The sequence below is a fragment of the Phodopus roborovskii genome, unplaced genomic scaffold (assembly GCF_943737965.1).
Source record: "Phodopus roborovskii unplaced genomic scaffold, PHOROB, whole genome shotgun sequence".
NCBI lineage: Eukaryota > Metazoa > Chordata > Mammalia > Rodentia > Cricetidae > Phodopus > Phodopus roborovskii.
Window position 1 is genome coordinate 1,510,408 of NW_026126548.1, and position 535,436 is coordinate 2,045,843.

Genomic DNA, 535,436 nt, shown 5'->3' on the forward strand with positions numbered 1-535,436 from the left:
GGAAGTCTCAGGATTCTCCAGCCATGTTGAGGAGAGCATAGCAGTCTGGGATTGCAGTCTGAAGTTTGGTGGAGCCAGAATCCCCTTTTAGCCTGAGTTAGAGTTAAGAGCTAGTGGCTTGACTGCTTTGCTTTTCTGATCTTCAGCTTGAAGCTTGAACACAGTATCAGTCTCTGGGTCTTTTATTTGTCGTGTTACAGGTGATAGCTGAGCTGGTCAGTCCGCCATAGGGGTTGCTCCCCTCAGGTGAGGGGAGGAGTCAGTTCCCCTATGCACATGCAATCATGGTCAGCTCTCCCTATCCCATGGTGAGAGGTGAGGCCATCTATCCTGAGTGCAGGGGGTGGGCAGCTGTCTTACTGCAACAGCCAACAAGGGGCAGGGCCAGCTATCCTAGGGTCAGCAAAGGGCAGAGCTGGCTCACTGTGGCTCTCTGATTCCATCATGCCTGGTTCCCATCATCCTCTGAGGTGACACAGGACACAGACATTAACACAGATCCCAGCTGCAGCAGGACTACAGACCCTTAGCAGCAGTTTGGGCCTTTATGACACTGTGGCCCTGGGTTTGAAGCACAGGCCACCCAGATCAGGGTTGTAGCAGCAGCAGCATGGCTCTTAAACACCTAAATGGCCACAAGTGGCAACCCACCCAGACACTTGACATCCTTGTGGCCTTCGGTGGCAACATAGACCATGGATGTCCACAAAGCCCCATGGACCCAGACATGGCCCTTGGCAGTAGCCTGAACCTGGACATCATCATGACCCTGAGTGGCAAGCCGGCCTCCCACCTCAGCCTGTTCTTCACTGCCTTCCATTCTGTTCTGTCTCTTTCCACAGCACATGCTCTCCAGTTTCTCCACCACACATTTGCTCATTGCAGTAGAACCTATCTACCAAGCACCAGAAGGCCCTGGGCAGGCCTTTGGATTTCTTTTCACCAGCCCGGGCCTTGAGGGCCCTGGCTGGCCTGTGGGCAGCTTGCACCCACGCCAGATGAACCTGGGGTAAAGCTGAATAGTAAGATTGAGCTGGGCTTGTACAGGAATGGTCTCTCAAATCCCAAGGAGGCTCATTAATTACTCATGTAGGTTCCTTCCCTACCTGCTGCTCCACACGCCAGCTCTAGGCCAGGTTTGCCATTTTTCTGATCAGAAAGGCCCCTGGACAAACCTTTCAAGACTGACTTTTCTGGGGTACCTAACAGCTGTAGCACTGTGTCTGGTCTCCTCACTGAGCTGTCTGCCATGGGAGCCTCTCTGATCAGGTGCAGGGTAAAACCTGTCCTACTTCTCAAGCTGGTATGAGATAGGTATCTGTCCTGAGATCATACACACAGCATCAGGCTTGGAGCAAAAAGGCAAGCTCCAGCCAGTCTGCCTACCCAGAGAGCTGCTTCTGCAACTAGGTCCAGGTTGGCCTTTCTCCTCTTAGCGCCTTTTCCCCTTCCTACTGTTTTTATGAGCAACCAGTGTGCTTCCTGCTCTCTCCAGCTGCTATTTGGGTTTTATGTGGCTGCTTTAATTCACTGTCCTAGCACATGGTTTTGCTTCTTGTTTCCTGCAATCAGATGATCCGAAATTGGAGCAGAATCTCTTGCCCTTTTGTTTAGAGGGGATTGGGTGTTGTTTTATTTCTTTTTCTTTTGTGTACTAGGTGTCTAACTTAGGGCCTCATGCATGCTAGACATGCAAGAATCTTACCACTGAGTTAGCTCCCTCCCTGGTTTATTTCATTTCTTGACCTTGCTTTATTTTCACTGTTCAGCATTCACTTGAAAAGAGTAAAAATAAAACAAAACTCACCCAATAAGCTTAGTTTTCCATCTTTGCATACAATAAGAGTGGCTGGCCTCAGTGAGAACAGTGGTGACTTGGTAACTTGCCTTTCCCCTCTGGAATTTTGTCTTAAAAGGCAGTAAGGGGGAGCCAGGCATGGTAGCTCAAATTTGTAATCCCAGCACTTGGGAGCTGAAGCAGAAAGAGTACCATAAATTCTAGGCCAGCCTGGGCTACAAAGTAAGACCCTGTCTAAAAAAAAAAAAAAAAAAAAAAAAAAAAAAAATATGGCCAGTGAAATGGTTCAGTGAGTAGAGCCACTTCCCAACCTAGACAACCTGAGTTCAGAGTTCAGTCCTTGTGCTTGTGGAAGGAAAGAGCCTCCACAAACTTTCTTCTTAATTGCTTCATTGCCACCTCTGCCCACAATTATTTTTTCTTACTAGAAATAAAATAGCAAGGAGGATAAGGGCTTGAATCTTTTTTGTAGAGAGGCTGGGCTTCTTCTACGTCTCTATCTGAACTCTATAGTGCTGAGTTGGCAGGGTTTGCACAGGGTCATAAACACAGGCCCTCTCTCAGGGCAAAGTTGCCACCATCCCTGTCTCATTAGAATAGGCAGGGCCCATGAAAAGCTTATGGGAGGAGACTGTTTCCTTCTTGGCATGATTGTCTTTGGAAAGTTTTATATTTTTACTGAGCATAGAAAATAAATTCAGCAAGAAATAAAAGATAAATACAGAATGACTATGCCAACAGGCTTGACAGCATCCCTTGACCAAGTGGAAGCACTCTTATCCAGAGCCCTGTGAGCAATTCACTGAGACCTTCCATGCCAAGGTGATGTCTCTTTAGTACCAGGGAACAAACAAAACAAAACAAAAAACAAAAAACAAAACAAAAACAAACAAACAAAAAAAAAAAAAAAAAAAAAAAAAAAAAAAAAAAAAAAGAAAGAAAAGAAAGAAAGAAAGAAACTAGAGTTACTACAAGATGACTGTGAGTGGCTGGAGGTCGATGTGCCTTCTGAACTGGCACAAGGGACTGGATTTATCTTTCTCCCTTCTTCCCTCTTCACTGTTTTGTTTTGCTTTCCTAGTTGAAAACCCACTATCTGTGTAACACCATTGGTTTCTGGGTAAAGCTAGATATGTCACACTAAAAGACAAAACATTCTGTCCAAAGGCGTCAATGCTATCGCTGGGAAGAACTGCTGGCGAAAGCAGGGACCTAGAGGCTGCTAACACCAGCCAAAAACACACATGCCTTGTGTTAACTGTCTCTAATGCAGCTTTTGTATACGGCTCTTTTCTCTTGTGTTTGGTATCATGGCACGTAGATTACACGTCTCTTATTGGTGTGTCAGACTTGGAAAGACCCCACCCTAACCTTAGTGTCCAGGCTTTGCCACTGGATCTCCACCCAGTTCCCTCCCTCCCTCCCATTTCCCCCCCAAAAAATCTCACCCATCACATCCCCCACATCTGTACTCCACAGGGAGGGCGGTGCCTTCCAGGAGGGATCAACAAAATCTGTCAAGTCATTTGGAGGAGGGCCTAGGCCCTCCCTCCTACCTCTAGGTTAAGGGAGTATCCCTCCATAGAGAATGCGCTCCCAAGTGCACCAGGGATACATCCTGGTTCCACTATCAGAGGTCCCTTCTAACTGAGACCCATGTTCAGAGGGTCTGAGTCAGTCCAATGATGGTTTCCCAGCTATCAGTCTGGGGGTCCATGAGCTCCCCCTTGTGCAGGTCAGCTGTCTCTGTGGGTTTCTGTAGCCTGGGCTTGACCCCTTTTCTTATCACTCCTTCCTCTCTGCATCTGGATTCCAGGAGTTCAGCTCAGTATTTACCTGTGGGTGTCTGCTTCTGTTTCCAACACTTACTAGATGAGGGCTCTATGGTGGCATATAAGTTAGTTATTAATCTCATTATCAGGGAAGGGCATTTAAGGTAGCCTTTCCACTGTTGCTCAGTTGTTAGTTGGGGTCATCCTTGTAGGACATTTCTCTAGAGTCCGTTTTCTCTTCAAACTTATAATGGCTCCCTCTTTTATTCTCTCTCTCTCTCTCTCTCTCTCTCTCTCTCTCTCTCTCTCTTCCTTTTCTTTCTTTTTTTTTTTTTCTTTTGCTCTCATCTATTTGTTCCTCAACTGAATCTTCATAGTCCCACATGCTCTGGAGATCTGGTTCCCTTTCCTTTCTGTGAAGGACCTTGTATGAATCTCTTAGATTCCTCCTTATATCCTAGTTTCTCTGACGGTGTGAATTATAGGCTCATGATCCTTTGCTCTATGTCTAAAATCCATATATGAATGAGTACATACCATGTTCCTCATTTTGTGACTGGGTTACCTCATTCAGGATGGTTTCTTCAAGTTCCATCCATTTGCCTTCAATTTTCAAGATTCCATTGTTTTTTTTTTTTTTTCCCCAGAGTAGTATTCCATTGTATAAATGTACCACATCTTCTTTATCCATTCTTCAGTTGAGGGGCATCTAGGTTGCTTCTAGGTTCTTGCTATTACAAATAATGCTGCTATGAACATAGTTGAACAGATGTCTTTGTTGTATGGATGTGAATCATTTGGGTATATGCCTAAGAGTGAAATTGCCGGGTTCTGTGGTAGACTGATTCCCACTTTCCTGACGAACTGCCATAGTGATCTCCAAAATGGCTGTACAAGTTTGCACTCCCACCAGCAGTGGAGGAGTGTTTCAGTTTCCCCACATCCTCTCCAGCATAAGCTGTCATTGGTGTTTCTAATTTTAGCCATTCTGATAGGAGTAAGATGGTATCTCAGAGTTGTTTTTATTTGCATTTCTCTAATGACTAAGGATGTTGAGCTCTTTCTTACGTGTCTTTCAGCCATTTTGGATTTCTCTATTGAGAATTCTGTCTTCAGTTCTGTACCCCACTTTTTAATAGGGCTCTTTGGTGTGTTGCTGATTAACCCTCTGTCAGATGAGGGGTTGGGGAAGATCTTTTCCCAGTCTGTGGGCTGTCATTTGGTCTTGTCGACTGTGTCCCTTGCCTCACAGAAGCTTCTCAGTTACAGGAAGTCCCATTTACTAATTGTGGATCTCAGTGTCTGTGTTATGTGCATGGCAATAGACATGGGTCTATCTGCAGTCTTCTACACACCATCATCTAGTTGTGCCAGCACTATTTGTTGAAGATGTTTCCTCCTTCCATTGTATACTTTAGCTGTTTGTCAAAGATCAGGTGTTCGTAGATGTGTGGGTTAATATCAGGATTTTCAAACCGATTCCATTGGTCTATTCTTATGCCAAAACTATGCTGTTTTCATTACTATTGCTCTACAGTAGAGCTTGAAGTCAGGGATGATGATGCCTCCTGAAGTTCCTTTATTGTACAGGGTTGTTTTGGCTATCCTGGGTCTTTTATTTTTCCATATAAAGTTGAGTATTATCCTTTCAAGGTCAGTGAAGAATTGTGCTGCGATTTTAATGGGGATTGCATTGATTCTGTAGATTGCTTTTGACAAGATTGCCATTTTTACTATGTTTATCTTACCTAAGCAAGAGCATGAGAGATCTTTCCACTTTCTAGTATCTTCTTTAATTTTTTTCTTTAAAGACACAAAGTTCTTGCTATATAGGTCTTTCACTTGTTTGGTAAGCATTACCCCAAGATACTTCATGTTGTTTGTGGCTATTGTAAAGGGTAATCTTTCTCTGATTTCTTTCTCAGCCCCTTTATCATCTGTATATGGTAGGGCTACTGATTTTTTTTTTTCTTTTTGAGTTTATCTTATATCCTGCTAATTTGCTGAAAGTGTTTATCAGCTGTAGGAGTTCCTTGGTAGAGTTTTTCAGGTCACTTAATGTAAATTATCATATCATCTGCAAATAGTGACAGTTTGACTTCTTCCTTTCCAATTTGGATCCCCTTGATCTCCTTTTGTTGTCTTATTGCTTTAGCTAGAATTTCAAGTACAATATTGAAGAGATATGGGGAGAGGGCAGCATTGTGTTATTCCTGATTTTAGAGAAATCACCTTAAGCTTCTGTCCATTCAGTTTGAGATTGGCTGTTGGTTTACTGTATATTGCTTTTATTAAGTTTAGGTATGTTCCTGTTATCCCTGATCTCTTCAAGAGTTTTATCATGAAAGGGTGTTGGATTTTGTCAAACGCTTTTTCAGCATCTAGTGAGATGATCATGTGGTTTTTCTTTTTCAGTTTGTTTATATGGTGGATCACATTTGCATTTTTCATATGTTGAACCATTTCTGAATCCCTGGGATGAAGCCTACTTGGTCATGGTGGATGATTTCTCTGATGTTTTCTTGGATTCGGTTTGCCAGTATTTTATTGAGTATATTTTGCATCAATGTTCATGAGGGGTATTGGTCCGTAGTTCTCTTTCTTAGTTGTGCTTTTGCTTGGCTTGGGTACCAAGGTAATTTTAGCTTCTTGCTTGTTAAAAAGAGTTTGGTAATGAGCCTTCTGCTTCTATTATATGGAACAATTTGAAGAGTATTGGTATTAGCAATTCTTTGAATTTCTCGTAGAATTCTGCACTGAAGCCATCTGGTTCTGGGCTTTTTTTTTTTTGGTTGAGAGGCTTTTGATGACTGCTTCTATTTTATTAGGGGTTATAGGTCTATTTAAATTGCTTATATGATCTTGGTTTAATTTTGGTAAGTGATAGCTGTCCAGACATTTGTTCATTTCCTTGGAATTTTCGAATTTTATGGAGTACAGGTTTTCAAAGTATGACCTGAAAATTGTCTGGATTTCCTCAGTGTCCATTGTTATGTCCCCCTTTTCGTTTCTGATTTTGTTGATTTGCATGTTCTTTCTCTGCTTTTTGGTTAATTTGGTTAAAGGTTTGTCTATCTTGTTGATTTTCTCGAAAAACCAACTTTTTGTTATATTGATTCTTTGTATTATTTTCCTACTTTCTATTTTATTGGTTTTTGCCCTCAAATTTATTATTTCCTGGTGTTTATTCCTCCTGGGTGAGTTTGCTTCTTTTTGTTCTAAGGCTTTCAGTGGTGTTAATTCTCTAATGTGACTATCCTCTGTTTTCTTCATGTGGGCACTTAGTACAATAAACTTCCCTTGTAGCACTGCTTTTCAAGTGTCCCATACATTTGGGTGTGTTGTGTCTTCATCTCGTTGAATTCTAGGAAGTCTTTAATTTCTTTATTTCTTCCTTGACCCAGTAATGGTGCAATTACACATTGTTCAGTTTCCATGAGTTGTAGGGTTTCTGTGATTTGTGTTGTTGAATTCCAAGTTTAAAGCATGGTGATCTCATAAGATACAGGGGTCTATTCCAATTTTTTTTTTGTATCTTTTGAGGTTTGTTATGTTGTCTAGTATGTGGTCAATTTAGAGAAAGTTCCATTGGAACAAAGAAGGTGTATTCTTCTGTGTTTGAATGGAATGTTCTATAGATGTCTATTAAACCCAATTGGGACATAACTTTTGTTAGTTGTTTTGTTTCTTTGTTAAGTTTCTGTTTTGTGGTCCTGTCTAGTGGTGAGAGTGGGGCATTGAAATCTCTCACTATGAATGTGTGAGGTTTTATGTGAGCTTTGAGTTTTAGTAGCATTTATTTTACGAATGTGGGTGCCTTTGTATTTAGGGCATAGATATTCAGAATTGAGACTTTGAAATGATGGATTTCTCCTGTGGTCAATATGAAATGACCTTGTTCATCTCTTTTGATTGATTTTGGTTTATTTGAAGTCTAGCTTGTTAGATATTAGGATAGCTACACCATTTGATTGTAAGATCTTTTCTCAACCATTTACCTGAGGTAATGTCTGTCTTTGAAGCTTAGATGTGTTTCTCGCATGCAGCAGAAGCATGGATTCTGTCTTCATATCCATTCTGTTAGCCTGTGTCTTTTTATAGGTGAATTAAGACCATTAATGTTGAGGGAAAGTAAGGACCATTGATTGTTAATGGTTGTTTGTTTTAGGTTTGTTGTTGGCAGTGGTATTGGGAGTTTATTTGCCATGTTTTTTCTTTTGGGTTCTGGTAAAGTGGGATTATCTATTGCCTATATCTTTGTCACTATAGTTAACTTCCTTGGGTTGGAGTTTTCCTTCCAGAACTTTCTGTAGGGCTGGATTTGTGGATGTGTATTGTGAAAATCTGGCTTTGTCATTGAGTATCTTGTTTTCTCCATCTATAGTGATTTGAGAGTTTTGCTGGGCATAGTAGCCTGTGGTGGCATCTGTGTACTCTTAGTATTTGTAGAACATCTATCCAGGACTTCTGGCCTTGAGAGTTGCCATGAAGAAGTCAGGTGTAATTTTGATAAGTCTGCCTTAATATGTTACATGGCCTTTTTCCTTCGCTGCCCTTAATATTCTTTCTTTATTCTGTATGTTATGTGTTATTATTATTATGTGATGAGGGGACTTTTATATATGTGTGTGTGTGTGTATTTATGTATGTATGTATGTTTTTTTTGTTTTTTGTTTTTTTTTGGTCCAGACTATTTGATGTTCAGTATGCTTCTTGTACTTTCATAGGCATGTCCTTCTTCAGATTGGGAAAGTTTTCTTCCATGATTTTGTTGAATGTATTTTCTGCACCTTTGAGCTGGGCTTCTTTGCCTTATTCTATGCCTATTTTTCTTAGGTTTGGCCTTTTCACAGTGTCCCACATTTCCTGAATGTTTTTTGTTAAGTATTTGTTGGATTTAAGATTTTCTTTGGTAGATGAATCTATTTCCTGTAGTTGATCTTCAGTGCCTGAGCTCTCTTGTATCTTTTGTATTCTGTTGATTATGCTTGCATCTGCAGTTCCTGGTTGTTTACCCAGTTTTTCTATTTCCATCATTTTCTCAGTTTGCTTTTTCTTTATTATCTCTATTTCAGTTTTCAGGTCTTGAACTTTTTGAATTGTTTCCTTCATCTCTTTGATTGTTTTTTCTTGGCTTTCCTTACTTTCTTTAAGAGATGTGTTCATTTCTTGCAATTTTTGTTTTGTCTTTTCCTCTATTTCTTCAACATTTTTTTGTTTGTTTTTTTTTCCATTTGTTTAATGGATTTTCTCATATCATCTTTGAGGGTCTCTGTCATTTTTATGAAGTTATTTTTTAAGACGTTCTCTTCTGCTTCATCTGCTTTGGTGTGTTCAGGTTTGGTTGGTATAGAGTCCCTAGATTCTGGTGGTGTCATGCTTGTCTTTCTATTGTTGGGTGTTTTCTTGTATTGCTGTTTTCCCATTGCTTCTTCTTGTGGGTGCAGGTGGAGTCTCTCTCTCTCTCTCTCTCTCTCTCTCTCTCTTTCCCCTGGTCTCCTGATGGGTGTGGGTGGGTCAGGTGTTCTATGTCTGCCACTCTGGATGATCCAAGCTCTCTTGGAGGTCTCTCCTCTGGCAGAAGGCAGTTGATGGGGTCCAAAGATCAGGAGAGTGCGGCCTCAAGGTGGTCCCGTGTGGATAGGCTGGTCCATTGTGCTCCCAGCAGACCGAGGAAGTTCCATGGAGGTGGATAGGTTGTTGGACCAACACTCTAGCCCCCACTGCCAACCTTCTGCTGTGATTTCCCCACAATTACTTTGACCTAGATGAGGCCTCTCAGAGCTTTGGAATAATGAAGGAGATGGATCTATATTTAGACTAATAGCTTTTATAGTATGGTAATTGTCAAGGGAACAGGACTCTAATATCTCAGGCAGCTTGGTTTTGGTCCTGAGGGATTTGAATAAATGAAAAGGAGTGAATGCATTGTTTATAGGAAGCAAAGCTTCAGCAAGAGTCAGGGACAAGAATGTGTCTAATGAATTCTTGGACACGGATAGACTGGTTTGCTAAAAATATTTACCAAGCACCTTCCATGTATAAGGCACACGGCAGACACAAAGTAAAGGCCTCTGTTGTTCTTGTTCTCAGTACTTCCATACACCCAGACTGAAATGTCCTCAACACAACAGAAAGCCTGCGTGGCTTAAGGCATGAAACTGCAGGAAGGACAGGCTACATACAGAGGCTGTCAGCTTTCCAGTACAGAACTCAGATGGCATGGTTTTAGTGAAGCTGCAGATTATGTTGAAAGCAAACATTTACACAGAGGATTGGCATGAGGAATGTACAGAGAGTGAGCCCTTCCATGCTGCAGAGCTTCCAAATCGCTGCCGTATTTTAGCTAGTGTAATAGAAAGAGAAGAACTCAGAGTCAAGCACAGACAGATTTTAATGACAAGCTTCCAGCCCTGCTAATGCCTGCACTGCTGGTCTTGCAAGCCCAAGGAATCTTTCAGGTTTGTAGATGCTTTGGCTTTTTGAACCTGTCCCAAAATGTTGCTTTGGTTTTTCTCTCTCTGATTACAGAGGAATGTCTGTGGTCCCTCAATGAGTTAACAATGAACAGACTCTGTGTTTTATTTTTGTATGAAGAAATTATTGATGAGATATTTTGGTTCTGTGTTTATTGAGCATGGCTAAATTCTAGTGGCTTCTTTAAGGGAACTTAATTAGATTTATAGAAAAGCTGGTAAATAATCACTTAGGATAGAAGTTGAAGGCTGGCCAGGGATGGTAGGTAGAACACAGCTTTGATCCCAGTACTTGGGAAGAAAGGCAGAGTCAGGCAGAGGTCAGCCTGGTCTCCATAGAGATGTCCAGGCCTGCTCAAGCAACACAGTTAAAAAAAAAAAAAAAGGTGTAAAATAAGAACATAAAGTTCCAACAAGGAACATTCATTCTGATAACTTTGTCTTGTGCTCAAATTCCTCTCTGCTAGTGTGATTCATAAGCACTGCTCATGAAAGTCCCATCATGCATCAGTGCTCACCACTGGGACACTGTTGACACAGTTGAATCAGCCCCCCCACCTGTTCTAATAGGAATGTGGAATGTCTGTGTAATGGACAGTCGGAGATGGGGACTAATTCTTCAGCAGCTGCTGGCTGTCATTTGGCCATAGGCTTCATTCTCCTGAGGACTTCATGAGGATGTCACATGGGAATCCCAGGAGGCAGTAGACCAAGAGAAGTAGAATGATCTCCAGAGTGGGGGACAAAATCCAATGTGGTTTTGTACTGCAAGGGAGTTAGATAAAACTGCTCTTCTCTACAACAAAAAGGGGAACTCAGACTGGTTTGACCCAGGCTCTGGTGACTTCATCTGATTAGCCAGCTGGGTGGAAAGTATGTTCTCTAGAACTGTCATGGGTGATGCAGGAAATAGGATTTGAGGGCTAGACATCTAGAGTGGACACAGCCCTGTGAGATTTGGGAGGCCCCAGTGAAGGGTATAGTCTGTAGGGGTTGGGCTTGTCCTGTGAGAACCAGGTGTAGCCAGCGGAGGAGGGGCTTCTCAAGATTACACCCAGCTATGGCAAGTGTAAGTACAGCTTACCAAAAACATAGGGGTCTCCACTGCCCTAGCCTCCCCCTCACACTGGGATTTCTAGCAACGTGAATCCTTTGTCACAACTGTTCCAGGCCAGTAAGAGCAGAGAGCACACTGTCTCTGGATTTACTCTGGGAGGTGCCTCTGACTCACAGAGAGAGACAGTTGTCTTCTACCTCAGTTTCTACTGCTCATGAAAACAAGAGGACACTTGCCTGTTGCAGATCATAAGCTGTGGAAACGGACCTTAATGAGAATAAAGACTATTTACTCACACTCCGAGCACAGCAGTATTTGGACTGATCATTTACTATGGGAGAGTCCACGTGCCCTGACAAATCTTGCCAAATGAAACCCAACTAATAGTTTTGGTCAATATCTTGTTTCTTTGTTTCTAAAACATTTTGAATAACCATTGTTTTTTTTTTTTTTTTTTTTTTTTTTTTTTTTTTGATATGAGGGTGTTATATCTCCTAAACTGGAGTTACAGATGAAACAAACCAGTAAACTACCATATGAGAGCTTGGAACTAAACCTGTGCTCTCTAAGAGCAACAAAACTCTGCAAAACCATCTTTCCAGCCCACGCCTTGAATTCTTAACTATCTGAGGTTGGTTTTCCTTTACAGTTGTGGAAAGTCAGTGTTGGGGTTATAGTCAGCCTAATGAGGGACAGAGTTGGGATTATAAATTGGGTCTACCTGGCTCCAAAATTATCCCTTTTTACTTAGCCCTGTGGGCTCCTGGCTTCACTTCTGAAATCTCTGAGGGCAAATGAATGCAGTCTGCCCTGACAGGACACTCCTAGCAGAAAAGGCTCCAGTAGAGTTCAATGTTGAATAGAGTGAAGCCAGGTGTCACCTTTCTTTGCCTTTGACTGTGCCCTCATTTGAAACTGAACCCCCTTGTCTGTGTTGAAGATGGCATGTTTCTAGTTTCCGGCCCCGAGGACAACAGAGCTCAGGAAATAACAGGTTTGTGTGAGACATACTTGTCCCAACATGTGTCCTTCTCCCCTCTTACACTCCAGGGATGTGTTGAGTCCCTCTTACGACCCCATCTGACCAAAATTTGAAGAGAAAGGGGGAGTTTTTGGTCTCACAGCATGTGGGTTGCATTTCCACCCTGCTGGGTCCAGCAGGCTCAGTTTTCTGGTAATGTAACTTATCTAGAAGCTGTCAACTTTCTCCTGTTCATCTTATCACATGCATACTCACCCTTTCTGTGATGTTTTCAGACAGTGGGTGTGGTGGTTGATGAGTTGGAGCCTGTCTTAGTTATGTACTGAAACTAGCTTTAGAAGTGTTATTACTTGTTTAATGTAGTAGTTTGCAAAACAGTTTCCATGGCCTCAGTATAGCCAGGCCTGTGTTGCTCTACATCTGTTCCTGCAAAGGTTTGCCATTCAGAAATGCAAACATTTAGCTTTGGCAAATGCTACTCCAACAGAATAATCTGATGTCCCCTAACTATCATGAGCAGGTAATTCTAGATTCTGTCATTCATGCTAACTATCATACTCGATAACTGGACTGAAATCGTGGATTAAAGCTCCAGGAAAAATCTCCAGTCACTGAGGCAATGCCATTGCCAAGGTCAGTATTGATGGGTGGTTCTTTAGCTGCTGAGCTGGCAACCCCTTTAATGATCATAGCCTCTGATAACTTGGGAGTAGCTGATGGTTTTATTGATGTACGCCAGGACCAGAATGCCCCAGTGCTCTTGTCCCTCACAACAGGAAATCAAAGCTGCAGGAGTTTGGAGCAGTTGTTCACGATGCAGCTACAATTAAGACACAGACAGAAATGAATGTATGCCAGTCAGTGCTCAGCTTGCTTTCTCTACTTTATACAGTTCATGATAGGCCTTCCACGTAATTAACAGTCAAGGAAATCCCCCTTAGATGTGGCCAGAGGAATTCTCCATCTGCCAGGTGTATCTAGATTCAATTGACAGTTCACACTAACCCTCACCTTGCTCACTGGATTGGAATCATAAATATCCAGGAAGATTCTCCCATCAGTCTTGTGATGGATGATGCAAATTCCACCACACCAAAACCTTTCTTCAGGTGCAAACACATGGTTGGAAGTCTGTCTCTACCCAGTGCATTCTCCTGCAGGGTGCTCTGACAAAGCTTCCATGAAGAGCCTTTCAAAATGAATCTGATAACTGTTCTCTAGTGCTGTAGGTGTCAGGCCCTTCGTGGATACTAATACTGTAGTGAGAAGACACATGGTCCCCAGGTTCCTGAAGCTCACAGCCCTTTGTGGAAGATGGGCTGCTGAATGATTCTCAGCATCTAGTAGTCTGAGACTTAACTCTGGGGGATCCAGCCTTTGCAGCATTGTCTCAGCATCTCTTTCCCATCTAAGATAAAGCAGGTGATCCCCTAGGTGGGAAGGCAGCAGCGACTCCAGAGGTGAACTCTGAGAGATTTGTAAGACTCAGAGAGGATGTAGTCAACCACACAGCAGGAAGAATCAGGAATCAAAGCGTTGCCCTTGTTTCCCTAAATGGATGTTTAGAAACTAGATCAGTGGAGGGCACACTATGGTCTTTTTGGAAAGAATCACAGTGCAAGGGGCAGTGGCCAGGGAGTACACACAGACACATGAGATACACATGATGACTGAGCAAGGGGAGTAAACAGAATTGTAATGTTGAGTAAGGAGAAAATGTCACATGTGTGCCAAGTATGACATTTACAAACCCAGTGATTCAAATGGGTAAAGTCATCTTTACTCCTTGGAAATCCCTGTGATTGATAGTGTCCCCCTCCTCCTAAAATTGACTTATTTCTAGTTATATATCCATAACTGCATATACTACATGCATGAGGATGTCCAAGGGGGCCAGAGGAGGACATTGGATACACAGAAACTAGAATTATTAGTGGTTATATGCTGCTTCCCATGGATGCTGTGAAATCAGGTCCTCTGGAACATCAGTGCTCCTAACCACTGAGCCATCTCTCCAGTCCCTGTTTGCTTCTCTTTGTGACTTGTACCTTTCAGTAATGCCTACGAGGAGATAAGGACTGGATTTGCTCTTCCATTCTTATTCCACAGAGGGCAATGATGGAGGTAAATGCTAATGGCACTAGATGATAACTTAGCATAGATTAGGTGAAAACCAGCTCTCCAAGGTAGGTGGTACCGTGACTTCTGCTCAGGACACTCTTTCAAGTAAAGCTTAATTCTTCATAGTGGTGTGGAATCACTGAGCATCAACTATGATAGAGGTCATATTAATAAGTGTGTGCAACTTATCACCTCACCCATGTAATGATATTGCATCTTAGTGGCCAAATTCAGTACAAGAACTCAGGGCCTCCTACAAAGGCATCAACTATACAGTACAGCTTAGAGATGATCTTCTCCAGTTAGACTAAGTTAGGGCTCTAGAGATTTTGCTGAGAGATACACACCATAGAGAGAAACAAACAGGGCCAGGACAGATGGATCAGTGGTTAAGAGCCAGAAGACCCGAATTCAATTCCTAGGCTCTTTTGTCTGAAGTAATTTCCTTTTCCCTACTTACCCTGTACCTTTTTGCTCTCTTATTTGACTGAAACCTTTGACTGCTTTACATACTGGCATGCATGCTTCTGATGAAGAATATTTTTAGGGTTAGATGCCTCTAGTTATTCACAAGCCCACAAATCACTCTAATAGAACTCTAGTAGCACTGTAGGGTTTCTTCAGGTGACAGTTTGCAAGCAGCCTACAATCAGCAATGAGTTAATTATCATTTGCACAATGTTTCCCTTTGGGGAACCTCCGGAGGCAAGTGTTGTGATAGAAGGTTCAGTCCAGACCTAGTGGGAATACAGGATGTAAAATCCAATATTGCCGATGTGGGCAACAGACAGAAATAACAACCTATATTTAAGTGTCATGAGCCCTGATAATTATCTCTTGCAGTATCTTGCCCCCCCCCAGCCCAGTGCACATATACAATGAATATACTGTTCTTCTTTAAAGCAATTTTAATTTATTGTTTGATAACTTCATACACACACATATATAATATATTTTTGATAACACCACAATTCTATTTTATTTTCTTCCTGTTCTGACTTAAAAAAAAAAAAAAAAAAAAAAAAAAGCCCTACTCTACTATGGTTGTTAGCACATGTGTAGTAGGTGCTGGTGTTTACTGGGTTCTGGGCAGCTTACCAGGGGCTACACTCCTGAAAACAAGTGCCTCCCAACATTGTCTCAGCTAGGGATGGGAAGTCCATTGTCCCTCCCTCATCTATGACAGTGAGCTGGTGGGCTCGTTACTGTGTTAGGCATCATAGCAGCTTGTGAGTTCATGAGTGCACACTATTGTTTCAAGTATTCCAGCAGCTTGGGAGTTCATGAGGCCATGTTGTCTTCTGAAGCAGGCATTTTACAGCTCCTCCCAGGTGTCCAATCTTACATCGGTTCCTGCCTCCTGTGCCTCAAGGTGAGATGTGATGCAGTTGTCCTGTTTAGGGCTGAACACTGGACACTGGTAAGTGAACAATGTTCTGTTCTCTCCTTCTACATGACAACATGACCACCTTCATTGTGAACATTTGAAAGAGATTTGAAGTGAAAATCTTAACCTCACTTGGTCTCTACAGTGAAATGATCAAAATAGTGTCTATCAATAAACTGCATTGTCTTCAAAGTGTTCCTCAAATCAGTCTGGAGCTATTTGGAGTCAGAAGCCTATGTTTGCAGTTGTGTTGGAACTTGTGCTATACAAATAAATGATAATGAATATCATCATTGCTTCTTTGAAAAAGCTGTTAAGAGATTCAGTCCTCTTATAAATGGCAAAGATTAGCATAAATGTCAATATATTAGTATTAATTAATGGGACTAGAGACTGAACCCAGGGTCTTGCCTATACTAGGGAAGTACTGTGCCACTGAACTATCAGGCCACTTTTCTTTTATTTGGAGCCAAGTCTCACCACATTGATCAGGGTGGTCTTGAAGTTGCAATTCTCTTCCCTTAGACACCTTTCCAGGGTTATGGGCAGGCACTGCCACATGTGACTCATTATGTCAATCATCCCTTTCCTGCTGTCTACCCCAAGCCCAGAAACCACACTGTTGCAGTTGAAAACCTGAAGGATACTTCTCATAGCTATATGAAGATTTCTCAATTAATACTACATTGTGACCCTAGGTGACAGGAGTCTGGTTTAAAATGGCAATGACTTTAGTTATGGTGTTATGGCATTTGTTGAGCTGGGACTAGGATAAGGAAGGGCTTGAGAAAGAACACATGTGATTCAGGACACTGACCTTCCCAGTGTGGTCACTGGCTGTTCTCATATTTTCAGAATCACGTGTTCTTTGGATTGGAGGAGACTGCCGAGCTGAGCTAGTCTGCATTTTCAGCCTTTTTAGAAACCCAGCATATAATATGTCTGAAAAATACTGTATTCTTTGGGCACATCTAGAGCCGCATGAGCTCCTCTCCTTGGTAGCTCATTCCATTGTTTCATATTTCTGCTTGTTGCAACAGTCTATCAACTTCTGAGCCCAAATTGGCTCCATTCTCACTGCCAATCTATTCCTCACTATCAACTCCACTTACTTGTTTTTTAACTCAAAATACTTATTTTTATTCAGGTGTACGTGTTTGCATGTGGCTATATGCACATAAATGCAGGTGCTATTGGAGACCAGAGGTACTGGATTCCTCTGGGGCTAAAGTTATAGGTGGTCATAAGTTACCCAACATGGGTGCAAGGAACTGAACTCAGGCCATCTGCAAGAACAATATTCCTTAGTAAGTAGCCTCTCTGCCCAAAAATAAGCTTTTGATATGAGTGCAGGAACCAAGCTTCCACATTTAATAGCTGAGCTATCTTTCCAGACCCTTCCTTCCCCCCTTTTTTTCTTTACAATTATTTAGCTTTCTCCCTCTCTTTTCCCTGGTGTGTGTGTGTGTGTGTGTGTGTGTGTGTGTGTGTGTGCATGTCCCTCGTTCATTATAAAGTATAAATTTCAGAGGACAGCTTGTAGGGGACGTTTTTCTCTTTCCACCATGTAGGTTCTGGCCAAATTGTCAGGTTCATCAGCAAACTAACCCTTTACCTACTAAGCTATTTCTCTGGTTCTAGCATAAAGATCTGGAGATGAGGCCATCTATAACCAATGGGAAAATGTCCTTGTAAGAATAGAAATGGGAGCTGGGCAGGATAGCACACACATTTAATCCTAGTACATGGGAGGTAGAAGCAAGCAGATCACTGTGGGTTTGAGGTCAGTATGGTCTACGTAGAGAGTTCCAGTACATCCAGGGCTACATAGAAAGACTGTCTCAAAAATCAGTCATTCAAACAAACAAAACAAGAGAAAGGGGTTACAACTTGATAGTTAAGAACATGCTTAGCATATGCCAAAGCCCTAGGTTGAATTCTTAGAATGGGAAGGAGAGGGAGAAGGGGAAGGGGAGAATACACAGATGTGGAGGAAAATGATATTTGAGTAGGGAGATGTGGCAGTGAGCCGTGAGTTAGGGATTGGCAATGATCCAAAGATGACCAGCAGCTATCTTGACTACTATGAGGTAGGAAAGAGATAGGAAAGCCGGGTTTCCTCAGAGCTTACAGAAGGAACCAACCCCAAGAACCTCTTGACTTAGCAGTCTGGCCTGCATCAGTTGTAAGAGAATAAATGATTCAGCTTTTTTAAGCTACCTGGATTGTGGGTAATTTGAGAGGACAGCCCAGGAAACTGATATGGTACTGCTATGAGTGAACACTGAAAAGACCAGTAGGACCTGAGAACCTCAACATACTTTATTATTCTCCTACAGTGGTGTTTAAACTGACACCACTGTAGCCAGGAGACTCTGAGGAAAACGGTGCTGGGTAATGTGCTGCTAGCTATGAGCTTGGGATTCTTTTCCTGAAACTTGGGAATTGCTCACAGCAGACACCACCTTATTCTCATCACAGAGGGAGATAGGAGAACAGTGACATAGCTCAGGGACTACTGTGCTGGATGCAGGAGGTGAAGTGGCAACTGCCCCATCATTTTCCTCTCCCTGTTCTGCCTGTCAAGCTTCCATACAGAGAATCACATACAGAGAATCACAAAGTAGCCTGGATACTTCACTGCCTGAGGGAGTGCACCTGTCTCTGAAAGGCATATTGTGCCCTAGGAGCCACAGACTCTTAACCTGAAAAACCTATGATGTATGACTCTGAGAGGCACTTAGGCCAGGCAAACTCCATGGTTCCTTGCATTCCTGTGTATGTTGCAGCTACATGTGCACCCAGAGAGAACTCATTCTCCCAGTGACAGGAGCTGAAGGAGAAAAGCAGTGCCACCGCTTCACTGCTCTCACATGCGTGGGGAGAAAAGAGACTCTTCCAATGATCACTGGGTAGTATGGCTGCAAGTATGAAGAAGGAGGAGGGAAGGAAGGAAGGAGGCAGGCAGGCAGGCCTCCAGGCATGTGTAAGTAAGACACTTTGGGGAACCACCAAGAACCAAGGCAGAACATTGGCTTGCTTTGTTTTTTGTTTGTTTGTTTGTTTTGTTTGTTTGTTTTGGTTTTTCTAGATGGGGTTTTTCTCTGTGGCTTTGCAGACTGTCCTGGAATTCGCTCTGTAGACCAGTCTGGCCTCGAACTCACAGTGATCCTCCTGCCTCTGCCTCCCGAGTGCTGGGATTAAAGGCATGCACCACCAACACCTGGCATGGCTTTGGATCTTTCGGTTTCTATAATTTATTAAGTGGCAGAAGATCACATTGGTGTTTATATGCAAGCATCTCAATTAGTTATATCGTTTAAAAAAATTGACTCAGCGATAAAGAGGGGAAGTTTATTTATTTTACACCCCAACTGAAGTCTACCCTCTCTCCTCTCTTCCCATTCCCTTCCTCACCTTCCTCCACCAAGAGGAGAAGTTTTAATGGCCACTAAATGTTGCATTACTATAGTGACAGTGAAGACCTCTCTGCCAAGACATATATGTAACTATATATGCTATGGTTACTTTCATGTACCTGGTTTCATGTGCATCTCCCTGGAGCCATTGAGAGGAGGAGATGAGGCTTATAATGGAGGCACAGAGCCCATGGCTAGATAGTGAAGAAGGAACAGGAGGATGGAAGACAAGTGTGGTGAGCAGTCTGGACCAGTGCCAGGACCTTCATGGCCGGGAAGCAGGTGTGGGATGCAGAGAGACACAGCTGGAGGAGAAAGGGTTTTCACTGCAAGAGCTCCATCAGAGGCAGGCAAAGTGTCTTCCCAACAAAAAACAGCTAGACCTGTGGATTGTGAAGGAAGGTTCCCACCTGGAATCTGGACATTCAGTAAGAGGTGGGCTGTGCTGGGTGTATTGCTCAGTACAGCGGGACTTTGTAGTGGCACACTGAATGGACAGTCATCCACAGCAAGCAGGCTGCTTCTCTTTTATACTTTGTACTATTGCACTGCAGGCCTGCTGGAGCTGGAGCCCCTGTACACACAACAGCATTTGGGGAGTTGGTTTTCAGGCACTGGGCAGCCTGGGATGTGACCGTTGGCTTGTTAGCTCAAGAAGACCTGGCGCTTCTGCAGAGAGCCCATTCTCAATTGCTCTGACACACCACGTTTGCTTTCTGATCTGCACACAGAAAATGAATCTCCCTCACTCTCCTTTCCCTTGGAGCCCCATCAATTAGAACTGCTTTGTTCTCTACATCCTTTTGTTGAGCAGTTTGGGAATTAGTTAGCAGGGGAAAGAAAGAGAAGTTGTCTTTGTGGGCAGTGGCACTGGAGGGCTGGCTGCTAATGAAGGCTTCCTGAATGGTGTGATTGTGCTGCTGTTTATGTAGTTTTGATTTTAATTTGCATCTGTACCAGGCTCGGATCCCAAGAGTTATTCAGCCATATTGGTAGACAAACCTGCCAGCTCACTGGCCTGTGGGAAACTGAGGCGTGTCTCTCTTCCCTCCACTTTTATCATGTGTTGTTAATTGTTTATAGATCATGGGAAGGAAGGAAGACTACCAGAACCAGAGAAGGCTCTCCCCTCACGTGGATGGATCACATGAGATGCAGCTTTCTGTTGAATAGTTTTCCAGAGAAAAGGGTGTGCGACTGAGGCTGTGGAGGGAGAGAGCCTCCAAGAGCCAAGATTGATCTCCTGGAGGTGGAAGAGAACTCTGCTGCTTTATTTTCTCCTCCTAGGTGTGCATATTCCTTGTTTTCTCTTTTCCTAAAACATGCCTACAGACTTGGACTCATAATTTATCCTAATCCACTGCTGTCTATGGAAATTAATCACTCCTAGCACCTAAGGCCCCATATAATGCTGCCATTTGGTTCTTGCTGACTGTAGTGGCATTTTCAGTTTCCTGCCCAGTGTTTCCCACCACTGTGAGCTGGTCCAGGCTTCTGCTCAGTCTAGGACTGATAGTAGATGTTCTTATGTATATATGTTTCTCTTGTTGGTTGATAAATAAAACACTATTTGGCCAATAAGGCAGGAAGATAGGCGGGACTAGGAGACAAGGAAAATTCTGGGACTGATAGGCAGAGGGAGTCCACCAAAGAGTTGCCATGTGGAGATCAGGAGGATAGGATGGGCCAGGTGTTCTCCGGTAAGATAAGGTCATGTAGAAATGAATAGCTTAGTTAATAATTAAGACAGAGCTAGCCGATAAGCCCTAGCCATTGACCAACAGTTTCATAATTAATACAGCATTCATGTGCTTCTTTGGGGCAAGGCAGTTGTGAAACCCGGTGGACAAGAAAAAACCAGCAACATAGAACTCCACCTGGAATCACTCCTCCTGCCTGTCCAGTGCCCATCTTCACATTTCTCCCTCCTGAATGTTCCAGCTCACATTGTCCTTAGAATGGGGTTCCACAAACAATCAGACACAGACTAATGAGTTAGTGCATTTTTTTTTGTTTTGTTTTTGTGTTTTGTTTTTTGAGACAGGGTTTTTGTCTGTGTAACAGTCTTGGATGTTCTGGAACTTGCTTTATAGACCAGGTTGGCCTGATTGAACCCAGAGATCAACCTTCCTCTGCCTCCTGAGTGCTGGGGTTATAGGCTTGTGCCATCACTGCCCGGTAGAGCTAGGGCAATTCAATCCATGACATATGCTACCATAGCCAATGAAGTCTCCAGAAAGAAGCAGGATAACCAAGGAACAAAAGCAAAGCTTTATTTTTAAGGCAAAGGCTAGAGGAAGAAAGCAATGATGTCTGCTGCAAAGGAGCTCGGGGCTGAAGGCTTGAGACTGAACTGCAGCGTGTGAAGGAATGGGTGCAAGGGGTCTTGTCAGGTGTGACAGACACGGACTTTGCATCACTGTGGCTACTCAGATCCTCTGGGAAAGCCTCCTAAACAGACTGTGGCTGGTCATGGCAGGAGGGGGATTCTCCATCAAGAAGCAAATGAAGCTGAATGGAGGAATAAAACAAAACAAAACAAAACAAAACAAAACAAAAAAAAAACCTCAAAACTCCAGGAAAGCAGGGAATAGAAAAATCTGAAGAAATAAGGAATTTTCTCTAGTGTGTTTTAAAGTTTGCACCTTATGTGGTAGGAGATAAGATTCCTAATGTGTAATGCAACTTACATAAATATGTCAATGACATCTCTGAAATAAAAAATATTAGAGTCTTGGACCAGAAGCCACATTCAGGAATATAAGAAAATTGCAGTAGCTAATATTTTACTCCAGAACTACTGAGTCAAAATTTGCATTTGAATAAAATTTCTGAGTGAGTACAGTGAAGTTTGGGAAGCCATGTTCCAGATGATTGTCCCATTTATCATCTCATCTCCATTCACACACATCCCAGTATGTGCCCTCACCTGGCTCTAGCTTCTCAGGTAAGTGTTAGCACCTGGAGACAAGAAGCTGCTGTGTCTCTCCTAGCTGACTATACAGAATTCACTGTGAGGCACAGTATACTTGGTTAATTTCATGCACATTTGCCCTTTACATTGCCCTTCTTTGTTGTTCCTTGCAAATGTTTGGATGCCTTTATGCCTGCTTGCTCTGTCTTCATCTGAATTATTAGTACAATAAGAGCAGAAATCTCCTGCTGTGTTCTTACTCCCATGTGGATTTCGCCCCTGTGACACAAGTCTTCCTCAGGACTTTCAGAGTCTGTCTAGAAAAATCATTTGACCTTCTCACATCATGTGGCCAAAAGTCTTCGAATGCCTAGGCATTTGCCTACAGTGCTGTTCATCCATGTAGCAGTCTTGTGCCATCCATTACTCAGCTCCTTGCCTCCACCTCCTCCTGGAATCATGGTTTTGTTGGCAGGAAGGAATTTGTAAAGGTGGTGGGTGATACATGGCGTCTGCGGCATCTCAGGGGAAGGAGCCGGTGGGTTCAAGGCCTCCAAGAGAGCTCCTGGAGAAGAACCTCCAAGCTTGCTCTAGAAGAGAAGAGGTTTTGTGTTTGGTCTGGTTGGAGGAGCACACAGGCTGAGGACACAGAGATAGAGGGCCATGTGCTACTGCACTCTATGTGTGTGTGCTAGAAGGCAGATCAGCAGAGCTGCTGAAGTGTGCTGGATGGGCAGGTCCTGGCTGCCAAGGCCTACAGTGGGCCCCATTTATCAGGCTCTGTGACCATGAGGGAGGTAACATCTCATTTCATAGTAGATGAACACCCATTTGGGAAACTGAGTTTTCTTGTGCCGACAGTGGAGAGGGTAGTCTGACCTATGTGGGGAGGGGCACTGTAGACAATCAAGTAAGGAAAGAAAAGAAGGAAAAGAATCTACCCAGGAACAGCATCCCTGAGAACCCCAGGGCCCCACTCCCACACCTCCCATCCAATACTCAGGCTGCTTCTTCAGTCCCTGTGTCTACTCCATTGTGTGGTGCATTCTCGTTGCTCTTGTACTATACTGGAGTATAGTTGTGATCTCCCTCTGTCCTGGCTCTGCAGGGTCACTATCTAGAGGATAATGTCCCCTCCTTTAGAATTGGATGTATACTGGCTAGTTTGATGTCAACTTGACATAAGCTAGAGTCTCAGAGAAAAGGGTGCCTCAGTTAAGAAAATGTCTCTATGGGATCCAGTTGTAGAGTATTTTCTTGATTGTGGGTAGGGCTATTCCTGGGTCCTGAATTCTATAAGAAAGCAGGCTGAGCAAGCCACAAGGAGCAAGACTGTAAGCAGCACCCCTCCATGGCCTCTGCCTCAGCTCCTGCCTCCAGGTTCCTGTCCTGGGTGAGTTCCTGCCTTTACTGCTTGTGTTGATGAACCGTGTCTTAGGATTTCTATTGCTGTGAAGAGACACCATGACCACAGCAACTCTTACAAAGAAAAATCATTTAATTGGGTCTGGCTTACAGTTTCAGAGGTTTAGTCCATTGTCATCATTGTGGACATGGTGGCATGTAGGCAAACATGGCGCTGCAGAAGTAGTTGAGTGTCCTACATCTTGGCTTGCAGGCAACAGGAAGTGGTCAGAGGCACTGGGTGGTTATTTTGAGCATAGGAGACCTCAAAGCCTGCCCCTACAATGAAACACTTCCTCCAACAAGGCCACACCTACTCCAATAAGCCCACACCTCCTAATAGTGACACTCCCTTTGGGAGTCATTTTCTTTCCAACCACCACAAACTGTTATATGGAACTGTTAGTAAACCCTTTTCTCCCCACATTGCTTTTGGTCATGGTGTTTAATTACAGCAATAATCCCAACTAGGACAGTATGGCTTTAGTCAACCCTTCTGCAGTCTGTACTGCCACCATTCCATCTCACACTCTCCTCTCTGCAGTTCTAGATTGGAACCTGCTTGCTGTAGGGTACCCCCAGCTCTTAGAAAGCCCTTCCTCCACTGGCTCAGTAATTCTCATCCTCTAGCCTCAGCACAAGTTATACCTCTGGGGAGTGTTCCCCAGCTTCCAGACAATAAGTGCCTCTTCCTCTGCATCTCCAGGGCTCAGGGTCCCAGCTGGTTGAATAGAATCATGTTGGCAAGCAGCTGTACACAGAAAAATGGAGACATAGTATGTGTTGGGCATGATAGCTCATACCTATAACCCTGCACTTGGGAGGTTGTGGCAGGAGGATTGTTCCAAATTCAAGGCAAGACTCGGTTTCCAGAAAAAAAGGAATTATTACTATAACATGAACCACATTTTAGATTTTTCAAGTAGCCACCTTTACATTTAAAGAGGTAAATATATGTTCGTGTGGATTTATAGTGGTCTCAAACTGGAGGAAAAAAATTACCGTTGTTTCCTGGGCAGCCAGTACTCACAGAACCCCCAGGGACACAAGAATGGAAGGGAACTGGATTCACAGACCTCTGCTGCTGAGGCCTTGCTGGGCTCCAGAAATCAGGGAGGATGAAAGGGAGCTACCAGTGTCCACAGTGCCCTTTGTGCTGCGAGAAGGCCTAACCCTTCTGCAATCAAGTCTTAGAATTATAAATTTGGGTCATTTATACTCACAGCAACTAATGATGCCCCAAGGGACTAACAGGGGCCCCAGGGGCAGGTGACACCTGTTCTTATGCAAGTTTGTTCTGAGCCTTGGCTGAAGGCTAAATAAGAACAAAAAGGAAACAGATCAAACAACTGAAGGACAAGCAGAGTGACAGCTTGCCCAACTGAAGCTAGACATAGATATTCCGGCTGACACAATTGGTCAGTGTCTGACAGTAAAACAATAGTTGCATTAGTGGTGAGAGCAGACTAAAAAGCTGGCAGGTAGGTTGTGCATCTCAACAGTCTTCCACCAAAAGCCTTTATAAAAGACTACCAACACAATTAATAGTTACAATGTGCTTTTTTTCTATTTTTTAAGCCACACCATGTCTCAAGAGCATGGACACCAGTAACCCTGCCCATCCTCTCCCTGGCTGATTGTCATGCTCCTCCATATCTTATTTCCCCCTCTTGCAGTGCTGGGTATGCACCCCACAGCTGAGCTATAGTCCCTTCTCTTGTTGGAGACAGGGCTTTAGTGTGTATCTCTTAGGTTGTCCTTGCACTTGCAGAGTTGCCTAGGCTGCCTCAGCCTACCAAGTGGTAGATTACAGGTGTGCACCATCATGTCTGGCCTCTTCTTAACTAATTTCCCTATAACTAGTTTATAGCAATATGTGTTTGTATTAAAAACATACATTCAGCTGGATTCGTACAATGGTGTGATGGTGTGTTACTTTTTCTGTGTTCTGGCTAGCTTTTTCATTTACAAGCCATTTCCCTTCTTAGTGGTTCTGGAATCAGCCAGAAGCAGACTGAAGCCTTTCTGTATTACTTGGTAGCTCTGCGAATTCAAGTAAATTATCCATTGAAGTATGTTCCCTTATCTGTGAAACAAATAATATTTGGTGTAAGATTTGTTTATTTATGTTAGTGTGTGTATGAACAGATATATTCACCTGTGTGGGCAAGTGTGAAGGCAGGAAACTGAAGTTACGATGTCTTCCTTCAGTTATTTCTCACCTGCTTTTTTGAGAGAGGATCACTCACTGAACCTTAGCTTGCCTCCTAGGCTAGTGAGCCCATGGGAACTTCCTGTTGTTCTACCCCCTAGTTATTGGGTTGCACTTGCACACTGCACCTGGTTTGTAAGAACTGGGTACTGGAGACCTTAACTCAGGACCTCACATTTCTGTATCATGTATTTTACCCACTGAGCCATTCATGACTGCAGTCTGGATTGTGAAGGCTCAGGTGGACAAAGCATGTTAGGAAGGAATGACTTTTGGAGTACTATGTAATAGGGAATGTCCTTCTGTATGCTGTGAATATATATTTCTCTTATTGGTTGTTGAATAAAGCTGTTTCAGCCAAAGGACAGGCAGGCTGTAGCCAGGCAGAAAGTATAGGCAGGACTATCAGACTAGGAGAAGGCTGGGAAGAGGAGTGCAGAGAGTGAGTCTCGGGGGCATCTCTGGTAAGCCAAGACCATGTGGAGATACATAGATTAATAGAAATGGGTTATAATTAAGACAGAGCTAGCTAATAAGAAGTCTGAGCCATTGGCCAAACAGTTTATAATTAATGCAAGTCTCAGTGTGTTCATTTGGGACTAAATGGTGACAGGACTGTGCAAGACAGAAACAGCTATGCCCTTGGAATTCCTCCTTAACTTTGAAACCTTAAAGCTACTAGATTCATTCAGTCTTTTCTCCCAACCACTAAAATTTAGAATTGCTAAACAGAAATATTAGGTCTAAACAAAGTTTGTATTAGTAAGAGTTCTTCTGAAACAGAGTGACCAATGATATCTAGATAGATCTGACAGACAGGGATATCAAGCAACCATAGATTGATAGAGTGATATATAATTATTTCTTATTTTACATATCAATCCCAGTTTCCTCTCTCTTCTTCCCTCCCTCCATCCCATGCCCCCAACCACCCTCCCATCCTACTCCCCCTTTCCACAGGGAAGGTGATGCCTTCCAGGAGGGATCGTCAAAATCTGTCAAGTCACTTGGAGTAGGGTCTAGGACCTCCCTCCTGCCTCTAGGTTAAGGGAGCATCCTTCCATGGGGAATGTGTTCCCTGGGTCTTTTTGTGCACCAGGGATACATCCTGGTTCCATTGCCAGAGGTCCCTTAGATGGCCCAGGCCTTCTAACTGAGACCCATGTTCAGGGGAGCTGAGTCAGTCCAATGGTGGTTTTCCTTCCAGTCTGGGGGTCCATGAGCTCCCCCTTGTTCAGGTCAGCTGTCTCTGTGGGTTTCTGTAGCCTGGTCTTGACCCCATTTTCTTATCACTCCTCCTTCTCTCCTTCCAGGAGTTCAGCTCAGTGTTTAGCTGCGGGTGTCTGCTTCTGTTTCCATCAGCTACTAGATGAGGGCTCTATGATGGCCTATAAGTTAGATATCAATCTCATTATCAGGGAAAGGTATTTAAGGTAGCCTTTCTACTGTTGCTCAGATTGTTAGTTGGGGTCATCCTTGTAGGCCTCTGGACATTTCTCTAGAGTCAGTTTTCTCTTTAAACCTATAATGGCTCCCCTTATTATGGTATCTCTTTTTATTTTCTCTCTTCTATTTGTCCCCCGACTCAATCTTCCTAGTCCCACATGTTCTTCTCTCCTCTTCTTCTCTTTCTCCTAACTCCTCTCCACTCACTACACTCCCCCCACTCCCAATATGTTCAGGAGATCGTGTTCCTTTCCACTTCTGTGAGAGACCTTGTATGAATCGCTTAGGTTCTTCTTTGTATCCTAGTTTCTCTGGCAGTGTGAATTATATAGCCTGGTGATCCTTTGCTCTATGTCTAAAATCCATATAAGAGTACATACCATGTTCCTCTTTTTGTGACAGGGTTACCTCACTCAGGATGGGTTCTTTAAGTTCCATCCATTTGCCTGCAAATTTCAAGATTTCATTGTGCCCCCCAGCGCCCCCCCCCCGAGTAGTATTCCACTGTGTAGATGTGCCACATCTTCTTTATCTATTCTTCAGTTGAGGAGCAATTAGGTTGCTTCCAGGTCCTTGCTATTACAAACAATAATGCTATAAACACAGTTAAACAGATGTCTTTATTGAATGGATGTGGATCATTTGGGTATATACCTAAGAGCAGGATTTCTGGGTCCTGTGGTAGACTGATTCCCATTTTCCTGAGGAACTTCCATACTGATCTCCAAAATGGCTATACAAGTTTGCACTCCCACCAGCAGCAGAGGAGTGTTCCCTTTTCTCCACATCCTCTCCAGCATAAGTTGTCTTGGTGTTTCTAATTTTAGCCATTATGACAGGAGTAAGATGTTATCTCAGAGTTGTTTTCATTTGCATTTCTCTGATGACTAAGGATGTTGAGCTCTTTCTTAAATGTCTTTCAGCCATTTTGGATTTCTCTATTGAGAATTCTTTCTTCAGTTCTATACCCCATTTTTAAATAGGGTTATTTGGTGTTTTGTTGACTAGTTTCTTGAGTTCTTTGTATATTTTGGAGATCAGCCCTCTGTCAGATGTGGGGTTAATGAAGATCTTTTCCAAGTTTGTGGGCTGCCATTTGGTCTTGTCAACTGTGTCCTTTGCCTTACAGAAGCTTCTCAGTTTCAGGAGGTCCCATTTATTAATTGTGGATCTCAGTGTCGGTGATACTGGTGTTATGTTCAGGAAGCAGTCTCCTGTACCAATTTGTTCAAGGGTACCTCCCCCCTTCTCTTCTAGGAGGTTCAGTGTGGCTGGATTTGTGTTGAGATCTTGGATCCATTTGGACTTGAGTTTTGTGCATGGTGATACACGAGGGTCTATCTGCAGTCTTCTACATACCATCATCCAGTTGTGCCAACACCATTTGTTGAAGAAGCTTTCCTCCTCCGTTATATACTTTAGCGTTTTGTCAAAAATCAGGTGTTCATAGGTGTGTGGGTTAATATCAGGATTTTTAATTCTATTCCATTTGTCTCCCTGTCTATTTGTGTGTCAATACCAAGCTGTTTTCAGGATTATAGCTCTATAGTAGCGCTTGAAGTCAGGGATGATGATGCCTTCTGAAGTTCCTTTATTGTACAGGATTGTTTTGGCTATTCTGGGATTTTTGTTTTTCCATATCAAGTTGAATATTATCTTTGCAAGGAAGGACAGTGAAGAATTGTGCTGGGATTTTGTTGGGGATTGCATTGATTCTGTAGATTGCTTTTGGTAAGACTGCCATTTTTACTATGTTTATCTTACCTAAGCAAGAGCATGGGAGATCTTTTCACTTTCTAGTATCTTCTTTATTTTCTTTCTTTAAAGACACAAAGTTCTTGCTATATAGGTCTTTTACTTGTTTGGTAAGAGTTACCCCAAGATACTTCATGTTGTTTGTGGCTATTGTAAAGTGTGATGTTTCTCTGATTTCTTTCTCAGCCCCTTTATCATCTGTATATAGTAGGGCTACTGTTGAGGTTTGTTAAGTTGTTTAGTATGTGGCCGATTTTAGAGAAGGTTCCATGTGGAGCAGAGAAGAAGGTATATTCTTTTGTGTTTGGATGGAATATTTTATAGATGTCTGTTAAACCCAACTTGGACATAACTTAGGTTAGTTCTTTTGTTTCTATGTTTAGTTTTTGTCTGGTGGTCCTGTCTAGTGGTGAGAGTGGGGTGTTGAAGTCTCCCAGTATGAGTTTATGAGGGTTTATGTGAACTTTGAGTTTTAGTAGCATTTATTTTATGAATGTGGTTGCCTTTGTATTTATGACATAGAGTTCAGAATTGAGACTTTGTACTGATGGATTTCTCCTGTGATGAATGTGAAATGACCTTGTTCATCTCTTTTGACTGATTTTGGTTTGAAGTCTAGCTTGATAGCTACACTTGCTTGCTTCTTGAGTCCATTTGACTGGAAGATCTTTTCCCAGCCCTTTACCCTGAGGTAATGTCTGTCTTTGAAGCTAGAAATGTTTCGTGTATGCAACAGAAGGATGGATTCTATATTTATACCTATTCTGTTAGCTTGTGTCTTTTTATAGGTGAGTTAAGACCATTAATGTGGAGGAAAAGTAAGGACCATTGATTGTTAATTCTTTTTGTTGTAGATTTGTTGTTGGCAGTGGTATTGTGAGTTTATTTGCCATGCTTTTTCTGTTGGGTTCTGGGAAAGTGGGATTATCTATTGCCTATATCTTTGTCACAGGCCCACTCCATGGGTTGGAGTTTTCCTGTAGGGTTGGATTTGTGGATGTGTATTGTGATGTGGATGTGTATTTGTCATTGAGTATCTTGTTTTCTCCATCTATAGTGATTTGAGAGTTTTCCTGGGTATAGTAGCCTGTGCTGGCATCTATGGACCCTTAGTATTTGTAAAACATCTATCCAGGACCTTCTGGCTTTGAGAATTTCCATGGAGAAGTCGTTTCTTCCAATGGGTGCAAGTGGAGTCTCTTTCTCTCTACCCTGTTCTGGTTGGTATAGGTGGGTCAGAAGTTCGATGTCTGCCACTCTGGATGATTCAAGTTCTCTTTGAGGTCTCTCCTTCTGCAGCGGGCAGGCGATGGCATCTACAGATCAGGCAATTTTGGCCCCTTGGTGATCCTCTGGCAGAGCGCGGGAGGCAATGGCATCCAAAGTGAGGTAGTTGCGGCCTCAAGGTGGTCCCACATGGATAGACAGGTCTAGTGTGCTCAGAGAAAACCCAGGAAGTTCCACGGAGGTGGAGGGTTTGTTGGACTGGCACTCTTGCCCAGTGCTCACCCAGAGCAGCCGGCCAGCAGCAACATTTCCATTCTTGTAACCATTGGACCATTCTGGGCTCAGTGTTCAGGGTGATGAGAACCACTAGCCCTCTATGGAATGTGGATCTAATGCAGGAAGCTAAGTCAAACAGTGATAGGACAAGAATGAAAAGTCCTCCTAGGTTCCTTTACACAACTGATATATTATTCATAGCATAGAATTGGTGTTCTCATTTCTACTTTTCAAACAATGGACATGATTTACTGTAACCAGGTTCTTCATGAATAGGTAGCTTAAAACAGGACAGTTTCCTTGGCATTTAAGCATAGATGTTTGTGGTTAAAACATTTCTTTCCTTAATAATTAAGAGTTTCTTCCCATTAAATGTGGGTCCTATAGAGGGAGTTGACAAGGTAGGAAAGGCTTAGCTGTTCAAGTCCTTGCTTCCATCTTGGGTGACTCCCAGGATATACCTGAAAACCTTCCTGTGCCTTGGACTGGGAACAGAGACCTGACCTCATGCTGGATTATATCCTCTTCTCTTACAAATGAACACTTGTGTCCAGCTTTGTCTGGATCTGGAGTACTTTCTCCAGCTCTCTTCAGGACTGAGGGGTTCACTGCCCTTTATATTGGCAGTTGGTGATACCCAAACTGTGTCTCTCCCAGATGGTCCCTCGGCAGAAGTCCAGATAGCCAGAGCAAAATGACAGGTTTATTTGGAGGTTCACAGGCCCACATCATTTCTCTGTCTAGGGGCATGTATCAAGGGTTTGTTCTTGTCCAGGGCTCCTGTGTGATTCCCATGGCAGCATCACAGCCTAGCTTCTCTCTCTGCTCAATACTGTCTTCACAATGGGTAATGTCTGAGGGGCCTCTAGTCTCCTTTTTCCTCAGGAAGCCTGACCTGAAGAGCATCTATCAGTTACTCTTGGAATTAGAAGAATCCTGGTACACCTACAGTTACAAGTGACTCAGTTACAACAGAGACAAGAAAAAAAAAACTGACCTTATTCAAACAAATAGAAAAAGGCAATGAGATTTTTCAGCAAAATTCCAGACTGGAGGGAGAGGTGAGCACGTGGGTTGGGTCTGTCCAGTCCTCAGCTCATCTTCTTAGCCCTCTGAAGGGGAGGCAGAGGAATGTGCTTCATACTCCTGTCTTTGAACAGCCATAAATTAAGACAGTTTCTTTTACTTTTTCATTTTAAAATTATACAAATGTCACACATCAGTTAAGAGTACCGCCTTTCTTATAGAGGACTCCAGTTCTGTGCCCAGTAACCACAGAGCAGATCACAAAATCTGTATTCCCAGTTCCAGGGGATCTGATGCCATTTTCCAACCTCCCTGGACAGTGGGAATACATATGTTCCACATAGATACGTGCAGACAAAACACTTATATGCATAAAATAAAATAATAAATACATTTTTATAAAAGCACACACATTTTAAAACTTGACATGCTCTAATTGCTCTCCAAACTCTTAGCTCATGCCAATCTCATGAAAAGACAATATTTTAATATTTAATATTTGTAGTGAGATTTTCTTTTTCTGTTAGCTATTTATATTTCTATTATTATGGCATTTTCTTAAGTACTTTGTCTCCTTTTTCTTATTCTTTCTGCTCCCTTTTCTCTGATGTTTCCTGAGCCTTGGAGTGGAGTCCTATGGATGTCTCACTTAGGGACACAATAGTTCCTTGGTATTTAAACTGATGCCTAAAGTAAAATTGAATATAGGAATTATTGATGCACTAGTATTTCAAAACTTTTATTTTTTGAAGTTTGTTTATTATATGTTTTATTATTCTGAATTTTAAATTACTATGTCTTTTTCTTCATAACTTCTGGGGTTTTATGCTCTTTTTTTCCTTATTTTATTTTGGTTTTGCAAGACAGGGTTTCTCTGTGTAATGATCTGACTGTCCTGGAACTCACTTTGTAGACCAGGAGGGCCTCCCTTTTTATTTTATTTTTTTAAAGATAAGTTGTCAGTGTGTTATTTTCCATTTCATATGTGTATACAATATATCTTGATCATCACCTCCAGCTCCTTCCTCCCACTTCCACAAGCCACCCCAACACTCCCCTCTCCTACCATTATGCCATCATCTCCTCCTCCTCTTCTTCATTATTTTTCTCTAATAGCCAGCTGAGTACAATTTGTGCTGTCTGTATGTACATGGCTGTAACATGAAAAATTAATGACCCTGAGACTGATATTTGGGTTCAAGCTTCAAACTGAAGATCACAAAAGCAAAGTAGCCGCTCACTAGCTTTTACCTTTACCTCAGGCTGAAAGGGCTGATCCTGCTGCCTGTCCTCAGTGTGAGTGGATAATCCTGAGACTGAGTGTCTTTCTATCTTCAGTGTGGCTGGAGAATGAATCCCTCCTACCCTCAGTGGGGCTGGAGAATGAATGCCTGATACTGAGACCTTGCTCTTATCTTATATATTTCCCTAATACTGGGATTAAAAGTGTGTGATCCCAGGTGCTGAGGTCATCTTTGTATGAGCTGTTTCTTTTTAGGACTGTATCAGCCTTGTATAGATTGGGGTGGCCTTGGACTCACAAAGATCCCTCTACCTCTTAATCCTGAGTCCTAGGATTAATGGTGTATACCACCACCTCCTAGTTTCTGGCTGCTGAGATTAAAGGTGTGTGCCTGGCTTCTATGACTTGTAGCTGAATTTGCTTTCTGGATCTCAGGCAAGCTTTAATAAATCATAAATAATGTATCACCATACATGGCTGTGTGGCCATCCACAGATGCATGAGTGACCTACCCTCAGTCATAGTCCATGAAGAAAAAAATCCCACTCCTTACATGAACAGCCATTGAGCCTTCTCCCATCCATATTGGAATGCTGACTGGTCAGATCATGTAGCCATAGCTATGAGTTGATGAATACAGTGGCCATGTAATGTCCAAAAGACAGCATTTCATAGTATCTCCTCCCCACCTGGGGATGCACTTATAGCCTTTCTGTTTCCTCCTTCTTTGATGTTAGCTGAACCTTGAAATGATGGGGACTGGTCTAGATGTCTCATCTAGGGATGAGCACTCAATAGTCACTTACTATTAGCACTTAGATTAATACCTACTGCAAAATTAAGCTTCTCTAACCAAAGCTTAGAGTTTACCCCCAACATACCCATTTAGAAAAATAACAGTATCAGGTCCTCTGCTATACCCTATGACCTCTTGAGCTTTTGTACAGGTTTATAGAACCAGGCATGAATTCCCTCCTGTGGAGCAGACCTTCCGTCCAATCACAAAACAGTTGGTTACACTTGTAAGAGTCATGCCACTGTTGTACTAGGAGGCAATCTGCCTATCAGTGTTATACAGTGCAACGTTCACCATTGATAACTTTACTCCTTCAACAGCTTATATAGCACCTCTGGCACTATGAAGCTGAGCAACAGTATCTGAGTGTGTATGTTTTTTTTTCCAGGTCAGTTCTAGTGTGCTGTGTCCTCAGTGTGCTGTGTCCTCAGTGTGCTGTGTCCACACTAATATAGTCTTACTAGCTTGGTATAGTGAGCACCAAGAGCATAAGAGCAATAGCCTGTGCTTTTGTTGCTGCTGTTGATGCTGCTGCTGTTGTGGGGGAAGGGTCTAGAGCCTTACTGACTGATTATCCCAAAGGCTAGAATCTGCTTGACTTTTGAATTTAGGGGAAAAAAGGTTGAGATTGGGGAAAAGTGTTCTGAGGGCTTAGAATTCTCTGAATTGCAGAAGGCAGAAATCCTCTGCAAAAGGTGATTCTAGTGCGAAGCCTGCTATTTCAGAGTTGGTGCTCTAAATGAGGGTGAGTAGAATGGATTCACAGTTTTCCAGTTGGGTTCCAACTCTGCCCTTTAGCAGCTGTGGAACTGTAGGTGAGCTTTCTGAGCCTTCAGTCTTCTCTGTTAAATGGGAATTATCATGGCTTGATGGGTTACTGTGAGGACAGATGACATAATGGATGGAAATGTGGTTGTACATGCTCAAGTACCACTGTTCTTGCTGTTGAAAGGATACAGGAGAAGAGGATGTAGTTTGTGTTCAAGGAGCTCTTGATAAACACATAGAAACAGAGATTAGCATAGGAATGGACCCAGTCATAAAACTGTACAGTAGGACAATTGGAGAAGGGTTTAGTGTAGGTGATGTGAATATAATCCTATTTGCATTTTCACAAAAGTTGCTGGATATATATGAATGGAATGAGGCTATCCAGTCTTCTTTCCCTGGCACTGTTTGTTTGCTCTGCTTTGTTTTGAAATCAGAGGATCACTACGTGGGGCAGCTTTGGTTCCCTAGCTCCCAGCTCTGACACTGTCTTCCCTTTGATTCATCCTCATATGATGACAGGGTTTTTATTCATTGCTGAGATACTAACAACTTTGACACATTAGCCGTGGTTATAAGATCAGAAATCACCACACAGGATTCAGGCAGAGAAACAGCTGTTTAAGTTTCAATATGTCCTGTCCTGGGTTCATTCCTTGTGAATTCAGTCTTTGTCTACGATATGTTTCCAAAGGGTAGGGTCTAGAGTGATCTTCTCCACCAAGACTCCCTGCAGAGCCAACTTAGAAGGCAGGCAACATCACTGAGGTCCGTGGTAGAAACTCGAGACTGGTTTCTGTGGTGGTTTTGCCTTTGCTCAGCTGTGGATGGGTACAGTTAGTATGTCAAGTCCATCTCTGAATGGTCACTTATACTATTGGCCTTGTGTATGCTTGGTCTTCTTTGCACAGGGAAGGTGACAGTGGGGCCACCTCTGGGAAACAGTAGAGAGTGAGAGTGGCTACATAATTTGCAGGGCCCAGTGCAAAATGAAAATGGGCCATCGTTCAAAGATTAGGAAAGGAAACTTCAATTTCATCTTCTTAAAAATATTATTTTAAAATGTAGTAAGAATAATGTAATATAAGTAAAATATACTTAGAAAAGCAAAAACTCAGCCACATACTTGTAAGAATGTGATGTCTTGATCATTATGTTTTTCTGGTTGATTTTTTTGAAAATTCACTTGTTATATCATAATTTTTATTTTAGCAGCTTCCTTTTCAATTGATGTAATTGAAAGTGATATTAGTCACTCCTGGCATAACAAGATCTCAAATGACTTTTGGGCAGTTTTTCAGCCTTGTCTGGAGCTGTCAAGCATGTGTTATAGGCTGGGGGGGAGGGGTCGTTTGACTGAATTTCTGATCAATTATTTCAAAATAAAAATTTTAGTGAAAGCCAGGTGGTGGTGGTGCACACCATTAATCCCAGCACGGATGCAGAGGCAGGCAGGCATCTATGAGTGTGAAGTCAGCCTGGTCTACAAAGTGAATTCCAGGACAGATACATAGAGAAACTGTTACACAGAGAAACCCTGTCTCAAAAAACCGAAGGGAAAAAAATTAGTTCATTTAGAGCTAATGATTTCTTAGTTTAATTTCAATTATAAATGTATACAATGGTGTTTTCATGTTTTCTCTGGTATTTTCTTATAATAATATAAGAAACACACGAAGTGGCTGTCTGTGGTGGCTCCTACTTTGAAATTGTGAATGCAAATCCAGTGTGGGCTACAGAGTAAGGCCATTGCATACTGAATTTATGGATGCTGTTTTCAAAACAAGGCTTCATGATTTGTATATAACTACTAAAGAAGCCTGCTTGTACATTATTGCTTTATCTCCTATGACATAAAGGTAATCTTAGTTTTATTTTTAGGCGGGGTCTCACTAGGTTATCCACCTTGAGCTCACCATTCTCTTTCCTAAGGCTGCCACTGCTCTGGCCTTTAGATTGTACTTTCTGTTAAATTTGTTCATATTAGGCTTCATATGGCAATAATGTTCTTTAACTTAACTTCTCGTTGTAAGCCTATGGATATTAGCATTCTGGTGTTGTACCAGTTTCTCACACCACAAATTCGAAAGTCTTTGGAGGACTTTAGTAACTCCCATAGATTTATTACAATGTCTGTGAATGTTTTTATTTTGTAGTAATCAATGGGAGCTTACTGCCTCCCCACACTGGCAGTTTCTTTCCCTGTACCCACACTAGGGACCCTGAGAGTCATTATTTGTGCAGATGAGGCTAGGATAGGCTCCCAAGAGGAATGATGTTTCCCTCTGTTGCTTGGAAGCTTCCACATAAACTTTACCCTTTCCTGGGCAGGGAGCAGGGAATGGACCCCAGTCTGGTCCTTGCTCTGTGTCACCACACTGTGCACTGTGTCCATGGACTGAGACCATGTCACCACACTGTCCACTGTGTCCACAGGGCTGAGACCATGTCATCACACTGTGCACTGTGTCCACAGAACTGAGACCATGTAATCACACTGTCCACTGTGTCCATGGACTGAGACCATGTCACCACACTATCCACTGTGTCCATGGACTGAGACCATGTCATCACACTGTGCACTGTGTTCATGGACTGAGACCATGTCATCACACTGTCCACTGTGTCCACAGGACTGAGACCATGCCATCACACTGTCCACTGTGTCCATGGACTGAGACCATGTCACCACACTATCCACTGTGTCCATGGACTGAGACCATGTCATCACACTGTCCACTGTGTCCACAGGACTGAGACCATGCCATCACACTGTCCACTGTGTCCATGGACTGAGCCCAGGTTAACACACTAGCTTGTCTCTTTAGTTCACACACTTGTCCCACCACTCATCAGACTTCACTTATAAAACACAAGTTCAAAAATAAAGCTAATAAGAATAAAAAATAATGGTCACAGGTCATTTGACCAAAGGTGGGGTTGTTCAGAGAGTTGAGTCTTGTTTGTCTATGAAGTTTGTAGGCCTGTGAGCTAGCTCTGACCCAGGGCATTGTTGCATGCCTTGGAGCAGCCTCTTTGTATTGTAACCTGGAAAACAGGCTCAGTCAGGGGACCCATAAGATTCTGGAGCATGTTCTAAAAATAGAAACTGCACATCCAGTGTAGAAGGCAAGCACCATTCTAATAGACAGTATGGAGGGCTTATTCTTGAATTTGTTAAGAAATTTATTTTCTCCATCTTCACTACAAGACCTGGTGACTGTGGCCCTAGTGAGAGGTCACTGGAGTGTGTGGAGTGACCACTGCCAGGTACACCAGGCTAGCTGGCTTCTCACTGATTATGATGTTCTGGTGTTCTTACTGCCAGCCACAGCTGGGGGCAGTGGCACTGTCTAACCCCACATCCAGCAGAGGAGACGAATGGACAATGGACAAAATGCAGACATGTCTTTATGTCTCTGCAAGAAGACTGACATTTGTTTTGACTCTAAATAAATGCTTTCTTCAGGCTTGCATTCAAGATCCCTGAAGACATAAGTAGGATTTGTCTCTTTCCAGGGTCCCAGCATAATAAGACATGTTCAGCTGTTAAGCTACAACCTTGGGAAGATTCTATAACTTGGGTCTCTTATTTGCATCTTAATCATGAAATAAACATCTTTTCTGTGTGTCCCACCATGATGCTCTTCCTCTACACAGAGTTCCAAAACTGAGACAAAATGAACTTCCCCTTCTATAAATTGATTTTTCCTTTATTTGTTAAAGAAATAGAAACCAATGCACTTTACACACCTACCCAGCAAAAACAATCACATCAACAGACACACCTCCCTAATAATCATATTAACATTGGCATGTGTTTCAGATCTCTTTTTAGTTTTCTGTTTGTATCTTACAAAACAAATAGTGAGATACAAGGTTTCACACAATAAGCACTCAAATACCAAATATCCTTAACAATTAAATAATTCTACTTTATCCTATGTGTTTCAGACTATTTTGTATAAAAGAAGTAAAATATTGCTGATAAAGTTCATGTCCTTTTGGTACCTTACCCAAATCCATTTTTCTTCTTTCCAAAGAATTAATTCTATTTTGAATCTCAATGTCTCTCTCTTTCTTCCTTCCTTCCTTTCCCCTTTCTTGATTTCTCTCTCCAGAGTCACACTTCACTGGCCTGGAATTTACTATGTAGACCAGGCTGACTCACAAATATCCACCTTTCTCTGCCTCCAGCATGCTGGGATTAAAGACAGCACCAACAGGGAGGAAAAGAGGGAGGAGAAACTGTGGTTGGCATTTAAATAAATAAAAAAATGTTGCTTAAATAACATTAAAAAATAAATAAATAAAGACATCATCATGTCTGTCCAAAGTGCTGAGGACATAATAGTCATTGAGGTGACAAGGCCTTTTTCTTCTTCCATCTCCCACCCCAGCATCATCTACTCTGTTTTGTATGCTTGTTTTGAGACAGGTCTTACTCTGTAGTCCATGCTACCTCAAATCTACAATCCTAGGCTGGGATTTTGATCATGCATGATCACTTCCAGTTCTCTGCATTTAATTTAGCCAGGTCTCCTGTGAGGTCAGGTGGCTTCTCCTAAGCTTGCTGTGCATTGAACTTCTTCCCTACTGCTATTTATATTCTATTATTTTGGGAAGCCTTTTGGAGGCACATGACAAGTATATATTGTGTCAGATGTGGACACTTAGGAAGACAAGTACAGCCCAGGGAAGGAAAGTTATAACGCATTGCTGTTGGGGGTGTAGTCACTGCCGTGGTGCGTGTGAGAGTGAGGGTGTGGATGAATGGAGACAGAATGGGATTCTATGAGCACTCTGAGGAGGGTGTGCTGTATGAACATGACAAAGAGCTATGGTAAGCCAGGAGAGCCTAGAAGCAGAGGAAGTTAGGGAATGAGAAGCTGGCCAATAGCCCTGTGCGTAGCTGTTTGGCTTCAGGTGAACAGAGTGGGAACATTGTAATCAGAAGAGAAGTCATTGAACCTGCAGTCACTGTGATTGCCACACTGACAGAAAAGCTGGCAGAACTTTTCAACATTCTATTAATAAAAAAAAAATGCATATACCTGCTGGCATGGTGTGTATACCTTTAGCCCCAGTAGGCAGATCCTTGTGAGTTTAAGGCCAACCTGAATTGCAGGGCAGACAGGCTACATAGTGAGACCCTGTTTCAAAAACAACTACGTTTATTTAGTGTATCTGTGTGCATGTACCATGGTGTACATGTGGAGGTCAGAGGACAACTTTCTGGTGCCAGGTATCTTCTACTGTATGGGCCCTGGGGATCAAACTCAGATCACCAAGCTAGGCTGTAAGCACCTTTACCTGCTGAGCCATCTCACCAGCCTCATTCCAGTTTCTTCCTTCATTTCCTTCCTTTCTTCTTCCTTTTCTTTATCTTTTTCATTTATTTATTTTTGATGGCACAGTACATTGAGTCAAGGGCCAGACAAGGTCTTACTAAGGTTCTCAAACTGGCCTTGAACTTGCAATCCTCCTGTCTCAGCTTCCCAAGTATCTGGAATTGCAATCAGGCTTGTGCCACCAGGCCTAGCCCATCACTTATTCTATCCAGATGTTGTAGAATGATACCCACTGAGCATAACAGCCTGTGGCTACTCACAAGAAACTGTCATTGGGTCTTGTTTGGGTATCTAGACATTCCTACCTACACATCCTACAAGCTGAATGCAATCCTGCCCCATCAACATGTTTTTGGAAGGAGCTACCTGAAGATCTCATCTATGCAGTTCTGGAGAAGTAGCCATCCATGTTGGGGGAAGGCTTTCCAGTACTATCACTGTTCTGGGTAGGGGAGGGGGGAGGGCGGGTAAGCTCTGTGAGTAAGCCAAATAAACTCATTGGTGGAAAACTTTAAAAGTTGAACTTTAGAGAAACTGTACTTTGGCTCATACATTGATGCTTTTATGACAGGGTAGTGTCCTGAGGAAAAAGTTTATGGAACACTAGGGGCTGAGAGTACCTAACCAAACCTTTGTTATAGATGTCATAGAGGGCTGGACCTCCCTGAGGAGAGACTCTTGGTGAATACCATTGTCAAAGGAAGAGTCAAACTAAGGGTAGATAGCCAAAGTGTAATTATAATGGCCTCAGTGCATGAAGGGGTCTACCACACTTCTCTGATTAAAATTATTTTTTTCTCAGACTTCTATGTTCCAGTGACTGAAAATGAAATAAAACATGAGCCAGAAAAGGCAGATGTTAACTAAAGATTTAATGGAAGGGGAAAAGCCACAATGGCCTTAGGCTGCCATCCTTTGAGATCCTAACAGCATGACCTTCACAGTGTCTCAGTGTTAGTTCACTGACATGCAGCCAATTCCATCATTTTAGGTTTTGTTGGTGTGCAAGGCTCCTGAAACTTTGCTAACACTTGAGACATTACAGTTAATTTTTTCTGTAAACTCCATGAGAGCTGGGGTCAGGACTATTTTGGTGGCTGCCTTATTTCCAGCCCCACACTAGGGGTTTTCAGATTGTGTTTGGGAATGATTTAAGTGTTGAACATGACGAGCACTTGTGTGGTATTCGCAGCTGCTTCTGGGTGCTTGGCTTCATCTGTTGGAGTGGACATTCTATGCTGTACTTTTATATTGGGAGTGTGTGGTTGTCTGCCCCCTGGGAAGTTTCTCAGCTGTCCTGCGTTTCCTTGTTGGTTGAGTTATCCCCAAGTAAAGACCGGGCAATTGGATGCCCTGTCTGGGCAGCAGCCAGTCTACAGCTAGGAGGGTGTGACCTGGAGGCCCTGTTCTGCCTTAATCCCTGCTGCTGACAATAAACAAGCTGCCCTCCTGGCAGCTGTTGACAGTTGCCTCCCACACAGCCCAGCCGAGCCCTGCCCACTGTTGCTCTAATAATAACAACACTAATAGCCATGCTTGACTGTTTCATGCAGACATTTCCCCCTCACCTTTGGAATGAGAGTCAGAAAGCAGAACTGCACGAAATTTATTTGGACATTTATCTAGCCATGTCCACATCAATCTGGTAGGGTTCAAGTTTTCCAAAATCCTTGCTGATCTTCTAGAAGCAAGGAGGAGAATGGGTTCCGCTCAAGTCTGGGAAGGTCCCTTGGGGGCCCTAGGCAGGAGGAGGCTGGCAGAGCCAGTTTCTCTGGTGTCCCCAAGATGGTAGCCCACAGTTCCTTCCCATGTGCACACACCTTGGGATGGGAGAAAGACTGTTGGGGAAGCAGCATGGCAGCACTGAATACAAACAGCAGGAAGGCTGCTTTTCTTCCCAGAATGCTAGGCTTCTCTCTCCCTGGGAGCTGCAGGGTGGGGGTCTGAACACCCAATGGATGTAGGAATCATTTATCATCCACTTCGCAGGGCCACAAACCATTCTAGGAGGCACATAGCCCAGCCCAAAGTGTAGGTTTGCTTTTAACAGCTACATGCAAGGACTGCACTTTTAAAAACAAGATTTGAGAACAAAGACATGCTTTGGAACTCCTGTGTGCATGTTCCTGCATCGGAAGCCATGAGTGGCTAGGAGGTGGAAGAATAAGAAGCCTACTAGGGCTATGAATGTAGAACACTTGACTAGTGACTTACTCAGTGTTCTATTGTTGCAAAGAGACACCATGACCACGGCTTCTCTTATAAAAGAAAACATTTAACTGGAGCTGGCTTATAGGTTCAGATGTTTAATCCAATATCTTCCTGGCAGGACATGGTGGCATTCAGGCAGACATGTGCTGGAGAAGGAGCTGAGAGTTCTACATCTGGATTGGCAGGCAGCAGGAAGAGTGATACTGAGCCTGTATTTATCTTCTGAACCCTCACACTCCATGCCCTGCGACACAATTCTTCCAACAAGGCCACACCTTCTCCAACTAAGTCACACCTCCAGTAATGCCACTTTCTGAGTCTATGAGGCCATTTTTATTCAGACTTTGACACCTAGCATGTTCAAAGTCCTGGGTTCAAACTCCAGCATCACCAGAAAGAAAGTGTTAACTAGTCAGGGCCTGCACGTCTATAAATTATGATTTGGCCGCACAACCAATCTTGCTTTCTCAATAGCTCTATAACAGGAGGGAGGGAGGGAGGGAGGAAGCACATGCCCTTGACCCCAGTGGTACTCCACCTGCTTACCAGCAAGGCCACTCTGGGAGACCCTTGTGCAGCTATTTACTTCTGTCACTAGTTTTTCAGTGTTGGTCATCATTGCCTGTAATACTTGCTCAGCCATAATGAAACATAGGCATGGTTCCAATTGGGCTGCTTACTCTGCCCAGAGAGAACACAAATTCTGTGAGGAAAAGTGCCCTATAAATCCCAGGCATTATTATATTCACTCCTTCTGTGAGGGTTTACCCTCACATCCAATAAACCTGAGGGATGGGGCCAGTCTGCTATCATGTGAGCTCCTTGAGTTTAAATAGACAACATTTCCCTTAATGTTTTTCAGATGTGTTCATTTACAACTGCAACTTGCCTTCCATTTGACTGTCACCATCAGCCAAGGGCTGTGTACAGGAACCAAGACTAGCTCTTGATGCTGAAAAACAAACTCTACCTTGGATAATTATAAGAAACGACTGCTTTTCACAGAGACTGTGTTGTGATGAATAAGGGCCAGGGAGCTTTTAAGGAACATAAACCTCTCATAGATTCTCTCAAAGTATAAAATTGGCTATTCTACAGCTGTCCCCATGGCCTCCTCCTCTTAACACACTGCAGGGACAGCTCTGAGCCCTTCTTTCCCCACAGCATTGTCTGCCTTCTCCACACAAAGGAGCCTCACCAGCACCTTGGTTTCTAATTTTAGCTGCTGTTTTGCATTATGTGTAGCATCTTGGGAACTACAAATATAAAGTTTAGACTGCAGAAGAGCTAGGCTGTTTGCTTCTAGATAAGTTGTTGGGATCCGTATTTGGTGGGTGATAAAGAGGCTGATTGACAAGCATCAGGGGCCCTGAGCTGGAACCTCTTCATCCACTTCCCTCTGTGATGATTGGTCACAGGCTTCAGACACCACTAAGCTTATCCTGACTTGGCAGAAGTTCAACTTGGTACAGATCAGTGGTTTCCAGACTTCCTTATGCTGCAACTCTTTAGTATAATTCCTCATGTTATAGTGATCCACAACAATTATTTTTGTCGCTACTTCATAACTTGGCTACTGTTATGAATCATAATGTAAATATTTTTGGAAATAGAGGTTTGCCAAAGGGCTCACAACTCATAGGTTGAGAACCACTGGTATAGATACTTGATAATGGTGTGTGTGTGTTAAGGGGTGAGGAGGACTCCATATATAATCCTGAACTAGATTCAATATTCTGCCCACGCTAGAAGTGGAGCAGAAGCCCTCAGCCTAAGTCACATGGAATGTCTTCTCAGGTATCTCATAAGGCTGGAGCAACACTGTGGGAACTGAATAAATCTGTACTAGTTAAGGCATGGAAGCTTGTGATAAATTTACTGAAACAAAACAAAATGATAGTAGCACTACCTTTGTTTTTATGAACTAGAACACACAGAAAAGTGCATAGGTTTTTATAAGAGGAATCTTAGAGAACAAAATGAGCTACAGTGAAAGGGATTTCTTAGTTAGGGTTTCTGTTGCTGTGAAGAGACACCAGGACCACAGCAATTCTTATAAAGGAAAACATTTCATTGGGGCTGGATTACAGTTCAGAGGTTTAGTCCATTACTGTCATGTCGACGTGTGATGGCATGCAGCCAGACATGGTATTAGAGAAGGAGCCACATCTGGATCCTCAAGCAGAGAGAGAGGGGGGGGAGAAAGAGGGAGAGAGAGAGAGAGAGAGAGAGAGAGAGAGAGAGAGAGAGAGAGAGAGAGCACAAGAGCAATAGTGGGCCTAGCTTAAGCATCTGAAACCTTAGGCCCACCCTTAGTGACACACTCCTCCTACAAGGCCACACCTCCTAATAATATCACTCTCTGTGAGTCTATGGGGGCCATTTTCATTCAAACCACCACAGGAACCCTGTGCCATTTCCACCTAGGTCAAGGGATTAGAATATTGTCAACCCTGCAGGAAATCCCTTTCCAGTAGAATTTAACCCGTCTTCACCACTTGAGTAACTGAGTTCTGTAATCAAATTTTCTTTCAGTATTATCTAAAAAATTCATCCCTACATAGCACTGGTTATTTGCCTATTCTATTTAGTTTTTATGTTATCAAAATGGAAGTGCCAAGGCTCTCCATTTCATACTGATTTCTTTTTAAAGATATAGACAGTATTTGGATTAAATATAGGGCCTCATGCTTTTTAGGATATTTCTGCAGACCCTCACTTTTTATTTTAATACAGAGAGTCTGACTAAGCTGTCCAGGTCAGCCTTGAACATCAGGCCTTCCTGCCTTTACAGGCCTAGTGCTGGGATTGAAGAAATGCACCACCACGACTAGGCAGATTTTTGTAAGTATTTTATCTGTGAGGTTTTATTAAGTTTCAACACAGCACCTCTTGCCTTTGGTAGACTTGTCACATCCCCTCATTCTCTAGATCTGCAACCTCACCTCAGAGAAGCATACTTTCCTCCTTTAAATTACAGCAAATGCAAGTAAACTTGGTTAGTGAAGACTTTGCAATGCTCCTTAAGTCAGTCCTCCCCCCCCCCTCCCCCCAGATGTTGCTGAGTCAAGTCCGAGGACTGGGGTTACTGTCCCTGGCTCCAGCTGTGTTTTCTCTGCCTTCCTGTGAGGCCCTGTGAGGCCATGGGCCAGGGGAACCCTTCATAAGTGTGTGTGGTGTTTGGTTGGAGGAAATGTTCAGAGCTATGAGCTCCCAGAGTCACAAAACTAATAATCAACTACTGTGTAGTCTTGGATGAGGCCTGGGAAAAGCCGGGACTCTCCCAAGGTGTGGTAGTTTGAAAGAAAATGGCCCCTATAGGGAGTGGCATTATTAGGAGGTGTGGCTTTGTTGGAGTAGGTATGACCTTGTTGGAGGAAGTGTGTCACTGTGGGGGTGAACTTTGAGGTTTTATATGCCCAAGCTATGTCCAGTGTGACAAAGTTGCATCTGTTGCCTGCAAATCAAAATGCAGAACTCTTAGCTCCTTCTCCATCACCCATGTCTGCTTGCATGCCTCTGAAACTGTAAGCCAGACCCAATTAAATGTTTCTTTTATAAAAATTGCCATGATCATGGTATCTTTTCACAGCAATAGAAATCCTAAGATAGAAGATAATGTATATATATGTCTCATGTTCATTTCATTGGGGTTTTCTGGTCCCTTGTTGTGTAGGATGTTCAGTTTCATGCCAGTCTGTGGAAGAAACAGGATCACTCTTAGGATGAATTTTAGCCTTTCAGCCTCAAGGGACTCAGCTCTGGTGAACTGTAGCATTGGGAGAGGCTTTTTCATTGTTGTACAATGTATACTTCAGCAAGTCAATTTCTTAATTCCATACCTCTTATCGGAAGCTCCCCAAGAGACAACTGCCAAAGCAGTTCCCAGTCACAGGACATCCCAGTTTCCTGAGTCTTCCCACAACCAAGTTTTCATAGGCTTTGAACCTTTAGGAAACTCTAGATAAGATTTACATACTTCAAACACAAGGTAGCAAACACAAAAAGTAACACTTCACCAAAGGCCCATCAGAGGCCCAGATGCTAACTCCCAAATCAAGCCAGCATCAATGCTCTGCAGGATCTCCCGTTATACTTTATACAAGCAATAGCTATGCAAAGGCAGAGACTAGAAAGTGTAGATGAGATGGGAAATTTAGAAGCAATTGTGACTGATCTTTTCCCAAGCTGCATATTCCCCACTGTCTTAGCCAGAGTTTCTATCACTTCGATGAAATACCATGACCAAAGCAACTTGGGGAGGAAAGGGTTTATTTGGCTTCCACATCTATATTTCTGTTGATCACTGAAGGAAGTCAGGGCAAGAACTCAAACAGGTCAGGAACCTAGAGACAGGAGCTCATGCAGAGGCCAAGGATGAGTGCTACTTACTTGCTTGCTTTACATGGCTTGTACAGCCTGCTTGCTTGCTTTCTTTCTCCCTTCCTCCCTTTCTTTCTTTCTTTCTTTCTTTCTTTCTTCCTTCCTTCCTTCCTTCCTTTCTTTTTTAAATGAATTTTATTTAAATTAAAAACAATCTTATTTTACATACCAATCCCACTTCTCTCTCCCTCCCATGTCTCCCACTATCTCCCATCCCAGCCACCATCCACTTCCCAGGAAGGGTGAGGGCTCCTATGAGGGATCATCAAAGTCTGTCACATCATTTGGGACAAGACATAGGCCCTCCCCCATGTATCTATGCTGAGAGAGTATCCCTCCACAGGCACTAAAATTTTGTACATGGGGATAGATGTGGATCAATCTGCAACCTTCTTTTTTTTTTTATTTCAAATATTTTTATTCTTTGACTTTTACTTCTGAGAGACCCATGGTAACATTTGATTTGTTATTGGATTTACAACATATTGCTTGTACAGCTGCCTTCTCAAACATTCTGGTCAAAGTTTTTGTTTGTTTGTTTGTTTTGTATCTATTAAAATTTATTATTTATATATATATATATATATTTTTTTTTCTTATTTTACATATTGATCCCAGTTCCCCCTCCATCCTATGTCCCTCAACCCCCCTCCCATTCCACTCCCCCCACTCCACAAGGAGGGTGATGCCCTCCAGGAGGGATCAACAAAATCTGTCATTTGAAGTAGAGACCAGGACCTCCCTCCTGCATCCAGGCCAAGGTTGGATCACTCCACAAGGAATGAGCTCCCAAACTTCCCCCCTTCACCAAGGATACATCCTGGTTCTATTGTCAGAGGTCCCTTAGACTGCCCAGGCCTTCTAACTGAGACCACCGTTCAGGGGGGCTGAGTCGGTCCAATGCTGATTTCCCAGCTATCAGTCTGGGGGTCCATGAGCTCCCCCTTGTTCAGGTCAGCTGTCTCTGTGGGTTTCTGTAGCCTGGTCTTGACCCCATTTTCTTGTCACTCTTCCCTCTCTGCAACTGGATTTCAGGAGTTCAGCTCAGTGTTTAGCTGCGGGTGTCTGCTTCTGCTTCCATCAGCTACTAGATGAGGGCTCTATGATGGCCTATAAGTTAGTTATCAATCTCAACATCAGGGAAAGGCATTTAAATTAGCCTTTCCACTGTTGCTCAAATTGTTAGTTGGGATCATCCTTGTAGGCCTTTGGGGATTTCTCTAGAGTCAGTTTTCTCTTCAAACCTATAATGGCTTCCTCTATTATGGTATCTCTTTTTATTTTCTCTCATCTGTTTGTCCCCTGACTCAATCTTCCTAGTCCCACATGTTCTCCTCTCTTCCCCTTCTTTCTCCTGACTCTCCCTCAACTCACTGTCTCCCACTCCCCAAGAAAGATCTTGTTCTTTCCCCTTCTGTGAGGGACCTTGTATGAATCTCCTAGGTTCCTCCTTGTATCCTAGTTCTCTGGCAGTGTGAATTATAGCCTGGTGATCCTTTGTTCTATGTCTAAATTTGATATATGAGTGAGTACATACCATGTTCCTCTTTTTGTGACTGGGTTACCTCACTCAGGACAGTTTCTTCAAGTTCTATCCTTGACTGCGAATTTCAAGATTCCATTTTTTTTTTCTGCAGAGTAGTATTCTATTGTGTTAAAAATGTGTGCCATATTTTCTTTATCTATTCTGCAATTGAGGGGCATATATGTTGCATCCAGGTTCTTGCTACTACAAACAATGCTGCTATGAACATAGTTGAACAGATGTCCTTGTTGTATGAATGTGCATCTTTTTGGCATATGCCTAATAGTATAATTACTGGGCCTTGAGGTAGACTAATCCCCATTTAGCTGAGGAATAGTCATACTGATTTCCAAAGTGGCTGTGCGAGTTTACATTCCCACCAGCAGTGCAGGAGTGTTCCCCTTTCTCCACATCCTCTCCAACATGAGTCATCATTGGTGTTTCTAATTTTAGCCATTCTGGCAGGAGTAAGATGGTATCTCAAAGTTGTTTTGATTTGCATTTCCCTGATAGCTAAGGATGTTGAGCACTTTCTTAAGTGTCTTTCAGCCATTTTGGATTCCTCTATTGAGAATTCTGTCTTCAGTTCTGTAACCCACTTTTTAATAGGGTTATTTGGTGTTTTTGTGACTAGTTTCTTGAGTTCTTTGTATATTTTGGAGATCAGCCCTCTGTCAGATGTAGGGTTGGTGAAGATCGTTTCCCAGTCTGTGGGCTTGTCAATTGTGTCCTTTGCCTTACGTAAGCCTCTCATTTTCAGGAGGTCCTATTTATTATGTGTGTCTGTTAATATCAGGATTTTCGAATGGATTCCATTGTCTACCTGTCTATTTTTGTGCCAATAACAAGCTGTTTTCAGGACTATAGCTCTATAGTAGAGCTTGAAGTCAGGGATGGTGATGCCTCCTGAAGTTCCTTTATTGTACAGGGTTGTTTTGGCTATCCTGGGTCTTTTGTTTTTCCATATAAAGTTGACTATTATCCTTTCAAGGTCAGTGAAGAATTGTACTGGGATTTTGTTTGGGATTGCACTGAATCTGTAGATTGTTTTTGGCAAGATTGTCATTTTTACTATGTTTATCTTACCTAAGCAAGAGCATGAGAGATCTTTCTACTTTCTGGTATCTTCTTTAATTTCTTTCTTTAAAGACACAAAGTTCTTGCTATATAGGTCTTTCACTTGTTTGGTGTGATTTTTTTCTCAGCCCCTTTATTGTCTGTATATAGTAGGGATACTGATTTTTTTTTTTTTTTTGAGTTAATCTTGTATTCTGCTAAATTGCTGAAGGTGCTTATCAGCTGTAGGAGTTCCTTGGTAGAGTTTTTCTGGTCACTTATGTAAACTGTTATATCATCTGCAAATAGTGACAGTTGACTTCTTCCTTTTCAATTTGTATCCCCTTGATCTCCTTTGTTGTCTAATTGCTTTAGCTAGAACTTCAAGTAAAATATTGAAGAGATATGCAGAAAGTGGGTAGAAGAAGCCTTAAGCTTCTCTCCAGTTTGATGTTGGTTGTTGGTTTACTGTATATTGCTTTTATTATGCTTAGGTATGTTCCTGTTATCCCTAATCTCTTCAAGGCCTTTATCATGAAAGGGTATTGGATTTTTTCAAAGGCCTTTTCAGCATCTAGTGAGATGATCATGTGGTTTTTCTTTTTCAGTTTGTTTATATGGTGGATCACACTGATAGATCTTTGTATGTTGAACCATCCTTGCATCCCTGGGATGAAGCCTACTTGGTCATGGTGGATGATTTCTCTGATGTATTCTTGGATTCGGCTTGCCAGTATTTTATTAAGTATTTTTGCATCAATGTTCATGAGGGATATTAGTCTGTAGTTCTCTTTCTTTCTTGTGTCTTTTTGTGGCTCGGGTACCAAGGTAATTGTAGCCTCATAAAAAGAGGTTGGTAATGAACCTTCTGCTTCTATTGTGTGGAACAATTTGAGGAGTATTGGTATTATCTCTTCTTTCAATTTCTCATAGAATTCTGCACTGAAGCCATCTGGCCCTGGGCTTTATTTTGGTTGAGAGGCTTTCGATGACTGCTTCTATTTTATTAGGGGTTATAGGTCTATTTAAATTGCTTATCTGTTCTTGATTTAATTTTGATAAGTGATAGCTATCCAGAAATTTGTTCATTTCCTTTGGATTTTCAAATTTTATGGATACAGGTTTTCAAAGTATAACCTGAATATTGTCTGGATTTCCCTCGTGTCTGTTGTTATGTCCCCCTTTTCATTTCTGATTTTGTTAATTTGCATGTTCTCTCTGCTTTTTGGTTAGTTTAAATAAAGGTTTGTCTATCATGTTGATTTTCTGGAAAATTCAATTCTTTGTTACATTGATTCTTTTTTTGTTTTTCTAGTTTCTACTTTATTGATTTCAGCCCTCAAATTGATTATTTCCTGGTGCCTACTCCTCCGGGGTTAGTTTGCTTCTTTTGTTCTAAGGCTTCCAGTTATGCTGTTAATTCTCTAATGTGACTATCCTTCGTTTTCTTTATATGGGCACTTTCCTCATATCACTGCTTTCAAAGTGTCCCATTAGTTTGAGTATGTTGTATCTTCATTCTCATTGAATTCTAGGAAGTCTTTAATTTCTTTATTTCTTCCTTGACCCAGGAATGATGTAATTATGCATTGTTTAGATTCCATGAGTTTGTAGGGTTTCTGCAATTTGTGTTGTTGAATTCCAACTTTAAAGCATAATAATCCGATAAGATACAGGGGGCTATTCCAATTTTTTTCTATCTGTTGAGATTTATTAAGTTGTTTAGTAGGTGGTTGATTTTAGAGAAGGTTCCACATGGAGCTGAGAAGAAGGTATATTCTTTTGTGTTTGGATGGAATGTTCTATAAATGTCTGTTAAACCGAATTGGGACATAACTTCTGTTAGTTCTTTTGTGTCTTTGTTAACTTTTTGACTGGTGGTTGTGTTTTGTGATGATAATGTGATGTTGAAGGCTCCAACTATTAGTTTGTGAGGTTTTATGTGAGGTTTGAGTTTTAGTAGCATTTTTTATGAGTGTGGGTGCTTTTGTATTTGGGGCACAGATGTTCAGAATTGAGACTTTGTACTGATGGATTTCTCTTGTGATGAATATGAAATGACCTTCTTCATCTTTTTTGATTGATTTTGGTTTAAAGTCTAACTTGTTAAATATTGTGATAGCTACACATGCTTGCTCCTTGGGTCCATTCATTGGAAGATTTTTTCCCAACCCTTTACCCTGAGGTAATGACTATCTTTGAAGCTTAGATGTATGCCTTGTATGCAGCAGAAGGATGGATTCTGTATTCATATCCATTCTGTTAGCCTGTGTCTTTTTATAGGCCAGTTAAGACCATTAATGTTGAGGAAAAGTAAGGACCATTGATTGTTAATGGTTATTTGTTTTAGATTTGTTGTTGGCAGTGGTATTGTGAGTTTATTTGCCATGCTTTTTCTTTTGGGTTCTGGTTAAGTGGGATTATCTATTGCCCATGTCTTTGTGAGTGAAGTTAACTTCCTTGGGTTGGAGTTTTCCTTCCAGAACTTTCTGTAGGGCTGAGTTTGTGGAAATGTATTGAGAATATCAGACTTTGTCATTGAATATCTTGTTTTCTCCATCTATAGCAATTGAGAGTTTTGCTGGGTATAGTAGCCTGTGCTGGCATCCATGGACCGTTAGTATTTGTAGAACATCTAATCAGGAACTTCTGGCTTTGAGAGTTTCCATGGAGAAGTCAGGTGTAATTTTGATAGGTCTGCCTTTATGTGTTACATAGACTTTTTCCTTTGCTGCTCTTAATATTCTTTCTTTATTTTGTATGTTTGGTGTTTTGATTATTATTTGGTTATGGAACCTTTTTTTTTGTCCAGTCTATTTGGTGTTCAGTATGCTCCTTGTACTTTCATAGGCATGTCCTTCTTCAGATTGGGAAAGTTTTCTTTCAAGTATTTGTTGAATATGTTTTTTTGCATCTTTAAGCTTGGCTTCTTTGCCTTCCTCTATGCCTATTATTCTTAGGTTTGGCCTTTTCATGGTGTCCCATATTTCCTGGATGTTTAGTGTTAAGGATTTGTTGGATTTAAGATTTTCTTTGGTAGATGAATCTATTTCTTCTAGTTGATCTTTAGCACCTGAGATTCTTTCTTCGATCTCTTGTATTCTGTTGATTATGCTTGCATCTGCATTTCTGACTGTTTATCCAGATTTTCTATTTCCAGTATTCCCTCAGTTTATGTTTTATTTATTGTCTCTATTTCAGTTTTCAGGTCTTTAACTGTTTGAATTGTTTTCTTCATCTCTTTGATTGTTTTTTTCTTGGCTTTCCTTACTTTCTTTAAGAGATTTGTTCATTTCTTGCATTTTATTGTTTTGTCTTTTTCTACATTTCTTCCAATTTTTTGTTTTTTGTTTTTTCCATTTCTTTAATGGATTTTCTCATATCATCTTTAAGGGCTTCTATCATTTTTATGAAATTATTTTTTTAAGTCGTTCTCTTCTGCTTCATCTGTTTTGGTGTGTTCAGGTTTGGTTGGTGTAGAGTCCCTAGATTCTGGTGGGGTCATACTGGTCTTTTTATTGTTGGCTGTTTTCTTGTATTGCTGTCTTCCCATTTCTTCTTCCAGTGGGTACAGGTGGAGTCTCTCTCTCTCTCTACCCTTCTCTCCTGGTGGGTGTAGGTGGGTCAGGAGTCGATGTCTGCAATTCTGGATGATCCAAGGTCTCTTTGAGATCTCTCTTCTCGCAGAGGGCAGTTGATGGGGTCCAAAGATCAGGCAAGTGTGACCTCAAGGTGGTCCTGAGTGGATAGGTGGGTCCAGTGTGCTCAGAGAAGACTCTGGAAGTTCCACAGAGGTGGAGTTGTTGGACCTGCTCATCCTGAGCAGCAGGCCAGCAGGACAAAGGGTCTTTTTTTTTCTTTCAAGACGGGGGTCCCTGTGGCTTTGGAAGCTGTCCTGGAACTAGCTCTTGTAGACCAGGCTGGCCTCCAACTCACAGAGATCTGCCTGCCTCTGCCTCCTGAGAGCTGGAATTAAAGGCATGCACCAATGCTGCCTAGCATCCTGTCTGCAATCTTGTACATGTCAGTATCTAGTTATGCCAGCACCATTTGATGACACTGCTTTCTTTATTCCATTGTATAATTTTAGCTTCTTTGTCAAAAATCAGGTGTTCATAGGTGTGTGGATTAATAACAGGCTCTTCAGTTCAATTCCATTGGTCTACCTGTCTGTGTTTGTGTCAATGCCAAGCTGTTTCCATTACTTTAGCTCCTTAGTAGAGTTTGAAGTCACGGATGGTGATGCCTTTTAGTTAGTTTGGATAAAGGTTTGTCTATCTTGTTGATTTTCTCAAAGAACCAACTCTTTGTTTCATTGATTCTTTGTATTGTTTCCTTTGTTTCTACTTTATTCATTTCAGCTCTCAATTTGATAATTTTCTGGTGTTTGCTCCTCCTGGGTGAGTTTGATTTAACACCTGAGATTCTGTCTTTTGTCTCTTGTATTCCATTGGTTATGCTGGCATCTGTAGTTCCTGATCATTTATCCAGATTTTCTATTTCCAGCATTTTCTCAGTTTGTGTTTTCTTTATTGAAAACTGAAATAGTTTTCAAGTTTTGAATTTTTTCAAGTTTTGAATTGTTTCCTTCACCTGTTTGTCTTTTTCTCTATTTCTTCCATTTCTTTAAGTGGTTTTCTCATTTCCTCTTTGAGGGTCTCTATCATCTTCATAAAGTTGTTTTTAAGATCATTTTGCCTGCTTCAATTGCATTGGGATGTTCAGGTCTTGCTGGTGTAGAATCCCTAGATTCTACATATTAGTGTCATATTAGTCATTATGTTGTTGAATGTGTTTTTATACTGTCATCTTCCCATCCTTTCTTTAAGTGCATACAGGTGGGGCCTTTCCCTCTCCTGGTGGATGCTGGTCCTAGGCTCTCTCCTTTCCTTTCCTGGTGGGTGCCAGTCCAAAACTCCAATTGCGGCAGATGCTGGATGGGTTGGTCTTTGCCCAGGTCTCTGGGGGATTGGATGCCCTAGATGGGACTGTAGGCTTTGGGTCAGGGGACTCCAATGGGGAGGGAGGCAGGAGAAAACCAGGCACTCACCTCTCCCAGTGTGTGCGGGGCCCAAGCCTCCAATGTCAGTAGACATTGGATGTAGCCTGCTTTCTTATAGCACCCAGGACCACCAGTCCAGGGAGACACCACCCATAATGGGCTAGGCCTTTCCCCATCAATCACTAATTAAGAAAATGCCTCTTAAGTCTACAGCCCAATCTTATGGAGGAATTTTCTCAATTGAGGTTCCCTCCTCTCTGATGACTCTAGCTTGTGTCAGGTTGACATAAACTCAGCCAGGACACCCACAGAAGTTAAGAGTATGGCCTCTGAGCCAGAGCAGCCAGGTTTCTAGGCTGCTTCTGTGACTTAGCATTAGATGGCTATAAGCTCACTCCCATCTTAGAAACTGGAATCTCTGTTCCATCCTACAGTTATGAGAATGGCTAAGATAAAAAAACACAAGTGACAGCCCATGCTGGTGAGGATGTGGAATGAGGGGAACACTTCTCCATTACTGGTGGGAATGCACACTTGTACAGACATGTTGGGGAATATTATTTTAAGGTGTGTGACTTTTGTTTATGCTGCATTTCTTTAACTCTGTGAAGCTGTGATTATTTGCCTGTCTAAAACACCTGATAGTCTAATAAAAAGCTGAACAGTCAACAGTGAGTCAGGAGAAAGGATAAGTGGGGCTGGCAGGCAAAGAGGTTAAATAGGAGGACAAATGAGAATAAAGGGAGGAGCAAGAGAACAAGGAAAGACTACTGGAATTTGGGGGTCATCTCAGGGACAAGCTAGAAATCTAGTGTAATGGAAATTTACAGGAATCTACAAAGGTGACCTAGGGAAGACTCCTAGTAATGGGGGATATGGAGCCTGAACCTGCCATCTTTTTAAGCAGGCAAGACTTCCAGTTGTGGGACTGGGACACCAACCCAGCCACATAAACTTTGACCTACAATTTTGTCCTGCCTACAAGAGGTGCTGGGGTAATGGTGGCACAGAAATTGTGGGAGTGGCCAACCAATGACTGGTCCAGGCTGAGACTCATGCCATGAGAGGGAGCCCAACCCTGACACTGTCTGGAGGGCCAGGGACCAGAGGCTGGACAGTCCTGAGACCTACGATAGAACCAAACATGACTGGAAAAAATAAAATGATTCCTAACATTATTCTGCTACACACATAGATTGGTGCTTAGCACAATTGTCATCAGAGAAGCTTTATCTAGCAACTGATGGAAACGGATGATGAGATCAACAAGCAAACATTAGGCACAGAGGTTGGGGAATCCTAAGGATGTGGGGGAGGAAGGATTGTAGGAGCCAGAGGGTCAAAGACAACATAAGAAAACCCACAGAATCAACTAATGTGGGCTCATAGGAACTCACAGAGACTGAACTGACAACATGGGAGCCTGCATGGGACTGACCTAGGTCCTCTGCAAATATGTTAGCAAGTTGTATAGCTTGGTGTTCTTGTGGGACTCCTAACAGTGGGAGCAAGGGCTGTCTCTGACTGTTTTGCTGACTTTTGGGACTCTTTTGCTTATACTGGGTTGCTTAGCCCAGGCTTAATACAAAGGAAGATTCTTAGTCTTATTGCAACTTGATATGTCATGTTTTGTTGCTGTCCATGAAAGTCCTTCCATTTTCTGAAGAGAAAGGTAAGAGCAATGGATTGTGGAGATGGGATGAGACTGGGATGAGAAGAGGGAGGGGAAATTGTGGTCTTGGATGTAATGCATATATATATATATATATGAATAATAAGTAATTTAAAAAAGAAATGGCATCTCAAACCTCAAATACCTCTTATGTTGTGATGATAAGAAATGCTTTAAGAATGCTTAGCATGGCACATAAGAAGAACCCTAGATAACAGTGAGCAAAAGCATCCAAAGTGCAAGACGATGGAATTCTCCATGACTTAGTCTATTGTTATCCTCAACTTCATATGAGAGAACTGTGGTTCAGAGATGCTAAATTGCCCAAGGCCTGATGGCTTGAATGTGGTACGAACAATTTAACATTCCTGGTTTGCTTTTTGAAAAATTGCGTGTGTGAGTGGAGGGGGGCAGTTCAGGGATAACAGTTTTCTCTTTCTTTCTGTGTGTGTTCCAGGGATCAATCTCAAGTTGCAGGTTGCATAGCAGGTTGCATAGCAAGCACTTCAGACCTCTGTCTGCTGAACCATATCACCAGTCCCTCTCCTTTACTTTTCACCTCTTGTGTAGCTTCTGGTGTAGCCAGGGTCTGATCAGCTATTTGTTTTACCTAATTAGAAATGCAGCTAGTTGCTGGGCTGTGATGGTACATATCTTTAATTCTATCACTCAGGGGGCTGAGGCAGGTGATGAGTTCAAGGCCAGCCTGGTCTACAGAGTGACTTCTAGGAGAGCCAGGGCTTTGCAAAGAAACACTGTCTCAAAAAGAACAAGGATAAGGATAAGGATAAGGATATGAAGAAGAAGAAGAAGAAGAAGAAGAAGAAGAAGAAGAAGAAGAAGAAGAAGAAGAAGAAGAAGAAGAAGAAGAAGAAGAAGAAGAAGAAGAATAACAGGAGGAGGAGGAGAAGGAAAAGCTGACTTGCAGGGTGTGGTGACTCATGCATGTCTTCCCATTGTTTGGGGTTTGAGGCCAACCTGGGTTACATAGATCCAGGACAGCTCAGGCTAAACTGAAAATACTCTGTCTCAAAACAAAATGAAAACAAAGTTAAAAAATAAAAACAAAATGAAGCCTGAAGTCAAGGAAAGTAGAGATTTCTCAAAGTCAAAAAGACAACTAACTAGATTGTCCACTGCCAAAAGGATCATAGCCCTGTTGGCTTCCTGATTTTAATTTACACCATGTTTGGTCTTTAAAAACACATGTTTATGGGTTGGAGAGATGGCTCAGCCAGTAAAGGATAGGCTCACAACCAAAATATAAAAACACATGTTTATTTATTTATTTATTTACTCAATGTGTATGTGTATGGATATAGTACCCACGTGGAAATCAGAGGACAAATTTGGGGAGTCCATTTCTCTCCTACTATGTGGGTTCTGAGGATCAAACTCAGGTTGTCAAACTTGGCAGCAATCGCCTTTACTCACTGAACTGTCTCACCTGCCCCATGTTTTATGTTTGATAGGTAAATCCATTGTGATCATAACTAGTGTGTGTGTGTGTGTTTTAAGTGATCACTTTGTGGTTACAAAAGCCATAGAAAACTACTATGCACAGTATAACCAATATAGTAAGAATATAATTTGGCGGAGTTTTTTCTTCTGAAAACTAGATAAGCCATTTTAACTTCAATTTTTGCAAATTAAGCAAATCATACTGTGACATAAATTGTGGCGCGCCCCTGACCAGCAGGGGAAGAAGACCACCGACACGAGGATCCTTCTCTGATCACATTTTATTGAAGCACTTCTTGATTGAGGGAGAGCTGGAGGTGAGGGGCAAGCAAGCAAGGAAGGGAGCGGCTTATATCTAGGCAGGATGGGCGTTCCTTCCTGAAAGGACACCAGTCAGTCTGGGATTGGTGCAAAGCTGTTGCCAGGCAGACTCGAGGAGGGCACGCGCCAAAACAGGGTTGTTTACAACAATCCTCGGCGCCATCTTGTAATGGCGAATTGTGTGGGTTCCCACACTTTTCCCTTTTATTTTATTAACGCATCATCGGTCATAGCTGGGAACAGAGGACGCCGCCCTGTCGAGTGCGCCATTTTTTTTTCCAGGGATAGGACGATTATGAGGGCAACCTATATGCTCGACATCTTGTTCCCCTGAGTGGATCGACTCAGTGCACTCTCAGGTGCAAACTATCCGGAATAGTCTCTGACTGACTGTTTTAACAGTCATCTAGCCCTACCGGGTGCTATGGCAACAAGGCCTCCGGGTGCATAGGCACTAGACTTCATCGGCCATCTAGTCCCACCGGGTACAATGGCAACAAGGCCTCCGGGTGCATGGGCACTAGACTAGAGATCTTGAAAAATACTGATCCAAGCTTGGGGAGATTGGCCGGCCTCCAGGGCTGACAAGGCTCGAGCAATAGCAACCTTTTCCCTTTTTCTGACAAATCGCATCCTACAGATCAGGAACAGGATTAAAGCCATGCCTGCCAGGCAAAACATGCCGAACATACCGACTCCAAAGTCCCGATGAGATGGGAACTATTTTATCATATTTTCCTCTACAATCAAGAAATTCAGGCAGATATTCAGAAAACACATTGGGACAAAGATGTGTGGGCTTAGATCCGTTGTATGACCCATAGTTATTATGCCTACTAATTTTTGGGGCAATAAAAGTCATATTCATCCAATATGTAGTGACATTAATCACCGGGCTGCCATTAGTTCCGGTATCTGAGCCACTCAAAGCGTCTGATGTTATTTGAGACAATGTTTCATGCAACATCTTTACCTCTAAATCTAGGGTCAAGGATCTTAATGGGTCTTCAAATGCTGACAACACCTGTCTTTGCACAAGGACACAAGGGGACGCATTGGTATCTTTAGAAAAACAGAGCGTTCCTTGCAGGGGCACTCGAGATTGATTAAACGCCTGTTGTTCCTCATTAACTTTGTCTTTCGCTTTGCAGGGGACCCCAAAATGGCAAAGGGTAGAATAGAACTGAGGGAAGATTGAGGATACATTATATACAGGCACAGGTATTGGCTATGTTCGGGTAAATGACCAAAAATATTCTTCATTGGCATGGGTCAGATGGATTAGTAGCCACAGCATCATCCTTTTCCTCCAGAATATCGTTAGTGCCAACATCCTTCTCTTTTTGATTGTCGATTTTTCGAATCAGTCTCTCCGGAACCCAAATTGGATCCATACGGTCCTGTGGAAAAACACAAACAGATCCCCTGGATCTCTGAATAACAGGATCCGGTCCATACCATTTGTTATCCAATACATCTTTCCACATAACCTGTGCTTGTGGAACCGAGACTGATTGTGCATGTCTATCAGCAGCAGTCTGATTTGAGTCATTCAAAATCAAAAAATTAAGTGTAAAGAGGACTAAGGATATTCTTTCTCGTGGGGTAGCATGTTCTGCTATTCCCCCTTTTTGTTTTTGTAGCAATTCCTTAATTGTCTTGTTGGCTCTCTCAACAACTTGCCCCTGGGGGTTATATGGCAATCCCAGGGTATGGGAAAGTTCAAGGCAAGCACAGAACTCTTGGAAGCCATGAGAGGTGTAAGCTGGACCATTGTCCATTTTTATTTTGTGTGGCTTGCCCCATGCTGCCCAGGCTTCAAGGCAGTGGGTTTTCACATGAGAAACCTTCTCTCCTGATAATGGCGTGGCATGTATAGTGCCCGAACATGTGTCTACTGACACATGGAGATATTTAGATTTTTCAAATTTAGGTACATGTGTAACATCCATTTGCCATAGGGATAGTGGTTTTAGGCCCTTAGGATTTACGCCAATATGTGGTGGATGATGAAAAGGAACACATGACATGTAATTTTTTACTATATCTCTTGTCATGCTCCGAGAAATATGAAACTTTAACCTTAAGGTATTAGCGGGAACATGGTATAAGCGATGAAATTGTTTTGTGGATTCCAAAGGATCCAATGTGGTCATAATTGTAGACCTTGTTGTTTTATCCATTAAATCATTTATGGCCGTCATTGGTCCCGGGAGTAAGGAATGGGCCCGAATGTGTCCTATATAGAAGGGATGTTTTTTATTTAAAATATAATTTTGAATTTGTACCAAAATAGGTGCTTCCATACTCGATGAATGAATATTAGCAGCAACCTCCAAATTGGCAACCGCATTAACCACATATAATGAATCTGAGAACAAGTTAAAAGGTTCATCAAATCTTTTAAAAATCTTTAAAACCATTTGACATTCCACCACTTGAGGTGCATCAGGGCGAAATTTATAAACTACGGGTTCTTGTCCTTGAACTGTATAAGCCCCATTGTCTGTTTTTGACCCATCAGAGAATATAGTAATGGCAGTCACCAAGGGCGTAGTGGAGGTTATTTTTGGAAAATAGACTAAATTTTTATTAACAAATGATAATAAATTACTCTTAGGATAATGATTATCTATTATACCAGAAAAGGCACACATTAAAGTTGCCCAATCATCTATTGTTCCTGCAAGTACTTTAACCTGTTGCCTGGTATAGGGGACAATTAAAACATCTGGATTTTTTTGCAAAATGCGTGAGGCTAAATTTTAACCCTGTCAATGCTTGGATAACTACTAAAATAGGGTAATATTGTATTATCTTTGCTCCTAGTGAATGACCATGAAGCCATCAAAGAGGACCATCTTGCCACAATACACCTGTTGGATAAGTTTTTGTTTTTAAAATGCATAACTTTAAAGGTTTTTTTGGATCTAATCTGTCTAAACTTGTCTTTCTAATAGCTATCTCGACCTTACGAATTGCAGCCTCACCCTGGGGGGTGAGCGACCTGGGAGAGTTAATATCTGGATTACCTTCTAATATGGAAAACAGAGGCTGAAGCTCATGACGAGGGATAGACAAATACCCCCGTAGCCAATTAAAATTCCCCAGCAACAGGGAGATAAGGGGGTGGAGCCAAGACAGAGTGTGGAGCCAAAGGTGCCATAGGTCCCGCACTTGACTTGGCAAAAGTCTGTTCTGGCCGCTGTTCATATCTTTCTTCCTCATACTCTGTAGCGGCCTCCTCTAACTCCTCCTCCTCCTGCCCAGTTAGTTCCTCTTTATCTGTTTCTTTATTTTTTGAAAGTTCTAAATTAGCAAATTCATCCAGTACTGGACACAAAGGGTTTTTTGTTATATTCCACCCTTCATTTTTATTATCCTTCTTGGATATAGTTTTTTTCTTTTCCTTTTTATCCTTATTGTTTTTAGGCCTTTCTTTCCCCTCTCCTAGTGACTCGGCTTCAGATAGGCTGTCCTGATGCTCAGCTAACACTCTATGTCCTTGCTTAATCAGATCCATATTTCTGTCGTCTCTGAGACATGAATGTACCAGCCTCCATAGAGGAAGCGTTCTCTTACCAAGCCGATCCTCCTGCTTAGCAGTCTCTAGATCTTTCCCAAGTTTCTCCCAGCAACCAAGAGTGAGGTCGCCGGAGACTGCAAACCAGGGCGCTATCTTGTCGAAATCCTTGACGATAGTATGTATCGTGCCCGAAGATACCTTTAAGCCTCGTTGTTTTAACAGGCTCCTGGACCGGCACCCAAGTTATTACCCATATTGCCCACTTATTTACGAGGGACTTACAATATGGTAAGAAACGCCGCTTTGTTTACAACGGTCTTACTTTCACTTTACACCCAGCAAAGGCACTCCTCACCGGGTTTGTGACACCGCAACCAAAAACAGCAGAAAAGAACCACAATCACTATACAGATAAAAATTAGAGCATACACACCAGGATTAACCCCGCCGCCGATCAACATACCTGAGAGGACTTACCGACGTCGCCACTTCGTGTGTAGAGTTCTGGATCCTTTTTGGCCCCTCACTAGTGTCCGCTGAATGCAGTTTCCCGGGTTTCGGCACCAGCTGTGGCACGCCCCTGACCAGCAGGGGAAGAAGACCACCGACACGAGGATCCTTCTCTGATCACACTTTATTGAAGCACTTCTTGACTGAGGGAGAGCTGGAGGTGAGGGGCAAGCAAGCAAGGAAGGGAGCGGCTTATATCTAGGCAGGATGGGCGTTCCTTCCTGAAAGGACACCAGTCAGTCTGGGATTGGTGCAAAGCTGTTGCCAGGCAGACTCGAGGAGGGCACGCGCCAAAACAGGGTTGTTTACAACAATCCTCGGCGCCATCTTGTAATGGCGAATTGTGTGGGTTCCCACAATAAATATATCATGTAATTGTTTTAAAAATTTAAAAAGAATGTAACTATGAAAATAAAATAGACTACAAAAGGAGAGATCTTATTTTCTCACCCATCCTTGATGTCTCTATTCCAAGTACAGGGAAGTTCATGCGTACATACTACTGTGGGATAAAGAGGAGGCATCCCTCTCTTTGCCATCCTTTTTGCTGTCAGATGTCACCCTCCCCTGTCACTGGTCACTAGAATTGACAGGAGGAGGTGAGTGTGGTCTGCTACCCTTCATGCTCAGCCTTTGCCCCTAGGGCAGCTTCAGAGGAGACGCACAGCATGGCTGATTTTAGGTTTGTTCATAGGTTTATAGGTGATGTTGTCTTCCTGTGGACACCAATCTTCAATCTTTACCTGGATGTCAATGCCTCCTGGTCTTCCTCCAGCTCCAGCTCTGCCTAGAAGTGGTTTTCCCCCATACACTGATTCACCCCCAAGTTGCAAGGTAAAATACTAATATGCAGCACAGGCAATGTTCTCCTGCTACCTATGGGGACTGTGCTTCCCTCACACCAACCCTGGTGCTTCACCAGCTTCCTGGGTTCACCATGTGGCTAGGGCTTCCCACATGTTCAGTCACCGGTTTCTTCTCTGTAAACATCAGACACCACAGCTTCTGCTTCTCCTTCTTGCTCTGAGCTATTTTATAACTTCAGTGAGGGTTAGCAGGAGAAATAAAACAAAGAAGCCAGAACCATGGTGAATTCTCTCGCAGAGAACTTTGTTTCTGTTATCAAATGAGAGCTGAGGATTGTGTTATTTTCATTATCTTTGCCATTCAACCACAAATTATTTGGTTATAGGAGTGCAGCCCTGAACCTTCAGGGTTTATGCATTTGGAAACTTGTTTTCATCAAGTTAACTCAAGTTGCAAGACTGGGCCAGGAACATTTGGCAGCCTGGCTGCAGGAATTATAGGGTCAGGCTTCAGAGGAGATACTGAGAGCTGCTGCAGATGCAGCTGAGGCAACCTGGCTCTGAGTTTGCCGGACATGCAGTGTCTGGGAGAGCTGTTTTGTATAAAGTGCAGAGATCAGCCAGAGCTGTGCACCCCTTAGATTTGGAACAACACTGGCACAGATAGCATAGCTTTCTGTAAAGTTAGGATTCCTCACCCACAGTCTGGACTCACATCTTTTTTTAAGTCAACACAGTTCTTTTATTGATTCTTTGGTACTTTCACACCATGCACCCCTATCCCACTCATTTCCCAGTCCCTTCCATGTCCACCCTCCACCCTTGTAGCACTGTCCCCATCTTAGTTAGGATTTCTATTGCTGTGAAGAGACACCATGACCACAGCAACTCTTATAAAGGAAAACATTTAGTTGGGGCTCACTTACAGTTCAGAGGTTCAGTCCATTGTCATCATAGTGAAACATAGCAGTATGGAGACAGACCTGGTGCTGGAAATGTAGTTGAGAGTCCTACATCTTGGATCAGCAGGCAGCAGAACACTGAGCGTGGCTTGAGTATATATGAGACTTCAAAGCCCATTTCCATGGTGACACACTTCCTCCAACAAGGCCACACCTACTCCAACAAAGCCCCACCTCCTAAAAAGTTCCCTATGAGCTTATGGGGGGCAATTAGATTCAAACTACCACACCTCCCCAAAGAAATGAAAACAATAGAAATAATTCAAAACAAACATTCATTCCTCCATCTTTCCATCTCTCCACCACATATTCATTTGTCATAGTGGCCTTGGGCACTGCAGTGTATCACATGCTGTACCCTCTTGCCCAAACAGCTTTACTTGCAAATGTTCATTCTGGCTCAAGGCCTCTGGACTCGGGCACACCATCATCACTAGACCCTTACCCAAACTTCTCTTGTATATCCTGCTATTGCCTAGAGTCATGGAGATCTTACAGCTTCATGAGCTGCAGCAGGTCATAGATGGGGTACATGTTGGAGTGGGCAAACTCAAGGCTCTGGGATGTGGGTCTGGGTGATAGCTGAGCTAGTCAGTCCAAGTCTCCACCAGGACCCCTTCAGGGGAGGGGTGGGGACAGCTCTCCCATGCCCCTCCCCCCCCGTGGTAACATGGGCCACCGAGGTACTGTAGGGGACAAAATAGAAAGGGCTCAGCACCTAAGTCAGGAGTCCATAACATCTTTTTTTGGTATTATTTGCTGTTATTGCCTTCATCATTACAGTCCCATATTCACAGGTTGCAAAGTGGGCCTGAACTAATTTCAAGCAAACTTACTCACAAGGGAGAGCCTCGAGCTGGGTATAGAGGGACAGACCTGTAGTTCCAGAACTTGGAAGGATATGTCAGGAGGACCATGAGCTAAAGGTCAGTCTGAAGCTTATAGTGAGAACACATCTTCAAAAAAAAAAAAAAAAAAATTAAAAAGAGCCACTGAGCCCTTCCAGAGGCAATGGTGGGCTCTAGTAGCAGAAGGTCCTGATCTCCCAGTTGCTCCCTTTGAATGTCAGCAGGGCAGCAGACTCCTCTAGAGACTCATTGCAATCAGCTGATGGTAGCAGTCAAAGCAGCTCTGACAACCCTGCATGCCCACAAAGCCAGAGTCAAGCATGATGAGTCATATTGCAGCCCATCACTATATCAAAAGGCAGGAAGCAGACAGCAGGACCCATAGCCATAAAGTACAGAGTATTTGCTGAAGGCATCTTAGTGAATATTGGTTCACTGTGTCAGGGTAAAGGGAAGGAAGGTGCTGCTAATGTTTCCTAAGCACCAGCTATTGGCTTTGATTTTGTTGGATCCCTCTCAGACTTCTCAGTGGTGACTTCTTTCCTCACACTCCTACAGACACCACAACCCAGGGAGTCTTTGAGATAGTTTTCTGACTCTCAGTGGAAGGGGACAGGCATCTGTGAGAAACCCTCTTTTGTGGTTCTGGTTAGGAGAATGCTTTTCCCCCACCGCACCCCAAAACATTATGGGTGAAATTATGGGACCATTTGTTTCCTACAAGGTTGAGTGAGGTGCCACAAAAGGGAGATGTTCAGCGTGTGCCATAAGATCTGCTTTCCACATAGGCTATGGACATTCCATTGTTTCTGCTAATTATTCTATTTGGGCATGAGTTCCGAGGATGCTCATACCCTGTGGATCTGAGGGTGCCCATACCCTAAAGGCTTTATCAGTGTCCCTGAACAGTGTTGTAAGATCTTTGAAGAGTGAGTTAAAGTGGAGAAGTTCTTTATCGTGAGGAATTTAGAAAACAGAAATTGAGTTTGGAAAGTCCCCAAGGTTAACAGGCAAGTGGGTTAAAAGAAGCAAGGTGCATGAACTTCAGACTGGTATCTTTACGGATCCAGGTTGCTTTTTACATTTTTATTTCTGGAATGAATGGCTTTGGCATCTATTTAAAGAATGCTAAGCACATTTCAGAGGATCCAGTAAGATGAATAGCTTGCTGAGATAGGTTGACATCCTTCTGCATTATTGATAAGGAGTCAGGAAATGCTGCCTGGGATCACTGTTCTCACTGGAGAGGCTTTTTTGAGCTTTATTCACTAGTATTTCACAGGGGTCACTGATGGCTCTGGTTTGAATTTACTGTCACCCTGAATGAATGCCCACCATCATAAGAACACAGGAAGTGAGAAGGGACACAAGGCACCTGGATATTTCTTGTACAAAAACAGTTGTTCTTTGTGTTGATGAGATGTTTGGGATGGAGACCTCAGAAATTTCTCTCTTACCCCACTATTTAGCATCTATAACTGAGAATAGTTGTTCCTGAGGAGATCAACAATACCCCTTTACAAGCCCAAGACTTCCCGTCTCCTCATTTCAGAGCTGTGGGGCCACATGTACTCCTGTGTGCTTCATGTGGAAGGTGGGAGGTGACTTTGTCACTTTTATTGTAGTCTGCTTTTTCTTTTTTTCTTGATGAACCCTACAGGTCTGACACAGTAATATGATTTTCCTCCAAAGCACAGCTTCAAAATAACCACCCTGTCCAAATGCTTCCTTTTCTAGATGGTTAAGTAGAGTGGTTGAATATTTTTTAGTATTTTCAGAGGACAGAAATTCCACCGATGAACATTCTTTTCCCACTGGAGACCCATCTAGCCCTGACACTGAACTTGTCTGTTTCTTTGTAGAGTGTGGGGAGTGAGAGACATTTGCTTTTGCAAGCACAGTTGATACCAGAGGTGACCAGTGGAATAAAATTGTGCTTGAGTAGTTTATCATGGTATTTTGATTTCCTTAACTTTACATAAGTTATTACCATGCTTGAGCTGTGGAATGGGGAGACTTCATGTTCCACAGACTTCCACTTGTTAAAGTTTTCATTAGGACTTTTGATAACTAGAGTATTTAAAAAGGAATCAAGCATGCTTTTAATTTATACCTTTTTAATTTTTTCATAGTTTCAGGACCTTGTAGTTTATCAATCTTTAAAGATCAAGGTTGGAACATTTGACAAGGGAGTTCAGCCTAAAGATTTACCACAGACTTCCTCTAACACAGAAATTTAAGTTGGAGCATTGCCAGCTGAGCTCGTGGTCACTGGCTGTCTGTGGTCCATGTCCCAGAGGAAGTCCCAGCTGACCTCTTTGCCATAGGGCTTTCTTTGGGAACATGTGGTCAGAGTCTGCACACTGTTGACTTGTACTATTTCCTGGGGCTTTAGTCATTGGCATTGGTCTGCTGCTTCTTTGTGTGGTTGGGAGAGGAGAAGTGGAAGACAAGTGTGGCCTGATTATTTGTAGCTCCAGTTCCATCCACTTTCATTAGCTCTTTCCCCACCTTTTTCACTGGAGCTGCTCATGGGCTCAACCCTTCAAAACGCCATTAAAAAGTAAATGGAACTAAAGGCTCCACTGTGGCTAGCAAGGGATGTCACATGGGAACAGTTGGTTCTCGATATATTGTTTACCTTTGGCAGAATTCTGGGCATGCCTCCCATGATGGAGTCCCTTCTATTCTGCCCCTCTCCTACCTGACAGGAAATAGGTATCCAGGTGACTAAGGGCTCTCTAACTTAGGAGTTGAGGATATCACTGAAATAGAACAGTTGAAAAACAAACTCTTTTCACATCCCCTAAAGTTGTGTCTCTAGTAAACTAAATCTAACATGATAGGAGAAGCGTGCTTTTCAGCTAAAGTTGGAAGTCACCAAAGGCACAGTGGTTCTTTTCAGAATCCAATGTGTGTTGACCTCCAGCCATGCCTCCTTTCCTGGTCCTGCAGTATTTCCAAACATCTGGTTTTATTATTGTAATGCACCAAAGGTGGGAAATCTGTTGTCCTGACAGTGGTGCCAACATTCCTGATGTTCACAGATGTGAAGGTTCTGGATGCTCAGAGGGCCCTTTATCTTTCCAAAGCCTAGCAGGCATCTCTATCACTTTTGTATCTATTTAGCCTGAAGTATGAGACCTTGCTCTACAAATACCAGCCTTGTTCCAATTAGAGTTTTCTTGAATTCCCTGTCATAAAGCCCCCAGATATCCAAGGCAGACAGTCCCATCCTGCCAATGAAGTTTTATCTGATATTTCTTTGTGAAGTGGAGGTAAGGTAAAGCCTGAAGCTGCCATCTCTTCTCTCTTTCCACAAGTGTGTGAAGCCTTGGATGAGAGCTTTGAACAAAAATAAAGAATAAGACCCAGTCACAGTTCCCAATGGAAAAGTCAGAAAGACAGCAAGAAATACAGGACAGAGATACTCCAGTGGACATTATTAGTGTTGAGGTTGAAGATGATGTAGGTGAGGTATTTAGAAAATCTTTACTTTTGATGTCTAGTTTACTACTATTTAAAAATAAAGATACACCCACAATAGAAAATATTAGTGGGTGTTTATGTGATCTTGAGATAGAGAGATAGGTTTTAACCCTGACTCCAGATCCAGCTAGTCTGGAATTGGAGATTGTCCTGCCTCAGAATCCTGAGTGCTGAGATGACCTCTGCCCTCATTTTAAGTGTAAGAGAAAAGAAATAAGATAAAAAAGAAAAGACTGTTTTTTTACTACAATGAACACATAAGATAAAAAGAACAAGGTAAATATTTGTAACTTAACAGTGGATAGCATCAGTTAATACACAGAACTTGCACAAAACAAATTAGAAAATAAACATGATAATAGAAAGACAAAGACAATGAACAAGTCACCAAAAAATTATAAAAGTCTATGAAGATGAAAAACATTTTCATCCAAAGTATTGCTGAAAACAAAGGGGGGTGTGGAGGAAGTTTTGCTCTTTTCCTTTCCTTAAAAAAAATGGTCATTCCTCAATATCCATCAAGAAGGAATAAGAAGGGTAGAATCTCTTTTGCTTAGAGTTACACTTTAAAACTCACTTTAAAAAAACACCATATTTTGTAAACTTCGTTTTAAAATGTTCTTTACTGGGTGTGGTAGTACATACCTATAACCCCCACACTCAGGAGGTGGAAAGGGAAGAAAATCCAGATTTCAAGTCTATAGTGGGCTTTGAAGTCAGTTCTAGACTAGCTTGGGAGATATAGTGCAAACCTGTCTCAATAAAACAAAACAACAAAAAATGTTCTTTTGACTTAATAAAGGATTTTTTCTTTTTTGTGGAAAACAATAGTATGATGTTTTGTTTTATAATCTCTTGGATCCCCTCCCCTACTCCTCTTCTGCCTACCCCCAGCACCTGAATGGAAATGGCAGATTCTAAGCACAAAACAGAAATGGCCCAGCCACTGACCTTGGGTCAAATTCAATCTGCCACCATATTGTTGTAAGGTTGGCCAGCCAATAATAAATTGATGTTGTTCAATAATGGAAAAAGTAAAAAAAAAAAATTTTTTTTAAACAGGGAAATTGCACAATTACCATTTTCGATGTACATAATTCAAATTTTATTGAAGTACAGATATGTCCATTTGTTTCTGTATAGTCTATGGCTGCTTTTGTCCTACAACAATGGTTTTGAGTCATTTTGACAGGCTTTACAAACCACAAAGCCAAAAAAAGTTTTACCATCAGGCCTTCCCAGCAAAAGACAAAGGTCTGCTGACTTCAAGTTTGGAGAACAGTGGATGTGGTAGGCTGGAGAACATGCTCAGGCTACGTGTATCACTCGGTGCTGATGTCCATTTTCCCTGCCTTTCCCCACATCATCATGTTTCATATGATTTGGACTGAAGATTATGAAATAGAAAAATTTACCTTCAAAGATATTGCTATTAGTTATTTTTAAATTATTACTTGTTAACTTTGTAAGGCAGAATAAGAACAGAGGGTTTGTATGGCTTTAGAACTCAGCTATCACCTCTAAACTGGAATGCCAGTAGGAAAAAAGGATTCATTTGTATTCATTTTTACTTTAGAGATATCAAGACATATAAGCAAAATTCCTTCAGTGAATTATTTTGTGAAATTTGAATATGAGGATGAAATACGTAATCTTTTTGAACATTTATCGCTTATCAATTAAAACATCCAGATGCAGGTGAATCTCTGTGAGTTCGAGATCAGCTTGGTCTGCAGTGTGAGTTCCAGGACAGCCAGTGCTACATGGTGAAACCCCATCCCTACCCCCCCCCCAAAAAATTTACCTTTGAAAGGTAGGCAGTGGTGATACTTGCCTTTAATCCCAGTACTTGGGAGGCAGAGGCAGGTGGATCTCTGTGAGTTTGAGGCCAGCCTGGACTACAGACTGAGTTCCAGAACAGGCTCCAAAGCTATACAGAGAAACCCTGTCTCAAAAAAACAAAACAAGAGATTAAAAAATGGTCTAGGTGTGGTTAGTATGTCTTTAGAATCTTGTTTGATCTGTGTGTTTTCTCCCTTGTTGGGAATTCTTTATTAAACAGATCAATCAGGTCACTGTGTTTCTCCATCTGGTTCTCTGCTGTTTGCATGCCACCAGTGTTGAGTGAGATGTTCTTCGTTCCTGTAAAATTTCTGAAATTGGAAGCTGGAATGAAATGCTTTGAGCTATTCAAGTTATTTGCTTATTTTGGGCAGTTCTTCATAACTGAGGGTATGTTCTTTTTTGGCCATTGGAAGACACAGATTGCTTGGTCATCTGTGGTTTTCTTGTGTTAGCAATCAGTTCTCCTCAAAGCCTAAAGACACTAGTCCTTCAGTGCCTGTAGAAAGATGTAGAAAGGTCCAGATTCAGCATCCTAGTCAGAAATCCAGGAGGCTTTAAAGTCTTAAACTTTCCAAGCACCTGTCTCATGTAACATCTCAGAGTATGTCAGACAAGAGATACTCTGCATATACTCCAACTCTATCTTATCTCATGTATTAACAGTAACTTAGGGACACAGTTTATACAAAGAAGGCAGCAGGAAATGGTAGCATTTATTTACCCATTTCTGACTGAATAATGATTGCTTACCTCTGAACATCATCATTATTTTCATCATTGCGAGCTCACAGATTTAAACGTCTTTGATATGTTCCATTCTGTAACTGTACTAACATGGTCCTGGAGTCCTTTGAAACAGCCCTGGCATCTCTGATAGCTTCCTCACCATGCCTGATAAGCAATCCTGGTTCCTTTTGCCCACTTGATGCTTCAGACTGTGAATTGCCATTTCATCAAGTATTGTGGCTCCTTTTGATGGAAGATTTTTTTGTACTCGCTGCTTCTGTGTTGGCTAGCTATTGCCTTTGAAGCTGTGGGTTTCTCATTTGTGGCTAACATCAGAGCTCCTGGAATAGATAACAGTGTCTGAAACACTTCTCTTAGCAAGTGCTAGGTACATGACACTGAGTCAGATTATTGATTTATCTGTGACATGTGAATACTGTGGTTGAATTTGTAGGACTCTGGTGAGGCTTAAATAAGGTAACATAAAGAACTTAGAATAGGGCCAGTCACTTATCCCTGTATGACAGACAGTGCCCTATTCTCATTACTAGTCTCTTTCCAGCCTTGTCACTCTGCTTGCTCATACTGTGAGTCAGCTGACACACACAAAGACTTGCAGTTTATTCATACCCAGTGACACAGTGGTTTATTTTAATAAAGCTATTCTAGAGTTCTATCTATGGCATTTATCCTAATAACATGTTGCTCTACAATGACTCAACACACACCCATATTAGAGCATTTCCTGCAAAGGGATCCAAACGTTAAAAAACTGCAAGTATTTAGAATGTCCCAAGCACCAGGATATTTCCTGCTTTTTTATACTTGTCCACAAAGGGGTAAATTGGCAGGAACTGGGCAGTGAGTGAACTAGCAGTTAGGGTTCATATCAAGTTAAAGTCTTTGCCAAGCTACCTCTATGTGTTCTTCTCTGGTTATATACCAGAAGCCACAAGAGTTACCTGCTCCAAGCCATCCATCTCCCTCTCAAATCAGACAGGCAGGGCTGCAGACATCTCCGCCACACAAATCCCACCACCAGCCCTATTTGAGGCCTTTGAGCTTATGAAATCTGGAGCCTTTGCTCCAATTCTTTCTGAAAGTCTGAGGACTTAAAAGATGTCCAAGTGGCTGTCTCAGAGTAATGACAGTGAGAGGAAGGCAGCAGCCCTGTGGGTGTTTGCTTGTGTGATCCATCAGGTCTCAAGCAAGCCCCAAGGAAGTTCTATAAACCTGGGACTCTGCCCAGGCCTTTGTAGCAAAGGCATTTGTTGGCAATTGCACATTCTTGCCTCGCTGACATATAATTGTGCTGTCATTGCATCAGCTGCGCCAAGTCGTCTCCAGTTTGCTGCCTAAAAACTCCCAGAAGCACAGAGGTTGCTCATTCCCTGAGCAGAATATACTGGCTTGCTTCAGTCTTTTACTTCTTTTTCCTTTACTTTGTCTCTGTTGACATCACTCAGTGTTTTATAAAGTAGTTGCCAGTAAGATTTCTTGGCATTTAAAGCACTTTAAAATATAATTGTAATCCAAATGAGGGTATATTCATATAATGGGTACTGTCCAGTTACTGAAACTAAAAAGTAGATTGTGCGATGACAAAACTTCTTTTTTACTGGAGAAATTAAAAATATTATGCAGAGCAAGATTGTATTTTAGTAAAATAATTGTTATACATGCTAGACTATATGAAGAGTTTTGACATTTCATCTCCAGAGATGAAATGGTCATAAACTGCTTTCCTATATATTTCTAGAGTTTCTACATTTCTTCTAAATATGTATTACCTTCATTCAAAAATTTTTTTTGGAAAATCATTACTGTTAAAACTTGTTCAGAACACAGATTACATATTATAATAACAATTTTCATGAGTATTTTATGGTAGCTTCTTGGGCAATTTGTATAATAATCTGAAAAATAGGAGTTATTACTAAAATATAATTGAAGTATTTGAAAACTGTATGCCTAGCCTTTGTTGACTTCAAAATAGTTTGGTATACATATACTATATATATACAAAATCAAATGGAATTTAAGACTTTGATGTCTCAGAACAACCAGTAGATCACTTTCATTTCCTAACCATATACCTTGCTATACTGTATGTACCAGGCAATGTGCTAAGTAGGGCAGTACTAGCTCAATAACAAACTCAGTTTCTGTTCTCATGCTATGAACCATCATTGAGAATGTTCTGGAGAACATTAACAATTTACTACTGAATTACATTACAAGAATAAGTCATATACAAATTAATCATAGTTCTATTCAAATTTTTATTGTTAAGGAAATGTTGGGGGGGTTGAAACAGTTCTCAAGACAGGATTTCACTTGTGTGTGTGTGTGTCAGTGTGTGTGTGTGTACACTTGCAGAGGGCAGAGGTTTCAGAGTCCTTGAAGCTCTAGTTATAAGTTGTTTTGAGCTGACTGACATGGGTGCTAGGAATCAAACTTGGGTCTTCTGCAAGATCAGTATATACTCTTAGAAGCTGAGTCATCTCTCCAGACAAAAATGTGGTTCGTTTATTTATTTATTTATTTAAATTAGAAACAATCTTGTTTTACATGTCAATCCCTGTTCCCTCCCCTGCCCACCTCCTAACCCCCTATCCCATCCTCTTTCTGCTCCCCAGGGAGGGTGAGGACTTCCATGGGGAGTCTTAAAAGTCTGTCATATCATTTGGAGCAGGTATATCTAGGCTGACAGAGTATCCCTCCATAGGAAATGGTCTCCCAAAGTCCATTTGTATACTAGGGATAAATACAACCAGAGGCCCCAAAGACTGCCCAGTCCTCCTAACTGACATCCATATTCAGGGGGTCTGGGTCGGTCCTATGCTTGTTCCCCAGCTATCAGTTTGGGGTCCATGAGCTCCCCCTTGTTCAGGTCAGCTGTTTCTGTGGGTTTCTCCAGCCTGGTCTTGACCCCATTGCTCATCACTCCTCCCTCTTTGGATTCCAGGAGTTCTGCTCAGTGTTTATCTGTGGGTGTCTGTTTCTGCTTCTATCAGCTACTGGATGAAGGCTCTAGGATGGCATATAAGGTAGTTATCCATCTCATTATAGGGGAAGGGCATTTAAGGTAGCCTTTCTATTACTTAGATTGTTAGTTGGGGTCATCCTTGTGTATCTCTGGACCTTTCCCTAGTGCCAGATTTCTCTTTAAACCTCTCATGGCTCCCTCAATTATGGTATCTCTTTACTTGGTCTTTAATTTTTCCGACTCAATCTTCCTGCTCCCTTATATCCCTCTCTCCCCTCCTTTTCTCTTTCTCCTAACTCCCTCTCCCCTCCCTCCATGCTCCCAATTTTTTCAGGAGATCTTGTTTCTGTCCCCTTTTGTAGGGGACCATATGTCTCTCTTAGGGTTCTCCTTGTTTCCTAGCTTTTCTGATGGTGTGGATTGTAGGCTGGGAATCCTTTGCTCTATGTCTAAAATCCATATATAAGTGAGTACATACCATATTTGTCTTGTGACTGGGTTACCTCACACAGGATGGTTCTTCTAGTTCTATCCATTCACCTGCAAATTTCAAGATTCCATTTTTTTTTTTGTTTTTTGTTCTTTTTATATGCTGAGTAGTACTCCATTGAGTAAATGTAAACATGTGGTTATTTTTAAAAGCTTTTGCTCTACTTATGAAATTATGTTTGGAGGAGGCTATTTGGTAGGAGGCAGGGATGGGATAGATTGTCCCTGAGGTGATCATGACTGATGCTGGGTGATAGTGCATGGAGGTTGTCACTTTTCTTTTCACTATTGTGTTAGGTTGATAATTATCATGATACATTTTTTAAACTAAATGCTGACATTTGTAGTGTGCAAAGTATACACTGATTCTGACCTAAGAATTCCTGGGTAATTTGGTTCAAAATAATTAGAAAAGGATTAATTATACTATAACATTTTTCTTTCTTTTCTTAATAGATTATACTATAACATTTTTCTTTCTTTTCTTAATATTTTTAAGCAGGATCTTACTCTGTAGCACTGGATGGTCTGAAACTTGCTATTGAGAATAGACTGGCTTCAAACTGACAGAATCTGCCTCTGCCTCGAAAGTACTGAGATTACAGACACTCACCACCACACCCAGCCTGTCATCTTTATCTATTACCCACAACATTATATTCTTTACAGTGGCATGGAAAAGATAGCTGCAAGCAGCAATTGTTAAAATAAACCATTACACTTGATTAAAAAAAAAGGGAAAACAAAGCCAGATGGTACTATGTCATGAAATAGCAGCAATAATTTATAATGGGTCACTAGATATTGTTTGTACAGATTCATTTACTCTATAGGCATTAGTCAGTACAATTTGGAAAATTCTTCTTAAATTTTCACCAGTGTCACAAGCATCTACTGAATACCTACTCCATGCTAAGTGTTAAGAGCCATGACAGGAGATGCAATACAGGAAAAGACAAAGAGGGGCTGTGGCTCCATGCTAAGATTAATAAGTCTAGGATGGTGAGGCTGAGGGTTGTCCTTTGACAGAGGAGGGGCCTCTCACAGAAGAAAAGAATGACACACAGCTGGGTGAGTGGAGGCATCCAGTTGGGCATGGCTCATGTTGCTGGGAACTTTCATTTTCATGGTTGAACCTCCCTAGAAGGATTCAGAAATTGCCCCTCTGTTCACTACCTGTGTTTCAGAATGCACCCATATGTCTCTCTGCATTATGGATTGTGTCTCAAATTGAGCATGTCAAAAAACCATCTCATTGTCTTTCCTCAAAACCCATTCTTTGTCTCCCAATGGCCACAGAAATGTCCAAGAGCCAAATCCTCAAGGCTTGGCTGCTATTGTCTTGGCTTAAGCCTTTTCTTGAGAGAGCAATAGTAACATTCTCTCTGTTCTTCCCACCTCTGTCTTCTCATTTCTTATTTTCTCTCTTGCTGTCAGATTCCAGGCTCCAAAGCTGTCCTCAGACATGTGCCCTCAGTGTTCATCACAAATACAAATGACCTGGTGTCCCTGGGAGATCTGACTGTGTGAGTCTTAGATGGAACCCTGAATTTGTGTTTTAAAGAGGTCCATGTTTTAGCATCTATGGACAGTGTGAGAAGTGCTGTTTTAATACGTTGCTGCTGCATGATCTTGCAGCACCAGCTTGTAGCAGTGTGTTGTACAAGCTGTGTAAAGGTAATAACTGATGGAAAGTATAGTTTACCTTGCAAATACAGGCACACATATTTATATGTATAGTAAAAGAAACACATTTCTGAGCTGGGCAGTGGTGGCACACATCTCTAATTCCAGCACTTAGGAGGCAGATGCAAGTGGATCTCTGAGTTCAAGGCCAGCCTGGTCTATAGAGTAAGTTTCTGGATAGCCAGGGCTACACAGAGAAGCTCTGTCTTGAAAAACTAAAATAAATAAATAAATTTCTGTTTCATTTAGAAAATCATAGTTGGATTTCACTAAATTGAGTTCAAGTTCCGCAGATTGAAAACAGCTGTTCTTTAGGTTAAACTGCAAGCTTTTGTCCTGTTTTGTCACAGCGTGGCTCTTAATCATCTTTGGAAAATCTTCTATCCTGTCTGGGGTTGTAGTTCAATGATATTTCCTAGAATGTGGAAGTTTCTAGGCTTAATTTCCATAAATGTAAAAGAAACAAAACAACAGAATTCCATGAGCAGGAAAGATGGCTCAACAGTGAAGAGAACCTGATCAATCCCCAGGCCTCACAGATGCCTGCGACTCTTGATCCAGCAGACACAGTCCTCCTTCTGTACCTCCCATGTGCATGTCTCCACACACCACACACACGCACACACATACACACACACACACACTCACTCTCACACACATTCACACACACAGCCACATACACACACACACACACACACACACACACACAGCCTGTTTAATATTTCTCCGGCTTTGCCCCTAAGTACTAAGACCACAGTGAGTGCCTTAAATTTAACTTCTTTGTTTGCAACTTATATATGCCTGAGCTAATGTTTCATACCTACCTCACAATTCTACACTTATCTATTTTCTATGCTTATCACTCTAACTACACATAGTTGTTGAGAGTACAAAGGAAGCTCTTACTTACTCTGCATTTTTGCACCTAGGAAAATGATAAAGGAAAAGCTTGATAATCAATGGCTACTACATCATGATGGAATGAGTGACGGATGTGAATAGGGAGTGCTACAACATTCTCAGAGTTTAGGGCAGGAGAAGAAACTAGAAAATAGCTTATATTCAGATTGAGAAAAAGATTCAACAGCAAAAAATAGCACTCTGCCCTTACTTTCCAATTAAGATAATGTTTCTTTTCCCAAGTGGGGCTATTTGGCTAGATAGAGGATATGGCTATAGCTTTTATAGTGTGGTGGGGACGCTGAAGGTGGATACTGTAAATAGGAATGGACCTGGAGACAGTAGGTAAAACTTGATATAGAATGTCATAGACAAGAGAAAATGATGAATGAGATGACTTTGAACCCTCTAACAGCAATGATAGGTTATGTTACTAGCATATATGATGAGTGTAAGATGTATATGATGGAGTCATACTTCTGTAGACTCCAAAAAAATCCACATCAGAAGTTCAGTTATGATTTAGAAAGCATAGAAATTCCAATCAAAGGATGTGCTGCTAAGGTCCTGACCCCCCATTCAATAACCTCAAAATTAATTGTAATAAAATTACACTAATGTAAGATGTTAATTTTAAAAATGAACACAGTAAATTGCTGATGCACTTCACTTAGTGATGTCACACAGATGTTGCATGGATAGTGGATACAGTACAAGGGGAACCTTGCATGAAGAGTGGTCCTTCTGAAGCCATCATTATCTCATTGTTATTCAGAAGCTGACTTCCTGAGTTGTCTTGCTATTCAGCTCTTCATCCATATCTAGATACGAATACTCAATCTATCTTGTATTTGCTTCATTCTTTACTGATGTAACTCCAAGGTAACTGTATCACATCTTACCTAGGTGATGGAGGATGTCCTTCTGTATGATGTGAATATATGTTAAATGCTGATTGGTCAGTAGCCAGGCAGGAAATATAGGCGAGGTTACCAGACTAGGAGAATTCTGGGAAAAGAAAGGCAGAGAGTGAGTTGTGGGCCAGACACCATGTAGCTGTCAAGGAAGCAAGAGACTTGGGCATCACTGGTAAGCCAAGTCCACATGGAGATACACAGATTAATAGACAAGGGTTAATATTTAAGAGAGATCTAGCCAATAAGACCCCTGAGCCACTGGCCAAACAGTTTATAATTAATAGAAGCCTCTGTGTGTTTATTAGAGACTGGAGGGGGGGCAGGACCAGGCAGAACAGAAATTCTCATCAACACATAGGCACAATATTGACAGCCTACTTTCTAGTGCTTGAATTGTTCTTCCACTAGATTGTCTTCTCCTTGCTACTGGACTCAAATGTTCCCTCTTCAGAGAGCGTCCTTTACTAGTGTTTGCTTGGTCACTTGCTTGCTTGTTTATGGTCTGTGGCAGATGTCCCCCCACAGAATAAAAATCCTATGAAAATCAAACTTCATCTGATTTATTGCTGCTTTATCTACAACCCAGAGAAGCATCTAGACAGTGGGATGTGCTCAGGAGTGCCTGAGTGGCTGGTCCTCAGAGCCCTCTCAGCTGTGCTGCTGGGATGGGCTGCCATAGCTTGGGTGGCTTCAGTAGGCATTTATTCTGCAGTGTTTTGAAGGCTGAAAAGTTGAAGAACAAGATGCTGAAAGATTCTTTCCTGGGGAGGGTTCTGCTCTTCTTAGCAGGCAGACAGGAATCATGCAACATCCTCAAATGGTACAGAGAGGGGCTGTCTCTTGTTTTTCCTTACAGGGCACTAATCCCGACATGTGACCTCATCTAAACCTAATCACCTTCTAGAGTCCCCACCCTCCCTAAGTCATTAGGGGAGAGTTTTCACCATATGAATTGTGGGGGACACAATTTAGTTCCAAATAAATACCACCATGGTCCTGCTTTACTGTCACTTGAACACATTAGTCTAGGGTGTTAGTGACTGGAAGCAAAAAGAATGATTTATGATCTACCTCCCTCCCACATTCTTTATAAAAAGAACAACAATGAGATGTTTTTTGTTTGTTTGTTTGTTTTTCCTCTCTTAACAAGAGTGAGGCATTCAGGAGCAGAATCAAGCACAAAAATATTAAAATGCGACCACACTACCCTTGCTAGATACTGACAGCAGTTCATTAAACAGCTCTCAGACTGCTGTTCCTTGTTACACAGCCAGGGAAGGGAAGAACTGGTGCCATTTACCCTCTTTTCTTTCCCTTTCTTCACTTCTCACTGTCTCCTAATTTGCCTGGCCTGATCAGTGAGAATGTTTACACTCCAAATTCTCAGGAGAGCTGTAGGCAACAAATGGCTTGGGGGCTTATTCATAGAGAACTCTTTCCCATAAGCTGTGCTGGGAATTCACTTAGAGGTTATCACAAGGAACCCCTTCAATACAGCAAACATCTTTCTGTCCTATGAGGAATGTGGGGTACAGGGTCATTGTTGCTTACTTATTCAAGATAGGTGCTTAGAAGAGAGTATGCCTCAAGAGCATCTGAATTTCTCAGGTTTAGGAAATGTGTAGCATCAGAAATGGCTAAGGCATTAGACAGTTGACAGCGTTTGCTTAGTTAGCAGTGTTTTTGTTCTTTCAACACTGCATTTTAAGAAGACAGAGAAACAGCTTTTTCTGCATTTGACACAGGCATTTATGCAACTAATACAAGAAAGTGGCAACACTGGCCAGTCCGATGTGAGCAGAAAGCCACAGCAGTGAACAGGGAAAAATTGCGTCTTTTTTTTTTTTATGTTTCTCTAGTCCTGTGCTTTATTTTGCTTCTTCAATCCTTTTTAAAAAAATCTATGAGTCCTCCTCTGTGAGAAATGTATGTATAGAGCTGTGCATTGCTAGTGCTGCTAAATCTGTGGGTGCCAGAGATAAGGCTCTGAAAGAAGGAGATGGCTTTGAACATGAGGCTGCAGCAAGGACCCATCGATCTTGTTGAAAAATGTGGCCCTAACCTCACCAGGGGAACCTGGCCAACTCTGCTTTTGTCTTTGTCACCTGTGAACATGACCAAGATTCCCATTTTCTTTTCTGGAAAACAAGCTATTTGGGTATCTAGGTTACCTTTTGACATAGATTTTGTGTTTGTCCATCCCCTTTGTATGTGCTTGAGTGTACTAAGTGTGTTTTCCTCTACACAAAAAAATGCTATGAAAGAGTGGGTAATGCCATTAGTCCAAGTTGAAAATTGAAGATATATTATCAAATCACCTAACAGTTAATCCAAAAGGACATATGTGTGGCTTGCATTTCAATAAATAAACCTTACTTATGTTTCTAGATAAATTCTGAATAGAACAAGCACATGCACACAATGTTAATTCCACTTTCTTTCCCTTCTTTAGCTACATCCTTGAATACTCATTGAGCCTGTGATGGCCTGGGCTCTAAGAATATAAAACTATTCATAAACTCTGTCTCTTTCAATCCAGAAACCCATGTTTTAGCTGGGGAGAAGATAACATAGCTAAGTACACTTCCATACCAGTTACCACAACTATATACAAAGTGCTCTGGGCACCTTCCCCTGCAGAGAGGCTCTAGACATCCCTGTGCATGGCCAGGCAGGCTCTTGAGTCCTAGATAGATGAAGAACACCAAGATTATAGGAACACAGTCTTATGGAAACAGAAGTGAATCTGTTTTCCTGTTCACTTAAGTATTTGGAAAACAATCATGATAGTTATCAAGAATATTACACACTAGCCAGGCATTGGTGGCACACACCTTTAATCCCAGCACTCAGGAGGCAGAGGCAAGCAAATCTCTGAGTTTGAGGCCAGCCTGGTCTACAGAGTGAGTTCCAGGACAGCCAGGGCTGCATGGAGAAACCCTGTCTCAAAAACAAACAAACAAACAAAAACACAACAAAACAGAAAGAACATTACATACTCATCTGATTGGCAGAAGGAAAACACAACTTGCTTGTTGGCAAGCTCAGGAGTAACAGACACCCTCAGGGTCCAACTGTAGTAAATGAAGTTGGTGCAACCATGTCAGAAAGCAATTTTGAGCAGTGTCTGGAGGCTGAGGGGAAGAATCACAAATTTGAGGTAAGCCAAGGCAATATATAAAGATTCTTTTCCAACTCCACAATTTGGAGTTCTCTAATATAATTGAAGATATGCCATTTATATATTACTGAGAAATTCTCATACCTGGCCAAAAAGCAGTTATATTATTGTCTATAATAGTGAAAAAATAGATGTCACCTCAATGATTATCACTGCAATGCCTTGTAGTGGTGAAAGACAAATAACACTATATATTTGAACAGAGATAAATCTCAAAAAAGTCTTAAGCATGACAAAATTCCTATCAAGTTTTGAAAGCAGACTTTACAGTGGTGTAGATTGATTACATTTATGTAAAGTATAACACTGCTTAGAAATATTAACTGGAACAAGAGATCTCACTAATGACCTAGGTTGTGCAAATTGATACAGTCATGTTTAAAAGCTATTTGGCAATTTCCAGTAAAACTATGCACATATATGACTCAGCAGTTTATGTCTGAGTATGTACTGAATAGGACACATGCATAGGAAAACCATCACATGTATGGGAGGCTTCTGGAAGCAACTCTCAGAACTCCCCAACTGGAAAACACTCAGATTGCTGACTAGATAAGCAAATAAATAAACTGGATTTAAGTTATACTGTTGGCTGCTAGACAACATAACACAACTGAACAAACAAGTAAATTAATCTCACAGATAAAATCTGCTACTCAGGATGCCATAGCCAAAAACCTGCATGTAGGAGAATTCCATTTTTACAGAGTTGAGAACTAGGCAAAATGGGCCCCAGAGATCTGAGTGGTCTTCAGTTCACTTTATATGAAAGATGGTGACTAGGGTATGGGCATGGACACAGAGGCTTCTGAGATGCCCAACATGTCCCTTTAGACATAAATTTTTGTTCCACCTGGTCCCACAGCCTATTAGCCCCAAATAAACACACACTTATATTAATCTATAAACTGTTTGGCCAATGGCTAGGGACTCTTACTGGCTAGCTCTTAATTATTAACCCATTTCTATTGATTTAAGTGTTTCCACGTGCTCTTGACTTACCCAGTAATACCCTGGCATGTTTCGGTCTCTCTCTGCCTTCCTCTCCCCAGCCTTCTCCTGGTCTGGTAGCTCCACCTATGCTTCTTGCCTGGCTACTGGCCAATCAGTGTTTTATTCATCAACCAATAAGAGAAACATACATACAGAAGGACATCCCCATCATGTCCCCATCTCTTCATATTGGTAACAATTACATTAAAGAACTCATTTTGTGAAAATTCTCTGGGCTGGTACTAAATTACTGATATTAAACTTAGTATCAGTAAACAGTTTTGAAAAGGCCTAAACACTATTTGTAGACAGTGATTAATTCTGAACTTGCATGCAGGTGTAGATTGGCTGAGAAATGACAAGACATCTGCTGTCTCTGAGTACTTGATACTCCTTGTCCCAGGGCATACTTGATGAGCAATGGCACTGAGGCAGTGGATCTGACCCTTCTTCACTGTTAACTCTACAGTCTTTAGTCTTGTTTCTGCTCAAATGTGTGCTACTAAAATGGCTTGTTGTGAAGATTATACAAGTTATTTTCAGACCAGAAGGAACCACAGATCCAATTTCTTTCGATCCAACAAATGTTGAGTGAGATGGTATTCATGTCTTGTGAAATCTAGCGTTAAGTGGGAGCCTAAGCCTTTAACATGTGTCAAAGGATGGAATGAGCCTGAATGAAAACCTGATATATAAATTCTTTATTTTTTTTGTGTAGATTGAGGAAAGGTAATAGAAGTTAATTTTGTGTCTGGTAGGCCATGTGCCTGTTTGTTTGATCAAGCATACATAGATAGGGCTTTTTTTTTTTAAGGTGTGACTAACATTAAAATCAGTAGATTTGGGGGAGATCAGGTTGCCCTTTGCTATGTGAGTGGGCATGTGCACTCAGAGGCCATCTCAACAGAAAGTATGAGATGCTGTGAGGAGGAAGACCTCTTCTGGCTCAAAACTGCAGTATCTGCTTTTCCTTGTGTCTACAGACTGCCAGCCTACCCTGAAGAGTTCACAATAAACATTATCCTGTGATGTGGATGGTGCCCTGAGAACATGTCATAGGTTCTGCTCAGGCCCTGTTGTTGCCACTTACCAGTTAGGGAAAGAGCTTTATTGGTCTCTTCACCTTTGTGTGAAAAATATTGTGTGCTATCTCTAAAGGTTTGTTTGTTTTTTCAGTTCTTAACATATCATAATTTTCAATAGGGAGAATCCCTGAATGTCCTTAGAAATTCATCATTGTAATCAGATACGTGAGGTTCCTTAAAACTGTATTTAAGTGATCCACACTGGATCCCTGGAACACCTGGCACAGAGCTGCAGCTTCATATAAATATAGTATAATAGCATTTCTGTCATAATTCCCCAAATGATTTCCAAACGACTCTGGGTTGGTCATAAGCCAGTCCCATGTGAAACCATTGCTGTCAAATTCCCCTTTAACTCTCTACTCTGAGCCCAACACATAGGAGGATGAAATCCTGACATTGCTACTTACGGTCGCCAGCCAGGCCTGTGCTGCTGCACACTCGGGGCTCTACCAGGCTATTTGTAGACTCCGTTGTAAGTAGTAGGGTATGATGGGATGAACACTGAGTGATGGAATTAATACTTCTAGTTGTTTGATATTTATGGGAAGAAATGAATAATGGGATTGAATTAAAGCTTATGTCCCATATCTAATAAAACAGACACATGAGTTAAGTCATTTAAGGAAAGTTTTAGTTATGTGTGTGTATGTGTAAGTGAGAGAGGGAGAGAGACCAGAGTAGCACAGGCATGTGTAGGTCAGAAGACAACTTGCAAGAGTTGGTTTTCTTTTTCCACTATGTAGGTCCCAGGGATTGAACTCAGGTCCTCAGACTTGGCAGCAAGTTCTTTTATTTGCTGAGCCATCGTTGCAGCCAGAGTCTATTAATAAAATTGGTTTTAATAAAAACATAGCTTCTGTATTATTGTTTTATAGTATGTACAATACAGTTTAGAGGTTATTTGTTTGTTTCCTTTTTTGTTTTGTTTTTTTGAGACAGGGTTTCTCTGTATAACCACTCTGGCTATCCTGGAACTCACTCTGTAAACCAGGCTATCCTTTGAACTCACAGATATTCACCTGCCTCTGCCTCTGACTCCCACATGATTAAAGGTGTGTGCCACCAATGCCCTGGTGCCACCACCACCCAGGTTTTCTTTTTTGTTGTTGTTTCTTTTTACAATGCTGTTTTTACAGTCACCAGCCAGGGCTGTGCTGCTGCACACTCGGGGCTCTACCAGGCTATTTGTAGACTCCATTGTAAATAGTAAGGTATGACGGGATTAACACCAAGTATAATTTACTTTAAAATATTTAAAACCTGGGACTGATGAGATGGTTCAGGGAGTAAAAAGGCTTGCTTGCCACTGAGCCTGATAGCCTGAGTTTGATCTCCCACACTCATATGTGGAGAGAACCTAGTATCATGGTTTAATAAGGATCAGGAAAAACAAATAGGCAGAATAGATGTTTATTCAGGGAGAAAAACTTACAACATGGACAGATGAACACCATCAGCTTCCTGGTCCCAGGGATGCCTCAGGATGCTCTCCTGTTGGCATGCCACCTGAACTGCAAGAGAGCATTCCTCAGACCTAGTTCCCCGAGGTCACTTCCACCCCTGTCTCCATCCCAAATGGGCATGGTCACTGATGCGGACAAAGTGAGTATCTCACTACAATTCCCCTCTTAGTCTAAAGAAAAGATTTAGGCTTGATACAAAACTATATATAAAACAGCGAAACCAGTGTGCCCTAAGAAAAGGAAAATTGAGAATATACAAACTTAAGACCTAACTATCTAGTCCTAGAGTGAAGGCAAAACGGAGTTTACAATAGAGTTGCCCTAAACTGGATAATTTAAGTCTAGTACCTAATATATCTAACTAGGAAGAGAGAATAATAGTTGTGATAGTTTAATCTTCAACCTCATCAAAGACCTGAGAAGGAAAATAACAATACTAGGGTAGACAGGAAGTGCAGATGGGCAACTTCCAAAAGGTGCAGTGAGGACAGAAACAGCAGGCTACCTGGACAGTCACCCAAGGTCTCACAGCAATATTGGTATAGCCAGTTTTGGATAAGGCCAAGAGTACCTGACAGACCACAACAAAAGCAGGGATGTAGAAAGGCTGTCTTACCCTAACTTGGCAAGGTTCATCAGTCTTCTATATTTGTCTCCTGCAAGCCCAAAGGACCACACGTCCAAAACAGTGGTCGAGGTGAAGGCAGTTCTTTGCCCAAGACGCCATTAGCCGAAGCAAGGATGGACTCCAAAAGGAGCCACAACAGTGTCCAACATATTTTAGGGAAAGTGCACGGTGTTGTCAGGAGCAATAGTGTCTCATATCAACAGAGTACTAATATTAAAACATTTAAATGCCATGTTCTCAGGTCTATGAAGTGTTTGAAGATTAAGCATCTAAGTCTGACTAATCTTATAGGTATAGGAAACATGGGTGAAGATAATCTGTAATACTTAGGAACTTAGCTTAAAAAACTGATTGAAACTTCCCTGAGTAAAGAGGGACAAATGTCTAAGCAATAACTATGTATGTATATATACATGTAAATCCCTAAAACAGAGGTAGAGTAGAAATGTCTAGACCAGAGGTAGAACTATAAAGTACAGCATGATAAAAATATCCTAAATTGTATCAATATACAAAATGTCTTGAACATAGGGAAAAGTGTACATACATAGAATATGGTAAGGATAATGTGCATAAAAAATCTTAGATGGAAAAAGATTTTACACAATATGAAAAAATATAATATACAATTCTTCTGGGAAGGGAATATAAACTTAATTTTACATAGGTTACCACATATAAGAATATATAACAATATAAGCTATATAATACTAATATTCCACTATTACTAAAATTATTCACAAGAAGATAGGCTAATCTACCTATATCCCATCTAAACCATACCTGAAGAGATATCTGAGTCTAAGCATCACCTTCCAAACTCAACCCTAAGTAACTAAAGCCAACCCTAAGAAGATGAATATTATCCCTAAACGCCAAGACTAGGGAAAGGAGGTGTTGTTATCTTAAGATTACTTCCTGCTAAAATGGGATGATGATTGCTCCATGGGATCCTGTAGGAAGAAAATTTTTAACAACCAAATTTCTCGACAGAATTGGCTGAGACATAGGTAGCTAGCCCCTGTGTGGCAGGAAATGCTTGGCTGGAGTTCTATCTGAAATTCTGGCCAGGGCGTGATAAGAAAGTGCACCATTATAGCTAGCTAGTCAGGAGTTGTCTAGAGCAAAACAGTTTCAAACTGCTTTTAGGGTGATGTTTGTAGTCCAGACGCATCAGATTGAGTTAAGTGGAAATGACGAAGTGGGGCCTCATTTTCTTTCCGGAAAGTTCAAAGACTGCTATTAGGAATTGTTATTATTCCTGTGGAAGACTTAGGTATCAATATCAATGTAAAATTTTCAAGTTTAAAGTATGCATAAATGGAAAGGCAACAATAAGCATTAAAATTGTATATGAGAAACAGGATTGCAGAGAAAATTGCATATAAGAAATGAGTCCCAGATTTTGTTTTCTTCTGCCTTACACCAATTGGCTTCATGATATAAGGCAGAAACTGTGAATTTAATCTTAACAACATGCTTGAATTTAGAGAAGGAAAGCCAAATCCAACTCCAAAGCCAGCATTGGTTTACATGAATTGGGACTAGATGAATACTAGATAGTAAAGTGAAATACATTTCTGTATAGAAATAGTTTATTAGAATCAAGTATTTTTTACCATAAATCAGATTCCTCTTCATTAAGTAATTATTTCTGGAGAGCTACCTTTTCTTCTGTAGGTACCTACATGTTCAGTGTCTTTTGGCTATTTGAAGATAGATGTTTTTGTTTTCCTGTAAAGGCAGTAACAGAACACTTCCCCTACCTTTGAGAGGTCTCCACAAATCTCATGGGAACCAATTTGTCGGATGACTTGTCATTTCTCTTCATTAATATGTTTCTCTTGTTCAACTCGGATTTTGATCAACTTAGATGGTATCCAAGCTTTTCTTCTCCTGTAGATACAAATGTGAAATCCCTACCCCAATGTAACACATATCCTGCTTTCCATACTGAGGTCAATACATCCTTGAAGTACACTGGCTGATTTAGTTCAGAAGTTTTTTCTATTGTCCAGTGTCTTTCTGCAGCTGTCTTTCCTTTTTCATTGACATGAAAAAAGTCATATGTTAGTAAGGCATTATGTAACTGTGTTTAGGTGTCTTGGTTCTTTCTGCCTGTTTATGGCTCATTTCCTTTAAAGTATGATTGAATCTCTCGACTACTACTTGACAAGGATTGTGTGGTATACCAGTTATGTGCTTTATGTTATAATACTGAAAAAAAAAACTGTTTCAATTTGCTGGAAACATATGCCAGAGCATTGTCAGTTTTTATTTGTGCAGATGTTTAACAAAGGCTTTTGGTATTTCTAAGTACACTCAGAACATTTAAAGACACATCGAGGAGAAATGGCAAGCATGAAAAAGAAGACACAGGACCACTGTAATTATGGCCCTTCTATTTAGAGACTCCACAAATTTAAGAGCATATAAACATTTCTTTGGGAAATTTCAAAATTAGTATGTGTATCAATTTCTATTAGGCATATGCTCAAGTGTTAAGTGTCAGAGTTATGTGTAACACAACAGGATGTGCATTGTAACTAAAGTTCTGAAACAGTGTTTAAAAAGCTTTAAAATGTGTAAAGTTCTTGATCAGACTTTTCAATCCATAACTATAATGGAGTGAAATATTGTTGGCTATTTCTTTTTTTTTACTTGTTTTATTTATTACTTTATTTTTACATATATTTATGATTTGTGTGTGTGTGTGTGAGAGAGAGAGAGGGAGAGAGAGAGAATGTGTGTTATGAGTCCTGGTGGGCCTTGGTGTGCTCATTCTGCATGCATATGAAGGTCAAAGGATGATGGGAGCTGTTCTGTAAATATGTTTCTCATACTGGTTAATGAATAAAGCACTGTTGGCCAATAGGAAAGCAAGATAGGCGGGACTAGGAGACAAGAAGGATTCGAGGAAGTAGTAAGGAGGACTCAGCATGTAGGGAGACTGGAGAACAGAGGTCCGGGCCCACTCTTGGGTAAGATGAGACCACGTGGAAATACTTAGATTAATAGAAATGGGTTAATAATGAAGACAGAGCTAGCCGATAAGAAACTAATACCTGACCAGCAGCATTATATCAAATACAGAGTCTCGGTGTGTTATTTGGCGTGGCATGGCTATGGGACCGGCGGCGGGGGTTGGGGGGTGGGGGGTGGGGGACGTACTAGTTACATATGGCGCCGCAACGTGGCTAATAAGAACTTCCACTTAAAATTTAACAAAAGCTTAAAAAAGGGTTTTAGAAACAGAACAAAGACAAGCAAGGCTTCTTGCTAACAGCAATTTTCTGGGTTGGACTCTGCTTTGCGTGGCTTCTTTAAGGGAGGTTTCCTGACTCAGCACAAGTGGCAAAAAACAAAAACAAAAACAAAAAAAACTGCAAGGCTTTTAAAGACTGAATGATGTGGGCAATGGCACTGACCACATCTCCAAGCCGGCAACATGCTGCTGGATGGCAGCGTAGACCAATACAGTGAGCACAGCTCTCAGGACTGGCGGTAAAATAGCCATCTTGGATAAGACTGCGGCTAACACAGCTATGACTTTCATTTTAGCAATGTTGTTGTTTACCAGATAGGAGACTCATGGCCAGAAAAAGATAAAGATTTACAGTAAAGACAGATTCACATTAAGAAAAAGCGCTAAAGGTTTACAGTGTGTTTTAAAATATACGTAGGCCTGGGAGAGAAAAAGAAAGAAAATGGTTTTAAAAAGACAATGAGGAGCTGGGTGTGGTGGCACACACCTTTAATCCCAGAACTCAGGAGACAGAGACAAGTAGATGAATGTGATTGCAAAGTAAACCTGGTATGCAGAGTGAATTCCAGGACAGATAAAAGTTACACAGAGAAACCCTGTCTCAAAAAAAAAAAAAAAAAAAAAAAAAAAAAAAAAAGAAAGAAAGAAAGAAAGAAAAAGAAACAAAGTAATTAAAAAACCAGGTAAAGATGGAAAGCACAGAAAAATTATGGATGCTATATGGTATTCTGTTGTCTTTAAATTGACTGCTGAGGAAATAACAACAACTGATAAAAGAAATGCTGCTGGATTAATTCAATTTATATATTTTAAAAATACTTTGACTCCAAAATTTAAGTTCAAGGACAGGTTACTGGGGAAAAGGATTTCTGTTTTTGTTTCCACAAAAAATGAAAAGCTGTGGATTCCTTCCAGACTAACATGGTTTGATCAAGCCAGAACCCCTGAAACAGCGTTCCTGGTGATCCAACATTCAAAACAGCTTAAACAAGGCAGCCTTGCAGACTACAGCCAGGATTTCTGCATCTTCTTAGGATCCCCATGACAACTACCCCTACCAGCATGAAGCAGTTTGGAAAGAATGACGCCCAAATTCCCAAATATTATTTACAAATGTTTATTTTCATTTAAATGGACTTGGTTATAAATGGTTAATGACCACACCAATCTTTTTAAAGGTAAAACGGGAATTTGGTATAGATATGAATACTTTGTTTTGGAATAGATTTTCATTTATTGATACAATTTAAGGTCAATTTTGTGATAAGTATATTTCTCCTCTTGTTTAGGTATTGTGTTTATATAGCTCATTTAAAAATGTAATGTATACTTTAGTACAGATCTTATATAATAGTCAATCTATAATAGTCAAAACTTATAGCTAGGTGAGTTAGGTTTTCTAGATATATAGAGATGTATTTGAGATGAATAGGCATTCTTCAAACCTTTCAAAGACCTACAGAATATGGCATTTTAAATGGTTTAGGGTTTTTCTTGACAGTGAGACATAATTGCTCCTGGAAACACCACCTGCCTCAAAAAGAAGGATGGACATTAAAGAAAATGTTATGGGGTTTGCCTCCAATATGGCAAGACTAGCCATTTGGACAAGATACTGCTCTTCTCTGGACTGTTCAACTTTATGCTGTATAAACTGGACATGCAGGACCCACAAGAAAGTGACTGCTGATACAAGATGGACATTGCTATAGGATTCCTGCTTCATAGAAGAGTCTGCTAGACAGTCTGCAGGACACAGAGAAAAGTGACTGACAAACTGCCAATACAGATGGACAGGTTAAAGTTTCCTGCTTTGCTGAGGAGTCTGCCACACACTATGGCCTATAGGCTGAAGATGGAACATTACAGAAGAACTTCAGGTGACTGACCAGGCAAGATGTCTCTGTCATTTCTAGGGTTTATATATTATCCTTCTGTGGTCTTTGATGGAGTTGAAGACAAATAGTTATGGTTATAGTTTTCCTTAGTTAGGATTAAAGATAAGGTACATATAAGACTTTAGACTCATGAAGATAGGATAGATGATGAAATATGTCTTTAAATCTTACTGAATGTTAATGGACTAAATATTGTTAACTGTGATTCTTTCTTGATAACTGTTATGTGATATATTTTGCTATGTTAAGGTTAAAACCCTTCTTTTTATTTAGACAGAAAAGAGGAGATTATGGAAGATGTCATTCTGTAAATATGTTTCTCATACTGGTTAATGAATAAAGCACTGCTGACCAATAGGAAAGCAAGATAGGCAGGACTAGGAGACAAGGATGATTCGAGAAAGTAGTAGAGAGGAGTCAAGATGGAGAGACTGGGGAGAGCACAATGCCAGCCCATTCCCTGGTAAGATGAAATACTTAGATTAACAAAAATGGGTTAATACTTAAGACAGAGCTAGCCAATAAGAAACTAGTAACTGGCCAACAGCATTATATCAAATACAGAGTCTCAGTGTGTTAATTGGGGCTGGCGCCGTGGTGGGTCCAGTGGCAGGAAAAACTCGTTACAAAAGGACAACTTCTGGGAGTCTTCTTTGTCCACTGTGGGTTTCAGGGATCAAACTCATGTTGTCAGGCTTATGTGGCAAGTGCTTTTATTTGCTGAGTCATCTTTCCAGGTATCACTTAAGAAAGAAAATCTAGAAATAATGTTTATTTCTAACCAATAAAATTATTCATAGAAACTGTGGCTCACTTGACTATGATGATCTTAATTAACTGAGTTTTGATGGAAGCCATTTAATACAGGGAGTAGGAAGAGGAAAATTAGCTATGTTTTAACTTTTTTGTGCTCTGGAAGATTTTCAAATGATTGACCTTTATCTTGGTAATCTTGCAATTTCCCTTTTCCCTCTTTTCTCTTGTGTCTTGGCGTCTCTTTCCATGGGATACTAAAATCCTAAAGCTAATTCATTTATTATAGCATCCATGATCACAGACAGTTTGGATTCATCTGTCCTAGGCTTTTCATCCATGAAGCCTGTGACAAGGCTATCATTTGTTTCTGTTGACACCACCAAAGTTACTGCAGCTGCATGGGCTAGGAAGCTTATCAGAATGTCTGAAGCCAGTGGCTGCAGGGAGCATCCTATAGGTGAAATCACATTTGTTCTCTGTTCAGCAGTAGCGATTTGCTGGTGTTTTTAGTGGAAATGATCCCACTCTTACACTAGTAAGACTAATCATCTGCAGTTAAAAATAAGAAAGTACATGGAACACTTCAAAGTTGTCATTAATTTTATAATGTGATGTGCAGTGAGAGAACAGCTTTGAGAAGTTAGTTCCCTCCTTCGGTGGTGATTGACAGGTATTCAACTTAAGTCATCAGGCTTGGAAGCAAGCACCTTTACCACTGAATCATCTTGACTTCTCTGTTAATGTGCTATGGGTGGGTTTTTTTTTTTTTTGTTTGTTTGTTTCTCTGTTTATTTTTTTTCAAGACAGTGGTGACTTGTTAGTGTTTTGTTTGATGTCTATTAGAAGACTATTCTAGGTTTGTTCAACCTGTCCACACAGGCAAATGTTTATAATGTGGGTGAGGTATGATTGCTCTCACTTGAAAAATAGTGAAACTGAGACACAAGGAGTTAATTGTAGGGTAGTAATAGAACCCAAGATGATGGCTCTGAATTCTGTCTTGCAGATCACAGGCAGGATCCCTCAGCCCATGTAGCTAATAAATTATTACTATAGCAGCCAGTCAGACTTTGAAATCATTTCAAGAACTCAGCCTGGAGTTTTAAAGTTCCACTTAAAAGAAATCAGAGCAGCTGGTTGTCCTTGAAAGGAGCAGGGGATTTTATATGCAAAGATTCATACTTCCAGCCAGCAGTGTTTAACTAGGGGTAATTTCAGCCTGACATCTCAACTCTCTTTTTCTTTTTCTTTTCTTTTTTTTCTGACATCTCAACTCTTGCACCATAGAAATTTAGTAATACGTCAAGCCAGTTGTGCTTGTGTGGTAAGGTAGCATATATTTAGGTAGTAGTTGTGAACCCAGATAAGACTATGACTCATGAAGGACATAGAACTGATGTTAAGAAGTCAACCTCAGCCCGGTGGTATAATGGTGCACTTGGGAAGCGGAAGCAGATGGATCTCTGAGTTCGAGGTCAGGTTGGTCTACAAAATGAACTCCAAGAGAGCCAGGTCTACACAGAGAGAGACCCTGGTTGAAACAAACAAACAAACAAACAAACAAACAAACAAACATGTTATGAGCAGTTTTTCCCACCAGCCAGGTCCCAGAGCCACATCAGCCCCAAATTACACACACAGATGCTGTGTTAGATATAAAGCTGTTGGCCTGTTACTAGCATTTCTTATTGGCTAGCTCTGTCTTAAATATTAACCCATTTCTATCAATTTAAGTATTTCCATGTGGTCTTATCTTACCAGAGAGAGGGTCCGGATCTCTTCTCTCTCAAGTCTCTACATCTTGAATCTCCCCTACTACATCTCCCAGAATCCTCTTGTTTCTTAGACCTGCCTATCTTGCCTTCCAATTTGCCAACAGGCAAATTGCAACAGTTATTCATTAACCCGTAAGAGAAACATATTTACAGAATGACGTCTCCCATCAAACATACATAAACAAACAACATCCCTCCCGAAACCAAAACCAACCACCCAGACAAGAGCCAAGCTAAGACTTGTGCCTTCCTTGGGTAGCTGTCCTACTTGTCACAGTCATATTTCTGCCTTACCCCAGACCAGAGCCACAGTAATAGGGCTGCAGTCTGACTCTAGGTTTCCCAATTCAATCATTTCTTTATAATACTATTGTTACAGTAGCTTCAGAAACCATTAGAAGTTAACTAGTTTGTGAATAGTGCAAAAATAAGCAAATTTTAAGTTGATTAAATTACTTTTGGATAAAGGTAGTAAACTCAAATATGCATCATCACATTGGGCTTGAGTTATGCAGTATATGATGAACATATAGGCTATTTCAAATGTTGAATTAGTAATGAGTAATAATGAGTAATAATTTTATCTCAATTTCAACTATCAATTATCCCAAATATTACAAAATGATAATTTCATATGACCAAGCTAATACAGTGCTAAAATACGTAAAATATCAATGAAACCTTATAAATTAGATTAAGGGGTTGGGGAGGTGGCTCAGAGGTTAAAAGCACTGACTGCTCTTCCAGAGGATCTGGGTTCAATTCCCAGCAACTACATTGCAGCTCAAAACTGTCTGTAACTCTAGTTCCAGGGGATCTGACACCCATGGCAATAACACCAATACACATAAAATAAATTTAAGTAAGAAATTAAAAAATGAATTAGATTAAAAATTAGAGATTAAAAAGTATTATAAACTAAAAAAATAAGATCCCTATATAAACCCTACAATCTGATATATCCTTCCAAAACGTACCCAAGCACATACAATTATCTATATTATATATATATGTGTGTGCATCATATGCATATATATTTTATATATTGAATCCCAGCTTCTTAAATCGTGGGCTGCTCCCCACATTAAGTTATGTAACTGAATGTGGAAGTTGAAAAAAATTTGGCAACTGAGAAAGGCTTCTGAAGCCACAACCAAAAACCGAAACAAAAAAACCCCAGATGAAAGGCATGACGGACCTGAGATATATCTCTGGTAGTAATTGTGTTTGTTGCATCTCACAACCTCACAGCATTCTTGGTTCTGAACATATGACATGTGCACTGTCATGGCGTGCAACACCAATGAGCACTGCCTGCTGAAACAGCAGCTCAACAGTGAGACTCAGTAATGAGCTGCAGTGTTCTTGGTGCCTGTGCTAAATAAACTTTCTGTGCTTATAGAGTCACACTTGTTAACTGTGGAAAGAAAAAATCTTCATATTTTCCTGTTACCATCAGCAAGTAAGCATCCAGTTAGTCTAGCTCTGGATTGTGTTGTGTTAGAATGTTTGATTTTGAAAGCTGCTTCTTTGAGTTTCTTTTATAAAATTGTTCAGTGAATTTTATCTTGAGATTAGGATGGGATTTCTAGTTCCCGAATGATTCTAAACAACACACTTCTGTGTATTCATATAAAATGGTCTTCTCAGCCTTAATGATTATAAAATCCAAATACCCTCCAATGCTGATAAAGTTGAAGATGCTCTCTCTACATTTCTGAAGTAGCAAACACTCAGCTAAAACTTAAATCTTCATGTAAAAATAAACAAGTAATTCACCTCATTAGTATGTAGAATTTGATTTTATCTTTAATAAATGATAAGATATGAAAACATGAAAATAATGAATGCTTTAGTATCAATAAATGCTCAATTTGTATACCTACTTGATATGTCTGTATACCTGCAATGACATAAAAGATTCTTGGGTGGAGAGAAGTATGAGTGGAAACAGTATAAGAAACCCTTTATGAAAAGTGAGAACACACACACACACACACACACTCGATCACATTAACATAACTACAGATTTTCATTTTCACTTAATTTTTTTGAATATAGTCCATCTTTTACATGAGGTATCTTTCACTCTAGATAGACAGGGTTCTGCGACCAAAGAAAGGAATTCATTCACACCCAGTTTGCAAGGCACTGAATTTACTGGATTAAACAAGAGCCTGGGTGGCCCAAAGGCAGCTACATCACTGACAGGTTCGCAGATGCTCTTTTGAACTAGAGCCCTACCTGCTGTACAGACAATTCATGAAAAGTCACCCCACTGAAGGGTCTCCAGGCAAGTTATACTGCCAAAGAGTACCAGCTCTACTCAGTTGTTTAATTACTTCTGGTAAGAATCTTGTGAAGGTTGGTGAGCCCCCTTCTCTCCATAGGCCCATATCTCCAGGGGCTGTGGCAGAGGAGCAAGGCTGCTCAGATTCAAGGCAGTAGTGGTCATGTATAGCCTAGAGGAAACAGCTTCACAGCAACATTCAGAAGTAATTACCCCATATGCAAATTGTTTGTGTTCTGACTTTTGAATTCCAGTAGAACACTTTTTTTTTTCCTGGTGACTTAGAGAGGGTTTATTTTAATAATGTTGCCTCTGTAGATATGATAAATTATGTGGTACTGATTATTATTTACAGGAATTTTGTTTGTTTTGTTTTGTTTTTTTTGAGATAGGGTTTTGTGTGTAACAGCCCCACCTGTCCTGGAATTCACTCTGTAGAACAGGCTGACCTCAAACTCACAGAGATCTGCCTAGTTCTGCTTCCTGAGCACTGGAATTAAAGGCATGTGCCACTCCCCAGACAAAGAAAGCTACCCCCCTTTTTTTTCTCCTCCCCATCCCCCAGACAAGGTTTCTCTGTGTAATAGTTCTGGAATGACTTTGTAGACCAGGCTGGTTTCAAACTCATGGAGATAAAACATTGAAGTATTATACTATAACACATAAGCAATGAAATGATGATAGCTTTTAGAAATTCAGTTGTTAATTTACATATTCATATTTTTTCCTTTTTTTAGTGACAATATACAGAAGCCTCTTAAAAGACAACATTCCTCAGTAAGAAATATTTTTACTTAAATTAATAGCTGTTACATTTTTTCATTTTTTATTTAAATTTGAAACAAGGTTGTTTTACATGTCAATCCCAGTTTCTTCACTCTCCCATCCTCTCCTATGACCCCCATCAAACCCTAGCGCATCCCCTTTCTCCTCTCCAGGGAGGGTGACACCTTCCATGGGGAGTCTTCAAAGTCTGTCATATCATTTGGGGCAGTGCCTAGACCCTCCCTCATGTGTCTAGGCTGAGAAAATATCCCTTTATGTGGGATGGGCTCCCAAAGTGCATTTGTATACTGATCCATTACTAGAGGCCCCATAGACTGCCCAGCCCTCCTAACTAACACCCATATTCAGGGGGTCTGGGTCAGTCCTATGCTGGTTTCCCAGCTATCAGACTGGGGTGCATGAGCTCCCCCTTGTTCAGGTCAGTTGATTCTGTGGGTTTCTGCAGCCTGGTCTTGACCCCTTTGCTCATCACTCCTCCCTCTATGTCACTGGATTCCAGGAGTTTGGCTCAGTGTTTATCTGTGGGTGTCTGCTTCTGCTTCCATCAGCTCTGGGATGTCATCTGGGTAGTCATCAATCTCATTGTCATGGAAGGGCATTAAAGTCTCTCCACTATTGCTTAGATTGTTACATGGATTCATCCTTGTAGATCTGTGGGCATTTCCCTAGTGCCAGATTTCTCCTTAAATCTACAATGGCTCCCTCTATTATGGTATCTCTTTTCTTATTCTCCTCTACTCTGTCCCTGTCTCAATCTTTCTGCTCCCTCATGCCCACCTCTCCCCTCTTCTTCTTCCCTTTTCTTTCTCCTAACTCCCTGTCCTCTCCCTCCATGCTCCCAATTTACTCAGGAGATCTTGTCCATTTCCCCTTCTCCAGGGGACCATGTATGTCTCTCTTAGGGTCCTCCTTGTTTCCTAGCTTTTCTGGCAGTGTGAACTGTAGGCTGGGAATCCTTTGCTCTATGTCTAAAATCTATATGAGTGAGTACATACCGTATTTGTCTTTTTGTGATTGGGTTTCCTCACTCAGGATGGTTTCTTCTAGTTCCATCCATTTCCCTGAGAATTTCAGGATTCCATTGTGTTTTTCTGTTGAGTAGTACTCCATCCATTCTTCAGTTGAGGGGCATCTAGGCTGCTTCTAGGTTCTGGCTATTACAAATAATGCTGCTATGAACACAGTTGAACAGATGTCCTTGTTGTATGAATGTGCATCTTTTGGGTATATGCCTATCAGTGGAATTACTGGGTCTTGAGGTAGACTCATCCCCATTTTCCTGAGGAGCCGCCATACTGATTTCCAAAGTGGCTGTATGAGTTTGTACTTCCACCAGCAGTGGAAGAGTGTTCCCCTTTTCTCCACATCCTTTCTCTAGGATAAACTGTCTTTGGTGTTTTTGATTTTAGCCATTCTGACAGGAGTAAGATTGTATCTCAGAGTTGCTTTGATTTGCATTTCCCTGATGGCTAAGGATGTTGAGCACTTTCTTAAATGTTTTTCAGCCATTTTAGATTCCTCCAATGAGAATTCTCTATTTAGTTCTGTACCCCACTTTTTAATTGGGTTATTTGGTGTTTTGGTAACTAGCTTCATGAGTTCTTTGTATATTTTGGAGATCAGCCCTCTGTCAGATATGGAGTTGGTGAATATCTTTTCCCATTTTGTGTGCTGCCATTTTGTCTTGTTGACTATGTCCTTTGCCTTACAGAAGCTTCTCATTTTGAGGAGGTCCCATTTATTAATTGTTGATCTCAGTGTCTGGGCTACTGGTGTTATGTTCAGGAAGCAGTCTCCTGTACCAATTCAGTAGAACACATTTTTAACAAGACATCTGACACTGTCATATTTTGTAAACACAAATATGGCTTTGCTTATTTGTTGCTCAAAACCATCTTCATTGGTATATTAGTAACTTAAATTATTAAATGTATGGCTAAAAAGAAATAGGCATTCATAAAATATCAAAATTATTACACACAGATTGCTTTTTCCTTAAGTAGAACCAAAATGGAGTCAGATTGTTGCTCAAATATTCTGTCTCTTGATGCAACAGCATATGAAGTTCAGAATACTAATGGTGCAATCCAGACAAAAACCTTTAATTTGAGAATAAAACAAGGCTCTTCTCAGTAGTTTCCAAGTTTATGTTAACTACAAAGGAAATATAAACAAATGATGCCTTGAAGGAGCAGACGCATTGAAAAACACTGGGACATTCTATACAATTGTTGCTGTATTTCTCTGATAGTTAGAACACCAGTAAAAGAACTACTTTTTAAATTTACCTTTTTAATTTTTTTTGAGAATCTCATACCTGAGTATTGCACTTAACATCATTTCTACACACACCTCCCCAAGAACATAAGATGTGGTACATGGTCCTCTACTGCTCCCAGTTTCAACAAAGCTGCTGTGTGCAGGTTTATGAGACATGATCACAAAGTCATTATCAACTGTGAAATTCTTTTGGCTAGGTCTTAGTTTTTAAGAAAAATGTCATAATAACTTATTTATTTAAAAATTACTAGAATAACAAAGGCAATGTACTTCTGAAGGTAGCTCATTTGGGGGCCTGCAGGAAGTGTTTGGCTGGCTGCATGCTGGGCTCTCAGCATGAGAGCAATCACAGTGAGCACTCTGCTCCCACCCTGGAGCTGGTGCTAAAACAGAGCCTCCTATGGAGTAGGGGCTCCATGTACATTTGTTGAAGTAATGAATAAATGAGGATGGGAAAGGAATGCAGATATTACCCATGATTCCTACAGACATTAAGAGTCCAGCTAATATCAACTAATGTGACCTAAAAGCAAGTGTACGTGGCACATTGCAACCAAGTAATAATGAGGGTTAAAAAGCTAGGAAAGCTGTTAGAGGTGGTGTGTGGCTTAAGAGTTTCTCTAGCAAGAAGGAACTGCAAAGACTGAAGTTAAAACCAATGTAAACGCTGAGTGGGCATGGTGACAGACTTGTAATTCTAACTGTCTAGAGCAAGCTGGCCAGCTAGACAAGCCATGGTGGTGAGGTCTGGGTTCCTTTAGGAGACCCTGCCTTAATGAATAAAGGACAGAGTGTCAAGGGAGACAACTGATGTCAAATTTGTGCCTCCATACACAAGTGCACACATGTGCACTTACATACATATGTACACAGGAACACACACACATGAAAGGAAAAACTATGAAACTGCAAAAAGTAAAATGGAAAGGACAAAGAATTAAATTCTAACATAATTCACAGAATAATGTTATTTAATTACTCCATAGTCATTCAAAATCCAGGGTTTTGAAACTGCTTTCTATGGTAAAAGAAATGTAACTGATTATTTTTAAGAAACTAAATTCTGGATGTTTTTCCAGAGGGTTTTTTTTTTTTTTTTTTTTTTTTAAGTAGTACTAGATATGTTTTCTCCCTCTCCACCTTTTGTCTTTTTCCTTTGACGATTTTTGTAAGATAGTAAGACATGTTTGCTGACTTGCTGGCCAGTGTGTTAGCCCAATAAATCCAAGTAGAGATTTTTCTCTTGCACCTTTAACCAAAAGAATTAGTTAAATTTCTCCTACATATATTTAGTATAGTAATAAAAAAAAAAAAAAACCTGGATTGAATTTAAATTATAAATCTTACCCTTGAAGAGACAACATCAACACGAGAAAAGGGAAATAGTGTTGAGGGTGTGGCTCAGTTGGTAGAGTGCTTGCCTAGCACTCATGGAGCCCTGGGTTCAAGTCCCAGTTTCTGCATAAACCAGTGTTGCCTATATGTCTGTAATCCCAGCCTTCATCAGAGGCAACCAGATCAGAAGTTCAAGGTCATTGTTAGCTACATGGCAAGTTGAAAGCCTAGCTTAGGCTACATGAGACTCATTCACACACACAGAAATTTTTTAAAAGCTTAGTTATTCTTTTTTTAAAATTCACAAAAGGTCTTTGGGAATAAAATTTCACTTATTCTTGAAATGAGATGTTACTGTAGGATGGGTTTAAAAAATTGAAAAGCCCAGGGATACAGATTAGTGGTACAGCATTTTCCTAGCATGCTTAAGGAACAGAGTTTTACCCCAGCATAGAGGATAAATTTTTGAAACTTAGAAAACAAATATACACATATAAAGGTCAAATGGCAACCTATAGATATTAATTCTCATCTTCCACCATGTGGGTCCTGGGGGCTGAACTCTGGGTGTCAGCCTTGAAAACAAGTGCTTTCACCCACTATGCCATCCTGCCAGCCCTGTCCCCACCCATTTTTAAACAGTGAGCTGGCACATGTCTGTAATCTCAGAACTCAGGAGAGTCTATGGAGTGCCAGCATCATAGATCATGTGATCACTGAGACAGAAAAAGCATTCTATCAACCTCAAATCATGCTAAATATAGTATATTTGGGATATGCTATCTAACTTTCACTGGAATCTAACATTTCAGAAACTGTGAAGCATAAGCCAGGCTGTACATGGCTAGTGGCTGGCATGTATATCAATGGAAATTCTGTATGGGTTAAAAAAAAATAGATCTGTGATTTTGTGTGGCACATTTATTGCCACCTACACATTCGTATAAAGCTGTTCGTGACTGAAGAGAAACCCCCTGTCTACATCATATCTCAGCTTAGCTTTGGTGTGATCTGTAGGTGGTTTCCTCTCTACCCAGAGCAAATATGGTAGCAGTGCAGTGCTCACAGAATCCATACTAGAAAGAGTGGCTTAGTAGTGTTTAATAGGTAATAATAGATAATAATGTGATGTACTCAACAATGTTTATGATGCCTTCTTGTTTCTTTGGCATCTGTACATCACCACTTCAACTCGTGTGTGTGTGTGTGTGTGTGTGTGTGTGTGTGTGTGTGTGTGTGTGTGTGTGAAGTCACAGGACAACTTGCTAGAGTTGGTTCTCTCCTTGCACCATGTGGTTCTTGGGGATTGAACTCAGGTTATAAGCTTGGTAAATGATACTACTGAGCTCTTTACTAGCAATTTTTAAAGTAAAATTTTGTATGGCAATATGTAATTTGAACAACAAAATTGTATTAAAAGATTAAACAGAGATGTATCACTCTTACCTGAGTTTATAGGCAATTATCAACTAAAAATACTTGAGCAAGATGTAGTGGCACATGCCTATAGAACTTGGGAGGCCCAAGTGGGAAGACCACAAGTTCAAGCTAGCCTCAGATATAGAGTGAAACCATTGCTTAAAACACAAACAAAAAGAACAGTTCAACAACCTAAATATTATATGATACCTGTTGCTTCATGAATCAAGGTTCTTTTGGGTCAGATAAGAGAAATTTATTTCAAAACAGCAAAAACAAAAAGAAACTTCTTTTTAAAATAATGTTCTAAGGAAAACGGAAATTATTTGTTTTTCATGAAAGCTATGAACTAGAACTTGGGAAAGAACCCATCAAAAACAGAAATACAGATACTTTTGTCTTCACCGATCATCTGTCCACCACCCATTATGTAGCTTAGAAATGCACAGGGAAATACATGGCTTTGTCCTTGCTGCTGAATCTACACAATCTTAGCTCAAACCCCTAGTAGACTATTACAGAAAAAGAGACTGGCCTGACTTGAGTTGTGCATACAACCTTGCTTAATCAGCTCTGCACTGTGTGCAAGGAATAGTGGGTGCCCAGGCTTTGGTCCTATGTAGAGAAGTTTTTGATGAAAGCACTGTGGACTAACCCAATATCTCCCAAGATGACTACCTGAGTTGTGCTAACCAGATCAACTGGCTATTTATTTTACGGGCCTAAGGTCACCTTCAGCCCAGATGGTTAGTTACTGTAGATCCTGTAGGAAAGACAAAGCTAGCAGAAGGACAGCTTTTGTTGAATAGCCTGGAGGACTCTGTATCCCAAAACTTTTTTTTATATTTAAAACTCTGTGTGTGTGTGTGTGTGTGTGTGTGTGTGTGTGTGTGTGTGTGTGTGTGATGTGAGTGGGAGTTTCCTGGGAGGCCAGAAAAGGGCAGCAGATCTTTTGGAACAGGTATTATAGGTGGTTGTGAGCCATCCAGTGTGTGTTCTTAGAACTGTATCCTTGTCCTCTGGAAAAGCAATACATGTTCTTAACCACTGAACCATTTCTCTAGCCCCCAGTTTTTGTTATTAATAGAATTTCTATCTTCCTAGGTTGTCAGTGCTGGATTGCAGCTGATTTCTGAAAGAAGAATTAATAAGCTTGAGTGAGACCTGACACTGAGACAGAGCATTATGAGATTCTGACTTTGGGGAGGTTTTTAATAATGGCAATGATTACAGTAAAGCTCTTAAGAGTTAGTGTAACATGATAAAGTTGACAACAGGAGAGATGGCTCAAGGAATGCCATGCTAAAACCAAACTATGCCCCTGCAGTGCCTGTGGTTTCCTGAAAGACATCTAATAAAATCATATACACCATGACTGACAGCCAACATTAAGGATGCACTTGAAATTACTACCAGTAGAAAGTCAGAGTTGGCAGTGAAGTGTGTTTGCAAAGTTTCTATTACACTCTTATCCAATGCCTTCACATATGTGGTCTTTACTGAAGAATTCTGGAATAGATTGCTGCTATTAGGCTTCTATTTTGGAGACTCAAATAGCTTTATAATGACAGATGCTGTGACCGTCTACTTAGAAACAGTTCACAGGCAGGTGTCCGAAGAGTCCTTCCCCTTTAAGTTAGCTGTTTACATCTCAAAGATGCCTTGCTTCTCCTTTGGGAAAAAATAATTTCCCGGAAACTACAGAGGATTAGCTAGGGGAGAAAGTAGGGGAAATAGAGGGAAAATAAAGTAATATACTATTAAAATACATATGATGATGGAGTTTTTCAAGTCATTTAGGCCTTTGTGAAATTTCTCAATTTTTTTTTACATTGATAAAAGTTCTGTAGGAAATACCATTTACATTTTGATTAGTGCTTATAACCAAATCACTGATATTTTACATGAAAATATTTGCAAATATCTTCAGCTTTTCACATTTTGTCTATTGCTTTGGTGCTTTGAGATTTGTAAAAGGGAAATGTCTGCTTCTCAGAAGCCTCAGAAGGCTCACACCGAAGGGCTTCTTAGTGTATGATAATCCTGCCAACCCTGGCTCTAGTTGGGAACAGTACCGAAGTTGCTCCAGGGGGAAGAACATTGATAAGTTGTTTGTCTCTCTATCTGGTATTAGCACAAAATGAAATTAAAAGTTAAAAGTTAACTGATTAAAATAATCTTGAAGATAAATCAGACCTAAGACATTTAAGCCCCTGGTCTCACAGGTGAAATACTGGTAAATGAATAAACATATTGGAGCTTTGGGATCTTGAACAGCAACAAAAAGGAATGAATAACCAATGCACACAAAAGCATGAAGAAACTTTAACATATAGTATGTTAAAGCAGCCAGACCCTTAGGTCTGCTGTCCTATGGTCCTCCTTATGTGATATTCTCAAACCTGCAGAAGGTGTGGTGCCCAGAGGCACCAAGGAACAGCGGAGCTGTAGCAGCACACATCATTCATGCTTCCCTATCTCATTAAAAATCTGTTCAAATGATAAAGGCTGGCATTGGATCTCATACTTTAAATGCATGAACCATGTTATATGTAAATTATATTGCAATAAGGTTGTTTTAAAAGAAGTGTTGCAGGGTTTCAGAAATATAGTAATAAAAGCATAACAGGCTTAGGACACACTCACTTTAAATAATAGTATGTGTATATTTTCATGATCAGTTTATATTTTTATTATACAGTGTACAGTCCCCTGCAAACAGAAGCTTACTCCAGTTTCTAAAGTCTAGATAACTCTTAAGATAGACTTACATTGCACTACAGCACTATCAGTTACAAAGAGACAGTGGCTGCTGTAGAAAAGAAAACTGGCCTAAGAAACAGTCTTTAAACATGCTTAGACACAACATCTGTGTGTGTTTATAGGACTGAGTTATAATGTAAGCTCTAGGCTAGTGAATGTGCTGCCATGGAACAGAGCAACCTGATCAGAATTCTTGGTGCTTTCATTGAATTTATTGGTTCTGAGGCTTCCTGCCTGCAGGTCTGCAGTAGGCCTCTCAGTGCTGCTGCGGCTGCTTTTAAATTAACTTGATTATAAGAATTGATTCTTGTCCACAAAATGAGTTGCTTTAAGTGCACAGTTCCATGAGTTTGACTTGGTATGTAACCATGTAACCATCACCACAATTAGACACAAATTGTTCTCATTTCTACAAGTTCCCTTCCCTGCCCACACCTTCTGCAGGTTTGAGAATATCACATAAGGAGGATCATAGGACAGCAGACCTAAGGGTCTGGCTGCTTTAACATACTATATGTTAAAGTTTCTTCATGCTTTTGTGTGCATTGGTTATTCATTCCTTTTTGTTGCTGTTGAAGATCCCAAAGTTCCAATATGTTTATTCATTTACCAGTTGATGAACACTGAGATTGTCTCCTGTTCTCATTTCTGTTGGATAAATAAGTCTGTAGAAAATTACTGGGTCACATATATGTATGTATATGGGTGTTTTGACTGCACGTATGTCTGTGCACCATGTACATGTAGTGTCCAAGGAGGCCAGAAAAAGACATTGGATTTTCCTGGAACTAGTGTTCAGACAGTTGTGAACCTCCATGTAGATTCTGGGAATCAAACCCAGGTCCTTGCAAGAGCTCTTAACTGATGAGCCATCTCTTCAGCCATTGCTTACATTTATAAGTAATGTAATGTGTGTGTGTGTGTGTGTGTGTGTGTGTGTGTGTGTATACAAATATATATGTATATATCTGTGTATATAATGTATAATATTATGTACATGTTTTAAAATATGTATACGTAACTAGTAAGGTTTTTCCTACTGCCGCTGGTCTTGTCCCGCCGCCACGCCAGCCCCAATTAACACACTAAGACTCTGTATATCTTGACTCCTCCTTACTCCTTCCTCTTTCCTCCTTGTCTCCTAGTCCTGTCTATCTTGCTTTCCTATTGGCCAACAGTGCTTTATTCATTAACCAGTATGAGAAACATATTTACAGAATGACATCTCCCATCATGTATACATTATGGAATGGCTAAATTAAACAATATATGTCTCAGCTCATTTATGTTTTGTGTGTAGGGAACACTTACAGTCTGTTGTTTTCAGGAATATGGCACTTTTTTACTATATGTGGTCACTGTATCGCCTGATTTCTGTCTGAAACTTTGTCTCCTTTCATCAAAATTGATTTTTTTAAAAAGAATTATTTGTTTACTTATTTTATGTACATGAGTTCTCTGAGGGCATCAGATCTCATTATAGATGGCTGTGAGCTACCATATGGTTGCTAGGCATTGAACTAGGACCTCTGGAAGAACAGCTAGTACACTTAACCACTAAGCCATTTCTCCAGCCCCCTCAAAATGAGTTTTTGAAAATTTTCTTCCCATTGTTAATTGTTACAGCTCTGAAGGGAAAAGCATCCTCCTGGTAGTCAGAAGCCAAGGGATACCTACAGCTCTTCAGTGAAAGTATCCCAACAGAAGTGTTACAGTTCTGTTCTGTTGGGAGACAGTTTCCCTAGCAAAATAGTACAGTCTTTGACCCAGGGAAGGTTTCCCTAATGCAAATGTAAGGACTCTGTTCCAGCAATTCTGCTCCTACAACAGAAAATGTTTCCTCAGCCAAAGTGTTACAGTTCTGCTCTGCTCAGCTCTGCTCTGGTGAGAGCTCTTATACCTCTTACTCTGCTGGGGTGAGGATTGTTATATACTCTGCTGTACAAAAGAAAGTCATTACAACAAAACTTACTCAAGAGAGTAAGAGAGGAATCCAGGAGAGTGGCTGTCTCTGCCAAGGTAGAAAATGGGAGCCCCAAACTGAACAGGCACAGGGTTTATGAAGATGGAGGTTTCTGTCCTACTTGGTCCCGGAGCTGTTAACCCCAAATAAACACACAGAGACATATTATTTCTTAAACTATTTGGCCAATGGCTTAGGCTTCTTATTAGTTAGCTCTGTCTTAATTATTAACCCATTTCTATTAATCTTTGTACTGCCATAAGGCTGTGGCTTACCTGTAATCTGACATGTTACTCCTTTGGCAGCATGGCGTCTCTTTTTCGGTCTCTTTCTGCCTTCCTCTCCCCAGCCTTCTCCTGGTATGGTAGCCTGGCTACTGACCAATCAGTGTTTTATTCATCAATCAATAAGAGAAACATACACAGAAGCATATAGAGGTAGAGCTTGCCAAGATGGAGATGTTCAGAGTGGGGATTGGTAAAATCTTAGTTCCTGAGTTTGGGGCAAGCTAAGAGACTGGTTGGATTTTGAGCTCTGGGATTGGTTCATTTTCATGCTCTGGGGATGGCTGATTTTTGTACTCTGGGACTGGTTGAATTTCAATTCCTGAGTTAGTTAGGGCTAGGGTGTGTCTCCTTGGCTCTGATCTTACAGCCAGGGTATTCTTTCATTGGCCCTTTTTACCCTATATTCGTTTTCACTTATTTGTTGTGATATAACTTTTTGTTGTTTTAAAGAAATATCTCCCTTATGGGCAGTGGTGGCACATGCCTTTAATCCCAGCACTTGGGAGGCAAAGGCAGGTGGACCTCTGTGAGTTCAAGGCCAGCCTGGCCTACAAAGTGAGTTCTAGTTCAGACAGAGCTTTTACATAGAGAAACCCTTGGGGGGGGGGACAAAAAACAAAACAAAACAAAACAACAAAATCCTTGGAGATTCTTCAACCTTATCTTCTAATGTGTCTTTTAATTAAACACATTGCAATTAAAAATTTTGCGTGGTATACTATACATGGTATAAAATTTATCTTTTTAGTACTTTTTTTTTTTTTTCCAGTGCTAGGGATCAAAACTAGGGCAATGCTAGGAAATACTCCACCATTGAGCTACATTTCTGGTCCCTGGTTTCAACCATTCCTAAGAAAACAGTGCAGGGGCGCTGGGTATATTCATAGTGTCATGTGTCATACAGTCATTCCCTGTACAGCTACAGAATTTTTCATCATCCATATTGAAACTGCAATCATTAAGACTCTCCATTTTTCCCTTACACTTCCCTCCAGTGCTCATTATTCTTTCTGTCTCTAAAAATTGAATTTTCTTAAGTAGCTATATAGGTAGAATTTCTGTCCTCTTCTGGCTTCTTTTCCTTCACATAGTGTCTCTGAGGTTCATCTGTGTTGTAACATACATGAGCATTTCATTCTTTTTAAAGGCCAGTTACTATAACATTGTACCTGTATGCCATACTCTATTTTTCTAGCCATGTATTGATGACTATTTGGTGGTATGAGTCTTTGTCTATTGAGAATGCTATGAACATACAATTGATTTTATTTTCTAAACTTGTCTCTGACCCCCCCCCCCGCAGTTCTCCAACTTATTTGACAATCAGCAGATTAGTTCTCATTGACTGTCTGTAGATTTTTGAATGTAGTAACAGGCACGTAGGTTACCAATGTATACAGCTTGTTTGGTGAGTCCTCGTCCTCTTTACGTTTTCTGGACAAACGTACATGGTTACTGTACGGAACGTTCCTTATTCCTTTGGCCCAGATGGCTTTATTGAGCCTGGTAACGATGCACAAGTCTGGGGTCCCCATCTCCTTCATGGCAAATTTCCGGATTTCTTTTGAGTGCCCGAGAAGCATGCTTTTTGAAGCCCACGCCATGGATGTGCTTGTGGATATTGATGATGTACTCCCGGGTCACCACCTCGTTGAAGGCAGAACAGCCCTTCTTCTCGCCACCCTTCACGGGAGCCATTTTGCCGGGACCCAAACTGGAAAGACTTGTCTCTGATTTTTAACTTTGTATTTGTTGCGTTTTTTGTTTCATGGAAGTGATATCCTAAATATTAATTGTAGGGTTTTTCCTTCCTTTATCCATAAATTTCTTTTGACATAGTGCAAAACTGAAAAACAAACAAAAAACTGGACTGGACTCTGTGGAGAAGGAAGTAGAATGTTAGACTGAGTGGCAGCACTAGGCAGCCTTAATCCTCAAGCACCACAGATGTTGCTCAACTGAAAATTTTCTCTTGAGCCAATTTTCTCCACATAGGAGTCATGAGGTCTCTCTGCTGGAAGAATGGGCTGTAGAGGGGCAGGGTGCAGAGGAGCAGAGATGTATGACAGCCTCAGTTCAAGCTCTCTGAGAGCAGTGGAGGGGGGTGGGGTGGTGTCTGGAGACAAAGCTGTTCTTCCTTTCTCTGTTGTCTTCTACCCTGTCACTGCCAGAGCTGCTTTGTTTCTAGTTGCTATTGTCCCTTCAGAGATTATTTGAGCTGTGACTTCATCCATTCTGCCAAGCCAGTAATTCTCTTCCATCCAAAGAGTCACTGAACTATTTATTCCCGGTAGTGTTTTTCCCTTATTCTCTTTGCTTTAATGACATTTTGACAGTTTGGACTGCAAAGGATGGAAATGCATGCTTTGCCATGTTCAATTCATTAGATGAACATTGGAAATTCATAAGTGATTTACACTTCTTTTCCTTCTTTTTTCACCCCATCTTTAATTTTTTGAGACAGGGTTTCTTTATGTTACCTTGTTGTCCTGGAACTTGCTCTGTAGACCAGGCTGGCCTTGAACTCATATAGGTCCACCTGCCTCTGCCTCCGGAGTGTTGGGATTAAAGGAGTGCACCACTATTGCCCAGCTGTGACTTATATTTCTTTTACCACTTGAAAGGAAAAAATTTTACTCAGGATAATGAATAAAGGTAAAATAAAATTTAAATTCTAAAAACCTTGTTATTTAAAAAATATTTTTTTGAGTATGAATATTTTGTTCATACTATGTGTTTAGTGTTCAAGGAGATCAGAAGAGGGCACTGGATTCCCTGGAACTGAGGTTGTGGACAGTTGTTAACACCATGGGTGTTAGGAATCAAACCTGGGTCCTCTGCAAGAACTACAACTACTGAACCATCTCTCTAGTCCCACAACAACTTTTTAATAACTAAAGGAAAATGAGTTTGTTTTATTTAAAAAGCCCCAGGCAGAAAATACAACATTCCTGTGCCTAGATTTCTTGGGAAAGAAAACTGGTGTTAGGAGTATTGTTGATTTACTAATTTTAAAACAATTTGTGCTAGAGAGATGCCTCAGTCATTAGGAACACTAACTGCTCTTCTAGAGAATCAGGGCTTGATTTCCAACACCCACATGATAGCTTACAACTATCCATAACTGTAGTTACAGGGGATATAATGTCCTCTTCACACTTCAGTGGGCATGCATTTGGTATATGTACATATACACAGGCGAAACACTTATGCATAAAAAATCTAAAGTTAAAAAAATTTCAAGACAGGGTTTGTCTGTGTTACAGCTCTGGCTGTCCTGGAACTAGCTTTGTAGACCAACCTGGCCTCAAACTCACAGAGATCCACCTGTCTCTGCCTACCAAGTACTGGGATTAAAGGTGTGTGACATCACTGCCCAGCTTAAAAATATTTTTATTTTTAATATTACCTCTTCTCTTTCTTTCCCTGGCCCTCCTAAGTCCCCTCCCTCCTTTCCATGCCTCCCTCAAGGTGAGACCCCTCTTTGTGATTACTGTTGTTACATATACACAGTGTATGTATATGTATGCACAAATATGTAAATGCAACCTGCTGAGTCCATGTTTTAATTTTTTAACTTCATTTTACATTGCTGAGTTTATTTCTGTTGTTTGTGTGTCTAGGACTTCAGGACTCATCACTCTGTTAACAACAAATTAGGAGGCTCATTTCTGGGAAAGGCTAACCTTCCCTCTCTCAGGTGTCACCAGTTGTCTATAGTTTCTTGCTCAGGTGTGGGAAGGAGCCCATGAGATTTCTCCCTCACTTTGTGTTAGCATGTCTACTGATATTGCTATTGTTCAGGTAATTGTTTGTACAGCCATTTCTAGGAAAGACTGTTTCACAGCAGACTTCCTGGCATTCTGGCTCTAACAATCTTTGCACTCCCTCTTCCTAGATGTTGCGACCCACAGATGCAGGAGCTGTCATGTAGATTTATCCACTGGGGCTGGGCTCCCAATGAAGCATTGATCTCTGCATTGTGTGCAATTGTGGTTTTCTATGATGCCTCTATTTGCTGAAAAGAGAAGCTTCTTTGATGAGGGGTGGTAGCTACACATATCTGTGGGTGTGAGGATACAATTTAGAATGTAGAACTGTGTGGGTCTAGAAAAGTGGCTGTAGTTGATTCTTTTCTAAGATCCATGACCTCAGGAAGTTGGCCAAGTTTCCAGTATCAGGCATGTTTTCCCTCCTGTTCATTAATCCCAATGGTCAGAATAAGGATTGTTAGGAATAAAGCACATGGGGGAACCTTGGTAGATTCCACAGCAGGATAGGGACAAACACACCAGGCAGACAGCGCTTAAGTGAGAAGTTTTATTAGGAAGGGAAGCGAGTGGGGTGGGGGGAGGTAAAGAGATACAGAGATAGAGGGCAGAAGAGAAGAGGGAGACAGGACTGTCTCCTCTTCAGAAGTGGGCTGGGGTTGGATGAGTGAGGGGTAGTGTGTTTCCCCACCTGCATTCAGACTATATACCCATGGAACCCTGACCAGGGTACTGCCTGAGTGATCTGCCAGGTGATATGCCAGCATAATGCCAGAGTTCTTACAAGACCTCTACCACAAATTGAACCAAATTTGAAGCAAGCTTGATTTTTATTGGGATGCACCCAAGAGCTGGTCAGCACCTGCCTCCTAAATCAGGTTAAAGAGAGCAGCCCCAAATCTATTTGAGTTTCTTGTAAAGTAGTAAACTCACAGTAGCTTTTAAAGAAGGGCAATAATAATTTTACAGAATGAGGTAATAAAGAAATACAAAAGCCCTTTAAAAAATCATGTGGTCATGCACCATGTGAATCAAAAACAGATTTTGTTTATGAAGAAATACATTTCCCAGGAAGGAAAGAAAGCATCTCTATTTTTTAATTTTTTATATGCATTAGTGTTTTGCCATGTGTTTTGGGTCCATTGGAATTGGAGTTACAGATAGTTGTGAGGGGCCATGTTGGTATTTCGAGTTGAACTTGGGCCCTCTGGAAGAGCAATCATTACTCTTAACCACTGAGCCATCTCTCCATCCCTAGAAAGCTTTCTAAATGATGACTTCCTGCATAGCTAGTTCCTCTGTGTATGAAGAGGATGAGAGAGAAGTGTGGAAAAGAAGGGAGTCCTTAGGGGAAAAGAGAAACAGGGGCAGAAGAAGGGAGAAAAGAAAGGAGTGAAAGGGGAAGCCTGGGGAGAAGGACAGATGAAAGACTGAGGAGCAGCAAAGATGGCATCAGACCTGCACGGGCGGGGGGCAAGGGGGGGACCATTGCACATATCCAAGAGCCTCAACTGGTGCAGCTGAGTCTGCTTTAGGAGGAGAAGCTGGGTCTGGAGGACGGATCCTTGAGAGGAGGGGGTCACTGAGTCCACAGTCCAGCATGTAGAATCTTGGTGCCAAGGGTAGGTACTGTGCTTGTCACACATGGTTCCCTGTGCCCTTCCAGAACATGGTCTGTGCCTTATTCTCATCTTTAGCCTCTGAAAGCCTAACCTGTTCTTATACTACTGTGGCCACTGCATCCTCTTCTGGAATCTTTGGAGTAAGGACATCAGGAGAAGTTTAGAGACGGTCTATCTGGCTGCTTCTGGAGACCACCTGACTTTTCCCAGTCTGGTTGAACCCAAACAGGCTTTGTTTTGCTGCTTCTGTATCTGGCCTTGCTTAACTGAAGGGCTGGCTGCCCCATCACAAATTCTTGTTTCAGAACTGGAAACAAGTCTGGGGTTAAAGTGGGTGCACAGGTCTGGGCAGTATTTTGCCCAGCTCCCACTAGGGAGTAGTCAGAGCCTACTTTAGGAAGCTGAATGAGGGCCTAGAAGGTGTCAATGCCTGCACACATAGTCAAACCAGGAGTTGTAGATGGGATGTCTTTCACCACTGAGCAACAAACAGCAGTTGACAGCCCTTTCCTACTTTGGTAGTAGCAATGGTAATTATAGATAAAGGGCCCTGTGTGATAATCAGACCAGTACCCTGGGTTACTGAGTAAGCCATCTATCCTATTCTGCCCTGGTCCTCTCCAAGAATTTCATGTTGCTTACCTCAGAGTAGTCATTGAGATGGTGAGCTGTATTCAGGGCCCCCAGAATGACAACATGACCAGGAAGGCTTTTGCTCAGATCTACACACAGAAACATGCCTGGATCAGTTGCCTAAGCTTCCTAGATGCACATGGTGGCAGTACCATATTGACTAGGGTTGAGGTTGTTTTCCCTTACCAGAGCTGGGAGATCCTCTTTGCTGAACTCATCCATGTTTCATAGCAACTGACACCTGTATTCTGGGTGGCAAGCAGCCCACTTAGGCCTTCAGCAGCCATTGGAGTAGTACTGTCTTTACAGCTGCTTGTGACACTAACATAGGAGCTCCAGCCCTCAACAATAGCCAGGATCACTGTCAGCACATCACTGGAGACAATATTAGCATTCAGTTTGTTCGAAATGGATCTCAGTGCCTGGCTATCACACACAACACTGAGCAAACAGTCATAGGGAAGTTCACAAAGTACCCACTTTCCCTGTACATCATTGATGGGAGATGCCATTTTGTAAATGTTTCTCATACTGGTTAATGAATGAAGCACTGTTGGCCAATAGGAAAGGAAGATAGGAGGGACTAGGAGACAAGGAGAAAAGAGGAAGGAGGAAGGGGAGTCAAGATGGAGAGTCTGGAGAAAGCAGAACCGCCAGCCGCCTCTCCCTGGTAAGATCATGTGAAAATACATAGAAATGGGTTAATAATTAAGACAGAGCTAGCAGACAAAAAACTAGTACCTGGCCAACAGCATTATACCAAATACAGAGTCTCAGTGTGTTAATTGGGGCTGGCATGGTGGCGGGACTAGACCAGTGGCGGGCGGAAAAACCTTACTCCATACACATCATAGCAGGTATTCTTCCATATTTCCATTCATCTGTCCATAGATAAGCAAGCTGGTTCAATTTTCTGGCTAATTTAGGTCCAACACTAAATTGTCAATGGGTTACTAACATGGCTGGACACATTGATCTCTATTTTTACTCTTACTATTGAATGCAGTTTGAATCAACATTAACCAGGATTACAAAACTGCATTTCATAAAATGCTGTATTACATGGAACCTAAAACCAATGAGATAGTAGGGCAAACCATGAAAAAGCTGTTAAAACCCCCACTCATGCCAAAATCATGTGTCAGTGGTTTATTTATTTGTTATTTTCAGTAGAAAGACTGATTGTAACTAAGAAGTACACTTGAAAACTGTCAAGTCCTTTTCAGTAGGTGAAAAGGCAGAAATCTCTTGAAACAGTATTGTCTGGAATCCATCTCTCATATTTCTTCAAGTATGGGCAAACCCATTCTGAAGTTCAGATCTTCCAATATGTCGACATGAATATACCTATCGAGGGGCATATGTGCTACAAGGCAAACAGCCTTTCCACAAGGGTTTAGGTAGCAAGCATCTTGCAACAGTATTTATTATTATAGAACTGGAATGGCCTATTTTCTGAGTAGTGACCCTTAACTGGAATTGTGTTTTGTTTGGTGCTGATAAAGACTACATACCCAATGCATGTTTTTTGTAAGAATCAACAAAACAAAATAGAAACATAAAATGGATATTTCAATTAATTTCTGTTGTGTAATGAATTACTTAAAAAGGTAGCGGTTTAAAACAACAGTGATTCATTATTTTTTTATTTATATTGGCTGGACACTCTGGGATGAACTCACATTTTTGTGAGAATAGCACTATGGCTGGAATAGTTGGATGTCTTTTTCATGTGTCTCTCTTATTTTCCAGAATGAATACTGCCAGATGGTTTTAAAAGAACATTTCTTTAAAGAATTATTATTTTTTTTTTGTGTATGAGTGTTATGCTGTGTGCATGTATGTGTACCATGCAGGTGCCTGGCTCCTGAGGTCATAAGAGGGCTTTGGGTAAGCTGGAACTGGAGCTATGGACAGTTGGGAATCACCATGTGGGTGTTGAGACTTGAACTAAGGCCCTCTGCAAGAGCAATAAGTGCTCTTATTTCCAGCTCCATTGCATTTTTCTTATTGTTATTTTGAGGGAGAGAGAAGAAGGGAGAGAGAGAGTCACATGTGTACAGACAGATTCCAGAGAAGGCCATTAGAGGGTAAAGGAGCCTCTATAACTGAAAGTACAGTGATTGTAAGCTGCTTGGGTGCTGGAAACAGAACTCAGTCCTGTGAAAAAGTTGAGTTATTGCTGGGCCATTTCTCAAGCTCATTCCCCCTACAATTATTTTTCAGTACTTAAATCTAGGGTAACATTAATTTGTTGGGACTAAGAATTTGCTTAAAGAACCAACAATTTCCCCACGATAAACACATCTTCTAAATCACTAGACTATTCATTTAAAAGTTCTACAAGCTGCTTCAAAAGGAATACATGTGAATTTGATACTTATCCCCATATATTCAAGATATTATCAATGACTACATAAAACCAATGTGAAGCAGAGATTATAACACTTCTTGTTATGAATTCTGGAGATGCAGTGTGTATTTTATTCATCACACCTTATTTCAGTGCTCTCAGTCAGTATCTAAAGCAACCAGTCACTAAAGTACACAGTGTGTATGTAGACAGAACAGTTAGAATACAGGCCTCCAGAGTACACATGCAGCCACTAATTTAGAAAAGTGTCAGAAAGGACTCTCTGAGCCTCTGGGTGCTAATTCTTCTATGTTCTTCAACCATTTTCTTTAAAGTGCAGCTTTGCAAAAAAGTACATGGCGGGGGTGGGGGGGTGGAGGAGGGGAAAGGGACAAGCTTTTCTAGCATGTCAAGCCAGTGAGTGTAGTAGGGCTTCCGACTCCCGGAAGCTTGACTCATCTGAGATGTTGACTCATCAGCCTAAGGTGACTGAAGAGCAGTCAACCAATTTTGCCTCCCAAGGCATCTATTTCTATGTTCCTCTCTCTACCCCTTCTGGGTGACTCATTCTCCTAGCACTTTAAGAGTCTAGCAGAAAGCAAGGCCAAAAGCCCTCTTTGGAAGAGCATTCTAGCAGCGAGCCCCAGAGCCACAGCTGTTTTGTCTATCTCATTCCAGGCCTGCAGTTTACAAGTGGAGTGAACCTGATCTGTCAAAACAGTGTTTTGTTTTTATCTTTTCCCTTTCAATATGGTGGTAGTTATGATTTGGGAGCTTGTTTGAAAATAAGCCTTTTATTTTAAAAATCTGTTAAGGCCTAATCCGGTCTTATTAGCACCTTTCTCCACGGTCGTTTTCCTTTTCAGGGAGGGAACTTTCCACTCAGAGGTCCCCAGGATAACGCCCTTCCGCTGGTTTGTTGGAAAACTCTAAATCCCCAGGAGGTGCCCTTCCCCTTTCGCCCTAGGGTAGACTTATATCCAGCTGTAGGCAAGGCCAGGACCCCACCCCACTCCGCGTCTACTAGAGGTAGGGGTGGAGCCTAGCTCCAAGACACGCCCTCCGAACGTCGCCCGCAGGAGGAAGTGCGGCAGGACCCGCCTGCCCCTCCCACTTCTGTTGGATAGGCCTTCTGTCTATCTTCTCTATTCGGCAGCCTATTGGCTCTCTGTCTCCCGCGCCAGGCAGCCACCCCACCCCTTCGGGAAGGTGAGTCACGCCAAACTGGGCGGAGAGTCTGCTGGCCTGTCTCCTTCGCTCGTCTGGGCGGCGGCGGCTGCTGTGACTGGGGACAGGGCGGGTGGTGCATCTCGGGCGCGGAGGCAGGAGACGTCTCATTGTTCAGGGAGCCGTCGCCTCTGCAGTTTCCTCGGCTTGGCCTGCCCGGCCCCTGTCAGTCCTGCCCAACCCCCACAACCGCCCGCGGCTGTAAGGAGAAGCGGCCCGGCGGTGGCAGTAGCTGCAGCATCATCTCGGACCGACCAGCCATGGAAGACCTAGACCAGTCGCCTCTGGTCTCCTCGTCCGCGGACAGCCCGCCCCGGCCTCCTCCTCCCGCCTTTCAGTACCAGTTCGTGAGGGAGCCCGAGGACGAGGAGGACGAGGACGAGGAGGACGATGAGGACGAGGACGAGGATCTGGAGGAGCTGGAGGTGCTGGAAAGGAAGCCGGCCGCTGGGCTGTCAGCCGCCCCGGTGCCACCCGCCACCGCCTCGCCGCTGCTGGACTTGGGGAGCGACTCTGTGCCCCCGGCGCCCCGTGGGCCGCTGCCGGCCGCGCCCCCTGCTGCCCCTGAGCGGCAGCCGTCCTGGGAGCGGAGCCCCACGGCACCCGCGCCATCCCTGCCTGCCGCTGCCGCAGTCCTGCCCTCCAAGCTCCCCGAGGACGACGAGCCTCCGGCGCGGCCTCCGCCTCCGCCCCCAGCCGGCGTGAGCCCCCTGGCTGAGCCCGCCGCGCCCCCTTCCACGCCGGCCGCGCCCAAGCGCAGGGGCTCCGGCTCAGTGGGTGAGTGTCATCGCGTGCCGTCCTCACGCCCCTCCCTCTTTGTGTTTGGCCCGGGAGGGGGGGGCGCAGGCAGGGCTGCCTTGGGACCCGAGGGGCTTTTGTCTGCGAGCGGCAGGGCGATGGCGCCCCCGCAGGCGGGAGGAAGGCAGAAGGGTGGGGCGGCCGCGGAAGCCCAGGCGCCTTTATTGTCTGTCCGGGTTTCGGGGATCACGTGCACCCCGCCAAGTCCCCAGTTTTTCCTTCTGGTCCCCATTCCATCGTTCTCCCGAAGTAGGCACAGCCGCTGTCAACAGCTGGGTGTGTATCGAGAAACTAGGGTTGTGGATTCCTTGGGCTGGATGTGGCAATGGAAAGGCTACGGCGCCTAAACCTTTTATTTAAAGGAGGGGCCTTTGACGACCACCCTATAGTCTTTCCTAGGCTTGTCTTCTTGCCAGGCGTCTGGAGATCCTTGGCTCTAATCCCCTCCCCCTCTTACTGGTGGGGAATTGGTTGAGCTGCTAACCCGTCTACACTGTGATCCAACTGCAGTGAAGAGAGAGCGCCTCCAGTGGCGTGGTTCCAGGAGAATTGGGTAGCAGAGACTTTTGGTGAAGTTCTGCCACCGCCCATCTCATTTGGGTGTAATGTGGCTACTCCACCATACAATCGAGCCAGGGAAACGAGATCTGGGCATTGTGTTCCCTTGGGGCGTAGTTCGCTAGGGCCTCAGTTGCACGGTACAAGAAATCGCCATATGTTAATGTGCATCTCTCAATCTCTAAATGTATCGAAATTGACTCTTTAGAGAAAAGGCAAAAAAATCGTTGACCTTAAAAAAAAAAAAAAAAAAAAAAAAAGGAGGAACCTGTGGATTCCTGGTTAAGGAATTGGTTCCTATTTCCCTGATTTGAGACTGTATCATATATTGGTTAGAAGTGCTAGTTTTTGGAACTATATGATTTAGATTGACAAAATACAGGTTGGTAGTTTCCAAGATATTGTATATTGTTTTTAAAATTTTAAAAGGAACATGGAACTTTTTTTAAGGAAAAATCTGCTTCAGGCTGTAGTTACAGTAAAAAATTAAGTGGTGTGATTGCCTGCTGGGAAAATTTCACAACATTTCAAGATTTGGGAAGTGGTTCATTTCCTAGAAGAATATCATCCTGAGCTTACACTATCTGTTTTTAAAGTTTTTAAAAATTCACAATGGGAAGAGTGAACCAATAGGGATGTTTCTGGGTAACTTCATTATGGGCATATTCCAAGGCACTATTCAAAAACAATTACTACGGTAAAGAATTTAGAAGGCAACCTTCGCTTGCCCATCTTTACCTAATTTTTTTTTCTTTTGAGGGAAACTAAAGTAGAAAAAATAAAAAATAATGTATTAAAATTTTAAGCTAGAAGCATAACTATTGGCAAAACCGCAATTATCGTCTTCTCTGCCTGCATGGGAGTAAGAGAATAGTGCTGTTCTGTTAATATTGAGGGAATTCAGGAAGTGACAACATTTTCTTGAAATCTTGACTGCTAAAATATAAGTTTAGGAGACAGAGGAGAGGATGTTGCCCACTCAGGGATTTTGAACTGATTGTAGTTATTTGGAAACATCCATTTCTTTTATTGAACACTGAATGTGGTCATTGATGGTTAATTTCAGTGCATCTAGATTTAATGCACTGAAGAGATTGCTCATTGGCTGGTGCCATTACTGATCCCTATTATTGATTACCTGGGACACTTTTTCTTTTAACCTTAACTGTTCTAGGCTGCTAAGATGTGGCTGTGAGCAAGACCCATGCTTCCCTCATGGGAGGAATATACATAATAAACATAAGAAAGAACTAAAAATGATGGTGCTATGATGAGGACAACAGCTTTAAGGAATGGGAGTAACTGAAATATGTGGGGGCCATTTTAAGGTTGCTTGATGGTAAGAAAAAGAACATGAGGTTTGAGCTGCAGAGGATAATTCCTAGGGCAAAGACCCCTAGGCAGGACTGAGCTTGTTTATCAAGTTCCATTAGTGAAGAAAACTGTCAGAGTGCAGAGGTGGGTTACATTCCGGTAGCTCAGAGCCTCCCAGGCTGTGCTAGAATGTATGGCTTTAAAAAGTAGTTATTTTAGGAGTGCATTATGTTGTGATTTTGAAGTAAAAATGTCGTTTGGAAGGCTCAGTCTGGGAGAGGATTAATGGGAATAAAGACAAAGGATGTGAGAAACATTAGGTACATGGTTAGAAACAGACAAACTGGAAGAGTGGCTCTAGATCCCTAGCACCTGGAGTTTAACTTTGATGTTTAGGTTTCTAGGGAGATACTCACTTTGTCCTTACCTGTGTCACTGACCACGCCCATTGGGGAGTGGGGACAGGAGCTGAGGAGACCTGGGGGAACTAGGTCTGGGGAAGGGTCCCTGGAGCATTCTCTTGCTTGTGGGATTGGGTCAGAGAGCATCTGGAGGTATCCTTGGGACCAGGAACCTGCTGGTGTTTATCTGTCTCTGTTGCAAGTTATTTCTCCCTGAATAAACACCTATTCAGCCTATTTGTTTTTCTTGATCCTTATTAAACCATGATACTTTAGTTATAATTTTTGTGATTGCTATTGTTCAGAGTATCTCCATTGTATTGTAGTAACTGATACTGAGACCTACACCTTTCATTTGATGACCATTTGTTTTGGAGAAGTATGAGACTTCCTGTTGGAAGAATGGTTCCTTTGTTCTAAGGAAACTTAAGAGACTGATTTTAGAGAACTGCTAACATCAGTTAAGATGACTAAGCTGATCTCTAGACACATTGGTAATTAAGTAACTGAAAGTGTGTGATAAATTGATTTGAATTCTGAAGGGTATTAAATACAAAATGAAAGAATCTGGATTTTATTATCCTGCTTTAATTCATATTCTGCCATCCAAAACTGCTGCTATATCATGAAACTAAAATTGTTCTTCAAAAGAAAAAAAAAAAAAAAGGAAAAAGAAAAAAGTTTAGAGTGTCTTTGTGTGTGCATATGTTAGGATTGAGAAGAGGGTATCTCTATTGTTGAGTATAGTCTTTTTGATGTTGTTACTCATCTTGGTAATGAGATGCTGTAAGCTGTCTAGTCTGTGTTGTTTAGTTTCAAAAGAAAGATTTGTTAAGCTTCTGGTTTAGGAGGTTTCAAGGCAAGGCATTGTCATCAGCTTGGCTGTGGTAAAAACATTATGGTAGGTATTATCACAGTGGTGAGACCCCATACTAGAGGCCCACAATTTCGTGGTGTGACAGGGAACATGGGAGGAGGCAGAAACCAGTCTTGGCCCTTTAAGACCTTCATCTTGTGAGAACTCAGGTTACAACTACTTCATTCATTCTTCCTGAATGTAGTCCTCCAAATCACAACCACTTCCTAGTAGGCAGATCTCTTTTATCACAGGGTATTGACTCTGTGGCCCCATGTTCAATATTGAAGCCACTACTGAGTGATCTCTGGCTTCCCTCACTTTCAATATTAATATAAATTTATTTTGTGATTTGGGATCATGCCTCATCCTGGAATTACAGGGTTAGCCAGAGAGGGCTCTAGCTGTGATCCCCACTTCTTAAAAATCCCATTATCTACCAAGATAGCCATATGGGAGCCAAACTTTCTCCAGTATTTTTCTGTCAAAGTGCTTTTATATGAGTGAAATATGTATTTATGTGTACACATACAAAAATTTTTTTTTGAACAGGACTAAAGTAATGACAGAAATATCTTTCCCCCAGCTTTTCTTTGTTATTTTTTGTTTGTTTGTTTGTTTGTTTTTTCCCTTTGGAGTTGAGAACTGATCCCAGGGCCCCTTTACTCTTGAAGATTGTACCTCTGTTAGAAGTTTCTTGGGTACCTGTATAGAATAGAGTTCTTCTAAGGAAAAGCATCCATACATGTGTATCTTTTTCACTTTGTACCAAAGCATCTGCAGAGGTTTGGGTATACAGCTCAGTTGTAGAACATTACCTCAAGGATTCCAGGGGGTTGATTTCTGGTATTGCAAAAAACACCAAAAACCCCAAACACACCATTACCCACACATCTCAAGTAATCCTCCTGTAGAGCATTCCATAGATGTATGGCACAGTAGTTAGTTCTCTCTCTTATCTTTGATTTCACTTTTCATGAATTCAATGACTTGATGTCAAAAGTAGTAAATGGAAAGATTCTATTATTCCAGAAATAACTCGTGAGTTTTAAATTACATGTTGATCTGATTAGGATGATAAAATCTTGTACTATACCCTTCCTTCACCAGGAATGTAAATCATCTCTTTGCTCAGTGTATACATGCTATCTCCCAGTTTGTCTCTTAGATTCCTCTTTGGTTATGAGATAAACTAATGGTTTCAAATGAGCTTATGTTCATGTAAGTCTTAAAGTGTGGAAAATTTACCAGAAGTGTATGTAGGAAAAATCAGTTTATTTAGAATTTATCATTGACCTTTCAAGAGTTCACTGGTGATCTGGACATATACCTACCTCTTGGTTGATGGAGAATTTATAATTCTTACTTCACTTAATGACCCTGAAGTACAACAGAAGTGGTACTGGCATTTCTGATAAGTGTGAAAAGATAGGAGGACAACAAAGGCCACATTCATATGACTATTATTAGTGATTGTTAACGCTTTCCTTGCTTGATTTATGTATAAATTAAACTTTATGATACGTATATATGTTGTGTAGGAGAAGAGTAATGTGTATATATAGAGTTGAAAATACTATTGCAATTTCAGGTTTCCCCTAGCAGTAGTAACAGGTGTTGTCTCATGAATAAGAGGGATTGTTATATTTAGTCACTTCTGTCCTGGTAGTTTAGCTTTTTCTATTGTAAATAGTGTGTGGATAAGGTAAAGGCTAGCTATAGATGATTAAAAAAAAAAAAAAAAAAGACAGAGACACAGAATAAAAGTCAGGAGGGCAGACCAGTCAATACTGAAGTGCCACAATTTTATTTTCTACCACTCTTATATACCTTATCCAAAAAAGAGGAGTATGGTATCATGTATAGGAACAGACTTGTCTTCCTCACTTAGTCTAAGGGTTCAGTAACCACACCTTAGTTTCTACTTCTTGTTCCCTAGCCTAGAGGTCAGGAGTAGTCATACCTCAGATTTAGTTTCTTCCCTAGCCTTGAGAGTCAGGAGTAGCTACACCTCAGATTAGGTCTGTTGTTATTTAGAATAAGACAGTCAAATATCCACACCTTTGACCTTTAGGTCTTATGACTTGCTGAGTTTTGAACTCTCTGTCCTTGTGCCAAGATTGAATGAAGCCATCTTTTTGGGTACCTTATAGGATTGTAAGATAAAATAAATCCCTCTTTCTTTCAGGAATTTTTATCATATCAACAGAAATGAAACTAGGAATGTAACATAGCAAGCCAGCTTTTATAAATGCGTACCTGTTGTACACTGTAGACAGTTTTCTAAGGCATTGCTATCTTTCTGTTTTGGATTAGTGTTCTTTTCTATCTTTTCATTGTTTTAGGTTTTGGAAACACTTTTTACTGTTTTTCATGTGACTGTATTTTTTGTTTGTGACCTGTGTCTAGCTATGCTATTGAAGCCAGTCTTGAACTTGTGAACTCAAGTGATTTTCCCATGTCAAGGTACCTGAATAGGTTAAGTTGGGGTTGCAGACAGGCATACACTGCCATACCTGGCTTATGGAGATATCTTAAAACATTTCATTTTTGCCCCCACCATCTATTTCATATAAGAATACTTTAAGTATGACATTGTGCCCTGAGGGGATTCATTAATAATTTATTTGATGTTACAAAGTTAGTTATCATGTTTATCAAGGGGACTTGGAAGACAAGTCTGTATTCATGTTAGCTATATACATGTCTTTTACTTTTATCTGTTTTTTTAAGCTGTCATGGTCTATATTTTTTTTATTTTTATTACTTTTTAAATTAGAAACAATCTTATTTTATATATCAATCCCAGTTCCCTCTCTCTCCCATTCTTCCATGCTCCCCACTGACCCCTATCCCATCCCATCCCATCCCCCATTCTTCTGTCCCATAGAAAGGGTGAGGTCCTCTATGGGGAATCATCATTTGGGGCAGGGCCTAGGTCCTCTACTTGTATCTGTTTTAATCAGCCTTGTCTCCTGTTTCCTGGTAGAAGTGTTTTTCCAAATTCATTGAGTCTTCTTTGCAGAAGAGAAGCTTTCCTGCTATGCCTTGAGTTGTTCCAAGTAGTCCTGTGCTAGAGCCCTTCCTAGTGTAAAACAGATGATGTTTAGTTTTTTCTGTGTTCTAACCACAGGTACAAACTGATATTATACATACAAGGTTGACATTTTAATATATAGTGTATTGTAAAATAAGTAGCTTGCACAATTGACATTTGTAATAATGCTTGACCCTGAGAAGATTCAGTTTGGTTGGTAGATTTTATTTTGAGGCAGCCTCCCTGTGTGCATGCTGTCTGGTATCTCCTCTAGTAAGGGCAATGATCACATTGAACCAGAGCCTCACTTTCAAAAGGACCTCATCTAACTCTGGTAACCTTCCCAAAGCTCTGTCTGAATATCTAATATAGGAGTTAAAGATTCAACATAAGAATGTGGGCAGGGCACAAATTTTGCTGTATTTCATATGGGAAAGGCTGGAGCTAAGCTATGTAAGGGTCTCGTTCTAGTTGTGCATACTTTAGTAAGTTTCTTTTTTATATGTAATGAATTTATTAACCACCATTGTGACAATAGGGTGGAAAGTAAAGTGAATTCTAGGATATAAAGTACTTAAAACAAATGAAAAGGTAACTTAAGATAATAAGAGGGGGTTGATGATTTCATTCCTGAGTGACAGTTGGTTAGTGGCTCATGCCTGTCTTCAGCACTGTATAGTGACTGTAATGTTGCTTTTATGAATGTGAGAGAAAACACATAATTATCAGAAAGTGTTCTTTAAATGGAACATATACTGGAAACAAATGATTAAATGAAATAGTTATATATTTTATCATACTTAACCTTTTTAAGTTTTGATTGCAGTAGAACAAGACAATTAACCTAACTGCAAATGTAAATAAAAGCCTCGGATGCAGTATATTAAGTTATATTACAGTGAAAAACAGCTTTGGTTAAAATTCAGTACAAACATGCTATAGTCTTAAAAAATGACTAACATTTAGTCATATGTGAGAGTTAGCTATTATTTCTAACTTCTTTTCTACTTTCCTTAGCCTTTTCTCTAAAAATGTGGTTAACTCATTATGAACTGCCCCTTGCTTAGTCTCTTGCCTTCACTCCTCCAACTTGCTTGTATTTCTGCTGAGGTCGTCTTCTCTTTGTTTTTCAGATGAGAACCTTTTTGCTCTTCCTGCTGCATCTGAGCCTGTGATACCCTCTTCTGCAGGCAAGTTCTTTCTGCCAGCCTTTGTCTCTGTGTAGTCTGCCACTCTAGTGTTAACTCAACAGAGTACTTTGGATTTACTGAAAATTAGCATTGGTCCAAGAACATTGTTTTTACTGGGAAAAAAAAAAAGAAACAAAACCTAAATTTGCATTTTACATGCTATATCTAAGGGAGGCTTGAGCAGAGTTTGATTCATAATTTGAATGATGTAAGGGATTCTTGGACCCTTGGTTTATATTTACATTTTCTTAAATAGTTTGCCTTTGTATAGCCACAGGCCTTTATATAAAGGAATGGCTGTCTCCAGAGGCCTTTGATTCCAGTACCCAGTCTATACAGTTGGTTACTGGTTAAATCTTTTTTCTTTAAACTAGTTAAAAATAGCTTTTTTCCAGTTAGTAACACCTGAGGTTTTTTTTTTTTTTTTTCAGATTTGATTTGTCTCTGCAGGTAACTGCTCCTGAAACTGCATGTTATTTTTTTCTTTAGGTACTTGAATTAATAACTACATTTATAGGGTACAGTGTGATGATGTAGTATATTCATTGTTGCATGGTCAGGTCAAGCTGATTAGTATATCCATCATCTTAGATGTTTTTAATTTCCTTGTAATGAGAGTATTTGGAGTCCTCACCTGGCTATTGTGGGATAGACAATTTTTATTAACTATGTTGTACAATAGCCGTGTACTTTTTAAAATTGACTATATAGTTTCATATTTTCAGTAATGATCCAAGTCTGTGGGTATTTATTAACTAAATGCCATTAATATTTCACTTTAATAGTCTTTACTAACACTTTTATGAATCTGTCATAAAACTTGCATTCTCTCCGAGAACACTGGCATTCTCTAATTTCCCTTTCTGTCCATGGCCACAGAAAAAAGCATGAATTTGAAGGAGCAGCCAGGTGACACTGTTCCATCTGCTCAAGAGGATTTCCCATCTGTCCCGCTTGAGACTGCTGCCTCTCTTCCTTCTCTGTCTCCTCTTTCAACTGTTTCTTTTAAAGAACACGAATACCTTGGTAATTTGTCAGCAGTGTCACCCACAGAAGGAACAATTGAAGAAACTTTAAATGAAGCTTCTAAAGAGTTGTTAGAGAGGGCAATAAATCCATTTGTAGATAGAGGATTAACAGAGTTTTCAGAATTAGAATATTCAGAAATGGGATCGTTCTTCACTGGCTCTGCAAAAGGAGAGTCAGCCATACTAGTAGAAAACCCCAAGGATGAAGTAGCTATGAGAAGCAGAGACAAAGAGGATCTAGGTAGCAGTGCAGCCCTTCATAATCTACAGGAGTCACCTGTGACCCTTCCTAAAGTCGTTAAAGAAGACAGAGTTGTGTCTCCAGAAAAGACAAAGGACGTTCTTAGTGAAATGCAGGTGTCAGTGGTAGCGCCTATGAGGGAAGAGTATGCAGACTTTAAGCCATTTGAGCAAGCATGGGAAGTGAAAGATACTTATGAAGGAACTAGGGATGTGCTGGCTTGTAGAGGGATTTCAGAAAATACAGTGGATAAGAAATGCTTTGAAGATAACCTGGAACAAAAAAGCCATGGGAAAGACAGTGAAAGTAGTACTGATGCCACTTCTTTCCCCAGTACACCAGAGCCTGTGAAGGATAGCTCCAGAGCATACATCACATGTGCTTCCTTTACCTCAGCATCTGATAGCATTGCAGCAAGCATTTTTCCTTTGCTAGAAGATCATACTTCAGAGAATAAAACGGATGAAAAAAAAATAGAAGAAAGGAAGGCCCAAATTACAACAGAGAAAACTAGCCCCCAAACATCAAATCCGTTTCTTGTAGGAACACAGGACTCTGAGGCAGATTATGTCACAACAGATAATTTATCAAAGGTGACCAAGGCAGAAGTGGTAAACATGCCTGAAGGTCTAACCCCAGATTTAGTACAGGAAGCATGTGAAAGTGAACTGAACGAAGCTACAGGTACAAAGATTACTTATGAAACGAAAATGGACTTAGTCCAAACATCAGAAGCTATTCAAGAATCACTTTATCCCACAGCACAGCTTTGTCCATCATTTGAAGAATCTGAAGCAACTCCTTCACCAGTTTTGCCTGATATCGTTATGGAAGCACCATTAAATTCTCTCCTTCCAAATGCTAGTGCTTCTGCAGTACAGCCCAATGTATCCCCACTCGAAGCACCTCCATCAGCTAGTTACGAAGGCACAAAGCTTGAGTCTGAAAATCCCCCACCTTATGAAGAAGCCATGAATGTAGCACTAAAAGCTTTGGGAATAAAGGAAGAAATGAAAGAACCTGAAAGTATTAATGCAGCTGTTCAGGAAACAGAGGCTCCTTATATATCCATTGCATGTGATTTAATTAAAGAAACAAAGCCCTCCACTGAACCAAGTCCAGACTTTGCTAATTATTCAGAAATAGCAACATTTGAGAAATTGGTGCCTGATCACTCTGAGCTAGTGGAGGATTCCTCACCTGATTCTGAACCAGTTGACTTATTTAGTGATGATTCAATTCCTGAAGTCCCACAAACACAAGAGAAGGCTGTGGTGGTCATGAAGGAGAGTCTTGCTGAAGTGTCAGAGACAGTAACACAACACAAACACAAGGAGAGACTTAGTGCTTCACCCCAGGAAATAGTAAAACCATATTTAGAGGCTTTTCAGCCCAACTTAGGTATTACAAAAGATGTTGCACCTAATGAAATTCCAGCATTGACCAAAAAGGAGAAAATTCCTTTGCAGATGGAAGAGCTTAATACTGCGATTTATTTAAATGACGACTTGATTACTTCTAAGGAAGACAAAATAAAAGAAAATGAAACATTTTCAGATTCATCTCCAATTGAAATAATAGATGAATTTCCTGCTTTTGTCAGTTCTAAAACTGATTCTTCTCCTAAGTTAGCCAAGGAATACACTGACCTAGAAGTATCCAGCAAAAGTGAAATTGCTAATGTCCAGAGTGGGGCTGGGTCATTGCCATGTTCAGAATTGCCTCATGACCTTTCTTTCAAGAATATACATCCTAAAGATGAAGTCCATGTTTCAGATGAATTCTCCAAAGATAGGTCCAGTGTATCTAAGGTGTCCTTATTGCCTTCAAATGTTTCTGCTTTGGGACCGCAAACAGAAATTGCCAGCATAGTTAAACCCAAAGTACTTATGAAAGAAGCAGAGAAAAAATTTCCTTCTGATACACAGAGAGAGGACAAATCACTGAGAGCCTTATTTTCATCAGAGCTGAGTAAAACTTCAGGTAATCAATATGTGCACTGTTTCACCACTTTTTGGCTTACCATGGACACAGATAACATTTTGTGACATGTTCATAGTATCTAATACATCATGTTGATTAGAATCTTTTTCACTAGTTCAAAGTTTTAGTTCTGTGGGGCTGGGAAGATTGCTCAGTAGTTAAGAGCACTTGCTGTTCTTTAGTACAAGATTCAGTTCACTTTCTAGTACCCAAGTGGTTGCTCACAACCTGCTCTACCTCCAGTTCTAGGGGGATCTGATGCCCTCTTTTGACCTCTGTGGACACCAGACACGTGATGCACAGGTATATATGTAGGGGGAACACGCATACACATTAAAAAAATAATAAAAATCAAAAAAGAAAATTATTAAAAGTTTTAATTTTAACGAAGTATGGTGGTACAATACCCATAGTTCAAACTGTACTCTAGAGGCTAAGGCAGGAGGATTATTGTGAATTTGTCTCAAAAAACAAGAATATGAAAAGTTTAACTACTTCCCTTCTGCTCAACACTTAACTCATGCTGTTATCTTTTCCATAGTTAACATTGCATCATGGACCCAGGGAAAAAAAATTAGTAAAATTATCTTTTTTGTTGTATTTTTTTTTATTCAGTGTTTTCCAGATGATATGACAAGGGAAATTAAAAGACTTTTCAGATGTGTTTATTTTTAATCTTAGAAATTATTTCATATCAAATTTGTGAAGCATGATCATTTCTATAGCATGATTTTAACATTTAAATATACATTTTTAATACATATTATATATATATTTTTTTCAGGAAGCATGCTCTTAATTTATGAAAAGCTCAGATTATCTATTTTTTTGACTCAACATTTACTGTGCTTGTTTTTGCACACTTTTTTTTTTTATTCTCTCATATATTATATCCCTACCACAGTTTACCTTCCCTCCTCTCTTCCCAGGCTTCTAGATCTATCCCTCCTCCCTTTCCCTTCTAGGAAGGGCAGGCTTCCCAGGGATATCAACCAAATGTGGTATATCATTCTCTCATATTAAGGCTGGATGAGGCAACCTGGTATGAGGAATAGGGTCCCTAAAGCAGGCAAAAGAGTCATAGAGAGCTCTCGTTCCCACTCTTAGAAATCCCACAAGAACACCAAACTACATAACCATAACATACATGCAGAGGACCTAGGTCAGACACCTACAGGCTTCCTTATTGTTGGTTCAGTCTTTGTGAGACCCTATGACCCCTAGTTAGTTAATTCTGTGGGTTTTCTTGTGGTGTCCTTGATCCCTCTGGTTCCTACAATCCTTCCTCTCTTCCACAGAATTCCCAGAGCTCCTCCTAATGTTTGGCTATGGGTCACTTCATCAGCTCCCATCAGTTGCTGGATGAAGCCTCTCTGGTGACCATTATGCTAGGCTTTGGTCTATGAATGTAGAAGAATATCATTAGGAGATGAGCTATGAGAGTGAAATGACATGGATGAATCCCAGCAACATTTTCTTACTTAGCTTACACAGCTGCTAGCTGTGTTTCCTATTTAAATATATAGCACTTATGTTGTATTTACTGAATATACTTAACATATTGGAGAAAGCTACCACTGGCTAGCATCAGACCAGTGCAGAAATTAATTCTGTTACAAGAGGAGATTCTGAATATTCAGATAATGAACTGAGCATGTAGATTTCCTGTAGCATTTATCTAATTATTCTTTATCAGTAAAGATTTAGGACTCAGATATTGGGCTAAGAACCTGAATGATCATAGAAGCAGAGGAGAAGCAACCAGTGACCTTCCCTCATTCTCCTTCCTCTGCCCAAAAGGGCCAAGACTCCAAGCATTGCCCTGATATTTTCTGTGTCTCTGTATCTGTCCTCAGTCCTCCAAAACCTCTTATTTTGGTCAGCTAGCTCTGTTCTCTGATTCAAAGCAAACTTTATTGCCAGCCAAACTTTATTGGGGGCATCAGAATGGGATAAAATATCCCACAACAGTATATATATATATATATATATATATATATTCACACACATACACACACACATACACACACACATGCGCGTGCGCGCGCGCGCACACACACACACACACTATTTTTTTCTTATTTTGCATATTGATCCCAGTTCTCTATCCCTCCCTCCCCTGCCCCCAACCCCCCTCCCATTCCATCCCCCCCACTCCACAGGGAGGGTGATTCCTTCCAGGAAGGATCATCAGAATCTTTTAAGTCATTTAGAGTAGGGTATAGGCCTTCCCTCTTACCTCTAGGCTATGGGAGTATCCCTCCAAGGGGAATGTGCTCCCAAAGTCCTTTTGTGCACCAGGGATACATTCCCCACAACTTCTTGTTTGATGGCTATGAATATGAATATGAAAGATATGGAGAGAAGTTAAAGACAATGAAAAATGGAGGTGAAGGACATGAGAAAACAAAATGGGTTTGGGAGAAGATAAATTCAATTTGAATATTAGTATTGAGGCAAAGAAATTACTGATACCGTACATTAAAAAAAATCTTTGAAAGAGCTTGGCTGGTTATTAATACATACATATTTGCCATGAACTCATAGCTAAAAATTAAAGCCACAGAGAGGGACAAGGAAAAATCAAGCGGCAACAATAAGTTATTAACACATAAGAGTTAAGGAATGAAAAAGGTAGGAAAATGTCTGATAAATCCAACTGATGGAAGTGGGAGGACCAGGGCCCATACAGATTAAACATGGATAACAGATTGGGAACAAGAAGAAAAATGTTAGCCAACAGGGGAATGGAGTATGAGATTTTCCTCATCCCCCTTTTGGGGTTGGAACAGTTGATCATAGATGCTGAGATGAACTCTAGAATTTAGGTGAAGGGATTGGCTTTGTAGAAGGAATACTGCTGTAGTGAGTAGAAAGGAATGTGTGGATAGGTATTGATACTACTAGGGTTTTGTGTCTGAAACCGAAGGACTTGTTTGATATTAATGTTAAAGGATGTGAGGTTATTTGCTGAGAATGAGCTGAAACATGCTTGGCAAAGTAAGTACAAAATAGTTCCAACTAGAGGCTGCAAAGGCAGGGTGTTAAGAGCTTAATCATTGATGTATGGTACAGTGACTTTACTCAGAGCCTTGTGCATGGTAGGCAAGTGCTTTATTAATTGAGTTATGCCCTCTGCCCAGTGATTTTTTTAATGAACTAAGTAGTCTGGATATGGGATCAGAGAAGGCAAGTAGTTGTTTTTGAGATAGTTCTGTTTTGCTACATGGGCCAGTGTAAGGACAGTGAGCCAAAAGAGTTGAGAATAATAGGGATAAAGTAGTTTGCAGTACTTGAAATGATGTGCTGCCAACCAGGTTGGATAAATAGGAAACTGATAGGAAGATAGTAGATCAAGTGAATTTTAGGTGCAAATTAGGTCTAAGAACAAAAAGTGGTAGGAATAAAAATGTGACTCTTAGAATGTTATGAGGAAAATAGTAAGATGTATGTATTGGATACTGAATGTAGAATTTTAGAGCAAAAACAGTTCAGGTTGATTATAAGTGATTGAAATTTGGCTATGAAGAAAGTTGCTGAGGCCAAAGGGTTGAAATGTATTATAACATATGCACCAAAGTTACTTAGGATAGAGACAGGAATTCAGATAGAGATTATGGTAAGGGACAGAGAATGGGGAGATGGCTTGGTGGATAAAGTACTTGATATAAACATGTAGCCATAATTCAGATCCCTAGCATCCACATACATGCTGGCAGGCACAGTGGCCCACCTATTTTCCCAGCATACTGGAGGCAGATAGCAGAATCTGCAAACAGACTGGCTAGGTAGGCTATTTGAGTCAGCAAGCTCAAGGTTCAGCAAGAGACCTGGTCTTAACAAACAATCTGTGGTCTCTATGTGATGTACTTAAACAAATGAGCATGCATGTACCACCCAATTCCAAAAAAAAAAAAAAAAAAAAAAAAAACAGCAACAGCTCCCCTAAGAGTCTTTGGTAAAAGGTTAGCCAGGAGATAGGTTTTGGTAAACCTAGGGATCTGTAGCCCTAGTTTGGAATTCAAAGAATAAAGAACACAGGGTGGTGATGGCAGCACATGCTCTGGCTGTCTTGGAACTCACTGTAGATCAGGCTGGCCTTGAACTCACAAGAGATCTGCCTACCTCTGCATTCCAAGTGCTAGAATTAAAGGCTTACACATTTGTTAGGTGTAAATTATGTTGCAGTGAGTAAACATGATAGTTTAAATATTACTGAACAAAATTTAATGTTTAAGGACATGAGAATGCTAATTACCTTGATCATTGTACATTTATCAAACTACCACATTGTACCCTAAACATATCTATAATTTTGTCAGTTAAAAATGATTTTTTAGAACGATCTAACTTAGATTTTCTAAACATTGGGCTGGAAAGATGGCTCAGAAGATAAAGCTCCTCCCACACACGCTATACAAAGAAACCATGCCTGGAAAACAAACAAAACAAAAAACCTAAATATATAATATAGTCCATAAAAGTCACAGGAAGTAAATGCAGAGTTTGTGTAAACAATTTGGATGGTATGAATTCTTTCTCACAATCTCTAGATGTTAGCTTTTTTTCTACAAAAAGAATGAGAGTTAGATTCTTTTCAGCTTGATTTCCTTAATTATCCAATAAAAGCTTAAAAGCAGATACTTATAATTGCTTTGGCATGTACTATATTATATTTCTTTGAGAGTGAGGGAGATAAAAAATCCTTGGTTCTCATTTAACCATTTAACTTAACTGGCTCGTGTACAAACACGCACGCACGCACGCACGTGCGCTGTGGTCCAAGTGGTTCAATGATGGCTATCTCTTGACAGAAAGTCCAAGGATCTGGTAGCTGTTCAGTCTACAAGACTGTAAGTCTCAGCTCTCCAGATAATTCCCTTGAGAGCTGCTGGTCTTCATTCTATGTTGGAACTTCATAGAAGTAGGTAGGTTCTAATACCAGCTAAAGACTGCCTTAGTAACAGGATGAACTTGCCAGGAAGATCGAGGTAAGTAGGCAAAAAAACAAAAGCTTCCTTTCATGTCCTTTGATGGGAGCTGGTCAGATTTTAGGGTGGGTCGTCTTCTTTTTATTTTATATAACCAAGTCCATTTAAATGAAAACAAACATTTATAGACAATATTTGGGAATTTGGGTGTCATTCTTTCCAAACTACTTCCTGCTGGTAAGGGGCACTGTCATGGGGGATTCTAAGAAGATTCAGAAATCCTGGCTGTAGTCTGTAAGGCTGCTTGGTCCAGCTGTTTTGAATGTAGAATCACCTGGTACTCTGTTTCAGGCAGTCTGGCTTGATCAAACCACATTAGTCTGGAAGGAATCCACAGCTTTTCATTTTCTGTGGAAACAAAAATAGAAATAGAAATCCTTTTCCCCAGTAACTTGTTCTTCAACTTAAATTTTGGAGTCAAAGCATTTTTTATAATTTAATTTATTTTACATGTCAATCCTAATTCCCCCTCCCTCCCTCTTTCCTTCCCTTTTACCCTCTCTGCCCTCTCACCTGCACTCTAACCACCCTCCCTCCCATCCCCTCACCCCAATTCCACATGTAGGGGAATGCTATCCAGTTGGGGTGATGTAGATCTGACAGGTCATTTGAAGTAGGGACTAGGGCTTCTCTCCTATCTCTAGAATAAGGCAGTTATCCCTCCATGGGGGATGTGTTCGCATGGACCTTTTGTGCACCAGGGATACATCCTGGCTCCATTGTCTGAGGTCCCTTAGACTGCTCAGTCCTTCTGGCTGAGACCCATATTCAGGGGGGCCTGAGTCAGTCCCATGCTGGCTTCCCAGCTATCAGTGTGGTGGCCCGTTAGCTCCTCCTTGTTCAGGTAAGCTGTCTCTATGTGTTTCTGCTGCCTGGCCTTGTCCTCTCCATCTGCATCTGGGTTCTACTTGGACTCAGTGTTTATGTATGGGTGTTTGCTCCTGTTTCCAACAGACATTAGTTGAGGGCTCCATGGATAAGTTAGTTGTTGATCTCACTCTCTGGGAAGGGCATTTATGGTAGCCTTTCCACGGATGCTCAAATTGTTAGTTGGCAGCAATCTTGTAATTATTTAGACCTTTCTTTGTGTTCACTTTTATCTTTAAACCAATATTGGCTCCCTCTTTTATGTTCTCTCTCTCTCTCTCTCTCTCTCTCTCTCTTTCTCTTTCTCTCTCGTCTTCTTAATCGTGCTCAATCTTCCTGGTCGCACGTGTTTTCCTTTCCTCCCCCTTGTTTTCTCCTACTTATCCTCCATTTTTTGCCCCCCCCCCACTTCCTCTGTGCTCTGGGGGACTTGTCCCTTCCTGGTTCTGTGAGAGACTTTATATGAATCTCTTAGAACACATCTTGTATCCTAGTTCCTCTGGTGGTGTGAATTATATCTATTAGACATAGATCCTTTGCTATGGATCTATATGGATTTTAGACATAGAGCAAAGGATCTATGTCTAAAATCCATATATGAGTGAGTACATACTGTGTTCCTCTTTTTGTGACTGGGTTACCTCTTTCAGGATTATTTCTTCAAGTGCCAACCACTTACCTGTGAATTTCAAGATAACATTTTTTTTCTGCAGAGTAGTATTCCATTGTGTAGATGTGCCACATCTTCATTAACCATTCTTCAATTGAGGGGTAGGGTGGGTCTTATACCCTAAAATGATTCAGATTTAAGGTGGTTAATGATTAAGATTTCAGGGGATTTGATCATCTCAAATGATCAAATCAAACTCCTCCACAGGTGTGCCCAGCTGCTTCTGTTTTATATGATTCCAGATGAGGTCAAGTTGACCACTAATACTAGTTGCACAGGTCCACCCATTGTCAACTTGACATAAAATTACATCTTATGTCATGCTTAGTTTTCAAATCAAAACAATAACCAGGTCATGATTCTGCCTTTCAGGTACTCTTCAGTAGAGCTGCAATGAAAAATTTTCAAATTCTCATTTTGGCTACCATTCTGTTTGAGATCTGCCTCAAAAAAGTTATCCCTTTTTTGTCTAGGCTGGTAACCAGGAAGCCCTAGCAGTCCTCTTGTCTCTACTCTTCACAGTTCTGAGGCTAACAGGCACACAAGACCATATCCAGTTTCTTAGATAGGTGCTGGGATTTGAACCAAAGCCCTAACCACTCAGCCATCTCTCCAGCCCAGTCTTCATATGCTTTCTTTTTTGTCAAAACATTCATATAAACAAAATAATACTTAAAGAGAATAACCTAGCACTACTGCTTTATGCAGTGATGGTTGTCAAGCCATGTTTTCATTCATGGTAAATAAGCAGTAGTAACTGAGCAATATTGTACATGTGTGTTAAATAAGTATTTAAAAATGTCTTTTGTGTGAGTGTTTTGCCTATGTGTGTGTGGGTGTGATGTCTGTGGAGTCCAGAAGAGGGCTTCTGATTCCTGGAAATGGATTTACAGAAGGTTGGGAGCTGCCATGTTGGTTCTGGGAACTGAACCCTGATCCTCTGCAAGAGCAACAAATGCTCCAAGCAAGTACATTTCATACAAATGACCACATTCCCACCTTATTCCTTCACTCTTCCCTTTCTCCCTCCCCCTTGTCAGTGTCATTTATTCTTCTAGAAGGTTTTAACATCTACTTTCATTTCACATGCATAAACAATTTTATGTGTGTAACTGTGAGAATCATGTATAAGAATCACAGTCTTAGGCTAACTTTAATTCACCTACAATTTAACTTCAGTCGAACCCATATTTCTACAAATCTTTATGGCTGAAAAATATGTCATTGTGTGTATGCATCACATTTTCTTTTCATTTCTTGGTTGTTGGACTTTTATGTGGGTTCCATGAGAGCTACTGTGAGTGGTGCTGCATCATTATACGATGATGTGCAAATCTTTGCAATATGTTCACTGGCTTGGAGTCCTCTGGGTAAATATATGCCCAAGAGTGGTACATTTGGGTCATGTGCTTACTGTTACTTTTTGTTTGTTTGTTTGAAGATTTGTTTTGTTTTGTATTATTTGTATGGATGTTTGCCTACATTCATGTTTGTGCTCTGTGTGTGTACCTGGTGCCTGTGAATGCCAAAAGAGGGTGCCAGGTCCCTTAAACTGGAGATCCAGATGATTTTAAGTCATGTGGCTGCTAGGAACTGAACCTGGGTCTCTGCAGGAACACCAAGTGCTTTTGACCACTGAGCCACATCTCTGACCCCTATCTTTTTTAAGTTTTCTGTTTTTTTTTTTTTTTTGAGGAATTCCATCATGGCAATTTCATATTGAATTCCATCATGGCAATTTCAACAGGCAATGTAGTTAAGTCTAAAGCCTTGCTAGCATTTGTTGTTAACTGATTTAAAAACAAACAAACAAAAAAACCCTTCTTACATGTATCTGTTATTTTCTGTGTGTGTATGTATGCTGATGCTTGTGCCTGCGCCTGCCATGGCTTCTGTGTGGAGGTCACAGGGCAACTGTAAGGAATCAGTTCTCTCTACCATGTTGGACCTGAGGCATCAAGCTTGGGTTATCAGGCTTGGCATACTACTGTATGGTTGTACTGGTTGAGCCCCACCTCACTAGCCTGTGAATGTTTAATGACTTCTGTTGTGACTAGAGTGAGATGGACTTTCCATCTAGTGAGGTTGACCGGTTTTTCATATTTTTATTGGACATTGTATTTCATCTCTTAAGAACTTCCATCAGTACACTTTTGAGTTCCTGGTAGACATTAATCTTCTTGTCAGATATAGGTTTTTTTCTTCCATTCTGTAGGCTGTCTACCTAAAAAGCCATACCAAGCTTTTTAATTTCCTGAGGTCTCATTTATCTATCATTTGTTGGCTTTATTTCTTGAGCAACTGAAATCCTGTTCAGAAAGTTGCCTATGCCTGTTTTGAAGTTTTTCCTTTTTTAACAGTTTGAGAGTTTGGGATATTACATTTAAGATCTCTGATCCATTTGTAGTTGATTTTTGGAAAGGTAAAGAGATAACCCAGATGTGGACATCCAGTTTTTTTAGTACTGTTTGTTGAAGAGGCTGCCTTTTCTTTAGCATTTAATCAAGTGGCTGTAGTTGTGTGGATTTTTGTCTGGGCCTTTTGGATGTGCACTTGGTTTTGTGCCAGTACCATGTTACTTTTGCTCTGAAGTGTGACTTAACCTAACACAACAATCTCTCTAGCATTACTTCTTTTTGTTCAGGATTGCTTTGGCTGTTTGACGTGGTCTGGTTTCTTTTTAAAGTTAAGATTGGTTTTTCTATTTCTGTGAAGAAGTCAGTACAATTTTGATGGAGATTGCATTAAATCTATAGATGGCTTTTGGTAGAATAGTTATTGTTACAATTTTAATTCTGCCTTGTCTTGATCATGGGATACCTTGCCTTTATTTTTTTTTCAGACTTATTTTATGTATATGAGTATTTTGCCTGCGTGTATATATGTGCATCACATGAATGTCTGGTGCTCAAGAAAATGAGAAGAGGGTATTGAATTTCCTGGAACTGGAGCGTTACAGATGGTTGTGAGCTACCATGTTCATTCTGGAAACATTACTGTGGTCCAACAAGTGTTAGCCATCCATCTTTATCTCCAGCCACATTTTTTAGGGTCTTAAAAAGTTTTCATGGTAGAAGTCTTTAACTTCTTTGTTAAGTTTATTCCAAGGGTTTTTAAATTTGAAACAGGTTTCTCTATGCAGCTCTGGCTGGCCTAGAACCTGAAACTCTCCCTGTGTAGACCAGACTGACCTTGAGTTTAATTCAGCTCCTGCCTCTGCCTCCTGAGTGCACTCCATCCCTCCCCACTCCACATTGTTTGTTTGTTTTTGTTTTAGCTGTGAAGAGGGATGCTTCCCTGCCATGTTCAGTTATAGATAGTCTACTGGTATATTTTTTAATATTAACTTTGAATACTATTTTAACCATTTTATAGAGAGGGTTTATCAGATGATGAGCCTTCTTGTGCAGTCTTTAGGGTCTCTGATGTATAGAATTGTAACATCTGAAAATGGAATTTTTTTCTTTTAAATTTTCTCCTTTCTTATTTGTTTTCCTTTTATTAATTAACCTTGTATTTTACTGCCAAAACTAGAATTACCTTTATTGGCCATTTGTGCTTTAGTTTTTATGGTTTGTTCAACCTTTGCTCATTTTAAAGTTCCAGTGTTCTGTTTATGATTTTATGTTCCTTATATGTAGGCTGCAAACTCTTCAGTTACAATTTTTACTCCATTTTCTAGAGATTTTTGTGCTACTTCACATTTCAGTGGATGGCTTGGGTTGTTTCACAAAGGAAAGCCTATTACTTTTTATTACTTGTCATTTCATTCTTACTTAGTTCTAATTTATTTATAATTGTCCAGAAGCAGAGTAGTTTTCCCTATAATATTCTGATCTAGTTTCCTTGTGCCAGCCAACCAACCTACTGAGTGGCCTTTGCTAGCTTGCCAATGCTCAGTTAGGCAATCAAATGCAGACTGGGATGTTGGTGTCACCTAGTGTTCATAATGGAAAACCAGTCTTGTGGGATAGTCAGTAATTAACCATACCAAATAAATGTGGTATTTCACACTTGCTAATGATTTTAAAAATGAGTTTATAAACAATTTTGAATTTTGACATTTTATACAGAATTAAATGTTTGAGTCATGCTATTACAAGCATTTTGAAATGACCTTGAAGATTCCCCAGACTGATTTCCTTAAAGTGTATTCATTAAAGTAAAAGATTTAATGACTTATCTTTTAAATTGTAAATTTAGAAATATTTTGGGCCTTTAGAAATAACCCTGTGTGTGTTTCCTCATTGAACAACATCATGTTCAATTTCATTGGATTTTAATATTTGCTTGTTGAAATTGCTATGTCAAGTTAAGAGACTTTGAAAATGATCCCTTTTTTCATTTTAAGTGTTATTAATTTTCTAGATCACAAGACTGTCTCCTTTTCTGAAGTTGAGTTCAGCAGCAGTGTTGAAGTGCTGGCTTTCAGTCCATAGAGGGCAATAGATTACAGGGTATATTAGGACTTGTAGTTGCCAATGCCTTTCCACAATAAAGCCTCTAGTTTTGTACCTTTGTGTTGCTCAGAATTTTGAAGTCAGTTTCAAGACTACTGTGTATCTGTCACTGTTTCATACTAGGAAGAGATCTGGTTTTCCATAGTTAGTAGAAGTAAGAATTATAGCTTTCCCAAACAATGTACAAGTGATGGCTTAATCACATTTTCAAACAAATGGTTGGGTTTTTTCTCATTTCCTTGTGTCTCTAAACAGTGTATCTTAAAACAGACAAGCAGAAAGTTTTGCTGTTTCAAAAGTAGAAGAAAGAAGTGGGGAGTGGAGCTCGAGAGCTGGCTGAGGTGTGTGATGAGGTGGACAGCCTGTTAACGAAAACTGAGTTTTAAAGAGCTCATTTAAAAATGCCATCCTGGGAGTATTTTTGTATTTGTTGAATCATGCTGTATGCTAGACCTATGTGAAAGAGATCACACATTTTCATCCTTGATATGGTCTGGTGACATTATATAAGGGCTTAACATGTAATGTTCTTTAGCTGAAAATACTTTTAAAATTCTTTTAAAATTGCTTTCTTTTATTTGTAATTGAGCAAGAGAGACAGATTAAAAAATGAATCATTGGCTTTCTGACCACTTAATGATTTTGCAGTCCATGCATTCAGCAAATTTCAGAAAAATGCCCCCATTTCAGTTGAGTTATAGTCCTGAGATACATGTATGTCTATGCATTATATTTTGGCATGCCATATGTATGTAAAAATATTTTAGTTGGTTGAATTGCTACTCTTCATTTCCTTTTCTTGGGCAAAGGTTATCATCAAGTAAACGAGTTATAGAACATTAGAAAGACATTCTACACTGGAATGAATGCAAATTTAATAAACTTTGAGAAAAATAGAAATATTGCCAACTATTATGTTTATTAAATCATGCCATTTCATAAGGTAAATGATATAACTAGTAAATGACTATTTTTTTCTCCAACCTAAGATCTGTAAACATTGTCTGCAGTGGTAGGTAGTGAGTATTAAAAGATTGAATTGAAGTAGGTCATAATTCAGTATATCTGGAGGAGTCGAGATTTCTAGAAATATAAAGTAAGAAAAAAAACTTAGGTCGCTGAAATTGAAAATTTCTTCACTGAAGTAATTTATTTCATAAATATAAATAACTAAATTGATTTTTCTGATCATACCTTACAGGATGAGTGCTTTAAACCCACAAGAAAGGGCAGTTCCCAGCCTTGAAATTATTAACCCATTTGGATCAATCTATTTCTATCTCGTGGGTTAACTGTTGATTTTAGAGTTTCAAGTCAAACAGACAAGAAGCAGCACAGTAACTACCCCTTGAACAGAAAAGAAGTCTGTGTGGGTGCAGACTGGGTCTGTATCAGTGTCAGGAGTCTTTTCACTTTCTTTTGTTTGGCAGCCACCCCTTTTCCTGCAAAGGCAGCTCCTTTTGGTATGAGCAGCAAGCAAGTGGCTCGTACACCAAACAGAAGGGAAGCATTAATGTCTGAGTATTAGTAGCCTAGTTACAGATTGTACTGCGTCAGCCTTCTCCACACCCCGGAGAAATCAGGTGACTCCAGTCCTGCTGCAGCCACGCAGCAGGGGAGACTGTAGACTTAGGTTGAGGAAAAGGCACTTCATGTCTCAGGGAGAATTCCGCAGTTCACAGCTTTTCTGTTGGTATGCATAATTTGTAATTGCTGCTCGAGGGCAGATTGTGACAAGAAATGGACGGTCAGAAGAAACACTGGAAGGACAAGGGTATATCTTTTTTTAATCATTCGTTTTTTATGTAACCAGTAAGATTTCCGTGGGCAAGCTTTGCAGTTTCGATATACTTAGAACTTGAAAGTGAAGCCTGTGAGCATGTAAGGCTAACGATTAAACAACAGCTGCCTTCTGTGTTTTCACAGTTTACCATGGACAGGAAAGATGTCATATTCTGTTTAGTGGTGTTTGATGTAGTCTTTTCAGTCCTGTTTGTCGGGTTTCTTTTCAAATCTTGCATGTTGAAATTGGTATGGGATTAATGTCTCATTTGTTGGTCACTTTGATGTGGAAAATGTATAATCATCTCTGTAGTCCATGATGGTATTTCTATGACGACTTTAAATAAATGCCATTTGGCATTGAAGATCGAATGTTGAACCTTTGAAGCTCTTACTTGAATGATTTTTAGTTTTTATGTATCTTGAAACAGATGTATACTTACTTTTAAATGCATATCTAAATTTAAAGTCCTAACCTTTGTCCTTGTAATAACAAATCAGTGATCTTAATGCCCCTCCTCCCCCTTGAAAGCTCAGATCCTTTCAAATCTCAGTGGATCACTGTGTAAGAATTTAAGCCTGCAAAGCAGTAAAAATGTTGACTTGACTATTTTAACAGCATTTTATTATGTAGATTGTCAGCTGCTGTTTAATGAGAGAGGGAGGGCTATGTGTCTGAATACTTGGGATTGGGATACATTGTCTTAAGTGGCTAAAATTAAGGTTTTTTTTTTTTTTTTGTTTTTTTTTTTGTTTTCCTGGCTACTTTCAAGTTTTATAATTCTTTTAAAATGTTACTTCTAGAACAAAATTATTAAGATAGGAATGTGTTAAAAAAAAAAGCATTTCTACAGTTCAGTAACTACAGTCCCTGCATTTAAAAGAAAAAACAAACAAACAAACAAACAAACAAAAAAAAAAAAAAAACCAAAAACTGCTCAGTAAGAAATGTGGAGGAAAGTTAAGTTTAACATTGAATTTACTCACGTGAGACATAAAGAGGGGGAAGAACTGTAGGCATTTCACGTGTGAGCTTAAGTAAAAAAGGTTTTTTGTTTTTTTTTTAAAATCTTGGATGTAAGTGCTGAAAATGAAAAGTGAACCAATATGCTTGTTTTTGGTAACTAAAAATGATATTGATGATGCTGTAATAGGTGAAAAGCCACATTAGGGCCCATTTTGCAACTTTCAAGTATGAACAATTTAAATTGTATTTAATAAAATGTTAAGCTTTAACTTGTTAAGATTACGGTATGGTAATGGATATAAAGACAAAAGGTTAAGATGCATCTTTTGTCAGAGATTTGTTAATTATTTTAAGGCCTTTAAACATAAACTCAGATTCACTCTTGTTTGAGAACCTCTGCAGAGAGAGCCTTGTCAATATTTATTACATGTAAGTTTGGTGCACTGGCACTTTTTTGTGGCCTTTGTTTTTAGTGCTTGTTTGTGTCAGTCAGACCAACTTCACTGTTTTTTTCTTTTCCTTATCCGAGGGTTATTAACTAATATTTTAGTGTTTTCTCTATCTGCTGCTAGTGTCACATCATTGAGTAAAATTTAAATTGGAAATCACTGAGATGCAAGAGGTAAATGAGTTTTTGTTCACAGGTGAGGAACATAGAAGGAGGAACATAGTCTGAAGAGTCTAGGGAGACTTAAATGCATATGCATATGCAGGTGTCCGCTCCCCATTTCTGCACTCTTGTACTCCAGATCTCCAGATCTGACAGCAGTAACTTACACATGCTGTGATTTCAGGGTGGGGTTTTGTTTTTTTTGTTTTTAGTTTGTAGAATGTCTGATGGTTCCTTGGGTGGGATCAAAATCTGATAATACAAATAAAGTCAGGAACCTCTTGGGTTGCACAAGGGAGTTAGGATATGTAACACACACACACACACACACACACACACACACACACTTGGGTTGCACAAGGGAGTTAGGATATGTAACACACACACACACACACACACCTGGGGAGGGCAGTAAGTGAGGCTTCTGATGTGATGCCTAGAAAACTGCAAGTGTTCATTATATTGGAATTCTTGATTCTTAGTACAAGGCTTCACCAGGGTGAGGGGCTCCTTTCCCTTCCTATTCTCATATGTTCTTAACCATACCTCCTTCATAATCACTAACATGATATAATTGGGATAGTGAATAGAATTTTCTGGATAGAGTAGACTGTATAGGACAATAGCTGAAAGATAGCTTGATGGGGTCAAGGGTGATACAAGGTTAGAAGATAGGGGGCAGATTTCCTCAGACTTCTGCGGTTCATAGAAAAGATTCTAACCTATCAAAGCAAGTTCTATAGGGGCTGGCAATCTGGTATCATTCATTTTATAACTGGGCAGATTTGGAAAAACTGCCATCTCGGATTTCAAACCTCAGTTTTAGTATATTTTGATTTTGTTCAGGTAAGACTCTTCCTCTTAAGATTTTAGTTTATTGTGTGATTTATAGAATTCTGGTTTGGAAGTTTGTTTTTGGTTTTATGACAAGATGCCCTCAGAAATAAAGAATTTTTTGATGTCTTTTTTTTTTTTTTTCAGTTAAAGCCATGGATGACAGTCATCCAGAGGTAATGGCTAGGGCGTCCACAGGTCTTTAGGGATGTATATGTTAATGTGCACAGGGCCTTCCTGAGTCCCTAAAACATCTTGGAGCATTTGAATCACTCTAAGGGCTCTCTCTTTTTAAACGGTAGTAGGATTGAACATAGGGTACCAGGAAGAGACTTGTCATTTTCCCATCTACTTACTCTCAGAGGTGGAGGTGCTGTGAGTTATTTTCACCAGATAAGACTGCTCAGACATGGGGTTAAACCAGTAGAAAGTCATTTCTTTAGATTTATTTATTTGCTTAGTTTTTTTTTTTTTTTTTTTTAAATGTATGCAGTGTTCTGCCTGTGTATGTGCCTGCAAACTAGAAAAGGGCACCAGAGCTAATTACTGATGGTTGTGAGCCACCATGTGGTCGCTGGGAAACTGAACTTGGGTCCTTGACTCTTAACCTCTGAGCCATCTCTCCAGTTCCCAGAATTTTTTGATGTTTTAACGTAGGGAGTAATAAGTGATAGCAAGTTCAAAAGGTTGGTTTGTGGTGTTGTATAAGCTGGAGAAGAACCTAAAGGCCTGTTTGGGCCCACATGAAACTCATCTGAAGTAGGAATGAGAAGAAAGTAACAGATTTGAGGAAACTTAGTGAAGAAACACTTGACATTTGTCATAGATTGTAGGACTACATAAAGTTGCAATCAGAATGAGACAACTGGGGGAAAAAAGGCCAAATTGGGTTTCAGACAGTTTGAATTTGAAGTGATGGAAATGCCAAGAAATGATAAAGAATGTGAAACAAATCAAAATGAAGAAAGACGTCTTTTTGAAAACCTGAAGTTAGGGAAGTAAAGCCTGATAGGGACCTACATTATGGAGCACCTTGAAAAGTTAGCTCTCAATAGCAGGACAAGGAGCAGGATAATCCAAGAGGACTAGAGATTTCAAGGAGGGCTGGTTGCAGAGAAGCTGTGTAGGATGAAGATAGAAGTGGGTGAAGACCTTGTTAGATTTTTTTTAGGAGAAAGTGCAAACTGCTCATTCTTTTATTTATTTATTTAAATTATTATTTTGTTTGTATTTTACATGTCGATCCCAGTTCCCTCTTCCTCCCTCCCTCTTACCCTCTTCCCCCCCCCTCACATGCACCCTGACCACCCTCCCCTCCCATCCCTCCACCCCCATTCCACATGTAGGGCTATCCAGGTGGTAAGGGAGCATCCTCCATGGGGGATGTGTCCACAAGATCCTTTTGTGCACCAGGAATACATCCTGGTTCCACTGTCTGAGGTCCTTTAGACTGTTCAGTCCTTATAGCTGAGACCCATATTCAGGGGGGTCTGAGTCACTCCCATGCTGGATTCCCAGCTATCAGTCTGGGGGCCCATTAGCTCCTCCTTGTTCAGGTCAGCTGTCTTTATGTGTTTCTGCAACCTGGTCTTATCCTCTCTGTCTGCATCTGGATTCTAGTTCGACTCAGTGTTTAGTTATGGGTGTTTGCTTCTGTTTCCAACAGGTACTAATGAGGGCTCCATGATGGTAGATAAGTTAGTTGTTAATCTCACTATCAGGGAAGGACATTTATGGTAGCCTTTCCATGGTTGCTCAAATTGTTAGTTGGAATCAGTCTTGTAGGTCTCTAGACCTTTCTTTAGGTTCAGTTTTCTCTTCAAACCAATAATGGCTCCCTCTTATATTCTCATTCTCTCTCTCTCTGTGTTCCCCTTCTCTTTCTCCTAGTTCTCTCTCCATTCACTGCCCCCTTCCCCTATGCTCTGGGGGATTTGTCCCTTCCCCCTTTTGTGAAGGACCTTATATGAATCTCTTAGAATACACCTTGTATCCTAGTTCCTCTGGTGGTGTGAATTATTATAGGCTGGTGATCCTTTGCTCTAGGTCTAAAATCCATACATGAGTGAGTACATACCATATTCCTCTTTTTGTGACTGGGTTACCTCATTCAGGATGGGTTCTTCAAGTTCCATCCACTTGCCTGCAAATTTCAAGATTCCGTTATTTTTTTCCTGCAGAGTAATAATGCTCATTCTTACTAGTGTGTTTTTGTGGATTGGGAAGTTAAACTGCTGTAGGTGACCATTGTAAGAGGTTTCAGACAAAGTAAGTGGCTTTGGAACACTGTATCTGGATTATCCTCCCTTGTGGACTCTTCCTAGTCTTGTTTGTCATTTTTTAGTGTCTGTGAAAGCTTAAGTGGTTGAGGTGTGGGTGTAGGTATACATGCAGTAGCTATGTGAGGAGGAGCAGAGGGCCTGCCTGGTACTTGAATTGCTGGCCTTTCCCTTGAGCATGGAAAGGAGGCAAGCCGAGAAAGGAGTTGTCATTAACCTATTTTAAGACCTGCTGATCTTGGGGAGGTACCTGCTTTTAATTCTAAACTTAGTTGATACCCCAGTAAAATTTCGATCTTCATTAACTTTTTCTTCTAGCATTTTATAGCAGCAGAGTTGTGTTGTAGAAAATTTAAAAGAATGGCTTCGGGTTTTGCTTTTTACTAATGTAGTATAGAGGTTAAGGAATTATATTGTACATACTGTATTCAGTAATCTTGGAACAATTCAGTAGATATTTTCTCCTTTAATATTATCACTTTAATATGTTAATGGTTAAATAAGCCTTTCCCTGTTTGCAAGTGTAAGCAATGCTAAATTGAGTATAAGTGAATTAAATTCAGTTCTTATTCATAGCTATCATTAAGTTGATTAGTGCTTGTGCTTTGGATGCATGTTTGCAGCATTGCTTTTCAGAAGGATTGTATGAATTATTGCTTTGAGCAATGAGTGAATGTCTTAGAGTCATGGCTAAAATTAAGTAATATGTGCATTTCTGATGGTTTTAACCCTTAGTTTGTCAGTTTTAAGTAAATTACAGAATCAGGTTTGCATTTCTTTTTCAAAAGTAAATGTATACATGTTTTCAGTGGTTATAGAAAAGTAGAATTTAGAATTTTCAAGGAATATGTATTGGGAACAGTGGTACAAATGTGATCTCTTCCTTTCCTTACCTAAATCTGAGGTGGTCCTTGAAAAATTTTTTTTAAACCAGGACTGCTACCTACCTGATCTACTAAATTCCATATAGTGGCTGAGTTAAAATGAATCTTCTTAAAGAATAGTGTCACTGAAAGGGGTTTTCTCCTCATTTCTTTCTTTCTTTCTTTTTTTATATAATTTTTTTATTTAATTTTATATAACAAAGTCCAATTAAATGAAAACAAACATTTATACACAATATTTGGGAATTTGGGCGTCGTTCTTTCCAAACTACTTCCTGCTGGTAAGGGGCGCTGTCTTGGGGGATTCGAAGAAGATTCAGATATCCTAGCTGTAGTCTGTAGGGCTGTTTTGTCCAGTTGTTTGGAATGTAGGATCAGCTTGTACTCTGTTTCAGGCGGTCTGGCTTGATCAAACCACATTAGTCTGGAAGGAATCCACATCTTTTCATTTTCTAGGGAAACAAAAATAGAAATCCTTTTCCCCAGTAACTTGTTCTTCAAGTTAAATTTTGGAGTCAAAGCTTTTTTTTTTTTTTTTTTTTTTTTTTACTTTATTATTTTACATGTCGATCCCAGTTCCCTCTCCATCCCTCCCTCCCTCCCCTCCAGCCCTCCCTCCCTCCTTCCCTCCCTTTTGCCCTCTCTGCCCTCTCACATGCACTCTAAACACCCTCCCCTCCCAACCCCCCACCACAATACCATATGTAGGGGAATGCCATCCAGTTGGGGTCATGTAGATCTGACAGGTCCTGTGAAGTAGGGACTAGGGCTTCTCTCCTATCTCTAGAATAAGGCAGTTATCCCTCCATGGGGGATATGTTTGCAAAGTCCTTTTGTGCACCAGGGATACATCCTGGCTCCACTGTCTGAGGTCTCTTAGACTGCTCAGTCCTTCTGGCTAAGACCCATATTCAGGGGGGCCCGAGGCAGTCCCCTGTTGGCTTCCCAGCTATCAGTCTAGTGGCCCTTAGCTCCTCCTTGTTCAGGTAAACTGTCTCTATGTACTTCTACTGCATGGTCTTGTCCTCTCCATCTGCTTCTGGGTTCTAGTTCGACTCAGTGTTTATGTATGGGTGTTTGCTCCTATTTTCAACAGGCATTAGTTGAGGACTCCATGGAGAAGTTAGTTGTTGATCTCACTCTCCGGGAAGGGCATTTATGATAGCCTTTCCACGGGAGCTGAGATTGTTAGTTGGGAGCAGTCTTGTAGTTCTCTCGACCTTTCTTTGTGTTCAACTTTATCTTCAAACCAATATTGGCTCCCTCTTTTATGTTCTCTCTCTCTCTGTCTCTGTCTCTGTCTCTCTCTCTCTCTTTCCTATTTTCCATTCCTAACCAGGCTCAATCCTCCTGGTCGCACATGCCTTCCTCTCCTCCCCCTCATTTTCTCCTACTTCTCTCTCCATTAGCTGTCCTCCCCCACTTTACCTGAGCTCTGGGGGACTTGTCCCTTCCCAGTTCTGTGAGGGACTTTATATGAATCTCTTTTTTCTCCTCATTTCAAGTTAAACTAGTACTAACTATCCTGGACTAACTCTAAGAGGCCTTTAGGGTTAGCCCCAACCTTCTTAGGCATACCACCAAAGCGGGCCACCCATGGACTTGTTCCCTCAACATGCCTCCTGCTATTTTATTATGCTTTTTCTTCCAATTTTTATTTTCACCATGTATTTAAGACCGATTCTTTCCAGGTAGATGTAATTTCAACCTTCATTAAACTGTCTTTTGATTTGCGTTTTGTGTCTTCTGTTACTATTATGAATGGGCTCTTTCAGTAAATTCCTTGAAAGCAAAAACAGTGGTTTCCTCTCTGGATCTCATTGGCACTGAGTAACTGTTCTATAAAATGATAGACAGTTATAACAGTTTACTCCTGGCCTTGAGAAAAATACTAAATTTTCTTTGGCAATTCAGGATTCCCCTTTTCCTCTTTTTTTTCTTCCTTCCTTCTTTCCTTTCTTTTTTTCTTCTATGATAATATTTTTTGTTTAAATTTGAAACAAAGCTTGTTTTACATGTCAGTCCCAGTTCCTTCATCTTCCCCTCCTCCCCTGTCCCCTTCCCAACCCCCATCTCATCCCCTTTCTGCTCCCCAGGGAGGGTGAGGCCTTCCATGGGGGATCTTCAAAGTCTGTCATATCATTTGGAGCAGGGCCTAGGCCCTTACCCATGTATCTAGGCGGAGAGAGTATCCTCTATGTGGAATAGGCTCCCAAAGTTCATTTGTACACTAGGAATAAATACTGATCTACTATCAGAGGCCCCATAGACTGCCCAGTCCTCCTAACTAACATCCACATTCAGGGAGTTTAGATGGTTTCCCAGCTATCAGACTGGACGAGCTCGCCCTTGTTCAGGTCAGATGTTTCTGGGGGTCTTGACCACTTTGCTCATCACTTTTCCCTCTCTGCAAGTGGGTTCCAGGAGTTTGGCTCAGTGTTTAGCTGTGGGTGTCTGCTCTGCTTCCATCAGCTACTGAATGAAGGTTCTAGGATGGCATATAAGGTAGTCATCAGTTTCATTATTGGGGAAAGACATTTAAGGTAGCCTTTCCACTATTACTTAGATTGTTAGTTGGGGCCATCCTTGTAGATCTCTGGACATATCCCTAGTGCTAGATTTCTCTTTAAACCTATAAGGGCTCCCTCTGTTATGGTATCTCTTTTCTTGTTCTCCTCTATTCTTTCCCTGATTCAATCTTTCTGCTCCCTCATGCCATTTTCTCCCCTTCTCTTTCTCCTATCTCCTTCTCCCCTCCTCCAGTGCTCCCAATTTGCTCATGCTTTTCCCTTTTCTTAAAGGATGGATGAAACAACTAATAAATTAAGAATTTTAGGACATCAAATAGAGACTCATCACTTACAAGAACTGGCTTCTTTTCGAGAGGACCCAGGTTCTATTCCCAGTATTCACATGGCATCTGTAACTCCATTTGCAGGGGATCCAACATCTTCTTTTGTCTTCCATGGGTGCCAGGGGCACACATGGTTCACAGATATAAAAATTTTATAATACACCTGTAGATAAGAAGCCCTCCTCCCACATCCCCCCCACCTCCAAGACAGGGTTTCTCTGTTTAGCAAGAACTCTGGCTATCCTAGATCTCTCATAATTCTCATTGTTGACCAGACTGGTCTGAAATTCACAGAGATCCAACCGCCTTTGTCTCTCCCCAAGTTCTGGGATTAAAGTCATGTGCTACCACTGCCCAAGGAGTCTTGCTATTAACATTTTTTTCTAAACATTTAGTTTTGTAGGTAAAAAAACTAAGAACTACCACTGCCCAAGGAATCTTGCCATTAACATTTTTTCTGAACATTAAGCTTTGTAGATAAAGAAACTAAGAAAACTATAGATACTAAGTTACTTGCATAAGACCACAAAGCTGTATCAATGAGGCTTTTATTTTATAGTTTGTAGGTGAATAACCAAAGACTGAGTATAGGGGGGGAAGCTAATGTCCCATGTTTTGATATTTTATCCATGCATAATCTCAATGTGGCAGCTTTTTGTACGTGGTATACCATTTACCATTTATTTTTATGTGGACCTCATCCTTCAGTAAAAGAACTGTAGTCTAATATGTCAACTTCAGAAAAAGGTAGTTGTGGTTAGTCTTCTTAGAAAAATTAAGTCAGGCCGTAATGGTGCTCGCCTTTAGTCCCAGCGCTTGGTAGGCAGAGGCAGACAGATCTCTGAGTTTGAGGCCATTCTGGTCTATAAAGCTACACAGAGGAACCCTGTCTCAAAAATTAAGCCAAACCAAACCAAACAAACAAAAAAAGATTAAATCTACTGAGACCTCCACTGAGTCTGGGATATAAGTTCTGCTAAGGATCGGGTTATGTACTTGAAGGTAGGAAGAACATTATCCAATGAATAGAATTCTCCCTTATTCTTACTTTTTCTTCTTGATTTTATCTTTTGCTAGGAATTGGGCTTAAGGATTTGAATTTAGTTTAGCTAGTGTTGTTTGAATTCTTGGAGCTGCGTTCTGAGACCAAATTATCCTTGTCTGTTTTATCATAGCCAAGGTGATTTATATTACTGGGTACATGTATGCATGTATCCTTGGATGAATGGATGCTGGGTGGGTGGATGGATATTTGATTAGTCTGTTTAATGACTTTCATATTTACTTCTTATGCATGTGTGATATGTGATAGGCATTAAAATACTATTGTATTGGCTTTTCTCAATGTATCACCACCATCTTACTTATTTTGTATAAATACAAACCAATTCAAAGATGAAAAGCCACGAAGCATTAACAGTCACACCTTGCATTACATGTAGGTTAGAGTTGAACATTGAAATTGATTTGGGGATGTCTCCTTTTAGACTACAGACTTTGTAAAATAATGATTTTTTTTTTTTAAAGAATGGGAACAATCAAAGCTATTGCCTATACTATTTTTTCTTGTATACAATCTTTTATAACTAATAATTATCAAGTTTTGGGCAAGTAAGCAGAATTTTGATAGGATTAAATAGATACCACATAATAAAGAGAATATATAAGCTTTAACTTAAAGTGGTATTAAATCTATAGATGTTCATATGAATGGGATTTCATAACATGGCTTAGAAAAACTAGAAATGTGAAGTTAGATGTATTTTCTACTGTTTTTGTGTTAATGCCCCCCCCCAATTTAAATATTACTTATTTTGTGCTCCTGGTGCAACAAAACTTCCTTGAGTTAGTTCTTTTCCTCTGTGAGTTCCCAGGTATCAGACTCAGATCATTGACTTCATGGCAGGTGCCTTTACTCCACCAAGTCATCTTGCCAGCCCTTTTTGTATTAAAAGCTATATGAAGTAAATAAATCAGTGGTTTTAATTATTAGTGAGTTGAGTGTGAGGATGATTTGGAAAGGCATTTTTAAAAATAGGGCTTTGAAATAGAAACCTGACTTCAGTCTAACTTCAATGTGAACTTGATTTAAGGCAAATGTAATAGGATGACTTCTGCATGTAAGGCAGTTGGTCTAGCACTATTTTTAGTGATAGCAGATGACAGCCTGTGATTATCAAATGTATGGCAGTTCTTCTTACTTTGCATTGAGCCAGTGAAAGAAAGACTGAGTGCCTTTAAATTTAAATTTTAGTTAAAGTGCACTATACAAAATAATCAAAAGTTCTCTATTTTTTAAATTTTTTTTAATTTGAAAGCAAAAATAAGATCACAGGGAATAAATCTTTTTTTCTAAATTATAAGTATTTAAGTTGATATGTGTTTTCCACCGTTGTGAGGGGGAAATGGCTGTTCAGTTCATCTTGGATTGTTAAAAAGGGTGCTTCATAAACATATGAGTGTTTAAAAGATTCCTTATTTAAAAAAAAAAAAAGCTCTTTGTCTGAAACTTAATTTTTTTTTTCTGGTACTTAATTTTTATACCGATTTTATGAATGAGTGTATTGCCTGATGTATGTCTGTGCATCACACACTAATAGGACAGGAGTTGGATTCCCTGGAACTTTAGTGCAAACTGTTGTGAATCTCGATGTTGGTGCAGAGATCAAACTTGGGTTCTCTGCACTCCAGCATGCCCTTAGTCAGACGTTTACTTTGTATTTTCTCCTGTTTTCTGGATAGTCTTCTTCATTAGTACATCCTTTGGAACATAAAAGCTTTTATTATTAAGAGATTTAATTTATTTACTTTTTTGTGTTTAAGCTTTTTAATATACCTTAAAAATATGGCCTAATATAAATAAAATCTTGAAGATTTACACCTGCTTTTTTTTCTTTTAAAAGAATTGTTTTAAAGCTTCCCCCTCCCCATACTTGTACGCATGTGTAAAAGTATGTGTGTGTGTGTAGAGGTCAGAAGACACTTTGTAGAAAGAACTTACTTATTGCCTTTACCCACTGAGCCATCTTGCCAGCCACCTGGAAGCATTTTATGGTTTTAAGTCCCATCTTTTATTTAGTTAATTTTTGGTGTTTCGAGACAGGGTTTCTCTGTGTGTAGCCCTGGCTGGCCTGATCTACAGAGACACTCCTGCCTCTGCCTCCAGAGTGCTGGGATTAAAGGTGTGCACTAGCACTATCCAGCTAGAGTTAATTTTTAAAAATGTTTTTATTATTTTTAATAAATTATGTGTGTGCACACATGCTCACTAACGATGGCTGAGCCATCTTTCTATCCCATAATTGACATTTTATGTATATAAAGTAGGGAAGTACAGTGGCATTCTTCTGCATTTGGGCATCCAAGTTGACCCAGTTGTTTTTTGTATTGTTTTGCTTTTTGAAGACTTCTTAGCATCATTGTCAAAGACACCTGACAACAAATATAGGAGTTTGAATTTTATTTCACTTACGTTCCTGTGTACTATATGACCATCTACATGACTGTAGGGCCCACGTTATGTTTTGTTTTCTTACTTCCAGCTTGCCATCCTCTTATTAAAAGCTTTGTAGGGAATTTTGTAGTGGAGAAATATGAGCCCTCTAACTGCATTGTTGTTTTCCAAGATTGTTCTGGCTCTGCCTGTCTTTGCTTTCCTGGCACTAGGATTACCAGTGCATGCCACCATGCCTGGCCTTCGTGTGTGTGTGTGTGTGTGTGTGTGTGTGTGTGTGTGTGTGTGTGTGTGTGTGTGTGTGTGCGCGCGTGTGTGTGTGCGTGCGTGCGTGCGTGCACGCTCAGGTTCCTGTCCTCACCAGCAATCACTGTACCAGCTGAGTTGTTTCCCCAGTCCACAGTGTTCTTATAGTAGGAAATCCTACTGAGAAAATATCACTCATGTTACTGTTTTGTTTTTTGTTTTGTTTGTTTGATTTGGTAGTATTGAATAGAGGTATCTTGTAGTTGCCACTAGAATGAGACAATTTGAAATAGCACAGAAATATTTAAAGAAGCAGGCAAGACTTAATCTATACTAGCAATAATAAAAAGTAAAAATACTTCTTAGATTTTTTTCAAACTTCATGGTTAGACATGTCTTTTGTTTGATTTGTTTGTTTTGAGACAGGGTCTCAAACTCCCTGTGTAGTCTAGGCTGGCTAACCCTGTGCTCATGCTTCTTTTAATACTCTGTTTTCAAGTACCATTATAGACATCTCACTTTCTTTACAGACTAGTGTTTCAGTAGATGTACACTAGTTTTAATCAAATTCATACTGCTTTTAAAAGGTATTTTCAAAAACTTGATAGGCCAGTGAGATGGTTCAGTGGATGAAGATGCTTGGCATCCTGAATTCCATCATGAACCCATATGGTGGAAAGAACTGACTGCCATAAGCTATCCCCTGATTGCTGCATGTGCTATGGTATGTGCATGCTCAATTCATTCACAAGCACACAGAAGGTGAATGTTTAAAAATGTAATTATACTTTTCTGCTCTGAGAAGTACTTGTCAGCTGTATTGCAGTCAACTCTTAGCTGCCCCGTTAGTGGTGAGTAAATGTAGGTGTGTTTGCTGGCTGCTTTTATGTCAGCTTGATACAAGTCTGGAGCCCTGGCCTTTTCTTTCTACTATATTCATTAATATAGAACACTGATTAATTATAAATCTTACGCAATTATTAGAACTCTTTGGGTATTCTTTGCTTGTTCTTTGTCTTTCTACACACGCACACACACACACACACACACCCACCCCAGCAAGTCACTAGATACTCTTAATAATGTGAAGCATAGTGAGTTATATGTGCCAGAGATTAATAAATAAATGCCTTTGAGTGCTTTGAGAACCAGACATTTTTATGAGAATTTTTATGAGTATAATATGATTTGGTATTAAATGAAAGAAAAATCTGGTTGATCTGTTCTTAGTTGGCATTATGTTTAAAAAAAAAAAAAAAAGAATTATTGTGCGTGTGTTTAGTATATGTAGTTGGGCACAGTTAGAGGTCAGCTTTGTGCTCCTCCACTTTCACTTGGGTTCTGGGGAATTATCAGCAAGCAACGTATCTTTTTTCCTGTGTGGTTTACAGTGTGGCATTGTAGTTCAGGTTAATAACTTTAGTCATAATGTTGAAAATTTCTTTTTCTCTTTATATCTTTACTACTGGATAATAAAGGTAATGATTTTGTGGCAATATTAATAACAACATAACAAATAACAATCTTGAGTTTGGTAGTTTATTGTGCTTAGTCCTATATAAAGTGTTTTATATTCATCAATCATCTTATTGTTGGAAAATCTTTATTCATTTTCCTCGTTCAATGAATCACATCTCAGTGAGATGTGGCGAAACTCAACGTAGAGGGTTTAGTGACTTGCCTGAGGTGATATCGCTAGTAATTTAGCTCTGCTGTTGGAGTCTAGGTCACCCAGCTCTATAGCCTTGAGTTTGTTCTTACATAAGACACTGTTATAGGACACAGGAGAGCCTCACAGGAATTATACTGCCATTGCTGTCTGTGTAATGTCACTACCTTCCTTGCACTCTCATGGGGAGAAGATGACATTATTAGAGCTTTTGGAAGATGTTAAGTCCTGCACCTTCAAGTTTCTTGGCTTTTTATTGACAACCAGGTTCCTCTATTTCAGAGTGTTTTTAAATTTCTTTCAGCTTCTTTGTCCTATTGAGTTCTGCTACAGTATAATATTTACTTTAAAACTTTATTGAGTTGTTTCCACAAGTCAGGGTAGTCATAGGAAAGGTATATTTTAGCATTTTAGAATTGAAAAGAGTTTAAAAAATATATTTCTCCGATTCATGTCACTAGGTTATCTGCTGGCTGGCTGGCTGGCTGGCTGGCACTTGCTGTTTTTAATCTGGTTAGCCTCAAACATGTAACAAGCGTGTCTCTGCTTCCCAGGTGCTAAGATCTCAATGGCAGAAAACTATTGACTTTGCTGTGCTCTCTTTATTATTGACCAGGATATTATTCATAGTGTCATTTTAACCTCACAGATTGATTGTTTCAAGGTCTGGTCAATCTTCAGATGCATTGGTAGGAACAAGTTGTGTACATCAAAACTGACATAGGTATTGTAGGTAGAAGGCTTAAAATCAGTCTGAAAATAAGCAACAAAAGAGATTGTGAGTATATATGGAATGCAGATCTGGCCCAGGACTATGCACATACTAGCCATAGTATACTCTGTTGGTAAGCTACACTCTAAGCCCCACTTACTCAATGCTTTAGGGATTAAGGGCTTTGTAATAATACTTAGCATTTTATAGCTCACATACATATTTTTCCCTTCAGAAGTACCTCTGATGATAAACAGAAGTCATGCATATTTAGGAATCCTGAGGATCAAAACCAAGGCAGCCCCTTAAAGTGTGACTTTTAAAAATGTTCTATCCTTTATATACTTTAAGGTATATACCTATTTGTTTTATTATATGTACTTAGCTTCAATCACCCTTTTAATATGTACTATTTTGCCTGTAATCTAAATATGAATAGTATGAAGAAGAAATGCCTCAAGATGATGTCAAGTGACCTCTGCCAGCCCTGAGATGTTTAAAAGTAATGTATAGCCAGAATGATTTGGTCATGTCTGTAGGAGGTTTTCATGAAGGAAGTATGTGTTAAAAGTACAAATGTAGCACTATACCGACAAGCAGCTTAGAATGGGTTTAATGATTTAGGCTTGTGTCCTCTGTATGTAGAGCAAATGTAGATGTACTAGGTCCAAATGGTTACAACAGTATTCTAATTTCAGACTTCTTTGAATTCTTAGTTGTTGACCTCCTCTACTGGAGAGACATTAAGAAGACTGGAGTGGTGTTTGGTGCCAGCTTATTCCTGCTGCTGTCTCTGACGGTGTTCAGCATTGTGAGTGTAACAGCCTACATTGCCTTGGCCCTGCTCTCTGTGACTATCAGCTTTAGGATATATAAGGGTGTGATCCAAGCTATCCAGAAATCAGATGAAGGCCACCCATTCAGGTGAGATGTCTAAAAAAAATGACAACCGTGTGAAAAGAATTGGTAGAGACTTTAGTTTCTTATAGCATTGTAGGCACATGCTTTCTCTGTTGCTTAGAGATAAATAAAAAGTGCATCTGCCTTTGAGATTTCTAATGGTGCAAAACACTGTAGTCCTCATTAATATTTATTAGTAGATACTGGTTTTCATAATGGATTATAGGACTGTTGAAGTTCTGTTGTCTTTATTATTTACATTTTGTGCTTCCCCAATACCTTAAACACTATCTGATACTATATACCTTTTCCCATTTCCCTCCACAGTATTGTTCTTACCTACATTTTCCTCAGTTTCTCAGGGCATTATACAAAGAGGGGAAACATGGTTTTTAGTTAATTTCAAATTGGAGCTTCAAAATGACAAAGTCATGTACCACAGTCCATTAACAAGTATGATTTTAAAGCAGTTTTGATGGAATGTATGAAAATGTTATAAAGATATAACTTCTAAATTATTCCACAGTATTAGTTTTATATATCGTTTAAAGACTTTTTTTTTAAAGACTACACTTTCTTATTTATAAAAAAAATTTCCTTTCAAACATATCTTTTCATAAAGGCATTTTATAGTCTTACAAATTCAGCTGACGTGCCCGTTTAAGCTTGTTGAACAGTTTTCCATTTGCCTAGTAGCACTGGTGCAAGTGAAATTGTACAGTTTATTTACCTGTATAAGTGGGGACAGTGGTGAGCAGTATATTACTGTCATATAAATGCCTGCCAGAGGCAGGATGCTTTTTGCAGCAGAACCAGCAGCAGCACAGAGAACAGAATTCTAACATTTCCTCAGCCGAGTTTTTATATTTCTAAGAATTACATAGATAGGGTTTAAGAGCTGGATTTGTGGGTAAGAATGCTTGTTGTGAAAACAGGTGGCCCAAGTTCTGACACTTACATAAAAACTAGTCACTGCTGTGGATACTTACAACTCAAGTATTGAGGGTCAGAAACAAGTGGGTCCTGGGAGCTTGCTGGCCAGCCCAGACAAATAGGAATTTCAGGTTCTGCCTCAAAAGTTTGATGAAGACACTAGATACCTCCTGACAACCACATGTATCCACATGCACACATGCACATATACTGCACACACTTACATGGTATACCAGTATCTTATACTGTTGGACTAGTAAAGAAATATTCTTGATTCCAAATAGTCTCTCTTTAAGTAGGAAAAAAATATGATGTCTGTATTCAGAACTGGATATGGTTCATAATAGTAGAAGAAAGAGTTGTTTTTAGGTATAAAAAGAATGGTAGGTTGCATTGGGGTCTTAGGAACTCATGTCTGATAAGGCTTCCTGTCTGGGTAGACTTTGAGGTGAGGCTAGTTCATGGTTCAAGTTGTCACCAGAGGCAAGAAGTGAACTTTACTTTAGGAAAATAGCATGGTGACCAAGATAAGGCTTTAAAAAAAGGTTTTTAAATGGCTCATTTCCAGCTTCAATATAGGGAACAGTGGGAAGGTTAGCAGAATCTGATGGGTTCTCTGGTGGAAAAGTGGGAACTATAGAGTATTAAGTATTACAGTGCTTGAATTGGAAGTGATTTGAAAACATCTCTTTATCTATAGAGTTGGAAACTTGACCCAGAGAATTTAAATGCTTTTTGCAAGATTAGCTAGAAAAGTAGCCAGTCTTCTAATGCCCACCTGAGTTCAATCCAGGGAGCTTTGATAAAGACTAGGCTATAGAATGATCAGAAACAGCTCTGCACACTGATAGAATATTTCAGTATGCAAATAACAGATACTTAACAAGAAGAGACATACTTGGGTGGGACATACTGTAAACCTAGGCAGGGTTGTCTCAGAGGACACATAAATGGGAAATAGGATTAGTTTAGGTGTTGTGCTTCAGATAGAAGAATAGTTTAGTTAAAATGTCATCTTTGAAATAATGGCTACTCCCAAATTATTACTACCCTAACTTGGGAATTTGAATTTTGTTTATTTTGTTTGAGATATAGGGTTTCATGCTGTAGCCTTGGTTGATCTTGAACTAGCAACAAACTTCTCAAGTTCTGAGATTATAACCATGAGCCTCCACAGCCAGCTTACTTGGGGTTTCTTACAGTAGATCTTTATAGATTATAGACTGTTAATCTCTTCTTTTACAGATTTGTGATTGCATATTGACATTTGGGGATCAGTGGCAGTTATGGTCGGTTTTGTTTTCTTAGGGCATATTTGGAATCTGAAGTTACTGTATCAGAGGATTTGGTTCAGAAATACAGTAATTCTGCTCTTGGCCATGTGAACAACACAATAAAAGAACTCAGGCGCCTCTTCTTAGTTGATGATTTAGTTGATTCCCTGAAGGTAAGTTAATTTACTTTTTACATATATATATTTTAATATCAGAAAGGCTACTAATGTAAAATTCTATTTTCTATATTCAAATCATGAAGCTGTAATGAAATCATGAATGTAAATTTTGGTTTTAAAATTCATTGTCATGTGTTTAGATTTGTATGAGAACTATAGTTTCCCACTTTTCGAAAAATGCTTTTAAAAAGAGAAATTGAGAACAAAATTTATCTGATTGTGGGCTTTACAAACTCCAAAGCACAAGAAAAGTGGGTTGGTGAGACTCTTCAGATGGAAGTTCATTTATGGCTCCATAAAAAGAATATGCTTAGGCATAAGAGAAAGACATGACATCTTTTTTACAGGAGATAGATATTAAAGCTGTGATCATTTAGTTGTAGACTCTACAGGGAAGGGTCTTCTTGGGTGAGCTGTTGGTTCCACAAGAGAATTTGCTTTCTGCATGTTACTATATATGGTTAGCACTGATTCTGTTTATTTCCACTGTGTAAATAAGTATACTATATTAATCCTGGATATTTTTTATTTTAATTTTATATAACAAAGTCCAATTAAATGAAAACAAACATTTATACACAATATTTGGGAATTTGGGCGTCGTTCTTTCCAAACTACTTCTTGCTGGTAAGGGGCGCTGTCTTGGGGGATTCGAAGAAGATTCAGATATCCTGGCTGTAGTTAATCCAGGATATTTTCTTAAAATTTTTCTTACTTAAAAAGTACTTGATTTAAAAAGCAAAATCTTAAGAAAGACTCAAGTGGTTATGGGCCAAGCATGGTGACAAATGATTTTGATCTCACTGTGTAGGAGGTAGAGATAGGGGACTGTCTGTGAGGTCAAAGGCTAGCCTGGTATTCAAAAGAGTTCTAGGCCACCCAGGGCTGCATAGTAAGTTCTTGTCTCCAAAAATATAAATAAAACAACATTGTCTTTTGTTTTCAATTGAAGAGTCTAAAGTAGGATCAAGTTTTAGAGGCAGTATTGTCTTTCTAAATAGAGTTCCTGTGTGTTAGCTATGTGTATGGTCCTGTTTGTCCTTCATAGTTTATCCATGGAAAAGCAAATGTTTTTCTCCTGGAGTCCATTTCCAATGGGCTTCAGGTCTCAAAGAGGAGATATGGAGTTGGTCAAGGGAAGGAGGAGACTGATTGGATCTGAGGGTGAATCAGGATGGCCGCCACTTTTTTTTTTTTTTTTTTTTAATACTCTGTAATTGCACAGTGGTTTAGCCACAAGCAAGATTGAGAGCAGGCAATGATTCAGGGAGAAAAGCAGCCATCAGCTTTGTCACATTTTTCCTGAGGCGAAAGTGGTAAATTCAGCAAGTATCTAGATGCCTGTTGTTCTTTAAGGTTTAGTAACTTCCCCTGATTCTCTTTACATTTCCTCCTGAGCAGTCTCAGCCTTTGTGGTCAGGAGGTGTCAACCAGACACCTTTTCAAGGTGTAAAGGGAACAAGTTTATTCCAGACTGCCAAGGCTATCTCTGGGGAAAGCAAGGAGTAGCTTTGATGGGACCTGTGAACAGAGATTGAGGGAGCCTAGCATTGATCATGACAAGTTAATAGACATCACAGTCATAGTCAATGGAAAGGCCAGATGTTCTCCTGCTGAAGTTAAGGAGAATGAGTGGCTTTTAGCAAACAGGAACATTGCTCAAGCCCAAGGGTCTGGGAGCTGGTTGGTACCAAATACCTGACCTTGAGGAAAGGACCAGGACCAGACACTCCACTATAATTTAACAGAAATTTTTATTCCTCGTGGGGCTTGATGCAACATTTGCACCATTTAGCATAATAAGCACTGAGCTGTTTCCTAATTGCATTCCTTTGTGTCTTAGTCTTACTATATTGGCCTGTTTTGCTCATGAACTCTCAAAAGGGAAGGTGTTAATGTCTTAGTCTCTTTCCATTAGACCATACCATTCTGATTCCTCTACACTTTATTAACTGAACTCTTGTCCCTAATGGCCTCAGGCTTTGGATCTGGGTCCATTGTTTGTTTCAACTGGCAGGTGTACCCAGTTATTAAATCTTTAATTTCTGTGTTGTTGGTGTAATCAGAGGGAATGATGGCAAAGAAGTATTTTGTTTAGAGACTGCCATTGTATACATTTTCATCCTTCATCAAACCCACAGGCATAAAGAAACTTCCTTAACACACAGCGAGAATCGTTAAAAATGAAAGTAGAAAGATGATGGAGAGCTGTGATCAAAAGCTCGAAGTGCTGGAACTTGGTCAAGCAACAGTGGTTATCATGTGGGAAATTTCCCTCTGGAATGGACTCCTAATGTGAAAAAAAAATTTTAAAGGCACTAGCTATCAGGTTTTTATTACTTTGATTTCTAGTTAATACAATGAAAACATTTTAATTTCAAGAAAGCAAATTGTCATTTTATAATAGACAAACTCTGTAGCTTTGACAGAACAGCTTTTAAAGAAACACTTCAAAACAGTTTATCTAATTCACTGTCTTCATAAAAGCCAGCTCTCTTTGATATCCGCTGTTTATAGAATATACATTTTTAGATTTTAGGTCACAATTCATTACTTATATTTGAAACCTTCCTCCAAAATTGAAAAATTTAGAGTCATTCTTGCAAACACATGACAACACCCTACTCCATTTTCCACTTCCCTTAAATTCTTTTCTCCGTTTCCTCCAGTATGAGGGAAGAATTTATTTTAGCTGTCATCAAAGGGATAATCAAATTCCAGGGCTCTGATGTCAGCACCTGTGAGTGTGCCTGATTTTCTTTTGGTAGTTGACTTGGGCAAATGAAAATAGTGCATGTTGTTACAGATTCTTCTTTTTAACTTCCTGTTTGTTTCATTTTGCTCCTCTGAAATGAACGTGTTAAGCTTTTTAATCCTAGACAGTATTTCAAATGTCCACAAAATAATCAATAATGTATTTTCTGGTCAAAGAGGGTGGGCCAAATCATTCTTGAAATACTTCTTAATCCATTTCAGACGTACTGTACACGTTTTAAGCTTTATTCATTTTTAAACATTGGGTCCTACACTGCTGCAGCAGTGCCCAGGCCAGGTTAGCTCAGCTTCAGTTTCTGCTGCTAGAGAGAGAGATGGGGGATACAGGTGTTACCACCTGGTGCTGTGATAGTGGTGCTTCCTATTTAGTTAAGGGTCAGCTCAGGTTTTGTGATTAATCTGTGCAAAGATTTTTGGGAAGAGCTCTTGTTTTAAAAGGAATTTTCAGTCATGGATGTAGTCTGGATTCATGTGACAAGGTATGAATTTATTTGGGAAGGTGAAGGGACTAGAGAGTTTTCATTCCTGAAGTTGTGATTTAATTTCTCTGGGAACACTGAATGGAGGATAACTATTTTAGAAAGTTATGCCACTAGCTGTAAAACTGTCCTAGCTTCAGTTGTAGAAGAAGTATATCATACCTACTGGTGTCATCTTTGGCTTGAAGCTTTATAATAGAAAGTTCCTATCTTGCATGTTTATCACTGTGAGCATATGTATGTGGTCAAAGGACAGTCTCTAGTGTCAGTCTTCACCCTCTGTTGTCAATCCCACCAGCTGAGAATAAGACCACTACCGTAGTTTAAAGCCAAATTTCAAGCAAACTTTAATTAAATTCTGGCTAGGCCCATGCCCAGGTTTCCAGGAAATGACTCCAAGTTAATGTTTTGCAGGGTCTTAAAAAGAAAGAACCCATAATTCATCACATTTCCCATGAGGTACAATCATGGGCTAGCATACATCCTATTTCCTGCCTATTTCACGTGAGTGAAAACACGTGATTTGTTATTTCCCATAAACTCCAGTATTTCAGGAATTATCTGTCCTTGGGCAAGGGGCTTGCAGATCAGAGACATTTTTTTTTTTTCATAGATCTCTTAGGCATAGTAATTGAAACTTAAAATGTAACTTTGGCTCTCACACTAACTCATTTTCTTTTATTGTTGTTTGCTATGTGTGTACTGAGTAGCTGGCTTCAAAGTTTTTGGGGTTCTTAGGTATTGAGAAATATGAGGTCAGAGAACAATCTGAGCAGACTGCACCAGCATCTCCAATCCTGCCCTTTGAAACAGCAAATCCAAGAAATTGTTATTTAATAGGGACTAAGAGAGGGCATTGTCAGTGGGTTCTTACATGTTTCTGTAGCATGGCTTTGGGTAGTAACGACTAGACTTTGTATGATAGTGGATCTGTGACTTTCAGTGGAAAAATTGTTCCAGCTGCAATTGCCTGGTATGTTTGAGGATATGATCTTAACTCTGTGCCAGGGCAAGGGGTCTTGCACTATGAGAGTAACTGATTCGAAAAAACATTAAAAAGTTCTTACTCTTCTGTGTTCCTCATATGTTTCTTTGGCTTTCAGAAAAAAATAGAAGGAAAAATGTAGAAATAATCAAGGTCATTCAAGAAGATGGGTTAAATTGTTTTTAGAAAGGACAGTGTTTTAAAAGAGTGTTTTGGCCAGACGTTGGTGGTGCATGCCTTTAATCTCAGCAATTGGGAGGCAGAGGCTGGGGGATCTCTGTGAGTTTGAGACCAGCCTGGTCTACAAAGCAATACAGAGAAACCCTGTCTCAAAAAACAAAAAAAAAAAAAAAAAAAAAAAAAAAAGAGGTTTTTGTTTTTTCGAGACAGGTTCTCTGTGAAACAGTTCTGGCTGTCTGGGAACTCAGGCTGGCCTTCCAGTGTTTATTAATTTCATTACACATGGCTCCTTGCAGTCTTGCTGCTGTTAGTAGAGAGCACAATAGACAAGCCTGCTCTCCTCAGATGCTGGCCACAGCTGAGGGTTCTGGTCAGAGTTCTCCACCCAGCTGTAACTTTGATGTGTGACTTGGATGAAGAAAAAACTTTCAGGGTGAGGCTTAATTTTAATAAATTCAGGCAAAGAGGCCAGAGAGGAGACTAGTAGTTAAGTATGCCTCTCTTTCAGAGCACTTGGGTATGACTTCCAGCACCCATATGGAATGGGTCACAATTGCCTGGAACTGCATCTCTACAGTGTTCATCCTTTTAGTTTCTGTGGACACCTGCACACGTGTACACAAAGACAAACATAGTTCACACATGAGCACACATCTACTCACAAATTTTTAAAACTTCAAAAAAAAATTAATGTTCTCAAGGGAAAAATAAAATAAAGCATGCCACTTTATGCTGATTTCTTAAGGGACAGTTAAATCTCTAGAGGTTGCCAGCAAAATACTCCCTAACCTTGTGCTTGTTTTTCAGGTGTGTGTGTGTGTGTGTGTGTGTGTGTGTGTGTGTGCGTGCGCGCGCGTGTGCATGCACATGGCCTTCCAAGGTTGACATGTGCTCTGTTTGCCTTTGAACCACTGGGTTACCTCCCCACCCTCTTCCTCTTATTAAACACTTGCTTCACAACAGTTAAAGTCACAGTTTTTTCTTGTAAACCAGGTGGTTTTGTGAGTAGGTTTGTTTAGGGAGTGCTAGAAATCAAAAGGTACATCGTTTTGACCTCAGGTAAGCAGTGTATTCACCTTCTTGGATGTCTTTTGAAAAGAAAATGTACAGCCTCAGTGATCCTAAAGTTTTCTGATAGACAAGCCACACCTGGAATGAAGGGCCTTTATTTATTTCCCATGCTTTTCTTCCCACGTCTTCATGATTGCCTTAACTTTATTTCCTCACTCGTTGCTAATTCTTTTATATATATTTTTTTTTTTTTGCAGATTTATTTATTGTGTATAATAGTGTTCTGTCTGCAGGTATCCCTGAAGGCCAGAAGGGGGCACCAGATCTCATTACAGGTGGTTGTAAACCATCATGTGGTTGCTGGGAATTGAACTCTGAACCTCTGGAAAACCAGCTAGTATTCTTAACCAATGAGCCATCTCTCAAGCCCTCCTCAGCACTAATTCTTACAGCATTTTTTAAAATCTTTTGTTTCCTTCCTTCTTCCCTGCTTCCTATTTATTATTTATTCATTTATGTGTGTATTGATGTTTTTTTCCTGCATTTGTGTCTGCATGAGAGTGTTGTATCCGGAAGTTATGGACTTTTGTAAGCTGCCATGTGCATGCTGGGAATTGAACACAGGTCCTTTGAAATAGTTGTCAGTGCTTTTAACCCCTGAACCATTTCTCCAGCCTGGCATCTGACTCTTGATCATGTGTGTTCTAGAAACTTCAGTGTTTCGTTGGGGCTATAACATTTAAAACTTCTATGACAGTACAAAACGTATAAATTTGATTTCCTTCCTAGAATAGGAAGACATGGTTGTATTGGCATAGAATACTTGGATGGCTGCAGTATGTGGGGCTGGGTTTTGAAGACTACCTCCCCACCCACACCCATAAGAAGGAGAATGCTTGTATCTGATTGCCTCAGTCTATACTTGCCTTGTTATGTTACCTTCCTGGCATCAAAGGTATTTGATGCTAAGCTTCTCTGTCTGTCAGAATAGTCTTGGCTTTCAAGAATGTCCTTTGAGGCTAGTACCATTTGAACGTTTTGAACAATTAAAGTGTGGAATCTTGAACTGCTTTCCTTGTATGTTTAGAGTACAATCTTGTGAAGTGACTATAATTTTCAAGTTTGGGATTGTTAGCTTACTGTAGACTGCATTCTGCCATGGTTAAGGGCATCTGTCACTAAAGCAGTTTTTTCTAAGATGTGGAGTGTTGACTCTCCATAGACTTTTATTCAGTGATGAATGAAAATAGCTCTGTGACTCTACTATAACTTGTACTCAAGTGCACAAGTTATATTTAGTTTCTGGAAGCTATGAAACTCTGAAAGGGGAGTCATCCTTCAAACCTTTCTACAGAGGTTTTGTAACAGTGGCTAAAAATGGGAAGAATTTCAAGCTTGAATTTCAGTTATGAATGTCTGGCATTTTCTTACTTGGATATTAGAGTTTTGCTCTTTGTAGAATTAATGGTGGTTGTAGGCATTCAAAGATCTTTTAATCTATAGTGTGTTGTGAGAGTTTGGATGCTCCTTAGAGTTAGCATAGGCAGACTTTGTTGAAGAGTACATGGAAAAAGTTATTCTTTAGATCAAGAGTAGGGAACTGTTAGTGGAAGAGGCACAATGTGGTTTTCAGTTTGCTATGCCTACCAACATGTCTGACCCATAGAGGCCTGGCAAAATTGCTGAGGGATAAGCCTAGGCTGAGCAAGTGTCATCCTATGCTGTGCTGAAATCTGCTCTGCATGAGACATGCTCTTGAGCACTGTGGCCTCCTGTCTAAACTGAAGTGTGCTTGGGATGCTGTCTATTGTCCCTTCCTTCATCAGCTCTGCCAAGTTGTGGAGCTCAGAGGACACTACTCTGTAGTGAAGATGTCCTATTTGCAGACTTCTTGGCCCATTGATTTTCCCCATGGTGATGTTCAGAGCTAGTCTAAATTTTATTCAACACTCCTCATCAGCAATTGTGGTAACCACAAAGAAAGGTGGGTTCCCTTAGGAGAGTCTTGGACTCCTGCCCACCTTCTCTGTGGCCTAGCCCTAGGCTGCTTCCACTCTGCCCTCAGCTCCTGTCCTAAATTTGCCTGAATATGGTCTCTGGGCTTCCAGCAGAATGGAGGGAAGCTGGCCCTCTCATCGGGGTTCTGCTTTGACAAAGGGGAACAGCAAACTTCCCTCCCTTTTGCCCTCTTTCTGCAGCCACTGTTGTGGAGACTGTTCATGTTTCTAAGTGCATCTACTGTTTTCTGTTGAAACCAGTTGCTAGAAAAATCTTCACAGTCTGGGATCCACAAGTAATGGTGTCCATTTTTAAAAAGTTGCAAAATAGCAAAAAACAATATGAGATGGAGACCGTATGGGGCCCAGTTTCTTGTGTGGTTTACTCTATGGAAAGCTGCTGATCCAGCTTTAGTTGATGAAGGAGTTTACTAGCTCTACGCTTCTCATCAGTACTGTTGTTTACATATCTAAATAATCACCATAGAGGCAGGAGAGATGATTCAGTGGTTAAGAGCCCTGGCAGAGTTCAAGTTCCAGCACCCTTATGGCAGCTCCCTTATGGCAGCTCACAACTATCTATAACTCAGTTACAGGGGATCCAACACCCACCATGAGCAAAACACTCATATACATAAAGTAAAAATGTTTAAAGTCACCATAGATCATAGTATCATGGCAATATATTTTTCATCTCTTCAATCAGTCACAACAGTTGCGGGACACAGAAAAAAAGCTTTGAATTAGGGAGTATATCAATGTAGGGGTTTCTCTTTATGACTTAAACAAGGGGAGAGGGATTTATTACCTACAGGAGTCAAGGAAAGCAGGGAGTTAAGTAGATGGGAATGTCTCTGGGCATGCTCAGTTTGCGCCTCGAAGTGGAAGCTAAAGACATCAATGTATTAAAACTAAAATGTGTTCATAAGGGAACCCACATTTCTTTGTGGTTTCACAATTGCTGATCAGGAGTCTTGAATAAAATTTAGACTAGCTTTGTGCTTGTCTTGAACAACTGTTCTGAACATGTCAGTGAGCTGTATGAATCCACAGTGAGCTGTTATATCACAAGTTTTAGAAATGAAAGAAAACATTGTAATCTTGTCGAGCCATTCATAGGTGTGTGTGTGTGTGTGTGTGTGTGTGTGTGTGTGTGTATGTGTGTGTGTGTGTAGATCTCAAAATGGAGTTGTGTTTTAGAAGCAAAGACTTTACAGACTACTTCATTTGCAGTTTTATGTTTTAAATCTCAAATGAGTCAGATTATTAAAGTATAGTTTAGCTTATTATACTCTCTGGCCCATGGAGGAAACAGTGAAATCTGTATTACTGTAGTTGGATACTAACTTTTCTGTGCTTCAGTGTCTATGTTCTGAGGTGATAAATAGACAAAATTAAGAGGAATAAATGAGTTTGTTGTGCCAATCACTTAATATTTGGTAAGTAAAGAAATAGTGATCAATTATATTAATATGTACATCAATTACATTAGACAGTAATATAAAATTTTGGGATTCACTCCCCAGCTTAGCACTCCAGGCTCCATTGCTTATCACATGTCTGCTATTTTGGTGTTTGAATTACTCCATTTGTGTATTTTCTCAAGCATCTTCAGCATGTCAGTAGTTAGTTTCATGGTGTTTTCTTGTTCCTCCCTTTGGAAAGCTAGAGCTGTTGGGGTTGGAGAAGGATGTCCCTTTTCCATGTTTTCTGTTCTTGAAGAGCTCTTCTCTCTCTATCTATCATGTATTCCAAGGAAAATGACTCAAATTCAAAATTTGGTCTAATTAGGATTCTGAATTAAGACTGATAGCAGCCTAAGTGAATGCTTGTATGACTTTACTTGCTTTTTAAGGTCTGTGCCCTGTCACAATGGCATTTAGATGGATTACTTGAGGGAGAATTTTGCTCATCATGGGTTCTTGTTTGCTTTTGCTTACAGTTTGCAGTATTGATGTGGGTGTTTACTTATGTTGGTGCCTTGTTCAATGGTCTGACACTGCTGATTTTAGGTAAGTACAAAAGATTGAAAAATACTTAGAGACATTTTGGGTAGAGAATTTATTGTAGGAAAAAAAAAAGTCTTTAAGTAGCTGATACTGTTTTATTGAAATGCTTTGTTAGTTCCTGAAGACTATTCCAGCTAACAGTGACAGACCCACCTCACCTGATGATACACTCTTGAGTTTAAATAGGGCACATGCATTTTATAAAATTTGTGAGGTGATTTGAGTGCTCATAGTTGTTCTTCAGCTGCGCTCCTATCCTCCGCACATTCAGGGTAATGTGAGTATTTACACACACCTTAGGATCATTGCCCAGTTATCTTGATTACTGTTGGCTTGATATTTAGATATTTACTCCCAGAATGAAACCAGTCCCTTTTTTTAAAAATGTTGTGTATTTGCTTTTTCAGCTCTGATTTCACTGTTCAGTATTCCAGTTATTTATGAACGACACCAGGTAATTTCTTAATTGTCAACTGTAGGATATAAAGCTTACAAAAGACCCAATTTCCAGACCTGGTCTTAAGCCTTTATTTGTTGTTATGTAGTAATGTTTGATATTCTTTGGCAATGGTAAATTTTGTAATGCTTTTATCCTCTTTCTTAGGTGCAGATAGATCATTATCTAGGACTTGCAAATAAGAGTGTTAAAGAGGCCATGGCTAAGTAAGTACAACCTGCAACTTCTTTACCATGGGTGAGGGGAGCATTCTCCTACACACCTGAGTCACTTCAGCATGCTCCTCCTAAGTGCCATAATTCTATGTTTGCTTGTTTCCTTCCTTCCTTCCTTCCTTCCTTCCTTCCTTCCTTCCTTCCTTCCTTCCTTCCTTCCTTCCTCAGCAAAGGTGGAAAAATGTTAGTTTGCATTTTGGTAGCATGTTTTAAAGAAGCAGGGAACAAACAAAAATTAACATTTTTCTTTATTTGTAGAATCCAAGCAAAAATCCCTGGATTGAAGCGTAAAACAGAATGAAAAAGCTCCAGACAGTAGGAGTTCATCTATAAGGGGGACACTCATTTGGTAACGGGGGTGGGAGGGTCAGGGATGAGCCTTTGGTGGCCATGCAGCTTCAGCTCTTTATTTTTAGCAGTGTACTGTTTGAGGAAAAATTATTTGTCTTGACTTCCTATGTTTATCATCTTAAGTATTATAAGCTGCTATGTATGGATTTAAATTGTAATCATACTTGTTTTTCCTGTATGAGGCACTGATGAATAAAGTAAGCTGAGAAAGCAGTATATTATATTTTATTGCAGGTAGTTTTGCTGTATTTGGGAAGTCACAAGAAGGTGAAACTGGGGGAAAAAAACTTTTCACAGTGTACTGTGTTGGTGTAAATTGATGCAGATTTTCTGAATGAAATGTTTAGAGGAGATCATACTACTAAAGCAGGAATGAAAATGCTGTCTTTATGGTATGTTCTAGGTGTATTGTGAACTTACTGTTATATTGCCAATATAAGTAAATATAGACATAATCTATATATAGTGTTTCACAAAGCTTAGACCTTTACCTTCCAGCTTCCCCACAGCACTTGACCTCTGAGTCATTGGTTATACAGTGTAGTCTCAAGTACATAAGCTAGGAAGAGAATGTATTTCTAGGAACACTACCATCTGTCTTTAAGGAAACAACACAGAACTCCAGCGTAAATGTCATTGTAAAGACTTACTGTATAGTTAATTGTGTCACAGACTCTGATTCTATGGACTGAATTTAAAACTTCCAAATGTTTGCAGTTATCAAACATAGTTATGCAAGAAATCATAAAATGAAGACTTATGCCATTGTGGTTTAAGCTGTAATGAATTATCTGTGGAATGCATTGTGAACTGTAAAAGCAAAGTTTCAATAAAGCTTATAGACTTAATGTATTTAATGTATGTGTTTAGTGTTTTGGTTTCATGAATGTACAGCAAAACATGTTAATAGGCTGTTTAGAGTAATTGAATGGTAACATGCTTTTAGAAAGGTTCATATAAAACTAAAGAACAAAGAACATATTTACATAGCGAAATTTATTTGACCCATAACAAAAGGTTTTAAATTTTATACTTTGAAAATAAACTCATGCACCAATATTTTAACAGAATATAGTGCAAGATTTATGAATATACATAAAATTATACCACGTAAACTTTACAAATGAGAATTTCAAAAGTCTTTATAACACACACTATTGCTCTTCAAATATATGTGTACATATACCACTGATTAATCAGGTGTCCATCCACATGGTTATTTAAATGCAAGATCTCATCAGAATGAAAAGTCAGTAGTGTGAGATAGGCAGACATGGTCATCAGCATCACCATTTACAGGAAACAGAATTAGGGTTGCTAAAAGGACTTTACTGGGGGTCCAACAACCTACTAGTGGATTAATGTAAGGCATTAATAAATTGGCATGTAAAGTAGCTTAATGAGTAGTCTAATCCTTTTAGAATGCTGAAGCACTTCTGTGGTAAATGTTAATAATCTATTCTTTAACTGAAAATACTTCATTTTATCCTTTCTCAAAATTGACAACTGTAGATATCTAGAAACTCAAGGTCCAGAATTTTAGTGCACAGACCGGAAGGACTCTGGTGTGTGTGCTCAGTGGCCTCGTTCCCACCAGCCTTCTTCCAGTGTAAGGGAACAGAGGAGCTTTAGGATAATATTGTCCAAGTCACATTCTGTCCTACAACTGACTGAAGAAATTAAAGTACATCTTTAAGAGATTTTTTTTTTTTTAAATCTAGATTTAGCCTGCATTGATTATCTGAAACCAGTGGAGCCAGTCCTACCCAAGGGTATAAAACCAAACACAGCCTTTTAGCAAGACAAATCAGCTCACTCATTTGGACATACTGTAGGTTTTCCCCCTTTTACATCTTGTAGAAGTTGTTTTGTTTGAAGGATTTAGGTTAGGGTGTAGATTTGGCACTAACATAAAATCCATGCTACTTCTCACAGAATTGGAGTTCCTCTGCTGCTCAGCATCCTCATAACCACTTTGTCTGAGCAGGTAACTGATGCCTTTAGGAACCCTAGACATACACACGAAACAAGTGATGGAGCCTGCTAATCCCATAGCCCTCCTCAGTTTTGAAGTTTTAGCACCATGTGTAGAAAGGAGACATTGTGGGAGGTGAGGCAGCAGCCCACACATCTGGGAACTTTCAAGGCACTTAATGGATATAAAACTGCAAATGAAACTAAAAAATTAAATTTTTAAACTTATTACATGGCTCTTTTGCTTTTAAAAACTAAATGTGGCAAACAGGCGGTCTGTTTCTGTACTCAAGTGCTTCCAACTTACACTGTCATGTCCAGTGAACATTCTTGAAATATATAGAAAAAGAATAGCAAAACATCTTTGTAAAAGTCTTAATGCAAATTAAAAGCTACATATTGGTTGGGTAACTGAGGCTGTAACTTTTGTCAGTGGGCTACATCATCAGGATTTCGTTGTTAATGTTACTAATAAGTATAGGTTTTAGTCTCCATCCAGAACAGAGGCAAACAGTCTTAATATCGTAGGACTTTATCTTCTTTTGGCATCACCATCTTGTAAAGTCCATATCGTGAGCAAGTCCTACAACCTCACTGGCATTCAGAGCTTGTGTGTGGAGGAGGCACCTCTATATTGCCTGAAGTAGCTGGGGAAATGCGGCGTACTGCACGAGGTTCTGGCATTTACAGACATCGCCACACAAATACACTGAAAAGCAGACCAGTTTTTATAATTTTGCTAGGTCTCCATACACAGTCTTGCCAAATGCTCAAGATATCAAAATGTAAACCAGGTCCTTCCCACCTGTGATAGTCTCCCTTCCCAGTTACCACTTTTACTTTTTGGGGGGGTGGGGCAGTTGGTTGGTATTGGTTTAAGGTTTGGCTGATCACCATATCTCATATCTGGCTTAGGGCTCTTTTTTTTTTTTTTTTTTTTTTTTTTTTTTTTAAGAGTTCTTTGTGTCTGCTTTCACTCCTTTTGCTGCTTTGAGCATCTGTGCAGAATAATGTCTCTGGGGACTTTTGGCAGCCTGACTTCACGCTATCTGTTCTGTTAGTATTGAAAAGGTTTTTATTGGTGCCATTTAAATGAAGCCCTTTTTATATGGTATACACCTGTATCTGAAAGCCTATGTTTTTAGGTTACTATAAGTCTTGTTTAGTAAACAAGGCACCTTGTATTTCCTGCTCTGGGGTAGCTAGTTCATTTAGGTCTCATAGTCCCAGCTTGTTCAGTTTGGCTGTTGTTTTGAATGGGTGTTAATATTCCAAAGGAACTGGTGTGTAAGTACTATCCCAAGCATTATAAGTACCTACAATAGTTGTCATCATGTCTAGAGATGACTTTGTAGGCAGACCATCAGAATGCACTATATTCTTTATAGGTGCCTCTCCTACAACTTAGACCACTAAAAATGTCAACATTTATTTTCAATGTTTTAAAATTAATTTAGTGCATGTGTGTGCGTGAGTGTAGGACTGCAGCATGAGTGTGAGAATCAGGACATTTTCAGGGGTGGAGTCTCTCCATTTGGGTCACTTGAGATTGAACTCACTTCATCGGCAAACACCTTTATCTTGCCAGCCACGTTTTTCTTCTTTATCTCTTCCCCATGAGTTTTTAATTAAACAAAAGACATATTTGTAATAAAGCTTTTCAATATGTCAAAATTGAATTATGATACAATGACCTGGTCCTTTCCAGGAAACCCATGTCAGGAGACCCTTTTCTACCTCAGAAATGAGGCTATTGACCTTTGGGTCAGGTTGGCAGGGTTTCTTCAAAAACAATGGCTTCCCAGCCATGCTTCATGCAGAATAACCTGCTCACTTCACCATGAGGTCAAAAGCTGCCTTGGCTGTCCATGCAAACAGCTAGTGGAGATGTGCTACTGACTAGTGCTAGACCAATCACCTGCCATTCCTCCTGTCAGTTAAGGCAGCACTTGCCTCAGTCACAAGGCTCAGGGTTATTAATATCTTATTTTCTTGGATAGCAATACATCTAGAAGACACTAGCACAGACTAGTAATTCTTAAGGACACATAGATGAAGATTGATTTTAAACGGATTATTCTCAGTGATTGTTTCTACTGTAGTTAGCCATTCTAGATTTCTTGCCTTTTTTGTCCCTCCCAGCAATGTTCAGAATAGCTATCACACAACATGAGCTCAGTAATCCCAGGTCAACATTAGTGGGGACACAGGTCTGTCAAAATTTGTTAGAAACCCCAACGATAGAATATAATGGAGTTCTTGTTTTTTTCTAAGAACTCATGTAATATTTCCTTTTTACTGTCTCACATAAGACCCTTCCTGTGCCCCAGCGGAGCCTGACCCATAGGACACCTGAACTAGACAGAGACAGGCTTGAGCCAGCCAAATTAATAGGGGTACTACCTGAAGTCGTCTCCTCCGGTGCTGACCACATACTTGTCATCATAAGAAAAACGGATGTTTGTCACATGAGCTGAGTGACCAAAGTAACGTTTATGCTTGGCCTGTGAGGAAGAGCAAATGGAAGCAGCTGAGTGCCTGTTATTTCCAGTAACTTGTCAAGATATAGATGCACCAGCCACCCTACTCCCAGAAACTCTTGAGCTCTGTCTGGACAAGGAGTTGATGGGAAGGGTGCCTGCTGTGGCTTGCAGTCTCCCTCTTAGGACTGTGCTCCTCTGATACCCAGGCTCCTGACATTTCACCTGTAACCACAGTACTTCCAGGGTACATCTGCGAACCAGCATTTGTTGCCTGCCTCAGTCTTCCCCTTGTGGCCGTGTTGTCCACCCACCATCTGTCTAATTTCTAGGGCTGCATTTCCAGAGGGACATTAAAACACCAGCCAAATTGCCAGGGCTGGTTTCGTGACAACTCTGATGATCATCTGTACAGGTGCTTCAGACTATATAGGAAGGAGCACAGCCTGGAGGCAGTTCAGGGCTATTTGGGGAGACTCACAAATTTTTCTGTGCATGGAAAATCAAAGAGCTTCACTAGCCCAAAATCATCTCCTGTGACAATGTTCAAGCCAGCATGGGTCACACATGCACAGTTGACATCAGCCTTGTCTGCATTTCGTGGCCAGATTCCAATGACTTCATCTCCTAGAACACTGTTTCAAGAGGGAAAGGTATTAGGAAGATGTGACAGAATTTCCTAGGGTCATTGTCCCCTTTTGGGGTAAGAAGTAGCCAGGAATTCTACATGATTTGGTCATGTGGCAGCCATGGTTGTCCCCTGCCCTGGGCATTTTCACCACCTTGCACTGTTCCTTTTGAAACCCCATTCCATACACTCCAGAAAAGTTTATTCCCATCTTGCTTTTATTTTACTGATGTTGGCAAGGGCAGGGCTCCTGTTGTCTCTTGCCTTGAATAGAGCAGGCATTGTTTCTTAGTTCTATTCCCCAACACTGGAAGCTTTGTTGTCAATGGGCTTGGTCAAAACATCTGAACTTGTTGAATGGGGCTTGGGATTGGTATGAATGATTAGACAAAAAGGACTTGCTGCTTATAAAGCATCAATCAGATAAAACATCCTAAGCCAATGTCAAGCAGTTTTCTGTGCTCACCCCTCCCCTTGGCTCCCCATCCTGAGAAAAGACAGTTTCATCTCAGCTCTTGCTGTCACAAACCCAGAGGCAGAGGAGGTGGGACCTCTTCCTCAAGTAGAGCTCTCTTTAGTCACCTTGTCCAGGAAGCCCAGGTGATCTTCTCGATGACCATGGCTTCAGTTATTTGCTTCCCCAGGGGAACTTCATGCACCTGGCGCTTATAAGCTCCTGTTGACACCTGCAAGCAGAGAGGAACCACATTCATCTGCTTCCTCAGTCTCACAGACTCCCTTAGCTGTCTTTCCCATGTTCAGCCCCAACATCAAACCCAAGCTCAGCTCTGGGCTACAAAGCCTGGACATGGCCCCTGCTAAAGTTCATAGAATGGAGTGTTTCCTAACCCCCAAAGCCTGGACACTGCCCATGGTAAAGTTGAAAGGCTGGGATAGCTTCTACTGCTCTTTACCCTGCTTTCCCAGAGTCCTAACATACTGGTTCTCCATTTGTGACTGCATATGAATAACTGGAAACTGGTTAAAAAACATGCTTTTTTGGCTCAGCTTGTCAACTCAAACCCTGTTGAGTGTGGGCCAAGCAGTCTTTTAACAGTCTCCAGATGATTCTAATACTCATAAAATCCCTGTTCTCAGAGAACCAAGGCATGAAAGTTTTATTGTAGGCAGTGTCTGAGGGACCTGCTTTTCGAAAAGTCCTGTAGAAGACATTGGTCACTGTTTTCACAATGAAGGACATATGCCAGCATCTTAACATCTTAGGCTTCTTCTCTCCCCATGGTAACAATGCCTCTACATAAACTATCCAGGCTTTTCTTTTGTCCTTGGCATGAGCCTGAGTCTTACTCATTTCAGGGAACAGAAATCCCATCTTTTTTGTAAGTTAACTTCTACATAACATACAGACTTGGTCTAAACAGCACTTGCTTAGAAAGGGAGGCAGGTCTAAACTGACACCTCTAAAGGGGTGGCTGGCACCCTTTACTTGCTTCTTTAGCACACAAGTATGACATTTATGATCTAATATTTGCCTTCTTTGTGGAAGACATAATGTACATTGGATCCATCTAAAAGCCCACCTAGCCTAATGCTTTGTTTGAAAAGTGAATATATGCATTCTGCTCTCCTTTTGTAGTGAATATCCAACTCTAGGCCCCCAAATGCTGGCTTCTGAAGGCACTTTTGTTTTTAGCCATCAGATCAGAAGTAGGACTCCGTGCTGGACTCAGTGATGACCTCTCCCGCTCACTCCAGCATGCCACAGCATAAACAATAACAAGTTCAGTGGAGCCCTAGAGAACTAGAAATTAGGATGTTTTAAAAAATACGTTTATGAGTCCATGTGTGCATGTGTGTACATACACACAAGTGCCTGCTATGGTGCATGTATGGAAGCCAGAGGACAATTATGGGAATTAGGTCTCTTATCATGGGGGATGTGGAAGGGTTTGAACTTGGTTGTTGGGCTTAGCTGCAAGCACTGTTACCTGCTGAGCCATTTTCCCAGCCCCAGAAATTAGGAAATTCTGAGAAGGGCTAGTGAAAGTAGGTTGAAAATAATTAGTGATATGTTCCCTGCTATGCATTTTGGTTTTGTTTTTATTTCTTACTAAAGAATGGCTACATATCTATATATATATGATATATAAATTATCCAAGCCTCTGTTCTACATTTATAAAATAGGGGGAAGGAACAGCTCTTGGAAGTTGTCTGTGATGGATAAATTAGTGTGTTGCCTAGCACACAGTCAGCACTCTACTAATAGCACTGTTTTTGTTCCTCTTCTTGGTTGCCCCTGAGACAATTTAACCACAAGCATACCTGAATGTATTTGCTATCTGCAGAAAAGTCCAGCTGAATGACAAAGCTTGGGATATCTTTGCAGTAGCCAATGCGATTCAGACTTGTGCCCTGAGTGAGGTCATAGAAGTCAACCGTGTGCTCAGAAGAGCCCACGGCTATGAATCTGTTGTCTGGGCTGATTCTAGGGAAAAACAAAATCAAGAGTATGGTCCACAAGGAGGCTCTTTGGGGCTGGTCAGACACAAGACAGATCTGGACACACAAAGATGGGCCAGCTTTGTCTCAAGCCCAAAGATAATGAGATTAGTCTCCCGACTCACATGTGTCTGGCTTCTCCCAGGTTCTATGAAATTAAACACATTTTCTGAATCTAATCCCCCAACGTGGGGGAATGGTGGTATGCAGCCTTTTGTAAAATTACAGATACTTTTACCATCTTATGTAAAAATGAATATGAGAGATAGGTACCCTTGTATAGCAACCATTTCAACTTCATTTAATCTAGCTGCCCCCCACACCACCACCACAGTAAGGAGTGTTAATTCTTCTAGCTCAGATCACTCATGTACCTGATGTCTTGGATGGCAGATTTCCGGTCTCGTTTTTTCCCCCAAACTTTCAGGCTGTTTACCAGCAAGATGACAAACTCTCCGTTCTTCATGCCAATAGCCACCATCTCCCCGTCAGGGCTATAGGCTGCACACCTGGCCGCGTGGCCCAGGTTCACCTTATTTAGCAGTTTCTAAATGGATACAAAGAGTCATCTGAACCCTCAAAATGTGGGCTAATTTTGGGGGAAAGTCCTACCTCAGGACAGGGAAGTCAGACTACTTCAGCTGCCACTGAAAGCCACCAGTATTTTCTTATAGTCAACCTCCTTGGGCATCGGGATTAGAGCTGATTGGGGGATAGCACCTTTTAGGACAGGGTTTGGCAAACATTCCCTGTTATATTGTCATAACTGTGCATTGACACTGTAGGGTCTGTGTTCTAACTACTCAGCTTTGTCATGCCAACTATGGGCAGCAGATAATGAGTGTGGCTTCACTTGTTGAAACAGGCAGCGAGCCAGACCCAGGCCTTAGGCTTTGCCAGACTCTTGCTCTTGAAATGGGCTCTCACTTCTATTTGGGTATGCTTGTGTACATTGCTGCCCATACAGAAGTGATATTGATATCAGTCTTGGAAGATTTTTGTAAGTGTTAACAATAGCATTCAGGAAGCATCCAGTATATAGCAGGTTTTCAATGTGTGAAAGCTGCTTTTAGTCACTTTCGTAGCTTAACAACTAAAAGTATAACACACGCATGTGTTTGCATGTCTGTTCTTTGATCATTGCACTGAAAATGTGACCAAACATTTCTTGGCCATTTTGAAACAGAATTTGGGTGTTTGTTCTGGACTGGATAAGACTCAATAACCTTTTTCTTTATATTTTACATTTTCACCCCAGATGAATTTTAAAGCTGCTGTCCCACCCTTCCTGGGACCTGATGGGAACATTTGACATTCTCAAACATTTCTCTCCCTCTACCTCTCGCCTTGTCCTTTCATGAAAAGATAGTGATTCTCAAATCAATTATTCCAGAATTATGAAAATCTAGGGCTCAGCAAAGTGCTTGTCTGATATCCATGAAGCCTTGGTTTGTGCCTAACAGTGCACACCTATGTTCCCAGCACTGGAGAAGTGGAGGCTGGAGAATCAGGAGGGTGAATGTCTTTCTTTATTATATCCTGAGTTCAAGGCCAGTATAGACTGTGAGCCCCCCATCTCAATACAAGTATGTCTAGACAGACGAACTCCTAAAGGGCAGATGGAATGTGTGAGGAACTTTTATTAGACTAACAGAGCTGATTCAGCATACTCCCATCTCTGACTTGACACAGGTCCTCTCTGCTCCAACTGCTATAGGTACATGAGCCAGACAGAGTTGTGGAAGACTGAAGATGTGTCTTTGCCAAGGCTCCTTCTTATTGGTTTAATAAAAAGCTAAATAGCCAGTAGGTAGTCGGGAGGTATAGATGGGACAGAGGACACTGGGAAGAAGAAAGGCCCGGAAGGCATACTGGAAGACAGGTAAAGCTATGAGCCACTTGGCAATACGTGGAGAAATAGAAATGGGTTAATTTAAGTTGTAAGAGCTAGTTAGTAACAAGCCTAAGCTATGGTCAAGCTTTTATAATTAAAAAGTCTCTGCGTCATTATTGGGGAGCTGACAGTCCCAAGGAAAAACACTGACTATTCAGACTAGGCCCCTTACCTTGTCAGCCAGGTCCCAGATCCTTGCTGTGCCATCATTGCTGGCTGAGATGAAGGTGTCCTTGGAGGGGTGTGTGGCCAAGCCCCAGATCGCCCCCTCCATATGTCCGTCAATCAAGATGTTTGAAGCAGCATTTTTTTCACCAACTTCAATTATTTCACCATCTTTGGTTCCTACTAAAATTTTTCCCTGTTATAATAAAATACTATTAGAAAAAGAAAAGTATGACCCCACTTCTCTGAGGTACCCAAAGAAGAGAATGGAGGTTACCAGGGGCATAAGGGAGGGTGAAGGGGGAGGTGGTATTTAATAGAAACTCAGTTTTAATAAGAAAATGTATGGGCTACTCCTGTCTCTGGTCCCCATCGAGAGCACCCTTGGAGCTCTGATACACCCCCACCCATCCCCACCTCCAGCCTACCCCCCCCCACCCTGTGCCCTACACCACCTATGGTCCTGCCGCTCTGGTTGAGCACTGGGACAGAGGGTGGAGCCAACAGTCCACCCTACTTTTGAGACTTCTCGGAGCAACTCTGAATAAAGGAGACCTGACTATCCACGTGGGACCACCTGTAATTTCCACTGGCTTGGTCTCTGACCCCGCCTCCAGTCCTCTGGAGTCCCAGGCCCCTCCCAGAGATCCGCCTATCTCTGTGGGTCCACTTGGAGTTCCTGTAGGCAAGATCCTTGACCCCCAAATCTGGGCCCCTGCCAAAGAACGAGGTCTCAGCAGGAAAGCACCAGTTTCCAGTGAGATCCCACTACCCTGCAAAACCTTCTCAAGTTCAAGCTCAGCCCTCATCCTCTTCTGCTGGCTATTGGCCAGAGCTATTGGCCAGAGGACCACTGTGAGTACCAGCTGGCATCTTCTTCTGGATCCTCATCCTTGACCCCATCCCTGGATCCCTGTCTTCGGAGAAACCTCCTAGAGAGCTTGGACCACACAGAGCTACAGATATTGAATCTCAGATCCACATAAGCCCATCGGGGAAGTACCATAGAGAGAGGGAAGAGACACCACCAACACCTACTGGAAGAAACTATGGGAAGAAGGCAATACAAGAGAACACCTAACAACAGAAAGACAAACATGACACCACCAGAATCTAGGGAATCTACACCAACTAGAATGGAACACAACAACAAAGCAGAGGAAGCAGAAGGGTATGACTTAAAAATCACCATCATAAAAATGATAGAGGCCCTCAAAGAAGATGTGAGAAAATCCCTTAAAGAAATGGAGGAAAAAACAAACAAAAAAGTGGAAGAAATGAACAAATTCCTTAAGGAAAGTATAGAAAGCCAAGAAAAAACAATTAACCAGGTGAAGGAAACGGTTCAAGACTTGAAAACTGAAATTGAGAAAATAAAGGCAACACAAACGGAAGGAAGGCTGGAAATTGAAAAGCTAGGCAAAAAATTGGAAACCACGGACACAAGCATAACCAATAGAATTCAAGAGATGGAAGAGAGAATCTCAGGTGCAGAAGATAAACTAGAAGAAATAGATTCATCGACCAAAGAAAATCATAAATCCAACAAATCCTTAACACAAAACATCCAGGAAATGTGGGACACCATGAAAAGGCCAAACCTAAGAATAATAGGCATTGACGAAGGAGAGGAAGCCCAGCTCAAAGGTGCCGAAAACATATTCAACAAAATCATCGAGGAAAACTTTCCAAATCTGAAGAAGGACATGCCCATGAAAGTACAAGAAGCATACCGAACCCCAAATAGGCTGGACCAAAGAAAAAAGACCCCTCGACATATAATAATCAAAACATCTAGCATACAGAATAAAGAAAGAATATTAAGAGCAGCTAAGGAAAAAGGACAGGTAACATATAAAGGCAGACCTATCAAATTGACTTCTCCATGGAAACCCTCAAGGCCAGAAGGTCCTGGATAGATGTTCTAAAAGTATTAAGAGAACACGGATGCCAGCCTAGGCTACTATATCCAGCAAAACTCTCAATCAATATAGATGGAGAGAACAAGATATTTAATGACAAAACCAGATTTCCCCAATATGTATCTACAAATCCAGCCCTACAGAAAGTATTGGAAGGAAAACTCCAACCCAAGGAAGGTAACTACGCCCACAAAAATGTAGGCAACAGATAATCCAACTACACCAGAAACCAAGGGTGAAGCAGAACAAATATATTCACAATACCACTGCCAACAACAAACCTAAATCAAACAAGCATCAACAATCAATGGACCTTACTCACCCTCAACATTAATGGTTTTAACTCACCTATAAAAAGACACAGGCTAACAGAATGGATACGAAGACAGAATCCATCCTTCTGCTGCATACAAGAAACACATCTTAGCTCCAAAGATAGACATTACCTCAGGGTAATTGAAAAGATTTTCCAATCAAATGGAAATAAGAAGCAAGCAGGCTTAGCTATCCTAATATCTAACAAGTTAGACTTTAAACCAAAATTAGTCAAAAGAGATGAAGACGGTCATCAACACAAAGTCTCAATTCTGAACATCTATGCCCCTAATACAAAGTCACCCACATTCGTAAAAGAAACACTGCTAAAACTCAAAGCTCATATAAAACCTCACACACTTATAGTGGGAGACTTCAATACACCACTCTCAACACTACACAGGACCACAAATCAGAAACTCAACAAAGAAACAAAAGAATTAACAGAAGTTATGTCTCAACTGGGGTTAACAGACATCTATAGAACATTCCATCCAAAGACAAAAGAATATACCTTCTTCTCTGCTCCACATGGAACCTTCTCTAAAATCGACCACATACTAGGAGACATAACAAACCTCAACAGATACAAGAGAATAGGAATAGTCCCCTGTATCTTATCGGACCACCATGCTTTAAAATTGGAATTCAACAACAACACAAATAGCAGAAAACCTGCAAACTCATGGAAACTTAACAATGTGCAATTGCACCACTCTTGGGTCAAAGAAGAAATAAAGAAAGAAATTAAAGACTTTCTAATATTCAACGAGAATGAGGATACAACATACCCGAACTTATGGGACACCTTGAAAGCAGTGCTATGAGGGAAGTTCATTGCACTAAGTGCCCATATGAAGAAAACAGAGGATAGTCACATAAAAGAATTAACAGCCCAACTGAAAACCTTAGAACAGAGAGAAGCGAATTCATCCCGCAGGAGTAGACGCCAGGAAATAATCAACTTGAGGGCTGAAATCAACAAAATAGAAACCAGGAAAACAATACAAAAAATCAATGCAACAAAGAGTTGGTTTTTTGAGAAAATCAACAAGCTAGACAAACCTTTATCCAAATTAACGAAAAAGCAGAGACAGAACATGCAAATTAACAAAATCAGAAACGAAATGGTGAACATAACAACAGACACAGAGGAAATCCAGACAATTTTCAGGTCATACCTTGAAAATCTGTATTCCACAAAAATTGAAAATTCAAAGGAAATGGACAAGTTTCTGGATAACTATCACTTACCAAAATTAAATCAAGAACAGACAAACAACTTAAATAGACCTATAACCCACAATGAAATAGAAGCAGTCATCAAAAGCCTTCCAACGAAAAAAAGTCCAGGGCCAGATGGATTCAGTGCAGAAATCTACCAGACATTCAAGGAAGAACTAATACCACTACTCCTCAAACTGTTCCACAAGATAGAAACAGAAGGTTTATTGCCAAATTCTTTTTATGAGGCCACAATAACTTTGGTACCCAAACCTCACAAAGACACAACTAAGAAAGAAAACTACAGACCAATATCCCTGATGAACATCAATGCAAAAATACTCAATAAAATACTGGCAAACCGAATGCAAGAATACATCAGAGAAATCATCCACCATGATCAAGTAGGCTTCATACCTGGATTGCAGGGATGGTTTAACATACGAAAATCTATCATCGTGATCCACCATATAAACAAACTGAAAAAGAAAAACCATATGATTATCTCCCTAGATGCGGAAAAAGCCTTCGACAAAATTCAACACCCTTTCATGATAAAGGTATTAGAGAGGTCAGGGATAACAGGAACATACCTAAACATAATAAGAGCAATATACAGCAAACCAACTGCCAACATCAAACTGAATGGAGAGAAACTTAAGCCAATTCCTCTAAAAACAAGACAAGGCTGTCCTCTCTCTCCATATCTCTTCAATATCGTACTAGAAGTTCTAGCTAATGCTATAAGACAACAAAAGGAGATCAAGGGCATCCAAATTGGAAAGGAAGAAGTCAAACTGTCTCTATTTGCAGATGATATGATAGTTTACATAAGCGACCCAATAAACTCTACCAGGGAACTCCTACAGCTGATAAACACCTTCAGCAAACTAGCAGGATACAAGATAAACTCAAAAAAATCAGTAGCCCTATTTTTTTTAGACGACAAAGAGGCAGAGAAAGAAATCAGAGAAACATCACCCTTTACAATAGCCACAAGCAACATAAAGTATCTTGGTGTAACGCTTACCAAACAAGTAAAAGACCTATATAAGAACTTTGTGACTCTAAAGAAAGAAATTAAAGAAGATACCAGAAAATGGAAAGACCTCCCATGCTCTTGGTTAGGTAGGATAAACATAGTAAAAATGGCAATCTTACCAAAAGCAATCTACAGATTCAATGCAATCCCCATTAAAATCCCACCACAATTCTTCACTGACCTTGAAAGGATAATAATCAACTTTATATGGAAAAACAAAAGACCCAGGATAGCCAAAACAACCCTATACAATAAAAGAATGTCACGAGGCATCACCATTCCTGACTTTAAGCTCTACTACAGAGCTATAGTTCTGAAAACAGCCTGGTATTGGCATAAAAGTAGACAGGTAGACCAATGGAATCAAATTGAAAATCCTGATATTAATCCACACACCTATGAACACCTGATTTTCGACAAAACAGCTAAAATTATACAATGGGGCAAAGACAGCATCTTCAACAAATGGTGCTGGCACAATTGGATGAGGTTGTGTAGAAGACTGCAGATAGACCCATGTCTGTTGCCATGCACATAACTCAAGTCCAAATGGATCAAAGACCTCAACATCAATCCAGCCACATTGAACCTCTTAGAAGAGAAAGTAGGAGGTACCCTTGAACAAATTGGTATAGGAGACCGCTTTTTAAACATAACTCCAGGGGCACAGACACTGAAAGAAACAATTAATAAATGGAACCTCTTCAAACTTAGAAGCTTCTGTAAGGCAAAGGACACAGTTGACAAGACCAAATGGCAGCCCACTGACTGGGAAAAGATTTTCACTAATCCTATATCCGACAAAGGGCTGATCTCCAAAAATATACAAAGAACTCGGGAAACTAGTCAAAAAAAAACACCAAATAACCCTATTAAAAATGGGGTACAGAACTGAAGAATGAATTCTCAATAGAGGAAATCAAAAAGGCTGAAAGACACTTAAGAAAATGCTCCACATCCTTAGCTATCAGGGAAATGCAAATCAAAACAACTTTGTGATAACAGCTTACCCCTGCCAGAATGGCTAAAATTAGAAATACCAGTGATGGCTTATGTTGGAGAGGATGTGGAGAAAGTGGAACACTCCTCCACTGCTGGTGGGAGTGCAAACTCATACAGCCATTTTGGAGATCAGTATGGTGGTTCCTCAGGAAAATGGGAATTAGTTTACCACAGGACCCGGCAATCCCCCTCTTAGGCATATACCCAAAGGATTCACATCCATGCAACAAAGACATCTGTTCAACTATGTTCATAGCAGCACTATTTGTAATATCAAGAACCTGGAAGCAACCTAGATGCCCCTCAATTGAAGAATGGTTAATGAAGATGTGGCACATCTACACAATGGAATACTACTCTGCAGAAAAAAATAATGGTATCTTGAAATTCGCAGGCAAGTGGATGGCACTTGAAAATACCATCCTGAATGAGGTAACCCAGTCACAAAAAGAGGAACACAGTATGTACTCACTCATATATGGATTTTAGAACTAGATCAAATGATCACCAGCCTATAATTCCCATCACCAGATGAACTAGGATACAAGGTGTATTCTAAGAGATTCATATAAAGTCCCTCACAGAACTGGGAAGGGACAAGTCCCCCAGAGCTCAGGTGAAGTGGGGGAGGACAGCTAATGGAGAGAGAAGTAGGAGAAAATGAGGGGGAGGAGAGGAAGGCATGTGCGACCAGGTGGATTGAGCCTGGTTAGGAATGGAAGATAGGAAAGAGAGAGAGAGAGATAGACAGAGACAGAGAGAGAAAACATAAAAGAGGGAGCCAATATTGGTTTGAAGATAAAGTTGAACACAAAGAAAGGTCGAGAGAACTACAAGACTGCTCCCAACTAACAATCTCAGCTTCCGTGGAAAGGCTATCATAAATGTCCTTCCCGGAGAGTGAGATCAACAACTAACTTCTCCATGGAGCCTTCAACTAATGCCTGTTGAAAATAGGAGCAAACACCCATACATAAACACTGAGTCGAACTAGAACCCAGAAGCCGATGGAGAGGACAAGACCATGTGGCAGAAGCACATAGAGACAGCTTACCTGAACAAGGAGGAGCTAAGGGCCACTAGACTGATAGCGGGGAAGCCAGCAGGGGACTGCCTCGGGCCCCCCTGAATATGGGTCTCAGCCAGAAGGTCTGAGCAGTCTAAGGTACCTCAGACAGTGGAGCCAGGATGTATCTCTGGTGCACAAAAGGACTTTGCAAACATATCCCCCATGGATATGCCTTATTCTAGAGACAGGAGAGAAGCCCTAGTCCCTACTTCACAGGACCTGTCAGATCTACATGACCCCAACTGGATGGCATTCCCCTACATATGGAATTGTGGTGGGGGGATGGGAGGGGAGGGTGTTTAGAGTGCATGTGAGAGGGCAGAGAGGGTAAAAGGGAGGGAAGGGGGAGGGAGGGCTGAAGGGGAGGGAGGGAGGGAGGGAGAGGGAAGTGGGATCGACATTAAAATAATAAATTAAAAAAAATGCTTTGACTCCAAAATTTAACTTGAAGAACAAGTTACTGGGGAAAAGGATTTCTATTTTTGTTTCCACAGAAAATGAAAAGATGTGGATTCCTTCCAGACTAATGTGGTTTGATCAAGCCAGACCACCTGAAACAGAGTACCAGGTGATCCTACATTCCAAACAGCTGGACAAAACAGCCCTACAGACTACAGCTAGGATATCTGAATCTTTTTCGAATCCCCCAAGACAGTGCCCCTTACCAGCAGGAAGTAGTTTGGAAAGAACGACGCCCAAATTCCCAAATATTGTGTATAAATGTTTGTTTTCATTTAATTGGACTTTGTTATATAAAATTAAATAAAAAAAAAAAAAAGAAGCACGGGAAGCTTCTGGGACAGTGGGGGAAAAAAAAAGAAAAAAGAAAATGTGTGAAGGCAACAGTATAAATGTGTTTAATATCTGTGCATTGTACAAAAAATGGTTAAAATGGTAAGCTTTAAAGAATAATTTAAAATCAGGTAGTGGTAACACACATCTATAATCCCAGCACTCAGGAGGCAGAAGCAGGTGGATCTCTGAGTTTGAGGCCAGCCTAATCTACAGAGGGAGTTCCAGGCCAGCCAGAACTGTTACACAGAGAAACCCTGTCTTGAAAAACACACACAAAACACTACTAATAATGATAACAGTAACTCACTTCAAAGCACTGTCAGTGGAGCTCACCTGTGTTGGTATTAAAATAAGAGCTGAGCGGGACCTAACTAAGGATCTGTTAGCTGTCTTCTCTCCCTTCTCACTTTGCCTTTTTTTTTTCCCTTTTGTTTTTATGAGACAGGTTTTCTCTGTGGTAGTCCTGGCTGTCCTGGAACTCACTCAGTAGACTCACAGGGATCTGTCTGCCTCTGTTTCCTGAGTGCTGGGATTAAAGGTATGCACCACCACCACTACCACCACCACCTGGCTATCACTTTGCCTTTTCTAGCAGTTACTTTGAGCAATGCCCTGGTCAACCTTTGCTAAATCATCCCAGTGAGGCAGCTAATACCAATTCTTAGACAACCCCAACTTTTTTATTAATTAAATTTTTTTCATACAATATATTTGGTCATATTCTTTCCCCATAACTCCTTCCAGATTCTCCTACTCCTGATCTACCCAACTTCTATTTCTCTCTCTCTCTTTCTCTCTCTGCCTCTCAAAAAAAAACCTAAACCAAAACACACACACTATATATATACATATATACATACATATACATATATATATACATATACATATACATATACATATACATATACATATACATATACATATACACACAAAACCCCAAACTGCAAAGTCTGTTTTATGTTGGCCAACTCTTCCTGAGCATGCATCCTACCATGGGTGTAGATGACATTCCCAGTGTCTCTCCACTGAAGAAAGCCACTTTCCCCCTCCCAGCAGCTACCAAGGCCAAGTTCTTTTTTCTACTGAACAAAGATAAAAGCTGGACAAACATCCTGCCCACACCTCACATAATCATGCTTCCAAATGATTGACTCTTAACTCTTAAGAACAGGTGGGATGCAGTCAGGGTTGTCTGCAGGGTTCATCTCTGAGAAGCAGCTTAGAGATGAACATGGAAAATTAAGCAGTGAGAGACTCCTTTTCAAACATCCTCTCCAGGTGGAATTTGAAATACATTAGAAAGGAAAACACTGGGTGTGGCATACCTCCTGAGATTCTCACTGTGCAGCTGGATCGGACGGTTCAGTGACCCTGACCTGCCTCTGATCTCAGAACCCTATGCAAGTGATTTGGTGTCATTCAGCTTATGAGAACAGTGTTTGCAGCAACAGTGGATGACTTCCTGTCAGGCGGACAGAAAGATACCCTCATCTATGAAACATGAAGCCTTCTTGACTAACCTGGGTGTTGGACACAGGTCAGAGACATCCCTAGCCTTCCTGTATGGGTAGGTTCACCTGGCTCTGACTGCTGAACAGGCTAATTTACACCTCGGAGTTTAAGGCTTGAGCAAACATTGGAAGAAAGAATGCTGGGAACCCCTCTCCTATCGCTGCTCGCCCTGGAGGAGTGGCTCCCACAGGGCCAGCCGTACTCACTTTGCCTCGGCACACAGAGCGCACACACTCCACCAGCTGCCCTGTCTCCAATTGGAAAGCCCTGCAGCGCTTCATCTCCTGGTCCCACAACTTTACAGCCCCTCCTTCTTTAGTCCTAAAAAAAAAAAAAAAAAAAAAAAAAGTCAAAAGAGGAATTCACCCATTCCCTCAAGACTTCCCTTCCAAGCCCTCAGCACCCTTTCACTGATGGTGTGGCTATCCAGGCCCAGCGGGATAGACCCTCCAGGGTCACCCCCTTCTTAGGCCCCACAGATTTCCTAAATCACCTTCAAATGCATATCTCTGGAGAAGATCGAGTGTAGTCCTCAAAGCTATTCATGCTTCCATTAGCCTACTAATGGTGTTTCACGAATCCTGCCCTCCCACTATCATTCCTCCCTCCAAGAGCTGCTATGAGCAGCATTTGCAAGAGCAAAGTCACAACAGCTTTTAAAGAAGTGTCTTCTGAGTTTTTAAGCTGCTAATGGTCTCCTCTACTGTCCTCTCAGGAAGACCTTGGGCTCTCTGGGAAAGACCTTGTACTCTTTTGCAGAGATGGCAGTCTGATCTAACACAGAAAAGATAGGAACACCCCCAAGATAGTAGCAAACAAGTCCCCAAGAGGGACCTTTGCTTACGGCCGTTCTTTTCCACCAGTCACAATAAGCCCATCCCGGAGGGTTGTGTACATTGTGAAAACAGGGCCTGTGTGAGCCTTGGCTACCAGCCGGATGAGGAAGTGCTCCTTCCACACGAAGACATCTCCATTGATGGCACCAGTGAAAGTGAGGTTGTTCTGTAAACAAAGGGACACCTTGGGAACCAGGACCATGCTTTAGGGGGTCCCTTCTCAGCCACTGGCTCCTTTTGCTTGTTTAAAATTAATTTTTGCTATTTTTAATTATGCATGTGTGTATGTGTCCATACATATGAGCACAGATACTCCCAGAGGCCAGAGGCATTGGATACCATGGAGCCAGAGTTACAGGCAGTCATAGGATACTTGAGTAGGGTGCTGGGAACTGAATTCAGGTCTGTTGGGAGAGTAGTGAATGCTCTTAGTCACTGAACAATTTCTCCTTTGCTGTGATGACCAGCTGTGCATTGCTAGTCTGATTTCCATTAAGCCAAACAGATGTGCAGAGAATTGGAAGAACATGAGAGATCACCTGGCTTTACAAATTACTTGCTAACTGGCTTGGGTATTTTTTGCATTTCTATGATGTGTACATCTGCAGCATCAGCACGAAACAGGCTATAGTAGGGGAAGGGCCATCCTCAACCAGGGAGGAGTCTTGCCTGGGGTTCACCCAGGAAGTGGACACATCACATTGGAACACCTGGAGTTGTCTTACATTTACCAGGCGTTTGCACCAGCTCAGCGATTTATGAAGAAAGAGGGCCGGGGGGAGGGGGGGAAACCATTCCCTGAGGGTAGAAGTTTCCCCCAGTATTCTTAGGATTAGCCAAAGCAGGGTGTCTGTATTTCTAAAAAAAACAAGTATGACAGAAATAGTTGGATGTGGGTGGCACTACCCCATTTTTCTGGGGTCTCAGACTGAATAAGAAGGAAAAAGCAAGCTGAGCACCAGTATCATCTGCTTCCTGACTGTGCCTGCCATATAGCTAGCTGCCTTAGGTTCACCATTGTGTCTTTGCTGTCATGATGATCTGATCTTAACCCATCTTAACTCACCAGGCAAAAGACATGCTTCCTTGCCTAACTTGCTCTCCAGAGCTTTTTTGTCATAGCAATGAGAAAATATTAATACTTTTTGACTCAACATTTGAGAACAAAAAATGAGTAAAAACTGTAGTCAGTTGAGGGACAAAGGAGATATAATTACCTGCCTTGCAAAAATGAGGAATTGACTTCAATCCCCAGAACCTACATTTTAAAAAGTTTGGTGTGCTAGTATGTGCTTGTAATCTCGGTGCTGGGAAACTAGAGACAGGCAGACCCCTGAGGGTCACTGGCCAGCCACCCTATCCCAATTAGCAAGCTTCAGGTTTAGTGACAGACTCAAAGGAGGTATCCACACATCTACCAGCACACTGACAAACACATACATGCACACAATGCAGTCAGTCCCCTATTTATGCTAAGGATAGGGAACACTGATTACTAAGGACACAATGCAATCAATCCCTTATTGATGCCAAGGATAGGGTACATTGATTACTAAGGAGCCATGTAGTAAGGGACAATATAGAAGTGGATTTCTTGTTGACTTTGGCTTCTTGGCCAAACCCTCTCCCAATGCGTCTCCTGAGGATTCAGGACCCTTCTTGAGAAAACATCTGCTGGAACTTACAGCACCAAAAGCCACAGACAGCATTGTCTGCATCTTGGCAGCTTCCATGGACCCGATGACCCCTTTCTTGTACAGTAGGGCACTTCCAGCCAGGGTCCAGAACTTCATGTGTTTGACCCCAACAGATACAAACTGTGTGTCTGAGTCGGGGCGAAATTCTACCACAAATATACGCTCCAGGTGACCACCTCGGCTGGCAACCTTGGTACCTGTATGGGCGACAGAGTCCAATGAGACTAGTCCTTCTGCCATGCGTGAGCCAGAGCAGGAGGTAACAGCCCAGACTGGCTTTTCCATCCTCTCAGAACTCAGGTCAGAGCTCCTTTAACTGCATTTCTTTCGGGCACCATCCCAAGGAAGGTGTGTCTGGGAATTTTCCAGAGAAGTATGTACTACTAACAGAACCCTCCCCCCCAGCAACAAGTCCATGACTAGAGCAGGAAATTACTGTGACCCACAACATGGAAGCTTCTTGATTGCAGAAAAGGGTAGAATTGATCTACCTTGCAACCACATCTTCCTACTCTCAAATCAGCACTCTCCACGCCCAGGATGCCCCACCCTCCCAGGGTAACTGGGAGCTCAGGTTCTTTAGACAACTTTTATTTTCTTATATCTATCCAAGATTCCTGCATGCATTTTCTATACCTCCAATGCTCCCTTTCAGTTCATACATTTTATGTTAAATTTTCCACTTTTTATATTTAGTTACTAGTTTTTCTTACACCATATTCTTAATGTCTCATTAGCTTTCATCTTGAGTCTCAACTCCATTTTTAGAACACTTTTGAACATCTTAACCTCACTGTTCCTCAGTGTAATTGGTATAGCAATCATTGTAGCTGTGACGGTGCTGTGAGAAGCCCAAGAATTGACGCAGGTAATGATCACGCCATGCCAGGAACTCGTTTTTCCGTTCCTTTGGATCCTTTTAAAACCTCTGGGTTTCTATTCCTTTTTCCTATATTTTAAGACTCTCTTTTTACTCCTTTAAACCCTTAAAGTTTAAATTTTTATTTTAAACTTGTTACTTTTTCTTTAAGGCTCTTTTCTATACCCTCTCAATGTTTTAGTTCCAATTTCTTCTCCCTCCTCCTTCATTATTTATCCCGATCTTTTTCTTCTCATCTCCATACATTTGCTCATTTGGTTTTCACTATGGTTCTACAGGAGAGTGGTGGTTGTTTTGGTGGTAGGTTTTTAATGAAGCTGGCCTTGTAGTTCAGCAAAGGAAGCTGGGGAGGTTGTATCAGGAGAGCCTTCTACTCCACACACACTGGCTAAACACTGTGCACCTGAAACCCTCACAGTAGTAACAGATCTCATTGCCTGGGGCTTTAAAGCCATGGCCTCCAAGACCATAAACTATGTCTGACAGCAAAGAACAGGTGAGAAGAAAAATATTCTCAACCCTTGTAAGAGTCAGGGTGAACAGTAATCTATACAGACTGACACCCCAGTCCCACAGGTGGACTGTAGAAGCAGTACTGTATGTGAGTGGCCAATTAGAGATGCAAGGATCAACCTTACCAGCTTTAGAGGTATTGCAGTAAATAAGGATCAGGATAAACAAATAGGCCGAATAGATGTTTATTCAGGGAGAAATAACTTACAACCTAGACAGATGAACACCAGGAAATTCAACCCGATCCTCTCCTGTCCGAGTCACGCCAGAAAGAGCGCCTTCCTGGCCCCCTCCGACCTCCTTCCACAGGTCACTTCCGCCCATGGCTCCACCCCCCAATGGGCATGGTCAGTGCCACAGAAGGAGACAAAGTGAATATCCCACTACATAGAGGAAATGCAAACTTATAATGAGAGTCCTATTATAAGCCTTCTTAAGGCTTCTCCTCTAGTTTTAATCTCATGGGATACTGAGTTGGCTTCTGGTCTATTGATAACAAGTTAGAAACACATATACAGGATCTGAAACATGCACTGTACATAATATGTTCACTTGAAATCCCATCTTATTATTCACACACATGATCTCCAAAATGTCTCACTAACAAGACAGAAATGCACAATATGCTCTTTAGTGATAATACAAATGTACATAAACCAATATGTGCTATTTATATGAAGGCAGGACTTGAAGGAAAAAAAAATCACAACACACTAGAGAAAGGAAGAGAAGCTGTGTCCAGTCAACCATGAAGAGGGTATCTTCTCAGAACCCTCTGACAAACTGGTTCCAATTAACACAAGGAGAAGACTCCCCCATGCTTTCTCCTCTGGGGAGCGAGTTTACTTAGTGGAAAGGAGTGGCTTTTCTAGTCCTTGCTGCCTTGGCAGGTCAGAAGAGCCCCAGGTTCTGCCTGGAGAGACAAGTGGCAGAGGTAAGGAGGGAGCATGAGCCTGAAGACAGGAGACTGGGTGGGGACATGGGCTCACTCTTGTCTTAGGACTTGGGACTAGGGTCAATGGCCTGAGAAAAATGGGTATCTGGAACATAACTCTGCCCCATAAAGAGGGGACTTTGTGGAAAGAGCTAACAGTGGGTGGACTTCTCCGGAAGTGACAGGGGCTGTGTCCTGGGAGATACCCATGCAGATGGAAGGAATCCTGCCAAGAAAGCACTGGAGTATTTTTGTGGATGGACTGGGATGGCTAGAAGGTGTCCCTAGCCCATCCAACTCTGGGATGCCTTGAGGATGCTACTAGGTACAATGCTCCATTTCTCATCTGCACCATCTAATTGATCCACTGACCCCCTGGTATCATAAGCAACTGGTTGCATGCCAGGGAGATGGGTTATGGGACACGACACAATAAACTATAAGCAAGATGACAGTGTGGTTTCCTAGAAATACCGTGGGTCTAGCTAACTTCCAGTGCAGTGTGAGGAGACTTATTCTTAACATTTGTCAGTCACTGGTCTCAGGAAAAATGGAAGATTTTCTCAGAATTTATATTTCTCTTTAAAACCATTCTTTACACCCTTTCCATAAGAAGAGGAGGAGATAATGGGACTCCAGAGTCCTAGATTGGAGAAGTGCCACTTCTCTGCTTGCCTGTTCAGTGTGTCCCAAATACAAGCTGCAGCTAGATCTCATTAGTGTTCTTACTAATTGGATCTGCTTTTGCCAAGGCTGACCTGAGCATATACTCAGAAAATTGCATATTTTAATTGTAATACAATTACAAATTTAGTACCAGCTGGTGTGCATGCATGCGTGTGTTGGGGTAGATAAGAAAGAAACTCATTAACTATACTATAAACCAGTGGTACTCAACCTTTCTATTAAAGGGTTCTCAACCCTTTAATGCAGTTTCTCATGCTGTTACTTCATAACTGTAATTTTGTTACTGTTATGAATCACAATGTAAATATCTGTGTTCCCTGTGATGATAGCTCTGAGACAAGCAGGCTGAGAACTGCTGCTATAAACAGTGATTAAGGTGAACCCTCATTTCAGAAGTGTAAAAGCATAAAATATGGTGAACAACTGAAATTTGCTTTCAGTGACCATGCTCCTCCAGTTCTAATAACAAGGTGGCCAAGGTAAAACAGTTGGAGTAGAATCCAGAGTGTTCCAAAAGGAACACTGAGGACAGGGAGTTTGGGGAGGAAGGTGATGATAATAGAGAGAGGGATGGCACTTTCCCTGTGGCCAGTGTTAGCACTTTGCTAGCATACCCACAGCTCCTTCACTAGCCTCCATGGTTTCTGGGCAGCCTGCAGCTGGCCATGGCACAGGGAATTGACTGAGATCTGAGAGCAACTTGCCTGGAAGGAGTCAGGGGTTCCATCCCAGCATACTCCTTAGGGGAGCTGTGTAGAAGAAACATGAAGCCCAGCTTGTTACCTTCTTGCCATCTCCAGACAGTGATGGTATGCTCTGGATCCACGCCCACAGACACCAGGAGCTTCCCGGTTGCACTGAAGTTGACGTAGTTCACCCCCTTGGAGTGGAAGCACCGCAGCATGGAAAGGGTGTGTTTGGTCATAGCATCCCAGATATGAATTGAAGGTGTTGTCCCTGAGTGTGGGAAAAATGACAGAGGTGGTAGCGACTCAGGGCTTGTATTCCATTAAAGGCCCTTCCTTACACAAGTGTTTAGAGGTGTCACTGGGCATAAGAGACTTCTAGTCTGACCTGGGCAGAGAAAGACATTAAGAAACGGGCTACTACAGAGACAGCATGTGGACATTTGTATCTGGCATACTTGCAAAGGGTTTTGTTCAAAGGGAACCGGTGAGGATAGATTTGTAGCACAGCCAGATACAACCACCAAATCATACATTGACATGATCCTGCTGTGTGGATTTGAACTGTTCACCACTGGAACAGCTTTGCCTGTGTTTTGCATGGTGTCACCTGCAGCAGTGGGCAGTGGCAATGAGGCAGCATCAGAGGAAACAATAAATCACATTCCTAACAGTGCAGCACTCAACCCCAGTAAAGCACTCTGCAAAGAAGCTTTAAAATAGGCATGGCTTTGATGCAAACAAGCAAGAGACTTTCACAAAGTACAAGCAAATATGCAGATGACTTTTCACAAATGTGCAGTTCACATTTGTGGCTGGTGGTTTCTCAGTAAACAAGAGCCAGGCACACATGCTACACTGCACTCTTGCCAAGTTCTCATCAGGCTTCAAGACATGGGGCTCACTCACACATGGGGGCCCAATCAACATGGAAGAGGACCAAATATTTATTTAACTATCAGGTCTCGGTCTGATTTTTGGTCTCTCAGAATTACTAGTCACTACATGTATCAACTCAGGTTACACAGACATAGCTTAAGACTTAAAAAAAAAAAAAAGCCAACTGAGACATCAAGAAGGGGTCTGGGTCACACCCCTCTCCAGAGAGTGCGAGTGCTAATAGGCCAGTGCCCTTGTACAGCTGCCAGAGCCTGTGGGGAGTCAGCAAGAAGCCCTACCTATCTGGCTGGTAGCCACCACGTTTCTGTATTTTGGGTGCTGGTTCACTGTGAGGCAGAGGATGTCATCTGTGTGCTCCAGGTAGAAGCTCTGGCTGCCTAGGAGACAGGAATCATCTCAGGTGAGTAGTAACACCTCACAGCTTTCCATAGTTATCACAAAGCAGAATGGGAGATCTGGAAATGCCTTATAAAGGAGTTTGTTTTTAGAAAACCCAAATTATCATTTTTGAAATTGTCCTTGGAGATATGAGGGAACCTTTAAAAAAAAAGTTCCCATGTTCTGATGTAGGTCTGGAAGGACAAAAACTGACACCAATCCTAATATAACCACAATCTACCATAGCCTTTCCCACTGTGGATCCAGCATGCAGATCAAACACACATGATTTCAGAGACTGAAATGATAAAGTTCAGGTTCCCTCCTCCCCTTGGCACGAGACTAGTGTTTTCCCAATGTCCACCTCTGACCTGAAAGAGAGGATGGAGATGCTGGAGATGAAGATGCTGAAGGTAATGCTGCAGTGAACAAAGTGGTGCCACGTGGCTCAAAGTGGCACTATGGGAAGTGCCTGAGGAGTCCCTTGAATAGGAGCCTATCCACCTGGGTACCCGGATGGCACAGGCCAAAGCTTTATCCCCAAGTCAACATATTTCATAGGAGGTGGAAGGAAGGGTAGCTTCCTGACTTTCCAAAGTGCTTTTTAAAACCCACTGAAATGCTCAGGAATAGATTGGGGAGTGGTAGCACTGATAAATATGGGACTATATCATAGTGCCCTTAAAATGATGGCATGTGCCTAAAAAATTGAGAAAACATGGCAAATCTCAAAGCTGTCCTTCCTAAAAGGGAGAAAAAAAAAACCCAGTGTCTGTACTCTCCAAATCTATACATAAACTACAGGGACCCAGCAAGGTATATCTGATCTGGTAGTGAAGGTGTGGATGTGGGGCTGATATATATATATATATATATATATATATATATATATATATATATATATATCCTTTTTCTTTTTGCTTGAAATGTCTCCTTTTGAAGAATTATTTCCTGATTGAACTCATAGCTAGAGAACACTGAGTATCTCTGTTAATAATCTCTTACACTCTTTGTAAATATTTCTCAAGTCAAAGCAAGCTGGGCCCTGTGGCGCACACCTCTAATTGTAACAGTCAGGATACTGAAGCAGGAGGATCACCATGTGTTTGAGAGCTGGAAACTGGTTCCCTTTGCTTTGCTCTTAATTTTGGTCTCTGCCTCATTTCTCTTTCACTGCTTCCATCCCTCTCTTCTCCCCAGCCTCTCTTCCCTCTTACCATGGAGGAGCTGATAGGAGCGCAGGTAACTCCCCTCCAGTGGTGCCTACACTATGGGCAAACCAGGCTGAGGCCAGAGAGGCAGGAGACCTGGACCCAAGAGCTTTGTGAGTACCTTGAGGGAAGAGTGGCTCTAGCCTGGAAGAGAATGGAATGGCTCCAAGAGTAGAAGTTGTGGGACATGGAAAGAATGGGAGAATATGCACACAGGTGTGCATTGTGGCTTTTCCCAAAGCTACCTGTGGAGAGGTTCTGGACGATGCCAGCAGCTGCAGTGTGGAAAATGATGTCGGCACCATCATTAAGGTAATGCAGGTTGTTTCGGCAGTCAAATCCTCTGTAGCCAAACACATGGTCCAGAGCCAGCTCCTGCATGCACACACACACAGATTAAGTTCACCCTTAGAGGCTACCAGCAGAGGAACAATGCCACACTTCACATTGTATGAATAGCCAAGCATGTCACAGGAACACTATGCAAGGCAGATGCCACTCACTGAAGCCTCTGGACTAGCTGAGGATGGAACACAGCCCTGTATTTAGTGCCCTGAAATGTTAGGTGACAGTGACTTTCCTAAATTAACCAAAGCGACTTCTTGGTTCTTTAGGTGAGTCACAATGTCACAATGTACTGACTGGATGGCTTCTAATGGTCACCTACAAGTGCCAAATCCTTAGCTCAGATGAATAGTAGCTCAGAGGCTGCCATGAAAAGGTCCCATAGACAGCTGTGACTGGCTGAGGCTGCTGAGGGAGCCGAGGTCATGCCTGATGTGTTGGTTATGACTTGTCCCATGAAGTTCCTGTGCATTTGCATATGTCCAGGCAACTAGACACTACTCTGGATTCATGTTTTTATCTTTTGCCTTGTCCTCTATGACAAAGCAGTGGCTGACTGAGATCAATTCTTGATTTCATTGAATGCATTTGTCCTGGGCTCCTCCATGCCTGGCCCTGAGTTAGCTCATGGGATATGCGTTAATAGCTTGTGGGTCTCCCTTCTCAAGTTTGCCTAGCTCTGACCCTTACTGTTTCTCTTCTTTTTTGTTTTCTTTCTTTTTTAAGATTTATTTGTTTGTTTGTTTATTATATATATTGAGTTCTGACTACATATATGCCTGCATTCCAAAAGAGGGAATCAAATCTCATTTCAGATGGCTGTGAGCCACCCATGCAGTTGCCAGGAATTGAACTCAGGACCTCTGGAAGAACAGTCACTGCTCTTAAACTCTGAGCCATATCTCCAGCTGGGCCCTTACTGTTTCTGAAGATTGCCAATTGCAAACATTAGATTAACTCCTACATGGCACAGTATTTCTTAACGGAAAGCATCCATTGCCTTCACATCCTTGAGATGGCACACAAGCCTTACCCACACCCTTGGTCACCTTCTGAGCATCCTGGATAAGCTTCCCTAGTGTTACAACTTTGTTTTCTCATATACCTCTCACCTGGAAAGCCCTTCTCCTTCCATCCCCAACTCCCCCAATGTGTTTCCCAGGAATGTATTTAATATGGGACTGTTGTTTTAATATTGGTACAGTGTCTGCACCTTAATCTTCTATTTCAGCCAGCAATTGCAAGGGATTTCTCTGGCAGGGGCCAAGCCACTCAGGCCATAGTCTGGAGGGAATTCTGTTTCCGCAGTCACTAGCTCTGCTGCTAAAAGGACTTTTAACTAAATCTCTATCATTCTATTTATAGATAAAACTGGAGACTCAAGGTTGGGGCAAAATACTGCTATCCTCTTCTTGCTGGCATTTCCTCTAAAGCCTGTCTGACTCTCTACCAAAATGAAAAACCGTGCCACTCAAAATCCCTTCCTACTACTTCCTGCATCTCTCTATCTCTTCCAGATGCCCTCTGATGCTGTCAACTAGTTGCTAACTCAGCCTCCTGACCCAAGGTTGATTTTATTTAATTAACATAAATGCAAACTCGGGTTTACAATGTGATCAAATATCCCCATTATAGGACTTTTCCCTGAATACAGTGGTCTGTTGACCCAAATGTGGCCAATCAGACAGTCTTCTAGAAATTTAGAATAGACATCGATAGGCTCAATAGTTTTACTATATGAGGAGTTGTAAACTCAGGGGGCTAAGAAGCATTGATATTTTATTGTATTTAATACAGTAGTTCCAGAAGTTTTTAGAGAAAAATAGGCTTCCAGGCCCCTGCTTGACAGAAAATTGACACCATCTGGCTTATGATGGCCCTTCTACTGTTGGATCCTGTCTTCTCTGAAACTAAGCTACATTTTGTGACCTGAGCTATCCTCCAAAATAAATACCTCAAAAAAATAGTTCCTTTCCAGAAAAAAAAATATTCTGGCACCAGTGTGAGTTTAGAGTCTAGCAGCGGGGCAGATGGATGTATGAGAAAGACCAGGGGAGTGTGTGTCAAGGCATGTGGAATATGGGTGTGATAGAGCTGGACAGAAGGGGTCAGGATGAAGGACATTATAAATGATGGTCCTACACAGATATCTGATCCTAGAGAAGGTTCTGGTACAGTGTGGGGAGCTGAGAGATACAATCCAAGCTGAAGAATTGAAACACAGGACCTCAGCATCCAGGATCAGTTGAGAATATTAGGTGGTAATTTTAGGACTGGAGATTTGAGTTGCAAGGGACTCGCAGGTCATGAGCTAGGAAGGTCTCTCAGGGTGAGGTTTTCCAAACTCTAAACATGATCCTCACAGGCAATGTGGGAATATTTTGGGTATTAAAGCCAGCATAAGGCATGACAGGTTTGAACTTTGATTGGAGAACTCTGGATTGTTGGGTCTGTGGGCTTCCTGGAGCTGATCCTCAAGTCTCAACCTTAAGCCAGATCTTCCTCCCTCACTGGACTGCTGACCCTGGGAATGAGTCCTTATCATCATCCCTGAACCATAAAGCCTTCATTTGCAAATGAAAGTAACAGTGCCCACTTCATAGGTGAGAAATGGATGGAAGCCTCCTCCAGAAGGCTTCCTTTTTGTTCAGAAAAAGAGTGCTGAAGTCCCAGGTGGTAAAGTGTACAGGGCAGTAGGGCCACATTCAAGGGACACAATGCATTTTAGAGTTAGTGATGATTGATAAGGCTTCATGACAGGGCTGAAGGAGAAGGAATGTGACCTGGTAGATGTGATGTTAGTCCCAGAGATGGGGCAGGGGGACAAAGCCATACAGATGGAGATGGGGACACAAGGGAACCAACAGATCCATTGGGTTTGTTTGATGGGATCTCTAGTTTAGGCAAAAGAAGATGTCCATCTGGCAGTGTCAGAGCATCAGTAATGAGGCAAGAGCATGGTCATGTGACATCTTACCTCAACCAACTTCTTTTTGGTGATGTTGTTCTTCTGGAGTTTCTCAGGCTGGGGAGCTGCCCGGCTTACAGGTGGTCTGAAACAGAAGTCAGAGGAAACACAGGGTTGAATAAAAAACTACTTGACCAGCAACTTGCTAAAGCCAGAGCCAGGGAAGGCCCTTGCTCCTCTCTCCCTCAGAGGACATATCACCTGGGGCTGTTCTGTCTGGCTCTCTTCTCTCACCCCACTAGGAACAGTAACTTGGAATCTGACCAGTCACAGGACAGGTGTGGGTTGGGCTCATGGGAGGGAGTTGGGTTTCTCTATATTATAGCACATTTGTAGGATCAGTCCCACTTCTCTAATATCCAGCAACATCCTGGGATCCAAGAAAAACCCCTGGCTAGAGGAACTCACATTACAACTAAGGATGAGCAAATGTATGAGAAAGGAAAGGTCATGTTCTCTGACTTCACTGGCCATTTCTCAAACAGAAATGTGCCAAAATTATTCAGAATCACGCAATCAAGAGCCTGGCCTCTGTGCCTAGGGACTCAGAAACCACAGTTGAGATAGGTTCTGAGACTGTGTGAAAAGTACCAAGTTGCTCTGGCTGTAGGCAAGGGCAAGAAGGGAGAAAGGATGAAAGATCTCATGCCTCCCTCTTTGCTCCTACTCAGGGTTAGGGTTCACCTTAAGTTGCCATCATCACTACACCAAAGTTTGCTTCTCCAGCCTTAGTTTGGAGAGTGATACTTCTAACTTTAGTTAAGAGATTTTACTTGGAGGAAACCCTCAAAAATTCCTGTTGGTGGCATTGGGTTCCTTTTAGTCAGACTTCTGTGATCTTGGGGAAAGCAGGAGATGGGAGGAGGGAGTCCTGCCCCAAGTCCCACACCATCAGTCAGTGTTCTCAGGAAATGCAAAGAGAAAGAATTACCTTGATCCCCTTGGAAGCAGAAAACAAAGCAAAGTAAGAACTCAGTACAGGTTAGAGCACTGTCAGCAAGCACCTCACTCATGCACAAGCATTTCCCAAGTGAACAGACATTCCTGTGAACATTCCCAAGTGAACAGACCATGCTTCCCCAGCATGCCAACCAAGAACTAAAACAGAAAGGAAAGAGTGCACCGGGCTACACACTCAGAAAATCCTACCCCGCATCACTGGCAGAGTACACTAAGCACCTCCAAGAGTGGGAAGAGAAAAGAAAGTCTTCTTAATGCTGCCTGCATGTTCATAGCTTCATGCCTGGGGACTGCTTATTTTAGAGGGTGATGGGGAAGATGCATTGTCAGAAAAACAACAGCATCATCTTGAATATCTTGGGGAGTTGTGCACAATGGATTGCTTTGTTCCCAAATTAATTTTGACTCATAATTTAGTCTAATAATTCTCAGGTTTTTTCAGTAGGTCAGCTTGCCAGCTGGAGTTGCTAATGGATTTTTGTGCAGGGGAAACAAAGTAGCTTTATCTTCTCAGAAATTCTTCAATCAAAACATGTTATGTAACCATAAGTGGTAATTGGACCAAATGGTATTAAAATGGGGAGAGGATATCTCTGCAAATGACATCCCCAATTGACATTATTTCCATCAAACAGCAAAATCTCAGGATGGGGCATACAAGTTCCCACAATAAATATTTCCTGCACACTCATTATCATTTCCCAGGACATCTACTCTTTCTTCTGTTTTAGTGAGACTTTCAGATAAGATCCCACAGGTTTCTATTTTACCTAAGAATGTTTAAGTGTATGAAAAAAGCAAGCCAGGGGGCTGCAATGGGAGCAATAATGTGCTACAACTACTGCACAGCTTATAACTTTCAATTCAACACAGGGTTTGGTTCCAGGGTACACAGGGTTGTATAATATACAACATATTATACAGTACAGAGTATGCATACAAGCACAAACACTCTGTTTATATATACATAAGATTGTATATATACACAGAAAGGCAATCTGATGCTTTTTGTCATCCTTATTTTCAGCTAAAACATAAAAGACCCTAAAAGCTTCAGTGGTAAAGCAGGGTCAGAGTGTGTCTTTCTTAGTTGACAAGCACAATCTCTAGCTGTATCATTTCAAAACAGAAGGCGAGAGGAGTGATGGGGAGAAGCCCCAATGGGCAGATGCAGCTGCCTTCAACACCAACCCTTCAGGCTCAGGGTTCTAATGACACTGAGCACTAGGCGTTCACTGAACACCCGAGCTTTGCCAGAGTGCTGCAGATACTTACTTGACAATTCCCTGCCTCCAAAGGAAAGCAAGTTAAAACACAATACAAAATTAAAAGCTTCTTTCCAAGCATCTATAAACAGTGTTCGAAATATCAGATGTGGGAGGAGCTGAATGCTTGTGGGTTAGAATTTCTTCAGCACTTCTAAATCCTTCTAGATTTAGATCCGACTCTGAGAAACTCTCCCCATCTCTCAGGTCCTCATGTGGTGGGGACCACAACCCTAAAATTATTTTTGTGCTACTTCATGACTATACTTTTGTTACTGTTATGAATCATAATGCAGGATATCTAGTATATGATGAAAAGGTCATCTGATCCCCAAAGGGGTCATAACCCACATGTTGAGAACTGCTCATGTACAAGGTTTATCAGTGTCGAAGTAACATAAAGGGCAAATAATTAGGCAGAGAACCATGGGGTTTTCTGAAAAAGCCTGCCATCTTAAAAGTGTTCTTGCCTGAAGCCTAGGACAGCATACCTGCTCCCTCTGCAGAGTGTCGTGGTTTCAGATAAATGGCTCAAGGCCCAAAGGACAGTGGAGAGGCCCAAATCCGGACTAAGTACTAACTAGGTACTAACTGGGCATATTGCAAGAGATCCATGCAAGGGATGAATGATGAAAAACTTGTTGAAATAATTGTGCATCAGGTTTCACTGAGCTCTGTAGCTGAATAGTTTTCTGGAATGGGAGGAGACATAACTGCAGCAGAGTTCTGAGCACAAGTTAGCCTGTGGGGGATGACACACCACCGATGGAAGGAAGGCTTGTGAAGGAAAATCTTGGCTTAAGTATTGGCAAGTTGAGCACTGAACAACTGCAATTTCCCCTAGCAATGAAGTCAGAGCTAAGACTGTGAATCCAAGACCTACAAGATACACCAGGGAGACAAGGCAGCCAAGGATGACTGAGAACAAACAGTAGCTGAAGGAATGAGAAGGGAGGGAAAAGAGGGAAAGTTGTTTAAAATAAAAAAGTAAGTGAGAGAACTACGTCTAAAATTGTACTGCCTGATGGTGACTACTGCTCCAGGTGGCACACTGAGTCCTTGAGCTGTGGCTACTCCATATTAAAATGCGCTGTAAGTGTAAAACATACCTCATGACAGCTTCCGTGGAAAGGCTACCATACCATACCCTGATAGTGAGATCAACAACTAACTTATCTATGGAGCCCTCAACTAATGCCTGTTGGAAACAGGAGCAAACACCCATACATAAACACTGAGTCCAAGTAGAACCCAGATGCAGATGGAGAGGACAAGGCCAGGCAGCAGAAACACATAGAAACAGCTTACCTGATCAAGGAAGAGCTAACGGGCCACCACACTGTTAGCTGGGAAGCCAGCATGGGACTGACTCAGCCCCCCCTGAATATGGGTCTCAGCCAGAAGGACTAAGCAGTCTAAGGGACCTCAGACAGTGGAGCCAGGATGTATCCCTGGTGCACAAAAGGACTTTGCAAACACATCCCCCATGGAGGGATAACTGCCTTAACCTAGAGACAGGAGAGAAGCCCTAGTCCCTACTTCACATGACCTGTCAGATCTACATGACCCCAACTGGATGGCATTCCCCTACATATGGAATTGTGGTGGGGGGGATGGGAGGGAGGGTGGTTAGAGTGCATGTGAGAGGGCAGAGATGGTAAAAGGGAGGGAGGGAAGAAGGGAGGGAAAGAGAGGGAACTGGGATCAACATTAAAATAATAAATAAAAAAAAATGCTTTGACTCCAAACTTTAAGTTCAAGGACAATTTACTGGGGAAAAGGATTTCTATTTTTGTTTCCACAGAAAATGAAAAGCTGTGGATTCCTTCCAGACTAATGTGGTTTGATCAAGCCAGACCACCTGAAACAGAGTACCAGGTGATCCTACATTCAAAACAGCTGGACAAAGCAGCCTTACAGACTACAGCCAGGATTTCTGAATCTTCTTAGAATCCCCCATGACAGCGCCCCTTACCAGCAGGAAGTAGTTTGGAAAGAACAACGCCCAAATTCCCAAATATTGTCTATAAATGTTTGTTTTCATTTAAATGGACTTGGTTATATAAAATAAATAAATAAAAAATAAAAATTGGAAAAAATGTTAAAAAAAAAAAAAAAAAACAACATACCTCATGACTTCAAGACCCAGTAAAACAGGGTCTTTTTCTTCTGTTTGTATAGCCAAGGGTACTCTGTATTCTAAATTCTTCTGCCTCTGTAGCCCAAATTCAGGGATTACAGGTGCACATTTCCAAGCTCAGATTTAAAATAATTTACAAAAAGAATGTAAATTTATTGACACTGATTATAGTTTGAGATTTTTTTCATACTAAATAATACTCATATGTGGTTTAAATTTTATATAATATACATGTATAATCTACATATAAATTACATATATATGTATGTATATATACATATACTTACGTTTTTAGTGTGGATTCTAGAGTAACCACATGTATAAAAATCAGTTGTATGTGGATCACACATTTCTGTCACCCAAGGCTACTCTGGAAGAAACAAGCCCTTCTTCTAAACAAAACAAAGACATGGGGTTTTGTGGACCTGGAAAGGATGTTCTTATGTTAGAACAGCCAGGATAAAAGACAGACTAGAAGGGACACAGTAAAAGAATGAGTATGTGAAACCTGGATAAAAAGGGGTAAGTGAGGGGAGGGAGTAAAAGATGTGAGACCAAAGGATCTACTTTCCTCAGAGGGAGTTAGATGTGTGCAGGAAAGTCTGGGATACCCTTGGTGGCTGAAAATGTGGCTCCAGCTGTCAAGGAGCAGTGTAGAAGCCAAAGGGAGAAGAAATGAGGGACCCAGGTGGACAGGAATTCGGAGCTCAAGCTCCAAATGAAGGTCCAGCTTGAACAAGAAGAGGGACTCACCTCCTCTGAGAAGAGAAGGAAGGAGATAAGTGTTTCAGGCATGGAAGAAGGGAAGCATGATAGGGGAGAAAGGACAGTCAAGACAGAGCTGTACACATGGCTTCTCTGTTGTCACAGAGCAGAGCAAAGCTGCCTGCCAAGGAGACTGTAGGGCAGCAAGCTGAGTGCTGGAGGACTGCGGAGTCCACCAGAGATAGGAAGAAAACATTCGAGCAGTATAGAAAGCCTGAGTGCAGCTGGTGATGTGATGTCTTTGGGCATGGTAGTGAATTGATAGGTTTTCAAGCCAGGAGAAGAGAGGTAGATGTAAGAAAATATGCCAGATGGCCAATGGGCCCAGGGTAGGAGTATCTGAGTCGAAAAGTAGGCCAGGAAAAGGATGGTAAGATTAGGAGAGAGGTGGCAGGGAGGTGAGAGGTGTCTAAGCACGGGATCTGTATGAAAGGTCAGCTATACTGTGATGAGGTATCTGGAGAACGGAGCTGGTGAATCTGCAAATGAAAAAGTTGTAGGTGATGATGTCACCATGGCATGGCAGCAGTACAGTTAGTGAGGTGACCACTGACCAAACTCCTTAGACAGAGGTAGATGTCAGGAGCAGAGGCAGGGAGGTGGGCTGGAGTGGGAACAGGTCTGTTTAAACCTCGAAGGAGTGGATGGGACAGATCTGCATGCCTTAAACTCATTCATAGTGCCCCACACTGCACAGCCCATTCACATTGGAAAGATCTCCTCAGTCACCTGAGATATTCCAAAAAAAAAAAAAAAAAAAAAACTCAAACCAAATCCCATCACAGCCTTTGAAAGCTGCCCCTTTAACAAAGGAGTGCTTGCTTAGTTTTAATGCTTTTAGTTGTCAATCTCCAGGAGTAAGTTTCTTTCAAGTAATTACATGGGAGTGTTTCCTGGGTACATTAATCATTAAAAACACATGTTAGCACTTTACCTCTGGGTTTTTACATCTCACCACTATAGAAAAGACTGGCTGTTCTATGTGTGGCAATTTAAATTTTACAAATTATTAATTTATATAGAAACTGCTTTGCTTCAAACCAACATAAAAGCCCAAGGGGTAGCAGAAAGAAAACCATTTATGAAAATAGCATTAAATTCACTTAAAAGTCAACTGTTGAGTTGTCGGTGATCATCCACCTAAACACAGGCCTTGGAAGTGATTGATATTAACATATTTTAGTTTTAGTTTACTTCATCCACCTTTATAAAAAAAACAAGAATCTAGCTGCATTCTACTTGCTCAGAATAGCTACAAGGGCAGATTTTTCAGAGAATCTGGGGTAGAGGGAAGTAAGAGAACTGAGCCCACACAGACAGTCCCTGGAGTCAGGGGTCTGCTTATGCACAGTCACTCTAGCACCAGGAGGGCTGGGTTAGCTTTTATGCAAAACATAAACAACCACAGGGCTGCACATTGCCTGCTCTTGAATACTCCCTCTTCACCAAAGGATGGGAATGCTGGATTAAAGGATTCTCCCTCCCAGCAGAGGCACAGCCAGAACTCAGGGCTCCCTGCTTACTGAGCTAGGCCTGGAGCTAGGATTTAGCAGTATTCAGGGGTCTCATATAGCCTATTTTGCAGCACTTGCTTACAAAGATTGTCCATTCTTAGCAACAATACAAGCTTTCCGAGCAGCAGGGACAAATGGGGACAAAGGGCCTTTGTGAGGCCCGTGGAGCAGGAGGCTGTTCACTCACAGTTGACAGGATCATGGAGAACTTTGTCCTGCTTCATCATGCCTTTGGCAAGCTTGAAATTCCCACATAGCTACTGATTAAAAGCAAACCACTTTTTCAAAATTGGGGGCAGGTTTTCTCAGGAGATTTGCTTCTCCAAACATAGCATAAAAGGTTAGGGGGAAAAAATAAACTGAGATTGCCTATATATGGTAATTTACTTTAACTCAGGCAAACGTGTTAACTTTCCTATATTTTTAACACTATCAGTCATGAACATGTTCCTTGTTCCATCACAAATCGGCTGACAGGGTATCTTTGTGTATAAAGCAGGTTGATGGCTATGGTAGCACATGTATGTTTATTCTCAGTTCCTTTTGCCTTTTGTGACACAGACTTAAACAAACAGGCATTTAAATTCCTAACACATAGATGATATGGATAAAAAAAAATTAATCGAGCTATCCTCAGGTGGTGCTTCCTAAATTCTGCACAGGTTACCCATTTCCCACACTGACAAGACAGGTCATGTAGTTAACAAAAGTAGATGTAGTCACTGACAAAGAGTAGATCTATAGAGCCTTTAGAGGACAAACACATTCCTTTAGTCATTCAAGAAGACTACTATGTGCAAGGCCCTATACCATCGTCTATGTGCAAGGTACTGTGCCAGCTACCTACATGGTGGTTCTATGATCACTAACCTTCGGAAGCCAAGACTCCCACAGAAAAATCTGTATCCAATATATCTTAAAATGTCTCAATGTGGCAGGCAGATCTCTGCGAGTTCAAGGTCAGCCTGGTTTACAAAGCTACACAGAGAAACCCTGTCTTGAAAAAACCAAACCAAACCAAACCAAAATGCCTCAATGTTATAGACCAACAATACTACGGAATTATAGGAGGCAATCAATTTGAGGTTGAAACAAGAAAACAAAGCCAGGGCTTGAGAGAGGCAGCTCAGTGTTTACCTGTGAGTTCGGCTGTTACAGAGTACTGGCTTGATTTCTAGAAACCACATCAACAGCTCACACTGCCTATAACTATAACTCCAGGGGGTTCAACACCTCTAGTCTTCAAGGGCACCTGCACTCTATGTCATATTCATACACAAATGTTCATGATCCAAAATAAAAAAAAAATCCAATAAACAAAATTCCTGTAACATTTCTTTATAGTATACACAGTACACGATTCTTTGAATAGATTTTTCCCTTTAGGTCCATAAGCATACTCAAAATTAAAAATAAAATATTAGATCATAACCATTGATCCTAAGTATTGTGGTGATTTGAAAGAAAATGGTCCTCCAAAGGAAGTGACACTATTAGGAGATAAGGCTTTGTTAGAGTAGGTGTGGCCTTGTTGGAGGAAGTGTTTTATTGTAGGTGTAGGTCTTCTATGCTCAAGCTATGCTCAGTGTGGTAGACAGTTCATTTCCTGTTGCCTGCAGATCAAGATGTAGAACTCTTAGTTCCCTCTAGCACCCTGTCTGCCTTCACACTGCCATCTTCTACCATGATGATAATGAACTGAACCTCTGAAACTGTAAGTGAGCCACTACATTTAAATGTATTCCTTTATAAGAGTTGCTGTGGTCATGGTGTTTCTTTTCTTCACAGTGATAAAAACCCTAGCTACAATAGGCATATCTTAAAAAGTTTGGAAAATATTAATGCCACAGTGGAATTCTGAGGTTGTTTGCAGGTAGCACCTGCCAGTTAGCAGGTCATTATAAAAGCTCACAGCCAGGGCTGGTGAGATGACTCTGTGGGTAAAAGCACTTGGTGCTGAACCTGACAGTCTGTGTTTGACCTCCATACTCACACTGTGGAAGAGAGTCAGAACATGTCCCATGGTGAGCATGCCCACATACATATAAACACACATAAACAAATGCAGAAAAAATTTTTTGAGCTCAAAAATTGCTCTTTGTTTAGGATTGGTAAATGTTCCTTGGTTTCTTTAGGAATACATGCCATAGGCTTGAGTGATTATCTAAATATTAATATAAGAGAATACTTACAATTCACATTTCATTTTTGCAGGTTTTTTTTATTTATGTAACCCAAGCTGTCCTTGATTGTGTGTGTGTGAAGCCTTGGAACTGGAGTTACAGACAGTTGTGAGCTGCTGCATGGGTGCTGAGAATTGAACCCAGGTCCTCTGGAAGAGCAGTCAATGCTCTTAACTGCTGAACCATCTCTCTAGCCCCACAAATCATATTTCATAATCTCTGATAAGGCCTATTCTTGCCCTGCCACCTCAATGTTGTGGAGGTGAGGGGTTTTCCCTTTAACACTTATCTTCATGGCTTTAATTGGTAGCATGGCAGATAAAAAGGACTGTGAAGAAGAAATCATTTCTTGTTCTTTACGCTATTGACTTTAGCTCTAACTGGAAAGTTCCTTCTATTGTGGCCACTGCTGATTCTTTCGCTGATATGAATCTGTTTCTGGAGTCTCCAACGGAGACTGAAGTTCAGTGACTCTCCAGTAATGCTCCAGGCCTTCAGCACCAGATTGGAAGTGCTGAGAGGCACAGCCTCAGAGACAGTATGAGACAGCCACTGTTGGACTACTCTGACTGGATTGTGTAAGCCAATCCCATAAGCTTCGTTTTAAATATACATTCATTCTTTCTTTCAGTTCTGTTCCTCTCGGGAACTCTCACTAATGCAGCTGCTTTTGTCAGGTGTTTGTCATACCAATGAGGAAGGTAATTAATATAAAAATAGTTTAAAAAATAATTTTTAAATATTTTTAGGAAATTAGGTGGAGACTGATTCCTTTTCTCTCTCTCTCTCTCTCTCTCTCTCTCTCTCTCTCTCACACACACACACACACACAAACACACGTAAAACAGCTGAGTATCTAAACCAAATATATCTGCTCAGAGCCAGTGAGATGGCTCAGCAGGGAAGCTGCTAAGCCTGAAGACCTGAGCTCAGCTTCCAGGACCCACACAACAGAAGGAAAGAACTGGCTCTTACAGGCTGTCCTACAGCCTACATGGTGGCACAAGTGTACCTCCCCCCTCCATGCAAATACATGAATAAATGTAAAAAACTAAATATATCGGATACATTAGTGACTAAATTAAGTGTCATAATTTTAGTTATTCACAATTACTAAGTAAAAGCACATTAAACTGGTACTAAGACATGAAGTTTCAGAATTAAAAAAAACTGTGCTATGTCATTTATTTTTACAAGGAGAAATACCTTTTTCGGGTAAAAGCAAAGCAAGAGAGGCTGGCAGCAACCCAAGACCTTTCTGAGCAGAGAACAACTGTGTCTCAGGTCAAGTGAGTTCTGATTTGTGGTCACAGCTTGTGCAGCTTCTGAGGTAAGATCACAAAGAAAGTTGGGTTGAACTCGTTTTAGTCACTGGTGAAAAGGAAGCCCCAGGTCCTGTTACTCACCAAAAGCTGCAAGCCTTAGTGCTTAATAATTAAGCAGGGTTCCAATATGGGTGCATAGAGAAAACTCCAACTTGTGTGAATGAATATCTGTGTGCCAATTTCCAAAAAAAAAAAAAAAAAAAAAAAGCTCAGTTTGTGTTCATGCTGTGTCTTTACCTTGAAGGTAAGTTTCTGTCTGAATGCAGCTTCCAAGTGAATACAGTAAATAAAAATCTCTATTAATATGGTCCTTCACAACAGTCTAATTTTAAATTTTTAATACTCCTTTTCAGTGTGTACAAGCATTTTTCCTGCATGCATATAAGTACACTGCATGTGTGCCTGGTGCCTGCAGAGGCTGGAAGAGGGTGCCAGATCCCCTGGAACTGGAGTTACAGATGGTTGTGAGCTGCCATGTGGGTGCTGGAAATCAACCCTGGGTCCTTTGCAAGAGCAGCACATGTTCTTAGTCACTGAGTGTCTCTCTAGTTTCCATGCAGATGATTAAGTTATTAGGAAATACCTGTGTTAAACAGTAGGCACTTGAAAATAAATGGCTCAGTGGGTAAAAGAGCTTGCTATGCAAGTATCAGGACCCAGGTGTGAATCTCCAGAATCCATGTTAAAGCTGTCAATTTTCAGTTAGTATTAAAGGGGAACATAGTATTATGTGCCCCTTCCCTGCACTCCAGCCCTTATCCTTCTGCTAGCCTTATAGATGGCATCCACAGGTTTGTCCAGTCTGTGACTTCAGCAAACTGGAGGAACCAGCAGAGCAGACTGTGGGAGGAGAAACACCTGGGCAGGTATCACCCGATTCTTAGCCATGCACCCACATGGTTGCTGGGCATCAGCTTTAACCAAGGTTGGGGCTTGCTGAAGGTGTCCAGGTGAAGCCATATGGTAAGCTGGGGCAAAGCCAAAATGTGATTGACACATTTCACGTGTGCCAAGTATAGCTCAGGATTCTCTTCAGAGCAATAATTATTTTTTCCTCAATTTTCTCACTTCCCAAAATATTGGAGCTGAAGGTCATATGGCTTGTGAAGAATAAAAAGTCACAATATGTTAGAAGTTGTACAAGAAGGCATGATGTAGTCTCACAGCTATTTTAAAGTCAAATATCTGAATCTAATTAGAAACAATCCATGGCTGTCTTCGGAATAAAAAATTCAGTTGCTTCCAAATGATTGATGCAAAATGTGCAGCTGTCACCAGGCATTTTTCCTCAGAGTGACAGCTGCTGCACTCTTCTCAGGGAGGAAGCTGGGAAGGGGTTTGCTTAGATGCAGAAGTGCCTGGAACACTGAGAGACAAAGTGAAGGTCCTTGCATAGAGCAGTGGCCCCACGAGCACACCTGCACCAGTCCTCTAGCTAGTCTCATCACTTTCACCGGTATATGTCCTGGTCCAGGTGTTTTCAGGCATTTCCCGCCATGGGGACAAGGAGAGACCAGCAGGGATTTAGAGAAGTCATAGGGAGGCACTGGCCTGAACACACCCTGAGAGAAACTGGGCACTGCCTGTGTCCTGGTCCTGATGCAGGGGGTGCCACCTCATTATTCTGTCTTTTCCCTCTGTCTTCCCCAGGAGGCTTGCATCCTCCTCCATCTCAAGACAAGTTGCAATGCATGATTTATTGCCATTGGTCCCATCCTTGCTTCCAGGGCTCAGTGCTATCCTACATTGTATCACCCGCTCTGGTTTCTTATTCTGCCCTATCTTTCGCTCTTCTATGCTTAGAACTGCCTAGTCTCACCTCTGAAGTTCAGAGTCCCCTAAAATCACTGGCCAGGATGGGAGCAGCCACTCGTCCTGGGCTCAGATTCTGATTTTTTTTTTTTTTTTCTCTACATGCTACCTGGTTGCCCTCATTAGTCTGGGCACACTCTGCTCCCGGGATGCTATGCAGCTGCTATTGTCTCTGTGGCTAAAAGCCCTCTATAAACTGGGGCTGTCAAGTTTATTTAAGTTACCAAGTAAATCTTTGTTTATAGAAAAGACTTGATCCTTTCTCTGGACCCTGTACTTATCTTAAAATGGTTTTCTTTACTACATGTTTTCTTCACTGCATTCAAGGGTGATTTTATTTTTTAAATTGACAGTAGACAAATGCTTGCTTATAATTCTACAAAGTAACTTTTTTCCTGTTTTTTTAAAAAAAATAAAGGTTCAATTCAGTGTGCCAAATATATAACAACAACTCTTCAATCTGGAAAAATAAAGAAAATAATGTGTGTTCACAAATTTTAATCTTAAAATGGAAAACTGTTAACCTCCCCATATTCCATCTCATACTAAACTGGATGCCTTTTTATAGAGCTATACAAAGAGGTAATAAGACAAGGGGTGGTTGTATGATATGTGGGCCTCACCTGAAATCAAACATGGAACCATGGAGTTGGGATGGTGGTTACATGGCTGTATTGTAGTGATGAGTCTAAATTTCAGTGTGGCATACAACTGAGTTTTAAATAAACCAACGTGAACACCCTTGGAATAATGGCAAGCAAATTTCCATTCATGATGGAATGTGAAATTGGAGAGGCTAGATACTTTATTTTTAAAAAGATTTAACTCAGACCAAATGCCTTTCTTGGGTAGATCAGTTAAGTGGGGCAGGCCTATTCATGCATTCCATGTATGTGTTTCTTTGTTCAGCTCTTAGAATCAAGTCTTTTAATGTTGTTTTCTCTTTGTAGTCACTTTAAGAAAAAGAAACAATATTTTAAAAAATAATATATTTTTATCTTATATACATTGGCGTTTGTCTTCACGTATGTCTGTGTGAGGGTGTCAGATCCCCTGAAACTGGAGTTACAGACAGATGTGAGCTGCCATGCAGGTGTCAGGAATTGAACCCAGGTCCTCTAGAAGAGCAGCTAGTGCTCTTAACCACTGAGCCATCTCTCCAGCTCAAGAAACTATATTTTTCAAATCATTATAGAAAAATCCATTGTTTAAGCAAAAGAAAACTTACCCTTTGCATTATAACAAGTAATAAGGACTCAAAGGTGGAGAATTAACATGTAACTTGTAATAAAGATTTAAGAGGAGAATTAGGATTTTTCTGCCTTAGCATCCACTTCACCAATAACACACCCACCACTCAGCAAGCTAACCCAAAACCTCTCACTGAACCAAAGTAAGAGGTCGGATCTAACCCTGTGTAAGCAAGAAACAAGCTTGTCACACAGCTTCACTAGACAGAAGGCTATATCAAAAGCAAAACCAGTATACAGTGTGGTGTTGAGTTGGCCCCTATCATTCAGCCTCCCTCAAGGAAAAGACACCACCGAGAACCGTTCAAACATTTGTCAGTCTGGGTCAGATCTTCAGATTCTAGTTTTTATTCAATATTTACACTTCCCAAATAGGAGCATAGTCAATTATGTAATTATGAGCTTACATTTTAAAATTATACAATGTTTGGCAATTTCTCTTGTCAATACTTAAAACTGAAGATCAGAAAGGTACAAAATAGCAGTAGCAGTCCACTATCAAATGGGTCAGGTCTACAAACTCTAGCCCCTGCATAGGGGCATGAGAGATCACAGTAAGAGAAAGCACATCAAGTCACAGAGTACCACAAGGTGAAATGGAAGGTGATTTCCACCACTTCACCAATGTCCCCGAACCCACTTCAAAAGCCTGCCCTCACACTCTGTCTTGTTAGTCATGCATTCAGGGGCTATTAAGACTCTTCCTGCTCCCTCCCCTAGGTGAGGGAAACCCAGTCCAGCCAAATTTCTTTTTCTTTTTTTTTTTAATTTGATTTTATTAACTTTTTCCCCCTCATTTATTTTTATATACTGACCACAGTTTCCCTTCTCTCCTCTCCTCCTGTTCCCTCCCCTGGACTCCCATCTACTCCCCATCCATTCCTCCTCTAGTCTCCATTCAGAGAGGGGCAGGACTCCCATGGGCTTGAATAAAGCATGCACATCAAGTTGAGGTAGGACAGAGCTCCTCCCCCTGCATCAAGGCTGGGCGAGGTAATCTAGCACAGGGAACAGGTTTCCAAAAGCCATCAGCCAAATTTCTTACTTATCCAAGCCATACACCATAGTGAATAACTCTAGGCTTGTGCTGAGGGTATTGGGCAATTTCCTTAACTTAAGTCTGTGTATAGGTTAAAACTCTAGGCAGATAATTAAAGTCTCACTTTGGTATAAATTCAGGGGCAAAGAAATGTACTCTGGTTCAATTAGGTTTGTTGTCAGGTACAACAAATGCAAACACCATACCTTTCTTCCATGGACACCTCTTTTAGCTGCTGGTGTGGTTTGGTGCCTTCCATTTCCCTGATGCTCACAGCATAGATCTTGGTGGTATACTCAATGGCCTTCTCTCTAGCAACATCACTGTCATAGCCTCAAACAACAGAATGAGATTGGGGTATGAGTTGGTTTTCAGGTTTTGTGTGTGTGTGGGGGGGAAGGACCACAAAGGTGCTATCATAATGGAAGGGACATGGCTGATTGGGGCTCACCTCCATCTTCCTCCGCATCTGTATCTGACTCTTCACTATCAACTAGCTTGCTTTCCTGGGTTCCCACAAATTCCCTGGTCCAGATCATCAAGGCTGTGTCAGCACCTCCTACCGTGAGCAACACAGAGTCATTGTGCAGCCACCTTACGTTAGTGACGTGTGCGCTGTGCCCCACATACTTCTTGTATCTTGCATGCTGTCCCTGTAAATAAAGCCAGAAGCTGGCAGTTAACAGTCAGAAGCCTATTATTCCTGTTACTTTTCCTGTAATAAAACAGTTCAAAGCAGCAATTTTGCTAGTATTATGAGAATGCATGTTCCATGAAGGCAGGGCTGGTATCCCTGTAATACAATGTTTGGCCTATACTAGGGCTTCAATACATGTTTTTGAGGTGCATTTGGGAATTAAGGACAGAAGGGAGCAAGGAACCTCAAGTAATGTCTAAAACAAATGCCCCAGCAATTCTTCCATGGACACTGGAAAGCAGAAACAACCTGAAGAACTCATGTAAAGGCAAAGCAAGTTCCTTTCCACTAGACAAATCTAAGTAAATAAAATCCAGTTCTCAAGTCATTACTGGAAGCTTTTGGAGTGGGGTTCCCAGGCTGCACCAATATATCAGCAGGTGTTGAGGGGTAGAGGGTGGGGGGTGCCTGTGGCTGTCCCCAGCGTTGTCCTGACAAGTGCTGGGAAGCCAGCATTGGCACCAGGAAGAGCTTCCATTCTGGGTTCATGAAACATAGAAAGCTCTGATGGAAGCCACTTAAACAGGCAGTTTTTCCATCCTCTCAGAGGTCCCAGGCAATCCCTAATGCAACGCGGTAAGCCACATGAACAGGAGCCAGCCAGTAAAACATTAGTACAAAAGAAGGGCTTTGGACTAGTGTGCTGGGAAACCTGAAATAGTAGACACATGGCAGGAAACAGGGACAGCTCTCTGGGATCTGCTGATCTCTCTGATCCTTTCCTGTCACTCAGAAACTACCCAGTTCTCAACAAATCTCCAAGTGTAGGTATAGCAGGGGAGCAAATAGGCAGGCAGTATCAAGGCTTCCAGCTCTCTGTGTGCCAAGATCTAATTCCCCTTCTGGCCTCTGAGGGCACCTGCACTCTTGTACACATACCAACCCACTCACATCCATAATACACGTCTTTCAAAAAACAGCAAAAATAAATCTAAAAAAAAAAAAAAAAAAAAAAAAAAAAAAAAAAAGAAAAAGAAAAAGAAGAAAAGTAAAATAAACAAAAGGCCTGAACAGACATTTCTGCAAAGAAGGCTTGTGACTATAAAAGTGAATACAATAGGCATTTGTTTGCCAAGTGAAAAATAATGCCTGGAAGATATGTTTAGGGAAAAAACAATGGATAAAATGACCAAGAAGACAACTGAAGATATAATAGCTAACCAATGAAGATTGCATTTAGACACAGAAAGAATGTTTTGTGGCAGGAATAAGAACTCCATGCATCATCTCTCTGAAGCAGGGTTTCATTATATAGCCCAGGCTTACCTCACACTTAGGATGCTTCTATGCCAGCGTATCAAGCGCTGGGATTACAGACATACAACACTGCATCTGAATTTGGTGTCTCTATTTTTATTTATTTATTTATTTATTTATTTATTTATTTATTTATTTAATGTATGTATGTTTTTAAGATAAGAGCTTCTCTGTGTAGCCTTGGCTGTCCTGGGAACTTGCAATGTAGACCAGGCTGGCCTTGAACTAAGAGATCCACCTGCCTCTGCCTCCTGAGTGCTGGGATTAAAGGTGTGCACCACCAGACGTGACTCTGTTGTCTCATTTTATAACTCATTAACTCTGTCAGACCAGTGCTGCACACTTATAAACTTCAGACTTACTTCTGTACAGCTCCTCTCTCCACACATAGGGAAGTAGGGCTCTGCTGTGTTTGCAAGGAGGGCACATTCAGTTAACAGTGAATTTTCTCAAGAGTATAGTTGTTGGAGGAGCAACTTTACTCAGCTGCATAGTATTCCCACTTGGGTAAGGGAAGTGACCTAGAAAAGCTAGATTAAAAAAATTGGGAGAGCTTGGTATGGTTGTTGAGACCTGTAATACCAATACTTGGAAGGCAGAAGCAGGAAGAACAAGTCAATTCAAGGCCAGCTTGATGTAGATGGGCTGTGGGGTGAGATTAGAGAAGGCTTACTAGCTAAGAGTGCCTCCTGCTCCCATGTTAGGCACTCAAACAACATTTACTCCAGTTCGAGGGGATCCAAGGCCTCTTTCTGGACTCTGAGGGCACTTTATTCATATAGATGCAAAATTTTTAAAATAGTAAAAATAAACCACAGAGAAAGACAGACAGACAGACACAGAAACACAGACACATATACAGACACACACAGAGGAGGGGGGACAACAAAGGACCTGAACAGAAATTTCTGTAAAAACAAAAATAAAACAAATAAACAAAATACGGACATAGAAATGGGAAATGGGGGTATGAAAAGTCATCCAACCCCACTTACCAGGGGAATGCAAATTGAAACCGTAATGAGATATCACCACATATGTTAGGACAACTGGTACCCAGAAGACAAAAGAACAAGTGTTTGAGAGGGTGTGGAGGAAAAGGGACACTGATGTAAATGCTAAGATACATTGGTACAGCAATATGGAAAGCAGCGTGAAGGTTCCTCAAAATTTTACAAATGTAAACCACTGTGTTCTTTTGCTGTTTCTCCAGCTCCAATCTTTTAAGGTTGTGGAAACTGAACACAGTACTTTCGAGTGTCAGCCAAGCACTGCACCACTGATCCATTTCAGATTCATGTCTGTTGATCTGAGTTCCTTATATGTTTTAGTTACTCTTTATCAGACACTGTGAATGTTTTCTCTCTTTGGTGGCTGATTTTTCATTTCATTGATCATTTCCATTGTTGTGCATAGTATTTTTAGTTTAGTGTAATCTCACTGGTTTATTTCTCCCCCTTTTTGTTATTTTGCTGTTGGTGTAAGATCTAAGATCCTACTCTGGAACTTTGTAAGCCTGAAGGGCACAGTTTCAGATAACTTCTCCAGGCATCCCACCTGGTCAGTTTGGAAAAAAAGATGATGAATTTCCTACAACAAGAGTAAAAACAATAGGGTTTCAGCTAAGTATTTCCCAGCCCTATTAAAGCCAAGGTATCACACCTTTTTTTTTAAATTGTTCTAAAAGCAATTTCATTTTAAAATGAAGAAGAGTGGAGGGCTGAGGAGATGGCTTAGTTAATAAAATGCCTTCCACTCAAGCATGAGGACTTGAGTTTGGATCCCCAATACCCATGTAAAAACACCTGGTTATGGTTATGTAGTCTGTAACTTTATTCCTGGAGCTTCCAATTTAGGGAGGTAGCCAGTCAGTAAGCTCTAGGCCTAGGGAGAGACCTTGTCCCAAAAAATAAAGTAGAGGGCTGGAGAGATGTCTCAACAATTGAGAGCACTGACTGCACTTCCAGAGGACCCAGGTTTGATTCTCAGCACCCATATGGTGGCTCACAATGTATATAACTCTAATTCCAAGGACACTTATGGTGCATAGACATATATGCAGAGAAAACACCCATGCACATAGTTTTTTAAAAATTACTAAAAAACAAGAAAGTACTAGAGGAAGACATCCAACATGGACATCTGGTCTTCATACATAAGCATGTACATATGCATTCACACTTATGACACATACATATAAAAAGTAAAAAGTAGAAGAATCAGGGAGAAGAGCTACTGAGAATTGAACTCTAATCAAATAGAAAAGGCTAGCAGGTGAGGCGAAGTAATGAATGGGCCATTGGGTGAAGGCATTAGAATGTGAGATGGACAGTAATGTCTGCATTAGACATGGCATTAGAAAAGGCTCCTGACAGTGATGATGTGACCAGGTCTAACAAAAGAGAAGAAAAACAAAAAAACATCCAAAAGACCCAGAGTAGGTACTGAAGGAGCATGTCTGCTTGATTTTAGTTTTACATAAACCGGAATACTGAGGGAAAAACAAGAAAAGTAGAGGGAATGAAAAAAGACCTCTCAGGATAGATAGTATAATAACACAGAATTTACTTATTTCCTCTATCAAAGAGAATGTCCCTCAAACCAGGAGGGGTGAGCCAGCCTATTTGCATGGTTATATGAACAATCAAATGTGACCACAAAGAATGCTACACCTAGGAATTAGAAAGGTGTCATCAGACATAGGAAGGCTGCTCCAGGACTAACAAGTAGGCACTGGGAAATGTTGATTCATGAGCTGATGCAATCTGGCTGGATGAGGTGTTCAACAAGGGATTTGGAGTGGCAGGATCCTCTTCTGTTGGGTGGGTCATTAGGAGAAACTGGGGACGACAGAGACAAAACAAACTTGACTTTCAGCTTTATGTTTACAATATATTTTTTATTGTATATTTGCTTTGAGACATATAGTCCTGGCTGATCTCAAACTTGCTATGTAACCAATGCTGGCTGTAAGCCCCTCATCCCGTGCCTGCCTTCCAAGTGCAGAGTTACAGCATGTGGTCTAGGCTGTCTGATTTCACCAAGTATTTTAATGATGTCTTGGAAAAGGCTGCAGTATTGTATAGCTAGATAGTTTTAAATATCTGTTATCAGTTACAGAATTGAAACAGGTTGACATGTGCAATGGACATTGATCAGTGTATCTAGCATCAGTGTTTGACTGTTAATCTCTTTCTATGATTTAGAAATAAGAATGTAAGACCAAGATGGCATGGTTTAAGCCATCTTGAAGGCATTTGGAAGATGTGGCTATGATAGACAAGCTAAGCTTGGTATAGATATAAACACTAAAACTAGAGTTCAGAAACTAGGTTCTGTAAGTACAGGGTGGGAACACGGACACTTCTGAGAATGATAGCTATATGTATGATTTTAGCTCAACTGGTGACATTTTAATTTTATTCAATGAAACTGTAATATCAAAACCAAGAAGCTAACAGTCTGGCTGTCCCATGAGCTAGTCAGGTTTTATCTGAAGAACTGGTTTAGCTATAGGCAGCTGGAGAAGGAACTGATAACATTAGCATAGAGGGAGAGGCAGCTACAAACCATGGCACATGGGAAAAGGTTGAAGGAATTGGAGATGCCCAGATGGGGAGATGAGCCTACAGGGTACAACATTCCTACATACAAAGGCTGTTAGAGAACTGGGAATATGTCTCAATGATCAAGAGGCAGAGTGCAGGCTACCAACAGGAGCTTAGCTCAGGTCAAGGAATGCTTGTTAACAACAGAAGCTGCTTAAAGACAACTGTGCTGCTTTGAGGGACAGCAAGTTCCTGGTCTCTGGACCTATGCCAGAACAAGTCAGAAAGGCCGAGTGTGAGGTGTAAAGATGATGCCTGATTCACAGTTCATACGAGTAGGGTTTGTGGGACCTCTGTGTCATGAGAATTTCACTTAAGTCATTTCCTTACAAGCAGTACCAGGGAGGTTTCTACACAGCATTACAAAAGTAATAAATATCACTCCTGACTGCATGTGCATTCAAATAAAAAATATCCACTCAAGTGTAACAGATTGATTAAGGGTAACTAATGAAACATGCAACATTACCTTGACTGGATATGAAAAAAGCTTAACAAAACCAAAATCATCCCCAGTGGCTAAGAGGGAGCCATCTTTAGTAAGACTGGCAGCATTGACATCAGTCACATCACTATGTGCTGGCCAGATTCCTTCACAGGTGGATCCCAGGACACAAGTCCATGTGTCCCATTCTATCTTCTCAATCTGCAGGAGGATAAAAGAGTGTGAGCACTTTGTATAGCCTCATTTCTTTTTGTTTTATTTAAGAGAAGTGAATTTTCAAATGAGTAGCTTTCCAAATGACAAGCTTTCCAAAGGCAGGCATTTGTGTTGGGCACTGAGCTCCAATTCTTAGTTGCCATTATTGTTGTTGTTCTTTTTTTGTGAGACAGGGTTTCAGTCTGTAACCCAAGCTGGCCTTGAACTCTCAGCCTCCCAAGTGCAAGATTATTGGGCACAAGCATTGTATCCAGCAACTGAATGGCATATTTAAAATAGTATTGTCATTTCTCAATTAACCAATACTACAGTCAAATATACTCAAATTATTTTCTTTCTAGACTAAAAGCATACTTTGGAATTTTGGAATCCTGACCACAATAAAGTTTTAATTAATTAGATTTTTAATCACTGTATAGCCTATGAACTAGATCAGCTATTTTCAGTCCAGGACTGACACCTTATGCTGGATCATTCTTTGCTGTGGGTAACAGTCTGTGCAGGTAGCCATGTTTAACAGCAATACTGGCCCTCACCCCTTAGATTCCAGCATTTCCCTTCTCCATGGACATGAATAAATGTTCCTGAGGGCAAACAATTACTGGGCTAGTAGATTTTTAAAAAGTGAGTCAGGGTATGTGGGGATGGGGGTCGGTACTCTCCTTCCACTCTTTGGTGGCTGAGGATTGAACTATTATGGCCAGCCTTAGCAGCAGGTACCAGGCTCTAAGTTTCTCATAGGTTTGATCTCAATTATTAAAAAATTACACATGGGGCAAAGGGCACAAGGAAAACATGGGGAAAAGAAAAGAGTTTGACACTGGACTGGTCAGAGTTCTGTTTCAGAAAGTATCTTACATTACAATTACTACAAATAAACACTGAGAAAATATTTTTTAAAATTACATTTATAAAAAATTGCACAAAATGACATGATAAATGGAAAAGGCGGTATGTACTATCCAGTTTGTTAGCATATTCAGTATCCTCAGGAAAGAAGACTGAGCACAATGCCATCACCATGTTAGTGACACAGTCAGTCCTTGTTCTTGAAAATTAGGAAAACTAATTAATGGTTTACAGTTAAGAAATTAAAAATCTAAAGGTAGACAGTGACCTGTGTTCAGATTAATAGATTTAGATTAATAGATTTAGAAAGCATATTTTTCCAACCAATGCAAAATATCTTTTTTAAAATATATAATTTATTTTTATTTTATACGCATTGGTGTTTTGCCTGCATGCATGTCTCTGTGAGGGTGTCAGAAGTCCTGAAACTGGAGTTACAGACAGGTATGAGCTGCCATGTGGGTGCTGGGAATTGAACCCAGGACCTCTGTAAGAAAAGTCAGTGCTCTGAACTGCTGAGCCATCTCTCCAGCCCCCAAATATCTTTTAAAACCTGTATATAGGACTGTTACCTCTGAGGGCCTTATTATATGTCTTCTGCCTCTTGGAGCTTCAAAGAAAAGTTGTTCTTTGGCACCTGAATTAACTTGCAATAATTTCCCTGTTATGGTAAAAATAAGAGAGTGAGCATTTATTATTTTGTTATAAAATTCTAAGCATGGTTGCCACAGTATTCATTTTCATTAGTCTCACGAATTGCATTAAATATAAGTTATATTATTTCAAAAAAACACATAAATATCAACACACTAATGCCCAAAGCTCTAATTTAAAAAGATGGACCTCATAACATTTGACCTTAAGTGTCTGTCAAATTACTCAAGGATTGAGGCTGGTCTTTTGTTCAGCAGCACTAAAATGAGCAATGATTTCCCAAACCCTGTCAAGATAAAAATTTTTACTTCTTTACCCCACGGCTGTCTACTGTGTTGATGAAATAAAGGCAAAGTGTTCTGGAACACAAAATGAGATTCTTGTGAGAACTGCATTTGCTTACTTCTAATTCTAAATTTGCCTTTAAAACAAACTATAAATACTGACCCTCCTGACCTTGTCTTAGCTGAAGACTTCAAAAGGAGAAAGAGTTGATCCTCAAACAAAATGTCGAGCAACTGGCTTTTCAGCTATCAGGATATACAACTATGGTCTCATTCACTGTGGCTGATGTTGAAAAAGATTCAACTTCTAAATCCTCCTCCTACAAAAGCAGCAGTCCTTCATGAATGGAAAGTTCATTTGTTGGAGTATGGTGTCTACTTTTTTTTTTTTTTTTTTTTTTTTTGCAATGGAAAATTTCAATGGGACTTGGACATGAGAATACAGGTCCGGCTCCCACAGCTATGAACTCACTTGACTCACAACCCTTTGTTGACTGCCTCAACCCAGATACCAGGCATTTTATCTGTAAACAATTTACATAAAGAGCTATTTCCCACTTCCCCCACAACTGTGTATCCAGGAGCTTTGATATGCTCTTGGGTAAAAACAATACCCAAAGATTTTTTTTTTTTTTTGCTTCACATGCTATCTGTGACATTTATTACTTGGTCTGAAACCTAAAGAAGGTGGGTAGGTGTTTCCAAGTGATTATAATTAAGAAACAAGGTTCTCCAGGCTCTTTACTGCTGGTCTAATAGTTTCTAATTTGGTAAGGTATCACATGACTGCCTAGGCACTGGGGACTGAAGGGATCTGAAAGAGGGGCCTCTGAGACAGACATATTTTGCAGATTTTATGACTAAACATGTACAAATGAACAAAAGCAAAGAAAGAAATGAGGGGAATTTAGGTGATTGCTTGCTGTTCCGCAGCAGGAAGTGAGCAATCATTACTTTTTTAATGAACTAAATATATCTACAAAGAAAGTATGTTATTAGGATTTTCAAAAATGATTGTAAAATATGTGGGAAACAGATGAAAAGTTTCAGGCAAGGCATTTTATGAATGCAGCAATTTCTTGATGACTCTTGAATTAGAAGGTACTAGAAACCTCAGCATTCTAAATCTCACATCCTCAAAATAACTCTCTTTACTAACTACACTTTTAAAGATCATATTTCACAATTGAATACTGAGATATCTAGGTGAGAAATGGACTGCAAGGGTGTTAGAGACTCAAGGGAGACAAACACAAGAAGAACCACACAATACCAGACACTCTTCTTTGAGAATCACCTGGACTCAAGCAAGTTTAACTATGGGGACAGAAGCTGACCCAAGAGGGCCCAGGCCCACACTGGGCTAAGAGATCAAAATTGTCTCTTCCAGAAAGTTGGCATTGAGTGGGTGCCCAGCTGGGATGAGATGCAGATTTTGGAGCGGAAAGTGACATTAGAGGGCAACTGAGACTGGACAGTGTGCAATTGAGTTGGGATGGTGATGGGAGATGCCATTATGTATATATGTTTCTCATACTGGTTAATGAATAAAGCACTGTTGGCCAATAGGAGAGGAAGAAAGGAGGGACTAGGAGACAAGGAGGAAAGAGGAAATAGTAAGGAGGAGTCAGCATGGAGAGACTGGGGAGACCAGACGCCTGCCCCACTCCCCTGTAGGTGAAACCACGTGGGAATACATAGAAATGGGTTAATAATTAAGACAGAGCTAGCCGATAAGAAACAAGAAACAGGCCAACAGAATTATATCAAATACAGTCTCTGTGTGTTATTTGGGGCTGGCGTGGCAGCGGCGGGACAAGACTAGGTGGCGGGCAGAAAAACCATACTCCTTACATATGGCGCCCATGTAGCTAATAAGAACTTCCACTTAAAATTTAACAAAAGCTTAAAAAAGGGTTTTAGAAACAAAAGAACAGAGACAAGCGAGGTTTCTTGGTAGCAGCATTTTTCTCGGTTGGACTCTGCTTTGCGAGAGACAAGCAGATATTCGCGCGGCTCCTTTAAGGGAGGATTTCTGACTCAGCATAAGCAGCAAAAAACTGCATGGCTTTTTAAGAAGCACTGCTAACAATTTCTTGGTGTATATGAGAGCTGGTGGTGGCAGTGACCACATCTCCAGGCCTGCAGCATGCTGCTGGGTGGCAGCTTAGACCAAGGTGGTGAACACAGCTCTCACTGCTGGCAGTAAACTGCGGCTAACACAGCTATGATTGTCATTTCAGCAATGTTGTTGTTTACCAGATAAAAGACTCGTGGCCAGAAAAAGATAAAGATTTACAGTAAAGACAGATTCATACTAAGAAAAACCTCTAAAGGTTTACAGTGTGTTTTAAAAAATACGTAGGCTTGGGGAAAAAAATGGTTTTAAAAAGACAGAGAACAGCTGGGTATGGCGGCACATGCCTTTAATTCCAGCACTTGAGAGACAGAGGCAAGCAGATCTTGTGATTTCAAAGTAAACCTGGTTTGCTGAGTAAATCCAGGACAGATAAAAGTTACACAGAGATACTCTGTTTCAAAAAATGAAGAAATAGAAGAAAGAGAGTAATAATAAAGCCACTTAAAGATGGAAAGCTCAGAGAGAATCTGGATACTGTATGGTATTATAATATTGTCTTTGTATTGTTTGACTACTGAGTAAACAACAACTGTTGAAGGAAATGCTGCTAGATTAATTCAATTTATATATTTTAAAAATGATTTGACTTCAAAATTTAAGTTCAAGGACAAGTTACTGGGGAAAAGGATTTCTATTTTTGTTTCCACAGAAAATAAAAAGCTGTGGATTCCTTCCCGACTAATGTGGTTTGATCAAGCCAGACCCCCTGAAACAGTGTTCCTGGTGATCCAACATTCAAAACAGCTTGAACAAAGCAGCCTTGCAGACTACAGCCAGGATTTCTTCATCTTGTTAGGATTCCCCCCCATGACAGCGCCCCCTTTCAGCAGGAAGTAGTTTGGAAAGAACGACGCCCAAATTCCCAAATATTGTTTATAAATGTTTGGGGTTGGTTATAAATGGTTAATGATCACAACCAATATTTTTAAAGGTAAAAAGGGGATTATGGTATAGATATGAATACTTTGTTTTGAATAGATTTTCATTTAGTGATACAATTTAAGGTCAATGTTGTGATGTGTATATTCTCCTTTTGTTTAGGTTTATGTTTATATAGCTCATTTAAAAATGTAATGTATAATTTAGTACAGATTTTAGATAGTTACCTATAATAGTAAAAACTTATAGCTAGGTGAGTTAGGTTTTCTAGATATATAGATATGCATTTGAGATAGATAGGAATTCTTCAAACCTTTCAAAGACCTACAGAATATGGCATTTAAAATAGTTTAGGGTTTTTCTTGACAGTGAGACATAACTGCTCCTGGCAACGCCACCTGCATCAGAAAGGAAGATGGACCTTGAAGAAACGCGTTATGGAGTTTGCTTTCAAATGGCAAGACTAGCCATTTGGACAAGATACTGCTCTTGTCTGGATTGTTTGACATTATGCTGTATAAACTGGACATGCAGGACCCACAGAAAAGTGACTGCTGATTCAAGATGGACATTGCTACAGAGCTCCTGCTTCATGGAAGAGTCTGCCAGATAGTCTGTAGGACACAGAGAAAAATGACTGACAAACTGCCAAGAAGAAAGTTTAAAGTTTCCTAATTTGCTGAAGAGTCTGCTAGACACACTATGGCCTATGGGCTGAAGATGGAAGATTACAGAAGAACTTCTGGTGACTGACCAGGCAAGATGTCTCTGTCTTTTCTAGAGTTTATATACTATCCTTCTGTGGTCTTTAAGGGAGTTGAAGACAAATAGTTATGGTTATAGTTTTCCTTAGTTAGGATTAAAGATAAGTTACATATAGGACTTTAGACTCACAAAGATAGGATAGATGATAAAATATGTCTTTAAATCTTACTAAATGTTAATGGACTAAATATTATTAACTGTGATTTTTATTTGATAACTGTTGTGTGATATATTTTGTTATGTTAAGGTTAAAACCCTTCTTTTTATTTAGACAGAAAAGAGGAGATGATGGGAGATGCCATTATGTATATATGTTTCTCATACTGGTTAATGAATAAAGCACTGTTGGCCAATAGGAAAGGAAGATAGGAAGGACTAGGAGACAAGCAGGAAAGAGGAAGTAATAAGGAGGGGTCAACATGGAGAGTCTGGAGAAGGCAGAACCACTCTCATTGGTAAGACCATGTGGAAATACATAGAAATGGGTTAATACTTAAGACCAAGCTAGCCAATAAGAAACAAGTAACTGGCCAACAGAATTATATCTAATACAGAGTCTCTGTGTGTTAATTGAGGCTGGAGCAGTGGCGGGACAAGACCAGGAGGCAGGTGGAAAAAGCCTACTCCTTACAGGAAGGTTTGTGTTTACAGGGGGCAAAGTTACACACAAGCAACTGGTGTGATCAGCTGTCCCAAGCAAGAAAGGAGAGTAACTTCTTGGTTCATTTCTCAGTTTTCAGTTCTCTCTCTCTCTCTCTCTCTCTCTCTCTCTCTCTCTCTCTCTCTGAAATAGGATTAGGAAAAAGAAAAGCAAAATGAAAAAAACCAAAAAAAAAAAAAAAAAAAAAAAAAAAAACCAAAACAAAACAAAACCAAACCCTGTGTAGTCCTGGCTGTCCTGGAACTCTTTCTGTAGACTAGGCTGGCCTTGAACTCACAGAGATCTGCCTGCCTCTTCTAAGAAGGCAGGGATTGAAGGTGTGTGCTACAATGCCTGGCCTATAGTGCATTCTTAAAGCCAGGTCTTTAGGTATTGCTTCCTGCTGTTGGAGGCTATGAAGCATTCTAGACATTTCCAATGAACTCGTCATCCATCATTATTTTCAAATCTCAGCTAGTTTGAGTGGGTTTCTGTCCCTTGAAAGACAGATTATAAACTAAAAACAACTATTTTGTTTAAGGAAGCCATAGTTATGGGTATGTGTTTTCTCCCTTCTTTTAATTATTACATGGTAGAAATAGTTAGGTTACCATCTTTTCTCTCTTTCTGTCTACTATGCATTCTCTTTCTTTGCTTTCTCTTCCCAAGTACACACACACACACACACACACACACACACACACACACACACACACACACAGAAATCTGAGGATATGGAGCAGAAGAAAAACAAAAAAAGTCTGTACCATCTATATATGATTGTTCCCAAATAATAGAAACTGATTTTTTCCCAGAATTCACATTTTTATCACTAGAAAAGTCTGCTCACAGAGAAAAATAAATAAATAAAACAAAAAAAACCTCTTCTCACAGCTAAGGAGAGATAGCCAATCATACCCAGCAAAAGCCACATGTGTTGGCCCAGTTAGAATGATTTCAGAATTGTAGTACGTGGATCAAAATGCCAGGCCATTTGAAGTGAAAATAGAAATGAAATGTGTTGTGAAGGCTCCAACTGATGATTGGCTAAAGACCATACAGTCCCACTGCTTTCAGAAATGAATTTTATTATCTACCCCAAATCCCGTGCTTTGCCTCTCTCCATGTATTCTTTTATCTGGTATTCCATGTATGAACCTTCATTTGGGGAACTGATGTTCTTGCAAAAGCAAATGAGCCTGCAGTTGCCATGGTCACGAAGTCTGCTGAGGCTGAGGCTATGTCTGCACCTACCCACCCCTGCTGAGCCAGCTGGCTCTAGCAGATGCTTCCACTGTTTCTGATAAACAAACCCCTGCATCTAAATTTCTCTCTTTACCCCTTCCATGCTCTCAAGGCCTCTGCTGTAAAAAGCTAGGCTAGTCTTGATGGAGCATGGCACATTCCAGAGATGTAGCATTTTGGGATCTGGAATATCTGGATGACAGATAGTTGACAGCTGATGGGACTATAGTTAAACTAGGCAAAAGACATGGGTGCACCTGTTCCCAGTCTCAAGATGGTTTAGACTTTAAAAACACAAGTTTTCTACTATGCTCTTAAGCATAGGGACCACCAGGTCTGACACCTTCTCCTGATTGAAGGCCCTTTTAGAAAGTGCATTCAGTTGGTTCTTCAAAAACCCTGGCCTTTTCCTCCTCTTATTCAGAGTGAGTGCCTCCACAGTCCTAGGGGTTGGCCTTGGGTGGAATAGAGGACAGTAGGTACCACCTCTCCCCACCTGGTGATGTCTCCAGTCTGAGCCACTTTACATGGACTAAGCCCTCCCCTACTCCTTAGTAACAACTCTATCCTGGCTACAAACATCTTGCGTTTTCTGTCCTGGCCTTTTCTTCTTCAGTGTTCAGCATTCGATAAGGCCTACACGCTTGCGAAAACAAAATGAACCCAGCTCTCCAAATGTAAACACAAAATACAGTGTGACACCACCTTGTGTCTGTTAAGATAGTTACTAGCCAAACAGAAAATTCAAGTATTAAGAAGGGTGTGAGTGGCTGGAACCCTTGTGTACTGCTGCTGTTTAGAAGGCAAAGTGGTGCAGTTTCCATGAGGAACACTGCAAAGTTTTCTCAAAAACATTGCCAACAGACCTAACTACCTCTACCCCTGGGTATGTACCCAGGCATAGATGACAGGGGCTTGGAAGGACACGTGTGCACTCAGATTCACTGCAGCATTGTTCACAATAGCTAGTGAATGTACACCAGGCAACCAGGTGTGTATCAATTGGCAAGCAAAACGTGGAACAGACACGTAGTCAGCTATCACCTGCCTTGGGAAGGGGATTCAGAGGTAGGCCACAACATGGGAGGACAACATGTGGAGGAAAATGAGCTGGTAACAAATACACAACACTGGGATTTTACTAAGATGAGGTGCATAGAGAAGTCAGTTCCAAAAGGCAGGACATGGGCAGCTCTAGGAACTTACAGGAGAGCTATTATTTGTTGGGTATAAAGTTCTAGTCCTGTTTTCTGTTTTCTTTCTCTTTTTCTTTTTCAGGACAGGAATTCTAGTCCTACAAGATGAAGTGAGTTCTGGAGGTAGATAATGATAATGGCCACACAACAATGAGAATATACTCCATGATTGACCTGGATATTTAATAATGGTAAAATGTTTTATCTGTTTTCCATTTAAAATCTCTCAAATCAAAACTTCATATATCACATTTGTCTGTTGGCTCTTCACTTCCAAAGTAAAATACTGGTAGGTGATGGCCGAGGGGTATTCCACACCTTATGTCACGTGCTGTGGCTGTGTGTGTGGTGGATTAGAATAGTCATCTAACCCTATCACACATAGGGAGAAGTTTATAAAACAGTAGAGCAGAGAATATAAAAGAGTAGATCATGAGAGGAAGCTGACCCCACTCCCTCCTTGGCCTCACCAACACTAGGTGAGTCAAGTGGCAACACTCAGGCCTGACCACAAATTCCATCTCATACCCCCGCTTCTCTGCCTGTTTGGCATGGCCCTGACCTAAACACCAGGGATTTATCTGATTTCCCTCTGCCCTCGTTCGGACTGGCACCTCTTACAATAAGTCACATGTTTTCCTTCCCACCTACTGTACAAAAACTCCTGAAGGCCATAAAACTCAAATAAAGTTCAGATTACAGTGCTGTAAATTCAGACAAAGTTAAACAGCTGCCAGGCCCAGTTTATGACAATTTCAAAAAATACTTGAAATGAGGCATCCTATAGTCTCACAGAACCTCTTCCTGGCTCAGACATTGCCAGCTTTCTCTGACTTTTATTAGTTGCTTTGGGGAATGTTCCACTCAAAATAACCAGGAGCTCCCTGATGCCTCCAGCACAGAGTTCTGTGTGAACTAGCATGGCAGAAGGTCCTGTTGGCCCTGTCCTGGTCGGACTCTCCAGACTCTCTTCCTCCACTGCTCAGCCAAGCAGTACTCACTACTTCTTAGTCACCCCCTGGCCCTTCCACCTTCTTAGCTCTGCACAGTGAGTTCCTTTGGCCCAGGACACCTTCCTTTGCTTGCTGGTGACCCATGTCTATGATGGTATCTTGGATTTCCCTTGGAGCTCTCTCAGAAGACACACTGCAGACAGATTTTTTTGCAAAGGAGGATCCTGCCCACTCCTAAGTGCTTTCCGGGCTAACATGAATCAAGTCTCTAGGATCCAATGGTAAGTCCCTATATAGCACTTATAGTCTGCCCCAATACTGATATGGCCCATTCTGAGCCTCCTCACTACTTCCTCTAGGACTCACAACTTCTCACCCCATGTCAGCATTATCATGTATTTCAGAACAGGTCCTCCCTAAATTATAACTTTCACAGAAAACAGGAGCCATGCCTTACTTCTAGATCCACATTTTCTGTCTTAAGACTTTGCAAATGGCAGATGCTAGATGGACAAATCTTCATGGTTTTGTGGAAGTAACTTGGAGGAGGCAAAGGGGGGCTAGGCACTTTGAGAGCAAAGACAAATTCAGGTGAGCTGAACATAGATTTCTGTGTTCACTGACAGATAAACATTTCTTGAGACTTCAGAGACTGAACTCCTGGAGATAGAGTCTTGGTCAGGAAGGCTGAATATAAAGGCAAGAACAGATCATATGAAACCCAACTCAGGGCATCACATGTTTTCTTCATCTTAAGCCCCGATGGCTTCAATTAATAACAACCTTGACAGAATAGGAAAAACACTCAGAACATTAAGAGCTCCTGGGCTGTCGGGTTAGTCTCATATGCTGCCATGGGCCCTCCTCTTCCTGTTCAATTTCAGATTTATCTTAAAACCACAGCCTACTTTACCTCTAGAGTCCCAGTCAATGTGTGTGATGTAGCTGGAAGCTCCTTTACAGATGCCAACCCTCTTGCTTGTAAGTACGTTGTAAATATCCACGAAGTTATCATGGGATGCCACTGCAAGGTATTTTCCTGTGTCTATAGAGACAAGTTTACAGTAAACAACAACACACTTGATGTAGGAATTCACCTCTAGGAACTTAAGATTTTGAAGTGGGAGAAAGGTCAAAGAAACTTTTAGAACAGTCCATTATTAAAAAAAAAAAAAGTACTGTCTCGATTGCTATTTTTAAAGGTATCTATTACCATCTTCACCTTTTGATTTTTTTTTTTGGACAGGGTTTCTCTGTGTAACAGTCCTGGCTGTCCTGTAGCTCACTCTGTAGACCACGAACTCACAGAGATTTGCCTGCCTCTGCCTCATGAAGGCTGGGATTAAATGCATACATTACCACTGCCTGGCTCACCTTTTGAAAATTTAATGTCAGAGATCATTTCTTTTCTGTGATGGAAGGAGACCATGTCTTCCACAGTATCAGCATTCACCACCAAGAAACTTCCATCATTCAAGCCAACTGCTAAGGCTTTCCCATCAGGGGAGAAAGCACAGCATCTTCCTCCTACATAAGGATCCAAGAAAATCAAAGTTGAGCACTTTGCTGTTGAGCAAAGCAGATGGAGACATGGGAGTAATGTGGATGTTCATGTGTGACTGAGTCTTTAGTACTACTCAGATGGGAATTAAAATTTCACAATTTGGAGATTAGTGAGATAGTTCTGAGGGTAAAAGCATTTTATATACAAGCCTGATGCCCTGAGTTTGAACCTGAGAACCCATGATAGAAGGAGAACACAAACTTCCCAAAATTATCTCAAGTCTTCATGTGTATGTGTGTACATATGACATAATAAATACATATTTTTAAATCTGTGCAAAATATCAAAATTTAAACCCACATACTATCAAAATCATACTTTTAGAGTTGGAGAAATGACTCAAAGGTTAGGAGCACTCATTGCTCTTGCAGAGGACCTCAGTTTGGTTCCCAACTCCCACATCAGTTGGCTTCAGGGAGTCAGACACTTTCTTATGTACACTGTCATACAGATACACATAATTAAAAAATAAATCTTAAAAATAAAATTTTAATTTTCATAGGTTTATTTATTCATTTCTTTATCTTGGAGTATCTGGGCCTTTTAAGGTAGGTGGGTACAAGAGAAGGCTAGTGGATAACATTATCGTCTGAGAAAAGAGGAAACATTCAAGAACATGAGTTCTCCAACAAAATTTCTAGAAACCATTTTTGGGGAATCATGACTGAAATACACATTTGTTTATTTGGAAAACCCCTCATAATTTTAATTTCTCCATTTTGTGGATCATACTGCACAAACAAGTGGTAACTGCTGGTTGTCACCACCCTGTCCGTCCATGCTGCCTTGTGTAGAGGCAGCTCAGTCTAGATTCTGTAGGGATCCATGCCTGTGCTGACAGATGTTAAAAGTTGTATTCATACTAGTAACTTTGAATTGGCTTATGTAAACAATATCTCCATTCATTTGTCCACTTAATCCTTATTCACCTGCTGAGTCAGTCATGCTGCTGGCAGTGAGACAATACAAAGACTATCTTGCCCTAGGGAGCATCATCAGGGTGGGGTAAACCACACTTACTGCACAAACTGGGCCATGTTTCAGGGTGAAAGGAGAGATGTTAATAATTATACCAAGATAGCAAGAGAAACTGGGTTGAACTATCATTTAAGGGCAATAGTTGCTCTTTTGAACAAATTTTTAACTTAGGGATGAGGTTAAAAATTGACTAGCTTCCACAACAAGGTCCTAGTTTCGTTTCACCAATGCAAGTTAGTGAGCAAGATGATTCTATTGTCCAGAGCATGGCTTTGGACTTGGTTGAAATTCTTGCTCCATCATCTACTAGGTTCCCTGGTAGGTATCCAGGGAAAAGTGAGGCAATGTGGAGAGGTAGTGACAACCAGGGCACAGGTTGTTCTGTGAGGCCACCATTCTGCAATGTACATCCAGTTTCACTATTAGTTAGATGACATTTGTCTCCATTTCTGAACCTGGAAAAGATGAGAATGATAGATAGCCTGGTTCACTGGGTCTCTGCAGAGTAAAAGTGATGTGTAGCTTGGTCTCTAGCTCACAACTGTTACTACCAGCTCTATGCTTGCATTTCGCAAGATTCCTTTAGACTCTCCCCCATCTGCAGAATGATTAAGCACAAATGCCGAAGGGCCAGGACTCAAGCTCAGCCTTTCCTGCCTTAAGAATTTTTGTGACCATGAAGCTCAGTTCCCAAGAAAGCAGTCCAAGCAGTGGGTCTGAGCTGAACTTCCATGGTCCCTTGTTCCTGTGGGATCGCCATTCCACCCTTCATCCATTTTCACCTGTCTGAGTACATTGTGTCAGGAGCTCCCTGGCCTCTTGGTGTCTGTGTGGGTTTGGTCAAGATGGAGCATGGTAAGACTAGAAGGTGGAGGACTAGAAGGCTAGAATGTTCACTCCTATGGCCTCCTCTGCAAAGCCCATCTCACACATTTCTCACTCCCCATTCCACCAACCACTTTGTCCTTTTGTCTTTTCAAGTCCAGGCCTGGCAATGGCACCTGCAGTTACTAATGGCAGAGCACTGCACTATTCCTGGTCATTTCAACCCTATTCACCCCTTTATAAAGAGTCCTATTTTTAGATTCCTCTCAAATTACCCAAGTAAGCAGGCCAGCTGCTGCTGGGACTCCTTTCAAATTTCATGTTCTCTGTGGGATCCTTCAGACCTGGCATATAGAGCCACTCAAGAAGCCTTTGCTGAGCTGACTCCTCCTGCTGAACCTACTGTGTACAGATGTCCAACACACATTAATGATGTCAACTATTTTTGTCTATCATGTTGTTAGTCATAGCGATAATAGTAGTTTTCTTCATTCAGCTCTCAATGGGGAAGGATACAGCCCCAGGTGGCCAGCACCTGTGCAGTACAAACAAAGTGAACGTTGCTGGGGCAATTTGAGAGCCAAACAGCCTCTGGAAAATCTTTGTGCTCTTAGTTTTAACTTCATGGTCAACTCTGAATTTCCTTGCTTAGGATATTTTTGGGGTGTGTAAAAGGTACTCTTATTCCACAGTAGTTGATGAATGAGTGAGTCCAATATAGTCTGTTGCATGTAGACAGATTCCTTTGTACGTGAAGAGATATTGTGTACCTTTTTTAAGTTTCCGTACTGCCAGCATCCGGTGCTGGGAGGATAATTCCCAGATCCGAAGGGTTTTGTCATCGCTCACTGTTGCACAGATAGGCAGGAGAGGATGTGCTGCCAGTCCCCACACTTCCCCTTCCATGTGTCCCTGTGGGAGAGGAAATAGGGCAAAGTAAACTCATGCTTTCTGGCAAGACTGTCTTCAACTCATGCATCTTTAGGCTGAGTGTGCCTCAGACACATGAACAAATAATTTCCTTGAGCCAAGAGGGCTGCACTAATCCATCTCTTATGGGTGTTTATAATACAATCACTCTTTTAGAAAGGAAAAAAAATATATAGATTAGTGTGGAAGACATTTTTCTGTGTGGCAACAAATATCCAGGTAGGTTGTAAAATTCCTACCCTTTCCCTTGTTTTGGGTGCATGATTATCTACACAGTGTGTTTGTGTTTGGCCAGAGGTTACCAGTTCTTAATTGCTTTTCTCTTTAACCTTTGGGAAAAAAACGGGGGCTCCTCAGTGATTTAGTTAGGTTGGCTGATCAATGAGCTCCAGGGAACCACCGGTCTCTTCCCAGCTACAGCCTTGGAGTTTTAGATGCATGCCACTACATTTTTTACTCTTTTTAAGTGGGTCCTGAGGATCCCAATTCAGGGCCTCATGCTTGCATAGCAAGTACCTTAACCACTGAGATCTCCCTGGATCCGTATCCTGCTTTAACTGCTGAAACACACTATGTAAACACACTGTGGTGAAACAACTTGATCACAGAGACATCAACAATTGCCTTTGGTGAAAACATACTCTAAGGTGTAGATGTCAACCATTATTGTCATGGAATAGACAGCACCATGCTTGTTCATACAACTTTAGTCTTTCAAGTTCAGTGGACGTGGTTCTCCTGCCCCCTTACTAGGATTGAACCTAGGGCCTCATATACGCAACTTTAAACGTTCTATCACTGATCTGAAGGGTGCATTTAGTCTTGATGAAAAGAAATAAAGCTAAATTTTGACTCAGAAAGTCATAGGTGCAGCTCAGATTCAGTATTTGTTCATAAACGTGTTTGCCTATGTGCTAATAGTACTCACCAGTAAGCTGAAAGCTGTGTAATAACACACACAGAAGCAATTCCATAACCCATATCTTATCACAAACAAACACTCTTACTGACTTAGAAACAGTAATTGAGATAAAACAGTGGTGGTGGTGGTACATGTCTTTAATCCCAAAACTCGGGAGGCAGGGGTAAGTAAATCTCTGTGAGTTCAACACTAGCCTGGTCTACAGAGCAAGTTCCAGGAACTACACAGAGAAATCCCATCTAAAACAAAACAAAACAACAACAAAAATAAAACCAAATCTCAGTATTTTAACTATCAACATTTAACATGAAGAAAAAAATAATTTATCCCTCAATATAGTAGCATAGAGAAGAGATTAGTACCATCCTGTAATAAACAGATCACTAACTAAGCTGAACTGGAATCCAGATGCAGAGAGGGAGGAGTGATAAGAAAATGGGTCAAGACCAGGCTAAAGAAACCCACAGAGACAGCTGACCTGAACAAGGGGGAGCTAATGGACCCCTGGGAAACCAGCATTGAACCAATTCAGACTCCCTGAACATGGGTCTCAGAACGTCTGGGCAGTCTAAGGGACCTCTGATAGTGGAACCAGGATGTATACCTGGTGCACAAAAGGACTTTGGGAACATATTCCCCATGGAAGGATACTTACTCCCTTAACCTAGAGGCAGGAGTGGGGGGGGGCGCTAGTCCCTACTCCAAATGACTTGACAGATTTTGTTGATCCCTCCTGGAAGGCATCACCCTCCCTGTGGAGTTGGGGGGTGGATGGGAATGGGATGGAAAACATTTAATTTTCAAACATTTTCAAACTTTTGAGGGTTAAAATATGCTTTTCCATAATATTAACTAAGTTGTGACCAGAAAGAGTGAAAAATTAGTCTGCAAGGGACCAAGAGAAGCAAAGACATGGAGAACAAAGGGCTGCCTCTAACATGGCTCCCACAGGGCCTGCACAGTGAGACATAGGGGTTTCAGGTTTATTTTAATCAGATTTCTAAAAGAAGGTTTAATGTATCTGTTATCTATCTTGTTTGTTTTAGTACACACATTATTTTTAAATTTTTTTTTAAAATTTAACTTTATTTTATATGCTTTGGTGTTTTGCCATAGGTGTCAGATCCTCTGGAACCAGAGTTCCAGACAGTTGTGAGCTGCCATGTGGGTGCTGGGAATTAAACCCAAGTCTCCTAGAAGAATAGCTGATTCTCTTAACTACCAATCCATCTCTCCAGCCCTCATACATATCATTTTTAAAAAGCCTTTGTTCACCTCCTTCCCTACCCCCTCTTTCTGATTCCCCTTTGAACTTTCTTTTCCATTCAATTCCCTTCCTCAATCCATTTCCCACCCCTCCCCCTCAGTGACTACCTTATGTGTTTCATAGGCTACAGCCCCATGGCCAGTGTCCATGCACACATAAACATATATGCTGGGGTTTGTACATGACAGAGGATATACAACTTTTGTTTTCTTGAGTCCAGTTTACCTTATTCATTATCCAGTTTCATTTATTTTCCTGCAAATTACAACTGAATAAAATTTGAGTAAATAACATTTTCTTTAACATCCACTAGTCTCAGCTTCCATTCCTTTGCTATTGTGAAAAAGAGAGGGATGAAACATGCTTGTGCAGGTGTCTCTACAGGAGGGTACCATTCTTGGGTGTACAGCTGGGTTTATAGCTGTGTTATATGGAAGTTCTACTTTAAAGTTCTTGAGAACCCTACATACTTCTTTCCTAAATGACTGAACTGGTTTACACTCCCAGCAACAGTAAATAAGGGGTTCTCTTTTTCTCCCATATCTATGCGTTGTGGAATATTTATTTAACTATGCAAGGATATGCTGTATTTGTTTAACTATATAAAGATGTGTTGTATTTGCTTATGCTGCAAAATATTTGTTTATCTATGTAAAGATGTGTTGCAATTTGTTTATGTTGTGGAATATTTAAATATGTAAAAATGTGTTACATTTGTTTCATTATATAAAGATGTGTTGCTGCTTTCTGTTGCCTGCCTAAGTCACCTGATTGGTCTAATAAAAAGTTAAATGGCCAATAGCAAAGGAGGAGTTACAGGTGGAACTTCTGGGTAGGGAGTAAGTAGGAGGAGGAATTTAGGAGGAAGAAAAAGGTGACCACAGGGGCCAGTCAGCCAGACTCAGGGGAAGCCAGAAAGCAAGACATACAGAATGAAAGGAAGGTAAAAAGCCTCAAGGCAAAATGTAGATGAATTGAAACAGGTTAAATTAAGTTAAAAGAGCTTGCATGACAAGCCTAAGCTAAGGCTGAGCATTCATAATTAGTTATATATCTCCGTGTCATAATTTGGGAGCTGGCTGACATGCTAGCATTTTTTGTTTTTTAGTGGTAGCCATTTGAGATGGGACCTCACAGTTATTTAATTTCCCTGATAGCTAAGGGTGTTCAACATCTTTAAAAATACTTATTGTCTATTTTTGTTTCTTCTATTGAAAACTGTCTGTTAATTAGCCCATTTGTTGACTGGCAGGGTTTTCTTTTCATATTTGACTTGCAATTATTATCAATAGAAACCACAATGAGCCCATTTCTTCATTTTAGTGTCTAAACACATCCTCATGGGTCACTATGCCTCTTCATCTGCAAAGATGTGTGCGTGCGTGTGTGTGTGTGTGTGTGTGTGTGTGATGACAGAACAGGCAGGACTCCTCCCACCAAACATTTATGTGCTGTTTAAATCTGATTCTACATGAGTATGTATCCTGGGAAAGGGGGTTGAGGAGAACATAATGTGATGTGTGAAGCAAGGCCTAAAGAAGTAGGTCGGGAACAGCAAAATTATGATCAGTTTTTAAAAAAATTATCACCAGTTTTATGCATCAACAGATCAGAAGGAGCTATATCTAAGGTGAGTCATCTACACTTGGGTCTAATTTGAATAATAAGATTCTGAACTTTGAGCATGTATTATCAAGGGAGTAGGTTCTTGAGACTATAGACATAGGTTTCATATGTGGCTGGGATATCTGTTAACTGGTGGCAGAGGAGGAGGAGTACAACAGACAAGCTCCTGGGGCAATACCTCAAAGCCCCCTGATCTTCAAAGCCTATAATAATCTCCTTTTGAGTGTGGCTTGATTCTAACCAGTGGAATGTGGCAAAGGTGACAGAAAGTTCCAAGGAATGTGACATAATTAAGTTGCATAAGATCATGGTGATATTTATTTGTTTATTTTTTCCTTGTTTGCTTTGAAAAACTAACTGTGTGAGAAATCTTATGTATCTCAATGAACTCTGGGCTGATACGTGACTTGACTGAGGGTAGCCTCTGGACAACAGCTGGCAAGAAAATAAATGCCAGTCCAACAGCCACAGGAACTAAATTCTGCCAACTGCCTAAGAGGCCAAGAGCTGGAAGACACTCCCTGCTCTGCTGAGCCCCAGCCTTGAGCAACACAAGTGGAAGAACCAGTTCAGCTGTGTTTAGACTCCTGGCCCACAGAGGTGGTGAGGTTAGAATGAGTGCTGTTGCTGGTCCATGGCTGTGTCCAGCACACCAACAGTCAGTGACAGCACACTGAGCACCACAGGACTTTCTATGGAACCTTTTTCATCCCACACCATTCTAAGCCTTGACACGAACATGGTTTGCAACATATACAAATGAGTTACCTGAACAAGCAGTGTCATTGGGCCACTCTTATCAATTTCTAGAATCTCTCCATTTTTTGTCCCCACAAGAATGTGTCCATGGCCCAGGGTGATGGCACGAATTGAAGGGTTATCCTCCAAAAGCAGGCCTGAGGGGAAAATGCTGAATTTAGTAAACACCATGAAGGCAGGTTAACATAGTGTTTTCTATTTCTAAAGTGCTAGTTAGGTACTAGACAATCATCTTTGATGCTTGCCAATCTGATTGGCTACGAACCACTACTACAAGTAGTTGGCACCACTGCCCAATTCCTGTGAATAGAATGTTTTTGGTTGCATATTCAGGGTGGTACCTTTAGAGCTAGTTGAGAGCGCAGCCCTTTTGATCGCATAGGTCTTCAAGCATCTTTCAAACATGTCATCCCAGAGTTCCACAACCCCATCTTTCCCACCTGTTACAAAGCCCTGTGAATGTAAAAGTTTATATGTTCACATCAATATGACCAATCACTTTCCTGGTCCCACCAGGAGTTCCCTTTATGTCAGGCAGCTCCAGGTATATCTTCTAAGTGGAAAAAAAATATCCAGTGCTAACAGTCTTTTACATTTTTTCATTGTTTTATGTGTGTGAGCATTTTGCCTGCATGTATATCTGTGCACCAGGAGCGTGAAGTGTGTGTGGAGGCCAGAAAAGGGTCCCCAAGAACTAAAATTTTAGATGATTGTGAGCCACCATATGAGTACTAGGAGTCAAACCTGAGTCCTTTTAACCACTGAGCCAATTCTCCAACCCGTCAATCTTTTAATTCAACACATTTCAATTAAGCTCACAGAAAACCATAGTTTGAAGTTTATTATAGTAAATACCCTTTTTCTTATAGCTGCTCTCTGCATCTTTGGATTCTATGTTCACAGATTGAGACTGTGAGGGAAGCACAGCACTGTATCTGTGTTGAACATTCACAGGCATTTTTCTTGTCCTTATTTTCCTAATGCAGAACTACAATGGCTTGCATAGCATTTATATTGCATTAGCTGTTATAAGTTATCTAGATAGGATTCAAAGTACACAGTGGTGTATTTGTAATTCTAAGTACATGGTGTGTGTGTGTACACATGTATATACACACCTAGGATATAGGCAAATAGCATTCCTCATTTTTATATGAGGAACCTGAGGACCTTTGGCTCTTGGTAGTCCCCTAGGGTTCTAGAGACAACTTCAGAGGATACTGAGAATAGAACTTCTTGCTAGAACTTCAGCAAGGAGAGTCACTCCTCAAATTAACTATAAACACAGTATATTGTATTGAACTATTCTTGTTTTTCATCTTAATTTCTTAAATAATAAAAGCATTTGAATAGGTTATCACACTGACTTCTAGGACTCCACTTATAATTTAGCCAAAATCAAATTTGCCAGCAACTACAAAAATTATCATTATAACTGCACTTCCAATAAAGACCTACCTTTGTTGTGGGCTCAACATATTTATTGATACATTTAAAAACTTGATATATTTTAGAATTATGTTGAGTAGCTTAAACTGAAGGTCAGAGAGCCCAGATGAACTGGTACTACCAACAAATAGAACTGAATGAAAAAGGTTGTCATTTTCAGGTATATTAATTGAGAGAAAGAGCTTTAAATATACTGTTAAGTATGTCTTTGTAAAGAACACTGTGAGGCAGACTAGGACAATGACCTGGAGTGGAAATACAGCCCGTCATATACTTCACTTGAACACTCCTGGCAATTGAACCTGTCTGTTCATAAAAATGAACATAACCTTCCTTTAGTCATAACGAACCAACATGTGGGACAATAAGGTCACCACTTGGTGCTTCCAGGTCTTTGCATACTGTGTCACTGTAAAGGAAGACATCACTGAAATATGCCTGTGGTCTCTTTTGCTGTTGTGTGTCCACATCTACTCTCAGACTCTTTAAGAGACTCCTAGCAGTGACAGCCAAGAAGTCCAGATATGAAAAATGGAGAAACAGTACATGAACAGCTATGAACAAAAGAAATGATAAAAATTGTGTGTTCTCTTCCTTATTGTCCTTTGGTTAGTCCTCTCTGACAACCACATCCTAATTCAGATAGGATTATTATTATTATTATTATTTTTTTGGTTCAGGCATCTTAGTTGTTCTTCTGAAGCTGAAAAGGAAAATGAACCTGATAAACATATCATACCTTGTCTAGGGCATACATAGCAAATACGGGTCCATCATGAGCTTTCACTGTCTTCAGTAGTAGAACATCCTTCCAGATAAAAATGTCTCCAGTGGCTGCCCCTGAGAACACTAGATCTTCCATTCGCCCATAAGAAGCACACATCATTGTTTCCAATTTTCCAGCATTTCCAAAGATTCCTTTTTTTGAGGTGAAGCCCCCACCTGGAGAGGACAAGGGTATATATTACCTTAGAAAGTTGGAGCTTCCACAGAGCACATGTAAGGATTATTTTGAGTAAAAACTGTCTACAGTAAGTGTCAAAGTAACAAAAACAACAAGAATGTCGTGAGAATGTTCAGCCACTCTCTCAGGATCTACAGGATTCCTGTTTTCTGTTTGTCAGACATGGTGCTCAACACCAGCTATAATACAAGGATAGAGTTTCTGTTTTAATGAACCTCGATCTAGTTAGATGGAGGATTTAATATGCCCTCTATTCCGACACACATACAACCTAAGTGTAAGTCCTCCTCCCTGTGCTGAAAGACAGCATGACTCAGGGCTCAGGGAACAAGGATAGCCTCAATGAAATTGAAGAAAAGAATATGTATGTGTGAAATGTAATTGTATATGTTCTCCCTCAATTTTTTTCATGGTGATTCTGGAATAAGAAGGAACTGTTGTATCAGAGAGGTAATATACAGGAACAATTCATCAGATTGATGCCCTAGGTTTTCCCATTTCCTATATTCTCAGACCATCGCTGATAACTCAGTTCCATTTAAGACAATTATATCCAGCTGACTTCTACATACTCGGGGTGGTACCACTGTCCTTCATTTAAAAGAGGAAAGCAGAGAGTACAGTACATGCTCATTGTACTATTGGGCTCAGTACTAAGAATTCAGATATAATTGTAACAGTGCCTGCATGCAAGGAGTCCACTGTTCCCATGTTTATTCATGTTTATTTATTCCTCAATTTTGTCAACATAAAATTTAACAAATACTTATATTGATCACCTTCCATATACAGAGTCATATGCTAAATTTGGCATTGTATTAATAAAAGAATCCTCAAAATATTGGAAACATTATTCACTCAGCCAAAGTAATTATTTCCTACTCAGCACTACAACATAATTATTGCTTTCAGTTCAGATGGCTAAATATAAAATCATTATTTTCACAGCAGAATATTTTCAAAAGCTTTCTAGACACTGATAAATATGCATAGAATCATATAGGGTTTTAAGTTTCACATTTTATGCAATAATTAGTTCAATGCAAAATTGGGAGAGAGTATTTATCAAGCAAATTTTAATGTTAGTTTGCAGAGAGACTGGCCACATAAAGGCAATAGGACCCCTCATCCCAAAGCAAGGGTACAGTTCTCAGCTAAACCCAAATAACAATGTAATAGTACCTGCTTGTTGCCAGAATTTGATATGCTTAATCCCAACTGTAACCATCTTGTCAACATGGTGTGGATTACACTTTACCACAAATATTTTATCTTTATGTCCTCTGTAAGAGACAAACAGAGAAAAATAACCTCTAGTATAAATGAAAGCATTGATAGAATTATATTAAAAAACGTATTTGGCTTAGTTTTTATTAAGTGTATCTAACAGGATGAACAAGCAAACCAAGAAAATATTTTAAACACACAGGAGTCTATTATAAAATAATAGCACTGTGTGGGGGTTGTGTACATGTTTGAGCCTACCCTAATATCCCCACCTTTGTCTCCATAAGATAAAATTAATGACAGCACCATAGGATTTTATGTAATTCTTAGATAGTGAGATCGTAGGCAGAAGAAATCGAAATAGACAATGAAAAGCTTCAAATGAACATTTTGGCTAGAAATATATTCACTATATATTGAGTTCCCTGGCTCACAAGCCATTGAGAGAGAAAGGATGTTATCTACGGATTCAGGACACTTAAGTTTATTTCCTGGCAAGATGTGTCCACTGGTATAATGTAGTATGGCTGTTATGGAGGTAACCAACCACTATGTGTAAGAATGACTCCACAGGAGGGAATGCATGCCTTGTGCTGTAAACCTGGTAAAGTCTGTGGCTGGGGAGGCCTCAGGCCATAATGGGGAAGTTCCTGATGTTTTGCTAAATGGACATGATGCCCCTTGTCAAACTGTTTTTTAAATATTCCGTTTATGCTTATAGTTTAGTGCTATTCTCAGCTTGGGTTAGAGAACTTTTGTAGTTGGTAGACATTATTGCAGAGGTTCATAACTAGTCAAAACGCTTAGAATAAGTGACTATTGAATACAAGCCCTGTATGGGACATCTATATCACCCTTCCTAGGCTCAGGAAACATTGAAAGAGAAGGGTAGGAAACAGTGTGTTGTGCAACACTGTCTTTCAGGCACTCTTGAATTCTCAGCTTCTGTGACTACCTGCATAAAGCCTACAGGGAAAGGGCCCATCAACAATCCATCATGAAGGTGAAGGGTGGGTAAGAGGCCTTGGCTCTTTGTGCATTTATAGGCAGCTAATGATTGATAAGAAGAGACATATTCAGTCTTGTATATAATCCCTCACCTATGCTGCTATAAGTTATCCTAAAACACACACACACACACCATAAAATCAGAAGTTGACTAGTTGGGAACAAGTGAGAAGGGAACAAGAGAAAATCAAAATATATTATCTACATGTATGAACATATTATAATGAAACCCATTATTATGTAAAATTAATGTGCTATTGCAGTGCTTAAAAATAAAGTAGGTATATCAGTAATTTCTTTTTAAAGTAAAAAGAAATTTAGTTTTGTAACTAGACAGATAAACATAATCTAAAAATTCCATTTGTAAACAGGCGGCTGCAAGCATTCATGAAATTAGCAATGGTACAAATACATGCAAACAGAGAGACTCAGACCTTGGTGGAGATATTACATGACCTCATTTTGTATTCTGAATGTCTTTCTATTTCCTTAAGCTGATAATGAGCAGACTCACATAAATGCTGTCAGAAGTGAAGGATGATTCCAAGAGTACAGTTAGGTGCAGATGGTACATGTGAACACTGGCTATCTCAGCAATCCACTGTGCCCCATCCCCAAGGGGTTGTTCTCAACCCGGTGTTATAGAGCAACTGTGCTGCCAGACAGGCTGCCATAGCTGGATCAAGGCTGGCAATAACTGAGACTCCACAGGGCAGGTTAGAGCATGTGGCCCCTCTGCAGGGATTCTTCAGAAGCTAAGAGAGGTTTGGAAGCCAGGATGGGGCCACTTCATATAGCATGCTTTCTGTCACCTGGTTTTAGATTCTTATCTACAACAGCACCTCACTTAAGGCTACACTACATTTTTTTTAAAACTTAACTAGTTAGTTATTTGTATATTTGTGCAGATAGCATTAATACTATGTAAATATTTGCATTTATTCAGTATTCTAAAAAATATAGTATTCTCCCACAGAGTTTTTACTGAATTACGGCCTTCTACTTGGGAAAAAAATACTGATTAATGCCATCATTACAATAAATAAATAAATAAATAAAATAAAGAAGAAAAAGCTGTTAGAGGGCAATCCTTTCTGCAGGTTTCCCATCTTTGTAGGACACTGTCTAGGAGAACAATTGAAACAAAAACTTTGTTACTAACATGATGGAATTAGCTTGCTTTGTGCTAATTAAAAGAAGTGATCCTATTCACAAGCCTGTAAAATATATATATATATATATATATATATATATATATATTGATTCAATATTAAATACTAAGATGTACTCCTTCTATTTCTCATAGTGTCTCTGACATGCAACTGCAAAGCTGATCCTTGAGTTCTCAATGCTGACACAGACTTTTCTGGAGGTAATGCATAAATGCAGAGTACCTGATAGAATACCAAATTAAAATTCAGTTTTCAGTCTGGGAGGAAAACAGCCTCGAGGAGAGTGGGGCTATCGTGAGGGACACCAGAAAGAAAGAAAATAAAACATGCATGCAAGTGGATCTATGAGTGTCACGGCTGCCAAGAATTCCATTTCAACAGCTACCACAAAGCAACTTCACTCCTTTTGAGGTCAGCTGCAGTCCCTGCAGCAATTTGTAGATTTTCGTCCATTACTGTCAACTGCCAAAAACTTTTGTTCCCATGTAACATTGGAGTAGACAGTATTAATTTAAAAAGCAAATATTACAGTTCAAGGAATTAACTTTGCTATTGTTATTGGTAATGTAAGTCATAATTAACAGAGAGGGTATGAAACTGTGCCTGGGCAACAGGCTGCCTTCCTGGACTGTGGCTGCCAAATGTTGACCTCTGACTGGGCCATGCACATGGCTAAGCCAGATGAAAGTAGACGGTCATGTTCAGACTTAGTGCTGAGGAGGCAGAAAGAGAAGCTGGGGTAAGGGAGGACAGGTGGGCTGTAAACAGCAGTCGGTCTTGAGAGTCTATTTATAGGGTGTGGAGATTACGGAAACAATTTGCCTGCTCTGAAAGCAAGCAGCAGATGCACTCGATAGGGCCTCCTTTCCAACAGGCCATAGCCTCATGACAAATGGTACTTCTGACTCCAATGACATTGACAATCCTTCCCAGCCACTAAGACAGAAAAAACAAGAGGTGAGGTACACATTTTTCTGCTGCTGGAAAAAAGTTTTTATAGAGATAATGGAAGTAGAAGTGTGAATGAAGAGCTGTCTGGGGAGCATTCTAGAATTTTCCAATTTCCCATCAGACATTAATGCTGAACATTTGGCTTGGCACCATGAAAGGGAGTGATACATGTTCACTTAGGTGTTAAGTTTCCACATGAATTTCATCTGCGTTTGAAGATGATTGCCAAACAAAAATTGGAAACTATTGCTCTTCACTGATGTGAGCTAGCAGTAGTATGCCCTGTGGATCCTTACCTGGTTGTGGCTATCTTTTCTCCCTTTTTCCAGTCCCAAAACACAACACTGTGAAAATCGTCTAAACCAATGGACACCAGACATTTTCCATCAGCTGTATGAAAACAACACAAATGTCAAACAAGCCATTTCTTCGCAAGAATCTGAAACAGTTTATATACTGCAAAGAGGAGCAAGAAATTCAACAATACTCTTTATGCTCAAATACATTTGAAACAGAGTAAAATGTGTGACCAATAACAGTTCAGTTTCTGAATGCACACCATGGCTAGTGAGCTCAGCCACTGACTAGACCCCAACAAGGCAGAATCAGCAGGACCCCTCAAGGAAGCAACATGAGCCTTATTCATTCTGTGACAGACAATTCTTAGGAACTACTGGAAGGGCATCATTTGGCTCTGTGACTCTGGGGCTATTTTCAACTCAAAAACCTAACTTTGTTCTAACTGTCAAGTTAAGAACATTATAGAAATAAAATGTAGCTTCAAACGTTCTTACAGAAGATGACCTACCAACTAAAAGTTCTTGATTGCTTATTTTTCCAGTTCAAAAGAAATGTGCTCATTATAAACATTTATGAAATATGTGTGAAGAAAAGTTAAGCTGGGGAAGTAGCTCATTAGTGCAGAGCTTGCCTGACAAGAGTGGTCCTGAGTTTGGGCCCAAGAATCATACACATACAAAATTACTAACTGTACACACATACACACATGTACACCCATTCTTCCAAATCTTTTGTAGTCCTACCCCTGATATAAACTACTTGTCTTTTTCACTGCATATAGCTGTACTTGGAATTTTCTTTGGGCTGCTAACCAGCTCCCAAATAAAAACACAGAGAAAGCAGGAAAGCAGAATGAACAATACATAGATGAGGTAAAAGAGCCTCAGGGTAGCTCACAGATTCATAGAAAATGGGTTCAGTTGCCAGGAGGTGGTGGCACATGTCTTTAATTCCAGCACTTAGGAAGCAGAGTGGGCAGATGACTATGAGTTTGAGGCCAGCCTGGTCTACAGATAAGAGTTTCAGGACAGCCAGGGCTACATAGAGGAACCCTGTCTTGAAAAACAAAATGAAACAAACAAAAAAAGAAACGGCTTCATTTAAGTTAACAAACAAATAAAAACAAACAAGAAAAACTAGCTAGAAATGAACCTAAGCTAAGGTCAAGCATTCATAATGAATAAGTCTTCATGTCATGATTGGGTTGGGAGCTGTTGGTCCAAGAAAGCCTGCTACATGAATCTCTTTTGGGAAACAAAATCAAGGTCATACTGACCAAGCCATCAGCTAATATTTTCTCACCTATTGTAATACATTGTTATTAATAATACTATTGTAATAACTTTATTATAAAATATTTATACTATTATAAACTATTGCTACAATTTTGACAGGCTATCTTTTAAGTTCTAGTGAACATACAATTAAATTTGAAATGAATATAGTTAATGTATGCATTTTCCCTTCAAGATGGAAGAGGAGCCACAATCAATAAGCATTTCCTTTTGCCTCCTTGCAAGGCTGGGTTCAAAGAAGCAGTGTGGTAGGGCCAGCACCCCTTCCTCCCACCACTGTGCAGTTGTTAGGAGATTCTGCATCAGTTAATCAAGATCTTCTGTCCTTCTACAAAGGGCCATCATTAAGGTAAAGACACAAGGATGTGAGAAACTGCCTTCTTGGGTTGGCTCATCCATCCAAAATGTCAACCCTTACTTTCAAAGGCAGGTCAGGGATAGACCCCAAACTAGGGTAAAGTAGAGGAAGTCTTATCAAACTTGAATTTCATAGAAGCAATGAAAAAATTTCTTATGCGTCTCATGTAGTCTCTGAATTGGCACTGCATATTTATACTTATGTTACACAAAACTTATGTTAAATAAATTCTTATTAAAAATTCAAATCTACTTGAGCCTCCTGCATTTTTACAGGCTAAATTTTTGGCAACTCAACTTCAAGTGCTAACCTATGTCCAAACTTTGAGTAGCCTCCCTTGTGCAGAGACCCTGTAGCCAAATGGAAATGATGGTCTCTCCCACTGTCTGGAGGAAAGACAGGAAGGGAAATAGACTCTGGCTTAACAGAGCATATCTTCCCAACCATCACCCACCAGGCCCTTCTGAGGCTAGGATTTAAAGATTACCCAGACCCTTCTCAAGACACAAGTTGAGAGTTCATCACTTGAAGGCATTGACAATGTGTTAAAAGAGTCAGTCACCATTAAGTGAGCACAGTAAGTTTATGATCAGGCTCCTTATTCCTAAAGGACACCAAGCTTTAAGTGAGACGGTCTCTCAGCATTGTGGAGCATCCACATTACCACACGTTACTTAATTTTTGGTATGACCTGTCTGTATTTATACTAGTGAACTTCACTTTTGGTGACTTTATCTTTTGTATTTTTTTTCCTCTTCCTCTAAGATCATGCATTCTTTCAAGGCTCGTAGTAAGCAGGTCATGTTTTGAAACCCTACACTGAGCTGTTTTGGGTACATGCTGGTAATGCTGGTGATGACAAAGATAGTATGTGCCTATGGGTAGTACAAATGGAAAGGAACTGTACTGTTATATGACTATTTTAAACACCATCATTCCTTTAGAAAACACAGCACAAATAAGTATCTTTTTTCTGTACCAGCTCGTTCTAAAGTGCACACTGTCTCCCAAATGCTGTCTTGATATGTCAGCCTTACATCTAAAATGTCAGTTTTATTTCTGTCTTCTGAAGCCCCATAACTAAGCAGATTGATTTTGTGGGGAAGTTCTGGGGATTTCTTTTTAGAATTTCTGTGAGGTAATCCACCATCTCACCCTCACAGTTATGTGACCTTTCTACCCCAACAAAAACTTACTTTTCTTGGGTAGGGAGTTTCTTGGGTTCTGTAGGTAAAACAATTTCTATAAAATACACTATCTAGAAATAAAAATAAAAATAAAAAAGAGCCTTGGCTTTACCTTTGAAAATCTATTGTTTCCAACCATTGTGTGTGTGTATGTGGTTTTTTTTTTTTTATTTTATAGTCTAATAGTCTAAATGATGTTCTTTTCAGTCTTTCTAGGCACAGCATGACTTAATTTTGGATGGTTGTGACATCTTAGAAATAGTCCTAAGGACCCATGGTCCAGTAAACAGAACCTCTGACAGGAAAATAAGTAAGTAAGTAAATAAATAAATAGTCCTAAGGCAGTTAATGTCAACTGTGAAGAGCAAATTAGAAAAAAAGAACATCATTCAGACAATTACAAATTGGTCTTTCTATTCAGGAATCCTTGAAAATGCTTAGGTTTCCTTGGTGGGTAATGATGTCAACATCATTGTATGGCATCCTTTAAACACTATGCAGTTGACATTTAAGATACAAAATATTTATGAAGCTGAACGTTTCCTAATTGGGTTTTCTATGCCATGTGGAAGTACTTACACTGTCACAAAACAAAAATGGTCCCCCATGCTCCCTAGAAGTGATAATAGTTAAAGTAGGAGCTAAAGGGTTGGTGAGAGGGCTCAGTCAGTAAAGGTGCTTGCCAGGAAGCCTGGCAACCCAAGTTTGATCCTGGGACCCATACAGTGGAAGGAGAGAATTGATCCTTCAGGATTGTTCTTTGACCTTCACATATATGTCATGGATTACACACATGGGCACAAATAAATAAATGTAATTTTAAAACTGCTGCTCAGTTGAATGAGAAAATATAAATTCACTCTTTGCCAATGTTTAAAGAAGTATCTTTGTTTCCTTTTGAACAGTGGTAAGAATACTTTGATTCATTCCCTGTTGTGTAACTGTATGAGTTGCCTTGTTTTCACACTGGCCTGCTTTATATGCCCAAGTATGGCAGACTGTTATTTTAAGGTGTGTTACTTTTGTTTATGCTGTATTTGTTTAATTCTGTCAAACTGTGTTACTATGCTTACCACAACCACCTGGTGGTCTAATAAAGAGCAAATGGCCAATAGCAAGGAAGGAGCAAAGATAGGAGGGGCTGGCAGGCTAGGGAAAAGCAGGTCCAGGACTACAGACAGAGAAGGGAGAATTTCCAGATCCCTTGGCAGATGACACTGGCAGACTGAAAGCCAGGAGACCTGGGTTTTTGTGGACCTGCAACTGTTGACCTCAACATCACCTCAGCAAAGTATCTCAGTTCTCCACCAAGGAAGTGTAACAGAGCTGTAGTCTAAAATTCCATTGTTACAACTTGTCAAGCCCACAGAATTAAACCAAAATGTGGTCCCTATTTGGACCACAGGGATCAATCAACTTTGACTAGTCTGGAGGCAACCATTTGTGATGATGAATCACTCATAATAGATCCAGTGAAGAAGGTTCCTAAACAGTCTTTAGATTCTTTCTAAAGCCATCAACTCCATTCTTTTCTAGCCACTTAAATACCAACATGATACTTAAATCTCACAGACAAAATGCAATCTTCCTTAGTGATTGTTGTCTGGGAAATGGAGTTTGTATTGATAAACTAAAAATGCTCTTCACAAGCAGAACTACCTCACCCCAAGAACTCATAAAACAAGTTGTCTTGGAAATACAAAGTAGGCTGGAGTGAAGACAAGAAAACATATATACAGTTATCCAAGAAGGGCTAAATTCATCTATTCTTGCCACTGTTCTAAAGGAAACAAAGGCATTTATTTAAACATGGGTAGAGGATGAAGATCATGGGTAAGGGACAGAATCATGTTCCCTAACCCCTCCTAGTGTGGCTGATTTCCTTAAACCATAATGGAACTTGGGTGATTATTAAATTCCAGTTGTAATACTGTTTCCTATTATATGCCAATACACATTACATATTTTCATAGAAATTGGTAGTAGATATTATCTTTAGTTTACTTTTTGTTCAACTTGAAAGATTAATAGTTCACATGGTTGATATTTTAAAGTACAATTTTTATTAAGCACAGCAAAATTTCTTGCTACAATTATTGAATCAAATTTCAATGTCACCAAAACCCACAGATATATTGGATACTCATTATCCCACAAATGTATATATTTTATTATGTTTATTTCACTACTTTAAGAAGTGTCTTGCTAATCCTCTAGAGCATAGTTATTTGTGTTTCCTCCATGGAATTCAGTGTGGCTGTATCTCAAAAAGAAAATCTAGAAGTAGATCTAACAGCTTGGCCCATCTTTTATCTGTACCCAAAGGACTCCAAGTCAACACATCACAGAGGCACTTGAACATCATGTTCCTGCACTTCTATGCACAGCACCTAAGGGGCCAGCCTAGGTGTCCACCAATAGAGGGATGGGTAAGAAAACTGTAATTTGTAAATACCATGGACTTCTTTTCATCAATAACAAAGAGTTATGTCTTCAGGAAAGTAGATGCAACTGGAGATGATACATTTAGCAAATTAAACTAACCTCAAAAGGACAAATATCTTTCTTCCTCTCCTTTGTGGTTCTTAGATTTTTATAGACATATTCATGTATTTATATATTGTAATATATAATATATAAATATCCATGTATGTATATATTAAATGGAAACTGAAGTGAAATTAAGGGGAACAAAGGGGAAAATGAGAGAGGGACCTAAAAGTGGAAGATGGGGACTGAGACTGGGAATATATGTTCAATATATTATCGATATAATACACACATATATAAAATACATGTATATAACACACATGTAACACATATAATACACATATGGTATATATACACATATAATAATATATAACACACACACACATATATATAATATACATCTATATGTAAGAAAAAATTTAAAGTAGTGTCTTAAAGTTATTATAAAACAATATCAATATATGTTTATGTAGCTGTAGGTAAAGTGAATTTTAAAACGAAGGTGGTTCAGCTTTTGAGTAGTAGGCTATGGGTTAAAAAGAAAAGATGAGGAGACTCACTGGAGTCTTTGGGATAGTCATACAGGAAACATTTTACTTTCTTTTAGATCTTGCTACTTAGTTAAGAACATAGGGTGCACAATTTAAAACTGCTCACAACAAACTTCTTGAAGCCTAAGATTTTGCATGCACTGTGTATTGCGATGCAATCTCAGCAGACAGCTTGCAGGTGCACTGTTGAGAACTGCCTCCCTCAGCATGCATGCCACCTCCTGCCACACAGGCCTATCAGCTTAAGAATAAACTGTCTATCCTTGTTTCTCCTAACTCAACAGCCACAGGAGCTAGTGGAAAACTTTTAGTAATGCCATAGCAACTCATATTTGTATAGTTTGTGAGAATCTGAATATTTAATAAAAGAAAATACTGCCTTATCTTACAATTGCTAAGAAAATAGATAATTACCTCCCAAATATGATTTACAATGTTAAGTTCTACCAGTAACAGTGAGAAGCAGGATAAAGGCCATTCATCTATAATATTCTTTAAAGTACATTCTCTGTCCACAGCACAAAATGTGTTGTGGGAACAGAGAGATGGGTGCTCCTGAACATCCTAGTTTACTGTGCAGGATACAGAGATGCACAAGGAACAATAACACATGGCCCCTGACTGGTTGCACAAAAGCTCTAAACAGTGAGATGCAGGAGGCAGAAGAGGCAGGTTATTTCTATCTGATAGAATGAAGAAAACAGTCAGTCTTGCTCTTAAAGACTTGGGAACCCTGAACAGAGCACATGAGTAAAATGAAACACTGCAGTTAGAGGTGAAGAATCACGAAGGGGCTAGTGGGCGAAATGCTGCCAAGAAAAGCTAATGTCATTAATTTCTATCCAAAGATACAGACCCAATTCAATCACCCAGGGGGAATCCATGGTGAAGATGGTATTTTCCAAAAGACTCTAGAAGTGAGTAAGGTAGAATGAGGTTGGCATTAATGCATTCACTCCTTTACAAAAAAAAAAAGCCCAGCAACCACTAATTGTCTAATCCAAGTCCATTCACTCTTATTCTCTCCCTCTTCCTCTCTCTCTCCTCCTTTCCTCCTTTACTTTATTATGGTACTGATGCTGGCTCTATTGGTGAGCCAAGTGCTCTATCAGTGAGGTTCAGCCCCAGCTTCATTAAAGTAGCATGCTCAGGTGAAAGGGCATGGATAAGAGAAGGACGGGGGAGGGACAACAGAAAGAGATTGTGGAGTCTTAGCATTTAGTTTCCAATATTTTGCATATTCAAAACACCTGAATACTGTTTAGACAATCAATGCTATTTAGACATTTATGCAATCAAATTTATTTTGAAAGTCAGGCTTTGCTTTTCTACTGACCCAATTTCTACAATGAAATGTTTAAAATTTTCTAGGTAGTAATATCTATAATAGACTTTCTTTTTAAAAATTATTTCTTTATTGTATATGTGTGGGTCTTTTGCCTCTATGTATTTATATATACTCTGTACATGCCTGGCACCTGTGAAGGCCAGAAAAGGGTTTTGGATCCCCTGGAACTGGAGTTTTTAGACAGTTGTGAGCTGCCATGTGGGTGCTGGGAATGGAACCTGGGTCCTCCCAAATAACAGCTTAACTATAGAGCCATCTCTCCAGCCCGTGTAACAGAATTCCACTATGTAATTCTAGCTTCAAGGAAACTTACTTTACAGACTGCAGCATCTACCAATAGGATTTTTATGGTACTGAACTCATAATTTAATTTGGAAATTCTTTTTCCCAAATGTAAAATTTGTTTCCTATTTTATAAAGTGGCCCTCTGTAGGTCTGTAGCTCTCCCTAGCTCTTTATATTTTAACTCAGAAGTAATGTGCTACTAATTATTTGGAGACAAACCTATGGAACTGATCTTCTGTTGTCTGAGACATGGTCCCATGCTATATTCCTGATATAGTGAACACTTGTCTCCAACTTCTGGCAACCCTTTGCTGCTTTGGCCTCAAAGAAGTCCACATATCTGGTTAAATTTAATATTCTTCATCATCACTGGACAGTTGTAGCTGAGACTTTCCACAGGAGCAGCTGTTCTTGATTTCACCCACTCAAGCAGACTTAGGACAACATGAACCCCAGGTGCTGGCCTGGAGTGCAGTGAATGTGTACTCACATATGGCCTCCAGCCTCAGGCTGGGGTCAACATGCAAAGAGCTTACCTGGTTACAATCAGAGCTCTATCAGGTAGGAGGATGTTTTTTAAAAATTAGTCAGACTCATATTCTGTGATACTAGTGAGAACTTACCTGAAAAATCCAGTGCACACACTCCTCTCTGATGGTGCCCTTTCAATAGTGACAAACATCTTAGAGTTTGTGTGTCCCACACATGAATAGCAGCATCTCTTCCAACCTGTAGTGACAGGATAATGCTGTTAACTAGGCATTTATGGTAATCAGGATAACGCGGCTTCTTAGGGTCAAGCACAGCTCAGAAATAATGCAGCATACATCATTTGTAAGTTAGGAAGACAACTGGAAACAATTTAGTCCACTCCAGTATTTTCCTGAGGAAGAAACATTCTTGAAGCTTCTCGAGTTGGGTTTTGGCAGATTTGTGCCCAGCACATGGCTCCCTGATAAGGGATTTTTGAAGACAGCATTTAAATGTACACTTGCTGTCTTTGTGTCATAACTTTTACCCACGTGCCCTACCCCTGCCTCCTCAATGTTTTCAGAGTCTTCAGTTTCAAGCTTTATGTTTATTCCTACCAAGTACATTTTTTTTCTATTTCAGGTAAATTGGATTAGAAATTAACTGCCCTTTCTCTTTCGCTAAGCTCTGGTCACACACCTGTCCAGTGGCCACATAGTCCTTCACTGGATGGACGGTCAGGCTGAGGATGTCATCGTCATGCCCCAGGTACAGCCTCTGAGTGTGCTGCTGCCTGTTGTACACCACAGCAACTGCAGCAATGTGGTACACCACTTCTCCAGCCTGTGTGTAGAACAGGTTGTTCCTACAGTCGTAGCCCCTGTAACTGAAGTGCAGTGGGCAAAAGATCAGCACACAAATGAAGTCCGAGTTGTTCAGGCAAAGCAATTGTGCTGATGTGCTGTGAATGAGGCACATGGAGAGAACTGTTTTCACAGATCTGCTTCCATATCTTCAACTAGTGTCCATGTTCTTTGCTAAAAGCAATTCTGTGTAACAGTGCGCAACTTCAGTCCCAGCACTTATGGGGCAGATGCAGAAAAATCAGAAGGTCATTAGCAGCTACATAGTGGGTTTAAGGCTAGCCTGGGCTATATGATATGTATCAAAACAAACCAACAAAGCAATTCAAGTCTCCTTCTGACAGGTCTAGACCAAGGCTCAGGCTTCCTTTCCTATGTTCCATCTAGTTCTTTGGGGGTACAGTACCTTTGGGGTGCCAAAGCAAGACAATTCCAAACACAATTGAATAACTTTAATTTATTGATACAGAATCTCACTGTGTAGCTTTATATGCCCAAACTCACTATAGATCAGGCTGGCCTGAAATTTACAGAGCTCTACCTGCCACTGCCTCCTGAGTAAGCGCTAGTATGAAAGGTATGCCCTACCACATCTGGTGAGTAATGTATCCTTTTGTAAATCAACTATTGATTTTTTAACAAAATCAAGTAGACAACTTATTGAATAATATAGACAAATTGACATTTTTGTGATATCAAAATCAAAATGTTATTTTTGGCCTATAATACAGAAAGAGTTTAGAGAATTGAAAAATATTAGTATTGTTGTTTTTCCTATTTATTTGTGAGAATTAACTCAATGCTTTCATCTTAAAAAAAAAGCTGAAAAGTGGGCTTAGACTCATGCTAAACTCTGCTACGTTCTATCCATAAACAATATATACACAGCTATCTGAAATGAAAAGCCTTATTGGGGGCTGGAGGACTTGGTTCAGCCAACGTTTGCTGTTTAAGCATGTGTCCCTCAGTTTGGATTCCCAGTAGCCTTAGGAAAGCTGAGAACTGCTGACATGGACAGTGACTGGGTAAGACAACTGGTGTTGATTTCTACTCATCCATGTACACACACACACACACACACACACACACACACACACACATACACACACATCATGGATTCATGACAGCACACATGCACAAGCACACACACATGCACATGTACACAAACATGCACACACACATGCATGAATGCATAAGAGCATGTGAGCACACACCCACACATGCATGCATGGATTAATGAAAACACACATGCATGCACACACACACCACCAACTTATGAAAACAGTGATTAACCACTAAATATATTAATATGTAGTATTAATATTGGTTTGGTCAGTTTTTCCAGTAACAACTTTTAAAATAAACAGTACTATTATCTAACAGAAACATGTGAACCAAATAGGTAATTGATGGGAGATTCATTCTGAAAACATGTTTCTCATACTGGTTAATGAATAAAGCACTGTTGGCCAATAGGAAAGCAAGATAGGTGGGACTAGGAGACAAGGAGGATTAGAGGAATAGTAAGGAGGAGTCAACATGGAGAGACGAGAGAACAGAGGTCCAGGCCCACTCTCTGGTAAGATGAGACCACGTGGAAATACTTAGATTAATAGAAATGGGTTAATAATTAAGACAGAGCTAGCTGATAAGAAACAATTAACTGGCCAACATAATTATATCAAATACAGCGTGTCTGTGTGTTATTTGGGGCTGGTGCGGCAGTGGTTCCAGGCTGCCGGAAAAACTACTCTTACTTATGGCAACGTGGCTAATAAGAATTTCCACATAAAATTTAACAAAAGCTTAAAAAAGGGTTTTAGAAACAAAAGAACAAAGACAAGCAAGGCTTCTTGCTAACAGCATTTTTCAGGGTTGGACTCTTTTGCGTGAGACAAGCACAGATTTGCACAGCTCCTTTAAGAGAGGTTTCCTGACTCAGCATAAGTGGCAAACAAACAAACAAACAAACAAAAAATGCATGGCTTTTAAGAAACTCTGCTAACAATTTATTGGTGTGTATCAGGGCTGGCAATAGCAGTGACCACATCTTCAAGCCGGCAACATGCTGCTGAATGGCAGCATAGACCAAGGCAGTGAGCACAGCTCTCAGTTCTGGCGGTAAAAGTACCCGCCACCATCTTGGATAGATCACGGCTAATACAGCTATGACTTTCATTTTAGCAATGTTGTTGTTTACCAGATAAAAGACTTGTGGCCAGAAAAAGATAAAGATTTACAGTAAAGACAGATTCATATTAAGAAAAACCGCTAAAGGTTTACAGTGTGTTTTAAAATATATGTAGGCTTGGGAGAGAAAAAGAATAAAATGGTTTTAAAAAGACAGAAAGGACCTGGGTGTGGTCACACACACCTTTAATCCCAGCACTCAGGAGACAGAGGCAAGCAGATCTCTGTGATTTCAGAGTAAACCTGGTATGCAGAGTGAGTTCCAGGACAGATAAGAGTTACACAGAGAAACCCTGTCTCAAAAAATAGAAAAGAAACAGAATAATAAAAAAGCCACAAATGGAAAAAATCTGGATACTGTACGGTATTATATTGTCTTTGTATTGTTTAACTGCTAAGGAAACAACTGTTAAAGGAAATGCTGCTGGATCAATTCAATTTATATATTTTAAAAATGCTTTGACTCCAAAATTTAAGTTTCAGGACAAGTTACTGGGGAAAAGGATTTCTATTTTTGTTTCCACAGAAAATGAAAAGCTGTGTATTCCTTCCAGACTAATGTGGTTTGATCAAGCAAGGCCCCCTGAAGCAATGCCCAGGTGATCCAACATTCAAAACAGCTTGAACAAGGCAGCCTTCCAGACTACAGCCAGGATTTCTGCCTCTTCTTAGGATCCCCCATGACAGCGCCCCTTACCAGCAGGAAGTAGTTTGGAAAGAACGACGCCCAAATTCCCAAATATTATTTATAAATGTTTGTTTTCATTTAAATGGGGTTGGTTATAAATGGATAATGACCACAACCAATCTCTTTTTAAAGGCAAAAAAAAAAAAAAAAAAAAAAAAGGAATTATGGTATAGATATGAATACTTTGCCTTGGAATGGATTTTCATTTGATACAATTAAGTTCAATTTTTTAATATATATATTTCTCCTCTTGTTTAGGTATTGTGCTTATATAGCTCATTTAAAAATGTATAACAGTACAGATTATAGATTGTTACCTTTAATAGTCAAAACTTATAGTTAAGTTACTTAGGATTTCTAGATATTCAGAGATGTATTTGAGATAAATAGACATTCTTTAAACCTTTCAAAGACCTACAGATTATGGCATTTAAAATGGTTTAGGGTTTTTCTTGACAGTGAGACATAAATGCTCCTGGCAACACCACCTGGGTCAGAAAGGAAAATGGACATCGAAGAAACGCGTTATGAAGTTTGCTTCCAATATGGCAAGACTAGCCATTTGGACAAGAAACTACTCTTGCCTGGACTGTTTGACTTTATGCTATATAAACTGGACATACAAGACCCACAGGAAAATGAGTGCTGATACAAGATGGTTGTTGCTACAGAGTTCCTAATTCATGAAAGAGTCTGTCAGACAGTATGCAGGACACAGAGAAAAATGAATGACAAACTGCCACTACAGATGGACAGTTTAAAGTTTCCTGCTTTGCTGAGGAGTCTGCCAGACACACTATGGCCTATGGGCTGAAGATGAAACATTACAGAAGAACTTAAGGTGCCTGACCAGGTAGCAAGATGTCTCTGCCATTTCTAGAGTTTATATTATCCTTCTATGGTTTTTGAGGGCGTTGAAGACAAATAGTTATGGTTATAGTTTTCCTTAGTTAGGATTAAAGATAAGTTACATATAGGACTTTAGACTCACAAAGATAGAATAGATGATGAAATATTTTCTTAAATCTTACTAAATGTTAATGGACTAAATATTGTTAACTGTAATTCTTATTTGATAACAGTTATGTGATATATTTTGCTATGTTAAGGTTAAAACCCTTCTTTTTATTTAGACAGAAAAGAGGAGATGATGGGAGATGTCATTCTGTAAATATGTTTCTCATACTGGTTAATGAATAAAGCACTGTTGGCCAATAGGAAAGCAAGATAGGCAGGACTAGGAGACAAGGAGGATTCAAGGAAGTAGTAGGGAAGAGTCAGCATGTAGAGACTAAAGAGAGCAGGACACCAGCCCCACTCTTGGGTAAGATGAGACCACATGGAAATACTTAGATTAATAGAAATGGGTTAATAATTATGACAGAGCTAGCTGATAAGAAACAAGTAACTGGCCAACAGCATTATATCAAATACAGCATGTCTGTGTGTTAATTGAGGGTGATGCGGTGGTGGGACCAGACCGGCAGGAAAACCTTACTCGTAACAGGTAATAACATTTTCTTATTGAGCAGTGTTCAGTTGGAACCCCCTGCTTGCCCCTGCAGAAGCTGGTAAACCCAGTCCGCCCTATTTCCCCCAACCCACACACACTGAAAAAGTTCTGAACAAGGGAATGGTGCCAAACACCCAGTTTCACATCTCTGGCAACTGGAGCAACTGCCTTTCTGCCATGACCAGTTCACCCAAATGTCTACCCAGAGACTTAGCTTTTGACCACACTTGGGCACAGTCCCAGCTCCTGGCTGGCACATCATCACCCCTTGCCTAAGGTCTATAAAACCTCCCTGCTTTAGCTTGGGCAGGGAACTTCTCCAGCCCTGTTCTTTGGGACTGGTAAACCCACCCAAGAACAAGCCAAATAAAAGTACATTTATCTGTTTTTAATCAGGACTGCTCTGGCCTTTTGTGTCCCAAGGGGCATTTCACGTAGCACTGAGGAAGCTAAGACGGGAGGATTCTACAAGCATTAGGCTAGCCTTGTCTCTAAAAAAACCCAACCTATTTTTAAGAACTTTTAACTCAACACATTTAAGTAATCATATCAATATATAGAAACATTTTAATGAGTATATGCTTTTTCTGCTACTTCTTTAAAACTGAAATTTATTTTACACACTCAACACATCTCATTTCAGACAAGCTATGCTGTCTTGGAATTTTCATTTTATATTTTACTTAGTATTTGCACACGTGTGTGTGCACACATTTACATGAGTGTACTATGAGCATGCATGTGTTCTACTGTGCACTGGTTTCTATGCTTAGATTTTATTTCTTTATAGACAATACAGTGTCTGAAGACTCTCAAACATATATTAAGGTACATTTTTTCCCCTAAGGTACAATTTTATAATAGAATTCATATATATATCTATATATCTATATATATAGATATATATACATATATATGTTATAAAAGTTTACATAAAATGTAAATGATAGAAAATATGATGATATAAATAGTTGTTCTCGTATTTTAAAAGTTGACAATAGCAGGAATGAAGCATGGCATTTGGGTTCTATTGGTTACATTTAAATGTCTGAGGTATTTATAATATACTAGATATGCTTATATTTTTCTCAATGAGGATTGGAGGACTAGAGAATGTAGGACAACAGTGGTGACACCGACATGAGCTGCTGCCATAGCATGGAAACACGTGAAGCATGTCAGGGCCAGAGTTGTGGAGGTCATGGTACCAACTAGGAAAGCTGGACAGAGTCAGCTGAGATGTCACTACAGGGGGTGCAACCTGCAGAGGGGATCATTTCAAAAAGGGAGCTCCCTGGCTTGGCAGTAGACTGACTGATGACAAGTTTGTCGGAGACAGAGGAAGGCCACCTACCCATGCATGAACAATTCAGGGTCCCCTGGCAGGCCACCTACCCATGTATGAACTGAAGTTTCAGGCTGTCCTCTGGAGCCTTCTCCCGCTTGAGAAAGAACATTGCATGGTTTTTCTCTTTGCTTTGTTGCTTTAGCTGAGGTAGATCTTCTTTGTAAACCTTCAAGCACAATAGAAAAGTTTAGCCAACATCCCCTGCTCAAGCGTCTAAACAGTGTCTTGGCATTGTAGAGAGACCACCTATTGCTTCAATAAAATGTGGGTTTTATGTAGCATAGACTCAACATTCCTTTCCCTAATGTAACCATGTTACCAAGAAATCTTCCAATAGCTGAGATTTAAAACATTTACTCTCCTCCCTTGATTTGTTATTGCTTTCTTAGGTAATTATATCCGGAAAATAAAGTTGATGTTCTAGTAAATGAGAAAGAAAAGGAATTATTAGTAAATATATTTTTCTTCAGAGAGTAAGAAACCTCTGATGTTTGTAAGACAGGGGCTTTCTGAGTCATTCTCCTTCTAACACTGTTCTTTGGGATGCTTTCCTTCCTGACCTCATGGACTTGGACAGATTTGAGTCTGAAATTCTATTGGTCCAATCCAAAAATCAAAGTCTACTGCTGAAGAAATACTTGCTACAGTTTAAATGTACATAAAATTATCTTGCTTATGCTTAATTCTCAAAAACCACTTCAACACATTTAGAAAATAAACCTCACAATCTAGTAGTAATTTCTCATATTCAGGAAAGAAAATTTTCATTTTGAAGTAGAATAAGATAAAAAGACCAATTATAAGATACTGACTTTTTTTTTTTTTAATGAAGGTCAAGCAGGCCTTCACTTGCTACCTGGAACATTGGTCATTGCCCTTAACAGCCTGCTGACTGCCACTCAAGTGTCTGTAAACTCTCACTGGCTTGCCCACTCCAGCATGTGGTTTTAGGGTATAAATAAGAATACAAATGGCCCGGCAGCCTGCCCTCAGGAGTTGTCCTGGTTTCCTCCATGCTAGCAGCCCCACCGCTGATAGCTTCTCTATTCTTCACCCACTATAATGCTGCTGTGCTCATCACAGAAAGATTCCCATAACAATTTGATCAACTATATTACTAAAAAAAAAAAAAAAAAAGGCCCAGAAAATAAAGCTACAATGAAGTTTCCTTTCAGGACTGGGCCTAAGGTATCAAAAAAGAAGTAAGAAGGTTGTTTTTTGTTTTTTGGTTTTTTTTTTCCTGTTTTACATATAATGAACTATACTTCTCAGTCTAAAGATAATTATTTATCTGAAATCATGGTTCTCTTCTGGGGGCATTTCTACTGCTTTGATGAACATATAGCACCATGGGCCTCAATCTGTAGAACAAAATAAAAGTCTCTACTCAGGAATAACTTGGGAATATTGTAAACCAATGTATGTAGAGGCACTGAAAGATAAGTCACAGATGATAAGAAAGTCCAAGACTGGCTTTCAGTGGTCATGCCTTGTTACTGCTTCCTAACATCATAAAATAAAAATCCCCCAACTAAACAAAACAGCAGCCTCTCCTAGATCTTATTTTGCTTAAGTTTCATTATCTCTGGGTGCATTACTTAGTGTTTCCTTCCAAATCCCTTTTAGTGCTTGTACTGCATAACACATTTGTCAGTACACAGTCAAAGTAATCTAATTATGAAGTTGATCTGAACTGTTGTCCGCACTGTCTTTGTACCAAATTAAGAAGAAATGACTACAGGAGCAGAAAATTCAGTGCTTATATGGAGTTACATCAGAAGTCCATGGAAAGAAGTCCAGGTCAGCATTATCTTAAAACAGTAGCCACGTGGAAAGGGGCAAGCCAGTTAACATGCCACATGAAGACAACTGGTGTGTGGGAGCTGCCAAAGGTCCGTCTCTTAAGTTTCCTTGGATGACACTGACACATATGTATCTAGGATCTCATGCCTTATTCACTCCACCTTCATGTGCAGAATTTGTCTCACACACCTATAAACATGTTACTTATACAAAGACAGGAGAAAATTGAATCTCTGAAGCTATCACCACGACATGCTACTATGTCAAGATTCCTTGGAAGCACTGCTTTAACAGTCCCTGCTTTCTACTAAAAAGTTCTTAACCTTTGTGGGAGAAGACTGGATGTGATTTGCCAACTTTTGTGCTAGAAGTAGTTTCTTACTGGATAGAGAATGCACATTGGAATTAAATATCTCTAAACAAAAAGTAATCTCTATCTAATTGAGCAAGAAATGAGGATAACTATTCACACACAGTCTATCATTCTTGAAAGGTACCAATCCTAAAAAATGTACAGTTTTATGATTTGCTAAGGAAATAAGAAAAACATGTACTTATGCATCTTTCTTTGCAAAATAATAGTCATGTAAATTGTAGAATATTACTTTAAGATGTGTTACATTTATTTATGCTATGAAATATTTGTTTAATGATGCAAAGATGTGTTGAATTCTTTTATGTTGCATTTGTTTAACTTTGTGAAGCTGTCTTACTTTGCCTGTCTAAAACACCTGATTGGTCTAATAAAGAGCTAAAGGTAGGCAGAAGTATAGGCAGCGTTACCAGACCCCAGAATAAATAGGAGGAAAAATCAGGGAGGAGAAAGAGGAGGAGAAAGAAAAGAAGGGGCCAGCCACACAGCCAGACATGGGATAAGAAAGAAAAGATATACATAGAGAAAGGTAAAGCTCAGAGGCAAAAGGTAGACAGGATATTTTAAGTTAAGAAAAACTAGCAAAAAACAAGCCAAGCTAAGACTGGGCATTCATAAGCAAGAATAAGCCTCCATATGATTTATTTGGGAGTTGGGTAGTAGAACTCCCAAGAGCTTAAGAGTAAAAAAACAACAAACTACATATAAATATGTATTTAGTAAATATATAATGAAAAATTGAAAAGTTCAAATGCTCAGGACTGAGCTTGAAAACTTAGCCATTCCCTTCCATTTAATTAAAAAAATAATTTAATATGTAAAAGTGTTTTGCTAGCTTACATGTGTCTGCACCATTTGCATGCCTAATACCTGAAGAGGCTGGGAGAGGACACTGGATCACCTGGAACTGAAGTTACAGATGGCTATGAGTCACTATGTAGGTGCTGGGAATTGAACCCAGGTCCTGTGGAAGAGTAGCCAGTGCTCTAAGCACTGAGCATCTCTCTAGCCCCTCACTTAACATTTTTCTTCTGCCTCAGCTCCATCCATTTTCAGAGCAATACTAAAATCACAGTGGCTTCAGGCTTTTGTGCTCTCTGTACTGACCTGACGATCATAATTGATCTGAGTTTCCTGCTCGATATCAGAGTCCAGTTCAGGTACATCAGACAAGTCCGAGTCAGATTCTTCACTGTAGGAATCAGTGCCACCTTCTGCAGAGACAGAACCTATCACAGGCAAGGAAATGCTGAGGTGCTAGTGATGATAGCTTTCACTTTACAGAGGCTTAGAGCCCACTAAACATCAGGGATGACCTTCAACTCCAGAGGCTAGCTCCAGGGATGGCTTTGAACTCCAGAAGCTAGCCTTACTTTTTAAGAGCTGGCATTGTAGGTATGTGGTTCCCTTTTTTTCTTTATAATTAGATATTAGGAGTTCTAGATTTTTTAAATCATACTTTGTAAAATAAAAAAGTGTAGGATTTACCAAAGAGAAAGGTAGGGTTAAAAACTCCAAGCACTTACTACCATTCAGTTCCTCTTTAGTTTTTAAACATATCCACCAAGCATTTGAAAGAGCCATGGTCATGTCCCCACAAAATCATATAATTAAACATGTTGGCTTGCATCATCACTATTCTATTGCCTGCTTATCCATATGGATACCTCAAATAGATGTAAATTAAAAAAACTATGTACCCATTGATGTGGATCATCTAGGACCACATTGTGGACTACAGTTTCAATCCCTTCTCTGCACCCTAAAGTTGTCTATCACTTCACACACTGAGCAGGTCCATTGCTTTAGTCTTCCCAAGGCCTAACAAACATGCTTTCGTCTTGTCATCAAAAGTCATTTTTTCAGTGTGAACCTCCAGGCACAGTATAAGCAAAATCCTTCAAAGAAAATAACTTACCAAAAATATACTAATCTACAAGGTTTCTCCTTTCTCTTCACAATTATTTTGTGTGATTGAGTGTTTTGCCTGTGTGTATGTATGTGTACCACATGCATGCATGGTGCCCCCAGGGATCAGAAGAGGGTGTTGGATCCTCTGGAACTGGAGATAGGCATAGTTGTGAGCCACCATGTGGTTGTGGGACCTGAATCTTGGTTCTCTGCAAGAACAAGTGCTTATACCCACTGAGCCAACTCTCTGGCCCCTCAGAAGGTTTTCTTTATATTAAATAATTATTATATAAATAGAATTTTGAAAACTACCTTAGCTGTTTAGCTCCAGAATAGATATTAGGAATATTCCTTAAAATGAGTACTGAAAAATAAAGACATTGGGAAGTTAGAACTGTTTTTTACCCTGGGGTGTGGTTTCCAGCATGCCATTACTGACAGCATCTTGAATAAACCTCCACTGAAAGACCGAGTGATCTGCTCCTCCTGTGCTTAACACCCATTGGAAGTCATGGGACCAGCGGACGTTTGTAACGTGTGCAGAGTGTCCCACATACTTTCTAAACTTGGCTCCTGAAACAGAAATTTCAGATTATGTATTTAAAAAGTATTCATTAAAAAAGCAATCACATTCCTATCCACATCAAGTAAAAATTTTCAGTATATCAGAAACATATTTTCATACTTACATATTACAATAAACAAATGACACAAGAGAACTCAAATATTCCATTATGCATTAATCTGAAGATGTGCCTTTCAAATTCAAGCTCTACAGCTAAAGGCTTAGATAAGCTTGCTCCAACTAATACTTCAGGGCTTCTAAAAATAAATGCAAGAATTAATATCTTAATAAAGGACCCAGTATCAGGCGCCATTCCTGCCCTGTCCCTCCACTCTCCAGCAGAGAAATGAGTACCAGGAGCTCCCCCAACCCCCACATACCCCTCTTCAAGTACCCTGACCTGCAGCTGCCAGACCTTTTCTACAACCAAATTCCCCAGAGGGACCTGGAGGCAGAACAAAGGATACAACATCAGGTGCCATTCAGCCCTGCCCCTCCACCCTCCTCTGGAGAGGAGAGGGAGAGACCCCACCTGTACCCATTGAAAGAAGAGATGGAAAATAGAACAAATCTAACAATTGTTATATGACACCACCAGAGTCTGGGGATTCTACACCAGCAAGACTTGAACATCCCAACTCAGACAAAGCAGAAGAGAATGACCTTAAAAACAATTTCATGAAAATGATAGAGGCCCTTAAAGAGGATATGAGGAAATCCCTTAAAGAAATGGAAGAAAACAAACAAATAAAAAACAAAACAAAACAACAACAAAAACAAAAACAAAACAAACAAAAGCAAGAAATCAACAAATCTCTTAAAGAAAGCAAGGAAAGCCAAGGGGGGTTAACAAACAAAACAAAATACAACCAAAGAAAAAAATCAAATAGCTGAATGAAAAAATTCAAACAATCCAGCATAACCAACAGAATACAAGAGATGGAAGAATGAATTTCAGGTGCTAAAGATAACTTAGAGGAAATAGACTCATCTACCAACGAAAAAGTTAAATCCAACAAATCATTAACACAAAATATCCAGAAATGTGGGACACTGTGAAAAGATCAAACCTAAGAATAATAGATATAGAAGAAGGCGAAGAAGCCCAGATCAAAGGTGCAGAAAGCATATTAAACAAAATCATAGAAGAAAACTTTCCCAAACTGAAGAAGGACATGCCTATGAAGGTACAAGTAGCTTACTGAACACCAAACAAATTAGACCAAAAAAAAAAAAAAAGTCTCCTTGTTACATAATAATCAAAACCCCAAACATACAGAATAAAGAAAGAATATTTAGAATAGCGAAGGAAAAAGGCCAAGTAACATATAAAGGCAGAATTACACCTGACTTTTCCATGGAAAAGCCTGAAGGTTCTGGATAGATGTTCTAAAAATACTAAGAGACCACGGATGCCAGCCCAGTGAAACTACTATATCCAGCAAAATTCTCAATCACTATAGAGGGAGGAAACAAGATATTCCATGATAAAACCAGATTTACACAATAAATACCCACAAATCCAGTCCTATAGAAAGTTCTGGAAGGAACCCTAGGAAGTTAACTACAATCACAAAACCATAGGCAATAGACAATCCCACTTTGCCAGAAGCCAAAAAAAAAAAAAAAAAAAAAAAAAAAAAAAAAAGAGCAGGGTATACAATACCACCACCAAATCCAAAACAAACAAGAATTAACAATCAATGGTCCTTAATTTTCCTCAGTATTAATGGTCTTAACTTGCCTATAAAAAGACACAGGCTAACAGAATGGATATGAAGCCAGAATCCATCATTCTGCTGCATACAAGAAATGCACCTCAACTTCAAAGGCAGACACTACCTCAGAGTAAAGGGAAAAGATCTTCCAAACAAATGGCCCAAGAAACAAGATAGTGTAGCTATCCTAATATCTAAGAAATTAGACTTCAAACTAAAATTAATCAAAAGAGAAATGAGGTCATCTAATATTCATCATAGGAAAAAATCCATCAAGATGAAGTTTCAATTCTGAACATCTATGCCCCAAATTTAAAGGCACACATATGCGTAAAAGAAATATTACTAAAACTCAAATCACACATAAACCCCCCAACACTTATAGTGGGAGACTTCAACACCTCACTTGCAACACTAGACAGGACCACTAGACAGAAACTTAACACAGAAACAAAAGAATTAACAGAAGTTATGACCCAATTGGGTTAAATAAACATCTATAGAATATTCAATCCAAAAGAATATACCTTCTTCTCAGCTCCATATGGAACCTTCTCTAAAATCGACCACATACTCAGCAACACAGCAAACCCCAACAGATACAAGAAAAAGTGGACTAATCCCCTGTATCTTATCAGACCACCATGCTTTAAAGTTGGAATTCAATAGCAACACAAATTGCAGAAACCCTACAAACTCATGGTAACTGAGCAACAAACAATTGCACCATTCCTGGGTCAAGGAAGAAATAAGAAAGAAATTAAAGACTCCCTAGAATTCAATGAGAATGAAGACACAACTTATGAGACATTTAAAAGCAGGGATAAGAGGAAATTTCATAGCACTATGTGCCCACATGAAGAAAATGGAGGATAGTCACATTAGAGAATTAACAGCACAACTTAAAGCTCTAGAACAAAACGAAACAAACTCACCCTGGAGGAGTAGACACCAGGAAATAATCAATATGAGGGCTGAAATGAATAAGGGAGAAACTAGGAAAACAATACAAACAATCAATGTAACAAAGAGGCATTTCTTCAAGAAAATCAACTAGACAAAACTTTTCCCAAACTAACCAAAAAGCAGAGAGAGAACATGTAAATTAACAAAATCAGAAATGAAAAGGGGGACAGACATAACAATGGACAATGAAGAAATCCAGAGAATCTTCAGGTCATACTTGCAGAAACTGTACTCTACAAAATTCAAAAATTTAAAAGAAATGGACAGTTTTCTGGAGAGATATCACTTACCAAAATTAAATCAAGAACAGATAAGCAATTTAAATAGACCTATAACCCCCAATGAAATAGAAGCAGTCATCAACATCTACTTAAAAACCAAACCAAAAAAAAAAAAAAAATCCAGGGGCTAGATGGTTTCAGTGCAGAATTTTAGCAGAAATTAAAAAAAAAAAAAAAAAAAAAAAAAAAAAAAAAAAAAAGCTAATACCAACACTCCTCACATTGTTCCACACAATAGAACCAGAAGGGTCATTACCAAACTCTTTTTATGAGGCTACAATTACCTTGGTACCCAAACCACACAAAGACACAACTAAAAAAGAGAACTACAGAACAATAGCCCTCATGAGCATTGATGCCAAAATACTCAATAAAATACTGGCAAATCAAATCCATGAACACATTAGACAAATCATCCACCATGACCAAGTAGGCTTCATCCCAGGCATGCAGGGATGATTCAACATATGAAAATCTGTGAATGTAATCCACCATATAAACAAACTGAAAAAGAAAAACCATATGATCATCTCACAAGATGCTGAAGAAGCCTTTGACAAAATCCAACACCCTTTCATGATAATGGTCAGGGAGAGATCAGGGATAACAGGAACATACCTAAACAGACTAAAAGAAATATACAGCAAACCAACAACCAACATCAAACTAAATGGAGAGAAACTTAATGTGATTCCTCTAAAATCACAAACAGGACAAGGCTGCCTACTCTTTCCATATTTCTTCAATATTATACTTTAAGTTCAAGTTAGAGCAATAAGACAACAAAAGGAGATCATGGGGATACAAATTGTAATGGAAGAAGTCAAACTTCCACCATTTGCAGATGATATGATAGTTTACATAAGTGACCCCCCCAAAAAAAACTCTACCAGGGAACTCCTACAGCTGATAAACACCTTCAGCAAAGTGGTATAATACAAGATTAACTAACTAATTAACTAAATAAATAAAATCAGTAGCCCTACTATATAGACGATAAAGGGGCTAAGAAAGAAATCAGATAAACATCACCCTTTACAATAGCCACAAACAACATAAAATAACTTGGGTAACGCTAACTACACAAGTGAAAGACCTATATAGCAAGAACTTTGTGTCTTTGAAGAAAGAAATTAAAGAAGATACCAGAAAATGGAAAGGTCTTCCATGGTCTTGTATGGGTACAGATTCAATGCAATGCCTGTCAAAATCCCAGCACAATTCTTCACAGACCTTGAAAGGACAATATTCAACTTTATATGGAAAAACAAAAGACCCAGGATAGCCAAAACAACCCTGTACAATAAAGGAACTTCTGGAGGCATCACCATGCCTGACTTCAAGCTCTAGTATATAGCTGTAGTCCTGAAAACAGCTTGTTATTGGCACAAAAATAGACAAGTAGACTAATGGAATCAAATTGAACACCATATTAACCCAGACACCTATGAGCACCTGATTTTTGACAAACAGGTTAAAATTATACAATAGAAAAAAAGAAAGCATCTTCAACAAATTGTCCTTGCATAACTGGATGTTGGTGTGTAGAAGACTGCAGATAGATCCATGTCTATCACCATGCACAAAACTTAAGTCGAAATGGATCAAAGACCTCAACATAGACTCAGCCATACTGAATCTCTTAGAAGAGAAAGTGGGAGGTACCCTTGAATGAACTGGTACAAGAGACCGTTTCCTGAACAAAACACCAGTAGCACAGACACTGAGATCAACAATTAATAAATGGGACTCTGAAAATGAGAAGGTTCTGTAAGGCAAAGGAAACAGTCAACAAGACAAAATGACAACCCACAGAATGGGAAAAGATATTCACCAACCCCACACCTAATAGAGGGCTGATCTCCAAAATATATAAAGAACTCAAGAAGCTAGTCACCAAAATACCAAATAATCCAATTAAAAAGTGGGATACAGAACTGAATAGAGAATTCTCAATAGAGGAATCCAAAATGGCTGAAAGACACTTAAGAAAGTGCTCAACATCCTTAGCCATCAGGGAAATCAAAGGAAGGCAACCACCTTACTCCTGTCAGAATGGCTAAAATCGGAAACACCAATGACAGTTTATGCTGGAGAGGATGTGGAGAGAGGGGCACACTCTCAACTGCTGGTGGGAGTGCAAACTCGTACAGCCATTTTGGAGATCAGTATGGCAGTTCCTCAGGAAAATGGGAATCAGTCTACCACAAGATCCAACAATTCCACTCTTAGGCATAAACCTAAAAGATGAACATCCATGCAATGAAGCCATCTGTTCAACTATGTTCCTAGCAGTATTATTTGTAATAGCAAGAACCTGGAAGCAACATAGATGCCCCTCAACTGAAGAATGGATAAAGAAGATGTAGCACATTTACACAATGAACTACTACTCTGCGGCGGCGGGGGGGGGCAATGGAATCTTGAAATTTGCAGGCAAGTGGATGGAACTTGAAGAAACCATCCTGAATGAGGTAACCCAGTCACAAAAAGAGGAACATGGTATATATGGATTTTAGACATAGAGCAAAGGATCACCAGCCTATAATCCACACTGCCAGAGAAACTAGGATACAAGGAGGATTCTAAGAGATTCATATATGGTCCCTCATAGAAGGGGAAAGGGACAAGATCTCCTGAGCATATGGGGAGTGGGGGGGCAGTGAGTGGAGAGGGAACTAGGAGAAAGAGAAGGGGAGGGGAGGAAAGCACATGGGACTAGGAAGATTGAGTCAGGGGAGGAATAGATGAAAGGAGAGAGAGAGAGAGAGAGAGAGAGAGAGAGAGAGAGAGACCATAAAAGATGGAGCCATTATAAGTCTGAAGAGAAAACTGAACCTAGAGAAATATCCAGAGACCTACAAGACTGACTCCAGCTAACAATTAGAGCTATAGAGGAAAGGCAACCAACCATAAATGCCCTTCCCTGATAATGAGATCGACGACTAACTTATCCACCATCATAGAGCCCTCATCTGATGGTAACAGAAGCAAACATCACAATTAAACACTGAGCTGAACTGGAATCCAGATGCAGAGAGGGAGGACAAGACCGAGCTGCAGAAACACATAGAGATAGCTGACCTGAACAAGGAGGAGCTAACGGGCCCCAGACTGATAGCTGGGAATCCAGCATGGGACTGACTCAGACCCCCTGAACATGGGTCTCATCTAGAAGGCCTGAGCAGTCCAAGGGGCCTCAGACAATGGAAGCAGGATGTGTTCCTGGTGTACAAAAGGTCTTTGGGGGCACATCCCCCATGGAGGGATACTCCCTTAACCTAGAGACAGGAGAGAAGTCCTGGTCCCTACTCCAAATGACTTGACAGATTTAGATGACCCCTCCTGAAGGGGATCACCCTACATGTGGAGTGGAGGGGATGGGAGGGGTGGGTGGTCAGGGGGCATGAGAGGGTGGGAGAGAGGGAGAGGGAACTGGGATTGATATGTAAAATAAAAATTAAAAAATAAATTATATTAAAAAAACAATAACAACAACAACAAAACAAAACAAACAAACAAAAAACCCTTGAGGCTTCATCTGCTATATATAGGACATTCTTTAGACAGGTCTGAAAATTAGTATGTATAAGACATGGAAAATATACAAATACTCAGGGCTGAAGATAGAGTAGTCTCTTAAATGTGTTGCACAAATATCTTACAATTTATTAAGAGAAAATGATGCTAAGCAAATTTATAATTAAGCCACATCTCCAGGCCTATATGAGAATATTGCTAATTCTTCACAAGAAAGATAAACAGTCTGCATTCCTCAGGTAGTTCTAGAACAGAGTCAGGAACTGATTTTGGGAGAAAGAAATATATCTCTGTGAAGAATCTGTTTACACAAACTAATTTCCAAACTATTCTACAATGGAAGTAATGTGAGATATGAGTGGGACATGGTGGCACACACCTGTAATCCTAGTCAAGACAGGGAGACCAGAGAGGCATGAGAGAGAGAGAGAGAGAGAGAGAGAGAGAGAGAGAGAGAGAGAGAGAGAGAGAGAGAGAGAGCAGTCAGGGCTCTACAGCAAGACTCTGTCTCAAATAAAAATAGAAAGAAGTAAATAAAGTCAAACAATAAATAGAGTACATAAAGTTACTCATTAATGCTGGACCTAGGAGAGGGTCCAGCTATTAGGTTTTTCCAATTACTCAGAGTCTTATACTGCAGTATAAGAGCCCCAGCTACCCTTGAAGATTATTCTAGAAGAGGGAAAAAAAAAAAGAAAGAAACCCATAGAGACAGCTGGCCTGAACAAGGGGGGGAGACTCATGGACCCCAGAGCAATGGCTGGGGAACCATCATAGGACCAACCCAGACCCCCTAAACGTGGGTCTCAGTTAGGAGGCCTGGGCAGTCTATGGCACCTCTGACAGTGGAACTGGTGCATGAAAGGACTTTGGGAGCACATTCCCCATGGAGGGTCACTCCCTTAGCCTAGAGACACAAGGGAGGGCCTAGATCTTACTCCAAATGAGTTGACAGATTTTGATGATCCCTCCTGGAAGGCATCACCCTCCCTGGGGAGTGAAAGGGGAATGGGATGGGGGTCACAATGGGGGATAGGCTTGGGTGGATGGGAGGAAGAGGGAACTGGGATTGATATGTAAAAAAAGTAATATAAATAAAGAATTAACATCTTACCCATTCTTAATTTAAATGCAAGATAAAGCAGTCTCTATAAATTAAGCAAAATATCCCTCCTACATCTCTGTCTTTTCTATCCATAGAGGCCACTTAACCTGTCTCTTCAGTGGGTTATGAAGATGGTGAAGAATAAATAAAATAAATAAAATTAATATATTAATAAAATAAATTAAATACATTATATAAAAAGTAATAGAATTCACCAGGTAGTGGTGGCACATCCAGCCCTTGGGAAGCAGAGGCAAGTGAATCTCTGGGAGTTTCAGGATGACCAGGGATGTTACACAGAGAAACTCTGCCTCAAAAAGTGAAGCAAAACACCAACAAAAATGAAGGAAACATTAGTAGAATTCAAATACAAGTAGCAAAGGGAAAGTGTGTGACATCACAGAAGAGGCCGAAGCCACCACAGACCCCTCCTTGGTGTCCTTCTTGGGCCACACCATGTCCTAAGGACACTTAGGCAGTCTGTGGAAGGTCCCCAGATGAAAGTCCTATCTGTGAGTCTCATCCTATCCACCAGAGGATGGTAATTCACAAGGGCACTTGAACTAGAACCACTTAGTAGCATGTTTATTAATTTCCCACATTTCTATCTTCCTGAACTTCATCCTCTGCCTCCACAAAAGTCTGTGAGACCATTTCTCATATAAGCTTCTAAATATGGAGGTGGAGCTACTGTGCAGAATTAGCAATTTATACACCCTCAGTAGGCTGGAACCATCATCACTGGTAATTAAGCCCTCCCTTACTGCTTTGACCCCATTTTCCACCCTCTGCACCTTGCCTTCTCCACTTCAGACACACTGGCCCCTTTGCAGCTCTTTAAGCATGCCAAAGTGTTCTCTTCCTCCAAGTCTTGTATTTGCTGTTGTTTCTTTATAATGCTTTTTTCCGGGATATCTGAATGCCTGGTTCTCTTATCCTGCAGGTGTCTCCCATGAAATCCCAATAGGGAGCCCTACTTTGCTCACATTAGTAGAAACAATAACACCACGATGCTCTGCCCAGCATTCTCCACTAGCATCTCCTTTGTTTTTCCTGACAGCATTTTTTACTATAAGACATGTTTGTCTGTAGTTTCATATCCACTGTGCCCCCACTCACTAGAACAAAAGCTCCATTACAACAGGGACTTGTGTGGATATACTGAAGCACTTTCATACTTAGCATAGCACCTAACAAATATGTTCAGTAAGCAGAGGTATCATCTTCCAAAGCTTTACTTGGGATAAGCAGTGACTAGATGAGATTTCCCTTTGGATATTTGTCCATGGGGTTGGGTATTAGCCTTTATGTCTTCTCTATTGACCTCTTCCCTAGCTTAAAAATCTTTCAATTGCTAACCTTGAGCACTCCCTGGAGGCACAAGACTCATGTCTGGGTGTCTAATGAGCACCTCAAAACTTGGATGAGAGACTGAAAGGCTACACAACAAGCCTATACAACAAGCAGTTTTTCCTTCTCTCATTTCCCACCTCTCAGAGCACTGTCTCCTCCCTCACTGTTCAAGCCTGAAATGCAGGAGACATACTTGATGGCTCTTTTGCTCCCCCTATTCCCACATCCACTTTAGTAACAAACCTTTCAGCTTTATCTAAATCAGTCTTCTCTTTAGGCCCGTATTCTAGTCACAGCATCTCTCAGATGAATGATTCAAAACCTGTCTTGCACAGTATCAAAGCAATCTTTCAGAGACTGAAAATGGTCACGTCACTTCCCAATTTACAGCAGTATGTCACTGCACATAACATGAGAACTGAGTGTGCGGCAGTCACACACAGAATGTGATCTACATGGCATCAGAAAAAAATTGTCATTAATGATTCTAAAGGATTTGAAAACTACCAAAATGAGAAACAAACTACCTAGGTTGTGTAAGAATATAAATTCAGTACTTGTCATCAACTGTAGGGTACTTACATCTAATTTCTGCACAGGAAAATATGTGTGTGTGTAATTCCAAGTGTGTCACATTAGCTTCATTGTGAGCTGTTTGCTCAATCTTCCTTGCTATTTGCTCATAGTTATCAGTCTCTCCTTATGTTTGTCTTTCTTAGGCTCAACACTTAGAACCATTTGAAAATAGTTTCCTGGTTTGTAAAGAGTCAAGTTTTATTGAGCATTCCTACTAAGATTCCCACATACTTTTAGTAACTTTTTCCCAGTAGTTTTGGCTTAAAAGCCTGAAGGTCACAGGCAAAATTGCAAGGTTTATAGACTCAAGGTAGAATTGGGTTTGCTCTGGGGACCTTGACACTTCAGTAAATGGCTGAGGAGGAGGTCACTACTCTCATCATATGTCACCCTGCTGTCTACCTGTCCTCATTCATTCAGTTGCCCTCCTTGTGCCTACCCACAGAGTTATTTTTCATTTATGGGCATCTAATTTTGACAACATTAATACCACCACCCTGGTTCTGATAATGGATCCCCATCTCTAGGGATGGATACCCATCTCTAGGACCCAAGACCACTCATAATGTCTGGAGACACAAGAGGACACCAACTCTCATGGAATTCATGTTATTCTTGGGTACTGACACTGGAGGCCAGTAAGTTTCTTCTGACGTCTTGGTTGATTTTCCTCAATTCTTAATTCCCAGATACTTTCTAACATAACCAACTTTAGACCTGTTATGCCCTGTTACCCCCAAGGTCCATTAGGCAGGGTGGAGTGGATTTGAATTTGGCACGTTGCAATCTTTTTGTGCTTCAAGCAGTTTGGGCTAATGACCATCTGTCCTGTGCAAGTCATGGTGGTTCCCCTATGTACATCATGTCCCATTCTGTATGGTAACTGTCACTGTTTCAAAGCTGCCAGTACTGAAAATAACTTTCAGGTTGCACTTTTCATCTCTTTCCTTGTTTAATTTAAAAAGTTATTCAAGTGAATGTTTGTGGCAGCAACACATCTCTGTTGTTTATTCTCCTAATATCTAGCTTTCAGGGCATAGTGGAGGAGTGAGAAGAGTCTGGGGAGGGGCTTTCTCTAAGTTTGCAAAGCAAGCACAGGATCATTACAAGGTGACTCCAATCAGTCTTCTGTTTAAAATGGTTCCATAGAAGTGTAAAACCTGAGTATAAGGAAAGTTGTTTTCAGTCCATCTTCTCTCTAGAAAAGTCTTGCAAAACTAGTTCTGTGACAAGGGGTCCATAGTTGTAGAACTGTCACTTTTATTTAATCATGTTTAAGAAGAATTGCTTTTCATGTACAAGTGCAAGTAGGTGGTCACATGAAGAGTTAAAATATAGCCAGGTGGTGGTGCACACCTTTAATCCCAGAAACTCAGGAGGCAGCAGCAGGTGGATCTCTGTAAGCTTGGGGACAGCCTGATCTACAGAGTAAATTCAAGGACAACCAGAACTACACAGAGAAACCCTGTCTTGAAAACCAACAAATAAAGCAACAACAAACAAAAAGTTAAAATATAGGATTTTAAAGGAATAAAAAACAAATATATACCCATGGATATTTGTTCCCATAAACATAAGTAACATATGACTGTTTGGATATGTGAAACACAGGCATAGGAGTCACATGACATAAACTCTTAACAAATTCTGACTTAAGTTTGCAAAATCACATAGGACAGCAAGAGTAGAAGATCTCAACAGCATATTCAGTGTAAAATGGGTGATGAATAAATGTAGACAAGCAGAAATAGAGTGTCTGGTGAGAAGGTATAAAAACTGCCTAAAGGCATAGGATCTAGAATCCAGAGAAAAATAAATCTACTGCTGTCTTCAGCCTTACCTTTTTTTAGACAAGGAAATTTGAACAATTTGACCAGTCCAAAATCATCTCCAGATACCAACACTGAACTGTTGTAGTTAACGTCCACTGAATTGATGTCAATAACTTCTGTGTATTTGGGCCAGATCCCAGTCACTTCAGGCCCATTCACACATGTCCAGGAGGCCCAGGGAATGCCTTTGATTTCTTCCTTACTTGTTAAAGGCTTTCCCGCTGAAACAGTCAATATGATGTTATATTTACATGTCAAGCATATTCTAATGTAGTTTAATCATTTTTTCTTTCCTCACAGTGTCTAAAACCATCATTAAATATATAAATCAGAACTGTAAGTCATAATCTCTTCACCCAGTTAGTTACTATTTTGGTGGGGGAGGGAAGGATTTAAAGAAAACATCAGCTCAGAGTTTAGAAGTAAAGAGAATAGTAAATGACTAATGTGTTAAATGTAATGTTTCAAACTATTCATACTTCCTTGATCTTAATTTACCAAGACAAGTGCTATGACAGTGGATTTATATTCATATGACATCTTTAAGTTATATGTTGTCAACACGGAGTCACCAACATTTTGCTTTTAAAACCTTGACTAAGTTTGTCTTGAACTTTATTTTTTATAGTTTTAGCATCATTACGCATGATCTTTTAATCAATTTATTTATTTGTGTACATGTGTACATGCACTCAGAGGTCAGAGGACAACTTGCACGATTTGGTTCTCTCCCTCCACCATGTCGGTCCTGGGGAACAGAAAGGGGATGAGATAGAGGATTGGTAGGGGGAAGGGAAGGGAGGAGGGGAGGGAGAAGGAAGTGGGATTGAGTCCAAATGTATCAAAGACCTCAACATCAATCCAGCCACATTGAACCTCTTAGAAGAGAAAGTAGGAGGTACCCTTGAACAAATTGGTATAGGAGACCGCTTCCTGAACATAACTCCAGGGGCACAGACACTGAGAGAAACAATTAATAAATGGGACCTCTTCAAACTTAGAAGCTTCTGTAAGGCAAAGGACACAGTAGACAAGACCAAATGGCAGCCCACAGATTGGGAAAAGATTTTCACCAATCCTATATCCGACAAAGGGCTGATATCTAAAATATATAAAGAACTCAAGAAACTAGTCAACACAACACCAAATAACCCTATTAAAAAATGGGATACAGAACTGGAGAAAGAATTCTCAATAGAGGAAATCAAAAAGGCTGAAAGACACTTAAGAAAAAGCTCCACATCCTTAGCTATCAGGGAAATGCAAATCAAAACAACTTTGAGATACCATCTTACTCCTGCCAGAATGGCTAAAATTAGAAACACCAATGATGACTCATATTGGAGAGGATGTGGAGAAAGGGGAACACTCCCCCACTGCTGGTAGGAGTGCATACTCATACAGCCATTTTGGAGATCAGTATGGTAGTTCCTCAGGAAAATGGGAATTAGTTTACCACAGGACCTGGCAATTCCCCTCATAGGCATATACCCAAAGGATCCACATCCATGCAACAAAGACATCTGTTCAACTATGTTCATAGCAGCACTATTTGTAATAGCAAGAACCTGAAAGCAACCTAGATGCCCCTCAATTGAAGAATGGTTAATGAAGATGTGGCACATCTACACAATGGAATACTACTCTGCAGAAAAAAATAATGGTATCTTGAAATTTGCAGGCAAGTGGATGGCATTTGAAGAAACCATCCTGAATGAGGTAACCCAGTCACAAGAAGAGGAACACAGTATGTACTCACTCATATATGGATTTTAGAACTAGATCAAAGGATCACCAGCTTATAATTCACACCACCAGAGGAACTAGGATACAAGGTGTATTCTAAGAGATTCATATAACTGGTAATGGACAAGTCTCCCAGAGCTCAGGGGAAGTGGGGGGGCAGGGAATGGAGAGAGAAGTAGGAGAAAACGAGGGGGAGGAAAGGAAAACATGTGCGACCGGGAAGATTTAGCCTGGTTAGGAATAGAAGACAGGAAAGACACACACACACACACACACACACACACACACACACACACACACACACACAGAGAGAGAGAGAGAGAGAGAGAGAGAGAGAGAGAGAGAGAACATAAAAGAGGGAGCCAATATTGATTTGAAGATAAAATTGTACAAAGAAAGGTCTAGAGAACTACAAGACTGCTGCCAACTAACAATTTGAGCTACCATAAATGCCCTTCCCGGAGAGTGAGATCAACAACTAACTTATCCATGGAGCCCTCAACTAATGCCTGTTGGAAACAGGAGCAAACACCCATACATAAACACTGAGTCGAAGTAGAACTCAGATGCAGAGGGAGAGGACAAGACCAGGTGGCAGAAACACATAGAGACAGCTTACCTGAACAAGGAGGCGCTAACGGGCCAACAGACTGATAGCTGGGAAGCCAGCATGGGACTGACTCAGGCCCCCCTGAATATGGGTCCCAGCCAGAAGGACTGAGCAGTCTAAGGCACCTCAGACAGTGGAGCCAGGATGTATCCCTGGTGCACAAAAGGACCTTGGGAACACATCCCCCATGGAGGGATAACTGCCTTAACCTAGAGACAGGAGAGAAGCCCTAGTCCCTACTTCACATGACCTGTCAGATCTACATGACCCCAACTGGATGACATTCCCCTACATATGGAATTGGGGTGGGGGGATGGGAGGGTGTTTAGAGTGCATGTGAGAGGGCAGAAAGGGTAAAAGGGAGGGAAGGAAGGAGGGAGAAAGGGAGGGAGTGAGGGAGATTGGGAGGGAGGGAGGAAGAGGGAACTGGGATCGACATGTAAAATAATAAATTAAATTAAAAAAATGCTTTGACTCCAAAATTTAAGTCCAAGGACAAGTTACTGGGGAAAAGCATTTCTATTTTTGTTTCCACAGAAAATGAAAAGCTGTGGATTCCTTCCAGACTAATGTGGTTTGATCAAGCCAGACCACCTGAAACAGAGTACCAGGTGATCCTACATTCAAAACAGCTGGACAAAGCAGCCTTACAGACTACAGCCAAGATTTCTGAATCTTCTTTGAATCCCCCATGACAGTGCCCCTTACCAGCAGGAAGTAGTTTGGAAAGAACAACACCCAAGTTCCCAAATATTGTCTACAAATATTTGTTTTCATTTAAATGGACTTGGTTATGTAAAATAAAAAAATAAAAAAAAATAAAATAAAATAATAAAAAAAGAAACACTGGAAAAAAAGGTGATCTCTTATATAAAATGTTGTAAGATGGACATGAATAAAAAAATGTGCTCAATGGGATTTTAAAAAGCTACATTTCACTAGATAATATGATTATGATGACTAGACCACAAGGCATGTAATTGCAGCAACCAAGAACTGTGATCCTCAAACCTTTACCTAAGGGATAGTTTCTAATTCTCTGTGGCTGTCCTTTTAAGGGTCCAACAGACCCTTAGATTCCTTTGGATCTTGGCAGAAATTTGTTTGCCTAATGGTCACATTAGTTTAGGATAGGAAGAGAGGGGCCCTTTAGGAATGAAAAGTTTTAACTTTTGAAGGGAGATTTATAATGGACACTTTCCTCTCTCTCATAATATTGATGATTCTCTTGGTCAGATGTGATCATTCCCAGAACCCCCCACCCAATACTTTTTTTCCTCAAAAACTTTCCCATAAAATTCTTTGGGAACTGATGCTTCTCAGGTTTCTTATCTGGAAACACCAGCTTTCACTCCAGACCCTGGGATCTCTTCTGATTCAGTGCTGACAAGATGGGAGGCAATAAAAGTTAATGAGCAGTTAAAGAAATAAGAGTTCACTATATGCTAGTAATTTATGGCAAATCACTCCTATTTCTGTAAATATGTTTTGTTAAGTTTTGAATGGTATTGTTGTTTTTGAATATTATCACCTTTTAGTTTTGTAGGGACAGGATGTGCCTAGCACAATTTATAGCCAAGTTAATAAAATGCTGAGCATTTTTTAAAAGTTGTTTTGATGTAAACGTTGGCAAAAAACATATTTGAAATATTTGTTCTTTACTAGAAGTTAAGTGGAGGATGGAGAGAGCATGCTTGTTTTGGAAATATAAATAAAGATGGCTTGAGCTATTCAGGCTGGCCATGTGTGAAACTCATCTGGTAGTCAGATGATTCTGCCAATGCCCCTTCCCCATCTCAGGACCTTGGCTGCAGCAGGACTGAGGCAAAAGGTGAATACCTGCAGTATTCCTATTACTGTTACTGCCTAGCAGGTGGACCCCATAGGGCACGCACTCACATCCCTTCATCTCAATTTCTGTTGCAGAGATCTATGTGTAAGACACTATAGAATAGCATGTCCATTTTTAAGAATGGCTGTTCAGTTATTGGCCTTTTGAGAAGTGTATCAACCAACAATGCAAGTGGCAAAGCAAGAACGGAATAGAAGCACAAGGCCTGGACATGGAACTAAGCACCAAGTTTCAATGAGTATTATTGGCCTTTATCAAGAATTACAAAATCATTTGTTACTATTATTGTGCATCAGCTTGATGGATTCAATTCTCTCCTTCCACTCCCTGTGGGTCACCAGGCTTGCATGGCAAGAGCTTTACCTGCTGACTCATCCCACCAGTTTCTTTGTAATGGAACTTTCAATATCTCAACATTTTTATGAACATACTGTACATACCATTTTACATTTATTTGCTCAGCAGTATATTTTTAAGATCTATCCATATTGACACAAGTGTTACAGAATTGCCTTCTGTGACTGCACACTTTAGATTCTCTTCACTCCGATGGCCACTTAGGAATTCTGCCATAGTTTTGTTTCCTATAATCACCTCCACAGCAAACATTTCTGTGCAAGTTCTTAACAGCACTGTGCGTCACTTGTTCTCCTCTTCCCCCATGTAATATTGACAGGTTTTTCCCAGTCTAAATAATTAGAATGGACCTCCAGTGCTGCCCTCTGTACACTGTGCCCATGAGAACAATACAGGTATTTATGCTCACTGTATGCTCATCTTTGCAGCTTACTCATATTTTCCTAGTGTTTTAACATTTTTAATGTGATCCAACCTGTTAACATTTACTCTGAGGGACCATGACTTAGGAATCTTGTCTCAGGAAACATCCCTTACCCTGAGGTCATGGGACATTCTCCAAGTTTGTTTCTCACAGCATCTACATAAGCATCATCTATCTAGGACTCACATGGCATTTTGTAAAACAGCCTCTCCCCAGCACCATCATTGGTTTGCAAGTATTTACTATCCAGAGACCAGTCGATGTGTGTGATAAAACTAAGGGACTTGCTGCATTCTCCTATTTTCTTATACCGCTGGGCAACAGCATAGACATCCACAGGTCCATCATTGGATCCTACTGCGAGGTAAGAACCATCTGGGGAAAATTTCATTTCATGAATGACTTCTTTTCTATCTTTGATATGGACCACTTCTGTCATATCTCTATAGGAATAAAACACAAAGTGACAATCAGAAAATTGAGAACTTAAAACCCAAGTCAAGTCTTGTTTTAAAAGGTGTGTGTCAGCTGGAGGGGCATCCTGTCCCACAGTGCAGAACTCACAGACACCATACTTGTGCAGAGAGCACCAAGGAAAGCAAGGGCATTAGTGTGAGATCAATGCTGTTCCTGATGAACTAGAACTTTGGCAACTGCTGAACAGTTGATACTGAATACTTGATACTTCATTTCGCCTCTCCTCCATGTAGACTATGATATTTAAGAATTTTCTGTCCAGAATGAGGGTTACTTTTTCTCCTTAAATCATCACTTAGACATTTATTTAATATATAATTTAATGGTTCTGGTACATTCCGGTGAGTGCAGTGTAATGAAGTGCATGCTTTAGAGCAATGATGACTTTTTTTTTCTGAGTCACTGTCACATTTTTTTTTTTAACTGCAGTATTCCCTTTTAGAGCACATATGGCTTGTCAGCTGCTTATTAATTCTGACCTGCCACTCCCCTCTTTGAAGATAGCAGATGATGTCATTGAAAACTTGAAATCTGAAATGACATTTAATGAACTGAGTCTGTGTGGCCTGTGGGGATGGGACCAGCAGAATCCATTTGTGTATCATCACCTCCATTCTGCTTTTCCTTCTATAGAACTTAACGAAGGCTTCATGTGCTGAAACTGTAGGTTGAAAATGTGACTACTTGATGTCCGGCCTGGTGACCAGTGATGCCAAACTGTGGGAGAATGGGGAGTGTGTTGGCCTGGCTGTAAATGTTCTTCCTTTAGTAGGGAACCACCGTCAGGGTTTTAAAACAATGGTTTTAAAAAGCATAGGTTTCCATGAGATGGGTGCCTTCTCCATCCTTCTGGAGAGATGCTCAGAGATCTGTGCTCTTCCTGAGATGGGGAGATGTTTTACCTGCACCCACTCAGCATCTGAGTTTGTTGGGTAAAAATGAATGCAGGGCATATGTGTGACTGAGCATGCCCAGGATATTTTCACTTTGGGTTTTTGAGTATAATAATTTCTAGAACACAAACTGATTTCATTCTATATAAAATTGTCACACAATATCATCTTAAAACTGTATTAAGCTTTGAAAATGCATACTGAAGAATCATGAGTGTTTTAAAAAAAACTTTTAAAATATTTGCCTAGTTGTGTATAGTTCCTTGTGTACAGAGCCCTCCCACTGAAGTGTATATGTAATTAAAGTGTAAGTTCTACATGTTGTCCAAATACAAAAAAAAAAAGGTGTGTGTCACAAAAGAGAATGATTCCATAGGGACTAAAAGATTTATTTTCATTAAAAATATGATATATTTATTATTTATATCCTGCTTATAAAAATTAAAACATTTAAAATAATATTTTGTTCCCTCAGGGTAAAATAAAAACTTTTAACACAAAGAATATTTGCTTCATTGTTCAACTATATATTATTGGAAATTTATTTAAAAATTAGATTTAAAAGTAATCTTAAAATATGCAACAGAGAAAGGCAAAACAAATTAAAATTAGCGTAAAATTAAGCCACCTGTTTATATTTTAAACATAAATGAGAGCAGATTTGGTGGTGCACGCCTTTAATCCCAGCCTTGGAAGACAGAGGCAGGTAGATCTCTGAGGGTTGAAGGCCATTTCATCTACATACCAAGTTTCAAGCCAGACAGGACTATAGAGTGAGATCCTGTCTCAAAAGAAGAAATGAGAAAATATAAACCAACTATTATGCTTATTGCTATGTAAAAGGAAGGAGTCTAAAGGAAGAAAATTACTACCTTTTAAATGTCAAAATGTTATACAATCATTTCATTCTCAGCATGAAAGGTCATAATGAACATGCCAAATCACTAAACATTTTGTATCTTTTTTGGTCAAATTCTTTTTTTTTTTTAAATTTAATTCTTTGAGAATTTTGTACTACGTATTTTGATATTTACCCTCTTCTCTCAACTTCTCCCAATCCAGACTCACCTCCTGACTATACCTCCTCTGTTTTTAAAAGCCCACTAACTGCAATTTGTGTTGCCATATATTCTTGGATATGTGATCATCCACTTGAGCATGGAATTACCAAGTTTTGTTAAGATTAATTTCTGTTTGCATCTGGAAGCTCACTAGGGTTGCTTTTCCCTTCTAACTAGGAGACGGGATTATGACTCAGGTCCCCTAAGTGAGTGAAGATGGCTTCATCAACTATAAAACAAACTGAATGCATCCATCAACTATAAAACAAACTGAATGCATCCAACAGCAGCACACATTGCTTGCATATAACCACCCAACGCCTGCTATTATTTACCACAGCACTATGCTGTACTATAACAACTTAAATAACTGCATATTTTGTCTTTTGTTTACACTTGAAAATTCTACCAAAAAGGAAATTTGGTAATTAATTACCTTAATGTCACTCAGTTAGCAATGAATGGAAACACTGCCCACTAATTTGGAGATTAATTATGTGTACCGAGAATTCCGAATTTTCTCCACCTAAAACATGCAGCATTCATTGACAGCTATACTTCTTTGATGTGACTACAAAATCACAGCAAATTCAGAATAATTCCACAAGATGTCAGCAACAGGCAATTCTATGAATGAAACCTTTGATTCAAGTTTACTTATAAGAATTTAGTGTTGTTGGGTGCTGCTTTATTATTTCTTCTTCTTTTACTGGTTTAACTACAGAGCTCAAATCTGCCTGCCTCAAGTCCCTGGGATCAGATAGCCTCCAGTTCTCACTTCCATGTTACAAAGATCCCTAGGAACAGAACATGTTGAGGAACTCCTAAATGTACTGGCTGGGGCAGCACCCTCCTCAAAAAACAGCAAATCATACAGTATTTTATTTCTATGAACAGATTGAAGGCTATAAGTAAACTCATGTCATGTCACTGGGTTAGTTCTACATCCAAATATTTTTACAAAGACATCTGGATGTTCAAGGTTTAGGATTTGCGAATCACAGGTAAAGGGTTTCCTAACAGTGTGACATATTTTACGACCAGGATACTTTTTAGTTTTTAACAAAGTAACATCTCAGAGTACCATTTTCAGTATTGAATGTACCTGACTCGGAGAACAATGAAAGAGCCATCCTTCATGCCCAGGGCCAATTGAGACCCATCAGGACTGAAAGAGACACTACGGACTGCTTCCTCCATGTTGCAGCGGGCAATCAAGGCATGGTCGGCCAGACTCCATAGCCTAAGGACCAAGAAAAGGATAAAACAGAGACCAACCTTTCAGCCATCTGCCAGTCCAGGGTAGGAAACCTGTTCTTCACACCAACAACAATAAAGAGCATAGTATACTCACACTCACACATATCATGTCTTGTCAGAAAATCTGCCAAAGTAACTTTGGGCCACTTCCATCATTCAAAAAACTCAGCAAGAAATATGAGGTGAAATTATGTTTGCAAAGAGTTTTAGATTTACAAACTGGAAAATATAAACATTACTTAGCAAAGTTGACCTTTATTTATGCCAAGGCTGTGCTCCAAGAGTAGGAATTGCCAGTGCTGTGTCTTAGTTAGGATTGGTATTGACCAAACAAAATTAGGGAAGAAAGGTTTTATTTGGCTTACAGTTCTACAGAACTGTTCTTTATTAAAGGAAGTCAGGACAACTCAAACAGGGCAAGATCTTGGAGGCAGGAAAAGATGCAGAGGCCATGGAGAGATTCTGTTTACAAACTTGCTTCTATGGATTTGCTCAGCCTGCTTTCTTACAGAATCCAGGACCACTGCCCAGGGGTAGTACCACCCACCATGGCTGAGCCCTCCTCTATCGATCACTAATTAAGAAAATGTCTTACAGATGTATCTTATGGAGGCATCTTCTCAATTGAGTTTCCTTTCTTTTTCAGATGACTCTAGCTTATGTCAAGTCGACAATAAAACTATCCAGGACACGCTGTTACTGTTAGTTTCACAATAAGCATTCATGAGCACTTTTCAAGTAGTTGATACTTAAGCATATATAGATGGAAATATACATTACATTTGCTGGCTTCCGTGTGTGTGTGTGTGTGTGTGTGTGTGTGTGTGTGTGTGTGTGTGTGTGTATCTGAAATGATGTAGAATAAAGAGAATAAATTCTGTAGAATAGCTATAGAATTTATTCATGGTTATCACTCAACAGTTCCAGGCCTTTGCTAATGGGCCCGCTATTGACAGGGCAATGTTTCATGATGCTAGTAGCAAAAAAGCACAGCTTCAGGTGGAGAAACATGGACCAGGAGGCAAGCACAACTCACAGAGCTTTGGGCAAAACCAACTATTGGGTTCCTAGCTCCAGAATAATTAATTCAGAGTACTCCAAACTAAGCGAATCCAAAGAAAATGCTTCTAATATGCAATAAGAGATTCTGTGTTGTTTTGATGGTATTTGATTGCTGTAAGTAATTTTCCCATGATGACAATGATGACACATGCTTGAGTGCATGTGTGAGAGTCAGTTCTTGTCTTCCACCATTGAGTTCCAAGGACTGAGCATGGGTCATCAGGAATGGCAGCAGATGTCTCTATCAGCTGAGTTATTGAGCTAGCCCTGTGAAGGCTTTCTTAAGATGGTCTTCTCTTCATACACAAAAAATGTGTGTGAGAAGGACCAAGAACTTGCAGTTTTGAAATAAATATAAGTCTCACATGGCAGTTTTCTTTTTTATATATTATTTATCTTTATTTTATTTTATGTGCATTGGTGTTTTGCTTGTATGTACTCTATGTAGGAGTATCAGATCTTGGAATTACAGACAATTGTTAGCTGTCATGTGGGTGCTGGGAATTGAACCTGGGTCCTCTGAAAGAACAGTCAGTGCTGTTAACCTCTGAGCCATCTCTCCAGCCTATGTTTTCTTAAGAGCACTCAGCCATCAGGAAGGATGCACAGTGAATACCTAACTGGACCTTCAGGAAGTCCAAAGTCATCACCTGAAAGTTAAGAGTAGCTTCTTAATACCTTATCTATTTCTTGTGCCCCTTATGCTGTTTTAGCTGCATACTATTTTTTTTAAAGCAATGTGAGTTTTCCTTCAGTAGAATGAAGATGCCACCATTCCTTGGTCAGTTGTGATATCTCCTAGGGCTTCTAATCTCAAGAAAGCACAGCTTCTGACCTTCTTACTTCAAAGTTCTAAAAAAAAAAAAAAAAAAAAAAAAAACTAACCAACCAACCAACCAACCAACCAACCAACCAACCAAACAAACAAACAAACAAAAAAAAAAACCACACACACTCAAATGTCAGGCCAAATGAATTTTTCAGGAGGGAACACAATAGGTTCTGCCAGCCAGAGCTCCTCAACCATGTTTATAGCTGTGAGACTCAAAAATATAAAAATCAAGGACTTATGTGAGCTCTTTCCTTTGGATGGGTAGAACCCAGGTCATAGGTTTTGGTTACGTTTAGGTCATAGGTTTTGGTTACGTTTTGGGGTCACAGGTATGTCTTTAACTTTTGTGGTCACAGGTATTTGATTAACCTTTGGACACTGTTTTGGGCACTTTGACTGTTCTGTACAGGGTTAAGAAAAAGCATAAAAACAAAGGTGAGAGGTACATATGGCAAATAAACATTTATGTTGCCTATGAAGATACTGTAACTGTTTCCACAAAGTCTGAAATTAATGAGGTTTACACATTTGGTAAAAACTAAAAAAATTGAGCAGACTATGCTCTGAGAGCTGTATAAACCCATGCAGTAAGCAGAAAAAAAGAGGTGCACTTTAGCATAGTTTATAAAGCTCTACTTTAGCTTCTAAAGCTCAGGAGCAATAATCAATCATGGGATGAACTCTCTCCATAGTCTCTCTGATGCTGAGCACTTTAAGCTTCTCAGACACAGGACAGTCTGCAGCATGTGTAACAGTCATCAGAATGCTGGAGGCATGCATATTTTGACCATTTTATCCAATTTTGTGCTCATAAAGAACAACAGATGAAGCCAGGCATGGCGGCACACACCTTTAATCCCAGCACTCAGGAAGCAGAGACAGGCAGTTTCTGAGTTTGAGGCCAGACTGGCTTATAGAGACAGTTCTAGGACAGCCAGGGCTCCACAAAGAAACCCCGTCTCAAAAGAACCAACCAACCAACCAACCAACCAACCAACCAACCAAGTAAAAAAAATAATGCAAACCCTGACAAAATTACACAGTCTCAGAAGTAGCATTCTTCTTTGTTTGATGACATCTAAATTTCCATTTCAAAATTTACATTAATAATAATAATAACAATTTGCTCATGTCCTGAAGATAACTTTAAAATCATAGCTGAAGGACTCATGAGGAATGAGGGCCTCTAATTAAATCCTAAAATTGTTGAGCAATCTCCCTGTAGAGGGGCAAGCATATGAATGGGAAATCTTGTCTCATCAAAGAGAAGTGTGTTTGGCTCTTCTCTTGAACTAAAAAGAAAACTGGAAGACAGCCTAAGTGGTAGCCCTCATTCAGAAAGTGTTCCTACGCTGTGGTGTGTTGTTAAACCAGAAACATATTTGGACAAAAGAAATCTGTTATCCCAAGGAAGTCGTGAGGTATGGTGGCTGCTGGAGCCTCACCTGACAGAGCGGTCATCACTTCCTGTCACAGCCAGAGGCTTCTTGGGGTGCAAAGCCAGAGCCCAGAGCTCGCCTTCGCAGTGGCCCTGAAGGATGAGCACTGGCTTATCCCGCTCTCGCACAATCACTTCAAATATCTCACTGTCCTGGGTTCCAGCTAGAAGGCGGTCAGCTTTCCAGCACACGCTCCGGATAGAGAGGCCTGGCAAAAGAAAAGACAGCGTTTCTTTCACTGTCCACACAAAACCAACACCTGAAAGGAGGACTCTTTCACCAAGTAAGCATCTGATGCATCTCTAAGTCCTGGAGGTGGAGAACCCATTCCGCTATCACAATGGACATTCGTTCCCCCCATAACTGTGACCTTGTTTAAGAGTAACCACTCTGCTTGACTCAGGAAACCTATGTGCTTCTATAGAAGATTTTTTTTAAGTACTACATTTTAAATAATAATAATAACAACAACAGCAACAACAACAATAATAAAGACTTCATGAAAACCTAACCCTCCATGATCTCTAGCTTCTTTGGCTCGTTCAACTCCTTATGGAGTTTGTTATCTATTGACTTATGTAGGGGGTTGTCTCACAGCAGAGTTAGAAATACACAAGCAATTTCATTTTCCTAACTCTCTTGCAACAGGGCTGCAATATACTCTGGGACCTTGGCATCTGTGCTGTACAGAGAGAGCCCCAGCAGCTGCAGACACAGGGTCCAGTCTCACTTTATTCCTGATTAGTCACATGCCAAGGAGGAAATATTTGCTCTCTAGGGATCAGAGGTATAGACTATAATTATGAAGACTTTGTAATTTATCATCCAAATTTGAACCTCTTTGAAAGTAAAAGGAAAATGTAAAAACAATTAAGTCTTCATATTTTTAAAAATATGTATTGGCCAAAAGTATAAATTTAATATCAAAGTCTCAGAAAAATGTGTCACAAAATTATACAAACAGTATTATGAAGTGGAAGTTTTAGATTGAGGAATAAATAGATCATTAAATTGTTTTGTATATGCAGTTTTCAAAAACCATGGAGAGATCCCTCATGTGAACCATCACTGTGGTGGGGTGTGAAGAGGGGTGCACAGGAGGTCTGTGCTCCCCTAAGCTGTCTAAAACCAGCACCTCAATGACACCCTCCCTTCAGCATCACTCTGCTCTTTACACTCAACCACCCATATATATACTTGTGATTTTTGGCAATCTTGTGACTTAACTGATAAATAAAAAGTTAAATGATTTTTTTTTTGCAGAGAATACAATAAACTCTTGATGTTCAATATTTTTTTAAATCTATTTTTGACTTAACTGATAAATAAAAAGTTAAAGGATTTTTTTTGCAGAGAATACAATAAACTCTTGATGTTCAATTGATGTTCAATATATTTTTTTTTTAAAATCTATTTTTAAAAATTCACCAGAGTCTCCTAAGGCCTGGTGACTTCACATGAATGGAGGAACCCGTCCTGGCGGTCCAGCCTGTCCAAAGTCTGCTGGCATCCTGGTCCCTCTTTCACCCACAGGATGAGCCTGCCTTCCTTCTGGTGCCCTGCTCAGAGCCTCCTGAGGACTGGGGACTGCATACCTAGTGGACCAGCACATCTGGAGTCTGCCAGCATCCGTCCTGGTTCTACCTCCACCCTTGGGAGGAGTCCTGCCACCACCCACTGGAAGAGGAGAGCCATTGCACCCACCAGAAGAGAACCTCGGTCCTGTACCCACCAGGAAAGAGAGACCCTACCGGTATGCACTGGAAGAAGTGATTGGTAGATGACAGTATAAGAACACAGTCAATAACAGAAAGATCAATATGAAGCAACCAGAGTCTAGGGACTAAGCATCATCAAGAGCTGAACATCTCAACACAGATGAAACAGAAGAGAATGATGATAGAGACCCTCAAAGAGTTAATGAGACAATTCCTTAAGGAAATGGAAGAAAAAAAATTCAAGAAATGAGGTAAAAGACAAACCAAAAATTGCAAGAAACAATTCAAAAAGTACAAGGCTTGAAAGCTGAAATAGAGACAAAATAAAAATAAAAACAACAAACAAACAACAACAAAAACCACACAATCTGAGGGAATGCTAGAAGTAGAAAAGCTAGGCAAATGATCAGGAACTACAGCCACAAGCATAATCAACAGAATATGAGAGATGGAAGAGAGAATCTCAAGTGTTGAAGATACACTAGGAGAAATAGATTCATCAACCAAAGAAAATCTTAAGTCCAACAAATCCCTGACACAAAGTATCCAGGAAATATGGGGCACTGTGAAAAGGCCAAACCTAAGAATAATCAGTATAGAAGAAGGTGAAGACACCCAACTCAAAGATGCAGAAAATATATTCAACAAAATCATAGAAGAAAACCTTTCCTAACCTAAAGAAAGACATGCTGCAAATGATATGACAGACTTTGAAGACTCCCCATGGAAGGCCTCACCCTCCCTGGGGAGCAGAAAGGGAATGGGGGAGGTGATGATGGGGGGGGAGCAGGGGAGGACAGAAAGGTGAGAGAACTGGGATTGACATGTAAAACAAGCTTGTTTAAAATTTAAATAAAATAAATTATCAAAAAAATTCACAATTAATGCCAAGTCAGATGGGATACTAGCAAAACAGATCGATGATTCAGGTTTTCTTAAAACTTCAGCTGTAGTCCTGTCTTCAAAAGGTGCAGGAGATAGTTTTTTTTTTCTGGCCTCTCTTCCTCTCTCCCTCTCTCCTTCTCTCCCTCTCTCCCTCTCTCCCTCTTTCCCTCTCTCCCTGTCTCCCTCTCTCCCTGTCTCCTTCTCTCCCTCTCTCCCTCTCTCCCTGTCTCCCTCCCTCCCTCCTTTCCTTCCTTCCTTTCTTTCTTTTTTTCCTTTTTTCTTCTTTTGGCACAAAGCTATTTGTATGTGAGATAATTCTCCTTGCCTGACATTTGGAGTTTTATCTGGTACAGTATGCAAACATTTGTTCTTCCTCAATTTCTGCAAACTTGGGGAGTGAAAGAGTTCAGAAAAGTCCTAAGAAACTCATAATCTTTGTCTTTTTTCATAGACGCTCAGGAGGGGCTGAGAAATGGTCAGTTGGTAATGTAGCTTCTGTGAAATAAGGACTTGAGTTGGGTTCCTAGCACCCTCCTAAAAAGCCACACACAATGTTACATGTCTGTAATCTAACTGTGGGGAGCTGATTTTGCTAGTCAGTGAGCAATGGGTTTAGTGAGAAACCCTGTATTAAAAATAAGACAAAGAGTAATTGAGAAGACACCCAACATCAACACTAGCATACACACACACACACACACACACACACACACACACACACACAAGCAAATGTACTAGCACATGCACACACCAACCCAGTGCCATACACATGTACACACATGAACACACACACACACACACACACACACACACACACACACACACACACACGCTCAGAAACCAAGATGAATTTTCCAACTTGTCAAGACTTGATGAGTCTGCCAAGTTATGTGGCACCCAGTATTCTCAGAATGCATCCAGGGAATTCCTAGGAGGGGTTCCAGGCTGGGAGAGGACTTCAGAATGCACATTAAGACAGAGGAAGCAGAGTCTCCTGCCTGCTTTCCAGTTTGTGTCTCACAATTTGTTTTTTTTATAGATTGCAGTGAAGAGACCAGCTTAGCAGGGGAACTGAACTCTTAGCAAAAGCAAATAGGCTGTGCTGACAAGGTGATGTGTAGGAGAACATGCTGGGAAAGTGGAGAGGAAATAGGAAAAACGGAGGGGGAAGAGGAGAGACAGAAGTAAGGGGCAAGAGAGAAAGGCTTTTGTACACTTTGGTCACTTGTAACAAACATAGTGGGCATTTCCTCTTAGGCTCTCCACACACATTTCTACATTTCTGTCCTGCAAACAGGTAGGTTATCTTTGGTCACATCTGACTAGCCTACTCTAAGAGCCCTTAATGACACTGAGCCACTTTTCTGAGAAAACCATTTTAAACAGAAATTTCTTCCCAAGGACATGTGAGTGGGAGAGCCAGATTCTAGTTCTCAGTCATGCCCACTTGCTTCTTCTGAACCCGTTGCAGTAATTGCCCCTGTGTCCAGTGGTGTGCAGAGCCTTGCAGCCTCCCTCAGTTCATTCTGAGAGGCCCTGCAGAGTTGACACATCCTTGACAAGGCCGCAGGACTTCATTCTGCTATCCACTCAGGCTTGGCTTCTCACTTCCCTGACACAAGCACAGAGAACAGGACAGTAACCATGTCCTAGTTGGCTGGCTAAGGCAGCCATTGCATCCAGGACTAATTAAGCTGTCTTTGCTTCTTTATCTTCTGCCTGGGAGCCAGGAACAAGCTACTATTTAGAATAAGATTAGAAACCCGCTGGTAGCGAAATGAAAAGCAGGAAAACTTCTGTCATTATTCAAAGCCACAGAAACGCTCTTGCTTTGAGGTACACACTATAAGTGTTTTAGTGTGGTAAGGTGTCTATGTTAGAGTCCATGCACTATACTGACAAAGATAGAACTCTGGCCTGAGCTTGATACACATGGACAGCAGATGGCAGTAGAGAGCAAGCTACCCATCCAAACTTGAAAAATCCCCTAGACAGAAACCAAATTCTCAATCATCCTTTGCCCTCATTTCATATTCCTTTACAAACAGAGAACAACATTCTTCCAGTGCTCTCTGCTATGGTCCCCAGGCTGGCTTGAGAGGTGCTGGCCTGTCAACACTGACACAGCCTCTTCGTTTAAAGGGCAATGCTTATTACTGTTCACTAGTTAAATGAACAGAAGGATTTACACTCCAGCCCTCTTAGCTAGGGATGCTACAAGCTATTTATCCTTTCAAATCTTCAGTCACCACAGCTCTAAGTGAGGGTGACATATGCACTCCCACTTTACAGCACTGTGAGTCTTCAATACCAATGCTGGGATTGGAGCCTGACATCTGAGAAGCTAATTAATAGATTTATGTTATTATTCTAACAGCAGGTCTTTGTGCATTGTGGGGTCTTTTCTTTAGGTTCATGTCTCAATCTAGAACAATTTTCTGAGTGTGGGTCAGACTCTAGTCCCATGAGAAGTCATCTAGGAGCTCTGAGGACACTGTCACCTGTCTCCCCCCTCCAGGGCAGCTACTCCTTGCTTTTCAGCTGATTGTTTTTATTATTCTGATGTATGAGCATTGCAAACCTTCAGAAGGCAGAGTGGTGGTCTAACACAGAGGAAATTGTCACTCAACTGAAATGACCTTCCTTCCAATTACTTGGCAAGAAGAAGGCAAGCCGGCAGCAGGGAGGAACGTGGTTTAAACCCACTGCCTGAGGCCTGAAGGCATAACAGAGCACAGACAACCTTCCCAGTTCTTTCCATGCATCAGAATCTTCATGGAGTATCTAAAACATAAAGATACCTGGATCCCACCCCAACAATCCTCTCAGTTGGTGTGGAGTGGAGTGACATGGGCAGGGGTGGGTAGGTCTGGCATAGTTAAGTGTAGTTAAGCCACAGTTGAAAAACATTTCCTCCCATGCACAGCTAGAGTGCTATCCATAGTGGTTCTTCAGCTGAGATTGAAAACCCCACCATGGTACAGTAGAAAAGCTAAGGCCTTGTGAGTCAGGGTAAAAAGCCCACATAGCTTTTTTGAAAAATCCAACAAGCAAGCACTACAAGTGGGCAGCCAGGGTCTCCACAGACAGCCATGAGTCCAGGGACAATGGTGATTTAGGAGGAAACATTATCAACTCTGTGGACCATGATGGCTTCCAGAAAATCATCTGTGGACCCTGAGAATGCCACATATAAACTTTACATTTACTGTGGACTGTGAATGGCTCAGTGGACCAAAGTGCTTGCTGTGCAAATGCACCAAGTTCAGATTCCCAGCACCTACATAGGTGTGAAGGCACACACCTTAAATCCCAATATGGGAGACAGGGACATGACCATCCCAGGGCTCACTGACCAGCCAGGCTAGCTAATAGGTGACCTTCAGGTTCAGTGAGGAACCCTGCCTCAAAAAATGTGGTGGAGTGTTATTGAACATGAAGAAATGGAATATTCAACTAGACGCATCACCCTTGTTGACTAGCACTCATGGTGCTGGAGGAGTAAAGTAGCCATCAGTATTAGCCAGCTACTACTAACCTGTGATCTTCCTGTGAGATACACTGAGGCATCAACCATGTTTTGATTTTCCTGAAGGCTCACTTTATGAGAGGATCCCATATCTGACACTGCTAAAGTAGTTAAGAACCTGAGACTAGGCAGGAAGCTATGTGGAAGGGGAGGCAGACAAGATTATAAGAGGCAGAGGTGGTGGCTGGCCCCAAAGAAACAGATCTTCTAAGAGGACGGATACATATGTGATAGTGTCACAGAGACTGTGATAGCATGCACAAGCCCTGCACAGGCACAAATGAGACAAAATCTCGGCACTGACAGGAGAAAGTGAACACCAGGTACCAACCCTAACTAGAAAACTGCTTGCATATGGTACCTTCTGGGAAAGGTAAACTAGTTTTCTGCAAAGGAGTGTCATTGGGTATATCAAGCACACTTTAGTGCAGGCCCAATGCCCAAGAATAGTTGGCTAACACTAAACAGACTTCATGGATTTGTTTGTTTTTGGGGGGGGGTTGTCTTATTTTGTTTGTTTAATTTTCACTTTTCTTTGATTTTGGGGAGAGAAAGTGGGAGAATGAACATGAAGTTGGGTGGGTAGGGAGGTGGGTGGGATCTGAGGAGAGCTGGGGAAATGAAAATATCAAAATATATAAATATCAAAATAAATATATGGTATCAAAATTTAAATTATAATAATTTTAAAAATAAGAAGGAGAGCAATAGATGATTTGGCATTGACTTATGGCATTTACACTGATATGCCTCTACATACACACATACACTATACACGCACACATGGGTTATATGATTTGCCAAACCATGCAACAAGCATTGGCAGCTCAAAGCTTTGCATAAAAGGTGTATTTCCCAGGACAGGGAAGCAAGGACTGGATAGGGTGACAGCTACCTCCTGGAAACCTGGCCTTGCTAAGTTTATAATTCCAAGGATTGCCTGGGAGTGAAAGAGGTAAAAGGAATGAAAAACAGAATGAGATTTCACTCAGAAGAAATAGGAAGGATTAGCAGGACATTGTATCTAATTTAAAAGAAACAGATCACTAGTCTAGAGTCAGGTCCTGGAAACTCCTGGCAAGACAGGTTTCCTGATGCCTTAAAGGCTACCCTGAGAATCTGAGAATCTTGAGAAAACACAGGAAGGAAGATCAGCCTTCTCCAGGGACTGTTGAGCACAGACAACCCAGGGACAAGACTGGCCTCATAAAGTTTGGGATACAATATAAAATGGGAGTGTAGGGTTCCTCAAATAATTAAGAAATACTAAGTAGCCAGCCTGTTGGGAGCCATGTGGCCTAGTTTTGGATCAGCTGCATACTTGTCCAATGGGTCTTCACAAGGCAACATCTGTGTGGATGGTCTCTCACTGAACAAGGACCAGTGGACTTTGGGAGAGTATAAGTACTTGATGGTTTGTGGCACACTGAGAGAAGTAACCTACTCTCTGTACAGCCATTCTGCTTTGGAAAAGAGCTCACACCCAGAGAATTGTAAGAGCTACAGCCAGAGGCTATTTTCAAAAAGAAGCTAAAGGGTGAAGTTGGGACTATATACATCCTATTACATTGGCTTGGGGGATAGCTGCCTTACACACCCAACTTAACCCAGCGTGACAACTGTAGGACAGGTGTTTCACCACAGAGGAAATTAGAGTATAGAGCCCTTCAGAAGCAGGTGCTTAGGGACATGCCTTCTGAGAGCAAAGGCACAGCCAGTTGCATGTGGATTTTGCTAGCGCCAGCACTGAAAGCATGTGTGTGGTCTCTACCACATCTTAGCCCTGCACGGGGATGCAGCACCCTGTGGCTCACGGGTAACCAGGAATGATGGTGGTGCCTCACCCTCAGGCTTACAGAGCCTTGAGCTCCAACTTCCACAGATCTCCAGAGCTAGAACTCAGAGATAGCAATGGGGAATACTGAGGATCCTGCTACCACCAGCCTACATGGTTCCTGCCTTGCTTCACACCTGGAGTGCTAGTGTCAAGACGGAATGTACGTGCCACGGAGGATGTGCTGCATTTTCTGACACCAACTCTTCCTGTGTATCATCTGGGGCAGCCCCACTGACTGGTCAGAGTGTTGGGTCCACCAGTACCAGAATCTTTTGCTATTAGCAGAGCTAGCATGGTAGTAAGAGAGGAAACCTGTAATGTCTGACTAGGGCCACCACTCCCATTGCAAGAGGAGTTACACAATGTGCTATGTATTCCAATTGCTGTTTACACCACACCAGCCTGAGCTGCTAATGTCTCCATACCTGTAGGACCTGCAGAGATGGTAGGTCACTGACTTTATTGTGAATATACCATGGGTGTATTCACAAAAGAGCTACAGAGAGACTATATTGTGATGCCAGCTAGAAATAAAGCCAACCATTTATGGCAAACCAGCATCATAGAAAGCTGACCTCCACAGGAACAGTAGAGACAACTGGTATAGACAGACAAATCTCAATATAGAAGCATGAGAAATATGAAAAATAAGGCACTACATCTACAAAAGACCCAGGCTCAAGAGAAATAACAGGGCTTTCCCCAGAGTGTGAATGTTTGAGTGTGTTTATGGAGGGTTTACCAATGTGTGCAAAGACTAGCAACTGCAGCTGCTCCTCCCAGATGTTTCCAGCCTGAGACCTGCTTATGGTGTTAGGCTAGTCCCTCACCCTGTGCTGTACTTAAACATGCTGAGCTTCCCTGTTGCAATGGCAGCAGTAGCAAACCTCATGGGATCCTGGCTTTCCTGTTTGTGCATCTGTTGTTTTTCATTCGTTGTCAGGGTTCCAGGACCCAAGGCTAGCCAGATGCAGCAATAAGCAAGAGAGAAGAGATAAAAAAATAAAACCATAAATGATAAAGTAGACACTGTAACTTGTACTGCTATTAGAGAATTCCAGGTTCCCTTTGTAGGGTTCTTAGACTCTTTAATAAAAGGTTTAGAAAATAAGGAAGCTTGAGTATAATTTTATTAGAGGGGAAGTAACAGAGCAGGCCAGCTAACACTCAGCAGCTGCTGGGTGGGAGGAGATGAAAAGAAAAATAGAGTCAGGCCTTTTGAATGAGTGTTCAAGAAAGGAAGAATGTTCAGCAATAGAGGTTTGACAAGGAGCTGCATGGCTGAAACTGATGGGTTGCTTCATACAATGAGTGAGAAATCCTGGCATATCTGGGGAAACATACTTAGGATTTTGGTTAGTATCCATAAGTAAAAGTTAGGTTTTTCTGAGTTAGAATTCAGAAGTACATGGGCAAGCCACACAGTGGGGGCCCTGTATGTGATTACATAGAAAAAGGCTTTCTCATTAAGGGGATACTTATTCCTCCCAACTCCTTAGCATGGCTTTGGTGATTCAGATTTCCCATAAGATAGAGTCCTAAAGTTGATCTACTTGGCTTAACTCTTAAGAAAAAAGGCAGCAGTATGTAATGTTCTAATCTTTGGAGCAATGAGAATATCATGTCTCCATCCAGACCAGAGGCAGTACATTTTTTTTTTTTTTTTAAGGAACAAAGAGAACAAAACATAAAGCATCATACTATCTGATTTCAAGTCATACCAGAGAGCTACCATGGCAAAGCATTTGCATGAAAACAAGTAGATGAATGAAACCAAAAAGAGAGATCCCTGAAACAAACTAGTATAGTCAACTGATTCTTAAAATAGGTACTAATCTCTTCAATAATGGTCTTGGAGAACTGAATAGTCTGTGTCAAGGACTGAGACTTGATTACAGTCTCTCATTTTGAAATAAAAACTGACTCAAAATGCGTCAAAATCTAAATATAAGATCTGAAACTACAAAAGAAAAGAAAACTCACAAATAACCTGAAGACCGGGTTGTGCTGGTTACATTTCTTCTGTAAACAGAGGTTCTCAGATTTGAGAGCTGGTCTTTGAACATGAACTTTGAACATCTAACTGATGCAGTAGACAACAGACAGGTCTTAAGAACTCTTAAAATCTTCTAAAGTCACTATTAGTGTTAGTGGTCAGTTCTTCAAATTCTTATTGTAATCAGTCCTGATGTTCATTTTCCTGTAAATAAGGAAATTTCACTCACTAACTGACCGCTATTGGACTCTCCCACTGTTTTCCCTGTCTTTTTTTTTTTTTTTTTTTTTTTTTTTTTTTGTCCTTCCTATCTTAAACAAAAGAACTACTAATGAAAGGACAGGTAGACTACCCATCCTCATACAGCATCAGCCACCTTAGACAGTACAGATGTCCTGAGAAACTACACATTAGCTGCCCAGGCTTCTGAAGATGCAGTTCTGACCAATGGTGTTTGAAAGTGTTTATCAGACTGGCATAGCTGTGACTGGTCCAAATACAAACCTCTACTGCTATAAATAGTGCTGAAGAGGTAAGGCTGAGATTGGTCCGGACACTCTACTTTGGCAAGAAAAGCAAACTGCTCAGGCTCACTTAACGAATCAGCTGGGTGACACTCTCCTGTGCTTTCATCTCTGGCGTTGCAGCATTAGAGTCAACAAAGGTTCCTGCCAAATGGTCTTTTCTTATTCTCAGCATTTGGAATAAACTGTGACACAAGAAAGGAGCAGCAAAGACAGCAGAAGGGTAACAACAGCAGAGGCTGTGGAGTGGCATCAGGAACAGCTCTGAGCATTCTGCAGGCTGAGCTGCAGAAGTGTCAAGCAGTGAGCTGAAGACACATGAACAGCTCAAGAGCCGCCAGGAAAAGATGGGAAAGGGTAGTGGGAGCAGACACAGCAAGATAGAAAAGACTGAAGAGAGTGAAGAACAAAAAGGCTACAAGGATCCAGAGAAGATGATGGACGTGTGGGCTCTGATCCTGGGAGAGTTCAGGAAGCTGTCAAGTTTATAGGACCAAGGATCTCAGACCCCATGCCAAGTGTTGTAAGTGCCTGAGTTAATGGCCGAGGAATGGCAGACACTCAGGGCCTGCACGGGGACTATGGCACCAGAGGAACTACCTGTCCCCACCTGCCTACTGCCAATACTGGTTACTGCCAAACAGTGCAAGAAACAAAAGCTGCAGAAGACCAACACAGGAAAGCCTCTCTTGGCCTAGTGACAGTTTCTACCTAGGTAGAGAACCCTGACAACTGGTAACATAAGTGCAGTCCTCATTTCCCTAACTTCATGCTAGGACCTTCTGCCCAAGCCCTTCGGGGCCAAGGGTAAACTCAGAAGGTTGACATGAAGAAAAGCTATGTTTTTCCTTAAGCTGGGTTGTTAGTTCACTCCCCTGCAGGGCCCTATACTCCTGTTAGAATATGATCTTCACTCATCTGAGCTGCTTCCAAATCTCCAGCACAAGCTAGGCACAACATAAGCCCTCTGGGAGCATCAGGGAAGAAGAGATTCTTGGTCCAGTTGACACAAACAAGGGCCATGGGCATTTTACAGAGGTAAACTGTGTTGTATGTTACGAGGTAGAACACATCAGCACATCTGGAAGGAGGGATCAGAAATGCCCATGGGCTGGAAGCAGAATGTAATTTCAAGTAAGGTCAATCACAACAGGATTCCTCAGCTCAAGCTGAGGAGGGACTTTGCACAGGGAGCAGTCTGTGAGCACAGGGGACAAGGTGTGAGCAGGGCTGTGAGGTCACCATAAGGACTTGGGGTGTTTGAGGAAAGTGGAGAGTCATTGGAGGGTTAAAAAAAAAAAAGGAACGTGACCTGGTTTGTACAAACATGAAATGATTCTTAAAGCTGCTGGGCTATTTAATATGTGTGTTGGTAATTACAAATATAGCTCTCCCCTGAAAAACGTAATAATGACTCAAGCAGGCTTTTCAGAACTGTTTATCTAGCCCTTTGGCTCACATCTCAGCAGGTGCTTAGTGCACATTTTTTGAATGGATAAACAATTCATCTTGTGTTAGGTTAATAATTACCATATCACCTTTACACTCTTTAACAATTAGACCAAAATATTTGGTCACAATGAAGTAATTCACTTTGGTTGGTACACTTTAGGAATTATTTTTGCCTTTTCATGTCAACCATAACAGTCCTGTTAAGCTTCATTGTTTCGCCTAGATCATCAATTTACTTAAAAAAAAAATCAGACACAACATGAGCTGTTACACTTAGAGTGAGATGACCCTGTCTATGGTCATCTTGCTGTTTGTTTGCAATCCTGTCTCCTTGTCCATAAGATGACAGAGTTCTTCTCACTAACATCCAATTGCTCTCCCATCTTGAAAACTCCAGAAGTTATATTCCCTGAAACACACACCTCTGAAAGGTTTGGGACTTTGGATTCATATGTTCAGAGGGATCTGAAGTAGCAATATCTTGAATAATATATTTCATTTTACCCATTTATCTTAAAACAAGGTCTTGAAAAGGAACCTTGTCTGGCTTCAAAATCACAAGCTCCTCCCTCCATCTCCCAAGTGATGGGTTACAGATGTACAACAGCATGACTAGCTGAATAGAACTTTTCTGTGTATGATTATTTACATTATGAGGACAGCAAACAGCTTTATGCCAGTTCATATCAGGTTTTGTTGCCAAAATAGCCATAAATGCAATTTTTCAGTTCTAATCTGTTTGGTTTTCAAAAACTGAAAATTAAAGATTTTGTGTGAATTCATTTGTAGATTTATATAATCATGTAACACTGTTGCTAAAGAAAAGTTGTTGAACACACAGTCAGTAAAAAAATTTGTTCACTCTGGGTGGTGAGGGCACTAGGGAGGCAGAGGCAGGAGAATCTCTATGAGTTTGAGGTCAGCCTGGTCTACAGACAGTTCTAGGACAGCCAGGGCTACACAAAGAAATTGTCTCGAAAAAAAAAAAAATCTGTTCAGTAACAAAAGTCATGGGAATTATTGGTGTAACTAAAGGACTGCAGTTCCTTTGACTGTGGATTGTGTCCCTCAGAATGTGAAGGAAGTTATCTTCTTTCACTAACCTGTCGGGAGGGCAGAGTGCTAAGAAGCGGTCCTGGCCTTGATGTTTCTCATTGATATGAGTGTGACCCATCTGGCAAACTGGTCCATACTCAGGTTAAAGTAGAGTTACTGCTATTACTAGAAGTAAAATGTTTTAATTAGTACAAAGCTGACTGCACAAATGTAAGAGGATACATTAGCAGTTTATCTCTATAGCAAAGCTGTATCATTTTCCAAAATGTAGTTTTTATCCTAGTTTAAGACTCTTTCTTCATGTCTGACAACTGAATTATTAGAAGAGGCAAGAGTATGAAAATTTGCATTAAAATTTAGAAATTGCTGGATTCATTTCATAGACCTAGAAGTTTATGGAAGGGGGAGAAGGGGGAATAGAAATCTTCACAGGTTGCACACTAAGTAGGATCTTGGGATAAGGGTTTACAAATGCTAGTAAGTGGCAGTTCCTTAATTTTAACTAATTTTAAATTACATTTATTGATTTGTTTATTTAGTGGTGTGTGTGTATACATGTGCACACACATACACGTGCATGTGTCACAGCATACATGTGAAGGTCAGAAGACAGCTCACAGGAGTCTTTTTTTCTTTCTATCATGTGAGTTCCAGAGATAGATCCAGAGATAGAACTAGGGTCACCAGGATTGACATCAAGTGTCTTTGAGCTATCTCACTGCCCCTAATATTTTAAATTTTAAGAAACGAAGTAGTGAGTATGGTATCATGGGATTGGAACATGCTTTTGATGAATGTTTAGAAAGTCATTTTAGGAAAATGAAAAGAAAAGCCACCCCCCTCCACACAAAGTTTGCAAAGAAATAAGTCATCAGTCATTGTTGACCAACAGCAAATGGTGGTGAAAAAATTCACTCAATTGTTGCCCAACAGCAAATGGTGGTGAAAAAAATTCACTCAATTTATCAAAAGTACTTCTCTCTTTCCAAGAGCAAGAACACCCTAATGTTGTCTTGCTCCTCTCAAATGACTTTACTTCTCTTTTTGAGGCGAGGAGTAGGCAGAACAGAAGGTTGAGATTTCTATGAGGGTGGGACATGTGTGAGGACTGGCTGTACTTCTGCTTCCTTCTGTCTGTTCTGCTCCTTCCCTACCTCCCTTCTATTCTTTCTTACCTCCATACTCTGTGTTAGTTAGGGTTTCTATTGCTGTGAAGAGACACCATAAAGGAACACCTCTAGTTGTGATAGGTTACAGTTCAGAGGTTTAGTCCATTATTGTCATGGCGAGGAGCATGGCATCATGAAGGCAGACATGGTGCTGAGAAAGGAGCTGAGAGTTCTTCTATCTTGATGCACAGGCAATAGGAAGTGGTCTTGGTCTTGAGACACTGGGTATGACTTGAGCATATATGAGGCTCCACAGTAACTCACTTCCTCCAACAAAGCCATATCTCTAATGGTGCCACTTCTTTGTAGGCCACTTTCTTTAAACCTCCACACTTTGCAGGTGCTCACAGGATAGAGGCTGAAGGGTTTTGCTTTTTTTAAATGTGACTTTGGGAAAACTAACTTGCTTCTATATATCTGAATTTTTTTTAAAAAAATAAAGTTGCTCCAAACCACATTCTATTGTAGAGAATGTAAGGACCTTGACCCTGTCTAAATGATGGACTGAAGTGGAAACCAAATTCTATAACTTCCCATGAGATCTGGTATTAGAAAGGCATCTACAGCTCCTACAAGAAGGTGTCAGTATGATCTCCAGAAGGGCTATGCTACACTTCTACAGTGAATGACAAAAGACAGAAGGCACAAGAAGTGGCTCACTTCTCAGTCGCTAAACTTAAAAGTAAAGTTTGATAGATGGAAGACAGCATGGAGACACAGTCCCTGTTTTCTGACATCTACTCAGCCACATGTAGCCACTGATACGTTTTCAGAGGCTGGACATCTTTACATCCAGAAAACACTTGGCATCTTTGCGGTGACACTCTCTGCCTTTGCTACAGGACCACTGAATCTTTGTGCAAAGCAGAAGAAAAACTATCTACTCAACATTGAAGCTTATATACACATATTTATGCAAACCCTTAATGTTTTCATAGAATAAGGCAAATACAAGCAAATATAATATACAATTCACATATATCTGCACCGTGCATGCAGAAGCCAGAAGAGGATGTGAGATCTCTGGAACTAGAGTTATAGACAGTTGTAAGCCCCTCTGTGGGTAGTGTGAACTGTACCCAGATTTTCTGCAAGAGCAGTAAATGCTCTTAACAGCTGAGACACCCCTCCAAACCTTATATTTAATTCTCTTAAAAAACACAAACTTGAGAGAGGTGAGTCTAGGCCCAATTGGGGCTGCCTCTCCCCTACAACCTCCCTCCCCCCCAAAATCCCTGGGTTGGCCACTGATCCTGCTGCTCCTGTGTCCTGTCTCCATCGAGAGCATGCTTAGAGCTCTGATACACCCCCACCCATCCCCACCGCGAGCCTACCCCCCTACCCTGTGCCCTACCCTGCCCACTGTCCTGCTGCTCTGGTTGAGCACTGGGACAGAGGGTGGAGCCAAAAGTCCACCTACTTCAGAGACTCCTTGGAGTAAATCTGAACAAAGGAGACATGCCTATCCACGTGGGACCACCTGTAATTTCCACCTGCTTGGTCTCTGACCCCACCTCCAGTCCTCTGCTGGAGTCCCGGGCCCCTCCCAGAGATCCACCTATCTCTGCAGGTCCACTCTGAGTTCCTGCCGGCAATATCCTTGACCCCCAAATCTGGGCCTCACCTAAAGAAAGAGGCCTCAGCTGGAGAGTTCTAGTTTCCAGTGAGATCTGACTATCCTGCAAAACCTTCCCAAGTTTCAGCTCAGCCTTTATCTTCTTCTGCCAGTCATTAGCTAGAGCCATTGGCTAGTGGCATCTTCTACTGGATCCTCAGCCCTGACCCCATCCCTGGGTCTCTGTCTGCGGAGAGACCTCCTATAGACTAGGGCCACCCAGAGCTACAGATATTGAATCTCCCACCCACATAAGCCCACTGGGAAAGTACCATAGAGAGAAGGGGAGACCCCACCAACAAATACTGGAAGAAGCTATGGGAAGACGGCAATACAAGAAAACACCTAACAACAGAAAGATAAGCATGACACCACCAGAATCTAGGGAATCTACACCAACTAGAATGGAACACAACAACAAAGCAGAGGAAGCAGAAGGGAACGACTTAAAAATTACCATCATAAAAATGATAGAGGCCCTCAAGAAGATGTGAGAAAACCCCTTAAAGAAATGGAGGAAAAAACAAACAAAAAAGTGGAAGAAATGAAAAAATTCCTTAAGGAAAGTACAGAAAGCCAAGAAAAAACAATTAAGGAGGTGAAGGAAACGGTTCAAGACTTGAAATCTGAAATAAAGAAAATAAAGGTAACACAAACCGAAGGAATGCTGGAAATAGAAAAACTGGGCAAAAAATTGGGAACTACAGACACAAGCATAACCAACAGAATTCAAGAGATGGAAGAAAGAATCTCAGGCACAGAAGATAAACTAGAAGAAATAGATTCATCGACCAAAGAAAATCATAAATCCAACAAATCCTTAACACAAAACATCCAGGAAATGTGGGACACCATGAAAAGGCCAAACCTAAGAATAATAGGCATTGACGAAGGTGAGGAAGCCCAGCTCAAATGTGCCGAAAACATATTCAACAAAATCATCGAGGAAAACTTTCCAAATCTGAAGAAGGACATGCTCATGAATGTACAAGAAGCATACCGAACCCCAAATAGGCTGGACCAAAGAAAAAAGACCCCTCGACATATAATAATCAAAACACCTAGCATACAGAATAAAGAAAGAATATTAAGAGCAGAGAAGGAAAAAGGACAGGTAACATATAAAGGCAGACCTATCAAAATTACACCTGACTTCTCCATGGAAACCCTCAAGGCCAGAAGGTCCTGGATAGATGTTCTAAAAGTATTAAGAGAACACAGATGCCATCCTAGGCTACTATATCCAGCAAAACTCTCAATCACTATAGATGGAGAAAACAAGATATTTAATGACAAAACCAGATTTTCCCAATACGTATCTACAAATCCAGACCAACAGAAAGTATTGGAAGGAAAATTCCAACCCAAGGAAGGTAACTACACCCACAAAAATGTGGGCAACAGAAAATCCAACTACACCAGAAACCAAGGGTAAAGCAGAACTAATATATTCAAAATACCACTGCCAACAACAAACCTAAATCAAACAAGCATCAACAATCAATGGTCCTTACTTACCCTCAACATTAATGGTCTTAACTCACCTATAAAAAGACACAGGCTAACAGAATGGATACGAAGACAGAATCCATCCTTCTGCTGCATACAAGAAACACATCTAAGCTTCAAAGATACACATTACCTCAGGGTAAAGGGTTGGGAAAAGATTTTCCAATCAAATAGAAATAAGAAGCAAGCAGGCATAGCTATCCTAATATCTAACAAGTTAGACTTCAAACCAAAATTAATCAAAAGAGATGAAGATGGTCATTTCATATTCATCACAGGAGAAATCCATCACCACAAAGTCTCAGTTCTGAACATTTATGCCCCTAATACAAAAGTACCCACATTCATAAAAGAAACACAACTAAAACTCAAACCTCACATAAAACCTCACACACTTATAATGGGAGACTTCAACACACCATTCTCACCATTATAAAGGACCATAAATCAGAAACTCAACAAAGAAACAAAAGAACTAACAGAAGTTATGTCTCAACTGGGGTTAACAGACATCTATAGAATATTCCATCCAAGCAAAAAGGAACACAACTTCTTCTGTGTTCCACATGGAACCTTCTCTAAAATCAACCACATACTAGGTTGCATAACAAACCTCAACAGATACAAGAGAATAGGCATAGTCCCCTGTGTCTTATTGGACCATCATGCTTTAATATTGGAATTCAACAACAAAACAAATAGCAGAAAACCTGCAAACCCATGGAAACTGAACAATGTGCAATTGCACCACTCCTGGGTCAAAGAAGAAATAAAGAAAGAAATTAAGGTCTTTCTAATATTCAACGAGAATGAGGATACAACATACCCGAACTTATGGGTCACCTTGAAAGCAGTGCTACGTGGGAAGTTCATTGCACTAAGTGCCCATATGAAGAAAACAGAGGACAGTCACATAAGAGAATTAATAGCACAACTGAAAGCCTTAGAACAGAGAGAAGCGAACTCACCCTGTAGGAGTAGACACCAGGAAATAATCAACTTGAGGGCTGAAATCAACAAAATAGAAACCAGGAAAACAATAAAAAAAAAAAAGTCAATGCAACGAAGAGTTGGTTTTTTGAGAAAATCAACAAGATAGACACACCTTTATCCAAATTAACAAAAAAGCAGAGAGAGAATATGCAAATTAACACAATCAGAAATGAAAAGGGGAACATAACAATGGACACAGAGGAAATCCAGACAATTTTCAGGTCATACTTTGAAAATCTGTATTCCACAAAAATTGAAAATTCAAAGGAAATGGACAAATTTCTAGATAACTATCACTTACCAAAATTAAATCAAGAACAGACAAACAACTTAAATAGACCTATAACCCGCAATGAAATAGAAGCAGTCATCAAAAGCCTTCCAACCAAAAAAAGTCCAGGGCCAGATGGATTCAGTGCAGAATTCTACCAGACATTCAAGGAAGAGCTAATACCAATACTCCTTAAATTGTTCCACACAATAGAAACAGAAGGTTCATTACCAAACTCTTTCTACGAGGCCACAATAAACTTGGTACCCAAGCCTCACAAAGACACAACTAAGAAAGAATACTACAGACCAATATCCCTGATGAACATCGATGCAAAAATACTCAATAAAATACTGGCAAACCGAATTCAAGAATACATCAGAGAAATCATCCACCATGACCAAGTAGGCTTCATCCCTGAAATGCAGGGATGGTTTAACATATGAAAATCTATCAACGTGATCCACCATATAAACAAACAGAAAAAGAAAAACAATATGATTATTTCCCTAGATGCTGAAAAAGCCTTCGACAAAATTCAACACCCTTTCATGATAAAGGTCTTGAAGAGGTCAGGGATAACAGGAACATACCTAAACATAATAAGAGCAATATACAGCAAACCAACAGCCAACATCAAACTGAATGGAGAGAAACTTAAGCCAATTCCTCTAAAATCAGGAACAAGACAAGGCTGCCCACTCTCTACATATCTCTTCAATATTATACTGGAAGTTCTAGCTAAAGCTATAAGACAACAAAAGGAGATCAAGGGCATCCAAATTGGAAAGGAAGAAGTCAAACTGTCTCTATTTGCAGATGATATGATAGTTTACATAAGCGACCCAATAAACTCTACCAGGGAACTCCTACAGCTGATAAACACCTTCAGCAAACTAGCAGTATACAAGATAAACTCAAAAAAATCATTAGCCCTATTTTTTTCAGACTACCAAGAGACAGAGAAAAATCAGAGAAACATCACCCTTTACAATAGCCACAAGCAACATAAAGTATCTTGGTGTAATGCTTACCAAACAAGTAAAAGACCTATATAACAAGAACTTTGTGGCTCTAAAGAAAGAAATTAAAGAAGATAGCAGAAAATGGAAAGATCTCCTATGCTCTTGGATAGGTAGGATAAACACAGTAAAAATGGCAATCTTGCCAAAAGCAATCTACGGATTCAATGCAATCCCCATTAAAATCCCACCAAAATTCTTCACTTTATATGGAAAAACAAAAGACCCGGGATAGCCAAAACAACCCTATGCAATAAAAGAACTTCAGGAGGCATCATCATTCCTGACTTTAAGCTCTATTATAGAGCTATAGTTCTGAAAACAGCCTGGTATTGGCATAAAAATAGATAGGTAGACCAATGGAATTGAATTTAAAATCCTGATATTAACCCACACACCTATGAACACCTGATTTTTGACAAAACAGCTAAAATTGTACAATGGGGTGAAGACAGCATCTTCAACAAATGGTGCTGGCTCTATTGGATGAGGGTGTGTAGAAGACTGCAGATAGACCCATGTCTATTGCCATGCACAAAACTCAAGACCAAATGGATCAACGATCTCAACATCAATCCAGCCACATTGAATCTCTTAGAAGAGAAAGTAGGAGGTACCCTTGAACAAATTGGTATAGGAGACCGCTTCCTGAATATAACTCCAGTGGCACAGACACTGAGAGCAACAATTAATATATGGGACCTCTTCAAACTTAGAAGCTTCTGTAAGGCAAAGGACAGAGTGGACAAGACCAAATGGCAGCCCTCAGACTGGGAAAAGATTTTCACCAAAGGGCTGATCTCCAAAATATACAAAGAACTCAAGAAACTAGTCAACACAACACCAAATAACCCTATTAAAAAATGGGGTACAGAACTGAAGAAAGAATTCTCAATAGAGGAAATCAAAAAGGCTGAAAGACACTTAAGAAAGTGCTCCACATCCTTAGCTATCAGGGAAATGCAAATCAAAACAACTTTGAGATACCATCTTACTCCTGCCAGAATGGCTAAAATTAGAAACACCAATGATGACTCATGTTGGAGAGGATGTGGAGAAAGGGGAACACTCCTCCACTGCTGGTGGGAGTGCAAACTCATACAGCCATTTTGGAGATCAGTATGGCAGTTCCTCAGGAAAATGGGAATTAGTTTACCACAGGACCCAGCAATCCCCCTCTTAGGCATATACCCAAAGGATTCACATCCATGCAACAAAGACATCTGTTCAACTATGTTCATAGCAGCACTATTTGTAATAGCAAGAACCTGGAAGCAACCTAGAAGCCCCTCAATTGAAGAATGGTTAATGAAGATGTGGCACATCTACACAATGGAATACTACTCTGAAGGAAAAAAAAAATAATGGAATCTTGAAATTTGCAGGCAAGTTGATGGCACTTGAAGAAACCATCCTGAATGAGGTAGCCCAGTCACAAGAAGAGGAACACAGTATGTACTCACTCATATATGGATTTTAGACCTAGATCAAAGGATCACCAGCCTATAATTCACACCACTAGAGGAACTAGGATACAAGGAGTATTCTAAGAGATTCATATAAAGTCCCTCACAGAACCGGGTAGGGAAAGTCCCCCAGAGCTCAAGGGAAGTGGGGGGCAGTGAATGGAGAGAGAAATAGGAGAAAACGAGGGGGACAAAGGAAAACATGTGCGACCAGGAAGATTGAGCCTGGTTAGGAATAGCTGACAGGAGAGAGAGAGAGAGAGATAGAACATAAAAGAGGGAGCCAATATTGGTTTGAAGATAAAATTGAACACAAAGAAAGGTCTAGAGAACTACAAGACTGCTCCCAACTAACAATGTGAGCTTCCATGTAAATGCTACCATAAATGCCCTTCCGGGATAGTGAGATCAACATCTAATTTATCCATGGAGCCCTCAACTAATGCCTGTTGGAAACAAGATCAAACACCCATACATAAACACTGAGTCAAAGTAGAACCCAGGTGCAGATAAAGAGGACAAAACCAGGTTGCAGAAACACATAGAGACAGCTTACCTGAACAAGGAGGCATTAACGGGCCAACAGACTGATAGCTGGGAAGCCAGCATGGGACTGACTCAGGCCCCCCTGAATATGGGTCTCAGCCAGAAGGACTGAGCAGTCTAAGGCACCTCAGACATTGGAGCCAGGATGTATCCCTGGTGCCCAAAAAGACTTTGCAAACACTTTTCCCATGGAGGGTCAACTGCCTTAATCTAGAGACAGGAGAGAAGTCCTAGTTCCTACTTCACATGACCTGTCAGATCTACATGATCCCAACTGGATGGCATTCCCCTACATATGGAATTGGGATAGGGGATGGGAGGGGAGGGTGTTTAGAGTGCATGTGAGAGGGCAGAGAGGGTAAAAGGATGGGAAGGAGGGAGGGAGGAATAGAGGGAGGGAGAGGGAACTGGGATCGACATGTAAAATAATAAATTAAATTAAAAAAAAATGCTTTGACTCCAAAATTTAAGTGCAAGGACAAGTTACTAGGGAAAAGGATTTCTATTTTTGTTTCCACAGAAAATGATAAGATGTGGATTCCTTCTAGACTAATGTGGTTTGATCACGCCAGACCGCCTGAAACAGAGTACCAGGTGATCCTACATTCAAAACAGCTGGACAAAGCAGCCTTACAGACTATAGCCAGGATTTCTGAATCTTTTTCGAATCCCCCATGATAGTGCCCCTTACCATCAGGAAGTAGTATGGAAAGAATGACACCCAAACTCCCAAATATTGTCTATAAATATTTGTTTTCATTTAAATGGACTTGTTTATATAAAAAAAAACACAAACTTGACATTGTATGTAACACTCAGAGTATGTGGTCAAGTATTAACTCATATGTTACCTTTATATCCTTGTTCTGTCTCTCTGAGATCAATTTTGGTTATTGGTTTGAAATCAGTGTCCCATAATCGTATACAGCCATCTCGCCCACCAGTAGCAAAGCCCTCTTCACAAGCATACATGCTAAAGATTCCAGCCTGTTGAGTAGAAGAGGCAACACTCAATTCTGCAGTTGCTATAAATGTCACCACTGCTAAATCTTGATGATTAAAAACAGCAGAACAAAACAAATAGAAGCAGATACTGTATTTTCTGTTGAAATCTGACAGCAGATCAACACACTTCACTTTTGCTAGATCACTGTAATTATATCCACCACCAGGAGGCAAAGTAATTCCATTAACACATCTAATTTGATAAAATTATTACCCCTCTTGCCCAAAATGTCATTTATGACTACCTTGGTTATATTAGATACACAATCAAATTCCTGTATGTGACAACCAGGCCTTCTAAAACAAAGATATTACAAAGTTGCCTCACTTAAGTTCTACACAAATCCAGTAAAGACACAGACTAGGGGCACACACCTTTTCCAAGTGTAGTGATGCCTGAGATGCCATCTCAACTGTTCAGGAAGGTGCTTATGACAAACAGAATAGCATGAATATCATTGTGTCAACATATTGTGTGTACTATGGGATGACTTGCTTTTCATGTCTAAAGTACTTTGAATCCTTAAGCTTGGAAACTATTTTACACGATTTATTCAAAACTATTATAACTCCATTATGTTGACAAAAGACCCAGTGTAAAGAGAAATTGATTTCTGAGTCAGCTCATTTAATGAATGTAAACAAATTCTGATCTCTTCATTGTTTTAAGAGATGTTTCGTAATGAACCAAGAAAAATAGTTTTAACCTTAGAAGAGAAGGAAGACTCTAAGTATCCAAACTATTTTGCGGAGTTCTCTGAAGTGTTCTTCATAAGAGTAATGAGGTCTGGGCATGCAGATTAATGATAGAGGATTTGCCTAGTATGTAAGGCTCTGGGCTCAATCCACAGCACTAAAAACAATGAAGTAATGGGGAATCAATTCAGAGGCACTGAGATAAAGCATTCTTTATCTTATTCTCTTGTGCCAGGTGGGTGATGGGAACTGCACCCAGGTCTGTGGGAACAGTAAGTGCTCTAACCACTGAGCAATCTCTCTAGTCATTATATTTATCTTAAACAAAAATACACAACTTGACATTATATGCAGTGCTTGCAGAGAATATGGTAAATATTGCTATCAGCTTTTCCCGCTGACATCTGTTTTATATTTCCATTGTGTCACTTGCAGATATCATTTTCCTTTGTGTCAAAAGACAGCAAAGAGCTAAGAAGCAATGTCTGCCATGTATTCACAGAGCATGGAGAGAAAGGTCATTAGTGGCATCTGTTTCTCTGAAGACTACAACACTGACAGAGTTCATGCTCTAGCATTTCAACAGAGCAAGGACATTCTCCCTCATGTCCTATCACAAAACAGCAGCTGTTCACACCCTATCTATTCCAGCTACTGGCCACAAAGTGGAGGCAACAGTGAGAATCAGCCAGGACCCAGTGAAGAAAGCTGTGAGGTTAACAAGATTTCAAGACACTTGCAGGCAGGCTGAAATTTAGGAAGTGATGACATGTTCTAGTCTTGTATCAACTATTACTGAAGCTAATCAGCCAATTAATAGTTATGGAGAAGCCTGATTTCTTATGTTTTTCTTTAAGGTAACAAAAGTAACTTGAGAAATCTTCATGAGTGTTTACAACTGTTTGGTGAAGTCTTCTAACTGTAAAGCAAAAGGCAGAAACACGGAGGAGAGTGGTCTTAACTTATTCAATACATTATCCTGAACCCCCACATGATAATACTCACACTATGTGCTCCTTGAACAGTTCGGACCAAGGTGAGCCCCTTCCAGACGTAGATGTCACCGTTTAAAGCACCAGAGTATGTGATGTCTTCTTTGGCACATGCAAGGCAAAGGATAGTCTGGAGATCTCCTGTTTTGCCAAATATCCCTCTTTTTGCAGTCAGGGCATTTCCACATAGTGTCCAAAACTAGGAAGTAATACAAAATATATTCCAAAATAGAGTACAATATCCCATCATCCATATTTTTCAGTAATTTTACAGAATATATTTTATCTGAACTAAGCATAAACAAATCGTTTCTTAGTGATAGTGTACAACCACAAACCATGTCTGCATACATCTAGAAGCATGAAAAAACCCACAATGATATCTTTAAACTTTAAAAGCTAAAAAATTTCAAAACTTTAATGTTTAGTGACATTATGGAAGATGACTCCAATGTACACAGAATGGAATTAGGGAAGTCACACTTTTGTTTAATCTTTTGTCAAATGAGTATAGATTCACTGTAGAAATATAGATAAGTATAAGAAGGAAGCCAAGTATGGCAGCACACACTTGTAATCTTAGCACTTGGGAGGCAGAGGCAGGAGGACCATTGCATGTTGGAGGCTAGCCAAGTCTACATAGCAACTTCTAGGCTAGCCAGAGCTACGTAACAATATTCTGCCTCAAAAAAATGTAATGTGTATGTGTGCATACATTAATGAATTACATAAAGAAAAATTGAAATTAAGAATAACTTCATGTTAGTATAACAAATCATCTAGCCATTTTTGTTTTTTGAGGGTTTCTCTGTGTAGCTTTTCCTGTTCTGGAACTCCCTCCATAGACCAGGCTAGCCTCAAACTCATAGAGATCCAATCCAACTGCCACTGCCTCTTGATTAAAGGCATGTACAGCCACTGCCTAGCATTCATCTAGTCATTTTAAAATATATATGTATATTTTTAAAATTGTTTTGTAGGCTGCTTGGTGGAGTTGGCTAGAACATGGTGGCAATAAAAACAATTGTTTTCTAACCAAAGTGTTACACTTTTTTTAACTGTAAAATTGTTCACAAATACTTCTAAATACAAGTGATATGTCCATAAAGTCAAATAATCACCCATTTTATTTTCACAGATCATATGGAAAATGGCAAGCATAACACTTGAATGATTTGTAGATAATAGCAGGGTCATGTCCATGGCTACAGAAATCCAGTATTTTTCCTTGATACAATTTCTTTCTTTTTTATTTTATTTTTTAGGTTTTATTTTGTACTATAGTTGTGAATACTTGATAAATCTAGTAATAATATACATAAAATGACCATTGGTTAGGATACCGACTGAAATTTCTTCAACCTTCTCAAATATTTCTGATAATGTAATGTATGAAAGAAAAGGATTGTTTTGCCTCTCTGACTCAGAGATTCCAGTTCATGTCTGATTGCCCCTTTTGTTCTGAGTCTGTGGTGCAATATCTTGAGGTGAATACACAGATCCACTCAGCTCTGTGCAAGGCACTCCTAAGGGGAGGCAGTAGAAGAATGAATGTAGCCTGATAACTTTGAGGATATGCCCGCAGTGATCAGAAGATGCTAAACTTCATCTTTAAAATTGTCACCACCTTCCACATATGCTAATCTCCATACTAAGCCTTTAACACATTTGTCTGTGGGAGACACCTCAGATCCAAACTACAGCAGAAATGCCACAGTTTTAATGACCAATATAAACAAGAGGTTTATACTGAGTTATTGAGACAGCATGGGGGTAAAAAAAATTACTTACAAAACTCACAACCTATGTTAGATGTCAGGGACCCACATGGTGAAAATTGAGAACTGATTCTTGCAAGCAGTCCTCTGACCACAAATGTGCCATGGCATGTGCTATCTTCACATACAATGACAAAGAACAAAAATAAAATGTCAAGTTGAAAACTGGATTTTTGCAATGCTTTAATATTTTAAGATTTATTATTTTCTAAAGAGTTATACTTTCAAATAAATTTGCATGAAATCATATATTTTAATAAGTTAAAACCTAGGTTGTTAATAAATTACTACAATTTAAAAAAACTATCTCTTTTCAGGTCTTTGTGAATGACACAATTACAAAGTTTTTGTATTTTTTTTTCTATTTTTATTTCCCTTCCTCTCTCCCTCACTTCTTCCCTCCCTCCTTCTCTCCCTCCCTACATCCCTCCTTGTCTCCCTTCTTCCCTCCTTCCCTCCCTCTTTCCCTCTCTCCCCACATCACATGTACCCCAACCATCCTCCCCTCCCACCACCACCCCACTCCACATGTAGGGTGATGCTATCCAGGAGGGGTAATCTAAATCTGTCAAGTCATTTGGAGTAGGGACTAGGACTTCTCTCCTGTCTCTAGGTTAAGGCAGTATCCCTCCATGGAGGATGTGTCTGCAAGGTCCTTTTGTGTACCAGGAATCTTGGTTCCACTGTCAGAGGTCCCTTAGACTGCTCAGTCCTTCTGGCTGAGACCCATTTCAGGGGGTCTGAGTCAGTCCCATGCTGGATTCCCAGCTATCAGTCTGGGGGCCCATTAGCTCCTCCTTGTTCAGGTTAGCTATGTGTTTCTGCAACCTGGTCTTGTCCTCCCTCTCTGCATCTGGATTCCAGTTTGGCTCAGTGTTTAGTTGTGGGTGTTTGCTTCTGCCTTGATAAAATTTCTAATGTATGAACTGGTATAACTTTGGTGCCACTACATAGCCCTCACAGTCTCCAAAAGCTTTCCAAATCTGTTTTTTAATCTCCTAACACACTTGAGCATAGGTTATGACAGACTCTGTTACTGTTTCCATATGGAAGGCAGGCAGAAGTACTTTGCTAAAGACATGGATTCTATAAAGTTTATACACTAGAAACCACTGAAACCTTGATTACTGTTTGCAGAACTCCACACTAAGAAAGAGGGCATGTGAAACAACAAGTAAGGATTTTGTGGCAGCACATCAGATTATACTCAAGAGGCAGGGCCAATGTGAAGCCACAGGAACCAAATTACATTACATGGAATGAACAAGAATAGGATTTGGATTCATGGTGGGCAAGAAATTGTATATTACCCAGAAGAGCAAGATTAGATGACTAGGAATACTAGGAATGCATAAAGGGAAAATTCTATTATTTTGTGCCTGCAGGAGAAGAAAAACAGTGGCCCTCTCAGAGTATAGTAGCTAGGTACTGGCAGATACAGTTCTGGATCGACTGAATCAACATGATGGTGGTGGGAAGGGACTTGGGCAGAAAGATCATGGCAAAGATGAGAGCATGTGTTCAACTATTTGAAATATCCTCAGATGAGCAAAGTGTGGTGTTTTCTCTGGACAGTATTTTTGTAAAAAGATATTGAAGTAGGCACAAAAATAATGAAGAAATTTGGGGAAAAAGCTAATTAGATGCAAGACTTGGGAAATACCAATGTCTTAAATGTGACCTTGAACACACCATTAGACACAAATGATCAATGGATGAAGAAACATGCCAAAGAACTTACATCCATGGTGACACTCAGGCAGACATTCCCTCATTGTGGTTTCTTATGTGTGAAGATTGATTAGAAAGTAACTATTTTGTCTTTTGACTTGAGACATGTACTTGTGGCCTGAGTTAAATGTTTCTACATGACAACTACCAAAAATATAGGTCATTATCCTGAGACTGTGTGAACAAATATTTTTCTGACAAAAATCACCTAATCAGAAGGTTCTAACACCTACATAAAACATTTCAAGTCATCAAATGAGTCTCTTAAAAAGCACATATAAATGCCAAGGGAAGTGGGAGACTTTTTGGGGATAAAAGGAGAATACTTAATATATTTTCTTTTCATGAGAATCACTTCATCCAGCAAACAGCAGTATTTTGGACTAAGCATGCACCATTAAGTGAATAGACATCATTTATCTTCTCCAGTTTCCACTGGCAGATTGTAATACAAATCTGGTTAGAACAAGCAAGTACTTTGGAGTTTACCTGGTCTTAGAGAGTCTCCCAAGTTCTTTCCTTCTATGATGAGAGACTGTAGGCTTATTTGTTGTGTAATTAATGAGCAGACACTGCTTAACTGTTGTTGTTTATAAGCACTCATTTAAGATGACCATATTTGCCAACTTGTCCAACAGTGAACCTTACAAAACTTGGCATGATTTTACTCTGGTTACAGAATTTTCACATCAAAGGTTTTGTTGAAATACAGCCTTTTACTCTCAACTTCTTTTTTAATTTTTAATTTTTACTTACTTAGTTAAATAATTTTTTCCAAAACTGATCATAGTTTCTTCTCCCCACCTCTTCTCTCTATCCCTATCCCCAGCCACACCCCTCATCACAACCCTTCCACTCCTCTTCCTTTCTCTTCAGAAAAGGACAAGCCTTGCATGGATAACAACCAAACATGGCATATCAAGTTTCAGTAAGACTAGGCACCTTACCTCCTATTAAGGCTGGGCAAGGCAACCCAATAGGAGGAAAGGGTCAGAAAGCAGGCAACAGAGTCAGAAACAGCCCCTGCTCTTACTGTTAGGAGTTCCACAAGAAGACCAAGCTACACAACTGTAATACATGTTCAGAGGTCCCAGGTCAGTCCCATGCAAGCTCTCCATGAGCCTCTATGAGCCCAGATCAGTTGATTCTGTGAGTTTTTCTGTGGTGTCCTTAGCCCCTCTGGTTCCCAGAATCCTTCCCCCTGTCTTCCACAGGAATTCAAAGGGTCTACCTAATGTTTGACAGTAGGTCTCTGTATCTGTTTTAATCAGTTGCTGGGTGAAACCTCTCTGATGACAATTGAGCAAGAACTCAAGAAACTAGACATCAGCCAACCAAATATCCCAATTAAAAATGTGGTACAAATCTAAGCAGAATTCTCAATATAGGAATCTCAAATGGCCAAGGAACACTTAAATACTCAACATCCTTAGTCATCAGGGAAATGCAAATCAAAAGAACTCTGAGATACCATCTTACACCTGTCAGAATGGCTAAAATCAGAAACACGAATGAAAGCTTATGCTGGAGAGGACATGGAGTAAAGGGAACAATCCTCCATTGCTGGTGGGAATGCAAACTTGTACAGTCACTTTGGAAATCAGTTTGGTGGTTTCTTAGGAAAATGGAAATTGATCTACTGCAGGACCTAGCAATTCCACTCTTGGGCATATACCCAAAGCATGCACATTCATATCACAAGGGAATCTTGTTCAACTATGTTCATAGCAGCACTATTTGTAATAGCCAGAACCTGGAAGCAACCTAGATGTCCCTCAAATGAAGAATGGATATAAAAAAAATGTGGTACATCTACACTCAGTAGTAAAAAACAATAACATCTTAAAATTTGCAGGCACATGGGTAGAACTAGAAGAAACCATCCTGAGTGAGGTAACACAGACACAGAAAGACAAACATGGTATATACTCATAAGTAGATGTTAGACATAGAGCATAGGATAACTAACCTCACATTCACAATCCCAGAGAAGCTAGGAAACAGGGAGGATCCTAAGAGAGACATACCCTGTTCCTCCCCGCCGCCCAAGGGCAAAGGAACAAGATTTCCAGAGTAAATTGGGAGTATGCTGGGGAAGGAGGTAGGAGAGAGAGGAGAAGGGGAGGACACGAGGATCAGGAAGGTCAAGTTGGGGGAATGACAGAGGAGATCAAGGAAAGAGATACTTTGATAGAGGGAGCCATTATGGGGTTAACAAGAAACCTGGCACTAGGGAAATTCCCAGGAATCCCCAAACATGATCACTACTAAGAATCTTAACAATAGTGGAGAGGGCGCCTTAAATGCCCTTCCTCTATAATGAGATTGATGACTACCTTAAATGGCATAATAGAGCCTTCATCTAGTAGCTGATGGAAGTAGAAGCAAAGACCCATAGCTAAGTACTGGCAGAACTCCTGGAGTTCAGTTGTATAGATGGAGGAATGATGAACAAAGAAAAGGGTCACAAACAAGGTATGTCTCACTTATAGGTGGTATTAGCCATAAAGTAAAGGATAACCATGCTATAATCCATAGACCCAACGAAGCCAAGTAACAAGGAAGGCTCAAGGGGGACACATGAATTTCACTATGATGGGAACAGAATAGACATCACAGAGGACAGGTGAGGGGTCTGTACTGGAGGATGGATGGACATTAGAACAGGTAGGGGGAAGATAGAGCGAGAGAATACTGGGAAAGACAACTGGAATCAGGGGCATCTCTGGGATGAGCTAGAAGTCTAGTGCAATGGAAACTCCCAGGAATCTATGAGGGTGACCTTAGCTAAGATTCCTAGCAGTGGGAGATTCACAGCCTGAACCAACCACTTCCTATAACCAGGCAAGACTACCAGTGGTGGGATTGGAACCCCAACTCAGCCACATAACCTTTGACCTACAATTCGTTCTACCTAAAAGATGTGCTGGGGTAAAAGTGATGCAGAAATTGTGGGAATGGCCAACAAATTACCGGTTCAGCTTGAGACTCACGCCATGGGAAGAAGTACACCGCTGACCCTGCCTGGAGAGCCAGGACCCAGATGCTGGATAGCCCATAGCCCAGAGACCTAGGATAGAACCAAAACTGACTGGCAAAAAAAAAAAAAAATAATAATAAAATAAAATAAAATAAAAAATAAATAAATAAAAAATAAAAAAAGGAAAGAAAAATCAACGAAATGATTCCCGATGATATTTTGCCACATTCATGGATTGTTGCCTGCTCTTCAAACTGAAACCCTTCTTCATTAATTTGGGGTTTAGGCAGAATCAAAAGTAGATATAACGTATTAAAGCCAATTTTGGCTGAAGAGATGGCTCAGAAGGTGCGAGCATGATAACGCTTGTGTGGAGGACATGAGTTTGGTTCCTAGCATGCACACACACCCAGCAAGTCACAACCACCTAAACTCCAGTTCCAGGGAGTGGGCACCTGTGCTGACATACAAAGACATACAAATACACATAATTAAGAATAAGGAAATCTTTTTTAAAACTATTGTAGATTTATTTCTAAGCAGAATTAAGAAGGGATGGGGATGGCCGTGGATATGTACCAGTTCTTCCACTTAGGTACAGATTTGTATTTTGCTTAGAGGGAAAATGCCTAAACCCACTAAACAAGTTTAACAGGGTAAGGAGTAACTTAGTGTTTTCCAACACAGCTCCAGGACTTTATCCGTGTCTCCATGGAGCTGACTAAAAGCTAAACAAGCACAAAAGGAAACAGAAGGGATTCTGGAGGAAACTTCCTTTAAGCAGCTGGAATCCAGGAAATGTGGGTTTTCAAGAAAAATTAAGCTATAAGATAGACCTCGAAAGAGGTGACTCCTCAAGAGGTGGTCTACACAGGGAATGGAGACTGTGTTAGAATCTTTGTCTGCCAGCATTTTGGCCATTTTAGGAAATGGAGAAAGAAGTAAATGTTATTGTGGCCTTATTGGTTCCATACACCCAGCATTCAGTGTAACTCAGTGAATTTTGGAAGAAGGAGCCTACATTATTTGGGGGCAAGAGAAAGAAAGTTAGCCTTGAGGAGATTATGCACTCCTGCTAGAACAAAAAAAAAAAAAAAAAAAAAAAAAAAAAGGAAAAAAGGAAGCAATACTTGTTACCTCAGAATAACTTACAGGCAAAATATAAAAGTTTGAAGTCATCCATTAACTCTACCCAGAGACAACAATTTAACATCTGGTGATATTTCCAAACAAACAAACAAACAAAAAGATCGAAGGAATGCAGGGCAGAGGTGGGAGAGCCAGTACAGCTTCTCAGAGTCAATGAGATGCTGTTGACTGGTTGTGATCTAGCATGAAGACATGAGTGAGTGATTAGTAAAAGGTAGCAAAGCTTATGAGTTCAAGGATGCAAGTGTGGCCCCAGGTTTCAGCATGCTTCACTGCAGGAATCATGTTTAAACTGGAGAACAAGCAGGACTATATGATACCATGAAGAGAGGTTCACAAGCTCTCTACTGCCATTGCTAAAGGTAAGGGTGCTTTTTATCTGGACAGGCAGCTCATTTAGCTTAAGAGATGTGGTGGGAGGTGCATTCTAATCTCAGAAATTCAAAGTCTATGTTTTTTCTCATATGTGGAATCTAGATTTAAAGTTTTACATTTGTATGTGTATACTGATGGGTTATGAAACTAGAAAGAGGGTCATGAGAGGAGGAAAGAGTTAGGGTAAATTAGTGTAATGGGGCACATGTGATGAAAGCAGGAAAAGTAGTTTGGGGAGGAAGAAAACCAGTTGGGCCATCAGGGGGCATGTGGTAGGGAAGGCTTTGAGGGAGGGAATGAGTCAGAACAAAGCATACCAACCACGGAAACACCATAGTGAACCCATTCCTCTGTAGACAAAATAGACTTCCCCATGGAAAACACATTTCAAATGATTTCCTGGTGAGTAGCTATCTAAACCATGACTCACAATGATATATACACAGTATCATAAGAATGTAGCATGTTGTATTTAACCACCAGGGTTAGCTGGGCAGTCTCAGGTTTTCTTCACCTTGGATTTGCTACTGGGAAGTTACTCAGCAATGAGTCAGTTCTTGGTTCAAATTCCTTGCAATTCACTTGGGAGCAACTCCAAGTTATGAAACTACTGGACCAGAGAGGATCAAAATTTTTTAGAGCTATCAATAAATACTGCCAAACTTCTGGTCAGAAAGAGTAAACTTAGCCCTCCACAGTCAGGCTTAGGAGCAGCCCTTCACTGAGTTGTTATCAACACCAGATACAATGTAATAATGATTTTAATATACTCAATTATTTTTAATTTTGTATTCTCCACATGCTTTCCTCTCCTTCCCTTCTCTTTCTCCTAGCTCTCTCTCCACTCCCTGCCCACCCCCCACTCCCAATTTGCTCAGGAGATCTTGTTCCTTTCCACTTCTGTGAGTGACCTTGTATTGTAAAACCTGCGGAGGATGTGGACCTTCACTCCCCAGCTCAGGAAAGGTGCTCCCCCCCCCCCACAAATCACTAACGAGAAGCGGTCTTGATGCAAAAGCATGAGGTATTTTATATTCCAGTGCACTGGGGCCCACAGCCACACTCCACGTGGAGTGTGGAGACTGGGAACCCGGGTACAGGGTTTAGACAGCTTTTATAGGGTTACAACAAAGCCCGCACATCATTAACCAATCATCTCATAGCATCCTGTGCGGACCAATTAATTTGAACTATCCAAGCCCATGCTTGGCTCAGGAAGTCTGCTTTCGCTAGGGCTTCTGGGTAGTGTGACAAAATCATTCCTTCACAGGTGCTGTCGTAAAACCGCCCTGTCGTAATAAGTCAAGAATGTGGCCTTTTTCCTACTCCTGGGGGTCAGTGGAGAGTTAGGCTAAATTTTTCCATCCTTACATTATGAATCTCTCAGATTTCTCCTTGTATACTAGTTTCTCTGGCAGTGTGAATAATAAGCACGTGGGACTAGGAAGATTGGGTTAGGGGAGGAATAGATGAGAGAAGAGAGAAAGAGAGCGAGAGAGAGAGAGAGAGAGAGAGAGAGAGAGAGAGACCATAAAAGAGGGAACTATTATAGGTTTGAAGAGAAATCTGACTCTAGAGAAATGTCCAGAGACCTACAAGACTGACCCCAACTAACAATTTGTAACAATTTGAGCAACAGTGGAAAGGCTACCATAAATGCCCTTCCCTGATAATGAGATCAATGACTAACTTACCACCATCATAGAGCCCTCATCTAGTAGCTGATGGAAACAGAAGCAGACACCCACAGCTAAACACTGAGCCGAACTGGAATCCAGATGCAGAGAGGGATGACCAGACCAGGCTACAGAAACCCACAGAGACAGCTGACCTGAACAAGGGGGAGCTAATCGGCCCCCAGACTGATACCTGGGAAACCAGCATTGGACAGACACAGAATCCCTGAACATGGGCCTCAGTTAGAAGGCCTGGGCAGTCTAAGGGACCTCTGACAGTGGAACCAGGATGTATCCCTGGTGCACAAAAGGACTTTGGGAACACATTCCCCATGGAGGGATACTCCCTTAACCTAGAGGCAGGAGGGAGGGCCTGGTCCCTACTCCAAATGACTTGACAGATTTTGATGATCCTTCCTGGAAGGCACCACCCTCCCTGTGGAGTGGGGGGGGGGAATGGGATAGGAGGGTGGTGGTGGGGCATGGGAGGGAGGGAAAGAGAGATGGAGGGAGGGAGGGAGAAAGGGAGGGAGGCAGGCAGGGAGAGGGAATTGGGATCAATATGTAAAATAAGAAAAATAATAAATAAAATTTTGTATTCTCCAAGAGTTAGCATTTTCATGAATTGAGTGGTCAACACTGTTCCTATTTTTGTTGGTTATCTATTCTATGGATTTGCCAAGAAGTCCTTATACTTCATGAATACGCTAATAATATCTACTATGTTTGTCCTTTATACATGCTAGTATATGGCTTTCCTCTGGAGAGAGGAAATATAGAGTCATTTAAATATTTATGTATCTCTACCATTTTCTCAGTATAGTTTCTTCATTTACACATAGAAGAGGACCTTTGCACAGAGAGCAGTAACACCTAAGCATTTCTTGTAGGGAACGAGTCCTAGATTAAGTAAACTATTTTACACATTGAGGCTGTGTGCCACACTGCAGCAATCCAAAGGCATTTTTCCAAACATCAGTGTTTTGCTGATATCTTTAAATTCTGTAGTAAGGACAAAGATGGAATGCACCCAGATATATAGCTGTTCTTTAGGTCTGGTTTGCCCCCTGCTGGGCTCTGCACAAATTGTAACTCTGTAAAATAGGAACTAGATGGTGTTTGTGTCTGTGTGGAAAGGAGTCTTTGAAAGCCTGCAGCTGCCCTAGTCCATCAGCATTCCTTCTCATAAGCTCCTCATCATCAAACTACACTTGTTCCAGCTGTTCTCTGGTCCATGCCTTCCTGACTTGAAAGCAGTCATTTCTTTTGCATCACTCAGGAAATTCCATGCTCCTCCAGTTGCTGTGTCCTTAAATACTTCACACTTCATTTGCTAGGATTTACTTTGTGTGTAGTATGAAGTAATATTAAACTCCTCATTCAAACCTACCAGTGGTTAGAAACACTACTATATTGAAAACTGACATACAATTGTTTATTTCACTGCTTTAAATTTTTTAATTTATATCATTTTAATTTTAACTTCTAATATGCCTTATTAAATAGTGCATATTATTCCTTATTATTAGTTTTTAATTAGTTCATTTACTCCTGAAGTTATTAGTTATTTTCAATGTCTTATTTATCCAGATTAACTTAGACAGGACTGTGCATCGCAAAACAATGGTAGTCAAGTAAAGTGCCCAGCAGGCAGCTAAACAGGAAACTTGATTCATTCACTACTAACCTGAAGTTGCCAAATACTTTTAAATTTCCATGTTTTAAAATACTTGTATTTCTGGACATGGTGGCATACATCTTGAATCCCAGCACTCAGGAGGCAGAGGCAGGCAAATCTTTGAGTACAAGGTCAGACTGGTCTGGAGGGTGAGTTCCAGGTCGGCCAGAACTATGCAAAGAAGCTCTGTCTCAAAATATGTATGTGTGCGCGTGTACACACGCATGTACACACACACACACACACACACACACACACACACACACACACACACACACGGACTGACTGGAGAGATGTCTCAGCAGTTAAAAGTAGTGCCTCTTCCAGAGGTGTAGGGTTCAATTCCTAGCACCCACATGCCAGCTTACAACTGCCTTTTCCAGGGTATCCAACATCCTCACACAGACATATATTCAGGCAAAATTTCAATGGACATGAAATATAAACAAACATCACCTATATCAACACCTAAAATCTTTTTCATGCAAGATACCCAACTTAAATGCACACATAAAAAAAAAAAAAAGGTTACTGTACCTTTATATGCTTTACTCCACAGCTGACCATTCTATTTGGCTGATATGGATCCCAGGAAATATCAAAAATCTGTCAAGAAATTAAATGCTCTTCAGAGATCAGTGCAATCACAAAGACTGTAATCTGCTGCTCATGTCGGCAGTGCAGATGAAAGCGGAGGTCCTAACTCCGAGAAGCTGTGGTGGCGCTCTACCCCCTCATTGCTCCTTACCTTCAGCACAAGTACACAAGTTATTAACCTTAGTCACTGAGTGCAACTGGTATCATATATTAGATTTTTCCATTTGTGGAAAATAACTTTTGACAATTAGGGCAATTTTTAAAATCAAATTTTCTGAACTCTTCATAATACTGATAAAAAATCTTTGGAGATAGCTTTTCAATAAAAACTAGAAGAATTATAAAACAATAATACATTTTACTTCATGCAATATTTAATAGCTAGCTATAATTCAATGTGGGCAACTACCCAGTTGTAACAGAAGGTAAGAAAGAAGTCATTTTCCTGGTGGCACTAGATTATCCCAGTCCTTGAAACCATTCAATGTACTCCTAAGAACTCTTATATTTTCAAATTCTCACACTAAATTCAGTATGAAAGACAAGCAGACCACAGTTTACATTTAGCATTAAGGAATCCCAAATAAAATACTAACTCTTATAATAATATTTTTTGTGAATATTTCCTAATAACCATTTCCACGAGTCAATGGACATATATAAATGACCATAATTTTGAATTCTTTTCTATTTTGAGTTTATAAGAAGCCAAATGCCAGCATTGAAAAAATCTGTTTTGCTTGTGAAAATCAATAACAACCGTTAGCCACTAATCATAAGTAAATCATGTTTGAATATTGAACATGTAGGAGAAAAATCTAAATATGGCAGATTTACTTTTAAACATATAAAATGACAATTATTTCACAGTTCTGGAATTTTCATTATTTGATACCACAAAGGTCTTACCCGGTCAGAATGGCCAGTAGCTGAGGCCAGAAGTTTTCCCTTTCTCCAGTCCCAAATGCAGACTGTGTTTTTGGCATCCAATCCCACAGAGGCTAAACGCTTAAGAAAAAAGAAAGAACAATTTAATACCTGAAAAAATGGGAAGATTTCCTACTATTAATACATACTTTCTTTTTACAAACACTTCTTTATTTAAAAATAATAACTTTACATATCAATCCCCCATTCCCTCTCCCTCCCATCCTCCCATGCCCCCAAACCACACCCTACCTACTCCCCAAGGACAGTGAGGCCTTCCATGGGGGATCATCAAAGTTTGTTGCATCATTTGGGGGAGGGCCTAGGCCCTCCTCCATGTATCTGAGTTGAAATGGGCTCCCAACATCCATTTGTGCACCAGAGATAAATACTGGTCCCACTGTTAGAGGTCCCATGGACTGCCCAGGCCTCCTAACTGGCACCCACATTCAGAGGGCTTGGTTTGGTTCAATGTTGGTTCTCCAGCTTTACCACTGGGGTTCCTGTGCTCTCACTAGGTCAGGTCATCTGTTTCTGTGGGTTTCTCCAGCATGGTCTTGACACCTTTGTTCATCACTGTTCCCTCTCTACAACTGGATCCCAGGAGTATGGCTCAGTGTTTAGCTGTGGGTGCCTGCTTCTGCTTCCATCAACTACTGGATGAAGGCTCTAGGATGGCAATTAAGGTAGTCATCATTCTCATTATAGGGGAAGGGCATCAAAGGCAGCCTATCCACTACTGCCTACATTGTTAGTTGGGGTCATCCTTGTGGATCTCTGAAGATTTTCGTAGTGCCAGATTTCTCTTTAAACCTATAATGGCACCCTCTATTATGGTATCTCTTTTCTTGCTCTCCTCTACTCAACCAAACTCAATCTTCCTGATCCTTCTTGTTCTCCTCCCCCTACTCTTCTCCCCTTCTTTTTCCTCCCTCCCTCCCATGCTCCCAATTTTCTCAGGAGTTCTTGTCCCTTCCCCCTTCTTCAGGGGACCATGTGTGTCTCTCTTAGGGTCCTCCTTGTTTCCTAGGTTCTCTGGAGGTGTGGATTGTAGGCTGATAATCCTTTGCTTCATGTCTAATATCCATATATGAGTAAGTGCATACCATGCTTGTCTTTCTGTGACTGGTTACCTTACTCAGGATGGTTACTTAATAGCTACGAGGGACTATATATTGAATCAAAACTCATCCTAATCCCAAACTAAAGGTGTCACTATAGATGGCTTTCCAGTCCATAGACATTTCACACCTGCAAGATTACACCATTTGTTTCATTTCACCATAGCATACAAATGTGCAGTTTGTGAAGTTGCTGACAGGTCTTAAGAACACAGCTTGAAGGCAGGAATTAATAATCATGAAAATTTTTACTGTAAGAGATTGAAATGATGACTCACACCTGTAACCTCAGCTCCAATGGAGCAGGAGATTTATAAATCCACAGCCAGCCTGGAGGCTGTGGAGTGAGCTGCAGGCCAGGGTAGACTACAATGTGAAATCTTGTCTTAAAAAAAAAAAAAAATTGACGAACTGCTCCCACCACGCTGGAACATCCAGAACCTGCCCTCACATCAATCTTGGCCCCCCCTACATCCTCTGCTTGAGGTGAGTGTTTGGCCAGCTCAGGTCCAACAAACCTCACCTGCTCCTTGGAACTTCCTGGGTTGGTTCTGTCCATAGCATGGTGGACTGGTCCTGCCATTTGGGACTATCTAGAGCCTGCCCTCATCTCAATCTTGGACCCACTACACCCTCTTCTTGAGACCTCCAAGAGAGCTCAGACCATCCAGAGTTACTGACATCGATGTCCAGACCCACCTACACCTACCAGGAGAGGAAGGTAGAGAGAGAGAGAGAGAACCCACCTCTCACTGGAAGAAGGGATGGGAAGATGGCAGTACAAGAATGCATTACACAATACAAAGATCAGTATGACACCACCAGAATCTAGGGACTCTACACCAACAAGATCTGAACATACCAGAGCAGATGAAGCAGAAGAGAATGAGAAAATCCCTTAAAGAAATGGAAAAGAAAAAATGAACAAAAATTGGAAGAAATAGAGGAAAAGATGAACCAAAAACTGCAAGAAATAAACAAATCTCTTAAAAAATCAAGGAAAGCCAGGAAAGAAGAACAGAAGGATGAAGGAAACAATTCAAACAGTTCAAGACCTGAAAACTAAAATAGAGACAATAAAGAAAATACAAACTGAGGGAATGCTGGAAATAGAAAAGCTGGATAAATGATTGGAAACTACAGATGCAAGCTTAACCAACAGAATACAGAGATCAAAGACAGAATCTTAGGTTATAAAGATAACTTAGAGGGAATAGACTCGTCCACCAAAGAAAAATTTAAATCCAACAAATCCTTAACACAAAATGTGGGACAATGTGAAAAGACCAAACCTAAGAATAATAGGTATAGAAGAAAGCAAAGAAGCCAAGCTCAAAGGTGAAAAAAACATATTCAACAAAATCATAGAAGAAAACTTTCCCAATCTGAAGAAGGAATGGTTACGAAGATTCAAGAAGCTTACAGAACACCAAATACACTGGACAAAAAGAAAAAAAAATTCTCTCAAAACATAATAATCAAAACACCAAACATACAAAATAGAAACAGAATATTAAGAGCATTGAAGGAAAAAGGCCAGGTAACATATAAAGACAGACCTATTATAATTACACCAGACTTCTCCATGAAAACTCTGAAAGTCAGAAGATCCTGGATAGATGTTCTACAAACAGCAAGAGACCATGGATGCTAGCCCAGACTACTATATCAGGCAAAACTATCAATCACTATAGATGGAGGAAACAAGATATTTAATGACAAAACCAGATTTAAACAATACATATCAACTAATCCAACTACAGGAAGTTCTGGAAGAAAAACTCCAACACAAGGAAGTTAAGAAAAAACATAGGAAATAGATTATCCCACTTTACCACAACCCAAAAGAAAAAGCAGGGTAAATCTACTCACAATATCACCACCAACAATACATCCAAAACAAACAAGAATTAACAATCAATGGTCCTTAATGTCCTTCAATATTAATGATCTTAACTATAAAAAGGTTAACAAAATGGATAAGAAGATAGAATCCATCCTTCTGATGCATACAAGAAATATACCTCAGCTTCAAAGACAGACACTACCTCAGAGTAAAGGATTGGGAAAAGATTTTCCAATCAAATAGACCCAAGGAACAAGTGGGTGTAGCAATCTCATTATCTAACAAATTAGACTTTAAACTAAAATCAATCAAAAGAGATAAAGGAGATCATTTCATATTCATAATAGGAATAATCCATCAGTACAAAGTCTCAATTCTGAACATCTATGCTCCAAATATAAAGGCACACAAATTCTGTAACAGAAACACTACTAAAACTCAAATCTCATATAAAACCTCACACACTTATAGTAGGAAAATTCAACATCCCACTCTCACCACTAGACAGGACCACCAGACAGAAACTTAACAAAGAAACAAAAGAATTAAGTTATGACCCAATTGGATTTAACAGATATCTATAGAATATTCAATCCAAACACAAAAGAATACACCTTTGTCTCAGCTCCACATGGAACCTTCTCTAAAACCGACCACATACTCAGCAACATAACAAACCTCAACAGATTAAAAAAAAAAAGTTGGAAGAGTCCTCTGGATCTTAACAGACCACCAGGCTTTAAAGTTGGATTCAACAACAACACAAAATACAGAAACCCTAAAAACTCATGGAAACTGAACAATAAACAATTGCACCATTCTTGGGTCAAGGAAGAAGTAAAGAAATTAAAGACTTCCTAAAATTCAATGAGAAATAAGACACAACATACCCAAATTTATGAGACATTTTGAAAGCAGTACTAAGAGGAAAGTTCATTGCACTAAATGTTGACATGAAGAAAACGGAGGATAGTCACATTAGAGAATTAATAGCACAACTGAAAGCTCTAGAACAAAAAGAAGCAAACTAACCATAAATGAATAGATGCCAGGAAATAATCAAATTGAGGGCTGAAAACAATAAAGTAGAAACTAGGAAAACAATACAAAGGATCAACGTAACAAAGAGTTGGTTCTTCAAGAAATCAACAAGATAGACAAACCTTTATCTATACTAATCAAAAAAAGCAGAGACAGAACATTCAAATTAGCAAAATCGGAAATGAAAGGGGGACATAATAAGGGACACTTCAGGTCATACTTTGAAAAACTGTAAGCCAAAACAATTTGAAAATTTAAAGGAAATGGATAGTTTTCTGGACAGATATCACTATCAAAATTAAATCAAGAACAGATAAGAATTTAAATAGACCTATAACCCCTAATGAAATAGAACCAGTTATTAAAAGTCTCCCAACTAAAAAAAGCCCAGGGCCAGAATTCTAACAGAAATTCAAAGAAGAGATAGTACCAATACTCCTCAAATTATTCCACACAATAGAAGCAGAAGGGCCATTGCCAAACTCTTTTTATGAGGCTACAATTACCTTGGTACCCAAGCTACACAAAGACATAACTAAGAAAGAGAAATACAGACCAATATCTCTCATGAACATTGATGCAAAAATACTCCACAAAATACTGGCAAATTGAATCCAAGAACACATCAGGGAAATCAGTCACCATGACCAAGTAGGCTTCATCCCAGGGATGCAGGGATGGTTCAACATATGAAAATCTATCAGTGTAATCCATCATATGATCATCTCACTAGACGCTGAAAAAGGCTTTGACAAAATCAACACCCCTTCATGATAAAGGTCTTGGAGATATCAGGGATAACAGGAACATACCTAATCATAATAAAAGCAATATATGGACCCCATCACCAGACCTCTGCTGGAGGTGAGTCTGGGACCAGTTCAGATTGAATTCCCCCTCCCCCCTTCCCTGGGAACTCCCGAATCTTGCTCCCCACTATATCCTTCCCCACAGAGAACACTCCTAGTAAGTACTCTGATCCACAAACCACTCCACCCAGAATCTTCCCTCCCCCCCCACCCTGTGCCCCACTGAGCCCACTACCCCACTGCTCTGGTTGAGCACTGGGACAGAGGGTGGGTCAAACTATCCCTCTACCTCCAGGGAACTTCCTGGATTTGCTCTGAGCATACTAGACCCCCTATCCATGTGGGATCACCCTAAGTCCCAACCTGCCTGACCTTTGACCCAGCCTGAGGAGAGACCTCCTAGAGAGCTTGGACTACCCAGTGCATCAAACTCCAAACCTGCCTAAGCCCACCAGGAGAGTAGCATAGATAGACTCCACCCGCACCCACTGGAAGAAGCAATGGGAAGACAGCAATACAAGGAAACACCTAACAATAGAAGACAAGCATGGCACCACCAGAATCTAGGAACTCTATACCAACTAGACCTAAACACACCAAAGTAGATGAAGCAGAAGATAACGACTTAAAAAATAACTTCAAAAAATGATAGAGGCCCTCAAAGATGATATGAGAAAATTCCTTAAAGAAATGGAAGAAAAATAAAGAAAAAATTGAACAAATATCTTAAAGAAAGTAAGGAAAGTCAAGAAAAAAACAAACAGGTGAAGGAAATAGTTCAAGACTTGAAAACTGAAATAGAGACAATAAAGAAAACACAAACTAAGGGAATGCTAGAAATAGAAAAACTGGGCAAAAGGTCGGGAAGTACAGATACAAGCATAACCAACAGAAAACAAGAGATCAAAAAGAGAATCTCAGGGGCTGAAGATAAACTAGAAGAACTGGATTCATCGACATAAGAAAATCTTAAGTCCAACAAATCCTTAACACAAAACATCCAGGAAATGTGGGACACTGTGAAAAGGCCAAACCTAAGAATAATAGGCATAGAAGAAGGTGAAGAAGCCCAGCTCAAATGTGCCGAAAACATATTCAAGAAAATCATTGGGGAACCTTTCCCAATCTGAAGAATGACATGCCCATGAAAGTACAAGAAGCATACTGAACACCAAATAGACTAGACCAAAGAAGAAAAGACCCCTCGACATATAATAATCAAAACACCTAACATAGAGAATAAAGAAAGAATATTAAGAGCAGCAAAGGATAAAGGCTAGGTAACACATAAAGGCAGACCTATCAAAATTACACATGACTTCTCGTTGGAAACTCTCAAGGTCAGAAGGTCCTGTATAGATATTCTACAAGTACTATCAGTTCACGGATGCCACCCCAGACTACTATACCCAGCAAAACTCTCAATCACTATAGATGGAGAAAACAAGATATTTAATGGAAACACCAGATTTTCACAATACATATCTACAAATCCAGTCCTACAGAAAGTTCTGGAAGGAAAACTCCAACCCAAGGAAGTTGACTATACTCACAAAGACATAGGCAATAGATAACCCCACTATACCAGAACCCAAAGGGTGAAGCAGGGCCCCCAGACTGATACCTGGGAAACCAGCATTGGACAGACACAGAATCCCTGAACATGGGCCTCAGTTAGAAGGCCTGGGCAGTCTAAGGGACCTCTGACAGTGGAACCAGGATTTATCACTGATGCAAAAAAGCACTTTGGGAGCATATTCCCCATGGAGGGTTACTCCCTTAATGAAGAGGCAGGGAAGGAAGGCCTCTTCCCTACTCCAAACAACTTGACAGATTTTGATGATCCTTCCTGGAAGGCACCACCCTCCCTGTGGAGTGGGTGGGTGGAGGATGGGATCGTGGGCCATGGAAGGGTGGGAGAGAGGGAAGGAAGAAGCAGGAACTGGGATCAATGTGTAAAATAAGGGGGGAAAAAGTAATATACAGCAAACCAACAGCCAACATCAAATAAATGGAGAGAAAGTCAATGCAATTTCTCTAAAATCAGACAAGGCTGCCCACTCTCTCCATATGTCTTCAATATTATACTTGAAGTTCTAGCCAGAGCAATAAGACAACAAAAGAAGATCAGGGGGATACAAATTGGAAAGGAAGAAATCAAACTTTCACTATATGCAGGTTTACATAAGTGACCCAAAAAAACTCTACCAAGGAACTCCTACAGCTTATAAACACCTTCAGCAAAGTGGCAGGATATAAGATTAACTAAAAAAAAAAAAATCAGTAGCCCTAGTATATGCAGATGATAAAGGGGCTGGGAAAGAAATCAGAAAAACATCACACTTTACAATAGCCACAGACAACATAAAATATCTTGAGGTAACACTAACCAAACAAGTGAAAAACTTGTATAGGAAGAACTTTGAGTCTTTCAAGAAAGAAATTAAAGAAGATACCAGAAAATGGAAAGATGTCCCATGCCATGGATAGGAATGATCAACATAGTAAAAATGGCAATCTTGCCAAAAGCAATCCACAGATTCAATGCAATCCCAATCAAAACCCCAGTACAATTCTTCACAGATCTTTAAAGGACAACATTCAACTTTATATGGAAAAACAGAAGACCCAAGATAGCCAAAAAGAACTCTGTACAATAAAGGAACTTCTGGAGGCATCACCATTCCTGTCTCCAACCTCTATTATAGAGCTATAGTAATGAAAACAGGTTAGTATTAGCACAAAAGATAGATAGGTAGACCAATGGAATTGAATTGAAAATCCTGATTTTAACCCACATACCTATGAACACATGATTTTTGACAAAGCAGCTAAAATTATACAGTGGAAAAAAGAAAGTATCCTCAAAAAATGGTGCTGGCATACCTGGATGCTCCTGTGTCGAAGACTGCAGAGACATTGAGATTGACAATTAATAAATGGGACCCCCTGAAATTGAAAAGCTTCTGTAAGGCAAAGGACACAGTCAACAAGACAAAACAGCATCCCACAGAATGAGAAAAGATCTTCACCGATCTCCATCTGATAGAGGGTTGGTTTCCAAAATATATGAAGAACTCTAGAAGCTAGTCACCAAAACACCAAATAATCCAATTAAAAACTGGGGGACAGATCTAAATAGAGAATTCTCAATAGAGGAATCTAAAATAGCTGAAAGACACTTAAGAAAGTGTTCAACATCCTTAGCCACCAGGGAAATGCAAATCAAAACAACCTTATTCTTGTTAGAATGGCTAAAATCAGAAACACCAATGACAGTTTATGCTGGAGAGGATGTGGAGAATGGGGAACACTCCTCCACTGCTGGTGAGAGTACAGCCACTTTGGAAATCAGTATGGTGATTCTTCAGGAAAATGGGAATCAGTCTATCACAAGATCCAGCAATTCATATACCCAAAAATGCACATTCATGCAACATAGCCATCTGTTCAACTATGTTTATAACAGCATTATTTGTAATAGCAAGAACCTGGAAGCAACGCAGATGCCCCTCAACTGAATAATTGATAAAGAAAATGTGGTCCATTTATACAATGGAGTACTGCTTAGTGCAAAACAAAACAAAACAATGGAATCTTGAAATGTGAAGGCAAATGGATTGAACTAGAAGAAACCATCCTGAGTGAAGTAACCCAGTCACAAAAAGACAAACATGTTATGTATTCACTCACATATGGATTTTAGACATAGAACAAAGGATAACCAGCCTACAGTCCACACTGCCAGAGAGGCTAGGAAACAAGGAGGATCCTAAGAGAGACATACATGTTCCCTTACAGAAGGGGAAAAGGACAAGATCTCCTGAGCAAACTGGGAGCAGGAGGCAAGGGGAGAGGGAGTTAGCCAAAAGAGAAGGGGAGAAGAGGAGGGGAGAGGAGAACATGAGGGAGCAGGAAGATTGAGTTGGGGGAAGAATAGAGGAGAGAAAAAAAAAAGGTGATACCATAATAGAGGGAGACATTATAGGTTTAAAGAGAAATCTGGCACCAGAGAAATGTCTAGAGACCTACAATGATGTTGCATGGGAATTAAGAATCTGGGAAAAATAGGCTGAAGGATGTTTATTCAGGAAGAAATCACTTACATCAGATAACCACCACAGGTTCCTGATTCAAGGATGCCCCTGGATGCTCTCTGTCTCCGACTAGGAAGTAAGAGAGAGAGCTGGGGTCTGGCACCCAAGACCTAGTCCCTAGTCAGGCCTGTACCTGTCCCCACGCCCCAATGGGCATGGTCAGTTCAACATGTGCTGGTGGAGTGGATATCTCACTACAGACCCTGACTAACAATCTAAGCAATAGTGTCTACCTTAAATACCCTTCCCAAATAATGAAATTGATGACTACCTTATATGCCATCCTCGAGCCCTCATCCAGTAGCTGATGGAAGCAGAAGCAGACACCCACAGCTAAACATTGAGCTGAACTCCTGGAATCCAGGTGCAGAGAGGGAGAAGTGATGACTAAAGGTGTCAAGACCAAGCTAGAGAAACCCACAGAAACAGCTGACCTGAACAAGGGGGAGCTCATGGACCCAAGACTGAAAACTGTGAAACCAGTATAAGACTGACCAAGACCCCCTGAATGTGGGTCTCAGTTAGGAGGCCTGGGAATCTATGGGACCTTTGACAATGTAACCAGGATGTATCCTTGGTGCAAGAAAGGACTTTTCGAGCAACTTCCCAATGACTGGATACTCCCTTAGCCTAGACAAATGGGGGAGGGCCTAGGCCCTACCCCAAATGACTTTGATGATCCTTCATGGAAGGACTCACCTTTCCTGAGGAGTGGATGGGAGATGGGAGGGTCTGTGGGGGGGGCATGGAAGGATGGGAAAGAGAACTGGGATTGCTATGTGAAATAAGAAAAAATATTAAAAAATAAAATAGAAAAAATGGACACAGGATTTCACTCTAGCTCAGGCTGACTTAGAACTCACTCTACTGACCAGGCTGACCTCAGATTCATGGTGATTCTCCTGCCTTAGCCTTGTGAATTCTGAGATTACACACATGAGTCATCATACTTGACTCCTCAGTTTTTTTTTTTTTTTTCTGGCAGATTTAGGGAGCTATGAATTCCACAGTCTAAGTGTCTTTATCACACTGTAGAAGCTATAGAGTCTGACAAAGACATCATGGTAGTTTTAATGTAATCACCCCTATAAGCTTATAGGAAGTGGCACCTTTAGGAGGATGGCCTTGTTGAAGTAGCTATGACCTTGTTGGAAGAAGTGTGCCACTATGGGGGTGGACTTTAAGGTCTCCTATGTTCAAGCTATGCCTAGTTCAGTTCACTTCCTGTTTCCTGTGGAAAAAGATGTAGAACTCTCAGCTCCTTCTCCAGCACCATGTCTTCTTGCACACTGCCATGTCCTGCCATGATGATAATGGAGTAAATGATAATGGAGTAAATCTGTGAACTGTAAGCCACCACCACAGTTAAATGTTTTCTTTTATAAGAGTTGCCATGGTCATAGTGTCTCTTCACAGCAATAGAAACCCTAAGACACACATACAGAAGAAAAAAAAACCTGTAAATGAGCCTGATTTTGTTTATAATTTTTATAATTTTACTAATATTTAAAGTGACTAAAGACATATAATCTTAGAAAAAGGAATATGTTATATGCTACTACCCTCCTCTAAATCCTTTTTAATTATAAGCCAAATTAACAGTATCACATACAGGTATTCATAACACCAAAACCAGGGGTTCCTGCAGGATACCTCATAGGAGACAGAGTCATACGTTACAAATCTTGGCTCAGAGAAAGTAAACTTGGCTTATTTGTTTTCTAACTAGCCAGATGGAAGACACTGGAAATTTAAATAATTTTTATTAGCCTTTGAGAATTTTGTACATGTATTTTGATTATATCCATATTTCCCTTCTCTATCTGCTCAAATTTCTGTCCTTTTAATTTTTCCACCCATCAAGACTAGCTTGTGCTGCCTCTAATTCTTGGATTTGTGGTTATCTGCTGGAGTATGATAGACTTACCAGGGGCTACACTCTTAAAACAGATTCTTTTATCTCAACAGCTAACAACCTCCAACCATGTAGAAAGGGGTAGAATTTCATGCTCCATTCCTCTCTCCACATTAAGATTTTTGTCTGGCTTAGGCTGTGTGTGCTGTCATAACTGATGTGAGCTTTTATGTGTAGCTGTCCTGCATCCTTATAGTCTTTCTGTCCCTCTTCCACAATGGTGCTTAAGCCCGAGGTGTATTTAATATTTTCCATTTAGGGCTGAGCAGGTTAAGAGATGAGATGTTAGAGATCTATTGATGTATGGGTATAATAATAATAAAATATCCAGAAAAAAATCTATTTAGCCTTCATAAATCTTAGTTTTCTCATTTGCAAAATGAGTAAAAAAAAAAACTACTTTTTACTTCGTCAAGCCATATGAGTTAAGTGAAAAAACAAATCAAATGACTTTGAATATGGAAATATGGAAGTATATGGGCTCACACATTCAGAGTGTGTGCATTACTTCTCTTGTTTCTGTGATGTAATACCTGATTAAAGCAACTTCAGGAAGCCTTGACCCCCATCGTGGGGCCTCTGCTAAAGAGGCCTCAGCTGGAGAGTGCCAGGTCTGAGCTAGATCCACCTATTGGTGGTGCAGAAACATCCTGAGTATCAGCCCAGTCTTTTTCCCCCATCGCCAGGGCTTGGCTAGAGGTGAGTCTGGGACCAATTTGGGTGGATTTTCCCCTACACCCTTCCCCAGGAACTCCCTGGGTTGGCCCCTGATCTTGCTGCCCCTGTGTCCTATCCCGATCGAGAATGCTCTTGGAGTTCTGATACATACCCACTCACCCCCACCAATAGCTTACCCTCCCCCTACCCACTGTCCCACCTCTCTGGTTGAGCACTGGGACAGAGGGTGGAGCCAACAATCCAGCCACCTTCCAGGAACTTCCTGGAGCTGCTCTGAGCACACTAGACCAGCCTATCCATGCAGGACCACCCTTAATTTCCACCTACCTGGTCTCTGATCCCGACCGCCAGTCCTCTGCTGGAGCTCTTGGACCCTCCCAGAGATCTGCCTATCCCAGCAGGGCCTCTCTGAATTCCTGTGGGCTGGATCCTTGACCCCCATAGCAGGCCCTCTGCCAAAGAGGCCTCAGCTGGAGAGTGCCAGGCCAAGGCTGGATCTGCCTATCAGCTTAAGGAACATCCTGAGTCCCAGCCTTCTAGATCTTTGACTCCCATCGCCAGTCTTCTGCTGGAGCCTGATCTTTGACACCCATCGCCAGGCCCCTGCCTGTGGAGAGACCTCCTAGAGAGCTTGAACCACCCAGAGCTACAGACATCGAACCTCTGACCCACCTAAGCCCACCGGGGAAGTACCATAGAGAGAGGGAGAGACCTCACCAACACCGACTGGAAGAAGCTATGGGAATATGGCAATATAAGAAAACACCTAACAACAGAAAGACAAGCATAACAAACACCACCAGAATCTAAGGAATCTACACCTATTACACTATTAGCAGAAGAGAACGACTTAAAAATTATCATCATAAAAATGACAGAGGCCCTCAAAGAACATGTGAGCAAATCACTTACAGAAATGGAAGAAAAACAAACAAAAAAACTGAAATAAATGAACAAATTTCTTAAAGACGGTAAAGAAAGTAAAGAAAGCCAAGAAAAAACAATTAAACAGGTGAAGAAAATCGGTTCAAGACTTGAAAACTGAAATAGAGACAATAAAGAAAACACAAACTAAGGGAATGCTAGAAATAGAAAAACTGGGCAAAAGGTCGGGAAGTACAGATACAAGCATAACCAACAGAAAACAAGAGATCAAAAAGAGAATCTCAGGGGCTGAAGATAAACTAGAGGAACTGGATTCATCGACATAAGAAAATCTTAAATCCAACAAATCCTTAACACAAAACATCCAGGAAATGTGGGACACTGTGAAAAGGCCAAACCTAAGAATAATAGGCATAGAAGAAGGTGAAGAAGCCCAGCTCAAATGTGCCGAAAACATATTCAAGAAAATCATTGAGGGAACCTTTCCCAATCTGAAGAATGACATGCCCATGAAAGTACAAGAAGCATACTGAACACCAAATAGACTAGACCAAAGAAGAAAAGACCCCTCGACATATAATAATCAAAACACCTAACATAGAGAATAAAGAAAGAATATTAAGAGCAGCAAAGGATAAAGGCTAGGTAACACATAAAGGCAGACCTATCAAAATTACACATGACTTCTTATTGCTGTTAAATAAGGATTAGGATAAACAAATAGGCTGAATAGATGTTTATTCAGGGAGAAATAACTTACAACCTAGACAGATGAACACCACCAACTACCACCAGATGCTCTCCTGTCCGAGTCCTGACAACAAGAGAGCTTTTTCCGGCTTTTCCTACCTACCTCCTTCCACAGGTCACTTCCGCCCATGGCTCCACCCCCTAATGGGTGTGGTCAGTGCCACAGAATGACTATCTCACTACAATTCCCCTTTTAGTCTAAAGAAAAGATTTAGACTTAATACAAAACTATATACAAAACAGTGAATAACAAGTGTGCTCTAAGAAAAGGAAAATCGAGAACAAAATGACCTACATATCTAGTCCTAGGGTGAAGGCATAACAGAGTTTACAATAGAGTTGTCCTAAGCTGGAAAACGTAAGTCTAGTAGCTAATATATCTAACTAGGAAGAGAGAATATGGTGCCCAAAGTGGCTAATAAGAACTTCCACATAAAATTTAACAAAAGCTTAGGAAAGTGTTTTAGAAACAAAAGAACAGAGACAAGCAAGGTTTCTTGGTAGCAGCATTTTTCTCGGTTGGACTCTGCTTTGCGAGAGACAAGCAGATATTCGCGCGGCTCCTTTAAGGGAGGATTTCTGACTCAGCATAAGTGGCAAAAAACCGCAAAGCTTTTAAATAACTCTGCTAACAATTTATTGGTGTGCATGAGAGATGGCGATGGCAGTGACTACATCTCCAAGCCGGCAGCATGCCTGCTGGATGCCAGCGTTGACCAGGGCAGTGACCACAGCTTTCATTGCTGGCAGTAAAGGTACCTGCCACCATCTTTGATAACCACAGCAGAAACAACAAAGACTTTCATTTTAGCAATGTTGTTATTTACCAGATAAAAGACTCTTGGCCAGAAAAAGATAAAGATTTACAGTAAACACAGATTCATATTAAGAAAAACCTCTAAAGGTTTACAGTGTGTTTTAAAAAATACGTAGGCTTGGGAGAGAAGAAATAAAATGGTTTTAAAAAGACAGTGAGGAGCTGGGTGTGGTGGCACACGCCTTTAATCCCAGCACTTAGGAGACAGAGGCAAGCAGATCTCTGTGATTTCAGAGTAAACATGGTTTGCAGAGTGAGTTCCAGGACAGATAAGAGTTACACAGAGAAACCCTGTCTCAAAACATAGAAAAGAAACAGAATAATAAAAAAGCCACAAATGGAAAAAATCTGGATACTGTACGGTATTATATTGTCTTTGTATTGTTTGACTTCTAAGGAAACAACTGTTAAAGGAAATGCTGCTGGATCAATTCAATTTATATATTTTAAAAATGCTTTGACTCCAAAATTTAAGTTCAAGGACAAGTTACTGGGGAAAAGGATTTCTATTTTTGTTTCCACAGAAAATGAAAAGATGTGGATTCCTTCCAGACTAATGTGGTTTGAGCAAGCCAGACCCCCTGAAACAAAGTACCAGGTGATCCTACATTCAAAACAGCTGGACAAAGCAGCCTTGCAGACTACAGCCAGGATTTCTGCATCTTCTTAGAATCCCCCATGACAGCACCCTTTACCAGCAGGAAGTAGTTTGGAAAGAACGATGCCCAAATTCCCAAATATTGTTTATAAATGGTTGTTTTCATTTAAATGGGGTTGGTTATAAATGGTTAATGATCACAACCAATATCTTTTTAAAGGTAAAAAGGGAATTATGGTGTAGATATGAATACTTTGTTTTGGTATGGATTTTCATTTATTGAAACAATGTAAGGTCAATTTTATGATGTATATATTTCTCCTTTTGTTTAGGTATTGTTTATATAGCTCAGTTAGAAATGTAGTATATAACTAGTACAGATTACAGATAGTTACCTATAATAGCCAAAACTTATAGTTAAGTTAGGTAGGATTTCTAGATATACAGAGATGTATTTGAGATGAATAGGCGTTCTTCAAACCTTTCAAAGACCTACAGAATATGGTTTAGGGTTTTTCTTGACAGTGAGACATAAATGTTCCTGGCAACACCACCTGAGTCAGAAAGGAAGATGAATATGGACATTGAAGAAACTCGTTATGGAGTTTACTTCCAATATGGCAAGCCTAGCCATTTGGACAAGATACTGCTCTTGTATGGACTGTTTGAATTTATGCTGTATAAACTGGATATGCAGGACCCACAGAAAAGTGACTGCTGATGCAAAATGGACATTGCTACAGAATTTCTGCTTCATGGAAGAGTCTGCCAGACAGTCTGCAGGACACAGAGAAAAATGACTGACAAAATGCCAGTACAAGAAGACAGTTTAAAGTTTTCTGCTTTGAAGAGTCTGCTAGACACACTATGGCCTATGGGCTGAAGATGGAAGATTACAAGAGAACTTTGGGTGACCAGGCAGTGAGTTGTCTCTGTCATTTCTAGAGTTTATATATTATCCTTCTGTGGTCTTTGAAGGAGTTGAAGACAGATAGTTATGGTTATAGTTTTCCTTAGTTAGGCTTAAAGATAAGTTACATATAGGACTTTAGACTCACAAATATAGGATAGATGATAGAATAGTTTCTTAAATCTTGCTAAATGTTAATGGACTAAATATTGTTAACTGTGATTCTTATTTGATAACTGTTGTGTGATATGTTTTGCTATGTTAAGGTTAAAACCCTTCTTTTTATTTAGACAGAAAAGAGGAGATGATGGGAGATGCCATTATGTATATATGTTTCTCATACTGGTTAATGAATAAAGCACTGTTGGCCTATAGGAAAGGAAGATAGGAGGGACTAGGAGACAAGGAGGAAATAGGAAGGAGGAAGGAGGGTTCAAGATGGAGAGTCTGGAGAAAGCAAAGTGGCGGCCAGCTCCCTGGTAAGAGAAGTCCACATGAAAATACGTAGATCAGCAGAAATGGGTTAATAATTAAGGCAGAGCTAGCCGATAAGAAACTGGTACCTGGCCAACAGAATTATATCAAATACAGAGCCTCAGTGTGCTGGCGCGGCTGCGGGACAAGGCCAGGTGGCGGGCGGAAAAACCATACACCTTACAACTTCTCGATGGAAACTCTCAAGGTCAGAATGTCCTGTATAGATATCCTACAAGTACTAAGAGTCCACAGATGCCAGCCCAGACTACTATACCCAGCAAAACTCTCAATCACTATAGATGGAGAAAACAAGATATTTAATAGAAACGCCAGATTTTCACAATACATATCTACAAATCCAGCCCTACAGAAAGTATTGGAAGGAAAACGTCAACCCAAGGAACTTGACTGTGCTCACAAAGACGTAGGCAACAGATAATCCCACTTCACCAGAAACCAAGAGTAAAGCAGGACAAATATATTCACAATACCACTGCCAACAACAAATCTAAACCAAACAAGCATTAACAATCAGTGGTCCTTACTCTCCCTCAACATGAATGGTTTTAACTCGCCTATAAAAACACACAGGCTAACAGAATGGATAGGAAGTCAGAATCCGTCTTTCTGCTGCATACAAGAAACACATCTAAGCTTCAAAGATAGACATTACCTCAGGGTAAAGGGCTGGGAAAAGATATTCCAATCAAATGGGCCCAAGAAACAAGCAGGTGTAGATATCCTAATATCAAACAAGTAAGACTCAAACCAACATTACTCAAAAGAGTTGAAGACAGTCATTTCTTATTCATCACAGGAGAAATCCATCAACACAAAGTCTAAATTCTGAACATCTATGCCCCAAATACAAAGGCATCCACATTAGTAAAAGAAAGGCTACTAAAATGCTACCTCACATAAAACCTCACACACTTATAGTGGGAGACTTCAACACACCACTTTCACCACTTGACAGGACCACCAGTCAGAAACTCAACAAATAAACAAAAGAACTAACAGAAGTTATGTCTCAATTGGGTTCTATAGAACATTTCATCCAAATGCAAAAGAATATACTTTCTTCTCTGCTCCACATGGAACCTTCTCTAAAATTGATTACATACTAGGTGGCATAACAAACCTCAGCAGATACAAAAGAATTGGAATAGTCCCCTGTATCTTATCAGACCGCCATGCTTTAAAATTGGAATTCAACAACAACACAAATCACAGAAACCCTACAAACTCATGGAAACTGAACAATGTGCAATTGCACCACTCCTGGGTCAAAGAAGAAATAAAGAAATTAAGAACTTCCTAAAATTAAATGAAAACGAGGATACAACATACCCGAACTTATGGGACACCTTGAAAGCAGTGCTACGTGGGAAGTTCATTGCACTAAGTGCCCATAGGAAGAAAACAGAGGATAGTCACATTAGAGAATTAACAGCACAACTGAAAGACTTAGAACAAAAATAAGCATAATCACCCCGGAGGAGTAGACGGCAGGAAATAATCAATTTGATGGTTGAAATCAATAAAATAGAAACCAGGAAAACAATACTAAAAACAAAGCAAAAAAAGAGTTGGTTTTTTAAGAAAATCAACAAGACAGACAAAACTTTATCGAAAATAACGAAAAAGCAGAGAGATAACATGCAAATTAACAAAATCAGAAATGTAAAGTGGGATATAACAACAGACACAGAGGAAATCCAGACAAATTTCAGGTCATACTTTGACCTGTACTCCACAAAATTTGAAAACTCAAAGGAAACTGACAAATTTCTGGATAATTATCACTTACCAAAATTACATCAAGAACAGACAAACAACTTAAATAGACCTATAACCCGCAATGAAATAGAAGCAGTCATCAAAAGCCTTCCAACCAAAACAAGCCCAGGGCCAGATGGTTTCAGTGCAGAATTGTAACACAAATTCAACGAAGAGCTAATACCAATACTCCTTAAATTGTTCCACACAATAGAAACAGAAGGTTCATTACCAAACTCTTTCTACGAGGCCACAATAAACTTGGTACCCAAGCCTCACAAAGACACAACTAAGAAAGAAAACTACAGACCAATATCCCTGATGAACATCGATGCAAAAATAATAAAATAGTGGCAAACCAAATCCAAGAATACATCAGAGAAAACATCCACCATGACCAAGTAGGCTTCATCCCTGGGTTGCAGGGATGGTTTAACATACAAAAATCTATCAACGTGATCCACCATATAAACAAACTGAAAAAGAAAAACCATATGATCATCCCCCTAGATGCGGAAAAGGCCTTCAACAAAATTCAACACCGTTTTATGATAAAGGTCTTGGAGAGATCAGGAATAACAGGAATATACCTAAACATAATAAGAGCAATATTCAGTAAACCAACAGACAATATTAAACTGAATGGAGTGAAGCTTAAGGCAATTTCTCTAAAATGAGGAACAAGACAAGGTTGCCCACTCTCTACATATCTCTTCAATATTGTACTTGAAGTTATAGCTAAAGCTATAAGGCAACAAAAAGAGATCAAGGAGATACAAATTGGAAAGGAAGAAGTCAAACTGTCTCTATTGGCAGATGATATGGTAGTTTACAAAAGTGACCCAATAAACTCTACCAGAGAATTCCTACTGCTGTAGAACACCTTCAGCAAACAAGCAGGCTACAAGATCAACTAAAAAACATTAGTAGCCCTACTTTTTTCAGATGACAAAGAGTCAGAGAAAGAAATCAGAGAAACATCACCCTTCATAACAGCCACAAACAACATAAAGTATCTTGGGATAATGCTTACCAAACAAGTGAAAGACATATATAATAAGAACTTTTTGGCTTTAAAGAAAGAAATTAAAGAAGATACCAGAAAATGGAAAGATATCCTATGCTCTTGGATAGGTAGGATAAACCTAGTAAAAATGGCAATCTTGCCAAAAGCAATCTACAGATTCAATGCAATCCCCACTAAAATCCCATCACAATTCTTCACTGACCTTGAAAGGATAATAATAAACTTTATTTGGAAAAACAAAAGACCCAGGATATCCAAAAGAACCCTGTACAATAAAGGAACTTCAGGAGGCATCACCATCCCTGACTTTAAGCTCTACTACAGAGCTATAGTTCTGAAAACAGCCTGGTATTGGCACAAAAATAGACAGGTAGACCAATGGAATCAAATTGAAAATCCTGATATTAACCCACACACCTATGAACACCTGATTTTTGACAAAACAGCTAAAATTATACAATGGGGTGAAGATAGCATCTTCAACAAATGGTGCTGGCACAATTGGATGAGGGTGTGTAGAAGACTGCAGATAGACACATGTCTGTCGCCATGCACAAAATTCAAGTCCAAGTGAATCAAAGACCTCAACATAAATTCTGTCACACTGAACATCTTAGAAGAAAAAGTAGGAGGTACCCTTGAAGAAATTGGTATAAGAGATCGCTTCCTGAACATAACTCCAGTGTCACAGACAGCAAGATCAACAATTAATAAATGGGACCTCCTCAAACTTAGAATCTTCTGTAAGGCAAAAGACATATTTGACAAGACCAAACAGCAGCCCACAGACTGGGAAAAGATTTTCACCAATCCTACATTTGACAAAGGGCTGATCTCCAAAATATACAAAGAACTCAAGAAACTAGTCAACACAACACCAAATAACCCTATTTAAAAATGGGGTACAGAACTGAAGAAAGAATTCTCAATAGAGGAAATCAAAAAGGCTGAAAGACACCTAAGAAAGTGCTCCACATCCTTAGCTATCAGGAAAATGCAAATCAAAACAACTTTGAGATACCATCTTACTCTTGCCAGAATGGCTAAAATTAGAAACACCAATGATGACTCATGCTGGAGAGGATGTGGAGAAAGTGGAACACTCCTCCACTGCTGGTGGGAGTGCAAACTCATACAGCCATTTTGGAGATCAGTATGGCGGTTCCTCAGGAAAATGGGAATTATTTTACCACAGGACCCTGCAATCCCCCTCTTAGGCATATACCCAAATGATCCACATCCATGCAACAGAGATATATGTTCAACTATGTTCATAACAGCATTATTTGTAATAGCAAGAACCTGGAAGCAACCCAGATGCCCCTCAACTGAAGAATGGATAAAGAAGATGTGTGACATCTACACAATGCAGAAAAAAAAACTGCCATCTTTAAATTCACAGGCAAGTGGATGGAATATGACGAAGCCATCCTAAATGAGGCAACCCAGTCACAAAAGAGGAACATGGTATGTACTAGCTCATATATGGATTTTAGACCTAGAGCAAAGATCACCTGCCTATAATTCACACCACCATGTTACAAGATGTATTCTCAGAGATTCATACAAGATTCCTCACAGAAGGGGGAAGGGAAAGTCCCCCAAAGCACACGTGAAGTGGGGGGGGGGCAGTGAATGAAGAGAGAAGTAGGAGAAAGAGAGGGGGAGGAGAGGAAAGCATGTGTGACTAGGAAGACTGAGTCAGTGTAGGAATAGAAGACAGGAGAGAGAGAGACAGAGACAGAGAGAGAGGCAGAGAGAGAGAAAAAATACAAGAGGGAGCCATTATTTGTTTGAAGAGAGTGAACCTAAAGAAAGGTCTAGAGAACTACAAGACTGACTGCAACCAACAATTTGACCATCTGTGGAAAGGCTACCATAAATGCCCTTCCCTGATAATGAGATCAGCAACTAAGTTATCCACCATCATGGAGCCCTCATTTAGTACCTGTTGGAAACAGAAGCAAACACCCACAACTAAACACTGTGTCGAACTAGAATTCAGATGCAGAAGGAGAGGACAAGACCAGGTGCAGAAACACATAGAGACAACTGAACTGAACATGGAGGAGCTAATGGGCCCCCCAGACTGATAGCTGTGAATCCAGCATTAGACAGACTCAGACCCCTTGAATATGGGTCTCAGCCAGAAGGACTGAGCAGTCTAAGGGACCTCAAACAGTGGAACCAGGACGTATTCCTGGTGCACAAAAGGACCTTGCAGATACATCCCCCATGGAGGGATAACTGCCTTAACCTGGAGACAGGAGAGAAGTCCTAGTCCCTTCTTCAAATGACTTAACAGATATACATGACCCCACCTGGATGGCATATCCCTACATGGGAATGGGGCTGGGTGGTTAGGAGCGGAGGGTGGTCAGGGTGCATGTGAGTGGAGAGAGAGGGTAAGAGGGTGGGAGGGATGGAGAGGCAACTGGGATGGACAGGTAAAATAATAATAATAATATTAAAAAGACAAAAAAAGCAACTTGAGGAAGAGAGGGTTTGTTTGGGATTACATTGCTGGGGACACAGCTGATCATGGTGGGGAATGAAGAGACAGGATAGGTGGCATAAGGTCATAGTGCATCCAAAGTAAGGAAACAGAAACATGGATGCTTGTTCACATCCCTATTCTTTATATTGAGTCCAGGGCACTGGCCCATGGGATGGTGCTACCTACAGTTAAGGAGAGCTAACCTGATCTAGTCTCTCTAAGGCACACCCAGAGACCCATCTCCCAGCTGATTCAAATTGTGTCAGCTTAACACCCAAACAAACTATTTTAAAGTCATCATCATCTTCTCCTCACGGGCTAGAGGCTTTCTATACAAAATGTATTCAATTCAACATCAAAAATACCCACCATAATCCTTTATAGTGCCAACACTGTTATAAAGGCCAAGTTTCCCAGAGAGTCAAGTAATCTTTTAACAGGAAACTCCTTTATAATTTTTTTCTTGCACACTTCTCACATCCAAAGGGAAGGAACAGAGAACAGCTAAGAAAGACTGAACCAAAGAATACTAAGACCCAGTAGGGAAAAGAACATATCCGGAACCTCCATGTCTGACATCAGGAGATTGTGTTGGAATTTTTCTAAAAGTTCTGGTGGCTCTATCCTCCAGTTCTGTTACCTGTGCACACAAATTTGCTTTTTTGGGCTGGCTCCACTCTGTGCTTGAAGTTGTCCTCAATTAGGTGTCCCATGGTTGTGACATCTCCAATACCCTGGGGTCTCCCTGGTAACTGATGGCTCAGCTTTACACAATGGCCTTTTCTGGGACTTCTTGCAGGAATGATTGACATGATCCTGAACTTGGTGTTTCTCTTGAAGAAGACTTCATGCCTGCTGAATCTTACATTTTTTATGCTTGATAAAATGGCCATGCACAGGACACTGCTAAATCCTATGTTGATGTGAGAGGGGTCCTATCTTTCTTGGATCACAGTTACAGCAATCTCTGTATTCTGACTTTGGGAAAACACTTGCCTAGGAATTTTCTTTCAAGGAACAGGAGAAGTCAAGCAGTGAACTTCAGATGCAATGCCTTCAAGGTGAAGGTGATGGGGATGTCCTCTGTATATAGGTTTCTCTTATTGGTTGATGAATAAAACACTGTAGCCAATAGCAGCAAGATAGGCACGTCTATGAGATGTGGAGGATTCTAGGGAGTGTAGGTAGAGAGCAGTCATCATATGATTCCTGGGAAGAGAGGACTCAAATGAGGCATTCTCCAGTAAGAGAAGATCATGTAGAAATACATAGATTAGTAGTTAGTAGTATAATTAAGACATAGCTAGCCAATAAGATGAAGGCTATTTACTGTTTGAATGAATTTGCTTTTTCACATTTGGAGCCTTTAAGGGTGCAGTCTTGCCCATAGGTAGGGGTACATTCTCATTGTCCCAGTGCAGAGCAGGGGGTTCTTGCTAACAGTTTCAGCTTCTGTACATATCTTGGCAGCCACTTTAAACTTGCTTTAGGTCTTTTTCTCATCAAACTAGACAGTTTTCATTCTTTCTATTCATTTGTTCCTTTTTTTTTTTTTTTTTAACTGACCTGGATAAGGGTGATGAGAAATAATTATAGCATAGTTTGGGTGCAATCCTGCCTTTGAATCTCCTCCATCAGTTGAGTTGCTCATTACCCTAGCATTCAGCTTCATTCAAGGTCAGGACACAGGTAGGCGCAGGTAGATTTGTTGCTAGGTGGTGGTGCCCATCTCTGATTCCAGCACTCAGGAGGCAGAGGCAGGCAGATCTCTGAGTTTGAGGCCAGGCTTGTCTACAAAGCAAGTTCTAGGGCAGCCAGGTTCACACAGAGAAACCCCTCTCATGAAAAACCTAAAACAAAACAAAACAAAAAAAAAAAAAAAAAAAAAAAAAAAAAACAGAACTCTTGTTCCTGTCCAAAGCCCTGTGAGCCAAAGCACCACTGTCCATACTTTTCTTAGCAGTCTTGTATCCCAAGCACAAACCTTAAGGACACACTAAGCTCTGCTTAAAATACTCAGTGGTTTTTCTAGTACCAAGTTCCAGACTCTTCTGTGTTCCTCCCACAAACCAATTCCAAAGACCCCCAAACCACTCGGTCAGGGCCATCACAGCAAATGCCTGACTTCAGCACTAGTTTTCAATCTTAGTTACTTGTCTCTCTGCCTTGACAAAACATTTGACAAAAGTGACTTAGAGAAGGAAGCATCAGTCCTTTGGCAGGGAAGGATTCAGCTCACATTCTCCTTTTTATTTACTCCAGGATCCCAGTCTAAGGGATGTTGCCACCCATAGATAAAGTAGATCTTCCCATCCCAGTTAACTGTATGTAGATAATCCCTCACAGGTGTGCCCCAAGACTTGTCTCTTGGATGGTTCTAGATCCAGTCAAGATGACAATATTAACCCCTTTAGAAGGAATGTGCCTGTGTCAGTGTATACTCATATGGTGCATATGGACGGACACAGAACCTCATATGGCTACATGTACATGTGTTGCTATAACAGGGTTTGTTCAGGCATCTTCACTAAAGATAGTTTCCATAGGAATATTTTATGTAAAAAGAATAGTTAGAGGTTTTAGAGTATTCTTTAGTAAAGATCTTTGCCATAATTTTCACTGAGAGTTGTAGCAATAGAAATTATAAGACAGGGCTGGAGAGATGGCTCAGTGGTTAAAAGCACCCACTGCTCTTCCAGACTCGCTGCTCTAGGTTCAATGCTGCTCACAGCTGCTCACAACTGCCTGTAACTCCAGTTCCAGGGGATCCAACACCCTCATGCAGACAAAATATAGGCAAAACCCAATGTGCATAAAATAAAAAGAAGTTAAATTTAAAAAATTGTAAAAAATAATTTGAGAAATTAAAGAACATTTTTATCAATATAAGAATATTAGAATGGGTAAATTTTATTCAGTTTGTTTAAAACCAGTTAACAAACACTAGCAGTGAAACTCATTTTTCCTGTGTTAAAAAAAAAAAAAAGGCCAAAAGAAATCTATTTTCTTCATTTACAGTGGCAGGCCCCACAGCTACCTACAAAGAATTTTTATTGCCTTTGTCAATTACAGATGATGATGAATTTGTCATTTTCTCATTATTACTGGATATCAGTAAACTCTGCCCAGAGAATTCAGCAGACAGGAAGGAATAAATATCAGCAAGCCATGAAACCCATCAGGGCAAATAGGTTACTATTCTGAATTGACAGTTAAAAACTGCACAGCTCCCACCTGTCAAAATAAAGCCTCAAGAAAATTAGCCAGGACTCCAAAAGGAAATGGATGAATAAAAGAGAAAAGGGTAAATTAAATGGACAAAGACCTCATAGTTAAAGCTGGGTTTCTCTATTGCATAGCATTTTTGTGATACTTCATAACAAAATTTGGTATAATTAATTGCTCAGGCTGAGAAAAACTAGAGAATATCCATTTGAGTGTACACACCAGCCTACATCTATGTTTATATAGCAATATGCATTCTAACACTTTTATTTAGCCATTCATAACAATTTTAGTTCTAGGAAGAAAAATGAGTAATGACTAATGCTCTCACAACAGTGGAAGATACCACAATGTTAATTAGCGTAAAATGACTTACAGCAGGACCCCCAAATCAGGGCCTCTGCCAAAGAAAGAGGTCTCAGCTGGAGAGTTCTAGTTTCCAGTGAGATCCAACTATCCTGCAAAACCTTCTCAAGTTCCAGCTCAGCCCTTGTCCTCTTCCGCCAGCTATTGGCCAGAGGTGAGTCTGGGCCCAATCGGGGCTGCCTGTCCCCTACAACCTCTTTTCCCCCCTCCCCCGCCCGAACTCCCTGGGTTGGCCCCTGATCCTGCTGCTCCTGTCTCTGGTCCCCATCAAGAGCACCCTTGGAGCTCTGAAACACCCCCACCCATCCCCACCGCCAGCCTACCCCCCTACCCTGAGCCCTACCCTACCCACTGTCCTGCTGCTCTGGTTGAGCACTGGGACAGAGGGTGGAGCCAACAGTCCACCCTACTTCAGAGAATTCTTGGAGCAACTCTGAACAAAGGAGACCTGACTATCCACACTGGACCAACCGTAATTTCCACCTACTTGGTCTCTGACCCCCACCTCAAGTCCTCTGCTGGAGTCCCAGGCCCCTCCAAGAGATCCGCCTATCTCTGCAGGACCACTGTGAGTTCCTGCTGGCATCTTCTACTGGATCCTCATCCTTGACCCCATCCCTGGATCCCTGTCTGCGGAGAAACCTCCTAGAGAGCTTGGACCACACAGAGCTACAGATATTGAATCTCAGACCCACATAAGCCCATCGGGGAAGTACCATAGAGAGAGGGGGGAGACCCCACCAACACCTACTGGAAGAAGCTATGGGAAGAAGGCAATATAAGAGAACACCTAACAACAGAAAGACAAACATGACACCACCAGAATCTAGGGAATCTACACCAACTAGAACGGAACACAACAACAAAGCAGAGGAAGCAGAAGGGTACCACTTAAAAATTAGCATCATAAAAATGATAGAGCCCTCAAAGAAGATGTGAGAAAATCCCTTAAAGAAATGGAGGAAAAAACAAACAACAAAGTGGAAGAAACGAACAAATTCCTTAAGGAAAATACAGAAAGCCAAGAAAAAAACAATTAAGCAGGTGAAGGAAACAGTTCAAGACTTAAAAACTGAAATAGAGAAAATAAAGGCAACACAAACTGAAGGAATTATGGAAATAGAAAAGCTGGGCAAAAATTCGGCAACTACGGACACAAGCATAACCAACAGAATTCAAGACATGGAAGAGAGAATCTCAGGCACAGAAGATAAACTAGAAGAAATAGATTCATCGACCAAAGAAAATCATAAATCCAACAAATCCTTAACACAAAACATCCAGGAAATGTGGGACACCATGAAAAGGCCAAACCTAAGAATAAAAGGCATAGAGGAAAATGAGGAAGCCCAGCTCAAATGTGCCGAAAACATATTCAACAAAATCATCGAGGAAAACTTTCCAAATCTGAAGAAGGACATGCCCATGAAAGTACAAGAAGCATACCGAACCCCAAATAGGCTGGACCAAAAAAAAAAAAAAGACCCCTCGACATATAATAATCAAAACACCTAGCATACAGAATAAAGAAAGAATATTAAGAGCAGCAAAGGAAAAAGGACAGGTAACATATAAAGGCAGACCTATCAAAATTACACCTGACTTCTCCATGGAAACCCTCAAGGCCAGAAGGTCCTGGATAGATGTTCTAATAGTATTAAGAGAACACGGATGCCAGCCTAGGCTACTATATCCAGCAAAACTCTAAATCACTATAGATGGAGAGAACAAGATATTTAATGACAAAACCAGATTTTCCCAATATGTATCTACAAATCCAGCCCTACAGAAAGTATTGGAAGGAAAACTACGCCCACAAAAATGTAAGCAACAGATAATCCAACTACACCAGAAACCAAGGGTGAAGCAGAACTAATATATTCACAATACCACTGCCAACAACAAACCTAAATCAAACAAGCATCAACAATCAATGGTCCTTACTCATTCTCAACATTAATGGTCTTAACTCACCAATAAAGAGACACAGGCTAACAGAATGGATATGAAGAAAGAATCCATCCTTCTGCTGCATACAAGAGACACATCTAAGATCCAAAGATAGACATTACCTCAGGGTAAAGGGTTGGGAAAAGATTTTCCAATCAAATGGAAATAAGAAGCAAGCAGGCATAGCTATCCTAATATCTAACAAGTTAGACTTCAAACCAAAATTAGTCAAAAGAGATGAAGACAGTCAATTCATATTCATTGCAGGAGAAATCCATCAACACAAAGTCTCAGTTCTGAACATCTATGCCCCTAATACAAAAGTCACCCACATCTGTAAAAGAAACACTTCTAAAACTCAAAGCTCATATAAAACCTCACACACTTATAGTGGGATACTTCAATACACCATTCTCACCATTATACAGGACCATAAATCAGAAACTCAACAAAGAAACAAAATAACTAACAGAAGTTATGTCTCAACTGGGGTTAACAGATATCTATAGAACATTCCATCCAAAGACAAAAGAATATACCTTCTTCTCTGCTTCATATAGAACCGTCTCTAAAATCAACCACATACTAGGAGACATAACAAACCTCAACAGATACAAGAGAATAGGAATAGTCCCCTGTATCTTATCAGACCACCATGCTTTAAAATTGGAATTCAACAACAAAACAAATAGCAGAAAACCTGCAAACTGATGGAAACTGAAAAATGTGCAATTGCACCACTCCTGGGTCAAAGAAGAAATGAAGAAAGAAATTAAGGACTTTCTAATATTCAACGAGAATGAGGATACAACATACCCGAACTTATGGGACACCTTGAAAGCAGTGCTACGAGGGAAGTTCATTGCACTAAGTGCCCATATGAAGAAAATAGAGGATAGTCACATAAGAGAATTAACAGCGCAACTGAAAGCCTTAGAACAGAGAGAAGCAAACTCACCCCGTAGGAGTAGACACCAGGAAACAATCAACTTGAGGGCTGAAATCAACAAAACAGAAACCAGGAAAACAATACAAAAAATCAATGCAACAAAGAGTTGGTTTTTTGAGAAAATCTACAAGATAGACAAACCTTTATCCAAATTAATGAAAAAGCACAGAGAGAACATGCAAATTAACAAAATCAGAAACAAAAAGGGGAACATAACAACAGACACAGGGAAATCCAGACAATTTTTAGGTCATACTTTGAAAATCTGTATTCCACAAAAATTGAAAATTCAAAGGAAATGGACAAGTTTCTGGATAACTATCCCTTACCAAAGAACAGACAAACAACTTAAATAGACCTTATAACCTGCAATGAAATAGAAGCAGTCATCGAAATCTTTCCAACCAAAAAAAAGTCCAGTGCAGAATTCTACCAGACATTCAAGGAAGAACTAATACCACTATTCCTCAAACTGTTCCACAAGATAGAAACAGAAGGTTTATTGCCAAACTCTTTTTATGAGGCCACAATAACTTTGGTACCCAAACCTCACAAAGACACAACTAAGAAGGAAAACTATAGATCAATATCCCTGATAAACATCGTTGCAAAAATACTCAATAAAATACTGGCAAACCGAATTCAAGAATATATCAGAGAAATCATCCACCATGACCAAGTAGGCTTCATCCCTGGAATGCAGGGATGGTTTAACATATGGAAATCTATCAACATGATCTACCATATAAACAAACAGAAATAGAAAACCCATATGATTATCTCCCTAGATGCGGAAAAAGCCTTCGACAAAATTCAACACCCTTTCATGATAAAGGTCTTGGAGAGATCAGGAATAACAATTTAAGAGCAATATACAGCAAACCAACTGCCAACATCAAACTGAATGGAGAGAAAATTAAGCCAATTCCTCTAAAATCAGGAATAAGACAAGGCTGCCCTCTCTCTCCATATCTCTTCAATATCCTACTAGACGTTCTAGCTAATGCTATAAGACAACAAAAGGAGATCAAGGGCATCCAAATTGGAAAGGAAGAAGTCAAACTGTCTCTATTTGCAGATGATATGATAGTTTACATAAGAGGCCCAATAAACTCTACCAGGGAACTCCTACAGCTGATAAACACCTTCAGCAAACTAGCAGGATACAAGATAAACTCAAAAAAATCAGTAGCCGTACTTTTTTCAGACGACAAAGAGACAGAGAAAAAAATCAGAGAAACATCACCCTTTACAATAGCCACAAGAAACATAAAGTATCTTGGTGTAATGCTTACCAAACAAGTAAAAGACCTATATAATAAGAACTTTGTGGCTCTAAAGAAAGGAATTAAAGAAGATAGCAGAAAATGGAAAGATCTCCCATGCTCTTCGATAGGTAGTAAAAATGGCAATCTTGCCAAAAGCAATCTGCAGATTCAATGCAATCCCCACTAAAATCTGAGCACAATTCTTCACCGACCTTGAAAGGATAATTATCAACTTTATATGGAAAAACAAAAGACCCAGGATAGCCAAAACAACCCTATACAATAAAAGAATTTCAGGAGGTATCACCATTCCTGACTTTAAGCTCTACTACAGAGCTATAGTTCTGAAAACAGCCTGGTACTAGCATAAAAATAGACAGGTAGACCAATGGAATCAAATTGAAAATCCTGATATTAACCCACGCACCTGATTTTCGACAAAACAGCTACAATTATACAATGGGGCAAAGACAGCATCTCCCAACAAATCCTGCTGGCACAATTGGATGAGGATGGGTAGAAGACTGCAGATAGACCCATGTTTGTCGCCATGCACAAAACTCAAGTCCAAATGGATCAAAGACCTCAACATCTTCCAGCCACACTGAACCTCTTTGTAGAGAAAGTAGGAGGTACCCTTGAACAAATTGGTATAGGCGACTGCTTCCTGAACTCCAGGGGCACAGACACTGAGAAAAATAATTAATAAATGGGACCTCTTCACACTTAGAAGCTTCTGTAAGGCAATGGACACAGTGGACAAGACCAAACCACAGCCCACAGACTGGGAAAAGATTTTCACCAATCCCATATTTGACAAAGGGCTGATCTCCAAAATATACAAAGAACTCAAGAAACTAGTCAACAAAACACCAAATAACCCTATTAAAAAATGGGTTACAGAACTGAAGAAAGAATTCTCAATAGAGGAAATTAAAAAGGCTGAAACACACCCCCATCCTTAGCTATCAGGGAAATGCAAATCAAAACAACCTTGAGATACCATCTTACCCCTGCCAGAACGGCTAAAATTAGAAACACCAATGATGACTTATGTTGGAGAGGATGTGGAGAAAGAGGAACACTCCTCCACTGCTGGTGGGAGTGCAAACTCATACAGCCATTTTGGAGATCAGTATGGAAAATGGGAATTGATTTACCACAGGACCCGGCAATCCCCCTCTTAGGCATAAACCCAAAGGATTCACATCCATGCAACAAAGACATCTGTTCAACTATGTTCATAGCAGCCCTATTTGCAATAGTAAGAACCTGGAAGCAACCTAGATGACCCTCAATTGAAGAATGGTTAATGAAGATGTGGCACATCTACACAATGGAATACTACTCTGCAGAAAAAAATAATGGTATCTTGAAATTCGAAGGCAAGTGGATGGCACTTGAAGAAACCATCCTGAATGAGGTAACCCAGTCACAAAAAGAGGAACACAGTATGTACTCACTCATATATGGATTTTAGACCTAGATCAAAGGATCACCAGCCTATAATTCACACCACCAGAGGAACTAGGATACAAGGTGTATTCTAAGAGATTCATATAAAGTCCCTCACAGAACTGGGAAGGGACAAGTCCCCCAGAACTCAGGGGAAGTGGGGGGGGCAGTGAATGGAGAGAGAAGTTGGAGAAAATGAGCGGGAGGAAAGGAAAACATGTGGGACCAGGAAGATTGAGCCTGGTTAGTAATAGAAGATAGGAAAGAGGGAGAGAGAGATAGAGATGAGAGAGAGAGAATAGAATAGAGGGAGCCAATATTGGTTTGAAGATAAAATTGAACACAAAGAAAGGTCTAGAGAACTACAACACTGCTCCCAACTAACAATTTGAGCTTCCGTGGAACGGCTATCATAAATGCCCTTCCCAGAGTGTGAGATCAACAACTAACTTATCCATGGAGCCCTCAACTAATGTCTGTTGGAAACAAGATCAAATACCCATACATAAACACTGAGTCGAAGTAGAACTCAGATGCAGAGGGAGAAGACAAGACCAGGCGGCAGAAACACATAGAGACAGCTTACCTGAACAAGGAGACATTAACGGGCCAACAGACTGATAGCTGGGAAGCCAGCATGGGACTGACTCAGGCCCCCCTGAATAAGGGTCTCAGCCAGAAGGATTGAGCAGTCTAAGGCACCTCAGACAGTGGAGCCAGGATGTATCCCTGGTGCACAAATGGACTTTGTGAACACAATTCCCATGGAGGGATAACTGCCTTAACCTAGAGACAGGAGAGAAGCCCTAGTCCCTACTTCACATGACCTGTCAGATCTACATGATCCCAACTGGATGGCATTCCCCTACATATGGAATTGGGGTGGGGGGATGGGAGGGTGGTTAGAGTGCATAGGAGAGAACAGAGAGGGTTAAAGGAAGGGAAGGGAGGAGGGAGGGAAGGAGGGAGAAAGAGAGGGCAGGAAGGAGGGAGAGAGAGAATGAAGGAGGGAGGGCGAGGGAACTGGGATTGACATGTAAAATAATAAATTAAATTTAAAAAAATGCTTTGACTCCAAAATTTAAGTCCAAGGACAAGTTACTGGGGAAAAGGATTTCTATTTTTGTTTCCACAGAAAATGATAAGATGTGGATTCCTTCTAGACTAATGTGGTTTGATCATGCCAGACCGCCTGAAACAGAGTACCAGGTGATCCTACATTCAAAACAGCTGGACAAAGCAGCCTTACAGACTACAGCCAGGATTTCTGAATCTTAGAATCCCCCATGACAGCGCCTCTTACCAGCAGGAAGTAGTTTGGAAAGGGCAATGCCCAAATTCCCAAATATTGTGTATAAATATTTGTTTTCATTTAATTGGACTTTGTTATATAAAATAAATAAAAAAAATGACTTACAGCAGGTCAACTCATCTTTATCTATGAATTTCCCCCTCCCTTGTTTGGTTTAATGTCTAAGAATGACTTCACTGGTTTTCCCATGACATTAACTTACAAAATTAACAGTGAAATTAGCCAAACACTTATTGAATAAATTAATTGATATACAAAGAGACGGCAGAAGGGACACCATGTAGAGACATAGTGAAAGCTGCAGAGAAAAGCTGCAACCTCATCAAAAAGGTGAATGCAGCTAGAGCCCAGAATAAGCCCTTTGTATTTCCATTCACTTTTTAGAGCTATAGTAACATTTTTTCTATCAAGTGTTGTTGTATGTCCTAGGAAGGAGAGCTAACTAGTGGGTATTGTCTTCATATCCTTACCATGTCTCTCTACAAGGAGGCAAACAGGCAAGCAGTGAACTTCAGGTGAGGATCGGAGCATGACATAGAGCACACACACACACACATACATATACATATACATATACATATATGTGTGTGTGTGTGTGTGTGTGTGAAACAAGCTTGTTTTTCATATCAATCCCAGTTCCTCCCCTGTTCCCCCAATGGCTCCTGTCCCATCCCCTTTCTGCTCCCCTGAGAGGATGAGGCCTCCATGGGGAGTCTTTGAAGTCTGTCATATCATTTGGAGCAGGGCCCAGGCCCTCCCCCATGGACACAGGGCATTTCAAAGGCACAGTATCTGGCAGACAAATCATGCATTGTTAACAGAAAATGCCCACCTACAATGTTTGGGCTTTGTTCGATGCTACATCAAACTTCAGATGCTGAAATGAATTACTAAGAAACTGTAAAGATAAAGCTGGAGAGATAGTTTGGTAGCTCAGAGTACTTGTTGCTCTTGCAGAGGACCTAGGTTTGTTTTCCAGCACCCATGTCATGTAGTGCTTCACAACCATATGTAATTCTAGTTCCAGTGGATCTGATGACATCTTCTGAATTCCAGACATGAATGTGATATACAAACATACATGCAGACAAAACATTAATATACATTAAATAAATAAAAATTTTGAAAATATTAGTCAAAGCAATGTTTAAATTATATTATACATGGTTATGACTTGGAATTTAAAGGGGTGTGCCTGAAAATGGAGGAGGGGTGGGACTTTGTGTTGGTATTATTATAAAGAAAAGAATTAACACACAGGAATTGGTGACAGCTTGAATTAGAAGGGAGCTGAGGGGTGGAAAGAGGGAAGAGTAAGAAGTGACCTCAAGGTAGAAAAAAAAAAATCATTAGGAGGTAAAGTGAAAACCTGAAAGCAAAAGGCATAGTATTTGTGTAGGGGTTGAGCTCTGTGAAAATGGCTTGGTGCAGCTCTTATTCCAGATAGGATGCTAATAATGGGACAAAATAGGATTACTGAGCCCCAGTGGACCTAACCTTATGAGTTCCCTTGCAGAGCATTTTCACCAATAGTAGTAGAGTAGGAATAGGAAAACCAAAACTAGAGTCTGTTGAGAGTGTGTACTAATCTAGCTTAAAAGGGGCCAAACAGTGAGGAAATCTAGGATGCTGCCAAGGGGAAACAGCAAAGGTTGGTAGCTATTTACATTATAATTTTAGGTAAATTTAAGAACTCATTAAGGAAAACATAAATGAAGAAAGGTACGCACCTGTCCATCTGAGTCAAAAGCCAGGCATGCAACTCCATGTGTATGGACATCTTTGAGAATAGACACAGTCTGGACACTATAGGAATCCCAGATGCATATATATGGCTCCTTCCCAACTTGGCCAGTTGCAATCAGAGTTTTATCTGGATGTAAGGCAAGGCTGAAAAAGAAAAAGACCTCTTTTCACATTTTCTTTCTTTCTTTCTTTTTTATAACCAAGTCCATTTAAATGAAAACAAACATTTATAGACAATATTTGGGAATTTGGGCGTCGTTCTTTCCAAACTACTTCCTGCTGGTAAGGGGCACTGTCATGGGGGATTCTAAGAAGATGCAGAAATCCTGGCTGTAGTCTGTAAGGCTGCTTTGTCCAGCTGTTTTGAATGTAGGATCATTTGGTACTCTGTTTCTAACTGAACAAAAGTTAATATATACTGATCATCCTTTACCTCAACTTGTACCTTATTTTAAATCATTAAACCAGATGATCTCAGAAGAGTCTGTCAGTTCCGAGAGGAATAAGTTGCTTGATGATTATAAATTAAAATGCTCAGTTTTGGCCAAGAGTAATAAAACTTGATGGGAATTTTTATCTAATTTTACCTACTTTGTTACCTTGAAAATCAACATGATGGTTCTATCACTGGGTTAAGTAACATTACTGATTTTCAAAATATTATTAAGCATTCAACCTAGATTTTGATTTTTAATTTAAAAATGGTGTTGCTAAGAGAAAGTTCATGTTTCCATTAATTAGCAGGCTTGCAGATGTACAAGACAGATCCTGCCCTCATTGGGATTCCAAAACACAGAAGGGTCCCAAGGTCAATACTGTCTATGTAACTGTTGTCATAGGGTGTGCATTTCAAGTGAAACCTTTTTTACGTAATTTGAAGTGAAACTTTTTTTTACGTAAGCTGTAATGACACCAAGGGAACTGTAGATCACTAAGCCTGTGGCTTGTGGAACACTTTTCCTCTGTGGATCCAGCAAAATAAAATTTCATCAAATACCAAGTTGCATTTTAAGGAATCTGCAGCAGTCAAGAGAAGAAGCCAAGAGAGTTAAGATGGAAAATCAAGCACTTTCAACACAATGTGTAAAAATGCGTACCTTCCCAAAGACAGATGTTGGGAATTAAAAAAAAAAAAAAAAATGAGAAAACCAAAAAATGGCACTTTCGCCAATCTGGAAAATTAGCCTGTTTATCCAGCACTGGGTGGAGTCAGGCAGGTTCCCAGGGGCTTGAGACAAGATGGAGAGGGGCTTGAGGAAGACATTCCTCCACAGGTGCTCCAGCCAAGCCCTGAATGGAGGGTGTAGAGGGATATTCACTTTGTCTCATTCTGTGGCATTGACCACACCCATTGGGGGTGGAGCCAGGGGTGGAAGTGACCTGTGGAAGGAGGTCTGAGGAGGAGCCTGGATTCGAAGAGGAGAGCATTCAGTGGAGCTTGCTGGTGTTCATCTGTCTCGGTTGTAAGTTATTTCTCCCTGAATAAACATCTATTTAGCCTATTTGTTTATCCTGATCCTTATTTAACCGCAATATCTGGTGTCAGAAGCGGGATCAGGATTTTCACGGGACCTGAGTTTCACCCAGGCGGCAGGCGGCAGACACCATTCCCCAACGGGCAGGGTCCCTTGCCTAACAAGGTGGACTCACCACAGCTTTGGGACATTTGCCTCTGTTCTACAACTCCTTTGCCTCCACAGCAGGCCTGAGAAGGCACTCACTGTTTTTCATTTTTTGCCCATTTCTGCACTTTGCATTCGCGCAGAGCCACTTGGTGCCCGCCCTGCTTGTGCATTTCCCGCAGTTAGCCCTGTGGTACTGGCAGTTCCACAAGACTCATTTTACTCATTTGTCTAACAAAATTTAGCTTGCCATAGTTCGTTAAGAGCTATTCTACAGGGACCGGGATCAGAAGGACCGTCTGCTGCCAGATGATATTTGGCGGTACACTTCCGGACACTGTTTGGTAGTACACCTCCAGGCGTTAACTACCACAAGCTGAGATCTACAACTAAAAGCATCAAAGTTCCAGGACAGCAGAATTACACCTAAGGTAATTGTAACATCCTTTGCAATTTAAGATGATATAATATCTGAGATCAATTGTTCCATACCTATGGCAGATAATTTTACAATGCAGTACTTTAGGAATTATTTTACTTCATATATAGAAGGAAATTTAGCAGAAGAAAATTATGACTGGATCAATATGTACTTTTATTTTGTAATAGCAATGGGTTTCATCATTAACCTGATATTCTTAAAGAAATGGTTTGAGATTACAGCAAACAGTAAGGAACTTGTACAAACCATAGGAGACTTAGTAACAATGATTTGAAACATTGAAAAGGATAGAATTCAAAACATAGAATGTTTAGAAAAAAAGTTTCAGAATATTGAAGATGGAATTGGAGAGCTGACAAATAGAATACAAACCGTGGAACATAAAAATGACCAAGTAGAAAACAGAATTTGTTCCATGTCTGATACCTCAATAACCAGAACAGAAACAATGCAATGCATTAACACACTAGCAAAAACAGCTTGTTCCTGGTTGGAGGAAGCTACTAATAAGTTTAAAAAACTGGAACATCAAATAGAAAGACTAGATGATAGAATCTCTTCCATGTCTGAGGATAATGGCAAGCTAGCAGATAGAACATAGTTTCTGGAAGGCAGTTTACATGCCATTCAGATAATATCTAAGGATGATAAGATTAAAAGCATGGAATCATTTGTAGTTGGAGAAAGTAAGAAACTGACAGATGCAATGAAGTCTGTAGAAAGTTATTTGATTCAGGAAGTTCAGACACTCAAAGAAACAATGATGAATAGATTTCAGGCTTTAGAAGACCTTCAGTCTGATACATCAGAAGAAGAACTAGAGGTAACAGGGCATGAAAAAGACTTAAAATTTTCCATACCATTTAGGGTCAGGGGAGCTTTCCCTGTATTTATTAATGAAAAACCAGCAACAAAAAAAAACACCCAAAAGGTGTCATTGCATATCAGTGGGAACCAATACGTATGAAAGATTTAAAAGGTATAAAGGAAGCAGTAGTCTCTTATGGCATGCACTCACCATATGTGAAGCAATTAGTAGAATCATGGGCAAGGAATAACAAGGTAACCCCTAAGGATTGGGATCAATTAATATCAGCTGTCCTTGAAAACTCCTCTCAATTAGAATAGAGGGCTTTATGGAGAGAGGAAGCAAAATCTCTTGAACTTCAGGGCTTAAAGAAAGGTTATAAAGCTCCCCAAGATAAAATTCTTGGTGAGGGTTTCTATGCTGACCAGAAATCCAAGCTGCCTATGATGAACATATCTTGTCTCTATGCAGTACAGAATCTTTGAATGCTTGGGATAAGGTTCATGAATTAGGAGAAAGGATAGAATCCTATACCAAGATAAGGCAAGGACCTAGTGAATGCTTTAATGTGTTTCTAGAAAGATTATCTAGGGCAGTACAATTAGAGGTAGCAGACATAGATTCTAGGCGAATACTCATAGAATCTTTAGCTTATGAGAATGTGAATCCTCAATGCAAACAGGTGTTTTGGCCTTTAAAAATGTGATCAGCACCCTTGGATGGTCCTATATACAGACAACATTGAGTATAATGACAATAAGACTGAAGCATGGGTAGAAGGCATCAAGATAACAGAGGTCTTAACTATGGTGATATAGAAGCTTGGGTAGGAGAAGCCATCTCCAAAGGTTTGAAGAGATATCAACATGTCAGATGTTATAACTGTGGTAAGATAGGACATCTAAAAAGAAATTGTAGGCAAAGCTTCCTTAGAAATAACACTCCCAGGAATGAATCTAACAGAAGGCCTCAGCCTCCTGGGTTATGGCAAAGGCAGACACTGGACAAATGAGTGTAGATCGACCAGAGACAAGCAAGGAAACCCTTTACCATTGGAAAACTCCTTGGGCGGGCCTTTCAAAGTCCCCCATGTCACAGGTGGTCTGAACATTTCCAGTCACAGTGGAAGACAATCTCCCACAGGACAATTAGAAAATCATGTGCCTATTATAAAAACTCATACTGCTCTGGATGACAAACTAGTGATGGAAGTTGAATCAAACATGACAGAAGGAAATAAAAATGTATATTTTGACAAACCTCTATAAATAGTCAAAGGCCTAGATTAATAGTTAAGATGAATAACAGACTGTTTGATGGGTTACTTGGCACAGGAGCTGATGTAACTATCATAACTAATAAATCTTGGCCTCAAAGATGGCCCCTGCATGAGGTAAATGTTCAGTTCTTAGGGATTGGAACCCTGTCTCAGGTAAAACAAAGCACGAGATGGATTGAATGTATAGGACCAGAAAGACAGAGAGGAAGGTTGAGACCATATGTGGCTGATGTAGTGATAAGTTTATGCAGTTGTGATCTAGTACAGCAATGGAATACACAGATAAACATTCCTCCAGTATTAGATAGGAACCATAAACGACCTCATGATTGTGGAAAAAATATTATACAGTAATATACCAAATATCCAGATACCAAATATCCAGGTTGTACAAAAACAGAATATAACTGCTGAACAAACAGAGGAACCAAAAGCCCTACCTTTAAAATGGCTAACATAGGAACCTGTTTTGGTAGGACAATGGCCTATGACCTCTGAGAAGTTAGAAGCTTTAGGAACAGCTAAATGCTGGACATATCGAGGAATCAACCAGCCCTTGGAATTCTCCTGTAGTTGTTATCAAAAAGAAATCCGGTAAATGGAGAATACTTACAGACCTGAGAGTTATCCAGCCAATGGGCTTTCTACAGCATGGAATGCCCTTGCCTTCTTTGATACCTAAAGAATGGCCTATTATAGTTACTGATTTAAAGGACTGCTTCTTCACTATACATTTACAAGAACAAGATAAAGAGAAATTTGCCTTCACGGTACCTAATTACAATAATTCTCAACCGGTGAAGAGATATCAATGGAAGGTTTTGCCACAAAGAATGCTAAATAGCCCCACCCTGTGCCAATATTTTGTCCAAAAACCACTAGAAATAATTCGTAAACAGTTTCCACAATCCACAATCTATCATTACATGGATGATATATTGTTAGCTGACTCTAAAGGAGAAATATTAGAAAAAATGTTTGAGAAAGTAAAGGAAGTTTTACCTCGTAGGGATTACAAATTGCACCTGAAAAAAATGCAAAAAGGAGAGTCTATCAACTACTTAGTATATAAAATAGGCCTACAGAAAATTAGACCACAAAAAGTCAGATCAGGAGAGATCGCTACCAGACTCTTAATGATCCTCAAAAACTACTAGGAGAGATTTCTCAACTGCAAACCATTATTGGAGTAGAAGGGCATCATTTGAAAAACTTGAAAATGGCTCTAAAAGGAGACTTGAATACTCCACGAATACTATCAGCTGAAGCTGAAAAGGAATTAGCATGGGTAGAAAAGAGGATACTAGAAGCACATGTGGACCATGTGGATCCAAACCTAGACTGTATTCTGGTTATATTACCATCTAGAGAATATCCTTCAGGGATTTTGATGCAGAGAGTAGATATCATATTAGAATGGATATTCCTACCACAAAAACAGAATAAAAAACTAAAAACATATATAGAAAAGATCTCTGACTTGATTATAAAAGGTAAATTAAGACTTCATCAGCTAACAGGAAGGGACCCAGCAGAAATTATAGTACCTTTAACTAATGAGGAAATTTCCTTCTTATGGAAAGATAATGAATATTGGCAGAGAGCATGCAGTAATTTTTTTGGGAATGATTATCAACAATTATCCCAAAAGTGAGAGAATCAAATTCATAAAGAAAACGATTTGGATCCTTCCACACATTGTAAGAAAAACACCTATTTCTGGAGTTCCTACATTCTACACTGATGCAAACAAATCAGGTAAGGCAGGATATAAATCAGGAAAAATTAGTAAAATGGTTCAAAGCCCTTACAACTCTGTACAAAAGGCAGAATTGTATGCCATTCTCATGGTACTTATGGATTTTACAGAACTCCTCAGTATAGTTACTGACTCTCAATACACAGAGAGAGTCGTCTTACACATTGAGACTGCAGAATTTATTCCTGACAATACAGAATTAACTTCATTGTTTATACAGTTACAAGATACTATCAGAAAGAGGACTCATCCTCTCTATATAACACACATCAGATCCCATATGGGTCTGCCAGATCCTCTAGCACAAGGCAATGATGAAATTGATCGTTTATTGATAGGAAGTGTGCTAAAAGCCTCAGAGTTTCATAAGAAACACCACGTGAACAGCAAAGGTTTAAAAAACGATTTTTCTATCTCTTGGCAACAAGCCAAGGAAATAGTAAGGAAATGTCCTACTTGCTCATTCTATAACCAAACTCCTTTACCACCAGGCAGTAACCCTAAAGGTATAAATAGGAATGAAATATGGCAAATGGATGTGTTTCATTTTGAAGAATTTGGAAAATTAAAATATGTACATCATATTATAGATACATTTTCAGGGTTTCAATGGGCCACTGCTGTGAGCTCTGAAAAGGCTGATTCTGTTATCACACTCCTATTGGAGGTAATGGCCATTATGGACATACCTGCACAAATAAAAACTGACAATGCTCCAGCATATGTCTCCAGCAAATTGAAACAGTTTTTTTGAGTATTACAAGATAAAGCATATAACTGGTATACCACACAATCCTACAGGACAAGCAGTGGTTGAGAGATCCAATCATACTTTAAAAGAAATGCTCCATAAACAGGCAGGAGGAACCAAAACACCCAAACACGGATTACATAATGCTTTATTAACATTAAACTTTCTTAATGCTGATGAAAAAGGAAAAACAGCTGCAGAAAGACAATGGACAATAGAAAAAACTTCTGAACTAAATCAGCCAGTGTACTTCAAGGATGTACTGACCTCAGAATGGAAAGCAGGATATGTGTTACGTTGGGGTAGGGGTTTTGCATTTGTATCTACAGGAGAAGAAAAACTATGGATACCATCGAAGTTAATCAAGATCCGAGTTGAACAAGAGAAACATCTTAATGAAGAGAAATGACAAGTCATCCAACAAATTAGGTCCCATGATATGTGCAGAGACCTCTCAAAGGTAGGGGAAGTGTTCTGTTCTTGTTCATACAGGAAAACAGAGAAAACCTATCATCAAACAGCCAAAAGACACTGAACATGTAGGTGCCTACAGAAGAGAAGACAGCTCTCCAGAAACAATCACTTAATGAAGAGGAATCTGATATATGGTAAAAATATTTAATTCTAGTAAACTATTTCTATACAGAAATCTATTTCTCTTTACTATCTAGTATTCCTGAAGTCCCAATTCATGTAAACCAATGCTGGCTTTGGAGTTGGATTTGGCTTTCCTTCTCTAAATTCAAACATGTTGTTAAGATTAAATTCATGGTTTCTGCCTTAAATCATGAAGCCAATTGGTGTAAGGCAGAAGAAAACAAAATCTGGGGATTCATTTCTTATACCAATTTTCTCTCTGAAATCCTAATTTTCTCACATACATTTTAATGCTTATTGTTGCCTTTCCATTATGCATACCTTAAAACTTGAAATTTTTACTTTAATGTTAATGTTTAAGTTTTCCACAAGGAATAGTAACAATTACTAACAGCAATCTTTGAACTCTCCGGAAAGAAGATGGGGTCCCCCATCCTCATTTCCACTTGACTCAACCTGATGCATCTGGACTACAAACATCACCCTAAAACCGGTTTGAGACTGTTTTCATCGAGACAACTCATGACTAGCTAGCTGTAATGGTGCACTTTCTTATTACTGGTCAGAGTTTCAAATAGAACTACAGTCAAGCATTTTCTGCCACACAGTGACTAGCTACATATGTCACAGCCAGTTCTGTTGTGAAATTTGGTTGCTAAAAATTTTCTTCCTACAGGATCCCATGGAGCAATCATCGTCCCATTTCAGCAGGAAGTAACCTTAAGATAACGATGCCCCCTTTCCTTACCCTTGGAATTTGGGGATAATCGTCATCTTCTTTGGGTTGGTTTTAGTTGTTTAGGGTCAGGTATGGAAGGTGATGCTTACACTCAGGTTTATCTTTTAGACAGGAATAGGGTATGGTTGGGAAAGGTATGGTTTAGATGGGATATAGGTAGATTAGCCTATTTTCTTGTGAATTTCAGTGAGATAATAGTATTTTACAGCTTACATTGTTATATATTTTTATTTGTGGTAAGCTATGTAAAATTAAGTTTATATTTTGTTATATTGTGTGAAATCTTTCCACTTATGATGTTTTATGCACATTATTCTTACCATATTCTATGTATGTATACTTTTACTTATGTTCAAGACATTTCATATATTGATACAATTTATGCACATTTATTCTTGCCATATTCTATGTATATATACTTTTCTTGTATTCAAGACATTTTGTATATTGATACAATTTGGGATATTTGTCATGCTGCCCTTTATAGTTCTACCTCTTGTCTTGACATTTCTACTCTACCTCTATTGTAGGGATTTATATGTATGTATATGTATATAGTTGTATTGTTTAGGTATTTGTTCCTGCTTTACTCAGGGAAGTTTCAATCAGTTTTTTTTTAGCTATGTTCCTGAGTATTACAGATTATCTTCACTCATGTTCCCTTTACCTATGAGATTAGTCAGACATAGATGCTTAATCTTCAGTCACTTCATAGACATGCAGAACATGGCATTTAAATGTTTTAATATTAGTACTCCATTGACATGAGACACTGTTGCTCCTGACAGCACCGTGCACTTTCCTGAAAATATGTTGGACACTGTTGTTGCTCCTGCTGGAGTTCATTCTCGCCTCAGCTAATGGCCTGTTGGGCAAAGAACTGCCCCCACCTTGACATACTTGCTTGCAGGAGACAAATATAGAAGACTGCTTGACCTTGCCAAGTCAGGGTAAGACAGCCTTTCTACCTCCCTACTGTTGTTGTGGTCTGTCAAGTTCTCTTGGCCTTAGCCAAAACTGGGTGTACCAATGTTGCTGTGAGACCGTGAGTGACTGTCCAGGTAGCTTGTTGTTTTTGTCCTCACTGCACCTTTTGGAAGTTGCGTATCTGCACTTCCTGTCTATCCTAGTATCAGTATTTTCCTTCTCAGGTCTTGATGAGGTTGAAGATTAAACTATCACAACTATTATTCTCTCTTCCTAGTTAGATATATTAGGTACTAGACTTACGTTTTCCAGCTTAGAATAACTCTATTGTAAACTCCGTTATGCCTTCACCCTAGGACTAGATATGTAGGTCATTTTGTTCTCAATTTTCCTTTTCTTAGAGCACACTTGTTATTCACTGTTTTGTATATAGTTTTTTATCAAGCCTAAATCTTTTCTTTAGACTAAAAGGGGAATTGTAGAGGAATATTCACTTTGTCTCATTCTGTGGCACTGACCACGCCCATTGTGGGTGGAGCTGGGGCGGAAGTGACCTGTGGAGGAGTCAGGGAACACTCTTGGTGGTGGGACGCAGAAAGGAGAGCATCCAGTGGAGTTTGCTGGTGTTCATCTATCTAGGTTGTAAGTTATTTCTCCCTGAATAAACATCCATTCGGCCTATTTGTTTATTCTGATCCTTATTTAACCACAATAGGAGGGGACACACAGATTCTCACATACACAAAGTAAGTAAATCTCACTTAAAAGTGAGTTTGACATGTAACAAGTACTTTCTTGAAAACATATCTTCAGGAGCTGGTAAGATGGCTCTGAGGGTAATGGTGCTTGCTTCCAATGCTGACAACCTGCCTTCAATTTTAGAAGCCACCACACAGTGAAAGGAAATGATTCCCACAAGGTGTTGTCTTACCTCCATACATGGCAAGTATGTACCCACATACATACACAAGTGAATGAATAATACATTTGGATATAAATATGATAGATACAAATATAAAATAATGCATACACACACACACACACACACACACACACATAAATAAGACTCTTTACAATGAAGTAAAAAAAAAAAAAGACAACTTATGTGAAAGGGAATCTCTTAATGTGAGTGTTCAGGCCTTGAATCCCTTCTAAGGTTACAGAACACTTTAGCTTTCCAAGTTAGTTGAAAGATGTTTTTGAACCTTCCAACCACAGTTGTGTTAGAAAGTTTCTGTATCTGATATTTAATATCATGTATATGTGTTCATTGGCTTTCTGTTACCACAAATAACTAAGATCATCAAATTATAAAAAGAAATGGTGCATTTGGCCTCAGATTACTTATAGTTTTTGATCAGTTGACCCTGCATCATGGTGGAAGCAAATAGCTCATGTCACAACTGGGAAGGGGAAGTAAAGGAGGCAGGGTCACCTTAGTTCCATCAAGGCTTTTGTCCTAGTAGCCTCAAGACCTCTCTCCAGATTCCACTTCTTAAAAGTTCCAGCCCCAGGCCTTTACCCACAGTGAAGACACTGAAGAACAAAGCTGTTGTCATAGATACCCTAGAAAACTGCCAAAAGCTTATGCAGCTTCATATTTGTTCCATAAATGAAGTGAATGGAAGCAGTCTGTGAAACTCCCATCTATTACTTCACTAAAACTTCAGGGCTTTGATATGTAAATACAGAGCAACAGACACACAAAAGAAAGAAAGAGAAAGGGAGTGAGGGAGGAGAAGAAGACACTAAAAGGAACCCCTAAAGAGGAGTATACGCAGTGACAGAAAAATGGAGAATGAGTACCCATCCACCCAAGAAACTGGGGGACTACCTGATTTCATATAAAAGGTAAGGTGTAAGTGGACATTTGTTGTGGAAAGACAGTTTTCAAAGTCTGACTGACAAGGGCAGGAAATGATACAGATCCAGCAGGCAGGGGCAGCTCAGAAAAGACTGTGATGAGGCCAGGAAGTTAGGTTATAGCAGGACATAACATGAACACATTCACAGTGATGGAGCGGAAGCAGGAGCTGAGAATTTTTTATGAGAAATGTTTCAACTCTTGCTAAGTTTTAGCTAAAAACTTCCTAGGATAGCACCATGGTGGAGACTGACCAATTGGAAAAACTAATTTGGCCAGATGGTTCATGAGAGATTTTCTTCATGGTTTTCAACAGTTTCTTGGCTCTCATGTGGTAGCAAGCATTACAGGCTGATTGATGGTGCCAACAACCCTGCTGCCACAATGTCTCTCCTCGCTCCCATGGTCACCATGTTCTACTTAGTGACTAGAAAAGACAGAGGAAGGGTATTCTGCTCCTGGATGGCCAGAGACACCCCAAGAGACAGGACTTCCTTGCTGTGACCATGGTCTCTATTTTAAGTGACTAAGACAGGTGCAGATAACTGGGAGGGGTAGGATCCTTGAGTTTCTCAGAGGGTTGGGTGAATGAGGAAAGCTATTGGAAGAAAAGGATATGAACACACCCTTAAAGAAGCTATTAGGGTTAGATGTGAATATTCCCAGAGGTATGAGTTGAAGGACTGGTTCCCAAAACATCAGGATCTTGGATGGTACATTGTAGGGTTTTGATGAGTTAGATAGAATTATTGGGAAGTGGTTCCAGCAACCAGGAGTGTGGGCAACTTCTCTCTGGTCTTTCCCTCTGTTCCTGGCCACCACAAAATGTGTGGTTTTACTCCCCAATACTCTTTTGCTCTAACAACCTCCTTCACCGTAATCCCAGAACAATGGGACATAGAAAGCTTGAACTAAAATCTTTGAAACTGTAAGTCAAAATAAATTTCTGCCTTTGTTTCCTCAGCTGGTTTGTTACAATGACAAAATAAAACAAAATAGTAGAAACTTTTATAAGAATTTATCTGCCTGAATGATGCAGTGCTGCTACCAAACACCCCCATTTGACTATATAGTATCTTTACTTCAGGGTTCACTATCCTGAATGATTTTGTTATACTCACACATTTACTACATTCATTCAAAAGCTCTTAGAATTATTGTCTTATCAAAGTTCTTTTATGCTTTTCATGAAACTAACTCTTCCCAGCCCATTATAATTATTGCTCCAGTTTCCTTCTTTACCACTTGAGTACAACAGCAAAGTTAGCTATTTCTTCTTTTCTAAGTTCTGGTTTCTGGCCTCCTTCTCCAGCTTGCATGCAACATGCTCCTCTCAGACTTAGAACAGGGGCTGTGGCTGTACCTCAATGGTAGAGTGATTACCTCTAGTCCTGGAGTTCAATCCCCACCACTAAAAACAAACAAAGAAACAAACAGAACAGAGAAAAGATGCATCTCTGTGGTAGAGCACTTGCCTAGCATGCTATGATATCCTAGACCCAATTCCTCAGCACCAAAAAGAAAAGTAGGGGCAACAGAACAATATGGGGGTAACCTACATTTACTTCATTGTTTGGTACTTCCTCATTGGCTTCTCTAAAGCTTTACTTCTCTTAGCTGGATAACAAATTGACAACATCCATGCATCCCCTAGGCAAGTTGTATTTACATTTATCTTAAATTTGTTAATATTCATTCAATAACACTTTGTAAGGTTAAAAAGCCCTCATGAATCTCCACAACTGGATTGTCAGGGACATTGTCTGCAAAATCAGCATGCTGCTTAGGTTTAAACTTCCACAGGTGTCTAGTCCTCCTTTCCTCACACCTGTGCACATATGAATTCCACAGGTGTCTAGTTCTCCTTTCCTAACACCTCTAAATGTATGAATTCAAGGACTCCAAGAAGAACCATTTCCAATGACTGTGTAAAACCCAGACCCAAAGAGTATATCTACAAACACAATTCTTACACCTAAGGCTCAGAGAACATCTCAGAAGAAGGGACAGAAAGGAGACTGTGTCTCCTAGAAATGGCTGCATAAACAAGATGTGAACAGTAGCAATGTCAACAGAAACTCTAAGACAGAAGGGAAAAGTTTCATGGCGTCCAACCCCTCAACAAAGAACAGCAGGTACTTAATGACTGCTGAGGAGCAATCAGCCTTCTCAACTATGAGCTCCCTAATTGCTTATCCTATACAAAAAGTCAACCACAAAACCATACACATAAATTAAAAAAATAGATTCAGCAGGTTATTCATGTGTGTGTGTGTGTGTGTGTGTGTGTGTGTGTGTGTGTAAAACAATAATAAAATCAAAAAGTTCATCAAAAATTGAGAGGAATTTGGATGCAGAATGTGTCAGGGATTGGCTGGAGGAAGGAGAAATAGGAAAGGTTAAATGTAGGAAAGGAATAAGGAAAGTGATGTAATAAAATTTAATTAAAATATGCATTATAAATATACTTTTTAACTACAAAACTATATTTTAAAATAAACAGTAAACATAGTTTTCAAAGAACCATTATTAACAGGATCTTCTTTCCTAATCCCAAAGTACCTTAATGTCAGTCCAGAAGAAATTTAAATAATTGATCTTTATTTTTATGAGATTTTCTTATATAAAATCAAACCTGGCACTTTATACATCATAGTGGCTCTTTGTTCCTTCTATAGTACACCCCATGCCTTAGCAGCCACCCTATAGTAATGCCTAAAAACCAACCAGCAGATGAATACACCTCTCAGCATCCAGTGTAATGACTGACTGTGGTGGAGTGTACTGCCTCCTGCATTCCCTCATAAGAGTTCATGTGGTAAAGCCAATGTCTGTGTCTTCCCATGAGAAAGAGTCCCAGCAGCAAATCTTTCAAGAAGGACTTTCTTCTCACTTGCCAAAGCACTGCTGGGATTCACCCTGTGATCGAAAGCACCTATATTTAAAGTAGAACTTACCTGTTCTAAACTACATTTCAAGTCTCTCTGATAGCTCAGAGTCCATAAATCTAACTCTTTGCTGTCCTAAAAAAAACTTAGACTTCTTCACCAATCTTGCAAAATTTAACAATGGCCATGTCATAACATTAGAATATTTTAAATGGACTCATATCACCAGAAGTGTCCATCAAATGCAAGTGTCATTCCACACCCACACAAAACAATTTGGTGTCATTATATTTTCCCTTCCCTGCTTGGTTTATTGTTTCTTGTAACAAGAAATGAATCAAGCTTTGAGAGACTAGTTTTCTCCATGTGTGTATAAATTGAGTTACCCTGGGAAATTCCATCTTCCGTTACCATAGCAACAGAAAGTACTGCAAAGCAGGGCCTCCACAAACCTAACCAGGAGGAGAAATTGATTTGTTTCTGTAGCTGACTAAGAGGGAACAAGCCTGTCTTCATGATGTCAGGTAGCCCCTAACAATTTTCAAAGATGTTTAGGAGGGATATGAGAATTAATAGGGTCACAGAAAGAGAAGTCTTGCTTATGAGGTTGGACAAAGCCCCCTAATTAGTGCTAATCTTTTTTGATCCTTTGATGTAAAAAGTGATAATTATTTAAAAATAAATAGTTTGAGTACTTGTTCTAAATGCAGCAATTAAAAATGTTCTTTATTCTAACATGCTTTTAAAACCTCATTTCACTGTTACCCAGGCTGTTTGGTGCTTCTGTTTCCTAATGGTCTCACCAGGAAAGCAGGACAGTCATCATCTCCCTCCCATCCCTGAACATAAGCCTAAGCAAGGTTTTCCAATGAGCTGTCAGGCAGATCAAGATCACTGGGCTGGAATAGGATAGAGGGGAGTCTGCTACTGTCTGGGCTCACTGGGGAGTCACCTAGACCTGGGGGGGGGGGTGTTCATCTAAAGACCGAAAACACAAAGGCATCTTGATTTGAACACCATGACCCCAAGTTAGTGGAGCCTCACACCAGGAAGGTCATGCTTTAATTTCAGTCCCTGGGTATGTGTGTGGCATTAGGGTACAATGCCACCACCAGCATAGTGATCTCTTATACCATGGAGAGGTCCTGGATGGGCAACTGGGAGGTGACAATCACTCTGACAGATTATGAGAATCCATTCCATTTTCCTGACTGTTAGGAAATGTATGATAAGTGCTACATCTAATGAGAACATATTAAAAATAAATTTAATGCACACTGAGCATTGCCATGCCTGAATGCATACCCATATTGACATGGAGCTGTATTCCAGGAACCATCATACCATAATAAGGAGCACTTAAGAGGCTTTGTGTCCTGGAGTCAGAGTACCCAGTGGCTTCACTGAAGCCAGAGTAGGCAGGCTAGCATAGTGGTTCTCAACTTGTGGGTCACAACCCTATGGAGGGTCAAACAACCCTTTACAGGGGTCACCCCAAACCATCAGAAAACACAGACATACACATTATGATTCATAACAGTGACAAAATTATAGTTATGAAGTGGTATAATTTTATGGTTGGAGTCACTATAACATGAGGCACTGAATTAAAGGTCACAGGAATAGGAAGATTGAGAACCACTAGCAGAAAGTGACAGTTAAGTTTTAACAACTTCGAGAAACCAATTGTTAAACAGCAACTGTTAGAAGCTCCTATAAACATAATCAAATAAACCATTTTAAAACAAAGGTAATATGCTAAAAACTCACAAATGTCTGAGGTCACTAGCTGTTGTCCTGACTGAATGGCAGAAATAGCATATGAACATCTCTTCCTAGGTCCATTCCATTGGTGGCTTACACTCAGAAACAGCAGGAGGGTTTGCATCATAGAAATAAATTAACACTGTAACCCATGCCTCCAAGTATTTTTTTGTTAATTGTCTCTACTTAATAAGTTAAAATGATGCTGGGTAGTGGTGGCACACGTCTTTAACCCCACCACTTTTAAGGCAGTAGGTGGATCTCTGTGAGTTCAAGGCCATCCTTGAACAGCCAGGGCTGTTACACAGAGAGACCCTGTCTAAAATGATGAGGACTGTAGAAGCACTGTTTATGTCATTAGCAAGTGACTGATGTTCTCAGATACATCTTGTGTCATCAACAATAAATGGATTAGAAACTAACATTCATATTAGAATTACATTTGTCAACAATGTGTGTGTGTGAGTGTGTGAATGAGTTGGGAGAGCATGTGAGTGTGTATGTGTGAGAGAGCATATGTGTGTGTGAGAGAGAGAGCATGTGAGCACCTGTGAGTGAGTGTGTGTGTGTGTGTGTGTACATGTGTATGTGTGTGTGTGACCAGGATAGAACCCAGGATCATGCATATGCTGAACAAGCACATGACCACTGAACTCTGAGTGCAGTCCAAGACTTTTCTGAATGATACAGGAATAAAGTATCGATTCCTTATCTGATTTTGATAAACCATGGTTCAATTGGCAACCACAGGTTGACTACAATGACACAAGTTCAGCAGTAGTCAATTGGGAGCTTTCTATGAGGACTGATTTGCTATACTGATTTTAAAATAGACTGTTATATATTTTATTATGTATAACATGTATGCCATATATCATATATACATACATCAGTGGCACTTATGTGGCCTCATGAACAGTGTGAGTATACTTGCTTTCTCGGAGAGCTGGCTGTCCAACAGTAGCCACTCTACACAGCACATTCCTACACACTTACGTAATTACTTTTCAATGCAGGCCCCTGGCCTTTCCCAGAGGATCTCCTGAACATGGGGATGCATAGAAATTTTATTTGTAGTTAAACTAATGACAAAGATAAAACTCTAAAGTAGAGTGTAAGTCAAAGTCCTCTACCTTCTTTATAAAATTGGCATAGCTTTCATCTTGCAGTTTTTGAGCAAAGGTGGCTTTTGTAAATATGATGCTCATGCAGAACTCAGTAGGCTCTGCTGCAAGGTCTCTGTTGTTGAGCTTGCTTATTTTTAAGTTAAATATCTCAAGCTCTGGACATACCAAGCTTTAGAGAGAGAATCTTATCTTCAATTATATCAGTCTTTTTATATAACCCAAGTTATGAAAGATTTAAAGAAAAAGACAGTAAGCAATTCATTGCTGAAGCATGAACTGATCCCTGTACTTACTAGGGAAAAGATTCTTCATAACCATCTATGAATTATTCAACCTCCACTCTATGACTCAGTTCCCTTTCTATAACATGGGATTAACAGTATCTACTTCAAAGAAGGAATTACAATTCTTAAAGCAATGAAACAAAAACAAACAAAATAGTACCTAAAACAACACAATTAACTGGCCACCATGCAGTAGACATACTTGCAACCTACCAGTCACCCCCCAGGATTTGACACTCTAAGCCAGGGAAACTTGTGTATATTGGAAGCTTCAGTGAACCGGCCTCACAAATCTAGTAACAATGTCATCTTTTCAGAATTGAACTGTAAAAAATTGGAAAAAAGAACATACAGGATATAATCATGCCACACTAAGGAGAAAGCATCAAAGCCAAAAGACAGGGAAAGATGGAGCTTAGCAATATCATGCAAATAAAAGTGTCCCAACTACTGAAATCAATAAAGCTATTAATGAGTAATAAAGTATCAATAAAGTATTGATCAACATAAAAGTTAGGCTGAAAGCCTTTACAGAAAGAGTCAGAATTAGCAGAGCATTAGTATAAGGAGAGACCATGATTTTATCTGGTGACGCTCAGTGATCAAGAGGCAGTTTTTAACCAACAGTACTGAACTAAACAACACACAGTGTATTTTCACATTAGACATGTAAGAAAGCAAGCACAAGACTCTGGGACCCTTGGGGAGGAACATGACTAGTTCTAGCACTCTAGAGGCTACAACAGGGCATCTGCTTTTAAAAAGTCATACTAGGGCCAACCAGGGGGCTCTGGAGGTAAAGGCATCTGCTACAACACATGATGACCTGAATTTTATCCCCAGAATCCATGTGACAGAAGGAGAAAACTGACTCCCCAGATTATCCTTGACCTCAGCATATATGTATACATACACACACACCAGTAATAATAATAAATGTAATAAAAATTTTAACTACATGTTATCCTTATTAATATGCACATTTTATGCTTTGTGTGCTTGCTAGTAATTAAATATTCAATATTCATAAAAGTGCCTAGCAACCTCAACTCTCAACTCAGCCCTCCCCATACACAATTGTAAGTAGTATTCATATTAAGATAAAAAGAAAAAAGCTAGGAGAAACACTTTGCAACCTTTGAAAGATACTGGATTCTAACAAGATATAATCATAAACCATAAGGAAAAAATGGAAAACTGTACTTCAAAATAAAAATGTCTGCTTATTGACATGCACCATTATAAAAACAAGAACAGAGGACACCAACTGAGAGAAAAATCATGAAGGACTCATTCCCACAACATATAAAGAATATCTACAAATCAATACTACAAAGCGGTTCAATTTAAAATATGGTCATGTGACTTGATCATCATCCAGAATAATAAAAATAATAAGACTATATGTGAAAATGTGTCTATATTACATTTGCTCAACTATGTTCATAGCAGCATTATTGTAATAGCAAGAACTTGGAAGCAACCTAGATGTCCCTCAACTGAAGAATGGGTAAAGAAGATGTGGCACATCTATACAATGGAATACTACTCTGAGGGAATAAAAAACAATGGAATCTTGAAATTCGAAGGCAAGTGGATGGCACTTGAAGAAACCATCCTGAATGAGGTAACAAAGTCACAAAAGGAGGAACATGGTATGTAACTCGCTCATATGTAGATTTTAGACATAGAGCCTATAATTCATACCGCCAAAGAAACTAGGATACAAGGAGGATTCTAAGAGTTTCATATATGGTCCCTCACAGAAGGGGAAAGGTCAAGATCTCCTGAGCATATGGGGAGTGGGGGGGCAGTGAGTGGAGAGGGAACTAGGAGAAAGAGAAGGGGAAGAGAGTTAAGCATGTGCAACTAGGAAGATGGAGCCAGGGAAGGAATAGATGAAAGGAGAGAGGAGAGGGAGAGAGAGACCATAAAAGAGGGAACCATTATAGATTTGAAGATAAAACTGCACTTAGAGAAATGTCCAGAGACCTACAAGATTGACCCCAACTAACAATTTGAACAACAGTGGAAAGGCTACCATAAATGTCCTTCCCTGATAATGAGATCGATGACTAACTTATCCACCATCATGGAGCCCTCATCTAGTAGCTGATGGAAACAGAAGCAAACACCCACAGCTAAACACTGAGCCGAACTGGAATCCAGATGCAGAGAGAGAGAGAATTGCAGAAACACATACAGACAGCTGACCTGAACAAGGAGGAGCTAATGGCCCCCCAGACTGATAGCTGGGAATCCAGAATGGGACTGACTCTGACCCCGTGAACATGGGTCTCAGCTAGAAAGCCTGGGCAGTCTAAGGGACAGTGGAACCAGGATGTATTCCTGGTGTACAAACGGACTTTGTGGGCACATTCCCCATGGAGGGATACTCCCTTAACCTAGAAACAGGAGAGAAGACCTAGTCCCTACTCCAATGACATGGCAGATTTATATGACCCCTCCTGAAAGGCATCACCCTACATGTGGAGTCGGGGGGGGGAGGGATGGATGGGGGAGTGGTTGAGGGGCATGAGAGAGTGGGAGGGAAGGACGGAGGAAGGGAGGGAGAGAAAGAGGGAGAGAGAGAGGGAGAGGGAACTGGGATCGATATGTAAAATAAAAATTAAAAAATTAAGACAAAAAAGAAACAAACCAAACAAATAATCAAAAAGAAGAAAATTTGTCTATGTTGCTAATGTGAAGATATTATTCCAAATCATTTTGGAGGCAGTTTGGCAGTTTGTTATAAACATACTCTCACTTATGGAAGATAATTTCACTCCCAAGTATTTAGACAAAAGAAATAAAAGGAATTAACTAAACAAACACTTGTCTAAATAATTTTCTTTTATTCATAATAGCTAGACATTGGAAATGAATACCCATCAACAGGTGAATAAATAAATTCCTATATATTCACACAATGGACTTCTTGTTTGCAATAGAAGGAAATGACATTCACAACATGGATTAATCTCAAAGAAATTGTACTGATCAAAAGACCACCAAAGCATTCCAGAGCATTCTCAAGTCTGCTATATAAACTGGGAAGATAATATTGTCTCTAGTTAGTTAATCTCAAAATAAAGATTAAAAACGTACGAGACTTTTAGATAAAATTGCCTACAAGAGGTTGCCTCTGTGTGTTCTGCATGACTCAGTAAAGAAGGAACAGGAAAAGAAAAATATGGATTCTATCTATCCCAATGAGAGGAGAGAAAGCTTCGGAAATTCACAGAGTGACAGAATGGACAGACAGAGGGTGACAGGCCATAAAGAAGCAAACCCTGTGGAGCACAGCTGCAGGTGCATGGACACAGCTTCAGGTGGGCGGGCACAGCTGCAGGTGCATGGACACAGCTTCAGGTGCATGGGCACAGCTGCAGGTGCAGGGCTCCCTGGGTGCCTGTGGAAGAGTAAAGCTTCATTCCAAAGCAGTCTCTTTACTCCTCTCTGAGTTGTACTGGGGAGGCACTCTCAACAGTAGGCTGCTCATTTTAAGCAGTTTAAGAGCTAGCCAAACTGTGGGACCTAATAATCTCCACTGTCAACTTGTATAGTAGGAGTTTTCATTGGTTCACAAACTCACAAAAAACAACATGGACACTTATTAATTATGAAAGCTCAGCCTGTAGCTCAGGTTTATCCCACTAGCGGTTATAACCTAAATTAATCCATTTACATTAATTCATGTTTTGCTTTATGGCTTTTTACTTCTCTTCCATCTTGCAACTCTTGTTTCTCCTCCATGTCCCCTGAAATCACTTCTTCCAGAACCTAGATTCATTTCCTCTCTCTTTGCCAGATATCCTGCCTCATCTCTTCCTGTCTAGCCATTGGCCATTCAGCTCTTTATTAAACCAATCAGCAGGTGCCTTGGTAGAGATACATCTTCACACTGTACAAAAAAATTATTTCACAATGAACTTGACTAGATTTGAGGTCACCATGAGATATTCCTTGGAGCACATATCATTTAGCTGAGGAGGGAAATGTAAGTGGTGCCACTCTTTGGAGTACAGCTCTAGATTGAATGAAAGGGGGAGTATTGGGGAGATCAGTCAATGCTTGCCTATAGCATGACAGCCTAAGTTTAATTCCCAGAACCCACAGGTAAAGGTAGGATCAGTAGTGTTGCTTACAATCCCAGAGCTGAGGAAGCAGAGACAGGGTCCTTTGGGCTTACTGGCCACCAGCCTGATCATAAACAATAGTGAGCTTCAGGCTATCATTTATTTATCTAAATAAATAAATAAATAAGGTAGGAATCTAGAGAGACATCTCAGTAGTTAAGAGTGCTTCCTGCATAACCATGAGGATTAGAATTCAGATCACAGCACTCACATTACACCACTAGGAACTGTACACACAGACATGTACATCTATGTGCACGCACACACAGACATATACATGCAAATAATACAAATGTAAATATGATATGAAAAGAGGAAGAAGGAGGAAGACAATGAGAAAACAAAGTGGAATGCCCCTAAGGAACAATACTGGAAATTGGCCTCAAACACATGCACACATGTGAGCACCTGTGCTCATCTCTCTGCTTCCAAATCAAAGACACAGTGTAGCCAATCACCTATGTTCCACCGCTGTGTCTCCTGTGCCTTCATGGACTGTGTCCCCTCAAAGCATAAGCCTCCCACTCGTTAGGTCACTTTCTGTTGGGTATTTACCATGGTTATAAGAAAAATAAAGACCACACCAAGCAAAAGAGGCACAAATCATAGCCAATGCAGGAAACTTGAAAACATAACCAACACCGATCCTCCAAAAGACACTTACTCCTCAACTACCAAATTAAAAAATAATAAAATGAGTAAAACTTCAGATGAAGAGCCAAAAATATTCTAGTAGAAGTAGCCAATGATCTCAAAGGGAATATAAAAAAGGAGATTAATGAAGTAAGGAAATAAATCCACTACCTAGACAGGAGAGAATGCCAGAAAAATGGATTAAAAAGTGAGCAATATGAATAAAAAGCCAACAATATGTAAGAAAAATTAAACAAGAAAATTGACATTCTTCAAGAGGAAAAACCACAAATATAAATTTCCCCAAATCTGGAGAAATAAATCTCCAACATTCAAATACAAGCACAATTTAGAATTCCAAATAGACATGACAGCAGAAGAACTTCTCGATGATCTATTGTCATGGATCTATTGTCAAGATGTCAAAAAATAGGGCCCCTGATCCCGCGGCTCCTGTATCCTGTCCCCATCAAGAGCACCCTTGGAGCTCTGATACACCCCCACCCATCCCCATCACGAGCCTGCCCCCCCCCCCACTCTGTGTCCTACCTTGCCCACTGTCCCGCCACTCTGGTTGAGCACTGGGACAGAGGGTGGAGCCAACAGACCACCCTACTTTGGGGACTTCTCGGAACAACTCTGAACAAAGGAGACCTGCCTATTCACATGGGACCACCCATAATTTCCACATGCTTGATCTCTGACCCCACCTCCAGTCCTCTGCTGGAGTCCCGGGCCCCTCCCAGAGATACGCATTTCTCTGAGGGTCTACTCTGAGTTCCCGCCACCAAGAACCTTGATCCCCAAAGCAGGGCCTCTGCTAAAGAAAGAGGCCTCAGCTGGAGAGTGCCAGTTTCCAGTGAGATCCAATTATAGTGCAGAAACTTACCAAGTATCAGCTCAGCCTTTGTCCTCTTCCACCAGCCATTGGCTAGAGGTGAGTCTGAGCCCAATTGGGACAGCCTCTCCCCTACAATCTCTCCCCCCCCCCCAACTCCCTGGGTTGGCCACAGATCCTTTTGCTCCTGTGTCCTGTCCCCATTGAGAGCAGCAAGATAGACAAACCGTTATCTAAATTAAGGAAAAAGCAGAGAGAGAACATGCAAATTAACAAAATCAGAAACAAAAAGGGGAACATAACAACAGACACAGAGGAAATCCAGACAATTTTCGGGTCACACTTTGAAAATCTGTATTCCACAAAAATTGAAAATTCAAAGGAAATGGACAAGTTTAAATCAAGAACAGACAAACAACTTAAATAGACCTATAACCCGCAGTCATCGAAAGCCTTCCAACCAAAAAAAGTCCAAGGCCAGATGGATTCAGTGCAGAATTCTACCAGACATTCAAGGAAGAACTAATACCACTACTCCTCAAACTGTTCCACAAGATAGAAACAGAAGGTTCATTGCCAAACTCTTTTTATGAGGCCACAATAACTTTGGTACCCAAGCCACACAAAGACACAACTAAGAAAGAAAACTATAGACCAATATCCCTGAAAAACATCGATGCAAAAATACTCAATAAACTGGCAAACCGAATTCAAGAATACATCAGAGAAATCATCCACCATGACCAAGTAGGCTTCATACCTGGAATGCAGGGATGGTTTAACATACGAAAATCTATCAACATGATCCACCATATAAACAAACTAAAAAAGAAAAAACATGATCATCTCCCTAGATGCTGAAAAAGCCTTCAACAAAATTCAACACCCTTTCATGATAAAGGTCTTGAAGAGGTCAGGGATAACAGGAACATACCTAAACATAATAAGAGCAATATACAGCAAACCAACTGCCAACATCAAACTGAATGGAGAGAAAATTAAGCCAATTCCTCTAAAATCAGGAACAAGACAAGGCTGCCCTCTCTCTCCATATCTCTTCAATATCGTACTAGAAGTTCTAGCTAATGCTATAAGACAACAAAAGGAGATCAAGGGCATCCCAATTGCAAAGGAAGAAGTCAAACTGTCTCTATTTGCAGATGATATGATAGTTTACATAAGCAACCCAATAAACTCTACCAGGGAACTCCTACAGCTGATAAACACCTTCAGCAAACTAGCAGGATACAAGATAAACTCAAAAAAATCATTAGCCCTATTTTTTTCAGACGACAAAGAGACAGAGAAAAACATCAGAGAAACATCACCCTTTACAATAGCCACAAGCAACATAAAGTATCTTGGTGTAATGCTTACCAAACAAGTAAAAGACCTATATAATAAGAACTTTGTGGCTCTAAAGAAAGAAATTAAAGAAGATAGCAGAAAATGGAAAGACCTCCCATGCTCTTGGTTAGGTAGGATAAACATAGTAAAAATGGCAATCTTGCCAAAAGCAATCTGCAGATTCAATGCAATCCCCACTAAAATCTGAGCACAATTCTTCACTGACCTTGAAAGGATAATAATCAACTTTATGTGGAAAAACAAAAGACCCAGGATAGCCAAAACAACCCTATACAATAAAAGAACTTCAGGAGGCATCACCATTCCTGACTTTAAGCTCTACTAAGAGCTATAGTTCTGAAAACAGCCTGGTATTGGCACAAAAATAGACAGGTAGACCAATGGAATCAAATTGAAAATCCTGATATTAACCCACACACCTATGAACACCTGATTTTTGACAAAACAGCTAAAATTATACAATGGGGCAAGGACAGCATCTTCAACAAATGGTGCTGTCACCATTGGATGAGGGTGTGTAGAAAACTGCAGATAGACCATGTCTGTCGCCATGCATAAAACTCAAGTCCAAATGGATCAAAGACCTCAACATCAATCCAGCCACATTGAACCTCTTAGTAGAGAAAGTAGGAGGTACCCTTGAACAAATTGGTATAGGAAACTGCTTCCTGAATATAACTCCAGGGACACAGACACTGAGAGAAACAATTAATAAATGGGACCTCTTCACACTTAGAAGCTTTTGTAAGGCAAAGAACACAGTGGACAAGACCAAACGGCAGCCCACAGACTGGGAAAAGATTTTCACCAATCCTATATCTGACAAAGGGATGATCTCCAAAATATACAAAGAACTCAAGAAACTAGTCAACAAAACACCAAATAACCCTATTTAAAAATGGGGTATAGAACTGAAGAAAGAATTCTCAATAGAGGAAATCAAAAAGGCTGAAAGACACTTAAGAAATTGCTCCACATCCTTAGCTATCAGGGAAATGCAAATCAAAACAACTTTGAGATACCATCTTACTCCTGCCAGAATGGCTAAAATTAGAAACACCAATGATGACTCATGTTGGAGAGGATGTGGAGAATGGGGAACACTCCTCCACTGCTGGTGGGAGTGCAAACTCATACAGCCATTTTGGAGATCAATATGGCAGTTCCTCAGGAAAATGGGAATTAGTTTACCACAGGACCCGGCAATCCCCCTCTTAGGCATATACCCAAAGGATTCACATCAATGCAACAAAGACATCTGTTCAACTATGTTCATAGCAGCCCTATTTGTAATAGCAAGAACCTGGAAGCAACCTAGATGCCCCTCAATTGAAGAATGGTTAATGAAGATGTGGCACATCTACACAATGGAATACTACTCTGCAGAAAAAAATAATGGCATCTTGAAATTCGCAGGCAAGTGGAAGGCACTTGAAGAAACCATCCTGAATGAGGTAACCCAGTCACAAAAAGAGGAACACAGTATGCACTCATTCATATATGGATTTTAGACCTAGATCAAAGGATCACCAGCCTATAATTCACACCACCAGAGGAACTAGGATACAAGGTGTATTCTAAGAGATTCATATAAAGTCCCTCACAGAACCAGGAAGGGACAAGTCCCCCAGAGCTCAGGGGAAGTGGGGGGGCAGCGAATCTAGAGAGAAGTAGGAGAAAACAAGGGGGAGGAAAGGAAAACACGTGTGACCAGGAAGATTGAGCCCTGTTAGGAATAGGAATAGAGACAGGAAAGAGAGAGAGAAAGACAGACAGACAGACAGAGAGAGAGAGAGAGAGAGAGAGAGAGAGAGAGAGAGAGAGAGCATAAAAGAGGGAGCCAATATTGGTTTGAAGATAAAATTGAACACAAAGAAAGGTCTAGAGAATAGAAGACTGCTCCCAACTAACTATTTGAGCATGTGTGGAAAGGCTACCATAAATGCCCTTCCCGGATAGTGAGATCAACAACTAACTTATCCATGGAGCCCTCATCTAATACCTGTTGGAAACAGGAGCAAACACCCATACATAAACACAATAAACACTGAGTCAAGCTAGAACCCAGATGCAGATGGAGAGGACAAGACCAGGCGGCAGAAACACATAGAGACAGTTTACCTGAACAAGGAGGAGCTTACAGGCCCCCAGACTGATAGCTGGGAAGCCAGCAGGAGCTTGACTCAGGCCTCCCTGAATATGGGTCTCACCCAGAAGGACTGAGCAGTCTAAAGGACCTCAGATGGTGGAGCCAGAATGCATCCCTGGTGCACAAAAGGACCTTGTGAACACATCCCCCATGGAGGGTCAACTGCCTTAACCTAGAGACAGGAGAGAAGCCCTAGTCCCTACTTCACATGACCTGTCAGTTGTACATGACCCCAACTGGATGGCGCAGGTGAGGGAGGCCATGGAAGAGTCGCCCAGCGGGAGGAGGAGCCATGAACCAGTCCTATCCAAGTAGGTCATCGTTGCCCACACAGGTGTTGGTAAATCGTGCTTATTGCAACAGTTTACAGACAAGAGGTGCATGATCTCACCACTGGTTTAGAGTTTGGTGCGCTAATGATAAGGATTGATGGGAAACATAAAACTCTAGATCTGGGATACAGCAGGGCAGGAGTCCTTTCATTCTATCACAAGGCCATATTACAGAGGTGCAGCAGGGGCTTTACTATTGTCTGATATTACAAGGAGGGACACATTCAACCACTTGACAACCTCGTTAGAAGATGCCCATCAGCATTCCAATTCTAATATGGTCATCATGCTTATTGGAAATAAAAGTGACTTAGAATGTAGGAGAGTGGTGAAAAAGGAAGAAGGTGAAGCTTTTCCACAGGAGCATGGGCTTATCTTCATGGAAACTTCTGCCAGGACTGTGTCCAATGTGGAGGAGGCATTTATACAGCAAAATAATTTATGACAAAAATCCAAGAAGGGGTCTGTGACATTAATAATGAGGCAAATGATATTAAAATTGGCCCTTAGCATGCTGCTACCAATGCAAGGCACTCAGGCAACCAAGGCGGACAGCAGGCAGGAGGAGGCTGCTTTTGAGTCACTGCTGTCCACCTTGGTTGCCTGTGTGCTGATGGGCCCCTTGCCCAATGATTCTTCCAAAAATGGCTATAACTCCTAATCCTCCCTAAACAGTTTCATCACCTAGGACCAAGTAGTCAGAGATATAAGTCTACAGGACTATTCTCATTCAAACCATCACAATAAGAAACTGTAAACATAGTTGCTGTATTTAGCAACACTCTCAATTTTATGGAGAAATAGAAACATTTCAAGCCAGGCACAAAGACTTCATGACTACCAAGCCAAAAATGCAGAACATTCTTGAAGGAATATTCACAGAAAAGGGAGGAATGTCTCAATCAGAGCACAGCAAAAAAATAGATTTCATGAATGGAATAAATGAACAAAGACGATACAGAAAGGAAGTTGTCATTTACAACACAGGAAACCAACAAACTCTTAATACTAGGAGGGAAGAATGAAAAGAATAAGCAACTTAACCAACCAGAAAAACAACTTACAAAATTATAAGAATCCACAAACTTCCTTCAATAATAAATCTTAAATGCAAATATCCTCAACTCATCAATAAAAATATGCATGCAAGCATTTAAAAAATATAAAACTACCTTTTCTCTCTAGGACATAATGACTACTTGTAAAGATATCTGCAGACTAAGAATCAAAGAATGATCCCAACTCCATAAAAACTAATGCTACAAAAGATGAGAGACCAGACATGCTCCTGTACAGTAACAGTGGGTAACTTTAATATCCCAGTCTTATTTTTAAATATTTTGGTAAATTTTATTATTATTGCATATATATATATATATATGTGTGTGTGTGTGTGTATATATATATATATATATATATATATATATATATATATGATGTGTAAATACAAGCATGCATATGCCATGCTGTGCATAAGTGCAGAATTGGCTCTCTCCTTCTACTTTCATGTCATCAGGCTTGCATGGCAAATACTCTCACTCACTGGGTCATCTCATAAGCCCTATCCTCATTTGCACATAGGACATTCAAACTAAAAATCAATAAAATGCAGAATTAAACTACACCATATATTCCATCCAGCATAGAATGCACATTCTTATCACCAGACACAAAATACTATCAAAATGGATGATGTTCTAGGTTACAAAACAATTCAAACAACATAAAATAATTGAAATAATCTCATATCTTATCAGAACAAAATGGAACAAAGCTAGAAATAAATAGCAAGAGGAAACATAAAAACTATTCAAATACACAGAGCCTGAACACCATGCTCTTGAGCTCATTAGGGCAAAAAACTTTAATTTCTACTATCAAGTAAAAATAAAAGCCCAGCTTATCAAAACCACTGGGTATAGATAAGGCAGTTCTAAGAGGAAAACTTGGAGTTATGAGTGCTTACATATAAAAAAGTGCAATGACCTGAGTTCCACCTCTGTTGAAAGGAGAGAATTATGTTGTCTTTTGACCTCCACATGCATACTGTGGCACAAGTGTGCACACAATCAGAATAAAACTTCAGATCTTACACAGCTCAAATTAATGACATAAGGATACATCTCAAGGCCTTAGAGAAACAAAAACAAGCCAAACCCAAACCAGATGACGACAAGAAGAAATAAAAGAGAGATAGGGGAAATTGCTCAGGAGTTATGAGCTATAGAGGATCCACATTCAGTTCCCAGCATCAAAATTATGTGGCTTACAGCAGTCTATAACCTGACTGGGTGCTCTTGTGTGCATGAGCACACACACATGATCTTCAGAACACACACCTACATGCATAATTAAAAATAAAATATTTTAAAAACAGAAAGGGAAGAGACATTATCAAATTCATTCTATCAAGGCAGAATTACTCAAAGAAGAGAAAGGAGGGAGGGATAGACAAATTTCCCTGAAAGCATAGGTGTAAAAATTCTTAATAAGCCTTACAAACTGAATTCAAGAACTCAGTAAGAAGATCATATATTATGACCTAGTTTGTTTTATTCCAGGATAGTTTGATATAACATGTAATACAGCATGTAAACGTAAGGACAGAAGCCACATGGTCACATCAATCAATATAGAAAAGATCTTTAAGAAAGTTCAGTAAGTGAGAGGCCCAAATTCCAGCCTGGAAGCAGCATCAGAGGAAAGCCCAAGCTTCAGGCCCAGAGAAGCATCAAAGGAGCAGAGCCCCAGACCTGGCAGTAGCATCAGAGGTAGACCAGAGCTTCAAGCCCAAGCTTTAGGCCCAGAGCAGTGTCAGGAACAGGCCAGAATCCTAGCCAAGAAGCAGCATCAGAGGAAAAAACAAAAACAAAAAACAAACAAACAAAAATACACACAAAACTCAGGTCCAGATGAATTCAGTGCAGAATGCTACCAGATATTCAAAGACGATCTAATACTCCTCAAACTAGTCCACACAATAGCAACGGAGGTAACACTACCTAATTCATATATATTATTTTACATATCAATCCCAGTTCACTCTCTCTCCCTTCATGCCCCCCTACTCTTGACCCCATACACCCCCCCACTCTACAGGGAGGGTGATGCCTTCAAGAAGGGATCATCAGTCATTTGGAGTAGGGTCTAGGCCCTCCTGCCTCTAAGCTAAGAGAGTATCCCTCCATGACGAATATGCTCCCAAAGTCCTTTGGTGCACCAGGGATACATCCTGGTTCCACTGTCGGAGGTCCCTTAGACTGCCCAGAACTTCTAACTGAGACCCACATTCAGGGGGTCTGAGTCAGTTCAATGCTGGTTTCCCAGCTATCAGTCTGGGGATCCATGAGGTCCCCTTTGTTCAGGAAGCTGTCTCAGTGATTTTTCTGTAGCATGGTCTTGACCCCTTTTCTTGTCACGCCTCCCTCTCTACAACTGGATTCCAGGAGTTCTGTTCAATGTTTAGCTGTGGGTATCTGCTTCTGTTTCCATCATCTATGATGGTGGATAAGTTAGTTACCAATTTCATTATCAGCGAATGGCATTTGAGGTAGCCTTTCCACTGTTGCTCAGATTGTTAGTTGGGGTCATCCTTGTAGGTCTCTGAACATTTTTCTAGAGTCAGTTTTCTCTTCAAACCTATAATGGCTCCCTCTATTATGTTCTTTTTCTTTTTCCTCTTGTCTATTCATCCCCCAACTCAATCAATCTTCCTGGCCCCACAAGTAACCCCTCCTCCCCTTCTCTTTCTCCTAACTCCTAACTCCCACTCACTGTCCCCCCACTTACAATATGCTCAGAAGATCTTGTTCCTTTCCCATTCTGTGAGGGATCTCTTAGGTTCCTCCTTGTATCCTAGTTTCTCTGGCTGATGATCTTTTATGTCTAAAATCCATATATGAGTGAGTACATACCATGTTCTGTAGTGAGATAATCACTTTGTCCACATCTGTGGCACTGAGCACGCCCATTGGAGGTGGAGATAGAGGCAGAATTGACCTGGAACTGGGACTGAGGACCAGGAGCTCTCTCTTTCTGGTGGGAGTGGACAGGAGAGGATCTAGAGGCATCCTTGGGACCAGGAACCATCTGGTGTTCATCTGTCTATTTTGTAATTTATTTCTCCCTGAATAAACATCTACTTGGCCTATTTGTTTATCCTGATCCTTATTAAACCACAATAATGTTCCAATTTTTGTGACTGAGTACCTCACTCAAGATGGTTTCTTTTTTGTTTTTTCTTTTTAATTTAATGTATTATTTTACATGATGATCCCTCTCCCTCCCTCCCTCCCTTTTACACTCTCTGCCCCCTCACATGCATCCTGACCACTCTCCCCTCCCATCCCCCCACCCCATTCCACATGTAGGGCAATGCCATCCAGGTGGAGTCATGTAGATCTGACAGGTCCTGTGAAGTAGGGACTAGGGCTTCTCTCCTGTCTCTAGGTTAAGGCAGTTATCCCTCCTTGGGGGATGTGTTTGCAAGGTCCTTTTGTGTACCAGGGATACATCCTGGTTCCATTGTCTGAGGTCCCTTAGACTGCTCAGTCCTTCTGGCTGAGACCCATATTCAGGGGGGCCTGAGTAAGTCTCATGCTGGATTCCCAGCTATCAGTCTGGTGGCCCGTTAGCTCCTCCTTGTTCAGGTCAGCTGTCTCTATGTGTTTCTGCAACCTGTTCTTGTCCTCTCAGTCTGCATCTTGATTCTAGTTCGACTCATTGATTATGTATGGGTGTTTGCTCCTGTTTCCAACAGGTGTTAGATGAGGGCTCCATGAAAAGTTAGTTGTTGATCTCACTATCCAGGAAGGGCATTTATGGTAGCCTTTCCACTTTTGCTGAAATTGTTAGTTGACAGCAGTCTTATAGGTCTCTAGACCTTTCTTTAGGTTCAGTTTGCTCTTCAAACCAATAATGGCTCCCTCTTTTATGTTCGTTCTCTCTTTCTCTCTCTCTCCTTCTTTCTTCTGTCTTCTATTCCTACCCTGACTCAATCTTCCTAGCTGCATGTGTTTTCCTCTCCTCTCCCTCTCTTTCTCCTACTTCTTTCTCCTACTTCTCTCTCTGTTCCCCCCACTTCCCCTGTGCTCTGGGGGGACTTGTCCCTTCCCGGTTCTGTGAGGGACTTTATATGAATTTCTTATAATATACCTTGTATCCTAGTTCCTCTGGTGGTGTGAATTATAGGCTGGTGATCCTTTGCACTAGGTCTAAAATTCAGGATGGTTTAAGTTCCATCCATTTGCCTGCAAATCTCAAGATTCCACTGTTTTCTTTTTCTGCTTAGTACTCCATTGAGTAAATGTACCACATCTTCTTTATCCATTCTTCAGTTGAGGGGCATCTAGGTTGCTTCCAGGTTCCTGCGGTTACAAACAATTGTGAGTGAACATTGTTGAACACATGTCTTTGTTGCATGGATGTGGATCATGTGGGTATATGCCTAAGCCTGGAATTGCTGGGTCCTGTGATAGAATAATTCCCATTTTCCTGAGGAACCGCCATACTGATCTCTATAATGGCTGTATAAGTTTGCACTCCCACCAGCAATGGAGGAGTGTTCCACTTTCTCCACATCCTCTCCAGCATAAACTGTCATTGGTGTTTCTAATTTTAGCCATTCAGACAGGAGTAAGATGGTATCTCACAGTTTTATTTATTTGCATTTCCCTGATGGCTAAGGATGTTGAGCACTTGTTTAAGTGTCTTTCAAAAAGTTTAGGTTTCTCTATTGAGATTCTCTATTCAGTTCTGTACCCCGTTTTTAAAGAATTATTTGGTGTTTTGGTAACTAGTTTCTTGAGTTCTTTGTATATTTTGGAGATCAGCCCTCTATCAGATCTGGGGTTAGTGAAGATCTTTTGTGTAGGGAGCCATTACAAGATGGCACCTGCATCTGGCAGGCACCGAATGGTAAACAAGCTAGTGCGCAGGCGCTGGGTAACTTTCCATCCCTTGGGCTCCGCCTCTCCCGTGGTGTCATATGGTCAGAGGAGCTGCAGCCAGTCAGGGGGTGACACGTCCGAGGCGGCGGTTGCCATCCTATATAAGGGATGGGTTTTGGGGAGTTTGGGGTCTCTGTTCTGTAAGCTTATGCTCTCCCTCTCAAGAGGCATTAAAGCTTTACTGCAGAAGGATCCTGAGTGTGCCGTGTCATTCTTGCTGGCGAGACGGTAGCGCGGGACATCTGGTACCAAAACCGGGGAATCTGAGACCTCGCCATCGTCAGCACCATCGGAGACCCCTTGACTACAAGGAGGATTCAGAACTGCAGGCAGATGCACTCGGAGAGGTATGCCTTTTCTGGACCTTGGTTTGGGATTATCTCCACCGTGGGAAGGTAATGTTGAGGCTTTTGTGATTGTACTAGGGGCCCTCTTGATCTTTCTCGCCATTAAGAATTGCCTCAAAGATGAAGCCTGTAAGGGCGCCATAGCAGAAGGTAGGAGCACCCTTGAAGAGGTTCAGGATAGCATGTCAGAAACCGAGTGTAGTGAGAGGTTGGGCTCGTGCAAGAAAAAAATCCGTCCCTAAGAAGGAAAAAGGCCGGGTAAGTCTGATGACAAGGGGGGTGTATTTGCCAGACCACAGGGATCCTCCCCCTGTTGTTACATCAAAGGGAGGAGCTGGCTTATACCCTGTACGTGAGCTTGAAGCCTTAAATTTAGATAGCTCCAATGACTCCGAGGAGTCAGGAGATGAGGTTTTAGATACTGAGGAAGAGGCCGAATTAGAAGAAGAGGCTGCTAGATATGAGGAAGAAAGATACCACCCGGATGGTTACGGACAAAACAGCAAAAGGTCTCAGGGACAGCGGCGTCAACCAGTCCTCTCGCAGGCTGTCCCTTCGGCGCCCCCTGCCTATGAGATGCATCCGATGTCGTACTCTTTTCTCCCAGATAGGGTAAAAAGAAAGTTGCGCCTCGCTTACCCTGCCTTTGAAGGCGCTGAAGGAGGACGGGTTCATGCACCCGTGGAATATAATCAGATAAAAGAGCTGGCAGAATCAGTTAGAAAATATGGGGTTACAGCTAACTTTACTCTTGCACAAGTAGATAGACTGGCCATGACAGCTATGATGCCAGCCGACTGGCAGATGGTCGCGAAGGCGGCACTTGTCAGCATGTGCCAATACTTGGAATGGAAAGCACTCTGGGATGAGGCTGCCCAAGAGCAGGCCAGATCTAATACGATGGCCTTGACTCCTGAACAGCAACAATGGACATTTGACCTACTAACAGGCCAGGGTCATTTTGCAGCTGATCAAACAAACTACCATTGGGGCGCCTATCAACTAATCGCCAGTTTGGCCATTAGGGCCTGGAAGGCGCTCTCCAAGAAAGGAGGGATTGATAAATAGCTCACTAAAATTATTCAAGGGACCCAAGAGCCATTTTCTGACTTCGTGGCCAGAATGACCGAGGCTGCCAGTCGTATTATTCGTGATTCAGAACAAGCCATGCCTCTAATTGAACAGCTAATTTTTGAACAGGCCACCCAAGAATGTTGTGCAGCTATAGCCCCGAGGAAGAATAAGGGATTACAAGATTGGCTTAGGGTCTATAGAGAACTTGGAGGACCCCTCACTAATGCAGGGTCCCCCACTAATGCAGAAGCGCCCCCTTAAGGGGCCTGACAAAAGAACTTGCTTTAGATGTGGAAAAGCAGGACACCTAAGAAAAGACTGTAAAATGTCAGAAAGGGAGAGAGATCCACCGACTCTTTGCACTCGTTGTGGCAAAGGCTATCATAAGGCCACCCAGTGCTGCTCGGTGAGAGATATAAAGGGCAGGATTCTCCCTCCCATGGAAACACCAACAAGCGAGATTCCAAAAAACGGAGCAATGGGCCCTCGGTCCCGGGGCCCACTAAAATACGGGAACAGATCCGCCAGGGTGATGGACGAGGCCCCCCGGAGACGGAACAAGAATGGACCTGCGTGCCGCCTCTGACTTCTTATTAATGCCTCAGATGGGTATACAGCCTGTCCCTGTCCAAACCCCTGAACCATTGCCGAAAGGGAGTATAGGTCTCCTTCTTGGTAGAGGGTCGCTCACATTACGAGGTCTAATTGTTCACCCAGGCATCATTTACAGCCAGCACTCTCCTGAGATCCAGGTGTTATGCTCTAGTCCAAATGGGGTCTTTTCTATCAGTCAAGGAGATAGAATAGCTCAATTACTACTCCTCCCAGGCAGCCCCTATCAAGAGTCAGGGAATAGGCGGATGGGCTCTTCAGGACAGGCCTCAGCCTACCTAGTTGTTCAACTCCATGATCGGCCAAAATTGTCTCTATGGGTTAATGGCAAGAAATTTGAAGGTATTTTGGATACAGGGGCAGATAAGAGTATAATTTCCTCTCACTGGTGGCCAAAATCTTGGCCTGTTATAGTATCATCACATTCTTTACAGGGATTGGGCTACCATTCTCACCCCACTATTAGCTGTTCTACACTCACCTGGAAATCAATGGAGGGCCATCAAGGACAGTTTGCCCCATACGTGCTCCCTCTCCCTGTTAACTTATGGGGACAAGACATAATGCAAGGTATGGGGCTTATTTTATCTAATGAATATTCACCACAAACTATTAACATCATGAAGAAAACGGGATATGAGTCAGGAAAAGGATTAGGACATCTAGAACAAGGGCGGATAGACCCCATTTTCCCAGATCCAAATCAAGGAAGACAAGGCCTGGGTTTTTCCTAGGCGCCATTGGGGCAGCACGGCCTATACCATGGAAGACAGAGGATCCGGTATGGGTTCCCCAATGGCCATTAACCTCTGAAAAACTAGAGGCTGTAACAAATCTTGTTGCAGAACAATTGGCCTTAGGGTACATAGAACCATCAACCTCCCCTTGGAATACTCCAATTTTTGTTATTAAAAAGAAATCAGGGAAATGGTGTTTGTTCCATGATTTAAGAGCCATTAATGAGCAAATGTATCCTCTTGGTGCGGTGCAGCGAGGCCTTCCCGTGCTTTCTGCTTTACCCAGGAATTGGAATTTGATAATACTAGATGTCAAAGACTGTTTTTTTCTCTATTCCCCTGTATCCTCCTGACAGGTCCGCGTTTCGCGTTCACTGTCCCCTCCATTAATCATATGGAACCTGACAGACGGTTCCAATGGAAGGTGTTACCTCAAGGCATGGCAAATAGCCCTACCATATGTCAATTATATGTACAGGAGGCTCTTAGACCTATCAGATAACAATATCCAAGTTTAATTGTGATTCATTATATGGATGATGTGCTCATGTGCCATAAGGATTTAAGGATTCTTCAAGAGGCTTACCCTTTGCTGCTTAAAACATTACAATTTTGGGGTCTCCAGATTGCCACGGAAAAGGTCCAGATTGCGGATACCGGACATTTCCTAGGTTCTGTGGTTCTCCCAGACAAGATTCTTCTGCAAAAATTAGAGATTTATAGGGAGGACCTGCACACCTTAACTGATTTCCAAAAATTATTGGGAGACATAAATTGGCTGCGGCCATTTTTAAAGATTCCCTCCACCGAATTAAAGCCTCTATTTGATGTTTTGGAAGGGGACACCCATATCACCTCCCCTAGATCATTGACACCCGCAGCGGAGATGGCCCTCCGTTTAGTGGAGGAAGCCATTAAAGAAGCACAGTTGAGTTGCATTGATTTACTTCATCCATTCTCCCTTTGTGTGTTTAAAACAAAAAGATTACCTACCGCAGTATTATGGCAAAATGGGTCTTTGTTATGGATCCACCCACATGCCTCTCCTCAGAAGATTATTGATTGGTACCCTGCAGCAATAGCTCAGCTTGCCCTTAGGGGCTTGAAGGCTGCTGTCAGCCATTTTGGCAGACATCCCGCAGCTTTAATTATTCCCTACAATTCTTTTCACGTACAGACATTGGCTGCTACCTCTGATGATTGGGCCATATTAGTTACCACCTTTTTGGAAAAGATTGATAATCATTACCCTAAACACCCTCTGTTGCAATTTGCTGCATCTCACCCTGTTGTGTTTCCCCGGGTAACCTCTCCCATTCTGTTAAAAAATGGGCCAGTGGTATTCACAGATGGCTCCAAGACTGGCCTGGGAGCTTATGTTGTGGGCTCCCAGGTGGTCTCGAGGTAGTAGAATGTTTAGTAGTTTTAGATGTTTTTGAAAAATTTCCAGGTCCTCTTAATATTGTTTCTGATTCCTATCTGATTAATGCTGTAAACTTATTGGAGACGGCTGGTGTCATTAGATCCACTAGCAGAGTGGCAACTTTATTCCAGAAATCACAAGATTGCTTGCTAACCAGACAGGCTCCCATGTATATTACACATTCGGGACTTCCTGGCCCGATGAGCCAAGGCAATGATTTGGCAGATAAAGCCACAAGACTGGCTGCGGCGGTTTTTGTCCCCCCCCCCCCCCGCTACAGGCCGCTAAAGCTTTCCATGACAACTTTCATGTTACCTCTGAGACCCTACGCAGGTGCTTCTCTCTCACCAGGAAAGAGGCACGTGATATTGTTACTCAATGTCACAATTGTTGTCAGTTTCTCCCTGTACGCCATACTGGTGTAAATCCAAGAGGGATTTGCCATTACAAGTATGGCAGATGGATGTTACTCATGTTTCTTTCTTTGGGAAACTTCAATACGTGCATGTGTCAATAGACACCTGCTCCGGCGTTCTCCATGCAACACCACTCACTGGAGAAAAGACCTCCCATGTAATTCAACATTGTCTTGAGGCATGGAGTGCCTGGGGAAAGCCTAAATGCTTAAAAACTGACAATGGACCTGCTTATACTTCTCAGAAATTTAAACAATTTTGTGCACAAATGCAAGTCACACATATTACAGGCTTGCCATACAACCCTCAAGGGCAGGGCATCATTGAGCGCGCACATCGCACGCTCAAATCATATTTAATTAAACAAAGAGGGGGAATAATAAAGGATTCCCCCCCCCCCGTACCACAAGTCGCCATAGCAGTGGTACTCTTCACCATAAATTTTTTAAATTCAGATGAGCATGATCAGACCGCAGCAGAACGGCATTGCTCAGACCCACATCAACCTAAGGAATTGGTGAAATGGAAAGATGTGTTAACCAATGAATGGGAAGGCCCGGATCCTACTCTAATAAGATCCAGGGGAGCTGTTTGTGTTTTCCCACAGAATGAAGAAAATCCCTTCTGGGTCCCTGAAAGACTCACCAGGACAGTCCTGGAGCAGAAGGATACAGCAGACCATACATATGAAAGGGGGGAGCGAGCTGCTCCTCCTAATGTCACTGATGATGATCGAGATCTCAGCTGTCCAGGGGGAACCACGTTGGGGAATCATGTCAACGTTCCCACTTCCGATGCCAGTGATGTATAATGCATAAGTTTTTCCCCCGATTCTTTGCCACCAATAAAGAGCTGGGCTTAGCTTTCCTGCCTAAGGATGAACAAATTCAGGAGCTTTGTGAAAATAGGACTATTTCCCTTAAAGGAAGTCTTTGTTTCTCAGTAACTGACCAAGGCACTGCTAATGTGCCCTGCATTCTCTTAAGTAATCAATCCTCAGCATGGCTCAAGGAGGCTACCTGGGGAAATGGAGGCAAGATTGTGGCTAATGCCTCTGTAATTTATGGATGGTGGCCACGCTTTCCAGTGGTAAATACCTCCGCTGCCCCACCTTGTCAGCCAAAATTAGCCCCCTTCTGTAGAGGGGAGTAGACTGAAGAATTGACTTTACCCTGGACTGGCATCCAGTCCAGGGGCTCTGCTTGGGCAATTGAGGCCTTGTTCTCTTTCTCCCCCAATATGGGTATGGGAACTAATTTCACATCCTTGGATCCCATGCGATCCAACCTTAACCCTTTTGACCAATGGCTGCTCTGTGGCATTAATGGAAGCTGCACAGATCTTACATCTATGGCAATGCTTAAAGGGGGCAAAAGTGAAAAGAGGCAGTTGGAGTTTGACTGGAAAGGGTCTCTTGGGAGCAGCCTCCAGTCGGGTCACAACTCTGGGTCATTTAGTTGGACTGCCTCTGATATAAAGTATCATTCCTTCAAACATACAGATTATGATGCTACACCAGTGTGTGTCTGGCCTCCTTTTATTTGGATTGTGAGCAATAATACTATTAATAATACTGAGCTTGATTTAGATTGCAAATTAGGGGGCTGTTATTATACTTTGTGCTGGGATGCTGATAAATTTCCTTTAGCTGTAGTAACTCGCATGCCACGATTTATGCCCGTCCTGGTGGATACACCTAGCAATATGATGCTTTTTAGAGAAAAAAGAGATTTTTGGGATCTCTGCAATTATTGTTGGTATAGTGGCCGCCACAGCAGTTACTGCAGCCATTACGGCTTCTGCCCTTGCATTGTCCACCTCGGTACAAACTGCACAGACCATTAATGGTCTGTTGGCCACTGTCTCTGAAGCCTTGGATAGACAGGCCTCGGCAAATACTCAGATACAGGGAGGCCTGATGTTGGTGAACCAACGTATTGACCTCGTACAGGAACAACTAGATACTAGGCTGTGAGCACAAGCTCCCTGGCCTGTGCGTCACCTCCATCCAATATGAGAATTTCACCAAAGCAGCTAATTTGTCTAAAAGCCTTTCTCAGTTTATGTTGCAGAATTGGACCTTTGAATTTGAGCAGACGCTACGTGAATTGAGAGCCGCTATTGTTCAGATTAATTCCACGTGTCTGGATCTGTCATTGACGGAGGGATTGTCATCATGGATTGCTTCATCTGTCTCCTATTTTAAGGAATGGGTGGGGGTGGGATTGTTTGGTGCAGCCGTCTGCTGCGGATTGGTGTTGCTTCTCTGGCTGGTCTGTAGGCTCAGGGCTCAAACTAAGAGAGACAAGGTGGTTATCGCCCAGGCGCTTGTAGCTTTGGAACAAGGGGCTCCCACTGATATTTGGCTAACTATGCTTAAGCAATAGGCCGCCAGCCAAACAGCTCTTGCACACCCGGAGCCTAGGCTCATTGCACAGGGTAGAGTGTCTGGCTTGAGCAGCCCATGAGGGATGTTGAGCAAGGCATAGCACAGAGAGTTGCCCTATATGCAGGCTTCTCTGGAAGGCATGTTGTCCTGCATAAGGGTTGCCTGCCCTAGTCTCCCTTTCCCAGAAAAATGGCAGAGGACAGGTCGAGAGCGCTTTGGGTCAAGCTAACAGCCTAATGGCGACTCTCGTACACAGTCTTAATGTTTGATTGGGAAGTTACAACCTCTGCCTCTATCCCTCAATATATGGGTGACCTATTTGCTTGTAAATTTGAAGTCTTTTCATTAATTAATAAAAAAGGGGGGAGATGTAGGGAGCCGTTACAAGATGGCGCCTGCATCCGGCAGGCACCGAATGGTAAACAAGCTAGTGTGCAGGCGCTGGGTAACTTTCCATCCCTTGGGCTCTGCCTCTCCCGTGGCATCATATGGTCCGAGGAGCTGCAGCCAGTCAGGGGGTGACACGTCCGAGGCGGCAGTTGCCATCCTATATAAGGGATGGGTTTTTGGGAGTTTGGGGTCTCTGTTCTGTAAGCTTATGCTCTCCCTCTCAAGAGGCATTAAAGCTTTACTGCAGAAGGATCCTGAGTGTGCCGCGTCGTTCTTGCTGGCGAGACGGTAGTGTGGGACACTTTTGTAAGTCTGTGGAATGCCATTTTGTCTTGTCAACTGTCTCCTTTGCCTTACAGAAGCTTCTCAGTTTGAGGAGGTCCCATGTATTAATTATCGATCTCAGAGTTATGCCACTAGTATTATGTTCAGGAAGCAGTCTCCTGTAACAATTTGTTCAAGGATACCTCCCACTTTCCCTTCTAAGAGATTCAGTGTGGCTGGATTTATGTTGAGGTCTTTGATCAGTCTGGACTTAAGTTTTGTGCATGGCAATAGACATGGGTCTATCTACAGTCTTGTACACACCATCATCCAATTGTGCCAGCACCATTTGTTGAAGATGCTATCCTCCTTCCATTGTAAAATTTTAACTGTTTTCCCAAAAATCAGATGTTCATAAATATGTGGGTTAATATCAGGATTTTAAATTCAATTCCATTGGTCTACCTGTCTATTCTGATGCTAATACCAAGCTGTTTTCATTACTGTTGCTCTATAGTAGACCTTGAAGTTGGGGATAGTGATGCCTCCTGAAGTTCCTTTATTGTACAGAGTTGTTTTGGCTATCCTGGGTCTTTTGTTTTTCCATATAAAGTTCAGTATTATCCTTTCAAGGTCAGTGAAGAATTGTGGTGGGATTTTGATGGGGATTGCATTGAATCTGTAGATTGCTTTTGGCAAGATTGCCATTTTTACTATGTTGATCCTACCCATCAAAGAGCATGGAAGATCTTTCCATTTTCTCTTATCTTCTTTATTTTCTTTCTTTAAAGACACAAAGTTCTTGCTGTATAGATCTTTCATTTGTTTGGTTAGCATTACCCTAAGATACTTTATGTTGTTTGTGGCTATTGTAAAGGGTGATGTTTCTCAGGTTTCTTTTTTCAGCCCCTTTATCGTCTGTATATAGTAGGCCTACTGATTTTTTTTTTCAGTTAATCTTGTATCCTGCTAATTTGCTGAATACGTTTATGAGCTGTAAGAGTTCCCTGGTAGAGTTTTTCGGGTCACTTATGTAAACTAGCATATCATCTGCAAATACTGACAGTCTGACATCTTCCTTTCCAATTTTATCCCCTTATTCTCCTATTATTATCTCTAGCTAGAACTTCAAGTACAATATTGAAGAGATATGGAGTGGGCAGCCTTGTCTTGTTCCTGATTTTAAAGGAATCGCCTTAAGCTTCTCTCCATTCAGTTTGATGTTGGCTGTTGGTTTACTGTATATTGCTTTCATTATGTTTAGGTATGTTCCTGTTATCCCTGATCTCTCCAAGACCTTTATCATGAAAGGGTGTTGAATTTTGTCGAAGGCTTTTTCAGCATCTAGGGAGATGATCATATGACTTTTCTTTTTCAGTTTGTTTATATGGTGGATCACATTGATAGATTTTCCTATGTTGAACCATCCCTGCATCCCTGGGATGAAGCCTGTTTGGTCCTGGTGGATGATTTCTCTGATGTGTTCTTGGATTTGATTTCCCAATATTTTATTGAGTATTTTTACATCAATGTTCATGAGGGATATTGTTCTGTAGTTCTCTTTCTTAGTTGTATCTTTGTGTGGCTTGGGTGCCATGGTAATTGTAACCTCGTAAAAACATTTTGGTAATAAACCTTCTGCTTGGAAGGAAGGCCTAGTCCCTATACCAAATGACAGATTTTGTTGACCCCTCCTGGAAAACACCACCCTTCCTATGGAGTGGGAGGGGGGAATGAGATAGGTGGGTTGTGGGAGGGTATGTGAGGGAGGGAGAGAGAAGAAGGGAGGCCACAAGATGGAATGAAAAAAATATATTAATTCATTAAAAAGTAAAGGTTCTGCTTGTATTGTGTGGAACAATTTGAGGAGTACTGGTATATGCTGTTCTTTGTATTTCTGGTAGAATTCTGCACTGAAGTCATCTGGCCCTGGGATTTTTTATGGTTGGGAGTCTTTTGATGAGGGTTTATAGGACTATTTATATTGCTTATCTGTTCTTGATTTAATTTTGTGATAGCTATCCAGAAATTTGTCCATTTCCTTTGAATTTTCAAATTTTTTGGAATACAGGTGTTCCATGTATGACCTGAATATTGTCTGGATTTCCTCAGTGTCCATTGTTATGTCCCCTTTTCATTTGTAATTTTGTTGATTTGTATGTTCTCTCTCTGCTTTTTGGTTATGGATAAAGGTTTGTCTATCTTGTTGATTTTCTCAAACAAAACAACTCTTTGTTACATTGATTCTTTGTATTGTTTTCCTAGTTTCTTTATTGATTTCAGCCCTCAAATTGATTATTTCCTGGCATCTACTCCTCCGGGGTGAGTTTGCTTCGTTTTGTTCTACAGCTTTCAGTTAATCTGTTAATTCTCTAATGTGACTATCCTCCATTTTCTTCATATGGGCACTTAGTTCAATGAACTTTCCTGGTAGCACTGCTTTCAAGATACCTCATAAGTTTGGGTATGTTGTGTCTTCATTCTCATTGAATTGTAGGAAATCTTTAATTTCTTTATTTCTCCCTTGACCTAGGAATGGTGCAATTGCACATTGATGAGTTTCCATGAGTTTGTAGGGTTTCTTCAATTTGTGTTGTTGTTGAATTCCAACTTTAAAGCATGATTATCTGATAAGATACAGGGAGTTATTCCAATTTTTTGTATCTGTTGATTTGTTTTGTTGCCTAGTATGTGGTCGATTTCAGAGAAGATTCTATGTGGAGCTGAGTAGAAGTTATATTATTTTGTGTTTGGATGGAATGTTTTATAGATGTCTGTTAAACTCAATTGGGACATACCTTCTGTTAGTTCTTTTGTTTCTTTGTTAAGTTTCTCTCTGGTGGTCCTGCCTAGTGGTGAGAGTGGTGTGTTAAGGTCTCCCATTATGAGTTTGTGAGGTTTTATGAGACCTTTGAGTTTTAGTAGAGTTTCTTTTACGAATGTGGGTACATTTGTATTTGGGGCAGAGATACTCAGAACTGAGACTTTGTACTGATAGATTTCCCCTGTGATGAATATGAAATGATCTTCTTCATCTCTTTTGATTGATTTTGATTGGAAATCTGACTTGTTAGATATTAGGATAGCTACAATGTCTTGCTTCTTGGGTCCATTTGATTGGAAGATCTTTTCTCAACCCTTTACCCTGAGGTAATGTCTGTCTTTGAAGTTGAGGTGTATTTCTTGTATGCAGAAGAAGGATGCATTCTATCTTGGTATCCATTCTGTTAGCCTGTGTCTTTTTATAGGCATGTTAAGACCATTAATTTTGAGGGAAAGTAAGGACCATTGTTTGTTTTAGATTTGTTGTTGTTGGTGGTATTGTGAGTATATTTTCCCTACTTTTTCTTTTGGGTTCTCATAAAGTGGGATTATCTTTTGCCTGTGTCTTTGTGAATGTAGTTCCTTGGGTTGCAGTTTTCCTTCCAGAACTTTCTGTAGGACTGGATTTGTGGATGTGTATTGGGAAAATCTGGCTTTGTCACTGAATATCTTGTTTTCTTTGTCTATAGTGATTGAGAGTTTTGCTGGGTATAGTAGCCTGGGCTGGCATCTGTGGACTCTTAGTTATTTGTAGAACATCTCTCCAGGATCTTCTGGCTTTGAGAGTTCCCATGGAGAAGTCAGATGTAATTTTGATAGGTCTGCCTTTATGTGTTACCTAGCCTTTTTCTTTAACTGTCCTTAATATTCTTCTTTATTCTGTATGTTATGTGTTTTGATTATTTTGTGGCAAGGGGACTTTTTTTTTATCCAGTCTATTTGGTGTTCAGTATGTTTCTTGTATGTTCATGGGCATGTCCTTCTTCAGATTGGGAAGTTTTCTTCAATGATTTTGTTGAATATGGTTTCTGCACTTTTGAGTTGGGCTTCTTTGCCTTCCTCTATGCCTCTCATTCTTAGGTTTGGTCTTTTCACAGTGTCCCACGTTTCCTGGATGTTTTGTGTTAAGGATTTGTTGGATTTATGGTTTTCTTTGGTCGATGAATTTATTTCCTCTAGTTTATCTTCAGTGCCTGAGATTCTTCCATCTCCTGTATTCTGTTGGTTATGCTTGTTTGTGTAGTTCCTGATCATTTGCCCAGTTTTTCTATTTCCAGCATTCCCTCAGTTTGTGTTTTCTTTATCATCTCTATTTCAGTTTTCAGGTCTTGATCTGTTTGAGTTGTGTCTTTCATCTGTTTGATCATTTTTTTTCTTGGCTTTCCTTACGTTCTTTAAGAGATTTCTTCCATTTTTTGCTTGGTCTTTTTCTCTATTTCTTCCAATTTTTTGTTTGTTTTTCCTTCCATTTCTTTAAAAGATTTTTCTCATATCATCTTTGAGGGCCTCTATTATATTTATGAAGTCATTTTTTATATTTTTTTATATTTTCTTTTTTAAATTTATTTTATATAACCAAGTCCATTTAAATGAAAACAAACATTTATACACAATATTTGGGAATTTTGGCATCGTTCTTTCCAAACTACTTCCTGCTGGTAAGGGGCACTGTCATGGGAGATTCTAAGAAGATACAGAAATCCTGGCTACTGTAAGGCTGCTTTGTCCAGCTGTTTTGAATGTAGGATCACCTTGCACTCTGTTTCAGGTGGTCTGGCTTGATCAAACCACATTAGTCTGGAAGGAATCCACAGCTTTTCATTTTCTGTGGAAACAAAACTAGAAATCCTTTTCCCCAGTAACTTGTCCTTGAACTTAAATTTTGGAGTCAAACCATTTTTTTTTTTATTTAATTTATTATTTTACATGTCGATCCCAGTTCCCTCTTCCTCCCTCCCTCCCAACCTCCTTCTCTTCCTTTTACCCTCTCTGCCCTCTCACATGCACTCTAAACACCCTTCCCTCCCATCCCCTACCCCAATTCCATATGTAGGGGAATGCCATCCAGTTGGGGTCATGTAGATCTGACAGGTCATGTGAAGTAGGAACTAGGGCTTCTCTCCTGTCTCTAGATTAAGGCAGATATCCCTCCATGGGGGATGTTTTTGCAAGATCCTTTTGTGTACTAGGCTCCACTGTCTGAGGTCCCTTAGATTGCTCAGTCCTTCTGGCTGAGACCCATATTCAGGGGGGCCTGAGTCAGTCTCATGCTGGCTTCCCAGCTATCAGTCCGGTGGCCCGTTAGCTCCTCCTTGTTCAGGTAAGCTGTCTTCATGTGTGTCTGCCGCCTGGTCTTGTCCTCTCCATCTGCATCTGGGTTCTACTTCGACTCAGTGTTTATGTATGGGTGTTTGCTCCTGTTTTATGAAGTCATTTTTAAGTTGTTCTTTTTTACTTCATTTGCTTGGTTGTTTTCAGGTCTTTTTGGTATAGAGTCCCTAGATTCTGGTGATGTCATACTGGTCTTTCTATTGTTGGGTGTATTATTGTATTGCTGTCTTCCCATTGCTTCTTTCAGTGGGTGCAGGTGGAGTCTTTCTCTCTCTACCCTGCTCTCCCGGTGGGTGTAGTTGGGTCAGGAGTTTGATGTCTGCAACTCTGTATGATCCAAGATCCCTTGGACATTTATTCTCTGGCAGAAGGCAGACAATGGGGTCCAAATATCAGTTGAATGGGGCCTCAAGGTGGTCCCGTGTGATCATAGCTGATCCAGAAAGTTCCACAGAGGTGGAGGAGTTGCTGGACCTGCACTCTGGTCCAATGATCACCTGGAGTAGGGTGTCCAGTAAGACAAAGGGCTGCCAAACCTTTTGTGAAACTACAGTTACCCTGATACCCAAACCACACAAAGCCACAACTAAGAAAGAGAATTACAGACCAATTTTCATCATGAACATAGATGCAAAATACTCAATAAAGTGCTGGCAAATCAAATCCAAGAACACATCTAGAATTCACCATGACCAAGTAGGATTTATCCAAGAGATGCAGGCATGGTTCAACATACAAAAATCCATCAATATAATCTACCATATAAACAAACTGAAAAAAAAACACATGATCATCAGACTAGTTGCTTAAAAAGCCTTTGACAAAACTCAGCACCCCTTCATGATAAAGGTCTTGGTAAGAATAGGGACACAACATGCCTAAACATAGTAACCCAACTGCCAACATTAAACTCAGTGGAGATAAACTCAAAGCAATCCTACTGAAATCAGGAAAGATAAGGCTGTCCACTGTCTCCATATCTAACCAACATAGCACACAATGTTCTAGCTATAGCAATAAGACAACAAAAGGAGATCAAAGAGATACAAAGTGGGAAAGAAGAAGTCAAACTCTTGCTATTTGCTGATGATATGATAGTTTACATAAGTGGCCCCAAACCATCTACCAGAGAACTCCTACAACTAATAAACACCTTCAGTAATATAGCAGGATACAAGATTTACTCAAAAATCAGTAGCCCTCCTTTATACAGATGACAAACAGGCTGAGAAAGAAATCAGAGAAACATCACTCTTTACAATAGCCACAAATAACATAGAATATCTTGGGGTAACTCTAACAAAATATGTGAAAAACCTATATGACAAGAACTTAAGGGTTTTAAAGAAAGAAATTAAAGAAGATATCAGAAAATGGAAAGATCTCCCACACTCTTGGATATGTAGGATCAACATAGTAAAAATGGCAATCCTACCAAAAGTAATCTACAGATTCAATGTAATCACCATGCCTGACTTCAAGCTGTACTGTAGAGTTATAGTAATGAAAACAGCCTCATATTGACCTAAAAAACAGGTGGACAAATAGAACTGAATGAAAGACCCTGATATGAACCCACACACCTATGAACATCTAATTTTTTGACATGAAGCTAAAAATAAAAAAAAAAACATATTCAATGAATTGTGCTGGTATAACAGGCTGTCAATATATAGAAGAATGCAAATAGATCCATATCTATCACCATGCACAAAACTCAAGTCCAAATGGATCAAAGATCTTAAAATAAATCCATCTTTGCTGAACCTCATAGAAGAGAAAGTGGGAAATACATTTGAATAAATAGGCACAGGAGAGCACTTCCTAAATAAAATACCACTAGCAGACACTGTAAGCAACAGTTAATAAATGGGACTTCCTGAAACTGAGAAGCTTCTATAAAGCAAAGAACACGGCCAACAAGACAAAACAGATCTCTACAGAATGTGAAAAGGTCTTCACCAATCTCACATCTGACAGAGGCCTGACATCCAAAATATATAAAGAACTCAAGAAACTTGATGGGAGATGTCATTCTGTAAATATGTTTCTCTTATTGGTAAATGAATAAAGCTGTTGGCCAATAGGAAAGCAAGATAGGTGGGACAAGGAGACAAGGAGGGAGGAGATCTAAGATGGAGGACTACAGGGTAGAATGCCAGCCCCTCTCTCCATAAGACCACATGGAAGTAGTCAGATTAATAGAAATGGGTTAATAATTAAGACAGAGCTAGTTGATAAGAAATAAGTAACTGGTCAATAGCATTTATATCAAATACAGTGTCTCTGTGTGTTATTTGGGGCTAGGGTGGTTCTGGGACCAGGGCTAGCAGAAAAACCTTATTCATAACATAATGGCATCTAATGTGGACAAAAGAACTTCCACTTAAAATTTAACAAAAGCTTAAGAAAGGGTTTTAGAAACAAAAAACAGAGACAAGCAAGGTTTCTAGGTAATAGTATTTTTCTGGGTTGGACTCTGTTTTGTGAGAGATGAGGAGAAATTTGAGCAGCTCCTTTAAGGGAGGTTTCCTGACTCAGCATAAGCGGCAAAAAAAAAACCGCACAGCTTTTAAAGAGCTCTGCTAACAACTGAATGGTGTGTACAAGAGCTGGCAATGGCAGTGACCACATCTCTAAGCTGGCAAAATGCTGCTGGATGCCAGCGTAGACCAATGCAGTGAACACATCTCTCAGTTCTGATGGTAAAGGTACCCAACGCCATCTTTGATAGACCTAGGCTAATAGAGCTGTGGCTTTCATTTTAGCAATGTTGTGTACCAGGTAAAAGACTCATGGACAGAAAAAGATAAAAATTTACAGTAAAGACAGATTCAGATTAAGAAAAACCTCTGAAGGTATATAATGTGCTTTAAAACATACATAGGCTTGGGAGAAAAAAAGAAACAGAATAAAATGGTTTAAAAAAAGAATAATAAAAAGAAAGAGTAGCTGGGTGTGGTGGCACATTCCTTTAATTCCAGCACTCAGGAGACAGAGGCAAGCAGATCTCTGTAATTTCAAAGTAAACCTGGTGTGCAGGATTAATTCCAGGGCAGATAAAAGTTACACAGAGAAACCCTGTCTCAAAAAAAAAAAATGAAAAAATTGAAGAAGAAATAGAGTAATAAAAAAAAAGCCATGTAAAGATGGAGAGAATCTGGATACTATATAGTATTATGTCTTTGTATCGTTTGACTGCTGAGGAAATAACAACAACTGTTAAAACAAATGCTGCTGGATTAATCCAATTTATATATTTTAAAAATGCTTTGACTCCAAAATTTAAGTCTAAGGACACGTTACTGGGGAAAAGGATTTCTATTTTTATTTCCACAGAAAATGAAAAGCTGTGCATTCCATCCAGACTAACATGGTTTGATCAAGCAAGACCCCCTGAAATAGCGTCCCAACATTCAAAACAGTTGGGTTAAGCCAACCTTGCAGACTACAACCAGGATTTCTTCATCTTCTTAGGATCCCATGACAGCGCACCCTACCAGCAGGAAGCAGTTTGGAAAGAGCAATTCCCAAATTCCCAAATATTGTTTATAAATGTTTTTTTTTCATTTAAGTGGGCTTTGCTATAAATAGTTAATTATCACAACCAATCTTCTTAAAGGTAAAAAGGGAATTATGGTATAGATATGAATACTTTGTTTTGGAATGGATTTTCATTTATTGATACAATTTAAAGTCAATTTTGACATATGTATATTTCTCCTCTTGTTTAGGTATTGTGTTTATATAGATCATTTAGAAATGTAATGTATAAATTAGTACAGATTATAGATAGTTATCTATGATAGTCAGAACTTAGAGTTAAGGTAGTTAGGTTTTCAAGATGTATTTGAGATGAAAAGGCATTCTTCAAACCTTTCAAAGACCTACAGAACATGACATTTAAAATGGTTTAAGGTTTTTCTTGACAGTGAAGCACAACTGCCCCCGGCAACACCACCTGAATCAGAAAGGAAGATGGACATCGAAGAAACTCATTATGGAGTTTTTTTTCCGATATGGCAAGACTAGCCATTTGGACAAGATTCTGTGCTTGTCTAGACTGTTTGACTTCATGCTGTATAAACTGGACATGCAGGACCCCAGGAAAGTAACTGCTGATACAAGATGGACATTGCTACAGGATTCCTGCTTCATTGATGAGACTGTCAGACAGTCTGTAGGACACAGAAAAAAGTGACTGACAAACTGCCAATACAGGTAGACAGTTTAAAGTTTCCTGCTTTGCTGAGGAGTCTGCCAGACACATTATGGCCTATAGGCTGAAGATGGAACATTACAGAAGAACTTCAGGTGACTGACCAGATGAGTTGTCTCTGTCATTTCTAGATTTTATATATTATCCTTCTGTAGTCTTTGATGGAGTTGAAGACAAATAGTTATGGTTATCGGTTTCCATAGTTAAGATTAGAGATAAGGTACATATAAGACTTTAGACTCACAAAGATAGGATAGATGATAGAATATTTTCTTTAAGTCTTCTAAATGCTAATGGACTAAATATTGTTAACTGTGATTCTTATTTGATAACTATTGTGTGATATATTTTGCTATGCTAAGGTTAAAACCCTTCTTTTCATTTAGATAGAAAAGAGGAGATGATGGGAGATGTCATTCTGTAAATATGTTTCTCTCATTGGTTAATGAATAAAGCACTGTTGGCCAATAGGAAAGCAAGATAGGCGGGACTAGGAGACAAAGAGGAGAGAGGAAGTAGTAGGAAGGAGATTCAAGATGGAGGACAGAGTGAGAAGAATGCCAGCCCTTCTCTCCAGTAAGATAAGACCACATGGAAGTACTTAGATTAATAGAAATGGGTTAATCATTAAGGCAAAGGCAGCCAATAAGAAACATTAGAAACAAACCAACAGCTTTATATCTAATACAGTGTCTCAGTGTGTTATTTGGGGCTGGTGTTGCAGTGGGCCCAGGCTGGCAGGGAAAAACATACTCATAACAGAAACTAGACACCAAAATACCAAGTAATCCAATTAAAAAGTGGGGATACAGATCTAAACAGAGTTTTCAACAGAAGAAACTCAAAAGACCAAAAGACATTTAATGAAATGCTCAACATCCTTAATCATCAGGGAAATGTAAATCAAAACAACTCTGAGATACTATCAAAATGGCTAAGATAAAAAAAACACCAATGACAGCTTATGCTTGAGAGGATGTGGAGAAAGGGGAACATTCCTCCATTGCTGGTGGAAATGCAAACTTGTACAGCCACTGTGGAAATCAGTATGGTGATTTCTGAGAAAATCAGTGATCAACCTACCTCAAGACCATGCAATAGTACTGTTGGGCTTATACCCAAAGGAGGCACATTCACACCACAAGGAAATTTGCTCAAATATGTTCATAGCAATATTATTTGTCATAGGCAGATATTGAAAACAACCTAGATATCAATCAACTGAAGAATGGGTAAAGAAAATGTGGTATATTTACACAATGGAGTACTACTCAGCAGTAAGAAATAACATCCCAAAATTCACAGGCAAATGGACAGAACTAGAGATGCTAAATGCCTCTTCCAGAAACAGATGGAAGCAGAGCAGAAATCCATAACTAACCAATGGGCCAAGTTCGTGGAGTACAATGTTTCTCTTATTGGTCATTGAAGAAAACATTTTGGTGAATAGAGGCCAGGAAGATAGGCAAGACTAAGAGATGAGGAGAATTCTGGGAAAGGTAGTCAGAGGGGATGGAAGAGAGGCAATGCAGCTGAAGAAGTAACGTGCTGGACTATGGATAAGCCAAAGACTTGTGGCAATACATGGATTAACATAAATGGGTTAATAATTAAGACAGAGCTAACCAATAAGAAGCCCTAGCCACCGGCCAACAATTTAATAACTAATATAATGTCTGTGTGCTTATTTGGGGCTGATAAGGAGGGCAGCAGGACCTGGTGGGACAAGAAAACTCCACAACAGGGAAACGGACAGAATTAGCTGACCCAAGCTAGTGAAAGATCACTGACTCAGGTCTGACAAAAGGGGAACCTGCATAAGGTCAAACTAGACTCCCTTAATATGGGTGACAATGGTGTGAGAATATATGAGGCCACTGGCAGTGGGTCCAAGATCTAACACTGATACACAAACTGACTTAGTACAGCCCATTCTATATGGAGACACCTTGCTCATCCTAGACACAGGGGTGTGAGAGGTAGGAGGTGCCTTGGCCCTGCCTCAATGAGATGATGGGACAGATTTAATCTTCCTGGGGGAGGTCTTACCCTCTCTGAAGAGCAGATGGGAGGTGGTGGAAAGTTGAAGGAGAGGAGGGAGGGGGATCTGGGATTGAAATGTAAAAAATAAATTGATAAAAAATTAAAAACTAAAAAAAACCCCACCAAAGTTCAGCATCCCTTCATGATAAAAGTCCTGAAGATGATATATATGTATATATATACATATATATCTGAACACAATAAGGGCTACATATGGCAAACCTTTAGTCAACATTATACTAAATTGGGGAAAAACTAATGGCATTTCCTCTAAAATTGGGGATAATACAAGGGTGTCTACTCTCTTCACTTGTTTAATATGGTGTTCAGTGTCTCAGCCAGAATAGTAAGAGAAATAAAATGTATTCAAATAGGAAAGGAAGAAGTCAGTCCCATTTGCAGATAATGTGATTCTGCACTTAAAAGACCCTAAGACTTCATTGGGAAACTCTTAAAGTATATGAACATTTTCAGCAAAATAACAGGATGTGAGTCAACATTCAAATAGTCAGTAGTTTTTCTATATCCCAGTAACAAACTCACTGAGAAAGAAGTCAGGACCAAACCCCATTCACATTAGTGTCCAGAAAAGAACAGTTAGATGGAGATGAACCTAAACATGCAGACAAAAGACCTTTACAATGAAGATTATAATACCCTTAGGAAGAAATGAAGACAACATTATAAAGCCCTCCCTTGTACCTGAGTCAGAACAATGTATCAAAATGGCTTTCTTTCCACAATTTAACTATGGATGCAAAGCCATCTGTATTCTAGTGGCATTCTGCACACAAGTAGGAAAAGCCACCCAAACTCATATGAAACCATGGGACTCCAAATAGCCAAAGCAAACCCTCAGCAGAAGGCCTGGGTCTCAAACTTTGCTACAGAGTCTCAGGACAAAAGACAGCATGCTACTGTCACCAGGTCAGCCATGGAGACCAATGGAAGAGAATGGAGAAATAAGTCCACACAGGCACAGGCACAGCCACAGCCACATACTTTTGATACAAGTGTCAACAAATGCACACTAGAGGGAAGCCTCTTTAATCAATGGTGCAGGGATGACTGAATACCTACATTTAAAGAGTGAAAGTAAGTTAGTATCTTTTATTCTGCACACAGAAAACTCAATTTAAAATGGAACAAAAGGTTTGAAACTCTGACACTAACAGACAAAATCATAGGTAGAAGCACTTAAAGATACAGGCACAGGAAAGAACTTAGGAGACAGAATCTAACTGCTCAGGAAATACTCTGAAACTCTGCAAGTGGGATTGCATGAAATTAAAAAGGAAGCCATTAGCACAGTGATGAAATAACCCACAGAAGGGAAACTCTCAGCCAACTACACATCCTATAGAAGATTACTATCTACCATTTATAAAGAAAAAAATTAAATAGCACACAAAAACCTCCAAACCCAAATTATTCAGTCAGCAAATGGACTAAATATTTGAATAGGTAACTCTCATATAAAAGAAATACAAACAGCCAACAAATACCTGAAAACCCTTCAACATCCTTAGAGACATGCAAATCAAAACAATTTTGAGATTGTCTCACACAACTCAGAATGGGTATCATTGAAAGAACAACAGCAAATGCTGGCAGAGATAAGGGAAAAACAACCTGTGTGCCCTGCTGGTGGGAACATAAGCTGTACAGTCACTATAGAAGTCAGCTTGGAGATTCCTCAGAAACTGGAGAATAGAACATGCTCACTAACACTCCTGCATATACACCAGAAAATCTAACAGCACACTACAGTGACACTTGCACAATTGTTTTTATTGTTGTACTATTCACAATAGTCAATGTATGAAATGAGCCTGTTTCTATCAATGGATGAATGCACACAGAAAATATAGTGCACACACATAACGAAGCCCATCTATTTCTATACTAGCCAGAAAAGAAAGCAGAATGCAAAGATGAAACTTACAACTGCAAAAGTGAATGCTGACAATTTTAAAATGCTTTCTTTGGAGATCAGAAAAAAAGGAAACATGAAAATAGCACCCGTAAGCAACACCCTCAGGCACATTAACAGGAAGCCAGGCATGTCTAAGCAGTGAGAAGCTATACTAAGTGGACAGTTTGGAGGCGAGCACTACAGAGAACTTAATAATGGATTGGTGGTGGGAATGGGTGGTGTGGGGTTTCTCTAACATTTTAGTTATGCACCTATACTTTGATACTAATAAACATTAAATAACTAAAAATGAGGAACAAGACCCAATAAACGTATGTCAAAGGAAGGCCATCTGTTGGCTTAGAAGTTATCCACAGAAGCAGAAGTAGGGAGTGCTGATGACCAAGCTCCAGATGCTCATCGGGATAATTGTTACTGATAAAATGAATGTGATCAACATGGTGAGTCTTACAATGCACTCTTTGAGAAAAGAATACTGCCAAAGACTGCAACACAAAATTTACTAATGAGAAGTTCCCTAATGAGGGGTCTATGCAAACCCCAGCTTCCTGGCACTATTCATTGTTCTCCCCTCTTCAAGCACAAGCATGACTCAAGCACTGAGGGTGTATCTGGCAGAATTCCTGTTAACTTAGGATAATTAAATATGCCAGTCGTGTTTTTCTGTAAGGTCTGATTAAATACTTTAGAGAAGTCATTAGTGAATCCATCTGGGCCAGCAGCTTTGCCAGATGGCAGAATGTTATGCCTCTCTCTGTTCTGTTCTGGAATATTCTACCTCACTGATAGTATGACACACTTATTTTCAGGGTAAGGCTTACTCTGCTTGTTTACAGTGTGCAGGGGATGCAAAGTAGAAGGCAAGCTGAACAGCTGCATTCTATACACCCACTGAGCCACTAGATCATGAATGGCCTGTCGGTCCAGTGATCCAAAGGGATCTCATCATTTTTGTCTCTGAGAAACCTGCCCACACATCACTATCGCAGAGAGGCAACCACTGATACCTTCATATGACAGTGTAAGACTCCTAGACTAGAAGAGGCCTTGAAGTCCTTGTAGGTAGTCACTTAAATGCAACAGTGGCAGGTTTTATCATTATTATTATTATTATTTGCAATCACATAATAGCATAGCCTGTGGAGGCACATAAAAATGGCAAAAACATTTGTTTCAGTTAAACTTTGACATATCACTTCCCTAATCAGCTAGTAAATATGCAGGATACTCTCCAAAGTTAGCACACTGGTGACTTTAATGTGATTACCTGACTCATCAAGGGGTACCTAAGTTAAATGCTCATGTGCAGGAGATAACTGTGAAGTTTCTGGAGTCTGGGGTGGCTTTACCATGGTATGTGACAAAAATCATGCTTTGGCAAGGCTCAGCAGTGTATTGCTCCAATCCTTGTACTACACTGAATTTTCCAGCTAAGAATAAGGTTAAATTGCAGCTCTGTTCTTTTTTTAGTCAGACTGGGGTTAATTAGCAAACTGCCTGGTTCACTTGACTGTGATCAGACAATTCCCAGTTAGGGAGCTCGCTTCTAGGGGCACTCTCTGACCTTTGAAGAATGCCATGTTGAGGCCATCTGCACCTCAGCTTTGCAGGTTTTGATTGGTTTTGTCCATCCTTTGTTGTTTTTGTTTTGTTTGTTTGTTTTGTTTTTTTCTTTGTTACCAGCATCTCTCTCTCTCCAAGTTTCTGTATCCTTCTTGTTTCTTTCCATTTATGTCCAGCAGTTCTGAGGGTCTGGAGAGTAAAGAAGGTGTGATGTGTGTGTCTGTGTTACATCGCTCCTAGGTTTCCAACCGGAAGTCCATATTTGACCCATCTACCCCCTAGATTTTTAACAGTCTGAGTTCAGCCACAGTTGATCTAACACTGTGAACTTGGAAATATGCAACTACTAAAATGTAAGAGTCCTGGTGTGTAAGGCAGTGTGTGTTCCAGTGAAGAGAAAAGCAGTTGCAGTGTTCTGCGATACAGGGTCTGAGGCAGAGGGCATTCAGTAAATATTAGCTACATAAAATCTTTCATCAACACAACTGAAATTATTTATTGACAAGTGAAAAGAACTGAAAAGTTTAGAAGTAGCAAATGAAGTGCTTATTATTTCTAGACATGGAAAACAAAATTGGCAACATCTTCTACCCACCTTTACCCTAATGGAGGCATGCCACTATCAGTAGGTCTTTAAATGCTGGAGGGTTAGAATTTTAGTCTCTTCCATGACATCTGGAGCACTACAGTGACTGATATCAAATACAGCTCCTAAAATACATGTTGAATGAGAAAACAAGCAAACACACAGTTCTGGATACTAAGTGAGAAAAACATGTGAAGTCATAATGAATAATACAAGCCTCATCGTGCACAGAATTCTTGTCAGGAATTCTATATGCAAGAAAGATTTTTTAAAATACCATTTGTGCTTGGTATTAATAATTCTCTGAAATATTTGAAATTATCCAGAAGATCAAAATCCAATTTTTAAAGGGCCGTTCAGAGAAGTAAAAGTATAATATTTTAATTCATGGGGTCTCATATTTATCTAACTAAATTAGATCCAAAACAAGGAATAACTAGGTTTGAAACATTAGATTTGAAAACTTGAATATTAGATTCCTTATAATGATTTATTTGAAAAAAAAAATGTTACATATAAATGAATTCTTTGAAAGCCAAACATACTACAAACAAGAGTAATTCAAGATTACTGATTTTGTTTTGAATTTGGTTCAACACGGGTGGTTTCTTGTGGAAACAGAAACCCATTGATATTTAAAGACAAGCATGCCCTCCTCAGAGCTGGGGCACATAGTGGGGTCCTCTTCAGGCTCTGATATACAAAAAGGCAAGGGCAGCAAGAGGCATCTAACAGACTTTGGTTTGATAATTTCAAGTCATCCTGTCTACATCAAATTTGAAGACCAACCCTTCTAAAGCACAGTTGTCATTATGAATAGGAGTAAACTGAGGCCCAGGACATAGTATAGGAAAGGAGTAGGTTTCAGCTGAATTCATATACTATTTTCATTTAAGCATATTACCAATGCTTGATTCAATATGTGTATTCTTTTGATTAGTTGTTGTTTTGTTTGTTTGTTTGTTTTTGAGACAGGGTTTCTCTGTATTGTTTTGGAGCCTGTCCTAGAAATTGCTCTGTAGACCAGGCTGGCCTTGAACTCACAGAGATCCGCCTGCCTCTGTCGCAGGAGTGCTGTGATTAAAAGTGTTTGCCACTAACCCCAATGCTGATAAGTTGTTTCTTGAGGCAGGGTCTCACATAGTTCAAGTTGTCCCCAAATTCCCTATGTTCCATGAACTCCTGTAGCTCCTGTCTTCACCTGACCACTGTCAGATTTGCTAGGGCACTGGGCTCTCAGCCCACACATGTTCACAGTGAGCCACGAGGCTCTACAGCATGTCAATCCTTAATCTAGGGAGGTGAAGCTGTTGTTAAACAACATTTCTTTACTCCAACAATTTGCATGCATGAATTGACTAAGCCTCGCCTATTAATTCTCTATTACTTGAATATTACAAGTTTGTACTTGCTGAAATGGTGGCTTTGAAAAGACACTTGGACTATATATATATATATTTTTTTTTTCTTTTTTGTTAATTTAATTTTTTATATTCCAGTCCCAGTTCTCCTTCCCTTCTCTCTTCCAGCTTCTCCCACTTTCCCCCTTCGATCTGTTCCTTGGAGATGGTAAGGCTGTCCCATCATCTCATTGAGTCAGGACCAAGGCACCTTGGCACCCTCGCAGCACCCCTTTGTCTAGGCTGGGCATGGTATCTCTCCATATAAAATGAGCTCTGTTTGTGCATTAGTTAGATCTTGGACCCACTGCCAGTGACCTCATATATTGTCCCAGCTGTACCATGAATAGTTGTGTATTTCTGCATCTGCTTCCATCTGTTTCTGGAAGAGGGTTCTAGCCTCTCTGGGGTAGTGGATTGTAAGGTGGGTATCTTTTGCTTTATGTCTGGTATCCACTTATGAGTGAGTACATGCTATATATGTCTTTCTGGTTTTGGGTTACCTCACTCAGGATGTTTTTGTTTGTTTGTTTGTTTGTATTTTATTGTTTTTTGTTGGTTTTTCTGTTCTGTCCATTTGCCTGTGAATTTTAGAATGTCATTGATTCTTACCTCTGAGTAGTACTCCACTGTGTAAATATACCATTTTTTCTTTATCCATTCTTCAGTTGTGGGGATCATCTAGGATGTTTCTAAGATCTATTATGTATAATGTTGCTATGAACATAGTTGAGCAAATGACTTAACAAAAACATTGTAAAATTACTTATGAGAATACACTTATCTAATACAAATTTCTGAGAGAGCTCTATCTGTCATATTTTTTTAAAAAACTAAATAAAGTAGAAAAACTAGTTTATTCAGTATCTCTGCCAGGTATAGATATCAGGTACTTATATCCATAAATATATTTAGATTTAATTCAATATGCACAGTAAAATTACACAGACTCAGCATAATACTTTTAAATACTGACATATTTTAGTTCGAAGAGCACTGTTAAATTTCAAAATCCTAAAGCTAAACTAACAGTTTGGAATAATCATTTCTAAGGATGTGGCTAAGCACTGGCATTTATCTGAAGTGAAGAAAGCTATAGGTTAAGTGTGGGCCCAGTGGGTGGGCTCCAGACAAGCAGGTAAGAAAAGACTTGGGTTCTCTGTGAACTGCCATTTGGCACATGGGGCAGTGGATGCAAAATAGTCAGGGATACTGCCCAGCATCAATGTATATAGACAGGGCTGAAGAGAAGAAACTCCCCTTTGCAAGGCCCCAGACATCTCATGACCCCAGGAGAACAGCCCTGTGAGAGACAGTGGCCAAACAGAGCATGGGGGAGGCTCAAGTTATCCAGAAGCCTTGAGAAACTATTAAGAGAACTTAAAAAATCAACCACACTAAGTCACATGCCTAGGGGAGCAGACAAAGGCAAGAGCCTACCAGCGCTCAGACAGGAAAACATTCTTCAGGGAAACTGGCTGTTTCAGAGACTTGTGCAAATAGTAAAAGCCAACCTACGCACTTGGGTTGGCACAATGATCCACATGCCACTGTCCACTCTTACTCCTTGAAAGTGTGCCCTACATGATGGTCTCTCTGTCCACTGTCCACTCTTACCCTTTGAGAGTGTGTCCTACACTATATTCTCTCTGGCCATGGTCCACTGTCACCTCTTGAAGTATTTTCTTCTACAATGGTACCTCTGGTCACTTGCCACTCTTATCCTTGGAAATATAGTGTTATGCTGTAACCTACTACTATGGTATGCTCTGTGTCTTACTTGAATTTACTGAATGGGAATAACAAGGACCAGGTAGCCAAGGAGAGGTGAGAGCAAGATCCCACTATCATCTCTACCAGTGTGTCCTGGGGACCGGAACAAGAACAAAATATGCAAGTAGAAGATAGAAAATATTTAGAATAGGCCTGTTATGTGTACCACAGAGGCTAGGGAAAGAAAGACTGACATGAATTCACAGAAAACCATCATTCTGTAAAATTCAAGAAACTGAATTCAAGGCCAAACTTGGCTGTACAGAATACCACATTACAGACCAGCCTGGGCTTCAGAGTAAGATCCTATGTCAACAAAGTGTATGAGTGCATAATATGTCCAATTTTTATTATACAAAACCTTTAAAAATAATGAATTCTCCAAGTATATGCAACATGGATTAAATTTGCCATAACCATCCAACAAAACAAAACCCCTCCACATACTCAGTGTTCTTCAAAAAAGACATAAATCACATAAATATGAAGGGAAAATATTTCAGTTTTCTTTAAGAAATAGTTCTTAAAATAATTAGGTCATTTTGCTTCATTATGCCCCTGTTGTGTTATTTTGGGTGTGATGGGTAAAGATGGAACAGAATAGGGAAACACAGAACCCTTTCTCATCAGTCAGTTTTAGAAACTATTAACTATACTGATTCCCTGAGTGATTTCTTCTGGTTAAAATTAGAAATGAAGATAGGAAGCTATCATGTAAGAATATGGTAGCCCCAGGTTTTATTTATATAGAAGAAAGTTTTAAATCTTCCTTGCCTTTCATTTCCTTTTGAAATCATTTGAAATCTTTGTCTCAAAGATTACAGGTTCATTCACTTGCATAGTTTATCTAATACTATCTAATACTCAATTTTTTGTTGTTTTTGTTTGTTTGTTTGTCTTTGTTTTTTGTTTTTTGAGACAGAGTTTCTCTGTATTGCTTTGGAGCCTGTCCTGGAAATAGTTCCGTAGACCAGGCTGGCCTCGAACTCACAGAGATCAATCTGTCTCTGCCTCCTGAGTGCCACCAACACCTGGCCAATATTTTTAATAAATGTGGGTTTACTGTAACCCTGGTAAGTATGCTCATGAGCTCAATCATAGTTTACAGAACCAGCTTCTTCTAGAGACAGATGAGAATCAGTCACCTTAGTTCTCAAGGCACACCTGCCCAAGATACATCTCTACATATATCACTGCACCAAGTTCAGATACTCTCATGCACCCAACTATCAAGTGTTAAATGTCAGGAAGCAGCATCGAACACCAGAGACAAGTTGTTTACATATAGCGAGGTCCTCAGCTCACTCTCAAGCAAAGCATGGTACATATGGTTTGTACATGAGTATGTATAGAACTAAGATCCATTGAAGAAATCAGACATTCTCCTGGAACATACACATTTTGTGGGAATGAAAGAATGTACAACCATGCCCTTTTTTTAAAACTGGCCTTGCTCTGTCTCTCTTAGATTCATGAGGTAGAGGTGTGTTTAATGGCACTCCATATACTTCTTCTGTACCTCTGTTCAAGAAAGAAAACCAATCTGGGGGAAAGAACTGACAATACTACTTCTTAGTAGAGCATGTTGTGGTAGATAGAGAGAGCAGCTACCTGTGAGAAAGAGAAAGAAAGGGGGTCAATATAACAACTCAAAGCAGGAACCCAGAGGCAGGAGCTGATGCAGAGACCATGGAGGGGTGCTGCTTATTGGCTTGCTCAGCCTGCTTTCTTATAGAACCCAGGACCACCAGCCCAGAGAAGGCACCACCCACAAGGGACTGGATCCTCTCCATATTAATCACTAATAAAGAAAATGTCCTGTAGTCTTGCCTGCAGCCCCATCTTATGGAGGCATTTTCTTAACTGAGGCTTCCTCCTCTCAGATAACTATAGTTTGTGTCAAGTTGACATTAAACTTTCCAGCTTACCTAGATACTATAACAAATTGTTTGCACATTTTTCCTTTTTATCACTTCTATATTTACTTCAATTTTCTAATACAAGAAATGGTTGCCTCTGAGAATCTGTATGTTCTGATAACATATCTTTTTATTTGTCTTGGACCCTGCCTCACTATATAGCTCTGACTGGTCTGAAACTTGCTATGTAGACCAGGCTGACCTCAAACTCAGTGAAAGATCTTTCCTGCCTCTGACTCACAAGTGCTGGAATTAAAGACATGTACCACACCAAGCCCAGCTATTGTGTCATTTAGAAAATCTTAATTTTTTTTAATTTGACATAGAATAATACTCTTGCAGAGGACATGTGTTTGGTTTCTAGTACCCACATGGGATCCTAACAACTACCAATGAATTCCAGTACAGGGGATTCAATGGCCTCTTCTGGCCACTGTGGGCCCTGCACTCATGCGCACAAACCCACACTCAGACACAGCATATATAAATAACTGAAAAAGTAAGAGGAAAAGTTTATTTGGCCAGGAATTTTGGAGGTCCTAGCCTATAACCATCTAGACCTGCTGAGCCTGAGCTTGTGTTGAGGCAGAAAATTGTGGTAGGAGCTTGTGGTGACTCACCTTGTAGTTAGGACTTCAAAGAGAAAAGAAGGGACTTGGTTTCCACTGTACCCCTAATGACTGAAAGGCATCCCTATGGGATCTCTATCCTAAATTTCTATCACTTTCAATAGCATCACATTAAGAGCAACCAAACTTTTGTCATACAGACCTTTCACAGATGCTTAAGATACAAACTATAGCATAACAATTTTTTAGAAGTAATGTCATTTACATACTGGAAAACAGACTCTCTGGAGTGTCCAATTTTATGAATTTTGAAAAACATCTGTAATCATGTGACTACCAACTATAATCCTCCTCAAAAATTTCCTCCACACCCTTTGCAGTTATTAATTACAAACACAGATGCTGTAAGATTTATGTAGACATGTCTGTGTGAATGTATGTTTCTAATTCACCAGGGTAAATAACAGAGTGTGACTGCTGGGTCCCCAGGTGCATATTCACAGCTCCAATGAAGAGTTAACTTCGCTATTGAGTTTTTATTAAGCATCTTGGCAATCATCCCCAGAGATCTTCATAATGCCTTACTAAAAAGAGAAACCAGCATCAATACTACAGGGGCACTACAAGCTGCACTAACAAAATGGGCTAAAACTGAAGACAAAATCCATCAAGATCCATTCTTCATTCTGCCTAACATGAAAGAAAAAAGAAATAGGTATTAAAAAAGGGATAAAGAGGGACAGAGGGATAGGAAGAGCAGTGAGAGTAAATAGAAACAAGTGATTGATTTACACAAGAATGCCATTATGAAATCTATTAATTGTATATGCTCAAAATAATGAGATACATAAGAGACAAGGAAATATAACTTTCAGATAAATGTTCATTATTTCCTGCTGTAACTTATACTCCCTTCTACACCTACACAATACACTTCTGAATTTCTGAAGATTACTCTGGGGAACAGTCTAATGTCTGAATATACAAAATTTTCAAAGGAAAATGGCTGTAACTAATGCTAGAAGAAAGTTTAAGAGATCTGGTAGGATGTTTTAAGTAAAATGAAATCACCAAAAAGGAATCTCTAATATAATTTCACGCAACACTTTCAGCTCACAGATTTAAAAAAAAAAAAAAAAACCAAAACCAGAGATAAGAAATAAGCAGTAAAAGGGCAAAAGCTGAAAGCTGCTCTGTGGCATGTTCAGTGCAAGACCCTGAGTGTAAACAGACAGGTGTACATTATTGAATTTTCAGTGTAGGTCTCCTGTGTAAACCTTCAGCTCTCAATGGCCACAGCACATAGCTATTAGCCAGAGATGTGGAGGGAACAACAGGAACTCTTCATCATTTTGTTTAATGCCAAGAAATTGGGGTTGTTTGTTTATTTGTTTGTTGTTTTGTTTAATCTCAGTACCTCATTAGTTCTTCCTTTTAATCATGGAATGTGCCCACTGAAATCTGCACGGTTTGTACTGGAGAGTTCCCATCAATCATAAAATATCTATCACAAGTATGGGAGGGAGAGCAACACTACTAGATGCATTTTCTCTGAGGAGGTTATAAAGTTGCAATAAAAATTAGTATTCATCCCCATCATGACTGTCACCTCTTCAGTACATTACCTCAAAGGAGGATAAAACAAGGACCTACTTGCATTGAGCACAATGTTGTTTTCCTGATATGTATTAATTCTTATACTAGCTATGCTCCCAGGCATAATGCAGGGGTAGCAGGAATTACCTGCTATTCTTAATCCACCTCTACACCTATGTTGTTTTTGTAATTTTCTCTTTTTTTTGAATATATATATATATTTGCTCACATAATATGTCCTGATTATCTGATTATGGTCTCTCCTTCTACTCATCCAAGTTCCCCTTTGCCCCAGTCTGGATCCACTCCATTTCTGTCTCTCACAAGAAAATTGACTTATAATAAAATATAATAATATAAAATAAAATTAACACATTGGAATTGGACAAAACTAACAAAAAAGGAAAAGAAAAGAGACCAAGAGAAGGCAGAAGAACCAGAACCCCATTCACTTGCACACCCAGGAATCTCACAAAAACACTAAAAATGGGAAGACATAGTATTGGTATAGAGCACTTGTGCATGGTGCCCCAGTCTCTTTAAGTTCATATGATTTTAGATCATGTTGATTTAGGGACATTGTTTTCTTGGTGTCCTCTAAACCCCTCTGCTTCTAAGACTCTTTCTGCCTCTTCCTTGGGGTCCCCTGAGCCCTGGGGAGCCACTCCATTTAAGGCTAAATATTCCACTTGCTGCTGTGGGTCTCTTTGTGTTTGTTTCCATCAGTTTCTCTGATAATTGCTGATGAGTTTAATCGATCAATGAGTTTGGCAGAATGTTGTTAGGAGACATTTTTTGTTACACTTTTTTTTTTCTTAGAACACTAGTGTTTGGTTTTATCCTAGGTCCCTGGCCTATCTGGTGTCAGGTTCTTGGTCACCCAAGCAGTGTTGGGTATGGGTTGCACCTCTTGCATTCTGTTGGTGAGGCTTGCCTCTGAGGTTCCTGTTTGAGTTCCTAAATTTTTTGTTTCCAGATTTCCCTCAGTTTGCATTTTCATTATTGATTCTATTTCCAATTTCAGGTCTTGAACTGTTTTATTCACTTTATTCCATTGTTTGCATTTTTATAGATTTCTTTAAGAGATTTATTCATTTCTTCTTTAAGGACATCTATGAAATTCATTGTCTACTTTAAGGTCTTTTTCTTGTGTTTTCAGCTATGTTGCCATACTCATGGTCTGCTATGGTGGGTTGCTGGTCTCTACTGGAGACATACTGTCCTGGCTGTTACTGGGTTTTCACACTGGCATCTGGGCATTTGGGTTTGGGAAGACTGAATTCCAGGTACTGATATCTGGTTTTGTCTTTGCTGGGTGGATGTTTTGTTCCTTGGTTTCGGTTGCCCTCCCTAATTCTTAAGAGGGTGTGGTGGCTGATAGGAAATTCTTCTGGAGTCTTGGCGTCTTCTGGGAACTTGCTGGGGGTTCCAGGTAAAATATGTGTTTCTAGGTATGGGGAACTGACTCTTAAGAATGGGGATGGACTAGGAGGAAGGGGCTGAGGGAGTCCACAAAAGGGGGGAAAGCAGGGTGCCCCACCAGCACCTGTTTGGTTCCCTGGAATGGGGACAGAGACTGAGGGGAAGCCACAGAAGTAAACCTCCTACAGAGCTGGGAATGAGACTTAGAGGAGTGGAGGGAAAGGTGAGACCTTTAGTTAGCCTTCTGCTTCCCTGATGGAGGTAGGGTCTGTGGGTTCCCTGGGAATATCTGTTAGAGTTGGGGCTGGGACAAAGCAATGCATGTGGAGAAGAAGGTTTGGAAGGTAAGATCTGTGTGATTTACTGGAGATGGGCATGTCAGGGTTGGGGTTGCAGAAGGTGTCCTGCTACAGAGTGGGGATAAGAGTGAGGGATTGATTTTGGAAAAGACAAGGGATGGTGAAGGTCTGAAATTAGCCTACCAAGCAGGAGTCTGTTTTTGCAGTTTTTATTCAGAATTGTGTGTGGCAATGCAATCATTTAGACCTATAGAGAACATTTGTCCAATGCTTAGAAATTAAGTTACAAATGTACATTTTTACCTTATGAAGTTTTGATGATAACATGGATGTGACTTGTCAACATTGTAAAAACAAAACAAAAACAAAAACTGTTGCTCAGTTTTAAAAATACAACCAATTTCTGGCTACCAAGTCTTATGTCACTACTTCTAGTATTCCTATCTGAATATCATGAGACAATAAGACTTGAGGACTTGAAGTGGGGTGACAATAAAAAATCCATGTGTGGGCATGTCTCAGATTAAGAACATGTGGAAGATTACTTTAACTAGGTAAAGATGTGTTGCTTTGTGAGCTTCCTTTCTGTCCAACACTCACAAGTTCTGTTAAACTTGAGACTTGAGTGCTTTCATAACAGCTCTTAGTAGTTCTCCTGTGTCTGTGATGCTTACATTGGATTAGTCACACATATCATTGGCTATTTTTTTTTTTTGCTTTGGGTGAGTTTTTTAATATCTTGCCTTTATTATTTTCCCCCCTCTTTAAAAAACGATTTATTTATTTATTACTTATTTATTTTATGTGTATGAATGCTCTACCTAAAAGGTACACATCCATGCAATGAAGCCATATGTTCATAGCAGCATTATTTGTAATAGCAACAACCTGGAAGCAACCTAGATGCCCCTCAACTGAAGAATGGATAAAGAAAATGTGGCACATTTACACAATGGAATACTACTCAGTGGAAAAAGAACAATGGAATCTTGAAATCCACAGGCAAATGGATGGAACTTGAAGAAACCATCCTGAGTGAGGTAACCCAGTACTCACTCATATGTGGCTTTTAGAAATAGAGCAAAGAATCACCAGCCTATAATTCACACTGCCAGAGAAATTAGGATACAAGGAGGAACCTAAGAGATTCATACAAGGTTCTTCACAGAAGGGGAAAGGAACAAGATCTCCTGAGCATATTGGGACTGGGGTGGCAGTGACTGGAGAGGGAGATAGGAGAAAGAGAAGGGGAGGAGAGGAGAATATGTGGGACCAGGAAGATTGAATAAGGGGATGAATAGACAAGAGCAAAAAAAAAAAAAAAAAAAAAAAAAAAAAAAGAGGGAGGGGATACCATAATAGAGGGAGACATTGTAGGTTTGAAGAAAACTGACTCTAGAGTAATGTTCAGAGACCTGGAAGGATGACCATAACTAACAATCTGAGCAACCTTAAATGTTGTTTCCTGATAATGAGATTGATAACTAACTTATTATATGTCATCATAGAGACTTCATCTAGTAGTTGATGGAAATAGAAGCAGACACCCACAGCTAAACACTGACCAAACTCCTGGAATCCAGTTGCAGAGAGGGAAGAGTGATAAGAAAAGGGGTCAAGACCAGGCTACAGAAACCCACAAAGACAGCTGACCTGAACAAGGGGGAGCTCATGGACCCCCATACTGATAGCTGGGAAATCAGCATGGGACTGACTCAGACCCACTGAACATGGGGGTCAGTTAGAAGGCCTGGGCAGTCTAAGGGACCTCTGACAGTGGAACCAGGATGTATCCCTGGTGCATGAAGGGACTTTGGGAGCACATTCCCTATGGAGGAATACTCTCTTAGCCTAGTAGGCCTAGTCCCTACTCCAAATGACTTGACAGATTTTGATGATTCCTCTTGGAAGGCATCACCCTCCCTGTGGAGTGGGGGGGTTGGGATGGGAGGGTAGTCAGGGGCATGAGAGGAAGGGAGGGAGAGGGAACTGGGATCAATATGTAAAAGAAGAAAAAGTAATATGTACACACACACACACACACACACACACACACATGCGCGCACACGGCATGAGCTGGGAAATGTCCCATCTCTAGACATGAACTTTTCTGAAGTGCTGGGATTGAACAGTCATTACAATGTGCTCACACTCTTAGACTCTATGGGGTTAAGACATGGAACAAAACAATAAACAAGGAAAAACAGTTTCAGGTAGCAATAAGGGCTGTGCATATAAAGAAATTGAGGTGAGAGTGGCAAGTGAAAGCATTGCAGATAGGAAGATCAGAGATCACCTGTGATGAGATAACAGAGCATGGTAGTAACATGGTGCATCTTGAGAGGAGGGCTTCAGACTGTGGGGAGAACAAATGCACAGTCCTCACTCAGACACCCCCTGGTTGTTCTGAGAAACTGCAAAGAGGCTAAGGCAATGAAAGCAGAATGACTGGGGCAGAAATGAGGTCAGAGGGGTGGTGTGGGGCCAGAGCATTCAAGGCCTGGCAAATGGATGCCAGGACTTAGAATGCCACTGCAAACACACTGAGCAGCCGTTGAAGGCCTAAGAGGAGAAGAAACAACACTGAGTTGAACATTTCAGTGGCTCATTCTGGCTGCATAGTGTTCAGAAGTGAGACCCAGAGAACCTGTAAGGGACTGCACAGGCCACAAGACTGACTTTCATTGGACAGGACAGAAATACCTGCAGAGAGGATACTGGTTAACTATTTGTTTAATGGCTGCACTTTTCATTTCACTATCTTATTTTCAGGAAGTTTCTATATAACACATTTTTATAGAAGTACTGAATATCATACAAATTCTATGTATAGAAGGCCCTTTCATATTTCCACCTTGTAGAAAGGCTAAAGCAATATCAATTCTCTTTTCTAATTATAAATTAGATTTTAGTAAGTTATTAGCAGTTTTAATTATGTGTTGACTCACATACATAAAATTTTAAATTTTGTAATACCGTATTTTCTAAATTTGGTCATTAGACCAGAGTGGCTAAATCTTCTAATCCCTGTTCTGGAAGAGAAATATCCTTCCAAAACTAAATTTGGTAAGTTCCAATGCCATAGTCAAGATTGACTGTGTACTTGCCATATGTCAGGTCCTCTTGCATAGCCCTCCATATTTGAGTCTCATGACCACTCCCTGCAGTGAGGCAGTGATGCTAGCTTGCTTGTTCTGCCTATGATGTCTGCTAAGATGCTCCATCAAGTGTCTGCCTACCGGCTCACCTGCCCACAGAGTGAGGGCACACAGTACTAGCTGTCAGGATCTATACATTTCAAGGGCTGCCCTACTCCTGGCCATGTTCCTTCTCTGTCCAATGATGAACTGACTTAGGAAAGTGAGGCCTGGTCATCTTAGCAGTCCTGGCATGGAGCACTGAGGCTGTTGTGGGGCCTGCATCATAGCTCACCTGCTCTTCCATCACAGATTCAATATTCTCTATGCTAAGTTCTATGTCAGAGACTGTCTCTGGGGATCAAAACTATATTCTCCTTCTTTCTTTTAACTGGGTCATCCCAGTGGCACATGAATAAATGTCAAGAGTTAGGACTATGCTTGCTTTTCCTGGAGATCATTGGATGCGGCATTCAAACTCCGGCCCATGGAATGAAAATGGAAGCCATGTATACAACTTCTACAGAGAGGAAGAGTGCTGCTCTCTGTCCATTTCTTCTTCCCGCAGCTGAAATGCTGCCAAAACTCTGTAATACAAAGCATGAGGAAACATGAGACTAAATGAAATTGAGAATCATTCTACCAAATAACTGGCCTGTTTAGAACTGTCAAGGCCATGAAAGACATGCAGATGGTTACATGGATCTATAGATATGTGCGTCGGTAAGTAGAAGGACAGACAGGAAGATGAATAAAGGACAAAGAGAAAAAGACAAACATGGATAAGTAGGAAAGGGGTAGAAAGTAAGAAAATGTTAATGCAAATATGATAATAAAATATGCATATGCAAATATGAATTAGCAAGGATGCCTGAATAAATTTAAATAAGCAAATTATTCACATCTGGACACAGCTGGATGGAAGGCATATGGGAATTCTTTGTATTCTTTGAACTTTGTCATAAGACCAAAATTATTTCAAAGAAAAAAATTTAAGAAACAAAATGTGTATAAAGAATGGTTAAAACATTTGTTAAGAATTTTTAAATAGCCAAGCATGATGGCATATAGCTGTAAATACAGCATGTATATGGCTGAAGCAAAAGAATCACAAGTTCAAGGCTAACCTGAGCTACATAGCGAGTTTGAGGACAGCCTGGGATATATAGTGAGCATAGTCTCAAAAATAAACATATACACTTATAAAGTAATAATCAACTTAGTGTTTCTGTGATGCTGGTAATGCTAGACACCATAATAACTAAACTGTAATCATGATTTAAAAGTTTTTTATTCAAACTTGTAGGGAAAGAATTAACACAGCAAAACAATCAAAGAGTTCAAAAGAGCAGATATGGAGTTAGAAGTGCACATCACATAGCAACTTTGAGCCGCTCTCTTTAGAAAGAGTTAAAATAATGAAAACCAAACCAAAAGTATAAGCTATTCTCCAAAAGCAGAATTTTAGACAATAGTTTCTGAAAACATTTATGTGTTCACATAATTATGCTAAGAATTGAGAGACAGAATATAAAAATATTTGCTACTTCTAAAAATCACTACAATCACTTAGATTTAAAATTCAATCATTTTTCCATACCAAGTAAAATATACATAAAATATATGTTTTGATAAGAAAAGTGAGTAGGAGTCTGGAGAGATGGCTCAACAGTTAAGAGCACTGGCTGCTATTCCAGAGGTCCTGAGTTTAATTCCCAGCACCACATGGTGACTCACAACCAGCTATAATGGGATCTGATGTACTCTCTGGCATGCTGGTGTATACGCAGGTAGAGCATTCATACACATAAAATAAATAAGTAATAAATAAATAAATCTTTTTTTAAAGAGGGAGGATGGTTAGAAAAAAATAATAAAGGCAAGATATTAAAAAACTCACCCAAAGCAAAAAAAAACATTAGCCAATGATATGTGTGACTAATCCAATGTAAGCAACACAGAACACAGACACAGGAGAACTACTAAGAGCTGTTATGAAAGCACTCAAGTCTCAAGTTTAACAGAACTTGTAAGTGTTGGACAGAAAGGAAGCTCACAAAGCCGCTTTGGTTTTTGGTACACTGCCTCTCCAAACAGGGTTGCTTCTACTCTGGGTGGGATATCATTGAATTGGTCACTGCATTGTTAAGACAGATAATATCCTTGAAGCACAAATATATAGCCCACCCATTCTTGCATACTCACTGAGAAAAGCACAACTGAATTTCTCCACTCAAAAGTTAACACTGGAGGATTGCACTGTAGCACTGGATAAACAATGTGAAAAAACCAGCAAGAAGCAGACTGGCATGATTTCAAGTTAATTTATCTCAAATTCTTTACACAGTGGAATGCCCTCAAGGTTTTGTATGCAACAAGGATAATGAATTTATTTATGATGACTTGGGAGTCAGATGCTAATTATCACTTCAGGTTTTTCCTGTGGCCTAAGCTCATTAATTTCATATTTATTTTAAATGGCTCTCATTTGGGGTTCAATGATTCCATAATGTGTAGCTAACTATATTCCTACCCTCTACTTGAGGCTTATTTGTTTTGTATTCAGATATTATTTGCACTTGATCTTCTCCTACAAGAATACACATTTGCTTATTATCATTCTAAAGTAGAATATAAAAATAATTAGAAAGAGTGGATTAAGAGAATTATAACTTTGGACAGGTTACTTAACTGAACCATTCTTGACAACCTAAACCAAAAATAAATAAATAAATAAATAAATAAATAAATAAATAAATAAATAAATATTGTTGGCTAGCAGAGGACACCATGGCATCTCTCAATATCCACACCACTCCTGGCTGGAAACTCTCCATGATGGGACAGATCACCAAAATAATTTCAGGGAATCCTTTGAGACTGGGTTATCATGAACTTAACTTCCTACCTTCATCGTGGCAGAAACACGCCATCTGAGCCAGTGCACCCCCTAGTGTCACATCAAGCCCATGGCTCTTGAGCCACCTGAAGCCTTTTCTAATTAAATTGAGGTTATATTCAGTCTACACCTTTAACATTTGACCTGTAAGGATGGAAAAATATAGCCTAACTCTCCAATCACCCCAGAAAGCTAGAAGTTTAAAAATACTAAATACCTTAAATTCCAGACCCTGTCCCCTGGCAGTAAGTAGGTAACAGGTCACATTCTTTGCTGTTTACAACAGGACCTATGAGTACGTGAGTACAGGAAAGGAGCTTTGTCACCCCACCCAGGAGCCTGCACAAATGCAGACCTCTGGGGCTATATAAAGCGCGGGCTTGGAGGGTTTAAATTGATTGGTCCGCACCACGCGGGCTCTATATGCTATGACATGATTGGTTTAAGATGTGTGGGCTTTGTTGTAACTCTATAAAAGCTGTCTTAATTCCATACTCAGGGTCCTCAGTTCTCTACCCCTGCACGGCGCATGACTGTGGACCCCAGTGAACTTGGAATATAAAAGACCTCATGCTTTTACATCAAGACTGCTTCTCGTGAGTGATTTGGGATGATGCCTTTCCTGAGTTGGGGCGTGAGGGTCCACACTCTGCAGGTCTTTCAGAACTACATTCACCCTTAGGCTCCTGGTGAAGGAGTAAAGATTATTTAAGTTTCATTTGTTGTATTTTCTATATATTGGTTAGAGGACAATATAACCAGCCATTCTTGCAACAAAGAGGTGTCCAGCCATATGCTGTGTGATTTTAAATTTTTAGTGTTTTTGAAAGCAAACTACCTCACAGTATGATGGTGGGTGCCTGTAATCCCTTTGTCAGGCTGAAGTCAAACTCTGAGTTCAAAACTAGCTGGGGATACATAAAGAAACCGTCTCAACAAAGACAGATTATTAACTTCTAAAAAATAATACTTTCATACCTTAAGTATATGTCATTTCTCCTTTCAAAGTCTTGAATATCTGAACTATGTCACTATTCTACACACATTCAAAATTCACAAGCCTGAATGAAAGATGTCTGAGTGGGCAAAGGTGCTTGCCACCAAGCATTCTGGCCTGAGTTCAATCCCCAGAACCACATGGAACAGGGTCCAACTCCTGCAAGTCATTCTCTGACCTCCATGTGCTCAATGTGGTATGCACACACCCTAAATAACAGATAAACCTAACCAGGATGAGGAGGACTCTAAAGCTGAATTCAAACCAAAATAGGTCAAACAAAACTACCATACTTGATGTTTTAAAAACAATGGTTCCAAATGAATTTGTTGTTTGTTGTTGCTGCTAGAATATCTAGCCCAGGCTAGATTTGAACTCTTGATTTTCCCTCTTGTCACACCCAACTTGCCAACAAACTATTTTGTGTGTGTGTGTGTGTGTGTGTATGAGTTCCTTGTGTGTACGTATGTGTGTGTTTGCACGTGAGAGAGTTCATGGGGGCTACACAAGTGTATGTGTGTGCATGAGTTCATGGGAGTGCACAAGTGTGTGCTTGTGGGTGTGGACAACAGAGGCCAACCTTAGGTGTCATCTGCAGGGATGCTATCTACCTTCTTTGAGACAGGGTCTCTCAGTGGCCTTCAGTGCATCAATTAGGTTAGACTGGCTGACTTCTGATCCCCAGGATCCTCTTGCTTCTGCCTCACCAGTGCTGGGATTACAAACCCATGGCAGCATACCTGACATTGCACCTGGCTTCTAAGGGTTGAACTTAAGTCCTCCTGCTTTGAGGCAAGCGCTGCCCTCTACTGAGAGAGCTGTTCTCTACAAAGCAACTACCCGCCAGACTTTCAATGCCTTAAAAGACTGAGTCAGAACTATTTTTCTAGATGGAAGGAGCTGAGACTACCTTGGGTATTTCAAGATTACCAAATCAGAACATGTATTGATTTGTTTTTGAAACTCAGGTTCCTCATTATAGAAAAACAGAAATGCCAATAGGAAAGAAGGAAAATAAGGAAGTTAGGACTGGCTGGAATGGCAACAGAGTACACTGTGTGCTCTAGGCAAAGCCTATACAGAAAACAAGTATCTACAGGTAACCCTGGGTTCTGTGACTATGAGAGCACAGACTAGAAGACAGTATTATGTCAAGACTAAACTTCCAATTCTGCACACTGTAATTAATGGAGAGAATATTCTTTTTGTGATGTAGAATTAAGGGCTACAGAGAATAATGTTTGCAACCTACTTTGAAATGATTTAGGGCAAAGTAATAGTAAATGTTATCTGGAAAGTATAAGGTGAAAGTGTTCAAATATTAAAATGATTGAAATCTGTGGGATGTTTTTCTTTGAGGTTATTTTAAGTCCAGGTGGTGGTGGAGCATGCCTTTAATCCTAGCACTGGGGAGGTAGAGGCAGGTGGATCTCTGTAAGTTCTAGGCAAGTCTGGTCTACAGAGTGAGTTCCAGGACAAGTTCCAAAGCTACAGAGAAATCCTGTCTCCAAAAAAAAAAAAAAAAAAAAAAAAAAAAAATTATTCTAAAATGAAAGCAACTCCAATTAAATTTTTAATTTAAAAGACAAGTACCAAGAACTAGACTAGATTGTGTTTATTTCTTTTTTGTTTTGTTTTGGTTTTTATTTATTATTTTACATGTCGATCCCAGGTCCCTCTCCCTGCCTCCGTCCTTCCCTCCCTCCCTCCCTCCCTCACTTTTACCCTCTCTGCCCTCTCACATGCACCCTAACCACACTCCCCTCCCATCCTCCCACCCCAATTCCATATGTAGGGGAATGCCACCTACATGTGGATCATGTGAAGTAGGGACTAGGGCTTCTCTCTTGTCTCTAGATTAAGGCAGTTATCCCTCCATGGGGGGGGGTGTTCGCAAGGTCCTATTGTGCACCAGGGATACATCCTGGCTCCACTGACTGAGGTCCCTTAGACGGCTCAGTCCTTCTGGCTGAGACCCATATTCAGGGGGGCCTGAGTCAGTCCCATGCTGGCTTCCCAGCTATCAGTCCGGTGGCCCATTAGTTCCTCCTTGTTCAGGTAAGCTGTCTCTATGTGTTTCTGCCACCTGGTCTTGTCCTTTCCATCTGCATTTGGGTTCTAGTTCAACTCAGTGTTATGTTTATTTCTTTTTATTAAAATTTTGGTTTATTAAAATTCTTGGAGAAGTTCGTACATTGTATTTTGATCATATTGACATTCCCAATCCTTCCCAGAAACAGCCCATCCCCACCACTCAATTCTGTAACCATATTTTCTTTAAACCTATGGAGTCAAATTTGTGCTACCCTTATACTCTTGAGTGGGTGGCCATTCATTCACTGGAGCATCATTGACCTAATGGTAAGTGGCCCTTATAGAAAACACATCTCCCCTCCTAGCAGTTATCAGTAGATAATGATTCCTAACTAGGGATGGAATTTAGTGCTCACCTCTGCTCTCTATGCTAGCATTTGTCTTGCTTGAGCCTGTGCAAGCTGCCATTATCACTGTACCACTGTGCAATTGTCCTGTTATGTTCAGAAAACAGTTTTCTTGCAGTCATCTACTGTCTGGTTCTTTCATTATTTCCACCAGTCTTTTACAATTTTGTTATTGGGCAGGTTTTTGTTTTGTTTTTGTTTTTGTTTTTTTCATTTTAAAAGTTTTTATACTATAATCTAGGCAAAATAAAGTCAGGCTAAAATCCAGAATTAATGATTTATGTTAGTAAAAGAAGTACTTTCAATCAGATTCATTGTGATTCATAAATGCCTAATTTTCTACCTTTTGTGATTTAAAAAATGGTATTTGATACTTTTAGTCAATACATTCATATATTAAAGCACTTTGGATTAAACTAACAATTACTCTTAAAATGAGTAGCTTAACTTTTTAATTTTCTTGTTAATATATATGAAAACAGCAAGACTGTTTAATCTCTGATATATCCCCATGATTATTAAAAACAGGCATTTACCTTCATTTATATATTTTTCAATGAAGCATTCACAAAAAATAAAGTATATAGGCTAGGAATATAGTAGCTCAATAGTAGCAAAGATATCACCCAGCATGACAACCTGGGTTTGACCACTGCCAGGACCCAATGGTAGAAGAGGACTACTCCCACAAGTTGTCCTATGACCTCCACATATGTGCCTTGGCACTTGAGTGCTCATGTCTGTACACACATATAACAAATAGATGTAAAAAAATTAACCAAAACATACAAAATATACTATGCACTATTCAATTTTTCAGTTTGTAAAATCCACAAACTTGGGAGAACTATCACATTCAGAATCCATTTAAACTCATATTCTCGGATAAAGTGACCATATGAGCACTAGTTTCTCTCAGTGATCAGTCTGGGCATTCAGCAGCAAAGCCACTAAGACTAATACAGGAATTAAATTATAAAGCACAGGATCTAAAACCTCCTTTCTAAAATGCCTCGGGATTAACTTCACTGGCATGAACCTTGAATCCACTGATTCAATATTTTTGAGATTAATAAGAGCATCACTGGTTGCTATCCATCACCTTATGCCTCAGCCTCCATATTCAGGAAGTTTGTATTTTCAGATCCAGAAGGAAACCTCCATGCATTTCATTTCTCCCAGATGGTTTTTCTCATAAAAATATGCTCCCTTCATAGCAGAGGGGAGAGAATGGAACTCACAAATAACCCCACCACCTTGTAAATCTTCAAAGCCAAGAGCAACAGCAGCTCTTGACTTACAAGTGTTACATATGTAGGAAAGGACAGAACACTCATAGACTAACTTTGCTGTGTAAGGAAGGAAATTCATAGAGAACTACATTTGACAAAAATGGTGAAAACTGGAGTGGTAGACTGGCAGGGATGTGGTGAAACGAGTGGCCTTCAAGCCTGCTGCCTCTTGATAGTGCAGTTCTATAGCATCCATTAGAGTTGGAAATGACCCTTCAAGCATCTCCCTGAAAATCAAGGCTCCCTCCCACAACCCTGCCCCACAAACAATATCCCCAAAGCAGTGTTTGGAAAGCAAGTACAGAAAGTACTTACATTTATCAATGGGGATTATGTCCAAGAGTATAACCAATCATGTATAGCAGCAGTGGTTAGCCTCCACAGACTAGAGAAGTAACTAGACGGTTGGGGGGACCACAAAAACTTATGTGGGGCTTTTTCAAGTTTTAACCCATTTTCTTTATAAGCCTCTAACATAATTTTATATTAATTTTCAAAGATTAAAAAAGAACTGGGTCAAAAGAAACACTAGGTAAAACTACCACATGGTAGGGGCCTGGCATACATGAATTCTGGGTTCAGTCCCCAGCATTGCACAGAATGGATGTGGTAATCCCAACACCAGGAAGTGGAAACAAGATGATCATGGGTGTGTTGTATTCTGTGATTCGTTCTTGATACCACTACTAAGCTACAAGATTATGTACCAAATTTTAGAGATGGTGAGAAAAGTACCCATAGGAAAATCTTGGATTTCTGACAACACAAAACAGAGAAGGGAGAAAGACACATACTCCCCTGAGCACATCAGACTTTAGACATGGAAACAAGTCCTTTTCTCAGGGTATGGAAATGATTCAAATGTAGTAAAATACACTTAGGACATGTAGAAAGTTAGCAAGATGGAATGCATCTCCTTTTAATAGTGTCTGCAAACAGAAAACAAATATATTAATTTACCTCTTGATCAGAGCCTAACTAGTAAAGCTTAAGGCAGCATTTACTCACTGGTGGATGTATCAACTCCTTAAATGTAATAGTAGCACTAAGCATGCACAAGACAGTTAGCTCTGTTGACAAAGTTTCTATCAAAGGCTTGTTATTCCATTTATCTTATAAATTGGTATATAAATTCTTGATCCAGTCATTCAGTATATACCCTTGACCTTGTAGTAGCTTAATGATGAGCCACATATTTATCACATATTTATCCTCTTACATTTTACCTCATTTGGTTCCTTAAGCCCTTTGCATTAGAATGCTATTGTTATTATCACATATTTTAAATTACACCTTTAAGCTTATCAAGATGCAACTGTTAAGATAGTCAATGCTCATTGGCCCATATGTTTAGCACTTGACACCCTACAGCTTTGACTTCCTTCTGCTGCAGGGAGACCCTAAGCACACTGGCAGGAAATCCTATGAGGTCTTTTCAACTGTGTTAGCATCGTTATTTCTCCCCCTGTCTTTCCACTGTTCCCATGGAGACCTCAAGTATGGAACCGCCCCTCTGTGAAGGTAATGTATCTTCCAACAGTTTTCTCTGAAAGATTTTTCTTATCTTCTCTATCTCTGGTTATCTGCAGATGTATTGTAATACACTAGATGAAATTTCTTGGGACGTATCCTGGTTGGAATTCTTTGAGCTTCTCAAGTATTAGGTTCGATGTTTTCCTCCAATTCAGAAAAGTTTTTAGACATTATATCTTCAAACTTGCTTAAGTCCACTTCTCTCATTCTTCCTCTTTTGGATCATTGAAAAGTACTTGCTACACATCTCTGCTGACTTTCACCCCTTTTGTTTTGTCTATTCACATGCCTACTCATCTCTGGTTATAACTGGACATCACATTTGAAAAGGTTTTGTAAAAATACTTAAAATGTGAATGCTACTGTTATTCTCTACAAAGGATTTTTGTTTGGGTCTCCCAGGCTTCTGAGATCCTGAAGTTCCATATCTATGGTTCCCTGAACCTAATTTTACTACTTCATTGGACCACTGAAAACCCAAATAACAAGGTAAGTATTATGCCTGGAGTACCTAAAGGTATTTGTAGAAAGAATCACCATTTGAATTGGTCAACTTAGTAAATCAGGTGTCTTCCCCAGTATGGGTGAACATCATTCAATCCCCTAAGGGCCTGATTAGAACAAAAGGTGGAGAAATTTGAGCTGAATCCTGATCGCCTATCCTCCATGCTCTTCATTCTCTGGCCTTGAGATAAAGCACTGTAATTGATGCCATGAGCTCTGCAGTTCTCATTACTTCTAACTATATCACTGGCTTTTCTGGTTCTCCAGATTGCAGAATATAAGGTTTTCTGTCTCTCATAACCACACAGGTAAATAATACCTTCTAATAAAGCCCTACCTAGATATATAAAATAGAGGCATGAACATATAAGTCAATATTAATACATAGAGAAGCAGAATTATTTTTGAGGCTTTTTCAATTTATTTTTAATTCAGCCCTTTTGTCTTTTCTTCATTGGAAGAACTGCTTTGAATTTCCTAATCTGACTTTAATAGGTATTTCCAGAAACTAAAGAGTAAATTTGTTCAAAAACAAAGAACTGTGACAAAGTTAGCCTTGAAATATATTATATGTATAAATTTTAATCATATTCCATTTTAAACAGACTCTTAACTCTCCTGAGCTCCATGTAATAGCTTACTTATGACAATTTACTAATATTAAGTCAACATTTCTTTAGATTTAAGTGGGTTACATGTAAAATGTTTCTAGAAAAATACCTAGCATGTAGTAAGATATTAATGAATATCAGCTAGTATTTCTAAATTGATGCAATGAATGAAGCATAATATTTCCTCACCATATTATAACAGTTGATGCTTCTACTATTCACTCTAATCTTATAAATTATAAGATACTACTGGAAACTGGAGTTACTTATTAACTTAGCTGTTAAAACTTCAATGATGCCATTATTATTAACAATACCATCCTCTCAATGACAGTTTTTTCTCAACAACAGTTTGAGGGTAGCTATAAGAAAATTGGTCAAAGCCTCTGAAGATATTATTTGACTTATAATCATTACACTCCCGATGTAACTTGTCATTTCTTATCACCTGTATGAAGAGCACTTTCAGATACATCAACAGATTGTCACACAGTTCTTTCACTGTCACAACATTCCCATGATGGAAGCTGTCTTACTCAAACAGTAAGCTCCAGCAAGAAAGCACCATGTGTGGGATGCCAGTGAATGTGAGTGGTCCATTTATGAATGAGTCTTACAAGGAAAGGAGGAAAGGGGGGAAACCCTAATCAGGTTTTGCTGAAGGTCAGGTCACTGCTTAGATGGATTTAGCACAGGACTCCAGGAGACAGTATTAATGGCTAGGTCTTGACCACTTACATAGTTTTTTAATAAACCTTTCAAAAAATTTTAATTTTTTTTATTTTATACTATTTCATTTTCTGTGTATGAGTATTTTGCCTACATGTATATCTGTGTACCATATGAATGCCTGGTGCCCAAAGGGAAGAAAATGGTGTTGGATCTCCTAGAATTGGAGTTACAGACTGTTAGGAACTAGCAGCCAGCTGACCCCCGCCCCGACGATGGGCGGGACGCTCATCATCCCTACCTCAGCTTTACCTGGACTCAGTTAGGCATACGCAAGCCTCTTTTAAAGCAAGCACACCAAGTGCTTCTCTCTCTCTGCTCTCTCTCTGCTTCTCTCTCTGCTTCTCTCTCTGGTCTCTCTCTGCTCTCTCTCTGATCCCTCTCTGTTTCCTCTCTCTGCTCTCTCTCTCTCCTGCTTTCTGTTGGCCACCAGCTACCCCCTCTTTTTCTCCCCTCTCTCAATAAACTCCATGTGGGCGCTGAGTCTCGTGTTTGTGTTTCTTAGGCATTAGCTGCAGCAAAAGAACAACACAGACAGTTCTGAGCTGTCAAATGGGGTACTAGAGCCAAACCTGGGTCCTTTGTAAGAGATGCCAATATTCTTAACTGTGGAGTCATCTCCAGTGATTACCTTTTGAGGGTCTAGCTCTCAAAGGAAAAAAAAAAGACAGCCAAAGTCTACCAAACATTGGATAAAAGTTATGAACTTAAAAACAAAAGATCAATGCAAATATTAGAAAAAAAGGAATGTGAAGAAAATAGAATTAGGAAGAAAGGCAATGGGAAAAAATAATAACTTCAGATGAATGAGAGCTGTAATATATAATAATAATAATACTGTAATATACAGACATGGCTGCAAAGAGAGAGAGGGGGAGATATTGTATGCATTTTAATGAGCTTTCCAAAATATAAAATATGTTAATAGAAATAAGAATCAATAGGTTTGGATGATAAAATGAAATATATATGTTTATGAATAAATATATGTATTTATGAAACAGGATTTTAATTCCTGACCCAGGAAGTCCCCAAATGAGACTTTCAAACAGAGAGAATAGTGAAAGGATGGAAAATACAGCCTAACAGGCCCTTGAGTACATGATCCTGGCCTAGTAATGTAACAGGAAATGAGCTGACTAACCACTTATCTGATGTCCGTAGACTGCTTGTGAAACCCCTGCCCCAGTGACCTATCCTAACTGCCATTTGTCACCCCACCCAGGAGCCAACGCAAATACAGACCTCTGGGGCTATAGAAAACTGATTGGTCTATAAAGTGTGGGCTTGCATGATTTAAAATGATTGGTCTAGAAACTGTAGAATGGCTTAAATTTATTGGCCTGCACCACGCAGGCTCTTGATGCTATGAAATGATTGGTTTGCAATGCCCGGGCTTTGCTGTAAAACCTATAAAAGCTGCCTCAATTCTGCACTCAGGGTCCTCAGTCCTCTACCCCTGCATGGCATATGACTCAGTGCACTTGGAATAAAAAAGTCCTCATGCTGTTTGCATCAAGACTGTTTCTCGTGAGTGATCTGGAGTGTCGCCTTTCCTGAGTCGGAGCGTGAAGGTCCTTGCTCTGAGGGTCTTTCAATAGAAAGGAAGAACTTACCACCACAGCAATGCAAGACAACCTTCCAGAAGTGAGCCTCATGGTTTAAAGGCTGAAAGATCTAGAACTTTGATAGGAAAAGACCCAAAGATATATAGCTGTTATATTTTAGCATGTAAAGAATAAAGAGAAATTCTTAAGAACTTTACAGAAAGGAACAACAAAAACAAATTAGACATTCTGTTTTTTTAATAACCTCAAATCCAGAAAAGGTTTTCATTCAAAATTGTTTTTGAGGGCTAGAGAGATAACTCTGGGGTTGAAATTTTTCTGTGTGTATTTGTTAGGGTTTCTATTGCTGTGAAGAGACACCATGACCACAGCAACTCCTATAAAGGAAAACATTTCATTACGGTGGCTTATATTTTCATTTAGTTTATTGTCATTAAGATGGGGAATGGCAGTATGCAGGTAGACATGGTGCTGGAGAAGAAGCTAAGAGCTCTACATTTTGATCCACAGGCAATGGGAACTGTGTCACCAGGCATAGCTTGAGCATAGGAGACCTCAAAGCCTGCCCTCACAATGACACATTTCTTCCAACAAAGCCATACCTCATAACAGTGTTATTCCCAATAGGGGCCATTTTCTTTCAAACCACCACATTCCACTTCCTGGCTCTCATAGGCTTATAGCTATATCAAATGGAAAAAAGCATTCAGTCCAACTTCAAACATCCTCACAGTATATAACAGTCTCAAACTTATTTAAAAGGCTATAAGTTCAAAGTCTCTTCTGAGATTCATAGAATCTCTTAACTGTAATCCTTTATAAAATCAAAATCAAAGAGCAGATCAAATACTTCCAACATACAATGGCACAGATTATACATTACCATTCCAAAAGGGAGAAAAGGGAAGATAATGAGAAATACTGGACCAAACTCTGTATCTCCATGTCTGATGTCAAAACATGTGATGAGAATGGAACTTGCTAGACCTCTATGTTTACCTAGTGGATGTCCATTCTCTGACCTTCAGATAGGCTTTATTGTAAACCACATAACTCAGTTGGTAGAGCATGAGACTCTTAATCTCATGGTCATGGGTTTGAGCCCCATGTTGGGTACTAAAATGTAAATGGAGTTCTTTATTGGTCTAAGTAATATAACTCAGAGTCAGGCCAGGCAGTGGTGATGCATGCCTTTAACTTTAACTCCAGCACTGAGGAGGCAGAGGCATGTGGATCTCTGTGAGTCCAAAACAAGCCTGATATACAGAGTGAGTTCCAGGACAGGCTCCAAAGCTACACAGAGAAACCCTGTCTCAAAAACAAACAAACAAACAAAAATAAACCAGGAATCAGATACAGGGAAAATGCTGAGAGATCAGAGAGAAGGAGCAAACCACAGCCACATCTTACCTCAGTGTTTCAGCAAACAAGAGAATGAGTTCCTGTTTTTCCCTGCTTATATCCTGTTTCTTCTCAGCTATCACACTCCCTGTCTGTCTGTACAGATCTCCAGACCTCTATGGTTAGCTAGTGGCAAGCTCTATTCTCTGACCTTCAGGAAGGTTTTATTTGTACAAGCAAGATATCACCACAAAACATTCTTTGGATCTCCAAGTTGTTGACTGCAACTTACTTCTTTCTCTTGGGCTGTTTTCACTCCTTGTTAGCAGATCTTTTCAGCAGGTATGCCATGGCTCTAGCAACTCTAACATCTTGGGGTCTCCAAGGCAATCCAGGCTTCAGCCTCACAGCTTCATGAAATGGCCTCTCTAGGCCTCCATTCAAGGACACCCCTGACACATGCCTGGCTTCAGTGACTTTCCTTCATAATCTGTTTCTCCTATCCCCTTAACTCTAAAGCCAAAACCATGTGGCTGAAGTTGCCAAGTTCTGCTGCTTGCTGGGGTTAAACGTGGCCCCTTGTTCATTTACATCTTCACCAGCTTTCTGTTTTTGACATTCATTGCCTGAGCTTGGCTGCCCTGAAACTGGATCTGTAGACCAGGCTGAACTCAGACTCAGAGATCTGCCAGCTTCTGCCTTCCCAGTGCTGGGTTTAAAGGCATGAACCACCATACCTGGCTTTAAGCAGTTCTTTAATTCCTTCTCACAAGTTGGAAACTTAGCTGGGCGGGATCTTGCATTGAAGTCACCATTCCCTTTATTCCATTTTGCAATATGTTTATCTCCTTGAATATAGGATTTAGCTTCATTCAACCTCCTTGTGCTCCTTTTCTCTCAAAATTGTACATTTTACATTTTCCCTTGCTCAGCTTGTTCCTTTTCATTATATATTTTCATTAGTTAACTAACACTAATAACCACATGACAGAGTCTATACTAGGCTGTTTTGAGATTTCTTCTGCTAATGGAATTAATCCAAATTTCTTCACTTTAGCCTCAGGCAGACTCTTTTGACAAGGGCAAAAACACAGCCTCATTCTTCACCAAAATATCTAGGCAACACACTAAATTTCTTCTCCTCTGAAAACCCTGAGCCAGGCCCCTACAGTTCAAATCTTCTAAGTTACTTATATGGCCCATTAAGCAGAGCTTAACATTCTACTGCTTTCCTAACCTAAAGTACCAAAGTCCAAATTTCTCCAAACAAAAACATGGTCAGGCTTATCACAGTAATATACCAGTCTCTGGTTCCAACTTCTGTCTTAGCTAGGGTTTCTGTTGTTGTAAAGAGACACCATGAACACAGAAACTCTTATAAAGGAAAACATTTAATTGGGGTGGCTTATAATTTCAGATGTTTAGTCCATAATCATCATGGTTGGGCATGGTGCCATGCAGGTAGACTTGGTGCTAGAGAAGGAGCTGAGAGTTCTACATCTTGATGCACAGGCAACAGGAATTGTGTCACTGGATGTATCTTGAGCATAGGAGACTTCAAAGTCCACTCCCACAATGATAGTACTTCCTCCAACAAGACCACACATACTCTAACAATTGCATACCTCCTAACAATGCCACACTCTACTACGTAAGCCATTTTCTTTCAAACCAGCACACTATGCAGACATGAAGACCCAAATTCAGATCCACAGCCCCCATTTACAAACTGCATGCACTGCAGCACTAGAAAGAGGAGCAGAGGCAGACAGAATCTGGAAGATTGATGGCCAGCTAGCCTAACCCAAATGTCAAGCTCTGTGTTTAATGAGATCATGTCTCAAAAGTTTAGGTAAAGAATAGCAGAAGAAGACACCTCTGACCTCTGGCTCCCACCAACTTTATGATATACATTACCATACATTATGGCATACAAATGAATCTAATACCAATAAGGAAAGGACAAACAACATAGTATTGCTGGGGTCAGAGGCTACCTAGGATGGACTTCATGATTTATTTTGGACCCTAGGTAACATTTCCCTAAGATGGGAAAGACAAAATCACAATTGCCCCTTCCTTAGGATTTAAAACACTGCGGAAATATATAGTTATTGGGGCTGTGCTAAGGCCCATTAAGGAATAAATAAATAAATAAATAAATAAATAAATAAATAAATAAATAAATAAATAAATACACACCCCCTCGAGTCAAAAAGAATAAAACCTGAGTTCTAGTGCTGGGCCTGGGTGGAGACATGGCATTCTGATCTGTTTCAAAGATTAGAACATTACATTCAGCTGGGCCTGTCAATCCCCTAGCCAGAGACCAACCCTCTGGAAAGTTGGTTCACATGAATACATGCTAATCAGATGAAGGAATGGAATAGTGAGGCCCCTAAGTCCTTTCAGAGCCTCTCTCACAACAGCTCTGCAAGCCTGCCTGCTTTCTAGCTCAAATCACTTGCCATTTTCCTTTCCATTCTATCTCTTTTGAAATCCTGGCCCAAAGCTGAAGCATGTTTTCCTGACACACTGAGGCTTTCTACCTGTTCTCCCTCCCACCCTGCTGAGTTTCCATTGCTAAACATGTCAGCTTTTTCTCTTCTCCAGCCCTTCCTCCAGGCAGCTGCCAGGATTTCCACCTTTCCTGTCCTGTTGTTTTTCACACTCTCTTAAATTATCTTCACTTTTCCTTCCAAGTCTGTTTCTAAATTCAACTAAGAATACATAAAAGGGAACCCCAATTTCCATGGTAAAGTTTAATCAGGGTTCCCCTCCAACAAAAACAGCACATACTGTGTGATTAAATGAAGTTCAACATCAGGCCAAACTTAGGAAGAGACAGGAGTGGTGATTGACAAGAGGAATCAATGACAAAGGAGGGCAGAGGCTCTGAGAACAGCAACGTTGTGCTTCTTGGTGGAGATGATAGCATATGTATATATTCACTTTGCTAAACCTCATCAAGGTGAACACTGACAATCTGTATGCTTCTTATGCATATGTTACACTTATTATTAAATTGTTATACAATTTAAAAGTCTACAAGTTTTAAACAGATATTTGGGTATCAGTTATATATTTTTTTTTCTTTCATGTCTTACTTTCAAATTTTGGTTTAATGAAAAAGCATAAGTATGCTAATGGAAGTGGAGAAAGCCCTCTTAAAAAAAAAAAACTGTGAGGTTCCCAACAAACATGAGTACAGTGTGTAATTTAGAAACACTGGGTTTCTAGACACACTGAAAACAATGACCTGGAGTGAACTCATCTTTAAGGCTAAGAAAGAAGACCATTCTGGAAGTTACCAATAGAGGATGATAAAGAATACCTTTAGAATAGTCACACATGTTAAACGCAAGACTTTAAAGCATTCCAAGAATTATCACTCATGGAACCCCAATTTCCATGAACTTTGATAAATTAGGTCTTTTTGTCTTGGCAGGTGGTATCTTGTCTAGGTGCTGAGTTTTATGGCCTAAATGGTACTTTTACCATGGAGTCAGTGTTGATAAGGTCTGAGAACCTACTAAGGTTGTGTTTTATGTAAAATAATTGTAACTTGTGACCACTCGCAGGGCAGTCAAGGGACTCTCCTGCCCTGAATCTTGCATTGATCAGTGCTGTCAATTAGAAACTTCAGGGTAAGACTAAGCATGAGACTAAGCTCCAAAACAGCAACCTTCATGTCTCACATGGATCACAAACATGATGTACCATTCTGCCCTTTGCTCAAGTAAATCATTTTTGTCAGTAATGTAACACAAGGAATGCTCTTGCCATTAAGGAATAATAATTTTTAAGAGATAACCTGACTTAAATTGACATATATATATATATATATATATATATATATATATATATATATATATCAAAACATTGCACTTCAAAAAATAGGTATACATTTTTATAAATCAGTTTAATATAAATTTTTAGAAATCCATTGGCAAGGGGCTGGGGAGATGGCTCAGCTGGTAAGGGCTTGCTGCACAAGCATGAGAACTGAGTTCCAACCCCAAGCACCCATGTAAAAAGCCAGGCATGGCTGCTGTAACCAGCACAGGCAGACAGGCAGACAAGCAGACACATGTGGATACCAGGGGCTTTCTGGCCAGCCAGTCTGGCCAAACCAGCAAGCTCTGGTTTCAGTGAGACACTCTATGTCAAACAAATGAAGATGATATCTGGGATCACCCTGACATCACAGATGCCACATACTGCCCACACAAATAAATCAGTTACCTGATTAATAAAGAGTGTCAGAGAAACTGATCATCCCTGTCATAAGAATAATAAACTCGGGACTATTGTCCCCAGAAGTTTTCCATTCTCTAAATGATACTTCAAACTCCTACTGTCATTTCCTGGGCTTCCTGGCAACACCACTTTGAAACAAATAAAGGTTGTTTTAAACCTGACATCACTTTCCCCTTCTGGTAATACCTCTTCTCCCTCTTTTACAAACAAACAATTCCCCTACACACGGCTTGACAGAATCATCTACCATAGTTCCTTGAAGGATGGTCACACAAGATACACAGTGCTAATAGAGCTTTCTTTCTATAAGCTGTTGCCAGGGAAAGCAAACAAAAACCTCTCAGTTCTTGTGAGACCTCCAGTTGAGAGGCCAGGATCCAAAGGCTATCCATGCATGGCACTACTAGCTTGCCCACACTCGAAGTCTGAAAGAAGCCAGAGGGAAACAGACCAAGAGATGGAATAGACAACCTAAGTATTACTGACACTGTACCCTCAAGGCAGTGGTGTAAGCACTAACTGAACTTTTCCAGTGACATTAACCGCTCAATTCCTTTCCTTTCTCAGGGTTCTATAACTATCCTAGTTTGATTTCCGGTGTTGTGATTAAATACCATGACCAAAAGCAGCTTGGGGAGGGCAGAGTTTGTGTGGATTACAGTACTTCAAGGAAGCCATGGCATGAATTTGGAGACAAGAACTGAAGCAGACAGTATGGAGGAACATTGCTTACTGGCTTTTCACCAAACTTAAGCTCAGCTTTCCAAATATAGGCCAGGACACATGCCCAGGGATGGTACCACCCACAATAGCCTGAGCCTTCCTACATCATTTAGCAATCAAGAAAATGCCCACAGATATACTGATAGCACCAATAACTCACTGCCTCCTCCAACTCCTTACTTCTGTGTCTTCTCAGAAGGGTAGTGGCTGGGTAGATGTCTAAGAGGACATAGATCTGTCCAAATGGCAGCTATCTAGGTCAGCCATTTTGAGTATAAAAATTGAGTCCAGTTCTAGGTTTGAAGATTATCAATCTATATCTTCACCTGACCTCTTCCTGGAACACATCCAAAAGCCAGACATGGTCTCTGGCTAGTCCATCAGGCAGATCTTCATGTTCCTATGGCAAGATTCTGTTCAGCACTGAAGCACACAATGTTTCTGCCATAACTTAGGTCTTTTCCATGTAAAGTAACTCATCTCCTTGCTCAAGAAATAATAGATAGGTGAGACTAGGGATTTGGCTCAGGGGTAGAGTGCTAGGCTAGCTTGGACAAAGCATTGGGTTGATCTTCAGAACTGGGAGGAAAACAATTTGATGGGGGCTGGGCATTAGTGGCACACACCTTTAATCCCAGCACTCGGGAGGCAGAGGCAGACAGATCTCTGTGAATTTGAGGCCAGCCTGGTCTACAGAGCTAGTTCCAGGACAGGCTCCAAAGCAATAGAGAAACCCTGACTCAAAACCAAAAGAAAAAAGAAAGAAAAAAAATAAAAACATGATGGAGACTATTGTCTTTGCTTTCCACAAATACACCATGGAAAAACATTGACTGGCACTTACCACCAACAAAATGTTTTAAAACATACCTAGTTTCTACCCCCCCCCCAACTGGGAGAACCACATATGTTAGACTATCATATTTTTTTCTTTGTGGAGTACCCCTGTGATAAAAATAGATCAGGCAATCAAGTAAACTAGACAAAAGTGGGGTCTAAGGCAAAACATAGCCAGTTTCAAATCACAGCTTGGCAGTATTTAGCCACTTATCTTGGACAAGGACATTCCTTATGCTTTCTAACTTAGTTTTTAACTTAGTAAAAGGGGGTCTGTGATAGAGCCATTTTGTGAAGACTAAATTAGATAACACATAAAATGCTTAGCACATAATAATATTAGTAAAATAGACTTACAAAATGTTAATTTTATCTTCTCTGCATATCAACATTATATATTAGTGGAACTAACACATAGAAAATTTCATGAAACAGCTCTTCCGCCGGCTATTGGCCACAGGTGAGTCTGGGCCCAACTGGGGCTGCCTGTCCCCTTCAACCTCTTTTCCCCCCTCCCCCGCCTGAACTCCCTGGATTGGCCCCTGATCCTGCTGCTCCTGTCTCCACTCACCATTGAGAGCACCCTTGGAACTCTGATACACCCCCACCCATCCCCACCTCCAGCCTACCCCCCCTACCCTGTGCCCTACACCACCTACAGTCTTGCCTGCTTCGTAGACCTCTCAGAACAACTCCGAACAAAGGAGACCTGATTATCCACACTGGACCACCTATAATTTCCACCGGCTTTGTCTCTGACCCCGCCTCCAGTCCTCTGCTGGAGTCCCTGGCCCCTCCCAGAGATCCACCTATCTCTGCAGGTTCACTCAGAGTTCCTGCAGGCAAGATCCTTGACCCCCAAATCCCGGCCCCTGCCAAAGAACAAGGAGAGCGCCAGTTTCCAGTGAGATCCCACTACCCTGCAAAACCTTCTCAAGTTCAAGCTCAGCCCTTGTCCTCTTCTGCCGGTTATTGGCCAGAGCTATTGGCCAGAGCTATTGGCCAGAGGACCACTGTGAGTACCTGCTGGCATCTTCTTCTGGATCCTCATCCTTGACCCCATCCCTGGATCCCTGTCTGCAGAAAAACCTCCTAGAGAGCTTGGACCACACAGAGCTACAGATATTGAATCTTTGATCCACATAAGCCCATCGGGGAAGGACCATAGAGAGAGGAAAGAGACACCACCAACACCTACTGGAAGAAACTATGGGAAGAAGGCAATACAAGAGAACACCTAACAACAGAAAGACAAACATGACACCACCAGAATCTAGGGAATCTACACCAACTAGAACAGAACACAACAACAAAGCAGAGGAAGCAGAAGGGTACGACTTAAAAATCACCATCATAAAAATGATAGAGGCCCTCAAAGAAGATATGAGAAAATCCCTTAAAGAAATGGAGGAAAAAACAAACGAAAAAGTGGAAGAAATGAACAAATTCCTTAAGGAAAGTACAGAAAGCCAAGAAAAAAAAACTAACCAGGTGAAGGAAACGGTTCAAGACTTGAAAACTGAAATTGAGAAAATAAAGGCAACACAAACTGAAGGAATTATGGAAATAGAAAAGCTGGGCAAAAAATCGGAAACCACGGACACAAGCATAACCAATAGAATTCAAGAGATGGAAGAGAGAATCTCAGGCGCAGAAGATAAACTAGAAGAAACAGATTCATCGACCAAAGAAAATCATAAATCCAACAAATCCTTAACACAAAACATCCAGGAAATGTGGGACACCATAAAAAGGCCAAACCTAAGAATAATAGGCATAGAAGAAGGTGAGGAAGCCCAGCTCAAGTGTGCTGAAAACATATTCAACAAAATCATCGAGGAAAACTTTCCAAATCTGAAGAAGGACATGCCCATGAAAGTACAAGAAGCATACCGAACCCCAAATAGGCTGGACCACAGAAAAAAGACCCCTCAACATATAATAATCAAAACACCTAGCATACAAAATAAAGAAAGAATATTAAGAGCAGCGAAGGAAAAAGGACAGGTAACATATAAAGGCAGACCTATCAAAATTACACCTGACTTCTCCATGGAAACCCTCAAGGCCAGAAGGTCCTGGATAGATGTTCTAAAAGTATTAAGAGAACACGGATGCCAGCCTAGGCTACTATATCCAGCAAAACTCTCAATCAATATAGATGGAGAGAACAAGATATTCAATGACAAAACCAGATTTTCCCAATATGTATCTACAAATCCAGCCCTACAGAAAGTATTGGAAGGAAAACTCCAACCCAAGGAAGGTAACTACGCCCACAAAAATGTAGGCAACAGATAATCCAACTACACCAGAAACCTAGGGTGAAGCAGAACAAATATACTCACAATACCACTGCCAACAACAAACCTAAATCAAACAAGCATCAACAATCAATGGACCTTACTCACCCTCAACATTAATGGTCTTAACTCACCTATAAAAAGACACAGGCTAACAGAATGGATATGAAGACAGAATCCATCCTTCTGCTGCATACAAGAAACACATCTAAGCTCCAAAGATAGACATTACATCAGGGTAAAGGGTTGGGAAAAGATTTTCCAATCAAATGGAAATAAGAAGCAAGCAGGCGTAGCTATCCTAATATCTAACAAGTTAGACTTCAAACCAAAACTAGTCAAAAGAGATGAAGATGGTCATTTCATATTCATCTCAGGAGAAATCCATCAACACAAAGTCTCAATTCTGAACATCTATGCCCCTAATACAAAGTCACCCACATTCGTAAAAGAAACACTACTAAAACTCAAAGCTCATATAAAACCTCACACACTTATAGTGGGAGACTTCAATACACCACTCTCAACACTAGACAGGACCACAAATCAGAAACTCAACAAAGAAACAAAAGAATTAACAGAAGTTACGTCTCAACTGGGGCTAACAGACATCTATAGAACATTCCATCCAAACACGAAAGAATATACCTTCTTCTCTGCTCCACATGGAACCTTCTCTAAAATCGACCACATACTAGGAGACATAACAAACCTCAACAAACCTCCTATACAAGAGAATAGGAATAGTCCCCTGTATCTTATCGGACCACCATGCTTTAAAATTGGAATTCAACAACAACACAAATAGCAGAAAACCTGCAAACTCATGGAAACTTAACAATGTGCAATTGCACCACTCCTGGGTCAAAGAAGAAATGAAGAAAGAAATTAAGGACTTTCTAATATTCAACGAGAATGAGGATACAACATACCCGAACTTATGGGACACCTTGAAAGCAGTGCTACGAGGGAAGTTCATTGCACTAAGTGCCCATATGAAGAAAACAGAGGATAGTCACATAAAAGAATTAACAGCCCAACTGAAAACCTTAGAACAGAGAGAAGCGAATTCACCCGCAGGAGCAGACGCCAGGAAATAATCAACTTGAGGGCTGAAATCAACAAAATAGAAACCAGGAAAACAATACAAAAAAATCAATGCAACAAAGAGTTGGTTTTTTGAGAAAATCAACAAGATAGACAAACCTTTATCCAAATTAAAGAAAAAGCAGAGACAGAGCATGCAAATTAACAAAATCAGAAAAGAAATGGGGAACATAATAACAGACACAGAGGAAATCCAGACAATTTTCAGGTCATACTTTGAAAATCTGTATTCCACGAAAATTGAAAATTCAAAGGAAATGGACAAGTTTCTGGATAACTATCACTTACCAAAATTAAATCAAGAACAGACAAACAAGTTAAATAGACCAATAACCCACAATGAAATAGAAGCAGTCATCGAAAGCCTTCCAACGCAAAAAAGTCCAGGGCCAGATGGATTCAGTGCAGAATTCTACCAGACATTCAAGGAAGAACTAATACCACTACTCCTCAAACTGTTCCACAAGATAGAAACAGAAGGTTTATTGCCAAACTCTTTTTATGAGGCCACAATAACTTTGGTACCCAAATCTCACAAAGACACAACTAAGAAAGAAAACTACAGACCAATATCCCCGATGAACATCGATGCAAAAATACTCAATAAAATACTGGCAAACCGAATTCAAGAATACATCAGAGAAATCATCCACCATGATCAAGTAGGCTTCATACCTGGATTGCAGGGATGGTTTAACATATGAAAATCTGTCAATGTGATCCACCATATAGACAAACAGAAAAAGAAAAACCATATGATTATCTCCCTAGATGCGGAAAAAGCCTTCGATAAAATTCAACACCCTTTCATGATAAAGGTATTAGAGAGGTCAGGGATAACAGGAACATACCTAAACATAATAAGAGCAATATACAGCAAACCAACTGCCAACATCAAACTGAATGGAGAGAAACGTAAGCCAATTCCTCTAAAATCAGGAACAAGACAAGGCTGTCCTCTCTCTCCATATCTCTTCAATATCGTACTAGAAGTTCTAGCTAATGCCATAAGACAACAAAAGGAGATCAAGGGCATCCAAATTGGAAAGAAAGAAGTCAAACTGTCTCTATTTGCAGATGATATGATAGTTTACATAAGCAACCCAATAAACTCTACCAGGGAACTCCTACAGCTGATAAACACCTTCAGCAAACTAGCAGGATACAAGATAAACTCAAAAAAATCAGTAGCCCTATTTTTTTCAGACGACAAAGAGGCAGAGAAAGAAATCAGAGAAACATCACCCTTTACAATAGCCACAAGCAACATAAAGTATCTTGGTGTAACGCTTACCAAACAAGTAAAAGACCTATATAATAAGAACTTTGTGACTCTAAAGAAAGAAATTAAAGAAGATACCAGAAAATGGAAAGACCTCCCATGCTCTTGGTTAGGTAGGATAAACATAGTAAAAATGGCAATCTTACCAAAAGCAATCTACAGATTCAATGCAATCCCCATTAAAATCCCACCACAATTCTTCACTGACCTTGAAAGGATAATAATCAACTTTATATGGAAAAACAAAAGACCCAGGATAGCCAAAACAACCCTATACAATAAAAGAACTTCAGGAGGCATCACCATTCCTGACTTTAAGCTCTACTACAGAGCTATAGTTCTGAAAACAGCCTGGTATTGGCATAAAAATAGACAGGTAGACCAATGGAATCCAATTGAAAATCCTGATATTAATCCATGCACCTATGAACACCTGATTTTCAACAAAACAGCTAAAAATATACAATGGGGTGAGGACAGCATCTTCAACAAATGGTGCTGGCACAATTGGATGAGGGTGTGTAGAAGACTGCAGATAGACCCATGTCTGTCGCCATGCACAAAACTCAAGTCCAAATGGATCAAAGACCTCAACATCAATCCAGCCACATTGAACCTCTTACAAGAGAAAGTAGGAGGTACCCTTGAACAAATTGGTATAGGAGACCACTTCCTGAACATAACTCCAGGGGCACAGACACTTAGAGAAACAATAAATGGGACCTCTTCAATCTTAGAAGCTTCTGTAAGGCAAAGGACAGAGTGGACAAGACCAAACAGCAGCCCACAGCCTGGGAAAAGATTTTCACCAATCCTATATCCGACAAAGGGCTGATCTCCAAAATATACAAAGAACTCAAGAAACTAGTCAACAAAACACCAAATAACCCTATTAAAAAATGGGGTACAGAACTGAAGAAAGAATTCTCAGTGGAGGAAATCAAAAAGGCTGAAAGACACTTAAGAAAATGCTCCACATCCTTAGCTATCAGGGAAATGCAAATCAAAACAACTTTGAGATACCATCTTACCCCTGCCAGAATGGCGAATATTAGAAACACCAGTGATGACTTATGTTGGAGAGGATGTGGAGAAAGTGGAACACTCCTCCACTGCTGGTGGGAGTGCAAACTCATACAGCCATTTTGGAGATCAGTATGGCGGTTCCTCAGGAAAATGGGAATTAGTTTACCACCGGGCCCGGCAATCCCCCTCTTAGGCATATACCCAAAGGATTCACATCAATGCAACAAAGACATCTGTTCAACTATGTTCATAGCAGCACTATTTGTAATAGCAAGAACCTGGAAGCAATCTAGATGCCCCTCAATTGAAGAATGGTTAATGAAGATGTGGCACATCTACACAATGGAATACTACTCTGCAGAAAAAAATAATGGTATCTTGAAATTGCAGGCAAGTAGATGGCACTTGCAGAAACCATCCTGAATGAGGTAACCCAGTCACAAAAAGAGAAACACAGTATGTACTCACTCATATATGGATTTTAGAACTAGATCAAATGATCACCAGCCTATAATTCACATCACAAGAGGAACTAGGATACAAGGTATATTCTAAGAGATTCATATAAAGTCCCCCACAGAAGGGAAGGGACAAGTCCCCCAGACCTCAGGTAAAGTGGGGGAGGACAGCTAATGGAGAGAGAAGTAGGAGAAAATGAGGGGGAGGAGAGGAAGGCATGTGCGACCAGGAGGATTGAGCCTGGTTAGGAATGGAAAATAGGAAAGAGAGAGAGAGAGAGAGACAGAGACAGAGACAGAGACAAAGACAGAGAGAGAGAACATAAAAGAGGGAGCCAATATTGGTTTGAAGATAAAGTTGAACACAAAGAAAGGTCGAGGGAACTAAAAGACTGCTCCCAACTAACAATCTCAGCTCCCGTGGAAAGGCTATCATAAATGCCCTTCCCGGAGAGTGAGATCCACAACTAACTTCTCCATGGAGTCCTCAACTAATGCCTGTTGAAATAGGAGCAAATACCCATACATAAACACTGAGTCGAACTAGAACCCAGAAGCAGATGGAGAGGACAAGACCATGCGGTAGAAGTACATAGAAACAGCTTACCTGAACAAGGAGGAGCTAAGGGCCACTAGACTGATAGCTGGGAAGCCAACAGGGGTCTGACTCGGACCCCCTGAATATGGGTCTCAGCCAGAAGGTCTGAGCAGTCTAAGAGACCTCAGACACTGGAGCCAGGATGTATTCCTGGTGCACAAAAGGACTTTGCAAACATATCCCCCATGGAGGGATAACTGCCTTATTCTAGAGATAGGAGAGAAGCCCTAGTCCCTACTTCACAGGATCTGTCAGATCTACATGACCCCAACTGGATGGCATTCCCCTACATATGGTATTGTGGTGGGGGGTTGGGAGGGGAGGGTGTTTAGAGTGCATGTGAGAGGGCAGAGAGGGCAAAAGGGAGGGAAGGAGGGAGGGAGGGCTAGAGGGGAGGGAGGGAGGGAGAGGGAACTGGGATCGACATGTAAAATAATAAATTAAAAAAAAAAAAAAAACGCTTTGACTCCAAAATTTAAGTTGAAGAACAAGTTACTGGGGAAAAGGATTTCTATTTTTGTTTCCACAGAAAATGAAAAGATGTGGATTCCTTCCAGACTAATGTGGTTTGATCACGCCAGACCGCCTGAAACAGAGTACAAGCTGATCCTACATTCCAAACAGCTGGACAAAACAGCCCTACAGACTACAGCTAGGATATCTGAATCTTCTTCGAATCCCCCAAGACAGCGCCCCTTACCAGCAGGAAGTAGTTTGGAAAGAACGACGCCCAAATTCCCAAATATTGTGTATAAATGTTTTTTTTCATTTAATTGGAATTTGTTATATAAAATTAAATAAAAAAATTATATAAAAAAAGAAAATTTCATGAAACAAATCCTTGTTGGTATTGTAATAACTATTACATCATCATGTATGTAATCATGAAATAAATGAGCTTAAAATTTAATACTTGAACAGAATTATTTCTGTGAATCTTCACTTATATAAGGAAGTAAACAGAAGAAACTCTCTTCACCTTCCTGATGGAGGCTCACCACTCTGTCTATACATACATCTCTTTCAGGCTAGCTGTCAGTGCCTATACACAATTTGTGCAAAATACACACATTATTCTACCTCCGCAAATATCTGCAACAGAAACACACAAATATCCTAAAGCACATGCAAGGAGATGTAGTATAGTATTGTCTTTAACATAGAATAATTCAAATGTCCATCAACAGGAACACTTAGACACAGAACACATATTGAACTGACATGCTGCAAGTCCAGGCAACATACATGAATGATGACCTCTGACCTAGTGCAAGACAATAAAAATGTGTTGCATGCCTTCCCTATACCAAACTCCTGGTGATGGCAGTGCCTAAGAGAGTCTCAGGCCTTTAGACAGAACAAAAAGCAAAACCACTTTCCTGTTCTCCCATCTTGCACGATTTCCCCCATGACTTATAGCTTATGACTTCAACTAAGACTCTTACAGAATCCATGCCCACCACAAGCAATGCATGTACAAACAAACTAAGGCTTTCTTGAATCTTTCTGACACCATATAATCATAGTTTTGTTAATTCTCTATGTTATCTTATTGCTTATTCCTTTTGAGCTTTCTGTCTTGTAGCTATAATTTCTTTTTGGTGGAATGCAAAAAAAAAAAAGAGTCAACGAATGACTTTATTCTTTGTAATTTTTGCAATAAGCTATGCTGAAAGGAACCCATTTTCTTCAAAATACCTAGAACACCTTGCACATGTGAAGATAAAAACTTAACCAACCTGTAAGTTATTTTAATATTTTAACAAGGAAAACAAGAAACAGGATCAAGTTAAATGATAACTCAATTCTGTGATCTAGGTACTAATACAAATCAGTAACTGTAGCTAAATCTCTATATGAAAATGAAACTGTTTGCTCACATCCATCTCAGGATTTTGTTTTTCATAACTTCCATATCCTAAAGGATAAATAAAATCAACTGTGTGAATAGTAATTTTTGCTTAGGATTCAAACAAAACATGACAAAGCCCTAGAATAAGTTGACATGTTTAATGTTCTAATTCCTCTTATTTCAGTACTATTTCTATTGTAGTGGTGAGAATTAACCACAGGTGTACGCAGGCTTCAAACACAAGCACCACTATCTTAAGCCTACTCGGAGGTGAAGCTTACAGCAAAACTTGAAGACCTGGTTATTCGACTGGTGTAGTTCCGGAAGCATGGGTTTTGGACATCACATACAAAAAAAGCCTCCAAAATAGTTCCAGGAACTCATTATTGGCTTCTGTCATTCAGGATTTCTTAGATCATGTTCTATCCAGTGTGTCTGGCTCTTGTTATCATCATGGGGAGAGCTGTGTAACAGATTAGTTACCTGACTATCCAGAATCACAGAGGGATAAAGAGAAAGATCTACTTCTCTGTGGTTGAAAAGACCAAGGTCCTGCTCTGAAACCACTAAGACCTCGAACTGTAAGGCTACAGTCAAGGCTATCTTACAAAAGCAACAGAAGCATTCTACCCACCAGCCCAATGGTTACATTGAAATCCTGTGTTTAGCTATTATATTTTATATGTACTTGCCAAAATGCTAAGCATCCCTGATATTTAATAAAAATCACTTTTTGAGCCCTTAGTTAAAATTCTATGAACTTAGAATAGAAAAGTTCAAATGAAGACCTGAGTTCACTTCTAATTAATCTAGGCACAGAAAACCATAGCACCCAGTCTCTTGGAGTGTATTGCATGCAGCTGGAGAGGGCAGCCTGGATATCCCATAACCAAAAGCTAGTAACACCTCATGATGTTACCAAGTGACTGCAATGAGACACTTCCAGATGACCACTCGTGCCATGAGGATTGATAACCAACATTTTCATTGCTATATAGAAAGTTTATTTCTCTGTTTTGTGGAAAACACACACACACAAACACACACACAGACAGAGAGACTCAGCAGATGAAAATAGGACATGGATGTAATTAAATATTCCTATAAACAGATCAATCATTTTTTATTTAGAAAACAAAGGAGCATCACAAAGAAAACAGCTGCTCATACTCAGAGAGAGAAAAATGAAGCCATGAATTCTGTGAAATGTGAACAAAAACTCAATCTTTGTAGTGGGAGAAACTATAGCAATTTTTAAAAATTGTTTTCTTCTTCACTTTGTTTGCTAGAGTGTGTTTAACTATGAGTACAAAGCCAGACATAATCACAAGCCTGTGCCCTATGAAAACAATAAACAGGCACGTAAATCTGTGCTTAGTGATACATTCAAGCAAAGTTCCCCTTTGGTAAAAAGATCATTTAGGGAAGAGGACAAACACTTGATAGCCAACCTGCACGCACCTCACTAAGGACTCACTAGCAAAACAGATGGCTTCTCAGGATTGCTGAATTCCCAAGAATAGGTAGTTATAAGCAAGAAGATTCTTAGATCTTCCAGATACCAGGAAACACCTTGCCCATACATGGGAAGGCAGCTCTAATAAGACTTCACATTCCTCTTGCCTCCACATTTCACTTACTCATTGTTCTGGCAGTCTGCGTTCTGGGCTACACGGCCAGGATGAAATCACTCGTCCCTTGACCTCGTTCCAGTCCAGAACGTGATTTATCTCTTTGCAGAGCTCCACAGTTGACCCTTTGTCATCAGCTCCTCCAAAGTACAGCACACATACCTGCTCCTTCCTTGGCTTCCAAGCCCTGAACAGTCCCAACTCTTCCTTTTTCCATTCCTCAAGTCCCCTGGGGCTCCTCCTCTTCAGGACCTTCAAGATAAGGGTATTTCCCAGTGCTCTAGCTTAAGCCCTCATTTCTTTTCACCTTATGTGCTCTCTTTTAAACTGACACATTTGGGATTAACAGGAAGTTGTGTCTTCGGGCAGGCATTCAACTCATACCTGTGAGATGACTCCCTCCTTCTGATCACTGCTCCTACAGCAACTATTCTCCCCTGACTGTCACCACTCTCTAGAGAAGAAGGTAAGACTGGACAGAGAACAATACATAAGTGAATCAGATTTTAACCTAAGTCTGACTGACCTTTTGTCTCCACAAGAAGTACTTCTAGGGCATAGAGGTCAGTGGTCTGATGGGTGGTGTGAAGAGATGCAGAGTAAAACTGGAGAATATGTGAGACATATTCTAAAAGAAAGTCAGAGAAAAGGCTGTGGGCATAGAGGAAACAGACATTGACTCTGCTTCAAGAGATCTGATGGGACTTCATAGAGATTGTGGCACTGGAATTGGGTTCCATGAATTTGCCCCATGGAGAACATTTGAAGCAGCAGAGATGTAGTTGTAACATAGGAAATGGGGCTCATGGATTAAAAACTGAGGAGGTCACAGGAAGAATCCTGTGGAGATGGTGACAAGAAGTAGGATGGGGCCCAGTCTAGAAGCCCTAGGGTCAGCCAGGAGGAGTCTTCCACCAAGGCAAAGACAGGTTAGGGCTAGAACAGTACAGGGACTCCAGAACCTAAAGTCATTTGGGGAAACTTTTTTAATGAGTTGCTTTTTCCCACTATTGTGAATTGAATTTGGTAAAGATAGCATAGACTTTTATTCAATGGATTATAAACTGCACTTCAGTTATTTCAGATGTGGCCAGTGGACATCCATTCAAGCAGATTATTGTAGCATTTTAATGTCCTTCTTTTCCTTGATTATACTTTCTAGCACATGAAGGTGCTCCGAATCAATCTTGTGTTTTCCTTACCCCAGGTTCTGAATCAGTTTACAATCTTCTTATGGGGAACAGTATTTAGAAAGTTTGCATGTTGGGTGTATCACTGCTACCAACACATCTTTGTTTCTTGATCCTCTCAATGCACAGAATAAATTACCTGTGCATGATTGTGTATGTGTATACATTCACACACATCTTTATAATTCTTCTTTCAAAGTACACATTTCTGAATCTTACAGCTCTCTTTAATCACAATCTTTATGAGGGGGTAATAAATCTGTATTTTTTTCATTTATCTAGGTTTTGAGCAGGGCTAAGAATGGAAGGAAGGACAACATCAGGAGGCTACTGTCACTGCACGTACAAAAGCTAATGGTATTTGAACTAGAGCATAAACTGTAGGACAGGACAAGATCACTACACTGAGTGCAAGCAGGCCAGTGGAAGCAAAAGGGTGGGTGAGGAAGCAAGCACTGAAATGTTTCCCACTGGAAACTGCCACTGTTGTAGCTCACACATGGTCATTCACACTGTAAGCACTAAACAATGTTTAACTGAATTACCTTCTCACTTTTCTCCTCTAAACTATATAATTTATAGAAAATAATTGTAAGGTCTGGAGAGAAGGCTCAATAGTAGTAAGCTGTTCTTCTAGAGGACCCAAGTTCATTTCCCAGTACCTACATTATAATTACACTTGTAACGTCTGGTAAAGGGATCCAACACTCTTCTGGCTTCCATAGGTACCACATACATCTGGCATACTCATATAAATACACATATGCACATAAAAAACTGAAAACTAAAATAATTATAAGGATGTATATGTCCTCCATGCTAATTTTATTATATGTGGGCTACAGACTTTCAATCTAAGCAAGGAATTCATTGTGAGCAGGCCAAGTTCTCACATAAACATAGCCCAGATAGAGTGGCTGAATTCTACCACTCAGCAGAACAAGCTTGCAAGGCTTTTCACCAAGAAGCACTACCTGCCACAACATCTCTTATTTCCAAAACAGCATTACAGGGGAGAGAAGTCATTAAGCCAGAACCTGCTCATCAATGCTCATCACCACTGGAGCATGAGCAAGCATGTATTTTAAAAATGGGAAATAAAATGTAAAGTTAAAAGGAAATACCCCTTGGACATTCTAACTGTAATAGCAAAATATTTAAAAACCAGATGTAAGTACAACCCAGAGGGAAAATTTCCCCATTAGTATAATAAAAGCAAGTCTCCATTCACCTCCCCACCATTAACTTCCTGGGTGGTGTCCAGGCTTCCCCCATCCTACTCTGCTCAAAGAGTGGATTATCTCCTTGATATCTCCTTGGTCTCCAGGACATCCCACACACCTCATTTACCCTTATCCTGTTACCATCTTTTACAAGCACTTCTTTTCCTGATGGTCTCTTAAAAGTTGATCTTTCTTGAAGACCTGACTCTGCCCTCCTCTCTTTTCTCCTTACACTCTGGGTTACCTCATCAGTCCTACACACTACAACTGCTCTCTCCCTCATCTAGATGTTTCTGTAGGATATATCAGAAACACCTCAACATAAATGTAGTCATGCTTCACTCTAGGACACATTCTGAGAGCTACATTGTCAAGCAATTTCATCAATGTGTGGCCACCAGAGTGTACAAACCGGGAGGATATAGGTTGATGCCTCAACATGGTCTCTTAATGCAATCAAGATTCAGGAAACATGTGGTAGGAGCTCCTGCTGATATAACATGGTATGCTGCTTTGTGGTAATCATTTTAAAATATTGAAAAAAACAAGTCTATGCAATGCATATGTAAGTCAATAACAGCCTCTTATTTATCAAGTAGCTATAAGCTATACATAGCTGGCTGCATAGTGGGTTTGTTTGTGTCATTCCCACAAACATGAGTGTTGTGCTACACTACAATGTCAAGAGTTTCATTGCAGAGACAGCTATGACATCAGTAAGTAAGAGGTATTTTTCAAATCCTATATAATCTTAATGGCATCACTAACCCATATAATCCATCACCAAACATCACTACACAGCATGACCATATGTGCAAAACTGAACTCATCTTTCCCTGACCTTGAATCTCCTCTTGTTCTATTTTAATAAATGATAACTACATCCAACCAGGGCTACATCAGAATCTTTCTTCATTCTGTCCTTCCCACCCACTCTGGCTATATCGATTCACCAGAGATTTGGGATCTTCAGGTTATATTCATTGTTATCTTTACAGAGCACTGTTATTATCTATACCAGCACTTTTTGTTTGTTTCAAACCAGAATTTCTCTATATAGCCTTGGCTGTCCTAGAACTCACTATGTAGACCAGGATGGCCTTGAACTCACAAAGATCTGCCTGCCTCTGCATCCCTAGGTCCCAAGTGCTGTGACTAAAGGCATGTGCCACCACACCTGGCACAGAACCAGCACTAAATAGTCTCTAGACCTTCTCATCCAGAGAAACTACCTTGGAACCTAAATCAAATGATGCTTTCTTCAGAGTCTTCTCTGGCCACTCCCTCAGTCCTGAATGGGTTAGATACATATTCTGAGGTTCCCACACCTCGCTGCTCATGTGTGTTGAATATTTCCTTATGATTTTTTTTAAAGAGGCAGATATTACTAAGTTTTGAATCCTTAGCACATCGTGGAGTATACAGAACATGGTAAACACTCAGGAAAACTTTATTGCAAGACTTTTTCATTCCACTAAACCAGGGATTCTTTTCAAATTTCTTAAAATGTTGTTTATTGGGGTGGGATAGCATGCATGTGGGTGTCAAAGGATGGCTTCCACCACGTGGGCTCCAGGGATCAAACTCGGGTTATCAGGTTTGGTGGTAAATGCCTTTACCACTGCACAATTAGGATGCCCCCCAACCCCAAAGTCATACCTTGCGTTCAATGGAGTATCTTTCTTTTCATCCGTTGTAAATCTGAACACTGGACTTGTTTTTGTCTTTTAGGAAAATGAAATTCTTTTTTCAAGTACAAATTAGATGTGTTATAAAATATTCCTTAATTTCCCTTGGTCTATTTTCTCATAGTTAGCTTGAGGCCATGAAGTTTCAGTAGGAGAATCTGATAAACAATCTCAGGGAGTCATTTTATGGAAGAATGTACCAATAGATGCCAGTCAGAGGCAGCCAGGGCATCTTAAATAAGTGGGGAAAAGAAGCAATGTGCTTGGTAGAAGTGACGGTCATTCCACCAAACAATACAGAATTAAACAGGATCCAATTCTACTCACACAGTCCTGGAGCAATCCCAGAGTAACTCCTGTGGCTAATGGAACTAGAAACCCATTTAGTATGTTGAAGAATAAATAAAAATAAGGGCATGGAGTTGTAAATGGTAACAACCAAGAATCTCAGCATCTTTATCAGAAGGGATTTTAGAAGTCATAGACCCAGAAAAGTCACAGGGTTGATGACAGATGGAGCTAGTGCAGAAGTCAGTGTTGTATGCACCAATCCCCACTGACAATGCCATGCTCTCTCTCTCTCTCTCTCTCTCTCTTTCTCTCTTGTGTTCTCACTCACCTCTCTCAGGAAATTTAGTATTAGATGAATAAATAATAATAAGAAATCCTGAAGAAAAAATATCATCTGACCCCCAGTGGGGCTGCGACCCACAGGTTGAGACCCACTGCCTCACACAACTTTGAGCCACCATTTCTGGATCTTTGGGTCAAACTCTACTGTGCCAGGAAAACCAACTTCAGTTAGAGCTGGCAGGTACTACCTTACAATCTATGCACACATCTGAACTTCATTTCCCTGTTGTAAACATTTGATTGTATTCTCAAAAATTACTTCAAAGACTATGTATTTCCTAAATCAGAAGTATGCAAGCCAAAATTTATAATGCAGTCAAAAAGAAAGAAAGGAAGTTAGAAAGGAACAAAGGATGATGGAAAGAGAAAGAGAAAATAAGGAAGCAAGAAAGGAAGAAAGGAAGGAAAAAGAAAGAAAGGAAGAAAGAAAAGATAGATTTAAGCACAAATCATCCAAAATAATGACTCATTCACTGTGTGTTGGTAACTTTTTTTGTTGCTATGACTAAACACTTGACAATAAGTGTCACAAGAGAAAAAAGATTTGTTTTAGCGAATGAACAAGCTCCTGTCCACGTGGTAGGAAGCAAAGAAAAGATCCTGGGATTTAGTTGGCATTCTTCCTTTCCCTTTTACTCACTCTAGGATGCCAGCTTATGGGACAGTGCCAACTGCTCTCAGAGTACTTCATTGCTCCAGTTAACCCTTCCCTAGAACATGCTCACAGGCACACCAAGGTGCTCCACTAGCAGTCACCCAGCTACTTCCTATGTGTTACTTAATTCAATCACGTTTCAAAAACTAGTCCATGTACATTGTAGGGTTCCAGCCTATATCTCAGTAGAGAGCACCATGTTCTTAATGGCCACATTCTCCATCCAGACCAACAGAACAGTAGAGGAAGAAGACAAAGGAAATTTTGTGTCATATTTTAAAGCACTATAATAATTGATCATTGTTTTTACTGAAATTTTTCTTTCCTTTTCTTTTTTTAAGTCAGGGTCTCTCTATATGGCCCCAACTTTAAAAAGTCTAACTGATGATCCTTCTGCCTCTGCTTCTATAAATATTACAATTATAGTTGTGTATCTCCACACTCAGCACCAAAAGAAAAAAAAAACTAAAACTCTGAATTCTGCTTATCAAGCTCAGCTGAGAATATTTTCAAAATTTTTCTCCTCACAAAGTATATATAAAACAATTTTGATGGAAATCTTACTTATCCTACATCATCTGTCATTAATGCCAACTAATTGGGAAGGAAATTAATGAGAAAATAAAATATATTAGACATTTACTGTGCCCTAGTGAAGCTGTTAGGTAAGGGGACACACATGGAGCTCAAGTCAGGTAGACAGAGAGGTCATAAAAGCAACATGATAATGTTTAACATGACACAATGGTTCCACAAAGAAAGCATGTGTACCGTGATCTGAGCTTGTGGAGAAAGGAAGGCTTAAAATAGTCTGGAGCTGTCAGCAGAGCTTCAAGGAAAGATGGTACTTTCTTTAAGACTGAAGGAAGGGAAAAGCTGAATTAAGAGATAAGACAGAGGTCATGTCAAGCAGCTGAGAAGCATGTTCAGGGATGAGCCAGCACTCCAGGGTCACTGTGACCTGCCCTCTTATGGGAACTGAAAATCCTATGAACTATCACTCATATTTTGAACTTCGATTCTGTTTAATGTTCCCGCCTCTACATTTTCTGGTCCTTTTCTCAATATTTCTCATCACTCAGTCCATCTTCTTCCCTGTCTGTTTTCTGTAGTGGAGCTAGTGTCCATTCTTCTTCAGTGCAGGCCTCTTTAACAGATATAGTGAAGGCTCTGTGAAACGTAGTTTCACTCTCCAGAATACAGCTTATTGGACTAGGTCAATCTCAACCCATACTAAGTCAATTAGATTCTCTTTCCTGGAAATTTGGAATTAAGACTCAAAAGAAAAAGTCCCAGTTGCTTTTGTAGGACCAGGGACTGAGACAGACTAGACAACAGCCATGTACAAAACAAATCATTAAGTTAAACAATCATTTTAGAGCCAGGAAAATTAAAAAAGCCCCCCACCCCAAAGAAAAAGCTTCTATCTTAAAATAAATAGCTTCATGATAAAGCACTTGCCTGGCATGTAAAGCCCAGGACTCCATCCAGATTACAAACAAAACAGAACAAGTCTATGTGTGTACAGTGAGAGAGAGCACCTTTCATCTCCAGAAGTGGATCATGTGCTCCCAGGATATGAGAAAGGGAGTGGCAGAGAACCAGTAGCAAGTCCCAGAACCCTTGAGTTCCTGGGTTGACATTATCACCTTGCCTTCCTTTCAGGGATGACAGGAAAGAACCAAAAAAGAGATAGATATAGGAACTGGGTGTGATAGCACATGCTTATAATCTTAGCTCTTAGGAGACAAAGGCAGAAGAATCAGGAGTTTTGGGTCCTCTTCAACTTCATGGTGAGGGGAAGCTAGTCTAGACTACATAAGATAGTGTCTCAAAATAAAAAATAAATGTTTTGAAAGAACAGGTAAGACAAAAAGTCACCTTCTTCTATAACTTCCTTTACATTCTCAATAGACTCACCTCCAACAGCAGGGCTGGAGTCTGCAAATTCATTTTTTAAAAACCAACTTTAGGAATAAACAAACCTATTGTTTTGACTGCAGCTTGCTCTAAACCAATTTCTCCAAATGTAAATGGCTCCATTCTGTAAATGCATAGAGTCTTCAGATTCTTTAGAATATGATGTCTTTAACCAATGGACTTTTTAAAGATTTATTTCTCTCTCTCTCTCTCTCTCTCTCTCTCTCTCTGTGTGTGTGTGTGTGTGTGTGTGTGTGTGTGTGTGCTTGCGTACACATGCGCATGGATGTGCAGGTGTCTGTAGAAGCCACAGATCTTGGATCCCATCAGATACAGAGTTACAAATGGTTGTGAGCCACTTGGTGTGGATGCTTGGCATAGGAATCAGGTCTTCTGGGAAGGCAGAAAGCCATTTTTTCAGCTCATAGGCTAAACTTTTTAATGACTATTTCTGTGCCCTCACTTCAGTGTCTTTTATGGAAGGAGTGGGCCCCTAGAAGAATTCAGTGATGGATGTGGGAATCCAGTGTAATTTCACAGGGAAAATTTAATCTCAATATCTAGAATGAGCACAACCGGATACCTGCGTGCAGAACCCTGGATCTGGACTCCTACCTCACACTGTGTTGTAACCAAAACGAGCCATCAAACTAATCTAAGCATTGGATACTAAAATCACAAAACCATTAGAATAAAACAGGAAGAAAATTTTAATGATCTTGGATTGGATGATGATTTCTTGAATAGAATATCAAAAGTACAAGAAAACAAAACAAAACAAAAAAACCTGAATATCATCACATTTTAAAGTCTTCATACATCAACAGACACCATCAAAAAAGTGAAGACAATGCAATGACAGGAGTAAATATTTGTAAGTTATACACTGAAGGCCTACATTCAGAATATAGAGAGAACTCTTACAACTCATTAATAAAAAGATGACTGGAAAAGGATTTAAATAGACATTTTCTTCAAAGAAGATACCTGCTGTATAATAGTTAACAATCAGTACATGGAAATGTGAATGATATTAGTCATTAGGGAAATACAAATAAGACAGTTTCATACTGGGTATGATGGCTAAAATCAAAAGTTTGAGCAAGCCTGTGGAGGATTTAGGATTCTTACACACTACTCCTATAGACCTGCAAAATAGGGTGATATATTGGAAAACAGTTTGGCAGTGCTTCAAATAGTTAAGCAAATGAGCTGGGCATGCTGACCACACCTTTAATCTCAGCACTCCTGGAGAGAGAGGCACATAGATTCCTGTGAGTTTGAGGCCAGCCTGGTCTACATAGTGAAACCCTATCTCAAAAAAAAAAAAAAAACCCTATAAAAAAGTTAAATGTAGACTTACCATATGACCCAGCCATTCTACTCATAGTTATCTAAAAGACTAGTAAGTATGTCCACATAAAGACTGTGGAGTGAGTCTCAATGTCATCAACATGGAGAAATCTTCTGACATCTCTTTAACTTGTTTTAATCAGTAACTACTTGGTTCTTTTGGGGAGTGGATGAATGCTGAACTCAGTATAAATGCAACAGGAAAAAGGGACTGTTAATATAAAATTTTGGTAAATATTAATTTCAAATATATGGTTATATAATCATATATATGATATATAATTGATTAAAATTCTGCTAGCTTAAAATATCTTTCCAGCTGAAAAACACTTGTGTGTTGAGTTCTAAAGGATACCAGTACATTCTTTTTGGCTTATTCTGAAATGTAGTCTGTGGGCAAACAGCATCAGCATCAGCTAGGAGCTGGGAACTTAGCATGTGGCCCTCAAGATCTACTGACACAATCATGATCTCATCAAGTGACCCCCATGTACAATAACTGAAAGCTGTTTGTTCTCAAAACTTTAGTTAGACTTAAAACCAATCCACACTTGACAAACTCAAATAAACCTACTAATGAAGGCTGACTGCTGAAAATGTGTTATCCATGACTAAAGAATAGCTTCTCAAATAGCATCATTGGGGAGCTAGGTCAGCAAGTCACCCTTCCTGTAGCTTCCCTTCCCTATGACCAAGTCACTACCATTGCAGGGAGGTTCAGGTTCTTGGGAAAGAAGAATCCTCCACTACAGCCCACTTACAGAACCTACCATGAACAAGTTTTCCTTTATCATAGTGAACTCTGTCTGTATGACCATTTCTGTTGGTTGGTTGATTTCACTCTGCATATGACAGGAAAGTTTGGTTCAATGTTTGCAAGCAGTTACCAGATTGTAATCACATTTTCAAGTAAAAAAAAAAAAAATGTGTTCATGTTTCTGAATTTAAAATTGACAGAAAGCTAATAACAAAAACTGTATTCATGACAAAGGAATGGCTGTCCAGGGAAATCTAGGACATATGGAACCAAAACCCATGGGGCATTAATGACCTGGCTGAGAACTAGGATGTCCTTGGTCTTTCTCTGGGTATCTAACACCAGATTTCTGGGTGTCACTCTGATGTATTTGTGCATCCTCTCCTCTGCCACCTCAAAGATGATATAACAAAATCCCTTAAAGAAGTGGAAGAAAAATTGGAAGAAATAGCAGAAACCCCCAAACCAAAAAAAAAAAAAAAAAAAAGCGAGAATTGAACAAATCTCTTAAAGAAAGTAAGGAAAGCCAAGAAAAAACAATCAAACAGATGAAGGAAACAATTCAAGACCTGAAAATTGAAATGGAGACAATAAAGAAAACACAAACTGAAGGAATTCTGGAAACAGAAAAACAGGGTAAATAATCAGGAAATACAGATGCAAGCATAACCAACAGAATATAAGAGACCGAAGAGAGGATCTCAGGCATGGAAGATAAACTAGAAGAAATAGATTCAAAACCACAGAAAATCTAAAATCCAACAAATCCTTAACACAAAACATCCAGGAAATATGGAACAATGTGAAAAGGCCAAACCTAAGAACAAGAGGTATAGAAGAAGATGAAGAACCCAGCTCAAAGGTGCAGAAATCATATTCAATAAAATCATTGAGGAAAACTTTCCCAATATGAAGAAGGACATGCCTATGAAATTACAAGAAGAATACCAAACAACAAAGAGACTGGACCAAAGAAAAAAGATCCCTAGACAAATAAAAATCAAAACACATAACATATAGAATGAAGAAAGAATATTAAGAGCAGTGAAGGAAAAAGGACAGGTAACATATGAAGGCAGAACTACGAAATTTACACCTCACTTCTCCGTGGAAACCCTCAAGGCCAGAAAGTCCTGGATAGATGTTCTGCAAGTATTAAGAGAACACGGATGCCAGCCCAGGCTACTATACCCAGCAAAATTCTCAATCACTGTAAATGGAGAAAACAATGACAAAGCCAGAAAGTTTTGGAAGAAAAATTCCAATGCAAGGAAGTTAACTATGGTCACAAAGACATGGGCAACAGATAATCACACAGCACCAAAAACCAAGGGTAAAGCAGAAAAAATATATTCAGAATACCACTGCCAACAACAAATCTAAAACAAACAAGTATTAACAATCAATGGTCCTTACACTCCCTCAACATTAATGATCTTAACTCGCCTATAAAAAGACACAGGATAACAGAATGGATACAAAAACAGAATCCATCCTTCTGCTGCATACAAGAAATACATCTAACCTTCAAAGATAGGCATAGCCTTAGGGGAAAAGGGCTGGGAAAAGATCTTCCAATCAAATGGGCCCAAGAAACAAGCAGATGTGGCTATCCTAATACCTAACAAGTTAGACTTCAAACCAAAATCAATCAAAAGAGATGAAGATGGTCATTTTATATTTATCACAGGAGAAATCCATCAACACAAACTCTCAATTCTGAACATCTATGCCCCAAATACAAAAGTACAAGAAACACAACTAAAACTCAAACCTCACATAAAACCTCACACACTTATAATGGGAGAATTCAACACACCACTCTCGCCATTATAAAGGACCATAAATCAGAAACTCAACAAAGAAACAAAAGAACTAACAGAAGTTATGTCTCAACTGGGGTTAACAGACATCTATAGAACATTCCATCCAAGCACAAAAGAACATAACTTCTTCTATGCTCCACATGGAACCTTCTCTAAAATCAACCACATACTAGGTGGCATAACAAACCTCAACAGATACAAGAGAATTGGAATAGTCCCCTGTATCTTATCAGACCACCATGTTTTATAATTGAAATTCAACAACACAAATCGTAGAAACCCTACAAACTCATGGAAACTGAACAATGTGCAACTGGACCACACTTGGGTCAAGGAAGAAATAAAGAAAGAAATTAAGGACTTCCTAAAATTCAATGAGAATGAGGACACAACATACCCGAACTTATGAGATACCTTGAAAGCAATGTTACTAGAGAAGTTCATTGCACTAAGCGCCCATATGAAGAAAACAGGATAGTCACATTAGAGAATTAAAAGCACAACTGAAAGCCTTAGAACAGAGAGAAGCGAACTCACCCCGTAGGAGTAGACACCAGGAAATAATCAACTTGAGAGCTGAAATCAACAAAATAGAAACCAGGAAAACAATACAAAAAAAAAAAAAAAAATCAATGCAACAAAGAGTTGGTTTTAGCCAGGATATCTGAATCTTATTCGAATCCCCCAAGACAGCGCCCCTTACCAGCAGGAAGTAGTTTGGAAAGAACGACGCCCAAAGTCCCAAATATTGTATATAAATGTTTGTTTTCATTTTATTGGACTATTATATAAAATTAAATAAAATTTAAAAAAAAGAAGAGTTGGTTTTTCGAGAAAATCAACAAGATAGACAAACCTCTATCCAAACTAACAAAAAAGAAGAGAGAGAACATGCAAATTAACAAAATCAGAAACAAAAAGGGGGATATAACAACAGACACAGAGGAAATCCAGACAACTTTGAGAACCTGTACTCCACAAAATTTGAAAATTCAAAGGAAATGGACAAATTTCTGGATAACTATCATTTACCAAAATTAAATCAAGACCAGACAAACAACTTAAATAGACCTATAACCCGCAATGAAATAGAAGCAGACATCAAAAGCCTTCCAATCAAAAAAAGCCCAAGGCCAGACAGCTTCAGTGCAGAATTCTACCAGAAAGTCAAGGAAGAGCTAATACCAATACTCCTCAAACTGTTCTGCACAATAGAAACAAAAGGTTCATTACCAAACTCTTTCTATGAGGCCACAATCACCTTGGTGCCCAGGGCTCACAAAGACACAACTAAGAAAGAAAACTACAGACCAATATCCCTGATGAACATCGATGCAAAAATACTCAATAAAATAATGGCAAACCGAATTCAAGAATACATCAGAGAAGTCATCCACCATGATCAAGTAGGCTTCATACCTGGAATGCAGGGATGGTTTAACATATGAAAATCTATCAATGTGATCCACCATATAAACAAACTAAAAAAGAAAAAACATATGATCATCTCCCTAGATGCTTAAAAAGCCTTCAACAAAATTCAACACCCTTTCATGATAAAGGTCTGGGAGAGATCAGGGATAACAGGAACATACCTAAACATAATAAGAGCAATATTCAGTAAACCAACAGCCAACATCAAACTGAATGGAGAGAAACTTAAGCCAATTCCTCTAAAATCAGGAACAAGACAAGGCTGCCCACTCTCTACATATCTCTTCAATATTGTACTAGAAGTTCTAGCTAAAGCTATAAGGCAACAAAAGGAGATCAAGGAGATCCAAATTGGAAAGGAAGAAGTCAAACTGTCTCTATTTGCAGATGATATGATAGTTTACATAAACTACCCAATAAACTCTACCATGGAACTCCTACAGCTGATAAACACCTTCAGCAAACTAGCAGGATACAAGATAAACCAAAAAAAAAAAAAAATCAGCAGCCCTACTTTATTCAGACAACAAAGAGGCTGAGAAAGAAATCAGAGAAACATCACCCTTTACAATAGCCACAAACAACATAAAGCATCTTGGGGTAACACTAAACAAACAAGTGAAAGACCTATATAATAAGAACTTTGTGGCTCTAAAGAAAGAAATTAAAGAAGATACCAGAAAATGAAAAGATCTCCCATGCTCTTGGATAGGTAGGATAAACATAGGAAAAATGGCAATCTTGCCAAAAGCAATCTACAGATTCAATGCAATCCCCATTAAAATCCCACCACAATTCTTCACTGACCTTGAAAGGATAATAATCAACTTTATATGGAAAAACAAAAGACCCAGGATAGCCAAAATAACCCTGTACAATAAAAGAACTTCAGGAGGCATCACCATCCCTGACTTTAAGCTCTACTACAGAGCTATAGTTCTGAAAACAGCCTGGTATTGGCACAAAATAGATATGTAGACCATTGGAATTCAATCAAAAATCCCGACATTAACCCACACACCTATGAATACCTGATTTTCGACAAAACAGCTAAAATTATACAATGGGGCAAAGACAGCATCTCCAACAAATCCTGCTGGCACAATTGGATGAGGGTGTGTAGAAGACTGCAGATAGACCCATGTCTGTTGCCATGCACAAAACTCAAGTCCAAATGGATCAAAGACCTCAACATAAATCCAGCCACAAAGAACCTCTTACAAGAGAAAGTAGGAGGTACCCTTGAACAAATTGGTATAGGAAACTGCTTCCTGAACATAACTCCAGTAGCACAAACACTGAGATCAACAATTAATAAATAGGACCTCCTGAAAATGAAAAGCTTTTGTAAGGCAAAGGACAGAGTGGACAAGACCAAATGGCAGCCCACAGACTGGGAAAAGATCTTCACCAACCCCACATATGACAGAAGGCTGATCTCCAAAATATACAAAGAACTCAAGAAACTAGCCAACAAAACACCAAATGACCCTATTAAAATGTGGGGTACATAACTGAATAGAGAATTCTCAATAGAGGAATCCAAAATGGCTGAAAGACACTCAAAAAAAGTGCTCAACAATTTTAGCTATCAGGGAAATGCAAATCAAAACAACTTTGAGATACCATCTTATTCCTGCCAGAATGGTTAAAATTAGAAACACCAATGACAGCTTATGCTGGAAAAAATGTGGAGAAAGGGGAATGGGAACACTCCTCCATTGCTGCTAAGAGTGCAATCTTGTACAACCATTTGGAGATCAGTATGATGGTTCCTCAGGAAAGTGGGAATCAGTCTACCACAGGACCCAGCAATTCCACTCCTAGGCATATACCCAAATGATCCACATCCATGCAAAAAGGCATCTGTTCAACTATATTCATAGCAGCATTATTTGTAATAGCAAGAACATGGAAGCAACCTAGATGTCCCTCAACTGAAGAATGGATAAAATTGTGGCACCTTTACACAATGGAATACTACTCAGTGGACAAAAACAATGGCATCTTGAAATTCGCAGGCAAGTAGATGGAACTTGAAGAAACCATTCTGAATGAGGTAACCCAGTGACAAAAAGAGGAACATGGTATATACTCACTCATATATGGATTTTAGACATAGAGCAAAGGATCACCAGTCTATAATTCACTCTGCCAGAGAAACTAGGATACAAGGAGGAACCTAAGAGATTCATATACCATCTCTCACAGAAGGGGAAAGGAACAAGATCTCCTGAGCATATTGGGAGTGGGGTCAGGGGCAGTTAATGGAGAGGGAGTTAGGAGAAGGAGAAGGGGAGGAGAGGAGAACATGTGGGACTAGGAATATTGAGTCGGTTGACGAAGAGCCAAGAGCAATAAATAAATAAATAAATAAATAAATAAATAAATAAATAAATAAATATAAGAGATACCATAATAGAGGGAGCATTTATATGTTTGAAGAGAAAACTGACTCTAGAGAAATGTCCACAGACCTCCAAGGATTACCCCAACTAACAATCTGAGCAACAGTGGAAATTCTACCTCATATGCCCTTCCCTGATAGTGAGATTGATGACTAACTTATCCACCATCATATAGACCTTATCTAGTAGCCCTCATCTAGAAGCAGACACCCACAGCAAAACACTGAGCAGAACTCCTAGAATCCAGTTGAAGAGAGGGAGGAGTAGTAAGAAAAGTGGTAAAGACCAGGCTAAAGAAACCCACAGAAACAGCAGACCTGAACAGGGACCCCCAGACTGATATCTGGGAAAACATCATTTTACCAGGTCAGACCTCTTGATCATGGGATCATGGGTCTCAGTTAGAAGGCCTGAGCAGTCTAAAGGACCTCTGACACTGGAACCAGGATGTACCCCTAGTGCACAAAAGGACTTTGGGATCATTCCCCATGGTGGGATAGTCTCTTAGCCTAGAGGCAGGAGGGAGGGCCTAGACCTTACTCCAAATATCTTGACAGATTTTGATGATCCCTCCTGTAAGGGCTCACCCTCCCTGTGGGGGGGGGGTTGATGGTAGGGAGGTTGAGGGGCATGGGAGGAAGGGAGGGAGAGGGAACCAGGGAACTGGGATCAATAGGTAAAATGACGCCATTTTGTCTGCATTCTCTTTGTCTCTTAGCAATTACAACCATCCACATCTACTGTGTTGTCTGCACTCACTAACAGCCTCCATACCAGAGGTATGGAGGTACCCAGGGTTTCTCTGACACACACTGGCACCAGGCACATTTAGACACAATATGAATTTCTGATGAATTTAAAAAAATGAAAAATAATTAGAATTAGAGAATAAATAAATCCTAGTAAAAATCACCAAATATTCTATAACTCATTAATAACAACAATAAGAAACTTATCAATAGCACATTAAGTGTAGAAGCACACACCTATAATCACAGCATCCAGAAATCTGTGGCAGGAGGGTCTCAAGGTGAAGGCAGTTTGAACTAGATAGCAAGTTTTAGTTCAGACTGCACTATAAAGAAAGACAATGTCTAAAATAAATCAAGAAGCCTTTTTGTTTCATGATCTTGCTAATAAAGAAAAAAGTGGGATCCAAGCTAAATGACTTAAATCTATATCCTTCCTGGAAACAATCTGTAAACTGAAGTTACTACCCAGTATATACATAATTGCCTCATACAGTGGCAAAGAGCACTTACTTCAACCAGATAAAGGTTTAATTCATATTCTCCACATCTCTACCCCTCTTTCTTCTCCCACTGCATCTCCCTTTTGTAGTCTAAGGATTTAATCCAGGGCCTTGTACACACTAGTGCTCTATCTAACCCAGGATTTAGTTCTTTATAGGTATCTCTAGGTTTCCCTTACTCAAAATATAAAGTTTCATGCTCAGGCCTTCATGGGAACCCACTTACCAGACAGTTGAGACTCAGCCATGGCCATTAAGCTGCTCACTTCAAACTCAACAACTTCAGTTATAGTTGCAGCACTAGATTACTTTAGCCTGGCACAGTTTAGACTTCTAAATTTTTTTAATTAAGCATTTTCACCAGATGATCATTTCTAATCATTGTTTCAAGTCTGATGGTGTTGCTAAAGTGAACTTGAACATTATTCTCTGGCTAGACTGAAATCTCAAGGGTTCTTAAACATAAGCCCAGGATTTATAGGCCAACTCATGAGTGGAGCTATAGAGAGAACAAGTTTCTTGGACCCCAATTGGCAACCAGGGTAATGGGGACCAAGAACAAGAGCCTGGAACAACAGCTTTGGGCTTTGGAATCAGATCAACCTTGACTCCAATTCCCATTCCAGAGCAAGCCTACTGCTAACCATGCACAAAACCCTTAACACCTCTGTACCTTATTTACCTTGTCTGTAAGTGGGGGATCAGCAAGCCTGCCTCCCCAGAAGGTAGACCTAAAGAATGGATGAGATACACATTAACTATGGGTCTTTAACCCTCTGGGAATGTCAACTGTGCCTATGTTAAGGTTCATCCTCAGCATCAAGGAGCTATTTCCTCTACAGGTAGAGATATTTGGAATGAGATAATGGTACCAGAGATCCCTTCAAAAGCTGAGGACTGCATGGTAGTCTCTATCTAAGGATGGTGAAAGCAGATGGATACAAACATAGTCCCTGTGATGAGCCATATACTGTGGATACCTTACATGTACCCTCAACATCACTACAAACACCTATAAATGCCACTTCACAAGTCAAAAGCTGTTTTACTAATGACACTGATACCCAAATTATAGCTGATCTAGATTTCACAAAAGAAGAATGTAGTGAGATAGTTCTGTGGCGCTGACCACGCCCATTGGGGGTGGAGCCATGGGCGGAGTGACCTGTGGAAGGAGGTCGGAGGGGAGCCAGGAAAGTCTCTCTCTTTTCTGGTGTGACTCAGACAGGAGAGGATCGGGTTGAATTTCCTGGTGTTCATCTGTCTAGGTTGTAAGTTATTTCTCCCTGAATAAACATCTATTCGGCCTATTTGTTTATCCTGATCCTTATTTAACCGCGTTATCTGATGTCAGAAGTGCGGATTTACCTGGGTTTCACCCAGGCGGCAGAAGCCGCCCCCCTCCCCCACCTTCCCCAACGGGCAGGGTTTAACCAGGTGGACTCACCACAGCTTTGGGACATTTGCCTCTTCCTTACCAAAAAGGAGATCTTTGCCGCTAAAGCAGACCTGAGAAGGCACTTACTGCTTAACATTTTGCCCATTTCTGCACGGGACTTTGCATTTGCCCAGAGCCGCTCGGCGGCACCCGCCCTGCTTGCGCGTTTCGTCTTGTGTTTCAAGTAATTCCAAAAGTCCCCTTTTAACAAAATTTTGCTTGCCATAGTTTGTTAAGAGCTATTCTACTGGGACCGGAATCAGAAGGATCGTCTGCTGCCGGACAATATTTGGCGGTACACTTCTAGACAGAACCAGGATCAGACGGGCCTCGGCGGCTAGGCGCTATTTGGTGGCACTCCTCCATGCGTAACTACCACAAGCTGAGATATACAACTAAAAGCATCAAAGTTCCAGGACAGCAGAATTACACCTAAGGTAATTGTAATATCCTTTGCAATTTAAGCTGATATAAAATCTGAGATAAATTGTTCCATAACTATGGCAGATAATTTTACTATGCAGAACATTAGGAATTATCTTACTTCATATGTAGAAGGGATTTTAGCAGAATAAACTTATGACTGGACCAATATATACTTTTATTTTGTAATAGCAATGGGTTTCATCATTAACATGATATTATTAAAGAAATGGTTTGAGATTACAGCAAACAATAAGGAACTTGTACAAACCATAGGAGACTTAGTAACAAGGATTCGAAATATTGAAAATGATAGAATTCAAAGCATAGAGACAAGGATTCAAAACATTGAAAATGATAGAATTCAAAGCACAGAGACAAGGATTCAATACATTGAAAATGATAGAATTCAAAGGATAGAAAGTATAGAAAGAAAGGTTCAGAATATTGAAGATGGCGTTGGCGAGCTGACAGATAGAATTTGTTTCATATCAGATACCTCAATAACCAGAACAGAAACAATGCAATGCATTAACAAACTAGCAGAAACAGCTCGTTCCTGGTCGGAGGAAGCTACTAATAAGTTTAAAAAACTGGAACATCAGATAGAAAGACTAGATGACAGAATCTCTTCCATGTCTGAGGATAATGGCAAGCTAGCAGATAGAACATCGTTTCTGGAAGGCAGTTTACACACAATTCAGATAATATCTAAGGATGATAAGATTAAAAACATGGAATCATTTGTGAGAAAGTAAGAAACTGACTGATGCAATGAAGTCTCTAGAAAGTTATTTGATTCAAGAAGTTCAGACACTCAAAGAAACAATGGTGAATAGATTTCAGGCTTTAGAAGACCTTCAGTCTGATACATCAGAAGAAGAACTAGAGGTAACAGGGCATGAAAAAGATTTAAAATTTTCCACACCATTTAGGGGTCAGGGGAGCTTTCCCTGTATCTATTCATGAAAAGCCAGCAACGAAGAAACATCCAAAAGGTGTCGTTGCATATCAGTGGGAACCAATACGTATGAAAGATTTAAAAGGTATAAAGGAAGCAGTAGTCTCTTATGGCATGCAATCACCTTATGTGAAGCAATTAGTAGAGTCATGGGCATGGAATAACAAGGTAACCCCTAAGGATTGGGATCAATTAATATCAGCTGTCCTTGAAAGCTCCTCTCAATTAGAATGGAGGGCTTTATGGAGAGAGGAAGCAAAATCTCTTGAACTTCAGGGCTTAAAAAAGGTTATAAAGCTCCCCAAGATAAAATTCTTGTTGAGGGTCTCTATGCTGACCCAGAAACCCAAGCTGCCTATGATGAACATATCTTGTCTCTATGCAGTACAGCAGCTTTGAATGCTTGGGATAAGGTTCAGGAATTAGGAGAGATGATAGAACCCTATACCAAGATAAGGCAAGGACCTAGAGAACGTTTTAGTATATTTCTAGAAAGATTATCTAGGGCAGTACAAGTAGAGGTAGCAGACATAGATGCTAGGCGAATACTCATAGAATCTTTAGCTTATGAGAATGTGAATCCTCAATGCAAACAGGTGCTTTGGCCTTTAAAAATGTGATCAGCACCCTTGGATGAATGGGTCCTATATTCAGGCAACATTGAGTATAATGACAATAAGACTGAAGCATGGGTAGGAGAAGCCATATCTAAAGGTCAGAGAAGACATCAAGATAACAGAGTTCCTTACTATGGTGACTTAGAAGCTTGGGTAGGAGAAGCCATCTCCAAAGGTTTGAAGAGAAATCAACATGTCAGATGTTATAACTGTGGTAAGATAGGACATCTAAAAAGAAATTGTAGGCAAAGCTTCCCTAGAAATAACACTCCCAGGAATGAATCAAACAGAAGGCGTCAGCCTCCTGGGTTATGTAGAAGGTGTGGCAAAGGCAGACACTGGACAAATGAGTGTAGATCGACCAGAGATAAGCAAGGAAACCCTTTACCATCGGGAAACTCCTTGGGGGGCCTCTCGAAGGCCCCCACGTCACAGGTGGTTCGAACATTCCCAGTCACAGTGGAAGACAATCTCCCACAGGACAATTAGAAAATTCTGTGCCTATTATAAAAACTCATACTGCTCTGGATGACAAACTAGTGACGGAAGTTGAATCAAACATGACAGAAGGAAATAAAAAACGTATATTTTGGCAAACCGCTATAAATAGTCATAGGCCTAGATTGATAGTTAAGACACCAGGGCTGATGTAACTATCATATCTAATAAATCTTGGCCTCGAAGATGGCCCCTGCATGAGGTAAATGTTCAATTCTTAGGGATTGGAACCCTGTCTCAGGTAAAACGAAGCACGAGATGGATTTAATGTATATGACCAGAAGGACAGAGAGGGAGGTTGAGACCATATGTGGCTGATGTAGTAATAAATTTATGGGGTCGTGATCTATTGCAGCAATGGAATACACAGATTAACATTCCTCCAGTATTAGATAGGAACCATAGTCGACCTCATGATTGTGGAAAAAATACTGTTAAGTGCTATACAAGACAGATACTAAATATCCAGGCAGTACAAAAACAGAATACAAGTGCTGAACAAACACAGGAACCAAAAGCCCTACCTTTAAAATGGCTAACAGAGGAACCTGTCTGGGTAGGGCAATGGCCTATGACCTCTGAGAAGTTAGAAGCTTTAGAAAGCCTAGTTCAGGAACAGCTAAATGCTGGAAATATTGAGGAATCAACCAGCCCTTGGAATTCTCCTGTATTTGTGATCAAAAAGAAATCTGGTAAATGGAGGATGCTTATAGACCTGAGAGCCATCAATAAAGTTATCCAGCCAATGGGCTCTCTACAGCCTGGAATGCCCTTGCCTTCTTTGATACCCAAAGAATGGCCTATTATAGTTACTGATTTAAAGGACTGCTTCTTCACTATACATTTACAAGAACAAGATAAAGAGAAATTTGCCTTCACGGTACCTAATTACAATAATTCTCAACCTGTGAAGAGATATCAATGCAAGGTTTTGCCACAGGGAATGCTAAATAGTCCCACCCTGTGCCAATATTTCGTACAAAAACCGTTAGAAATAATTCGTAAAAAGTTTCCACAATCCATAATCTATCATTACATGGATGATATATTGTTAGCTGACTCTAAAGGAGAAATATTAGAAAAAATGTTTGAGAAGGTAAAGGAAGTTTTACCTCGCTGGGGATTACAAATTGCACCTGAAAAAATACAAAAAGGAGAGTCTATCAACTACTTAGGATATAAAATAGGCCTACAGAAAATTAGACCACAAAAAGTACAGATCAGAAGAGATCGCTACCAGACTCTTAATGATCTTCAAAAATTACTAGGAGAGATTTCTCAACTGCAAACCATTATTGGAGTAGAAGGGCATGATTTGAAAAACCTGAAAATGGCCCTAAAAGGAGCTAAGGACTTGAATAGTCCACGAATACTATCAGCTGAAGCTGAGAAGGAATTAGAATGGGTAGAAAAGAGGGTACTAGAAGCACATGTGGACCGTGTGGATCCAAACCTAGACTGTATTCTGGTTATATTACCATCTAGAGAATATCCTTCAGGGATTTTGATGCAGAGAGAAGATGTCATATTAGAATGGATATTCCTACCACATAAACAGAATAAAAAACTAAAAACATATATAGAAAAGATCTCTGACTTGATTATAAAAGGTAAATTAAGACTTCATCAGCTAATAGGAAGGGACCCAGCAGAAATTATAGTACCTTTAACTAATGAGGAAATTTCTTCCTTATGGAAAGATAACGAATATTGGCAGAGAGCTTGCAGTAACTTTTTGGGAACAATTAGCAACAACTATCCCAAAACTGAGAGAATCAAATTCATAAAGAAAACAATTTGGATTCTTCCACACATTGTAAGAAAAACACCTATTTCTGGAGTTCATACATTCTACACTGATGCAAACAAATCAGGTAAGGCAGGATATAAATCAGGAAAAATTAGCAAAGTGGTTCAAAGCCCTTACAATTCTGTACAAAAGGCAGAATTGTATGCCATTCTCGTGGTACTTATGGATTTTAAAGAACCCCTCAATATACTTACTAACTCTCAATACGCAGAGAGAGTCGTTTTACACATTGAGACTGCAGAATTTATTCCTGACAATACAGAATTAACTTCATTGTTTATACAGTTACAAGTTACTATCAGAAAGAGGACTCATCCTATATATATAACACACATCAGATCCCATACGGGTCTGCCAGATCCTCTAGCACAAGGCAATGATGAAATTGATCGTTTATTGATAGGAAGTGTGCTAGAAGCCTCAGAGTTTCATAAGAAACACCACATGAACAGCAAAGGTTTAAAAAAGGATTTTTCTACCACTTGGGAACAAGCCAAGGAAATAGTAAGGAAATGTCCTACTTGCTCATTCTATAACCAAACTCCTTTACCACCAGGCAGTAACCCTAAAGGTATAAATAGGAATGAAATATGGCAAATGGATGTGTTTCATTTTGAAGAATTTGGAAAATTAAAATATGTACATCGCACTATAGATACATTTTCAGGGTTTCAATGGGCTACTGCTCTGAGCTCTGAAAAGGCTGATTCTGTTATAACACACCTATTAGAGGTAATGCCATTATGGGCATACCTGCACAAATAAAAACTGACAATGCTCCAGCATATGTCTCCAGCAAATTGAAACAGTTTTTTGAGTATTACAAGATAAAGCATATAACTGGTATACCACACAATCCTACAGGACAAGCAGTGGTTGAGAGATCCAATCATACTTTAAAAGAAATGCTCCATAAACAGGCAGGAGGAACCAAAACACCCAAACACGGATTACATAATGCTTTATTAACATTAAACTTTCTTAATGCTGATGAAAAAGGAAAAACAGCTGCAGAAAGACAATGGACAATAGAAAAAACTTCTGAACTAAATCAGCCAGTGTACTTCAAGGATGTACTGACCTCAGAATGGAAAGCAGGATATGTGTTACGTTGGGGTAGGGGTTTTGCATTTGTATCTACAGGAGAAGAAAAACTATGGATACCATCGAAGTTAATCAAGATCCGAGTTGAACAAGAGAAACATCTTAATGAAGAGAAATGACAAGTCATCCAACAAATTAGGTCCCATGAGGTGTGCAGAGGCCTCTCAAAGGTAGGGGAAGTGTTCTGTTCTTGTTCTTACAGGAAAACAGAGAAAACCTATCATCAAACAGCCAAAAGACACTGAACATGTAGGTGCCTACAGAAGAGAAGACAGCTCTTCAGAAACAAACACTTAAGGAAGCAGAATCTGATATATGGTAAAAAAAAATATTTAATTGTAATAAACTATTTCTATATAGAAATCTATTTCTCTCTACTATCTAGTATTCCTGAAGTCCCAATTTATGTAAACCAATGCTGGCTTTGGAGTTGGATTTGGCTTTCCTTCTCTAAATTCAAGCATGTTGTTAAGATTAAATTAATGGTTTCTGCCTTAAATCAAGAAGCCAATTGGTGTAATGCAGAAGAAAACAATATCTGGGGACTCATTTCTTATATGCAATTTTCTCTCTGAAATCCTAATTTTCTCACATACTTTTAATGCTTATAGTTGTCTTTCCCTAATGCATACCTTCAAACTTGAAAATTTTACTTTAACATTAATGTGTAACTTTTCCACAAGGAATAATAACGATTCCTAACAGCATTCTTTGAACTCTCCGGAAAGAAGATGGGGCCCCACATCATCGTTTCCACTTGACTCAACCTGATGCATCTGAACTACAAACATCACCCTAAAACCGGTTTGAGACTGTTTTGCTCGAGACAATTCATGACGAGCTAGCTGTAATTGTGCACCTTTTTATTACACCCTGGCCAGAGTTTCAAATAGAACTACAGTCAAGAATTTTCTGCCACACAGTGACTAGCTACATATATCACAGCCAGTTCTGTTGAGAAATTTGATTGCTAAAAACTTTCTTCCTACAGGATCCATTGGAGCAATCATCGTCCCATTTCAGCAGGAAGAAACCTTAAGATAACGACGCCCCCTTTCCCTACCCTTGGAATTTTGGGATAATAGTCACCGTCTTTGGGTTGGTTTTAGTTATTTGGGATTGGGTGATGCTTACACTCGGGTTTATCTTTTAGAGAGGAATAGGGAATGGTTGGGAAAGGCATGGTTTAGATGGGATATAGGTAGATTAGCCTATTTTCTTGACAATTTGAGTAAGAATGAGATAGTATTTTACAGCTTACATTGTTATGTATTCTTATGTGGTAAGCTATGTAAAATTAAGTTTATATTTTGTTATATTGTGTTAAATCTTTCCACTTACAATGTTTTATGCACATTATTTTTTACCATATTCTATGTATGTATACTTTTCTTGTATTCAAGACATTTTGTATATTGATACAATTTGGGATATTTATCATGCTGCCCTTTATAGTTCTATCTCTTGTCTTGACACTTATACTCTACCTCTATTTTAGGGATTTACATGTATGTATATGCAAATAGTTATATTGTTTAAGTATTTGTTCCTGCTTTACTCAGGAAAGTTTTATCAGTCTTTTTAGCTAAGTTCCCGAGTATTACAGATTATCTTCACTCACATTTCCTGTACCTATGAGATTAGTCAGATATAGATGCTTAATCTTCAATCACTTCATAGACATGCAGAACATGGCATTTAAATGTTTTAATATTAGTACTCCATTGACATGAGACACTGTTTCTCCTGACAGCACCGTGCACTTTCCTGAAAATATGTTGGACACTGTTGTTGCTCCTGCTGGAGTTCAATCTCGCCTCAGCTAATGGCCTGTTGGGCAAAGAATTACCCCCACCTTGACAACTGATTTGGACATGCAGTCCTATGTGCTTGCAGGAGACAAATATAGAAGACTGCTTGACCTTGCCAAGTCAGGGTAAGACAGCCATTCTACCTCCCTGCTGTTGTTGTGGTCTGTCAAGTTTTCTTGGCCTTAGCCAAATCTGGGTGTACCAACGTCGCTGTGAGACCTAGGGTGACTGTTCAGGTGGCTTGCTGTTTCTGTCCTTGCTATACCTTTTGGAAGTTGTCCATCCGCATTTCCTTTCTACTCTAGTATTGTTAATTTCCTTCTCAGGTCTCGATGAGGTTGAAGATTAAACTATCACAACTATTATTCTCTCTTCCTAGTTAGATATATTAGGTACTAAACTTATGTTTTCCAGCTTAGGACAACTCTATTGTAAACTCCATTATGCCCTCACCCTAGGACTAGATAGGTAGGTCATTTTGTTCTCGATTTACCTTTTCTTAGAGCACACTTGTTATTCACTGTTTTGTATATAGTTTTGTATTAAGCCTAAATCTTTTCTTTAGACTAAAAGGGGAATTGTAGTGAGATAGTTCTGTGGCACTGACCATGCCCATTGGGGGGTGGAGCCATGGGCGGAGTGACCTGTGGAAGGAGGTCGGAGGGGAGCCAGGAAAGGCTCTCTCTTTTCTGGCGTGACTCAGACAGGAGAGGATCGGGTTGAATTTCCTGGTGTTCATCTGTCTAGATTGTAAGTTATTTCTCCCTGAATAAACATTTATTCGGCCTATTTGTTTATCCTGATCCTTATTTAACCGCGTTAGAAGAAGGAGAAGACAAATCATTCCAGTATAAAGCAGAGAATATCACAGTACCTGCATTATAGAAGGCAACAAGCAAACAACTTAAGGCTGCTAATGGAAAATAAGGGCAGAATGGTAAGTTGGGGTACAAAAGAATGGAAAAATATAGAGGCTAAACATCCACTTGTATACAATGAGAAGCTATTTTGGTGTGAATGTGTTTAATTGAGCACAACAACAAACATTGATTGAATGCCTACTAAGGGTTAGCCCTCCACCCCAATAATTCACATTCATTATTTCTAATCATTCCAACTTGAAATTTGGGTGTTGACAGCTATATTTTACAAAGGCCAAGAGAGGTTACAAACTCCTTGGATGCTTCTAATAAACTGTAGTGAAGTTCTTCCCACTTGTTTCTGGTGTCAAAAAGTCAATGTCCTTTTTCCTAAGATAACACTGCAACTAAACCTCCCCTACAACAGGAAGTCAAATAAAAATAAAATGTAGGAAAGGAATTATCTAGAAGAAATATAGGAATCCAGAGGGTGGAGACATCACTGTGAACAGGAAAAGGAAGGTAATGGACAATGAGCATGCTTGTGACATTTTCTTCCATCTATTCACTCTCCATCTCAAGTTTCTCTGCCAGACCAGGTAAGCAAATTATCCCAGTCAGCATCACTCACCACCTTGCCTTCAAACCCAATTTGAGTCTCACCTGCTCAATAGAAAATATCAGTTTAGGTATTTACTTGTCTAGTCATAATGTTATCAAGACTAAAAGATCCTCTCATCTATTATCTGCACTGAAAAGCATTCAAGAGAAGGAAACTAAGCCTCCTTACCTAGCAAATCACATTCTGCCTCACATAGAAACACTTCTAAAAATCTGCCTTAAAGTACATATCCTGTCAAAGCAAAAGGACACATGCTGAGCTCTAATGAGCTCTTTCAAACCCTACTTAGACAGTATTATAAAATGGAGTATGTTGTCAATATGTAGTAGGCTACTTTGTAGCTAATATTCCAGACAAAGCTGCATTTTTAAAAAGTATCAAATTTATGAGTATGTGCATTTCCTTCAAAGCCAGAGACCAAGTGGATAGTAATTGCACTACCTGATTTCCTGAAATCAAGAGTTTTAATATTTGATTAATTATTCAAAAAGACAAAATATTTTTTACACTAAAACCTTGGCTGCTACAGCCAATCCCATTCAATGACAACCTTCAATATTTCAAGGAAAAACAGTGGTATACTATGGTATACAGAGATGAATTGAATTGAAATGCATGAAGATAAAAAAAAGTCCATTGTGATTTATGCAGCATCTTTCTCAGAAAAAGAGATGTTTACATGTGTAAGATAAAATGACAGCATTCACATTCCAATTTACAGCCCTAATTACATAAAGATCTGTAGTTTTTGTTTTTAATCCACTAGACTTCATTCTATTCCAAATGCAAAGACATATGTCAATGTTAGAACTCTCTGTTCACCTGCACATACACAGAACCAGCCAAATAGCATGGAAAATGTAAAGGCCTTTGTCTAAAGTCATACCAGGGTTCAACCTAAGAGATAACCACCTCAAGAAATGAAGCAGAAAATAAACCATTCCTTTTGCCTCCTCGTTAATTAAGTCTACCTATAATGCAGCTGTAATTTCATTGCCTTTTCTTCAAACCTGAATGTTTCTTTAACCATCCAGCCAGATGTCCTCACAGCCCCTGTAGGCCAACTGCTCATCATCACAATGGTTTACTCAAACTCCACCCTTTTCCCACCTTCAATTTCAACAGTTCATTTACATTTTTCCCTTTAAGAAAGCTCCACCCCCCATCCCATGTAGTTCAGTGAACTGTGAACTGACGTGTTAATATCATTTAACCCCAGGGAATCTTCTGTTTAATTGCTACTCTTTCCCTACCCCCATTGCAACATCTTATTTGATGTTGCAATGGAAAGCACCACATGAAGACTGACAGAACAAATACACAATGGGTTTAAATTTTTAAACATCCAACCTTTCATGAGTCGAACACTGTTAATCGTTTGCACCTGTGCTTTTAATAATCAGCCACGAAATTAGTGAAGCAAAATCTGTGGGATGGATGCCCTAATCACCACCCATCCCAAACCAGGAAGGAAAGGAAAGGGGGCTTTGTCTTATGTGACGAGAAGAAAGTTTTACATGCAGGTTCTACCAAATCTAGAGGGCATTCAGAGTTCCCAGTACTCAAATCTAAAGGTAGAGATCAAGCTGGGTGTGGTGCCTCACAGCACTCTGAGATAGAAGAATTACCATGAGTTTATGGCCAGCCTGGAATACCATATTGAGTTGCAGGCCAACCTGAGCTCAAGCATGAGATCCTATCTTAAAAAACAAGGGGGCTAGGGTGGGGGGGAGGTACAGAGTCAAGATCTCATATGTGTGAGTGTGTGTGTGTGTGTCCTCCTATATTTTCAAGAATTATGTTTTTGCCTTCTGTAACTATTTTCAATTAAAAACATAGTTCTGGAATATAAGTACAACACAAACTGAGAGAGCAAATCTTTTTAAGTTCCAACTGAGAAGATAGGACATTAATTAATATTATACTACTTCATCAATTATCCCATGTAAAAGGCAAATTTAGAGCAACAGGAACAATATCCTGAAAAGGTAGATGCTGTTCTGCACCAATGAAACACACACATCTAGAAGGTACAAATACTGTCTCCATTCCTTGCCACCAATCTTCAGCAATCATTGTCCTATGAGTGGAGGTGTCCATACCATGCAAAATGTCTTCAACCACCTTAGGCAGAAAGGGATTCCTTATGAGCAGCATCTGAACCACACCTTATTGGCCATAGGAGATGCTGACAAAAGCTTCAAAGAAATATGTCTAGTCCAGATAAAGGGATAGCACAAAGAATCAAATCTGCCCCCTTTAATTAAACAAGAGGGCCCTAAAAATAATTATTTTGTGCAATGGAGTTCTCCTAGACTATCCACTGCCAAATGCTACTCATTCTTTTGGATGATAAGATTTTTATTGTCCAGTAGCTGCTGCCTCTCTTCTAAAACTATATTGTAGAAAGCATCCATTTAGTGTGTAAATACATTTTTAGCACTAAAACACTGCTGTAATATCAGAAAACAGTCCCCACCCACTCAGAAATGTTCCCAGTCTAATGCTTAGGGGATGAAGATTCCAAACTGCCTGGACCAAAAAAAAAAAAAAAAAAAAAAAAAAAAAAATCACTTGCTTGCTGGAACCTACTGAGGAGCTCTCCAAATATGCTACCCATAGTTCACCTATTGGTTCTCTTTACCTAGCTAGGGAAGAGTGAGGGTTAGTAGATAGTTACCCAGTCCTTCCACTTGTAGCAAGAAAGAACAACACAGCAGCACAACACTTAACTCAGCAGAGCATTAAAAGCCTTCTAAGGGGACAGAGATATCTCCCTCCCATCTACACTTACTCCCTAGCTCTAGCATCTGCAGCCCTTCTCTAGCGGCCCTAGGATAATCCTTTATTCCATAGGGCTCTCAGATATGACCCCGGTTATGCCCACCTTTTTGTCCTCCATATCCAACCCTTTCTCACCGCCCCAGTCCACCCCCTTACCTGATAATGTCGTCGTTGTGTCCCAGGAAGAATTTTTGGCTGTGCTCGCGGGTGTTGTACACCACCCCTACCCCAGCTACAAAGTAAACCACCTCTTTGCCAGCAGTGTAGTACAGGTTGTTGCGGCACTGGTGACCCCGGTACCCGTACACCCACTCTAGTCGGAGCTGGCAACTGGGAGCTGTCCGATCCGCCATGATAAGCTGACCCCGCGCGACCCCCAGTGCCCCGCGAGTCGGCTCTGTCCTCTTCAAGGCTCGGGATGCGAAGGACCTGCAAGGGTTCAGGGTATATTGCGGGGCGCCGATTTCCGCGGCGAAGCACAGGCACAGCCCAGCACAAGGGCCACCACCATTCGCTGCGGCGGGAGACAAACCGCAGCCCGTGCGCAGCAGCAAGACCCCGCTGGACGCCCGGATTCCTTCCCCTGGGGCCAGGAGGCTTCGGGGGCGCCAGCACCCGCGCGCGCGTCTCACTGCACCTGCGAGCTTCGGCCCCCGAGAATGATACTCCCCGGAGTCACCCCGCCTTTAAAATCAGAGATCTGCATATCCAGACACGGATTACCCAGTTCGCCAAGTTTGAAGCGCGCAGGGGCTTCGCAGCAGGCGGCGGGATTTATTCTGTGACAGGTCTGATCTGATAGGCAGCAGGAGTAAGCTTTGCCATCACCGTCCTTGGATCCGAAATTGACAGTCTCTATCTAGGATGCGAGAGCGAGGGAGAGAAAGAATTTTTGCATGTCACCTACTACAAGAAAATGATCGCCAAACTAAAACCAAGTTGTGGGTTGTGTTTTGGAGTTTTTGTTTGTTTGTTTTTAATTGTCTACCTTTCTGCTTCTATATCACCTCCTTAATTATAGGAAATACGCCCTAAATGTTACTGGCTGGTTGTTGCGGATCTAATTTGAAATAATACTTGCTCTTTCCTCCATAAGCCAGAGCGAATATGAAATGGTCATTTTTTTAGATGCTCCAATTGGCTGTCATGCAAGTGTTAAAAACCCATACTCTCTCCATGAGCCTTCTCTTCACAAAGAAAGCCATAAAGAACTTAGCCGCTCTCCTTATTCAGCAACTCCAATTGCAAGCGTCATTAAAAAATAAATAAATCAATCTGAATCAGAGGAAACGGGCACCAGGGCAACTAGGCTACCTAAAAAGCCCCCAGTCCGGGGCGGGAGGGGGCGGGGGGGATTAAGAAAAAAAGAAAAAGGAAAAAAGAGATACATTAACAAGTGGCAAAATAATAATAAAAACAATATAATAATGGTGATATTCGCGTCCCTGTCCCCCGAGAAGATCTGAGCTAGCTAAGAGACCTTGAGGGCTCCGGGTTCCTGCCTATAGCTTTTCGGGGGGCGAGATCTCCCGTGGAGCCCGAAGGACAACGACACCCTGTGCTCAGCCAGGAGCCTACTGTGGCGGTTCCGAGGGATGCCAGTCCCAGGGATGGTTCCCTGGCTTTCACTCCACCGTCCCGGCGGGGTCCTACACTCCCACCCGGACCAGCCTCTCTCAGAGCATCCCTGCTTTTCTTCGCCTCTAACCTCTGCTGCCCGCCATGCGTCCGGGATCCTGAACCAGCCAGCCAAATCCTCTGCCTGCCCTCCCTCCCGACCCGGAGCACCCGGGGATAGGCTTGGTCCCTGGGGGCTCAGGGACCAGCTCTTCCTCCAGCCAGGGCTCCGGAGGCGGGGCCAGCGCAGGGAAGGGTTACTAGGCGAAATCGCGGCAGCGCTAGGAAACGCAGAAGCCCACAAGGGCTGAAGCCGTCCCTCTTTCTGCCAGTTTCTTCTGTGTGCATCCTGGGAATCGTAGTCCTTTGTAACCAGCTTGCGCGAAGAGCGGGTGGAGTGTACTACAAGTCCCAGGATTCCATGCAACCATAGGGCCTTGGATGCCAGGGTAACCTGCATTTCTCCCACAGTGGCTAGCCGCTTATCCAGACTGCAGTTGGTGTTCTCTGCTAAGAGCAGAGAAGATGGAGTGGAGAAAATTCACTTCCTCCTGTGTCAGTCCCTGAGGATTGCTGTAGCCACGTGTGCCCGAATTGCAGCATTTGACTGTTTCTTACTTCAATTTTTCCTGTTATTCCAAAGGATTCTAATATATTCAAGTGCAGTGTTACAGAGTTTTAAGAAAAATGCAAGGCATGTGGTCACTCTGTCATATATAGAGGAATAACTGCCTTCCTATGATCTGCCTTGTACCCATGCAATGAGCAACTGATTTGGCCTTCAAATAGAAGCCAGTGGCCATCCTAAAACTAATCTGTTACTTCTGATTTCAGATTACTGCCACAGCCAATATTTGGGGAAAGATTTTTAAATCCACTTGGCTAAGAGGTTGTGAAGGACCCAGGCCTTCACCCAGCCCCTGCTTAGGCAGCCATTACAGGCTGCAAAAAAAGACCCAGCAAGATGTAGACCCCTGACTCATCAGGATGTGCTGAACTCCTGCCCTTGCCCAACCTTGCCATAGTCACTAGGAAGCCAGATAGCCTTCATGTGGCAAAGAACCAATCAGAAGTTAGCTGGCTGGCCATGGATGTGCTTTACTGATAACAGTGGAATGCAAAGCAAAGCAAAGTCTCTGAAGGGGCCTCTAGGCATAGTAACCTTCCTGCAGCTGCAGTTGACCAATCAACACAGGACAGGATGCCTAAGCCCCGAAGTATACCAATTCTGAGACTGTTGCTATTCAACTAACAGACCCCCAGACCCTCCTCTTGCTCTACCCCAATATGTTCCCTGCCCCACTGCTGCTTGAGGTCCTCCTAGACAGAGGACCTGAGTTAACCCCAGTTAACTCATTAATTATAACAACTCTGTGTTCTTTGGATCTGGTGGTTTTGGGGGGTTCAGAGTCTTGGCACAACAGTTGAATGTTTTGATTCTTTTATAGATACCTTTCTTTATCTACGTGGAGCTTTAACAGAATGCTCTGCCCTGGTAGGAAAGGAAGTGCTGTAGGTTTGAAGAGCCAAAGTGTGGATGAGCGGGCAATGATGAAGAGAATATGAATTCACTTCATATTTTCTAAGAAAACAGAATCTACAAATAAGAGAGGTCTTTTTTAAGGTAGTAAGGACACTACTAAAAATTAAAACATGGCTTAAAGGGGTTTGAATTTGTCTTAATTTGCTTCCTAGTCCTATAATTATTTATGCAAGACATTGATTGATTGATTTGATTAGTTCATGAGTCTAGTGGCAGGGAAGACCAAGAACATGGAACTCAATATCCGGTGATGAAACTTACTGTATACTATCCTAGTAGAGAGCATCACATGGCAAGATAGAGTAAGAATGCTAACTCGTGTCTCTTTTTATAAATCCATTAATTTTATAGTGAACCCAAACTCATTAATTTATCTAATGCTGGCTAGCTCCCAGAAACCTTACTTCCAAATACCATTAATATACAAATCAGAAGATTGAATTTTTAATTTATGAGCTTTGTGGCATATGATCAAACCATAAGAGAGACATCAACAAAAATTGAGATCATGAATAGTATCTTGCCATTGAATAAATTTCATAGAGAAATGAATTATACATAAGAAGAGGAAAACATCTTTCAGACACAATAAAGAAAATCTTCATGGAAGAAATATGAAATATAGATACAATTGTGATAAATAAAGACAAATTAAAGAACATTCTACCAGTTCCTATGGAATAAAAAAGGGCACAAAAATATATCTAAATCTGTTTAAAGAATAGATTGAAAATGGAGCTGAACAGACAGAAGTTTGTACTACTTAAAATAATGAAGAATTTTTAGTTCACTTGTAAAGAGAAGAATAACAATAAAATTAATAGTAATTAGCTGCATGCAGTGGCATGTCCTTTAATCCCAATACTTGGAAGGCAGAGGCAGGGGATCTCTGTGAATTCAGTGCCAACCTGATATACACAGAGATTTCCAGAGCCACATAGAGAGACACTGTCTCAAACAAAAAAGTAATCAAAACATGCGTTATCTAGAAGTCTAAGGCAGAGGAGCTTCTTTAGAGACAGTGGCAATGGCCCAGAAAAGAGTGGACATAGTCCATAGAAAAGCTGGGAGTGGGAGTATCCTGGAACTCAGAGATCCACATCTATCTGCCTCACCAAATACTGAGATTAAAGGCATGTGCCCTCAGGACTATCTGGTCATGGTGTTGTATAATCACAATCGAAACCCTAAGACAGAAACTGGTACCAGGACATGGGATATTATTGCATTTGTGGGAGGATCATGGAAGGAATTTGGAACTTTGGGCTGAAAAAACCATTGAATGTTTAAGACTTAATAAGCTGTTGTGGGGACTCTGAGTTTCCGCCAGCAAGATCCTTGACCCCCAAATCAGGCCTCTGTTAAAGAAAGAGGCCTCAGCTGGAGAGTCTCAGTTTCCAGTGAGATCCCACTATCCTGCAAAACCTTCCCAAGTTTCAGGTCAGCCTTTGTCCTCTTCTGCCAGCCATTGGCTAGAGGTGAGTCTGGGCCCAATCAGGGTGGCCTCTTCCCTACACTCCCCCAAACTCCCTGGGTTGACTCCTGATCCCTCTGCTCCTGTGTCCTGTCCCCATCAAGAGCAGCCTTGGAGCTCTGATACACCCCTACCCCACCACGAGCCTGCTCCCCCTACCATGTACCCTACCGCGCCAACTGTCCTGCCACTCTGGTTGAGCACTGGGACAGAGGGTGGAGCCAACAGTCCACCCTACTTGGGAGACTTCTCAGAACAACTCTGAACAATGGAGACCTGCCTTAATTTCCACTTGCTTGGTCTCTGACCCCACCTCCAGTCCTCTGCTGGAGTCCTGTGCCCCTTCCAGAGACCCTCCTATCTCTTCAGGTCCACTCTGAGTTCCCAGCCGCCCCCCCCCATGGCCGACAAGATCCTTGACCCCCAAAGCAGGGCCTCTGCTAAAGAAAGAAGCCTCAGCTGGAGAGTGCCAGTTTCCAGTGAGATCAGACTATCCTGCAGAAACTTCCCAACTTTCAGCTCAGCCTTTGTACTCTTATACCAGCAATTGGCTAGAGCCCTTGGCTAGTGGCATCTTCTACTGGATCCTCAGCCCTGACCACATCCCTGGGTCCTATAGAGACCTCCTATAGAGCTTGGAACACAAACAGCTGGAGATATTGAATCTCTCACGCACATAAGCCCATCGGGGAAGTACCATACACAGAGGGTGAGACCACACCAACACCTACTGGAAGAACCTATGGAAACACGGCAATACAAGAAAACACCTAACAACAGAAAGACAAGCATGACACCACCAGAATCTAGGGAATCTACACCAACTAGAACGGAACACAACAACAAAGCAGAAGAAGCAGAAGGGAATGACTTAAAAATTACCATCATAAAAATGATAGAGGCCCTCAAAGAAAATGTGAGAAAATCCCTTAAAGAATTGGAGGAAAAAAACAAACAAAAAAGTGGAAGAAATGAACAAATTCCTTAAGGAAAGTACAGAAAGCCAAAAAAAAAAAAAAAAAAAAAAAAAAAAAAAAAAAAAAAAAACAATTAAGCAGATGAAGGAAACAGTTCAAGACTTGAAAACTGAAATAGAGAAAATAAAGGTAACACAAACCGAAGGAATGCTGGAAATAGAAAAAACTGAACTAAAAAATCAGGAACTAGAGACACAAGCATAAACAAAAGAATTCAAGAGATCAAAGAGAGAATCTCAGGCGCAGAAAATAAACTAGAAGAAATAGATTCATCCACCAAAGAAAATCATAAATCCAACAAATCCTTAACACAAAACATCCAGGAAGTGTGGGACACCATGAAAAGGCCAATCCTAAGAATAATAGGCATAGAGGAAGGTGAGGAAGCCCAAGTCAAAGGTGCCGAAAACATATTCAACAAAATCATTGAGGAAAACTTTCCAAATCTGAAGAAGGACATGCCCATGAAAGAACAAGAAGCATACCAAACCCCAAATAGGCTGGACCAAAGAAAAAAGACCCCTCAAGATATAATAATCAAAACACCTAGCATGCAGAATAAAGAAAGAATATTAAGGGCAGTGAAGGAGAAAGGACAGGTAACATATAAAGGCAGACCTATCAAAATTACACCTGACTTCTCCATGGAAACCATCAAGGCCAGAAGGTCCTGGATAGATTTTCTACAAGTATTAAGAGAACACTGATGCCAGCCTAGGCTACTATATCCAGCAAAACTCTCAATCACTATAGATGGAGAAAACAAGATATTTAATGAAAAAAACAAGATTTTTCCCAATACCTATCTACAAATCCAGCCCTACAGAAAGTATTGGAAGGAAAACTCCAACCCAAGGAAGGTAACTACGCCCACAAAAATGTAGGCAACAGATAATCCAACTACACCAGAAACCAAGGGAAAAGCAGAAATAATATATTCACAATACCACTGCCAACAACAAACCTAAATCAAACAAGCATCAACAATCAATGGTCCTTACTCACCCTCAACATTAATGGTCTTAACACACCTATAAAAAGACACAGGCTAACAGAATGGATACAAAAACAGAATCCATCCTTCTGCTGCATACAAGAAACACATCTAAGCTTCAAAGATAGACAGTACCTCAGTGTAAAGGGTTGGGAAAAGATTTTCCAATCAAATGGAAATAAGAAGCAAGCAGGCGTAGCTATCCTAATATCTAACAAGTTAGACTTCAAACCAAAATTAGTCAAAAGAGATGAAGACAGTCATTTCATATTCATCGCAGGAGAAATCCATCAACACAAAGTCTCACTTCTGAACATCTATGCCCCTAATGCAAAAGCACCCACATTCGTAAAAGAAACACTACTAAAACTCAAAGCTCATATAAAACCTCACACATTTAGAGTAGGAGACTTCAATACACCACTCTCAACACTAGACAGGACCACAAATCAGAAGCTCAACAAAGAAACAAAAGAACAAACAGAAGTTATGTCTCAACTGGGATTAACAGACATCTATAGAACATTCCATCCAAGCACAAAAGAACATAACTTCTTCTATGCTCCACATGGAACCTTCTCTATCAACGTGATCCACCATATAAACAAACTAAAAAAGAAACACCATATGATTATCTCCCTAGATGCAGAAAAAGCCTTCTACAAAATTCAACACCCTTTCATGATAAAGGTCTTGGAGAGGTCAGGGATAACAGGAACATACCTAAACATAATAAGAGCAATATTCAGTAAACCAACAGCCAACATCAAACTGAATGGAGAGAAACTTAAGCCAATTCCTCTAAAATCAGGAACAAGACAAGGCTGCCCACTCTCTACATATCTCTTCAATATTGTACTGGAAGTTCTAGCTAAAGCTATAAGGCAACAAAAGGAGATCCAAATTGGAAAGGAAGAAGTCAAACTGTCTCTATTTGCAGATGATATGATAGTTTACATAAACTACCCAATAAACTCTACCATGGAACTCCTACAGCTGATAAACACCTTCAGCAAACTAGCAGGATACAAGATAAACTAAAAAAAAAAAAAAAATCAGCAGCCCTACTTTATTCAGACAACAAAGAGGCTGAGAAAGAAATCAGAGAAACATCACCCTTTACAATAGCCACAAACAACATAAAGCATCTTGGGGTAACACTAAACAAACAAGTGAAAGACCTATATAATAAGAACTTTGTGGCTCTAAAGAAAGAAATTAAAGAAGATACCAGAAAATGAAAAGATCTCCCATGCTCTTGGATAGGTAGGATAAACATAGGAAAAATGGCAATCTTGCCAAAAGCAATCTACAGATTCAATGCAATCCCCATTAAAATCCCACCACAATTCTTCACTGACCTTGAAAGGATAATAATCAACTTTATATGGAAAAACAAAAGACCCAGGATAGCCAAAATAACCCTGTACAATAAAGGAACTTCAGGAGGCATCACCATCCCTGACTTTAAGCTCTACTACAGAGCTATAGTTCTGAAAACAGCCTGGTATTGGCACAAAAATAGATATGTAGACCATTGGAATTCAATCAAAAATCCCGACATTAACCCACACACCTATGAATACATGATTTTCAACAAAAGAGCTAAAATTATACAATGGGGCGAAGACAGCATCTCCAACAAATCCTGCTGGCACAATTGGATGAGGGTGTGTAGAAGACTGCAGATAGACCCATGTCTGTTGCCATGCACAAAACTCAAGTCCAAATGGATCAAAGACCTCAACATAAATCCAGCCACATTGAACCTCTAAGAGGAGAAAGTAGGAGGTACCCTTGAACAAATTGGTATAGGAGACCACTTCCTGAACATAACTCCAGGGGCACAGACACTTAGAGAAACAATAAATGGGACCTCTTCAATCTTAGAAGCTTCTGTAAGGCAAAGGACAGAGTGGACAAGACCAAACAGCAGCCCACAGCCTGAGAAAAGATTTTCACCAATCCTATATCCGACAAAGGGCTGATCTCCAAAATATACAAAGAACTCAAGAAACTAGTCAACAAAACACCAAATAACCCTATTAAAAAAATGGGGCACATAACTGAATAAAGAATTCTCAATAGGGGAAATCAAAAAGGCTGAAAGACACTTAAGAAAGTGCTCCACATCCTTAGCTATCAGGGAAAAGCAAATCAAAACAACTTTGACATACCATCTTATCCCTGCCAGAATGGCTAAAATTAGAAACACCAATGATGACTAATGTTGGAGAGGATGTGGAGAAAGGGGAACACTCCTCCACTGCTGGTGGGAGTGCAAAGTCATACAGCCATTTTGGAGATCAGTATGGTGGTTCCTCAGGAAAATGGGAATTAGTTTACCACAGGACCAGGCAATCCCCCTCTTAGGCATATACCCAAAGGATCCACATCCATGCAACAAAGATATCTGTTCAACTATGTTCATAGCAGCACTATTTGTAATAGCAAGAACCTGGAAGCAATCTAGATGCCACTCAATTGAAGAATGGTTAATGAAGATGTGACACATCTATACAATGGAATACTACTCTGCAGAAAAAAATAATGGTATCTTGAAATTCACAGGCAAGTGGATGGCACTTGAAGAAACCATCCTGCATGAGATAACCCAGTCACAAAAAGAAGAACATAGTATGTACTCACTCATATATGGATTTTAGCCCTAGATCAAAGCATCACCAGCCTATAATTCACAACACCAGAGGAACTAGGATACAAGGTATATTCTAAGAGATTCATATAAAGTCCCTCACAGAACCGGGAAGGGACTAGTCCCCCAGAGCATATGGGAAGTCGGGGGGTGGCAGTGAATGGAGAGAGAAGTAGGAGAAAACCAGGGGGAAAGGAAAACACGTGTGACCAGGAAGATTAAAGCCGGTTAGGAATAGAAGACAGGAGAGAGAGAGAGAGAGAGAGAAAGAGAGAGAGAGAGAACATAAAAGAGGGAGCCAATATTGATTTGAATATAAAATTGAACACAAAGAAAGGTCTAGAGAACTACAAGACTGCCGCCAACTAACAATTTGAGCTTTCATGGAAATCCTACCATAAATGCCCTTCCCGGATAGTGAGATCAACAACTCACTTATCCATGGAGCCCTCATCTAATGCCTGTTGGAAACAGGAGCAAACACCCATACAGAAACACTGAGTCAAACTGGAACCCAGATGCAGATGGAGAGGGCAAGACCAGGCAGCAGAAACACAGAGACAGCTGACCTGAACAAGGAGGCGCTAACAGGCCACCAGACTGATAGCTGGGAAGCCAGCATCGGACTGACTCAGGCTCCCCTGAATATGGGTCTCAGCCAGAAGGACTGAGCCGTCTAAGGGACCTCAGACAGTGGAGCCATGATGTATCCCTGGTGCACAAAAGGACCTTGCGAACATATCCCCCCATGGAGGGATAACTGCCTTAATCTAGAGACAGGAGAGAAGCCCTAGTCCCTACTTCACATGACCTGTCAGATCTACATGACCCCAACTGGATGGCATTCCTGTACATATGGAATTGGGGTGGGGGGATGGGAGGGGAGTGTGGTTAGGGTGCATGTGAGAGGGCAGAGAGGGTAAAAGGAAGAGAAGGAGGTTGGGAGGGAGGGAGGAAGAGGGAACTTGGATCGACATGTAAAATAATAAATTAAATTAAAAAATGCTTTGACTGCAAAATTTAAGTTGAAGGACAAGTTACTGGGGAAAAGGATTTCTATTTTTGTTTCCACAGAAAATGAAAAGCTGTGGATTCGTTCCAGACTATTGTGGTTTGAGCAAGCCAGACCTCCTGAAACAGAGTACCAGGTTATCCTAAATTCAAAACAGCTGGACACAGCAGCCTTACAGACTACAGCAAGGATTTCTGCATCTTCTTAGAATCTCCCATGACAGTGCCCCTTACCAGCAGGAACTAGTTTGGAAAGAATGACGCCCAAATTCCCCAATATTGTCTATAAATGTTTGTTTTCACTTAAATGGACTTGGTTATATAAAATAAATAAAAAAAGTATTTTCAATATTCTAATCTTTTATCCTATCATTTCTATATTACCACCTTTTACTTTTATGAAAGAGATCTCTGAATTGAACATCCTTTGCTTAGTTCCCTCTCACCATGACCAGTCAACCCTCTGAAATGATAGCAAACATCCATAACCCATTGAACAACCAAACACTACCCACCATCCTTAGGAATGTGAGCATTGTGTTCTTAAAATTACTTCTTGTTGTCTGGGGGCTATGGCATCTTCAGGAGATCCTGAGAAAAATTGAGATAATAGTCAAGTACTGGGGAAGCTAACTGTATCATTTGTTGTCCCATCTCTGTTGTGTGATTGGAAAGTGCAGGACTTATCTGAAGTCCTAGTTGAAGTAGTCTAGGTGGCTGGACCATCTTAGCTAACTGCTTTGAAATTGTCCCAAGCAGTTTGTAGTCTGAAACTGATCTTTGGGTGGTGTTTGTCAACTTAATGGCATTATCACAGTACAGGTGGATTTGTCACTGTAGGACCCTATCATCTTTTTGGAGACGTCAAAAGTCACTGCAGAAAACTTAAACATTTAAAACATCATATATAGCATAACTCCTAGAGGTTAAAGACCATGGTCTGATAAATGCATCCAGGGTACACAAACTTAATTTCTAGTCACCTGCTTCACATCAATCCTGAGCACACATATAGGAAGCTAGATGCAGCTTGTTTCTAACATTAGTCAATACTCTATATGATCATTAATATCACAACAGAAAATTTATACACACACATATATACATTCATATATATTATGATCTTATATATTTTGAGATAATATTTTTACGTTAGTAAAGGTTTTAAAGAGTCAAAGTAAAACCAAAGATTAGTGACAATAGAATAGCCTTAATTTTGGTTTTCTTCTGTTCCAGATAAGATAGCTTTTCTGACCCGAGACAGAGATTTTGGATTTTCCTTTAACAAGCATGCTTGGGTTTCGAGAAGAGAGCCACACTCCAACTCCAAAGCCAGCTTTAATTTTTAATTGAATTGGAACTACAAAAAGATCATTTGAATTAAATGTCTGTAGAGAACAGCAGAAACCAACATTGGGAAGAGTTATGAAAATCTACCCTGTTGGAGGTAAGCTATATCATTAAGGAAATTTTCTATTTATCTTGAGATATTTCCTTTTGATTATTTGTCCTTATTCTTCTGATGTCTCATTTGTCTAGTGGTCTTCAAATTCCTTAGCTGATGCTTTTATTCTCCTGGAAAGACAAGCAAAACCCTGACCCAACTCTGTCTTTGAGGAGTTCCTTTTTTTGACAGGTTATATCTTTTTTAAGATGAAATGTTTTTTTGGCAACAGAAAAGTAATATCTTTTAATGATAATATATATTTATGTTTACTCTATATCATATATACACTTGACGCATGTGTGTGTGTGTGTGTGTGTGTGTGTGTGTGTGTGTGTGTACATATGTCAAATGAAAGGTATTTGTTAGTCTTGTAAGTTAGTTTGGATATAATGGCCTGTTGCTTCTCCTAATCAAGATATCTCTCCAGTTTGAATCTAAACTTTATCAATCTTGATGGTATCTATAGCTTTTCTTCTCCTATGAAAACAAAAGCAAAACCTCTTCTTCAAATATCACATATCCTGGTTTCCATTCTGAGATCAATATACCCTTTAATTTAATTCAGTAGCTCTTTTCTATTATCCAATGTCTCTCCACAGCTGTTGTACCTTTTTTATTAGTGTTTAAAATTTTTAAAGTTAATAAGGCACTGCATAATCTATCTCTTGGAGTCTTTATTAGCCCATTTTGTTTATTAAGCATATCTTTTAAATTGTGATTAGGTCTTTCTATACTTGGTTGTCCTGTAGGATTTTATGGTATACTTGTCATATGCTTTATGTTGTAATATGCAAGAAAAAAATGTTTAATTTTACTAGCGTGTTGGGAACTGTCTTCAATTGGAGCCTGCCAAGTGGCCCCAAGTCCTTACCTGAGTGGGGGGAGTGTGGATGAGGGAAAGACTAGATATAATAAAGAAAAGACAGACAGACAGAATAAAGGTCAGGAGGGGAGGTCAGTCAATACTGAAATGCCACGAGTTTATTTTTCACCACTCTTATATACCTTATCCAAAAAGGGGAACACAATATCATGTATACAGAACAAACAGACTTTTTTTCTTCCTCACGTATATTAAGGGTTCAGTAACCATAACTTAGCTCCAACTTCTCCTTCCCTAGCTTTGAGGTCAGGAGTAGCCACACCTCAGATTCAGACTAAGATAGCCAAACATTCTTCTGTAGCCACACCTTTGACCTTTAGGTCTTAAGACTTGCTGAGGAGAGCTTTAAACTCTCTGTCCTTGTGCCAAGATGGAGTGCAGCCATCTTTATGGGCAGCCACACTAGAAACATATGATGGAGCATTGTCAGTCTTAATTTGTACAGGTATTTGCACAATGGCAAATGTGTAATTACAGAATCAGCCTTTTCAGGGACTCGAGAGATGACTCAGTGTTTAAGAGCACTGTTGCTCTTCCAAAGCACCTGAGCTCAATTCCCAGCACCCACACTGGCAGTTCTCAACTGTCTGTAACTCCAATTCCAAGGCATCTGACACCCTCATACAGACATACATTGAGCAAAACCCCCATGTATAATAAATAAATAAATAAATAAATCTTAAAAAAAAAACGAACCATCCTTTTCAGAATTCAAAGCAGTTGCACATCTAAATCCTGGATATGTATCTATGGTATGGTGTACATATTTTAATTTTATAAGTTCTGCAAAATGAACACATCCTTTGCCAAGTTTCATTTCTTTCAGTACCTTCCGGGTTACTTCCTGCAGGTAGTTTAGTTATACAAAGAACAATTAATACATTTCCTTATAATTTCCTTGACTTCCTGCCAAGTAACATAAAAATCTTTCTTCAAACCCTTGCTATTAACATGGTATTTCTTACGAAACTCTGAGGCTTCTAGCACATTTCCTACCAACAGATGATCAATTTCATCATTACCTTGTGCTAGAGGACCTAGTAGACCCATACAGGATTGTTATATACAATGGATGATTTCTATTTCTGATTACTTGTTGTAGTTGAATAAATAACAAAATTAATTCTGAATCATCTGGAATAAATTCATTGGTTTCAATAAGTAAAACAGCTCTTTCTACATATTGAGAATCAACAACTATATAAAGAGGTTCTGGAAAAAAATCTAATAATACCATGAGAATGGAATATAATTCTGACTTTTGAACTGAATCATAAACACTTTTATCAGGAGACAGCAGAGTCCAGCTCTACTGACTCCCTGCCAAAGTTTAGGTCAGTTGCCTCAGCATAGCAAAAGGACTTAGAAAATTTTTAGCCTAAGAGGGATGGAATGAGTTCACACATATGCTGTTCAGACCTATTTTTTTTTTACTCCTCTTGTTGTACAGTTTCCAGCGTATATACACACATTAGCACTTTCCCAAATCTGCTGTGGGTGAATTTGGGACTTGTATTTTCCTCATCAGGAAGGACTATTAGTCAAACAAGCTGATATGTTGAAGGTTGGGAATATGATCCATATGAAGGACACCTCTCCTGACCAAATGTCCTGCCAAATAGAAAATAATTTCAGGGATCTGGCTTCTAAGTTTATCTCAGGGATTATGAAGTGGAGATTAGACTATGGGAACTAAAGTTATTGACTTCATGAGTAAATTTCTCACCAGAGATCCCACAGAGTGGGGGGGAAGTGTCCCAATAAGCAAAAGAACAAGGTAGGTTTTTCAGTGTTCACAGTCCTTGTGGGACAAATAGATCCAGTTATGGAGCATGTCCCAGTATATATTCTATATATGAAAACTATATAGCTAAATGAAAAGTCATTTACCTGGCCATCCACAGATATATGTGCCCATAAGATTGAGATGCAATCATGAATTACATATACACATCACATGAGATTACACACAACAATGCAGATACTGGGGAGACACCAATCTGCTTTAATGAAAGTGAACAACAGCTTTCTGAGTAGATGGCCCTACAGACCTTGTCTAGACAGGATTAACCTCCATCAGATAGTCATTCCTCTGATGGGTTGACATCTGAACACTAGTTGTCACCTTCTGTAACTTCCATGGCCCCTGACAGGCTTTGATCCTCCACTGGTATCTTCTAACAGTTGAAAATTATTGTAAGTAGGCATCATGAATGTATATTTTCTTTATCCTGTTCATGTAAAGGTACAGTAAAAAAGAAGTCTTTTAAATCAATCACTTAGGTAATAAGGAAGACAAGGGAATTCTAGGTTGTAGAGAGTCCTTTGGCTGAATTACTTTCTTTATGGCTCCCAGATCTGTTACCATTCTCCATTTTCAGATTCTTTTTAATGACAAATATAGTTGAATTCCAAGGACTGGTCAATTCTTCAATATGTGTGTACTTAGCTACTTCTGTACCAGCTGTACTATATCTATAGTTTTTCTGCTGTCATTGTTCAATCAAGACAGGTTTGGCAGTTAACCATTTTAAAGGTAGAGCTCCCTTGAAAGATCAACAGCTGCTATGCTTTGCTTATGTACAATCTGAATAGTCTGTGACTGCTTTGGGTAATACCTTTAAATATTTCTCTTAGAAGCATTCATCATTTTATGGTTTGTTTCTGAGATTGGAAGAATGTTAACGTGTGTTTTCCATTGATGTAACAAGTCACATCCCCTTTAATTCATTGCTATGCTAGCCACATATGGCTTTAATTTCACTACTTGTCCTTCTGGCTCTATACACTCAACCTATACTTTGCTTTACCTGAGATAAAGTTCCAATCACTAGAAGCTGAATATTTACCTCCTGAAGAGGCCAATTTTGATGCCAAGACTTTGGTGAAATGATTGTTAGGTCGGAGCCTGCATCAACCAAACCTTCAATTACAATGCCATTTATTTCTATTTTTAGCTTTGGTATTTGACCATTTATAGAAGTTTGGCAAAATACTTGTTTTATGGTCTCTCCTGAACTTACTGTTTTATCTACTGAAGCTGTTCTATCATCTAGAGCAGTATGATTGTTTCACATCTGGCATTAAGTCTTTTACTTGCTCTGTGAATGTGTTTCCCAAATGCTGACAGGGAATAATTGAACCATATTTGATATTGTGGCCTGTAGGGGGCCCCCTAAGACATTTCCCAATGGAAAAGTGTTACCTTGCCTGTCTCTTGTGGACCTGCATTCATTAATCTAATGATGACCTTTGCCACATTTTCTGTACACTCCAGAAAGTTGGAGCCTCCTGTTTGGATTGTCTCTAGGGGGAAAAAAGTTGATTATGAAATGCCTTGTCTACAGTTTCTTTTCAGATGACCTTGTCTACCACAATTAAAATATCTGACATTTTGATTTTTCTTAAAATTTTAGAAATCATTTCTATCAAAGAAGTGTCTGATCTAATATCAGCCGTATTTCTAATCCATTCATCTATTAGTGCTGATCTTGCATTTTCAAAAGCCAATAATTAAATTAATATTTATCTGACTTCTGGATTTGATACTTATCTATTTACAGCTGAAGTCACGCTTATAAAAAAAAAATCAGTTAAGGCTTCTTTGGGGCCTTGTATAATTTTAGTAAAAGACTCAGACATCTTTCCTGATTCTTCAACCTTTCCCAAGCATTCCAAGCTGCTAGATGACACAAAGCCAAGGTGTGGTCATCAAATTCCCACTATCTTCACAATTCAGCATATTGGCCTTCACCCAGAACTGGTCTTGGAAAATAATAATAGTTCTAGTTTTATTTCTTTATTCTATGGCCCTAGCTTCCTCTACATCATGTTCTCCATTGTAACTGAGGATCATCATCCAACATTGCTGTAGCTAAATCTTTCCAGTCTTGGGGATAATTCAGTGTTTAGTTGTCCAGGAACTTAATATTTGTTTCACATAGGGTGAATACATACCATATGAAACTATTGTTTTCTTAATCTCCTTAAACATAATATTTTTACAGGAGTTCATTTAACTTCTATATAACCTTGAGTGCCTGTTGTCTATTTGTCACTCTTGTATAGTAACTGAGTAAACTAAGGTTGTTTTTCTAACTTTGGGATGCCCCTTGTTATGAATAGTTTTCCTGCTGGTCTGGTCCCACAGCCGCACCAGCCCCAAATAACACACAGAGACGCTGTATTAGATATAATTATGTTGGCCTGCTATTAGCATTTCTTGTTGGCTAGCTCTGTCTTAAATACAGAGACGCTGTATTAGATATAATTATGTTGGCCTGCTACTAGCATTTCTTGTTGGCTAGATCTGTCTTAAATATTAACCCATTACTATTAATCTAAATATTTCCATGTGGTCTTATCTTACCAGAGAGAGGGCCCAGTGTTCTACCTTCTCCATCCTCCATGTTGAATCTCCCCCCTACTACTTCCCTAATCCTCCTTGTTTCCTAGTCCTGCCTATCTTGCTTTCCTATTGGCCAACAGTGCTTTATCCATTAACCAATAAGAGAAACATATTTACAGAATGACATCTCCCATCATCTCCTCTTTTCTGTCTAAAATAAGAGTTTTAACCTTAACATAGCAAAATATATAACAAAACAGTTATCAAATAAGAACCACAGTTAGAAATATTTAGTCTAATAGGACAAAGTGAATATCTCACTACAGCCCCTCTTCAGTTTCATCATGCAGTAGTATGGTAGGTTCTTGTCTAATACCATGATCTGTGCCTGAGAATTTTTATTTTCATTAGTAGATATTTCTAAGGCTTGTATCTTATGATTAGTAAGTCTTTCTAAAGCTTTTATCTTAGTTAATTTTTCATATTTGTCATAGCTATCAAATCACTTTTTAAAGATAAAATATGAATTACCAAACTGATAATAATTATAATCAACATTATGTCAATCCCAGGTAAGTTGATTATCCTTTTATTTATTTTTTTTCTATTTTAAGTTACCCATAGTTTCACTATACATAGTCCTCACTCCTTCTATTGTAATATTCCCTACTCTTAAGGAAGGAACAATTTTATTTTTAATATAACCTAATTCTCTCCTTAAGAATCTCCCAGTATCTCACAACAATAGTGGCTGCAACATCCGTGTCCAGGGTGTGCAATGGCATCAGCAACAGCAGAATCCAAGTCAAGGTGAGCAGGTGCTGAGGCCAGAGGTCTAGTTAAAACATCAGCCTGGGGAGTGGGATCAAGGGCAGTGTAGCAGGGAAAGGCCATGTTGCAGCAGTCAAGGATGCAGCAGGTCAGGACTATGAGGCCATCTGGATGACAGAGCCAGGGGCTTCAGAATCTGCTACAAAATCGCATGCCCCATGTTAGAAGCCAAAATGTTGTGTTTTGCCAAAGTGTTCTATTACCAATTAAAAACTTGAGTCAGATATTGGGATGAAAACCTTATAAGCAGAGGAGGAGCAACCAGCTGACCCTCTCTTATTGGAGACCCAGCCAGAATCTCTTCGCTCCACAAGTCCCAGATTGAAGAATGCCCATAAATTCTAAGTCCCTTCCTTTAAGTTCCTGTCTGTATTCCTGGCTTCTCTATGGCTAATCCAGGTCAACTAGTCTCTGGTTCCACCCCTGATTCAAAGTTACCTTTACCAATATAGTCTAGGAATGTCAAATAATTCAGTAACAACAGGCTGTTATTGAGTGTGCAGCTTCAGTTAAAGCAGAAGGACTAGAATGGAAGGGTTCTTCATGTGGGAAGATCACAGTAACAAAAGAGAGCCCAAGAGAGGCTATTGGTGAAGGATCAGCCCAGGTTCAGTGGAAACCCAAGCATTTTGGAGATTCCAATACCCTGGGACTACAAGCAAAGGCAGCAGCAGCTGTGGAGTGGAACCAGCCTGGGCCTAGGAGACAAGCTATGTATGTAGTACTGGCTACTTTTGGAACCCAGAAATCTGAGGACTGAGCTTCACACTTTTGGACTTTGGTTTTGCTTTGAATTGATTGTGACAGTGCCTAGATCTTCTTTCCTGGAGTAAGAGAGTACTTAGCTTGCTTTTTTGTTTTGTAATAGTCCACAGTTAACAGGCATTTTAGAGTCTTTGAATTTTCACAGAGATTTTGGAATTTTAGAGACTTTGGATATCTTAGAGACCTTTGGACATTTTAAAGTATCTTTGAACTTTGAAACAGACACATCTAATAATGCCAATGTCTCTGGGGATCATTTTCTTTCAAAGGACAGAATTTCACTCCCTGGCCCCTAAAGGTGTGTAGCCCTAACATAATATAAAAATGCATTCAGTCCAACTTCAAAAGTTCCCATACTATACAACAATCTCAAATTTGTTTCAAAGTCCAAAGTCTCTTCTGCACTTGTGGCAATCTCTTAACTTTAGTCCTCTGTTCTTAAACTGGTGTGGTACCTCAAGACTGAACTTTTAAAGTATTTGAAATTTTAAAGACTGTGGGACTTTAAATTGTGGTATTAATATTAATAGAAGATCTTTGGGATGGACTAAAAAAGGAAAGTTATGACTTATGTGTCTAGGTGACAATGGATCACATGTGCTGGCTAGTTTTATGCCAACTTCACATAAGCTAGAGTTATTTGGGAAGAGGGATCCTGGATTGAGAAAATATCCCCACCAGATAATCTTATAGGGTATTTCCTTATTGACAATTGATGTCACTGCTGGCAATGCTATTCCTGGTCTGGTGTTCCTGGGAGCTCTGTGCCTTTGATCCCAGCAAAGGCAGAGGGAAGCAAATCTCTATGAGTTTGAGCCCTGTCTGGTCTACATAGTGAGTTCCAGGACAGCCAGAGCTACAGAATGAGACCCTGCTAATAAATAAATAAAACAGCCGGAGCAAGCCATGAGAAGCAAGCCGGTAAACAGCATTCCTCTATAGCCTGTTTCAATTCCTGACTTAAATTCCTGCCCTGACTTTTCTCTGTGATGAGGTGGGAACTGAGAATTGTAATGGAAATAAATTCCTTGTTCCTCAAGTTGCTTTTGGTCATGGTACTTTATCACAGTAACAGAAACCCTAAGAGAGACACACATATAGGCAAAACACCCCTACTCATAAAATAAAAAATAAATAAAATTAACAGCAAGCTACTAAATTTTACCTCAAAAACTATCTCACTGGGACAGATGACTCAATGACCAAAGGTGCTTGCCACCAAGGGTAATAACCTAAATGCAATTGCTAGGACAACATAGTGAAAGGAGAGATCTAATTCTGGACAATTGTTCTCTAACATAAACACGCATGCGCGCACAAACACACACACACACACACACACACACACATAAATGTATTTTTAAAAATTGTCAGCTCATTTTCAGATAAAATGGGGAAATGGCAGAAAGAATTGATACATAAGGTATGAGAAAGAGAACAGAATGGGCACTGCAGAAACAAACTAGAAACCCTAAAGTTTCATTATGTGCAGAAGATAAACTCTAGTGTGAAGAAACTATGAAGGAGGCAGATTGTAACAAGTAAGGTTTTTCTGCCCGCCGCCGCTGGTCTTGTCCCACCGCCGCGCCAGCCCCAATTAACACACTGAGACTCTGTATTTGATATAATTCTGTTGGCCTGTTACTAGTTTCTTATCGACTAGCTCCGTCTTAATTATTAACCCATTTCTGTTAATCTAGTATTTCCACGTGGTCTTCTCTTACCGGGGAGCCGGCCAGCATTCTGCTTTCTCCAGACTCTCAATCTTGACCCCTCCTTCCTACTTCCTCTTTCCTCCTCCTCTCCTAGTCTCGCCTATCTTGCTTTCCTATTGGCCAACAGTGTGTTATTCATTAAACCAGTATGAGAAACATATATACATAATGGCATCTCCCATCATCTCCTCTTTTCTATCTAAATAAAAAGAAGGGTTTTAACCTTAACATAGCAAAATATATAACACAACAGTTATCAAATAAGAATCACAGTTAAGAATATTTAGTTCATTAACATTTAGCAAGATTTGAAGAAAATATTTCATCATCTATCCTATCTTTGTGTGTCTAAAGTCTAAGTAACTCATCTGTAATCCTAAGGTAAACTATAACCATAACTATTTGTCTTCAACTCCTTCATAGACCACAGAAGGATAATATATAAATTCTAGAAATGACAGAGACATCATGTCTTGTCAGTTACCTGAAGTTCTTCTGTAATCTTTCATCTTCAGTCCATAGGCCATAGTGTGTCTGGCAGACTCTTCAGCAAAGTGGGAAACTTTAAACTGTCTTCTTGTATTGGCAGTTTGTCAATCACTTTTCTTTGTGTCCTGCAGACTGTCTGGTAGACACTTCCATTGAAAGACCCACGGAGGGCATGGACCCTCACGCCCCAATTCAGGAAAGGCGACCCCCCCAAATCACTCACGAGAAGCAGTCTTGATGCAAAAGCATGAGGTCTTTTATATTCCAGTGCACTGGGGTCCGCAGCCATACTTCACATGGGGTAAAGGACTGGGAACCCTTGGTACAGGGTTCAGACAGTTTTTATAGGGTTACAACAAAGCCCGCGCATTACAAACCAATCATCTCAATAGCATCCAGTGTGGACCAATCAATTTGAACTATCTAAGCCCGTGCTTTGCCCAGGAAGTCTGCTTTCGCTAGGGCTCCTGGGTAGTGTGACAAGCCCATGCTTAGCCCAGGAAGTCTGTTTTCGCTAGGACTTCTGGGTAGTGTGGCACGGCTCTTTTCCTGTTCTCATTCACTCACAAGTGCTGTCAGTAAACCCACCCTGTCATAAACAGTCAAAAATGGCCTTTTGCTTACTCATTGCTAGGGGGCAGAGTCTAGGGAAAATTAGGCTAAATTTTTCCATCCTTACACCATGAAGCAGGAACTCTGTAGCAATGTCCATTTTGCATCAGCAGTCACGTTTCTGTGGGTCCTGCATGTCCAGTTTATACAGCATAAAGTCAAACAGTCCAACAAGAGCAGTATCTTGTCCAAATGGCTAGTCTTGCCATACTGGAAGCAAACTCCATACATGTTTCATTGATGTCTATCTTCCTTTCTGACATAGGCGGTGTTGCCAGGAGCATTTATGTCTCACTGTCAAGAAAAACCCTAAACCATTTTAAATGCCATATTCTGTAGGTCTTTGAAAGGTTTGAAGAATGCCTATTCAGCTCAAATACATCTCCACATATCTAGAAAACATAACTCACCAAGCTATAAGTTTTGACTATTATAGGTAATTATCTAAAATTTGTATTGAATTATATATTACATTTTTAACTGAGCTATATAAACATAGTACCTAAACAGGAGGAGAAATATACATATCACAAAATTGACCTTAAATTGTATCAATAAATGAAAATCCATTCCAAAACAAAGTATTCATATCTATACTATAATCCCCTTTTTTACCTTTAAAACGAATTAGCTATGATCATTAACCACTTATAACCAACCCCATTTAAATGAAAACAAACATTTATACACAATATTTGGGAATTTGGGCATTGTTCTTTCCAAACTACTTCCTGCTGACAGGGGGCACTGTTATGGGGAATCCTAAGAAGATGCAGAAATCCTGGCTGTAGTCTGCAAGGCTGCTTTGTCCAGCTGTTTTGAATGTAGGATCACCTGGTACTCTGTTTCAGGGGGTCTGGCTTGCTCAAACCACATTAGTCTGGAAGGAATCCACAGCTTTTTATTTTCTGTGGAAACAAAAATAGAAATCCTTTTTCCCAGTAACTTGTCCTTTGACTTAAATTTTGGAGTCAAAGCATTTTTAAAATATATAAATTGAATTAATTCAGCAGCATTTCCTTTAACAGTTGTTGTTTCCTCAGCAGTCAAGCAATACAAAGACAATATAATACCATACAGTGTCCAGATTTTTTCCATTTGTGGCTTTTTAATTATTCTGTTTCTTTTCTATTTTTTGAGACAGGCTTTGTCTGTGTAACTCTTATCTGTCCTGGAATTTACTCTGCATACCAGGTTAACTTTGAAATCACAGAGTTCTGCTTGCCTCTGTCTCCCGAGTGCTGGGATTAAAGGCATGTGCCACCACACCCAGCAGTTCTCTGTCTTTTTAAAGCCATTTTTTCCCCAAGCCTACATATATTTAAAACACACTGTAAACCTTTAGAGGTTTTCTTAATGTGAATCTGTCTTTACAGTAAATCTTTATCTCTTTCTGTCCACTAGTCTTTTATCTGGTAAACAACAAAATTGCTGAAATGAAATTCATAGTTGTTTCTGCAGCGGTTTATCAAACATGGTGGCGGATATATTACCGCCAGCACTGAGAGCTGTGGTCACCACCTTGGTCTGCTTTCTGCCATCCAGCAAGGATGCTGCTGGCTTTGAGATGTGGTCACTGCCATTGCCATCTCTCATACACACCAATAAATTGTTAGCAGAGTTATTTAAAAGCCTTTCGGTTTTTTACCGCTTATGCTGAGTCAGGAATCCTCCTTTAAAGGAGTCGTGCAAATATCTGCTTGTCTCTCGCAAAGCAGAGTCCAACCGTGAAAGATGCTGCTACCAAGAAACCTTGCTTGTCTGTGTTCTTTTGTTTCTAAAATCCCTTTTTTAAGCTTTTGTTAACATTTAAGTGGAAGTTCTTACTAGCCACGTGGGCGCCATATGTAAGGAGTAGGTTTTTTCAGATCTCTACCAAAGAACTTAGTTGCAGTATAAATCTAAGAATATCAAGAGTTTAGAAATAAAAGGAAAACCAAGCTTTTAAAAATAATCTAAATTGAAACTCATAAATTTGAGGAATGAAGATCACAAATTCCAAGACCTGTCTCTATAATTATAAAAACAATGGTTCAAAAGTACAAACCAATTACACATCAAACGTGTAAGCCTAAAACAAAATACAATTACCAGAATGGTGGAAACTGCCAGAAGGAATACAGGGAGAAAATCAAGGAAATTAAGATAATTAAAGAGATAATGGTTACAGAAGAAAGTTAGCCTAGCAAGCATTTTGTGGTGTTTCTGAAAATTAGGGAGCAAACAAGTGGGAACAGTAAAGAAATTTAAGAAAACTGGAATAGTGTAACAGAATCTGTGGGATAAAGAGGAAAGTATATGCCAGAAAAAAAGAGTATGGATTACTCTTTGTGGAGGCATGTTCTATTTAGTTCAATTATGTAACCTTGAGGCAAAACATTTCCAAATCATTTGGTATCTTTCAAGGGGATTATTATACCTGCCAATTAACAGAAAGGAAGATTTAAGAATGTGTTTTTGGAGAAACTAAGATTAAACCTATTAATTAAGGAAAGCTATTTACCTAAATAGTGCCAATCCATGTAGAAAAAAAAGATAGAAAACTAGGCTATTGCTATAATTGATTAGGGCAAATGTCATAAATATACTAAAATAATTAGATATAAAGATATTCTCATAATGCTCTCACAGATTATGTGGCCATCTGGAACGCACCATCTCAAGGAACTGATTATTAGCTTGTCTAGAGGCTATGGAGATGGCTAAGAAGCTACCACACTTACCCCAAGGGTAGGGACTGGAATTTGTGAACCCAGAATCCACTTCAATACTGGGTGGGCATGGTTGCTGTGCCAGTGATTCCAGTACTTAGAAGGATGGGATAGGTATAGGTGAATTCTGGGCTCAATTGAGAGACCTTGCTTTAATGAACAAAATGAGGAGTGTTCCAAAAAAAGCACATGACTTAAACTTTTGGGCCTACACACACACACACACACACACACACACACACACACACACACACACACATCTGACCTTCACCTGAGTGCACCTACACAATACATCCCACACCCACACCACTTAAGGAAAATACTGTATAGGGTTGGATATGTATCTCAGTAAATTGTTTGATTTCCATCCCTAGACTCTATGCAAATAAGTAAGTAACACAACACACAAAACAAAACAAAAACCAAAAACACAACTGTAGTGGTGCTGGGGATACATACAGAGGTACATAAAGCCTGGACACTCACTTGGAGGCAGGGATAAAACTTGCTCTGCAATCATGAAGACTTGGGTTTAAATGCCCAGCATCCACATAAAAACTCGAGCATTGATGAGAGATGTCATTCTGTAAATATGTTTCTCTTATTGGTTAATAAATAAAGCCCTGTTAAACTATAGGAAAGCAAGATAGGCAGGACTGGGAGACAAGGAAGATTCAGGGAGAGGTAGGTGAAGATTCAAGATGTAGAGACTTTAGGGAAGAAAGTCTGGACCCTCTCTCTCCGGTAAGATAAGACCACATGGAAATACTTAGATTAATAGAAATGGGTTAATATTTAAGACAGAGCTAGCCAATAAGAAACTCTACTAATGGGCCAACAGCTTCATATCAAATACAGTGTCTCTGTGTGTTATTTGGGGCTGGTGTGGCAGTGAGACCAGGCTGGTGGGAAAACTGCTCGTAACAGAGCGTGGGGCCATATACTTGTAGCTGCAGCATAGGGGCTGAGACATGCAGATCCTGAGTGTACTGGCTAGCCATCCTCACCAAAGGTTAGTTGAAATAACAAGAAAGGTTATGCATCATCAAAATGTAAATAATGGGAAAAATTTGGAGGACTAATCTTGGATAAAAGAAGCTAAAGAGACAGGACAGCCAAATGTATCATCTCAATTCTGATAAGATCTTCTTTGCTTTTATTTCATTTTATTTTGTCACACAAGAGAAGCTGGGTGTGGTGGCACACTTCTGTAATCCCAGAACTTGGCAAGTGGGAGCTGCAAGACCAGGGATTTATGGTCATCCTCATTTAAAACAACAAAACCAAAACCAAAACCAAACAAACAAACTTGAACAAAATCCTCTTACATTTTTGGTTGAGTCTAGCCTTTAATGGCTGAGCCACTCTCAGTGAAAGAAGGCAATAACTGCCGATGATAACTTACAGGATCCGATGAATGTGGTGTCCAGAACTGGTCTATGTGTGTGTGTGTACATATATATGGGTGATAGATAATATAGATAGATAGATAGATAGATAGATAGATAGATAGATAGATGGTGAGATAATTAGAATGGATGAAAGTGCTTGCAATTGCAATAGTTGGATAATGATGACTATACCAAGTGAGTAAATTTTTGTGGTATGTGAATTAAATCTCAGTGAAACACAAAAATAGGAACTTAGACATTATCCAAATATCTATTTGTCAACTTATGGAGCATCCACTTAGTGGAATACTCTGAAGACATTAAAACAGTAGAGTAGACCCTTGAAAATAGTATAATCTGTACTCATATCCAAGATTTTACATTAAGTTATAACTTAAGATGCATGTGCGTACGAGATGTATGTATAGTAATGGTACATTTTTAAACAAAATAGCTCATGTGTATCATATTTAGAGACAATTTCTGAACAAATGCAGGGAAGGAGTAGGGGTGTGTATAGCAGGCTGTACCCCTGTTGGATATGGAACAGCACAGGCTGAAAAGATGCCTTCACCTTGTGAATGTTTCTAGGTAGTATAATTTGAAGCAGTTTTCACATTTTTCAGTATTTTAAAATTAAATTAATTTTTAAGTATTCTTACAAACAATTGCTTCCAGAATATTTGTCAGACCTATTCTAAGGATTCCTGATTTTACTCAGGACAGACTTCTATTCATTTGTTATATTGCTTACTTATGATTAATACTCCCAATTTTGATAGAGCCTAAGGGATGAGAAGTGAAGGATCCTGGTTAGAGCCTTCTGCACTGGTTGCCCAGAACATACATCTCAGCCAGGTTTCCCAGAAGGGACTGCTTCCTCTCAGGGGGCAAACTTTGCATCCTCCTTATTAGACCTACAGAGCACTTAAAGATGGAGAAAATAAAATAGAGGAGACCTTTCAATGGGTGCAGAGGTACAGAAACTGATGTACCCAAATGATGTAATCTATTCTACTAATCTAATAAAAACTAAGGGACCATATATGCAACAATTTGGATACATCTTCAATGTATTTTTGCTAAGTAGAAGAAGCAAGACTCTAATGGCTGCTTACTGTTAAATTTTCTTTGTGTGTTTTCAGGAAAGGATAAAGCAGTGAGTCAGGACACAAAACTAACAAACAAATAAACTAATAAATGCTAAGGGTTGGCACAAGGGATTTTTTTTTAAATAGTGGGAGCTTTCTATATGTTGTTCATAGTTACATTGTATATGTATTTGTTAAAACTCACCAAAAAGTGAATTTTTTATTAATTTATTTTATTTTATATAACAAAGTCCAATTAAATGAAAACAAACATTTATACACAATATTTGGGAATTTGGGCATTGTTCTTTCCAAACTACTTCCTGCTGGTAAGGGGCGCTGTCATGGGGGATTCCAATAAGATTCAGAAATCCTGGCTGTAGCAGCCTGTAAGGCTGCTTTGTCCAGCTGTTTTGAATGTATGATCACCTTGTACACTGTTTCAGGCGGTCTGGCTTGATCAAACCACATTAGTTTGGAAGGAATCCACAGCTTTTCATTTTCTGTGGGAACAAAAATAGAAATCCTTTTGCCCAGTAACTTGTCCTTCAACTTAAATTTTGGAGTCAGAGCATTTTTTTTTTCATTTAATTTATTATTTTACATGTCAATCCCAGTTCCCTCTCCCTCCTTCCCTCCATCGATCCATCCCTCCCTCCTTCCCTCCCTTGAACCCTCTCTGCTCTCTGACATGGACTCTAACCACCCTCTGCTCCCATCCCCCCCACCCCAATTCCATATGTAGGGGAATGCCATCTAGTTGGGGTCATGTAGCTCTGACAGGTCCTGTGAAGTAGAGACTAGGACTTCTCTCCTGTCTCTAGATTAAGGCAGTTATCCCTCCATGGGGGATGTGTTCGCTAAGTCCTTTTGTTCACCAGGGATACATCCTGGCTCCACTGTCTGAGGTCTCTTAGACTGCTCAGTCCTTCTGGCTGAGACCCATATTCAGGGGGGCCTGAGTCAGTCCCATGCTGGCTTCCCAGCTATCAGTCTAGTGGCCATTAGCTCCTCCTTGTTCAGGTAAGCTGTCTGTATGTGTACGTGTTTCTGCCGCATGGTCTTGTCCTCTCCATCTGCATCTGGGTTCTAGTTCGACTCAATATTTATGTATGGGTGTTTGATCCTGTTTTCAACAGGCATTAGTTGAGGACTCCATGGAGAAGTTAGTTGTGGATCTCACTCTCCGGGAAGGGCATTTATGATAGCCTTTCCACGATTGCTCAAATTGTGAGTTGAGAGCAGTCTTGTAGTTCTCTAGACCTTTCTTTGTGTTTAATTTTATCTTCAAACCAATATTGGCTCCCTCTTTTATGTTCTCTCTCTCTCTGTCTCTGTCTCTCTCCCTCTTTCCTATCTTCTATTCCTAACCAGGCTCAATCTTCCTGGTCGCACAAGTTTTCTTTCCTCCCCGTCATTTTCTCCTACTTCTCTCTCCATTCGCTGCCCCCTCCCACTTCCCATATGCTCTGGAGGACTTGTCCCTTACCAGTTCTGTGAGGGACTTTATATGAAACTCTTAGAATACACCTTGTATCCTAGTTCCTCTAGTGATGTGAATTATAGGCTGGAGATCACTTGTTTTAGGTCTAAAATCCATATATGAGTGAGTACATACTGTGTACCTCTTTTTGTGACTGGGTTACCTCATTCATGATGGTTTCTTCAGGTGCCATCCACTTGCCTGTGAATTTCAAGATACCATGAATTTTTCTGCAGAGAAGTATTCCATTGTATAGATGTGCCACATCTTCATTAACCATTCTTCAATTGAGGGGCATCTAGATTGTTTCCAGGTTCTTGCTATTACAAATAGTGCTGCTATGAACAAAGTTGAACAGATGACTTTGTTGCATGGATGTGAATCCTTTGGGTATATGCCTAAGAGGGGGATTGCTGGGTCCTGTGGTAAACTAATTCCCATTTTCCTGAGGAACCGCCATACTGATCTCCAAAATGGCTGTATGAGTTTGCACTCCCACCAGCAGTGGAGGACTATTCCACTTCTCCACATTGGCTCCAACATGAGATAACATTGGTGTTTCTAACTTTAGCCATTCTGGCAGGGATAAGATGGTATCTCAAAGTTGTTTTGATTTGCATTTCCCTGATAGCTAAGGATGTGGAGCATTTTCTTAAGTGTCTTTCGGCCTTTTTGTTTTCCTCTATTGAGAATTCTTTCTTCAGTTCTGTACCCCATTTTTAATAGGGTTATTTGGTGTTTTGTTGACTAGTTTCTTGAGTTCTTTGTATATTTTGGAAATCAGCCCTTTGTTGGATATAGAATTGGTGAAAATCTTTTCCCAGTCTGTGTGCTGCTGTTTGGTCTTGTTGACTGTGTCCTTTGCCTTACAGAAGCTTCTAAGTTTGAAGAAGTCCCATTTATTAATTGTTTCTTTCAGTGTCTGTGCCCCTGGAGTTATGTTCAAGAAGCGGTCTCCTATACCAATTTGTTCAAGGGAACCTCCTAATTTCTCTACTAAGAGGTTCAATGTGGCTGGATTGATGTTGAGGTATTTGATCCATTTGGACTTGAGTTTTGTGCATGGCGACAGACATGGGTCTATCTGCAGTCTTCTACACACCCTCATCCAATTGTGCCAGCACAATTTGTTGAAGATGCTGTCTTTGCCCCATTGTTTTGTTGAAAATCAGGTGTTCATAGGTGCATGGATTAATATCAGGATTTTCAATTCGATTCCATTGGTCTACCTGTCTATTTTTGTGCCAATACCAAGCTGTTTTCATGACTATTGCTCTATAGTACAGCTTGAAGTTGGGGAAAGTGATGCCTCCTGAAGTTCTTTTATTGTATAGGGTTGTTTTGGCTATCCTGGGTCTTTTGTTTTTCCATATAAAGTTGATTATTATCCTTTCAAGGTCGGTGAAGAATTGTGGTGGGATTTTAATGGGGATTGCATTGAATCTGTAGATTGCTTTTGGTAAGATTGCCATTTTTACTATGTTTATCCTACCTATCCAAGAGCATGGGAGATCTTTCCATTTTCTGGTATCTTCTTTAATTTCTTTCTTTAGAGTCACAAAGTTCTTATTATATAGGTCTTTTACTTGTTTGGTAAGCATTACACCAAGATACTTTATGTTGCTTGTGGCTATTGTAAAGGGTGATGTTTCTCTGATTTCTTTCTCTGTCTCTTTGTCGTCTGAAAAAAGTAGGACTACTCATTTTTTTGAGTTTATCTTGTATCCTGCTAGTTTGCTGAAGGTGTTTTTCAGCTGTAGGAGTTCCCTGGTAGAGTTTATTGGGTCGCTTATGTAAACTATCATATCATCTGCAAATAGAGACAGTTTGACTTCTTCCTTTCCAATTTGGATGCCCTTGATCTCCTTTTGTTGTCTTATAGCATTAGCTAGAACTTCTAGTACGATATTGAAGAGATATGGAGAGAGAGGACAGCCTTGTCTTGTTCCTGATTTTAGAGGAATTGGCTTCATTTTCTCTCCATTCAGTTTGATGTTGGCAGTTGGTTTGCTATATATTGCTCTTATTATGTTTAGGTACGTTCCTATTATCCCTAACCTCTCCAAGACCTTTATCATGAAAGGGTGTTGAATTTTGTCGAAGGCTTTTTCCGCATCTATGGAGATAATCATATGGTTTCTCTTTTTCTGTTTGTTTATATGGTGGATCACGTTGATAGATTTTCGCATGTTAAACCATCACTGCATTCCAGGGATGAATCCTCCCTGGTCATGGTGGATGATTTCTCTGATGTATTTTTGAATTCGGTTTGCCATTATTTTATTGAGTATTTTTGCATCGATGTTCATCAGGGATATTGGTCTGTAGTTTTCTTTCTTAGTTGTGTCTTTGTGAGGTTTGGGTACCAAAGTTATTGTGGCCTCATAAAAAGAGTTTGGCAATGAACCTTTTGTTTCTATCTTGTGGAACAGTTTGGGGAGTATTTGTATTAGTTCTTCCTTGAATGTCTGGTAGAATTCTGCACTGAATCCATCTGGCCCTGGACTTTTTTTCGCTGGAAGGCTTTCGATGACTACTTCTATTACTTTGTGGGTTATAGGTCTTTTTAAGTTGTTTGTCTGTTCTTGATTTAATTTTGGTAAGTGATAGTTATCCAGAAACTCGTCCATTTGCTTTGAATTTTCAATTTTTGTGGAATATAGATTTTCAAAGTATGACCTGAAAATTGTCTGGATTTCCTCTGTGTCCGTTGTTATGTTCCCCGTTTCGTTTCTGATTTTGTTAATTTGCATGTTCTGTCTCTGCTTTTTCTTTAATTTGGATAAAGGTTTTTTTTGTGGTTTTTTTTAAAAACCAAATCATTCTTTTTTTTTTTTTTATAATATTTTATATTTTTTTTTTTTTTTTTTTTTTGGGGGGGGGGTTTTTATTTTTTTTTTTTTTTTTTTTTTTTTTTTTGTTTTTTTTTAATATGTGTTGTTGAATTCCAATTTTAAAGGATGGTGATCCGATAAGATACAGGGGACTACTCATATTCTCTTGCATCTCTTGACATTTGTTATGTCACCTAGTATGTGGTCGATTTTAGAGAAGATTCCATGTGGAGCAGAGAAGAAGGTATATTCTTTTGTCTTTGGATGGAATGTTCTATAGATGTCTGTTAACCCCAGTTGAGACATAACTTCTGTTAGTTCTTTTGTTTCTTTGTTGAGCTTCTGATTTGTGGTCCTGTCTAGTGTTGAGAGTGGTGTATTGAAGTCTCCCACTATAAGTGTGTGAGGTTTTATATGAGCTTTGAGTTTTAGTAGTGTTTCTTTTACGAATGTGGGTGACTTTGTATTGGGGGCATAGATGGTCAGAACTGAGACTTTGTGTTGATGGATTTCTCCTGAGATGAATATGAAATGACTGTCTTCATCTCTTTTGACTAATTTTGGTTTGAAGTCTAACTTGTTAGATATTAGGATAGCTACGCCTGCTTGCTTCTTATTTCCATTTGATTGGAAAATCTTTTCCCAACCCTTTACACTGAGGTACTGTCTATCTTTGGAGCTAAGATGTGTTTCTTGTATGCAGCAGAAGGATGGATTCTGTCTTCGTATCCATTCTGTTAGCCTGTGTCTTTTTATAGGTGAGTTAAGACCATTAATGTTGAGAGTGAGTAAGGACCATTGATTGTTGATGCTTGTTCGATTTAGGTTTGTTGTTGGCAGTGGTTGTGAATACATTAGTTCTGCTTCACCCTTGGTTTCTGGTGTAGTTGGATTATCTGTTGCCTACATTTTTGTGGGCATAGTTACATTCCTTGGGTTGGAGTTTTCCTTCCAATACTTTCTGTAGGGCTGGATTTGTAGATAACTATTGGGAAAATATGTTTTTTTATTAAATATATTGTTCTCTCCATCTATATTGACTGAGAGTTTTGCTGGATATAGTAGCCTAGGCTGGCATCCGTGTTCTCTTAATACTTGTAGAAAATCTATCCATGAACTTCTGGCCTTGAGGGTTTCCATGGAGAAGTCAGGTGTAATTTTGATACGTCTGCCTTTATATGTTACCTGTCCTTTTTCCTTCGCTGCTCTTAATATTCTTTCTTTATTCTGTATGCTAGGTGTTTTGATTATTATATGTTGAGGGGTCTTTTTTCTTTGGTCCAGACTATTTGGGGTTCGGTATGCTTCTTGTACTTTCATGGGCATGTCCTTCTTCAGATTTGGAAAGTTTTCCTCGATGATTTTGTTGAATATGTTTTCGGCACCTTTGACTTGGGCTTCCTCACCTTCCTCTATGCCTATTATTCTTAGGATTGGCCTTTTCATGGTGTCCCACATTTCCTGGATGTTTTGTGTTAAGGATTTGTTGGATTTATGATTTTCTTTGGTTGATGAATCTACTTCTCCTAGTTTATCTTCTGCGCCTGAGATTCTCTCTTCCATCTCTTGAATTTTGTTGGTTATGCTTATGTCTGTAGTTCCTGATTTTTTTTTTGTTCAGTTTTTCTATTTCCAGCATTCCTTTGGTTTGTGTTACCTTAATTTTCTCTATTTCAGTTTTCAAGTCTTGAACTGTTTCCTTCACCTGCTTAATTGTTTTTTTCCTGGCTTTCTGTACTTTCCTTAAGGAATTTGTTCCTTTCTTCCACTTTTTTGTTTGTTTTTTTCCTCCATTTCTTTAAGGGATTTCCTCACATCTTCTTTGAGGGCCTCTATCATTTTTCTGATGGTAATTTTTTTATTATTTATTTATTTTTATTTAATTTTATATAACAAAGTCCAATTAAATGAAAACAAACATTTATACACAATATTTGGGAATTTGGGCATCGTACTTTCCAAACTACTTCCGGCTGGTAAGGGGCGCTGTCTAGGGGGATTCGAAGAAGATTCAGATATCCTAGCTGTAGTCTGTAGGGCTGTTTTGTCCAGCTGTTTGGAATGTAGGATCAGCTTGTAGTCTGTTTCAGACAGTCTGGCGTGATCAAACCACATTAGTCTGGAAGGAATCCACATCTTTTCATTTTCTGTGGAAACAAAAATAGAAATCCTTTTCCCCAGTAACTTGTTCTTCAACTTAAATTTTGGAGTCAAAGCGTTTTTTTTTTTTTTTTTTAATTTATTATTTTACATGTCGATCCCAGTTCCCTCTCCCTCCCTCCCTCCCTCCCCTCAGCCTTCCGTCCCTCCCCCCCTCCCTTTTGCCCTCTCTGCCCTCTCCCATGCACTCTAAACCCCCTCCCCTCCCAACCCCCCACCACAATACCATATGTAGGGGAATGCCATCCAGTTGGGGTCATGTAGATCTGACAGGTCCTATGAAGTAGGGACTAGGGCTTCTCTCCTATCTCTAGAATAAGGCAGTTATCCCTCCATGGGTGATATGTTTGCAAAGTCCTTTTGTGCACCAGGAATACATCCTGGCTCCACTGTCTGAGGTCTCTTAGACTGCTCAGACCTTCTGGCTGAGACCCATATTCAGGGGGGTCCGAGTCAGTCCCCTGTTGGCTTCCCAGCTATCAGTCTAGTGGCCCTTAGCTCCTCCTTGTTCAGGTAAGCTGTCTCTATGTAATTCTACCGCATGGTCTTGTCCTCTCCATCTGCTTCTGGGTTCTAGTTCGACTCACTGTTTATGTATGGGTGTTTGCTCCTGTTTTCAACAGGCATTAGTTGAGGACTCCATGGAGAAGTTAGTTGTTGATCTCACTCTCCGGGAATGGTATTTATGATAGCCTTTCCACGGGAGCTGAGATTGTTGGTTGGGAGCAGTCTTGTAGTTCCCTCGACCTTTCTTTGTGTTCAACTTTATCTTCAAACCAATATAGGCTCCCTCTTTTATGTTCTCTCTCTCTGTCTCTGTCTCTGTCTCTCTCTCTTTCCTATTTTCCACTCCTAACCAGGCTCAATCCTCCTGGTCGCACATGCCTTCGTCTCCTCCCTCTCATTTTCTCCTACTTCTCTCTCCATTATCTGTCCTCCCCCACTTTACCTGAGGTCTGGGGGACTTGTCCCTTCCCAGTTCTGTGAGGGACTTTATATGAATCTCTTAGAATACAACTTGTATCCTAGTTCCTCTGGTGATGTGAATTATAGGCTAGTAATCATTTGATCTAGTTCTAAAATCCATATATGAGTGAGTACAAACTGTGTTTCTCTTTTTGTGACTGGGTTACCTCATTCAGGATGGTTTCTTCAAGTGCCATCCACTTGTCTGCGAATTTCAAGATACCATTATTTTTTTCTGCAGAGTAGTATTCCATTGTGTAGATGTGCCACATCTTCATTAACCATTCTTCAATTGAGGGGCATCTAGGTTGCTTCCAGGTTCTTGCTATTACAAACAGTGCTGCTATGAACATAGTTGAACAGATGTCTTTGTTGCATTGATGTGAATCCTTTGGGTATATGCCGAAGAGGGGGATTGCCGGGTCCTGTGGTAAACTAATTCCCATTTTCCTGAGGAACCACCATACTGATCTCCAAAATGGCTGTATGAGTTTGCACTCCCACCAGCAGTGGAGGAATGTTCCACTTTCTCCACATCCTCTCCAACATAGGTCATCACTGGTGTTTCTAATTTTTGCCATTCTGGCAGGGGTAAGATGGTATCTCAAAGTTGTTTTGATTTGCATTTCCCTGATAGCTAAGGATGTGGAGCATTTTCTTAAGTGTCTTTCAGCCTTTTTGATTTCCTCCATTGAGAATTCTTTCTTCAGTTCTGTACCCCAGTTTTTAATAGGGTTATTTGGTGTTTTGTTGACTAGTTTCTTGAGTTGTTTGTATATTTTGGAGATCAGCCCTTTGTCGGATATAGGTTTAGTGAAAATCTTTTCCCAGTCAGTGGGCTGCTGTTTGGTCTTGTCAACTGTGTCCTTTGCCTTACAAAGCTTCTAAGTTTGTAGAGGTCCCATTTATTAATTGTTGATCTCAGTGTCTGTGCCCCTGGAGTTATGTTCAAGAAGCGGTCTCCTATACCAATTTGTTCAGGGTACCTCCTACTTTCTCTTCTAAGAGGTTCAATGTGGCTGGATTGATGTTGAGGTCTTTGATCCATTTGGACTTGAGTTTTGTGCATGGCGACAGACATGGGTCTATCTGCAGTCTTCTACACACCCTCATCCAATTGTGCCAACACCATTTGTTGAAGATGCTGTCTATGCCCCATTGTATAATTTTAGCTGTTTTGTCAAAAATCAGGTGTTCATAGGTGCATGGATTAATATCAGGATTTTCAATTCGATTCCATTGGTCTACCTGTCTATTTTTATGCCAATACCAGGCTGTTTTCAGAACTATAGCTCTGTAGTAGAGCTTAAAGTCAGGAATGGTGATGCCTCCTGAAGTTCTTTTATTGTATAGGGTTGTTTTGGCTATCCTGGGTCTTTTGTTTTTCCATATAAAGTTGATTATTATCCTTTCAAGGTCGGTGAAGAATTGTGGTGGGATTTTAATGGGGATTGCATTGAATCTGTAGATTGCTTTTGGTAAGATTGCCATTTTTTACTATGTTTATCCTACCTAACCAAGAGCATGGGAGGTCTTTCCATTTTCTGGTATCTTCTTTAATTTCTTTCTTTAGAGTCACAAAGTTCTTATTATATAGGTCTTTTACTTGTTTGGTAAGCATTACACCAAGATACTTTATGTTGCTTGTGGCTATTGTAAAGGGTGATGTTTCTCTGATTTCTTTCTCTGCCTCTTGGTCGTCTGAAAAAAATAGGGCTACTGATTTTTTTGAGTTTATCTTGTATCCTGCTAGTTTGCTGAAGGTGTTTATCAGCTGTAGGAGTTCCCTGGTAGAGTTTATTGGGTCGCTTATGTAAACTAACCTATCATCTGCAAATAGAGACAGTTTGACTTCTTCCTTTCCAATTTGGATGCCCTTGATCTCCTTTTGTTGTCTTATAGCATTAGCTAGAACTTCTAGTACGATATTGAAGAGATATGGAGAGAGAGGACAGCCTTGTCTTGTTCCTGATTTTAGAGGAATTGTCTTAAGTTTCTCTCCATTCAGTTTGATGTTGGCAGTTGGTTTGCTATATATTGCTCTTATTATGTTTAGGTATGTTCCTGTTATCCCTGACCTCTCTAATACCTTTATCATGAAAGGGTGTTGAATTTTATCAAAGGCTTTTTTCGCATCTAGGGAGATAATCATATGGTTTTTCTTTTTCAGTTTGTTTAAATGGTGGATCACGTTGATAGATTTTCGTATGTTAAACCATCCCTGCAATCCAGGTATGAAGCCTACTTGATCATGGTGGATGATTTCTCTGATGTATTTTTGAATTCGGTTTGCCATTATTTTATTGAGTATTTTTGCATCGATGTTCATCAGGGATATTGGTCTGTAGTTTTCTTTCTTAGTTGTGTCTTTGTGAGGTTTGGGTACCAAAGTTATTGTGGCCTCATAAAAAGAGTTTGGCAATAAACCTTCTGTTTCTATCTTGTGGAACAGTTTGGGGAGTATTTGTATTAGTTCTTCCTTGAATGTCTGGTAGAATTCTGCACTGAATCCATCTGGCCCTGGACTTTTTTTCGTTGGAAGGCTTTCGATGACTGCTTCTATTTCATTGTGGGTTATAGGTCTATTTAAGTTGTTAGTCTGTTCTTGATTTAATTTTGGTAAGTGATAGTTATCCAGAAACTTGTCCATTTCCTTTGAATTTTCAATTTTTGTGGAATACAGATTTTCGAAGTATGACCTGAAAATTGTCTGGATTTCCTCTGTGTCCATTGTTATGTTCCCCATTTCGTTTCTGATTTTGTTAATTTGCATGTTCTGTCTCTGCTTTTTCGTTAATTTGGATAAAGGTTTATCTATCTTGTTGATTTTCTCAAAAAACCAACTCTTTGTTGCATTGATTTTTTGTATTGTCTTCCTGGTTTCTATTTTGTTGATTTCAGCCCTCAAGTTGATTATTTCCTGGCGTCTGCTCCTGCGGGTGAATTCGCTTCTCTCTGTTCTAAGGTTTTCAGTTGGGCTGTTAATTCTTTTATGTGACTATCCTCTGTTTTCTTCATATGGGCACTTAGTGCAATGAACTTCCCTCGTAGCACTGCTTTCAAGGTGTCCCATGAGTTCAGGTGTGTTGTATCCTCATTCTCGTTGAATATTAGAAAGTCTTTAATTTCTTTCTTTATTTCTTCTTTGACCCAGGAGTGGTGCAATTGCACATTGTTAAGTTTCCATAAGTTTGCAGGTTTTCTGCTATTTGTGTTGTTGTTGAATTCCAATTTTAAAGCATGGTGGTCCGATAAGATACAGGGGACTATTCCTATTCTCTTGTATCTGTTGAGGTTTGTTATGTCTCCTAGTATGTGGTCAATTTTAGAGAAGGTTCCATGTGGAGCAGAGAAGAAGGTATATTCTTTTGTCTTTGGATGGAATGTTCTATAGATGTCTGTTAGCCCCAGTGGAGACATAACTTCTGTTAGTTCTTTTGTTTCTTTGTTGAGTTTCTGATTTGTGGTCCTGTCTAGTGTTGAGAGTGGTGTATTGAAGTCTCCCACTATAAGTGTGTGAGGTTTTATATGAGCTTTGAGTTTTAGTAGTGTTTCTTTTACGAATGTGGGTGACTTTGTATTGGGGGCATAGATGTTCAGAATTGAGACTTTGTGTTGATGGATTTCTCCTGAGATGAATATGAAATGACTGTCTTCATCTCTTTTGACTAGTTTTGGTTTGAAGTCTAACTTGGTAGATATTAGGATAACTACGCCTGCTTGCTTCTTATTTCCATTTGATTGGAAAATCTTTTCCCAACCCTTTACACTGAGGTAATGTCTATCTTTGGAGCTAAGATGTGTTTCTTGTATGCAGCAGAAGGATGGATTCTGTCTTCGTATCCATTCTGTTAGCCTGTGTCTTTTTATAGGTGAGTTAAGACCATTAATGTTGAGGGTGAGTAAGGTCCATTGATTGTTGATGCTTGTTTGGTTTAGGTTTGTTGTTGGCAGTGGTATTGAGAATATATTTGTTCTGCTTCACCCTAAGTTTCTGTTGTAGTTGGATTATCTGTTGCCTACATTTTTGTTGGCATAGTTACCTTCCTTGGGTTGGAATTTTCCTTCCAATACTTTCTATAGGGCTGGATTTGTAGATACATATTGGGAAAATCTGGTTTTGCCATTGAATATCTTGTTCTCTCCATCTATATTGATTGAGAGTTTTGCTGGATATAGTAGCCTAGGCTGGCATCCGTGTTCTCTTAATACTTGTAGAACATCTATCCAGGACCTTCTGGCCTTGAGGGTTTCCATGGAGAAGTCAGGTGTAATTTTGATACGTCTGCCTTTATATGTTACCTGTCCTTTTTCCTTCGCTGCTCTTAATATTCTTTCTTTATTCTGTATGCTAGGTGTTTTGATTATTATATGTTGAGGTGTCTTTTTTCTTTGGTCCAGCCTATTTGGGGTTTGGTATGCTTCTTATTCTTTCATGGGCATGTCCTTCTTCAGATTTGGAATGTTTTCCTTGATGATTTTGTTGAATATGTTTTCGGCACCTTTGACTTGGGCTTCCTCACCTTCCTCTATGCCTATTATTCTTAGGTTTGGCCTTTTCATGGTGTCCCACATTTCCTGGATGTTTTGTGTTAAGGATTTGTTGGATTTATGATTTTCTTTGGTTGATGAATCTACTTCTCCTAGTTTATCTTCTGCGCCTGAGATTCTCTCTTCCATCTTTTGAATTCTGTTGGTTATGCTTATGTCTGTAGTTCCTGATTTTTTTTTTGTCCAGTTTTTCTATTTCCAGCATTCCTTTGGTTTGTGTTACCTTTATTTTCTCTATTTCAGTTTTCAAGTCTTGAACTGTTTCCTTCACCTGCTTAATTGTTTTTTTCCTGGCTTTCTGTACTTTCCTTAAGGAATTTGTTCCTTTCTTCCACTTTTTTGTTTGTTTTTTTCCTCCATTTCTTTAAGGGATTTCCTCACATCTTCTTTGAGGGCCTCTATCATTTTTATGATGGTAATTTTTAAGTTGTACCTTTCTGCTTCCTCTGCTTTGTTGTTGTGTTCCATTCTAGTTGGTGTAGATTCCCTAGATTCTGGTGGTGTCATGCTTGACTTTCTGTTGTTAGGTGTTCTCTTGTATTGCCTTCTTCCTAGAGCTTCTTCCTGTAGGTGTTATTGGGGTCTCACCCTCTCTCTGTGGTACTTCCCCGATGGGCTTATGTGGGTCTGTGATTCAATATCTGTAGCTCTCTGTGGTCCAAGTTCTCTAGGAGTTTTCTCCGCAGACAGGGATCCAGGGATGGGGTCAAGGATGAGGATCCAGAAGAAGATGCTAGCAGGTACTCACAGTGGTCCTGTGGCCAATAGCTCTGGCCAATAGCACTTGCCAATAGCTGGCGGAACAGGGCAAGGGCTGAGCTGGAACTTGAGAAGGTTTTGCAGGATAGTCGGATCTCACTGGAAACTGGCGCTCTCCATCTGAGACCTCTTTTTTTGGCAGAGGCCAGGATTTGGGGGAGTCCAGGATCTTTCCCACAGGAACTCAGAGTGGACATGCAGAGATAGGCGGATCTCTGGGAGGGGCCTGGGGACTCCAGCAGAGGACTGAAGGGGGGGGTCAGAGACCAAGCCGGTGGAAATTACAGGTGGTCCATCGTGGATAGTCAGGTCTCCTTTGTTCCCCAAAAAGTGAATTTTAATGACTGAATTTTCAAAATAAATGCAATTTTATTTAAAACAAAAACTAATTTAAAAAAAAAAAAACCTTCGGTGTAGTGGTGGTACATACCTTTAATCCCAATGCTTGGAATGTGGAAACAGGAAGATTTTTGATTATGAGGCCAGCTTGGCCTACAGAGTGAGTTCCAGGACAGCCAGAGCTCCACAGAAAAACCGTGTCTCAAAAGACCAACCAACCAACCATCCAAACAAACAAACAAACAAACAAACAAACATAGCTATTAAAGGCCACAAACAAAAATGTGAAAAGAAGCAACAGCTGTAGAAATGTGAGCACAGAGTAGATACCAGAGAATAGTAAGTATGAAGACTCAACTTGGGAAAATTATGGTTAGGTATAAAGAATAAAATATTGTCCAAAATTTATCTTCAAACGACTCTCAGGGAAATGTGAACAGAATAGATGCCTACACTTGCAGATAAACAGCAGAGATAAAGATTAGCAAGTGATAAGTCTAGATATTACCTATGTGTTTAAATGTTTATTGTAAAAAGTTAGAAAAGTATGTGGGGTAGAGGATGCATATAACAACAAAGATGTATATAACAACAAAGCCAGGTGCCAAGACCAACTGGCAGAATATTTTGAAAATAAGACTGTATTAGTCAGAGTTCTCTAGGAAAAAAAAGTGTGTGTGTGTGTGTGTGTGTGTGTGTGTGTGTGTGTGTGTGTGATTTATTAGAATTACTTACAGGCTGTAGTCCACTTAGTCCATCTATCAATGGAAGGTTCAAGGATGAAATAGTTACTCAGTCCACAAGGCTGGATGTCTCGGCTGGTCCTCAGTATATGATGGAACCCAAAGAGGTAGGCTCCAATGTCAGTGAATGGGTGGACTTAGCAGTGAGAACATGCAGGCAAAGAGAGCAAGCTACCTTCTTCTGTGTCCTTTACATAGGCAGCAGGGGGGCCCGGTAAGGGGGGGGGGGCCCCAAGGTCCCAAAAAAAAAGGCCGCAGGTGTGGCCCAGATTAAAGGGGGTTGGGGCTTGGCGCCCCAATTTTTTCCCTTAAAAATTAAAAAAAAAACCCCCAGTCCCCCTCATTCTATTCAAATCAAAAAAAAAAAAAAAAAAATTTTTTTTTTTTTTTTTTTTTTTTTTTTTTTTTTTTTTTTTTTATTATAAAAAAAAAAAAAAAAAAAAAAGGGCGCTGTCTTGGGGGATTCGAAGAAGATTCAGATATCCTAGCTGTAGTCTGTAGGGCTGTTTTGTCCAGCTGTTTGGAATGTAGGATCAGCTTGTACTCTGTTTCAGGTGGTCTGGCGTGAACAAACCACATTAGTCTGGAAGGAATCTACATCTTTTCATTTTCTGTGGAAACAAAAATAGAAATCTTTTTCCCCAGTAACTTGTTCTTCAACTTAAATTTTGGAGTCAAAGCATTTTTTTTTAATTTATTATTTTACATGTCGATCCCAGTTCCCTCTCCCTCCCTCCCTCCCTCCCCTCTAGCCCTCCCTCCCTCCTTCCCTCCCTTTTGCCCTCTCTGCCCTCTCACATGCACTCTAAACACCCTCCACTCCCAACCCCCCACCACAATACCATATGTAGGGGAATGCCATCCAGTTGGGGTCATGTAGATCTGACAGATCCTGTGAAGTAGGGACTAGGGCTTCTCTCCTATCTCTAGAATAAGGCAGTTATCCCTCCATGGGGGATATGTTTGCAAAGTCCTTTTGTGCACCAGGGATACATCCTGGCTCCACTGTATGAGGTCTCTTAGACTGCTCAGACCTTCTGGCTGAGACCCATATTCAGGGGGGTCCGAGTCAGACCCCTGTTGGCTTCCCAGCTATCAGTCTAGTGGCCCTTAGCTCCTCCTTGTTCAGGTAAGCTGTTTCTATGTACTTCTACCGCATGGTCTTGTCCTCTCCATCTGCTTCTGGGTTCTAGTTCGACTCAGTGTTTATGTATGGGTGTTTGCTCCTATTTCAACAGGCATTAGTTGAGGACTCCATGGAGAAGTTAGTTGTGGATCTCACTCTCCGGGAAGGGCATTTATGATAGCCTTTTCACTGGAGCTGAGATTGTTAGTTGGGAGCAGTCTTTTAGTTCCCTCGACCTTTCTTTGTGTTCAACTTTATCTTCAAACCAATATTGGCTCCCTCTTTTATGTTCTCTCTCTCTGTTTTCTCTCTGTCTTTGTCTCTGTCTCTCTCTCTCTCTCTCTCTCTTTCCTATTTTCCATTCCTAACCAGGCTCAATCCTCCTGGTCGCACATGCCTTCCTCTCCTCCCTCTCATTTTCTCCTACTTCTCTCTCTATTAGCTGTCCTCCCCCACTTTACCTGAGGTCTGGGGGACTTGTCCCTTACCAGTTCTGTGAGGGACTTTATATGAATCTCTTAGAATACAACTTGTATCCTAGTTCCTCTGGTGATGTGAATTATAGGCTGGTGATCATTTGATCTAGTTCTAAAATCCATATATGAGTGAGTACATACTGTGTTTCTCTTTTTGTGACTGGGTTACCTCATTCAGGATGGTTTCTTCAAGTGCCATCCACTTGCCTGCGAATTTCAAGATACCATTATTTTTTTCTGAAGAGTAGTATTCCATTGTATAGATGTGCCACATCTTCATTAACCATTCTTCAATTGAGGGGCATCTAGGTTGCTTCCAGGTTCTTGCTATTACAAATAGTGCTGCTATGAACATAGTTGAACAGATGTCTTTGTTGCATTGATGTGAATCCTTTGGGTATATGCCTAAGAGGGGGATTGCCGGGCCCGGTGGTAAACTAATTCCTATTTTCCTGAGGAACCGCCATACTGATCTCCAAAATGGCTATATGAGTTTGCACTCCCACCAGCAGTGGAGGAATGTTCCACTTTCTCCACATCCTCTCCAACATAAGTCATCACTGGTGTTTCTAATTTTCACCATTCTGGCAGGGGTAAGATGGTATCTCAAAGTTGTTTTGATTTGCATTTCCCTGATAGCTAAGGATGTGGAGAACTTTCTTAAGTGTCTTTCAGCCTTTTTGATTTCCTCCATTGAGAATTCTTTCTTCAGTTCTGTACCCCATTTTTAATAGGGTTATTTGGTGTTTTGTTGACTAGTTTCTTGAGTTCTTTGTATATTTTGGAGATCAGCCCTTTGTCGGATATAGGATTGGTGAAAATCTTTTCCCAGTCTGTGGGCTGCCGTTTGGTCTTGCCCACTGTGTCCTTTGCCTTACAAAAGCTTCTAAGTCTGAGGAGGTCCCATTTATTAATTGTTGATCTCAGTGTTTGTGCTACTGGAGTTATGTTCAGGAAGCGGTCTCCTATACCAATTTGTTCAAGGGAACCTCCTACTTTCTCTTCTAAGAGGTTCAATGTGGCTGGATTGATGTTGAGGACCTTGATCCATTTGGACTTGAGTTTTGTGCATGGCAACAGACATGGGTCTATCTGCAGTCTTCTACACACCCTCATCCAATTGTGCCAACACCATTTGTTGAAGATGCTGTCCTCACCCCATTGTATAATTTTAGCTGTTTTGTCGAAAATCAGGTATTAATAGGTGTGTGGGTTAATATCAGGATTCTCAATTCGATTCCATTGGTATACCTGTCTATTTTTGTGCCAATACCAGGCTGTTTTCAGACCTATAGCTCTGTAGTAGAGCTTAAAGTCAGGAATGGTGATGCCTCCTGAAGTTCTTTTATTGTGGGTTTTGCTATCCTGGGTCTTTTGTTTTTCCATATAAAGTTGATTATTATCCTTTCAAGGTCGGTGAAGAATTGTGGTGGGATTTTAATGGGGATTGCATTGAATCTGTAGATTGCTTTTGGTAAGATTGCCATTTTTACTATGTTAATCCTACCTAACCAAGAGCATGGGAGATCTTTCCATTTTCTGGTATCTTCTTTAATTTCTTTCTTTAGAGCCACAAAGTTCTTATTATGTAGGTCTTTTACTTGTTTGGTAAGCATTACACCAAGATACTTTATGTTGCTTGTGGCTATTGAAAAGGGTGATGTTTCTCTGATTTCTTTCTCTGTCTCTTTGTCGTCTGAAAAAAGTATGGCTACTGATTTTTTTGAGTTTATCTTGTATCCTGCTTGTTTGCTGAAGGTGTTTTTCAGCTGTAGGAGTTCCCTGGTAGAGTTTATTGGGTCGCTTATGTAAACTATCATATCATCTGCAAATAGAGACAGTTTGACTTCTTCCTTTCCAATTTGGATGCCCTTGATCTCCTTTTGTTGTCGTATAGCATTAGCTAGAACTTCTAGTACGATATTGAAGAGATATGGAGAGAGAGGACAGCCTTGTCTTGTTCCTGATTTTAGAGGAATTGGCTTAAGTTTCTCTCCATTCAGTTTGATGTTGGCAGTTGGTTTGCTGTATATTGCTCTTATTATGTTTAGGTATGTTCCTGTTATCCCTGACCTCTCTAATACCTTTATCTTGAAAGGGTATTGAATTTTGTCGAAGGCTTTTTCCGCATCTAGGGAGATAATCATATGGTTTTTCTTTTTCTGTTTGTCTATATGGTGGATCACATTGACAGATTTTCATATGTTAAACCATCCCTGCAATCCAGGTATGAAGCCTACTTGATCATGGTGGATGATTTCTCTGATGTATTTTTGAATTCGGTTTGCCATTATTTTATTGAGTATTTTTGCATCGATGTTCATCAGGGATATTGGTCTGTAGTTTTCTTTCTTAGTTGTGTCTTTGTGAGGTTTGGGTACCAAAGTTATTGTGGCCTCATAAAAAGAGTTTGGCAATAAACCTTCTGTTTCTATCTTGTGGAACAGTTTGGGGAGTATTTGTATTAGTTCTTCCTTGAATGTCTGGTAGAATTCTGCACTGAATCCATCTGGCCCTGGACTTTTTTTGGTTGGAAGGCTTTCGATGACTGCTTCTATTTCTTTGCGGGGTATATGTCTATTTAAGTTGTTAGTCTGTTCTTGATTTAATTTTGGTAAGTGATAGTTATCCAGAAACTTGTCCATTTCCTTTGAATTTTCAATTTTTGTGGAATACAGATTTTCAAAGTATGACCTGAAAATTGTCTGGATTTCCTCTGTGTCCATTGTTATGTTCCCCCATTTCATTTCTGATTTTGTTAATTTGCATGTTCTCTCTCTGCTTTTTGCTTACTTGGATAAAGATTTGTCTATCTTCTTTTCTCAAAAAAAACAACTCTTTTTTGCATTGACTTTTTTTGTATTGTTTTCCTGGTTTCTATTTTGTTGATTTCAGCCCTCAAGTTGATTATTTCCTGGCATGTCATCCTGCGGGGTGAATTTGCTTCTCTCTGTTCTAAGGTTTTCAGTTGGGCTGTTAATTCCTCTGTTTTCTTCATATGAGCACTTAGTGCAATGAACTTCCCTCATAGCACTGCTTTGAAGGTGTCCCATAAGTTTGGGTATGTTGTATCCTCATTCTTATTGAATATTAGAAAGTCTTTAATTTCTTTCTTTATTTCTTCTTTGACGCAGGAGTGGTGCAATTGCACAATGTTCAGTTTCCATGAGTTTGCAGGTTTTCTGCTATTTGTGTTGTTGTTGAATTCCAATTTTAAAGCATGGTGGTCTATTGAGGTTTGTTATGTCACCTAGTATGTGGTCTCTGCTCTGTGGAGCAGAGAAGAAGGTATATTCTTTTGTCTTTGGATGGAATGTTCTATAGATGTCTGTTAACCCTAGTTGAGACATAACTTCTGTTAGTTCTTTTGTTTCTTTGTTGAGTTTCTGATTTGTGGTCCTGTCTAGTGTTGAGAGTGGTGTATTGAAGTCTCCCACTATACGTGTGTGAGGTTTTATATGAGCTTTGAGTTTTAGTAGTGTTTCTTTTACGAATGTGGGTGACTTTGTATTAGGGGCATAGATGGTCAGAACTGAGACTTTGTGTTGATGGATTTCTCCTGAGATGAATATGAAATGACTGTCTTCATCTCTTTTGACTAATTTTGTTTTGGAGTCTAACTTGTTAGATATTAGGATAGCTATGCCTGCTTGCTTATTTCCATTTGATTGGAAAATCTTTTCCCAACCCTTTACCCTGAGGTAATATCTATCTTTGAAGCTAAGATGTGTTTCTTGTATGTAGCAGAAGGATAGATTCTGTCTTCGTGTCCATTCTGTTAGCCTGTGTCTTTTTATAGGTGAGTTGAGATCATTAATGTTGAGAGTGAGAAAGGACCATTGATTGTTGATGCTTGTTCGATATAGGTGTGTTGTTGGCAGTGGTATTGTGAATATATTTGTTCTGCTTCACCCTTGATTTCTGGTGTAGTTGGATTATCTGTTGCCTACATTTTTGTGGGCGTAGTTACCTTCCTTGGGTTGGAATTTTCCTTCCAATACTTTCTGTAGGGCTGGATTTGTAGATACATATTGGGAAAATCTGGTTTTTTATTAAATATCTTGTTCTCTCCATCTATATTGATTGAGAGTTTTGCTGGATATAGTAGCCTAGGCTGGCATCCGTGTTCTCTTAATACTTGTAGAACATCTATCCAGGACCTTCTGGCCTTGAGGGTTTCCATGGAGAAGTCAGGTGTAATTTTGATAGGTCTGCCTTTATATGTTACCTGTCCTTTTTCCTTCACTGCTCTTAATATTCTTTCTTTATTCTGTATGCTAGGTGTTTTGATTATTATATGTCGAGGGGTCTTTTTTCTTTGGTCCAGCCTATTTGGGGTTTGCTATGCTTCTTGTTCTTTCATGGGCATGTCCTTCTTCAGATTTGGCAAGTTTTCCTCGATGATTTTGTTGAATATGTTTTCGGCACCTTTGACCTGGGCTTCCTCACCTTCCTCTATGCCTATTATTCTTAGGTTTGGCCTTTTCATGGTGTCCCACATTTCCTGGATGTTTTGTGTTAAGGATTTGTTGGATTTATGATTTTCATTGATCGATGAATGTATTTCTTCTAGTTTATCTTCTGCGCCTGAAATTCTCTCTTTGATCTCTTGAATTCTGTTCGTTATGCTTGTGTCCGTAGTTGCTAATTTTTTTGCCCAGCTTTTCAATTTCCAGCATTTCCTTCCGTTTGCATTGCCTGTATTTTATCAATTTCAGTTTTCAAGTCTTGAACCATTTCCTTCACCTGGTTAATTGTTTTTTCTTGGCTTTCTGTACTTTCCTTCAGGAATTTGTTCATTTCTTTCACTTTCTTGTTTGTTTTTTTCCTCCATTTCTTTAAGGGATTTTCTCACATCTTCTTTGAGGGCCTCTATCATTTTTATGATGGTAATTTTTAAGTCGTACCCTTCTGCTTCCTCTGCTTTGTTGTTGTGTTCTGTTGTAGTTGGTGTAGGTTCCCTAGATTCTGGTGGTGTCATGTTTGTCTTTCTGTTGTTAGGTGTTCTCTTGTATTGCCTTCTTCCTATAGCTTCTTCCAGTTGGTGGTGTCTCCCCCCTCTTCTATGGTACTTCCATGATGGGCTTATGTGGGTCTGAGATTCAATATCTGTATCTCTGTGTGGTCCAAGCTCTCTAGGAGGTTTCTCCGCAGACAGGGATCCAGGGTTGGGGTCAAGGATAAGGATCCAGAAGAAGATGCCAGCAGGTACTCACAGTGGTTTTCTGGCCAATAGCTCTGGCCAATAGTTGGCGGAAGAGGACGAGGGCTGAGCTGGATCTTGAGAAGGTTTCGCAGGGTAGTGGGATCTCACTGGAAACTGGCGCTCTCCAGCTGAGACCTTGTTCTTTGGCAGAGGCCAGGATTTGGGGGTCAAGAATCTTGCCTCCAGGAACTCCGAGTGGACCTGGACCGGCAGAGATAGGTAGATCTCTGGGAGGGGCCGGGACTCCAGCAGAGGACTGGAGGCGGGGTCAGAGACCAAGCCGGTGGAAATTATGGGTGATCCCGCGTGGATAGTCAGGTCTCCTTTGTTCAGAGTTGCTCTGAGAAGTCTCTGAAGCAGGGTGGACTGTTGGCTCCACCCTCTGTTGCAGTGCTCAACCAGAGCTGCAGGTCCGTGGGTAGGGTAGGGCACAGGGTAGGGGGCATAGGCTGGCGGTGAGGATGGGTGGGGGTGTATCAGAGCTCCAAGGGTGCCTCTCAATTGGGACTGGAGACAGGAGCAGGAGGATCAGGGGCCTAACCCAGGGAGTTCCAGGCGGGGAAGGGGGGAAAAGAGGTTGTAGGGGACAGGCAGCCCTGATTGGGCCCAGACTACCTCTGGCCAATAACTGGTAGAAGAGGACAAGGGCTGAACTGGAACTTGAGAAGGTTTTGCAGGGTAGTGGGATCTCACTGGAAACTGGCGCTCTCCAGCTGAGACCTCCTTCTTTGGCAGAGGCCAGGATTTGTGGGTCAAGGATCTTGCCCGCAGGAACTCCGAGTGGACCAGCAGAGATAGGCGGATCTCTCTCCTTCACTGTTCTTAACAGTCTTTCTTTATTCTGTATGCTAGGTGTTTGATTATTATATGTTAAGGGGTCTTTTTTCTTTGGTCCAGCCTATTTGGGGTTCGGTATGCTTCTTGTTCTTTAATGGGCATATCCTTCTTCAGATTTGGAAAGTTTTCCTCGATGATTTTGTTGAATATGTTTTCGGCACGTTTGAGCTGGGCTTCCTCACCTTCCTCTATGCCTATTATTCTTAGGTTTGGCCTTTTCATGGTGTCCTACATTTCCTGGATGTTTTGTGTTAAGGATTTGTTGGATTTATGATTTTCTTTGGTCGATGGATCTATTTCTTCTAGTTTATTTTCTGCGCCTGAGATTCTCTCTTCCATCTCTTGAATTATTTTGTTTATGCTTGTGTCTGTAGTTCCTGATTTTTTTGTTCAGTTTTTCTATTTCCAGCATTCCTTCAGTTTGTGTTACCTTTATTTTCTCTATTTCAGTTTTCAAGTCTTGAACCATTTCCTTCATCTGCTTAATTGTTTTTTTTTTTTTTTTTTTTTTTTTTTTTTTTTTTTTTTTTTTTTTTTTTTTTTGGCTTTCTGTACTTTCCTTAAGGAATTTGTTCATTTCTTCCACTTTTTTGTTTGTTTTTTCCTCCAATTCTTTAAGGGATTTTCTCACATTTTCTTTGAGGGCCTCTATCATTTTTATGATGGTAATTTTTAAGTCATTCCCTTCTGCTTCTTCTGCTTTGTTGTTGTGTTCCGTTCTAGTTGGTGTAGATTCCCTAGATTCTGGTGGTGTCATGTTTGTCTTTCTGTTGTTAGGTGTTTTCTTGTTTTGCCTTCTTCCCATAGCTTCTTCCAGTAGGTGTTGGTGGGGTCTCCCCTTCTCTCTATGGTACTTTCCCAGTGGGCTTAAGTGGGTCAGAGATTCAATATCTGTAGCTCTGTGTGGTTCAAGCTCTCTAGGAGGTTTCTCCGCAGACAGGGTCCCATGGATGGGGTCAAGGATGAGGATCCAGAAGAAGATGCCAGCAGGAACTCACAGTGGTTCTGCAGAGATAGGCGGATCTCTGGGAGGGGCCAGGGACTCCAGCAGAGGACTGGAGGTGGGGTCAGAGACCAAGCAGGTGTAAATTACGGGTGGTCCCGCGTGGATAGGCGGGTCTCCTTTGTTCAGAGTTGCTCTGAGAAGTGTCCGAGTAGGGTGGACTGTTGGCTCTGCCCTCTGTCTCAGAGCTCAACCAGAGCGGCAGGCCTGTGGGTAGGGTAGGGCACAGGGTGGGGGGGCACGCTCGTAGTGGGGATGGGTGGGGGTGTATCAGAGCTTCAAGGGTGCTCTTGATGCGGACAGGACACAGGAGCAGCAGGATCAGGGGCCAGCCCCAGGGAGTTCGGGGGGTGGGGTGGGGGGTGGGGAGAGGTTGTAGGGGAGAGGCAGCCCTGATTGGGCCCAGACTCACCTCTGGCCAATAGCTGGAGGAAGAGGGCAAAAAAAAAAAAGAAAAGAAAAGAAAAGAAAAGAAAAGAAAAAGCCACATTCCATTTCTTAAGTAAATGATTAAAAACAGAGTCATCCTGACAAATCACATGCAATGTCACAGAGCCAAGAGCATTTTTTCTTAACCAACTCTTTCATTGGCAGGCTACAAATTGTGGTAGTAAAAAATCACTTTGTTGTCTATACTGAGAGGTAATGTTATAAAGAACTTTAAAGGAGTTATAGACCTAAACTATTGGGGATTCTAAGAAAATAAGGAACTTGTGTACTTTAACCTATACTTGAACTAATAATCTATGATAGAATTCATAAATACCTAGCTTTCTTAGTTTATTTCAGGTAACTGGAATTAAGTTTCTGCACTCTGAGTGCACATAACAAATTATGGTACTTTAACATCTTGAGATCCTCTGCATATGACATTTAAAATGTTTAAGTTTTCTACAGTGAACCAAGGCCATGCCTAACAGTGATCTTAGACATTACCAAAGAAGAATGGAACCCCACAGCGATAATTCCACCAGGACTAGGACAACACCGCTAAGCTGAAAAATACCACCTAAAGATTGGCTTTAGAATATAAATTGCTCAGGAAAATTTCAAGGTGGCTAGCTGAGATGATGCAGTCTCACAGACTATTCTAGTAGAGATTTGAGATAAGCCCTGCATTTTTCCACTACTCAGGGATTAGAGGAACAAATAAATGACACAGCTACCTCTCCCAGAACTTGAAAATTAACCCCAATTTTTTCAGGGTCCCCTAAAGATGCCATTGCCCCCACACAACAGGAAGTAATTTCAAGAACACAACACCCACATTCCCAAGATGTGGGGCAGGCAGTCTTTGGTCATTCAATGGGTTATAGATATTTGTCATTGTTTAGGCGGTTTGATTACAAGTTGTTGTTGGTATTGGTCAGGACAAAAGCTGAACAAAGGATATTAGATTCGGGGGATCTCATTCTAAAAAGAAAAAGGGGTATATAGAAATAGGTTAAAAGAGTAGATTGCTTAATCTACATTTAAACCAAAAAACTACAAGTTTTAAATGTTTTATATTGATATGGATTTTTGTATATTGTGTATTTTAAGGCTATTTTGTTGGAGCATACTACACACATTTCTAATCTTGTTCAAGGTAGTGTACTTATACAACTCATTTCACAATGTAATGCAAATTTTTAGTCCTTAAAAGTTATTATTACAAACTGTTTAGGATAATAAAGGAATGCAGGTAAATAGTCACCTATTACAATCAAACTTGTTGTGTTAGGTATGTTTTCAGCATCAGATATATTTTAGATGGTAGACAGGTGGTCTTCAAACATTTCAGATATCTACAGAATATGGCATTTAAATGTTTTAATAACATAGGTTCTTTTTTTTTTAATGACAATGAGACAAGTCTTCTCCTGGCAGCACCAATCTACCTCAGAAGATGATGGACATCCACGGAAGCTCCATATGTAGTTTACTTTCTCTGTAGCAAAACTTAGCCACTGGGCAAAAAAGTGTTCTTGCAACTACTATTGTAAATATGCTGTCCAAATTGGAAAAGCAGGACGCAAAATAAAGTGACTGCCAAACTTTGCCCAAACAAGGTAGGATAGCCCTGCAGAATATCCTGCTTTACAAAAAGTCTGTCAGATGTTCTAGGCTGAAGTTGCAGAGGAACCTTGGGTGACTGTCCAGGCAGTCATTTCTGTCATTTCTCACATTTTTTTAGAAGTCACTTGCTTGCTCTTCCTGTTTATTCCTTCTCAGGAATTGAATACTAGATATTTATAGTTATATTTTTCCTTGTTAACAAATTCAGAAAAGAAACTCACTAAAAAGGTGTAAAATGTATAAGGTTGAAAGACTTCAAAAGATAGTTTTGTGTTGGTAATGCAAATTAGGATACAAAGTTCATTAATAGAATACTTTGAACTCAGCAAGATAGGATATAGAGCATTTTCTCTGAATTTGTCAAATGCTAATTGACTAGACACTGTTAATGTAATTATTGCCTGTATATATTTGTATATACTTTCTGTACTTATTAAATATAGTTTTTCTGTTTTTAAAAAACAGACAAAAAGGAGAAAATTTTGTGATATTTTATTTGTGTTCTGACAATAAAACTTGCCTGAAGATCAGAGGTTGGAGCTAGCCATTAGTTAACCATAGAGATCTGAAAGTCTGTGCAGACAGAGAAGAAATGATATGGCCGAGGGATTGGAGAGGTAAGAATCATGGCTGGACCATTTTTTTCTTTTAAAGTAATTTTTATTTAAATGTAAAAACAATCTTATTTTACATACCAATCCTGGTTCCCTCTCCCTACCATCCTCCCATTCGCCCCACCAAT

At 40.3% G+C, this 535,436-nt stretch overlaps 2 protein-coding genes and 1 pseudogene across 2 annotated transcripts; 1 reads left to right on the plus strand and 2 right to left on the minus strand.

Moving 5' to 3' along the window:
- Nucleotides 1–106,255: 106,255 nt before the first annotated feature.
- On the minus strand, nt 106,256–106,631 carry LOC127234017 (60S ribosomal protein L31-like; annotated as a pseudogene).
- A 7,885-nt stretch (nt 106,632–114,516) lies between these two features.
- Rtn4 (reticulon 4) lies at nt 114,517–167,811 on the plus strand. Its single transcript, XM_051200713.1, has 9 exons — nt 114,517–115,306; nt 122,627–122,683; nt 123,563–125,935; nt 153,931–154,138; nt 156,356–156,494; nt 165,870–165,939; nt 166,344–166,390; nt 166,541–166,599; nt 166,867–167,811. Exons 1-9 carry the CDS (start codon nt 114,790–114,792, stop codon nt 166,907–166,909), a joined length of 3,513 nt encoding a protein of 1,170 aa, XP_051056670.1. The 5' UTR covers nt 114,517–114,789; the 3' UTR covers nt 166,910–167,811.
- Nucleotides 167,812–169,525: 1,714 nt separating this feature from the next.
- On the minus strand, nt 169,526–484,012 carry Eml6 (EMAP like 6). The gene is made up of 43 exons (XM_051200701.1): nt 483,755–484,012; nt 356,798–356,957; nt 323,278–323,376; nt 322,309–322,377; nt 310,418–310,603; nt 308,563–308,698; nt 286,130–286,331; nt 282,636–282,773; nt 279,286–279,542; nt 274,119–274,331; nt 262,580–262,747; nt 261,371–261,477; nt 258,135–258,253; nt 252,185–252,371; nt 251,638–251,743; nt 243,497–243,590; nt 240,025–240,125; nt 238,618–238,820; nt 236,771–236,882; nt 236,439–236,566; nt 231,696–231,837; nt 228,933–229,085; nt 228,472–228,603; nt 219,375–219,463; nt 217,762–217,938; nt 212,182–212,383; nt 211,937–212,063; nt 199,713–199,727; nt 198,409–198,417; nt 197,487–197,562; nt 194,410–194,539; nt 192,854–192,952; nt 191,773–191,946; nt 187,964–188,172; nt 186,287–186,444; nt 185,649–185,763; nt 176,569–176,757; nt 174,877–175,049; nt 174,326–174,488; nt 172,624–172,727; nt 171,895–172,048; nt 171,337–171,437; nt 169,526–169,642 (listed from the first exon to the last, which is right to left on the minus strand). The coding sequence occupies exons 1-43, from the start codon at nt 483,949–483,951 to the stop codon at nt 169,618–169,620; spliced, it is 5,898 nt and encodes a 1,965-aa protein (XP_051056658.1). The 5' UTR covers nt 483,952–484,012; the 3' UTR covers nt 169,526–169,617.
- Nucleotides 484,013–535,436: the final 51,424 nt, after the last annotated feature.

Excerpts from the sequence above, each read along its gene's own strand:
- Rtn4 (XM_051200713.1), top strand. The coding sequence starts at position 114,790 with ATGGAAGACCTAGACCAGTCGCCTCTGGTCTCCTCGTCCGCGGACAGC. Across the intron at positions 125,936-153,930 it reads AGAGCTGAGTAAAACTTCAG|TTGTTGACCTCCTCTACTGG; the intron begins GTAATCAATATG and ends TTGAATTCTTAG. Across the intron at positions 156,495-165,869 it reads ATTTAGTTGATTCCCTGAAG|TTTGCAGTATTGATGTGGGT; the intron begins GTAAGTTAATTT and ends TTTTGCTTACAG.
- Eml6 (XM_051200701.1), bottom strand. The coding sequence starts at position 483,951 with ATGGCGGATCGGACAGCTCCCAGTTGCCAGCTCCGACTAGAGTGGGTG. Across the intron at positions 262,748-274,118 it reads ATTTCCTTGTCTAAAAAAAG|GAGCCAAGTTTAGAAAGTAT; the intron begins GTAAGGCTGAAG and ends TTTCTGTTTCAG. Across the intron at positions 176,758-185,648 it reads GCTCTGTGTGCCGAGGCAAA|GGAAAAATTTTAGTAGGAAC; the intron begins GTGAGTACGGCT and ends TTATTATAACAG.